At 40.6% G+C, this 576716-nt stretch overlaps 1 protein-coding gene across 3 annotated transcripts; it reads left to right on the top strand.

Moving 5' to 3' along the window:
• Positions 1–226322: 226322 nt before the first annotated feature.
• NCAM2 (neural cell adhesion molecule 2) lies at positions 226323–526146 on the top strand. Of its 3 annotated transcripts, XM_063126744.1 has the most exons (18): positions 226323–226434; positions 384306–384377; positions 388374–388580; positions 389416–389559; positions 393450–393587; positions 407849–407966; positions 410826–410986; positions 412146–412291; positions 432393–432543; positions 448145–448332; positions 450549–450645; positions 454753–454926; positions 467941–468060; positions 470233–470354; positions 477952–478132; positions 516928–517132; positions 519633–519752; positions 525125–526146. In XM_063126744.1, the coding sequence occupies exons 1-18, from the start codon at positions 226383–226385 to the stop codon at positions 525234–525236; spliced, it is 2508 nt and encodes an 835-aa protein (XP_062982814.1). In that variant the 5' UTR covers positions 226323–226382; the 3' UTR covers positions 525237–526146. The 3 variants fall into 3 exon arrangements, with proteins under 3 accessions (XP_062982814.1, XP_062982815.1, XP_062982816.1); XM_063126745.1 differs by lacking the exon at positions 525125–526146 and having other exon boundaries at positions 519638–519742; XM_063126746.1 differs by lacking the exons at positions 226323–226434; positions 384306–384377; positions 388374–388580 and having other exon boundaries at positions 389528–389571.
• The last annotated feature ends 50570 nt before the right edge of the window (positions 526147–576716 follow it).

Here is a 576716-nt window from a genome sequence, read left to right as displayed (position 1 = left end):
TCATTGTACAGTCACCTCTCTGACAGCCTGTAGACGTCATAAATCTATTCCTCCCATGGGGCCTTTTCAGATCAGGAAGTGCAGGCAGTCTGGGAGACTGCAGAGCAATGCTGAGATGTCCTCACAGGGGTTAGGTAAGGTTAAAATCACTATCATCATACATTCAAAATAAATTATAAAACACCATGAGAATGAGTTCCATTTCCACAAATGGAAACCTGTTTCATGGGGAAGAAAACTTTCAGGACATTCATTCATTCATATATATCCTCTAGAAATAAAAGGATACTTTTCATAATTTTCTCCACATTTTCTTCATTATTTTTATTAAGGCTTCATTCCCTCCCCTCAATGCCCTGGAGTGATGCTAGATAGATGGGACATTGTGGAGGATGCAAAATGGAGGCCAGGCCGCCAACACAGTTGATACTGTAGCCACTTGCAGTGGCAGTGCAAAAAAAAAACAAAAAACAACCTTAAAGGGAAAACATCATAAAGAAGCTGTTCTACAATTCTTGCCAATGGTGTTGCCTACCTGTGAGGAATTGTTGGAGAATTTCTCCTTCCCCTTGAGAAATTCAGTGAAAATGTTCCACCAATTTCTCTATCCACAAATAGGTTGGAGAATTTTGAGAGGCCCCTTGTGCACAGCACTAGCTTGAAAATTCATGTTGCAGCAATCTTGTTCAAGTTGAGAGGGTCTGGACAGGAAACACTTGAGAATCTAATATATGCTGCTTCAGGTTCCATTATGGAATAAAGCTGGGACATGCAGCTAACAATAAATAACAGTGAATGCTGTAAATGCAGGCATTTCATTTTGGTTTTTATTTAATACAATAGAAGTAAATATTTAGAAGGATAAAAATGTCAACTCCTAGAGTTATGCAGTTTGAATTAGTAACTCTAGATATCTGTCAGGCTGTGATGTAATCCAAAAGTATTCTTGATGATGCAACTTTGAGATTCTTCTTTTCTTCTAGAATTTATAGTTTGAATTTCTCTGTGCTCTTCAGTAGAAGGATGCTTTGGATGGCAATTTCTTGATTAATATATAAATTTGTGTTAGCTTCTTTATCACACTGCAGAAATTTCTTTTTATTGGATTTAAAATCACTGGAAATGAAAAGAAAGTAAGTTTTGGGTTCTGAAGGCAGATAATTAACACAGCTATAGTTTCTGGTTCTAGCTGTGAAGGAAAGGTTAATGATTACAATGCCACCGACATTGTTGGCTAAGTAAGCAGAAATAGATCTGCTGGTAAATTATTATGATTGTAATTACTTTATATGCACAAATAAATAAGCTTTAATGGTTCTTACTGTTAGATACAGAATAGTTAAGGGGTGTACTGCTGTAAATTTAATGTAATTTCAGTACATTCGTTGCATAGCGGTATGTTATTATTTTCCTGAAATATAAAATATAGTGTTTCCAATGCAATACGAAACACATTAAGATTTGAACTGCAACGTACATGGACATCGTCAAGCAATCCTAGACTCACTTACCTGGGAATAATCCTCATTGAAGTAAATGTGGATTACTTTTTGCTGTGATTAGCAATCCTGCACCCCACCACCATATCACCCCTTCTGTCCCCTTTAGGGTTTTCCCTCCGCTCTTTGTATTGTCCTGCACTAAAATAGTAAAATTTTCATGAATACAAGTTAAATCATTAAGCAAAACTGGATAAATTAATAGTTACATAGAAATAAAATAAAATGGTTTTGAAATGCGCATCATATTACTCTTCATATAATTCAAGAAAATTTCCCTATATTAATTGGAAATTATTTTGTTTTAGTAATTCAGTGTAATAAACCTTTTCATGGGTGGCTAAGGTCAATAGTTCTTGATTATGGAATGACCTCTTCGGTGAGGCCTGTCGTGTGATAGCATTGTGATCTTTTCAGCACCAGGTGTTCAACACCTTCCTCTTTAGTCGATTGTTAAAATTGTTTAGATTGTTAAAATTGTTTAGATGTGTGTGTGCTGTCTGTTTATATGGTTGCATGTAAAAAAAAAAAAATCCTATTGTGTGCAATATTCCAGCAGGGCTGGAGTTACAAAAAGACGAGGCTCTGCTGGCCTTCTTAAGTCCTCAGTCAACTGCAGTATTTTGCTGGGACAACAGCTCTGTTTATGGGAGAATACTCCAGCCAGCCCCTTCTGCAGTGTACTATCTCAGGCCCTGCAAGTTGCCTGTTGTGATCCTGACCTGTTTTGACTCTGCTCTAATTTATGTGACTTCACTTACCTGATGTGAAACTACCCCTATGTGATGTGACCTAAAACAATCAATGAGTGCCTATGCTGCAGTGTCCTTGCCCTAAGCTTTGTGCCAAAACAGGACAAGAGCTGAGGTTCGTTCCCACAAACCCCAGTAATATTTGGGTGCTGGGATCTTCCACAATGAACCTTCACAATGAACAACATTATGCTAATGGTTTCAAACTTCATATGCTTGTGCTTATGTGCTACTAAGCATGTGTTAGTATTAATTAGCTTAACAATGCCATGATGTTTGTGTAATAAATAAATGTAATAAATAAATAAATAAATAAATAAATATGTCGTGAAGACCCATGGACTCGCCAGGTGTGCTGTCTCCCTGGAGCACAGATTAGAGACGTGACTGAAGGGTTACCGAAGCTCATAAAGCCCACGGACACATACCCCTTTCTTCTCATCCATGTGGGAACAAATGATGTCGCCAAGCAGAGCTACAAAGAAATCATTTCAGACTTTGAAGCTCTGGGAAGGAAACTGAAGAACTTTGGGGCCCAGGTAGTTTTCTCATCCATCCTCCCGGTTCTTGGAAGAGGATTAGAAAGGGAAAGAAAAATACTCTGGATGAACGACTGGCTACGAGGGTGGTGTCGACATGAGAGTTTTGGATTCTGGGACCACGGGCTACGCTACTTGGAAGATGGACTCCTGGCAAGGGATGGGTTGCACCTCACAAGGGCTGGAAAGAATGTGTTCGGCCACAGCATGAAGAACTTGATCAGGAGGGCTTTAAACTGAATCTTACGGGGGTGGGGATGTAAACTTTGAGGCAACAATGGATGAAGGCCCATTCACCACAGTACAGAGAACAGCTCCAATAGTGCCCCAAAATAGTGTCTGCAACAATGTAGGAACAAAGCCAGACTATAAAACACATGGTCTTCGATGTCTATATACTAATGCCCGAAGTATGGGAACCAAACAGAATGAACGTGAACTTTTATTACATGAAGGCAAATACGACCTGATAGGTATAACTGAAACTTGGTGGGATGACTCCCATGACTGGAATATAGCAATTGAAGGATATAACTTGTTCCAAAAGAACAGAAGAAATAGAAAGGGAGGCGGAGTTGCACTATATGTTAAATATACCTATCCCTGCACAGAAATACAGGCGGATCAGACTGGGAGCCCCATTGAGAGCATCTGGATTAAAATAAATGGGGCAAGGAATAAAAAGAACATGATAATCGGACTCTACTACTGACCATCCAATCAAAGAGAAGACGAGGACAAAACTTTTGAGAAACAAATTGCCAATGTTTCAAGGAAGTGTGATGTAGTAGTAATGGGGGACTTCAATTACCCTGATATCTGTTGGGAGACCAATACTGCCAAAAGCGGCCCTTCCAAGAAATTCCTGACATGTGTGGGTGATAACTTTCTCCTACAGAAAGTGGAGGAAGGAACTAGAGGATCGGCAATCCATGACTTGATATTGACCAATAGGGATGACTTAGTGGATAAAGTGGCAGTTAAGGGAACTCTGGGGGAAAGTGACCACATCATACTTGAATTCTTGATTATAAAGGAGGCAAAAGCGGAGTGTAGCCATACACATACTCTGGATTTTAGGAAAGCTGATTTTCATAAACTCAGAACTATGATAAGCAAGGTCCCATGGCAAGTGAGCCTAATGAGAAAAGGAGTGCAGGACGGGTGGGAGTATTTAAAAAAGTAAATTTTAAGGGCACATTTACAAAACATTCCAACAAGGAGAAAAGATAGAAGACAACAGAGGAAACCAATGTGGCTCCACAAAATGCTTAGAGACGATAAGAAAACAAAAAAGGCTAAATGTAGGAAGTGGAAGGAAGGCCAGGCTAAAAAAGAAGAGTACAGACAGGTGACACAGAAGTGCCAAAATGGCGTCAGGAAGGCTAAAGCTGAGAATGAGCTGAGATTAGCGAAGAATGCTAAAAGCAATAAAAAGGCTTTCTTTAGATACGTGAGTAGTAAAAGACAGAGGAAAGAAATGGTGGTTCAACTGCTTAATGAGGATGGCAAATTGATAACAGATGACAAACAAAAGGCTGAAGTGCTCAATTCCTACTTTGCCTCAGTTTTCTCCTAAAAGCAGGTCTATGACCCTCCTGGAAAAAGTGAAGCAGAAGATGAGGGGGCAGGATTGCAGTTTGAGATTGATAAAGAAATGGTCAAAGAACACCTAATTTCCTTGAATGAGTTCAAATCTCCAGGGCCCGATGAACTGCATCCTAGAGTAATGAAGGAGCTAGCGGAAGAACTCTCAGAACCTTTGTCTATTACCTTTGCAAAATCATGGAAGACGGGTGAGGTGCCGAACGACTGGAGGAGGGCTAACGTTGTCCCTATCTTCAAAAGGGCAAAAAGGAGGAACCTGGGAACTACAGACCAGTCAGCCTGACATCCATCCCTGGGAAAATTCTGGAGCAGATTATAAAGAAGTCAATCTGTAAACGCCTAGAAATCAATGCAGTGATTACTAGAAGCCAACATGGATTTGTCATGAACAAATCCTGTCAGACTAATTTGATCTCATTTTTTGATAGGATAACCTCCCTTGTGGACTGTGGGAATGCTGTGGACGTCATAGATCTTGACTTCAGCAAAGCTTTTGACAAAGTACCACATGACGTTCTGATTAACAAACTAGCTAAAAGTGGGCTAGATGGAACAACTATTAGGTGGATTCACAGTTGGCTACAGAATCAGACTCAAAGAGTACTTATCAATGGAACCTTCTCAAACTGGGGAGAGGGAATGAGTGGGGTACCGCAGGGCTCAGTCTTGGGCCCAGTGCTCTTCAATATTTTTATTAATGATTTGGACGAGGAGGTGCAGGGAACGCTGATCAAATTTGCAGATGACACAACATTGGGTGGGATAGCTAATACCCTGGAAGACAGAAACAAACTTCAAAGTGATCTTGATAGGCTGGAGTGCTGGGCTGAAAACAACAGAATGAAATTTAATAGGGATAAATGCCAAGTTCTACATCTAGGAAATAGAAACCAAATGCTCAGTTACAAGATGAGGGATACTTGGCTCAGCAATACTACAAACGAGAAGGATCTTGGAATTGTTGTAGATCGCAAGCTGAATATTAGCCAACAGTGTGATATGGCTGCAAGAAAGGCAAACGCTATTTTGGGCTGCATTAATAGAAGTATAGCTTCCAAATCACGTGAGGTACTGGTTCCTCTCTATTCGGCCCTGGTTAGGCCTCATCTAGAGTATTGCGTCCAGTTCTGGGCTCCATAATTCAAGAAGGATGCAGACAAGCTGGAGCGTATTCAGAGGAGGGCAACCAGGATGATCAGGGGTCTGGAAACAAGGCCCTATGAAGAGAGACTGAAAGAACTGGGCATGTTTAGCCTGGAGAAGAGAAGATTGAGGGGAGACATGATAGCACTCTTCAAATACTTAAAAGGTTGTCACACAGAGGAGGGCCAGGATCTCTTCTTGATCCTCCCAGAGTGCAGGACACGGAATAACGGGCTCAAGTTAAAGCAAGCCAGATTCCAGCTGGACATCAGGAAAAACTTCCTGACTGTTAGAGCAGTACGACAATGGAATCAGTTACCTATGGAGGTTGTGAGCTCTCCCACACTAGAGGCCTTCAAGAGGCAGCTGGACAACCATCTGTCAGGGATGCTTTAGGGTGGATTCCTGCATTAAGCAGGGGGTTGGACTCGATGGCCTTGTAGGCCCCTTCCAACTCTGCTATTCTATGATTCTATGATTCTATGTAACTTGTGTGATCATGTGTCATTTTGAGTGAGGTTAGCTGATGAGTCTCTGGAGCAAAAGTTGATGTACTCAAAATGCCTTGTCCTGTGAATCCATTCTGTTTTTCTGTCAGAATTAGACAGAACTCTAAAGGAGCTATCCAAAGTTCTGAACCCATTTTGGGGCTAGGGTTCAGCACTTTGGACAGCTCCTTTAGAGTTTGGGCTGGTTCTGATTGAAATCCAGAGTGGATTCACAGCCCCACTGAAATCAGAGTCACCGGCCTCTCCTGGTTCAGAGGTAGAGCACATGTTTTGCATGCCTTAGGTTCCTGGTGATGGGAAAGACCTGAGACCTTGGAGAGCTCTTGTCTGTGAAAGTAGTCAATAGGAAGCTAGATGGACGAATAGTTTGAATGGGTCTAAGGCACCTTCCTAAATGTTTTTAGTCAAAATCTTCACAAAAGAAGCTGAGGATCAAATGAAAAAGAGTAGGCAACAGATGAGTCATAGTAGAATTGCTTGGATTCTGCCTGTACAGTGATTTGCTGTCTTTCAGAAGTTTTGCACTACTAATGAGCTCAGGCCTTTTCAACTTTATTTATCAGTTCTCTGCCATCCAGTCAGAGTAGTCTTTCAAAGCCGGTCCTTAGATGCATGAACAGACTGTAAACTAAGGAACTGTCAGCAATAAATATGTGGAAAATCCACAGTGCTCTGGCAACTCTAATACAACAGAGAGGAAATCACCAAAAGCATAAATTGCTCACCCATCACGTGTTAGAATGCCAGCGTACAGAGACTTTCTGTTCTCCTTGCCATACACTAAGGTCTATTTTCCCTTTAAAGAATGCCCATAAATTTCACTTGCATGGCATTGCAAATGTCTCAGATTGTGCCTTTTAGCAATCTTAGTCAAAACCACAATCAGTATTAATACAGCTAAATATATATATATATACTGGGTGCTTTTTGTGACTGTACTTCAACTAATACCATTTGGAAAAAGGAGAAAGTTGTAGAGGTTGCTGCTTGCCACTCTGCTCACACGTCTGCTGCCAAGACACAGCGAGGCCTGGTGTACATGGTGAGGCCCATTATTGGGCAATAGGCGAGATGATATAATAATAATAATAATAATAATAATAATAATAATAATAATAATAATAATAATAATAATAATAATAATATGTGGGGTCAATGCCAGGGGCAATTGGTGGCTCTTCCACATGTTACCCACTTTTCTTGTACTGATGATGTGACGTCTCCTTTCAATAGGTGAGAACTTGCACTATTTGATGCAAAATACTAAAAGCAAGGTCCCAATGCCCATGGCTGGGGGAGTAGGAAGTACTGGACAGCATCTGCCAAAGGATTCAACAACTGGAAACAGCCTGAACAAGTCTTCCAATTGCCCAAAGGTGGAATTCAGCTTAACTCATATTCATGAAATCCATTTTTTAAAAAAATTAGTCTGAATTAGGAAAAAAAAGTAATGGGGGTGGTGTCACTAGATTTGACATGCTCTGGCCCCTTCCCTTCATCTGCAATATATCTTACAAGAGCACATCCCATAGGACTGCACTCTAAAAGAGGTTTGGTGGAGTCTGTGTGTCCTGGGAGGGTGTAGAATTGCTTGCTTGCTTGAAAAATGTTGAATGTTCAAGTCCTTCTGCATCTGCCACCACATGCTTCAGATCCATTTTTGTTGTCATAACTGGAAACAACCTATTCCATGAGTGGAAGGAGAAACAGGTAAAATAGTCTGCCGCCGCCGCTGCTGCTTCTTCTTCTTCTTCTTCTTCTTCTTCTTCTTCTTCTTCTTCTCCTTCTCCTTCTCCTCCTCCTCCTCCTCCTCCTCCTCCTCCTCCTCCTCCTCCTCCTCCCTTCCCTTTCTGTGGCTTTTTCCACTGCCACCAAGTGGTAGACTAATTCTTTGGTTGCCTCCAACTACTCTGACCTTTGCTGAACCTTTTTAACATTCTGCTTCCTGGGCTAAAGTTCCTGACCTCTACATCCTGTATAAACCTTTGAGGGTTTAACTATTAACTTATTGGTGAAATTGACTAGCACAAAAAAGGGGATTTAACTAGGGGTGTGCTCCGCTCAGATTAGGAGCGTAGAAGCAGTAGCGGATTGGCCTGCTCCGCCTTACCCAGAGGCGGAGTAGGAGCGGACCGCGGACCCCCTAGAAGCAAGGCGAAGAGAAGCGGCCATTTTTCGGAGCTCCTAGTTCAGGCGGAGCGCTCCGGTCGCCATCTTGAAAACATTTCACCATAGGATTGCATTGCGGCAAATAATCGCGCATAACTACGTTCTTTTTGAAGCTATCGTTCTAGAAATTCTTGTGCTCAGAGAGTTGTGGATGGGGGTCATTTTGAGACCACTTTCACCTCTCTGCGTTGTCTGGGTCGCGTGCTATATTTTTGTGAAAATCGGGTCAACCGCGCGGCTCAAACGGCGTTTTCGGCTTTTCGCCCATAGGATTGCATTGAGGGAAAGACTCGGGCATAACTGGGTTGGTTTTTAAGCTATCGTTCTGAAAATTCTTGTGCACAGAGAGTCGTGGATGGGGGTCATTTTGAGACTACTCTCAACTTTCTGCGTTGTCCGGGTCGCGCGCTAGAAGTTTTTTAAAAATCGGCGGGAAAAATACCTTTTTCAAAGGGCTGAGGGGCAGAGTCAGCTCCCGGTCATGATGATCCCAAAGTTAGAGGAGGGCATAGGCAAAACAGGTAACTTGGGATTCTGGGAAACTTCTCTTTCTTCATCTGAACGGGCTTTTCCCCGTGTTTTTTAACACAGTAGCCCCACCAAATGCACAAACACAACCTGAAATCATATACTAAGCCAAGAATAAGAGATAGAAACACAGCACTGCTCCCCACCCTAACTTTGGGGAACAACTGAAAAGATGTGGTGCAAGGGGATGAGCTCCCCTAGGGCATCTCATTGTGGACGTGCCCCCACTCTCTCCTGCACTGGAAGGCCATTAGAGCCTTCCAAAGAGAGTAAAACGGTGGAGCAATGCCTATCATGAGTTGAAGTGAATGTTCACTTTTTAGTGGTGGAGCGATGCCTGTTATGAGTTGAAGTGAGCGTTTACTTCTTAATCTCAGAGCTGTTGGTGGCTGTCTTGAGTTGAACTGGCAGCTGCTTCCCCCTCCCCCGGGCACGTCCCCCTATTGCTGGTAAAAGACAGATATAGCCTTTTTTAAAAAAATCTTCTTGCTGTTTATTGAGCAACACTGCTGCTTTTAATTCCACCCCTCCTTTGTTTATTTATTGATTTATTCCATTTTATATGCATTACTGGCTTATCCTTGGCTCACTTCCTTATGCCCCCAGAAATGCCAGCTGCATGCCTGCCTGCCTTCCCTCCCTCCTCCCCTGCCCACCTCGCAGGGATGTTGTGTGTGGGGTGCCCGATTTTCAAAAATTCGCCAAAAATCAGGGGATGATGGGATTGCTTTGAAACTTGGCGTGCGTGTGTATATCCCCATGAGGTGTCATGGTGCCAAACATGAGGTTTCTAACTTGAACAGAAAAAAAGTTGTATAATTTTTTAGCTTTCAATGCAAGCCTATGGGGGGGGGGGGAAACGGAGCTCCAGATCCGGATCCGGAGCTCCGGGCGGAGCGGAGCGGAAGTGGGCGGAGCGGGGGCGGGGCGGAGCGGCCCGATCCGGAAAATGGCGGATCTGCAAGTGAAGCGGAGCGGGGGGTCCGTGCACACCCCTAGATTTAACCCATTTATTCAATATCTTAAAACCAAACTAAATGCTAAAATGGAGGACAGCTCTGTTCCTTCATATTTGCTTGAGTGCACTTTTCATGTTGGCACCAATTAAGCAGAAAACAAAAAGGCTTTAAATTGCAATTCATTTGTTGTAACCCCCTAGACCATGCACCTATCCTTCAGAAATGTTGCACATTTCCTGCCTAGAAAAAACTCTATACTGTTAGTCACTTTCATACAAACTGGGGTGGGGACATGATGGAGGAAAGGGAAACAATCCCCAAAATTTGAAGACTCCCTTTCCACAAAACTGCTACACCTATTCGTCCAAACCTTTTCAGTTTGTTTGTTTTTAAACTAGGGCTAATTCATTGCTTTATGCCATTTTTGCAAGAATTGCTCACAAGGGTTTAGCATACCCCTTTTTGCAAACTGCCAAATTGTAAAGGCTGCTCATACATCTAACCCCCGAACCTATTCACCTGAAATTTGATGGGCTTGATTCTCTCAGAAGGGGAAGCTATTACCACAATCCTCATCCAATTCTGCCAAAAAATAAAAGTTACTAGCAGTTCGCTCTCTCTCTATATATATTTATTTTAAAGGCACAAAACTCCCTACACCTATTTGTCTGACACTTAATAATTTTCATCCTCTGAGAAGGGGCTACTATACCTGCAAGTTTCTTCCAATTCTGCCAAAGAGCAAGAAAGATGGAGTTCCTTGTGAGTTTACATTGATGGTCAATGGGAAGCAAAAATGCCCTGGATTTCCAAACTGAGATTCAGTCCCAGTTGAACTGGGCAGTCTCCATATTAGTTCAAGACAGACTGAGCTATTCTCTGAATGACCATACCAGGGTCCAAACTGAGACTTGTGGTTTGTGCACACCCCTATATGAAAACAGGTGCAATGGAAGAGTTCAATAGAAATGTATTTCTTCTGTTTCTCAATTCATGGGACTGTTTACCTACCGCAATTATATTGGACCTATGGGTGCCATAGCTTAAATACCCCAAACTCTTTAGCATTTTTCATCCTCATCTGAATGAGTAGGAAAGATCTATTATTCCAATTTTTGTAGATGAAGTTTCAACCCACCAGAGTAAAATTAACAGTCAAGATTTCCTTCATGCTGAGAATTACTGATTCTGTACTAAACTACAGCTAGTGCTCTCCCGGGTCCCACTCTGGGCTGCAAAAAATTACTGCCACACGATCGTTTTTGCATAGTTTTGCCCTGTGGTAAAAGTAACATATGTAATGACAGTCTAAAACTCTTCCCAGGAGGAAAGACTCCCACACACACACACACTTTGGCTTCCAGCCTGCATTAATATCAGCCATGATCACCTTCCATTCCCCTAAGATTCTTTAATACATGAGGATTCTTTCCAGAGTACATTTCCATCCCTGTAATATAGCAGAGTTCATTGCACTATAAATTGGATTCAATGAAGGAAGCAAGGATGCATACCGCTCAAAATACATAATTTTTTCTCTTACTGCTCATCACTTGTTTGACTGTAGATGGATACAACCAAAAGAGATGACTCACTGCATGACACTTCGTCATATGACTGTAGATGAAAATGAGTATGTCTCAGATTAAGGGCCAAATCTCTTGATCACGTGTATTGTCCCATTTCTGCCAATTCTTGCTTACAAATTTCACATAGTCTGAGCATAAGACTTAATTAAGTCTTTCATCATGGAATCACATCATGGTTTCACAGACCATAAACTAGGGATGGCCATCATGGAGAAACCTGGCCCTTTGGGGGCACAGCAGATTTTCCCGAAGTCCCTGTCTTGGCTTGCATTTGCCAGCCAAGCTGCAGGCTTTTCCCCCCAAATCTGGGAACTTTCTTGGGGTTATTGTTTTTTGTTTCCTTAAATTACACACTATACACAAATTCCGGCCATAATTTGCTTAATAGTAGCCGTACTGTGCTTACTATGTAGTAGGGGTGTGCACGGACCCCCCGCTCCGCTTCACTTGCAGATCCGCCATTTTCCGGATCGGGCCGCTCCGCCCCGCCCCCGCTCCGCCCACTTCCGCTCCGCTCCGCCCGGAGCTCCGGATCCGGATCCGGAGCTCCGTTCCCCCCCCCCATAGGCTTGCATTGAAAGCTAAAAAATTATACAACTTTTTTTCTGTTCAAGTTAGAAACCTCATGTTTGGCACCATGACACCTCATGGGGATATACACACGCACGCCAAGTTTCAAAGCAATCCCATCATCCCCTGATTTTTGGCGAATTTTTGAAAATCGGGCACCCCACACACAACATCCCTGCGAGGTGGGCAGGGGAGGAGGGAGGGAAGGCAGGCAGGCATGCAGCTGGCATTTCTGGGGGCATAAGGAAGTGAGCCAAGGATAAGCCAGTAATGCATATAAAATGGAATAAATCAATAAATAAACAAAGGAGGGGTGGAATTAAAAGCAGCAGTGTTGCTCAATAAACAGCAAGAAGAATTTTTTTAAACAGGCTATATCTGTCTTTTACCAGCAATAGGGGGACGTGCCCGGGGGAGGGGGAAGTAGCTGCCAGTTCAAGACAGCCACCGACAGCTCTGAGAAGAAGTAAAACGCTCACTTCAACTCATAACAGGCATTGCTCCACCACTGAGAAGTAAACGCTCACTTCAACTCATAATAGGCATCGCTCCACCACTGAGAAGTAAACGCTCACTTCGACTCATGATAGGCATTGCTCCACCGTTTTACTCTCTTTGGAAGGCTCTAATGGCCTTCCAGTGCAGGAGAGAGTGGGGGCACGTCCACGATGAGATGCCCTAGGGGAGCTCATCCCCTTGCACCACATCTATTCAGTTGTTCACCAAGGTTAGGGTGGGGAGCAGTGCTGTGTTTCTATCTCTTATTCTTGGCTTAGTATATGATTTCAGGTTGTGTTTGTGCATTTGGTGGGGCTACTGTTTTAAAAAACACGGGGAAAAGCCCGTTCAGATGAAGAAAGAGAAGTTTCCCAGAATCCCAAGTTACCCGTTTTGCCTATCCCCTCCTCTAACTTTGGGATCATGTGATCATGACCGGGAGCTGACTCTGCCCCTCAGCCCTTTGAAAAAGGTATTTTTCCCGCCGATTTTTAAAAAACTTCTAGCGCGCGACCCGGACAACGCAGAAAGTTGAGAGTAGTCTCAAAATGACCTGCATCCACGACTCTCTGTGCACAAGAATTTTCAGAATGATAGCTTAAAAACCAACCCAGTTATGCCCGAGTCTTTCCCTCAATGCAATCCTATGGGCGAAAAGACGAAAACGCCGTTTGAGCCGCGCGGTTGACCCGATTTTCACAAAAATATAGCACGCGACCCAGACAACGCAGAGAGGTGAGAGTGGTCTCAAAATGACCCCCATCCACAACTCTCTGTGCACAAGAATTTTCAGAACGACAGCTTAAAAACCAACCCAGTTATGCCCGAGTCTTTCCCTCAATGCAATCCTATGGGCGAAAAGCCGAAAACGCCGTTTGAGCCGCGCAGTTGACCCGATTTTCACAAAAATATAGCACGCGACCCAGACAACGCAGAGAGGTGAGAGTGGTCTCAAAATGACCCCCATCCACGACTCTCTGAGCACAAGAATTTCTAGAACGATAGCTTCAAAAAGAACGTAGTTATGCACGATTATTTGCCGCAATGCAATCCTATGGTGAAATGTTTTCAAGATGGCGACCGGAGCGCTCCGCCTGAACTAGGAGCTCCGAAAAATGGCCGCTTCTCTTCGCCTTGCTTCTAGGGGGTCCGCGGTCCGCTCCTACTCCGCCTCTGCGTAAGGCGGAGCAGGCCAATCCGCTACTGCTTCTACGCTCCTAATCGGAGCGGATCACACCCCTACTATGTAGTATGGAAAATTAAGCATATTACAAACACAATGTGTACAAATTAAGCAAATTCCATCTGAAATTTGCAGAAATTGTGATTTAAGGAACCCTCTCCCCAAAAATCCACAATGTGGTCTGACTCGATACAGGTCAAGTAAGTTAGCTGGACTCAGGGGGCTGAGACGTAGATAACTTGGCAAACTTCACTGAGAAAGGCCAGCCTGGTTTGTAGAAGACAGGTGCTGCAGAACTGCATCTGTATGCAGATTTCTTAGGGCATGTAGAAGCAGGTGGAATCATCAGTTCATACCACAGACAGGCTGCTACAAGGCTTCATTGCAGATGTACTGTCTAAGCATCTCCAAGATATGAAGCCCTGTCTGCACTGGTCTCTGGTTGCATGGTATGTTTGACCACTCTTTTCCCACCAGGATGTCTTTGAGGTTTCGAAAAACCAAGACTAACAGTCATCCAGTGGACCAACTATGATTAAAACCAAGCTCTGAGCCTACCAATGAGTGTTAGCCTTGGGTTTTAGATACCTCAAAGACATCCTGGGGGTAAAGGAGTGGTCACAAAGATATCATGCAGCCAGAGACTAGTGCAGACAGGACTTCATATCTTGGAGATGCTTAGTCAGTACATCTGTAATTAGAGCTCTCGTTGGATGCTGCAGTTTTCACAAAGAATAACAATACGTATTTTAAAATATTTCAGTATGTTTGCATTTTATTATCTCAGTCCCTACAATGTGATATTGTATTTTTATGCTGTGCCGGCAAGTTAATTAGTTATATATTGTTGTTTTTATTGCATGTTGGCGTGTTAATTAGTTTTATAATTTTGATTAAATTTGTATATTTATCATTATTGTTGTTAGTGGCCTAGAGAAGTTTATTTTATAAGGCATTTAATAAATAAATGGAAATAATAAATAAGCTTCCTACCACTGAAATATGTAAATTCAACTAGAAACCACTCTACATGTTCACTGGAAGCTATTATTTTGTTATATAATATAATAGAGTTAGTGTTCAACTGAAAGGTCCAACTGAAACTATCCCAATGATATTCAGGTTGCCGGGAAGGGTGAAAGGCAGCAGGGGCAGGGGGAGAATATCAAACATTGCTAGTTGACACAGCAGCAAAAACTACTTTATGAAAAGAAAAGGGGGTGGAGGAGAGACAAGTTCTAATGACATGATGTGTGTCCCCCAGCTACCCCCACAAGCCACAGAACTTCATGTGTTGGGGGAGCTCCAGAGGTAGAGAGGCACTTTCAGCTCAGCTCTAATTATGACATTTTCACTTAATCACATTCAAATTGTTTTGGTTATAAGAAATACTTTTGTGTACTGATCCAAACTCAGAGTGTTATATAGTTTTGCTGGCACTAATTAATCATGTCTAGTAATATTGAAGTGCATCCATTGGATTTAATACTCATAAAAATGTATGAGCAAGTGAGCAGACCACACCATGTTGCAGTGTCAATGGTGTCACACAGCGGTTGTCATTAAACTGTTGACATTTTCCAAGGCAAAGTAATTAGCTCTACTGTAGTCTTAAAGACATTCCTTGCTCAGACTTCCTTTAAATGTCAGTGGAGTGTTGCTGTTAATGGGAAAGGAATAAATGCTATGCAAAACAAGTGTATTGTGCGGAAATTACAATGCTAAATAAGCCAATGCTAACAACCTTAATTTACTTTGCATTTTTAACATGTATCTTTCGAACTGATTATTATTTTTCTGAGTGATTTCAATGCAAATTGACAGTGAGTAGGTGTTTTTTTAATAATATAGACACATTGCAAAAGTTCAGACTGCAATTGCTTTGCAAAGTTATTAGAAAAGTTACATGGGAAACAATTTTGATATTTCACACATCAGTTCGATTTGCAATTTCAGAAATGTCACTTATTTGATTGCTAATGACACCTTACCATAAATTAAAGAATGAGTGCACCTGTACTTTCAGATATCTCCAGAGCTGTATGCATGTATATGTGGGTGGATGAATGCACAGATAAATACACTAAGCCCCAATGAAGACTAAGGGCTTGTCTACATGAAGCGTTTGCCCTGGGGTAGCTTCGTAGTAGTGGCACATCATCTACATGACACAGCCGCCATTGTGAAGCCATCCAGGGGCAAACCCTGGAAACTCCACTCCAAAAAAATCGGACAATTACCCTGTTGGCAGTGGAGCCCATGGCACCCCCTGATTGGTTGTCATGGGTGGCCCTGTGCTTGATGATGATGATGATAATAATAATAATAATAATAATAATAATAATAATAATAATAATAATAATGGGGGAGAGGAACGGGGCCATTCCCTCCCCCCCATTTTTTAAATTTTATTTTTTATCTTCACAGCTCAGCAGATAAACATAATAAAAATAAAAAATGGGGAAGAGGGAGAAACGGGCAGCCAGGGAGAGTAGAAGTGGTTCACCCGGCATCCCTCTCCTCACATCCTCCTCGGGCTGCCTCGTTCCTCCCCCCCCCCGTTTTTTAATTTTTTATTATCTATATCTCCACAGCTGTGGAGGTATAAATAATAAAATTTATAAAGGGAGGGAATGGCCCCGTTCCTCTCCTCCCCCCCCCCTTGTAGATGCCAGGAAGGAATGCAAGTGCAGGAGCAAGGCGCCTCATGGTGCCAAAGCGCTGCTGTAAAGACCGGGGCTAAGATGCAATGGGAGAACAACTATCTGAAAAACTTCCAGAGACTGTCCTGTGAAATCTAGAAACTAAAAGTTGTATTTCTGTCATTCAGGGGGCCATAAAATGCTTAAACTGGATTGGCTGAGAAATAAGCTAATTCCAGAAACAAAACAAAACAAAACAAAACAAAAACAATCTAATTTGATCTTGATATTTGGAGGATCAGTTTATTGCCTCCTTTCCCACCAGTCTTCTTCTGAAAACCACCCTCCCTGTTAGCACCCCAATTCCTGAAACGTCCTCCTCCCTTTCCCATAAAACTGACGAGCAGAGTGGCATAGCAGCATACTGGAAGAGGGTAAGTGGGAGATCGATTGATCCCACTCACCCCCATCCTTCTCGACTGCATAGCAGAAGCCAGGATGAAAGGTCTGAGGACCCAGGGAGATGTAGCTGTCACAATGGCTACTGCCATTGCAGTACAAGGAAGAGACAGGGCAGGGATCGCTCTTTTCCTCTACCTGCATGTGCCCTCCAGTGAGAGGAATTAGGATAGAGAGCGAGGAAGACAGAGTCTTTTTGGCAGTAGCCCAATATTTATTGAACACCTTCCCCCAATGTACCATTATCTCCCTCCTTATTTTCTTTTAGGTGAACCCTTAAGCAATCTGTATTTCTATCTGCTTTTAAGTAAGATGTACACGAATGTTTTGTTATTTGTTTTTAATGGTTGTGTGTATGGGGTGTTTAGAACTTATGATGGGGTGGTGCCTGAAATGTTTTATATATTGTTCTGTTTTTTTTTATTTTAAATGTTAAGTGTGTGTGTGTGTGTATGTATATAGTATATGTTACCTTGGAATATGTTTAGATTTTGAAAACTGCTTAGAGAGTCTTTTTAAAATAAAATAAACGTACTGCTAAGAAAATAAGAAACATGTATTCAGTTCTTATGATTCCACTTTTTAAAATCATTTTACATTAGTAGGTATTATGTTTATGACTCTGGTTTACTTCTAGGATTGTATACTGTTTTTTATAATTTCATCATGTTTCTATTCTTTTGATAAGAAATTGAATTAACTCACTGATGGAAACTACTTTGGAAGGGTATTTGCCCTAAAACGGGGCTTACAAAAATATTAAACAGATTAATGAACAATAGTAAACAATAGGATAAAACCAACAGTAACTGTAAATTAACAGAAATACTGAATACATAATAATCAAACATAATTTATATACCAAAATATAAAAATGTACATCATCATCGTCATCATCCAGGGACAAGTATCCTGAATAGGGGAATGTCCTCTGCAGATTCAAAGTGACTTCAGGAATACACAGTTTGAAACTAGTTTGAAGATGTAAATTTTAATTTCAAGGTACAATGCTTTTAGCCAGCTCACATCTCTGTTTAAGATATATCTTCATCAGAAGCATGTAAACTATTATTATTTATTGGTGCTGTATAGAGTAAAACAATAAAATTTTATGTGTTAACAAACATAAAATATAAATATTACAATGAAACAGGGAGAGGCCAAAAGTAGCCATGCTGACTTGTAAGAAAAATTCCAAAATCCATATTAGTATACAATTTCAGGCCAACCAGAAAATCGCAACAATGTGCACACTTTCTAGATCTGTTCATTGGAACAAAATAGAAGACATCCAAAAACCTGGAAAGTAATTCCTCAAGGGTATTTTAGGGTTTGCAGAAAACTGGCAGGGTAGTGGGTAAGAAGGAAGTGTGGAATTGGTCTCTAGACTGCATTTCAATCCAAGTCAAATAAGAATTCATGGGCTCATAAGGCTTGTTTCTGAACCTAGATACTGCAAGCTTCACCAGCATATTAATGCCCTACCAGCAGCAGTGTCTATAAAGATGTGTCTCAGGCAAGTAACTGGGTGCTTTCTACATTACCTTCACATGAATATTAATTCTATCCTATAAAAATCCTAGCATGTGAAATGACAATTGGGAAATAGCCCAATCAAACTTAGAACTTTACATCTGCTGAAGCAGGCTTCTGCTGTCTTATCCATAGCTGGATGGGTAGTCAAGTGCAAGAACAAGAGCTACACACATAATCATCCACTTCAGTACAACACGGAGAGGTGTATGTGCCTGTTTTTAAAAACTGGAATGCACCTTCCCCACCAAATGGCTGATCTGCAGGATTACAATTTACTTAAAAAATAAAAACCACAAAACCATGAGGAGCCTTGACTGGCTCTTTCAGATTAGAGTGCCTTGGCATTATAGATACTATTTGGTTTATTCTCTCATGAGTTTTCATTTACAAATAGGGACTTAGATCCACTTTTGTATCTGCAGAAGCAGTTAATATAGATGACAAATCTTTTTATATCACAATAACCATTTTCCTGTTATACTGGGCTCTACACTGTGCTATCACCATTTTTAAAAAGATTGATATCCTTCATATATATATATATATATATATATATATATATATATATCCACAATTGCTTCCTCTGCAACCTAGTAATTGCTGGCATAGATTTTAAATCCAAGTATTTGTTCATTCCACTTCACTTGATAAGACCAATTAAATGTGGCAATAAACAATAGCCTATAATAAACTATTATAGTCAGTATTTCCAAATTAGGTTATCTAACAATTCATCTATAAAGCAACCTCTCAAAGGCAATGTCTGGTTAGAAATTACATTTGATAAACCCAGTTTAAACATAGACCTATATTAAAATTAGATGTTGCTTAATCCTGACATGAGCTTAAGGTGCATATTTTGCCATTTGGTAGGAAATGCAGTGGGAGCAGGACAGCAACTATCAGCAACTAACACGCTTAGGAATAGTTTGAGTTAGCATATTCCAAACAAAACCCTAAAGAAAAACAATAGAATCCAGACTCTGAAGAATAAAATACTCATTGTTAATTAATGATTTGAACTTCAAACTCAAATCAGAAGCTGAGACAAGAAGTCCTACTGATATGAAGAAGGAGCATGTGCTCTTTCTGAATATTTATTGTAGCTCCAGGCTGTGCTACATTCCTGCCTTGCATTGCAATGGTCTCTGATCCAGTGACAGGCTGGTGATGCAACCTACTCCTCATTGAATATGTTATAGCAAGGATGGGAAACCTAAAAGAAGTGGGGATGGATGACCTCCCAGCCCTCTGCAGGCCAGATGACATCTGTGGGTGGGACCCATGTTCTTTGATGCCAGTGGGCAGGGCTATGCCCCCTGATGTCATCTGGTCCCTGGCTTTATCTGCCCTGCACCTTCCCCCATTGGAGATGAAGTGCAATGGGTACAGCTTACCAATTGCAGTTTTAGGTAGAAGAACACATGTCTGTCTGGTGCCTCAGCCAGGTATCCAGATTTACAGCATACATGCTTCCTGCAACCAGGGAAAGCCTGCACACAGCATAGCCACCCTAGCTTAGTCTGGATTCAACCCAGTGTCTTTAAGTGCCATATGCAGATGACAGAGACAGAGATACATTCCCAGCTCCTATTGGATCAAGTTCAACTTTAGATGTGCTTTAAAAGATTGTGTATATTTCCAGCTTGATGTAGGCTAATAAGGTGTGCTTGCCACATCAACCTTTTATGAGCACAGCAAAAAACATTCAGTACTTATGGACAGGGCATTTTGTTTACCTGAAAGCAGTTTGATAAAGCAGGTATTTTGACAGCTCACACATCTCCAGCTGTTGACTGTTTCATGGGGATTTAAATTGTGATGACACGACTAGTACCCCCATTTGACTTTCCTGTGAATCCTTATTATGACATGTACTGCATCAGAAATGATTCTAATTCAGGTTGTCATACCATGCCTTAGCTTAATTTCTAGTATTGTGTGTTGCATGCAACTAGAACGTTCTGATTCCAGCAACCATCAAGAATCAGAACAAAAGGCTATATTCAAATGATTTGTTATTTTTTCCTACCCAGGACATCATGAAAAATATAAACTCCAGGAGATGTAAAGTCTTTATTTCCATACCTGGATTGTTGCTGCTGTTGTTGTTTTCGTCATTTTCCCCTCCCCCCTTCGGGACTCACTATATAGTTTCCCCCTTCTCAAACCTCTGAATGATATATGAAAGGCCATGAAATAGAACAAAAGATACACTTAAGTGGTGTTCAAGCTTTATTTCTTAATGGGGACAGTGTCCTTCTGTAAAACTGAAAAATGACTCCTTCACAAAGCTATTTCCTCATCTAAGGCTTCTAGCATTTTGAGGAGGTTTTTAGCAATGGCCAGTAGCCGCCATAGAATGTAGTAGCCATGTGTTGCCTGAAGGAAGGGTCTGAGTGTTTTAATGACATCTGCCTGAAGGGATGTGTCAAAAGTGGAATGTACAAATAGAATTTATTGAAGTATCTGTCCCATTTCTGCAACAGAAGGGTTGATATCCCTTTACCAAACCTCCACAGAATATCCTCTTATTCACTCTTCTCCCCTTCTTCCCTCTGTGCCTGGATTTATATGTGGAAGCAAGACATGATAACTTAGACCTGATGTGGCATTTATCTTCACAAGTGAAGAGACTAATACATCACAACCGACATTGCCACAGATGAGTTCTAAGGTCTTTTCACAAGTGAAGACAAATGAAGCATCAGAACAAAGCTTGAATATCTTACATTTAAAAACCCAATAAACCTCAACTTTCCTGTAGCCTAGTCCCAGTTTACAGTGTATTTGAAATCCACTAGCCTGCCAAAAATAATTTAAAGACAGAATCAAATTTGATCCCATTCACTGCAGTCAGTACCTCAGCACACTACTAATATTATTTAAAGTCCTATTGTTATAAACAACATCCCTACATCTACACATTCTTGTTAGATTGCAGAGATTCATGTTGATCTATTCCATGTTGAGTTCTATGTTGTTGCCCCTCAATTGTTGCCCCTCAACCAGGGGTTAAAGGCTCACTACCCCAGCATGTTAGTAGCCAATCAAACACACAAGGCTGGAGAATGCTCTTAATCCATTTACTTCTGATTCTGCAGTATGGGGGTGCTCTCCGGTTCTACAAAATGGAGGCACCAAGAACAAAGGAATCTCAGTCAGTTCATAGGCCCTGACTACAAGAGGGTGTTAGTCTCTTTCTAACCCTTCTATTAGTCAGTTTTGGATTAGCAAGTTAAGTTACATTCAATTTGCAAGTTAAGGTGCAAATCTCAATGAGTCATAGGCTACATTCGAAGCTCCATTAGTTGAAAGTTTTCCTCTTTGTCTGCTAGCACATGATGTCCACCATCAAGGAATGCAAATCTGGCATGTAGCCACCTGCCAGCCCGGGATAATCCCTCATCTGCTAAGGCCATAGTCTCATGAGACATATGAGAAGCCATACTGTAGCTACCTGTAGCCACTCTTTGGCAGAGAAGCCATCTTTAACGCTTGGCACATTATATTCTTAGGCAGGATGAAATCTCTCTCTGCCTCTATTCAATTCCCCCCCCCTTCGAGGGTTAATCTGCTTACAGAGCAGGTTAAAGGTCTGCTCTGTAAGCAGATTAACCCTCAACCGGCGGGGGGGGGGGGCACAATTGAATAGTGTCAGAGAGAGATTTCATCTAGCCTAAGAATGTAATGTGCCAAGGATTAAAGACGGCTTCTTCTGCCAAAGGGTGGCTACAGGTGGCTACAGTATGGCTTCTCATATGTCTCACGAGACTATGGCCTTAGCAGACGAGGGGTTATCCTGGGCTGATACCCGGAATCACCCCTGTGCATTCAAATGATGCACAGGGGATCCTGGGCTCAGGCAGGGATGAACCCTCCCTTGCCCCTGGATAATGGGCACCACTTGTAGCCCGATATTTCCCACGGTCTCAGGCTGAGCCCGAGACCGCGAGCGTGTGGCCCATTCCACAGCTTCTCCTGGCTTCGGCGATTACTTGCAAGGAGCCAGGAGAAGCCGTGCATGGGGCGCAGCACTCCGCAGGAGCGCTGAGCCCAGCGGGGCAGGGTGGGGAGATCGGGGGCAGGGTGGGGAGATCAGTGCAGGGTGGGGGGAGCGGCCAATTTTTTTTAAAAAAAAACCAACCCTCACCCTTGCCGCTCCAGCATTCGTATGCAGTGGCACCTTTAAACCAAAAAGAAAATGTTGGGAGCGACGGGGCTTTCCTTCCCCTTGTCGCGCCTGACGTGTGGATTAGAGTGACAGCCAGCGGGCTCGCCCCTCCTCATGCCCGGATTTTGAGGTAGGTCTAGCAAAGGCCTATATGTTCATTACAAAACTAACCACAGATTTAAGTCCACTTACCTGTTATGGCTCCTCTCTTCTCACGTCACCTAGAAGACCGAGGTGGTATTCTGTGGGGTTTCCATGATCCCTATGGACTGCTTCACACATGCATGTGACTACAGCACAGCTTAGAATGTTCTCACAAGACATACATCCTCCAGGGCCAGATCTGCAACTTGTGTAAAATCATTATGAATATGGAATAAAAATCAGGAAAAAACACTATGAAAGTGGTATATACAATATGTCCTGTGCCCCAACAGTTATCAGTGCACTTCAGTACCCCTATAAAGCAGTAGTGTAGATCTGGCCCAGATTAAGGGGCAAATGCAATAATCTCAGCCACTCACCAGGCTTGATGTTCCAAGCATAACTACTTAAGTGTAAGCTGTTCTCCTCAGATACAAAAAGAAGAAGCCAAGGTAAGTGGCAGGGATGACATAGTCCATCTGCAGCTCCTCTGCTTCCATTGCTCGCTGCCAGGCACAATGAAGTGAATAGGCCTCATCTCTCAGAGGAAATACAGACTCATTTCAGTGATCACAGCAGTGATCACAGATGTGTGAAATACGCATCCGGTTTTTATTCTTCTGGCATGTATTTCATTGTAGGGAGATAAGCAAGGTCTACCCCTTTCAACCAGATGCATGAAACAAGTGGCTAGACAACTCATTCAGGCATCCACTATAACTGTTTCTGACCTCTGAAGGAACCTGACCCTGCTGCCTATCAACCCACTTCCCTACTGGCAAAAATGGGAATAATGTTGGACCACCACACTTGCTGTTTTTTTAAAAAATGGGACAAGTCTTGAGAAGCATTTTGGATGCTAAAGCACACAATATACACATACATATACATATACATGCATACTATATACTTCTTTAAGACTCACACTAATTAGTTGGTACTAATAAACTTTTTAATTGTCTCAAAAAATAATTTTTTACCACATGTCCTAAACATTTACTGAAAGAAAAGACAAGTTAGAAAATGCTTCATATGTTTCTTTTTTTTAAAGCATACTACTTTAACCAACTCCTTAAGCAATTGAAACAAGAATGTTTCTTTTCCGGGCCTTTTATTTACTCATTCATCACCTGCATAGATTCCCTTTACTATGAAAGGGTTGCTAATGAGTGCAAAGTTGTTGGCATTGAGCATTCTTATTGGAAGTAATGTTTTCTTTTTAAAAGATTGAACTGCTTGATTCATTTTGCTTTTGTTAATCAAGAATAATTTCACTTTGAAAGCAACTGCAGTGACTCATCCAAGTCAATTCTAGAACAGTACCATGATTGATTTGATGCACTTCCTGGACATGTGGGTGTCTAGCCTGGTCTTCAACAATCATAGAATTGACAATTTCAGAACCAATCTTAGCAGGTTGGTCAATCAACTAAATATATCTTACTTTGGGAGCATTGTTTAACAATCTATTTTTCCTTTCCTCCAAGTGTATTCGATGGCATTAATAACACAGACCAAACTGACACTCTTACACTTGTTTTCAAAGCAACACAAGAATTTGTTATTTAAGCTTTAGTTGTAATAAATTTTGTTCAAGCTTAAGATCCTGTGCTTCAGGAACCTGGAATGGTATAGTTGCAGTATCACAAAGTTTGCTCCCACATTGCTTATTATAACATCTGTGTCTTCTACCCATGTGGTTACAGGGTATGTGTATTTCCTCAAGGTAATGTAGTCTACAAGAAATACCATAACCACATATGCAGACTATGGCTACATGGCTTTTATCAGAACAGTGTGGGAATAGCAATTATATATGTTAACTAAACAACTTGGAAGCAGATTACCATAGGGATCATTTGTGTTGTGTAGGTCGATAAATAACGAATAGCTGGGTTTAAACATGGCCACATTTATTAACCATCTGCAAAAGGGTAGGAATCCTATCTGGCATCCAGTATGGCCTGTTTACAGGCCCCTCAAGTTGAGCGAGCCATTCATGGCCTGTGGGCATATGCTACACCATTCACCTTCCCATGGGCCTGCCCCTTGTGGGGTAGGGAGACCTTCTTTTGTCACCCCCAACTCAGGCCACAAGGCTCAGAGTGGGTGAGTAGGGTTGGCCCCAAAGGTAAACCTTATGTCCCCAGCTAGGCCATGGGGCTTAAAGCTGGGAGCCTCAGATCTTACCAGTGACCCTGAACAGTGCCTGTGAATGCTCACCAATTCCCAATCCCACTCTGGATGCCCATACCTAGCACCATGGGGGGCATCAAGTAACTTCTTTAGTCACTTCCCCACACACACCTAGCTAAGATTATCTTCATGAATCCCCTTTGTAGGTAACTTAAAAGTAGTGGATAAAGTGGCAGTTACGGGAACTCTGGGGGAAAGTGACCACATCATACTTGAATTCTTGATAACAAAGGAGACAAAAGCAAAGTGTAGCCATACATGTACTCTGGATTTTAGGAGAGCTGATTTTAATAAACTCAGAACTATGATAAGTAAGGTCCCATGGCAAGTGAGCCTAATGAGAAAAGAGTGCAAGATGGGAGGGAGTATTTTAAAAAAAGGAAATTTTAAGGGCACAGTTACAGACAATTCCAACAAGGAGAAAAGACAGAAGACAACAGAGGAAACCAATGTGGCTCCACAAAAAGCTTAGAGACGACCTGAAAACAAAAAAGGATACATATAGGAAGTGGAAGGAAGGCCAGGCTAAAAAAGAAGAGTACAGACAGGTGGCGCAGAACTCCTGAAATGGCGTCAGGAAGGCTAAAGCTGAGAATGAGCTGAGATTAGCAAAGGATGCTAAAAGCAATAAAAAGGCTTTCTTCAGATACGTGAGTAGTAAAAGACAGAGGAAAGAAATGGTCGTTCAATTGCTTAATGAGGATGGCAACTTGATAACAAATGACAAAGAAAAGGCTGAAGTGCTCAATTCCTACTTTGCCTCAGTCTTCTCCCAAAAGCGGGCCACTGACCACCCTGGAAAAAGTGAAGCAGAAGTTGAGGGGGCAGGATTGCAGTTTGAGATTGATAAAGAAATGGTCAAAGAACACCTAATTTCCTTGAATGAGTTCAAATCTCCAGGGCCCGATGAACTGCATCCTAGAGTAATGAAGGAGCTAGCGGAAGAACTCTCAGAACCTTTGTCTATTACCTTTGCAAAATCATGGAAGACGGGTGAGGTGCCGGATGACTGGAGGAGGGCTAACATTGTCCCTATCTTCAAAAAGGGCAAAAAGGAGGAACCTGGGAACTACAGACCAGTCAGTCTGACATCCATCCCTGGGAAAATTCTGGAGCAGATTATAAAGAAGTCAATCTGTGATCACATTGGAATCAATGCAGTGATTACTACAAGCCAACATGGATTTGTCACGAACAAATCCTGTCAGACTAATTTGATCTCATTTTTTGATAGGATAACCTCCCTTGTGGACTGTGGGAATGCTGTGGACGTCATAGATCTTGACTTCAGCAAAGCTTTTGACAAAGTACCACATGACATTCTGATTAACAAACTAGCTAAAAGTGGGCTAGATGGAACAACTATTAGGTGGATTCACATTTGGCTACAGAATCAGACTTAAAGAATATTTATCAATGGAACCTTCTCAAACTGGGGAGAGGCAACGAGTGGGGTACCACAGGGCTCAGTCCTGGGTCCAGTGCTCTTCAATATTTTTATTAATGATTTGGATGAGGTGCAGGGAACGCTTATCAAATTTGCAGATGACACAAAATTGGGTGGGATAGCTAATACCCTGGAAGACAGAAACAAACTTCAAAATGATCTTGATAGGCTGGAGTGCTGGGCTGAAAACAACAGAATGAAATTTAATAGGGATAAATACCAAGTTTCTAGGAAATAGAAACCAAATGAACAGTTACAAAATGTGGGATACTTGGCTCAGCAATACTACAAACGAGGATCTTGGAATTGTTGTTCAGGGCTGCTGCCCAAGTGAGAACACGCCATCTGCCATCGTAAGTTTTGGATACTGCCCAAATAGGTCTTTGCCCCTTTCCCAGCTCACTCTGGGAATCCAGCCACTTCACCCCTTATATCACAACCCAGTCCTACTAGCCCTCAGGAGGACTTTTGACAAAGCCACATGCTCCTGAGGTGCAATAAAGCATTTAGTGTTGCAACAGCTACTTTCTGGAACACAGTCCCTATTGACGTTATTTATTTATTTATTTATTTATTTATTTATTTATTACATTTATATCCCGCCTTTTTTCCTCCAAGGAACCAAGGTGGTGATGTTAGGCAGGAATCTTTGGTCTTGATCTTTGGATGTCTGCTCAAAGCCCAACTCTTCATGCAGGCTTTTCCTAAAGGGTGACCCAGTTGACTAGTGATTGTTTTACTGTGTTTCTATTGTTTTTATCATTTTTCTAAACTGCTTTGACAGTCCATTGGAAAGCAGGATTTGAATCTGTGTAATGAATAAATGAATAAAACCACACTAAGTAAACAGGGCTTACACAATACCCTGATACAACATGCCTTTACCATACTACATCACTTTCTCTTCATGGAGAGATCTACAAGCAGGACACGACACTTTGGAAACAGTTTGAAAACTGTATGTGGAGTGTGTCCTGGGCCCCAACAGTTGTCACTACTGTTATAGTGTAGATCCTGCCTAGGCTGGCATATATGTATGCTACTGTTAGTATTACTAATACTTATATCCAAAAATTCTAGCATAATTAGCTTGGGTATCATAGGCTTTGAAGAATATATTATTCCATTGCAATAGAACAATAATAAGACTACCAAGATACAAAGAAGCAGGAAGAAGAGTTGTTGCTTTTTCCATAAATAAAATAAAGCTAGTATAGTGATAGTGTTTTAATTTTTAAAACAGTATCTTAAAGTAAATTTAAAAGCCTGTATGATTTAACCTAAATCTTCATGATCATCTGTAATCATGTGTGTGTGGCAGCAGGTAGGGCGGAGGGTGAAGTTGCAGATCCTGCATAACTTCCTGTCAGGAGGGCAGGATGTGAGGAGTGTGACCTTACGTTGCCTTTTCCCTGGTGATTCCCCCCCCCCCAAAAATAACACACACGCTAAAACTAATGGGACAAAAATTAACTGCTTCAGAATTTGGAGCTCCTTGGAGCATTGGAGGGACTTTGCATCTAGCAGTATACATTAGGCTGAAAAACAAATTTCAAACTAACAGAAAGTCTGGGTGAGAAAATGTCTGGTATGGAAAATTCAACGTAGAGGAACTATGCCCGAGTTACGTCTTGATGGATATTTTTCCATAGGCTCAGAACTAGTCCAAAAAAGCTCAGTCCGAATCACACTTCGTGTATTACATTTTTAGGTGTACATCAAAGATGCTTTAATTCCTAAAAATTTAACATGTGAGTATGGCATACCCATGTTTCCAGATATAAGCCTACCTGAGTCCTTGGCTCATCTTTGTAGGATTCGTATTTCCCCACTGACTGATCTGTGATGGCAATAATAATAATAATAATAATAATAATAATAATAATAATAATAATAATAATAATAATAATTTGTTACCCACCTCTCTCTCTGGATCGAGGCGGGTACAACACAAATGCACACACCATAAAATACATATAACTAATTCAAACGTTTAAAACCAGTGCTCTAGCTTTCTATGTGGTGGTACCAAGATTATGGAATTGCTTCCAGAGAGATTCCTTTGTCTTCTTCTTGCTGACTTTCAGCTGTCGACTTAACTTAATTCTATTTCAGAGGACTTTAAGAGCCTACAAAAACTTTACATCATTGTTGTTGTTTGCTGGTGGGGTTTCCCCCCCCCCCCGGTCCCTGCTACTTTTTAATAGCAGTTTTGATCTGAACTTGTCAGCGGTGGTGGGGGATTATAATGGCTTGGATTCTAGGATAAGTTGACATTGCTCAAGTTGGTGGGATAACTGAAAATCAGGAAGAGTTCCTCTCCCATCCCAGAAGCCCCCATGCCCCCCAACTCTCCACAGAGCCTTTTTGGGGGATGCCAGTGGTTTAAGGGGGTAAGAGTCCCTTCCATGAGCTTCTTTAAGTTAACCTATTGTAGGATTCAAGCCATTGCTGTTATGTTTTGCCTCAGTGTGATTTTAATTTTTGTTGATAGCTGCTTTGTAGATCCATTAGATGGAAAGAAGTAATAGAAATATTAAAATGAAATGAAGAGATAAATAAATGCATCACCTAGATATCAGGAAGCCCTGATTAGCTATGGTTCCCTATTGAGAATACCCTTGGTAGCAAACCAACATTACAAAAGTGATCCATTTCTGCACAAACTATGTATCATGCATGTAATTCTTCTAAGCTTGTATATAATAGGTAAGTTCTGATATTACAGCAACATCTGAAAATGCAATTGGACAAAAGAGGGGTAACAATAATTACCCATATGAAGCTGTTGAAATCCAAATGTCTTTTAATAGATTGATAAACTCTCTCATGCTGCAATCCTATATCCACTTACCTGGGAGTAACTCCCTTTCTTTCTTGCATTTTTCTATGTTCACTTTGGCCTCCTTCAGATGGTGACTAATGGCTAATGATTTTTAATTAAAAACTTCAACTCTGGTTAATGCCCTATAAAGTTCAGTGAAATAGCTCCATTTAGTGGCTGTATCATAGCACAATGCTGACTTTACACACTGGGGATATCCTCCGATACCCTGCAAAAAAATAATAATAATAAGTAGTGCATTATCTCTGATCTTTTTTACCATGGGATTACTGGGGGAAGGCCCAGGAGATTTCCTGGAGGTTGAGGGCATCATGTAAAAGACCTGCAAATACCTGTGAGTGGACAATCATGAGCGTGCAATAAATTGCTCATATAGAGAAGCTCTAAGATGTGTCAACCATTACTTTTTTAAAAAATATTTTATTACAAGATAAAAATATATGTACAGTTGTTTCTACAAAAAATGATTACAGTCTTTAAAAACACTAAAAGGTTTTAACAGTAAAACATTATCTTAGCCATTTTATATATGTCTTTCCCGATCCAGTTTCAACCTCATTGGATAGTAGCAATGGTGAAGGAGAAATTAGTTATGTAGAATCTTTAATATAGTTCACAAAAGGGAATCATATGGTTTCAAAAGGATCATGTCTCAGTTGCCCTGACAAGACCCTATGGTGATATGTTAACTTTTCAGAACAGGCTATGTCCCATACTTTCCTCTTCCAGCCACTTAACGTGGGTCCCTTCGAATCTTTCCAATGATCAGCAATTTCTAGGCGCACTGCCGTTAGCAAGATAGTTACAAGTTCTTTATGGATGAGGGACAGGTTTAAAACATTTGGAAGGGACAGCAGAGCCAGACTTGGGGCCTTGCTAGACCTACCAGTTAATGCGGAGAGGAGAAGGAGCGAAGGCCGTGCTACAGCTAGCGCGGGTCGTCGCCCTTTTCTACACGTAAGATACGATGGGGAAAGGAAAGCCGCGTCGCGTCCTGCATTTTTTTAAAAAAAACCCAACCCCCCCAACCCCCGCTTGCCATGTCCACCCCCCCAATTGCCATGTCCTCCCCCCCGCTCACCTGTCCACCCCCCGCTCGCTTACCCACTCGCCATGTCTGATACCCCTCCGCCCTCCGTCCATGATCTCCCCCCTCCCCAGTGCGTGGCTTTTCCCAGCTACTCGCAAGTAAGCAAGCAGCCAGGAAAAGCCATGGAACTAACTAGACCTTCTGCAGCCCCGGGCTGAGCCCGGGGCTGCAGAAAAACCGGGCCATAAGCGAATCCGGTTATCCCGGGTCAAGTGAGAGTTTAGCCCGGCCTGACCCCGGGATCTCCTGTGCGTTGTCTGCACGCACAGCAGGGAGCCCGGGCCTCGCACCGGGCTAAACCCTCGTCTAGCAACGCCCTTGGTTCTGGCAGAATTGTCTGACTAGTGGCATCCGAAATTGTCTTGAAGACAGTTTTCCAGAAGTGTTTTAGAAGGTTGCAGTCCCACCACATGTGAAGAAAAAATCCCCTCTTCTTGCATCCTCTCCAACACAGCAGGGTGATAGAAGTTGATATGCGTGAGAGTTGGATTGGCGTTAACAATTGCTCATTCAAAAAAAAACTGTAAATGTGCAATGGGATGTGACGAATGTGAAGAGGGGGGTTGCATTAGAGTGGGAAAGACAGTAACTGAGGATAGTTTTTCAAGATATTGTCCTCACTCGTAATGGCGAGTGACTTAAAGTTTCTATTTTTATTCATTAATGGCTTTATTTTCACTGTAAAAATGATATGCAATGAAGCAGCTCCTGCATTTAACAAGTCAAAGGCACAATGCTGTTTTGAGGGTTCTTTTCTTTTCTTTTCTTTTTGGACAAACTACTATATAAGAACGGAATTCACAGTGAGAAAAACATGGATGATAATTCTGAAGGAAAGGAGAATATAGGTCAAGAAAGAGAATATTGGTCAGGTACAGGGTAGAGTGGCAAAGCCTTAGAGCAAAGGCCAGAATCTATAGTTCAGCAGTAATCAAAGCAATACAGAGAAAACAGATACAAATGGATAAAGTGGAAGAAATAAATGTGCAACGATTTTTGTTCTCTGCAAGGCAAGTGTAATTTAAAAGGAAAATATACAGAGCAATAAAAGAAGCCATAGTGGCTTGGATTCTAAGACAGAATCTTGTTTTCCCCTCTACTCATGGAACAGAGTATTGACTGCCTATGGCATTGGCTTGGATCCGAAGAAAAGTTAACTTAAGGAAGTTCATGGAAAGAAAGTTCCCTATACCCTCTTCTCTCCTGCAGCCATCTGCTTCCCCTACAAAGGCTCTCTGGAGGGTTGGAAATCTCCTGAACACTCTGGAATGGGGCATAGGGTTTTTTTTGGGGGGGGGAGGGGGAAATAAACAAATTCAGGCTTGGAGCCTAAGTTAATTTAAGAAAGGTCACCAGAAGGAACATTTCCTATTAGGGATGGATGAAGATGTGATGTTCAAGCTTGTTAAGGTCTCCAGATTCTCCCTTGAACTCAGCTCATGTTATTTGCATTCATGAACGTAAGCATTTGGGGGGTGGGGAATGGGGAAAATGCACATTTTTAGAAGTGTGCACCCAGAATATGCACTTTTTAAATAATAATAATAATAATAATAATAATAATAATAATAATAATAATATTTCTTACCCGCCTCTCCATTCTGATCAAGGTGGGGAACAACAGTAAATATAAAATACATAAAACTGAATTAAAACATAATATACATTTGTTAAAACATCCTAAAATCATTTTAAAAATATCCTAAAATTACACTGGATAGGCCTGCTGGAAGAGATAAGTCTTAATAGCTTTCTTAAATGCTGGTAGACTGTTAAGTTTGTTTGTTTGTTTATTTATTTATTTATTACATTTCTATACCACCCAATAGCCGGAGCTCTCTGGGCGGTTCACTCTGGGCGGTTGATGAGTCTCTTCTGGCAGGCCATTCCACAGTCTAGGGGCCCCTGCCAAAGGAAGTGAGGTTGCATGGATATCAGAAAGGGGGCCTTTTCTGCTGTGCCACCCCAGCTGTGGAATGAGGTCCCTAGAGAGATTTGCCTGGCAACTACATTGTACTGCTTTCAGTGCCAGGTGAAGACCTTTTCATTTCCCCAGCATTATAACTTTTTAGCTTTCTGGTTATTTAGTTCTGGTGTTTAAAATCTGTGTTTTAAATCTCTGCATTGCTACTAGATTTTATTCTGATTGAAATTTTATATTGCAGTTTTATATTGTTTTATGCTATACCTTGTGGTTTTAATTAGCTCTGTGCCAAATCCTGATCCCTATTTTGGGGAACATTTTCTATCCCTGCAACAGAAACATTGGTTTTTCTGCCTCTTTTGCAGGGAAAAGGAGAATTTTGGAGAATTTTCTCATTGGAGAGGAGGACTGGGTTAATAAATCATCATCATCATAATTATTATTATTATTATTCTATTTTAAAGAATACCCTGCCCTGCAGTTCTTCCTGAATGACTATGGGAGACCATGTCACCTTGCCCTCTCCAATAGACATTCAGGAAAAATTCCTAGGCTTTGCAAGTGCATGGGGTGTTTTTTTAAAAATAATAATATTTATTATTTATTTATTTAAAATATTTATATCCCGCCCTATATCACTAAGATCTCAGGGCAGCATACAGATAAAAACATACAGCATAAAACAATAAATATCCACAGTTAAAAACAATTAAACCATGATCCAAGTTAAAACAATATATAATTTAAAAGCAATAGATACAGTTAAAACAGTTAAAACAATGTGCCAGTGAGTTTAACCATCAAAGGCTTTGTTAAAAAGCCATGTTTTTACTTGGCGTCGAAATGAAATCAATGTTGGTGCCAATCGGGCCTCCAAGGGGAGGGCATTCCACACTCAGGGTGCCACCACAGAGAAAGCCCTCTCCCTTGTCCCATCATAGCGTATATGTTGCATTGATGGGATGCGGAAAAGGGCTCCTCCAACAGATCTAAGGTCTCAGGCAGGCATACATAAGGAGAGGCACTCTCTCAAGTATCGAGGTCCCAAGCCGTTTAGGGCTTTAAACGTCATTACCAGCACCTTGAATTCTGACCGGAAGCATATAGGCAGCCAGTGCAGTTCCTTTAAGACCGGTGTTATATAGGCTTTATAAGATGTACCCGCCAGCAATCTAGCGGCTGCATTTTGCACTAGCTGCAACTTCCGCATCATCTTCAAGGGCAGCCCCATGTAGAGTGCATTGCAGTAGTCTAATCGAGAAGTTACTAGTGCTTGCACTACTGTGGCTAGGTTGTCCCTGTCCAGGAAAGGCCGTAGCTGGCAGATCAGCCGAAGCTGACCCCAAGTACTCCGTGCCAGAGTCCAACTCCAGTGACAAGGATGGATCTAGGAGTACTCCCAAGCTACACACCTGCTCCTTCAGAGGGAGCGCCACCTCATCCAGAACAGGTTGCTTACCCAATTCCCAGACTCAGGAACCACCAATCTACAGAGCTTCCATCTTATCAGGATTCAGCTTCAGTTTATTGGCCCTCATCCAGCCCATTACAGCCTCCAGGCACTGGTCCAGCACCTTCACAGCCCCAGCTGACTCAAGGAGAAGTAGAGCTGAGTATCATCAGCATACTGATGGCACCCAACCCCAAAAGAGCCGTCAACAACTGCCTGCATTTAAAAAGTCATGGGGAAATCATAATTTCTCCCAGCTTCTTTTGACAGAGTTTTCATTTTTCTCCACCCCCCATGAAATGCCATAAACAGAAGAATCAAAGATTTTGGCACAGAACTAGTTTTAAATTTTGTGAACTGCCCAGAGAGCTTTGGCTACTGGATGGTATAGAAATGAAATAAATAAATAATGAATGAACCAATAAAAGAATGATTGAAAGTTACCAAGAGAAATGGGCTCCAATAATTGTACATGCTTAAAGATTTGAAAGCAGTTTAGTTTATCTTGTTCACAAAGAGTTCTTTTCCTCTTGCTTTGTGGAGCATCTCCTTTGGAAAAGCACTTGCTGCAGATGTAGGTCTGATTTTATTTTATTTTTAAAGCCCAAGCTAACAATAGGGTCTTTCAGAACAGCATATAGAATTGAAAGTACTTGGGAAAAGGTGCACTTGAGGTAATTGAGAAAGCACAAAGGTAAAGTCCTTTGGGTAAGGAGCTTTTGAAGATTGCCAAGGGGGAAATCTCCGCAGTGAAAAGTGAAAACTCAGCTAATCCAGAGATTGATTTATATATTTTGCTTTGCCACATTAAATTGGAAGTCTTTGCAATTATGAACTTTTTGCCTAGCAACTGAAGAGAAAGAATTCCTGATAGAAACAAGGTATTTCAGAGCCTTTTAACTACTTTGACATGGCAAAATGTCAGAGAGAACTTTGCATAACAATTATATGCTAATATTAAACCTCTGGCATAGAATTCCATTACGCAACTTGGTAATCAATGACTTATCATACAAAAAGGCAGGAAGAAATATTCAACCTCTAAATCCACTTTTGCTCTAAAAAGTAATACTTAGGTTTTTTAAAATAATAATAATGAAAAGTTCTATCTCCCCTTTGGCTCAATTAATTCTCTCTTCCTTTATAATCCCATAAATATATATTTTGAAATCCCTCAGATGCCCATTAATCTTTCCTCTCACTTCCAGATCTTTACTGTTCTCTCAACTTCAGCCTCCTCCCAGTTTCTCTCTAGAATAGGTACACAAATCATTTATGAACATTCAGTGAACATTCAGTCATGACACCTTATGCTCAACCCTGTTTGCTGTCTCTGGATTTGTAAACAACAACAGTGCTGCTGGCCCAGCCAGGAAAACCGGGGATGGGGGATTTGATCCTTCCCATGGGGAAATCACTGTCTTCTGTTACCCTTTCCCTTGAAAACATGTTTTTAAGGTTGTTGTTTTTCCCCTGTACAATTTGCTCCCACACAACCAGCCCCCTGTAGGATTGTAAGCCTATGCGGCAGGGCCTTGCTATTTACTGTTTTACTCTGTACAGCACCATGTACATTGATGGTGCTATATAAATAAATTAATAATAATAATAATAATAATAATAATAAATGATCCTACCTATAGGTTTTCTTATTTATTTTTTTGCAATGTTTACATATTTCAGAGACTATGGAATATTCACCACCATAACTCATGTCAACCCTTTTCTGCTACTACCAATGATCTTAGAGGGACTGTTTAAAACAGATTGGTATAAAATACTTAGGTATGAAATGAGCACAACATTAGAGCCAGTTCAAACTCTAAGGGATAATTTGTGAATAAGGGAATAGGGCATTATTCAAATGATAGGATGAGAATGCATAAACATACTTAAATAAATATCCTTGGTTACCATATGTAATAAGAGAATCTCCTCTGCTAATAAGCTCTCAATAGCTTTCCCTCCAATCCAATTTCCCTAAACTGCACCCCAGCCAGTCTCACACCCGAACTATTTTCTCATTTCATCCTGTCACCTCTGGCTTTTGGGATACTGCCCTGTGCTGTCTGTAGCAGTCTCAGTGATAGGGCTGACCACAATCCCAAGTAATCTAGGGACAGTTGGACAGTGTATAACTTTAACTGACTGGCATCACTAATGTTATTTGTAAAATATTGTGTCAAATTATTTCTCTAATAGCCTTACAAATTTGGTTGGAATGGATAGGGCTCTGATTTTTCAAGTCTTTTTTTTCTAAGCTTAGCCTATGATACTTTATACATAAAGATACTAATTGTGTGACTTTCTGGAGTATTTTTTTAAAGAAGTGTATATATGGGGAAATAAAGAAAAAAGGATGAAGATCTTACTGAGGTTTTCATGTTGTGTTAAAGGTATCCTTCCTCTCAAATATACTAGCTGTGAAGTGTCCAGTAGTTCTTTAAAGGCAGAGAGTGCTCCCAACAATGTCCAATGTCCTGAATCCCTAAACTCCATATCAGAATAACCACAAACTTATGAGATTTTTAAAAATGCTACTAAACAGGCTGTGTGGTTCCTAGCAGTCAAATTAGCTGAATTGGACAATCCATTAGTTCTGTATGGATTATTGCCCTGAAATATTTTGGGTCTGCCAAAACAATATTTCATTGAAAATGGTTTACAATTACAATTCCATAAAGAGATTTTTGAATGGAGTGTCATAAAAGACCTAGGTATTGCCTTTAGAAGAATTATTTAGCAATTTATGACGCACAAAAATCTCAATAATTTAGAGAACAGACAAGAGAATTGTCTCACAAATGTCTTTTTATAAGGGCAGGATGTTACTACGGTCCAGATAAGTAATCAGTCCCCTACACTGAATAATAGCTATCATTGATCCAACATCACTGAAAGAGGATATAGTGCATCAACTATGATACATCCACTCCAGAGGACCATAGCAACAGTGAAACCCCTCTTCTTGCAACCGTGACATTAAAGGCCTTTGAATTGTTCAACTTCAGAGAGCTTTCACAGCAAATGAGATCAGGCTATTCAATGTGTTTATTGAGATTTGGCTAATAACTCTGTATTTTAATCTTATATCAACTTTGCTGTGTGGTTTTATCCTGGTTGCGCTTTTTATACTGTATTTCATAATTGTGTTTGACCTGTTGGGTGTTTTATTGTGGTTTTGATTTTGTGAACCGCCCAGAGAGCTTCGGCTATTGGGCGGTATAAAAATGTAATAAATAAATAAATAAATAAATAAATAGTTGAGAACTTTCTAAGGCAGATCTTGTTTAACTACGGCCACAATCCAGCCAGTGTTATGCATTTAGGTATTACAGGGAATTTATTTAGGTTTAGGTATTATATTATAGGCGATCAGTAAAAAGAGCACTCCACCATGTTAAGGCCGAAATTGGGGATGGGTCATTCTGACGTTCATAAAATGGAAAATGTTTCACCAATCTTTCTGAAACGGAGACCTGCCAGAAAGAAATGCTGGTTTTACATACCCTGCGCATTTCAAGAAGATTTGTGAAATATTGAGGGCAGGATGAAGAGGGAGGGGGTGTGTGTTTGAAGTGCTGGTGCATGCTTCTTAATTCAAAGTAAAGAATATATGGCAAACTTTCCTTTGGGGTGGCAGTTCCTCACCCAAGCATCTTAAAGTTTAAACTTTATGGAAAGAAATAATTTGAAACTTGGAATGCGAGGAAGTTAACCCTGGCCTATCTGCCATGAGTTTAAACTTCTTCAGGTAATGTGTGTTTCTTTAAAAGGTGCTGAACTACATTTTAAGCTTTTTTAATAGATTTGTGTGTATGTGTGTGTGTATTTTGAATTTGAACACAGATATAGGTCTCTTAAAAAAAATCTCTGGTGTGAAGGAAGAAAATATTTTCCTTTCTCTGTGTACCTGCTTTTTATAAGCTAAATCTGCTGCTTTATGTTTGTATGAAAGGAAAACATTTTATAAAATGTACATCCATGAATCTTATACCCAAAACATTACTTCACAACAGAGAAATGGTTAAGGGACCTAGTTTTTGCTACAAGCTGGCACCCTCCAGTTGCTGTAGACTTAGATTCACAGAATCATAGAATTCAATGCGCCTCAGTAGTTGCAGTAGTCCAGGGCATGTAGTCCTCTTCATCCACCTCTTCATTTTATCCTCACAATGACCCTGTGAGGTAGTGTAGGCTGAGGGAAAGCCGGGAAGGGGGGGGAATAAGGAATTACATTTATATACCGCCCCATAGCCAAAGCTCTGCAATAAATACCTAAATGTGTTGTTAACAATGATCTCCAGTTATTGACATAGCAAGAAAATACGAGAAAGGAAGCAACATTTGGTGATGCCTTTCATAGGGAAGTTATGTGATATGTGGGTTATCAAGCAGTTATATGAAAAATGCTAGATACTCTGATCCTTGGTTTAAGTGGATTCTTTAATGTCAATATAGTAAAATTATAAATTTTAGTGTATTTTTAAAATAATTACACTATAGTGTCATAATTAAAAAAAATAGTGTAAATTGGGAAATTATTTTTTAAATATTTTTTTCTCCCCTGTGTGGGTTCTTTGATGTCTCCCCAAGGTCTCACTACAGCTGAAGCTTTTCCCACATCCCATACATTTATATGGCTTCTTTCCTGTGTGGTCATCCGTTACACAAAGCCATGAAATTCAATAAACAAAAAACCTACGGTTTACAAAACAATGTTAAAGGCTCTACAGTTTTCAACCAAACTCCAAAAAGCAGAGAAATTGAGAGTTAAGGCTCACAGGCCTATAACGCCACATCCTCCCTAAGGAGGCAGAAAGTGCCAGTGAAATTCTCATTCTCCCAAAGCAGATATAAACCATGAGGACAGGATGGGGAATAGGATATGCAGAGGTGACTGTGGGGTTGTGGAAAACTGATGACAAACAACTTAGGGCCACCTACTTCTTTATGTGCACTGCATCTTCTCTTAAGAGAGCTGTCCAAAGGGTGACCCGTGGACTGCTGGAGTTTACCTCCTGCACTCAAAATCATGACACTGGTTCACCTGCACTGCACCTTCTCTTAAGAGAGCTGTCCAAAGGGCGACCCGTGGACTGCTGGAGTTTATCTCCTGCACATAGCGGAAGGTTGCTTCTCAAAACCATCTTTCTGGATCACGTGCACTTCATCTACTATCAAGAGAGCACTCCAAAGGGCAACCCGTGGACTGCTACAGGTGAAGTCAATGAATTGAAGTGACAGGTTGCTTCTCAAACCCATGAAACTGCTTCACATGCACTTCAACTTCTTTCAAGGGAGGTCTCCAAAGGGCGACCGGTGCACTGCTGGAGCTTAGCTTCTTCTCACAGGGGAAGTCAATGAGTTGAAGTGACAGGTTGCTTCTCAAACCCATGAAACTGCTTCACATGCACTTCAACTTCTGTCAAGGGAGGTGAAAGGGCGACCGGTGCACTGCTGGAGCTTAGCTTCTTCTCACAGGGGAAGTCAATAAGTTGAAGTGACAGGTTGCTTCTCAAAATCATGACATTGGTTCACTTGCACTTCATCTTTTAACAAGAGAGCGCTCCAAAGGGCGACCTGTGGACTGCTGGAGTTTACCTCCTGCACATAGCGGAAGGTTGCTTCTCAGAATCATGACACTGGTTCACCTGCACTGCATCTTCTCTTAAGAGAGCGCTCCAAAGGGCAACCCGTGGACTGCTGGAGTTTACCTCCCGCTCATAGGGGAAGTAAATGAATTGAAGTGTCAGGTTGCTTCTCAAAGCCATGAACGTTACAGAGAAAGAGGGGTTGGATGAGACTGCAGAGAGAGCATTGGCCAGCTGCTGCTCCTCATCACTCACATCCTGGGGGACCACCGCCTCCAAAGTAGTGGCTGTGCTGAAGTCAATGACTTCCATGAGTTGCAGTGTGAGGTAGCTTCTCAAAGCCAACACTAACTCATTGTGGTGAGTGAGGCGAGGACTAGCCCATTTGATTTTCACAGCGAGAGAGGCAGCCTGGCTAGTGGTGGTGGTGCCAGGCATTGCCTTGCCCCCTGCTTGCACCTCACCTAAACACAGACGAGTGTGTAGTCAATCATGGAGTCTTTTGGAACTGGGTGGAAAACTATCCAGATGAGTTTACTAAGCTGTACCAGACGCCACAGAAATGAAATGAAATCGAGTGTGGTGCTTTGCCCTCACACAGTCACACATGCACACACGGTGACAAACTCTGCCTACAGCTTTTGCAGAGGCTCATGATGCCCACCAGGCATGAAGTATTCTCCTTTAGGGGAAGATTAAGCCTGGCAGTGCCTGCTACGTCGTCTACTGTGGTAGTAAGGAAGAGATAGCCTGAATTTGACTGAGTGAATTGTATAAGTACTACAGCCTGCCTGCCTGAATGTAAGACAGAAGGCATGACCTTACTGAGAGAGACGAATCGAGTTGATTTTGTGAACTGAAACGCAGCCACTCAATAATGAAATGCTAAGGATAATAATAATAGTAATAATAATAATAACAACAACAACAACTTTTAAAAAGAAAAAGCCTGCCTGCCTGTATGTTAGACGAAGAAGGCATGACCTTACTGAGAGACGAATCGAATGATTCAGTTGATTTTGTGAACTGAAACGCAGCCACTAAATAATGAAATGCTAAGGATAATAATAGTAATAACAACAACAACAACAACAACAACAACAACAACTTTTAAAAAGAAAAGCCTGCCTGCTTGTATATAAGACAAAGAAGGCATGACCTTACTGAGAGACGAATCGAATGATTCCGAGTTGATTTTGTGAACTGAAACGCAGCCACTAAATAATGAAATGCTAAGGATAATAATAATAACAACAACAACAACAACAACAACAACTTTTAAAAAGAAAAAGCCTGTCTGCCTGAACTGTAGTCTGCCTGCCAACCGAAGGAGGGGTGGAATTAAAGGGAGGGGAGCCTGCCTGTCACTTCCACGAGGGCTTGAGGGTGGGGTATCCCAGCAGGGGCAGATTGCTCTTCAGAAAGACCAGCTGCTCCACCAAGTCCGGCTCCAAGCGAGAGCGGTGAGGGGTCACTATGTCGCCCGCCATAGAGAAGACCCTCTCACTTGGAACACTAGTGGGTGGGCAGCTGAGTCGATCCATGGCCACCCGTGCCAGGTCCGGCCAAATCTGGCAGCGGGATGACCAGTAGGCCAGGGGGTCCATGGAGCAGTCCTCCATGGGCTCTGCCAGGTAACGCTGCACAGCGGTTGCAGCGTCATCCTGGCCGGTGGCTGGGGAGGGTCTCTGCCCAACCACGGCATGCAGAGCCTCTGCCCAATACCCCTGGCCTGTGGTGCTGCTGGGAGGGATGCAGGTGAGGCTGCTACTGCTGCTGCTGCTGCCGCTGCGGGGAGTGGTGGCCTGCTCCTCTGCCTCACTCTGACCCACCCTCTTGGCCCGTGCCGCCCGCACTTCGCCCACCAGCATTTCCACCCAGTGCTGCCTGGTATTTGGCCCACAAAGCCCATCCTTCACACGAGGGTCGCACATGGCTGCCAACATGTAGACCCTGTCTGTTTGGATGGGCTCCAGCCTCCGTGTCAGACCATCCCTCAGCCTAGTCACTGCTTCGCGTACCTCGGACTCCAAGCGCCTGCCGGTGACGGGATCCTTGTACTCCAGAAACTCACCCATCTGTTTCTGGAGATGCCTGCATACAGGGATCACCTGGCTGAGGAGGGCAGAGCTAGTGCTCAGGGTCTCGGTGGCCTCAAGGAACGGCTTGAGGACCACCACCAGCTGAGACATGGCGTCCCACTGCTGCTTGCCCAGTGCTGGCTGGACGCCCATGTCCCTGACCCTGAACAAGTCGTGGATGGCATGCTGTTGCTCCACCATACGCTCCAGGATGAGGTAGGTGGAGTTCCAGCGTGTCACCACGTCTTGCACTAGCCTGTGCTGCGGGAGATTCAACTCCTCCTGCTTCTCCCGCAGCAAGTGACTGCTCTTGACGCTGTGGTGGAAATGCCCTGCCACCTTTCTGCAGCTCTCCAGGAGGTTACGGATCCCGGACAGGGGACCAAGGTTGGCCTTGGTGCCCATCCCAAGGCCATCCCTCACCACCAGGTTCAAGACGTGCGCGATGCAGCGGACGCCCTCGAATCCGCCGTCGCGCACCGCCTTCACCATGTTGGCTCCCCCGTCCATGACCATGTAACCGCGGGTGAGCTTGTGCCCAGCTAGCCACCCATCCACCATGCAGTTCATGGCCTCCGTAATCTCCGCTGCTGTGTGGGACTGGTCCATCACTTGTGTATGGAGGAGGGCCCAGCAGTAGCCCTCCTTGCCAGTCCCTCTAGTGCTGGATGCTTCCTGCCCCACAGCTGCCCACCAGTGAGCCATCAGGGACAGGTAAGCGTGCACTCTGCCCTCGCTGGACCAAATGTCCGAGGTGAAGTGCACCATCCGTGCCTCTGCCTGGCACAGACGACCCAGCACTAACTCCCTGCAGGAACGGTACAGGGAAGGCACCACCCGCCTGCTAAGGGTGGTGCGACACGGCAGCTTATAGTATGGAACCACAAGCACCATCAGCCTCTTGAAGCCTGCGTTGTCGACGAGGCTGAATGGCTGGTCGTCCAACGCCACCATCTCACCGATGCAGGTGGTGATCTGGGTGGGCGTTGGAAAACGCCATCTTGTGGATCCATACTTCCCCCACCCCATGTCCTGCAGGGTTGCCTGCCTAACCCTTGTGGGGATGGGAGATGGAGAGCTTAGAGTGGCAGTGCCAGCAGCAGCAGCAGTAGCCTTCGGCTTTCCCCTGGAACCAGTCGCCTTGCCCGCCTCTTTCCCCAGCAAGATTGACTGGTGCTGCCTCTGAAGATGCATCTTCAGGCTGATGGTTCCATAATGCCCTGTAGCTGAACCCCTGCTTAGGGTGAGTTTGCAGTGGCGACAGACAACAAAGCGGGGATCCACTCCCAACTCATAGTGGTCCCACACTACGCTGGTCTTTCGCTTCCGTGGTGACACCAATTGCCCGCCTGAGCTCTCTGGTGTCGCCACAGAAACAGGGGTTACAGCGGAAGAGGGGTGGGATGAGACTGGGGAGAGAGCCTCGGCCTGCTGCTCCTCCTCCTCAGCATCCACATCCTGGAGGACCGCCTCCTCCTCCTCCTGCCCCTCCACTGTGCTGAGGACCTCATCTATCAGCTCTGGAGACAGGTCCATCAGCGGGCTCGTGGCCTCAAACAATAATGAAGGAGTTGGGGATACTCCTCCTCCTCCTCTAATGGCACTGCTGCCACCAGCCTCTTGCAAAGGGGCACTTTTCCCATTCCCACCCTCAAAAAGAGAACGCCGGGCTCAAGTTGGAGAAGAGAGTGCCTCTGCCTGCTGCTTCTCCTGCTTGAGGAGCAGCCAGCCAAGGAGTTGCCCGTTTGATTTTCACAGCAGGAGAGGTAGCCTGCTTACTGGTGCCAGCCTGAGCCTTCCCTTGACCACCACTGCTTTCAGCAGGCCCAGCCACAGACGTGCGCCTGCTCCCTCTTCTCATGATGATAATATATAATACTAATATTAATAATAATATGTATTTAGGGAAATGGGAGAAGTGTGTATGCTTTGCCCAAACTGGATTTGAAATGCTCAAACTGTATTGGCTGTTTTGCACTTCACAAGCAGTGCACACAGCACACTCACACAATAACACACAGTCACACACACAGTCCAAGTAACACACACACACACACACACACACACACACAGATGAAATAGAGAATATTTTTTTGGGTATTTTTTTTTGTATTTTCTTTTTATATAGAAGAAAGAAGGAAGATGAAACACAGTCAGGCTTTAAGAGGGGGAAGGGGGGGGGAACCAAACAAACAAACACTCCAAAATTTAAAAATAAAGTTTATATTAAATCAAAGTAAGGGAAAAACACAGAACAAACTAAGCAAAAAGTCAGAAACAAGCAAACAAACACACACATACACACAACCCAAGCTAAATCCTAATCTAATCTCCTACAACTCCAAACACAGCAGCAACACCTATAACTAACTCCTCTCTCCACGAACGCCAACCCACAAAGAGACACAAAGCAGAAAGCTCTCAGGGTGGTTCTGCCTTAGTCCCCTTCCAATGCTGGGATTGGAGGATGCTTCATGAGGTCATCAATTCTCATCAGGATTGGGAGTTGAATCTGCCTGTCATCGCTAAAAAAAAACCCGCCGCTTTTACCCTCTCCTGCTTTTTTTACATTTTTTTTTAAAAAATATAGCAAGCGAACCGCACCACGCAGAGTGCTGAGAGTAGGCTCAAAATGACCCCCAGCCACGACTCTCTAAGCACAAGAAATTTCAGAAAGATAGCTTAAAAAACAACACAGTTATCTCCTAATCTTTTCCGCAATGCAATCCTATGGACGAAATTATCCAAAATGGTGGGTGGAGCGCTCCGCGAAAAGAGAAGCGCTCTGCCTGTCGCCGCTTCTCTTCGCCATGCTTCTAAGGGTCCCCAGTCCGCTTCTACTCCGCCTCTGGGCAAGGCGGAGCAGGCCAATTCACTTCTGATTCTCCGATTCTAATCGGAGCGGAGCACATCCCTAGTAAGGAGCGACATGTTAGAGGTGTATAAAAGTATGCATGGTGTAGAGAAAGTGGACAAAACTGGTCATCCAATGAAACTGAATAGGGGAAGATTCAGAAGAGATAATATGAAGTTCTTCTTCAAACACTACATAGCTAAACTATGGAATTCACTACCACAAGATGTAGTGACGCCACCAACTTAGGTGGCTTTAAAAGGGGATTGGACAAATTCATGAAGGTTAAGGTTATCAATGGATGCTAGTATGGTGGATATATATTCCGTCCATTATCAAAGATAGTATGTATCTGAATACCAGTTGCTGGGGAACTGGTATTCCATTTCACTTCCTTCAGTAGAAGGAACTCATCCTGCCCCTTTCTTAACTTCCAGTTTTTACCATGGTGTGCGGTAGTTGAAAACAGTGTTTCATTGGGGTCATGGGTTCAAATCCCTTTCAAGTCTGAAGCTCATTGTGTATCCGTTGACCTGCACTGTCTCTTAGAATAAGCATTTTAGGGGGGCGGAGCTTGGCAGCCATGGCGGTGGCAGGTTTCTTCTGAGGCTCTGAGCGGCTTTGCCGGAAAAAGCAATTATCTATTTTTTAATGGGCATAAATCTTTGAGCAAACGACAGGAAATGATTATAAAAGCTATCGGAGCTGGAAAGTGTTGAGAAGAGCCGATGGGATGAGGTGAGCTTGACGGAATGTCTTTATAAACTGCAGAGGCAAAACCGAAAGTAACATGATTGATGTCGCAGTTTGAAAAGAAAGAACTTATGCTTGTTAGACGTTGATCTGATTTACAGCGATCCTCACTTCTCATCCTTTATCTTAAGTTGGAAAGATTGAAATACTGGCTTTGAAGTTGTTTGCTGTAATCTTTGTAAAGTGGAAAGTGGAAGCTGTTTGCGGTGTGCCGAGAAGGGGGGGGTGAAGGGGAAGAAACAGCATTCTGTGAGGGAGATGTGGGATTTTGAGAAACTGTGAATGATTGGATCTGATCCCCTCTAGTGAATGCTGTTGTGAACTGAATATATTTCCTCCCCCTCGGGAAGAAGGTGGTGTGTTTGGCACATAGAAGAGAAACCAGTAAAAGTTGCTAAGGAAGTGGGGGCTCTAAGATTTATGCCCTACTCAGAACGGTCCTATGTCCAACATTAAAAAAAAGATTAAGAAGTGGGAAAAGTTGAATATACAAAAAAAGAAACCTTCAAATCATAATTTAACCCACCTCTCCCACCTGGAAGATACAGCCCCTGGAACAGACCAGGAAGACGAAGTTATAGACCCAGTTTCTTTGGATACAGTACCAAATAAAGAAAAGAATATGGCTGAAGGGGGAAAAGCAATGGACAGCAACTTTCCCTCCCTAGCAGAAATTAAGGCAGTTATTGTAGAGAATAATATCATCATTTTTAAAAAAATGGATCAGCAAATGAATGAATTTAGACAACAAATGCGTGTTCTTTCGGATAAGACCGCAGAAAACTCGGATAAGATCAAAGAGATAGAGGCAAAAGCGGAATTGGACCAGAAGAAGCAAGAGGCTTTTGAAAAATCAACAAATATTCAATTTAAGGAATGGGAATTACGTCTGATCGCCTTGGAAGACCAATCTCGTAGATCTTCGATTCGAATAAAGCAGCTGAAGCAGATACAAGGAGAAGATCTTAGAGAAATCATTCTGAACTGGTTCAAAGAGCTGATGCCTGACATACCAATAGATGGATCGGATCTGGACCGAGTCCACCGCGTGGGGGGGCAAAACTACAAAGGGACTAGAGATATTTTGGTGAAATTTGGTAACTATTATAAAAAAGAGCAAATCATGAAAGAATTGAGATCTTTGACCCAGTTACAATATAAAGGCAAAGCAGTGCAAATTTATAATGATCTTTCTCAACATACATTAAATTGGAGACGGAGTATTAAACCAATAACTGGAATGTTAATGCAGAACAAAATTCCATATGCATGGGGTTACCCGGTTTCCTTAAGATTTACATATGGGAGGAGGGAACACAGAGTAACCTCATTGGATCAAGGTAAAGAATTGCTGAAGAGGCTGGGTCTGGATGGGGAAGCAAATGGGGCTGGAGTGGGTGGGGGAGGGAATGAGGCTGGGACATCTGGAGAGTAAGAGAATTGTTAATTATGTTTGGAGATAATTGCAAATAGAAATGCTAATATAGAAACCTGCCGGCCAGGCGCAGCACTGCCTCCCCCCCCTTTAAAGTAGATGGCTGGAGTACTAGACTCACGGGGATATGGGGGGGGGATTAGAGTGGGGGGGTGGGGAGGGGGGGAAGGTAGGAGAGGAGGGATTGGGGTAGGAGGGTGGGGGTTTTATGTATGGAGTTTGTTTTTTTATGTAAGCAAGTTTGAATTGCTGAGCACAAGGGATCGGAAGAGATTTCAAAAGGGTGATTATGGATAAAAAGATAAAGGTATCAACACTCAATGTTAAAGGTTTGGGGGCAGTCGTGAAAAGGAAGAGAATAGAACAAATGCTTAATAAAGAGGGATCAGATATTATAATGGTCCAAGAGACACACCAAGGCTCCAAGAATTCGAATATGATAAAATTAAAGTGGTTAGCCTATTATGAAAAGTCATTAGGGACATCGAAAAAAAATGGAGTGGCCACTTTGATTTCAAAAAAAAGTGGGTTTATATTAGAAGAAGTAAAAAAGGATGATAAGGGCAGATATCTTATGTTAAAAGGTAAAATTGAGGGAAAGGTCTATACTTTGATTAATGTTTATGCCCCAAATGAGAGGCATAGAGAGTTTTTTATAAAGTTGTTTAAAGAAATAGAAGAATTTAAGGAGGGGTATGCTATATTAGCTGGGGATTTTAATATGGTTATGGATAATAAACGGGACAGGTCAAATCCCACTAATGCTGAAAAGAGGAACAATATGACTATATTGAATAAATTAGTAAAAGAAAATGATTATTTAGATTCGTGGCGTTTACTTAACGGGAATAGGCCTGGATTTTCATACTTTTCCCCAGTTCATCATACATACTCCAGGATAGATTATATATTTGTTTCAAAAGATTTTGCAACGAGGATTTGTAAAATGGAAATGGGGGTAATAAAAGTAACTGATCATGCCTTGTTAAGTCTAGAATTTACAGTTAAGAAAGATTATAAAGAGGCATATAGATGGAAGCTGAATACAAAGATATTGAAATATAATAAAATAGTAGATAAAATTCGGAAGGAACTGTCGGAGTCATGGGAAATTAATGAAAAAGGAGGAACAGCTGGGTCAGTCATTTGGGACACCATGAAGGCTGTAGCAAGAGGAATCTGTATTAGAGAAACATGTAGTTTAAAAAGACAACAACGTGCAGAACAGGAAAAGTTAGAGATAGAAATTAAAAACTTGGAGGAAAGATATTGGCGAGTTAAAGATAAATATAAATTAGTGGAAATACAAGCTAAGAAGATACAATTAGAAAATTTAAATATAGAAGAGATTCAAAAGAATTTAATGTATATGAAAAGGGAATATTTTGAAAACAGTGATAAGAACTCGAGGTTGCTTGCCAAGCTCACACAAAAAGAAAAAGGGAGGAATGGGATAGAAACGTTGAAAGATAGCCGAGGGAATTATTGTCATGCAATGAAAGCTAAAATAAAAAATTTTCAGGAATTTTATCAGGAATTGTATAAGGGTAAAGAAATTCAACAAGAAAAGGTGGAGGAGTATATTGGAAGGTTTATAAAGAAGGGAATAAAATTAGAATATAAGGAGTTAATGGAGTCAGTAATAACTCAAAGAGAAGTTGAAGAGGTTATTGATAAGTTAAAAGTTGGTAAATCACCGGGAGCAGATGGTTTGGGTCCAGAATATTATAAGGTCTTCAAAGACTGTTTAGTTCCAAAATTAATGGAACTTTATAATAGGATATTATCAGGAGAGAAGATACCTGAATCATGGGAACATTCAGTGATAATTCTGATCCCAAAACCAGATAAAGATTTGACTAATCCCGATTCTTATAGACCTATTTCTTTAATAAATCAGGATGCTAAAATTTTTACATCTATTATGGCCAAACGGCTAAATAAATTTTTGGCAGAATATATAGGAGCAGATCAATGTGGGTTTGTGGTAGGAAGGCATATGCATAATTTAGTGGGTAGAGTTTTAAATGTAATAAATGTAATAAAAAAAGCAAATATTAAGGCAGGTATTATGGCATTAGATATTTTTAAAGCTTTTGATTGTGTGAGCTGGCAGGCACTAAAGAGTATTATAGATAAATTGGGATTTGGAAATAAATTTAAAAATGTAATAGAACAGCTATATTCCCAAAATACGGCGGTAGTGGTGGTAAATGACGGACTTACTGAAAAGATACGACTAGCCAGAGGAACAAGACAAGGATGTCCGCTCTCGCCGGTCCTGTTTGTAATGGTTATGGAAGTTTTGGCGAAGGCACTAAGGGAGGATGAAGAGTTAGAAGGAATTGGAGAGGTAAGGGAAATAAAGTTAAACATGTTTGCGGATGACACTTTATTGACCATTAAGAATCCATTAAGAAAATTAGAAAGAATTAAATATCAGTTGAGGGAATTTGAGGAAATTACAGGGTTAAAAATAAATTGGTCTAAATCAGAGATGATGTTGTTTAACTATACCAAGAAGGAAGAAAAGGATTGGGAATTTAAGGGAATGGAATTGAAAGTTAAGAATGAGATTAAATATTTGGGAATTAAAATTACAAAAAATTTAGAGAATCTTGAAAAGGAAAATTTAACGAGGTTAAAGAAAGAGGTATTAGAGAAATTGGAGAAATATAAAAGATTAAATTTATCTTGGTTCGGAAGAATAGCCTTAATAAAAATGAAGATATTAGCTAAAATTAATTTTGTATTTAGAATGTTACCTATAAAAATATCAGAAACCGAGATAAAAAGTTGGCAAAATATTATTAATAAATATTGTAATGGAGAAAAGAGAGCAAGAGTGAATAAAAATAATTGGTACCTAAGCCAAAAAAAGGGGGGAATGGGTCTCCCAAACATAAAATTATACTACGTAGCAAATAGATTAAGACATGTTGTAGAAGCAATTATGGGAGTAGGAGATTTATATTGGATGGAAGAAAAAACCATAAATAAGGTAGAGATGAATTTGGAGAATGTTTTTTTTAAAGACGGAGGAAGAAAGTGGGTTGGAAGTATAGATAATCCACTCCTGAGGACTCAATGGGAAATTTGGAGTAAATTTAAAGGGAAGCTGCTTCCGAGCAACTCTCCCTTAGCACCGATAATAATGTTAAAGAATTTCCCAGAGGATCTAAAGGGGAGATTATGTAAAATATTAAAAGAGAAAAATAAAATAAGATTAAAGGATTGGGTAAGAGATATTAAAACAAGAGAGGATATGGAAAATTTGTTAAAGGAGAAGAAGCTATCTTGGCTAGAATATGGTCAATTAGAGCAATGGAATAAAAAGTGGATTAAAGATAATAGAATGTGCAGAAAGATGACGAGGTTTGAAGAATTAGTAGTAAGTAAGGAGGAAGGGAAAGGAGGTAGTATAGTTTCAAAAGGATTAATGAGTGAAATATATAAAATATTGTTAGAGAAGGAGTTTAGAGAGAATACAGAGAAAATGGTTTGGGAATCAGATTTGAAGATACAAATAGGGCGACAGAGCTGGGAGGGACTATGGAAACAAAGAGTGTTGAGAAGTTTATCAGTAAGAATAAAGGAGAATTATTTTAAAATTCTATGGAGGTGGTACCTAACCCCGGTTAGATTGAATAAGATAAGTGATCAACATTCAGCAAATTGTTGGAGAGGTTGTGGGGAAAAGGGAACGTATTTACATATGTGGTGGCAATGCAAATATGTACAAAGATTATGGAAGATGGTGTTCTCAGAAATTGAAGAAATAGTGGGAATGAAAATAGAACAAACACCAAAAATAGCATTGCTGTCACTATTTGAAGATATAAAGTGTGGAAAAGGAACTATAGAGCTGATATCGAATTTGTTGGTTGCAGCACGACTGATGGTAGCTAGGAACTGGAAGATCCAAGGGGAATACTCTATTGAGGAATGGTATAAAGAAGTCTGGGACATAGCCATTAATGATAAACTGACATGTAATATTAAGTGGAGAAAAGGCGTAACTAAAATAAATGAGTTCGAAGGAATTTGGAAACAGTTCCTAGTGTTTGTGTTTACCAAGGGAAGTGGGAAACCACCAGCAGAAGAAACGATTAGATTTTGGACTCAAGAATGATCCCGAGGTGGGGGGTGCACTTTTATGTTAAGAACGAAGATGTTGTAGTATGATAAGGTATATGTAATAGTTTTTGATATTTGTACTCAACAATCATTCAATATGTATGCAGCAGATATTTGATGTTTTTTTTTCTTATTGTGTTTTGTTTCAGTTATATTTTGGTAATGTTTATCTATGTTATATAGTGTTGAAAATGAATAAAAATTTAATTAAAAAAAAAAAAGAATAAGCATTTTAGAGCACTGCTATGAGGACAAGAAGAGATATGCCTTGTACCCAGAGCCTCGTAGATGGGGAATAAATGTGCAAGATAACAACACTATCATCACCCATATCCTTCCATTTAAATTCTATGCCATATATTTATATTTAACTTCTAAGACTTAACTCCTGATTACCTTTATGCCATATTTATCATGCATTCCCTCACCTGGTTACCCCAAATGCTTCAGTTATACTATCCTCTGAAATGTCTGGTTGGATTAGCTCTTTGCTGGCTTTCTAGAACAATACTTAGGCCTTAGGTAGACCTAAGGTTTATCCCAGGATCGTCCCGGGGTCATCCCTGTTCATGTAAATGACACACAGGGTATACCGGGAGCAGGCAGGGACGACCCCGGGACAACCCCGGGATACACCTTAGGTCTAGCTAAGGCCTCAGTGACCAGGCCTTTGGAGGATAATCTCAACTATTGCCCTTTCTTTTGCTATTTTCAATTGTTTTTAAGTCTGAAATTCGTTCATCTTCTTTATTCATGTATTTATTATTGTTTTTAAATTACCAGATGATGTTTTATTATTGTATGTTTTCTTGTGGACCCATTTGGGTAGAAAATGAATGACATTCTTTTTGTTTTATGAACGCTAAGGATGCTCAGTACTTCTGCACAATTTTCTATAAAGTTGCTAATTCATATCCTTAACTTTTCTCTTCTGGATCTGATCACACATGGTATTGCAATAAGGGTTGTTATGCAGTGGAGTACTGCTTCAGCTCATTTTTTTTTATTGGTTTTGGTTTTATTAATCTGTCCGGTAACTGAAAAGAGAGAATGAGAAGAGCATTTTTGGACCTAGGATATCTCTGGATTTCACCACATTTTATCAGAAGTGAAGGTCACAGCAGCCATATTGGCTGTTAAAATACATGAGCCCTTTCCTTTTAAGAATCTGTACTCATATATTAATGTCTTCTCTTTAACCTTCTTTGTGTTTCTTCCATGATTCAGTTTGGCAGTAATTATTAACACCTTGTTTTACTGCAGCTTTACTACCCTTTGAATTACTGTGAGGTGAAGAGCAAACGGTATTTGCAATATATATAGTGCTGTATGGATCAATGAAAAACCAGAGCATTAGGAAGAATATTAAATTAATAATGGATGGTTAGGACACCTGGATGGTAGTTAAAAGTTGTAAAACATTTTAATTTACTGAATTTAAGGACTGTAGTGATCTTAGCTAGCAAACAATGCAGAATGTATTTTAATAGATCATGGAAAATGTGGTTTGGAAAAGCACAGAAGGACAGTATATTTTATCCTTACCATGGATCCATGCATCCAGGAAGGCAAAGCATACACAAGCATTCACACCTTACACAAAGGGCTTAATAGCACATCTACAGAAATATGTGCAACCAAAGCCCAAGAGTCTTTTTTCTTCTTTTTTTTTGCAAGAAAATCTGCTTTGGGAGAGAGCAATTTGGAATGACGAAGCAGGCCATGTTTAACCTATTCTTTCCTCCACTTCTTCTCCAGCCCAGTTACAATCACATGGGGTGGGACATCCTAGTTGTCCCACCATTACCTTCCAAGAATTGGAAGGAAAGTCCTGGAGAGGGTAGCCCCCTCTACATGCATGGGCTGCCCATCTGTCCAACCAGGGCTCTAAATTACATGGGAAGCCTGCAATGGTAGAGCAGGCTCCCCTCTTCAGATCTTCCCCTCTAATGCATGGATGGCAGTGTGGTTAGTGAGATCAATGAGGGAGAGGTTTGGGCCCAAGAGTGTCACCATGGTCTTGTGGTTAGGCCCAAAGAGAGTTTTAGCTATAGCGCAGTATAGAAATTTAACAAACAAACAAAACATAGTGGACCATTATTCTTAGTGGGTCCCTTCAAAATCTTCTTGTAGCCATTTCAGAAGGACAGTAGTGGCACAAGATGTCCTGCCACCTAAAGTGGGAAAATGCTGGTCCCCAGGTCCCCATCCCCCCATCCAGAATGAGAGATCAGCCAGATGGCCCCCACCAAAGCCTGCTCAGCTGATTGCTTGCTTTGAGAGATGTCTGAAAGAGGGAAATGAAGGACACAGCTGCTCCCCACATGGAGACCTGCTTGCCATCCTCCCATTGTGGCATTTGCCACAATAGGTGAGCAGTGCAGTGGCTGCAGTGCCCTCACTGTTGGCAGGCATCAGCTGCCACCCAACCCACCACATGAGCAGGGGATTCACCCTGCCTCATGAACAGGCCAGTCCTGTGGGAGGGCAAGACCTTCTCAGACTGTACTGCTTCACAGTGCAGATGAAGAATCTCATTTTTCAATACGCTTTCATTCATTAAATTTGCAATAAGTAGAAAAATACCATGCCAGGTAGATTGCTAATCTAGAACCTTTCTCAAAAATACACATGTTGACTACATATAACTAGTGCTTTTATTTTTGCTTTGATGAGAGTTCGAAAGGATGAACATGTAATTTTGGCCTTTAAAACCAATGCACTGATCAAAATATAACAACTACCACTTGCATACTGGGGTGAAAAAGGCCATGCTAATGCAGCAGAATGCAAAACAGGCCAGATTTAGCTTGTTTTGAATTATGGCCAATTTGTTTATTAAGAAAACACACACAAACACACACACAGAGCTACGCCCCTATCTGGACAGGGATGACCTAGCTTCAGTTGTCTATGCTCTGGTAACCTCCAAATTAGATTACTGCAATGCACTCCACATGGGGCAGCCTTTGAAGACGGTTCGGAAGCTGCAGCTTGTGCAAAATGCAGTGACCAGATTGATAACTGGAACCAGAAGGTTCAAGCATATAAGACAGACTCTGGCCCGCTTGCATAGGCTGCCTGTACGTTTCCGAGCCCAATTCAAGGTGCGGGTTTTAACCTATGAAGCCTTACACGGCTTGGGACCACAATACCTGACGGAATGCCTCTCCCGACATGAACCTACCTGTACACTATGCTCAACATCTAAGGTCCTCCTCCGGGTGCCTACCCCGAGGGAAGCTCGGAGAATGGCAACTAGGGAGAGGGCCTTTTCAGTGGTGGCCCCTCAATTATGGAATGATCTTCCTAACGAGGCTCACCTGGCACCGTTGTTATCTTTTCGGCACCATGTAAAGACTTTTCTCTTCTTTCAGGCATTTAACAGCATTTAACAGCATATGCTGTTTTTTTAACTGACCCCAGAATAGTTGTTTTTAAATGGATATTGTCTGTTTTTGTTTGTATTTTATGCTTTTTATGGTCTAAAATTTTGTATATTTCTTTGTAATGTTCACTGTTTTTAACTTTTGTAAACTGCCCAGAGAGCTTCGGCTATGGGGTGGTATATAAATGTAATAAATAATAATAATAATAATAATAATAATAATAATAATAATAATAATAATAATAATTTTTGCTGTGGTATGGGTGATGGAGGCTGCATGTGGCCCATGAGCTGTGGATTGCCCATACAAGGTCTAGAGCATCTGCATGTGAGAGGATTACAACTGAAGCCTTACTTTGCTGGCATATACTGTACATACAATAGCAAACACACCAAAGCTATCACAATTAAAGTAGCTTATAGGGTTAGAGAAAAGTGAAAGGTCGCCACGTCCAGCACATAGAAATTTACAGCAATGTCCAATATGACAAGTTTTGACTAGTCTTCTTCATAGGCAAAAAAATCTTACACAATATTATTCTTCTGACTGATTGCAGCAATTCAACACTTCTAGCATGTTGTATCATGTTGAAATAAGATTGTGTGAGATATTCTTTACCTTTGAGAAGTCAACTCTTCAAAACCCAGGTGTCACATTACCCACAACAATACATTTCTATTTTCTCATTATCAGTTTGATGTTTGCTTGTTTGCTTGACTGATTTCTTGTTGGTTTGCTGTCCTCCTTTCCTTCCATATAATTCAAGAATCTGGTGCAAAAGGAAGGACTCACTAACCTGCCACACTAGCATGCCACAAACCTAGAGAAAATGTGCTGCACAAAAACATGCACTCAGCCTGGAACTGGAAATCTCTCCCAGCTCTCAACTTTTACTTCCACCTTCCTGGGGTGCTGAAAGCTGTCAATCCCCATCTCCCCAGACACTAATTTGCATAAGTGTTGGAGATGCCAACACATACACCTGTCCCTACAGGTGTGTCCATGCCCACATGGTTATACCTGATCAGAGGACCCTTCCCCTCCCCTCAAAAATCTCTTCCATGATGCTGAAGGGTCAACGAAAACTGGATCTTCCCTATAAAAATGTTACCTACTGAACATCATGGGTGATCTTTGCTTCTCACAAGTTTGAAATTCCTCTTGAAAGACTTAAAATAATAATTAAATGGAGAGTAATCTGCTTCCCCCTTTTATGCCACCTGTTTTCCTCATCATCTCTTTTAGCTCCATTCTTAATCTCAATATAGCTTCTTAAATTGAAACATGTGGTTGACTATATCTTTTGGACAATGCAAAGATCTTTTCCCTGTGTGTCAGAACACATTTTCACTAGGGATGTGCTCCGCTCCGATTAGGAGCGTAGAAGCAGTAGCGGATTGGCCTGCTCCGCCTTACCCAGAGGCGGAGTAGGAGCGGACCGCGGACCCCCTAGAAGCAAGGCGAAGAGAAGCGACCATTTTTCGGAGCTCCGAGTTCAGTCGGAGCGCTCCGGTCGCCATCTTGAAAACATTTCGCCATAGGATTGCATTGCGGCAAATAATCGCGCATAACTACGTTGTTTTTGAAGCTATCGTTCTGGAAATTCTTGTGCACAGAGAGTCGTGGATGGGGGTCATTTTGAGACCACTCTCACCTCTCTGCGTGCTGTGGTTCACGTGCAATATTTTTTTAAAAATCGGGTCAACCGCGGGGCTCAAACTGCGTTTCGGCTTTTCGCCCATAGGATTGCATTGAGGGAAAGAATCGGGGATAACTGGGGGGGGGTTTAAGCTATCGTTCTGAAAATTCTTGTGCACAGAGAGTCGTGGATGGGGGTCATTTTGAGACCACTCTCAACTTTCTGCATCGTACGGGTCGCGGGCTAGAAGTTTTTTAAAAATAGGGTCAACCGCGGGGCTCCGTTTCGGCTTTTCGCCCATAGGATTGCATTGAGGGAAAGAATCGGGGATAACTGGGGGGGGGTTTAAGCTATCGTTCTGAAAATTCTTGTGCACAGAGAGTCGTGGATGGGGGTCATTTTGAGACCACTCTCAACTTTCTGCATCGTACGGGTCGCGGGCTAGAAGTTTTTTAAAAATAGGGTCAACCGCGGGGCTCCGTTTCGGCTTTTCGCCCATAGGATTGCATTGAGGGAAAGAATCGGGGATAACTGGGGGGGGGTTTAAGCTATCGTTCTGAAAATTCTTGTGCACAGAGAGTCGTGGATGGGGGTCATTTTGAGACCACTCTCAACTTTCTGCGTGCTGTGGTTCACGTGCAATATTTTTTTAAAAATCGGGGTTTGGGTTTTTTTTTTTTATTATTATTATTTTTTTGGAAGCGATGACAGGCACATTCAACTCCCAATCCTGATGAGAATTCATCTCCTCAGAAAGCATCCTCCTCCAATCCCAGCGTTGGAGGGGGGACTAAGGCAGACCCACCCTGAGAACTTTCTGTTTTGTGTCTCTTTGTGGGTTGGCGTTCGTGGAGGGAACACTTACTTAGCTAGTGCTCCTGCTTTGGAGATAGATTAATTTAATATAGGTTTAGTTTGGCGCGTGTGTGTGTTTGTTTGCTTCTTTCTGACTTGTAGCTTAGTTTGCCCTGTGTTTTCCCCTTACTTTGATTTAATATAAACTTTATTTTTGAATTTTGGAGTGTGTGGTTGGGTTGGTTGCCCCCCCCCTTCCCTGTATTAAAGCCTGACTGTTCTGCTTTTGTGAAAGCTTTCTTTTGAAAGCATACACACACTTTTTGTCCCATTTCCCTACATTTATATTCTTAAACATATTTTATTATATTCTTTCACATAGTCCATTAGTATATATTCTCATACATATTATATTAGTATTCATATTTTGTTCTTCTTATAGTAGTGGTTGGTTCTTTTTCCCCCTCCCCTCTCTTAAATCCTGATTGTGTTTCCTTCTATCTTCTATATACCAAATATACCAAAAAAATTGGATTCTCTTTTTCTTCTCTGTGTAACTTCGACGGAGTGGGCTGCTTTTGTCAAGTTCAACAGGCAGCCACAGATTGAGCATTTTGGGGAAAGCATACGCACACCATTTCCCTATTCTTAAACATATTATTATTATATTCTTTGACATAGTCTTAGTAGTCTATTAGTATACATTCTCATACATATTAGTAGTAGTATTCATATTTTGTTCTTCTTATAGTAGTGGTTGTCCCATTTCTTGTCCCATTTCCCTACATTTATTAGTAATATTCTAAAACATATTATTATATTCTTGTAGATATTCTTAGTAGTATATTCTCATACATATTAGTAGTAGTATATTTTATTGTTCTTGTCCCATTTCCCTACATTTAAACATATTATATTCTTCTTATACATATTCTTAGTAGTACCTTATACATAGTATTAGTAGTATTAATATTTTGTTAGTCATCATGAAAAGAGAAAGCAGGCGTGCTGAAAGCAGCAAGGCTCAGTCTGCCAGCAGGGCTTCCTCTCCTCCTGTGAAACTCAAACGGGCAACTCCTTGGCTGACTGCTCCAAAACAGAAGCAGGACAAGCAGCAGGCAGAGCCACTCTCTTCTGCAACTTGTGCCCGGCGTTCTCTTTTTGAGGGTGGGAATGGGAAAAGTGCCCGTTTGCAAGAGGCACGTGGCAGCAGTGCCATTAGAGGAGGAGGAGTATCCCCAACTCCTTCATTCTCCTTTCAGCCCACGAGCCCGCTGATGGACCTAGACGAGGTCCTCAGCACAGTGGAGGGGGGGGAGGAGGAGGAGGCGGTGGGCCTCCAGGATGTGGGGGCTGAGGAGGAGCAGCAGCAGGCCGAGGCTCTCTCCCCAGTCTCATCCCACACCCCTGTTTCTGTGGCAACACCAGAGAGCTCAGGCGGGCAATTGGTGGTGTCACCACAGAAACGAAAGACAAGCATCGTGTGGGACCACTTTGAGTTGGGAGCGGATCCCCGCTTTGCTGTCTGTCGCCACTGCAAACTCAGCCTAAGCAGGGGTTCATCGACAGGGCATTATGGAACCAGCAGCATGAAGATGCATCTTCATAGGCAGCACCAGGCGATCTTGCTGGGGAAAGAGGCGGGCAAGGCGACTGGTTCCAGGGGAAAGCCGAAGGCTGCTGCTGGCACTGCCACTCTAAGCTCTCCATCTCCCATCCCCACAAGGGTTAGGCAGGCAACCCTGCAGGACATGGGGTGGGGGAAGTATTGACCCACAAGATGGCGTTTTCCAATGCCCACCCAGGGTGCTACTGTGTTGGGGCATCTGCCGGGACTGACTCCTCCCCAATACTAGATCTATGACATGTCACTCTGCCTGCCCCTCTGCTAGCCTGTCCTCCTCGGTGACCGACTCGCTGGGATGGTTTGCGTTTGCAATGCGTGACTAACTGCAATGCTGGCTTAGAAACCAGCCATCACTTCCTTGTGCCCCCAGAAATGCCCGCAGCCTGCCTGCCTGCCTGCCCGCCTCCCCCGGGGTGCTGCTGTGGTGGGGCATCTGCCAGGACTGACTCCTCGCCTACTCTGCCTGCCTCTCTGCCCGCCTGGTGCCTGGTTTGCTCCCAATCGTCCTCCTCTGTGCCCCTCAAGGCGTAACTGCTGGCTTAGAAAGAAACAACCAGCCATCTTTGCCTCACTTTGCGCCCACTTATGGGTTGGTTTGCTATGCGTTAGTGCTCAAGCCATCCTTGCGGCACTACAATGCATGCTGCCTGCCTGCTTTCCATTGATGGTGCTATATAAATAAATAATAATAATAATAATAATTCTCCCCTTCCCGCCTTGCAGCGATGGTGTATGTGTCTTGCTTTGACTAAGGGGAGAAGTCCTTCCTGCGCTCACTTAGACTTTATCAAATTCAATAATCCCTTTTTCAAATGTGCCAGAAGATTTAGGGTTATCTCGTGGCATGTTGGGATTGCCTTGGAACTGGCCCCATTGAGCTGTCTGCAATTGCAACTTTAAATCCCTGACATACTGGAGTGTTCAAATTTCAAAAGTTCCCCTAACATCAGGGGATGATGGGATTGCCTTGAAACTTGGTGTCCATGGGGACACATGGGTAAGCTGTCATGGGACCAAAGGATAGGTTTCTAACGTGCAAATTGACGTAGTTGTAGAATGGGACTTGATTTGGGGTGAGTTAAAAAGTTTAAGCCGCGCCAAAAATCAGGGGATGATGGGATTTGCTTGCAACTTGGCGTGCATGTGGACACATGGATAAGCTCTCCTGGTGCCGAGTTTGAGGTTTCTAACATGCAAATTGACGGAGCTATCCCAAGGGGTGTGAATGGGGTGCCCGATTTTCATAAATTCCCCAAAAATCAGGGGATGATGGGATTGCCTTGAAACTTGGCGTGCATGTGGACACGTGGATAAGCTATCATGGTGCTGAGTTTGAGGTTTCTAACGTGCAAATTGACGTAGTTGTAGAATGGGACAATTTGGGGTGAGTTAAGCCATGCCAAAAATCAGGGGATGATGGGATTTGCTTGCAACTTGGCGTGCATGTGGACACATGGATAAGCTCTCCTGGTGCCGAGTTTGAGGTTTCTAACATGCAAATTGACGGAGCTATCCCAAGGGGTGTGAATGGGGTGCCCGATTTTCATAAATTCGCCAAAAATCAGGGGATGATGGGATTGCCTTGAAACTTGGCGTGCATGTGGACACGTGGATAAGCTATCATGGTGCTGAGTTTGAGGTTTCTAACGTGCAAATTGACGGAGCTATCTAAAGGGGTGTGAATTAGGGTTATGGGAGGTGCGTTAGAGGGTAGAGCCGCGCCAAAAATCAGGGGATGATGGGATTTGCTTGCAACTTGGCGTGCATGTGGACACATGGATAAGCTGCCCTGGTGCCGAGTTTGAGGTTTGTAACATGCAAATTGACGGAGCTATCCCAAGGGGTGTGAATGGGGTGCCCGATTTTCAAAAATTCGCCAAAAATCAGGGGATGATGGGATTGCCTTGAAACTTGGCGTGTGTGTGTATACGCCCATGAGGTGTCATGGTGCCAAACGTGAGGTTTCTAACTTCAACGGAAAAAAAGTTGTTTACTTTTTTAGCTTTCAATGCAAGCCTATGGGGGGGCAAAAACGGAGCTCCGGATCCGATCCGGAGCTCCGGGCGGAGCGGAGCGGAAGTGGGCGGAGCGGGGGCGGGGCGGAGCGACCCGCTCCGAAAAATGGCGGATCTGCAAGTGAAGCGGAGCGGGGGGTCCGTGCACACCCCTAATTTTCACACTACATGCTTTGATCAAGGGGAGATAAAGGGAATTTGCTCAGTAGTGAGTGAGAAGTCATGGTAGTTGCTCCCTTCCCAGGAGGAAAATGAACCTGCAACTCTAACTTTCCCATGGGAAAGTTAGAGTGAATCAAGAGTATGTTGGGGTGTTGCATGGTGGCCTTGCCGCTGGCATTGGACAGTGGTTCTGCAGGGCACAGGTCCAATTCCCTGTGGTTCAGAGGGAAGCAAATAACCCCCTGAGAGACAACCCAGTACTGCATGAAGGAAAGTTTTGTGACAGCTGACACACACCTGCATTTTAAATTAAAGCATTTTCTTTCCTAAGTTTCAGTAGCAGTGAGCTAATCCAAACAGACCCTGCAATGGGGGATTGGAGCCGATAAGGTACTAGAATGGGGAGAAGCACCATGTTGGAGAACCCTTTCTTTACTCCAATTCTCTTACTGGCTGCACAGACAGCATCTGGTTTGTTCATCTCACTGCTACTTAAATTTAGAAAAGAAATTATTTCATTTAAAATGGTACCCTGTAGGGCTGCAACTTCAACCAGCCACCACAGCACATTCCTTTGACAGTGGCAGGAAGAGGAGAAACCACCACTGCATGTTACTGCTAATACTACTACCGCCACTGTACCACAATGTAAAAACAAAAGACAAAAACAAAATGAGCAGGGCAGCAAGGAGAAGCTGGCCATGGGGAGTGGCAGAAAACACCTTGCCCGGAAGACCCTCAACCCTGGTGGCTCCTCTGCAGTTGGGCATTTCCACGATGTGAATAGGACCAATAGCTCCAGCAGGACTACATCCTGAGCAGACGCAGGGCAGACACATCTGTAAAGCAGGGCTTCTTTTTAACTTCAGACAAATGCTGAAAATAAAATAAAGAATCAAGAGGGGCAAGGATCCTTATGTATGCTAAGCAAGTTATCCCAGCCATAAAGCATGTCACACATCTGAATGGAACTATCCATAAAGTAGGGGTTATTATATGTTTTGGGCCTTGTGAGGCCCAGAAGCATTTGCTTTGTAGCATGCCAGCCCCCACCCCAGTTAATTTACTTTTTAATTTTAGGGAAAAAAACTTTTAAAAAATCAAGTGGGGCAAGGAGCCTCATACATGCTAAACAAGGGATCTCAGCCATAAAGTATGTCACCCATGTGAAGGGAAAAAGGAGTACAGTTGTGAGAAAGAAAATATGGAGTATTTGTTATAATGGGGCAAAGTATGGCAAAGGAAGAGTTGCAATATTTTGAAAGTGAGAACTGCTTTATGGCCAGACTCCAAAACATGAATGCCATGTTTTCAATGTCAAGATGGAGGGGTGGGAGAGAAACAGAACTTCATAGCACTTAACCTCCTGTTTCTAGTTGTATACATCCCACTTCCCTAAGATATACTTTAGAATATAATCCCATCTTGTTGTTTTTTAAAGGCATACTTTGACATTTCCAAATAACATGTCAAGCTTCACAATCCAGAGGATTCTGGTGATTTTACTTTAATTTTTCTGCCTGCTAGTTTCAATTTTGACAGCAGGCCTCCATACCATAATACAAATGGGTTTTGATGAGCTTTGTTGAGTATCAAAAGTAGGGTTTTTTTCTGAGATTAAGAGCATAAGAAGAGTCATGCTGCATCAGACCAAAGGACTATCTAGTCCATCATTCTGTTCACACAGTCCCTTCTTCCTCATGTTCCCCAGCAACTGGTGTATCCAGGCTTACTGCCTCTTGTACTGGAGGTAGCCCATAACCATCAGGACTAGCAGCCATTGATAGCCTTATCCTGCAGGAATTTGTCTAACCCCTATTAAAGCTATCCAAATTAGTGGTCATCACTATGTCTTGTGGTAGCAAATTCTATAGTTTGACTATGTGATGTGTGAAGAAGAACTTCCTTTTATCTGTCCTGAATCTCCCACCAATCAGCTTTATTGGATAACCCTGGGTTATATGTTATGAGAAAGGAAGAAAAAGTGCAGGTAGGGTAGCGAATTGCTATATAAGGAATACACCACAACCCCATGCATGAAGTTAATTGCATGAATTATGGCTAAAATATTCTCTGGATTGTGGCTAAGGGGTTCAATACCTATCATCATTGTTTACAAGTGCTCTGGTCACACATGGAAACTTCAGCCCTTAGGCTGGCAGTGATAATGAAGTTTACAGAGCCAATATGTCCTGAACCTAAAGAAAGCTTGTTTTACTAGGAGTTCTCCTGTCTTCATTCATCACTGTCAGAAATCCAATTAAGTGATCCTTGACCTTTGGGACAATAGTTGTAAAGTACTGCCTTGAATGGCAAGTTCCAGATTGAGAAACTAAAATCTAGACTAGAATACAGTCCCCTGAGATGTTGCAGTGAAGAGTCAGATGTGAGATAGAACAATCAATCAATCACCTTGAAGAAATGCTTCACAGATTTAAAGGTTTCAGGTCTGCTCCAAAGCACCAATTTATACTGTAATCCACATTCGTTAGTTTGCATATGTTCAGCTTCTCTAAAGATTATTTTTCTTTTGGTAGAAGCAAATCTGCCTCATCTGTCCACCAACAATACTTGCTCAAATGTTCTTCCTTTTCCTGCCTGTGACAGTGGCATGTCATAATAAAAAATGATGGAGTTATATCAACGCTGTATATTACAAATAGTACTTTTCAAATTTGGAAATCAATTCATATATTTCTTTCCTTGAACAAATATAACTTTAGCTTGCTCATTAAAAAAAATCAAATTATACATTTGTTTCCTTGAACAAATATAATTTTAGCTTGCTTATTAATAAAATTAAATGGCCAGGATAAATGCATATTTCATTGCTAGCTAAAAGAACAATGCTAGGGCTGCAAAATCCAGGGGATGGGCCATAGCTCAGTAGTACGATTTGTATGTAGAAGATCCAAGATTCAACCCACTGGATCTCCAGGTAGGGCTGTAAAAAACAAAAACATAAAAACAACCCTGCCTGAAGCCCTGGAGAGCCATGGCTAGGCTAGGGATGTTGCAGGCACCTGACTGGGTCCGGGAATCCAATGGACTCCCCCTGCGTCCACCCTTCTAGAACCAGCTCGCAAGGCCATGGCACACTTGTGAGCCCACTCTTTGAGCACAATGGAAGATCTGGAAATTGCTCTGTTCACGCCTTTAAATCTTGCATAATTGTGGCCTTTGTGGCTGCCATTTACTCAAGGTAGGAGATACACAATTTTCAGAGCCTCCATTGTGTGCAAAAATGGAGGCTCTAGATGGACTCACAGCCTCATCAGGCACTTGCCAAGTTGCGAAGAAGGTCGCATGGCACCACTTGGAGGGGTGGGCATCTGATGGAGCTGGATGCAGGTGAGTCCATCTATTCCTAGCTATACCCAGTCACTGTTGACAATACTGAGCTAGATTGACCAATGGTCTGACTCAGTATAAGGCAAGGCAGCGTCTTATGTTCCACCATGCCAAATATCTTCACTGAGGTAGAATGTAGTATACCCAAACAACTCAAAGAGAAAGCTCAAATTCTAATAAAGATGTCAAAGATATCACATGGTACGTTGCCTGGATAGTACCACTTCAGGTTGGGGATTGAATGTTTAAATGCTCCCTAAGATCCAAAACGTCCTGCTCATGGAAACCCTAGATGTGTGAGCATTCTCTCCCAGAATGAATTCATTTTGTGTGCAGTCTTATGCATGAGAGAGAATTCAAATATGAGACCCTCTCCCTGTAGTGTGAAGTGATGAAAAAAAGAGCGCTACCTCACTACATTCTTGAACTTGAAGTTTGGCTCCCGTCTGTTCTGAAAAAGTGCATAATTAGCCATAGTAGTTAGATATATTTTTTCCTGATAATTTCAATCAAAATGTAGGAAAGCAACAATGAAGAGCGCTGGTTTTTTATAATGAATTGAGATGCAAGGTTTGTTCTGGATGCCCAAAGGCATTTTTTAAAAATCAATCTTTTATAGTTTCATAAACATACGTGACATAAAAGCATTGCATAAAGACATTACATCTAAAGGAAAATAAACACACAAGGAAAGAAAAAGGAAAAAAAAGGACAAAAGAAAAGAAGACAATAAAAATAATAATAAAAAAGAAAATAAAAGAAAAAGGGAAATACATAAACTAAGGTTAAGGTATGTTTTAGACTCTCTATTTTATTTTATTTATTTATTTATCTATTACATTTTTATACCGCCCTATAGCCAAAGCTCTCTGGGCGGTTCACAAAAATTAAAACCATAATAAAACAACCAACAGGTTAGAAGCACAAATACAAAATACAGTATAAAAAGCACAACCAGGATAAAACAACGCAGCAAAATTGATATAAGATTAAAATACAGAGTTAGAACAGTAAAATTTAAATTTGTTAAAATTAAGTGTTAAAGTACTGAGAGAATAAAAAGGTCTTCAGCTGGAGATGAAAGGAGTACAGTGTAGGCGCCAGGCGGACCTCTCTGGGGAGCTCATTCCACAACCGGGGTGCCACAGCGGAGAAAGCCCTCCTCCTAGTAGCCACCTGCCTCAATTCCTTTGGCAGGGGCTCACAGAGAAGATGTGAATTATATTCTTTCCTTGTTTAATACATTTAACACAACAATCAAATTTATTTATTTATTTCAAGTTAACTATGGCCTTAGCTAGACCTAAGGATTATCCCAGGCAAATGGAGGGGTCGTCCCTGCCTGCTCCCAGGATCCCCTGTGTGTCATTTGGATGCACAGGGATGATACCGGGATATAGGCCTGATCTAGCCATGGCCTGTATCTCATACATTGAATCCACAGACAAATACTTCATTTTTCTCTGTTTCTTGCAAAAATTCTATCAGAGGTTTCCATTCAGATATAAATGAGAATGTTGATTTGTCACTCATTATCACTGTCAGGGCCTTCCTAGACGAGGCCCCATTCAGACAACATGCTAAACCATGCTGCTTAACCACAAAATGGTTAACGGAATGCATTAAGGTTAATGCATTTGGTTAACCATTTTGTGGTTAAGCAGCATGGTTTAGTGTGTTGCCTGAACAAGGCCATTATGACTTAGCATGTCATGTGAACCATTCCTAACCATGGTGGCTACGTACCCCCAGTTGAAACACACTCACTAACCACTTGCTGCCAAAGGGTTAGCTGCCTAACCATGGCTTGGCATGTTATTTGAACAAGTCCATAGTTTCCTGTAGAAGTTGAGGGTAATGGAAGGTTTGGTTAAGAAGGCAACTTCAGATCTACAAAGCACTACAACTTTTCTTCTGCCATGAAGCACAGATCATTATTTATTTATACATAATAATATGACAACATACCCCAACAATGAGTAAAACTTTCCACTTGAAAGGAACAACCAGTACAGATATGTGATGAGATTTTTCTAGCCTTTACTTGTTGAGCTCCTTACAGATTGACTGCAATTTAAAAAAAGCTATCTCACAAATGGGGATGTGTTGACAGTGTCACAACCTTGCTTCTCTTGGTATATATTTTATTCAAGAAGACAGAGGCAGATGAAAATGTTCTGGCAGTTCTAGTTCTACCTGCTGGTAAATCGAGCTCAGGATGTTGACTGTAAGAGCATTACTATGCAAAGCACTGCTATGCAAAGAAATTTGAAGTGAATTTAATAGATGGCATTACCAGCTTAGGTTTCAAAAGAATGAGCACATCCCCCTCCCCTATATTAGCAAAAATGCACACAAAAATAGGGAGGAAAGCATACATTTGCAAAAATGTGCGCAAACTACATTAAAAAATGCAGACTAAAAATATAATCTGATGCAGAATCTTGACAGAACGAATTTAGCAATGGAAAAATGAGAACCTGAGCAGAATAAAGCTTGATAGATTCACCCGACCCTAGTAGAAATAGTTAGGCATAAAAATAGTTAAGGAAACTGTGTTTGGTTTTATTTAGAGAGGTAAGGATGAGATAGTATTGTCAAGCAAAATTTTAGTTGAAGAATTAATTCATAAAGACAATTTTTAATCAAGCTAAGGCCACACATATTTTATTTTATACCCTATTTTGAATTTGGTATCTTGTTCTAATAGGGAATTAAAAAAATAAGCAGGCCTCTAACACAGTGATTGCTTTTGTTTATCAAGTTGTATGTATTCTTGACATATTGATTTATAGTATGTACATTTATTTAACCTTCAATTAATTCATCAATGAACAGATAAAGGAGAGAGAAATAGAGAGAATACATACACGTATATCTGAATGGGATTCAGATTTAGGCATGCTTAGAGTAGTCCCACTGAAAACTATAGGACTTAAGTTAGGCATGACTAACACATCCCATTTATTTCAATGGGACTATTCTAAATGTGACTAAATGTGGATGCTAACCATACATATTTTCTGTCAGGATTCATACTGTTAAAAGCAGGAGAACATGGATAAAATATTTCCTATGACTGTATATTGAGCAGGGGGTTGGACTCGATGGCCTTATAGGTCCCTTCCAACTCTACAATTCTATGATTCTATGGCCTTTGCTAGACCTAAGTGAATAATGAGAGATCTTGCCCTTGTTTACACATGAGTCACGCGCCTGCTATTTTTTTTAAAAAAAAATTTAAAGGGCCGGCTGCATGAGAGGACAAGCAGCAAGGTAAGTGGTTTTTTTTTTTAAAAAAAAAACTTGATTTCCCCACTCCCCCCACCCTAGCCCCGATGGGCACAGTGCTCCTGAGGAATATTGCGCCCCATGCGCAGCTCCCAGCTACGCACGAGTAATCACGCAGAGCCAGGAAAAGCCACGGAAACGGGGTACATGCTTGCGGTCTCGGGCTCAGCCCGAGACTGCGAGAAAAAGCAGGCCCAAAGTGTAGGGCTTTATCCCGGGGCCAGGGAGGGATGATCCCTCCCTGAGCCCGGGATCCCCTGTGTGTCATCTGGATGCACAGGGGTGATCCCGGGTATCAGCCCGGGATAACCCCTGGTCTAGCAAAGGCCTATGATTCTATATCCATGCTGAGAAAAGTCTTACCTCTTAAATTTTTATCTACCATGCTACTAAAGTAGGGATAGATTCGCTCCATTCAGTTTTTTGTTTTGTTTTGTTTTTTAACAGATTGATCCAATTCACACCTCCTGGATTTGACTGCAGCTCTGAATACAATTTGCTGTCGGAAATCTGTACATTTCCGAGCTTGTGATATGTTGTGTTCCACTAAACAAAACAAAATGATTTCAATAACATCTGTACATTTGATAAAAGTGCAAAGAAAAATGCATACATTTCCAAAATGCACACAGACACATTTTAGTCAGTTGCTGCATGTGTCCAAAATACTTGTGTTTAAAAATGCATACAACTATGCATACAAAAATAGTGTTTGAATTTCTGTACATTTTTAAAAAACATTTGTTTTTCATTGCAAGCTTTTGCGGAAACAGGATGGAATGAGCTTGACCTCAAAAACTCAACTATCTTGGTGAGACTGAGACTTGACAAATCCATCCATCCATTCCCAAGCTACAGTCACAGGGGAAAGAGGGCTGTTTGGGTCATTTCTTGCCCCTGGAATCAAAATGCTGATGTACTCTGTGCAAAACCAACTCTTCACCTTTAATCTTGACATGCTGTAAAACTTTCCAGTTTCTCTACTGCTACATATAATCTTTGAAGCTACTTCCTTTCAAGTTCATTTCTCCAGCCTACTCAGTGGAGTTGAGTTCATGATATGATAGACCAAAAATATACAGTAACTACACCCTTCAGTGCATGGATCTTCATCTACTAGTTTGCTAGTCTTTTAGCCTGCTGAGTTGTCATACAAACCCCTACTACGAAGATGTTGAAATGATACATTTTATTCCCATTACACAGAGACCTAACTATACACATTACTTGTACCAAGACTGTCATTTATTGATAGTGTACTGTCTGGCTGTAAAGTTAGGTACAGTAGCTTCAGGGAGTAGACAGATGTACAAGCTGCCCATGGAGCTTGCTAACACAGCTTGGTTTTCAACTACTTCTAAAGTTGTAAAGGCATATGCTAGCCTTTGGTGTATTCAGCTGCCAAGCCCTTTGTGCATTTTCCATTAACTTTCCTCCAGAAATTCTCAAACTGCTCTCATTATGGAGTTCCCATACCATGCTTATACATGTGTGTTTGTGTGTACATGTGCATTCACTTCTCTGAAATCTACATGTCAAAAAAAATATTCTTTTTTTTAAATCTCACACGATCCTGAGGCTCCGAACCAATGCTAACATATTGAAACAGACACAAAACAAAACCCAATATGAACATTAAATGTAGGGGGAATATAGATTATATTTCAGATAAAACCCCATGAAATCCAAACAGGATTAAAATTCTAACTAAAGTTTCCCAATACAATCTAAACCCTAGCCACCAAAATATAATGGTGGTTTATATATTATGTCTACCACATGGAAGCTTTTTAATTCATCTACATGGCAGCCCTGATCACATTGTAAGTGACCTGTGTGGAACAGTTCAGTATGAAGATTAAGTAATTACTCCATTGCGGGGAGTGCAGTGTGGAAATAACGAGGCGACACAAGTGTTTGGGTTTAAAACTGGGGCACAGTTTATTGAACAAAAACCGCAGAAGGGTAACCTAAGCAGGCATCTCCTCTAGAACGGCTTCAAGCCGTATTATCTTGAGCGAAACATTCCTGTCCAGAGGGTGGTGTGAAATGTTCCGCCACCCCCTGGCTCCCCCTTTAGGGGTGGGAGACCTTCCGGTGTCACCCATCCCCATGACGTCTATGGGTGAGTGAGAAAGGTCAATCTCAAGGCTAACCCTTATCCGTAGGGCTCACAGCTGTTGAGCCTCAGGCTAGGTGCCGTGGAATGCTCACCAGCCCTAACCAATACCATGTGGAGATGTCCGCTTCCCTGCCAAGCAATGTGACCAAAACAGAGAACACCAATCAGCCTATTTACTACACTCTAGACTGTCTTGCAGTGTCAACCGGTAAACCCACACTACTTACAGGGAAGGTAGAGATGGGGAGGGGTGAGTTCTTCGGTTAAATAGCCTTGGAAACCCCTCCCCTCCTTGGTGGCCAGGCCATCCAATTGATGGCCTCCACACCTCGTCCCTCCACCCCCACCCGCAACGGCCTCACCACGCCCAAACTGCGCCAGGCGTGTTTGTAAGGGTTATGCCTCTGCATGAATCTTACGATGCAATAAAAGGGATGTATTATTTATTTATTTATTTATTTATTTAAAACATTTATATCCCACCCTATATCATTAAGATCTCAGAGCGGCGTACAGATAAAAACATACAGAATAAAACAATAAATATGCACAGTTAAAAACAAACTAAACCATGATCCAAGTTAAAACAATATATAATTTAAAAGCAGTAAAAGCAGTTAAAACAGTTAAAACAATGTGCCAGTGAGTTAAACCACCAAAGGCTTTGTTAAAATGCCATGTTTTATGGCTTTTATTTGTTTTTGACTACAGTTTATACCTGCCAGAACTGAACACAGGTCTGAATGTAAACTGCAATTGAAGTCTGTATATTTCCAAGTTTGCACTGAGATTTGTGGAGCCACCACAAACAAATCAGTTGAAAAAATGTGTACATTTCAGGGGAAATGTGTATGGGGAAAAAAGTGTACTTTTGAAAACAAGCGAACATGTGTTAATCAGTAGGGAGAAATATATACATTTTAAAAAGTGCACAATTGATGCATATATTTGGGGAACTGTGCATGAAAATACACATGAATTTTCATGTGAACAGGAAAAGAAACGACAAGTTCACAATCTGTTATGGACACTTATTAGAATGAGTTTTGAGGTGGGATGTGGAGAACTTCAACAAGCTGGAGTTTTGCTGATTTGCACATTCTTCTGCAATTATGGCTGTCACATGGAACAATTTAAATTAGACTTCTTGACACACTTGTATCATAGGCACACTTCAGGAAGAGGACTGGGCTTAGGTCCTTCTGAGCCTCCAAGGGAGTATAACTGTGGAGCACTTATAATTGCACTAAACTGCTATTTTAAAGGCCATGATTTAAAATGTCAGTTGATTTTCAGAGCAAACTGAAGTGGCTTTCTCTAAAGAATGTCAATAGTTGAATCAGACTTGCTCATTGTTTCTTTAAAATCCATTAAAATGTGCACACATGTCAAGCCAGTAAATTTGAATAAGCGAACTTCAGGGTCAAATGACTAATCTTAAAGCTATTATTACTTTGATAATTATTAAATTATTAATTTTCAAATCCTTACCTTAAAAAAGGGGGAACAGTTCCCCCCCTCCCCCACATAAATCCAGCTGATGTGGATTTGACTTGAATAGTTCCGAAACCATCCAGAAGAGGGCAGGAGTACACACATACTGCATAATGCAACATGAAAAGATTTTACACACACACACACACACACACACACACACACACACAGCATTTTAATCAGGTTTGAACAAATAAAGGATCAACGCTTATTCTTGTTGACATTTTTATTTTTATTTTAATTACCCAAAGACTTCCTCCTCCAATGGGACCTAAAGCCGATACATTCAATTTTGAAGCTTGTTGACATTTTTTCTCTTAAAAATGGCAAGGAGACACACACCCCAACTCCCCGCCATAACCCCACCCTATGACTTGGTTGATTGTTTAAAATGCTTTATCTGACAGATGTTCCCAATGCCTAAATCATGAATTTAGGGCACCCAGGTGGCTTTTCTTCAATTATTAGTCCTAATCCCAGTTGAGCTTTATTTATTTATTTATTTATTGCATTTTTATAATGCCCAATAGCCAAAGCTCTCTGGGCGCTTTAGAGATGAACCAGGGAAGACTGCAGCAAACTCATATAGGGTGACCACATGAAAAGGAGGACAGGGCTCCTGTATCTTTAACAATTGCATAGAAAAGGGAATGTCAGCAGGTGTCATTTGTACGCATGCAGCACCTGGTGAAATCCCCTCTTCAACACAACAGTTAAAGCTTCAGGAGCTATACTAGAGTGACCAGATACAAAAGAAAGCAAGGCTCCTGCAGCTTTAACTGTTGTGATGAAGACAGGATTTCACCAGGTGCTGCATGCATACAAATGACACCTGCTGACTCTCCCTTTTCTATGCAATTGTTAAAGATACAGGAGCCCTGTCCTCCTTTCCATATGCTCACCCTAGAGACTCATGCAATCATAAAACCTAATAGTTATGCCAAGCAGACTGTTCATTTAGTAGTGTCTCCTGCAGTCAGTGGCATTCTCATGCAGCTGTCCATCCTCCATGCTGAGCACAGAGTTATCATTAGCTATCAACTCTGACATTTCAGCTCTAACAAGTACAAGAGAGAAGTGCACAGACTTTCGAGATTTCCACCTGGGAGCTGCCCCATGGTCTGTCACTGGCTGTAGCCTGAGGCTTTTGCTGCTTTAAGAACTATGAAAACTTGGCACTGAGAACCTTGGACTTTTACCTTCTCACTTTTTTATTTTACCATTACAGATGCACAACAATTTGCTCACTTCCTCTTCTCGCTTCCATCAAAAATCTCAGGTCAAACTATATCACAGACAATAGGAGTAGATGTAATACTACTTCAGCACAGACCACTTGTTCTGTTGAGCTAGTGCCTCATGGTATAGTTAATGTTGGCAAAATCATGACTATGAAGTTGTGTACACTCAAAAGCACTATGCAAATGATCAGGGGCAGATTAAGATATGCTGAGGCCCTAAACCATATCAAGGTTCAGAGGCCCCATACTATAAAAATAAAGACAACAATTAGGGGGTGCTTGTAGTTAAGCAGTGCTAGGTGGCCTTCTCTGAAGATGTGGGTAAAAGCACTAATAAAGTAAGTTGATTAGAACTTCTTTTAAACTGGCTTTAGTCTATGCTTATTGACCCCAAAACTAAATGCTGTGTTGCCAAGGTTTCTCTATCTAAGGCAACTCTGCTGTAAGTCAACCAGACTTTCTAGCATATTTAAGTCAAAGCAATTTCATCTTAGTTATCTTACATCCTAGTTATCCCCAAGTTATTTAGAGGACCCTCATAATAGAAGGCCCTAAACCAAGGCTTACTTGGCTTGTTCCTAAATCTGGCACGGCAGATGATGAGGATGATAATAGCCATTTCACAAATATCTCAACATGTGATCAGTGACAATCATTTCTTGTTTCTTAATAACACCTACATTGTGAGAGGCCCTGGATTAGACTGTTGCATACTCCCACTTTCTCTCTCTTAATAGTACCTGCTGGGTGGCACCTTGCATATACCTGGCACTGTGATGGTAGATATCCTAAATCCAGACACAAGGGAATCCAGATCTGCAGAGCTACTTACAGAATGAATATTTTATAGCGCAGAGCAGTCTGCTGTTGATTAAAGAATCCAAATAAGAGTTCTTTGATCCATTTGTCTCAAAATTCTAATCCCAGTTTTGTATTAAGAAATCAGAATAAAGACAAGGATATATAAGAAATTTGTTTCAGTTCCTTTTTTAACCAGAATGTATCTAGTTTGTACCTCCCAGAACCAAACATACATCTGAACACCATCTGTGGACCAATGAGTTGGAACAAGCTTCAAAGTCGAACTCAGAGAACTTTGACAAGTTTGGGTTTTGCTGATTCTCAGGCCCAATCTATACCAAGCAGGATACTGCAGTATGAAAGTGGTATATAAAAGGCAGGAGCTACACTACTGCTTTATAGTGGTATTGAAGTGCACTGACAACTGTTGGGGGCCATTGACACATATCATATACCACTGTCATACCACTTTTATAGTGTAATATCCTGCTTGGTTTAGATTAGGCCTCCGTCAGATCCCAAGAAGAAGAGAGCCTCCTCCATTCATGTGGGCTTTCCACGTGATCCAGAAAGTTGATTATCCAGTGTTCCAGATTGCATAGAGACCCCCACAGAGGAGGCTGTCCTTTTCACAAAGTCACCCTCCACATGTAGAAGGCAATGGGAGTGATGACAGAGGTGGTGGGGTGGGACTAAAGTGCTCCCCCTCTTTGTGTTTTTCATCAGTGTGCTTCAGGAATGCTTGAATAGGACTAAAGTCTGAGGAAGAAGCAGTAGCAATTAAAAATACATCAAACAAGCATTATTTTCTAAGTCGTTCCTGTACAAGCAAAGCACTGAACACCGAGAAATTTCTATGGCATTCTCAGTTCTTCCCACAATTTTTGGATGCAATTTCTTGTCACCCCTTCCCCACCCACCTCCACCCCATGAATGGTCTAAAATAAATAGACTGAAAAAATTAGCAAGGTGCTAGATAAAATCACCCCATGCAACCTTGCAGCACATCAGAACTGAAAACCACATGCGCCACAGCCAAAAATGCGGAATAATGCCTACTTGCACAGGATTTTGTGTGCGTAAGCTACCTTTGAACATCCTGGACCACACAGATGTGCAGGGATGGTAAAGGTGGGCCCTGCAACTTGGAAGGGCAAAGAGAACAATTCGTGCTCCACCTGCCCTTCACACAATAGGCTGGTTTGGAGGTTGGGATTGTCCAATCTGGTCCATTGCCATTCATTCACACACACATGCAAACTTTATAATCAACTTTAAGTCTCTTCCTCGATTTTCATTCTTTCCCCCCATACAAAAGGGTTATAACCAGAAGAGTTCTAATTAGAATGTTAGAAGGAAAAACTGTATAATAATTAAGGTTGAGCTGTCCTTTAAATTCATCTCCATAATATTTAAATGCATTCATTAACTCTAGACATAATTGGGAGGCATGTCATTAATGCAACAGTTCTGAATGTTTATCAAATTACCTCCAATCATCACTGTATCATGATGATCCCTGGCAATCCCTGGTATATGGACATCAGTAAAATACTAATTATGAATTACTAATTGTAATCACTCCACAAGGCCTAAAAAAAGCAGCACGGTTTAAATTGAATTAAGTTAACTTTATTGACTTAATTATTGAAGGATGAGCTGTTTCAAGCTGTAAAATTCTGCACTGACATATTAAATTACTTCCACACTTTATAATTAATGTCAATTCTTTTAAAGGCAGAAACTACAAACAAATATATGCTAAAGATATTAAGATAATAGTCGTACAAGTGCATTATATCAGTCGAGAAGTGGAAATACACTTTTATGAAAAGCATATTGGAAACATATAATTAAGGAGCAGCAATATCCCCACCATAATTTTGTAGGAGCCTTACCTGGATACATAACATATATGTTATTATGAGAGGGAGTGGCTACATACATGTATAAATGTTGCCCAGTCAGGTACAACCAGATCTCAAGTTGGTTAATGCACTGAGTTGACCTGTGGTTCAGGGTAGGGGAGTTTAAATGCAAGAAAAGTATAACTCCTTGAAAGGAATCATCTTCCTCCAAATCTCCCAATTCCACTCTGGTTTCTAGAACCTCACTTTATGTCCAATCACTTTATGTCCAATCTCTTCTGCTCAGTGGAGTACTTTAGATAGCACCACATCATGAGGTCTTTGTCAGTGTCTTTTCTGAAATATTAGTTTAATCAAGTTGGTTTTATATCAGTATCCTGGAAACCAGTTGACCAAACTCCTATGTAGTGGATGAAACTGACATGAAATTGACATGGGCCTAATCTACACCAAGCAGGATATTCCACTATGAAATTGGTAAGAAGGGCTTTTTCTGCTGTGGCACCCCGGTTGCGGAATGAGCTCCCCAGAGAGGTCCGCCTGGCGCCTACACTGTACTCTTTTCGTCACCAACTGAAGACCTTTTTATTCTCTCAGTATTTTAACACTTAATTTTAACTTAAATTTAAATTTTACTGTTTTAACTCTGTATTTTAACCTTATATCAATTTTGCTGCATGGTTTTATCCTGGTTGTGCTTTTTATACTGTATTTTATATTTGTGCTTTTAACCTGTTGGTTGTTTTATTATGGTTTTAATTTTTGTGAACCGCCCAGAGAGCTTCGGCTATTGGATGGTATAAAAATGTAATAAATAAATAAATAAATAAATAAATAAATGTGGTATATAAAAGGCAGGAGCCACACTACTGCTTCATAGTGGTATTGAAGTGCATGGACCACTGTTGGGGCCCATTGACACATATCATATACCACTTTCATACCACTATATCCTCCTTGCTGTGGCTTCTGCCTTTTATATACCGCTTTCATAGTGCAATATCCTGCTTGATGTAGATTACGCTATAGACTTAAGGGGGGGGGGGGGAGAAAGGAGTTCTGCAGGTATAAAAACCCAGGTTTAATCTTCAAGTTTTCAAATTAAAGGATCCCAGGTAGCAGGTCTGCTTGAGACCTAGCAAAGTGGCCAAACATTACCTTTAACTCGTAGCATGCAGCTACTTCTGTTCTCTTTTCTTAGTCAAAATAAGGACTGGTGATCCAACCCAGATCAGGATGGTAGTATGGGGGTTAGGTGGATTTAAGTCTTTGCCTCCTGCTGTGGCTCCAATCCCGATCAGCCCCCTGTGCCTGCAATTTGCATAGGGGAAAAAAGCTTCCATGCACATCAGTGGAGGTTTTCCCCATCCTATGCAAATTGCAGCATGAGCCTTCGGATCTTTATTAAGACCACATCAGGGGAGGGGGAAGCATTGAACGCCCTTCACTGAGATTGCAATCCAAATTGGGTTTTGCCATGTTTACTTTTGAGTAAGAAAGAACAGACAAAGCTGCATGGTACTTATTAACGGTAACATATTGCTTGGTCCTCAGGGTAAGCAATACAGTTCTGTGTTCTAATGCTGTTGGGTGATGGATCCTCTTCAGATATTATGTACCTGAATAGGGTAAACACACAGGACTTCTTCACATGGATGAAATATGATACACTCATAATTGGCCACTCATGGACATTTGTGGTCCTTTTGATGACATCTTCTTTTTGTCCCAAATATGTTATGAATTTTGGTAAACTCAACCAAGCTAAAGTAAAATTCTCATCCAACTCTACTTATAAAATAGGTTTTAAAAAAATTAAAAGGAATGTTTGGTGAACTCATCTGAAGCTACTAGTATCAAGCTACTAGATCCAAACCCTCTGGTGAAGACTGGGAAATTATAGGGATGGAAAACCTGTGGTATTCCAGATGTTGATGGACTCCAAATCCCATCAACCTCCTATAACATGGCCAATATGGCTCCCCACCATTAACATAATTCAATGTCTTTGATTCAACTTTTGACATCTGGGCATTGAACCAAGAAGCTATATCAAGGGGGTGGGGGAGAGAGCTGGAAAGCTGGAAACTAAAAACAGACAGCTGTATTGGTTGTACCCAATGCATTTCGACATGAATCTTTATCAAGGGAAAAACTCTTAAAGGCTTTTCAGGAGGATTCCCTCTCCCAAAGTTGGGGTGGGTTAAACTGGTGAGTGTTCCTCTGCTGCCACCCACCACCATGAACCAGGCCGCACAAACCTCTGCCTAGCACTCGTGAGGCTTGTGAGCGCTCAGCAACCTCCCACCCTAGCTCCCCTTCCCTTCCTTGCATTAATGGCGGCTACCATTAATGCAGTGGGCAGAAGTGGGCAATTTATGTAGAAGCCAGAAATTGTGCATTCCCCCCCCCCCAGTGTTAATGGTAGCCATCATTAGAGTGGAAGGGGGAAATACACAATTTCCATTCCTCCCTGCACCAATGAGGGCCTTAAAGGCCCAGTTAATGCAAGGGTGGGTCTGCGCTCATGGAGAGTGCATCTGACTGGTTCTGTGAGGGCTGGACACAGGAGCGTCCTCTGTCCTCACGGACACTCACAACAACCCTAGCAGCTTGTGACCCTCAGAAATTGGACTGCAACTCCCATCATCACTCACCATTGGGTATGCTGGCTAGGGCTGATAGAAGTTGCAGTCCAGCATCTAGGGGACTGCATCCCTGCTTTAGAAAAACTCTGATGGATAAAAGCAAACTTTGATCTCATCTAGCATCCTATTTCTCACACTGGTCAAGCAGGTACCTCCATGAAGCTCACAAGCAGAATTTCAGAACAATAGCTGTCTCCTACTGTTGTTCCCCATCAACTGGTACTCCCTTTGAAGGAGTAGGTACGTCAAATGTGGATGTTCTCAGATCCGTCTTTGTCACTGGAAGCTCAGGTGACCTCAGTGGCCTGGAGCATCCATTACCAACATCAGTTGATGTGCTAACTACGCATGTTTCCGTATAGGTACAGCCCAGTCACAGTGACCCATGCACTGGTAATCTCAGGATTATACTGCACTCTATGTAGGGTTGCCCTTGCTCCTAGTTCAGAAGTTGCAGCTAATGCAGAATGCTGCAGCTAGGATACTCAGTGGAGCACCCAGCTATACAGATATTGCTCTTGTGTTAAAAGAACTGGCTGCCCATGAGCTGCTGGACCATATTAAAGGTTTTGTTGTGCACATACAGTATTTGCTAATGCGCAGCTCCAGAGGTGTGAATCTGTGAATAACACACATATCTCACATTGCTCCAAGTGCTGGGTGAAGAAGGCTGCTCATGGCTTTTTTCCTTAGCATGGGCAGCCCCTGGAAAACAGCAGCAGCTTTGTGGAGGGGAGAAGCTGCAGCAGCCTTCAATTGCTTTCCCTCTTCCCTCACTCCCTAAGTTTTTTCTCCACCCTTTCTCTCCTTCTGCTTTGCCCAGTAAACTGAAGGGTGGATGGATTATTACGTCCCCTCCCCAGTCGATGATGATGATGATGATGATGATGATGATGTTCAGACTGTCTTTTCAAGCCTTTCCAATTCTTTCCTTTGTCCTTTCTATTTCCTTGCCTCAAGGAACAACTAGGTGAAAATGAGCCAGTATATATCTCCAGGGAAGCGCTTACACCTGGGAAAGTCATCATGGGAGAGGGGTGTGCATCAGGTTTCAGGAACTGGGAATACTTTTGCTTGGAGGACTGAGAAGACCTGTTGGAGGAGGGCAGCAAGCAGCAGCAGCACAGCCTCCCCTCATCTTTTCCCACCCAATTCTCCTCCACAATTATTATTATTTGGGTGGGGGGAGGAGAAACTGTGAATGACTTTTAAAAAAATCTCCACTGCTTTGCACCATCAAAGGTGTGCAGAAGCTTAATGGATGTGAAAAAGAAGGAAACTTTATATTGTTTTCGCAAGACTATGCCTACATATAGCCAGATTAATGTGGTTTAAGACTGCAGTTGTCTCATGAAAGCGGGATTGATACTAAGTCTATGTTGTGTGAATAGGCTATGTGTGCCACAGGAAAAGTAAATGAAAATTCAAGGAAACGTGTTTTTAAATTGCATCAGCATAGGAAAATGCCTCCATGTAGATTAGCTCAAGAAAAGATTCCACCCCATAATTTCCTAACTAAATGTAAAAAATAAAATAAAAAAATAGTTGAGGACAGTTCTGTTCCTCCAGACACAAATTAAATATCCAGCATATCAACTGCTTTCTTATTGATTCTACATGGCACTCAATGTTTTAAAAGTACTGGGATTCTTTGTATGAACTGCCTGAAGTTCTGAAAAATTCATTACCTTTCAGCCATTTATTTGACCTTGTAGAATATTGATAAATTAAGTATAGGGTAGGACATGAAATTATTTTCCATTCAACACTAATTGCATTGAATATTTAACAGCACAGGTAATTTCCTTTCTCTCCCTACTTGCTTCTCTACTCAAATTTCTCCTGCTTTTTCCACTTTGATTCTCTTTATTGCAGTTGTTTGTGTTTATTATTATCTGATACCCCCCACAGAGATAGATATCTTTAAAATTGTATTAACTTTCCTTTAGATATTTGAAATGCATGAACCTAACAATTTAATCATTCATTATGATGCACTTGCTGCTTACAGTATCTTCACTTTGACAATAGTAAAGGAGAAAATTGGGTCAATATTTGTTTTCATCTGAGGCACTCTGATCCAATTCAGGCTGCCATATTTCGGGAATACGTGGCATGCCCCTTGGGCTTCACACATGCCCCTGCTGCAAAATGCCTGCAGAATTCAGACCACAAAAACAGGAACAGAAAATAACACTTGTAGGCTGTGTGGCTAGCATGTCACATATGGAGATACAAGTCTTACAGCCTAATTCTGTGCATGTTTACTCAGAAGTAATTCTTAGTGTGTTCAGTGTAACATCTTTGAGATAAGCATAGACAGGGCTTTATCCAAAATCTAATACACAAAATAATTGTTTTTCATTCAAGATGCCATTAACAATACCCTCATTCATATGTTAAAAAGAAATCTCCTTCTACAGAGTTACAGTGTTGGGGGCAAACCAGGAAACCAACAAATGCATTTTCCCTATGTTTGCCTAAAGAGCTATTTTTTTTCCTAATGATGTCTATCCAGATCCTTTGGCAACTACTAGGGATGTATGAGAAATCCATTTGTTTTAGACAGAATTTCCCCAGTTTGCACCTGCTAGACTAGATAAGGACCTGAACACAATCTGTGGTTGAGTTCATATATTTCCAAACTTGCACTGAAATTCACAGACCAAATGCATACATTTGAAAAATACACAAGAAAAAATGCATACTTTTGAACAATGCACCTGAACATGCTTTAATCAATGGGAGAAAAATATGTGCTTTTCAGGAATGTGCACAGTTGATCCATACATTCAGGGGGAAATGTGCATTGAAATACACATGAACCTTCATGCAAATAATAACCAAAAAAACACACCTCACAATCTGATACAGTGGGAACTGTATAAGTGGGAACAAGCTTGAAGGTGGAATTTGGAGAACTTTGATGAGCTCAAAATTTTGCTGATTCATATTCCCTAGCAATAGCCATGTGTACCTTTATGCATTAACTTTGTTATAGAACAGCCATATTGCTTGCCACAGGATAACTATTAGAAGCTAACTCATTCTGTCAATGGCAAGTTACATACTGATGAACACTTCTCTTTGCTTCCTATGTGGCATGGTCAAATTACATTTTGAACTTAAAATACATCTATTGTAGACAATCAACAATAAATAATTTCCTCAGTTTGTGCATAATATAATAGAAATGAAAGTCCTTCTCAGGTGGACTCATAAATGTTGGCATTATTGCTGTGTTGATTTTTGCATCTAAGGCAAAGCTCACCATTCCTACAGATGAATTCTTTAAGAATCCAATTCATGCTATCAAGACCCTAAATAACCCCCTACCCTTTATTACAGCAGCCTAAAACCAGTAGAATTTAGAAAGATGTTTACATTTTTTAGATAAGCCCATGGTATGCAGAGCTGAGATCCATTTGAAATGTCTAGGGAAAATGTCTCCAAAACTGATTGATTGGAATTACAGTTAAATAGGTTGTTTTAGTCTGTTCACCATGTGCAAATCATTTGTGACACTCCTAGTAAGAATGTTTTGTGTAAAAGGTTGTAGGAAATTGTCCATGCTACTTTTATAATCAGCAGCTACTTCAACATTTTGCAAATAAAATGTGGGTGTAATTTTTCGCCCCTGATTGAACTTCCATTTCTATTTGCATGGTTAACTTCATACAGAGCAAAACTCTGAAGTGATATATACTATCTGAACATGTTTCTACATGTTGCTTTATTATTTTAAGTCTCATTTTACTTCCCTGTAGTGTCATTATCACAAATGATTGCTCTCAACATTTAGGACAATAGTTTCCAAAAGCTAAAAAAAAAAAAGACAAATGTAATTAAACTTTATTTTCCAATACATTTCACATTTACTTATGGCTGAAAGGTTTTTGAAGCCTACTGATTCCCAGAATAAATTTGTTCATGTTCATTGTTCTTTTAATATTATCTTTCCTTCATCAGGATATACAAGAATTTTCATGGAAATTGTGTGCATAGTTAGTTCAACTGAAGAAAAGTATTCAGTGGTAAAGAAGATTCTTTAGTCCATCTTTATCTGTATAGCACAGGTTAATTGAAAATCCATCTGTTAACACAACTGAAGCTATGACTCTGATCCTATGTAAGAGATCTCATGAACTGATCTCATGAACTAGAGTGCACGTGGGAACATAGCTAAGTATCAGATTTTGCACTTCTTTCTAGGCATGTGCTCCGCTCCGATTAGAAGCGCAGAAGCAGGAGCGAATTGGCCTGCTCCGCCTTGCCCAGAGGCGGAGTAGAAGCGGACCGCGGACCCCTAGAAGCAAGGTGAAGAGAAGCGCCCATTTTCGGAGCGCTCCGGTTTCCGCAGTCCGATCCGATCGCCATCGTGAAACATTTTGCCCATAGGATTGCATTGCGGAAAAGAAAGGGGGATAACTGTGTTGTTTTTGAAGCTATCTTTCTGAAATTTCTTGTGCTTGGAGAGTCGTGGGTGGGGGTCATTTTGAGACTACTCTCAGCTCTCTGCGTGGTGCGGTTCGTGTGCTAGAATTTTTTTAAAAACCGGCGGGAAAATACCTTTTCCGAAGTGCTGAGGGGCAGAGTCAACTCCCGGTCATGATCACATGATCCCAAAGTTGGAGGACGGGATAGGCAAAATGGGTAACTTGGGATTCTGGGAACTTCTCTTTCTTAGTCTGAACAGACTTTTCCCAGTGTTTTTCAAAACAGTAGCCCCACCAAATGCACAAACACAACCTGAAATCATATACTAAGCCAATAATAAGAGAGCACTGCTACCCACCCTAACTTTGGGGAACAACTGAAAAGATCTGCTGCCTGCCTGCCTGCCTTCCCTCTCTCCTCCCCTGCCCGCCTCGCAGGGATGTTGTGTGTGTCTGGCTTTGACTCAGGGGAGAAGTCCTTCCTGCGCTCACTTGGAGTTTTGGAAGTTTTCAAGTGTGGAAGAAGATTCATATAGGTTTATCTCTACTCCCCAATTCATGGCATCTTGGGATTTCCTTTGAAATGGCCCCATTGAGATGTCTGCAGGTTTAAGCCCCGCCAAAAAACAGGGGATGATGGGACTGCCTTGAGTCTGGGTGTGCGTGTGTATCCCTGGATAAGCTATCATGGTGGCGAGTTTGAGGTTTTTAACGTGCAAATTGACGGAGTTATCGAAAGGGGTGTGAATGGGGTGTTGGATTTTCCTAAATTCCAGAAAATCAGGGGATGATGGGACTGCCTTGAGTCTGGGTGTGCGTGTGTGTCCCTGGATAAGCTATCATGGTGGTGAGTTTGAGGTTTTTAACGTGCAAATTGACGGAGCTATCGAAAGGGGTGTGAATGGGGTGTTGGATTTTCATAAATTCTCCAAAAATCAGGGGATGATGGGACTGCCTTGAGTCTTGGCGTGCATGTGTATCCCTGGATAAGCTATCATGGTGGCGAGTTTGAGGTTTTTAACGTGCAAATTGACGGAGCTATCGAAAGGGGTGTGAATGGGGTGCCCGATTTTCATAAATTCCCCAAAATTCAGGGGATGATGGGATTGCCTTGGGTCTTGGCGTGCGTGTGTATACCTCCATGAGGTGTCATGGTGCCAAACATGAGGTTTCTAACTTTCACAGAAAAAAAGTTGTATACTTTTTTATCTTAATGCAAGCCTATGGGGGGGGAAACGGAGCGCCGATCCGGATCCGGAGCTCTGCAGCGGAGCGGAGCGGGCTTGGACGGAGCGGGGGCGGAGCAAAGCGGCCCGATCCGCAAACTGCAGATCTGGAAGTGAAGCGGAGCTGGGGGTCCGTGCACACCCCTACTTCTTTCAACATTCTGACACAGTTCTCAGCTCTAAAAATGAATCCATATGCATCTGAGAATGTGTATTTTAAGAGAAAATACAGCCAAAACATTATTTAAATGCATATTTTTGCATGGATTTCTTTAAATTGCAGATTAATGTGGAAACTGGAGAGAACAGACATGAGTGAATACATATGAAAGTAACACGTATTGGAAATGGACTGGCTCATTTTTCCCTATCCAAAGTACATTTGTTCAGAGGTCCATTGCTCATATAGAAGCTCCTATGACATCTACTTTTTCTATGAAGACATAGGCCTTAGCTAGACCAAAGGTTTATCCCGGGATTGTCCCGAGGTCATCCCTGTTCATGTAAATGGCACACAGGATATCCCGGGAGCAGGCAGAGACGATCCCAGGATAAACCTTATGTCTACCTAAGGCCCATAATAGATAAAGAGGTGATACAGGAGCACTGGGCAAGTCTAAATGAATTGAAGTCCTCTGGGCCAGCTGAATTTCATCCTAAAAGTTCTTAATGTAATCACACTGCCTCCGTCTATAATTTTTAAAAATTCTTGGTGAACATATTAAATCTCATGAGACTAGAGGCAGGCAAATGTTACAAATCTTCAAAAGGGGAAAACAGGAAGGAGGATCCAGTTCTACCTTTAGGTTGATCTGTGGCTCATTAATTAACCACACCCCAAAAGTGCACATTGATGGCTTCTCATCAGACTGGGGAGAAGTGACAAATGAGATGACAGAGGCTTCTGTCCTGGACCCAGTGATATCCCAAATCTGTATAAATGAATTGCATGAAGGAGTAAAGGGGATGCTCATCAAGTTTGCAGATAACTAAACTGGGAAGAATCAATATGATCTGGACAGAATGAATTTCAACAGAGATAAAGGCAATGTACATTTATGCAGAAAAACTCAGATGCAGAAATACAGGATGGGCACCACTTGGTTTGACAGCAGGAATTAGGGATTTTAGTAAACCACAAGCTAAGCCTCAATCAGCAGTGCAAAAAGACTAATTCTAGGCTGCACCAACAGAAATATAATATTCACTATATTCTGGTATCAGTTCTGGTCACCCTAGATATTGACAAAGTGGAGTATGTCAAAAGGAGGGTGGCAAAGATAGTGGGGGGCTTGCATATCAAGTACTAGGAGGGCTTTCCTCTGCTGTGGTAAGAGCTGCCAAGGAGGAAGTAGCAGTCATGTTGTCATAAAAAGTGTGTTTAAGTTTAAACATGGAGCCTCAGTCTTGAAAACACACCCACACACATTTTCAGTGACATACAGTTTCTTCTCCAAACATTAATCAGACTATGGCTGTAAACTGACCTTTTATTCCTAATACCTGGTATCTTGCTCTGAAGATTCCCCTATTCTGCAGTATGATGTCCAAAATGCTTTCTTGAATTGCACTTTTTCACTTTTGTGAGGTTGTACTAACATAAATGATTCAGCAAAGAAAAAGATGTACAAGAGTAAGATTAAATCCCACTTTGTTTTAGATGGATTTTGATGACTGCACGTTATCTCTGACATGAAAAGTAGTTCAATGGAAATAACATTTGCTGTGGGCAAAGTAGAGCATCCAAATACAATGGAAAACTCAAACCTCACTGAGTACAGAAGGTACAGATAATACCATATGTAGAGAAGGAATTTCTCATGAAAAAGTATTCAGTTTAATAGCTTCAGGGCAGTGATGAGCACAAGACTATTTGGAATCTATTGTCATAAATTAGATTGCAGTAATTGTAAATACAGGACTTCCAGTTTTTATAGGCTTGGATCTTGAATTTGCTCTTGCTGGCAGGAGTGTCCCCTGAGTGGAGATATGCTCACAGCATGCTCCTTCTGGCGGAGGGAGGGAAGACCACTTTTGCAAATTCCCTATTCCACCTGCAGCCTCTGCTCCCTCCAAAATATTTTTTCCAGAGGGTTGGGACAGGGGGAGAAACTTCCAGAATGATGGAGGGTGCAGGGGAAAGGGGAAAGGGTGCTGTTAGTAAGACCTTCTGTTGGATGAAAGCCCTCCATGAACGGACAAAGCCTTTGCATTCACAGAAGGCTAACTTTGGATCCTGTAAAATTGGCAAAATCAGAATCAGAATAGTGATTGTGAGAAGTGCCCTGAGAACATGGCTGAACTAAGGGGGATATATCCCCTTAGTTCATATATCCGCTCCCCGCCCAGCCAACGGTTTGGGTGGGAGAACGGCTGTTGCGTGTGGGAGAAGCAGGAATAAGGTGCCCCACATGGCTCAGAAACGTGAACCACATGAGGTAGGGTGGGGCTGCAGCTATAAAAGGCTGCCCCGCCCGAGGCTCAGCCTCTTTTGATTTTGGCTCCCACCCTCCTGCCCTGCTTCTAGTATGGGATTAGCCAGTCGCTCCCTTTGGAGGGAGGGCTAAGTAGGAATTTTTCCATTTATGGTTTTTGCCTACTTCATACTGGTGGTGTTATTGTGGAAGTGTGTATAATTAGGTTAATTTGTGGCACGAAATGTGCATTAATTGACTGTATTAGACAGGGACGGTGAGCACTCTGGTACCTTTTGGTGATTGGCATATCCGGAGGACCTGCTCCTCGGTGGCTATGTGGCTCACGTGTCAAGATGTGGTGTGGCTTTGGAGACCCTCCTGTCTTCATCTACTCGCTGTCATTATGGCAGTGGGTGGGGTTGTCGTAGGGCGGTCTCCCCACACTTACAAAGTGTCACATAAGCAAGAAGCCAGATTTACCAATTCCTTGCTTTGGAGAGTGGCTTGCCCTTAAGCCAGGCAAGTGGCCTGAGATAAGGATTTAATACCCGTACTTTCATGTGCAGATCCAGGGAGGGAGGGATTCTATTCATTATAAATAAAGAGGCCTTAGTTAACCCAAACTCTCATGTCTGTGTCTTTATTCCACGTTTCTGCTTACACTCGCAAATATATATCAGACCAGAGTTCAGGATCTCCCATGTTGGTCCAAGATCCACAAAGCCAGGAACTGGAAGCCCAGGCTGATGATCCCTTAACTGATTTGAACTGGTCAGTAATGATGTTGTGCAATGTCACAAACTGAGCTTGTGTACAACTTGCCTTCCATGCACCCAAACATTTCGTTGGTCTTTCAAACCAGATCCAGATGGGAAAGATGGAAGTGTCTGGAAATACCAAAGATGCCCCACACTGTCACAGTCCTTAGGAGAAATTACATGGGAGAAAGCTCCATTGAGCTCAGTGGGACTGGCTCCTAACGAGATATGTATAGAACTGAGCTGCTAGAATCCAAGCCAATCTATGTTTTTCATAAACATGAAATTAATTAATGGGTATGATTAATTTATTGTGAAAAAATATTTTGGATTGTTAAGAGCAGGCTTTGCTAGGGCTTGCAATGTGTCCCCCCCCCCAAAGGGCTAATAAAAGATGATAAAATCATCATCATTATCTTTTATGGAAAGGTGCCACAAGCATGCAAACCTGATGATGATGATGATGATGATGATGATGATGATGATGATGATGATCCCACCTTTTGCCCAATGCTGGGCCTAAAGGTGGCTTTACAAAATTAAAACATACATAGTTAAAAACAATATATTGAAATATACAAAAGTTTAAAATATAATTAAATACACCTCAATATTAAAACATTTAAAATATATAACAGAGGTCCAGACTATTCGCCAAAGTCCTGCTGGAACAAAAAAGTCTTTGCCTGCCTCGGAAAACACATCACGGAGGGAGCCAGTCTAGCTTCCCTGGGAAGGGAGTTCCAGAGTCCTGGAGCAGCCACTGAGAAGGCCCTCTCCTGCATTCCCACCAGGTGTGCCTGTGATGGTGGTAGGATTGAGAGAAGGGCCTCTCCAGAAGATCTTAAAACATGAGCAGGCTCATAAGGGACAATATGTTCTATTCAGATAACCTGGACCTGAGCCATATACAGTAGAGCTTTGTAGGTCATAACCAGCACTTTGAATTGTGCCCAGAAACAGACTGGAAGCCAGTGGAGCTGTTTTAACAGGGAGTTGTATGTTCCCTGCAGCCAGTCAACACTCTGGCTGCAACTCTTTGAACCAGCTGAAGTTTCCAAACACTCTTCAAAAGCAGCCCCACATCGAGCATGTTACGATAATCCAGTTGGGATGTAACAGGTACCTCCCACTTTTGGACCTCTCTGTTCTCTGACAAGAAGAAATCTCATGTTATACTTGTTTGGCTTTTCATGCTCTGATGAATTTAGGTAGTCAACTCACTGGGCACAAAATATTACCAGGCCCAGCATTTCAATATTTTACAATGCCATCTATAAGACTTTTAACAATCTGTATTTCCCCCCAGATTCTGTGCTTTTGACACTTATTTTACATATAAGCAAATGTGCATGTAGGTTGATAATCTGTGATTTGCATAAAATATTTGCTATGGAGTCAAATTCTGCATACGAAGGCCGTTGCTAGATGAGGGTTTAGCCCGGGCTGATACTCGGGCTCACCCCTGTGCGTCCAGATGACCCTCCCTCCCTTGGCCCAGGATAACTGGCACCGTTTGTGGACTGGTATTTTCGCAGCCCCGGGCAGAAGGTCTAGCCAGTTCTGCAGCTTTTCCCAGCTATGCAGCTTACTCGCGAGTAGCTGGGAGAAGCCGCGCACTGGGCACAGTGCTCCACAGGAGTGCCGTGCCCATCGGGCTGGGGGGGGGCAACCACAGGGGGGAGGAGATCAGGGCCAGGGGGGAAATTGCGGGGGGGGAGATGGGGGGCAGGGGGGAAGAGCAGACCCGGTGGGAGTGGAGCTAGGGGACATTGGGGGGAATCGTGGCCCAGGGATGATGGGGGGATCGGACATGGCGGGCGGGCAGGGGAGGGCATTGGACATGGCTGGCTGGCTGCGGGCAGGTGGGGGGCATCGGACATGGCAGGGGGAAATCGGAGGCAGGGGGGAGCGGGGAACCCATTTTTAACAAATCACCTACCTTCTTGTTGGTGCGCTCCTGCGCACATGGCCCCTTTAAGCTAAAAAAATGGCCGACATGATGGGGCTTTCCTTTACCCCGTCATGTGTCTTGTGAACAGGAGTGACAGCCCGCACTACTTCTAGCGTGGGCTGGCCCCTCCACACGCTGGGATTTAAAGGTAGGTCTAGCAAGGCCCTAAGTTATTTAGTGCACTGAATGGAAGCAATCCATAGCTTGCATAAATATTTATGGAACTTCATCTTAAAAACATAACTCGTGCCTTATTTTACCTGCATATTCTAGATCTAGGAAGCAGCCGTGAATTTAAAACAATGTAGTCCTCACCAACCACCAGTTTATTGCTTGATCCTTCTCTAAAGGTTCTGACCTACTGAACAATCTGTAGGTTGAATATTATAGAAAGATATCTTTGAAATTCTTTATCATAAACGAAACTCGAACCTTTACTTCCCAGATCACCTTTTCTTGAATGCTTCTTCTTCTTCTTCTTCTTTGGCTACTTGAACAACAGCTTGTCTCCTGAAACAAGGCTGAAATCCTAAACACATGTACTCGAGTTATGTCTTGATTTTTCAAAGCATAACTGTTTCAGAACAAGGACTTAGTTCATAATACTGGAGAAGGGAAGGGCTCCATTTCAAGAGTAAGTTAAAGGCCTTTGTGCTTGTGTAATCGTCTCTTAATTTCCCCCAGGATTTAAGCTACAGGGGCTATTATGAAAACAGATACAAAGGACTATTTGTTTGGGGCATATATTATAGGGCTAGAAAGAAAAATCCACTCCAACTTTTCTTTTGCTGCTTCTGGGGGGATTTGGGTGTGTGTGAAAGAAAGGCTCCCAGAAGTTCAGGGGGGAGTATGGACATGTGTGTGTGAGAGAGGGGGGGTTCATTGTGACTTACTCCAGTTAAGTGGATATAGGATTGCAGCCTAAATCGTTTTTAAGAAAGGGTTGTTGTATTACCTAAAACAATACCTAAACTAGGAAAATATACTTTGCTTGAGATGGTAACATGATGGTACCAGTAATCATTTGTGATGGAATATTAAGTCCTATGGACAGGAAGCAAAATCCACAAATGTGAGTTATTAAACTATTCATGAAACCCATTCAATGTATGCTTACTAGGAGAAAGTCATATTATTATAATAAAAGGACAGGGATAGCTTGGCCACTGTGGTATGGGCATTAGTAACAAGACTGGATTATTGGAATGTGCTTTATGTGGGGCTGCCCGTAAGACTGCTCTGGAAGCTGGAGGTAGTGCAGAACGCAGCAGCTCAGCTATTGTCAGGAGATGCCTCTTTTCAGCATATAACTCCTTTGCTGAGGGAATTGCACTGGCTACCTATTGGCTACCGGGCCAGGTTTAAGGTTTTGGTACTAGTGTACAAAGCCCTAAACAACTTGGGACCAGGATACCTGAGAGAGTGTCTTCTCCTTTCCCAACCTGCTCCATCACTGAAGTCGTTGGAGGGCCTGCTCCTGGTGGTTCCACGTGGAACTATGGCCCGACAGGAATCCACCAGGAGAAGAGCCTTTAGTGCAGTGGCCCCTTTTCTGTGGAACTCTCTGCCCTTCAGGCAGGCACCAACACTAGGCTTCTTCCGGTGCTTCCTGAAAACAACTCTGTTTTAAGAAGCCTTCCTCAACTGACGAGCCACTGCTTTTCTATTTCCTTTGTTTTTAAATTGAACAATTTTAATTTGCATTTTAAATCTTTTTTCTTTTACTGTTTATGCCTATGTTCACCACTCTGGAATCTGTGTTAGACAATCAAACAGTATATAAATATTGCAAATAAATAAATAAATAAATAAATACAGGTGTCTTCTAAGTGCTGTGATAATCAGTGTTCATACTGTCCTCAGCAAAAGCCACTGGGATATTCAAAAAGGAACAAAAGTACATGTGCTACTCTACTTTTATTTATTTATTTTTTAAAAAGTTGATGATCTGAAGCTCATTGTTCTACTCTAGAAGTAGTACAGTAGTGAACATTATAAACATTTTGTACTGTGCATTGTTCCCGACTTGTTGAATTTGGTGCATCTGTCAGATGGATACTATGGACATTATCCATGACTGATTTCTTGACATAAACAGGATAATGCTGCAGTAAAGTGATTGAAGATTGCAGCCTAAGGCTTGAAGATTTTATTTAACTAGCTTGCTTGTATCGTACTCTCCCTATTAGCCATGACCTATTGACAGGGACAGGGTATTAGAATTGTATTAGCTAAAACAATGCCTTTTATAGCTTTTGCAGTTTTATAGCTCAAATTTACCAAGATGAAAACAAAGAAAGATGGTAAATGATGAGCTCAGGTTGATGTTCCCATTCAGGTTCTTCTTGGAGAATGAAGAATAATATCAATAGTTATCCACTTTAAGAATCGTATTATACATCAGATTCCTACTATCAAACCTAGGTTTCATGGAAATCAAAATTCACTACATGCTCCTTAGATTGCTCTGTATAGAATGAAAATATATATTAACACCTGCAATCCTGTTATGATTTCTTCTGAAGATGGCTGTTGTATGGCTACAAAACTCCCCTGCCCCTTTTGCCACCACACACAAGGACTTCTCTGCATACACAAAATCAAACACACGTGGATGTTCTTGCGCTGTTAAAAAGAAGAGGAAGATCACGCAAACAGAAATCTCTGTGTAAACATAAAAGTTCACATCGGACCATGAAGACTAGGCCGCAGCCTAGTCTTCCTGTTTGAGTCCTCGGGCTCAGTTGAAGCAGCCGCAGGACCGCGGACAGATGTAGGTAAGATCCCCCTCCCCCTTACCTGGCTCTGCCATCTTAAGGGGAGGCCTCAAGGGGAGGCGAAGCCCCCCGATCTGCTTCTGCTTCTCCGGTCCGAGGAGAAGCGGAGTACATCCCTAGTTTTCTCTTCCTTGACAGAGTTTGGAGCTATTATGCTGCTCCTAAGAATTGTCACAGTTTTTAGTATTGTTATTTTAAATTTAAGAGCATAAGAGGAGCCATGCTGGATCAGACCAAGGCTCCATCAAGTCCAGCATTCTGTTCACACAGTGGCCAACCATCTGTTGACCAGGAACCAACAACAAGCAGGACTCAAGTGCAACAGCACCCTCCCACCCATGTTCCTTAGCAACTGGTGTACATACACATAATGCATCTGATACTGGAGGTAACATACAGAGGAGGAAAATGTTTTTAGATATTAATGTAAACACAGAATCATGGATAAAGAACTATAGATAACCTGCTTAAACAAATGACACACGAACATGATGCTTTCCCAACAACTGCAAGAGAATACAGTGACAAAATATAAAACAGGGTAGGAAAAAAAGAAAAAGAAAGAGAGCAACTTCTGTACTTTTTGCTATAAGCTAATAATTTTGCTAGGGAAAATAGTTGTGTTTACTTTCTAACTTAGATCTTCAGGGCATAGAGGTCTGTGATATGTGTGTAGATTTCTCCAAGCTCACCTCCTTTATCTTTCTGGTTAGCATTGAACATCCAGGTCAAGGGTTTAGACAGTAAGGAATCAGCTTTTTAACTATTTTGCAGCAGAGGAGTGATACTATATGTGCAGGTTTAAAACAAAATATCCAGAGCTTTATACGGATGATGGAGTGCACCTTTTGAAAAAGAGAAATGGCATTTGGCTGGCTGCATTCTGGTCTACTGGAGAAGCTGAAGCTATCATTAGTTTGGTAGTGGAACTTTTATGGGTGATAGACACTGAAGAGAAATGCTTTTGTAGATAAACATATCTTGCAAGTGTATCATGGTGTTTTTTTCTCTTTCTTCAAGCTAATGGGGGTGGAGGGGGACACATGTAAGATAGTTTATTTCTTTTTCTGCCTTTTTTAAGCTTTAATTTTGCATTCAGTGCTGCTGAGAAGTAACAAAGAAGGCTAGGGAATATTTGTCAAACTGGTAAACACAACCCTTTTGATCATATCCCCTTGTTTCCAAGTCACAGCAGAATAATAGAGCAAAATAATTGACTAATTTGTTCAGTGTTCCTTTCTTATGATGTTGTTATGTATTTGGATGTTTATCTTCCAAAGGGTTGTCAAACCAGAAAAGCATTCTCAAGTGAATCCATAACTTACCTTTATAGTGCTATTATTACTAGCTAAGGGCCTGCCAATACAATGGGCTGTATTTTATTCTCTCATAAAATGTTTTTCTTATGCTTTGACCTCTTCGTTGTTGCACTCCTCTACCCTTTCTAACTTTCCTGCCAATGCTATTGGCTGCAGGGCCACCGCTAGACCAAAATGGCATCACAAGTGAGGCACATTTTCAATGCTGCCCCTCCTTCGTTTGGCTTTTGTAGCCCATTTCACAACTCCGATACACAATGATTTATCCCTGCTGTGTAAGAAATTGTAAAAACAAACAAAGAAAACCCACCCTAGAAATTAAACACACACAGAGAGAAACAATGCAGGGCAGTGTCGCCAACTTTATAAGTGATGAACTATTTGTACTTTTTTTTCAGTGAACAGTTGAGTAAAGAGCGCGCTCCAACTGAAATACACTGAAATTCCTCCGAGTCTAGCATTCCAGTGATTACCTGGCCCTAAATCCAATACTGATTGGTTAATCTTCTCTGATGTCACAGTGGTATTTGAGGAATCCAGGATGATCTAGATACTAAAGCGCACCTGAGTGATATCAGAAATAGAATTTCAATATCTATGGACAATTGTTGTTAAATTATACCACATCATCACTGTCTAGATTCTATGTGCTCTTAGATTTTTATTTTATTTATTTATTACATTTGTATCCTACTCCAAGGAGCTCAGAATCGCATAATTCAGTTCACTGTTTTTAACTTATGAGCCCTTTTATCATTACAGATATATTTGAGGCATATTCTGTTCTCTAGGGGCCTGTCTACACAGAGTCTTCAGGGCACCTGGAGTGCACCTGCAGTGCACCCCGAAATCAATGATGTAGACAGTACCTTAAGCATTCCAAGAAGAGGAGGAGGAGGAGGAGGAGGAGGAGGAGGCCCCGCATCGCCCCTCGCAGGGACGGGGTGAAGAGTTGCCGGGCCCGGTAGCTTCGCCGGGGAATCGGCTGCGTCCTTGGTGCCGCCCACCTGCCCGCCGGCCTCCTGTTGCCAGCAAAAGAGCCACCCGGGCCCACCCGGGTCGGAGAGCTCGGCGGAAGAAGCCGCCGCCGGCTTCTTCCGCCGAGCTCTATGACCCGGGTGGCTCTTTCGCCGGCAACAGGAGGCCAGCGGACAGGTGGGCGGCACCAAGGACGCAGCTGATTCCCCAGCGAAGCCGCCGGGCCCGGCAACTCTTCACCCCATCCCCGCGAGGGGTGATGCGGGGTCACTGCCTCCTCCTCCTCCTCCGCCTCTTCTTGGAACGCTTAAGGTACTGTCTACATCATCGATTTCGGGGCGCACTGCAGGCGCACTCCAGGCGCCCCGAAGACTCTGTGTAGACAGGCCCCTCATCTCTCTATATAGATTTAAAACTTGGAGTGGGCTTTTATAATAACATAATGGCATAAGAATTACTTTATTTTGTAAGAATTAACAGTATTCTTAGAACAGTATTTTTAGACCATCCTTAAACAAAAATGTTCACATGGTGATTTACAACAAAAACAAAATATACAAGCTTAAAATAATTCCAGTTAAAATAGTATAATCTGAAAACATATAAAAGTAACAGTAAAAATCTCCAACTAGTTCTCAAACACAGAATAAAAGAGTCTTCACCCTTCTCCAAAAAGTGACTTGGGAAGAACACTTATGGGCTCCTAGGTGGAGTCCATTCCATAACTCCTGGACCACCATAGAAAAGGCCCTGCTCCTATTCGAATGTAATTTTACATCCCTAGGCTTTGGTACCTTGAGTCAGGCATTACTGACAGGTCTTAAAGCCAGTTATTACTACTGACATATCCAACGTTCTAAGCATTGGCTCTAGTCACCAATGCTAACTATGTATGTGGCTGATCTGAAAAAAAGGATTGAAATCCTGAGCAATGTTAAGCACACTGAAGACCCCCTGAGTTAAATGAGCCTAAAGTCACCTCCCAGAGCTATGATTAACCCTGGAAGACAAATGTCCACTTAACTTATAATGTAAAATTATTGCTGTTGTTGTTATTATTATTAATAAACCATCCTTCTTTTTTGTCAATACCATACATTTACCATAACAATTAATCTGCTCCTTATCCTTAAATGCAAGCTTGTCAAGAATCTAAACCTGTTGTAACAAGTTTAGCACAGCTCATTTCACAAAACAGAAAATATTAACTTTTTCAGTATGGTATACAAACTATGAGCTGTTTCCCTTTAAGATGTAGACATACTCCTTTTGAAAAGCATTGTTGAATTCCCAGGTCCAGCTGAGCTGACACACAACAAGAGTAGCCTGCTGTGAGACACACAACAGACTATTTGAATTTTAAAGAAATCAGAAATGTTTGGGTGCTTAGCCCAGAGAGAAGATGGAAAGTAAATTAGGTCATAATTTTTATTAGAAGCCCAAAGTTAATTAGGTCACCAATTATTCCAGAATCTACCAAGGTATGTATGTGTATTAACTGTAATGTCAAACATTCAAATCATATATCAGTGTGAGGAATCTTCCAAAGAGCAAGGCACCCATTGTACAGCACCATGTACATTGATGGTGCTATATAAATAAATAAATAATAATAATAATAATATTACCTCCCATCTATACAGGCATACTCACCCAGCTTGAGATCCAGGAATGGACAGAGCAACCCCATCTCTGCATACCATAATCCACAAAATTCTAGGGGTGGACTTCAACGTGGGGCTAATGGATGCCTCCACTGCTTCTCTTACGGCCCACCAAGTCTGTTGTGCAAGCAGACCCCACTGCTTCTGTAATGTTGGTTTAGTGTTTCCTGGGGCAACCCAAAATGAGAAGAAATGCCTTTTTCTAGAGGGAGGCAGGTTGGCAGAGCTCACATAAGGAAGCTCCACCAACCTGCCTCCTAACAGAAATGAGAGTTTCTGCCCATTTCGGGGCTTTCTCTAAGAAGTGCTAAAGCTCCCTTACATACGTGGTGGGTCCTGCTTGCACAACAGAATTGGCAGGACCCGACCTACCACTTGTGGAAGGGAATTGGCAGGCCAGAAGGGAGTCAGTGGGAGTAATCACCCATTGGATTAAGCCCCGGGGACTGAAGGGGACTGCTAGTCCCAGTGTACTCAGAGTAAACTGAACAGATTTGGGAAAGGGAAAGTTAGCTTGTGTTAATTCGATAGTCTAATCTGGTTTCAAATGTTTACCTTTGCAACCCAGTAGATAAGAGGCTAAAGCATGACCAGTAAAAAAAAAGACCACAGACCCAAGATTTTAATTATCGATATAGGCCTGAAAATTATATGATTGAGATAATACTACAAATTTATATTAGTCAGAACATCACATACAAAAGCAATCAATGAAATATCAAAAAAACAGAAATGGGTTAAGCATTGCATAATAATAGTTCTAGAATGTCATTAGCAAAGCAATCAATTAATGACAGAGTAATCAAAGTGACTCTTACCTAACTGAGGGTCTAGACTCTTTCTCCTTACTTTTTTCTATCCATCTAGTGGATAGCATTTCTAGCAAATTTGTATAAAGCCATATTTATCCACCCTACATAGTGAGGCAAATAATCCAGATGTCTCCAGCCCAGCTGTCCCATAACAGAGTTGAGTAGAAGCAGCAGCAGCAATGACAATATTAATGGCAACAACAGCTATGAATCCCAAAACATCTTTATGTTCTTTAATGTCAGTTTTATGTATAACTTCACAAGTAGACATGAGCATAGGGAAGGGCTGGGCAGCAAGTGCTTTAGACTTCAACTTCCAATATTCCTGACCATTGGCCATACTGACAGGGACTTCTGGGAATTGAAGTGCAAAACATCTGGACTAACCTGACACCTTCTGCCTAACCTGACATAGATCATGGACATCCATCATATGGTAGATGGGAGAATACAAACAGGATCCTGATGCCTTGCAAATTTTTGCCCAGTGGGCATCCATCTTAATCCATCATGGTAGCTTTAGAACTTGCAGAATTCATTGGTCCCTTGGCCTCACAGGACCAAACCCATAACATATGCCTGACCTTAGATACTCTAGTCCAGGCCTTTACCAAGAAGAACCTTTCAATTTCACAGAGTTGTATCCCATTGTGCTTGACAATACAAACCTCTGCTATGTCCTATTCTGAGATCCCTTGCAGGGGAAGCTGGTAGTATCTAACAGCAGTCAGACCAAGGCAAGAAGAAAACAGGATATTGACTGTGAAAAGGCCATCACCTGATTTTGTAGCCTGGAACTTCTGTGAGGCTGAAAAGATGGAGAACCCTGCAGAGGCTGATTCTCAGAGCCAAAGGATGATAACAAGTCTGTGTACATTGCCCAGGAGGGCCCTAAGGAAGTAGGCATAGGCCTGTGTCTCATCCTCATCAGAATCCTCTGCTGCACACTAGAAAGTCTGAGGGCTGAGGATCATGACATGCTAGCCTGCTTGAAGTTATGAGGAGGGGAGGATCTACACTACTGCTTTAAAACAGTTTATAAGTGTTTTGACAACGGTTGGGCCCATGACACACTCTATATACAGTTTTCAAAACAAAGTGTTTTATCATGCTTGGTGTAGATCTGGCCAAGCACTTATGCAGTTAGACAACCCCCACATCTAGTTCTCTGTATGTAGAGAATGTTATGCAGCTGCAGAACATGCCTACACCTACAGTCTAAAGTGTTACAGCAGATATAAGTTCACCAGAACTAGGTTGGGTTCTGTAATACCTTGCAGGGCAGATGGAATGAGATACTACTGTATGCTTGAAAGGTCTCTCCTGGACCTGCATCATCTAACCCCTGAATGCAGAGAGATACCATCTTATAAGTTTCTATATGGCTTAGTACTTGGTCTGTGGCCCTTCACACTGATTCTTCTAAGGCACGTGTCATGGAAAACTGGTAGGGAATTTAAAACCTTCATGGAGCAACTTTTGAAGCCCTATCTAGAATAGGACTCCATAAAAACAAAGATAACAACGTTGCACTCTTGGAGGAAAAGTATCCTTGGTGAATCAGATAGTTTAACATTGAGGACAAGTGAGGGAGCAGAAGACATAGTTGAGGCAGTTACAAAATTCACTTGGCACCTACATTATATGCTTTTAGACACCAGGTGAAGACCTTTTTATTCTCCCAGCATTTTAACAGTCTATAAATAAATTTTAACTTGGTGTTTTAAATTTGTAATTTTGCATTGCTGCTGTTTTTATCTGGTTGAGCTTTTATATTGTATTTTATATTATGGTTTTATACTATTGTTTCATACTTTGAATGTTTTTAATTTTTGTGAACCGCCCAGAGAGTTCCGACTATTGGGCGGTATAGAAATGTAATTAATTAATTAATAAATAAAATCTGGATTTCAGTCCACATAAAAGTCTGCATTTAAGAAATGCACATTTTGCAATCATTGTATGTCTCAAAGAGATATCCTAGAACAATTCTTCATGGAAAAAAACTAAACACAAATGGCTGTGAGTCCAGCTCCCTGATGAGCAAGATGATAAAGGGATAAAATTGTTTTCAGAGTTACAGATGAGAGGCTAAAAGGGAGGCTGCTGTGAACCCCTGACCTCACACTCAAGAATGTCATGAATCAGAGTCAAGAAGGGCTCTGTTTCTGGACAGAAAGGCCAAATACAATAAGTACTGAGATGAGGAATTACATGTGATTGTTCAATGCCATCCCCACAAGCGAGATAGAAGCAATCAGAGTACCCTACCACTCAGAGAAAGGCAAATTGAACTCATTGCACATTTTTGCAGGAAGTATAGGACAAGGAGCCATTTGCAAAAATTGCAAAAAGCCATTTAACTCTTGAGGCTCTTGCTTCAGATGTAACAGGAAATGGAGGTTTAATAAACTACAAAAGAAGCACCAAAGCCAGGCATGTAAGGGCAGGAGGACATGGCTGAAGCGGAGGATGGAACAGTATTTATTATAATGAGATTGTTACATCTGTTACTGACATATTTGGGTTTTTTCTAAAAAAAATTATTTTCTACAATACTTAAACATACAACATTACCATTAAAAAGAACAACATACTACATAAATGTTGAGTAAATGTTGAATACTGTTACTGACATATTTGGAGTCCCAATTCATAGTTCAGTATCATATGAAGCTCTTGGAATGCCCTCTCATGGGAGATTTGCCTTTATTTACCCTTTGGGGCACTGGGTTAAAGCCTTTTTATTTGCAGAGGGATTTTAAAACATATTTTAACATGTTATATGATACACAATTGTATATTTTCAGTTGATTTAAATAATCTTATGCCTTTTATTGTTTGACTAGCTGATATGCCTGGCGTTGTTCGGGTCCATGAATAATGTTTATAAAATTTATTTGATATATAATAAATTTCTATGCAACTTATTCATCTTTAGGTTGGTTGAGTTTTTTCAGTTTGGTTGAGTTAGTAAATTGTTCTGTTAGAATAAATGGAAAATTGTGTTAATAAGAACTGTATTGTAAATTAGAGCTTCGTGATAAATCACATGTTTTGTTTTACCTGAAAAGCCTACACCTCCCATCATGCCTTGGCCAGAGCAGCCGTCTAAACTTCAAAAACAATCAGGACACAAAACACCTTTTGGCCAGAAGTCTTTTGATGATGGATAAGTAGTAAATTCTAAGCATACTTTCTAGCCCAAATGTTGATGTTCATTAATTTCATAGGGTTGCCCAAAGCTATGCACAGATCCAAAGGGGGAAGCTTAAATATAATGTTTAGATGCAATAAGAAAAAAAAATTGGCAAGACATTTTTGTTTCGGAATTAACTTCAGGGAACAGTGTTGTATTGAGGCACCTTCTCACAATGAGGCTGAGAAGAACATGAGAGCTAGGTCTTTTTTTGTTTTTTGGGTTTGGGGGGGGGGGGAGTGAGAGTGACTTTCATCTACACCAAGCAGGATATTCCATTATGAAAGTGGCATGAACGTAATATATAAAAGGCAGGAGCCACACTACTGCTTTATAGTGGTATTGAAGTGCACTGACAAATGTTGGGGCCCATTGACACCATATACTGCTTTCCTAGTGTTATATCCTGCTTTGTGTAGATGTGTCAATGGGCCCCAACAGTTGTCAGTGCAATAACACTACCAAGCAGTAGTGTGGCTCCTGCCTTTTATATACTGCTTTCATACCACTTTCATAGTGGAGTATCCTGCTCGGTGTAGATGAGCCCTTAGGTGAATCATCAATCATGATCTATCTAGTGCAGCATTCCATTTTGTGTGTGTGTCCAGCAAGCTGCTTATGGAAGTATTGGCCAAAGTGATGGCCTCCCACTGCTGTTTGTCTCCTGCCCCTCATAATCATTTGTTCATTTATCATAGTTAAAAGTTAACAAAAGCTCTCTCCACCCATGGACCCCTCTCTCCCTCTCCCTCTCTCTCTCTCTCTATCCAATCTAATAGCTATCAGGATACCCTGTGGCTAGGGTTCCTTATGAATTTGATCTTTTTGAACTCTAATACAAACTAACCTAGTCTGTACCTGCATGTGTGGATCAGAACATAAATGTATCAAAATGGGTTCAAATGTGTATTTTGAAAGACCATACATTCAAGAATATGTATTTAAATTAGGACTAAGCCAAACATTTTCCACGTTGTTGTCATTCTTGTTGTTGATATTTTGTTTTGTCTGAGAGAGATTGAGAAAGTTTGGGGAAAGTGGTCATTAAAAGCCTCATCCCACGTACATTTTTGTTCTGGTTTACCCTCAAATTATCTCATTTCGCTTATATAGTGCTTATATAGCATATGAAAACTTGTAAACTTACACCTCTGCTGTAGTGCATTGGGGAGATCCGTTGAGGTTCACTCACACATGTTGTTATCCCCACCCCCCAGATCTTCGTTGTACCTCCTCCTACCATTTATTGGTTGTTTGAAGTGGGGACAACTCCCCCTTGGACAACAGGGATTGGGATTTGCTTCTCTTGTTACTGAACACCAAAGTAGAACATTACATAAGACTGCAGTCAACTGTTTTGCATGCTTACTCAGTAAATAAATCCCATTGAGTTCAATGGAATGTATTTCCAAATTAGAGCCCCTCGGATTGCAGTCTTAATTTTTGCAACTTTAAAAAGGAAAAAAATGGGGTGGGTGGCTGGGGTGGGGGAGCAAAGCGAGGTAGGAAGTGGCCATCTCAACTCCCAGTGTACGGAGGAGGAGACTTCAAATGCAGTGCCAGGACCTCCAATGGCAGAGAAATTGAGAGGGAAAACACAGTTAGTGAGAGGATTAAGCCATCCTTTCCCATGTGAGGGCTCCCAATAAAAACTGGACCCCCATTGTTTAAAAAAAAGAAAAGAAAAAGGTGGGGAAATGCAGGATTCCCCCACATGGAGAAAGTTTCCATCTCTGCTTCCCAGTCTCCTGCCATCCCCCACTCAGCTTCACATGCTCAAAGGAACAGAAGATCTGTATCCTTCCCCCACCAACTCCTGTTCAAATAAGAACAAGAGCAACACAAAGTAGGATGGAAAAAGACTGACATGGACACACACACACACACACACACACACACACAGAGAGAGAGAGAGAGAGAGAGAGAGAGAGAGAGAGAGAGAGAGAGAGAGAGAGAGAGAGAGAGAGATTCAGAAGCAGCCAAAGTACTTTGCTTGAAACTGACCAGACATTTGGTTGAAACTGACCAGCCTTTGAAGAGCACTCTTCCGCACCTAAGGAGGAACATGTTCCTTTTCAGTTAAAAACACACAGATCTAAAGAGTCTCTCCCCCTCACCTTCCTTTCCTCCCTTGCTGCTTTTTGCTAGTTCAACTGGGGATTTAGCTGCTCCTGTTTCCCTGCCAGGAAGGAGCGGGGGAGTTCAGAAGCAGGGGGAGGAAAGGATTTGAATTTGCACAGCCCTCTCCTTTATCAGCAATACTGTGCCTTGAAAACACGCCCACAGTACAGCGCATTGGAAATGATGAATGAAAACACATGTTGAAATTTGAGTGATGTGTTTTCACATGCCTGGAAGAAGCAGACTTTCTCCACAGCAAAATATTTCACTTTAAGGGGGGAAGAAGCACAATCACAGCAGGACATAGTTGACATCATCCGAGTCCTTCACACTTAACACAGACTATAGTGGCACTGTCATTTGAATCTTTTGCATAGATTTTGCTGCAACAGCACAATATAAGGCTGGTGGGATGAAGCTATTAGTCCCCTTCATTCACTTCTGTAGCATTTTGCTTTCTCAGCTTAGAGGTCTGTTGTCTCCACAGGAGCAGGGTCTTCTTTTAGAGGGGAGGGGAGCTTTCTTGCTTTATTTCTCTGGGTACCTAGGATACTGATGTAATCTCAGAAGTGCTTGGGTTCAAATCTTTGCAGGACTGTCTGTCTGAATGTGCTGGAAGGGCACTCTACTCATGATCAGAAGCACTCTTTTCTCCAGGCAAGTTGTTGTTGTTGTTGTTGTTGTTGTTGTTGTTGTTGTTGTTGTTGTATTATGTGCTGGTAGTGTTGTTTTACAAATCATTGCAGGTCTGACTGATATCCTCCACTTCCATCAACAGTGTGGGCCACTGCCATTCTTTGCTATGAAAGAATTCCTTTAGAGCCATCTTTACAGGGAAGCTTCTTGTCCAGCAGTGCAGTGTGCATGAGAAGCTGTTAACCCTCTTAGGAATACTTTTATCCCTAGGGGGGCTATGTTCAACAAAGATAAGTTGTACAAATGTGAAGAGTGAGCACATCACTTGATTATCCAAGAAAAGAGGAGAATGTAAATGCCGTGGAAATCCCAGTACGGTTGCCACGTGTCTCTTACACAAGTGTTCTCTTGTGTAATGGGAAAGCTTCCTTTTCTTTCTTTTTAGAATTGCATAGAACGATGAACCAATTACCCTTATTTCATAACTTTGACACCTCTTTTCAACTCCATTGAACAACCCTTCCTATAATACAGACAGTACTGTACCACTGCATCAGAGGAAACTGCTTTAATCAGAGTGAAAACATTGCTCCATCCCATCCTATATTGTCTGATTGGCAGCAGTTCTCCATGGGTTTATATAGGATTTTTTTCTGGTCCTACCTGGAGAGATCAGGGATTCAGTCTGAGACTTTCTTTCTTTCTTTTTTAATAAAAAGTGACAAACTACAAATGTACCATTTTGCGTTACAAAGAAAGAGAATATCTGTCTATCCAATTGCGAAAAATGCAGAACCATAACAAATTTCTATCACGTATCTGAAGTCAGAGTGAGACTGAATAAACGAGAGTTAAGTAATTCTGCTGTACCATTAATAAAATTGACAAAAGGAGATCATATATTTACAAAGGGGTCATTGCTGAGTTGGCCCGACAGAACTCTACGATAATAAGTTAATTTTTAGGAGCGGGCTATATCCCACACTTTCCCTTTTCATCTGGTGACTGTGGGGCCCTTTGAATCTTTCCAATGTTCAGCTATTTCTAAGCGTGCTGCCGCCAAGAGCATAACTACAAGTTATTTATGAATAAGAGAGGGGTTTAAAACATTAGACAGGGACAGCAGAGCCAGACTTGGGTCTGGCAAGATGGTCTGGGCTGAGACTTTCTGAATGCAAATTATGTGTACTACCAATGAACAATGAACATTCTTACTTCTCCCATTCCCTTTTATTTTATCGTCTTATTCTTATCCTGATATCAAAAGGGTGATGAGTGTCTTCCATGTATTGCAATCAGATTTCAAAGTAGACCTAAACATAATTTGGAAGAAAAAAGTTCTCACAAATTTTCTCACTGTTTGCATTTAAATTGTGGTAATTAAATTTTTTTGTCCTCGATCAGCTGTCAAATTTGGACATGGAAATCTGAATCTCAAAATCCACATTTCAAATTGTGAAGAAACAGAATTGCCCTCCATTTTTGTATTTAGGTGTGTGTTGGGGTGTGTGGGTGTGATGGTGAGTTTCAGCCCAAAAGTAGAGAGAGCAATATTGTGGTCCCTCAGTGAGTGTCCCAGTGACCATCAGATAGGTCAGATTTCCTCCTCTCTGGTCAGAGACAGCACTCTGACCTCTGAGGGGAGATTCAGATTACTGACCCTTCCCAGCTGGCGTGGAAAAAAACCCTGCCGAAGTTGATAAGAAACTCAACTTCAGAGGGAGGGGGGGGAAGCCTTGGGAGGAGGGGCAGAAGAAAAATGTAACCTAAAAATCAAATGAAATGGGGGATGGGGGCTTTTTTCTTTTTATTTCCAGAATGTAATAATATTTCATATTGTATTCCACTTATTATAACGCAGAAAGGTAGATTTATGTACAAATCTATATCCAGTCACTCTGTAATCGATGTATAAATGTGTATGTTAGTCAAAAAATGACAACTGGCACTGTCACATTTAGAAGTAATAATTGGCATATTTGCAAGGTAAGAACTATGGTAGCAATTTTATTTCAGTGGGACTTAAGTATGCATAACTAGCCCCAAGATCCCAGCTTATGTTTGTCTATGATTTTATTACTTTCTATTTTCAGTGCCTTATAACCTACTAAATCTCTCAGCAGTTTGAGGTTTTATGCACTTGCCTCTTGCCTAAATCTGTATTCTGCATGAAACCTCTTTTTCTTAAAATTCTGGGGAAATAATACCTGACATGAGGAAGAAACAGAAGTTGTTGCATTTACAGGTATTTTAACAGCACTCCTGTACCCATTATTTGAGACCACTCACACTAAGATCAGCTTGTAGAAGAACTGCCTGGTTTGTTCAAATCTGTATGTAAATTCAGCTTCCCCCCTTTTGGTCCTCGTTATCATCCTGCCAGGTCAGGATGATTCAGTGACAGTAGAAATTACAACAGGCAAACTTCTTCTATGCAAATCTGAATGTAAAAGCAGCTCTACAAAGGTCTAGATTCTAGACTAACAACCCTATGCTGCCTTGGTTCTATACTCCCATCAATTTCTTGGCCCAGTTCCCTGTTTCCTTTGTCCTTTCTGCAAAGCCTCCTTCTCCTTCATCTATCACTTTTTTCAGGCTCCTGTTTGTCAATCAATTGCTCCCACTTCCTTCCTTCCTTCCACCACCTTGCTTCTGAACTTCATGCTATCTGCCCCCCATCTACTTCTGGAAACCCCTTCCAAATCCATCCAAGTCATCACAAATCTTTTGTGCCTAGGGTCTGTGTGAGGATTTAATTCTATCGAAACAGACACATTTCCTTTCCCCCAGGGAAACTGGACTGCACACATTCTCCACACTTTGTACCCAATGTTCAGCTCAGGCAAACCGTGTCAGAGGCTTCACCATCACAAGAATAATGCAGTGTAGATGGCAGGATCTACACTACTGCTTTAAAATGGTTTATAACAGTATTGACAACTATTAGGGTCCATTATATAATCCACGTACAGTTTTCAAACCATTCTCAAAGTGTTGTATCCTCCTTGGTGTATGACTTGAAAGTATTTGCTATGGGTTCAAGTGGGAGTGGCACCTCAAACCCTATCACTTCCATGTGAAAGCCAATGAGTGTGGGGTTGGAGCACTGAAAGTCTGTTCGACTGACTTGGTACGCTGAAGGAGAACCACCCCCGCCCTCCTCTTTCAACAGCAAGAATGCCCTTCAAAGCACATGCCCCCAGGACGGGACTTTGTGCAACTTAGTGCAAGGACAGCAATACATGGGGACGAAAGGGCAGTTTTATCCCACATAGAGAAAAAATGCTGCACTTTCCCTGCCGTAGAAAAACATGTAAAATGGAGGGGAAGAGGAGAGATGACTGCAGGACAGGAACGATGTCATGTGAGGGTCATGGGGCAAAATGGTAAACAAGGCAGGGCAACAGTGTGATAAAACGGTGGTGTAATGGAGCTCAAAATCTTCTGTGATAATGCAGGTTTCTTTCAGTAATGACCAGTGCTAAGGTGGCAAGCCCAATGAAGATTGGGGAATTGGTTTGATGCCTGCTGTTCTCTTGTCAGAGGATTCCCAGTTGTATTTCTCTTCTAGTTGGCTGGTCTCTGAAATATGCCTCCACCCTCTTCCATGGGGTATGTTCCTGGATCCTAGGCTGACAGAGGATACCGAGGAACATTAGCTTGAATCAGGTCCAGCAGCTCTAGGAGTATTTGCACCTCTTCATTGGTGTTATCAGAATTAGGGGGGTTCTGATGTCCTGGGATCCCACCAGGACCCTGTGGTTATGTTATTTTGGGGGAGTGAAACTTTTTCTTCACCTGTACCACTGCAGGAGCTATTTTAGGCCACCCCTCCAGCTTTGCATTGGTGTATCTGGAATCTTTAAGAGGATGAGTTTAACATAAGTATAATGCCTCCTTTGGGTAGGGGAGGCTTATCTTATTTCAGACTCTGGTCATCTCCAGGCCTCCTTCTCCTTTGGCTCTGGCTACATTTCCTTCTATGCACACTTCCCCTGGTCTTTCCCCCTCCATCTTCCTTCCTGCACACTACTCTGCTTCTTTGTCTACTCTCCTCCTCCTCGCTTCCCAACTGCTGTAGATGGTTTCATTTCAACTAGGTAGTTTTATGTCATCATGTTTGATGCTCTGCCCCTCTTTTCTCCACACACAACCTCTCAGCTGATTGGCAGACCAGACAGCAAGAACACAGCACTCACACATCCCACACTGGTGCTGCAGCTTGGATCTGACCTCATTCAGCATTTTTGCCAATGGATGGGGGTGGGGATATGCTGATTGGACCCCAGGGTGGCCAACAATGTTATATTTTCAATGGGGCTCTGATGGATTTACAGTCCTCTGCATTACTACATGAAGGAATAGCTTGTACAGTCAGGCACGCCCAGTGGTGGCACAAGGATACACCTCACCTTGTTACATCTATACAGGGAACATCCCCAAACACAAGTATAGCAGTCATATCTGAGCACTCTTGTTCCATATGCAGCATGACTGTCCCCAGCAAGGGACTTTAGAGGAGCAAGCTTGAGTGGGCAAGAGAAAGGGCTAATTAGTGATAACTCTATCACGTTTAAGAAAGTAATAGAATCCCCTTAGTTGGAGGTATATGCAGAAACTGATTTGTTCAGTCTAAGAGGTCACAGAATATTAAATAACATTAATATTAAGCAGGGCACCATATAATCCATCAGTCAGTGAGTTATCATCATCTTTGTAGTATCCCTCAGGCATAGGGACCATACGGGTGAGCTTACCTGCTCAGCCTGCCACTTGCCTCTAGACTACCAGGCAATAACATCAGAGTCTTTTCATTGCTGGATTCTTTTATTACTAAAACTTCTTAGAACAGTGACACCAAACTCCCTCAGCAAGCCCACAACACCAACTGACAGAAACAGAGGCTCCGCCCAGGCCTTCGATGAGGACCTGGAGACTAGCAGCTACAGGCCTCTTAAAGGTATATACATCCACATATCACATCCCCCCTTCTCCATAAAAACAATAACTTTTGTTCAATTAAATCTTAACTTGTCAATCTCAGCTCTTCACCACTATCCCATAACATAGTCCTTAAACTTTGCTGGTAGTCTCACTTCTCGCCCACTCCGTGTCCATTTGATTCCATCTGCTGTTACATCTGACGATAGCTCCAGCTCACCTTGAGGTCCTTCTGGCAAGACCACTGCCTCAGGGGATGCCAGCTCCTCTGCAACCCCTAGATCCACATTGGTTGCACTCACAGGGGAAAAGCAATCCCTCCTGAGGTGCCCCCTGTTCCTTCTATAAGTTTGACCTTGGGGAGTCTCCACTACATATGAGCGTGGCTCTCTTCTTTTCTGAGCTACTGATGCTGGCATCCAACCTAAAGTTGTTTTCAACCTGACCCTGTCTCCTACTTGCAAAGGTGGAAGAGGTGCTGTGTGCTTGTCATAATATGCTTTCTGCTGCCTCTGTCGATCTTGTAATCTAGGGTGCGCTCCACGTGGCACCCTGGGCTTCAGGGCAGATGTAATAGCTGGCAGTGTGCTCCGTAGTAAACGTCCCATGAGCAATTGGGCAGGAGCAAAATCTAAACCTGTTACTGGAGTATTACGCAGGTTCAACAGAGCCAGATATGGATCAGCGCCATCTTGTAGAGTTTTCGATAGCATGTGCTTGATGGTTTGTATAGTACGTTCTGCTTGCCCGTTGGACTGGGGGTAAGCTGGGCTCGAATGTGTCAAGGTGATCCCCCACTCAGTTGCAAATTGTCTCATAACCTGGCTCGCAAATGGTACATGGTCACAGATTATCTCTTTAGGTATACCATGACGTGCAAATGTTGCCTTCAATCTGGCAACAACAGTCACAGCTGTTTTATCTGTCAAGTGGAGAACTTCAGGGAACTTAGAAAAGTAGTCCATGACTACCAGGTAAGAGTGACCTTGTAACTCGAAAATATCAGCTGCTACCTTTAGCCATGGCAGGTCTGGGATCTCGTGAGGGATCATTGGTTCCCTCTGATTGGCTGGCTGATGTTCCTGGCATGGCTGACAATTGTTGACCCACCGTTCTATCTCTTCATTCATACGAGGCCAATACATCAATGCCCGAACATGTGCTTTAGATCTATTGACCCCTTGGTGTGGTAAGTGCAGCAGTTTTAACATGTTGTCTCATAACCTGGCTCGCAAATGGTACATGGTCACATGTATGGAATTTGGATAGTTCTGTTTCCTTGAATTGGTCTTTAGAACAGCATTTTCCCCTTCTTTTTGTGGGGTGGGTATGGAATACAAGATACTGTCTTCTAAGGTCTTTCTAAATCTTTTATACACCAAGGTAAAACCACATCTTTCACAATCTCTACTTTTACATCTTGGTACACACTGTCAGTCAGTCAATCTCTCTCTCTCTCTCTCTCTCTCTCTCTCTCTCTCTCTCTCTCTCTCTCTCTCTCTATATATATATATATATATATATATATATATAGTATACCCCAAAGAAGAAACAAACAAAACAGCTCCCAGCAAAAGCAACCATTTCAATAAAAAACAATGAAATAATATGCAAGTAAAAATAAAATGAAACAAATTTCAGAAACAACAGCCACTAAAACAAAACAATACTTTTATCCTCTCCCTCTTATTTCAACTCTCCACTTTCTAACTATAGATGTCCTCTCTAACTATTGATCTGAAGTAACATGTGTCCTTTCCAATGTGCCCATTCCCCCTTACTTCCTTTCTCCACCACTTATGTTACTAATGACTGAGAAGGAGGAGAAAATCTAGAATGATTATGAGATCTTTTATTGTTCTGTGACATAATGGCCATAGAAATCAGTGAAGAGGGTGTGATGGTAAATGTACCTGTCAGAGCTCTAAGTAGCAACAACTCTGTACTATTAATGAGGGCTTAGGGAGCTCAGAAGTGCTCATAACCTTGACCATACCCGGAATTGTGAGTGATGCTGTAATTCAACAAAAGTGTATTTGAAATGCAGCGTAAGCTAGACTGCTATTCCTGGTTGTCATCCAAACTGCCATTATCAGGAATATCTTTAGCCTGCTTTTAACATGAGCAAGCTTAAAAGATGGATAGCGTGTATTAACAGTTTCATCCTTCCCTGGTATAAAACATCAAAGCAGCACGGCTTCGTCATGCTTTAGCATCAGTTTCAAAGCACTGTGGATCGAAGAGATGCCCAAAGCACAACCCGTCTGAGAAAATGAAAGCCTTGTTCTAGTTCACCTGTTTGGTGAAACCAATTATAACCATGTTGTCTTCTAGTTATCTTGTGGTTGGTTGGCCATACTGGGCAAATGACATTTTAGTGGTAGTAGTTATCCTAGTCCGGTTGTGTTATAATGATGTTTGTGAAACGAAACCTCTGAAATGTCTTAAGGTCTGCTTGGGAGGCTTTCCTCAACACACCTGCCATATTTGATTGATTGACTGACTGATTTGAATTATCTGCTACCCTTCGTCACAAAGAGTCCAGGGCAGCTAGCAACCTATGTAAAACACAGTACACCACTTAAGCAACATTAAAATCATGACTCCAAAATCACAAATATTTAATAAAATTCAATACAAATCAATCAGTCAATCAAAAAACAAATTCAATAAACAAAAAAACTACGGTTTACAAAATAACGTTAAGGATGTACACTTTTCAACCAAGCACCAAAAAGCGGGGAAATTGGGAGTTAAGGCTCACCAGCCTTAATGCCATGTCCTCCCTAAGGAGGCAGAAAGTACCAGTGAAATTCTTATTCTCCCAAAGCAGATAAACCATGAGGACAGGATGGAGAATAGGATATGCAGAGGTGACTGTGGGGTTGTGGAAAACTGATGAAGAACAACTTAGAGCCACCTACTTTTTTTGTTTAGAGAAGCCCTTCCCCAACCTGGTGCCCTCCAAAGGTGTTGGACTACAACTCCCATCATTGCAAATCAGTATGTCCCATGGTCAGGAATGCTGGTACAGCAGGATGGGGAATGTAGGGTGGTGGCTCCAGGCAAGCCCCCCCCACTTCACTTACCTTCTCCGGCGGTGGCTGGTCCAGGCTGGGCCCGCCACCAGCGGAGAAGGTAGGGGCCCCTGTCCCTCCTGGGACCACCGCACGAGCAGTGGCGGCGGCTCCAGGCAAGCCCCCCCCACTTACCTGATCTCTTGGGGTTGAGCACAGGCCGCGCTCTCCCTTCTTCTCCCCCCTTCCCTCTGGGGAATCTGAGGCACATGCGTTAGCTTATCAGATTCTCCATAGGGAAACATAGGAATTTTAAAATATAAATTAAAAATTGATGGAATTGTCTTTTGAAAAAAGAAAGGCCATTCCATCAATGGGGAGGATAGGGCAATGCAATCCTACAACTGGATTGCATGGGGAGGCTCCCAATTTGCAGCTATAAGTGCGCAAAAAAGTGGTCGCCAACCTGGAAGCATTTCTGTGCCCGTTTGGAACAGAGATGCTTCCCCCCTTTTGTCATTTAAAGTGACATCCTGCCCTCAATATTTCATCAATCTTCTTGAAATGCGCAGGGTATGTAAAACCAGCATTTCTTTCTGGCAGTACTCCGTTTCAGAAAGATTGGTGAAATATTTTTCATTTTAGGATGCTAGAATGACCCACCCCCCAATAACTCCTTTTAACATGGTGGAATGCTTTTTACTGAGCATCCTTAACACAGGGAACACTGCCGTGTTCCCTGTAATATGCAGAGAGCTTTCTCTGTTAATGTGTCCCAGTTGCAGAACACTGCCCACAGAATATGAAACTGGCAGCAGCTTTACTATATTTTCAATGCCAGCTGAAAATGTTTTTTCATGTTTAGACATTTGAGTTGGTTTGCCTGTCCTTTTCTATTCTTTTGCTGTTATGTTGTATTATGGTTATATTCTGGGAGATCTCACTTGTACGCTACCCTGATGTCTTTTGATGACGAGTAGTTGAAATTTAGTTTTAATAAATGAATAAATAATCAAATAAATAAAGGCACAATCCTCTGCCTGTTTAGACAGAAAAAGAAGCCCTACAATTTCCCATGCTGGCTGGGCAATGCTAGGAATTTTAGGATTTTTTTCTGGCTAAATATGCATAGGATTGCACCTTAAAACTAACAAGCATTTCAACACAACTTAGACAAAGTATGAAACAAAGAGTAAATACTTTTGAATTATTTGTTTAAAAAAATATGGTGGTATATAAAATTATTCCATAAATAACATAAGATAAATATAAGCATTAAATAGTCAAATACTCATATATAATAAGCATGCAAGATAAATAGCCATGTCTATATACTGTATTATATTCAAAGCTGCAAATTATATTCAAAGCTCCAGTTCACTTATTAACCTCACAGTAATTCCTTATTTAGTTGAAGTTTAATTTACAGCTCGGGTCTAGATATTTTGTTTTGGTTCTGACAAGATGATATTCTTTCTTTACAAATCTAAATATTAAATCAACTTACAATGTACTGTGTACTTATATTATTAGGTCAGGTGCCCCACCTGTCCAAATATTCGAGTTACAAGTTGCCTACAAGTTGTTACACGTTACACATTGTTACTGAAAAAAGTTTACAAATTTCCTACAGCATGTCTACAAGTAGTGTACTTAGTGCTGCTTCAAATTATAGACCCCCTTCCAACTTGACTGTTCTATGAAATCTACTGAGAATTGCAATGATTCAAAATCATTGGATGGAATTGTCAGACCCTGCTTTGGAATAGAGTACATCCTTTATATTTAATTTTTATTTATTTTTATTTATTGCATTTTTATACCGCCCAATAGCCAAAGCTCCCTTTTGTATACTACATTTACATTATTAGATATATAGGATTCAGAACATGGAACTGTCAAATTATGGTCCATACAAATGTGCATGTATACTTCTAAACTGCACTGCTGCAGGGGATATATGATGGGGTACGAGGTTAAAAATGCTAACATATTAAGTACATTTATATCCTGCTTTTCATCCAAAGGGCTCAAGGCAGTGCAAAAGATCCTCCCCTAGTTTTATTTATTTATTTATTTATTTATTACATTTTTATACCGCCCAATAGCCAAAGCTCTCTGGGTGGTTCACAAAAATTAAAATCATAAAGAGCATAAAAACAACCAACAATCTAAAAACACAAATACAAAATACAATATAAAAAGCTCAACCAGGATAAAACCTCAAAACATCTTTATGAGGTAAGTTGCAGTCACACACACACACACACACACACACACACACACACACACCAGAAGAAAGAAGGGTTATGAAAGTGTTGAGTAGCTAGGTACACACTTGATAAATTATTAACAAAAGATCTGCAGGAAATCAATATTGCAGGAAATGGTTGAGGTGGGAGCTGGCAGCCACCTTCCCACAGCCAGTCTAGATCTACAGGCCAGGTGGACAAAAGGACCACCTGCTCTTTTGTCCACATGGTCACACCTGGTATTGAGGGGAGGCTACACCAAGTCATAACCCTTTCCAAAGGCTGACATCCTTAGGTGGCCCATTTCCCACATAACAGGTCCCGTAGCCCAAAGGGACTAGCCTAAGCAATCCACGATCAGAAAGGTACTTCAGGACATTCCCCATTGGCTCTTGATGTTCCATTTTTTTCCTGTACTGCCACCACAAGTGGTCAAGCCTCTGCTTACACCCTTTTGCCCACAATATGTAGAAGATAATTCTTCTGGCCCTGCTAGAATTTGTCTTGGAGACAAATACATTAATTTCCCATGTTTGAAAGATGGATCCCATTGGCCCTCTATAGCTTCTGCTGCTCAAACCTAATTCCTGAGTGGGGCATGTAAGCACCCTATGCCTTGCTCACACCTACATGCAATTCCCTGTTGACTTTCTGCTACATTCCCTGAGTGTCCATTACAAGAATTTTCTGAAGTGCTTAACTCATAGGGAGGCTCCTTTCCATGTAGCAGTGTCCTTCAGCCCAAGCAAATAAAAGCCCTCAGGGAGGTCAGGGTGGAGGCAGAATGTGAACTTGATGTTGCATTTCCCCATCTGTGCTTCCTAAGTACACTGCTATACTATTTTGACAGGAACCTCAAATGAGGTGTAATGTATTGAGCACAGGTGAGACCATCAGTAACAGATCCATCCCTAAGGTAAAACAGATTAGCTTACATTTGCAGGCTGCTTTTTTGGGCATAATTACCATCACCATCCACAGCCATAGCCACAACGTTGGGATTGAGAGATTGGTAACTATCTTCCCTGGCGTTGACTTACCTGCCAGTTAAAATAAGACTATATGCGGAGCCCTCCTGCATCAGACTAAAGGCCCATCTAGTCTAGCATTCTGTTTCCATAGTGGCCAGCAAGGCAACATATGTGACTAGCACCCTCCCACACATCCCGCCACTGGTTTTCAGAGACATACTCTCAATATGAAAGTCACAATACTGTCATAAGTCGTAGCAATTAATAGTCTTATCCTGGATGGCTCTCCCTTTTTAAAGCCCTCTAGGGCCACAGCTAGACCTAAGGTTTATCCTGGGATCATCCAGGGTTCGCCCCTGCCTGAGCACTGGATCCCCTGTAGGTGAACAGGTTTGACCCCTGGACGATCCAGGGATAAACCTTAGGTCTAGCTATGGCCTAGGTTAGTAGCCATCAGTGCCAGCTCCTGTGGGCAAGATACCTTAATGATCAGAAAGTCTATCTTCTCACTCCCATTGTCACCAGCTGCTATTGCTCCTCATTGTCTTTCTTATCATTGCTATCATGTGGTTGCCTGACAGGCAGAGAGTCAGTAAGCAAGTAGGTGGTGGCATCTACTTCTCCTACTTTTCACCACCTCTATTGTGCAGAACAGAGCAAAAGGCAAGTCGATAACCAGGTTGTAATGGGGAAGAACATCACCAGGGGTCTCTTGTCAGTGGGCCCCTGCTGGCATGTGGGTCCTAGGCAGGTGCCTGACCATGCCTTGATGGTGGCCATTTCCACATCTTGTGAAGGATCTGCTTCATTCCTTTCCAGATGCCTCCATGTATTGATATGATATTGGCATGAACTGGAGAAAGGATCTCCCAATGTGTGGAACGCTAAGTGTGTGCTTTATTATGTTTTAGGCACTAAGCAAAGTTCATCCTGCTCTCTTGCACCTTTTTAATTTTCCTCCATTTTACAATTCTCCTCCATTTTCCTCCATTTTGCAATAGTCCTAGATATACCTTAAAGTGTTTGGAGCAGAAAGCAAGCCAGTAGAGTGCAGAGAAGAATTGGAAAGAGGTCTGTGCTTCCAACAGCCACTTGCAAGTGGTGTATACTAGGGGTGTGCACAGACCCCCCGCTCCGCTTCTCTTCCAGATCCGCGATTTGCAGATTGGGCCACTTCACTCCATCCCCACTCCGCCCATGTCCGCTCCGCTCCGCTGTGGAGCTCCGGATCCGGATCGGAGCTCTGTTTCCCCCCCCCCCATAGGCTTGCATTAAGATAAAAAAGTATACAACTTTTTTTCTGTGAAAGTTAGAAACCTCAAGTTTGGCACCATGACACCTCATGGAGGTATACACACGCACGCCAAGACTCAAGGCAGTCCCATCATCCCCTGATTTTTGGGGAATTTATGAAAATCCAACACCCCATTCACACCCCTTTCGATAGCTCCGTCAATTTGCACGTTAGAAACCTCAAACTCACCACCATGACAGCTTATCCAGGGATACACACGCACACCCAGACTCAAGGCAGTCCCATCATCCCCTGATCTTTGGGGAATTTATGAAAATCCAACACCCCATTTGCAGACGTGGACTGTTCTCTGACATTTGGACAGATAAAAAAAAGGAAAGTGAGCACACTCACAGATGCCATCTAGACCCACAATCATGCCAAGGTACAAGACAATCCCATCATCCCCTGATTTCTGGCAAGGCTTAAACCTGCAGACATCTCAATGGGGCCATTTCAAAGGAAATCCCAAGATGCCATGAATTGGGGAGTAGAGATCAACCTAAATGAATCTTCTTCCACACTTGAAAAATGGATTTGGAACTTCCAAAACTCCGAGTGAGCGCAGGAAGGACTTCTCCCCTGAGTCAAAGCCAGACACAAACCATCCCTGCGAGGCAGGCAGGGGAGGAGGGAGGGAAGGCAGGCAGCAGACATTTCTGGGGGCATAAGGAAGTGAGCCAAGGATAAGCCAGTAATGCATATAAAATGGAATAAATAAATAAATAAATAAATAAATAAACGAAGGAGGGGTGGAATTAAAAGCAGCAGTGTTGCTGAATAAACAACAAGAAGAACTTTTTAAAAAAGGCTATATCTGTCTTTTACCAGTAATAGGGGGACGTGCCCAGGGGAGGGGGAAGCAGCTGCCAATTTGACTGGTCCTAGTGACCAGTCTTTTAAGAAGCAACGCTGTCAGTTCAACTCATGAAAGCCATTGCTCCACCACAAGAGCTCTAAGGAGTAAAGCTCTCACTTCAACTCATGATAGGCATTGCTCCACCAGGTTACTCTCTTTGGAGGGCTCTGATGGCCCTCCAAGTACAGGAGAGAGTGAGGGCACGTCCACATGGCATGCCCTAGGGGAGCTCATCCCCTTGCACCACATCTTTTCAGTTGTTCCCCAAAGTTAGGGTGGGTAGCAGTGCTCTCTTATTATTGGCTTAGTAGTATATGATTTCAGGTTGTGTTAGTGCATTTGGTGGGGCTACTGTTTTAAAAAACACTGGGAAAAGTCTGTTCAGACTAAGAAAGAGAAGTTCCCAGAATTCAAGTTACCCGTTTTGCCTATCCCCTCCTCCAACTTTGGGATCATGTGATCATGACCGGGAGTTGACTCTGCCCCTCAGCCCTTCGGAAAAGGTATTTTTCCCGCCGGTTTTTAAAAAAATTCTAGCACATGAACCGCACCACGCAGAGAGCTGAGAGTAGGCTCAAAATGACCCCCATCCACGACTCTCTAAGCACAAGAATTTTCAGAAAGATAGCTTCAAAAACAATACAGTTATCCCCCTTTCTTTTCCGCAATGCAATCCTACGGGCAAAATGTTTCAAGATGGCGATCGGAGCGGACCGCGGAAACCAGAGCGCTCCGAAAATGGCCGCTTCTCTTCGCCTTGCTTCTAGGGGTCCACAGTCCGCTTCTACTCCGCCTCTGGGCAAGGCGGAGCAGACCAATTCGCTGCTGCTTCTACGCTTCTAATCGGAGCGGAGCACATGCCTAGAGTATACATCAGTTTATGGTGAACATGTCCTGCTTGTGTGTTCAACAGCTGGTTGGCCACTGTGTGAACAGAGTGCTGGACTAGATGGACCTTTGGCCTGGTCCAGCATGGCTCTTCTTCTTATGCATAATAACCAAAACTCTATTCAGAAAACGGCTCTCAGATACGAATGCAGTTCATGATTATTGGAGGATGACAAAATGAAATGGCAGCCAAAGAAGAACTCTGTCCTACTCACTTACCATGGGCTGGAACCTTAATTGCTATGACACCAGTCTCTCCTTCTAGCACTGCTTCTACCAGCACATAATTGGGCTGCCCATCTTCTGAGAATGAAGCCATTAGCAACAAACAAACCTGACACAAGAATCTTGTTGTACCGCCCCCCTCACTCCCACCCAAGTAGTTGTAACTTTATAGATAACCTATTCCATCCTGTACATCTTAATGAAGACTTGCCTGAAGAATTCTCATTCTATGTTCAGGCTGCAGTGATCCAAATCTGCATCCAGCAAGACGTAATGTAAGGGAAATGATGACTCATTGTCAGAACAAATGAAACAGAAACATTGTGTCAGCTTGCAATATTCCACTAATATTTTCTGAGCCTGCAAAACACATTATTAAATTTTCACTATGTTAACTGATGGGAACTTAAATTCTACTAAGTGCGTAACGATGAATATTATGTCAGCCATCGGAAAGATATCACTTCTCAGATGAAAACTAATAATACGGGTGGCAAATTCTGAAATTATTCCTAATGAATGATTCAGCCATTTCTCTGAGACTAACCACTGAAATTGCACCATAAAAGCTTAGGCTCCCTGAAATATAGCATGCAGGCAGACATAAATCTACTTTATCTATATTTTTAATGAATATTTGGTCTGATTTTTTTTCAAAGGGGCTGATGAGATTTGTATGAGAACTAAGCAGTGAAAAGTTGAAAAGGTTGATGTGGACAAATACTGTGCCATAAGTATGGACAGAAAAGCATAATTATGTCTCGCTAATCTGGATTCTCTAATATTATGGCAATGTTTTATATCTTTCACAGTTACTTACCTCTATTTTCATGGTTTCTTATTTTAAGCATCTCCTCTTCTGTTCATTGTACCCTGTGAACTAGGCTTCCACAAAGACAATCTATGTGATGATGAACAAATCCAACCTCTTCCTCCCTCTCATCTGTCTCTTCCACACAAAGACCCTTTAGCTTCACTTGGAGCTTTATCACACCAGCGTTATACTGTGCAATCACTGTGAATTACATGCAAAGGACTCAAAGGTTTTCCACCTTATAATCTGCTTTGATTGTGAAGTACTCCCATGCATCCTGCCTTAATTGTGCAATAAAGCAAAAAGATTCGCCGTATTTAGCTCCTACATTTTGAGTGTATCTTCTGAGCTGCCGCTGGGGCGCAGGAGCAGGATTTTAAAGAAATGCTTACATCTGTGTAAGCTTTAAAGATAAAGACTCCAAAATTGGCACAGTAATAGATATTAGTGAGAGCTTTAAGTATACCAAATGTGAATTGAATTCGGTGACTTTTAATGATTTTTATATTTCCTCCCTTAAACTCACTTCCCGGGCAGGATCTACACTACTGCTTATAATGGTTTATAATGGTTATGACAACTGTTCAGGCCCAGGACACATTACATATACTGTTTTCATAACATTTTTAAAGTGTTATATCCTGCTTGGTGTAGATCGGGCCCAAGTATGCAAAGGATTGCTGTCGCCCAGAAGCAAAAACAACAACTATTGCAAAAGTTTAGCACTACGGGGATAATCCGAGGGAAGCAGGTACGTGGGATGAAGCTTTTATCTAGCTGCTCCTTTGTGTGGGATGGATAGCATTTCAGAGAAAGCTACCTCAAAATCCTAGATTTCAACTTCCAACCTAGCAACCTGAATGTTTCTGCTTCCAGACCATACAACTATGTTTTCACATCATTGGTTCTGATTTGAACTTTGACTACTGTTTCCTGTCCAGAACTATCTACCAGCCAATCTAGACAGGGAGGGGAGGTATGGCAGAAGAGTGAATTATCTTCATTGAGTCTGCAATAGTTGGAATGATATTTTAGCTGAGTGCAAGCTGAGTTTGTACATACAAAGCTTCTGTGAGTTGAAACAATCAGGCTAGGGATGGAGAAATATATCAAACTCATACTCATTTATTTTTATTTTCATGTTCATTCTGTCTCATTTCAGCATCAGATATTATTTTTCATCATTCACATGAAAACTCATATGTATTTTTCTGTGCATTTTTAGGCATTTTTTAAAAATGTGCACATTTTGTGCCTCTTTCTGCAAGCATTGTTTCCAATGAATAAAGTGCTATTGTGCCTTTTGAAATACACATTTTGTATGCATTTTTGTGTGTTTTCATGGGGAGATGTGTGCCTTTATGTATGCTCTTTTTGTTGTTGTGGCAAACCTTGGAAATATAAGGGTTGTGATAGTAAACTGCTGGGTTTAGCTTTGAGACATGCAAATTGGTTAACTTTTCATCAAAATGTATATCCAATAAATGTCTCCTTTATCCCTAGATCAAGCCAGATGGTTGTGGTTTTAACCACATGAAATGGAGTTGCAGAGAAATCAGAGGATCATCAAGGAGATATCCAGCCACTGTTGACTTTCCAAACCCATTGAGTCAATTCACTATTTACAGCTGAGTGCATTGCGACAACTGTCTCACATGAGATTAATGTGCAGCATCCAGAAATGTGCTACTTAAGTGGAAAGATACAGACATCAATACAGGCTAGTTTAATTTCCAGCCTGCTCTATCATGAGAACAGGGAGCAACATTAAAGCAAACTTCAACAAAACCCATAAAGGAAGTACTAATTAAAATACTAACAGCAGAAGCCTAAGTGTCGTATACATAAGTAAATCCTTTACAGTATAAAGTTAAAGGAAGCCAGATTCCAGCTGGACATCAGGAAAAACTTCTTGCCTGTTAGAGCAGTACGACAATGGAAGCAGTGGGAGAAACCTAGGGAAGTTGTGGGCTCTCCCACACTAGAGACCTTCAAGAGGCAGCTGGACAACCATCTGTCAGGGATGCTTTAGGGTGGATTCCTGCATTGAGCAGGGGGTTGGACTAGATGGCCTTGTAGGACCCTTCCAACTCTGCTATTCTATGATTCTATAGAATCATATTCTATTCTATGATTCTATGAAACTGCATTTTTATTTCTATTTTAAATTACTTTTAAAGTCTTACAGCTCTGTTTGAGTAAATGCCTTAAGTTGATGTGTCTTTGCCTTATATCATATAATCTAGTAAATATTTGTTGTTAAAACCTGGTGTTCAGGAGTGTCATTTACACCACACCTAAGGCCGAAACCCCACGTTACTAAGAGAGGAAGGTAAAAAGATATTGGATGAGAAAAAGAGCTCTTGAAGAGGCAAGATATTTTTAAGGAGCTGATCAAGGGGTCCAGGTAAAGGAGAAACCTTGACATTGGCTTAGCATTATTTTTGTGCAACATTTCTCCATATGGGGCACTAGCATTATTTTCATGATTTACAGCATACAGCGTCATCAGACGAGCATTTCATAGCACACTTGTTAATGGGCACTCAAGGATTTTCACAGGTCTTGGTCACAACGTCATCCACCTCTTGCACATCTCCCGCCTCTCTGATCATTTTCCCATCTCAAAAAAGAAGACCCAGGAAAATCTGATCCCCCCCCTCACTGTACTGAAACATGCTGCCATTTCCTGCTGTGTGCAGGAAAAGCAGTGAGAAAAACAACAACCACTGAATGGGCCAAATGGTCTTCCTTTACTTCCTTTTTCTTTAGCGTCTGAAGAAAGAGGAAGCGCTCATCCCTATTGTGGGACAGAAGCACGATTCAAAGCCATGATAGGGAAATGCAATCCCCCCACATCTGAAGAAGCTCATAGAATAGCAGGGATCAGCATGGCTTTGTAAATGCCACATGTTTTCCAGGGACCAGCACATTTGTATAAGAATGGATGGATCACCCCATGTGTGACATTCACATGACTTTACCTATAATTCTATTCCAGCCCATTTCTGGATTAACTGCAAAATCATCCACACAAAACTTCAGATTTAAATATGCGTTTAATGGCATTTTCTCTCTAAATGCAAATTTAATAATTATTTTATACTTTTTTGAGCAGGGAACTATGTTGCAACATACAGAGAAGTGCAAAATCCAAGAGATAGCTCTGTTTCAAACTGTTCATTAATCATGGATCATGTTAGTTTGTATCAGACTTTACAAAGATCGAATTACTAAACCATCCATACACCCGAGTACCAACAAAATCGCAATGACAACAAGCCATTGTAGCCAACTATTTACTCAACAGAAATGACAGCCCCGTAAAGCTCTGGATGCTTTATACTGTGCCAAACAGAATCAATACTTAATTTGTAATTGACTGAAACATATTCAATTGTTAGGCACACCTCATTGTTTCAATTGCTATCAGAATCTGAAAGAATTACATAGAGTAATCCCTATCAGGAGCTGTCATAATACTGATTTCAAAAGAAGAGTTAAGAACATACTCAAATCTCTCCAAGGTAATCAGTGGGACCTTAACAGCGCACTCCTATGTATGTTTACTTGGAGGTAAGCCCCACTGTCTACAACAGGGCTTACTCCTAGGTAAAATAGGTATATAGGACTGTAGTCCAGCTTTTGTTGGATTTACCCTCTCATATGCCGGAGGAGGGGGGGTTGCTTAGAATAGAAATCAGACTGAAAACAACGTTTGAACCCAGATTGGGAAAACACACACACATACATGCAATCTTTTCAAAGTTAGGAGTTATTGACATTTATGCCTGCTTTATTGCTGTGACACTACAGGAAAAATAGATGAGATAAACGCATTATTTCTCTCTCTTTCTCCTCCTGTTTCTCACTCATCTGGGCCATTTCTTGCTCTTGCCATTCAAGCACAGCTTATCTCCCTTCCCACCCCCTCCTTGCATCTTGTCTCTTTCTCGTGTATTTTTAGCCCATCTCATTTCCCCAACAGTTTCTTGAGACTTTTTGAGGCAGGCTATGGCTTCACTTATATTAACATTCAGTTAGGGCTCCACTGTTGCAGTAATGAAAGACTTGACAGATCCTTAACTACTGCAATCCCACCTGTCTCTCTTACATATGTTTCTTTATTGCTCAAGCATTTCTCTTTTAATCTCACTTCTCATTCTCACCTTTCTACTTTTCATTATTGCTCCTGCACTTGCTGATTGAGGCCCCAATAAGAAAGGCTAGAAGCATTAAACAAGATATTGCAGCAAGAAATATCTTTCATGTGAAGATCTAGATGAGATGTGGCTAAAATAGATACTTTCCTTCCGGGGTTTTCCCCTGGGGCTTAGTTTTCCTTTCACTTACAAATAATAATAAAACTGAGATTTGTTCAAGTTTCTCCAACTATATGCTAGACAGTATTCAGTGGGCCTGTTTCCATGTTCATATACCCTGTTGTGTTGTGCCGGGCGTCCTCATTTTTCGCATGGCACCTGCAGGCACCCAGCTTTTTATGTCTTGCAAACTCAGGTGGCAAGTGTTATTTGAGGGTTAAATAACCCTCAAATAACCCTAAAACAAGCTATGGGTTATTTGAGGATTGTCTAAACCTCAAACCACCCCTGCTGTCCGGGTTCACATGCCATGACAAGCCACAGCAACCCAAGCACCTGCAGGCACCAGTCCCCGTAGCAACAGTTCCCGTAGCCACACTCCGCCGTCATGTCATGCAAACCAGGTCAATCTCTCTCTCACGCTCCTTTTTCTTTCTTTGTTTGAAGTTGTTTTATTAATACAAAAACCTCCACAAACACAGCTGTTTTTAAACAATTCACACATCTAGGCTCATTCTGTGTGTATGTGTGAGTGAGCACATGCACACACACAAACACACACGCATGCACACACTATCACATAATATATTTTTAAAGAATAAAAAGTGCTACAAACTTTATAACATGAGTGTTGGCTAGTTTTGTCACTGAGACTCTGAGTTAAGGAGGTACTCTTTTATTTTATTTTTAGGTTATTTGTGCTTTACTTGTAATAAAGAACAAAATCTTAAAAGTTGTCTGTCCTTATAAATGAGAGTGGTATTAAATTGTGCATTATCTCACACTTCTTTCATATTACAAATGTATGACTACATTGACTATGCAAGGTAATATGCAAGTTTATTTAAATGTAATGTTAGAATGTTCTTAGGATTTTTTAACAATGTATATTATGTTTTAATTCAGTTTTATGTATTTTATATTTACTGTTGTTCCCCACCTCGATCAAAATGGAGAGGTGGGTAAGAAATATTATTATTCAACCCCAAGGCAAAAGATGAATCAACTTCATCAACTGAAGGGTTGTAGCTAATTGGTAGAACACATATGCATGCAAGAGATTCTAGATTCAGTCCCAGGCATCTCCAGATTGGGCTCAGAAATACGTCTGCCTCAAACCCAGTCAGTGTTGACAATACTCAGCTAGATGAAGCAATGATCTGATACTGAGAAGAAAATTTATTTTTCTATGGACCTGTTCAGACATCATGCTAAGCCACCATGGATCACTAAAAAATGTGATCAGTGCTGGCTTAGCCTATCATGGGGGGATTTCCCCCACATACACTGTAGCTCAGCTACCCACCCCAGTGGGTGGGACTCTGCAGATGGGAGAGCAAGGAGCAGGCATATTTCCTGTGTCGTGTTATGGGATCCCTGTGGTTCCATTTGACTGCTCCATAAAAAAAGAAAAAGGTCAACCATAGAGTCAACTGGCAAGAGCGACCTCCACTTCCAGTGATGTTCTTGCTGGCATGGAGTTACTCCATGGTAGCTGTCTCATAGCAACAGATGGAGTGGCTACCTGTGGTGATAGCAGGAGGAAAATGTGGGACCCACACTCTGGGGAGGGGTAAGTGAACCACGGGGCAGCCTGTTGTTCCTGGTCATGTGACAGGCCCCCTTGCAGTGGTTCCCCCCAACCATGTGGGCCCTGTAGCCATTTCCACTTACATGCATATGTGAATGGGGCATTAGGGTCTTTGGTGGGGCATTAGTCACACTCTTGGGGCCTGATTATGTATATGGGAGAGAGGATATGGGGCCTGGTGTGGGCAATCAGAGTGATGATAAGTAGAGAGAGATGTGACATTGGGAGGAGGAGCTAGGTAAGGGAAATGTGTTCTGGTCACAGATAATGGCTGTGCTGTTATACAATACAGCAGCCACCATGCAGCCACCCCGGGGCTTTCTGTGCATTTAGGCTGCCCCCAAACGTGTCTTCCTTACTTCACACCATGATTTGTTACATCAACAAAAAGTGAGGAGTCCTCTTTAGACCAAGAGCACAAACAGTGTCCAACAGATCAGAATGACATTAGTATGACTATATTCCACTCAACATTCTGAATTGCAATCAACGTGCTTGCGGTTATGTCACAGTGACAGTAAATTGTCATTAGAGTTTTGGTATCCCAACTATGAAAATAATGAGCCACCCCTGGAAAAGAGGTCTGGATTCATTGTACAAAATAAACAACTGCACATTTATTGAACTGTAAAGTGTTCATCTTGGAAGGTCCTGTTGAATTGCTGTAAATCAATCAATGAGGCACAAAAGGGGAACAGCAAGGAAAGAGAGATGGTCGCTAGCTATTCTCGTACAAGTTCGGTCTATAATATTTTTGTTCTTGTTGCTGCAGGATCGACAATTATGTTGCACTCCTATGCATACTTTTTTTAGGAGTAAGCTGTCCTGAATGCAGCCAGACTTACTTCTGAGCAAACATGTAAGACAATGCTTGTTTCCACCTCTATCAGACAATAATGTTCTCATACCTGTTCAGGACACTTATTTGCACCAGCAAATAGCTGATTTTTGCTGTAGGAAAAGAAAATCAGGGATATTTTCAATATCTTTAATACAGGACTCTACATTCCCTATTTATTGTGTTAGAACAATGCTGCCATTATCCATTATTGATTGCTAACAATTAACCTGAGCCGGTGATATTTCATGGGAAATATGACAATTTGAGATCCAATGTGCCAGTCATAATTTGATGTTTATATTCCAATTAATATATTTCCTTGGTTAACTGCATGCTCTCCAATTGGTATCAATTACTGGTAATACTGGACCACAATATCTTTGCACAATAACAGCATCTCACAACATGAGAATAACCAAGCTGGGCTCCTTGGGCAAGTAAATTATTTTCTTCATTGAAGTAAATATAAGTTTGCTAAAATAAGAGACAATGTTTCGGATACCAAGTTCCCAACCGCTACATGATCAAACATAACCATTATGAGAGGCAAAGGGAAAGAAGGTTGAATAAGATGACACCAGATGAACAACAGAACATGGGTACATAGTTTCACCATCATGGTTCTCTTTTTAAAGACCTCTCTATAACTATTAAGCATGAATAATAAATGTCACTTACCCAGTTATACGGATAGCCATAGCTGTGGGCCAGTCTTTAACAGTGCTATTGGCTTCTTTCCTGTTTAGCCTGTGAAGAGAAAACTAGCTTTCATCACTTATCATACACACTGTGGCCCAGCTATCAGACAACTGCAGCAGGGTTCCAATCTTGAGTTCCCTTAAGTATAAAAATAGCAATACAAAACCACCAGAGTATTAATTGCTTGTCACCGGTGCTGCTGTGCTGCCTCTGAGTTTTCAGATAGATTTTCTGACAAAATCTCAGCCTTTTGGCTCCAAAATAATTGGGCGAATTAATATAAAAAAGCTAATGCGATGACTTTTTGAACTCTGGGAAATTTGACCCACGGGTGTTAAAAGGAACAGCTGAGCATGGAGCATTTTACAAGCTTGTGTTGAGGATCACAAAATGCAACAGTGAACTCTGCTGAACTGAATTATTTATTTTATCTCTGCAAATAAAAAACATTCTTCTGTGTGGAAGCACACATGCATTTTGAGGTGCCAGCTACAGAAAGAAGCTGCTACAAAATACTTTCCCTCCATCCTGTTAACCAGTTGTGTGAATGCTTCAGCACGTCACTGACAGATGCTCAGATCTCAGCTTACCCCTTCCTACAACAAGTTTTGCTGGAGATATCTAAACATATTTGCAACATGTTGGAGCAGTCGCACCAAATATTCATGACAGCTTTAGTACATCAAAAGGAGTGCAGGGCCAAAACCCTTCTTTTATTTTCCCAGGGAGGAAAACACTTGTATATTTATGTATGCATATTTCTTTGTCTATTTATGTATGTATATTTGTGTATGTATATTTCTGAAACTCTTTTTTTTAAAAAAATAAATCCTGGAAAGGAGGATTTTTCTGAAATATTTTGCAGCACCAGGGATGTCATGTGCTTAAACATACAAGGTGGGTTTTGTTGTTGTTGTTGTTGTTGTTTTGTGCTCTTTCTTAAACATATAAGGTGGTGTGAGACCCTCTCTATTGCCGTTGGTCCCCCACCCTTCCTAGGATGGCTTTAGAGCAACATGATGCAACGTGATATCACATCCCTCCCAAGCCACACTGAGGGCTCATCTACAACAAGCAGGATATTCCACTATGAAAGCGGTATGAAAGTGGTATGGATGTGTAGCTTCAGAGTGGGAAACACTACATGATTGTCAGTCCCCATGGCAAAAGTAATGTATAGAATACCTCTGAGAAATTCCCACCCCTGTGTATTTCCATGTGAATTTTTCAAAATGTATGCATTCTTCTCCCATTGATTAAAGCGTATTTGTGCACATTATTCAAAAGTATGATTTTTTCATGCACATTTTTCCAGCGTACACATGCTGTCGAATGGATTTTTTTTCAGTCTGCAAATCACATTGTGAGCTTAGATATACACACGTAAGGGATGCCCAAGCAGAAAGAATGAACATGAGTTCTAAACAAAGTGAACGAAGAGCTCAGAGGCTGGACCCAGGAGCAATAGTTTGGTTCTGGCAGATGAATAGAAGGTTCTGGAATACATTGTCACTTGATCAATTTTTCATCTAGCAGGCTATACACAGTAGCATAGCACCACATTCAAAACAAAAAGGTGTTAAGTCGATAAGCTTCATGTAGTGCTTGACCTGGCTATCCTGTCTAGGAAGTACAGACACTTCAGGACTGGACCATTTCCCCCATCAAGTCTTTTGATTCATTAATTCAAAGGTATCTTTGTGAGTTAGGGCTTCTCCACACCAGACTTTTCATTCCACAACTTTACAGGGCCTTCTGCTTCCATATTCTTTGCAAGATTAAGATTGCCTTTTTTCATGTACTTCTGCTCTGCCTCGACCCCCCAGAAAGTTCCTTTATCTGCAAGTTCTAAATGTTTCATTAGACAGCAGCTACATGGTGCTGTGATATAACAGCACTTCTTTTCACAATCAACTTGCGATATTTAAATAACTCATTATCCTCAGTCTTTAAAAAGTTGGGTTAAAGGTCAGAAAGCATGAGAGAGGAATTTGATGATGTCATGAAAAGGATCATGAGTAACCAACCTTGAGTGCAGGATAAAAAAAACCATGTAGAGAAGCCTTTAGTCAGCTGGGTAATCAGGCGGGAAATTGCATGTTCCCCCAGACACAGGGAACAAACGTTCTTTCATTTAATCAAGGACAAGGCAAATGCATCCTATGGCACCTGTGCCTCTGCACCAGTTCTAGAGAGCTTTAACAGTGTTCCAGGCAGCTCTCTGGCTATGCCTTCTGGAGCAAAATGAAGTTGTGAGCCAATGTCTCAGGGGAATGTCAATGAAATCCATAGCATACAATGCACATGTAAGGGAACCAGTACATCTGTAACACATTGTCATTCACCTATTGCTCATTGTTACTACAGAGTCATTTTGAACCACTAGATTAATATGGTTTCTAGATTACATGCTGTGCTGTTCACAGAATCTTAGAAAACATGTGAAGTGTATGTTTGGGAATACCATATGCTTCACATAGTTCAAAAATCTGTGGTGACAATGCTGTTGAATTCTACATTTTCAAATAAAAGATATGAGGGGAAGCAAATTACATCAGACTGATACAAAAGTCCCACTGGGACAAATTAAAACAGGAGACAAGGAATATATAATATACTTTATTGGACTCTGTTGTGCATTTTGATGATATACAAGGTAGCCTTTCACTGATATTAAGTAAGAGTACTCTCAGACTAGGTGCTATATATAGCATTTTCCTAGTGAGACACATCTCAAACACCTGAACAAATTATGTAAAGGAACAAACACATTTAAACAAACACATTTTAGTTTTTTTTCTGCACCTCTCGAAGTAACTAATAAATCCTATGTGCATTTATTATTTTGTGTCATTTTGTGAGAGTGCTACCCAGTTGATCTTCCTGGATCTCTCGGCAGCTTTTGATACCATTGATCATGGTATCTTACTGGATCAGCTCTGCAAGGCACTGTGTTACAGTATTTTCACTCCTAATTGCAGGGCTGATTCCAGAGAGTGGTATTGGGGGATTCCTGTTTCACCCCATATCTATTAAACTGTGGAGTGCCACGGGGTTCTATTCTATCCTCCATGCTGTTCTACATCTACATGAAGCCACTTGGTAAGGTCATTAGGGATTTTGGGGTTCGGTGTCATCAGTATGCTGATGATACTCAGATCCATTTCTTCTTGTCATCGGAGTCAGCTGGGGCAGTAAAGGTGCTGGACCAGTGCCTGGAGGCTGTAATAGGCTGGATGAGAGCTAATAAATTGAAGCTGAATCCTGATAAGACGGAAGCTCTGTGGATTGGTGGTTCCTGAGTCTGGGAATTGGGTAAGCGACCTGTTCCGGGTGGGGTTGCACTCCCTCTGAAGGAGCAGGTGCGTAGCTTGGGAGTACTCCTAGATCCATCCTTGTCACTGAAGGCCCAGGTGGACTCTGTGGCCTGGAGTACATGGAGCCAGCTTCAGCTGATCCACAGCTATGACCTTTCCTGGACAAGGATAACCTAGCCACAGCAGTGCATGCACTGATAACTTCCCGATTAGACACTTGCAATGCACTCTACGTGGGGCTGCCCTTGAAGATGACTCGGAAATTGCAGCTAGAGCAAAATGCTTCAGCTAGATTGGTGACTGGTACATCTCACAGAGACCATATAACATTGGTCTTAAAGGAACTGGCTGCCTATATACTTCCGGTTGGAATCCAAGGTGTTGGTAATGTTGTTTAAAGCCCTAAACAGCTTGGGACCATGATACTTGAGGGAGCGCCACTTCCTATATATGCCTGCCTGAGTCTTGGGATCTGTTGGAGAAGCCTTTCTCCGCATCCCACCAACACAAGACATACGCTATGGTGGGACATGGGAGAGGGCTTTCTCTGTTGTGGCAATGCTCTCCTCCCCTTGAAGGCCCGACAGGGGCTGGCACTGGCTTCATTTCGGAGCCAAGTTAAGACTAAGGGGGAATCCGCACGTCGTTCTCAGGGCGCTTCCATCCACCCCCAGTGCACCCCGAAAATGATCGTGTAACTCGCCTGTAAAAGAGACGAGGAAGAAGCGTCCTTGCCGGCGCCGGCGCCGCCACCCAACTCCCTCCTCGCCAGCCGGCTTGGACAGCTCGGCAGAAGAAGGCCGGGTGGAGAGCGGAAGAAGCTTTTGATAGCTAAATTCACCAAACCTGTACATAGTTTTAATTGTCTTAATTGGTTTTACTGATTTAAATTTTATAACGGTTTTACTTTGTTTTATCTGTGTATATTTATTGTTTTATATTGTTTGTATGATTTTACCTATATGCTGCCATGAGATTCTTGTGATATAGGGTGGAATACAAAAGTTTTAATAAAATAAATTTAAAAAATCACTAGTTGCTGGGGAACACAAGTGGGAGGATGCTACTGCACTCATGCCTTACTTGTGGGCTTCCTATAGGCAACAGAACCAAATTAAAATGCCTGAGCAAATAACTATGTTATTTTTTTTAAAAAATAATAATAATCCTGTTTATTATCATTTTTAGAAATCATGGCAAAAGAAAAAAGAAAAGAAAGGAAAAGAAGCTTACAGCATTACAAACATAACGTAAGGACTTGAACCATCCATTAATTTAGAGTTCAAATACATTATAAAAAGTGACAAATTCTGAATAAACCCTTTTTACAGAACCTTGCTCTTTACGTCTTATTTAATAGGTCATCTTTATCATATAATCTATGTCCCAGACCTTCTGGAAACAATCTTCATTTGTCAGAATCTTGGCCTTTTTCCAGAAAGTAGCTATCAAACTTTTACTAACTGTTAAAAGATGAACAATAAGTTCCAAATCACAGGTTAAAGTTAAGTCTTTAACATAGCCAAGTAAAACATACAATGATGGATATCATATGTCCCATCATTTCAAATTTTGCAAATATGTTTTTGTTTGTATTTATGCTTTTTATTGTTTTACATTTTGTGTATTTCTTTTTAATGTTCACTGTTTTTAACTTTTGTAAACCGCCCAGAGAGCTTCGGCTATGGGGCGGTATATAAATGTAGTCAATCATCATCATCATCATCATCCATTTCCCAGTTTTTTGTTTTTAAAAAATATCAGGACAAGACCAAAATACATGAATAATGTCAGCCTTTGTTTTGACCTGGTGCCAAAATGATTGTAATGTTGCTACCAGTCAAACTTTCTCATGCAAGATTTTCAAAGTCACTGTGCCACAACAGAAAAGCCCCTCTGTTTTGTATAAACATAATGTACTTCACAAGTTAATAGTATTCATAGAAGAGCTTCATGTGAAGATCTTAACACCGAGAAAGGATGGTAGGGAGGAAGCATCCTTCAGGTTTTTGGGTTCCAAGTTATTTAGGGCTTTAAAGGTAAACACCAGCAACTTGACAGTCAATGTATGTAATTCTTTAAGAATAGGTGTAATATGGCTCCACCTTGCTTACCAAGGCAGGGTCTACACTACTCCTTTATAATGGTTTATAATGGTATTGACAACTGTTGGGGCCCATGACACATTCCATATACCATTTCCAAACTGCTTTCAAAGTGTTTTATCCTGCTTGGTGTAGAACTGGCCTAAGTCAGAATTCTGAACTAATTGAAACTTTCAGGTCATCTTCTAGGTGTAATAACAATTACACTAATCCAACCAGGCATTTACTAAAGCACGGGTTACTCTAGTCAAGCTATCCTTGTCCACGAACAGGCACAGCTGACAAACCAGCCAAACATTGTAAAAGGTGGTCCATGCTACTGAGGTCACCCCAGCCTCCAGTGTCAATGGATCAAGGAGTACTCCAAACAGCATACTCATTTTTTCCAGGAGAGATTGGAACTTGTCTTCACTCAACAAACCTCCGTCAATGAGGAAACATTGAACAGGGCCTTTGCAAGGAAACATAGGGAAGAAGGGCATCCACATCTCTAGCTTCTTAGTGCTTTACAGGTAGGAACCGGCACCTTTTAATTACTTTACCTTGTGTCTAGATATACTGGTGTAAAGGCCGACTCTTTGGATGTGTATGTAACTAACAACTACTCAGCTGGCAGTAATGAACTGTGCATGTCAGAGTAGGGCCTCTTAATGAAAGAAGAATGTAGGAATAAATTCACTTTCCTAGAAGAATTAATCTGCTTTAACAGTATCCCTAGGAATATTTCATTATTTTTCATGAATTGCTTCTATTAATAAGAACAGAATCAATGAACTGCATGCTTCGCGTTCTACCAATTTGACTCCGTGCGTCTCCGCTAACAAGTGTATTCTTTTGTCACAAACATATTTGCTGTATATAGAAAATTACCATGAATATAATGCTTCATTTTCCACTGGCTCCTTGCTGTTTGTGTCTTTTGCAAATCAGTTTTTTTAAAATGACGGTAGCCTTCACAACATGCTCAGCACCTTCGAAAAAACATTCAACATATATTATCTCAGTTGTGCAGAACTTGCAGTGTAGTAAAATATAATTACAGACAATTCTGAAATGTACAAAGGGGAAATATTTAGTTTAAAAGTACAGGCCAATCTTTCATTATTCAGACTCACAGCTACATAAATGCACTAGGCTCCTACTACTCACATCGATAATAAACAGGCTGCTTTAGAATGCAAGGGCTTACACTGGATATGGTTATAGTACAGAACACAACAAATTTGTCTTCTGAGTATTTACCCATAGCCCTATTTTTCCAAACACATGGGGTCAGATAACAATAAAAAAAATACCTCTGACTCTGTATTGCATCAGATAATGCACATTTTCCACCATGCTATTCTCCAGGATGAATAGGTTGCAGGTCACACTGGATGAAAAACACCAGTGTGGCCTTTGCCCATCTGCGTATGTGTCCAAGTTGCTCCCTGGCCAATTTCAAAAGATTTAAATAGCATTTCTGCCACCAAGCTTTTGTAAGCCCTGGTTAGTTCAGCAAAGGATATATCGACACACACACGCACACATTTAAAGATTCCCTATTGCAACTCCTAAATTACTATTCCTAGCTGTACCTAGGAATAGGAAACAGATATTAAATTAGCTTTAATCTGTATTAAAGATACAGAGTGAGTTACAGCGTAACTTTGTGTCAATTTATACTCTGAATAATTCCTTGATTTCCCAATGCATTGAACCTAATCCCATATCCAAGACAGCATTCTGTCTGCTATACAACTCTTAATTGGCAATTTTTGTTGTTGTTTTCAACCAAGTTTAGGAGAGGCTGGTAGGCAAAGAGAATCCAATACATTCAAGAGAAGTGCACTTGAGGGACTTCAAATATTGTGGAAATAATTGAACAACAAAGCAGCAGGAAAAGTGAACTGACAAAAGTGCAGCTTTGATGAGTGGCAGATGACACATTGAGTAAGTTGCAAGATATGGCTTCTATTTTGAGCCTTTACCGTTGTTGTTGTTGTTGTTGTTGTTGTTGTGTGTGTGTGTTTTGAAGGATAATAGGATGCAAGATTTCCTAGGGCATTTCTGCCACAAGTGAAGGGTGGTTTTTTTATTGAAAACTTGTAGTGCTCCCCTACCCCTGGTTTTATTATTCATTTGGACTAATGGCATCCTTTTCTAAACAGAAAACAACAACCCACTAACCACAAGGAAAGCTGAAGAAAAGAAAACACAGATGAAATAGCTTTAAACCAGGAGTGGCCATCCTGTGGCCCTTGACTGCATGTGGCCCTCAACCTAATTTAAAAAATGATTTGCATGTAAGCAGTTCAGTGAGAAGGAAACAGTTTAACAAAGAAGAAGGGAAGGGAAAAGAATTTTCCTCTAACCAGCTGGGTTTGTACAGGCAGCAGGAGTCTGTGAATCAGCAAAACCCAAGCTCATCAAGGTTCTCCAGTTTCCACCTCAGTCCTCGTTCTGACTTGGATCCACGGTGGTTTGTGAAGATTTTTTTTCTTTTGATTTTTACATGGAAATGTGAATGCATTTCTAAATGTGCACATATCCGGTGTGTATGTTTGCATTGTGTGCATTTTTATCCCATTAACTAAAGTGTGTGTGTGCGTGCGCGCGCGCATGTGTATGCATATTTTTTCACTCTTACAGATTTTCCCATGCATATTTTTCAAATGTAGACCTTTTTGAAACGCATTTTTGGAGTGTGTGAATCAGATCACAGGCTTGTAAATATATGCATTACTGATTGCAAACTGCATTTGGTTCTGCATTTGGTTCTGAGTGAATGGGGGGAGCTCATGTAAATTAATAAAACTACTGCGTTTCTCCCCCAGCCCTAGCATTCCTCTGATGCTCTGACTTCAATGCTCTGCACACTAAATAGTAGGATTGCTTTGTTAAATCATCAGATGACAAGTAATGGATGCCCTGGGTTTCTTACCAGTTTGCTTCTAAGATAAGCAAACTGGTAAGAACTCTTCCACTCAACATGACATCGTGTCTTGCTCTTTTTAGCTTTAGATGTTTCCTATAGAGCTGAATAGAAAAGGAAGGCACAGCATGCTCTAATGATAAGAGATGGGAAAATTATAGCTGTTGCATTTTAGCTAGAAGGCTCTACTGAAAGTGATATTTAATTTATTAGGCCAATATCAGCTACATATTTCTGTTCTCTGAAAGGTCATCATGTTTTCAGACATTATCTACATGAGACACTTCTTGGCTTTCTTGTTAAACAAGTTTTTAAAACTTTCATAATTTGCTTACAATAAAGTTGCGCTGATGCAGAATAGTTTCAGAAACCCATGTGAATGAGAAGGCTAGTTTCATATGTTATAGTTAGTGCAGTTGGCCAGTCCAAAAATAACTGTTTGTTTACAAATGGCTTACTTGCATGGTTTGTTTGTTTGTTTTGCAAGACAGAATGTCCATGTTTCTGGTAAAGGAAATGTTAGGAAGGACTTCTCTTTTGGTGTTATAGCTTGCACAAGTATACTGCTGTTTCACACAAGTAGACCACTCATTTGAACAATTATTTGCAAAGTTAGCCAGCAATTATAAAGTCTTGTTCAGCTCTAATTTGATCTAAGGATTTCTTACTTTTATCTTCAATATTCAAGTTTTCCCTGAAAACATAAGAAGCATTGTTCCCAACCCACACTGAGTTCAATGTTGTCAAACCTGGCATCTTCTTCTTGATGTATCTTCACCCTCACATAATCTCTTTCTAAGCATGAGATCTCTCTGTCTCCCCAATCTTCCAATAACAGCATATCTGCTTTAATGGCATACATTGAACTTAATTGGCACAGAAGGACAGTCAACAACTGCTTGCCTTTTGTTTAGCTACTCTGATATTACAGAGAGAGCTACTTGTGACAAGTGGCTCAATGCTAAGTCAGTGTGCAGAGATCTTTATCTTATTTGATTTGTACTCCACTTTCTACCAGAAAATGGCACTCAAGGTGGCTTACAGACACAATTAAAATTGATTTTAACAAAAACAACAATACAATAAAATATAATGAAAACATTGTATGGCTATGAATTTAAAAAAATAAAAAGCAGCACCTAGCCCAACAGATCCACTTACAGGCCAAAAGCCATCTGGAATAAAGCCTGTTGTCTGGAGGCCAACCAAGAGGGGGAAAAACTGGCCTCCTTTGGGAGGGAGTTCCACAGCCTGGGAGTGGGCACTGCAAAGGCCCTCTCACAGGTTGCCGCCAAACGTTCCTCTGAAAGCAGTGGTCTCGAAAGAAAGACCTCTCCAGAAGTTCTTAAGAACTGGGCATGCACATATGGGAGGCATCATTCAGGTACCCAGGTACCAAGCTGTTTAGGGCTTTACCACTGCTTTGAATTTTGTCCAGAAATAGACAAGTAGTCAGTGAAGCTGCTCTAATAATGGAGTCACGTTCTCCCCATAACCAGTCTGAGTGAACAGTTGGACTGCAGCATTCTGGACCAGCTAAAGTTTCTGAACAGGTTTTGAAATCTCAATTTGAAATTTGAAATCCCTGGTCAGCATAATAAAATAACATCCACAAGCACTACCTGTAACATCTGGGAGAAAAAGAGGAGCCGAGAGAGACATGAGAGGAAGCTTCAAAACTGTTCATTTTCTGAAGGGTTATTGTGCTGTTCAAATTTTTGGAAAGACAACCCCGCAAAACCCTATCTTCCCTTGTGATGTCTTTTCTTGTCTATACCTGTTGTATTTTTCTGCCATTTATCCTCTCTCTTCTCATTATATTTCTACACAGGGGAGAACATTCTGTCTTTCTCTGATCCTTTTCTAGAGTTGAACAGACTCAGATTCATGGAGCATTAGTTCTAGTCTTTGAAACTGATAGGAAAGACAGTTTGGCTTTGAACAAATGATTCTGAATGCACTACTTTTATTTCATCTGTTTGGTTGCAAAAGGAATGTTAACAAATCCTGGTCAATTTACAGAGTCACTACTCTCTCTCTCTCTCTCCCTCTCCCCCCCCACCCTTGTCTTTTTAATGCTGTGTGCATTTTCCTCTTTAGGAAGAACAGTACCTCATATTAGAACAGTGGTTCTCAACCTGTGGGTCGGGACCCCTTTGGGGGTTGAACGACCCTTTCACAGGGGTCGCCTAAGAACATCGGAAAACACATATTTCCGATGGTCTTAGGAAACTGTATTGACTGAACTATGTCATGTATCATCTTTTGTATTATTAAAGGTATTGTTATGTATTATTTTCATTAGCAAACCATCCCATGACAATGGATCATGTAGAGAAGAACGAAAATAATTTTATGGTTGGGGGTCACCACAACATGAGGAACTGTATTAAAGGGTCGTGGCATTAGGAAGGTTGAGAACCACTGTATTAGAACATCATAATCTCAGTAGGGTCATGTCCATTACATTTTCAGAGGGATACATAATAGAGAAGAGGCAATGCTTATCCGTTATGTCCGCACTGCACTGATAGTTGGTAATATCCACGTTTAGCACATTACAAAGTAACAGGAGTCATTTGTTTAATTCCTTAAGTGCCTTGCTCAAAACATACCTGTGGATATGCATCTTTCTGATTGCACTGTTACCTTAGAAATAGCACTATCCACAAATGTTGCTGTCGGGGTTGTGGTGGTGGTGGTTACAGAAGAATCCCATTGCTTTTTATATTCATGAGTGGTGTGCATTTGCAATAGTACTTGAGATACTAATTATACTGAATGTGATAAAAGCACAATGACACATTGTAGTCAACAAAAGGTAAATAAATCATTAGTCCTGCAGTGATATTTAAACCTAAATTGCACTTTGCTTTTTTGCTAGCATATTTTAAAAACACAAATATAGATATCCAAGGTTCTTAGGCTTCACAATGACATTTTAATAGCATCAATCTGTGCTCCCTTTTGAGTTGTTTTCAGCTACACACTGCGATTTATTTATTTCAGCAGTCCACCAGTGCTCCTGATTTTATTTTATTTATTTTTAGTCAATCTAGAAAGATGCATAAATCTGAATTTGCCTAGGCTAGGCGCAGCTTATTTATTCACTATTAGGCAGATGTTGTCAGTGGAGCTGTTCAGTAGAGCTGTGAGTGGAAGTTGACAGTGAAATCACACTGAATTCAATCACGCATTGAATTCTTTGTATCATCTTTGTATCATGCAGAGACTAAAGGAGCAATCCAATTTCATCAGAAGCTAGATGAGGTGCCCTAGGCAGCAGCATAAGTGCCAAAGAAGTCCACCAGCAGGTGAATACTAGAGGCCTATGGCAAGGGTGGACAACTTGTGGCTCTCCAGAAGTTTAAGCCTACAATTTCCATTAGCACTTTAGCCAGAATAACCAAGAGTAAGGGATCATGGGAGTTGTAGGCCAAAACACCCAGAGTGATACAAGTTGCCTATCCCTGCCAAATGATATGCCTGTGGTGTAGATGTTCCATCAGCACAATCAGACAAAATGGAATGTTTTGAGGGAGGGGGAGGGGTCCCCATTTTGGGGGCATTTAGTTGGATTGCAAGATATTATTGGATTAAATCTTGCTAATCAGTTTCAGTCAAAAGGTTAAGGTAAAATATTTAGTTAGAATATAGAGCTCAGCATGTTTTAGCTCAGGAAGCAGTGAGATTATAAAGATCAACAGAAGGTCAACAGGGAAGAGAGAGAGAGGGGCACCTCTTCTTATATGACTTTATATACATAGCAGCATCAAACATGTACACTTAGCAGATCATAGTGATTGTAATAAAATATGGGCAGTGAGGCTCTTACTCTGATGTGTGGGAGAGAAAGACATTTGAGGGTATAAAGGTAATTAGCACCTGAAAACAAGTAGACAACTAATTTGTTTACATAGATATCAATTTTGATTTAAATATATGTGGAGCCTCGTGATGCAGGAGGTCAAGAGGAAGGAAAAAAGAAGAGTCAATTGTTACTGTGCCTGAACTTGTATGTAAATGTAGTTATTCTTGATATTTTAGCTGAGTTTAAAGCTAATTTGCTGCTAATTACTTATTGTGGTAGTGCCTACTATTATTGTCGCCTGCTAGGTGTGCTCTTTAAATTCTAGATTTAACCTGACAACATTATTATTATTATTATTATTATTATTATTATTATTATTATTAGTCTACTTCTGGCTGCATCTGATTCTTTACTAGCTGTCCTGCCTTGCACATCAGATATTGGCTCCTGTGTTTCAGCTAAACCACATGCTTGAACCAAGTTTTCCATCTCATAGGAAGAAAAGCATTTTAAAATATTTTTAAAATTAAAAAACACACAATGTACATTCCAGCTAGTGTCGTTTTTTCATCTGAATTACTGAGCTAGGAAATGCAAAAACCTGTTTAAGCACTCCTCGATAAAAATAGCCAGAGTGTTGGAAATTTATTGGGTTTTGTAAAATATGGTTAGAATATATATATATATATATATATATATATATATAATGTAAATGTTCGTTCGAAACAGACGTTATATCTCTGAAAGTTCTTCACCGATTGCTTTGAAATTTTGACACAACGTTGCATTCGAATACGCGAGCGTTGTTATGTAACTATGTTCTATATAGGGTCAAAAGTTTGTCTTAAAATCGAAGAAATAGGCCTCCTAAAAACCAGTCCTGCTGATCATTGTGACATCGCCAACCAGTAGGCCAATCCACTGCCTCTGCCTCCTCTCCTATTTGCATGTTCTCTCCTATTTGCTCTTATAGGTCATTGTGACATTGCCAACCAGTAGGCCAATCCACTGCCTCTGCCTTCTCTCCTATTTGCATGTTCTCTCCTATTTGCTCTTATAGGTCATTGTGACATCGCCAACCAGTAGGCCAATCCACTGCCTCTGCCTCCTCTCCTATTTGCATGTTCTCTCACAATTCGCTGAGTGAATATAGATGTCACACCTGTGACAGTTACACGTTCTGAAGAAAGGTAACTGCCAGGAGTTTCCACTAACCTCCTCACTGTAAAAATATCCTTTTTAAAAAACCAAACAGTAGGCCAATCCACTGCCACTGCCTCTGCCTCCTCTCCTATTTGCATGTTCTCTCCTATTTGCTCTTATAGGTCATAGAAGCAACGATCTTGACAGGACCTTTCAAAGGTGAAGATGTCCTCATTCCTCGCATTCCTATGATTCCAACAGATATGCCATTTCAATTTAAGAGATTGCAATTCCCAATTCAATTGGCGTTTGCAATCACCATCAACAAAGCTCAGGGCCAATCTTTAGAATTGTGCGGTTTAGATCTAGACACGGATTGGTTCTCACATAGACAATTATATGTTGCGTGTTCTAGAGTCGGCAAACCAGACAATCTCTATATCTACACAGACAATGGAACAACTAAAAATATTGTATATCCACAAGCATTGTGAAATTAAACATATTAGAAACATCTGCTTTGTCTTTTCTTTCTTTTCAATTTAACCGGACTGAGCCACAGCAACTCGTGGCAGAAGAGAATAGGTTGCCATGACATTCTTTAGACTCACCACTTCCCCAGATACAACAGGAATGTGATCATTGTAAACTGCTGCTGAGCGATAAAACAAATATTGTTAAAGACTAGATACAACAAAACAGGCTGGCTGTATTTTAGAGATCTTATTATGCATGCACATTAAGCAGGATTACATTCTAAATGGAGACACCCAGTCTGTCAAAGAGAGGCCATATTGCTGCTCTATAAAGTGTTCTGCTCAATAAAATAACTGATCTGTTAAATAACATGGAATGCTGTTTTGTCTTTCAGAATTCTCTGCTGTCTGGTATCGCTGAATATCATAACTTGTGAAGCATATTCCCCACCTAAAAACTTTTACAGTGAGGAATTAATAAACCTTTCATGCCAGGAATTCTGGGAGTCTAAGACATAGACTTAGGGCTCATCTACACCAAGCAGGATATTCTGCTATGAAAGCAGTATGAAAGTAGTATATAAAAGGCAGGAGCCAAACGACTGCTTTATAGCAGTATTGAAGTGCACTGACAACTGTTGGGCCCATGACACCTTCCATATACCGCTTTCATACCACTTTCATAGTGTTATATCCTGCTTGGTGTAGATGTGTCATGTGCCCCAACAGTTTCAGTTCACTTCAGTACCACTATAAAGCAGTAGTGTAAATCCTGCTGTGCACTTCAATACAGCTACAAAGCAGTAGTGTGGCTCCTGCCATTTATATACTGCTTTCATACCACTTTCATAGTGGAATGTCCTGCTTGTTGTAGATGAGCCCCTTGTCTAGAAAAGGGCCTAAATGAATGAGGGAACCCAACATTGACACATGAGAGAGGCAGGCAGTAAGAGCTTTCTGACCTGGCCATGCCTGGTATAAATGAAGGAGCCCAGCCTTCCCTTTTTGCCCGGTGAACAGGTCAGAATACGGCCCTTGCCTCAGATCTATAGACTTGCTCCAATAATCCTAGAATGCCAGCCAGTCACTAGCTCCAAACTTGGTCCCAGTGATGGCAGTTCATACTCCCAGCATGGCCCAGACATTTCATATACTTTGGGAATCAACAGGAAGTGAAGGATTTCGTCCAGTATTTCAATTCCCAGTTATTTTTGTTTGGTTAAGGAAAGTTATGGCAGAGTGGTAGTTGGACGAGGACTAGAGATCTGGGTTCAAATCCCCACTTGGCCAAAACAGCTCACTGGGTGCTTTTGGACCAATCACTGACTCTCAGCCTAACCTACCTCACAGGGTTTTTGTCAGGATAAAATGGAGAAGAGGAGCCCAGAAATTTTTGTGAACCACCCAGAGAACTCCAGCTATTGGGCGATATAGAAATGAAATAAATAAATAAATAAATAAATGTATGCTGCCTTGGGATTCTTGGGGTAAAAGGTGTAACAAACAAATAAAATTAACTAATTTGAAATTGACCAATGGCAACACGCAGAACTGCAAGTGGCTGAGTGAAGCAGACGGAGTCTTAAGGCCTGCTCAGACATCATATCAAGCCACAGTGGATCACTCAGGAACACAATGCATGGTGGCTTTAGTGTGGTAGGACCTCCCCATGATGGTCCAACTAGCCATGACCACAAACCACCTTCTTCAGTGGGGTTAGAAGGTGCCCACAGTGGTTCCTGTGTTGTCTGATGGGATCCCCATGGTTAGATTGCTCTGATCAGGAAAAAAAAGATGTTAGCTGGCAAGAATGACCACTACTCTTGCCACTGTTGACTTTCTCAATGGTTTATTTTGCTATATGATGGATGGAGCAGCTGCTAAGAGCCCATTTGCACAACCAAGGATGCTAGGTATGGGGAGAACTGCATGGAAAATCACCAGTTAACTATGGGGCAGGTGGGTATGGGAACCACACAGCACTGCATTGTTCTTGGCTGTGTGACATGGCCCCATGCAGTGACTTCCCTACCCCTACCTTCTCTGTACATCCTATAGCCACCACCCTTCCTCACCTGTGTGGATAGGGACATAAACAGATAGCTCTCTGGCTAAGCAGTTAAAAGTATAAAACAGCAGAGCAAATCAAACCGAGCTTATAACAGAATGAAACCACTACTACAATGACTTATGGTGTACATGCTAGTTTTTTATATACACAAGAAACTCAGGCTAAACAAGAAACTTACCTGGCTCAAACTGGCTGCTGGGCAACATTGCCTTCTCCAGAGCCCTGTTTGCACCCAAGACTCTCTGTTAATTAGCTCTGCACCCTAAGTGAGCCTTGGCATGGCACCCACTACCTGCTTAAAAGAAACAAAAACACCCAAGAACAAATTAACAATTGCATCTTCATTTGGTGTGATTCCGCTGCCATGGCCATTCAAAGAGCATATTCCTATCGTGACTAGTAACCATGGATAGGCTTCCTTTATACATATGTCTACTTTTAAAGCCATCTAACCTAGTGACTTTACAATTATGTGATTATAGAACACAAATGTTTCCTTCATGGAAACACAATCCAGTCATCAACCAAACAGTGGCTCACACTCAAAGTTAATTGTGTGGTAGCCACCAAGATATGTAAGTTGGGTATCAGAACATTTTACTCAGAAGTACTGCCAATGATACTGCACACCCAGCCAGATTCTAGCAAAGAATATTTCTTATGTTGGTCTTATTCATGTCAGTACCACTTTTAAAGTGATGGGGAAAATATAGATGAGGAAGCAGTTAATTTCTAACAAAACTTGTCCCTACATTATTTACATATTTGACATAGACAATGCAGAATGTTCATGGATGTTCAGGCCTCCTTTGGCATTATTGTGGGAGGGGATACAGTGTTTATTCATTTGACTGAATTGTACAATGTTTCAAAATGAAAGGTTTATGTTGAGGGAGTTGATCTACCTATAGCACAGCTGTCAGGAAAGTGTGCAGTGTGCCCACACAGGAACTTAAATAATAATAAAAACCCCTATAATAATATGTTCTTTTATTCCATGCTAAATGCTTTTTTGAAAGTAGGCATGCCACAGTGCAGCTATCGGAATACTTTTCAATACTAAACATAATACTAAACAAATAACAGGAAAATACATTGTGTAAATATAGCAAACAACAGCTTGATGTTTGTGATATTTGTGTATACTTTACATAATGGGTTAAAAATTATACAATCCCTGATACCAAATCAATTCACTAATATTCGCATGTTGCTGTACAGACTAGGGGTGTGCACGGACCCCCCGCTCCGCCCCGTGGGCCGATCCAAAAATTTCGGATCGGCCCGCTCCGCACCGCTTCGCCCATACTCCGCTCCTCTTCGCCGCGGAGCTCCGGCTCTGAATCGGAGCTCCGCAGCGGAGGGGAGTAGCGCCAGGTAAGGCCAGGAGAGGAGGGCGGGAGGTTTACTGGGCCCTGCTGCCATCACCGCCCATGCGGCGACGGCGGCAGAGCCCGGTAAGGGACCAAGGGAGAGGGGGGCCTTACCTGCCTCCGTCCGCGGTCCATCGGCATCTTCAATTGAACCTTCCTGGTTGAACCGCGGGCTCAATTGAAGACGCCGACGGACCGCGGACGGAGACAGGTAAGGGAGAGGAGGGGGGGTTTACCGGGTCCTGCCACTGTCGCCGCATGGGCGACAGCGACAGCGGCAGGGCCCGGTAAACCCCACTTACCTTTCCGGCGGAGCTCCGGATTGAGGCGAGGGATCCGCCTTCACCTCGATCCTCTTTGCCATGCTCCGCAGGCCCCCCAATCCTCTTCGCCTCCGCCTTAAGTGCAGGCGAAGCCCCCCGCTCCGCTTCTAATTCGCTGGTCCGATTAGAAGCAGAGCACATCCCTAGTACAGACTAAATTTATCTATGTTTATATTCTAAAAAGTTGGGGTTCATTTCTGTTTACATTCTTACTGTTCAATTGTTATAAAAATAATATACAATATTTTACATCCATAATAAAGGAATTATTCTGAGTAAATGGTCTGACAGCTACAACTTTAATATAACTTTGCATCACAAGCCAACTTTGATCCATGACTTCCAGCTGCTAATAATTCCAAATATTAATAGCAACTCATTTGTTGCATACAGTACAAAATTGCCTCCACGTTCCATTTAGTGCTTGTACTTCTATATCCCCTGCTGTATTTGCAATAAACAAAAACATATGTTGTGTGCATAATTCCAGGTAGCATTCAGCTTCCATGGCCATGCATGTCATTTTTACCACTCGATCAAGAATTCTGTGAGTGCAACCCTTCAGATGGTCACTGCTCTTCGTAATGTCGTCTCCAGTGTTTCAACTCAGGAACATTATCTCTCTGTTATTGCCTCAAGAAGATCAACAGTGGAATTCTATGCACCTCTATTCAGTAGTCAGTCCCATTGAGTTCAATTGGCCTTACTTTTGCTTATAGGATTGCAGCTTAAAAGAGCTTATAGCTGTTACCTAGTGTGTTGGGCTCTTTAGAGTGATTGAGATGTCCCCCCCACACACACACACACATGCAAGGGGGAACAAGGCTGATGTCCCCTCTGGAGGAATCCTCCTCAAATGACGATCCGGAGCCTTCTGAGCCAAATGTCACTGGGGAACAAGATGCTTCAGGGGATCTTGGGGCTGATCAAGAAGATTCTGGGCTCTCAGGACAGAAGATGTCAGACTATCCCCTCAAAAGTTCTGCTTCTGAGTTGGAGGAGGATGCTGAGCCACTACCCAGCCCCCAAGAAGGTACACACTCAGACTATGGCCAGGCAAAGGAGTGCCAGCTTGTGAAAAGGACTCCTTAGAAGAAAGTGACTCCTAATGAATAGTGCTCTGGCCAGAGAGCCTTAATGTAATGCAGCTGAGCCTGGGTGGGGCTCAGGAAGTTCTGGTGATCAAACCTTTATGTGTCTGCTTAGCCACTGCTAGAAACAGTGTCTTACTAGCTCTTACTGCTTTGTATAGGGTTTTTTTTCCTTATGATGATGATCTTGCCTTATGATTGAACTTTGATGTTTCTGACTTTGGACTCCTGCTTGACTCTGTTTCTGGACTGTGTAATATATCTGACTGCCTAACTGTGTTTTGATCTCTGCCTGCTGTCTTGACCCCTACTGCCTTAGCCTGCCCCAAGTATCTGACTGGTTGTCTGCCTGTTTCATTAGCTTGCTTTGTGGCTAGACCCTTCACTGAGTCTGCTGTTGCTGCTGCTGCGTATAGCAATCAACCCCCTTGCTGTCTGTGCATTTAGACTGCCAGTGAAGGGACTCCACTATGGAAGGGACACTCGGTGCCCTTTTAACTTTGCATCAATGAGGAGTTGAATACTATGGCCAACAACTCCCCTTACCCTGTAGTTCATACCTAGGTACCCAGGTCTCAGGTCATTTAAATGAACCAATTGCCTCAGAAGCTGTTCAAGTTCCTACTTACAAGGAGGAAAAGAATGTCTTTAACCTGGACATAATACCAGAAAACTTTGAAGTCAGCTGCTATAGTTCTATATTTCTGCTTTTGCCATTGCCTTGAGGCAAATCCCTGCTCTGAGGCTCAACCTAGTTCTGCTTCTACTCTTGCTCCACACTCCTGTCAACTCTTTTCCTGCCCAGGTTGCCCCTTGGTGTCAAGATGACCTCTGCCTCCTGGCTCTGCTTTGTTCTTGATGCGCCTTGGGGCAACCAGTACATGAACTAGAGCTGATGAGACTCCATTGTTGCTGCTTGCTATGATGTCACAGACCATAGTTTGCCATAAGCTGAAAGCAAAGGCACTGCAGAAGGGTGCATGCAGGGGATGATACCACTGATGTGGTGGCGAAAGGGTGGCTGCAATACCCATGACAAGCCTAAGTCATGGTTTGGCCAGTGAGCGGCAAATAACAGCATCCAAAATAGGCATTTGCAATCCTAACAGGCAACAGTGACCCATGTGTTTGGATGAATGATGGGTGAGAATTTCATTAAGTTAACATTTTAATGCAAATTTTATGTAATCCACACATTCTGGTTTTATACACAAAGTATATAACTGCAGTCCAAAAGCCACATCTTTCCAAACATTGTGATCATGTTTGACCATCAAAAATGTGTGTACTAGGAAGCAATGTGCACAAAATAGGGTGAAGTGGACTCAGAATCACTGCACACTATGAGGTGGACAATGCATACATTTTAAAGTACAACATTGTGTATATTGGGAGTAATGAATACAAATCATGTACACTTTTTTGTACATACTCTTAACAAAATTCACAAACTGAACAAAAGTGAACTTAATAGGGAACTTCCCTACTCTAGAAGGTGGAGTGTGGTGTAGTGGCTAAGGTGTTGGACTGGGAGTCAGGAGATCTGGGATCTAGTCCCCAGTCGGCCATGAAAACCCACTGGGTGACTTTTGGCCAATCACAGACTCTCAGCCCAAGCTACCTCACTGTTGTTGTTGTGAGGAGAAAATGGAGAGGAGGAGGATTATGTACACTGCCTTGTGTTCCTTGGAGGAAAAAAGGCGGGATATAAATGTAATACATATTTTTTTTCAAAAAAGGGTAGCTACTATATATACTATGTTTTCAAAAGTAACTCTTGGCTGGACATGCTTTCTCTGCTGTCTGTTGCTGCATTCAGCTGCTTAGCCCTGCAAGCTGGGGAGAGTTGGCCCTGAGCTCAATTTCTAAAACGAGATGTGCTTCTTAGGATTTTGGGGTTACTTAGCAGCATAGGAAAAGCACTCTGCATTTTCACCCTCTTTTGTGATTTTGTATAACTCTCAATAGAAGTTCTGTAGGAGAACAATAATATGCTTCCTGCTTTTTCCAAAATATCAGAACACAACTGATATTTACTTCTCTGTCTATGCTGCACTCTTTTTACCTTTGGAGCAGATGCTTTGGAGCAGATGCGACAAGGCCTGAGGCAAGAGTAAGCTAGGGAAATCATCCAGCACTCAGAAGAAGGAAGCTGAATACATAGGTAAATGTTGACAAACTGCTTCCACTGTTTGAATTAGATTTTAACACACACACACACACACACACACACACACACACACACACACACATGACAATGTATTTCACAGATGTCCTGTATACATCTGAACTCTTACAACGTTGTCAGTTCACTTACTAATTCAAAATGCATAGGGAAACGGATTTTCAGAGATATGTGGCACAATCCTGTACATGAGGGATGGGCAACAAGCAGTTCCAACTGTACCATGCCCCTCACCCAAATCAATTATTGGTGACCCCAAAAACCTTTAAAAAAACCTTTTTTTGTAAATAAAATGGCATCCAGAGCTATGAACCAGCAAAAGGATCAAATTAGCTTGCAAACAAGCTACTTTTGGTCCTTTGAGGGTCCTTAGCTGTTCCAGATGCCATTTTGTTTTTGTTTATTTGTTTTATTTCCCACCCAGCTTTGGCACCCATGCAGGGGGATGTGGCCTGCAGGTGGGGGTGGGGAGGCAAAATGGCCTCCTGCACCTGCTGGAGTTGTCCACTCCTAGTTATACATGAAAATCTTGAATTAAGTGGCACTAACTCTCAAGTAAGGGTGTATAGGATTGCAGCCTGTAAAGGTATCACATAGGAAGCCGCCTTATAGCAGGTCAGATGTTTTGCCCATCTAGCCCAGAGTTGTCCACTCTGCTTGGCAGGAGGTCCCCATGGTAGACATGTATCCTACTTTATAGAGGACAGTTCTGTTTAGAGGATTACCCAGGCCCACATCTGGTGTAATGATAAAGGATTTTAAAGAGGGAGAGCAGGGGCTAGCCTTGGAAGGGCCTTGAAGTCAGCAGACCCACCACTCCAGAACACTGTCAGTGGTAGATTTATGTCCATGGAATCTTCCACAGGCATACATGTGACCCAGGGTGAAGGTATTCCTTTGATGGTAGATGGGCATCGCTGACTCATTCTATCCAGTAGTTCTCGCTGTTAGGATTGCACTGTAATTTATGCAGTAAATTATCCCATTTGCTCATTTTCAGTGCAGCTAGCCACCAATACTCGTATGGCAGTATGCATGTTATCTGTGTGGATCTTTCTTTATCAAATTTAACTCCATTCACTAAAGATTTCTTTACATTCCTCAGTTTAACAAATTGATAGCACAATGTTCTGTAGGTTTACTCAGCTGTAAGTGCCATTTTGTTTAATGGGGCTTACTCCCTAATATGTGTATTTAGGATCACAGCCTAAATGTCTGTTAGGTTGTGAGTGGGTTGACAAAGGCCATAGCTAGACCTAAGGTTTATCCCTGGATCGTCCAGGGGTCAAACCTGTTCAACTAGGTGACACACACAGGGGATCCAGTGCTCAGACAGGGGCGAACCCTGGATGATCCCAGGATAAACCTTAGGTTTAGCTGTGGCCAATGTCTTTTCTGAAGGAAGTGAGGATTCTGTAGCTAGTTTTAAATCTGCTTTGTCAATTTACATTGTTTGGAAGAATTCAGACCATTCCCTCTGACCTTTAAAGCCCTTGGCAGAAACTCTTCCGTGGTAGTAGAGATAAGCTGGAAGATGTTTGGACTATAACTGATGTTTGAACATTCCATTGAGATAGCACTTTTAAAATTTGCTTCCCTTGGCTGCCTTAACAGAAACCAAGGCTATTGACCTTAATAGAATAATAAGAGATATTTTTATGTTTAGCACTTGATTCTCTCCCCACCCCATCTGAATGTCATACCTAATTTGTGTTTTAATCTTTGTAATTCAGGTTTTGGCTGACATAACTGATATTAATAATAAATGGATAAAGCCTTATTTATTTCATAATGTTCTCCTACATATACCTGTCAAAACTGTATATGTTCCTCTAAAACAAAAATGTGTTTGTTAGCTAATTTATTTTGTCCCTATCTATATGTCCCTCTTTATGTAGCTGAATAGAGTTCTTTGTTCCAAATATCGCCCCCCCCCCCACATGCACTCACTAGACATGCTGCTCATTTTTGACTGTCTCATATAATAAGCCCTTGATGACTAAGCTTTGAGGTTAATAGGGAAAGATCTCATGTTGGCCTCTATACTCAGGCAAAACTAAATCAGAATGAAATTGTGTGTAGTATATTATAGGGATATGAAATGCAAGGTCAATACTGAAGCTTTAATGCTGAAAGCTTTGCCTGGGCCTGTGGCACCTGAATAGGAACAACCCTCTCTTCACTAGGAAGCTAGCTGAAGGGCCATGGGAAATGGTGTAAACCCTGCTCTGGAAAGGGAGGTCCACTGGGTGAAAATGGAAAGGGAAGCCCAGTGGATGAAAATGGCATCTGAGCTGCTGGAGCCCAATACTCCTGTAGAAAGCTGTGCCAGTGCAGATGCCCCGCCAAAAATGGTAGGGTGCAAAATGAGGCATTCTGGGCATGCACTGCAGCAGCCATGGATCCCCCAACATGCCTCCCAGATTGGCCCAAACTGTGAGAGCCTTGGGTCGATGGGAGGACTGAAGAATCCTACTCTCCCACCTCCTGCCTTGTCTCCAGCACAGCGATGGCTTTGGAAGTTGTTTCACTGTGGGATTTGCCCTCCCGAGGGTAAGACTGCTCTGAAAGACTAAGATTCATTGTGGTGTCTTGCTTCAGAGGCACAAACATCTGACCAACAGAAGAGCAAATCTTTCAGTGTACCTGCCTGCCATACAGTTGTTAAAGGTGTGGAGCCAGTCAGAAAAAGAAGTGGAAACCCTAGTTAAGCAATAACATGTTTGAAAGCTCAGGGATTCAACCCCAGATTTCTAAGAGCCATGCACTCAAAGCCCTGGGATGGATGAATCTGTCTATTTTAGTTTCTCCCACATTCAATTTTCTTTAATGTCAACCTTTGTTTTTCCCAAATATGGAAAACTTTGCAAATGTGGGTAAATTCTTATCAAAACTGAACTGCAACTAAATTCTCAACTATCCTTTAGCTGAGTACTTCATGTCTCTGATAAAGTGCATCTTCCTTGCCAACAATATCTGTTGTCAGCCACAATAAATTCCATAATGTGAAGGACAGGGGTGCAAACCTCTGAGTTGTTGCTATGTGATTTTGATGTCTGCCTTCCATGTATGATCTATTGTGTTCAAAATCTGCTGTGCCAGGCTCGGGTGGGAGGAAGAGAGCTGATGGCTTTTGGCCAAGGTCGTTTCTGCCTAGAGCCTGTGCAACTAACACCACAGCACCTGGAGGTTATCAGGGTGGTTGGGAAGCTAACTCATTTCAGCTGTGGGAAAAGAAGGTGGGTCCCATCCCTGTGGGGAGGGGTCGTCAGAAGCCCGGGAAGGGCACGGGTTGGTTAACAAGTGTCATGGGGCTTGGGGGCTAAAGAAGAGATAAAAAGCCCCATGAAGAAGACCCTCCATCTTCCTTGATGGTGCGTGCGTGCGCGCGCATGTCAAGTGGGAAGATCAGGTCCGAGGCAACCAGGAGGGGGTTGCTTGGAGTTAGAGAGGTTTTTTATGTTTTAAAGTGTGTGGATATCTTGGAGAAGGCCAGCCGCCGCTGCGACTGGGTGTGGGGACGTTTGTTTATTGGGGTAATAGCTAGTTGCTAGAACTTTTCCTCACCTTTCTACCTCACTTCCTTTTCCCAATTCCCCTTTCACTTCTCCCCTTTCCATTTTAAAGGCTTGTTACCAACCAAGGCCCTACGTGTTAGTTTTTAGCGATGGCCATAAATTTGCTTTGGTCCCTATATGTGTGTCTATGTGTTATTCCTTAAACATCTGGCTTGTCCCGGTTGTGGACAGGACTAGGGAGGTGGGTTGCCTGGGAGTTCAGGATGTTAGTCCAGGAGCCTACCTTGCAGGACTGTCAGGTGGACCCTGACATCATCTACACGTAGGATTTAAGGTAACGTAAAATTCATGTTTATTTTTCTGCAATAGACTAACTTGGCTATTCTTCTAGAACTGTTGCCTAAGCTGCAGAACTGTTGTTGTTTAAAATGAATACTGTTTTATACTATTGTTTTTATATATATTTGATGGTTTTAAATTTTGTATAGTTTTTTTTTTATGTCCACTGTTTTTAACTTTTGTAAAATGTCCAGAGAGCTTTGGCTATGGGTCGGTATATAAATAAAATAAATAAATAAATAAGCAAGCCCTAAATTTGTAAAAATCAGAGCTGTAATGCTTTGGATAAAAAAGAAAAAAGGGAGGAAAAAAAGGGGGGAGACTATATTCAGTATGAATACTCTTTTGTAGTGATACTGAAAAGGATAGATCACCTTTAAAAAAATCTTGGTATTTAAAGTTTGTTAACTTACCCTTTAGAATTGTTTTTCTTAAAGGGAGTCTTGGAATATCAGTTAAACAATATAAACTTCATAGTTAAAGCACAGGATCACAATAAAGTTAAACAGAGATAGCCATTGACAACATTAAAACAGCATTTAGCCCATTAACCAGAGATCACAAAATACAACAATAGCAGCCCAAGTAAAAGTGTTAACATTATGAAAAGCCAGCTGTAATTACACAAGTTTGCAATGTCTACTATTTTGTGGATGTACAAGAATTTCAGTTCAGTTCACAAATCATCTGATCATGTGCTATATGCAACCCTGAACGTAAACATGAATGGGAACACAATTGTTCAAAAACGTTAACATATTCCTGAACTCGTGATCACATTCATAAATGCATTTTAATATAATAATAATAATAATAATAATAATAATAATAATAAGCACATCTTAAAATGTGCATTTTCCAAAAAAAATAATAATAATCACATTTCCATACTTTAGCCAATGGGACGGGGGGGGGGGGAGTGCAGACTTTGAAAAATCAAGAACACAAATGCATACCTTTCATATTCAAAATGCACACTTCTCCCATGCAAACAAATGGAAAAACAGATCACAAATGAAAATGGGAGCAAACTGAACTGAGCTTCAAAGTGATGATGGAAGCATTTCGCCAAGCTTGAGCACCCCTGGTTCTCCCATCTCATGCTTCCTTAAAGGCATGTAATGATAGAGCTTGTTGAACCCCAATTGGAAAAGAGATCCACAAATGTGGGGCCAGTGCCCCAAAAAAGGCCTCTCTGTGTGCCCACCAACCTAATTGCTTTATGAACAAGCATAGAAGCTGGGCCTCCAAAGCAGATCTCAACTTGTGGGCAGGCTGATATGCGTGAAAGGGGTCCTTCAAACAACTCAGTTCCAAATCGTTTCAGGCAGAGGTGAAGCACTGCAGCCAAGGGGGCCAAATCTGGCCCTCCAGGGTTCTCTAGATGGACATGCCCCCATCTACTAACTCCACCTCCTCTCACCCCATCCGGTATTCATTTGGTACTTTTCTGGCTTTTGCACAGTTTTCTCCCATTCTAACAGGTTGGGATGCCTCTCTTGTGGCTTACGCCTAATCTACACCAAGCAGGATATGGCACTATGAAAGCAGTATATAAAAAGCAGGAGCCACACTATTGCTTTATGGTGGTACTGAAGTGTACTGACAACTGTTGGGGCCCATTGACACATACCGCTTTCATAGTGCTATATCCTGCATGGTGTGGCTCCTGCCTTTTATATAACACTTTCATACCACTTTCATAGTGCAATATCCTGCTTGGAGTAAATTAGGCCATAGTTACTGGTAGGAAGTACTTTAACCTACAGTATCTCTGTGTTTTCTTCCTTCTAATTTTGGCCCCAACCTTATTGCCCTTTTGCCCCATTGCCTTTGGCCATACCCATCACTGGAATGCAGGCCTTGAAAGCTTCTTTGAAATTGAATTTGACCCTTGTTCTGAAAAAGATTCCTCATCTCTGGTTTAGGGCTTTAAAAAAAAACACCCACCCAATTCCAGCATCTTTAATTGGGCCTGGGAAACCACTGGCAAACAGTGTAACACAATATATGTGTCACATTTTCTGACTGCCAGGTACCAGCCAGTACTGAGACAGCCATATTTTGAACCAATTGAAGTTTCCAACCCATCTTTATAGGCAGGCTCACATTGAGCCCATTACTGTAATCAAGCATGGATGTCACTAGGGCATGTGTAACTGAGTCAAGGTCCATCCTCTCCAGATAGGGTTGCAGTAGATGTATAGAAGGATGTGATCTAGCTTTTACTTGAACCTTTTTCTTTAGCCCAATTCCTGTATTAGCCTGAATATGTTTAGGCTAAAAGTGAGAAAGAGGTAGGGGTGTAATATGCAAGTCCCACCACAAATGTCCTCATGTAGGCAGGATCCACTTCAGGAGAAAATTTGAGGTATAAATATTTTAGAATAAAATATATAATCTCCTTATATGATCACTGCAATGGCATGGGAGACAGCCATACCAGGTGACTCCCACATTGTTCATGGAAATATGAACCATGACTCTTATTTTCCACCACCACCTGTTCCAAAGCATTTCGGAATTTATGTAGAAAAGAGAACATCCCTGTGCGCCAGTGCCAATAATCTTGTTTCATTTTACCCTCCATATCTTCAGGCCTGGAATTTTTTCATATGTACAAAACTGTTACTTCACAGCCAAAACATCCATCAACTCTGCCGAATATGTACTGCAGAGCCTTAAAATATATGTGCCCTGTTTCAAACCACTGCCTTCCCAAGATACAAGATGTATCTCTTAAATGGATCCCAGATGCAATATTTGCAAGTTAAAAGCAAGTTTCATAACCGCGTTTGCCAGTAGGAAAATGCACAACATGTCTTTAGAACAGCAATCAGCCAGATGCCTGATGAATGAGTCATCCAAGCCACCTTCAGATCAAACTTATCAATGTGACTTGTTTTGTTGATCTGAAGAATTGGAGGTTCATCTCAAATTCTTTTATCAGAACATCCAGATGGATATTATATTGAACCATAATATTAACCAAAAAAGTCATGGACAGAAAACCCATTCAGGGGAAAGTATACTTATACACAGCAGATAACTATCCAACTTTCTAGTTCAGAAATTTAAACTAAATTGTTTGTTCCATAGTTGAATTCAATCAGAAAACTTGAGAAGCAGGACCAAATTCAGGCAGCATAGAAATTCATTTTCTTTTCACTGATGTGTAAAAAAGAATCTGACAAGTCTCAGACTGTATCTTGACTTAGAGAAAGTATGTTTTAAAAGTGCCAATTCATCTATTATCTTCCTAATCAATTGTTCTTCAATTATTTACACTCTGGTAACCTCCATATTGGACTCCTATATCTCTCTCTATATAAAAGGAAGTGTTTGTATGTCCTCGATGGATTCAAACCATACATCTGAATGTTAGAATTTTTTAATGATTTGTTCTGTCTCTATCTGGGATGGGTTTGGGTGTAGTGAAAATTTCGTCTGGCATCTTGAAACAAAATGGTAGCCAATCCAAAGTTTTAAAGATTTATAGCTTCAATGCCATTTCATAGATTTCAGCCAAAGTTTGCATTCTGATTCAGCACTGCAGTGAGCAAATGATAATGTACAAAAAATTGCATCTGCCAACTTGAAACAAAATGGTGGTCAATCAAAACTTTCAAAAACTTACTTCCTCTGCACCATTTCATTGAAATAATTAAACATCAAATGTTCATCTATAAAATAGATATGCAAGTCCACTATTTGATTGCAATTTGCTACACATCAAGCTTCTGGTGACAAATGGCTTCTACTTCATATTTATCTACCTTCTTATCATCTTCTTTTTTTACTTCAACTCATGGTATTTCTCCTACCAGGAAGTATTTTTATGTCCTTGATGGACTTTATGAAAATGACGGCCAGGTTATGGATGTCTTTTGCTAATTATTAAGAGCTTAGGTATCTCCTTTTAAGGAAATGAAAATTGCTAAATGACATTTATTTAAGATAAAGCATTTAATTAGCAGTTATGAATTATAGTCATATTGTCAAATTATAGTCATATTGTCAAATTATAGTCATATTGTAGTTAGGAATTTTAGTCATATTGCTATTTTGAGGTGTGGACAGCATATTATAGTGGTGTGAGCAGTTTATTTTAAATTTATTCATGCCCATCCCTGTGGGCCTCATGTATGCTCCCAAATATCTTTCACCTCTACATATATGTTTTACAATTTAAATGTGTTAATTGGCACTGCAATAAATCCTGTTTAGATTAATTTGAAATGTACTTCACAAATTCAATAATCCGAATTAAAAACATGTTGGCTGAAAATCTGTCATGTTTGGGCTTTGATGAGCCAACTATTTATGTAGAAACACTGTACAAATCTGTATCATTGCAGCTCTGTGCCTTGCTTTAACAGAATGGATATTCTTCAAGCGTAAAATAAGTTGAAGAGTCAATAAGAGTGGCACACAAACCTTCTGCATCACAATACCCCTCATGTAAACTTGCTAAGGACCTACAGCATGTCTTCACTAGAACATTTAATTTTGAGCCAAAATTGAAGTAGCACCATGCCACAGAATACCTCCTTCTTTACTGCCCATAAGCTTTTGTTTTGCTTTGTATTTTCCCCTTGTTTTGGGCACAGATATCTCTCTGACTGCCAGCCAAAATTCCGCTTATTAGATTTCCCTCCTTAAATAATATTCAGCTGTTTTGAAACACAGTCTGTTTCTAAACAGATTCTGCTGCAATCCCTAGATAGATTTTTGCCACATCTCATGCATGCTGGGTTTCATGTACAGGTAGCTCCAGCAATGAAAGAGGTGAGCTAAGTAAGAGAAGCAATAAAAAAAATCTCTGTAAGTTATGCAAGTGCATTAGGTTATATTTAATTTACCAATTTACTGTTTTTAAAGTAAGAACATAACATAAGAACATAAGAAGAGACATGCTAGATCAGACCCAGACTCTAGCTTGTTTAGCATTCTGTTCACACGGTGGCTAACCAGCTGCCCACAGGAAATGCACAAGCAGGACATGAGTGTAACAGCATCCTCCCACCCATATTCCCCAGCAAGTTGTAGTACATAGGCATACTGCCTCCATATACTCAATATAGCCATCAGAAATAGTAGCCATTGATAGATTTCGCTTCCAGAAATTTGTCTAATCACCTTTTAAAGCCATCCATTGGTGTCCATTAGGAATGTCATAGGAGTCAGAGGGGAGTGTGGAGTCTGGCAGAATCCCCCCCCCCCTCGGCTTTCCGGATTCCATTCTAAGGACTGCCACCATTAACCACCCCATTCAGTTTCCTGGACAAGCTGATGGGTAATTGGCGGGCACCTTCAAGTGGTGCACTGCCACCCGACTCCTCAGAGAATGGACCATTCACATCTGTAATCTTGTGTAAATAGCTGCCTTATGGCCACTATTTGTGTAAAACAACTATTGTGCATGTAAAACAACGTGCTGCCATTTTTGTGCAAAATGGCAGCTCACTGAGGGGTCAGTCAGCTGCATGTAGGGTGCCCACAGACCCCCTTACAGCTCACCCATTGGCAGGTAAGTGGCAGGGGTTTGGCACGCAGCATGGTTTGTCCATCACTAGTGGCCATCACTACATCTTGTGGAAGTGAATTCCATAGTTCAACTACATGCTGTGGGAAGAAATGCTTCCTTTTGTCTGTCCTGAATCTCCCACTAATCAGCTTCATGGGATGACCCCATTGGGATGTAGCATTAAGAGAGAGGGAAGAAAAAATGTCTCCTTTCCTGCTTTCTCCGCACCAGGCATAATTTTGTAAACCTCTATCATGCCTCCTCCTACTTGCCTTTTTTCAAAGTCAAACAGTCCTAGATGTTGAAACTTTTCCTCATTAGGTTGCTGCTCCAGCCCCTTGATCATTCCAGTTGCCCTTTTCTCCTACTTTCCCAACTTGCAATATTCTTTTTTAGGTGTAGTGACTAGAACTGTGCACAAAACTGTGGTTCCACCCATAGATTTGCATAAGGGGAGTATGATCTTGGCAGTTTCATTTTCAATTCCTTTCCTGATTATTTAGGCCCAAAATGGAATTTGCCCTTTTCACAGCTGCTGCATACTGGGTTGATATTTTCATTGATTTGTCCACCCCAACCTCAAGATCTCTAACTTGGTCTGTCACTAGTAGGTCAGATCCCATCAGCTTATACTTGAAGCTGGGACATTTTATCCTAATCTGCTTTAAGAAATGTTAATGCTGAGAATTTGGAACTCACATCTCTCACTGTGGATTCTGTTTTGGATGTTTTGAAAAATGTGGGAGGAAGAAACAAGTCCAAAAAATATTTACATAATAACCCGCACTAGTTTAGCCACACTAGCTTATTGTCTTTATAAGAGTAGGTCATGGTTGTGTACCTACTCTACATGGCTAGGTGGAAGGGATAATAAATGGTGCTACACATCTATAGCCAGGTGGTTTCCTCCTCCTCCATGTTCCCTGCATTTTGTTTCTCCGATTCCACTTTTTTATATCAATAGTTGCTATGATGGAAAGGACTGGCAGCCAAGGACAAGAGTACTAAACTGAGCAGACTTAGCCCTCACCCTTCATTGAAATAGAAATGGAGTCTTCTAATCATTACCCTGGGCTATGGACCTCTCAGATTTGCCAAATCAAATCTTCCCCTCATCTTTGTGTTGTCCAAAGAGAAAGAGAAATGGGTGACACTGGCAAGTGCATCTTATGTGCTGGAAGTGTGGCATGTTTGTGCTGGGACCATGAGTGTAAGAGAAAGAGAGCTTAGAGGGTGATCCTGAATATATGAGAGCACTGTGGGTAGCCAGGTGCCCTAATTTACAGAGGATAGTCCTTTATTTCTGATAGCTGGTGAAGGCCTATCTTCTGTTTGAAGGTGTCCTCTATTGGGTGGGTTGTCTAGTCAAAGTCTTATTTAAAGTCAAAGAACCAGAAGAAAGAAGAACAGGGACCTTGAAGTTGTCCATCAACAGCACCTGGAGAGTAGAATGAGCAGGCACACAGGCTACCTTGACAGTCGTCTTGCATATGGTGAGATGCTTTCTTTTTAAATAATAGTGATTTCTAAATGTGCATCTGTTAATATACATTTGCAAATTGCTATAATTAGTTTGCCCTTTTGGGGGTGGTGCAATACCTCTTTCTTGGCAATGCAGAAGTGGCCACACAGCTGAGGGTGCAAAGGAGTGAGTTTGTGTTTGGGGACTCAGACCCTGCCTCTAAAATGTATAGAGGTTAAAAAACATTAAAACATAAGAAGAGCCATGTTGGCCATACTCTCCTGACAGCCATTTTGTGAATGTCCCCCACAAGCCATTTTGAGATGGCATCCATGACATTTTCATGGAATTCCAAATCAAATTTCCTTTCATTTCAAATGAGCCCAACATGCCAGCAAGGTTGGAGACCCTTGGTCTACTCTGAGCAGTAGAATCTCTACAGGATCTGAGGCAGCTGTTTTTCCTGTCACCTTGAACCAGAACCCTTTTTTTAACTGGAGATACCAGGAACTGAACTGGTGACCTCCTGTATGGAAAGCAGGTCTTCCGCCACTGAGCCATGATTGTTTCCCATAAATGCAGTGCAATTCTAAGCATACTTATTCAGAAGTAAATCCCACTGAGTTCAATCAGACTTATTGCCTTGCACATGTGCACAGAATTTTGTTGAGGAAAAACATCTGGAAGAGACTTACAGGTTTTATCAGTTTGTTTAGCTATGTTGTAAAACCCTTATTTATTTATCTCTTAGTTTATCAGGTATTAATGTCAGGTGTACATTTAGCTCATACCAACAGAGATGTATTTTTGTAACATTGAGGATTCTTCCACAAGGTAAGGATGAACTGGAGATATAGGTGCTGGCTAGAGGGACTAGAGGCATGGGGTGGGAGGGCTTTAATCCTTTGCCCCGTTCTGTGGTCCTGATCCCTGTAACCAACATTGCCAAAACAATGTGTTTAAATGTGTCACTTTTTGTCAGTGAAAGCTACAGGTGTTGGCCTCCTGATCCACAGGTGTTGCCTCACTTGAAAATGTGTGTGTGTGTGTAGGGGAAGGGTGTGTGGAAGGTTAAGACCCATTACAGTAATGTTGGCCTGGGGTGGGGGGAGTTGGTATAAAAATCATCTCTATTAATGGAGGTGGAGGGTCTAAGAAAGCAAATTGCTACAGTGCTTGTTAGGCACATATATTTAATTGTGTTATTATTAATTATACACTTTAAGTCATAATTAAACTTTGTAGATATGAAAATGTGACTCTGTCTCCTAGTAACTCATTATTCAAGAGGTTTGTGAGCTAATTGGGGTGGCTATTTTGCAGCTGGAGATAGAATTACTGGCAAATTATATTTTTAAAAAGGTGCAAAGTTGCTTTTGGTGCAAACCAAAATAATAATGATGAAGCAAATTAAACTAGGGACTGTTTGGCCTTTATATATGACTAGCTCATATGCCCAGCATTGCTTGGGTCTGTGAATAGTGTTTATAACATACCACTGCTATGGGGTCACATAGAAGATAAAGCAATTTTCAATATCTCCTGCTGAAGAAATTTTATTTATGGAATGTCTTGAAGGAATAATAGCAATTTATACTGGAAATGACCATGAGTTGGGGAAAGTCAGTTAGAAAGAGAACAAAGACAGCGAGAGGTCAGGAAAGTGGGGGCTGAGTTAGGTCTGAGAAATAGTGACATGCCAGTACTACACCTCCCAGCATGCCTTTGGCAGACCTCAGGTGCCCATGTTTTCTGAGAGGTGCTTTCCTCCTCTCGTTCCCAATGCTGCTCCTTGATAGATCATCAAGGAGTAGCATCGTTGAGGAGGGGAGGTAAGCAGTTCTTAGTGGATGTGCACAACTCTGGCCAAATCCTGCTGGGACTGTCTCAGCCCACACTTTTCACCCACAAAGTGCTCCGTCAGGAGCTTGTACTGAAGGGCCGGGACTGGGCTGGGCTCTTGCCCCCCTTTGTCAGACTTGTTTCTGGGCATGCACAGAGTGCTTCCCTTTCCTCTTAAGGGTGAAGGCTGCAAAATAACGTGCTTCCTCAGTTTCTGAGAAAACAATATCAGGATGGTGCCTTTGAGCATGTCTAGAGTTCGGCCTCTTATGATTTTAAAACCACACACAGCAGGTGGGAGGAGGCAACAGAAATGGATGCAACCCATTGGGTTGTTTCCTTTGATGTGGAATTGGGTTGACTGACTTTAGGAATCACAATGGCTTGCAAAGGCCTGTACGTCTGGCCTCCCACCCAAGGCATGCTGTGAGTTGTAGGCATAAACCTAGGTTTTAATTGAATTCTTGAAAAATACTCAAAACCCCAAAATTCATCTTTTTAGATTTTTTTCCGATCCATGTACATAAAGACCTGACAGGGTGAACATCATTAAGGCAGTACCATATGTGGAAGTGGGTAAACATTTCAGGAGATACGTGACACACACACACTTTCACTTTATAGGTAGAGATTTAATTCAGCTGCTGTTATATAACCCATATTTGACCAAGATCTACTTTTTTGTTTTCTTACGAAGTCCATTGGAATTGATGTCAATATCAGTTAAAATCATGTTACTGTAGCAGTTCTTAGTAGGAGATAGATAGATAGATAGATGTCCAGTACCTTATCCTTTGCAAGTTCCCTCCAAAACAGTGGGGAGAAACAGCAGATGTGTTGTAATCTACAAGTCACAGTAGCTTTAGTTAACTGTATGCTGAATCAGGTTGTAATTACACACTGCTGCTTCACAACGTACTGATTATCAATACAAGGGATGAAAGATTAAAGCACCTAAGTCTCCAGACAGGTGGAAGCCATCCAACTAATTCGTAGGAGGGGACGTTTCAAGAGATAGAGATTGCATATCAGAGGCTGGAAACAAGATGTCAAGTACTAATTACTGCAGATATATCAAGATTTAATCACTAGTTCCTGGCAACTCTGATGCTAAATATTTGCACTGGCAAATCTTCTTGTGATGCAGAAGTAACGTCTTTGCAATGCCAAAATACCACCATGGATCTGAGGCATTCTGCTGACACAGCACCCTGTATAGCCTTCCTATCCCAAGTATATATTTGCTGGTAGAGCAACATTTACCCAATTGCTATAAGGGACCTCTATAATGCCAGCATGGTGTAGTGGCTAAAGTGTTGGACTGGGAGTCAGGAGATCCGGGTTCTAGCTTTCACATGGCCATGGAAACCCACTGGGTGACTTTGAGGCAGTCACAGACTCTCAGCCCAACCTACCTCACAGGGTTGTTGCAGGGTGACCAAACGTCCGGATATGGCCGGACACGCCAGGAAAATGGGGGGCAAATCTGGGTCCGGCCGGAAATGCCCAATTTCCCCCTTTTGCCCGGGAAAAAAATGCGCTTTAAAGGCCCTCCAGGCTTCCATCGGGGCCTCTCCTAGGTCGTCGTCACTACAGCGACCAAGGAGAGGCCCCAATGGAAGCCTGGAGGCCTTAAACCGCGCGTTTCCAAAACGCGGAAACACCCGGCATAAGCCACGCCCACCTCATCCATCTGGGCCTCGATTGGAGAAGGCAGCAGCACAGCAGAAGGCTGCAATCAGCTCTGGGGGGAGGAGTTGGAGGACACCATCCTGGGACTTCTGGGACGCCGTCTCCCAGCTCCTTCCTGCCCCCAGGGCCGCTCTACCCCTTCTGCTGCGCTGGTGCGATGGCGGAAGCGCAGCAGAACGCTGCAATCGGCCCTGGGGGGAGGAGTTGGAGGACACGATCCTGGGACTTCCAGGACGCTGTCTCCCAGTCCCTGCCTCCCCCCAGGGCTCCTCTACCCGTTCTGCTGCGATGGCGGCAGCGCAGCAGAAGGTTGCAATCAGCCCTGGGGGGAGGAGTTGGAGGACACGATCCTGGGACTTCTGGGGTGCCGTCTCCCAGCCCCCGCCTCCCCCCAGGGCTTCTCTACCCCTTCTGCTGCGCTGGCGCGATGGCAGCATGACCAAGGCAGCAAAGGGGGACACCAGCAGCGACGGACCAAACAAGGCGGCAAACAAACAAACAAACAAACGAGGACTGCAGAGGGACTGCTTCCAGGAATGCGTCCCTCACCCCCTCCACAGCGCAGCCTGGGTCTGGATGCAAACAGACCCGGAGGAAGACTCGGCCAGCGGCAGCCCAACCCCCTCTCAAGAGTTTCTCAATTCCTGGAGCTGGCTTAGAAATGTAGCAACAGCTCCGGCCGGTTGGCTGGGAGAGCAAGAGCAGCCTTTTCCTGCTCCCTCGTGGCTGCAGACGCGGAGCCTGGCGGAGGTATGCGACGCCCCGTGACGGAGGATGCTCTCCCTCTCTCTTTATTTCTCCCCCTCCCCTTTTCCTCCGAGTATTTTGCCTTTGTGCCTTTGACGCTGCAAAAGTCAGTTGGGGCGATTGCTGCCGCTGCTGCCTCTCTCTCTCTCGCCCACACACACACCTTCCTTTTCACTCCAAGGCAGGAACAGATCTCTCTTTCCCTTTTCTCCCTTCTCTCTTTCTCTCCATCCATCCAGCCCCCACCCAACCTGATGCTGCCCAGATGAGTTGGACTTTTCTTTCTTTTTTTTAAAGCTATTTTCTGATTTTATAATATATATATATTAGGGGACACACAGACACAGAATTTAGGAGGGGGAGAGAAAATTAGGGGAAGAGACAGAGAGAGAGATGAGTGTGTAGGGGAGAAAAATGTGTTTACTGCCTTCCTAAAAGGTTAAATAATCTGGGCAGGGGGTCCAGTTACCCCAACTGTGTATTACGTGTTCCCAAACCCAGTGCCTTCAACATGTGTTGGACTACAACTCCCATCATTGCCAGCCAAGATGGGCTGGGGAAGACTGGTGCAGTAAGTCATATGGTATGTGTGTGTTTGTGTTACAAGTCAAACACAGTTCCTCATTTCTCTCATGGAGACTTAATGCTAAGTGTCCAACTTCCTAGCCTGCTCTGATTGTGTGTTCTTCTCTGTATCTCTGTGTTGGGGTGGGAGCAGTCAGCGGGCAGTTTACCTCTTATTCCCCTTCAAGAAATTCAAGGTCCACCAGAAAGACTCTAAGTATTTTTGAATGTATAAGTCTTGTTAGAATCCACAGGGGTTTTTTTTTTTTTTTTTTTTTTTTGCATAGGGTTTAAATATTCAAGAAAAACGTGGTAGATTTGTTTACAACTAATTTTAAAAGCATTAGAAAAAAGCATTTCTGAAGCCTTAAACTAAATGAAACTAGAAATGGATGCAAGCTTTGAAATTGAAGATTTGTGTTTAAGAGCCTTAAATCTCAATGAATTATGTGGGACTTAATTCTGAGTAAATATGTATGGCCTCGGCTTTACAACTACCTTGCCACAGTATCTCACTGGAAAGTCTCCCATTAAGGTATTTCCATTGGAGTTCTACTGAGGAAAATTCTGACCAGCAAAATATCACAATCTATGCCAATATGAGCAAGATTTCCTAAAACCTTTGCTGGGTCATCAAACTTGGTATCAGAAATTTTGAATCATGAAGGAAATTATTTCTCAACAGCGATAGTAGTTTTTAGCCATCCTCTGTGGCATGTGGTTTGGCTCACTTGCTTGAGTTAGTTGTGCCTACTTGCTCTGTAGTACAAAGGAAAAAGTGGGTCTCTAGTGCTAAAGATAGTAATTTGTTTTTTAATAATCTATTTGACCCATAGATCTTCCTTTCCAATTTGTTTGAAATACTTGGCATGACGTAGATTTTGTAACAATTGCTGATAATTGTTCATCCTTCTTAAAAATAAAAATCTTTAAAAAAATTAACAGGGTTGCCATAATTATTATCTCTCTTTTCTTGCTCATGTTGTTGTTGTTTTTCTAGATGAACATGATGGGCTTTGCCAAGTCATGCTGTCTTTTACTGATTCAGAAATTCCCTGATTATTGAACATATTTTAAGTATGACTGCTTTCTGGATGTTGGTGTGGATGTATTTTGGTAGGCCCAGTTTCTGCAGGTGTTCTGTAAGATTGTTTTTTTAAAAAAATGATGTGATGCTGGCTACTGATGTGACTAACAAAATAATTGTAACTTTTTCTTTACTGCCACAGTTCTTTAATTTCCATACGTAGTGGTGTATACCTCTCTCTCTCTCTTTTCCTCTTCCTTTTCTGCAACATTTTTGCCATTAGTTATTGCTATGTCAATGAGGTAGGTGTGTTTTTCTTTTTTTTTTATGACGTTAGGTCTGGTAATTTTCAAAGTATTGTCTTGTCCCAGAATTGTTCTGTCCCAGCATAGTGTAGCTTGGCTTGACTTGTCTGAGTGTGTCAGGATCTCCTAGGCTCTGAAACCATCTTTCTTCAGAGCACCTGCTGGATGCATGATCCAGGAGGCCAGGTTCTGTGAGTGCATAGCTGTCCTTGACAGGAGGGGCTTGCACTTGCTAGAGTAAGGTGAACAGATGTGAAGAGGCTACAATCCTATATTCATTTATCTGGGAGTAAGCTTTATTGAAATCAATGGGTTTTCTTTGGGTCCCTCATTAGGATTTCTGTTCTCTGCACACTGAGACAGTGAAAATTCAGGATATATTTGGATAAAGGGAGGGAAAGATCTTTGTCTAGCATTGTGATAATGGGCATCCATTGTGATAAAGGGCACCCAGGGGACCTTTTCTTCTGCTGCCCCCAGACTGTGGAATAGCCTGCTGGAGGAGATTCATCAGCTTAATACTCTATCTGAGTTTAAGACAGCCATAAAGACTAATATCTTCTGGCAGCCTTATTCAGATGAATTTTAAACCTAAGAGATTTAAGATGTTGTGATTGTTAAATGTTAAGAAAGGTGAGACTATGGTCTTTGCAGTCAGAAAAGATATTTGAGGGAAGGGGAGACCATATCACACAGAGTATAGCAAAAGCATCAAAGTACATACAAAAGTAGGACTGAGTGAAGTTAATTTTGGATACTTTGAATGTCTCACTTGTGCTTTATTTCAGTGTTTTTAACATTAAGATGTTATGTGGAACAGATTTGTCTTAATTGTGTACTGTAAAATCAGACATGTGACCAAGGCCATGTTTCGGTGGGCACGCCCCTTTGGGGGCTGGACATGTTGGTGGGCATGCCCCTTTGGGGGCTGGACATGTTGGTGGGCACACCCCTTTGGGGGCAGCCATTTTGTCCTCCTTTTTGGTTTCCAAAATATGGTCACCCTAGTTGTTGTTGTTGTGAGGATAAAATGGAGAGGAGGAGGATTATGTATGCCACTTTGGGTTCCTTAAGAGGAAAAAGGTGGGATATAAATCCAATAATAATAATAAAAGATGTTCTTAGTCATGTTAAGTCAAAGCAAAGAATGTCCCTCATCAGAGGCTCCTGTGCAAATTTAGCAGTCATATAATAAAAGGAGAGGTCATCTTATGGAACAGTAACTTGTGAAAGACCAGCAAGCAGAGAGTAGGGCCAGATCTACACCAAGCAGGATATGACACTTTGAAAATGGTTTGAAAACTGTATATGGGCCCCAACAGTTGGCACTACTATTATAGACCATTTTAAAGCAGTAGTGTAAATCCTGCCTAGGAGTAAATGATAACATCTCCCAATCTACCATTTATTCCTACCTCTTATGGAGAGGTGTAAACAATGGGGTCCCACAGGAATATAGGGGCAATGTTTTTCAATTCATTCATAAATGATCTGGAATGAAGAACAAGCAGTAAAGTGGTTTGAGTTTGCTGATGACACAAAATTATTTAGAGTGGTTAAAGGAAAAAGGGATTGTGAGGAGCTCCAAAAGTATCTCTCCAAACTGGGAGAATGGGCATCAAACTGGAAAACGTGGTTCAATGTAAGTAAGTCTGAAGTGATGCACATTTGGGGGGAAATCCCAACTTCAAGTATTAGCTGATGGGAACTGAGCTAGCAGTGACCGACCAAGAAAGAGATCTTGGGGTTGTCACAGATAGCTCGATGATCATTTCAACCCGATGTGTGGCTGCTGTGAAAAAGGCAAACTTCATCTTAGGCATAATTAGGAAAGGAATTGAAAATAAAATTGCCAATATCATACTGCCCTTATACAAATCTATGGTTCAACTACACTTAGAATACTGTGTAGTAGTTAGTGCAGTAGTTAGTGCAGAGTGTGTAAGGTGGTCTTCAAGCCCAAAAGGATCAGTAAGATCACATCTTGCCTTATATAACTACTGTATTTCTTTGATTGTAAGACACCATTGATTGTAAGATGCACACTAATTTCAGTACCACCAACAGAAAAAAAATTCCCTAAGACACACCTGCGATTCTAAGACGCAACCCGTTTTTAGAGATGTTTAAATGGGGGGAAAAGTGTGTCTTAGAATTGAAGAAATATGGTACTATCTTTGGCCTGCATCTTACCAGTTTTTTTGCTCAGTGCAGATAAAAGCTGGAGATCCTGCTTGATAAACCCCTCCACTGCTTTCCACATCCTAGCAAATTTCTGTTGGGCTTTGGAGCCCAAATGCAAATTAAAACCTATATACACCAGATTAACTGTAAATAAGTGCTTTTCCAAACTAACCTGATGTTTAGTTGCATTTTGAACCACAAAAGTGAATTTATAACCAGTTGTTTTTTTCTTCATCTGAATCTGGCCTACCACATGAGATCCTTCTGCTTTCCACAACAAAACTGAATGTGTGTTCTATTGTTTGTATTAATTTTAAAGAAAATTCTCCCTTCAGAAGCTACTAATATGCACTTTGGTACGAAATATTCCTTGATTTCTGTCTATAACCCTGCCAAGTTGTCTGTCCCAAGTCCTGCTCTGTGTCTTTGAGCAAATAGAATTCTGTTTGGTATCGATCCTATGCGAACATGTTTCATATAGGTTGTCACTCACACAGTTCTGCATTTATTAATATAATTTCACTTAACTTCCAAATCCTGGATTTTTTTAAGGCTAACTTTAAAATAAATGCAGCATTAAATGCTTACAATTCTGAATGTAATCTAACTTAACTTTGTTCTTTTTCTATTGATTGTGCAATATGTTCCAACAGAGGGCTACTTATGTAAATGTAAACTTAACTGATGGACTGGTTGTTACAAAAAAATCCATAACTAGCTATTTACATAAGTAGAGGATATTGTGTCAGTGTGCTAGCATTTTATTTCTGCACGGCAGCGCTCTTTGTCAGAATTTTAATGTTGTATAAGTAACTTTTTGTGCTCTTTCATTTGCCAAGATTCAGAGTCTCTTAATTTATTGTAAAATTAGACACAAAGCACACGTTACTTTAAAGATGTAGCAAGCAGATGTGTCTTTTCCTCCTTCAGGGAGCTTGATCCTGATTGAGAAACTAGTCTGATGGGCAGGGGGCATTAACCCTTCCTCCACTAGTGTGGTTCCAATCAAGATTGATCAGACCACAACTGTAATTTATATTGCCAAATAGAGATCCATTTGCTTTATTAGATTACTATTCAGCAATATAAATTGCAGGCACAGGGGAACCAATCCAGATTGGGACCACAGTGGGGAGAAAGGGTTGAACCCTCCCTACCAACCAAGTTATGGTAACAATCCAGATCAAATTAATTACATTACAGTAGAAGAGAAAAATATTTGTGTAAGCAGCTTCAAAGTAACGTACGGTTTGAGGCTTAGAAAATCTAAGGCTGCCTTTGGATGATGCACAGAGATGATGCATGTTCTGGGCCAGAGTGAGATGCAGGTGAACAAGCAGGTTGCAGTGGTGAAGAAGAACTTCAGAGGGTTCTTGGCAGTGGGCACCTGCTGAGGTGTGGGCCCTTGACAAGTGCCTAACTAAGCCTACCTTTGATACTGGCCCTGCTTTGAGTATTCACAATGTGGGTAGCAGTCTTGTTAGCCCAGTATTTTCTACTCTTATGATGGCAGGAAATATCCAGGATCTTAGACCCTGGTTTCTTTTCACTGGAGATGTCAGAGGTTGAACCTGAGATACATGCACTCTCCCAATGTGATAATGGCCCTCCCAAAATTTCTACTGCAGGGTTGGGGGACTTCTAGTATGTGGCCTAAATACAGGCTGCCAGGCCTTTAAATCCAGACCTCTAGGCTTTCTCTAGGCCATTCACCCAATCCCCAGGCCACACCTTCTCCCTAGCTACACTCCAGTTATTGGCATGATTTACTCCACCCCATTATGTACTCTGATTGCAAAGACCTAGATCAGAGAAGTCTAAGCTCCAATCCTTTCAGCTATAAGGATAGTCAGTGTCCCTTAACCTAACAAATCTCATGGGGTGCTTGTGAGGATAGTATGCAGAAGGTGGAAACTCAACTCCTTGGTTAAAGGGTGGATTACAAATCTAATAAAAACTCAGCAGGCATGATTGTTTCAATAGTTCTTTGTCACAGGCTCAGAGCCTTGTGTGTGTAATTTACAGGCTTCAGAGTGCAACTGAATTTCCACCTCTCCTTTGTTTCCATGGGAATAATGTTCATAACATATGGAGCATGTAGGTAATAACTCCTTCCTTGTTGTTCATGCCCATCTGATTGGCCAGATGAGGCAGAAGTCAGTTCTTTCCCTATTAGCTAAATAGTTCATTATGGCAGTGTGAAGTTCAGAGTCAGCAGTCAATACAGAACTGGGCTTTCTTAGTCCAGTACAGGACTGACTTTTCTAGACTTTGGATACCAACAACAACAACAACATATTTGTCTGTACCTCTATTAAGCTTTCTACATCAGTGAGAAACCATCCTGTTTTGAACTTCTTACAGAATTTTTCTAATGAATATACCATTTCAATCTGCATGCCCTTGATATGCTGTAGGTATGACATTCAGCATCAACCACATCTCTCAATACTGGGAGATTTTTGTTTGATGATACTGCTGTCAACACTCTTCCTCTTCTGTTTCCCTCCCAGAAGGACCCTATAAATAAAGCTCTGACCTGTGGCATCAAGATGTTCGAAGACCTGTGTGCTCTATGCATACAATAGTTATGCTAACTCATTGGCCTTTTCCTTTGCTTGTGCTAGTGAAGGGGCTTTCTTTACTAATATCATTTCTGAATGCAGCAAACATTTTAACAGATGGCAAAATAGAGGATTACTCTCTGATATCACCCTGTATGGTGGGGTGGTTGGCTCTAGCCTTGCAACACATAACAGATGTTCTGTAAACTGCCAGGAAATAAGCAAGTAGCATAACAAAGAGACATGTTGCAATTTTGCATACCATATTTTTGATTAATAAAGACCTTAGGCGTTTAATAGCCAGATGATAATTTTATTTAAGCACAACATTTCAAAACATGCATCTCACAGTCTTGAAGAAAGACAGCAGAAAGCAAAAGAGTGTGACCAGAGTCCAATTACATCACTACGAATAAAATCTATTATGTGAAGGAAAGCTAAATCAAATGAAGATATCTCTTTCTCAAGCAGGGAAGGGGACTGCTTTTGTCATTCATAGTCCCTCCATGTAAGGAGGAGTCCTGCCTTGGCTTTGAGGAGAGAGCATAATGCACTAATTTGTACTTGCACTCTAAAAACAAAAACAAAATACTACAAGTAGCACATCCAGTTTATACCTTTTTATATATAGATTTTAAACACATAAACAGATTTTAAAATATGAAAGGTTTTGGTTTAAAACACCAGTTTCAGTCCCAAATAAGAGCATGCTACAATACCACTTATGAGCCAGAACCAATCAGTAAAAGCCTTACATACACGCCCAGCATAGCTTGGGCGTGGTGAGGTCGTTGCGGGTGGGGGTGGCGAGACGAGGCGTGGAGGTCATCCATTGGATGACTCCTCATCAGGCCACCAAGGAGGGGAAGGGTCTGCAGGCTTATTTAAGGGGAATGAGCTTACCCTCCCCTCCTTCTTTCTTGCAAAGCGGCTCATCGGACTTCACCCAAGGAAGGATCGTCGCGTCAGCTCTCTTCCCGGTGGCGTCGAGGGAGCCGCGGTTTCTGGCCTTTGGGCCCAGGTTTCAGGGACAGGCGCGTCGTCCCGTGCTGTCCCCCACGTGCCGCCTTGCCTTCTGCGCCAGCGGCGCCTCTTTTCAGGGCCGCTTGTGGCGGCGCGGGGTTTTCCCGCCTGGCTTGTGCTGCGGCGGCGGCACTTCCAAGCTCTTCTGGGAGCTCCTCTGGGCCGCGTGGGTGCAGCGTGTAGCGGGCGGAGTCAGCCCGTCCTCTCGGGCCTGCGCCGCCCGAGCGCATTCTTAACGCCGCAAAGCGGCAGTTGCGGCCCTCACGGTTTGCCTCCTTCTCTCCCTGCGCAGTCCGGGCGCGTTCTCGCCTGGCCGCGTCCGTCAGGCTTTCCAGCTTGCGCCGCCCGGGCGCATTCCTCAAGGCCGCACAGCGGCTGTATCGGGACGGGGGGGGTTCTCGGCCTTTCTCCCTCTCTGCCTGCGCTGACCGGGCGCGTTCTCGCCCGTTCGCTTTTCCTGGTCGCAATAGCGGCTGGTTTGGGGGTTGGGGGTTTCTCCCAGCCCGCTTCCCTCAGCTTGCGCCGCCCGGGCGCTTTATTACAACCGCGAAAGCGGCGGAATTGGGGGGAGGGGGTTTCAGGCTTCCTTTTACAGCCTACGCTGCCCGGGTACGTCCTTCAGGGCCGCGGGGACAACAGGCTTGGGAGGGTTGGGGGTTTTTCTGCCCCCACCTTTTTTCACCCTATTCACAGTGGAGCCCATTCTAGGCTGAGCCCCTGGCTGCAGCCTCGCGGTGCCTCTTTACAGGCCGTGACTGCATAGGGGAATTGTTAAAGAAACCTGCAGCTATAGCTGCGGTTTCAGTTGCTGTTATTCTTGTTGTTGTTGTTTTTTCTTCATAAAGTTGGACTGCAGTTTTTCCCAGGAGATCTGGGGACATTGCCTAATCTCATCCTTCAATTCAACTTTTTAGGCAGGCTGTCTCTTGTGGGGGGAGGTTTACATTTGCAATACCTAATCCCAGCTCAACTGCTTCACCTAAGCTAATCCCTGCTCTGCTGGTTTATCCACACCAGACGGTGGGAAGGGGAGGGCACTATCCACTCCCAATTTCTGGTCAACAAACCATCATTATGCCATCCAAAAAAGGCATTGGGGGGAAAAAGGGAAAGGGGAAGGCCCCTCGCCCCCCAACAAAACGTACAAGGTCCAGGTCTGGATCTTCATCGGATGACGGTGATAGGCCTGACATTTCAGCCTTTCTAGCACGCTTACAGGCTGCAGAATTAGAAAGGGGGATAGTAACGCCCCAGGTCGTACCATCCCCCGTGACTGAAACTGGAGGGGTCGGCCGCTCGCTCACAAGAAAACAGTCACAGGAGAGGTTATGGTCTTCTATTTCAGCACGCTTGGACGCTATAGAGGCTTCTTCCAGTTCCAATGCACAGAGGCAACCTTCTTCAAATGTGGAGGATACCAACAATACGCCTCAAACACCAATTAGTGATTCTTCTGTTGCCATGCCAGCTAATTCAAATCAACTCAGCCCTGGAATTCTACAACCTCCTCTTTCAGGTGAGAGCATTTACACACAGGCCGGGGCCCAACCTTGGAACCATTTACCACCTTGGGCATGGTTTCCTTGGTTATCTGGGACAGGGTGGCCTGGGCCCCCTACCAGGGCTCCCCAGGACATGCTGTCAGCTTTGACAACATCTGTCGGTCAGGGGACACTACCCAGCGGAAGCATAATAACACAGATTCCCTCTCCTACTGCTGCCCAATCTCACAGCTCCGCTCCAACCGCGCAGTCTGAGTTCAGGGCGGAAGAGGCAACTCAAACCCCAGTTGGGGGCCTACCTCAACAAACAAATCCTGTGCCTGATACTATATCAGGTGAAACACCCACGGTTACTGATCCAGGTACATCAAAGGAAATCAATTCTGTTTCCTTGGCTACCTCGGCTTCTGCCACAGCTTGCGCCTCAGTGTGGCAGGGACCGGCAGGGGCTGGTTCGTTAACCACGGGTTCAGTTTCTACTGAGGTAAAGGATCCTTTGGAGGGAGTTGAAAGTGATGCAATCCCAACAGGAAGCACGGCTTCTGCTTTGGGTTTTCACCTATCGCCTGCTACAAGGGAAAAAATTCTTAAAGGGGAATTTGTGGACATTTTTTCCCTTCTCTTCAGAGAATTAGAAAACAGGGACAGGGATAAAGCAGCTGACAAAGAAGAATGCAACAGGCGTAAAAAAGTGGCCAGGATTTGGTCAAACTGGTTGCCAGGTTTTTTAATTTACATGGGGGTAGTGCAGCAAAAATTCCCGGATCGGGGCTGCATACTGACCAAATACCTGGACATGATCTTTAGGGCATATTCAGATTACGAGGGAGGGGCTTGGCTCGCGTACGATGAGTCTTTTCGTAGGCGAGCAGCCATCGACCACTCCCTTAGATGGGATAGGAAAGACCATGACCTGTGGCTTCAGTTTATGACGCCAGCCAGGCCAGGTTTCATTGATAGGGCCGATAGTGGTCATATTCTTGCTAAACAATCACCCGCTTCTTCATCTATGGGGAATGCGGGTCAGGGTGTTCAAAACCGCATGTTATGTTGGGACTACACGGCAAGGGGCAGTTGTTCACGCCCGCAATGTAGATATAAGCATGAATGCCCCAAGTGTGGGGGGCATCACCCGGTCTCTAGTTGTACAAGATCCAGGGGTGGAAGAGGAACACATCGTGACCCTCAAAGTGGCAGGAAACCTGGTGGGCAGCAGCCCCCTCCCAAAGGGCCCCAGCCCAGTCAGAATTGAACCTCTCATCCGGCTTTTAGCTAAATATCCCAAACGTGATGATGCAATCTATTTAGAGGCCGGTTTCCGTGAGGGTTTTAGGATACCCTTCACTGGGGATAGGAAAGCATCCTTCGCAAGGAATCAAAAATCAATTGCTCTCATGGAGCCATTGGTTAGAAAGAAAATTGACAAGGAAGTAGAATCTGGCCGAGTACTGGGCCCTTTTGTTGCCCCCCCCATTCCTAATTTACGAGTCTCCCCTCTGGGCATTGTGCCTAAGAAATCACCTGGGGAGTACAGGTTAATTCATAACCTGTCTTTCCCAAAAGGTAATTCTGTCAATGATGCCATTCCAGAACACCTTTGTTCTGTCCGCTATGCCTCTTTTGATACAGCCGTGCAAATAGTTCGCAGAAATGGCTCGGGGGCTTTGATGGGAAAATGCGACATCAAATCTGCATTTCGCATATTGCCCATCAACCCGTTGGACTTTGATCTATTAGGATTCCAATTCCAGGGTCATTTTTACGTGGACAGAGCACTCGTAATGGGATGTTCTGTATCGTGCGCCATGTTTGAGAAATTCAGCTCATTCTTAGAATGGGCTGTACAAGCCCGTTCTGGTCTAAGCGACATTACTCATTACCTCGACGATTTTTTCTTTGTGGGGCCAGGGGAATCCGAGCAATGTAATTATCTCATGGAGGAATTTCGACGGCTCACAGATGAGCTCGGAGTTCCGCTGGCGCACGAAAAAACAGAAGGACCAGTGACGTCTATTCGATACTTAGGTATCGAGCTGGACTCCATAAAACAGTGCTCTAGATTGCCTGAGGACAAGTTAGTCGCCTTACGTGACAGACTCTGGGCCATGCATGAGTCCAAAAAGGTCACCCTGCTACAGCTGCAAGAGCTGGTTGGCCACCTGAATTTTGCTTGTAAGGTTGTGGCCCCAGGGAGGGCATTTGTGCGGCGGCTTTGCACTGCCATGCAGGGTTTGACCCGCCCACATCATCATGTGCGGGTTACTCAGGCCATCCGAGAGGATTTGAGCATGTGGTTGTCCTTCCTGCAAGAATTCAACGGCGTGTCATTTTGGAGAAAGGAACTTCTACTAGAAGCCGAGCTTCAGATCCACTCGGATGCCGCCGGTGGGATTGGCTTTGGCGTGATCTGGAGAGATCGTTGGTGCGCTGAATCGTGGCCAAAAGATTGGATAGGTTCAAGTATTTGTAAGGACCTGACCTTTTTGGAGTTTTTTCCAATTTATGTTGCCACCCACTTATGGACGAAGGAATTGGCCAATTCCGTTGTCCATTTTTGGTGCGACAACCAAGCCACGGTTCACGTCATCAACTCTTTATCCTGCCAAAACCCTAAAGTTATGGACTTAGTGCGGGCTTTTACTCTGCACTGCCTGCAGCATAACATCTTGTTTCGGGCTCGCCATGTGCCAGGTCTCGATAACCCGATAGCTGACGCTTTGTCGCGTCAGCAGGTCGAAAAATTTCGGGAGCTGGCCCCCTGGGCAAGGTCACAGCCCGAAGTTATGCCTCCGGAGTTATGGGAGATTGGCAGGAAGAGGTAGACGCAGCTTTGTGGCAGTCTTTGGCTCCCAGAACCAGGGCGGCGTACAGAAAGGCAAATAGAGAGTTTCAGGTATTTCGTACGACTCTGCAACTCCCTCTCACATGGCCCATTCCAGTCGACCACATCCTCCAGTTCTGTGTAGCGGAAAAGAGAAGGGGCTTGGCCCCCAGGTCAATCGGAGGTAAGCTGGCAGCACTTGCCTTTACGGCTAAGTGCCAAGGTGTGCCTGATAACACCATTGATTTTCGGATCCGTAGGGTTTTAAGAGGTTGGACACGGACTAATCCCCCAGCTTCTGACCCCAGAACCCCCTTTTCACCCGAGATCCTAGTGGGGCTTAGGGCACAATGGCAGACCCTTTGTTCTTCTCCTTATGAGGCAGCGCTCTTTCATGCCGCTGCCTTGACCGCCTTTTTTGGGGCCTTCCGCATCTCAGAATTAGTGGCCTCATCCAAAAAAGATTTATCACAAAGGGCATTGCTATTAGAGGATTTACAATACTCAAAAACAGAGGTTCACATCCGTATTAGACGTTCCAAAACCGATCAGTTGGGCAAAGGACAAATAGTTTCTCTTTTCCTTTCCACCTCTGAACAATTATGCCCTGTTCAGGCCCTCGGGTCATTTATTGCCCTACGAGGCAATTCCCCTGGGTTTTTGTTTTGCCACCAAGACCTTTCTCCATTGACAAAATACCAATTCTGGATGGTTACAAAGAAAGCCTTGCAGTCACTAGGTTTGGATCATTATAAGTTCGGGACACATTCATTTAGGATAGGGGCGGCTTCCACTGCGGCGGCAATAGGGTTATCACCTACCAGCATTAAGGCAGTGGGTAGGTGGAGATCGAAGGCATACCACGCCTATGTGCGTCAATTGCCCAAGTAATCTTGCCAAGTTCCGCGCATCTGACTCAGCTATGCTTACCTTTTTAGATCTTCGGTTGGGCCTGCCTCCCGTGAGAGTGCTTGTATGCGGTCACAGTTTTATCTTCTGGGCCGGAAGGAGGGCTGCTCGTACAAGTATGGGCTCACAGCTGGGTCTGAGCCGGATCGCCAGTGTCCAATGGTTGGGCAAACGTGGCATGAAGTGGGAGCACCTCCTGAACACGCTGTTTCAACAGCGAATAAGATCCCCTCCCCCACAGGTGTTGTTGGTGCACCTGGGAGGAAACGACTTGGGTCTGTTAAAAAGCAAGGCCCTGATTCTTCAAGTGATTGCTGACTTCAATGCGATCAGGCAGCGTTGGCCAGAGACCATGATCATTTGGTCTTGCATCTTACCTAGGTTGAACTGGCGGGCTGCAAATGACCAGAGTGCAATTGAGAAAGCGAGGAGGGAAGTTAATAGGCAAGTTTATAAGGATTTGTTAAAATTTAGGGATGTTAGCATTCAGCATCCACTAATTGTTAAATCACGGAGGGAGCTGTATAGGGAAGACGGGGTCCACTTGTCGGACCATGGCAACGACTTATTCCTGTGGCAGCTGCAGAAGGGTTTGCAGGATGCTATCCTGTGTAGGTGGGGGGAGCCAACTAAGCCCTAAGCTTGTTGCCCCCTGTGGCTGGGAAGCGGACATCTCCACGTGTTTAGGGCTGGTGAGCATTCCACGGCACCAAGCGGTGATGGGTAAACACCTGAGGCTCAACAGCTGCGAACCTTACGGTCCAGCTGGGGAGATAAGGGTTACCCTTGAGACCGACCCTTCTCACTCACCCGCACACTTACGTCACGGGGAGGAGTGACACCGGAAGGTCTCCCACCTCGAAAGGGGGAACCAAAGGGTGGCGGAATGTTTTGCGCCACACCTTTGGTCAGGAATGTTTCGCCCAAAAGAATACGGATTCATGCCGTCGTAGAGGAGATGCCCGCTTAGGTTACCCTTCTGCAGTTGTGTTTAATAAATGTGGCCCAGTTTTTTCAACCCAAGCTACTGTGTCGCCTCGTTATTTCCACACTCCACGCACCGCAACAGGCTGCAGTACAGTAGGTGAAATGGTCATATCCTCACTTGAGCTGAAAGCTCAAGTCTGCAGGATCAGGATCATTCTGCAGAATCAGTGCAGAATGCCAGGTTGAAGGAACGTGGATGGGTTACTGATCCTAATTGTCACAGGATCATACCAAAAAGGGATAGACACTTGAATAGAAGTGGGTGTGGTCATTCAGAACATTAACACAGGATGCATCACCCCACACACTCATCTTGGACCACTTACCGTTCATACCAGTGTGGTGTAGTAGCTAAGGTGTTGGACTGGGAGTCTGGAGATCTGGGTTCTAGTCCTCAGTCAGCTATGGAAACCTACTGAGTGACTTTGGGCCAGTCACATACTTTCAGCCCAACCTACCTCCCAGGGTTGTTGTGAGGATAACATGAAGAGGAGGAGGATTATGTATGCCGCCTTGGGTTCCTTGGAGGAAAAAAGGAGGGATATAAATGTAATAAATAAATACCTTCTTCAGAACCTTATGGGCCAATTTTGTTCCTTCTAATTCCAAACTCCAAAAACCATTTAGGATGGTGTGTGTTTGTATCTTGCAAATTCCATTACTTTGAACACTAGTATCCTTTCCAACTAAAAACATATAGATTTAAAATAGCAGGCTTATTAGCAAGTAGAGTGTGCAATATCTTAAAACAGCAAAACTGTTTGAACATGACTAGATTTGTAACACATGCCTTGTATCTGAACCACAGTTCTGAAATACAGGATGGACAGATACATTTTATTGTAATTTTGCTCCCTATTTATGGTTATTAACATTTAGTAACACTTTATGTTTTTCCAAGTACAAGATGAGAAAAATCTTTTTATTTCTAGAGCAGGAAACAGAGCAGAGTGGGGGAAACAGATGAGGCAAAAATAATGATGTGGATCTAAAATAAAATAAAAAGTATTTAATATTACCAATAGTTTTTACTATTATGTTTGTGAGCCTTCAAATGTAGTTACTGGTCCATTAGCAATCATTACTTTCAGCTTGGAATTGCTAAACCCCAAATGAGAAGCCAAAGCTCAGTGGTAAAGCACATGCTTTGCATATAGAAAATCCCACATTCAATTCCTATGATCTCCAATGAAAAGGATCATGTAGAGGGAATGTGAAAGTCCTCTCACTGACTGCTAGTCAGGGCAGACAATACTGAGCCAGATGAACAAGTCTGACCTGCTATAAGGCAGCTCTCTATATTCCAAAGTCTTTCAATCTGTCTATATTCTATTACTGTGCCAAAGATTTCTCCCACAAAAATTTCGACCATTCTCATTCAATTTGATAGAAAAGAAATTGCTTTCAAAAAGAAATTCAAAGGATAAGAAGATTTGGAGAAATTCTCAGGAGTTCAGTTCAGGGTTGTTGTGCTTACTTTACTTAAGGGATGACTGAGGAATGTGTATGCGTATCCTGTCTTTCATTATACAATCATTTCTCTGACAGCCAGTAGACTCTTGACTTCCCGCACTTCCCACCCAAGGGAAAACATCATACATTTATTCTCCCCATGGGGCCTTTTCAGATCAGGAAGCACAGGCAGCCTGGGAGACTGCAGAGCAATGGTGAGTGGTATAATAGAAAGAAAAATGTAGACGGTACCCTCAGCTACCTCACAGTGATTAGGTAAAGTAAAAAACACCACCAACACACATTCAAAATAAATTATAAAATGCCCTGAGAATAAGGCAGAAAAATGGAGGCCCATTTCATGGGGAAAGAAAACTTTCAGGAAATTCCTGAGATTATTCTTTTCTTACACTTAGAAATAAAAGGGCACTTTTCAGAATTTTCTCCATATTTCCTTCACCATTATTTTTGTGGTGGCTGCATTCCCTCCCCAAATGCCCTGGGCTGATCTTCAGTATATGGAGGATGAAAAATGGGGGCCATGCAGCCAACACAGTTGATGCGGTTGCTACTTACAGTGGTGGTACTAAAAGCCCAAAAACTGTTAAGGGGAAAAAGAAAGAAGCTGTTCTACAACCCTTGTCAATGGTGATGCCTCCCTGTGATAAATTGTTGGAGAATTTCTCCTCCCCCTGGAATAATGCAGTGAACTTGTCCCCCTAATTTCTCTATCCACAAACAGGCTGGAGAATTTTGAGAGGCTGCTTGTGCACAGCTCTCCTATATGCCAAATGCTTTCAATATGAGAAACACCGACATTAGGTACATTCACACAATATATTACTAGGAGAATTGTAAATGTCCTCCCATGGATATGGGGGTTTGACAAGTCCTTCAATGCAGTAACACCTCACCATTATGAACAACTTGGCAGTGTAGTTGTTCGTAAACTCCAAATCCAGCATGTAATTAGTCACTCATCTGAATCAAAACACACACCAAGCAATCAGGTAGAGAAGTGTTTGCAAACTGGAAGGTGCTTTAATTTAATTTTAAAAAGGACACCATGTGTCACAAATGGCTAAGGCTGTAATTCCAAAGATACTTACTTGACAATAAGTCCTACTGACTTCATAGAACTTGCTTCTGAATAAACATGCATAAGACTGTGCTGTAAAATATATTGTGACCATAAGAAAAGGGGGACAGGGCTCCTGTATCTTTCACAGTTGCATAGAAAATGGAATTTCAGCAGGTGCCCTTTGTATGCATGCAGCACCTGGTGAAATCCCCTCTTCATCACAACAGCTCAAGCTGCAGAAGCCCTGCCTAGCGTGACCAGATACAAAAGGGGGCAGGGCTCCTGCAGCTTGAATTGTTGTGCTGAAGAGGGAATTTCACCAGGTGCTGCATGCATACTAAGGACACCTGCTGAAATTCCCTTTTCTATGCAACCATTAAAGATACAGGAGTTCTGGCCTCCTTTCCATATGGACGCCCTAGTAAAATAAAGCCTTCTTCTGGTGTTTAGCTTGAACAGAATATGCTAGATGCACAAGCAGGGTGTGGGAATGGGCATGCAGTCCTGTCCTTCTATGACCCACTGCACACTTGCCCCTCTCCCTCACTTCAGACCTTGGTGTGTTGGGTTTCAAAGTCTGCAATCACACTGGGGAGGTCTCCTCATGTTCACGTAAACAAGAATAGAACTCCTATTCACATCTTGCCACTCAACCCAACACAATGAAGTCAGAACTGAATGGGGTGGGATGCCACACAGGGAGATGTAAAAATTGGAGTCTGCAAGCATGTGTCTAGTCAGGGCTCTGGGACACCCTAAGTGGCTTTAACATGGAAAATCTTATTACTGCATTCTTCCCAGCAGCAGCATGCTGAGTAACAGCACAATCTTACAAATGGCTTCTCAGAATCAGGTCCCATTTATTTCAACAGGACTTACTGAAAGGTAAGCAGATATATGATTACAGCCTAAATACGATGATGAATGGGGAGGCACACATTCAGTTATGGGTCATTTTGTTTGTTTTTATATCACAAAGGAATTTCTATTTGCTATGTACTTGGCCCAAATAAAATTTTACAAAGAGAAAGAGAGAGAGAGAGATGATTAAGAAGGGGCAATAACCAATGGGGTGTGGCGCCCCTACCCATTATGTTTTGCCCCCACTGATTTGGTTTTGCAATTCTCCCCCCTCCCCAGATTCTGTTGTAGGGACCTCTCTGAGAGCTAGACTCCCGCACTTGCTGAGCTCTGCCCACTTAGACCTCTTTGGCCCAACAGGCCTGGTGTGGACTTGGCATTGTGTGCCTCCGAAGCTTCCAGAAAGTGCAGAATTCCCCCGGCACATCATTAGCCTGGCCAGGGGAATCTGAGCAATTTCCAGAGGTTTCAGACATGCACTTTCCCTCCCCCCCACACACCTGTCCAGGGCTGAAAGGGCCTCTTAATGCAAATGGTAAGAAGCCCTTTCTGCCCCAGTGGGTGAGGGAGGGGGGAGAGGCATGGGAAAGTGCACTTTTCAGGCCTCTGGAGATTGTGCAGATTCCCCTGGCCATGCCATTAGCATGACTGGGGGAATCTGCACAATTTCCAGAGGCCCGGAAACTGCACTTAACCACGCTTCTCCCCTTCTCTCGCCCTTTCAAGCCCCAATGAGTGGGGGGAGAAGCACACTAGGGCCTAAGAACCCCATCGGCAGGGAAGGGAGGGCATCAGCATGCATTTTCCCAGTGCTGGACCAGAGAAGTGGCCCCATTGTCCCCTAAGGATCCGTGGGTCAAAAATATGCCAGACACACTCACCGGGGCTCGAGAGGGCCGAGCCTTGGGAATCTGCCGATTTTTGACCCACCCCTACTGTTGTGCAAGTGGGACCTACCGCTTGTGCAATGGAGATTTAACACTTCGCAGAGGACACCTTGAAGTCAGTGGAAATGCTTGCTTATGGATCGGGACAGGTTGGCGAGCTCCACTGACCTTCTCCATTCCAGAAAGAAGCACTTGTGCTCATTGCTGGTTGCTCTGGGACACACTAGATCTCCATGGTGCACCAACTGTGGAATGGAATTGGTGCGGCACAATAGAATCAGGAGGCGCACAGCATCATGTTGTTTATTGCCCAAGAAACTGGAAATATGGATATTATTATATAGGGCAGAAATAATGGGATTCTGAAGGAGAGAGGGACTTTGTCAGGTGATCCACAGCAGCCGAAGACATGAGCCCCCCCCCTTATCATTTACATGCACAGCATTCCAACGTAAAATCAGGCAAATGCACAGGCTGATTTAGCCCAGATGGCATGTGAACTCCTTCTGGAAAATATCATCATCCTTCAGACACCAGAGTATAACATCAGCCCCAGGGATAGTGCAGCTGCAAAGGCTACAGGTTAAGGTGAGTGATTTTGCATGAACAAAACCAAACTCCTAGCCAGTTTGTTTGACAAAAGCCCAGCTGCATGAAATACAGCTGCAGAGAAGTACTTAAGAGGCAGTGTGTCTCCCTTCTAGGCACAGTCCCAACTTTCACAGTAGTGTACAGCTCTGCTAGCCACTGGGGATATAAACTGCATGATCAAGATAACTATGATTAGAGTGGATAAGTGTGCTGAAATCCTCTGTTTCAACCTTCAAGCCTGATCTACAGCATTTCTCTCCCTGCAGAGTCTGTTGTTAAAAGCCTTCCAAATACCCTAGGCTCCGGTAGAAGTTGATTTAATTCAGCAGGGGGAACAGACTTGAGGGGAAGAAGAAGAAGGGGGGAAAAGTAGTGCAAAGGACTCTCATGAGAAATGGCAGATTGACAGCGCTAGAAAGACCCCTTCCATTTAAAAATATTGGAAGTGCAAAAGACTATTCCAGCTTCATCTGTGAATATGTTTCTTATCTCGAAAGAAATGGACACTTTGAAAGAGAATAGAGTTTTGTGAGGTTCGGTGCTGTTAGAGTTCTCATCTCCTCTCTTGGGGAAAAAAAACCATAATGGAATCCTGTTGGTGCTGAAGTAAAATGCCATAAAAATAGCTCCCTAAACTCCTGACATTTGGGAAGGTGCTTGTCTTTTGATTCTTTGTTCCATCTGATTGGGAGTGACCATTTCATTCCAGAGTCCACCCAGCAACTCTCAGCTCATAATGACTTCGGCTCTATTCCAATTCATGTTGAAAACTGAACCACCATACAACACCCCATTATCAACCACCAGTTCAACTCCCTTAAATAAAAGCCTATTATACAGAGAGCTGAGACTTGACTTAAAACTTCGTTATCGGTAGAATGGGAAAAATTCTTTTCTTTAAAGCTGTTTGATTGTCTGTTAAGAGCTTCGTTTCAATCTATTTAGGTTCTTGGTGATGGCGGGGGTGCTTTCAAAACCAAGCAAAAAAGAGTTAACCTGGAGCAATATATAACTGAACCAAGGACTGGAGAGTTTGATAAAATGTAGGATCTCAGGATGCTTTTATTCATTCTTAGGCAGGATCTACACTACTGCTTCCCCCCCCCCAAACTGCTTTCCTGGTGTTATATCCTGCTTGGTGTAGATCTGGCCTTAGATGAATAGAAAAAATGAAGTCACTGCAAGGATCACAGGATCCATTGAAATTATTGTATATTTACAATAATTTAGGCAAAATTGTCAAGCTTGATCCCACTGAGGTTCTTGTTCTTCTACTGTCAAACTCATTCCGACCCAGTTCCATGTAGGTTCTTTTTCCCACAGAGAAAAGTTTATATGTATTCCATATTTCGTTCTGGGGGTACAGCTCAGGTAAATCCAGTTAAACCTAGAAGAAGTGAATATCTTAACCATGGTTAATGTCAGTTTCATAGTAAAATGACTAAGGGTGCAATGCTTATACATGTTTAGCCAGAAAAAAAGTCCTACAACTCAGCATTCCCCTGCAAGGCATGCTGGGATTTGTAGGATTCCCCCCCCCCGGTCTAAACATACATAGTATTGCACCTTAAGATAATTAATTCACATCAGATAAACTTTAAGACCCACAGAATTGCACACTTTCAATGGTCCTCAGCAGGTGGATATTCTTGTTAGAAACCTCTCCTTATGTTTACTATTGTCTTTGTGGTGGGCCCGGGGTTATTGAGGAATAGTTTTTATCAGTAATGTCCAATCTTTAATAGCCCAAAAGCAAAATTCAGTTTTATAAAAGCTCCTTGGGGCTGCATTCCAGTGGTAGGCTAGGGAAACAGGGTGGGTCCAAATACCAAAAAATACCCGGGCTAGAGCTACACTAATGCTTTTTACATTTTTTCCTACCACTGGAAACGTTTTAATTTGTTTCATTTTTAAACGTAATGGGGCACACTCCAGTAATGCTGCTTTTCTATCCTTTTGCTTTCCCGGTATTAAATGATTAGAGCAGGACACACTGTTTGTTTTAATGTTGTAGATTGTACTTCCTCTTCATGGCTGGTCTCTTTGCTCCGCCCACGTCCTGATCTCCTGGTTTTGCCTTCCACCCCCGTTGATTTTTTATGATTTATTAAATGGAAATTTAACAAAGGCTTACATCTGCACCAGTTTTAAAGATGAAGAGTCCAAAATTGGCACAGTGGCAGGTCTTAATGAGGGCTTTCAGCATACCAAATTTTAATCAGATTGGGTCATCTGTTGATTTGTTATGATTTCTTAAATTTCCTCCCTCAAGCCTTTTGGAGCTTATAGTGCACTAGTTTTTGGCACCAAAAGGAAGTATCCATGCCCCCAAGAAAGTGATTGACTGGCCATCAAGGCTTGAAAATTTACTAAGACAAAACAATAACAATGTAAGGGGGCACATAAGAAGACTTGCAATGCTATTTAAACGTAACAATAGAAAAATACAATGAAAGAAGGAAGGTAAATACATCGATGATAAAATGTTATAAACGTAGCGTCATGTGACCCAATAAGTTACTACAACCCTCCCTTAACATTTTGAACCATTAGTGTAGATCCCACCCAGCATATTTTAGCTTCAAGCTCTTACTGCCGGTAAGTACATTTTAGGAGAAGTATTTCAGCCTTTTAAAATGGGAAACACACACACACACAAAAGCTGGGAATCTCCCAAACAATTCACTGTCAGGGTAAAGGGGGTGAGGGTGGGGTAGGTGAAGGGTAATTGGCTATGTAGGGCCAGATTTCTTTTTGGGGGGGAGTAAGTGGACTAATGTTTTCCCACAGGCCTAACGTTCAACACCCTGAGTTTTAGATTGTAAGGATCTGTGAATTCTATGCTTTTCTGACACACTTTGCCTTACAGGATTCCTCTCAGTGTGTATGAAGTGGCATACCCAATTGAAAGATTCGGGACATCGTTTTCCCCATTTCATTAGTATCCCCATGTGCCGTGCTTTATTTTTCTCCAATAGTAGTGAATGCCAAACATAGACTTATAAATCAAACGGTGCAGTTCTTGTCCAGGGGTGGGGGGCGGTTACTGGAATAATACACAGTCCTAACCCCATTTCAGGCATGCATTTCTTGTAATTCCTGAGTGTGAAGGAATCTTTGAACCTGATTTTCATACAGAGATGTTTGCAAAATGCTTAACACTTATTAAAATCTATTGGCCCAGGTCACTTTTCCTGTTTCACGCACAGGGCAGTGGAAGGAATAGAAGTTGAGAGTTTTGCTTTGGCTACATAATTACTCTAAGGTAGGTGTAGAACCAGAACCTGGCTCCCTTCAAGTCTCTATTTATTTTGTTTAGTTATTAAAATATGCATATCTCACCTTTTCCAGGCAATAACGATCACCATTAAAAAAGGACCCATCATAAACACCAATAAAAAATAATAGAAACAATAAATCAACAGAACAAATACCAATAGTAGTAAGAATCTTAAATTAGCACAAGCAGGTACAAGGCTCACCCTGCAAACTGGTTCACACATTGGCTCTTTCAACCTTTTGGTGTGACAAGCTTTAGGGTAGATTGCTAATGATGTGGTGATTGTTTAAATTATATTGCATTGCCACTCTTAGCATGCAGAGAGGCAGTGGTCTGGAGCTTCCTAGCCATGCAATAAGACCAGCATTCCTGCCACAACAACCACATTTTTTCTAGATTTCCAATTGGCTGCCAGGAACACAGGCTTATTACTGCATGATCAGATTGGGAGTGGAGAATGTGTGGCCTTCCAGATGTTGTTGGACTTTAATTCCCATCACTCTCGCCTTCAGGGTCAATGGCGAGGAATGGTAGGAATCCCAGTACCTGGGGTCCATATGTTCCTCATCTGTGCAATAGTTAATCACTTCTGTACAGAGTAAGAGATATTACATGTAGTAATATTACATATGGTGAGTTTTTAATGTATTTATATAAACACCATCTGCATAGTTAATTCTTTCTTTGGAAATCTCTCAAAGTATCAGGGGCACTGGAGGTGTGCATGCCTGTCTAAGACAATCTCTGAGATGAGCCCTGAAAGACCATGCAACAGAGATGCATAACCTTTTTGGCCCAAAGGGCTGCATTGGTTGTCTGCTGGGATAGCGGGGCCCATGCATGTGCATGTACGTGTACTAGGGATGTTTGAGAAATCTGCAATGGATTCAGAGGAGTTTGGATTTCTTTGAATCTGATTGCAGCTTCCACAGCAGATTTATGTATTTATTTATTTATTGCGCTTATATACCGCTCCCATAGCCAGGGTTCTCTGGGCGGTTTACAGAAATTCCAAAATTAAGATAAAAACGAGTATACAAAATTTAAAATTCTAAAACACACAACATACATACATACATACATAAAGCATTAAAAACCATTAAAAAACTAAACATGTGGGTGATTAAGATGTTTCAAAGTCTGTCAGCTGTTTCAAAGTCACATGGATACTGCAAACTTGCCAACCAGTTTTTCACTTTGAGGAGGGGTTCACACTAATCTGCGTTGTGCATGGGTGTATTACTGTATTACTGCAACTGTGCATTAGAGTTATATGCACTTTCCCATTTCTCATTAGCATTAACATTCCTACAATTGCACAAGTGCACATCAGCCTTAATATGCGTTAGCGCTAATATGAATGACAGCAAGTAAAATGAAATCCTGATTTTTTTAAAAAAAATGAAATTTTGATTTTTTTAAAAATGTGATTGTGTCAATCAGCAGATGACAGAACAAAAAACGCCTGACATGTTACAAAACAAAACCCATACATACCTAACACACACACACCACTTACATTGTGCTAGTCTTGTATACATTCTAATATTTAAAAAATCTTCAGTTTAAGAGAGGAGTAGGCAACGTGTTCTGCATTTCCTTGGGGGTAATCTTTCAGGGGCCTACCTCCACTCACAGGCACATCCCCTCACTTCCCCCACCCATTTACTTAGACATACACACCCCTATTCACTCAGAACATTAACTGTTCCTTTCCCTCAACCATCACTCAGGGGGGAAAAATCACTCTAGTTCTTGCCAGAGAAGACTCATTGCATGAGCATCCTAGAAGGCAAAAAAACCTTCAAGCATTGCTGTCTAGATGCTCTAGGAATGAGGCTTCTAAGATAGGATCCATAGAGTTTTCTGGAAAGTTTTCTTTTTCTCTTTTGGCAGTGGCGTATACTGAGATCTTATGAACTGTGTGGAGGAACCCGAAAGGGCGAGTTCCCTAGGTTTGCTGAGTGGCGGTCAAAGACTCTCAAGACACCATTTCTCTCACCTTGGAAAAGTTTTATTACCAGCAGCCTGCAGTGCTGCAAGGTGGCAAACCCTAGAGGATCTGAAGGACTGCCCACTAGTTGTAGGCAAAGCTAAGATAGGGTATCATCCTCAGAAGCAACAACAGTACTTCCTCATATAATAAACCAATCATAATACAGTTTTGCAATACAGTAACTAATGGTAGACAAGGCATTTATGCATGTGCAGAGTGCAAATAATTCTAAGACTAGAAAAACAATACATAGATGGGTATGGCAATCCTGGAACATCTGTTCCTTTGTGGTTACTACTCTTCCTGTCCTCGCTGGGAGGCTCACACTCTGACTAATGTGTCAACACTTCTTGTTGGTTGAGCAAGTGTTGCTCAATATATTTTCCGCTACAGTTTGGATCAAATTGCTATAGAACAATTTCTAATAGAAAGGGCTTACATCAAAACAGGGTGGGCACACACAAAACAGCCCATTCACACATTTCCTCAAGAATGCGAGACTGGTCTTGTGTGGGCCACACATTGTGTACCCATTCCCTACAGGATCAGGCCTATTGCCTACGAAGACATTCTGGAGAGGAAGAAAATGCAACAAGAAAAAAGAAGTATTCACAGTGTTTAAAATGCTTCAAGCAGTGCAACGTTGCTGCATTAATTCAAATTTATCTAGGCACAATTCTTCACTTATGCATACATATCCACTCAGCAACATCTACAATAAATCCACCTATGTTTCCCCCCGCCCCAATAGATTGCTACTTAATGTTACCCTTAACATCTATGGTTCCCTTTCATCTTTAACATTTTTGAGTCATACCACTCACTATCATTCCCACCCCCATCTTCTCAAGAATATATTACAAGAAGAGCACTGCCTTTAAAAAGCGGCAGTTGTATAGCAGCCTAGAAAACAAATCAGCTTGGTTTGTAAGACTGACAAAGTGACCCAACAGGCTTTTTCCATTTCTATTTTCTGCAATTCAAATAACTGTGATAATGTGGCTAATTATCCCATTTTAAACTGATTATACCTGTAAACATTCTTTGATCATTGACCTTATGTGCTCATGTATTTTACTGACAAATTTAATGGACCAGAAGCAATAGAAAGAGAGCCAATTACTTAAGTGAAATATATCTTCATAGCTTTTGTTCAATCTTTGCATAAGTCACAACTATATAATTTTTATATACAAATCTCAGGGTTTGATCAGTGGGGCGTTTTTTGTCATCCTTTAAATCCTGATAAGGTCAATAAGGGTCAATTATCCTTGTAACCAACGTGATATTGAGAGAATGAAGAAATCTGGATTAGGGTGATGGCATTCAAAATGATACTAAAACTCTCTCTCTCTCTCTCTCTCTCTCTCTCTCTCTCTCTCTCTCACACACACACACACACACACACACACACACACACACACACATAGTACACAGTAATATGAATAGTCAAGTGATGTCAGTTCATGGAACAGCAGAGAATGTGTCTATATGGTGGATTCTTTTAAAGTAAGATTGGTAGTGGTTTTTTTAAGTATATGGGTTGTATCTAATTGGTGTCTGCCAATGATAGAAGTATCTTTGATCCAGTAGGGGTTCCATGAATGGATTGGGAAGGAATGTGACTTCTGGCAATTTTTCCTTCTTTCTCTCCTCCCCCCAACCCTAAATCTTCTCTCAAAACTTGGGGGGACCCTTCTAAACAGCATAGGAAGAGACTTTGGGAATCACCAAAAATCTACTCCCTCACTGTTCCTCTGATGGAAGCCCCTTCTGGATCAAAGAGCCTTCTGTCTGTGGAGGGACACAAATTGGAGATAACCCTATATGATTTCAAAGAAAGACTAAAAGCTGTCTGAAACAATTCCGCCCATTACTTTGTTTCTTATACCTGGAACTGCCTAGACATCAGAGAAAGGAGAGGAAAATTGAAGTAGTGTTAACCAGGAAAAGAATGCAATTGCTTTCATTGTGTCTATGTTTAAATTGTAAGCTCTTCTGAGGTAGTAAACTTTCAAACCTGTTTTGGTGGTGGTGGTGGTGGTGGTGGTGGTGGAAGAGGAGGACCTGAAACAAAATGTTGCTGTGCTCCTGTCCAGGATTCCTCAGACAGCCTTAGCCTCCTCCAGGGTACTGCATTCACACCCTGTTTCCTTTTCTTCTTTTAAACGGACACTCCGCATTCTATGACTACTGAGCATGCTTAGTCCTCACTAAAGGGGTGGATTATCTTCTTCGGTTTCATATTAAAAATATATCTTTAGTACTCATACAAATCTTGGAGCCCCCCTCCCCACCCCCAAGCATGCTGATATTTCCTTCTTGTGATTTAAGTTGCCAATTTCCGCCTACATAGTTGTTGGCTTTTATTGGCCCAGTTCACATGATCATGATTTGGGAAATAAGCCATGGATTCTGGGTGGCTTGTTAACTCATGACATGACAAGCAGAGCTGCAAAGGGTTATGCTAATCCTTCCCCCCCCCCCCCCGGCATGTAACTGGCATGTGCAGGTGATTTATTAACCATGGCTTATTAACCACCCTGTGATTGTGTGAACTAGGTCACTGTCTGAGTTCATCATTAAAGGGAGCAATACCGCATTTCTTCGATTGTAAGACGCACACTAATTTCAGTACCACCAACAGAAAAAAAACACCCTAAGACACACCCGTGATTCTAAGACGCACCCCATTTTTAGAGATGTTTATATTGGGGAAAAATGTGTCTTAGAATCAAAGAAATAGGGTAATAGGAAAATCATAGGTAGTGTTGAGCATAAACAGTTATGATGAAGAGGGCAAAGCTGGCTGGGGAATTTTGGGAGTTTTTCTATCTAACCATGCATAGGATTACACCCTTAGAGACATTTTTGCATGAACAGAAGCATCTGAAGAAGGCAAAATTGGAAGGAATACTGGAGGTCATCTACTCTACACACCCCTGGTCAATGCAGGATCTGCAATGCAGAATGCAAGCCAGCTACAGCATCCCTGACAGATGGCCACCCATCCGCCTCTTAAAAACTTCCAATGAAAGAGAGCCCACCACTTCCTGAGTCAGTTTGCCCGCTGTCAAACAGCTCTCACCATTTGGAAGTTTCTGTTTTGTGGTGCAGATGCAATTGGGAGGGGTGATTCCCCCCAATTCAGGCAGACACATCTTCCATGAATGGAGGTCTCCTGGCCATGGAAGGCAATTCAACCCAGTAGTCCTGCGCTCTAGATCAGCAGAGGACAAACCTGCTCCATCTTTTGCATGATCCTCCAGTCCCCCAGCCTTCTTGGATTTCAAATATGGTCCATGGGAGGGGAGGGTTCAGTGAGGATGGCATGGTCTGAACAACTTTACATGTGGCCAACATGTCTCCTCCCTACCTGAGATCAGCGGGGGAGAGATGCAGCAGCCCCCTGGAGGGGCTTTTGAATGACAGGTGCCCTGTCCTACATCCAGGACTAGATGGGCAGGATTCTCCCCAAACATGTTGCATTTGGCTCAAGATGGAAGAGGGCAAGAGGGTATTTCAGCTTTGTCCTTGCCCAATCTGGGAAGTCAACAGCATATGCCTGGTATTACCTAATGCTGAGCTAAATCCTGCCCCCTATTCTTGGGAATTTAATCTCTCCCTGTGAAACAGTTATTGTTTTTTCTGCCTCTTTCACAGGGAGGTCGGGAGACTCAGATAATTTTCTCCTTGGGGAGGGGGACAGGGTTTCCTAGCATTTTTTTTAAGTGTAGCTGGTTGCTGAGGGGCCTTCTTCCAATTTTTTTAATTTTTCAACCCCGCTGGGCCACAATTTTTCAATACCGGGCCACAACTGGTGCCGGTTATCCCAGGCCAAGGGAGGGTTACCCCTGCCTGAGCCCGGGATCCCCTGTGCGTCATCTGGACGCACAGGGGCCGGCCTGGGGCTCACACCAGGCCACTCTGTTGTCTAGCAAGGCCCCCAATTTCCCATTTTTGGTATTCTTTGTGGCTATGGGTGGAAGTTAGATGTCAATTGATGTGGCTGGGCAGGAATTTTAGCCACCTGCATGATGGAGCTATACATTGTGAGTGGCTTACATTCCGGATAGCAACACTGTCATTTAGTTGTGTATACATGTTGTATTATATTTCTCACAACTTTTGTTGCCATAGGTGCTGGAGGTATTGGGCCAGATCCATTTCAAGGGTTAGAAGTTGCTTTCTATTACCCACCCTCCCAAAAGGGGTAGGTCTTCAAGACTCTAGCCCAGCTTGGAACTTGGCATGACAGTCATATAACCAGGTAAAAGGAGGAGGCTACACAATTATTCCACACCATGGTGGACCTGATATTCTTGCTACTCCTTACATTGCTCCAGTAGGGGTGGGCTGGGGCAGAAAGTAGGTCAGTAGTGAGGCTGCCTAAAGACTGGATCTTGCCCTCTGCCTTGCCAGAAACTATATAAGGTGTGACAAATAAAAGGCTGTGGCAATTTTTAAACCAGTACTGGCTAAGAGTGGTTACTGCCCTCCATCCATCTCACTCCACAATTTCCATTCACTCAAATTTTTATTGTTTATAGCCAATGGTCATCACAATACAAACACAAAGCACACATGTATAAAACAGGGGGGGGGAACATTTGATACAATAAAACAAGAATACAATAAAATGATCAGGATTTAAAACATCCCTTCTGTTTAACCCCCTTAAGATTTTACAATGGTATGGTTTAAAACACCCCACAATAGGTGCTGCAGGTAAAAGAGGTTCTTACAGAATCCCACATTCTTGCATTTTAGGAAATTTCTTGTGGTTCTGGTTTACCAATAAAGCAGAAGGGCTGATGTTTCTTTGCAGATATGTCCTGATATCTTAGGCATTGTGAAATTAGGAGTATTTGTATCAAGTGTTTACAATAATGTGAGGAGACAAATAAAATCTAACACACAATGAAAAAATGCCAACCTCCACCCGTTTCTAATCTGACACCGGGACGGAAGCCTCAAGATCTGACAGATTGCCAATATATTGTGTTGTATCCATTATGTCTTTGCAGCAATACTTCTGACATGTAGAAACTGATGTATTTGTTTATCTTCTGATATTGGCGGCTGTGATTGGGACAAAGTACTGCTTCCTTTGGTTTGTGCAGTATTCCTCAGTCTGCAATAATATACACTTTTGGAAAATGAAGTTGCCATACTACCATGCACATTGATTACCTCATACAAATAATAAATGACACGATATTCTAAAATGACTTAAGAGTTTGGCAGTATTTTTTTTCTTTTGTGATATTTGTCCAGCATATCATCAATCATTAATGCGATTGCCTGTTATGTTTAAATGGTAATAATTCAAGCAATTCATTTTCTTGTCTCTTTTGGGAGCCTCTCTTACGTCAACTGTAACCTTTGTACTATTTCGAATGGGTATTTCAAATGTTTTCATGACCTGTCCAAAGGGAGAAGATGCTAAAATTAACGATCAATTATACTTAGTTTCTTGAACTCACTAGAAGAAAATGAATGATGTTGTTAATAAAATATGTGAACAATTTAGATCAGAATAAGCTACTGACCAGAATTCGACCACTTCCTGGTTTTTGGTGATGTGTGCCTTCATTTATACCTGAATTAGCCAGCAGAGGGCCTTGCTCCAGTCTTTGTGGCATTAAGAACATTGCAGAAATGTAAAAGTGCAGCTATTGGTGACAATTAATGTTTTGAGCCAATTGCCTATCGGACTCTTATTTAGTGGATTGTACAATAAAAGAGGCAGGCATATCTTCGCATATCCAATATTCCTCTTTCTAGGATGGAAAGAGTATTTCTAAATAGCACTCCTCTGTCTAGGAGGAAAGAGCATCCTTAAGTTTTTATGAACTTATTTCTGAGCACCAGACTTCATTTGGGTGCCTGTTTCAATCATTCTAGCAGGAGAGAATTGTCTCATGATAAACTGACTCTGAGCAATGGATCTCACACAAATACATACACACACTAGTGCAAATATTTTTACTTCTGAGATGGAGAAGATCAAACTATTGCATACGAGTACTTTAGTATGTGATAATAGCTGTCAATGGAAACGATTCCACCCCAGGTATTGGGGTTCTGTTTTACTGAAAGACTTTACCAGAAAAGAATTTCTCTGGGTCCTTGAGATATATTTTAAAGAGGTAAATTTCCAGAACGCCACAAGAAAATAGTAGAACTATTAAATAAGAAACTATCTGATATTGGCTAGCAAAGACAACCCCTGTTTTTCAACATTTAGGTTGTAATCCTACACCCACATACCTGGGAGCAAGCCCCCCTAAACTCTATGGGAATTGCTTCTGAGTAGACAAGCACAGAATCATACTGTTAGGGTGCAACCCTATGCATACTTAGACAGAAAATAGACCTGCAACTCCCAGCATCCCTCTAACCAGCTGTGGTGTCGGGTATGCTGGGAATTATAGGACTTTTTCCTGTTTAGCATGCAGAGGATTGTGCGCTTAATATTTTGAAATAATTCCATAACTTCACAGGAGCTCAACTGTTGAATTGCAGGATTGTGGGATAATAATAATAACAACAACATCATCATCAACAACAACAACAATATAGTAAATAGAATATTGACTAGTTTATTCTTCCTGTTCCATTTTTTTCTTCCTATTGTACTCCAGGAGAATGAATATTTTAAAAGAACATGGTGGAGAGGATGACTATTTTAAACCAGAATAAAGGCACAATTAAGTCATCCTCCTCAACATGCCCTGTTCCATTTTTAAAATGCCAATACCTGGGATTTTTTTTATTACAACTGTGTTTCTGCAGCAAGACCTTATTTTGTTTTTTTCTTCAGAGAAATGATTCAGGATTTCTTTCTCTCTCTCAGAGCAGAACTTAAAATCCATTCATCTCATGTATGTGTGAATATAGATTTCTTTATTTTCCCTCATTTAAAATATTTCTTGAACTGAACTTCCATCTCACCCAAATTTCTTCTCCTTGTAGTGCAAACCTCCCAACGAAGACTGGGGAAGTCTTTAGCAGGAGCGTTAGTGACACTATTTCCAAAGCGTATACCAACCCAGCCTGCTGCCTAATGCTGCTACACTGTGGCTGGGTTTTTAAACAATGAAAGAAGTCTTTGTCATCTCCTTTAAACTGCAAACCACACAAACATAAAAGTCTTTCTCCAATTTTTGTGGGGAGGTGTACCCCACGAGTTGGAGAAATTTGGGTGAGATGGACATTCAGATCAGCCATGATTATACCTCTTCTGGGATTTTGGTGAGTTCAGTGATGCAAGAGACGAGAAGACCATGTATCAACACAAATCTTCCCACTCCTGCCTTTAGCCACGTTCTCTTACACAGGTATCTTTTATATCGTGCTAGCCTAGGTGTTCTTTCTTTCCAGTTGCTGATATATAGAGTTAACACAAAGTGGACTAATACGAAGGCTTGCAGCATTGCACTTGTCATTCTATCCATCTTGGAGTGTTTTGTCTCACAGATACCATTTGTCTTCATTCTTCAAGACAGTTCTTTATCCCTATAAGCACCTCACAGCCCTTACAATGCTTGCTGACCTTGTAGAATGTCACTTGCTGTGTGGTCAAGGGATTTTTCTGCGATACGTAAATCCTGTCTACAGCTTCTTCTTGTCAGTTCTTTGTTTATTCTAAAGGAAAAAAGCATTCTGGTGTGTCCATTGCATCTACTCTAAGTCTCATTGTTTGTGGGATCAATATATTTATTTCATTTTAAAAAAAATGTCTTAAGAACTCTGCATTACACTTCCCACATTCTTTCACTCAATGTAAGGGATTAAGTAAACATTTATGGTGGTTTTTTCTCTCTCTCTCATCTATCTATCTATCCTCCAGATACAAATAATTAATGTTATAAACTTATAAGCAGGTCTATACCAATAAAGGGCCGGGAAAGTAATGTCATCTTCCTGAGCTCCTCAAAGGAATAGTGGGCTATAAGTGTAAAATTTATTTGGGAGAATTCAGTCAGTCTTCTGTGTGAGCCATTAGCTCTGCACTGCTTTTCCACAAGGGAGGGGACCTGAAGTCCAAATGTAGACATTCCCAACTCTTTGGGGCCTGTAGACACATTTGAAAAAAGATTGTGGGCAAAAACACAAAATGGCTGTCAATGCCATAGGGCATGACCAGTCAGATCTAGTAAAACCATGCATTTGCATGATTTTTAAATAGGACACAAACACACCATCACCATCAAATTAAAGTGCACATTGACATCTATATACTGGACAGTATACATCATAGGCACAGCACTTCCAGTGCTGCCAAGATGCAAAACTTTGACTGAAGGCATGAATCCATGTGGACCATCATGATTTTTACATGGGATGCCAATGAAAACACCATCAAATCACATTATCTTGAGGATCTGTGCCTCAGATCCTCTCTCTCTTTTTTTGCCTCATGGCAATGCTGAATATTCATGATATTTAGAGTTTAGTCCATGGAAACACATGTTATCTATGATTTGAAGTTTGATTTGGAGGGGGGTGCCATGCAAAAATCATGAGAATTCAAGAGGATCCCTTTTACTGGATCCAACTTTTACCTGTGTGCATGCTTGCACACTTTGCCCCTCCCCATTCTTTCTTTGTGCCTCTCTCCCTCTCCATTTCCCTGTTGACCATCATGCCAACCCATCTTCTCCCCTTTGGTCTCCCACATTGCTGCCTGGTCTTCAGCCTATGTCAGCTTTCCCCATGCTCATTCCATTCTTTTCCTTGCTCCACATCCCTCCCTCCAGTCTTACCAGATGTGGCTTTCTTTCTTTCTAGCATTGGGTCACACTTCAGAGTGAAAAGCCAGTAAGCTACCCATCATCTTCATTTCTGAAAGATTGTCTCTGGACCCCATGTAAGTTCAGAAATATTCTGAGGAAATGAAGAGGGCAGGAGCCTCGAACCTCAGTGGAACCTTTGCTTTGAAGTGTGCCTGTCCCAATGAGTGTGGTGACACACTGGGGAAGACAGTTTTAGTGCTCTTTTCAAAAGTGAGAAAGATGGAAGTAGCTAGAAGGGGGTGGGTAAATCATAGCTTTGAAAATAGTGCTAATAACTCTAGCAACATGAAGGGGCATCCAATTTTCAATTCCAAAAACCCATTGTGAATCCTTATATAGCAGGGGTGCAGAATCGCAGGCTTAGGTGCCCAATCTAGCTCACCCAGGGTCCCAATCTGGCCCTGCAGCGATCCCTAGATCCCTAGATCCCCTGCCCCCCATCCCCTTTCTCCCAACCATCAACTGTTCAGCGGTTTTCCAGCTTTTGTACACCCCCAACCCCAACCCAATCTAAAAAGTTGAAATGCCTCTCCTAAAGCTTACTTACAGGCAGTAAGAATTTTCAGCTAAAATATGCTGGTAGTTTTGATATTTTGGGCATGTCTTTTGTGCCTTCACCATGCCTACCACTGGAATGCGGTCCTGAAGATTTAAATCTAAAATTAGATCTGCACCTTTGCTATATGACAGTGCACTTTTCTACATGAGGCATTTATTGGCACTTGCCATTCCATACTCATGGTTGTTTACAGGTTCATTAGACAAGATTTCAAGAACACTTTCAGTGAGTTTTTTATAGCAGGAAAAATGCAGTATTATTTGTGGAAGCACTTTCCCACTAGTATATTTGTGCTGTTCCACTATACCACAATGCCACCTAGACATTATTTAGCAGAAAAGCAGGAAAGGAAACATCCTTCATGTAGTGCTCGGATCTCAATTCTGCAGCAAAACCAAAACTAGAGACAGAGGATTAACAGCCTTGTGTAAAAAAAAGCCTACAATGTCATACTTTCCTAAGATATTTGTTTGTATTGTTGCATGGAAGGGCATGTTATCAACCCTCTTCATTGCCTATTTTGGTGAAGAATAATACAATGTCTGTTGCTCCCAACAATAAATTACCATGCTATTACTTAGCCACTTCTTGGTGGTCTTTTCCCTCTATGCATGTATCTGGCTTTAATATACATCCCATTCTCTGCTTCAGCTTCCCTTGAAATTGCCTTTGCATTACTTTTGCTTCATTCCATGCTTCTAGATTCTTTTCCATGCTTGAAATGTTTTATATTATAATATAATGGCATTCTGCATTTCATTGAGATTTTCTACCGAGAACTTAAGCTCTTTTCATATATATATATATATATATATATATATATATATATATATATATATCCAAATGACGTTGGTTCTTCTTGTAGACTTTGCTGGGGAAAAGCTTAATTAAGGGGACACAAAACTACCAATAATTTTATTTATATCTAAATTAAAAATAATTAAAACACATGGCATTTTAAAAATCGTCATCACCACCATAAGCCAGTCAAAGCAGGGAACAAGCAGCGAGAGTCATGAATTCATGCATAAACCTATGAACTGGCTGAGATAGCAGCATGCCATTTTTAGCCATGAGGCATGTGCCACCATGCTTGCTTACTTGTAACAAATGTTAGTCTCAAGGAGCCATGGCAATTCCCCAATTTCAGAATTGATTTGTTTTATTGCTATTCTTTTAGCATTTTACCTGCCCCCCTCCCCCACCAAAATCTTCTTCAATGTATTATTAGAGATATAAAAGCCTTATGCTCCTTTCCCTCTGGTCAGCCAACATATTAAACTGCTGCGAGTTTGAAGCCTGAATTCAGATCAGAATTCACTCAAGCAATATGATCTATACCTTAAGGATTGTGACTTAAAACAGTCTATCACCCTTTCTACACCTACAGCCCCTTTTTGCAATGGAGGAGGAGTAATTGTGGCTTTTCCCGCTTCCGCGACTGCCACGCACCCTGCACACTCGAGTGAAGTTTCCCACAATGACAGGAGTGCCAATGCAGGAGCACTATCAGTAGAAGTGGGCGGTGGTAGGCAGATGGCTACGGGGCACAGGATTTTTTTAATGACTCCTGAGGGATGCGCACCAGTGCAGATACACAGCAACACATGGGGGAAATGGGAACTGTGTCAAATATGCGCTCTTGCGCATATATATGTGGTGTGTGTGTTTTTTTTAAAAAAAAAAACCTCAATGGTGAAACACACTGATATCCATGCACATACCCCTCACAGCTGATTAGCTGTTCACTGAACCCAGAACTCACAGCGAACAGCAATGACCTCGCAAAGGGGGGGCACACCACTAACATTCTTCACAGTGGAAGCGAGAGAACCGGAGAAACCACGACAAAAGCATTCAGGGATATTCTGGGAAAACAGAGAAGTGGAGCCGAGATCACCACAGGAGCAGGTGAACGTCATGTGGCCTGTTAGTGATGACTATGGTACAATCCTGCAATAAACGGCAGGTGTAGACTCCTCCTATGAAGGGCCATTGCCCCCATGGGACAATTAGTCTGGGGCTGGAGCCAACAGTAGGTGGAGCCACCTCATTTTCTTCCCCCCCTTTCCTTTATCGTCTCCTTTTTCAGTCTATGAGAAAACATGGAGCGCAAAAAGCTGAATCCTCAGCCAATGTCACAAGTGGATTGCTGCTCGCTCCTTCCAGTTTCTCCATTATCAGGCTGTGCAAGGAACCCAAAATACTGCACTTTCCCATTTGAACAACAATAACAACATGGCTTGGGACCACAATACCTGATGGAACGCCTCTCCCGACATGAACCTACCTGTACACTGCGCTCAACATCTAAGGTCCTCCTCCGAGTGCCTACTCCAAGGGAAGCTCAGAGGATGGCAACAAGGGAGAGGGCCTTTTCAGTGGTGGCCCCCCGACTGTGGAATGATCTCCCCGATGAGGCTCGCCTGGCGCCAACATTGTTATCTTTTCGGCACCAGGTCAAGACTTTTCTCTTCTCCCAGGCATTTTTAACAGCATTTTAACAGCATTTAACAACGTTAAGTTTGTTTTTAATGGACCCCACAAATGTTGTTTTTAAATGGATACTGTTGTTTTTATACTGTTTTTATGTGTGTGTGTGTTTTTTAAATTGTATACTTTTAATGTTTACTATTTTTAAATGTTGTAAACCGCCCAGAGAGCTTCGGCTGTGGGGCGGTATATAAATGTAATTAAATAAATAAAATAAATAAATAAACAACAAGCAGCAGGCAGCAGCTCACAATAAGGGGAAAATTAGGTGACCTGAGTTTTAGATAGAATTTGGAGAATCTCAAAGAGCTCAAGCTGGTTCACCCATCCCTACTCCTGATGCTATTAGTTGGATGAGATTAGGCCACATACTAGACTCAATTAAAAAAAAAAACACCCTACAAAATGTGGAAAATTAAACCAGATTAAAACACTTTTGAAAATGTCAACACTTCTACTGTGAGATTCATCTTCACGGATTCCAAAATTGAACTTCAGACTTTGAACTTGAGTTTGCAAAAATGAAGCATTCAGCAGTAAAAAGCTCCGAATTAGGGCTCCACTAAACGAGTGATTTATTGCACTCCCATAACTGGCCTCTCATGGAGATTTTCAGGCCCATTACATGACATCATCAATGATCAGGTCATCTCCCGCAGTATCCCCTGGAAACCCCACTATGAAAACCCCCACTTTTAATGTGGCAATATCCAGGAAAATAGGGATCTTCCACCACTAGATGGTGCTGTCTCAATATAAGTGAAGGGAGAGGAAGTACATGGTTCAAAGCACATGGTTGCCCCTCTCCATGCATGTAATACCCATAACAATTGGGCAAAAGAACCAGGAAGCACAAAGTCATGACTAAGCAACATGGTTTCCCCTTATGTAGAGACATCTTAGAAGGGGTGACATTATAGAACATTATTTTGGAGCAGTGACAATAGTAAGGAACAGCAAATATCCCTCCCCCCACCCCACAATTCTTCTTTAACTGTTAACTATAGTAATAATAAGCCTTCTTTGGGCTTGTTACAACAAAGGAAGGTTAAAACTGGAAATCAACATATCCTCTTAGGGCATGTCTAGACCAGCCCTATATCCCGGGATTGACCCGGGATCCTTCCTGTGCATCCAAATACCACACAGGGGATCCCGGGAGCAGGCAGGAATGATCCCTCCATTTTCCTGGGATAACCCTTAGGTGTAGAAAGGGCCTTAGTTGCTTAGAACAAAAGTGGCCTCCTAGGCCAGGAGATATTTCACAGAGGATTACCATCTGTCTGCCTTTCTGTATGTACATAGACTGCTGCTAAATTTTAATGTCTGGCTGACATATCTTTATATTTGTTGAAAAGGAGGCTGAATGTGTTAATGCTAATGTCCGTCGAAAATGACCTGACCAAGAGCAACAAACAGTCTTGTGGTAGCACCTTAAAGTCTAACACATTAATTACAGCATAAGCTTTCATGAGCTACAGCCCACTCCATCAGATGGAAGCAGACAGCATCTGCTGAAATGACCTCTAGTCCCCAAAAGCTTACGCAATAAATAAATGTGCCACATGACTTATTGTTATATCACCTGACTGAAACTGAATCCCCACTAGAATAAGTGTGGCGCTAAGAAGAGAAATGTGTGTAGGTGTTTAAAAAATTATCTGGAAAGGGCCTTGTTAGCATCAACGTTCACAACACTTGCCAGACCTACAGTGCAATTTCTTCAGTAGCACAAAGAAGGAAATAAAAAGACTCAAGTAACAGTAAATCTAAAATCAATACCACTGACAAAGAAACAACAGCTGCCTTGGTTGCCAGAACTTTTTCTTATAAAAGGGGGAAGCACATTTTTTTTAAAAAAATGTTTGCTATTATGTTACTACTAAGCAGCAATTATCATTAAAATATGGTATATTTCTAGATCTGCAGCTATTCAGATGGTTCTTTTTGATTCATGAAAATGAATTTTTCCACTTAGCATGAGAAAGCATATACACAAATGCAAGAAGTAAGTGGAAGATTGTCTCAATGGAGTTTTCTGGACTTAACAGAATCTTACATCAATGCAATCTATCAAACATTTCCACTTACAACTGGTAAAGGCCACACACATCACTGAAAGTTGCCTACAGACAATTGGACATTACCCAGTTGGACATCATTACCCATTGGGACATGATTATAGGACTAATTAAAGGATTAAGTTTCACACATCTTATAAAATAACATATCTACATATACATAACCTAGATGGTCCTGGGCTTATCTATTTGGGAGCAAATTGGGGCCACCCTTTGAGCTCCATCTGACGAACGTTTTATTACACCCTTATTACTGGGCACTCACAGAGTTTTTGCAGGTCCCTCATATGATGTCATCTGCCTCTCTCGTGCCTTCTGAACCTTCTGGCCTTCCTTGCTCCGCAAGAAAAACCAGAAAAAGTCCAATTGCTACTCTCTCCTGCTGTGTGTGGGAGAAGCAGTGTGATTACAATGCCCGAATGAATCGGCCTCGTGCTCATTGTTTACTTCCTGTTTCCAAACAGGAAGTAACTGAGCAATGAAACCAGGAGTGGAGAAGCCACGGTAGCCAGCGTTTTTTCCCAGGTATGATGGAGTTTTTAGACAATATAATGGTTTCTGCATACTTTGGGGACTCCACTGGTATGCAGAAATATATTAGATTGTAAATTAGATGGGGAAGTGGGGAAATGACTGAGCAGGCTCAGTGGTCTCTACGATCTACAGCATGTTGAGAGTGTCTCTTGAAAAAAGTGGGAAAGGGGAAGAAATTGGCCTGGTTAAGCTCCTAGCAGCTTGTAGTATCCTGGATTTGGGGATTAGGCTCATGACATGCAATCCATGAGGTAAAGAAAACAAAAAACCCTCCCCTCCTTATACAAGATGGGCAGGTTTCAGGAGGGAGGATATGAAAAGAGACACCTTTCTCCTTTCTCACCTTCCAGTAACATTTCTCTTTCAATGTACAGGGGGGGGGGGGAAGGCTATATCAGACAAGAACTCAAGTTCTTTAGTGCTATAGAACACAGCAGGGAAAGTTTTCAGTAGGGTAGAGGGAAAACAGAATCCTTTTTCCTTGCTCCCCCTTCTGCCAGCCAAGAGCAAAAATTCTGCTCTAGGCTGGCTGAAGAGTTGAACAGACACAGTCCTGCTAGAACCTGGAGATAACACTGCAATATTTTGTGGCAGTCTCTGTCTGCCTATCCATCCATCATCTAGATTAATCTCAAGCTTAATTCAATAAATAGAACACACAGGAACATAAGAAGTACCATGCTGCATCAGACCAACGGTCCAACTTCTCCGGCATTCTGCTCACATAGTGGCCAGCAAGCTGTTGACCAGGAACCCGCAAACAGGACACAAATGCAACAGCACCCTCCTATCCATGTTCTCCAATTGGTGTACTGCCTCTTATACTGAAGGTAGCACATAGTAATCAAGACTACTAGCCATTAATAACCTTCCCCTCCTGGAATCTGTCTAACGCCCTTTTAAAGCCTATCACTACATCTTGTGGGAGTGAATTCCATAGTTTAACTGTGTGATGAAGTACTTCCTTTTCATAGAATCATAGAATAGCAGAGTTGGAAGGGGCCTACAAGGCCATCTAGTCCAACCCCCTGCTCAATGCAGGAATCCACCCTTTATCCGTTCTGAAACTGCCACTGATCAGGTTCTAGGATTTTGAGAGAGGGAGAAAAATGCCTCCCTATCCATATTCTCTACACCATGCATAATTTTGTACATTTCTATCACGTTTTCCCTTACCTTCCTTTTCCTCCTGAGCTTGATCTGTTGTAATTTTCCCTCATAGGAGGGTGCACCAGGCCCTTGATCATTTTAATTGCCCTTTTCTCCTCTTTTTGCAGCCCTGCAATATATATATATATATATATATATATATATATATATATATATATGAGATATGGTGACCAGAACTGTACACAGCAGCATAGATTTGTATTGTAATAGCCTTTGTGCCATAGACAAATGAAATGTATTCAACTATAGATTTGTATAAAGGCAGTGTGATATTGGCAGTTTTATTCTCAATTCCTTTTCTAATTTTGCCTAACATGGAGTTTGCCCCCCTTTTTTTTTTTTTTTTTTTACAGCAGCTGCACACTGGATTGACATTTTCATCAAACTTTCTAGCACCACTTCAAGATCTCTTTCTTGGTTGGTCACCACTAACTCAGATCCCATCTGATTATACTTGAGGTTGGGATTTCAATTATACATTCAACATATTTCACTGAAGCTTCTACTACTCTTGTGAGTTCTCCATAACTAACCACAAGACAAGAAAGAAATGATGCTACCTTAAATAATAAATATTTCTGGCCAAATTTTTGGCCAAATGTAGAAAGAAGTTTATTTCACAACTTACTCAAGAAATAATGTTACTTTACCAGACATCATTTTGATGGACAGCATTATATCACTAGCTGTACTTCAAGCTTCAGAGGAAATATGTTTTGTAAATTAAAATCTATACAAGAATAAGTGGCACATAGCTTTTGTACCCAATCAGACAACCTTTTAACATCTTATCATCACATGTAGTACTGCATATGCTAACAAGTTGTTGGAGTTATATGAATTTCAAACAGACTTATGCTAATCAAGGTTCATTGAATAATTCTGAAAGTGCCAAATACTGTTGCTATAGCCTTTGCTAACATTTCTACAGATTTCAGTGGCAATACAGATGGATTTAATGTTATTATTCATCTCTTGCTGTTCTTGCAGACTTGTCAATCAAACAGTAGTAAAATCAGAAGCTTGGGATTTCAGACATTCTCTACATGAACGATTAATTACGTGCTCGTGATTAGCCACTTATAGAAGTTTGCAGGTCCTTTACCCAAGGCTGTCAACTTCCAGGACATCTACTGTTTCCCCCAGTATTTTAATTATCACGGGATGTCTCCAGCATGTAAAGGTGGTGTAGCACTATAATTCTGCAACTAGATGGGCACTGTTTCTTTGTATTCAATAGCATTGCCAACAGGGAAAGTTTACAACTAAAAATCACGTGGTCACGCTGGAAGAGTGATGGGAGGTGTGGCCTGCTGCTTCAGCTGACTGTGTTTGTTTGCCCCACCCATCTGTGCAGGTATTTTAGCCTGGAGAGCTCTGGAGGTGCGAGCCGAAGGGCGAGAGCAAAAGGGCTCTCGGCCTGAGGTTCTCTGCCGTGGGCGGGAAGCTAGTCATCTTGCTTTCGGAGAAGAATTGGAGAGTGTTATGCCCACCCTCTCCACTGAAAGACCCAAGACAGCCTGCAGCCCAGCTGGGCACAATGTGAAGAAGGGAACATCTGCACCTTCCGGGGAGAGGAGAGCTGCCTGCCTGCCTGCCTGTCTGTTGTTGTTGTTGCTCTTTTCTGGGGTTTCTGAAAATATGTGCCTGGGAGGGAGGATACAGAACTGGGAGGGGGGATCTGAGGGGGCCCCAATTAGTGTAGTGACAGGTAGGGGGAGATATGGTGTTGTGAGGAGGATGTGCCAGGTAAGGGGAACGCGGCCCAGATAATTAATGGCTGTGCCACGTTCCGGTCCTCCTTGCACCCGCAGGTTTGTTGGTTGCTCTATCAGCCAGCCCTCGGGCCTCCAGATGCTGCTTTTAAATGCCAGATCGGTGCATAATAAGATCTCCCTCATCCACGACTTAATTGTGGATGAGGCAGCCGATCTGGCATGTATAACCGAGACCTGGGTGGGTGAGCAGGGAGGAGTCAGTCTCTCCCAGCTATGCCCACCGGGGTACTTGGTTCAGCATCAGGGTAGACCTGAGGGCCGGGGAGGGGGGGTTGCTGTGGTCTATAGGAATTCTATCTCCCTCTGCAGGCTCCCTGTCCATGTGACTACTGGTCTGGAGTGTTTGCACCTTGTGTTGGGTCAGCGGGACAGATTAGGGATTCTGTTGGTGTACCGCCCACCCTGCTGCTCAACAGACTCCCTAGGTGAGCTGACGGAGGTGGTCTCGGCTGCAATGCTGAGATCCCCCAGACCGTTGGTTCTGGGGGATGTCAACATTCATGCCGAGGGTGCCTTATCCGGGGCGGCTCAGGATTTCATGGTCTCCATGACAACCATGGGACTGTCCCAACATGTCATCGGCCCAACACATGTAGCGGGGCACACTCTTGACCTGGTTTTCACAACTGGACACGGAGATGGTGATCTGGAAGTGGGGGACCTTACATCAGTCCCTTTGTCATGGTCGGATCACTGCTTGCTGAGGTTTAGACTTACAGCAGCTTTTCCCCTCTGCAAGGGTGGGGGACCTATTAAGATGGTCCGCCCCCGGAGACTAATGGATCCGGATGGTTTCCAAAGGGCTCTGGGGAGTTTTCCGGCTGATAGGGCTGGCTCTCCTGTCGAAACCCTGGTTGATCTGTGGAATGCAGAAATGACCCGGGCAGTTGACAGGATTGCTCCCGAGCGCCCTCTCCTGAGTAGAGCTTGTACGGCTCCGTGGTATACCCCAGAGCTGAGAGCGATGAAACAAAATAGGAGAAGGCTTGAGGGCAGGTGGAGACGAACTCCTAGTGGATGCAATCAAATATTGGTAAGTGCCTATAGTAAGGCATATTCAGGGGCACTGAGGGCAGCAAAAAAACAATACTTTGCTGCCACTATTAAATCTTCAATTTGCCGCCCAGCGGAGCTTTTTAGAGTTGTCCGGGGGCTATTACATGCTGGCCCCAAGGACATGGTAGAATCATCTGAGGCCCGCTGTAATGAATTTGCCAGGCACTTCCAGAATAAAATCTTTTGCATCCGCCAGGACTTAGACTCCAGTGTTATAGCAGGTGAATCTAGTGAGGTGTCCAGAGTACAGTCTTGTCCTGTAATCTTGGATGAGTTTCAGTTGGTACAGCTCGAGGATGTTGACAAGGTGCTTGGACAGGTCCGCGCGACCACCTCTGCTCTGGATCCTTGCCCCTCTTGGCTAATAAAAGCTAGTAGGGATGGAACAGCCGGCTGGGCCAAGGAGGTGATTAATGCCTCTCTACGAGAGGGAGTGGCCCCAGACCGTCTGAAAGAGGCGGTAGTGAGACCACTCCTGAAGAAAACTTCCTTGGACCCGGAAAATCTTAGTAATTACAGGCCGGTAGCAAATGTTCCATTCCTGGGCAAGGTCCTTGACCGGGTGGTGGCGGGACAGCTCCAGACACTTTTGGATGAGACTGATTATCTGGATCCATTTCAGTCGGGTTTCAGGCCTGGTTTTGGCACGGAAACAGCCTTGGTCGCCCTGTATGATGACCTATGTCGGGAGAAAGGCAGGGGGAGTGTGACTCTGTTGATTCTCCTTGATCTCTCAGCGGCTTTCGATACCATCGACCATGGTATCCTTTTGGAACGTCTAGCTGAGCTGGGAGTGGGGGGCACTGCATTGCAGTGGTTCCGCTCCTACTTAGCAGGACGGCTCCAGAAGGTGGTGCTTGGGGGACATTGTTCGGCCCCGTGGACTCTTCTGTATGGGGTTCCACAGGGGTCGGTCTTGTCCCCCATGCTGTTTAACATGTACATGAAACAGTTGGGTGCGGTCATCCGGAGTTTTGGAGTGCGCTGTCATCAGTACGCTGACGACACGCAGCTCTACTGCTCCTTTTCATCCTTATCAGGTGTGGCTGTGGATGTGCTGAACCAGTGCTTGGCTGCGACAATGGACTGGATGAGGGCTAATAAACTGAAACTCAATCCAGACAAGACTGAGATGCTGCTGGTGGGTGGTTCCTCTGATCGGATGGGGGGTGTTCAACCGGTTCTGGATGGGGTTGCACTCCCCCTGAAGGAGCAGGTTCGTAGCTTGGGGGTTCTCCTAGAACCATCTTTGTCACTTGAGGCTCAGGTGGCCTCGGTGGCACGGAGTGCTTTCTACCAACTTCGGTTGGTGGCCCAGTTACGCCCCTATCTGGACAGGGATAACCTAGCTTCAGTTGTCCATACTTTGGTAACTTCCAAATTAGATTACTGCAACGCCCTCTACATGGGGCAGCCTTTGAAGACGGTCCGGAAACTGCAGCTTGTGCAAGATGCGGCGGCCAGATTGATAGCTGGAACAGGGAGATTTGAGCATATAACACCGATTCTGGCCCGCTTGCATTGGCTGCCTATATGTTTCCGAGCCCAATTCAAGGTGCTGGTTTTAACCTATAAATCCCTACATGGCTTGGGACCACAATACCTGATGGAACGCCTCTCCCGACATGAACCTACCCATACACTGCGCTCAACATCTAAGGTTGTTAGGATTGCACCTGAGGAAGCCTCCTCAGATGAAGAGGAGGCAAACTTACAAGTAGTAGAGGGTGTCTCCTCCCCCACAGCCAGACCAGAGACCGGTGCACAGTTGGAAGGGAGTCGTGCAATGGAGGAGGATGCAGGCCCCGTGGAGGAGCCACGGGTCAGTCAGTCACTCCCTCTGCCTGCCTCTCCTGAGGATGAGTCAGAGACGGAGGTGGTTCGACCACCCAGCCCCCGCGAAAGGAGACGTAGGAAAAGGGCAGAACAAAGGCAGGGGATCAGGCGAAGTACGCGCCTGCAGAACAGGCACGGAGAAAACGCTGAGCTGTAGTAAGGGGAATGAGGCACAGCTGGGAGCTGGGTGGGGTCATGCTGGCAGGGCTTGAAAAGGGGAAATCTGACCGCTGGTCCACTGTAGCAAACACCTTTCGTTCCTCCGGTTGCTACTGTGCCCCACGCCTTACCGTTTGTCTGTGACTTTGGTTTCCTGACCTGGACTGGCTTGATTGACTCTGCTTGAACGTTTATCCCTGGCATTTTGGACGACTGACTTGGCTCTTGATATCGGACTGGACTTGACCTTCGCTTGCTCTTGGCTCCTTGACCCCAGCACCCTCTGTTTGGTTCTTCGACCCGGATCGGTAGGCTTGCACTTCAGAACTTGTCTCTGGCTAGAACTATTGGACTTTACTTAAAGGACTGTGTTTTTCTTAAACTGCAGCAGTTCCCTCCTGCATTCTTGGCCAGAGATTTATGGCTGGGTAATTGGCAATAAAACACTAAAGCAATAAAGCATTCAGCAGAACGCCTTGACTCGTGGCTGGTCACTGAAAAAGGTCCTCCTCCGAGTGCCTACTCCGAGGGAAGCTTGGAGGATGGCAACAAGGGAGAGGGCCTTCTCAGTGGTTGCCCCCCGACTGTGGAATGATCTTCCCGATGAGGCTCACCTGGCGCCAACGTTGTTATCTTTTCGGTGCCAGGTCAAGACCTTTCTCTTCTCCCAGGCATTTTAACAGCATTTAACAACGTTAAGTTTGTTTTTAATGGACCCCAGAATTGTTGTTTTAAATGGATACTGTTGTTGTTTTTATACTGTTTTTATGTTTTTTTAATTTTTGCATACTTTTAATGTTTACTATTTTTAATTGTTGTAAACCGCCCAGAGAGCTTCGGCTGGGGGGCGGTATATAAATGTAATAAATAAATAAATAAATAATGGAGCTAGTCATAAATGTGGAGTGTGTAGCTTGTGTTCCTATGTTTCTCTTTCCACCCCATAATTTTGAATAACCTTATTCCAGTTCAATTTTAGCATGTTAAATGATTTTGAAGTCATGCAATACATTATTCACAGACATAACAGACACATTACTATTTTATAACAGTTTATAACAGTATTGACAACTGTTCGGGCCCATAGACCACTTTCAAAGTGTTATATCTTGCTTGGTGTAGATCTGGCCTGGGAGTTTATTTTATTTATTTATTTGTTACATTTCTATACCATCTCTATAGCTAAAAGCTCTCTGGACACTTCACAAAAATTATAAACTCAAGGTACAATGTAAAACAATATAGCAACTTTAAAAACTACAATATAAAAGTGCAACCAGAATATAACCTAACAGCAAAGCTAGAAGACTAGAACACTAAAATGCTGGGAAAATAAAAAGGGCCCTTTTTTCTGCCTAATTATGCACAGGGTTGCACTCTGAATGTTTTGGTACTTATGATAACCACTTTGTCTGATTGTCTGTCAGTAAATGTCATAACACTAAGAGATAAGCACCAGTATATGGTTTGGGGAACCAAATATGCCCCTCTTGTTGCTAATAATATCACTAAATTGAGTGAACAAACTGAAACCTAAAGACATCAATGAAAAGGAAACTAGTGAACTAGTGATGTATTTTCATAATGATTAATGGATGATTTAGGTGTGATAAACATTATCTGGAGGCTGTCAACATATCCTTAGCCAGGTTCCCAGTCCAGACTGGTTCCCAATCCCCTCATCTGCAGTTTCAATCTCAGCGTTGCTGGGTTTTATTTTAGTTTGTACTTTTATATTGTAGTTTTAAGTCTTTACATTTTACATTGTATTTTATGATGCATTTTGTGGTTTTAATTGTTGTGAACCGCCCAGAAAGCTTCAGCCATTGGGCAGTATAGAAATGTAATAAATAAAATTACTTTTTAAAAAGCCATTCACCAATTGCAAACTACATGAACAGTGTGATGTCTGGTTTGGCCCACAGTATGTGAATTATATGACACTTGCTTTGTAAATACCGGAGGGTATGACTTTCCACTGACGAGATACCTGAATGCTATCATTGACTAGATGCATCAGAGTTAACTTGTACTCACCCTGGGGAGGTATGAGGTGACGTTGTTGCAGACTGATGAAGGAAAGACAAAAAGAAACAAAGGTCTGTCTTCAGGATGAAAAGCAAATTATTAAAGAGTTCTTTTCCTCTATATATGTCATTAAATTGGGTGGGTTTGTATAGGACAAAAGATTTGTACTGCTGCCATAATTGCTTAAATGTTTTCAGGAATAAGGGTATACTCAAGGATATGATAAAGTATTTCTCTAAATCTTGACTGAAAGCCTTGACTGAATACCCAATAAAACCAATCGTTTCTTCCTTTGATTTCAGAAGGAGACATGCTATGTTGTGACTTGCTTGCATTAGTACTGTCTGTTGTGTGAACTCCCAATGAGTATTTCTTTAATGTGTCATTTGTAGAGTAAAAAATAAACTGGCCTTCAAAAACCAACATAAAAAAGTAGAAACTATGTAGGCTGACCCACAAGCAATAAGGGTGCAATTCTATGCACTTTTAGACAGAATAAAGTTCTACAATTCCCAGCATGCCATAGACAGTATCGGTCCCCCCTCTAAACATGCATAAGAAGGCACCCTAAACACATTACAAAAACCTTAAAGGTCTTTCAAAGCAAGACGGCATCAAGGGAACTGTGAAAAGGAAGGTATTGGGAGTGTTTAAACCATGCTGTTTACAACTAACGTGTGCACACACATACACGCACACTGGATGGAAACTATGGATCCAAGGTTAATTTGTGTCAAGGTTTTTAATTGCAGTGAGAAAAGCTTTTGTTTTATTGAAAACCCCATTAGAAAGGGGGAAAATGGGGGTGGGGGTGGGAGAGATAGGTGTAGAATAATTTTGAGTTTCATTTTATTTGCTAAGGGACTGTGAAGGATAACTTATATTATGCAGCAACAGGCAGCTAAAACTAAATGCATAGTAATCTTCCATTAATAAGAAGAGTTGGAACTTTAATGTATGTGGATATAGAAGTGAGATACAGGAGCTAATTGGCAATGTGAGGGAAAGGAGATTCCATTGGGTTTGGCTACAGGATACATACGCAGAATGGCTGAGAACAAGATTACAGAACATTGATTGGGCCAGTAGCCAAGGAACCCAGTACAACAGTAACCTGGAGGTAGGAACTGGAAAAGTACTAGAGCATGGGTGGGAAACAGATGTTGTTGTAAACCAACACCACCATTCTTGACCATTGGCCATGCTGTCTGGGATTAATGGGAGTTGGAGGGTTGCAGGTTCCCAAGCCCTGCCCTAGGAAGTCAAAATGCCAAGCATGGACCATTCATGTGCAAAATCCTGGTAACAGAGGTTCATGCTTATCACAATCAGTGGAGTCATATGAGAAAGTGGGGTGTGAGATGTGTGGACACAACCATGCCTGGGCACCCCAAGTGTCTATATGACCAATGTACCTAGGTATAAGAGATAGCTGGGAGTTGTATAATCAGTTTGGTCAAGGGATCAGTTCTAACCACAACTTCAAAAACAAGCCAAGCATGGGGATAGAGAGAATAATCAGAGGATCATTGGTATTCCCAACTCAGAGGCCCTTATTCTTTGTGGGGATCATACCACTGGAGAAGAACATCCAGATCCTCTTCTTGCCGTGAGATGTTGTGAAATGTATAGTGAAGTCAATTAGGAACATAGAATAATACAGCTTGGAAGGACCTGGTTGATTACCTTTATCAGGAGAGGAGCAGGAGGACTTCTACCCACGTTGGCATTACATGTCATACCATCACATCAGTTTTTTATTTTATTTTTGGCCACAGGCAGAGAACAAATAAGTAGACCTGTGCTGGAGTGAATGCATGATTCAAGAAATAATTTAGCACAATATTCCAGATGGCTTGTCTAAGTGGCCATGCCAACATGCTGCAAGAGAAGGCAAACATAAAACAAAACTAATCCAAAGTAAAGCATAGAGGCTAGCTTAAATGTGGTTTAAAACTCACATTTCAGACCAGTTTTTAATGAAGGTATAATAAATAATGTACGAATGTTAATATTGCTGTAGGCATATGGATCTAGTTGGACATGGCTACAACCAGATTATGCTCTGTCACTGAACTGCCATGAGCTAATATATTTTAGCTCTTCAGGGATTCAAATTACTCATGGGTTCTGAACTGTGCAGGGAGCCTGCACAAGTACAGAAGGCTCATGCAGAAGTGTGTGTCCAACTGAAGGTTGCTGAGAAGAACAGCCACAAAGGGGACCTAGTGTGCTCATTCCTGTTCTCCCTAATTGCATGACTAATTTGAACGTTCAATATGTATGACCTTAGGAAGATCCCGCTCAGGATATCAGCGCTCCCTCTTATGCCAAAGGACAGGGCTTGGAACCACTCCAGGTCTCAGTTGTTGGACCTAGGAGCCTCAGCTCATCACAAGGAGGGTTGACGACTGACAATTCTTCCCATCTACAGAACAGTTAATTATTACACTGAGTCCAGAAGTTCATTGGATACTTCCTTGCTATCTTCTTTCATTCTGTCAGTTGTTCTCCTTTCCTTTCTTTTAGGTTCTTCAGGGTTTAATGTATCTGACACTGCCTTTTCTGCTGTTTGGACTCTTCTTTTTCCCCAGCCTTACCATTGTCTGCCTCAGCTGTGCTTGATTTCAGCCAGCTAGTGTTAACCACAAGCCAAGTCAAATCCCTTTCTCGATTTCATCAAAGACCACTTTACAGCCTAGACAATATGGGGCAGGGACAGACTAATAACACATATACCAGTCTAGTTTTGCAATTTGACTTTGATACACCCACGTGAGACACAAAGATGGTTGACCCAAACCAGATTATCTCCACATATCAGTAAGTATGTGGAGGACCCAAAGTTGTAGAGGCCCCAAGGACTCCTCCTCATGTACATGATTGCTACTGACAAACTGCAAACAAGCCCAAAGTTTAAAAAATACTTTACTTGTTGCAGCACTGATAATTATACAAGCTCCAGGCTGAAAAGCTGGCATTTTCAGATAAGAGTATAGCCAAAATCAGTGACACTAGCAGAAGCTCAGAGCAAAAGCTGAACTCTAGCCTCCCAGCTGCATTTAAGCTTCAACTTACTGCCTCTTGTGCTATCATCAAGTGGGGAGGGAATCTTTAAAATTTGGTCACAATCACATTGGTGGATCATAAGGATCACCATCAAAATTAGAAGATTACTTAGAAGTGTTTGCTATTCCTTTCAAATTGTAACTTTTTTTAAAAAAATTCAATACTGAACTTTCTAATCACGCATACGACATTCCCTGAGGAAGTTTTGACTTGGCAAGCAAACAAGGCTGTGGGACAACCCCATCTATATTATTATTTTATTAATTATAAATTTATGAGTCACCTTTTGACCTAAAAGGGCTCCCACAGTGACTTCCAAATAAAATTAAAGGCATGTTTGCCCCAATCAAACGTATAAAATGGGGCTGGGAGTTTACTGTTATAGAAAATGGAGCCTGTAGGGCAGGGGAGCAAACCTTCACCTTCCCTACCTTATATTTCTAAGCTCTGTAGCTTTATGTATTTCTTCCCTTGCCTTGAAAAATTCTGGTACCAGAGATGGGTACGAAAAAAATGGCTTAAAAGAAGCAAAGGGCAGTAATATGAGGAAAGGGAAGCATATGGTATTAAATGCCTGGGAGAAGAGAAAAGTCTTGACCTGGTGCCTAAAAGATAACAGTGTTGGCACCAGGCGAGCCTCATTGGGGAGATCATTCCACAGTCGGGGGGCCACCACCAAAAAGGCCCTGTCCCTTGTTGCCACACTCCGAGCCTCTCTCGGAGTAGGCACCAGAGGACGACCTTAGATGTTGAACATAGTGACCGGGTATATTTACGTCAGGAGAGGCATTCCGTCAGGTATTGTGGTCCCAAGCCGTGTAAAGCTTTATAGGTCAAAACCAGCACCTTGAATTGGGCTCGGAAACATACAGGCAGCCAGTACAAGCGGACCAGAGCAGGTGTTGTATGGTCGAGCCTTCTGGTTCCCGAAATCAATCTGGCCGCTGCATTTTGCACAAGCTGCAGCTTCCGAACCATCTTCAAAGGCAGCCCTACGTAGAGCACATTGCTGTAATCTAACTTGGAGGTTACCAGAGCATGGACAACTGAAGCCAGGTTATCCCTGTCCAGATAGGGGAGTAGCTGGGCCACCAACCAGAGTTTGTAAAAGGCACTCTGTGCCACTGAGGTCAATTGATCAAACTTCCTTGATATCTTGGTGGGTGCTTGTTGTGGCATCAAAATACATTAGCGAAAGACCTATGCTATAAATTACCTGTCAAGAATAAAGCTGTGCTTTTCGTTTTAGATATCATTAATGAAAGCAAAGATAAAAAGAATTCTATTCATTTTTATCCATTTCTGAACTTTTCAGAACTTCCCTATAGTTGGTCAATTTGCATTCCTAAATTAAAGCAAGAACCAAATTCAAATATACAGAAAACTATGGGCTAGATCCAGATTTAGTCATACTTAGGAGCAGATACACTGAAATCAATAGTACTAATTTATTGCTAGCAACATGCTATCATCCCCCAGATCAAAATGCTCAGGGTGACCTTGAGATGGAAAAAGAAATCAGGTAGGCCTCCAAATGAGGAAGTGTTGTAATAATGGGTGACTTCAATTATCCTCACATTGACTTGAAAAATGCATTTTCCAGGTTAAGAGGTTAAATTTCTTGATGTCCTAAATGACTGTGCCCTAGAACTGTTGGTCATGGAACCAACTAGAGAGGAGGCAACCCTGCACTTAATCCTAAGTGGTGTTGCTCAGGACCTAATACAAGATGTAAAAATTGTTTACAAAATTGGTAGCAGAGAACAAAGTACTATCAGATTCAATATATACTTAAGTGGGAAACTGCCCAGGAAATCCAACACAGTCACATTTGACTTCAAAAGAGGAAACTTCTCTAAAATGAGGGAACTGGTGAAAAGAGAATCAAAAGAGGAAATTGAGAGGGTTAAATCCTTGCAAAATGCATGGAGCTTACTCAAAAGCACAATAACAGAAGCTCAACTAAAAATGTATTCCACAAGTTAGGAAAGGTAGCACCAAGTCCAAGAGGTTACCAGCATGGTTAACAAGCAGTGTCAAGGAAGCTATTACAGAAAACTCTGCATCCTAGAGTTCTCAAAGAACTCAAATATGAAATTGCGGACCTTCTCACAAAAATATGCAACATGTCCCTAATCTCAGCCTCTGTACCAGAGGACTGGAAGATGGCCAATGTAACATCATTTTTTTTAAAAAAAAAGGGATCCAGGGGGGGATCTGGGAAATTACAGGCTGGTTAGCTTGACATCCATTACAGGTAAAAGAAACTTAGTAAACATATAGAAGGGCATGTCCTACTGAAGGAGTATCAACACAGCTTCTGCAAAGGCAAGTCCTGTCTCACTAATCTTCTAGAATTCTTTGAGAGTGTCAACAAACATGTAGACAGGGGTGATCCAATGGACATTGTTTACTTGAACTTCCAAAACGCTTTTGATGAAGTCCCTCACCAAAGACTCCTGAACAAACTTAGCAGTCATGGAATAAGAGGAGAGGTCCTCTTATGGTTTAGTAACTGATTAAAGAAGAGAAAGCAAAGAGTAGGAATAAATGGTAAATTTTCCCAATGGAAGGAAGTAAATAATGGGGTCCCACAGGGATCAGTATTGGGACCAATTCTTTTCAACTTGTTCATAAATGATCTGGAATTAGAAGTGAGCACTGAAATGGCTAAATTTGCTGATGATACCAAATTATTTAAGATAGTTAAACACAAAGGGATTGTGAAGAGCATCAAAGGGATTTCCAAGCTGGGAGAGTGGGCATCCAAATGGCAGATGCGGTTCAATGTAAGCAAGTGTAAGGCGATGCATGTTGGGGGGGAAACCTCCACTTCACGTACAGTATAACCTGATGGGAACTGAGCTGGCAGTGACCGAACAAGAAAGAGATCTTGGGGTTGTGGTGGACAGCTCAATGAAATGGCAACCCAATGTGCAGCCGGTGTAAAGAAGGCGAACTCCATGTTAGGCATCATAAAAAAGGGAATTGAGAATAAAACTGCCAGTATCATACTCCCTTTATATAAATCTATGGTGTAGCCACACAGAATACTGTGTACTGTTCTGGTCACCACACCTAAAAAAAAGTGCAGAAAAGGGCAACTAAAATAATTACATGGCTGGAGCATCTCCCCTATGAGGGAAGGTTACAATAGCTGGGATAGTTTAGCTTGGGAAAAAGGAGGCTAAGGGGAGACGTGATAGAGGTGTACAAAATTATGCATGGTATGGAGAATGTGGATAGGGAGACATTTTTCTCCCTCTCTCAAAATACTAGAACCCAGGTTCATCCCATGAAGCTGATTGGTGGGAGATTCAGGACAAATAAAAGGAAGTATTTCTTCACACAGCACGTAGCTAAATTATGGAACTCACTACCACAAGATGTAGTGATGGCCAGCAATTTGGATGGCTTTAAAAGCAGGTTGGATAAATTCCTGGAGAAGGCTATCAATGGCTACTAGCCCTGATGGTTATGTGCTATCTCCAGTATATGAGACAGTAAACCTGTGTGCACCAGTTGCTGGGGAACATGGGAAGGAGGGTGCTGTTCCACCATGTCCTGCTTTGTTGGTCCCTGGTCGACAGGTTGTTGGCCACTGTGTGAACAGAGTGCTGGACTAGATCCTTGGTCTGATCCAGCACGTCACTTATGTTCTTATGTACTTAATTTAGTTATGATGGGTGGGACGGGACATAGCTCAGTGGAAGAGCACGTGGAAGTTCCCAGGTTCAATCCCCAATTTCTCCAGGTAGGGCTAGGAAGGAATCCTGCCTAAAACCTTGGACAGCTGCTGCCAGTCAAGTGTCCCATCATCCTATGACTAACAATCATGATTTCAGAATCATGACTAATTGTGGATTCAGCCCTATATCTGGTTATAGCACTATTGGGTGGGGGAATAAGACATAGGACCAGAACTGTACTAACAAGTGAAGGCAAAACAGCCACAACCTCCACCAGATTTCACAGAGGTATGATTTCATGGTTTAATACTGCCTTATCTCTCCCAAGGTTCCTTTTTTCTCCACCGCTGATACTTCTTAAGTTATTGTGGGGTTGTTGTTGTTGTTTTAAATACATCAGTTGATTCTTTTTTAAATTAGACACTAAGTTCTTCTGATTAGATATTGCTGTTTTCTAAAAGCAGTTTTGCAATGCATATTCTAGTGAGAACAAGGCCTTGGGGCTTTGCAGTACAGATTATGATTATATTCTGATTACTATTTATATTGTAATCATCATCATTTCTATCCCAGTAAATCCAGGAAGTTAGAACACAGTATTTATGAAGATAGAATATAAAATCAATATCAACATATATACGAACCACTAAAAGAGACCGTCCAGTTTTGGGGTTTGGTACCACCAATACACTGCCTATCTCTCCTCTCTCATCTCACACTATTGCCCCGCTCGTGCTCTCCGCTCCTCTGATGCCATGCTTCTCGCCTGCCCAAGGGCCTCTACTTCCCTTGCTCGGCTCCGTCCATTTTCTTCTGCTGCCCCTTACGCCTGGAAAGCTCTTCCAGAATACTTGAGAACTACAAACTCAATCACAGCTTTTAAAACTCAGCTCAAAACTTTTCTTTTCCCTATAGCTTTTAAATATTGAGTTTGTTCTGACCCTATACTGTCACCTTCACCCTACCCGGTGCCTGTTTACACTTCCTTGTGCCTGTTTGCACTCTCTTTCCCTCCTTATTGTTTACTACAACTTTATTAGATTGTAAGCCTATGCGGCAGGGTCTTGCTATTTACTGTGTAATCTGTACAGCACCATGTACATTGATGGTGCTATATAAATAAATAAATAAATAAATAATAATAATAACTGACAACACCCCTCTCTATCTCTCCTTTCCATCTAAATCCAAGGAAGCTGCACTGGTTCTAAATCTGTGCCTGATGTTGGGAAAGGACTGGATGAGGCAGACAAATTGAAGCTTAATCCAGACAAGGCAGACGTGCTTTTGGTCAGTCAAAAGGCAGGTCAGGGAATACCTGTTCAACCTGTGCTGGATGGAGTTACACTTCCCCTGAAAACTCTGGGTCATAGTTTGGGAGTAATCTTACGCTAGATATACACTACTGCTTTATAGTGGTATTTAAGTGGACTGATAACTGCTGGGGCACTACACATTCCATATACTGCTTTCATAGTATTATTTCCTGCTTTCTATTCCACATTATCCAAATACCACAACAAATGTCATTGTGTGCCCTAGGAGGTATAAATGTGAAAAAGGGATATAGCCTTACCATCATGGGATCATAATGATTTGATTCAAGGTATAGATCTGGCCTTGGACTTGGCCCTGAACCTGGATGCCCGGATCTTCTTGGTGGCCAGGAGTGTATTTGCACAGCTGAGGCTAGCGCATATGCTTTAGTTGCATCCTGTTTGGACTACTGCAATGTGCTCTGCGCTGGGAAGGGATAAACTGTTCAGAAGCTTCAGTTGATCTAGAATGTTGCAGCCAGAATGTTGTCCGGGGCTGGTTACAGGGAGCATGTGATTCCCTTGTTACAACAACTTTACTGACTACCAGTCGGTTTCCAGGCAGAATTCAAAGTGCTGGTTATCACCTATACATCTTGGGACCAGGCTATCTGAAATAAACAACTAGGCCTCAGTTATAATGAATAATACAATTTGAATGTTGTTTGAGCTGTTGGACAAAATGCAAGATCTGGAAGAGTTTTGCCATTGTTGTTGTTGTTTATTCGTTCAGTCGTTTCCGACTCTTCGTGACTTCATGGACCAGCCCACGCCAGAGCTTTCTGTCGGCTGTCGCCACCCCTAGCTTCCCCAAGGTCAAGTCTGTCACCTCCAGAATATCATCCATCCATCATGCCCTTGGTCGGCCCCTCTTCCTTTTGCCTTCCACTTTCCCTAGCATCAGCCTCTTCTCCAGGGTATCCTGTCTTCTCATTATGTGGCCATTGTACTCTACCAATAAAAGAATTTTGCTCTTACTGAAGTATCAGTTTCTACATTTGATACAATTAATTTAAAACAGTCAAGGATAATTACATATATTTGGAATAAATGCAAGTCTTTTGAAAATGAATTCATTTTCTCTTTAGTAGTTCAACAATGAAAACAAATAATCTCAATAATGTCCCTTTTAAGAGAAAATCTCTCACAGATAACTCCCTACTAATTTAATTTATACTGAACTAAAAGATATTTAACGGTGCAATTCAGTTCATGTCTACTCAAAAGTAAATCCTATTGGGTTCTGTTGGATTTATTTAAAGTAGGAATAGGATTGCATCTTAGATATATGAACATTTTCTTCAAAGTTTAAAGTAAGTAGGAATAATTTAAGTCTTTTAAGAGATCCACTATGAGATACTGTTAAAACAGGAGTAGTGCCAACATTAGTCTTTTGTTCATACTGTGCATCTTTGCTACACCATTGTAAAGCTGTTGCTCACTGTTGACTAATCCTTGTTAGTGCTTACTCAATTGTATGTTTAATTGTTTGTGAGAAAGCATCCCATTTGGAATGATTACTCACTTTGGCTCATCAACATTCATTCAAAATGTTTGAAGATGACAGCTTATTTGTTTTTGCTTATTGTACGAAAATAAGTCCCCGTTTGTTCCTAATTTTCTGTGATATCACAAGTTTTTCTCTTTTCATCCAGGATTTCTAAGGACACAGGACTGGCCCTGCAAGAGATTTCACATTTTTTCAAAATCATCGTTACAAAAATATAAGTACTTATTCTTAAAAGGCTCCGGTTGATAACAAACAATTTCATGGATGTTTACTTTAAGCTATACAGTCAACCATTAACCTGATTTTTTTTTTTTAATGCAGAATGATGCCTCCCTCCATTTTGGTTCAGATGTAATGCCAAACCATGGCTTGGCATTACAAGAGTAAGCTATGATTCTGTTTCTGACTGCTGACCGTATGGAAAATTAAAGTTGGATTTTACATCTGAACTGGGCAAACTATGTTTTGATTTTGTTTTTTGGCAAACTACTATTTGCCTTTAAACTACAATTAGAAACCACCATTTGATCATGGTTTCTAACTGTAGTTTGCAGAAATCGTAGCCAGTTTGCCAAAATATGGTTTGCCACAAAAGCAGACATCAGAGAGGGTGCAAGGGGAGGAAGGAGCTGCAGTGAACCTTCGGGTCACTCACATAATGCTACACTGTGGTTTAATATTACATCCAGACACCTGCTCATTAAACAGTGACTACATTAAAATCACAGTGATTATATAACACTATTTCCCTTGTGTGTTTTGTTCATTCTAAGTTTCTAAATAGTGCTGTTTCAAAATATAGCTATTTTAGGCACATATTCCTGGCACTGAGAATAAAAGTATATTTCTCCATGTGTTAAATTTATGCTAGAGAAGGTTGACAAGTATATTTAAGGGGTTTGTCAATAGTCATCATTGTATTTCAAAGCTGTTGGATCTTCACAAAATTCATCTGAGATTCCCAACCTTTTCATGATGCAATATTATCATTTTGAGCATTAATTATTACATATACAAAGCAAAGCAAAAATAAAATAAAAATAAAATCAGCTCTGCCAGAACTTCCATCAGATTTTTGTATCTGAAAAGGAGACATTTATGCCATCACAAAATACAGATAGATTCTATAAAAACCCTGACAATTCCTTACTTTCTACATTTTCTAGCCCACATCACTGTTCTGAGTGAATACAGAAAGAATGATACTAATGCAAGCCAGTCACACACATAGCATGTCTCCTTCTGAAATCAAAGGAAAGTAGACTATTGACTTTATCGGGCTTTTAGTTAAGGCCTTCAGTCATGATTTAGAGAAACACTTTATCATATCCTTGAGTTTACCCTTATTCCTGAAAACATTTAAGCAATTAGGCAGCAGTACAAATCATTTCTCCTACACAAACCCACCCAATTTAATGGCACATAGAGAGGAAAAGAACTCCATAACATTTTGCCTCTTATCCTGAAGAGAGACTTCTGCCTCCTTTTTTATTTCATGAAGATCTCAGGTTATATACACATCAGCAGCTCATCCTTAGTATCAACTTAGTCTTCCCCAGAGTGCATACAAGTTAGCTGTGAGGCATCCAGCCAGCGATACCATTCAGGTATCTCTTTGGAGGAAAGTCGTGACTTCACAAGCTTACAAAGCAAGGGACATCTAGTCCTATATAATTAGCATACTGAGGGCTAAACCAGACACACTGCCAGTCACATAGTCAGGAAAATGTATGAATGATTTTTTTTAAAAAAAATGCAGGCAGAGGGACCTTGATTTGGATTGGGGCCCTGGCATGGGCTTAGGTGGGCTTTAATCCTTTGCCCCATGCTGAGGTCCAAATCCATATTGGGGGCAGGCCAGCTCTTTGCATTATGGAAAAAAGCTTCCACTGGAATGAATGGGCTGGAGCACTGGGCTGAAAACAACAGAATGAAATTTAATAGGGATAAATGTCAAGTTCTGCACTGAGGAAAAAGAAACTAAATGCACAGTTACAAGATGGGGGATACTTGGCTCAGCAATACTACGAAAAAGAAGGATCTTGGAATTGTTATAGATCACTACTACATAGATCACTGAATATGAGCCAACAGTGTGATGTAGCTGCAAAAAACCCAAATGCTATTCTGGGCTGCATTAATATAAGTATAACTTCCAAATCATGTGAGGTACTGGTTCCCCTGTATTTGGCCCTGGTTAGGCCTCATCTTGAGTATTGCATCCAGTTCTGGACACCACACTTCAAGAAGAATGCAGACAAGCTAGAGCGTGTTCAGAGGAGGGCAACCAGGATGATCAGGGGTCTGGAAACAAAGCCCTATGGGAAGAGACTGAAAGAACTGGGCATGTTCAGTCTGGAGAAAAGAAGATTGAGGAGAGACATGACAGCGCTCTTCAAATACTTGAAAGGTTGTCACACAGAGGTGGGCCAGGATCTCTTCTCGATCCTCCAATTGCAGGACATGGAATAATGGGCTCAAATTGCAGGAAGCTGGATTCCTGCTTGACATCAGGAAAAACTTCCTGACTGTTAGAGCAGTATGACAATGGAACCAATTGCCTAGGGAGGTCGAGGGCTTTCCCACCCTAGAGGCATTCAAGAGGCAGCTGGACAACCATCTGTCAGGTATGCATTAGGGTGGATTCCTGTAATGAACAGGGGGTTGGACTCGATGATCTTATAAGCCCCTTCCAACTCTACTATTCTCTGAATGGTCACTCCTTGTGTCTTTAAATTAGTTTTTAAAAAGTCATTAATGCCATTGTTAAGTTCATGAACACCATGCATACTCACAAAGTCCCCAAGGATTTGGATCTGGCACATGCATAATGGACAACATAGACAATATAATTGAATTTTGAGGGTTGCTACATTTTCCTCAGTGATGATAAATAGACATCCATTACAGTTACTGATTCTGATCTTGTAGGCGTGACTGGTAATACCACTGATGGAAAGCTCTAGTCACCTCAGAAAGATCAGCTACTGCCACACCTTGTTACAGTCCATTATATCAAATGTGCCTGTAAGATCAGTATGATGGCAGCCCCACTACAGGGACAGCTGCAGATGTGTACAAAGGAAAGCAGGGGATGAAGTGATAGTGCACTAGAGTCCAGTAAGCATTGATCCGAGCCTAGCTTGCACACTGTTGCAGTGTTGAAAAGCTACCTAGAAACCTTGGGGAATGTATATAAAGAGGGAGTAGAAGAACAGGATAAATATTTGAAGAGACCAGTGATGAGTAGACATTCCTCAATGGTTTCCATGGAGAGGTGAAATTAACTGGGTACAGAGAATGCAGTGAACCTAGGAGCTTTAGCCAAGCAACCTCCTCCTGAATAGGAGTCAGAGTTAAAAAGGTGGTAGGTGACAGAGCATAACACATTCACTGTGTAGAGATGCTGATCCCACTTTTTCTGCAATCATATCAATTGAAGGTGAAGATTTGCATGCACATTCCTTTTCAGGAGCTCCATTTGTGCATTGGACTAAACATGGGGCTCTCCAGTCTAGGAGATCTGGCCTCATTACCAGCTAGTGAAAATGGGAAGTATCCATCGACTCACATTTTCTGACCACTTTTTAATGGGGAAAGAGGGAATGCAAACTTTCTTCACTACACCTGTTACAAAAACAACATCTTGTATTTTAAGGTGCTATTTTTTTTTCTGAAGAAAGGTCCTTTGCAAAATTGCATTGATTACATCTCAGAAAATGTATATTCATAGAAAAGGAAGGGATTTTTTTTCTTTCTCTCTCTCTCTCTCTCTTTGTGCTAATAAAGAAGCCAGAACCAGCAATTTCCAAGACAAGTAAATGAATAGGTGTGAGGATTTGTGACACTTCCAAACATAAGGAAGGCTCCCAAATGTCCTCTTTCCTAATATTATTGAAAGATTTCTTCACATGAAATGACTGGCAAGAGAAGAGAATAAACACACTCTTGGGGGGGGGAGGTGACAGAGGGGGGATGTAAAGTCGTGCAAACAAATCCAAATAATGCATCATCACTTCTTCACAAAATTCTTTATTGTCCAGTTCAGACTGAACCTGGCTAGAACCCACCAGCTTAAAAATATGAGCTCATTGGTGAATGTTAGCTCTTCTGAGCACTAGTAGCAGCCAACAAATTGAATACCAATCACCAGTTGAAGGGAGCAGGGAGCACAGGCTTTCCAAACATATTTCCAAGTCATAAAAACACTCACTGGAAACCATGGCATCTAATGCAAACACAACTGAAAACAATGGGGAGAAAACCAAATAATAATAGGTGTGAGTGGAGCTGCACAAGAAGCAGAGAGCCTTACCTCAATAAATATGAAATGCTGGTCACTTCTGTTGGGATCACCGAGATGTCCACCTCTCTCAACAGATCAGTGAAGCATTCCAAAAGGGAGCTGTTATAGAGCTCATTAAAAGGATAGGCAGAAGACCATGGGAAATATGCCAAATAATAAAGAGAAGGAGCTCTGTTATACCAGGTCAAACTGTTTGTCCATGTAGCCTAGTATGGTAATTTTTATTTATTTTATTTATTACATTTATATACCGCCCCATAGCCGAAGCTCTCTGGGCGGTTTACAAAAGTTAAAAACATAAAAACAACAGTATAAAATCAACAGTATCCAATGAAAAACAACAGTTCTGGGGGTCCGTTAAAAAACAAACTTAGCATGGTTAAATGGTATTAAATGCCTGGGAGAAGAGAAAAGTCTTGACCTGGTGCCTAAAAGATAACATTGTTGGCACCAGGCGAGCCTCATTGGGGAGATCATTCCACAGTCGGGGGGCCACCACCGAAAAGGCCCTCTCCCTTGTTGCCATCCTCCGAGCTTCCCTCGGAGTAGGCACTCGGAGGAGGACCTTAGGTGTTAAGCGCAGTGTGCGGGTACGTTCATGTTGGGAGAGGCGTTCCATCAGGTATTGTGGTCCCAAGCCATGTAGGACTTTATAGATTAAAACCAGTACCTTGAATTGGGCTCAGAAACGTATAGGCAGCCAATGCAAGCGGGCCAGAATTGGTGATGAGCAACAGCTCTCCAGGGTCTCTGGGATAATTCTTCCACGCCCTCCCATATTTGATCCCTTTAACTGGAGACACCAGAGATTGAGCCAAAGACATTCTGCATGCAAACCATGCACTTTGCCACTGAGCTCTGGTCCATCCGCCAGTATCAAATACAATAATTTGTGGACACTTCTGTGTATACAATCCCAGGCAAGAGTCATGTGTCAAACACAGAATTATGCCAGGAAAGATAACAACACTGTAAGAGCACTTGGGGTTGTATAGGGTTGCCCCAAATGTTCAACCAGCAGTGAAACAGTGAAAAACAAAGATTAGGTCACTTCTCCCAATGGAGTGATGTAAAAGGTGAGGTCATCCGAGGATCTGTATTGGGACCAGTCCTTTTAAATTTATTTATAAATGATCTGAAATCAGGAGTTAGGAAAGAGCAGAGGGTGGCCAAGTTTGCTGACAACACAGAATTATTATTTAGGGTTCCTATGTTTTATTATAAAACATAGGAACAGAGAAAGCTGCCTTCTACTGAGTCAGACCCTCGGTCTATCTGGCCTAGAATTGCTAACACTGACAGGCAGCGACTCTCTGGAGTTTCAGGCAGGAGTGATTCCAGCCCTACCTGAAGATGTTGGGGGTTGAACCTGGGATCTTCTCCATGCCTCTCTCATAGTACTCAAATCCAGGGTCTTCTAATGAAGCTTCATATTGGGAGCTTCAGGATAAGCAAAAAGATGTACTTTTTCACACAGTGCATAGTTAAACTATGGAATTAACTACTACAAGATGTAGTGGTAGCTCCAAATTGGATGGCTTGAAAAGGGGATTAGACAAATTGATGGAGGATAAGGCTTTAATGGCTAGTTGTCCTGATGGCTATATGTTGCCTCCATAACTGAAGCAGCATGTCTCTATATTCCAGTTGCTCGGAAATATGGCAGGAGGGATGCACTCATGTGCTGCTTGTGGGCTTCCTATGGACAACTGCCTGGCTTCTGTGGTAACATAATACTTGATTCAATAGGTCCTTGGTATGATCCAGCAGGACTCGAGTGCACATAAGAAGAGGTTTGCTGGATCACACCCATGGACGGGGTTATGTAATTCAGCAACCTGATTCCCACTAAGGCCAATCAAATACTGCTGGGAATTCTGCACACAGCTGTCCTTCCTCCCCTCCCCTCTGTTGCTCCTCTAGTGACTGGCATTCAGTTGAATGGGCATTCTGCTACATATCATGGTTTACAGCCATTTCTGAAGCTTTCTTCTAGGAATTGGTTTAATTCCGCCTTAAAGTTATCTACGCAAGTGGCATCACTATATCTTCTGGCAGTGAATTCCATATACTGATATATACCTACGCTTCTCTGTTTTGAATCTATTGTCCATCAGTGTAGTTGACTAGTGTTAGCAGCACCTATTCCAGCAAGCAAAAGCTGGAGGAAGGAAGCAAAAAGGGGGAAAATGTGTTCTTTTCACATGGTAACACACATTTTATGAGGCAGCTGGATTTAATTTGAAACAAAGGAATTTCACATCAACATGGGATGTGAGAATTTATGGGAAGAAAAGGTACTATTAGCAGATCTGGATGGCATATAAACAAAATGGAGGTGATGATGAGGCTGAATAGCAAAACAAAACAAAACTAAAAGGGGTATTTTGCATAATAAAGATGATCAGCCATCGTGGTTCTTTCCTTCTTATGTCATCTTGACTATTATAATTATACACAGTCTCAAAGACCTTCTTCTACTAACATTCCAGATGGATGAAAAATCTTTAAAAATAAGAAATAAAAATCAGTTTTAAAACATATAAATCAGATATTAAAAAAAGAAATTGAAATAAAACACGATGTTTATCATAAATAATTTGGTTTATAATGATATAAATGTTAGCCCTAAAGTTAATCTCTAAACCGAATAAGTGCTTCTGCCAGATATAAAGAATTAAAGGAGGCTTTTCTATGTAAATGAAGAACCGATTTGATAATTTCTCAAATATGAATATTTACTTTGTGTTTGCGAGGATGGGGCTAGGCCAAAGCAGAGCGAAGTGGAAGGAGAGGAGCAATGCTAGAAAGGAAAGGAAATGGAATTGATCAGTGTGCAGGTTCCTTTTTTTCCTCATAACCTCACAATTTGAGAGATCATATGAAAGATCCTTCCCTGTAGGTAAAAGGAAAAAAAGAAAAGCATCTAAAATATATACAGTGTGACCAAAAGATTCAAAGTCTGGTTGTAATAATGAAATTGTGTACTTTTAATAATAAAGTAATAATCAAAATTTAGTAGCAAATTTTCAGGGTTTATTGATTGGGCCATAGTTCAGAAAATATATGAAATACCTACAGGGAAACTCAATTTAAATCAATTATTTATATCCTGCCTCCCCTTAAATCAACCTTCATTTTATTCTTCTGCCTGTTCTGGATAACCATTAGTTCCGTCCTATCTCAAGGAGTATATTCGTCCCTTCCTTTATTACAGACTCTCTTTTAGTAAGTACTTCCTTCTCTCATGTTAGTATAATTCTCCCCTTTCTCCTTATTGTCACCCTTGCCATTCCCTTGTTCCCATAGGCTCCCTTTGTAGTTAAATCCCCATGTTAGTTCTCTTGCTGTTCCAGGAGATCATCATTTTGTATTACTCTTCATATGACATAATTGTAAATCCACATGTTTATCTTGCCATTCTGCCTAGTACCTATGAATAACAGGCCCATATTGGATTATATTATTATTATTATTCCCTTGAAGTCTCAACCATCACTCCATTAACATTCCATTATTCTTAGAGCATACAGCTGGCATGATTGGACATGGATGCATGATCTATCTGCCCTCCTCCCTATATACTAGTATCATTCATTTTGAAAACATAGATGTATGTTTTGAGCTGCTATTAAAAATTGTCCCAAACTTAATTCAAGTATGTGAAGAGGCACTGGAACAACTACAGACCACCATTCTTGTCCTGTTTCACTTAGTTTGTTCCACATGGGAATGTTGCTCTTTATTATAAGGTAAATATCAAGTCCCAATATGTGACTATTAGATGTAACATTTTCTGACTGTTCTAGTAACCAGTATCATGCACATTCCAAATGTCAGCATTATAACCAAAGTGGAGATATATAAACTATTATGGGGTACACTTAAGCCCCCCCATTTATTTTTTCAGGATGAATCTTAAAAAAAAAGAAAAAGAAAAGTCACCAGATATTTCCAGTAATTGGCATTTGTGTATAATGTGTATACCAAGTGACAGCTTTCAAGCTAGTGTTAATGAGAAGTAACTCTTTGGGGGGTATACTTCCTGCCCCCAAGTTTTTAACACTGTCAGATGGTTTTTAATGAGTTCCGTACTGAACATCAGGTTTCTAATTTATTTTCTTCTAGATTTGAACAAAGAGCTCTGTGAGGTTCCTAGAGCTGACCTAAAGATATGGACCCAATCCAGCCCTAATTGTACACAACTATGAGGAAAGATTGAAGGAACTGGATATGTTTAGCTTGGAGAAAGGAAGAGTGGAAGGCAGTGGCAGGGTGGGGGAAAATATAGCACTTTCTAAGTATCTGAAGAGCTGTTAAATAGAGGATTGCAAAAACTTCCACAGGGCAGGGCTAGATAATTGAACATTACTGGGGGTAGATTTTGGTTAAACATTAGGAGAAACGTCTTGATCATGAACACTTTGACAATGGAACCAATTACCCAGGGGTGGACTCTCCTTCACTAGACATCTTCAAACAGAGGTTAAACAGCCATTTGCTGGGGATGCTTTAGTTCTGGATTTCCTGAGCGGAGCAGGGACAGTGGAGTAGACGGACTACAGACTCCCTCCAACTATTATTCTAAACAGTTGCCTTTTACAGGGATACACATTCTCACCTATACCAAACAGGGCAGCTGCCACTTCAGCGGTGCATGGACTGTGATGCAGGTGAACATGAAAGACTGAGTATGCTGTAGTAGTTCGAGTGCTGGACTAGAATTGGGACAACCCAGGTTCAATCCCCATTCAGCCATGAAGCTTAATGGATGCCTGTGGCCCATTCATGATCTTTCATCCCAACATAACTCACAAGCCTTGTTGTGATGATAAAGGGAGGCGGTGACAGAGAACATATGCTGCCTTCAATTCCTTGGAGGAAAGGTAGGGTATACATGAAGTAATAAATATGGAGATACTAATCAGCATCCACACTGGTTACCTTGCCCTCACAGGTGCCTGACTCCTCATGAAGACCTCCCTTGCAGACTTGGAAGAAGAACCTTTATTTGTGATGTGTCTCCCCACTTTTGGCCATTTTTTTCTAGGCCATTCCTTTCAACCATGTCTGATGATGATGACAAATAGACGATTGTGGAGTTATCTTTTCTGCTGCTCTCCCTTTCAACCCTATGCACAATATCCCCGATTAGACTGTAACTTGAACTCTTGCATTTTCTTTGGACCTATTATCACCACATCAGTCATGTTCCACCCACGTTGGTCTCAGGTGGCATTCCAGATGCCTCGGGTCTCGCCTTCCCCACTCCGGCCCCAGCCTTTTTGTTTCCTCCACCCCGACCGAGAATCTATCCATGCAGCCACTCCCAGCCTTGGCATGCAACACTTCGCGTCTGTAAAGAACCAGCACCCTGGTACGCGCTCAGCCCCCCGCCCACTCGTCTGCAGCATCCCCCTGTTGCAGCGTCTACAGGCAGACTTTCATCCTGCTCGGGCCCTCTGCTGCTACCCCAGACGCCAGCATATGCATGCAGCCCCTTCCAAAGCCGCCTGCCTCCTTTTCCAGCCTCCCTCGCTACGACCTGTCGCACTGCATATGCATGCCCGTCCCCACCTGCTTCCCCTCCCCATCTGCATATGCGTCCATGCCTGGGCATCCAGCCGCTTTCAGCTCCTGCAAACTTCCTCCTCTCTCTCTCTCTCTCTCTCTCCTCGCCTCAGCCCCTTGCGTTTTGCTCCCTTCCCAAGAGCGCGGGCTTCTCCCCCACCCCCACGCGCAGCCCCCTCTCCTTTCCCACGCCAGAGCCTCCCAAACCCATTCCAGCCCCGAGGAGCCGCTTTGTGGCATCCAAGTCAGGGGAAAGGCACAGAACGTCCTCGGCGCCCAGCCGCCAGCATCGGAGTGAGCAGAGCGGCGGAAGAATCTCTCCACTCCGCCCACCCCCCTTCCCTCTCCTTCGCTCTGGACCGGCTCCTGTAAGAACGTGCATGTGTGCTGGCGGAGGGATACTTGCCATCCCTTCATGTGTGTAGCGGCTCCTCCTCTGCCGCTGCCTCCTTGATATAGGCAAGCGCGACGAGGCGCTTGCAGTCACTTGGTGAGCGGCGCTGCTCGGGCGTTGGGGCTGGAGTTTTCTCTCGCGCTGTGAGTGTTTGCGTGTGTGTTTGGCTGACTGAGGGGGGAGACTTCAGAGCGAGGAGGAGACGCAGCCGCGGCAAAGTACGGCGCCAGAGCGGGCTTTTCCGGTGCTCGGCGGCGGCACCTCGAACTTGGGAACTGTCCACCCGCGCCAGCTCCTGAAAATGAACCTCCAGACACTCTACCTGCTCGGATTGTTCCTCGGTAGCGGGCAAGGTAGGAGGGTTTCTCTTTCTTTCTTCTTTCCTTCTTTTCTTGTTTCATTCACCCTCCAGATCTTAATCCAGATCTTCTTCGTCGACATTTTAATGCAATTCCAAGACCACCAGCACATTAACACCTGAAATATCAGTTTATTACTTTTGCGTTGGTCTCCGTCTTAAATCTATTTCTCAGGAGGGAAGCTGGCAATTTTGATGATGATGATGATGATGATGATGATTGATTAGATTATTGTTAAAATGGGGGAAGGACAGAGAAAGAAATAGAGATGTTAACTGCAGTTTCCTTGGGAGCGAATCTTTTTCCTACCCTCTTTTGCAGAGCAAGGATTGTTCTTGTTTCGTTACAACAGATTTTTTTTTTATGCAGTAAAAAGCCTTTCTGAATGTACTAATGAATTAAACTTGATTTAACGTAAATAAATAAAAAGGGCAAGAACGGCCCCTGTCAGTGAGAAATTTTAGAGCCCTCCTTCAGGTGGGTATGTTTTTTCTCGCTTTCTGTGATTCTGTAAGGAGAGCATCCTTCGATTGGATTCTGAATTTGCTGTCAGCAGATATCGAGTGCTGTGTTGGGTATGACACATCTGTGTATCTCTAGGTATGCACACAGCAGTTTTTGATGCAAAGCAGTGCATAGCATCTATAGACCCGTAAAATGAATGACAGTCGTATGGTGAAAAGTAGTTGAAGGCACGGGCTATACCTGTATGCCCCTGGTCTTTCTCTCACTGTGTGTATGTCTCATATGTGTTTGAGATGGTATTTCAGTGTATGTTCTAGCAGTGCTTCCCGTAAAACAGAGACAGGACTGAGCCTGTTATGTGCTACTTACTCCTAGGTTACTTCAGGATTCCACTACTTTTGGTCAGGGAAAGGGAGCGCTGAACTGTGTGAATGTGACACACTGACAGAACCTCTTTGTGCAAATTAATTGCAGCGTTTCAGACTGTTCAGACAAGTTTTTGGCAAGACTTAAAGGCTGAGCTAAATTGCTGGAGGAGCTGGCTTTGCCCTCCTTATGGAAGGATTGACAGATTTCATTGCAACTCACTATGTTGAAGTTTAGTTTTTTTCCTTTATAAATAGGGGGGAATAAAAGGAAGTTCAGAGGAGAGGAACATGGCATCTATTATATGTATAAAATATATTCTTAAAGGGTGGGGTGGGATCCAATTAACTCGGGTTGGTTCTTGGCTTGAATGCATTTTCTAGGTTGCTCTTTTTACTGACTGGTTTTGTCCAGCAGGGGGTGATAGAGATCCACTGAAATGGCTAAGTTTGTTAATTTTGTTCTGAGTTGAGAACAGGCTTTTACACAGACAGAAAAAGAGTGAGTCTGTCTTCTATCATTCTTCAAGCACAGCTTGACATTTTGGATGTGACTTCTTCAATTTTCTCTTTTCATCTCCATCCGTACCATCCCCCCTACCCCCGCAACCTAAGGAGCTGAGCCCATGCAATATTATGCAAATAAGATCACACAGGCCATTCTCCTGCCTCTCTTCTGTTCCATCAAACGTGTTAGGAATTAAGAGCTGCAGTAATTAATATAACAAGCTCATAAAATGCCTGTGTGCAAACTGTTGCACATTTTAAAGCCAACAATATAAAGGGCGTTCAGGAGTATATCCCACAGAATTCTTCTATATCTCAAGTCCTTGGAATGTAAGTCACTGGATGCTATTGCCTTATGCTGAAATACAGTGGTGTGTTCTTGCTATCTCTGGGTGGGCACTGGAGGAACTGTAATTAGTAATTCAGTACAGCCCTCAGGATTTTCAACAGAGCAACAGCTAGAGCTAAGAGAAGGAGCATTTGAAGAGAGTGGCCTTTAGCCTTCATGTCCGCTTTGTAAGATAGTTTTTGGTGGTGGAGTGTTGCTAAAGATTAAGAAATAAAAGCATGCAAGTTTGCAAATTGTTATTGTTCAGTGGCTGATCAAGGAAGGTTACGTATCCTAAAAATGGCATCATTGTGAACACCATATTATTTATTTATTATCTCACACATTGCTTGCTATTCTTCTGGAGAGCCGAGAGTGGTTGCCAGGTGGTCTCACAGCCAGGGCAAGACCAATTCCTTGGGTCAGATTGCATTCCCTGATGGTGACATTTGCAATGAAGAACTGTCAAAATAAGTTGTATTTTTGTTCATCTCTGAAGGTCTTTTCAGCAAGCAGTGTACTGTTCTTGCATCCCTTATCCACACAGCAATCATGCAAAATAGCAACTTACTTAAGATAACCGGGTTTCTTCACCAATTAGGAATTTGAATCTTGATTTTCTAGGTCTAAATGTACACGTTATTATTATCTGCCACACTGTGCAGACCTCATAAATCTGTATGAATATACATCTCTGTTGAGAGTAATGCATCTCACCCATACCTATATACACAAATTGCTTTTCTATTGTGCAGTGTTCAAGTGGCTTAGTGGCAGTGACAAGTTACCTACAGCTAGATAAGTTCCTGAACAACTGGGCCATTAAAAAGGTGGTGGGCAGCAAGAACTGTTGTGGATTTAACATCCTTCCTTAGATAAATAAAGTGCAAGAAGTAAGGAGAGAAACATTGTTCATTAATATGAAACATACAAATCTTGGGCAAAAGGAAATCCCAAGACTTGGAGCAATTTTCTTGAGAAAAAGATTAGGATTATTTGGGAGTGTTATTAGCTTCGGGAGAAAGACTCCTCATAGAATCTCCTCATAGAATCTTAGGATCCTTTTCTCTCTCCACCCCCCTCTCAATATCTGAAAGAAGTGGGAGCATGTGGGAGGCACAAATAAAATAGGCAGTAATGACTGGGGTCATTCGCTTTCAATATACAAACCCCCAAGGTTCAGGTTTTATGTTGGCAATATAGTTGCTGTGGATTTTATGAAGCATGATTGAAGCTTATTTCTTTGGGAAGTGCTGCATTGTTAAGACTGGTGAAAGGATACTGCATTTCTTTTTAAGCCATCAGAATGTTTGGGCTTCAACAACTGGGTGCTCAAAACAATGGAAGAGAAAAATGGACAAACCTTAAGTGCTTGTCAATTAGATAAGAAGGCCCAGCACTCCACCCTTTATTTTCATTGGAGATGAACACATTTCATTCTACAAGCAATGTTCTCATGAAATATACCCAAAATATGTTCTATAGGCTTTGGAGTTGTTGTTGTTGTTGTTTCTGGTAATGCCTAAAAGCTGTCTACATAATTAAAGCCCTTGTAAAAATGGTAACATTTATCCAGAAGGTCTGAAAAAGCTGATTTGTAGCACTTAAGTTGCTCTTATACCATATGTGCAAAACTTCCATTCAGAGTAAAAGTGGTTTAACATATTTTTTCAATAGAAACAGGACTACTGATTTATAAAGGAACTGGGAATGCACCTCAGGATCTCATGGTGTTTAATATAAATTATTCCTTGGAATTCTACACTATGCATAGTTTTATGACGCAATAAGGACATAGTTTCTGTACAGTGGATAAAGTATAAATGCCACACATTTTGAACTTCCTGCTACATTCACAATGATATGAGATAGAGAAGTTATTTTGTAAAATGTACTTAATAGCATAGCTCTTCTCTGACACTTCTGTCACCAGCATCTCCTGAAAAAATAGCCCTTGTCTGCAGGCGGTTCACAACCAATCAGGAACATACTTAAAAAGAGGCTGGGCAAGTGTCAGCCTGTAATGGTGGAATAAGATTAAGAAATTTTAGGGAAGCCACTTTGAAAACTGAATTCTCTCTTTCTGATTGAACAAAAGAATAACAGTGTTGATAACATCACCAGCAGTTACTTAAATTTCACACAGATTACCTTCCCACATCTCCTGCTGCTCAAAAAATGGTAGCTGCTCCAGCTACTTTTGCTTTGATGAACAGCTGATTGGCAAAACATAGAGATACATTCTGATAACTTGTCAGGTCTTTTATTCCTGCTCATTACATTTCTCTAAAACAAGAGCACAGCATTGGCGAGTCACCTCCTACACTCCTTCGTGAAAAGAGAATTGGGTTGATGCTGAAAGGTAATTATGGAGGATGTTAATGTGCCACGTCAAGAGTGCTCTGTTGTCTGAAAATAAGAGCATTCTGCCCCTATATAATATACAGAGGTGCTTACTGTGTGCTTGAAGGATGGCAAAGAATAATTACGAGCAGGAAGACAAAGCTGTATTTGAAAAAAGATGGTTTCTTTAGTAACTTAAAAACAAACCTATTAGTGTAGAGTTTTACAATTTAGTCAATGGGATTAAATCCTAAAGAGCTTTGACTACTGGCCAATATAGAAATACACATCAGCTTAAAATGCATGCTAATATGGCTGAGGGAGATGTTGGAATGCTTATTCGGTTTTGGTTTCTTCTGACAGGAACCTGCATGGAGTTTTTAGGACTCTTAGTGAATGCGTAAACATGCTTGAGATGAGAATAACTCTTTTGCTTAATTAATGTGAAGTTCCAGTTTGTCATTTTTAATGCACAGTTTTATTTATTTTATTTATTAATTATCTAGTTTTTATCCATTCCATACCAAGCTTTCTGAATGGTTTAAAACACAATAAAACCAAAGCCAACATGAACAATAAAAACTAAAACTAATCAACACCACACCATGGGCAATATACTCAGCTTTATGTAAAAATCAGAGCCATTTTATAGACAGTAGGTTTTCTGTAGTGGCAAGCAGTCCTAAACCCATTTGCAAATGCACTTGCATGTACAAAGAAGTATTTGGCAGCAGTTCCTGTGAGAGTTGGTGCTGCCTATATTAAAACTGTTTAGTTTACACATTACATTTGTCCATATGAAGTGGTATCTGGGCATGTGCAAAAATGTTGAAGTAGGCCCAAATAGGATCAATTTAGCTGCCACATCAGAATGTCTATCTATACTTGCAGAGAAAATTTGAATTTTCACCTCCGTTTTGCAAAGTCACCTAATTTTCTGGACAACCAACCCCTCTTCGCTGATTGATGAACTGCTCCTACTATGCCCAGTTACAGTGATTTACATGCTGCAATCAAATAGAGAGATTTGGGAGATCTAAATTTAGGCTTCTTTGCCTTTGATATTAACTTGTCAGTATTGGCAGTTTCAGTAGGATGTCAACCAGTTGAAACATTCTCCTCGAAATGAGCATTGGTTTTTGTGTGCCCTAATTTTCAATCACAGAACAGAAACCAGCATTAGCATCTTTCTACAGATTTACAAAAAAAAGTTTTAAAAAAAGTTTGGGAACTGGATTCAACAATACAAATTAATTCTTTTCAAGGTTCTAAAATTAGTGGCTTTTATTCAACAACTTTCAATAGCTTCCTTTCTTAACTTACCTATTTCTCTGTTCCTCTACTCCCTTGCTCTCTCTCTCGTTCTCTCTCTACACACGCACACTGAATAGGATAAATTCAGCAAAAGTGTTCTTTCTGGAAGTTTCTTAATTGCTTTCTAATATCTTACTCTGTTCTGAATTTAGAAGTTCGTGGTGAAGCCTCTGTGCTGAACATTAGGGCTGGAAATTTCAAAGTATAGGTAAACTGCATTCTATGCTCTAGTTACTAGGGTCTTTGACTATAATGTTGGGGGACACCCACACCCACACTCACACCATGTTTTTTTTTTCTTACATCACTTTTTATATAACCCAATTTATTTCTTCCTTTCTGTAAATGATGGAAAAGAAATGCACTTCATTACATCCTCAGCTATGCAATATTTGAGATACGGTTCTTTGATACGGACAACTGTGAATATTCTTTGATACTGACAGCTGTGCATCACTTTTGTGCATGTGCTTGTTACAAAAGATGGGTTTCATTGCAGTGGTGTTGCATTCCAGATACCCCAATTATCCCAGAAACTGGAGGATGAAGAGGGAGAGCAGCAGTGGGAGGACTTGGGAAGGAACTCTACTCCTTATCCCCTGACTGGCCAATACACAGTTCTTTATATTAGCCACTGTGTAACTTACTTATTGTAGATCGTACTTCATATACACTCAGATTTCATAAAATAATTGTATGAAAAGTGATATCTCTATAGTAATACTTTCCCCAATTAGTCTCTTGCAAGACACTACTAGAAATGCAGTTAATTAGTTTGCAATCCTTCATTCATTGTCTGTTTTTAGTTGTACAGAGAGTCATTTGTCACAATCCTAATTACATCTTTCCCACTATTAATAATGCAAGGGTTTTCAAAAACCTGTGCGACATCTTTATTTGAGATCATGGAATGATCTTCTGTGGAATGTTACTGTACATTGAGCCATAATTCATTTAGACTATACCATAGAAAAAGAAGCATTCATGCCTCCAATTGCTTTTCCATCTCTAACTCTGCATATAGTGCAAATGTTTGAAAATAAAGGGTAAAATCCAATATAAGTTCTACTAGAGTAGATCCATTGAAATGAATGGGACTTAAGTTATGACTAACTTAAGTCCCACTCATTTCAGTGGGTCTATTCTAAGTAGAATTTATGTTGGAAATAAAAATTATAAAGTCTTTATAATTATAATCACTCACAACAATCTTTTTCAGTGTATTTCACCATTCAAATAATTATTCTTTAACACACACAAAAATCATAATAGAAAATTGTTTTTCTTCTGAAAGCTGCACTTCTAGTTATTTTCATATACATCAGTGAGAAATAAAAATACACATGTCTTTAATCTCTTGTTTTAAACACAAGACACACCTAAAATCCCTTCCCGACATCACATGGAGTATGCACCAATGTAAATCTAAACTTTGTTATAACCTACACGTTTCAATGCACTGATTGATCATTATCCATAAAGCCAAATATGGATTGGACCATCCACAACGTAGAGGTCACCTTGAGCTTCTTCAGACAGGGAAATCGTGTTTCCCTCCCATCGCTTTGAATTGTGCTGAAGAAAGAGGAAGTAAACAAAGACCACGTGGTCCATTCAGTGGGCATTCCCCCCCCCACACACACTGCTTATCCTGCACACAGCAGGAAATCACTGCACATTTCGCTTCTCCCCAAAAAGTTGGATTTACCGGTGTCTATTTTGTGATGGAAAGAAGACCAGAAGGAGATGCATAGGAGGCAGACAGTGACATCAAAAGGCAGACAGCGACATCAAAAGTGAGTGACCAGTAATGGGCATGCAATAAAACACTTGTGCGACAGTGCTCCTTTTCTCAGTCCCCCCTTTCACTATATGAAGAGCATGGTTCTGTGGATTTTCTTAAATTGCAAGTAATGGCATGCAAGTAAGATGCAAGTAATGGCATGCAAGTAATGCATGTAATGGCATGCAAGTAATGGCATGCAAGTAATGGCATGGCATTCTATAACATAATCACGAACCAAGTACCAGGGAAATGGGAGCGAACCAGCTGGGTCTTTTCACCTTTCCAAGAAATTACTGGTGATAATGTATTTTACTGTTTACTGTTGTTCCCCGCCTCGATCAAAACGGAGAGGTGGGTAAGAAATAAATTTATTATTATTATTATTATTATTATTATTGGCAGATATGGCTTTCAAAGTTTGATGCTATGCTTCATTCCTTTTATGGGAGAAAATGGCAAAACAGCTGTAACTCAGGAGCCTGGGAGGAGTTCTAGAAAGCTCATACTTGGGTGTGCTGTGCTGGCCCTGGTATTGAAATATGAGGTTCAAGTCCTAGCTTGAAGATTTGACAGCTACACCAGTCTCAATGTCTGTTACTGACTTACTTGGGCTTTAAGATCAAACAAATCATTCTTTTTACATTATTTTTTGTACCAAATTTTAAATCAAGGGCAAGCAGCAGCCATTGTTTTAAAATTTGACACAAAAATATGTTCAAATTTATGGGACTCTTTTTCTCTGAAGTTTCACTAGAATTGCAGCATAACTACGTACATTGTATTTAATTGCTGAATGAGTTCTGTAGCCATCATGTGCCTGGTAATTAGGTACATCTGGAAACTGTAGTGTGTGTGTTTGTGTGTGCTTGTGGATGGGGAGGGTGTATTATTTATATTTATTTATTTATTACATTTATATACCACCCCATAGCCGAAGCTCTCTGGGCGGTTTACAAAAGTTAAAAACATAAAAACAACAGTATAAAAACAACAGTATCCATTGAAAAACAACAGTTCTGGGGGTCCGTTAAAAAACAAACTTAGCATTGTTAAATGGTGTTAAATGCCTGGGAGAAGAGAAAAGTCTTGACCTGGTGCCTAAAAGATAACAGTGTTGGCGGCAGGCAAGCCTCATTGGGGAGATCATTCCACAGTCGGGGGGCCACCACCGAAAAGGCCCTCTCCCTTGTTGCCATCCTCCGAGCTTCTCTCAGAGTAGGCACTCGGAGGAGGACCTTAGGTGTTGAGCGCAGTGTACAGTCTTCTATATGGACCTCTATCATAATTCTTTGCACTTCACCAAATTACAATTGCTTGTATTCTTTCAAGGAAGCCATGCTAATTAAAGTGGTATAAACCAGCTAAAGTTTGCAAATTCAATAGACCATCTTTCTCATTCATCAGAATATAATACTACATACTTCTCAAAAATATGTCCAGTAAATACAGACTCATGAACTTAATAGTTGTTGGGCATTTGAAGTTCTAATTTCGCTAGGTCGCCTTTAACAGCATTGCAATACACTGCATTAATAATAGCAGTATTAATAGTAGCAGTAGTAGAGGTAGTGGTGGTAGTAGTTTGGTGATGGTGGCGGTGGCTTATGTGGTGATGTACCAGCTATACTATTAATATGCATCTCTGCACTTTCCATGAATGTCTTCCCATAAAGTCTGAACTCGAAGGGAGTTTTATTTGCACTTTGATTGTTGTGTACCATACTGATCACAGTTATATAGCTAAGATATAATGGAATAATAAATGCTTAAGAGCCTTAAGGGAATCAAGATGCAGGTATACTCAAATAAAACTCATGAAAGAATATATGGGATTGGCCTCTGGTGGTATAGGATTGAACTGTGCCTTTCCCCCCACCCCAGGTCAGGAAATAGCTGAGTTTATTTTTCAAGCTAATATGAATGAATTTCTGAACCCACTATCCACAATCTTTGTTCTCTCACCCTATTTATCTGGCTGTTGCTGGAGGAAAAGTGGAAGAGAGAAAGGTTCCTCTGGGAAATGTAGTTGTCCCACTGACTATTCTGATATCATATATCATCTCAATGAACTTTCCACCAACCCTGTTAAGTCAGGGCACTTTTAGTATGATCACCATATCATCCCTTTTTTAAAAAATGATGATGATGATGATGATGATGATGATGATGATGTAAAGATGGCAGAGTGGCTTAGGACAGCCTTGGAATATAGTCCACTGTTGCTACACACACTGTAAATCAAGTGAAGCCATAGCAAAGATCTGAAAACTCATACAGAACAGCTCACATGGAGACACAAATACACAGAGAAAGAAAGGGACTCAAAGAGAAAACTTGGAGATGAAGAGAGCCAGTGGCTACAAATACAGAGAGCAACTCACAGGGAGACACTGGTGCAGAGAGAGACTCACAGTTAAGGAATGACCTACAAATATAAAAATAGAGAGAGACCAAGAAAGAGATACCAACAGACTAAAAGTCTGACACAGAGAGACTCCCGCAGTCTGACAAAAAGGTAGGCTGATAGATACAAATCACAGGGAGAGACCCACAAATTAAAAGAAAGACAGAGATCCATGCAGAGACCCACAGAAAGAATGACGTCAATAAATATAGAGAACTTCCTCCCACGTATTTTCTTCTGTTGGTTAAGCCTACCCAGTATGGAAACAGCCATTTTCCTTTTGGGAAGCAGGCTCTCAGAATAAATCTGCCAGTCAAATTAGCTTCATTGGCAGCACTTCCCTTTTTCCCCTGAAAAGCCCTATTTGACAGGCATTGAAATACTTCCCAGTAGATCATTTCCTGCTTAAAAACAACATGAAGATTTGGAAACCATATAATTTTTGGAATACACACCTCTCTCTCTCTCTCTCTCTCTCTCTCTCTCTCTCTCTCTCACACACACACACACACACACACACACCCCACCCGCAGAAAGGAAGACAGCATGAAATATTGATGATTTTTTCTAGATATAATATCAACCAGCCCTTGTCCTTCAGTGCAAAATCTTTAAACTGCTATATAACTGCATTTTTATTTACTTCTTTATAGTATTTATATATACATATAATAAAATCTCTAAGCAGTTTACAAGTCTTCATCAGACTTGTTTTTTGTTTATTTGTTTGTTTGTATACGGCAGATTACACACACACCAAGTACATGATCCATGCTTATTTTCAGACTGATAGGATGAATAATCTTCCCCCCTTTTATTTCTTTATATGCATACATTTTAAGTATTATAAAGCTAGAGACCTTGACTATACAACAAAGAGTCTTGTGGTGCCACAAATTTATCATGGCATTTCCATACAAACACTTTTGAATGTCTATATTTGATTTAATTGCACTGTGCTTGTGAAGCCTCTGACATTGATTGGCGAAGCTGATGGCCTGGGAACTGACCAGTTTAAAGCCCATCTTGAGTGAAGGAAGGGGGAATTCTCAGCTTGGCTAGAATTAAAGCTCAGAGGTGGCTGAGTACTGGGAAGAACATGCAGAGAGGCTAGAGAACAGGGAACCTAGAGGCTGAAGGAAGATGCAGAATAGGCTACACACAAAAAAGAATTTGAAGGAGGTATAGATGGAGAATTGGTCTGGAGGAAAAGAGCAGACTGAATAAGGAGCTGAGGCAAAAAAGGATTCATAAGGCAGATTTGGAAGAAATTCCTCAGAGCAGATGTTAAGGGAAGACAGAGAGAGAAGTGCTCAGGAGGCTGGTCAAAACATAGACATAAACATTTAATTGAAAAAAAAGATACTAATGAAGAGGAACCTCATGGAGGCTTCTCTCCCCTGCAGCTCCTTCCCCCTGTAGTTTCCCTATAGCCACCCTTTAGCTCCTGTGTAGGCATCTCCAGAGAGTTGGTGGGGGAAAGTCCTGAAGAATATGAGAGAGGCACAGGGTTGGACTTGGATTCTAAGATTAGTTAACTTTGGGAAGTTCACAGAAGAACCTCCCCATAGCAGATCCCCATGCTCCATCCCACATTATTCCGAAGGTCACCTGACCCTCCAGGGAATCTTTTTGGGAGATTGCAGATGGCTCATTCTGTGAACTTCCTTAAATTATCTTAGGACCCAAGCCATGGTGGTGAAGGGAAATGGGACAAAATAGGCAGTTGCTTAAAAGCAGTACCCAAGGAAACAACAGGTGGTGGAGAGATGCTGTTGAAGAAAGCCAGAATCAACAACCACAAAATGGATGAGGACCAAACTATAGACAGCATGGAGAGACAGAAGGGGCTGTGTTCAGTATCACAGCCAAAGGGGCATAACATTTTACAGGCCAAGGGGATAGATTTAGCACTAGAATCTGCATCAGCCTTTCCCAACCTGTTGCCTTCGAGATGTGATCGACTGGAACTCCCATCTCTCCAACCAGCATGGCTACTGCTGAGGGCCACTGGTCATACTGGCTGATATGATAGGCCTTGTAGTTCAACACTCCTGGGGGGAACAAGGTTATAAATACTGGATTCAAGGAATTCACAGGCAGCTTCTACTGTCACTGCAGGATTGTGTCTTAGGGGACAACATGGGTCAAGAAGCAGTCGGTGCTGGTGCTGGAGCTGAATGCCACATTTTGATTAGAAAGAACCAGACATTTCTTTGGTCGCAGTCTTTTCATCATTATTGACTGTATTACATGCATTTTTCCTCTGTGCATGTAGAACCAAAACAAAACAAAAGACTGATATGCTGCACTTGTTTCTGGGAACAACTGAACTTAGCTTTTCACATCCAATAATTAGTAATCTGGATTTGCTGATGCCAAGGACTGTAGGAAAAGGGAATTTGGATGTATCATGTGAGTTTTGTGTCTTAGTTTATGGCTTCATATTACAAATTGAAACTGTTTCAGGATGTTCAATATTCAAATCATGTTGCTAGCCATTGAAGCATTTGGGCTAGGTGATTGCATGTTAAATGGCTTTGTGCCATTTATGGCAGTTCCAGGCTCTGATTCCCGCAACTGCTAACCGCTTGGATGGATCTTCCCATAGATTTGCATTTGATTTCTGTAGCTATTTTTGCTCACATATTCTGTGTGCCTCTGGGGTTATGATGCAAAATTGGTGTTGTTTTTTTAAACTGTGATATTTTTACAGGAATGTTAATAAAACACCATTGGTATAACCCAATTTCAACTTTTCTAACTCAGTTTGAATGTCTACTGCTGCTAGAAAAACTGAAGCTTTTGAAATAAATGAGCTTTGATATAGTTTTCTCCATGTTCTATTTACTGTTTTACTCTGTACAGCACCATGTACATTGATGGTGCTATATAAATAATAATAATAATAATAATAATAATAATAATAATAATAATAATAATAATACAAGCAAACACCTCTCAACCTTTTTTTCTCCTGAATATGAAGAACTTCATTAGTTCTTTATTAGTTTGGGTGAACTCTTATCAAAAATAAACTGAATCGAAATTGCCACCCATCTGCACCAGCCAAAATTCAGTTGGTACAACTATTCCCAACATCGAGAGGCTTGTGCTGTATGTGCCTGCCATAAGGATAAGGAAGCTGTCAGGGAAAAAAAGAGGTAGCAGCCCTAATTCACCACTTTACATGAAAGAATACACAGGGATCCAACTTTTTAAGAGCCAAACACTAAACGTCCTGGGCCTGAACAAGCGAACATATCAGTTTTGGTTTCTCCCACATTCTTTTTTTTAAAAAATAAATAAATCCTGAAGTTATTTTTGTACTGTAAGTGAAGAACTTAACAGATTTTGGTAAATTCTTACCCAAAATTAACTGAAATGAAATTCTTATCCACCCCTATTGCATGCCCCCCTGTACCTGCTGCCTGAGGCAGCTGTCTCACTCTGCCTAACAGTAGGACTGGGCCTGGCTGGATGTGGCCCACAGGGTGCACCCATCTGGCCTACAACATTCCCTTCACTCCTGCTCATTTCCATAGCTATTAGTCAGCTATTAGTGCCAGCAGAAGCTTTTAAAAGAGGACGTATTGCAAAGAGGGGTATTTTAGGGAGGGTTGCAGCTGGGAAGGGGTCAAATGTCAATAATGGCTCTAAGAGTTAATTAACTTTTAGGCACACTACAGGTCAGAGCATTGGAACATCTTCTGCCAGCATGGTGATCCACACTGTGATGTCTGCTCCTAATAAAATTAAATGCTAGAAAAGCTGATGGTGCATAATAAATTTGGTAACTTCACCCATGACTCTTTGATATGAAAATCAGTGACATGTGAAAAAAAATAAATGTGAAGAGAGTTCAAGGCAATACAATTGACCCCAAGCTTCATAGAAAATGAGAATTGCATTGTACATGTCTTGTTCTGAAAGCATTTTTTTTTCAACAGTAGACTCTCAAGTTGGATGTTTTCTATACCGGTTCTTAAGTTCTAACAGTAGAAAACTTATCTTCTGCACAGTGTTTTCTATCCAAGATCAGACTTTTGTGATTAAAAATGACAATGTTAAAAATAGTTTCCTTGGAAATGGCTTCTAAATTATTATTTTTATGACATTAATCTTACTTGTATATGTCTAGTGTGGATTCCTTTTTAAATATCTTACGATTTCCAAGAGCACTTACATATGTTACTTAGACCGTGTTCAGATGACACACTAAGTCATGGTGGTTAAGCATTTTGTGCTAAACATTATGGCTTAGTGTGTCATATGAACCATTCCTAACCAGGGTGGCTACATAACCACAGTTTAAACATGCTTATGAACCATTTGCTGCAAAAGGTGTTAGCAGCCTAAACAAGGCTTAGTTTGTTGTCTGAACAGGCCCTTAGAGTATGCTGGATCTAGTAGAAAAAGAAACAAAAAACAAACAGTAACAGTAACATAATAGCTTTATTGTGATGACCTAAAATTTACAAAGCGATGAGCACAATCTGAAGAGAACTAGGATGGTTTTCCAAAAATATTATAAAAGTAGCCCTTCTGCAGTTTGGACTTAGACCCACTGAAATCAATGACTAATTGAAGACCCATTGATTTCAGTGGTCTACTTTGAGTAACTAAATCTGGATCCAATTCTGTGCCCATAGCCATACACTACTTGGCACGAATGGAAGTCCTCCCTGACTTTTTAGCACCACATGAGGGGAGTCAGTAAACAAGCAGTTGGGAGGAGATTTAAACCTTCCCTACATGCACGCAATGTTCCCGAACGGTATCAGGGCCCCACATGGTTGCACATGAATAAAAAAGTGAGGGCCAGGTTTACATAATGCATTTAATGTATCATGTGGTTGTATCCAGAGGAAGGGAGGGGATTGCTTATTTGTTTGTGTTTGGTGCTTCTATCTTCCTGATTTTTTTTATCCCAAACCTTCCTCATTTTTAAACAAATCCTTATTCCATCTTCCCTATCCTAACTGTTCGCTTTCCATTCCATTATTTGTATTAGTTTCATTGAGACCCCTGGCCTGATCCTTAAGTTTCAGTTATGCTTACTATTGTTTGTTTGTTCGCCTGGTCTGCCTTTTGTCTTTGGGCAGTCCTCCCAACCCCTACACCCTACCCATTTTAGCCTTAGTTTTCTAGGTTAGCCTTTATTTTGAATTGAGATCTGTGTTCTCTTGCATTAGTTGTGTGAGGGCTAAACTAGATGCCACTTTCAATATGATGTAGATGGTCCTCTCATACTTCCTTATTTCCAAGTAAGGCATGGTGGCCCCAATCTGGTTTGGGACCACCATCTGCAAATAGGAGCGGTTTAAACCTTTATACCCAAATCCAGGATAAAAGGAGGGGAAGCAAAGCAAAAGAACCAATAGAGACTTTCAAGCCATCTAACCTAGTAGCCATCACCACATCTTATGATAGAGGATTTCATAGTTTAGCTATGTACTTCCTTTTATCTGTCCTGAATCTCCCACAGTTCAGCATCAGGGGATGACTCCTGAAGGTTCTACTATTATGGGAGAGAAAGAAAATACTTCTCCCTATCCACTTTTTCCACCCCACAAATACTTTTGGACAACTCTATAATGTCTTGCTGTGTTTGCCTTTTTTCTAAGCTAAACAGTTCCAGACGTAACACACCAATCCAGCAACAGAGGATAAGGGAACGTTGGGAGCTTTTGTGCCAGGTGTACGTGTTGGCCACCATGTGTAAACCTAGAGTTGCTGGGAGGCAAAGCTGTTTTTATTCAGGCATGTAAACTGGTTTGTTGCTGAAGGAAGTTTGAATTGGTTGATCACTTTGCATTTCTTTTGTGTTTTTAATTAATTTCTTTTTATGTTATGTTTTATCAAGCTTTTGTTTTAATCTGTATTTTATTATTGGGTGCTGTTGTGCTCATGTCTACTTGGGGATTTCCCACAGCTGGTTGGCCACTGTCTGAACAGAATGCTGGACTAAATGGACCTTTGATCTGATCAAGCATAACTCTTCTTATGTTCTTATAATCTATTGTTAGCTACCTTGAGCACCATTTTGAGCAGAGAAAGGTGTGATATACATTTAATAAATAAATAAATAAAACAATTGAAAGATGATTGGGCAGATATTTATACATTTTAAAGGGTGCAATTCATCGGGTGCCCACCCAAGCACATGTTGGGCTAATGAAATCTCCCTTACCTGCAAAAAGGAAATTTTATTGTACAGTCTTTTAGTTGTATTTACCTATGTGCCAAAGTTCCTTGGACATCTGGGAGTCTGCATTCTTCTTCATTGCTCCCTCCCTACCACCATTGTGTATCTATTTCTCTAGGTTAGGGTTTACTTTAATCAAGCTAGTCATATGTAGATTGCACCCAACTCCCCCCTCCCCCAAAGAAAAAAAATCCACATTATTAGGTTTGCCTTTGTGTCTACCCTGTCTTGACCAGCCTTAGTTTGACACAGTTTCTATCTTTCAGGGTACAGGGTGAATTTCTCTCCTCCCCCCATGCTTCATTATTTCCTGCTTCGGTACTTCACTTGGTTGTTATTTCTGGCATGTAGTGACCTATGAAACTTCAGTGGAATCAAAGATATAATGGAACAGGGAAATAAAATGAACTCTAGTCTCTGCTGCCTGTTGGGCTCACCTAATGCCTTACTGGCTCTATCTAATGTCTAATGATCTAGGGTCTTAGTAAGGAACTTGATACCACAACCCCACTGCCTGAAGAAGGCGCAGCTGTTAGCCTTTGAGTGTATGTGTTGGAGGTGGGGTTGGCCGAGGGAATCTTATCAAGGACCATGTATCAGGCTGATAACTTCCACAGATACGTAAGCATTTCAGGGAGCTTGCACTCAAGGAATACATTTTTTTTTAATCTCATATACTCCTCTCTCTTCTTTATTCTGACCAGCTTACATATGATTTCTGGGCAATTTCTCATTGAAGCAACTTAGAGGGCTAGATGTGCTTGGCTTCAGTAGTAGAGCTACAGCATTTGTCTTCATCATTCTCTGCTCTATGTAGTCTTGGCACCTAAAATGTTGATAAAAGATCCTGACAAAGTGATGCTGATGTCTAGCTACATGAAACAGTTTTCCATTCATGCACAGAAAAGTGAATCTTGGCTCCTTTTTAATCAGGGGTTTTTAACCAGTAGGAGATAATCTGGCAGATGGGGTGAGAAGTGTAATAAATATTGCTTACAAAGAAAGGTATTTAACATTCTTAAAGATAGTTTTAAGTATTAGTTTCAATGTTCTTTACCTTCCTCTTGTATGGCTATATTTAGGTAACTGTGGAAGTAAAATTATTATATCTCAAAAGCATAGACTGAAACTCCATTTAGCCTTCCATGATCTCAACATATGTAGCATCCCACAAGTGCACTAATTTTTCCATAATGGCTCTGCTGGACTTATGTCTCTCTAGCCCACTACAAGTTGTGACCCGCATAGCCTTCTCGGCCTTTTGGCTAAGATCAAGTGTAGTGTGTGTGTGTAGACCCGCATAGCCAAATGCAGTTTACGCAGCTTGTGTAATGGTCCAATGTGAGCTCAATGACTCTCCAGGTTTTGGTGCCTGGCTGTGATCTGGGGGCTCTCAAATATCAGGCATGCTTGACTTGGTTAGTGGGTTGTAAGTTGAGCAGACAATAGGGGTGTCTGCTTTCTCAAAACTGTTGGATCTTCTTCACATACATATCTATCAGAGTTGGGACCGCTGTAGCAAGTGCTACTTCACACTGTATAGGAATAATGTGACCATGTGGATGGGGTGATCACGGTAAGACTTTCTCAAATAATCAGTGTCCCCGATCACTGCTGTTTTTATAGGAAGATTCCACACAATTGGCCCCAACACATGTTCATTTTGTCCACATGCATAGTTCAGCAATATAGGATTGTACCATGCTGAGCAACACCCAGCTTGTGGAAGAAATATTAGTTATGGTGAGTGGAATTCCACCCACTGTATGTGCTGTAGTATGCTTTGCTTTATAACTGTTAGGTAAGAAGACTTGCCTATGACATTTCTCAGGCATAGAGGATCCACACATACTTGCAATTCTTTAACTTAAACCAAGGCTGGTCCTACCATTAGGTAGAAATGCAGCTATTTCTCCTGGGTTGGCCCCCAGCTGTGACATTTGTTTGATGCTGGCCGAGCTGCCTGTCTCACCTGGTTTCCTTCTTCCAATTCATCATAGATAACACTGTAGGGAAAACAGGGAAAGCCCCTGGCATTGAGCATCATCACACAGGGGAAAATTGTGTTTCCTTACCATCACTTCTCGGTCCCTGCTTTTGTCCCTCATTACTTCCTCTTTCTGCCTGGAGGTGAAAGAGAAAGTAACAAAAAACATGTGGGCCATTTTTATCATGCAGCTTTTCCTTCACACAGAAGGAAATTGTGGGACATTCTATTTTTTAAAAAAAACAACAGTCAGATTAAAAGGGGTCTATTTTGCAATGGAAAAACAAGCAGAAGGAGCAGGAGGTGAGCAGGAGGCAGACAATGTTGTCTAAAGGACACACACACATTCGTAAGTGGGCAGTAGCAAGCATGTGATAAAATGCTCGTCTGATGAACCTCTGAGTGAGTAGGCAGTAGCTCTGCCTGCCTATGCTACGCAACCCAGGAGGTATCATGTATGCAGATGTGTTGCCCTGTTCATGCAACACATGCTGGCGCCACCACTGGTGCTGTTTGTTTAAGTGGGTGGTAAGCAGAAGCTAAGCAGAGTGGTGAGCAAACAACAGTGAAGTGTTGCAGGAGCTGGTTCCTGCAAGTCCTGGCTGAGTTGAACACCTCCTTTCCACACCTCGCTAGTCCGAATCAGTGGTAGCTAGTGTGATGGCTATGAGCTTTATTTTAGCATAAGTGAAGCCATGTTTGATCAATCTGATTAATCTAAATGACAAGGTCAGATGTTGGCCATTGCTAAATAGCTGAGCGGCAGCTTTTAAAAATCATCTGTGTCTCAGAAGATTCCCCCCCCCCCCCAATCCACCTGTATCTCACTTATGCAAACCGAGAGTCTGTGGTGAGGCAGGCTTCCCCTAGTTGCCTTAGTAATAGGTCTGCTGCAAGAAAGCTAGAATTTCCATTGTGGTAAACAAGCTTTATTTATTTATTTATTTATTACATTTTTATACCGCCCAATAGCCGAAGCTCTCTGGGCGGTTCACAAAAATTAAAATCATAGTTAAACAATCAACAGGTTAAAAGCACAAATACACAATACAATATAAAAAGCACAACCAGAATAAAAACCACGCAGCAAAATTGATATAAAATTAAAATACAGAGTTAAAACAGTAAAATTTAAATTTAAGTTAAAATTAAGTGTTAAAATACTGGGAGAATAAAAAGGTCTTCAGCTGGCGACGAAAGGAGTACAGTGTAGGCGCCAGGCGGACCTCTCTGGGGAGCTCATTCCACAACCGGGGTGCCACAGCGGAGAAATTTCTGCTCATGCTGTAGTTGCTTCTGCCAAACTGGCTAATAACCAGCTGACAAACCCAGCAAATCTCACAGAAGGGTGTTCCTTGGCAAAGGTACATCTTCTCTCCATTTCAATGTGAATTCCTTTCTATCAATAAATGTATGCTGGACCATAAGAAGCGTCTTCATAATGTTTGGGCCACAACACTAGAAATTGTTCATATGCTGACTATTAGTTGGTGTTGTAAAAAAGACAAAAAGGGGGACCCAACCTCTCCTAACTAGAAGGACCCTTTCAAGAAGCACATCCATTGTGCAGTGCTTCATACTTACATGGAACTTACTGCTAGTTGATGCGGACTTTAATACGGAGCCTGACCATCCATGAGTGGTTTACTCTCCAACTTCTGGTCTAGAAACTGGAGCATACTTTGCCCAATGATAATTAGGGATGCCTGAGGAATAGGGATGTATGTGCAAGCAAAACTCAAGTTCATCAAAGTCCTCCAGGTTCCATCTTGAAGCTCATTCTGTCTCGTGCTCATATCAAGTTGCAATCAGCTTTCCCCCCACATGAAGTTGCATGTGTATTTTTGTGTGTATCTTACCAAAGATATGCATCAATTGTATGTGCCTTTGGAATGTATACTTTCTTCTCCCATTGATTAAAGCACATTTTTCAAAAATAAACATTTTGCATGTGCACTTTTCATATCGTACGCTGTCAAACTTTTTTTCTTTTTTTGTCCATGAATCACATTGCAAGCTCAGAAATGTACAGACTTGTAGCACAGTTTCATTCAAATCCGTGTTCTGGCCAGATAAAAAAATAACAGAAACAAATTTCTGACACATCCCGATTGAGGAATTCAGTCTTACAGAATTCCAGTAAGAACTAATACCCACAAATCAGAACTTAACCACCCACTGGTTTCCACACTTCCCGAATGTTCTGATGCAGTTCTCATCGTAAAAAAACCCTTCTCAAAACATGTTAGAAATCCATATTTTGAGAGAGAACTTTTTTTTAAAAAAATACACACGTCTTTAAATGCAAATCTTTGTCCAGATTTTTTAATAATAATAATAATCCCAAATTACTGCAGAAAATAAACAGAACAGACTGATAGGTAAACACATGGGAAAGCAAAACAGACCAGCAATAGACTCATTTACTCATCTCTGTTAATAATACAGAATTTGTCTGTCATTTGTCCCATATGGTCACATTATTTGAGCTTAAGTCCTTGCATCCTTCGAAGTATACCTCTTATGTATAAAATAGTTTGCTGGAAAAAATGCAGGAGGACCTGAACATTAAAAGGGTTTTTGTTGCTGCTGCTGCTGCTGCTGTTGGTAATTTGCTACTTATAGTATATATCTTATATCTTCTGATTTCATTGCTGGTTTTTCTGAAATTTTTTGTTTTTGGAAAGGTGGGCTTTTTCCAGGACTCCATAGAATCCACTGAAAAAGGGCCTTTCTAATTAGAGAAATCTTTGTTGTCATGTTGCTGCTGTGTACTGCTGACCAGAATGCTAAGTAGTTTTAATCCATATATCCTTTTTATCTGTATGGGAAAGCTGCCAAATGCATGTCAGCAATTAACTTTGGAGGATTTTTATCTGTAAAAATGCAACCCGTAGAAAGCTACCTAAGAATAGGAAGGATTTCTTTAAAACAATACTCCGGTATATTTTTTAATTTTCCAAGAATATTCAACAAAATGTGCAAGAAATGACCACCTAGTTTCAGGTCTAACTAGAGTAATTCTTAAGGAGTTTTTTTTTTTTTAGTCGTTCTTGAAATTACAGTGGTTGGATCATTGACTGCTAAAGATCATTGACTATAAAATTGTGGTAATTTCCAGGTGCTCTTTACAGAAAGTGCAGTGCATTATTATTCCAAGCTTTTTGATTTAAACCTTTCCCTTTCACTCGTGTAAGAAGGCTAAAACCCTTAGCTAGAGTGATTACAATAGTGTTATCTGAGAGCACAAGTAGAAGGAAAGTACTTTGTAATGGACATATTAAAATTATAATGGGTCTGGTAAAGTATCATCTCATATTCAGAAGCACATGACGAGACTAACAATCAACTGTTGAGCAAAATGTATGCATCTCAGCTGTTGCCCCACTGAACATCTTTATGTAACTTTCCACAAACAAAACATAACATTAAAAAAGTATAAATACCTTGACACTGTATCCACTCACTTTACTAATCAATCTCTGAATACGAGATATACTTTACCATTTACATTTTAAACTCACATGAATCACATAAAACATTATGACTACAGGAATGAAATGGACCTTGCTTCTGTCGCCCTGATGCTAAACACATTTACTAGGAATCAGCACCATTTTGTTGAATAAAAGGATATTAAAATTTAAGTGAAACTAATAAAAGGAGTATCTGTGAACATGTACATACCTGGCCTGCAATCCCCTGATTCTAAAATGTCTTTAAAAAGGCAAAAAATGTGGCATCCTTCAAATATCTTGTGAAAATGCCCTTGTTCAAGTAAAGTTTAAATTATTCCTGCTCCTCCATCTTACTGCTCCTTGTATTGCTTTTATTGTAATTGGAATTGTTTTGAATGTTATGTTTTTAATATTCTATTTTAAATGTGATTTTAATATTAATATGTGAACTGCTTAGGTATATATATATATATGTATGTATGTATGTATGTATATATATATTTAGCACTATAAAAATATCATATATGCACCTGGTGAAATCCCCTCTTCATCAAGGCAGTTAAAGCAGCATGAACCCTGCCCTCTTTTGTATTTGGTCACTCTAGTATAGCTCCTGCTGCTTTAACTGTTGTGATGAAGAGGGAATTTCACCAGGTGCTGCATGCATACAAAGGACACCTGCTGAAATTCCCTTTTCAATGCAAGTGTTAAAGATACAGGAACCCTGTCCTCGTTTCCATCTGGTCACCCTATTTAAGCCATGGTTAGATCATTCCCCAGGCAGCTAGCTACAAGCTGGTTGTGGAATGCTGGGAGTTGTAAGACATTTTTCTGACTAAACATGCATAGAACTGTGCCCTAAATAAAAGGTGGCCCTATTCATCCCATATATTGTTTCACATGTTTTTTCTTTTTCTTTTTGCATGTGAGGACAACTGTTTTTGCAAACATTATGAGCTTTATCACCCTCATTCTTCAGGCTTCCTTAAGAGTATAACTTCAAGCTTCCTTAAGAGTACATGACATTTGGAAGAGAAGCTTTGGAGTTCTCTGAAATTATCATATCTAATACTTTATTTCATTTCTCACTTCCCCCAAGAGTGTCATCTAATTTTTATTTTATATCTCCATCAGGGTTTTCACAAAAGGACAAAAGGATTTTCCTAGTCAGCTGTTTTAACACATTATCATTTTTTCAAATATTGGACCTTCCAAACCCCCATATTTAATACTTGGCGTCTAATAATAATATCCATCTGTTTGGTTGATGAAGCTTTTGAAAACAGGATTAGCTAAAATTGAAAATTGTTCCATAGAATTAATCTGTTATATATTAATATGCCTGGGCTGTTATTTCTTAATCATAAATCCCATTCTTTTTTAAGATGGTATCATTTTTCTGTATCATTACATTTAAAGATTTTCTATTTTAGAAATTATTCAGAAGAGCATTCAGGTAGTAACAATACATTCAGTCCTTGGGAATGATTTTATAAATACTGTATTTAACTTGGGATGGTGATAGCAGCCTAAAGAAAAAGAAGAGGTGGTGTTAAATGAATTTCGGCACAGATTTATGTTGTTATCAAAAAGGGGTCCAGCTTATGAGCAGCAGGTACCTCATCTTTACTGAGTCTGTTTCTTTTAAATGACAGCAAGAGCTCTGGACACTTGTGGTGTCTTTGAAATATTGGTTTATTTACGAAGTCACAAGCAGAGCAGAATGCAACCAAGCACATTGTTAAGCAGGCAGTACAATTGCTAATCCTATATCAGATGCAAAAACAGAAACTGCACCACAATAATGTTTCTGCTTTAACTATTTCTCACCCTCCCCCAATCACAAATGTGTAGGCAAGATTAATAACGGAAAGTGTGGAATATTTCTCTCATATTGTTCATCTCTACAAACAGAATGAATAAGATATGAAACAAACATCTCTATTTCTTTCCTGGTCCTACTCACATTTACTTGGGGGGAGGGGAAGGGGAACCCATTGATTTCAATTTCAGGTAAAATACAATTAGAATTCTGGACTTAGTTATTTCTTATACTTATTTAAATTAGGTGTTCTGGGTCTGGATACAGCTTAATATACGTTCAGGGCAATTAATGTACATCACTTGTGCTGCATAAATAATACTCCAAATCTTACGTTATTATTTTTTATCCCTATAACTCATTGGCTTCAAAACCAGGCATTTGATTGGTACTCACAAAATATTAATATAAAGGTCCACCTTTAGTGCTGCATTGATAATACAGATATTATTTTAGGTCAGTCTGAACGTGGTAACTTGCAGAATTCATGTTCCTTAAACAGCTGCATGGTGGTTTAAATTTATTTATATATATTTTAAAGTGTCTCCGGATGCAGTCCTATACCCACATACCTGGAAGCAAGCCACACTAAACTCAATATGGCTTACTTTGGAGTAGATGTGCATAGGATTGTGTTCTCAGTTATCTTTCCAGCCATCCAGCACTCAAGGAAATGTATAAACCTCATCAGATATCACTGAATATCTCTACACTTCGAAAAACTAACCCTTTACCTAAAAAACAAGCAACAAAACTAAACTAAAATAAAAATCAAAGAAAGAGAAATACTGAACCTATCTCAACTTCTGAAGAGTGTGAAATTCCAAAATCCAGAGAAAATTTCCTGACCTTTAATTTGTAAAGCCCTGCTCACCCATCATGCAAAACTTGAGGAATGTTAGCTCATGATAATCAAGACAACGAAACTCATAACAAATGGTGAAGGATAATTCAGGAGCCTTAAATATTTTGTATCACTTTCAAGCTAGTCCTAATGCCCTAGAGTCTACTTCATTGGATGCTTGAACGCATGTACGCATACACACATAGAATCATAGAATAGCAGAGTTGGAAGGGGCCTACAAGGCCATCGAGTCCAACCCCCTGCTCAATGCAGGAATCCACCCTAAAGCATCCCTGACAGATGGTTGTCCAGCTGCCTCTTGAATGCCTCTAGTGTGGGAGAGCCCACAACCTCCCTAGGTAACTGATTCCACCATCGCACTGCTCTAACAGTCAGGAAGTTTTTCCTGATGTCCAGCTGGAATCTGGCTTCCTTTAACTTGAGCCCATTATTCTGTGTCCTGCACTCTGGGAGGATCGAGAAGAGATCCTGGCCCTCCTCTGTGTGACAACCTTTTAAGTATTTGAAGAGTGCTGTCCTGTCTCCCCTCAATCTTCTCTTCTCCAGGCTAAACATGCCCAGTTCTTTCAGTCTCTCTTCATAGGGCTTTGTTTCTAGACCTCTGATCATCCTGGTTGCCCTCTTCTGAACACGCTCCAGCTTGTCTGCATCCTTCTTGAATTGTGGAGCCCAGAACTGGACACAATACTCTAGATGAGGCCTAACCAGGGCCGAATAGAGAGGAACCAGTACCTCACGTGATTTGGAAGCTATACTTCTATTAATGCAGCCCAAAATAGCATTTGCCTTTCTTGCAGCCATATCACACTGTTGGCTCATATTCAGCTTGCAGTCTACAACAATTCCAAGATCCTTCTCGTATGTAGTACTGCTGAGCCAAGTATCCCCCATCTTGTAACTGTGCCTTTGGTTTCTATTCCCTAAATGTAGAACTTGGCATTTATCCCTATTAAATTTCATTCTGTTGTTTTCAGCCCAGCACTCCAGCCTATCAAGATCACTTTGAAGTTTGTTTCTGTCTTCCAGGGTATTAGCTATCCCACCCAGTTTTGTGTCATTTGCAAATTTGATCAGCGTTCCCTGTACCTCCTCGTCCAAATCATTAATAAAAATGTTGAAGAGCACTGGGCCCAGGACTGAGCCCTGCGGCACCCCACTCGTTGCCTCTCCCCAGTTTGAGAAGGTTCCATTGATAAGTACTCTTTGAGTCCGATTCTGTAGCCAACTGTGAATCCACCTAATAGTTGTTCCATCTAGCCCACTTTTAGCTAGTTTGTAAATCAGAATGTCATGTGGTACTTTGTCAAAAGCTTTGCTGAAGTCAAGATATATGACGTCCACAGAATTCCCACAGTCCACAAGGGAGGTTATCCTATCAAAAAATGAGATCAAATTAGTCTGACAGGATTTGTTCTTGACAAATCCATGTTGGCTTCTAGTAATCACTGCATTGATTTCAAGGTGTTTACAGATTGACTTCTTTATAATCTGCTCCAGAATTTTCCCAGGGATGGATGTCAGACTGACTGGTCTGTAGTTCCCAGGTTCCTCCTTTTTGCCCTTTTTGAAGATAGGGACAACATTAGCCCTCCTCCAGTCGTCCGGCACCTCACCCGTCTTCCATGATTTTGCAAAGATAATAGACAAAGGTTCTGAGAGTTCTTCTGCTAGCTCCTTCATTACTCTAGGATGCAGTTCATCCGGCCCTGGAGATTTAAACTCATTCAAGGAAATTAGGTGTTCTTTGACCATTTGTTTATCAATCTCAAACTGCAATCCTGCCCCCTCAACTTCTGCTTCACTTCCCACCAACTTCTGCTTCACTTCCCATGGTTGGTGGGAAGAATTATAAGCAATGAGGTCTGGGGGAAATGAAATGCGAAGTGTACATACAATTTGGTTAAAGCTTAATAGTGACAATTCACAATGCAGCGTAGATGATAATACAAACATCCTGACATATTAACCCATGGAGTGTTATTAAAAACCATTATCTCTATTTTCAAGCCCGAAGTGATAGGAGTGTGCACTCTGCCCCAGAATTATCAGGTAACTGCGAACATCTGTGGAGCATTCAATCTTTCAGAGTGGAGATTGGCCATTTCCAAACCCATCGATTAATATCAGAGCAAAGATGTGCCCAATCGGAGCTTCTAAAGTCTCCAAAATTATCCTGCTGTGTGTGTGTGCTGGATATCTCCATATTTGGAAGACACTGAGTGGGGTGAGGGGTAGACTTGATATTGACTTCTGTGGCTAACCAATTAGGAATTGCCACGGCACTGTTTGTGTTCTCATCCAATCACAGTGTTCAGGGGAGTGGGAAACACTAACTGGCGGATGCTGATGGGGGGGGGAGAGGGAGTGTGCATCTGCTCAAACTCATAGAAGTCAATAATCCTCATTTCCACAGTCTGGAAGTGCTGCTGGCCTGGCTGGCATCGTGAATGAGAAAGCTTCCACACCTGAGTCAGGCACAGGCAGCCTCTTTATTTCAGTGGCTGGGCTTCCAGTGCAGCGTTCGGTGGGGTGGGGTGGGGTGGGAGCTCTGTCCAAGAGTTCTGGACGGCACCAGGTTGGAGAAGGCAGGAGTGGGGAAATTTTAAAAATAAATCCTAAGAAGTCAAGGCATGAATGGGTCTGATTCAAACTTGGTTTGGTTAAAGTGCTCATTAAGATAAGGTGACCATATGAAAAGGAGGAAAGGGCTCCTGTATCTTTAACAGTTGCATTGAAAAGGGAATTTCAGCAGGTGTCATTTGCATATATGGAAAACCTGGTAAAATTTCCTCTTCATCACAACAGTTAAAGCTGCAGGTGCCCTGCCCTCTTTTAAATCTGGTCACAGTATAGCTGCAGTATAGCTCCTGCAGCTTTAACTGCTGTGATGAAGAGGAAATTTCACCAGGTCGACATGCATACAAATGACACCTGCTGAAATTCCCTTTTCTATGCAATTGTTAAAGATACAGGAGCCCTGTCCTCCTTTTCATATGGTCACCCTAATTAAGAGCTATCACCCTCCTCTTCCCACCCCCAGGAATAACTCCTTGTCCCGATCTCCAATCTCCATTTTGCAAGCCCAAAGAGGTAGCAGGCACAGTTCTCTCCATGCCAGCCATGAGGGGGAGGGGGCAGAGAGCATGTTTTCCTGGCTGCCACCTATCTGTGAGCTAGGAGCCAAGAAACAGAACAATCTAGGACCTAGGATTGCTCCCTCCAGTGTTAACTTAAGTTAACTTGTTTTAAGTGTTAACTTAAAACAAAAGAATTATTCCTTGGTGCGAACAGAAGTGGCATGCTTCCCCTCACACTTAGAAATAAGACCTAATAAATTCAGACAGGCTTCCTTCCGAGTAAATGCAGTCTTAGCACTGCATCCCTTTGCACGGTTATTCAACGGGGTTTACTCTTAAGTAAGTAGGGAAAGGATTACAGTATTTATTTATTTAGTTAGTTAGTTATTACATTTATATACCGCCCCATAGCTGAAGCTCTCTGGGCGGTTTACAAAAGTTAAAAACAGTGAACATTAAAAAGTATACAAAATACAAAGTATACAAATACAAGTCTTAATTGTGTAGCATTCCACATAAAAGAAGAATCCATTATTCAATAGGCTTAAATGTGAAATATCTTCTGCAACAAGTCACCTTTTCAGGAGGGGTATTATTTCCAGGGTTTAGCAATAACTGCTCAGAAATATGTCGCTTTAATTGTTTCACAATAGTTTCAAAATTCACTTATTGGCAGATGAGCAGACTTTGTTTAGAGCCAAGTGCTTAATGTTTTATAATGAATCATTTGATCCATAAATACCATTAAAAAATTGAGGCTTTTTGCTGTTTTTATTGATCCTTTTTGGGTTTGATTCCACAATAAGAATAATTAATGAGCCACATTAGATTAGCTGTATTAGCTATGCACCCACTGCATTGAGATTCCTTTACAGAGGTCCACACTCAATGTGCATATGTCAGAAGGCAGGACTAGACCAGGGCCTATTCTACACCAAGCAGGATATTGCACTATGAAAGCGGTATGAAAGTGGTATATAAAAAGCAGGAACCACACTACTGCTTTATAGTGGTATTGAAGTGCAAGGACAATTGTTGAGGCCCATTGACACATATACCGCTTTCATACCACTATATCCTGTTTGGTGTGGCTCCTGCCTTTTATATACCACTTTCATAGTGCTATATCCTGCTTAGTGTAGATTAGGCCCAGACAGTTCAGGAGTGGGGCCAGCAGCATAGTAACACATGAGCAGTGATACAATGATAAATTGTCCAGTACAGGAGCTGTTTGTACAGTCCTCATAGTCATGCCCCTATGGAGTGTCTGAAAATGCAGGCAGCTGTGTTGATCCAAATCAACCAACAGGTTCTCACAATTTTCATCTCCACCAGGAAGGGGTTCTTTGTAAAGCTAATGGGTCTTAATTGGCTATTTGAGACTAAATCATGATACCCCAAATTACTTTGCATTGCAACAGGGAACAATATAAGGTTGCTGGAAAATTCAACCCCTCCCCTCCCCAGCTACTGTGAGGATTGTAGGTAAACACAGTAGGGACCTGGGAATTCTGAGGGGTGTGTGGCAAATGACATCAGCTAATCCAGAAGTGTTGGTGCTACAACCCTGTGAGTCATGGTACCATTGCACCACTGCACATGAGTATCCTACATGCACATAACATGCATATTATCACACAGATGAAGGTGACGATGAAGGGGCGAGTTAAAAGCCTCGGCAAATGCCTTAATCCTGGGATTTCAGTAGTTACAGAGGCAGCTGAATTCATAACTAGTTAATCTGTAACTAGTGAAATCCAATAACAAGGAGTTTCCCAAGGCTGTTTGTGGATTAGGGTGACCATATTTTGGAAACCTAAAAGGAGGACAACATGGTCTGCCCCCAAGGGGGCGTGTCCAGCACCATGGGGGCGTGCCCACCCGAACATAGCCTTGGTCACATGTCTGATTTTACAGCACACATTTAAGACAAATCTGTTCTACATAGCATCTTAATGTTAAAATCACTGAAATAAAGAACAAGTGAGAGATTCAATATATCTGAAATTAACTTCACTCACTCCTACTTTTGTAGGTTTTGCTGTACTTTGAAGCTTTTGCTATGCTTTGTGTGTTACAGTCTCCCCTTCCCTCAAATACCTTTTCTGACTGTGTCTTCACTCATTGCAAGCTGCTGTTGTTGTTAACAGGGTTTGCTAATGGCCGGTCGGATGGCTGGCTTTTTTTAATTTCAATTTTTTAAATAAGCTTGTGTATAATCGTCACAAGTTTCTCTACTCTAACATTAGGGTGGGTGTTGTGGCAGTTTACCAAAAGACTGGAGATCCCCTTAATGCCAAGGGCTTTAACTGCTCAATATGCAAAACCCCAAAGAGGAGGTTTGACAACCTGAGTTCGAAGGATATGGCTCCAGCAGTTTTAAAACACAATAATTTTAAAACTTTGAACTTTTAAAAAAATCGTAAAAAAAAATGGACGAATAGATCTGATTCAAACCTGGCATGGCTAAATCTCTCCTTAAGAGCTATCATGGTGCCAACTTTCAGCCCTTTACCTTTTAAAAATGTCATTTAAAAAAAATAATTTTAAAACCTCAAACTTTTTTTAAAAATCCTTAAACTCAATGGATGGACAGATCTGTTTCAAACTTGGCATAGCTAAAGTCCTTGTGAAGAGCAATCATGGTGCCAAGTTTCATCTCTTTATCTTTAAAAATAATATATATTTTTTTTAAAAATTAAATCCTCAAATTTTAAAAAAATTCCTAAAAATCAATGGATGAACAGATCTGTTTCAAATTTGGTGTGGCTAATGCTCTACCTAAATCCTATCATGGTACAAAGTTTCATCTCTTTATCTTTAAAAATGACGATTTTAAAAATAATTTTAAAACCTCAATTTTTTAAAAAATCCTAAAAAATCAATGGATGAACAGATCTGTTTCAAATTTGGTATGACTAAATCCCTTCCTAAGAGCTACCATTGTGCCATGTTTCATGTCTTTATCTTAAAAAATGATGGAGCTATAAGCATTTTAGTTAATTCCCATTAGAGCTGCTCTTTGGAAAAATCCAGATTTCCCCTCCCGGATTTGTCATCAAAAACCTGGACAAATCCGGGCAAATGGTCACCCTATTGTGGGTGCCCTGGCTATTCAGCCTCTATATCAGTGAACCTTATCTGTAACAGCAAATGCGCAATTTTGTCTTGGGAATCATGAAGAATGGCTAGAACCAGGCTGAATCTCTGTTGCTGGGGGGAAAAATGACTGTATCATCTGGTGGTTACTAGCCCTGACCTGATATGTTGGTCACTGCTTAATCTGATTTTTTCTCCTGCTGATATTATCAGCACTACCATTAGCAGTGTGAGTGTTTGTCACAGGAACCCTACACTATGGCCACATGCAGACATCACAATAGCCCATGATGGGTTAATAAGCTACATACAGCAGTTTATTTTTTAAAAAAGTCTGCGATCCCACATGAATGGACTAATGAGCTACTGTAAGTAGTTTATTATGCTATTGTGTAGTTTGACTCACTCCCTGCCCCCCCCCCCCCACGGTCGTGCTGCAGTCCTCCTACCTGAGAACAGGCACTGTTTCACCTCTAAAGTGCTGGAAGTTTGCAGTCAGAAGCCAGCTGATCCAACATCAAAACCTCATGTGACTACTCACCAAGAAGCAAAAAAATCTGAAGTGCATCAAAAAGGGAGGGGGTGTTGTGATTCCAAGCCCTCCCACCGAGATGTGTGTCAATAAAGAGGACTGCTGTGCAATCCATAAAACCTTTATTCAGTAAATAGACATTGCTTTACACCTGAAAGGAATATGAATGCTAGGAGCTATCTTCTAAGTGTAATTAGCCTTACAAAGCAAGGCAGTTGCCAATCAACTAAATGGACAGTTTTGTGCCACACTCAACAGGCTCTTACTGGACCCCTCCTCCAGGGAGGGTCTTTAAACTGTGACCTCTGTTGTGTGCAGAACATCTCCCACCTCACCTCCTCTCAATACTTCCTGCTTCGCCCTGCTGCAAACTCTGGGATCTGTCAGTTGCCATGCTCCCTTCCCCTCTGACATAGACTGAGTTCCCAGAGGGGAGGAAGGGGGAAGACAATCTCTGATCCTGGGCCTCCTGTTTGATAAGCTCCTGGGAAGATTCCTCCTTGACTCCTGGAGAGTCTTGGAGAATTTCCTCTCATGCTTCCTGTCTCGGCTGGTCTTCTCCTTCTTCAGTTTCCAAGTCCAATTCAGAATCCACACCACACAGACTGGGCCTCATCCTGACAGGATGATGGCTATAAAATCATGCAGCTTTGCAGGATCAGGACAAAACTTCACACATAGCATCTCCTAATTGGGAGTACCAGATCCAACATCAAAACTCAGTGCACATTTCCTCATAGCTGAAAGTGCATAATTGGGCAGGTACAAATTTGTGCAAACTCGTACCTGTGCAGTGGGGGAAATTTACATTTTTTGCCGTTTCCCTTTACTTTTGCTTATTTTCCAAAGGTTTATTTGTGCTACTCCCTATGTGGTGCACCCAGGATTTTCCTTTCGCTGGGTGAAATTGTGTAGATTTTGAAGGTGTATTGGGTACCTTCTGACTGGGGGAGGCTGCCTATGGTGTGTGGTGTAGATACTGCAAACCTTCAAGGGTTTATTGAACAGGAGCTCTATATGAACCCGCCTCGCCACAGGACTCTGTAGGTGAGCAAATTAACCCACAGTGCCCAACAGATGACACAATAACCCACAATGGTGGGTTAAATGAACCCTATTGCAGACCATGGGTTATCAGAGCAGATTATTCCAGGCAAATAACCCATAAGGGTTAAAAACAATTCCTGCAGATGACAGAATAACCTACAATGGGTTAAATAATCCACAATGGGACTATCGAACCCAGTGTATGAGAAAGAACATGAATTCGTAGTAGGATTTCTTCTCAACTGTAATAGAAAACTAAGCCTGTAATCTTATGCCTACTTCCCCGTGAGTAAGCTCCATTGAACTCAGTGGGACCTAATTCTGATTGGACATGTATAGGATTACACTTCTAATGTATTACCTGGTTATTTTTGTAATGATTAAAAGCTTCCCACAGTAGCACATAGAGTGGATGTAGGTGGCATGTTTTTATTATAGCACATTTTCTCTTAAAGAAACATCTTGCAATTTTTGGTCCTTTTTGGCAACTATGTAAGTAATGTATACCTATTAGATTGCTGAATATCTTTATTTTTTAGGTTAATGAAACAAGAAACAGTAACAGCATTAAGGTAAAAAATGTCAACATTATTTTATAAACCTTAGATGAGCACTCACATGAAAATGATGCCACTAATCTCCACTTTTGTGTTATACAGTACAGCATTCCTGCAATAAACCACCTTACGTACTTTCCTACTGTGACCATTATAGCACGTAAAGCTTTTTCTCATCTCAGTGCCTTACCTAATTAATTTCTGCCCAACAGGCAGCTGTTAAAAACATAGCAGACCTGCTAAAAAAATGCATTGTTCGCCTATTGAAGTGACGCAGTAAAAAATACTTCTTTGTAAAAATCAACAGTGAAATAAGAGCTACAGTGTAGTAATAAAACCTTTGCATGCTAATTCTTAAGAGGAGGAATGGGAAGATAAAAGTCTTGGGCATCTAACAAGCAACAATAAATAGGTTTGTTGTCCCATAATACAGTAGAAGAGGAATCATATTCCCTTTTATACAGCTTCCTAGGAAATTTTAATTTTCTTAAAATTATGTTTCAAAAACACAGGATTTTATATATATTACCCACCCACTCACCCCCACCCACAATTTGATTCTTTGCTGTAAAGAACTGACTTACATTTTAGGAACCTGTGGCAACTGAGTACAGTCTTGAATGAATTGAGATCTAGTATGTGAAAACCCAAACTGACATCTCAGTTTATGAATACTGCTTGATATTTAGCAGCTCATACTTCCAGGCAGAATAGTTATGTAGATACGAGGAAGTTGGAAACTGGTATTCCACGCTTTTCAGATGTATCGTGGCAACTATGTTAATTCTAGTATAGATGTGTTTTGTCATGTACTGTTACTTAACTGCTACTATGCCATCTCAAAGCTGTTAATCTTATTTTTTACAAATCATTGCAGATAGTATATTCTCATATTCAAAAAATATTTTTTTAGAATTTCCCTTTCCCCTGTCCCCGTTTCCCCCCCCCCCCCCGCCGATTTTAACTTCCTACTGTGTGGTTATCCGCCCTGAACCCGCAGGATGAAACATTTGAAATAAATAAATAAATAAAGCTGTAATCCTATAGCCAGTTAGCTGAGTGGAAACCTCATTGGGCCCAGCAGGACTTCTAAGTAGACATTGCACTGTAAGAATGTTAAGTACACAAAAAGTTTCAGTGTTGAATCAGTCCAATGGTACATAGCCAATACTATTTATGCAAATATAAATAACATGCATTTTCTAAACCAGTCTGCCTAACCAAATTATACTTAAAGGTCATGTTTTAGCATGCAGAAGTTTCTTTTACATTAAACTTAAAATTGCATTACATCTGTAGGAAACAAATTGTGATTTATTTAAGTTATAGTCTCAGTTCAGTAATATAGGCCTTTATTTTCGCCAAGAGATATATTATTATTATTATTATTTATTTATATAGCACTTTGTTCTCAGCTTTGAACATTTTATTCCAGAAATAATTGACATAAAATATACATGTGGGAGGATATACATGCAATTCAACTACAAACTTTATTTGGTTGAGTAACTTATAATAATAAAAAAAATTGATGTATACATGCACACCATATATCATTGAAAGTGCCTCAAAATGTACACTAAATTACAATGGAACAGTAGTTTTCATGAGCAAGAGTGACTTTGCTGAATTCCTATTATTTTCTGGACACTGTGGGTCTGAACCACTAAACCACTCTACTTTTAGTATGCCACTTTTATCAGCCTTCCTGTAACCTTTTTTTATTATTATTTCAGTGGGCCTGCGTACAATTGCAGTAAAGTGCTTAGGATTGGTTTCTACATTAGCATACACCAATTTGTGACTTTCATTTCTGTCTCATTTTTGAAAACTGGGGAAGTAACAAAACATGGAATTTCTTGCACATATTTATTTCTGTCTTATGTTTAGCATAACAGCAGAAAAGTGAAGTAAATGGGTTTATTCGTGTAGATAATGCATGACTAGTGATGGGTGGACAAGCAGTGTTTGAGCTCACCAAGATTCTCTGAACTTCGGCATGTCACTTGTCTCTCTTCGATCTGTGCTTGCATTTGCAATCGCTCTTGGTTTTTGTACATAAAAATTATAGTTTTGGGAACTTATGAACATTTTTGGAGAAAATGCACTCCCATTTGTGTCCACGTTCGGGATTGTGAAGGGGGTATTTTCAAATGATTTGCAAACTGAAACAACATTCTCATACTCCCTCTGCATGTTTATGAAGATGCATGCCTTCATTGCATCACCTTTATCAAAGTCACATGGAAAAAGTAATGTTTGAGCATAAACCTCCAAGCCTGTGCATATGCTGGCTGCAATTCTTTCATAATGTCTACATCCATTCTTTGTAATCATTTTGGAAGTATTTATTGGGTTGGATCCAGACTCAGGCTTTAGCTAGACCTAAGGTTTATCCCGGGATCGTCCCGGAGTTGTCCCTGCTTGCTCCCGGGATCCCCTGTGTATCATTTACATGAACAGGGATGACCCGGGGCGGTCCCAGGATAAACCTTAGGTCTAGCTAAGGCCTCAGTCATGATTAAAATAAACCTACTTAAATTAATAGGATTTGCAAGCAAACTTTTAAAGATTATCAAAAATTGGGACAAACCAAACTGAGGATTGGGACAAAAACAGAGACACTGAAATTGACAGATTCATGTATCCCTACTTTGGCTCCACCCACCGTTGGCTCTGGCTCCACCTAACTTCAGTTATGGTTGTTCTCAGTTGACACTTCCTATGGGTCCATGGTCTTCATAACAAAAAAGGCTCCTCGTCCATGGTCTATAGTGATTGAGAGCAGCTGTCCAGGATTTCAGATAGCAGTAATTCCCAGTCCCACTTAGCAATGCTGAGGATGCGTGCATTTGTTCATTTCACCACAGAACTAGGGTCTTTCCCCTAGTGGTACTGACCAGGAATGGTGGGATTTGCAGTCCAACACATTTGGAGGACGCCTGCTGTAAAATATCAGTGTTATTATTCTGCCCACACTGAACATGGAGGATTGTATCTTGGAGACAACCTTGATGACTTTCCTAAGGATGTTCATGATGGAGACAAGATTTCAGCTGGAAAGTTCTCCCTCATACTTTTAAGTATTTTTTTTTCTATGTGAAGTCTTCATATCCTATTAACTTAAAAAAGGATTATTTATTTATTTTTTAGCTTCAAGGAAGAAGCATAAATTGCATACACAACTCCCTTCTATTTGCAAGCTTGCAAACCTGGAATATTATAATTTCTTTTCTCATTTCCAAACACTGAAGGATGAGCAAAATGAGACTTAGGTATACTCATCTCTACTTAATATTCTAAAGTAATAATACATTTAGATGTATTTCTTATTTCCCAAAGCAGCAAAATGCTAAAAATCAAATAGAATCTAGTAATTAAGCCTTTAACTTAAGTGCTTTTCACAGCATGTGCAACAGTGTTTTTTTATAAAAAGCATATCTTTTTTTTTAGTTTAAAAGAGATTATTAAATGGTAAGGCATTTTGAAGAGGTCTTTCTGGCACATCTGATAGCTACAACTCCTTTCCCCAAATTAGAGACAGAAAGATTTGAGAGGCAAGCTTCTATGCTGACTTGTAATGGCCACTAGCAATGTAGAATTAGCATTCTGGAAGCCCCAAAGTTATGGCAGATGGTGAGCAGGGCCCAAGCATCATTTGTGTGTGTGTGTGTGGGGGGGCAGTAGAATCTTTTAAGACGCCCTCTCCCATACCCATCCCATGTTTCCATCCCATACACACCATCTCATGAGTCATGAAAGGAATATTTCTTTTTCATTATGAAATTATAATTCTGAAATTATTTTCTACATTTTGGAAGTTACACATGATCCACACTGGGGCCTTTCTGCCAGGCCGAAAATGTGGAAATTTGGTGTGATTTTGTGTATTGGTATGTATGTGTGGATTCTAGTCCATGAAAGCTTATGCTGTGGTAATTTTGTTAGCCTTCAAGGTGCTACAAGACTTGTTTTCATTGCAAAAGTTCAACAACTTTATTATTATGGCGCTTTGTCCCACCCTCCAGCTGTCTACCTCCTGCCTGTGCACAAACAACTCTGAAATTATTAGTTCTTCAGAGAACATGTCGTATAGAGGAGCACACTTCGGATATGTTTCTCAATCTACATATCCTAATTTAATTGCACAAGCACACATACTCTGAGCCAAAACAAATCACTTGGCATAAGCAAACATGCAATGTTTGAACTCATTGAGGTTCTCCAAATTCTTCCTCAAAACTTGTTTCACAGTGTTTGCACTCCCAGACACAAACATCTTCTTTTTCTGATGATCAAAAATGCATATCCCACCCCCACCCCCCCAGGAAAAATTGTGCATTTTTTTAAAAAAAAATCCCCACACCTACATCCTTTTTTTTTTTTTTTTTTGGAAGTACATTTTTCCCTGATTGTAAATGCACATTTCCTTCCATAGGCTAAAGTGTGACATTGTGGAGAGGTGGTGGTTCCATGTGTGCATGTATGAAAATGCACATTTTTGAAATGGACCATTTGTGCAAGTATGTAATTTGGAACACAAATCCTAGTCAGGAATTTCCCAGGAATTGTGTTCCTGCTTGTGTAATCAGGGTCGTGAATGGGAGTTGTTTGCATGATATGCAATCAGGAATGAAATTTTCATATCCCTACAAATCACTGTTGTTTGTTCTGTTCTAACATTGGTTCTGATTGGCTCCATCAAATCTTACAAGATTTGGTAATGGGGTTGCAGTTTGGGCCTTCCCCCAGCCAAAGATCTCCAATTTCCTCCCTCTGTCCATGCTTGGGCCCTGATGGTAAGAGAACTGACTCACTTGACTACCTTGACATATATTGTGAATATACTCCTGTGTTTCATATATGTGAGCCAACCTTTGGCTACCATGTCATGCTCAGAACCACTGGAACAAGTGGCTGTGGATGTCTGTCCTAGGGAACTGTTTTGGACATGATGCCAAATCCCTTGAGTCCCAATTCCCATCCATTCCAAATAGGATAAAAAAACTGGCCTCTAGAATGACAACTTCTTGCCATTTCCCGCTTCTGCTTTGTCTTACCTCCCAGAGCTCTGCAAACCTGTTTTACTCTGTAGTCTTCTCTGTTGCCTCCCCTTCCCCCAGATTACTTAAGCTCATCCATTTTAATTGGTTTTCCTGTGGTGTTTCACTGGTGTTCTTATTGATTGATTGATGGCATGATGGTATTCCCTGGTGATGGGCAGAATACTACAATATGTAAAATACAATTAAAATAAAAACAAAGGATTGGATTCCTCTTACGCAATGTCCTACATAATTATTATTTTTTGTCCTATACACTAGTGTGCTGCAGTTATAAAGTAAAGTACACTGTATGGGTTAAATGCTAGAGAGCCTCTTCCTGTTATCTTAATTTGGCATTTTTCCAGTGATCTTTAGTAGAGGTTTTACTCCAATCACTCTGATATGGACAAAAGTGAGGACATCTCTTGTCTTCCAAAATCTTTAATCATGTATTTATTTTTCACTGCAGAGTTGTTAGTGATTCATGGCCCCATGGAAAATGAATTCACCTTCAGTTAGGCTAGCCTCAAAAAGGCCATAAATTGCTTTTATTGCATCAATCAAATCAGATTTTGGGAACTGTTGTCTTTATACAGCTATGTCACAAAACTTTGCCATTTAACGATACTGTTGCCACCTTGAAGCATGTTTTGAAGATTCCCCCTGTTAAATATTGTGTTACCTGACTTGTACATTTCTGTAAAGACTGATCCTTCCCAACAAAGGAGTTTGTCTTCTTTAGGAATCCTCCCCAGTCCTTCAAATGTTACTTTGCATTAGCATCATTTTCTTCATATTGACATTTATGCACAGGTCTCAGGATTGAAGAGGGTAATAGTTACCATTTGATTCAACATTTATAAAGGGGGGGAGTTATTATTTCCTCTCTTCCCAATGTTCAAGCTCTGAGTTCCATTGCTTCCATAACCAAAATGGTGGCATCATGCACAAGAAGGAGGTATGAGCGGGGGCATCCACATATGAGCAGCAGTCTCGTTCCCCGTTGCATCTCTCTCTCTCTCTCGCTTTTTTGTCCAGTGCACAAGTAACACTATGGCTGAGCACACATAAACAGTCTGGCCACAGTTTTTCCTGCTGGTGCAGGTTGTTGTCAATGGAAAGCTTATAAGCAAAACAATTAAGGAAGCCTTTATGTAGCAGTCTCTGCAGGGTCTCTCCATTTGAGAACCATGGATCAATGAAATGGACATTATTGCCAGACTCTAGTCCAAATCTTAACTTCATTGTGCAAGGTAACATTCAAACACATATGGGGTAATGTATTTATCTCTTCTGCACTCTAAGTAGTGTTGCCAGATTTGCCTTTGGAGACCCTCCTGCCTTACCCACCCTGAGCTGTGAGGCACAGGGAGGGGGTGATGTGGGGCAGTTTCCCCATACTTGTAGAGTGACACATAAGTAAGGAGCCACGTGTTTTACCTGACTCCAGGCTTTGGAGAGTGCTCACTCATAAAGCCAGGCAAATGGCCTGAGATAGGACCCATTGATTCCCGCACTTGCACATACAGATCCAGGGAGGGGTGAATTATCCATATTATTCAAATAAAGAGGCCCTAGTTTAATCCGCATTCTGGTGTCTGTGTCTTCATTCTATGCTTCCTTCTCCACTTGCAATCACAACCTAGGAGGACCTCTGCACTTTTCAGAGCAAGAAGAGAGAATGTCATCAGATATGGTTTTTTACACCACAGATCCACAAAGATTTGATGGAGCCAATCAGAAGCCAATAACAAAGTCACATTTGTTATTGGCTTCTTCAGATGTATAATTGTAACTGCCTCCCAGTTTCAAAACTTGAAAGTGTTTCTTTTTCTCTGCTGTTCTATAAAAATGGCTTTATATTCAGAACCTTATTTTACTATCTGTGCTGTGGTTTTTTAATTTGGCCATTAATCTCTGATGTCAAATATTCTTTCAAAACCTAAATATACTATAGATACTGAATTTTCCTTATTTATCATGGGAGATTTTGTTTTTAAGGTTGGTTAAGCATAACCCCTTTTGCCGGAATCTATGAGATCTGTTATCAATCAAACTGCACTTTATATATAATCTTAGCATCACATTACTAAACCTAATTTCAAAAATGATTCTCCATACAGATGTTTAGGATTACTCATTTGAGGAATAGATAGTTTTCCTTAAAGGGGAAAATCAATATGCACTAGCAGCCACATAGTCGTGTTAAGGGTGCAATCCATGGCTGGCTAGAATGATGCTGGGAGTTGTGGGACTTTTGTTCTGCCTAAACATGTGTAGGATTGCATCTCAATTGCTTCTGAAGCTATTATGTATGGTAACAAGTTGTCCCTGTACAATAATTTGTCACCCAGGTTCAGTAATCTGCAAATTCTTTTTAATTTCGTGGTTTGTGGTGGCATGGAGAAGCCTCTGGTGACTGCAGCATATACACAGCTTTGCATGTGCAACAACCTCCATGGACAGCCACAGGACTAACCTCTGATCACTGATCCATGTGCATGGGTCCTAGGTTTTCTCCCAATGTAATCTGGATTACTTTGAGGTGCATGACGATATGCTAAAGGGATTAAACTCTGGATGGGGTTGAGGTGGAGATAAATGTATATAAAATCTGCGATGTGACTAGATGATTATTGGAACTTATTAGGTTTTGGGGCACCAATACCATGACACATGGTAAACAATTTTTATCTAGACTGAAATCTTCCTGAAGGGTCCACACCTAAATTGCACGTAGAACAAGTGGAACCCATGGCTGGCTAGGGAATGCTAGGGAGCTGTAGACTTTTTTTCTGTCTAAACATGCATAGGATTGCACCTTTAGAGATATTTGCAAAGTCTTGGGTGTGTTTTTTTACCATCCTTGCGTTTGCAACATCCAGGAAGCTTCTAGATGTCATAGGAATCTTTACAAGTAGCTTTTTAATTCTCAAAATCTCTGATACATTGACATTAATAGCGTTAGCATATGGAAAGGGAAGTTCATTATCACACACCTGGCTCATAGAGTTTGACCTTTCATATACTGTCCCACACTTTGAGGTAAGAAATGTGGAGAAATGTAACCTTCTGCTATTTCTGTACCTGTGTGTGAGCATAGATATGATTAACTAACTGAAAAGAGCAGATATTTTTAAAATGACCTAATCACCAAAAGGTTATGCAAATTATATTTTATTATTTAATTTTTGCATGCCATTTCCACTTCTGTGAACATAGTCTTGAAGGTGTTTGTCAAATGTGTTATGAAATTTCAAAATCTACTCAGGATCTAAGCAGTTAATTGATGGGGCTTTAGTCCTAAGTATAGTTTCATCACAGTGGCTGTAGAAGCAGAATAAATGGTGGGAAATGACTAGGCATATGCAAATTCATAGTATGTGTAGTACAGTCAAAATCCAGCTGTTCTTGACATAGAGTTTCAGCTACATTATATATTATATTATATTATATTATATTATATTATATTATATTAGAGTTATAGATATTATAGAGCTTGGGACCTTCTGTGCTGAGTATACACAGCATATTATAGAATTTGGACAACAGAAAGCAAGTTTGTACTTGGAAATCATAATTTATCTTCAAAATATTCTAGGATTTCAATTTATATCCTTGGAAAACTTCCTTCTCTCTATTGGGATTTAAATGCATAACTTCTGTTGGCATTAATGCATAAATCGTTGAGGGGCTTATCGTTTTAACAATCACTGGCAGAGGTTACAAAAGAAATACTGTATGGGGGAAGGAGAGACTGAGCATAAATGCTCAGAACTTCATATTAGACAAAAGGCCTATATAATCTAGCATTTTATTGCCTATAGTATCCAACCAGATGCTCACAGGAAGCCCAACAGAAGGACATGGTGGCAATATGTTTCTCCCGCTGTTACTGTTCCCCAGTAACTGGTATTGAAAAAGGCATGCTGCCTATGTTCCTGGAGATAATATGCAGGGCCTGTTCAGACAACACACTAAGCTATGGTTAGGCTGCTAACCTTTTTGCAGCAAATGGTTTGTGAATACATTTTAATCATGGTTATGTAGCTACTGTGGTCACATGACACGTTAAGTCATAAAGTTTAGCTCAAAATGCTTAACCACCGTTGCTTAGCATGCCATCTGAACAGAGTCATAGACACATGACTAGTAGCCACTGATAGCCTTATCTTCCCAGGAACTTGTCTAATGCCCCCCTTTTTAAAAAGCTAGCACATCTTATAGCAGTGAATTCTTTAGTTTAACTCTGTCTTCACTCTTACTATGTTGTGCCTTGTTGGAAGATTTTGGAGCCTTGTGTTATATGAAGTGATAATCAAGAAAAAAGTATCTACTCAGATTTCACATTCTCAAGAACCACCACCAAGAAGAGGGACACACTGTTTTATTTATTCATTTGGACAGAATGTTTATCCATTCCAATTTATACAATAAATTGGACATCCATTCATTTAAAAGTGGGTTGGAACATGTCCCATGGCAGGGTATTCACAAGCTAATAGATCAAAGATGCATATCCAGTGGGAGGAGAAGCAAGCACTTTAAATTGTCCACCAATATTTTCCATCACTACCTGTAGTGTTTCTCCATAGCTCGATAGCACTCAAATGATAGTTTACATGCTGGACACTCTCAACCAATTAGGCAAAGTAATGACCTCATAACTTGTTGTTGTTGTTGTTATTGTGCCATCAATGCACATGACACTGTACATGGTACTGTACAGAATAAAACAGTGAGGATTTCTCTCTCACAGATAGAGAGCCTAGCACATTCCAGAGTTTAGCACATACTCAAGGTGACTTGATATCACCTGTTCCCAGAAGAGGTTTACCACAAATCTGTTTGGTAAATTACCTGTTAACTTCATGGTTAAGATATGCTTTTGAGTATGCCTCCACATCATTGAATACAGACACATGCATGGGAGACACACTGTTAATTTTAAATGAAAGGTTTTCATATGACTGCATCGCTATTACAAGGCATGGTAGTATATTTATAACTATGAGCAGGTCTTGCCAGTGGACATATTTTTCCTATTAAAAACTGATTATGCAAACTCCCAGTTGGGTTGGTTAATACGTGAGCTGTTAGTTGTACTCTCCTTAGAAATCATCTATGTCAGGCATGCTTGGTATTAAGGAGTAAGTTTTTCCCAGCCCAAGTGTAGCTTTGCACATGGCAAAATTTTGTGTGGGTGGGAAAAACATGGTCCTATGATTCTTGTGATGGTGTAAAATATATGAAGCAGGAGCTAGCATAGTTAGTTCCCCTTTGGTGTGATGCACATTCCACCTGGAAGCTCACTCAGTCATGTCTGTATCCGATTCTGAGCTTTACAGTTTTTGTTTTTGGTTTTTTTCACATGAAAATTCATGCATATTGTTGTTCACATTTTCCAAATGTAGCATCAGTTGAGCACATTGCTGAAATGTGTGCATTTTTATCCCCTTGATTAAAAAGTGTTTGTGTGCATTTTTCAGATGTACAATCTTTGCATGCACATGTTGTTGTTTTGTTGTTGTTGTTCAGCTAATAGCATTGCAAGCTTGCTATTAGCTATTAGCATTGTACAGACTTTGATTGCAGATTGTGTTTGGGTCCACATTTGGATCTAGAAAGTGTGAACTGAGTAAATTCTGGTCAAAGACAAACTGCAACAATTTCTTCATTATATTCTAAGTCTCCTAGATATTAGACAGGAACTATCTGACACGTTTGATTCCTCTTCCCCCTGGATTTTGTAACACTCAAATATATCCTTATGGATGAATTTGGTAGACTAGTGGTCAGCTCAGGGGGATCCATTAATCTTGAATTTTCTGGATTTCAGAAGAAATTACTGATTTATTTTTTAAAACTTGGTTTTCTTCCCGTTGTTTCCTGTTACATTATGGTATTGTAATGTATGCATTTCCTGTTTTGAAGCATTGTAGCTGTGAATTATGAATTAAAATCAGCATGCCTGACATTCTGTCAATTATTTGTCAGTTAAAGAGAGAGTCGCTCATGTGATTCACAGGTTGACTTTGCAGGAATAACAGCTAGAAAAACAACTCTTTGAGGTGTTCCTAAAATGTGTTTTGGGCTTCACACTTAGTCAGATAGAATTCTGGAATCATCTTTTTTTTAAAGTACCCTTAAAGTAAATGTTTCCATTAGTTGATTTCTAGCACAGGTTCATTATAAAGTGCTGAAGCAAATGATCAGACTATTATAGACTTGTCAGACTTTTTAATTGCAAGGCCAAACTGCAGATAAACTGGCTCCATTCTGAATTTGCAAGCTTCCAAAATTGTAAGTGTGGAGGAGCTGTGTGCAATCATCTTGCCCCGGACCTCTCTGTGTTGACCAGGAAAGTCTAAAGGGAAGTAGGGATGCCGTAGGTGCCTAATTGGGTCCGGGAGACTGACAGATTTCCTCATGCAAGCCTCTCTGGACTCGTGTTCGCCTGACCGCTCTTTGAGCACCTAATGGCTCAGCTGCTGCCCAGCAACTGCCCACCCTTGTCTGGAGCTGCCATTGTGTGCAAAAATGGCAGCTCCAGACATGGCATATTTCCAAAGCTGCCTTTCCAAAGTTTACCCAACTTTGGAAATGCACAGATATGGGTGGCCCCCCCTGCAGTTTCATTGGGTGCTCTCTGGGTTATGAAGAAGCTCATGTGCTGCGAGCGGCAACGGTAAGTGGGTGCAGCTTGGTGGGTGCCCCACAGAGCCAGACATGTGAGAGTTCATCCTTCCCTATATGTGACTGTTTAGCTGGACACAATTACAGTCTTCTAATGGCACAAAAAACTGTAACCATGTGCAGCAAATACATTCACAATCTCCCCTCAGAACTTCCCAGTCAATGCTGGGGGATTGAGAGGGTGGAGCTGGCCTCACATCTCCTTCATTATAGGCAACAACGTTGTAGGCCTATAATCAATGTCTTATATATGTTATCAGGCATTTGTATTAGTGCTGCCAAACTGAAATCTTTATTTACGGTTTCTACCTTGAGAGAAATAATTTGAAACCTCTGTTTTGATAAAGCTGGTTAAATTTGAAGATTAAACTTATATGAGACAGTTATCGTTAAAGTTAATGCGACCATCAGTGAATGTCCATAAAAAAGCTCTGTTCTGCAGTGTACTTAGAATTATTTGTCTATTAGACTAAAATGCCATGGGTTGGATCCAGGTTTAGGCGTGTGCAATTGGATTGGCAGAAGTAGACCTCCCTGCCCCCTTCTCTCCATGGCAGCCTGTCCAGTGTCCTGAAAAGGGCGAGGGGATACCTGTGGTGTGTGGGAGAAGGAGGGATCCCTGAAAATTAGGTGGAGGCACCTTCAGTGAGGAGATCCCCTCTATCCAAGGAAGACAAATCCTGAATCCAACCCCATATATCTTGCTGTAAACGTAGCAAAAGGCTATCCATAAGCCCTGAGCCTGAGACTCTCAACTCAAAAGATTGGGGTAGAAGGGAAAAGGCACCTCTAGCACTGTCTGATAAGGCACCTGCACTGAAGGAGGGAGATATTTATGTTAGGCTATTCTCCCTGTGCAGGTCCCTTAAATTTAAATAAAGTCATTGACCTTTAAAATCTCAAGCAGCTTGTGTTGTATCTCTTTACTTGGGAATTATAAGTGCAATTATGGGGATTATGGTGCAATTCAGAGTTCATACAGTAGAAGACCTTCTAACAAACTTGTGGTCAGCTTGAATTTGCTGCAGGGAATAAGATTATTGGAGGCAAACGTGTTGCAAATGGCAGCCATTTCTCCACCTTTGTCTAACATCCAAACTCCATTTTTGTATATTACCCCACAGTTATGCTGCTGTTGTACTAATGGTTGTTTGTCAGACTCACTTTCCATTATTCAGTCCCTAGTCTACTTCTGTCTTCTCGGAACTTTTTCCTCCTCAATTTCTCCACAGCTACTGTATAAATACAGATCCCTAATGGGAGGGCAAACAGACCATATGAAGAAAAATCCTTACAGTGCAATCTTATACATATCTATTCAGAGCTGAGTAACATTGGGTTCAGTAGAGGTTATTCCCAGATTAGTGAGTATAGGATTGTAGCCTTTCTGTAGAGGCCAGGAGGGGATCTACACTAGTATATGAAACGTTGTTTTTACAGTCGTTGAACATTTTGTTTTTGAATAATTTAAAACGTAGCAGTTTTTAAAACATTTACTTACTTTTCTCTTTCCATGGTAATGCATTCCTTTTGGCCACACTAAGAAAAGAAATCCATTTGTTCTTTTTCCCCCCGTCTGCCAATTTCCCCTCCCACTTCCTCTTATCTCCGAGAATCCTCCACGTATAAACGATTTCCCCTCCCAAAAGTGAAACGAAAAGTGGCTGCAAAAAAGAGGCTTGAAAGAAAAAAAAATGGCTCCAACTTTGGGCAAAGAAATTACATAAACATGCCCCCCAGGAATGCGATTGGCTAATTAAGAACTACAGGAAACCCATTTAATACAATGAAATCGGCCACATTATAACAAATAGAATGACTTATTTCAGAGAAGTTCAAATTAAAAGCCGGAGAACAGACAACAATAAAACGTCACAAACTGAACATCATGTGGCAAAATACTACCAAAAGCACACTTAAAAACGGTAAGACACGTTCTAACTTGACTAGTGTAGATCCCCTCCAGATCTACACCAAGCAGGATATAACACTTTGAAAACTGTATCTGGAGTGTGCCCTGGGCCCCAACAGTGGTCTGCACTGATATAAATAGTTTTAAAGCAGTAGTGTAGATCCTGCCTGTGTCTGTCTGTCTGTCTGTCTCTCTCTCTTCCCTCTTTCTCAACTATTAGCAATGTGAGATGGTTTAAAGCATAGGTATTTCTTTTGTTTCATCTAAAGCTTACCATGTCATCTACCTGAATGATGACATGGTCATCTACCTGAAATCAGGGTCATCTACCTGAAATCAACAAAGATATTTACAGGAGTAAGTAATTATGATTGCTAAACCACTGAAAAATGTCTACCTTCTCATTTTGCTTCTCAAAGAAGGTTTCTGTGCAACTGAAATTGCATATTTTACTGACAATGGGTCAAACAAAAAGCATTCCCATACCTATTTTGTATGGAGGTTGTTATTTATCTCTGTAGACGTAGAGTCATAATATTGTAGTGCTTTCCCCAGTAATGACTTCAAAAGAAAAGTTTGCAAAGGCAATCTCGTACTCTGTTTATTCATGTAAAAGGTATTACATTGCAGACATGGGAAGATTACATTTCTGTAGCTTCAGTCCCCATGGGATTTGGTGGTACGTTAGCTGCTCTCCGTCATCAAATACTTCAGCAAGCAGAATGAAATCAAGTGTCATTCTGATGTGATTTGGCATTTTCATAAAGGATTTGTTTGCTTTTCTTTCTAAATTGGATTGTGTTGCTTTATAGGTTAAACCAGAGTGGTAATAATAACCTCTTATACCATACTAGAAAGAAGAACATTGTTGGAGTTTTTGTTTGTTTTGAATTTAATTGAAAGCCAAATTGCTTATTTGTTTCCAGGACCTATTGGATTACACATTATTGTGTGATGCCTACATATAACCTTCAGCTGACAGATGATAGGTTTACTGTGATTTTTGGGAGGTGGGGATAGTGGTTGTGGAGACAGACTATTCAGGAGTTTTCTCCAAGGAAGAAATGTTCTTTGCTAGATTAACTCATTTTAATTGATGTACCCCCTCCATTTTTCTTATGTCTAGGGATGTTGGAAAATCTGCAACTGATTCAAATGAGTTAAGTTCTGTGAATCTGACCTGCAGACTCCACAGCAGCAGGGCTTTTTCCAAGTCTTGCAGATTCCACTGACTTGTAGATCCTTTTTATTTATGTTTTACTTTTTGAATTGTGTGAATATTTGGCTGTACAAAAATATCAAGATACAGAAAACAGTAAATGACACTGACCAAAAATGTGCATTTCCGTGGTAGGCTAAATAATGAAGATGTTGGGGGGCGGGGTTTGTGCGTTTGGTCATACATTTTGGCTCATTTGATGACTTGATTGAAGTCTTCACACACATTTGTTCTCTCCAATCTCATGGCTTTCACTGTAAATAAAAACCAGTTGCACAAATGTTCTCATTTCCCTATGGATTTCAATTTTTAAAACAAAACAAAGCAGGCCATTGTGTTTACAGAGGAATGTTACACCAAGTGATCAAAACAAGTCATGGTATTTACAGCATAATGTTACACCAAATAATTAAGACAGGATCTTCTTTAACATTACAAATTTCCCTAGATAACAATTCCAAGATCATGGCAAGTATTTATCATCATCATCATCATCACTTTATTACAATCCATAGATCCATCAAGGACAAAACTCAGACATAAAACATAAGATAAATTAAGACTATTATCAGCTTTTATCTAACACACACAGAGCTCTAATCCTGGCCACCTCTATAAGAAATTTAGCAACAGCCAAAGTCACTTTTGGGGACTTGTCTTCTAGCAGGAACTTAGTATAGAATTTATCTGAACTTCTGGGTAGTTTACACAGCAATGGGGTGATTATAGAACAACGAGCCTGATTATAAAAGCTACAAGACAGAAAAATATGCTCCATCGCCTCCACTTCCATATTCCTACAGGGGCACCATCTTTCCTGAAACGGGACACGAGCAAATCTGCCCCGAAGTAATTCAGTAGAGTAAACATTACATCTGGCCTTAGAGAAAACACTGTGGTATTTAGCCATCGACAGGTTCTTTGGGTAATCAGCCAGATTAAAAGGCCCGACATAATGGACATACATTGCACTGGGAGAACAGGAAGCGTATGAGCGGGTGCGCAAATCGCAAAAAGCTATCTCCCACAGTCTTTGTTTGACAGATTTGAGAGCAATATTCAAACCCAGATTGAGGAGGAAAGAGGAAGAGAGACCGATTGAAGCTGCCTTCCTGGCAAGAAGCTTGGACCAGCTGCTCACAGTTATCCTGGGACAAATATGGAAGCAAACCTGAGCCCCTCCCAAAGAGACTAACTTCCATCCAAAATTTTAAAGCATACCACCAGGCCCTAAGTGAAAGAGAGTTTTCCCCAGTTTCCAACAGAAGTACAGAATTGGAAGTACAATTTGGGAGTTGAAGAAGGGTCCTTAGGAACTTTGTGTGTTGCCTATCTATCTCAGATGTTAATCCCCCTATCCAGATATTAGAGGCACGTAAGAGCTGGGCAGCAGGCTTGGCACTGAACACTTCGATGGTAGATGGTATGTACATGCCCCCTTTGGTAAAAAAAAGAAATCTGTTATTGCAAATGAGTTAACTAATGCTTTGTGAAGGGTGGCCGATCTGTGGGCATTCCAAGACAGGGTATGATGGAATGACAGCCCCAGGTATGAGAACTTTTTAACCTGTTACAAGTATTTATTATCTCTGCCTCCATAAGATCCCGGGAAACTCAGCCCGATAAACTGAGATTTCTGCTTTAGTAAAAAGTGAGCATCACACAAAGACATAGCTATTCATTTGTACACATCTACTCAGTTACTAACATGTTTGTGTTTTATTTTTTAGGTTTTTTTGTTTGATTGATTTTTGACAACATTCTAATAATAAATTTCCTTTTTTAAAAAACAAGAGAAATCCACAGGGAGGAGGGGGAAACCCTGCCAATTTAAGACCAGATATTTTACAACATCATTACTGATCACAGGGTAGGGCTGTTAAAGTATCAGATTAAGCTTCAAATTCCCTGGCTTTGTTGAGCTTGAGCCAACATGAAATGCACCAAAATCTTGGTCTTGAACTAGGAGGTTTTTGATCATTGAATAGTATGAGCATCTCTACATTAAAGGGGGGGGGGGAAACTCCTCTATGAGCCTTTTTCCCCCCTTGAGCCTTTCCACATTTACCGTGACCACATGATTTGTAATTGAAACCTTCCTCTTTGGCAGAATGTTTCATAAAGCTCAATGAAACAGTGCCATCTAGTGGTAGAATTAATCCTGTGATTATTTTAGATATGGGATTATTTTAAGGGAGGCATGAAAGACACCTTGGAGGTTGACAGCATCATGTAAACTTCGGTGAGTGGCCAATCATGATGGTGCAATAAATTGATCATTTAAAGAACCTCTATATATTGATTTAAGAGAAAATAATAACAATATCAGATGGCTTTTTAAAAAATTAAAGTCTTAGCTGCAAGGAGGAAGTATTTTATTGATCAAGAATACATGACACATATATGTCATAGGCACCAGGTCAAGACTTTTCTCCCAAGCATTTAACAGCATATGATGAGTTTTAACTGACCCAGAATAGTTGTTTTAAATGGATATTATCTAATCTATTTTTATGCTTTTCATGATTTTAAATTTTGTATATCGGTTTTAATGTTCAGTGTTTTAATCTTTGTAAACTGCCCAGAGAGCTTTGGCTATGTAGCGGTATATAATAATAATAATAATAATAATAATAATAATAGCATTCCTTGAATCAGACCTATGACATGTATATACCATCTACTCTAGTCCAGTGAAAGCAAAAGCAGTTTGACAGTCTTTCAAACAGTCACTCCAAAACCTGTTTGTAAACTAAATGATTTTACAGCTGAATTTGCGAAAGTAAAATGTTTCCTTTAACACTGATGTCAAAGGGCTGTTTCTATAGATATGTATGCAACTGTTTTGGGAGGACTTATCTGGTGAGTGTCAATGACACTGGAATCAAGTCCTTTAAAGACATCACAAATCCCTGTAGAAAACTTTTGAAATACATTTAAAAGAAAGAAGGAGAAGAAGAACACAAAGCTGCCTGTTTTTTCTTCTTCATTGAACACAGTGACTCAGATTGCACATAATGGCTAACTATGGATTGTTTAACTTGCAGTTCATTGTAGCCGCATGGCAGGAAGCAAGCACTTTTCTAAACAGCCCAGGAACACTTCCACACGTTATATTTGTTTGTTTGTTTATATTCTATGCATTCGTAGCATGCCTAGACATCAATAATAATAATAATAATAATATTTATTTATTACCCGTCTCTCCCTCTGGATCGAGGCGGGGAACAACATAAAATACAAAAATGTTATAAAATACATAAAACTGATTAAAACATATAAAACAAATACATTGTTAAAATAACAGCCAGACTTCTTAAAATCTCAGGGTAAGCTTGCCGGAAGAGATCAGTCTTTATAGCTTTTTTTATATTCAGAAGGACTGTTGAGTTGGTGAATCTCTCTCGGCAAGCCATTCCACAGTCTGGGAGAGGCAGAAGAAAAGGTCCTCTGGGTAACATTTGACAATCTAGTTGTGGCTGACTGGAGTAAACCCTTCCCAGAGGACCTGAGTGTGCGGGGCAGATTGTATGGGAGAAGGAAATCCTGCAGGCAACCTGGACCCAAACCATGTAGGGCTTTAAAGGTAATAGCCAACACGTTATACATTGCTGGGAAACTAATTGGCAGCCAGTGAAGTGATTTTAAAATTGGTGTAATATGTTCACCCCTAGGTGTACTGGTGACCAATCTGTCTGCCATATTTTGAACTATCAAATTCTTACCAGTAATGGTAATTGGCATGCGAAATGCTGCATTAATTCTATCTCTCCAGCCCCTGGACAAAAAACTTTCCATCCCTGTCTGGATGCTGCTGTGCCTGCCTTGGCAAGCCTGCACAGGCAGGTGACCCGTCAGCCTACACTGTACTCTTTTCGTTGCCAGCTCAAGACCTTTTTATTCTCTCAGTACTTTAACACTTAATTTTAACTTAAATTTAAATTTTATCGTTGTAACTCTGTATTTTAATCTTATATCAATTGTGCTGCATGATTTTATCCTGGTTGTGCTTTTGATACTGTATTTTGTATATGTGTTTTTAACCTGTTGGTAGTTTTATTATGGTTTTAATTTTTGTGAACTGCCCAGAGAGCTTCGGCTATTGGGTGCTATAAAAATGTAATAAATATAAATAAATAAATAAATAAATAAGCAAGCTCTGGCTGACCTTGCATCAGTCAGCATCTCAAACCAGGCCAGGCATAGGAGGCAGACTGTGCCTGTTGGCTTGTGTCCTGTGGCCAATACTGACAGGTTTGATATCAGCCAGCTTGTCAAGGTTTGTCAACACCTTGCTTTTCAGTGGTGAATCATCAACTCTTTGCTGCAATGGTGGAAAGGTTTCAGTACCACCACTCACGGTTCTGGACTTCATCGAAAACATTGTCACTGATGACTCCACTCTTGGCAAGCAATTCCTGAAGAACATTCGCAAGTACAGCAGTGCCTTAGACTTTGCTTCCTTCTACACTCCATTGAAGACAGCACAGCCACAGTGTCCCAGTCCATTCATGTTCAAGGGGCAAAGACATCTGATGGGCACTTTTCAGTTAGATGAGACTCCAAGCTATGGTCAGTTGCACATTCTTGACACCAACGAGGCCACTGTAGCTCGCCTTAAGCAAGCAGAGAACAGCACAGCGGATCATACCTTGCTGGAATCACTGACCTGCTACTTAATGTTAAGGATACATTAAGGAGTACCAGCATGTCAGTGAAATCCTTTTTTTGTTGCTGAACATGCACTAATGGACATATCATTGACTGCACAATGATGAACACAATGGCTCACTCTGGAGGCTATAACATTCCCTGTGTGTCTGAAATTGCTGCTGCGTTTATTGCTTTGGATGGCTTTCCTCCAACTGATCGTTGTCTCATAGTATACCCTAAAGGTGGACAGTGCCACAAGATCTCGTGCATGGAGAGTCATAATGACCCTTTGTTTTAGCCATTGCTGAACCTTCACTGTGAGGTTGGATGGGGTCATGGCATGGCTCATGTTACAGCCAGGCAAACCAAATTGGCGTCTATCTGTCTACACCTATCTTCTGCCATGGACAAATCTATGTTGCCATGAGTCATGTGCACACTTTAGCAAACTTCAAGATTCAAGCTGCTGATGGACCAGAACAAAGATATTACAGTGACTGCCCTGGAGTTTACCCCAAGAACATTGTATTTAAGTAAGTTTTGTAAAGATAAAAGATATAACACTTCGAATGTTTCAGTAAACACAGTTAGTTTGATTTTTCTGTGCGAACTGTGTTTGTTGATAACTGTGAAGGAAATCTGAGTTAATCAGTCTTTCCTAAGGGTTCGCTCAGGGGTTCTCCAGTCCTGGGCTACCCCCCCCCCCCTTAATACTTCTCGTCGTGGAACCGGTAGTTTCTGGAATAAAACACTCAGACACACTCGGCTAACCAAAGCAAGGTTTAATACGTAGACACAACAATTAACAAGTAGGGCTTTGGTCTAAAATAGTTTCAAAAGAATAGAAGGAAGGGGGAATAAAGGGAGAGGGAAGGAAAGAGATGAGGACAATTGGTAACGGATATCACTCACCACAATTCCAGCTAAAATAAACATGCAACCACGCCACTAGGCCCCCCCCCTACCTTTGGCCAAACCGTGGCGAGCTTTGTCTTAGAAAACCAGAGACTAAAACATAACAAAAACTAACTACTCGTAAGCACCCTGGCTGGGTTGCTCCTGACGTCCTTCGCCCTCAGGCCGAAGACCTTTTGGAGCCTAATCCAATTAGCTCTTTTAACCCTCTATTCCTCTGCTGAACCACCCCTCCTCCCTAATGAGGGTGCTTAAACTTCTTCACACACTAGGTCCAATTAGCTCAACTAAGAGATAGCATACAGGTGCGAGGCCCCTAACTGACCTCGGGACTTCGGAGCAACTCCGGCCCCCAGAAAGGCCTCACTCCCACTTTCCCACCACATACCAAGCTGGGTCCTGACGCCAGCCGAGTCATAAACACACCCACCAGATGCCAGCTGTAAGCTACATCAACTAACTTTTATCTACCCATCCCCACTACGATTTACTACCTAACAAGAAAACTGGTATAATTCAAAGCTCACAGCACTCCACACTCCTTAGTCCTTCACAATAACCACCTTCTAAGAAAATTAAACAACAATTGAAACGGCAAAAACTCACCATTTTTTGAAGCCACAGTGAATATAGATGGTCTTATTTGCAAATAAACATGCATAAGATTATGATGTTAAGCAGTATGCCTACACTGAGGATTAAAAAGCCAGGGGAATTAAAAAGTTTTTACCTGCCAATAAAAAAACACCAGAGTAAGTTAGACACGAGATAAAAATCATAGCAAAAAACATTACAAAGATCATGTGCCACAACTGAGATGACTCTTAGCCATCTCCTGTCTCATTCAGATGGCAGAGGCACATGGAAAAGGGCCTCAATACATTAAGTTTATGCGCAGGTTAGAACATAATAACATAAAACAACCATGCTGGATCAGACCAAGGGTCTGTCTAGTCCAGCATTTTATTGACATAGTGGCCAACCACCTGCCCATGGGGAACTCACAAGCAGAACATGTGTGCAACAGCACCCTCCCACCCATTTGGAAATAGGGAGGTTGATTTGGGAAAGCATTTGCTCAAGTACTTTGATCCCAAGGCTAGAAAATGTTCTATTTTTACAAATGTTCTATTACATAAAATTAATTAGTAACATAATTAATGAATATAATACAACTCAAATTGGGAACTGGAATGGATTCCTTACCAGTCAAATAATAAACTTCTTTTTAAAGGTTAGTAGTCCTAGGAAGAGTTGTGCTTACACACAACTCTCCACACATGCTAAAATTAGTAGGTTAACCGTTTTCAGTGCCTTAAAAAACTTTTTTAAAATATAAACACTGTAATGGAAGTATATGTTGTTATATCTTCTAATGCTTCCAATAATATTGCACTTATTAACATGTTATGTTAGGAAATGTTTTCTATTTAACATTTTATGGTATTTTCATATTTAACATGTAGCAATTTTAGACAAATTGTTCTAGAACTGAAGTATGAGCAACCACCACCCCCCCTCAATTTTTCCTTTTAAAAATTGAATGGACATTTTTACCAATTTACATGTGGTTCTAAATTTCATGTTGATAAAACCCAGTTCAGAGTAAGTTTTATTTTTGTGATTATCTGCTATCATTTATAAAGCAGCATAATTATTACAAATAAAGTATCAGTGCATACCAAATAATGAGATGATCAATATGACAATACCACATTTGCTGTGAGTGTAATTTAAATATGCCTGGGCTGTAACAAGGATTGAGTCCAGTTTACACCAAAGGATTGAGTCCAGTCTACACCATTCCAAGGAAGCTCAGGTATTGTTTTGGAATGCATTATGCAGATCAAGTGCATTTACAGAGTGTTAATTTGCAAACATATTCCTTCTCCATGATCAGATATTTACAGGAGTTGGGCTTTGATGATACATGTTCAAGGACTAAGGTGACAAAAGATTAAAAAAGGAGGGCAGGGGAAATGGATAACAGTGCAAATGGAGATAAGGTGAGGGATGTAGAAACATGGCTGCAAGGAATAATAGTCATTTAGGAGACAGGGCAGACAGTCTGCAACTTGTAATTAATGGCTCTGAGCATTCAACAGGCACATTTTCACAACATTCTTTGTGACTTTGAGGGCTGCAAAAAATGAAATTCAAATGCTCTAGGATTTAATGAATAAAAATGTTAGCAGAAATCCTAGTAGCATCTACTAATGTGGTCCTTTTCAGCTAAAAATTTCTATAACTTAAGACAAAATAACCTCAAAATCAGGCTTCTGTTTTCCTGTTCAGTCATTAAAGCTCATCCATGCTGAACAGCCATGCAGATGCAGCTCTGTTCAGGAAGAAACATTTGACCTGGTGCCTTGATGAATACTGGTGCTATTTCTCAGCACCAATTTTCACAAAGGAGGTGGGTGAAATAGGCAGTATTGTTTCTGGTTTTGGGAAATGGTGCTGGTATTCAGGAACTCCCCAGGTGAAAGATTATTTCCTCCATATTGTGTGGAGGAGTTCAGAATGGCCAATCCAGCTATATCTGTCTGTTGCCCCACGTCATCTCTGAAAACACATTGACAGTGAAAATTATGAATTGCTTTTTCAGTTATTGTCTTAGCGCTATCTTATAACCAGTCAGGCATCAGGGATCGGTATAGCCAGGCAGGGGTCTCAAAAGGGTCCATTCCTGCTCATCCTTGACCCTGTTGGAGGTACTGCCACAACTTAACTCATGTGGCTGTAGCAGCTTCTCTCAAAAAGCTTCATCACACCTAGTCAAATGCCCGGCTCCTGTCGCTTTGCTTCCTGAAAACAGGAAATAATTAGCCCCATTCAGTCCATTACGAGAGAGCTTCAACTGGACTTAATGAGGTGTTTTTTGCATTGCAATAATGTCCAGAAGGGGCAGAAGATGGGCGAGAGGCAGATCACGTCATGTGAGAAATTTGCGAGTGCCCAGTAATGAGCATGCAGTAAAATGCTCGTTGGATGAAGCTTTCAGTCTCCTTAATGAGCTAGCAAAAGGAAGCACTACAGCAACCAGCAGTGTGAGCCTGCAGGGCGTATGCCGCACCATTTCAAAACAAAACTTCTTTTCCTTACATTCTGAGTAGCAGCAACATTAACCAGACACTGCCTGGTTAGCTAATGAGGGCAGAGGAGTAAAAAAGACCACCCCCTTTGGATGGGGCCAGTTGAGTGAGGAGGAGGAGAGGGAGGGGAAGGAGGAGCCACCAGTACCAGGTTAAAAAAAAAGGGCTGGAGGGCTGGCTGGTGGCAGGTGGTGTTGGTGCTGTGTAAGCAAAGGGCCCATCAACAATACTATGCCAAAGGCCCATTGGAGGCTGGCACCATTATAATACATATTCTGCTTGATATGAAATACATTTGGCATTCCTTATGATAAAATAGTTGAGCAGTGCAGACCTTTAGCAAAAAAGTATTCGTGGAGAGCCTAGGCAGAGAGATGGCACCTGAAGATGGCACCTGTTATCCAGAGTTTCCTTTTGATGAAGAAGTCAGTACAAGTTCTTGGAGCAACAGGCTATTACTTAGTCTGCACAAATCTTATCAAATTTGGTTTGGCATTATATGTTGCCACTGCCAAAGGAACACAGGTGTTGGTTACAGTAAGATGGCTTTCCTGGCCAGATATAGAAACTCACAAGCTGGGTGAAGAGGATTAGACTATTTGATTACAAAATGGCATAGCAGCAATATCATTTTATCAGACAAGCAATGCAAAAATCTTCTAGATTGAGTGGATGACCACTACAATGACTGAGATTTGACCAAGCCATAAATTGCCAGAAACGTCTAGTTGGCTGGATTTGTCATAGTTCACCTTAGACAAATTGTTTATACTTTCCTTTAAATTAAATGTCTTAAACAAAGTATATTGAAATTTGCACACGTGCACACACACACAAACCAGATTGAATGCACAATGAAAAGTTTCATTCAGGGCTCATCTACACCAAGCAGGATATTCCACTATGAAAGTGGTATGTAAAAGGCAGGAGCCATACTACTACTTTACAGTGATATTGAAGTGCACTGACAACTGTTGGGGCCCATTGACACATACAATATATTGTTTTCATACCACTTTCATAGTATTATATCCTGCTTGATGTAGATGTGTCATGGGCCCCAACAGTTGTCACTGCACTTCAATACCGCTATAAAGCAGTAGTGTGGCTTCTGCCTTTTATATACCGCTTTCATAGTGGAATATCCTGCATGGTGTAGATGAGGCCTCAATTCCAAATTCGAAGGTCAAGCTCCACCACAGAAGCAATTAACCAACATCTCTGGCATAAAATGAAGTTAGCATACTCTGAAGACACCAAGGAACATTTTAGGAATAGGCTTGAGTCCATCAACTTTATGTCAAATGTAGTAAAAAAAAAGAAAAAAGGCAGGGCAGGGCAGTGTCTAGATCGATAGATTGAGGAACTTGTGAATCAGCAAATGCTTCCTACTCCTGCTCATATCAGATTGGAAGCTCTCTCTCTCTCTCTCTCTCTCTCTCTCTCTCTCTCTCTCTCTCTCTCTCTCTCATGACTTATGTGTATTTTCATGCACATTTTTCAAATGTTCAACTAGCACTGTACACATTTTGCACACATTTTTCAAATGTATGTATTTTTCTTGCACCTTTTTGAACACACGTTTTGTTCTTATGTGACTTGCATAGCAAGCTTGGATATATATGGGTCAGACTGCAGATTGGGTTGATGTCCACATTTGGTTCCAGGAGGTGCAAACTCAGTAAATTTCTGGTAAAAAGAAAAATAAACAAGAGGGGGGAATCTTACCCGTTGCTGGGATGGATGGATAAATAAATGTATCCAAGTTGTTTAATCTAAGTTTAACTACCTTAGAATATTCCCTGTCAGCTGCCAAAGCTGTCATTATTTTTAAGATCAAAAATTGCACATGCAAGAGAGGACTTGGCCTTTCAGCGGGGAAAACAAGATGTTATAGACTGCATCTAAATTATGCTGCTTGCAATTGCTTTTATCACAAGGACACTGAAAGGATGCATCGGTGAAATATTTATGCCCTGTAACTTCATTATGCTTTTAAAACATTTTACATGGTGAAGATAAGGTCAGCAATACATCCATAAGGTTAGCTTCTTATTTCAGTAGTGTTCAATCCACTCTAATAATAAAATGGACATAATATTAAGTTATAAATGTGTAGACGTATGAAAAATCACAGAATGAGATTACTTGTGAAGGTGGCTTTAGCATTCAGAGAACTGCTTGGAACTGGCTTTGCTAGCAGGTGCATAGGGGGAACTCTAAGGCTACACCTACCGGAGAGTAAATTCCATTCAACTGAACCCAGTAGGACTTACTACTGAGTAAACATGCTGCTGAATAGCACCCAAAGGCAAAGCTCATTGACTAGGGAAGAAGGCACTAGCAATTCTTACTTTCTTCTACTTTAATTCTAACCAACAGTAGTACTGCTGTTTGGTATCTCTAAGTTAATCATTTTATATTGTAACAAAACTTCCAGTGGGATATCTGCTACATGAACTTCGGGCCTTGCTAGACTAGCTGGATAAGCTGGCAGGGAGGTGGGGCGACAGCGCGCTAACTTTAGCGCGCGTCGCCCTGCCTCCTACACGCACAACGCGCAGGGACTCTGGAATACCTGCAGCGTCGGCCATTTTTTTTAGTGTTAAAGGGACCACGTGCGCCCCGAAGACTCCGGACAAGGTAAGGTTTTTTTTAATTAAGCCCCCCACCCGCTCCTGATCCCCCCTGCCCCCTGCCCACTCTTTCCCCGCCCTTCCTCCCCGTCCCCGATGTCTGCGCTGCCCTCCGCCATCCCCCCGTCCCCGATGTCTGCGCCACCCTTCACCATCCCCCCGTCCCCAATGTCTGTGCCACCCTCCACCATCCCCCCTCCTGCCAGTCTGGCCTTCACCCCTATCTCCCCCCCGGATCCCTTCCCTGGCCTGATGGGCACAGCGCTCGTATGAGCGCTGTGCCCAGTCCGTGGCTTTTCCCGGCTACTCGCGAGTAAGCGAGTAGCTGCAAAAAGCCACAGACCCTGCTAGACCTTCCGCAGGGCGGAAAAAACGCCCTATAAGCGATTTCGCTTATGGCGGTTCAAATGAGGTCTCAGCACGGCCTGACCCCGGATTCCCCTGTGTGTCATCTGGACGCACAGCAGGGAAACCGGGCCTCACTGCGCGCGAAGACCTCGTCTAGCAAGGCCCTACCTGAATTATTGGAAGCTTTTCAGGAGGCCAGTTGATTGTTAAACACTGTAACCAAGGAACTGTTACATTGTTGTTTTGGGAGGTACCTTGAGTCTAGAATCTATATTTTATTCTGGAAGGCTGGTTAATGAAGGTAGGTTCAACCAGGGAAAGAAAGATGTTATTTACACTTGCTGATCTCCATCTAACCTAATTGATTATCTAAGAGTAATCCTCACTGGCATACAAAGCACTGGAACTTTAAACAATGCAAATGTTTCAGATTGCTGTGTCATGACTTTACCAAGCTAACCAAAGTAAATTATGAATTAGCCAATCCAGAATCTTGGTGGGGAAAATACAGCTTTCATCAAGCACCATCACTACTGGTAAATATATTATCATAGAATCGTAGAGTTGGAAGGGGCCTATAAGGGCATCGAGTCCAACCCTCTGCTCAATGCAGGAATCTATCTTAAAGCAACCCTGACAGATGGCTGTCCAGCTGCCTGTTGAATGCCTCTAGTGTGGGAGAGCCCATGACCTCACTAGGTAATTGGTTCCATTGTACTGATCTAACAGTCAGGAAGTTGTCCATTGACAGTTAGCACTTGGTCTCAGCCTTCCACATTTTTGTGAGATGTGCTATTTAAATTGTACTTAAGTGGGATATAAATTAGCATATGCAAATTTTATGCAGATTTTCTCTCAACTGATCTATTTCCCCTTTTTTGGCAATTCAGCAACTGTAGCAGTACTTGAAACAAAATATTTTCCTCCATTAAGAGAGCTCTTAATAAACTTCAGAGCCTGAAAACAGGATGGCAAATTTGGCAGAGAGGGGCATTTTGGCTCAGCTCTCACCATGTTGGAAACAGACTGATAAAACAGCTCTATTTACATATAAAATTAATCTTAATTCAATGTCTTTTTCCCTTCTGTTCTCCCTCTATTTCTTAAGGCTGATTATTACAGAAACAAATTTATATATTTTTATACTGTGGTTGATATTGCAAAATGTGAGTCCTCTAACTTGGATACCTGAAAATAACATTAGCACTTGCAATAGAAAAATTGTATGCTGAATGTAGAACATTAATATTTAACTGAGAAAATTATGGCAGAACCAAATTGGTTATTTTGAGGTTGTACATTTTAAATGTCCACTTTCTCCAAAATGTTGTCATTAAGTGAGGGCATAATTGTCAGCCATCTCAGAGAGTATGTGAAGCTATAAATAATACCTTGGCATCAATTTTCAGTTTCCTTCTCAGGAGTGCAATGGGAGTAATTTATTTGTGGAGATCCTAACAGTGGTATTTTCACAGCAAAACAAAAAACCATGCTTCATGCTGAAAATGACCTTTCTTACTGGTTTGCTGTTGACTGATTATTAATTCTGTATGCTACGTGAAAAAAATGTTCCTTATCTGATTTTTTTCTGCAGAGTTTGATCCAAATTACCTAATCTTGTTGCTGCTTTAAGAATTGCCCATTGTTTCATCCAACCCACAATAAATAACCAGCAAACACACACACACACACACACCAAATAACCAGCAATCACACATACACGAACAAATAGAATTTAAAATGTGAAACATTTTGGCATAAAACACCAGCTTTAGCAACAAATAAGAGTATTCTGAAATACCACTTACAAATGGAACTAAACCGAATCAGAAGCATACCAAACGTTAAAGGGTTAGCAGTCAACAACTGTGTTGAACAACAGGTTGAGGTACATTATGGCTTGCTTCATCTTATCCTTCACATTAATATCAGGTTTCACCTGATCAATAAACCTCATCTCCTTAATCTTTCTCCTTTGGATTGCACCACCACACTGCAGCACTCTCAACCCCCTCCCAAATCTGCTTCAGAACAGTGTGGAAGGTGGTGTGGGAGCCTGGCAGGACTGCCAAGGAGGGCTTTTCTACTTGAGGCATGTGCTTGCCGTTCCCTACTCACAGTTGTTTACAGGTTCTTTAGATGTCGTCATGCCTCTCCAGTTGCACTTCTCTGTCTAACTAGCACTTTTGGCAATTTTTTTTTTAATAAAAGGAGGGAAAATGTGACATTTCATTGTGAAAATAAAAGAAATACCATTTCCTCAAGTGTGTTTGTGATATTCTGCTATACTGCAATCCCACCGATAGGTTATGTAATGGAAAAGCCGAAGTGGAAATGCTCCTCATCTAGTGCTTGGATCTCAGTTCTGTGATGAAACTGAAACTAGATACAGCAGATTAACTGCCAATTAACAGCCTCATGTCACAATCTCTTTTATTTCTCTTCCCCTTCCCCTGCAATTACCTGATACAAACATACACCTCACCTTGTAATGGGAGTGGCTTTTGTGGATGTGGAAATCACCATGTATATATGAATGCATGTTGTAACTTATAAACATTGTACCAAGTTTTGATCTTAGTTTGGATGTAAGAATTGTTTTTGATCATTATGATTATAGTGGCATCAAAAGTGATGTGGGCCTGTTGCAGGATATGGAAGGTCTATATCCAGTATAGAACAGCTATTTTACACTGATTTTATGAGAGGGAACCCATGGAGGAACACATATTTTATTGTTATTTTTTTAAAAAAATTTTTTTTACTGAAAATTCAACTTGTTGCTGAACTGATAGAAAGAATTATTGGCAGATGAAACAAACCTGAGATGCTTAGTGGTCATAACAAAAGGTTTTTAACAGTATGATGTTCTTCCTTTATTTAACCTTTTCATTAGAATGTGGATTAAAAATATAAGTGCTGTTGAAATTATCCTTTTCATGCATTTGAAAATATGAATTGTGACCTTAAATGTATTTTATTAAGAGTCATCACTTGATACTACTAGGTACATGAACTAGAAAAGCTTTACAGCACCTCTTCTTTGTATTGTTATTAACAATATTCCTACTAGTATTGTTATGAGTGATACTTTGTTTCTGGTCTGGCAGAAATGAATGAATTATCATAAAGACAAAGGTAATATTTTGTAGTATGAGTATTTTATGCAATTTCATATCCTTGTTGTACTTAATCCTTGTTCTATCATAAATTCCAATATAAGGGAACATCACTAAAATCCAGCCCTTTAGGGTACAATCCTATGCTTGTTTAGACAGAAAAACATCCTACAAATCCCAACAATCCCTGAATGATGGGTGTTCTAGGACATTTTCTTGTCTAAACTGGCATAGGATTATGCCCTTACATTATTATTTTTTTACTCAATAATAACTACTACAGCCTGCCATGAATAATATTAAATTCATGAAAGCTGGATGGCTCCAAGGAAATCTCCAGGTTTGTATTGTAGCAAATGTTCAGAATTTAATTGAAAGCTCTAGTTCTGTGTGATAACCTAAAAGACATTTCAACCCACTAGTGGTATTTTATGTGGCCCTTATATGTAAGCATTTGAGCTTTACCCTTGCACTTGGTTTCAAGACTTCAGCCCTTCTTTTCTAGCCTAAAAAGTGAGGCTGTGTAAGATCTGTGCCTTGATGACTTTTGCATTTAACCATTTTTATTGTTTTTATAGAAGTCCTGAATTCCAGGGACATTTTTGTCTTTCTGTCCCTAAATGCAGCTGATGTGTAGTTTTCACAGTGTATTGGAAAGGGAGTGAATCATTACTGCTCATCACATGCATATTTATTACCCACAATTCATTCCATTGTATATCATGCAATATCATTCATTTCATTATGTATTCATTGCATTGCATTTCTGTAGCACAGAAATGATTTAATCCTCAATCAAGTCATAATATTCCATAAGCTACTGACTGTTCAAAAAACTCATCCACAACAGTGAATGTGTGGTTCAGGAAAATAAATCATAGATATTCATGTAGTTTTTCATAAAACTGGGTTACCGCTGTTGACCCCCTGCAATACAAATCACTTTACAGGTGATTCAATTCCTATCCAATGCTATTATCTACTTCTGATAAACCCTCCCAATATGTAGCATAGACATCTAAGATACAGCTTGTGGGAGGGGGAGGATTGCAGACTTACCTGCTTCCATGATCCTCCCCCAGCGTCTTGACAGTGACATCCCGGAAGGGAAGAGGGACATCACATCTGCCATTCTCTCCCCCTGGAATGGAGATGGATCACAATTGCACTCCAGCACATGTAAGTTTTTTTTAAAAAAACAACAACTTTGAAATGTTCCCCCCACCCACCCGCAATGGTCACGGACTGCCCCCCCCCCACATTTTAAGAGCCCCTGCAAGTAGCGGGGCTCTTAAAATGGGCTCTGTGCCCATTTTAAGAGCCCTGCTACTTGCAGGGAGGAAGGGAGAAGCTGGGAGCAGGCACCACACCTCCCACATTCCTCGGGATTGTCCTGGGACTGCAGGGAAAATCGGAATAACTGGGCAACCATTTATCCCACAGAAATGGAGGGGTCATTCCTGGTTGCCCCCAGGATCCCCTGTGCGTCATTTGGACACACAGGGATGATCTAGGGATGACCCCAGAAAAAAAGGCTGGTGTAGACATGACCATTGTCTCCCTTCAGCCATAGTTGGTGTCATTGATTGTCCTCATGTAGCATTATTTTCATATCTACTTGTTAATGGATGTGAAAGTATGAACAATTAATACTAACCTGTGCAAAGTGGACATCTACAACTCTTCCATTTGTGTGTGTTGGTCATGGCAGTCGAGGGAATATTATTAGAGATCCCAGCAGCTGATATCTGAAGTCAATTCTCTTGGATATCTTTAAAAAGATAACTACTAGCTGAGTTACAGGATAAGAGTGGAACTAACCATGAAAAGAAATGTGAGTCTGTTGCCAAAAATGTCAGGTACATTTTGAGCCACTCCCCTTTCTATCTGCTGCAGATCTTAAAACTTGTCTATCACAGTCTGTTACCCTTTGAAACAAAAGGGCCTTGGCCTGTTTTGCTTCCATCTTTAATAGAGACTCTGGACAGAAGCCCAGAGAGTTGATCTTATTCCAGAGTAGTTTCATCCACTCTGTGATGAATGAGTCATTTTGTATCTTGTGGAGGTAGCCTGAAGAACCAGAGCTGTACAAACGAATCCAGCTCTCGAGGAGATAGACTGTAAACCAATCTCCAGCAGGAGAGCTGGTATTGCTACACACTTTGGGAGACCAAGGATAGAACGTTGTACAGATTCAGTTGAAGGGTTAACCGCTTTGATCCAGATTGAAATTCCATGAGTCAATTGCATAAGGGGTTTGGCCTTAAAATCTTTAAGTATAGCTGGTACAAATTGTACAGCTGGTACAAATCTGGTGTAATAGAACCTTGTGATTGCAGCAGCTGTATTGCTGGATATTGCTTTAGCCTTATCTCTCTGCAAGGACCAACTAAGTGATTTGTGAAAGAAATTAAAGAAACCTATGAAATTTGACAAACAAACAAAACAGTTTTCAAAAATTGTTAAGGCTATACAGTTTTCAGCTAAACACTAACAAACATGGAAATTGTGAGCTATGTCTCACAAGCCTTAACACCACATCCTCCCTAGGGAGGCAGAAAGTGCCAGTGAAATGCTCATTCTCCCAAAGCAGATAAACCATGAGGACAGGATGGACAATATGAGATGCAGAGGTGGCTGTGGGGTTGTGGAAAACTGATGAACAACTTAGGGCCACCTAGTTTTTAGAGGAACCGTCTCTTCTCCTGCATGGCCGTAGGCATCCTCTTTTCCAGAATTTGGATATGATAGAACATATGAGAATTAAGTCAATATTCAGAGCTGCTGGATAAATTTAGTATTTATAGTAGCCAGGAAATTACTAAGAATTATGAGCCCAGGTTATTGTCTCACCTTTAAGAAGGAAAAGAAAAGAATACAGCTTGTGGAAGAATTATTATTGAGTATTCCATGGAAGTCCAGATATCCAAAGAAGTTTGAATGGATGCTTACTCATGGCAGACTTTGTGACTGTAAAGCTAATATATTTAGGAATGGCTATATCTTTCTATTTTGATCCATGTCACTCCCACATTTTTATGTTATGTGCTTTCTCCATAATTTTTTCCTTAATTCCTCTCAAAATATGTATTTTAATTCCTATTCCAATGTATATTTTTGTAAAGGAGTTGGGCATCAGAGAGAGACTGCACGTATACTAGTAACATAGAAGGGGTTAAACGGTTTTGGGTAGTTTTAGCATGACAGTTTTAAATGGTAGATTTTCGCATGACACTTTTAAAATACAGAAGAAGAAGGGCGCCAGCAAGAGAATTCAACATCAGGACACCTGGGGAGGGAAGTGAAAGATAGGAGAGACCTTGGCATCAGAGGAGAACTATCTTATCAGGCCTCAAGGCCATAAAGCAGCAGGGGCGACAGGAAGGAGGCATCACAGCTGGAGACGTGTGAAACGAGGCCTACAGAGTTGTGCCGAAGGGGGAGGGAGAGGTGAGCTTTTGAACTCTCCACCCTGGTTTGGTCTTGGAGATTGGAGGGCTCCACCCCAGTTTGGTCTTGTCTTTTCATTTGGTTTAGATGGAAGTGTCTGGGGCTGGCTTAGGCTACAAGGACCTACTTCGGCGTAAGTAGTTCACGTAGCTAGGTTTTATTGTTTTAAGGCTACTGGGTTTCCTTTGTTATACATGCTTGCATGTGTGTATTATTTTTTTATTCTTCCCATACTTGTAAACAATCTCCTTCTACCTCAACTGATTGTGCTGTTACCTTCTTGCTACTTGGGTCAGTGCTAAATCCAGAGCTACAGTGCTAGGGTTCTGGTGTCCCTCCCACAGGGTACTGGTGCCAGGAGGCCTCAGGAGGTTGGTGGCAGCGGAGATGAGGGGGATAAGCCAGCTACCCTTACAATTTTCTCCCAAAACTGCATTGCACCATTTAGAGAAGTAAAAAATCCAGTGGATAGCTAAGATCCAATTCACATCTAGTCTTGGGGCCTTGCTGGACCTACCTTAAAATCCCGGCGTGGGGAGGGGCCAGCCCACGCTAGAAGTAGCGTGGGTTGTCGCTCCTATCCACACGTCGACGCGACGGGGTAAAGGAAAGCCCCGTCACGTCGGCCATTTTGTTTGGGAACTTAAAGGGGCCATGGTTTTTTTTAGGTGTTCCCCGCTCCCCCCTGCCCCTGATTCCCCCCCCCGGCTACGATACCCCGCCCACCCACCATCTCTGATCCCCCCTGCCCGCCCGCGATCTCCAATTCCCCCCATCCCCCCACCTGCCCATGATCTTCGATTCCCCCCATCCCCTACCAGCCCCATTTCCCCCCATCTCCCCACCCTGCCCTGAGTAAATTGCAATAGTAAATGTGGTAGCTGTGGAACGTGGTGGAATGGGCTACATAAGTGCCGGTTATCCCAGGCCAAGGGAGGGTTACCCCTGCCTAAGCCTGGGATCCCCTGTGTGTCATCTGCATGGACAGGAGCCGGGCCGGGGCTTGCACCAAGCTACCCCGTCGTCTAGCAAGGCTCTGAGAGGTGCAAATCAGGTAATGTGTTACAGGAATTTGCAAAGATTGAACTCCTCAAGCATCCCTAAATATACTAGTTCTTGAACAACATAATGAGCAAGAGAGACGAAGGCAAAAAGCATGCTGTTGAGCTCCTTTTTTGAGCAGCCTCCATTTTTAGGATTACTTGTCATCCTGAGCAGAGTTCATGTTCAATTATTATTATATACATGGTGAAGCCAGAATTGGGAATACTATAATAGAGTGTATCAATGCAAACTGAACAACCTTGTGTAACCTTCATCCAGATATTAAAATAAGGAACCAAATTAGAACATGCATTTGCAAAACTAAGCCTTGTAATGAAGAGTACCAATGGCTATTACTTCATGACTGAATTATTCAGTTCATGTATCCTACTTGCCATAAGTGATAGCTCTGAATCAGTATTTGACAAGAAACATTGATACAGGGGCTGAGAACAGGCTTGTGTACAAAGGAAAAATGCACAGCCGGCACCATAATAAAGGCAATAGAAGGATAAAGGCAGAAGCAAAAGGAGCATTATGTGGTGAAGCTAACAATAGTAGGTGTCTGTAGGAAGGACATCTGAGTATTGGGCAAAGTAGACCTCAATAAATGAAATGATGGGGACTGATGAAAGAAAAGAGTTCTACATGCACAGTTAGTGGCTTGAACAAGGTTGCAACGTTTACATCATTTTACTCGTGTAGGATCTGGCCATATCAAATTCAAGCCATGACGAGGAAATTTTGAATGCTTCTCAAACATTTTCTGACAGATGTGTGAGGAAAATGCTGTTTGGGGCTAAAAGTGAGAAACCCCAGGGTGTACATGTAAGAGATTCTTTGAATCCAATTGTGTGGCAATGCATTAAGTAGTAGCAATGCTTATTCATTCTCAGTTTTTGCAGGTGAAAGCCATTCCCCTTGAGGCCTAAGTCTTCAAAGTGCATAAATAAAGCAAATAAGCTCAGCTTTTTCTTAATTTTTGCATATTGTATTCTTTATTTTGTGTTGCATTGTCAGCTTTTGCTGGTCAATAAAATGGGCAAAGAGCTATACAGGGCAAAATGTTTTATAGGACATGTGAGGTCCCCTCATATGCCCTATATAAACTGCAACTGGAAATCTTATTTAGCTACTATTCTAAATAATTTCACCAGGAATTACCACATCCTTTGAAGAGTATCTTTGCTAAAATAAGGACAACAAAAATGTGGGATATTTCTTTTAATGGAAGTTGAGTTTCTCAGCATGTCAGTTTTACAGTTTATACAGTCTAACACTTTTCTGAGCAAATTAGGGGGGGGGGAGGACTAGGAGGAAGAAATGCAGAGAGGACCATCCAGAGATTAGGCTAGTAGCACAATTATGAGCATGTTGACTCGGAGGCTTCTCATTCTGTTCAATCGTTCTTCCTTCCCAAGCATGTTTTACTTAAGGGAGGGCTGTAGGCACCTCCTTGCTGTCCCCTGATTTAGTTATTTCTGTTACTCCAAATACACTTAAAAATAAATCTTCTGTGTTGTAGTGTCTCTTTTCTTATCTACAGAAAGTGGAAGAAATATGATTTAACAATAATAATTTTAAAACTGGATGTTTTCTCCTGTTTCAGTATAGCTGTGTCTCTAATTTTCCAACAACAACATTTATATTACAAGAACAGAGTTGAATTTAGATGTTTTGGCCTATACAAAAGGAGCTTAAGGGAATTATGACTTGGATAAATCACTCCATTTTACCCTAATTCATATTGCAATTTGAAGCATTCAGTCTGGTGAGCAAAATGAAATAAGCTGGGGCCCCGTAGGCAAAGTTCTGTGTAACAAAACTGAGAAAGCAATTATACATCATTATGTATGCTTGATGTTGCTGAGAATTCCCAGGACCAAGCCAGCATAGAAACGGAATTTCCTTGTAGATTTTTATGGGAAATTTCAGATTCAAAGTGCTTTGAAGAGCATCAGTGGAAGATAATAGTCCACCAGTCACAACATTTTTAAAAGCAACAATAACTCATACCTGAATTGTAAGAGATATTCTTTGTCTGTATATGAAGTCTCTGTAGGTTTGTTTTGTGATGTGTGAAATTGACTCGCTCTTTCTGAATGCATCACACAACTATCTTTTGGCAGGTGTGGAAAACTTCAATATCCAACTATCTAGTAGCTCTGTAACATTCGAAGCAATGGATTTCATATGATGACTTTAGCCCATAAGTTTCCGCAGTCCCACCCTCCCCAGGTTAGGATGAATTAATGGACACAGGGGAGGCAGATGAGTTTTAGATAGACCTGATATCACACTTGCACTATTTGTGGCCCATGACGCTAAATGCAACTGCAGGGATGTTTCACATTATCTTCTTTGTTATAAAGTAGGATAACCCTGATTTTGCACAGCATTTGAAGGTGACTTTAGTTTGGGTGGCGACTCTTTCAAAAAGACAATATTGAGCAAAATGGATTTAACGCCACAGAAATACATAGGCTTAGCTCCTAAGTCCTGTAAGGAGAGTTCCATTCATGTCAACTATATTTGTTGGTTGCTCTTGCTGCTAGAAAGAGGTGGACTTGCTTTTTGCCTATACCCTTCACCCCCATCCAGCTCACTCTATCCTCTGAAAATCTGCCTTTGAGAGTTGTAGGACCATCTGGAAGAGCACAGCAGCTGACTCTTTGTCAGCTGCAGACAGAAGGGGGATATTGGTGAACATAATTTCCCTTACCATGGCTTCAGCAGGGACCCCCATTGGATTGGAGATTATATATGGAGAAACCTTGAATGTGAGAGGTAGAAGAAGGCATAGTTAAAACTAAAGTGGGTGGGGCCATCCAACACTTTTTCATAATCTCTCTCTATCCCCCCCTCTCTCTCTCACACACACCCCATTTCCATATACATCACACACTCTTGTGGAGGCTTTTTATAGAATCATAGAATAACAAAGTTGGAAGGAGCCTACAAGGCCATCGAGTCCAACCCCCTGCTCAATGCAGGAATCCACCCTAAAGCATCCCTGACAGATGCTTGTCCAGCTGCCTCTTGAATGCCTCTAGTGTGGGAGAGCCCACAACCTCCCTAGGAAACTGATTCCATTGTCGTACTGCTCTAACAGTCATGAAGTTTTTTCTGATGTCCACCTGGAATCTGGCTAACTTGAGCCTTTTATTCTGTGTCCTGCACTCTGGGAGGATCGAGAAGAGATCCTGGCTCTCCTCTGTGTGACAACCTTTTAAGTATTTGAGGAGTGCTATCATGTCTCCCCTCAATCTTCTCCTCTCCAGGCTAAACATGCCCACTTCTTTCAGTCTCTCTTCATAGGGCTTTGTTTCCAGACCCATAATCATGCTCGTTGCCCTCCTCTGAACACGCTCCAGCTTGTCTGCGTCCATCTTGAATTGTGGAGCCCAGAACTGGACGCAGTACTCTAGATGAGGCCTAACCAGGGCCGAATAGAGAGGAACCAGTACCTCACGTGATTTGGAAGCTATACTTCTATTAATACAGCCCAAAATAGCATTGGCCTTTCTTGCAGCCATATCGCACTGTTGGCTCATATTCAGCTTGTGATCTACAACAATTCCAAGATCCTTCTCATTTGTAGTATTGCTGAGCCAAGTATCCTCCATCTTGTAACTGTGCATTTGGTTTCTATTTCCTAAATGTAGAACTTGGCATTTATCCCTATTAAATTTCATTCTGTTGTTTTATTAAATTTCATTCTGTTGTTTTAATAGCTACAGGACAACCAGCAGTAGAGGGGAGGCTGGACTGGGAGGTCATGCAAGCTGGAGGTTTCCTATATCCGCCATAAGAGTTTTAGAAAAGCCCCATTTATGCTTGCAGCAGCATGAAGTTCCTCACACAGATTAAAAGCCTGCTCCAGGTTAAAATACTCTCTGAGAAGAGCTCCACAATTGTGCAAGCGAATGATGTTTCAATATTAAAAAAATAGATATAAGACCACTTCTGTCACTTAATAAGGTAAATGGAAACTGATCCTATTTAGAAATTTCTTTGGAAAGAAACACTTTCCCAACTTCTTCATGGCTACTGGGTGTATAGAAATGTAATAAACAAACAAATAAGTAAATTCATTTTGCTTCCACGTATTGCCAAAAATAAATAAAAAGAAAGAAATATTTGGCACAGCACTAGTATGCGTATGTAGCTTGCATAGATCCTTAAGTACATGAACTAGAATTAGGACAATGTGTGTTTCTGCCATGATGAGAGTTCATGTAATCTCAAATAGTGGTTTTATGTTAATACAACGTTCAGTGAGTTCATTTCTAAACCTTGCATCTTTCTTACCATCAGTAATAACAATACAGCATAACATTGAGTGATGTTTCACATACATAGTAAATGGGTCCAAGGCACATGATACAGCCGCCTGGGCAGTGTCTGGATGGGAGACCTTCTTGCCTTGAGTTCAATGATAGAAGAATAGCTTGATATAAATGAACCTGAAACATAAATAAACTGTGTTGCAGAAAATAGCACAATAACACTGGAATTGTCTGTAGTGATACATATATGTCTGTAGCTCAAAACAGCAGCTGTGTGTCTAGTCTAACCCCACCCACCTCTGCACTTTATAAATCTTGTATGACTTGGTTATTTCCAGAACTCATGCATTGCCATATCCCTGTTCTATATAATTGATTATACATGGACCTATGGCCTGATTGGAATCCACCAGGAGAAGAGCTTTCAGTGTACTGGCCCCTTCTCTGTGGAACTCCCTGCCCCTGGAGGCCAGGCAGGGGCCAACACTAGGCTGCTTCCAGCACCTCCTGAAAACAACTCTGTTTTGAGAAGCCTTCCTCAACTGACTAGCTACTGTTTTTCTGGTTTCTTTGTTTTAAATTGAACAATTTTAATTTGCTTTTTTAATCTTCTTTCTTTTACTGTTTATACCTATGTTTAGTGCTCTGGAATCTGCTTTAGGTATTGAGTGGTATATAAATATTGTAAATAAATAAATAAATAAATAAATAAATATCAGTATACAAGGAAGTTGTACTAGATGTTATGGAGACAGTAGGGGGAAATGAGATGCATTTTATTTTAGTGGCAAGCAATCTAGTTCCAGGCTGTCAAAGGCAAATACAAAGGAATGAGTGTTTAGTGTGTTAATTTAACAAGATTAATTTAATAAGTTTTAAACATCTGGGAGGAAAATAGGTTCAGGATAGAATCCTGGTTCAGAACATTCTGGAGTATGGATGGATTGAATTTGGGACCGAGCACACTACAGAATACTTAAGCTAAATCTTGTGAGAAGCAATGTGAAACACCCAGCATGATAAAGATGCACAGTCTTAGGGTGACCATATGAAAAGGAGGACAGGGCTTCTGTGTCTTTAACAGTTGTATTGAAAAGGGAATTTCAGCAGGTGTCATTTGTATATATGGGGAACCTGGGGAAATTCCCTCTTCATCTCAACAGTTAAAGCTGCAGGTGCTCTGCCCTCTATTAAATCTGGTCATTCTAGTATAGCTCCTGCAGCTTCAACTGTTGCGATGAAGAGGGAATTTCACCAGGTTCTCCATATATGCAAATGACACCTGCTGAAATTCCCTTTTCTATACAACCGTTAAAGATACAGGAGCCCTGTCCTCCTTTTCATACGGTCACCCAAACAATCTACCTGAAGTTTTGTGAAAACTACATTTTTGTGTGAGCTGCATAGAGAGTGGAATGCAAATTTAATAAATAATGTGAGAAGCAGCACAATCAAGAGAACTTCACACACTTCCGGTTACATAATTCTAGGGCATTTTTCTATGTTATGTTCGCTTGATTACTTAGCACAGAAAAGAAATGTTAAGCTCAGAGCAGGTGTGGTTGTAGTTATGTATAGTAAACAGAACGTATAAAAATAGGCACTCAGCTGTCCTATTTTCTTAAACACTCCTCTGTTTTATGGCTTCCCAAATGTACAATATTTTGAATGATGTAAGATTCAACTGCACCTTGAACTCTAATTTTGGGGTCTCAGAGTTCAAGAACATAGGTTATGCTTTGCAAAATACTTAGGATACTATACTTATTTATCTATTATCATCTGTCACTAATTGAGTGCTAAGTAGCTGTCATCTCAGGTTCCAGCTGATCCTGTAATCCCATTGAAGGCCTGGGCATAATAAAATTTGGATGCTATTAAACACACTTCAGGTAATCAGCTCATGGACACTAATCCCAGTTAAATTGACACCCATGAAGTCTGTATTTTTTCTAATTCTCTTAATTTGCAGAAATTATTGCTCTTAGAAAAGTGGATGTGGGATGTTGGCATCCTGTTTGTTCCAACACACCTCTCAAAAGCTTTGATCCTATCAATCATGTTTCTGAGCAACCTCAAGGGACTGGGTATTGGATGCATCGTTTTCGAGTTGTTCTGATCATGCCTGAAGGGCAAGTCTCAATAGGTGGCATTGGACGACTGATGTACACTGATGGTGCTATATAAATAAATAATAATAATAAACTGTTCCTCTGGCCTTTGAATTGTGTGAGGATGCATCTTGTCCCTATGTTATTTAGCTGCTTCTTGAAACTGCTGGGAGAGTTAATAATGAGTACTGGGTGCTGTGTCATCTCTTTCCCCACTGTTTCTGGGGACATTCTAGAAGCCCTGAATGGGGCTATTCACATAACGTAACAGCCCACCAGGTGTTATTTAACTCACAGTTAGGTTGTAGTGCATGCAGGGTGTGTGCGGCCACCATTTTGAATATGCAGCCCCTATTTGGGGCTTGCAGTGTCCTGTAAACCCAGTAAGTGTGGGTTATGTGAGGGTTAAACAATTCAATTTATTGTTGGCTTTTCTTTCTATCTATCCTGTTGGGATTTTCAGTTCAAAAGTTAGAGCTAAAGAAAGGGGGAGTGAGAACTCCACTCTCAGCATGCAGTTCAAACCAAAATGGCTTCCTTTGATTCTTAATCCATAGAGTAATAGACTAGGTGGGAGCAGAAACAACAATTACTCCTCAGCAGTGCTTGGATTGGAGCTGCCAACCACTGCCTTGCCTATTGTCCTATATGTCAAATAGTGGACATATGGGAACTTGATATTTTCCCATTCCATCTAGGGATGGGCAAAATGGGTGAGTGCTCACCCTGCCACTGCTTTCACCTGCCCCCCTGTGAGCCAAACCACATGAGGCTCCACCGAACACTTGTGAGGCTTGCGAGTGCTCAACAAACGCCCACCCTGGCTTTCCTTTCTCCTGCCACATTGAGAGCAGCCAAAGGCTCTGAAAAGTGCACATTACCCCTTTCATATTAATGGTGGCTTTTTCCGTGACTTTTCCTGGCTACGCGGCTTACTCGCTGGGAGAAGCCGTGCACTGGGCACAGCACTCCTCAGGGGGAGAGATGGGGGCCGGGGGGGGGGAAGCGGACCTAGTAGGAGAGATGGGGGGAAGAGTGGAGCCAGGGGACATCATGGGGGGGGAATCGTGGCTCAGGGGCAATGGGGGGGATCGGACATGGCTGGCTGGCAGGCGATGGGGGTCATTGGAAAGGGTGGGTGGCGGGTGGGGGGCATTGGACATGGTGAGTGGGCGAGCGGGCGGGCAGGTGGGGGCATCAGACATGGTGAGTGGGTGGGCGATAGAGCATCGGACATGGCGAACGGATGGGCGGGTGGGGGGCATCGGGCATTGTGGGGGGCAAATCAGGGGCAGGGGGAGTGTGGAACCCTTTTTTTAAAAAATAAAAATTTCTACCTTGTGGTTGGTACACTCCTGCTCACATGGCCCCTTTAAGATTAAAAAAATGGCCGACGCGTCGGGGCTTTCCTTTACCCCGTTGCATGTCATGTGTGGACAGGAGCGACAGCCCACGCTACTTCTAGCGCAGGCTGGCCCCTCCACATGAGGGATTTAAAGGTAGGTCTAGCAAGGCCCCCAGTTTGTTGTTCTAGCCACTGTGTTGACTTCTTTCATGGTTTTTAATGTGTAAAATAATGTGTTATCATTTTACACATTAATAGTAAACTGCCCTGCGATAGGTTCCATAGATATGGGGGTTATATATTGTTTAAATAAACAGCCACAATTGTCACTTACCTTTTCCATCCATATCCAGAAGGCACAGCAATATAAGATGGGATGTTTCCATTTTATAGGATTAGAGATGACTCCACTAATAGCCATGGAAGGGACAGTGAGGAAGTCTGGACCAAGGGATAATGGCCAGACTGCACTGTGTCCTGTGATTTACAATGCACGTACAAAGGAATAAATGGCAGGTGGAGAGGTAGTGGCTGGAAGGAAAATAGGCTTCGCATAGGATTTCTTGGTCATCATGAGTAGTACATTTCTCATTGACTCTCAGAGAAATTCTAGGCCAATTGTTTTCTCAGGCAGGTGGTTGTGTTGTTATTTCAATTTATGAGTCACCCTGTATCCAAAGCTTTCAGGGAAACACACAGAATAGGGATGTGCAGAGCATGTCTGCTCCTCCCCGAAATTCAGGGCAGACCTCCAATGAGGCAATTCCCTGCCCCAATTTTCAGGACAGTTCTGTCTCCCTGCTCCGCCAGATTACTCATTGGAAAACTCCATTTTTGGAGGATCACACTATTATCGTCAATGGGAATTAACAAAAATGATGATGATGATGATGATGATGATGATGATGATGATGATGCCTGGCTGAGTTGCATCCATACTTGCAGTACACAGAGCAGCTTTTGACACAAGACTCTTTTACATATCCTGTATGGATCTAAACTGCCTGCCAGTCATCATCACTTCCTTGGTCATCTCATATACATGGAATGGTTTTCATGATTTTCATAATGTGAGACAGTTTTCCGAAATCCTTCCTTTCAGCCAAAATAATTTTTTCAAGAAGTGAAGAAAATTGGTTGTAGCTTCCTTTTAGTTCAGACACAGCTCCCATAATTTAAACATATAGTACCAAGTTGACACATGGGGGACTTCGATTCTTGTAGGAGGTTCATTTCTGAAAGTTGTGCAAGCTCTCTTGAGAGAAGTTGAAGTGGATATGTGGATTGGAACATGGACTCTTTCTTGCTCCATGACCTAACAAAATGAATGAGTTCCAGGGTGGGGGAAAATGCAATCCCTCCCCCTAAGCACCGTGATTGGAGAAGGGGCAGGGAAGAGAATGTGGCTATTGGTTAGCCACAGATGTCAATCTCAAAACTACCCCTCCCTCACCCATCAGTGACAAGCCTCCCTAATATGGAAGTGTTCAGTTACTTGTCCATCAACATGAAACATGCCCTCACATTGCCTAAAAAACCCTTCAGATACCTACAGATTTATTTGGGGCTCCGAATGATCTTCTAACTGCCCCCTAACCGCACTGCAATTTCGGAAGTCTGTCAGAGGTCTGTCAGACCCCCAGATTTTCAGTGTGGAGTGCATGCCCCCAATACATAATAAAAACAAATACGATAAAAACAATGATAAATCACATTCCAAACATTTAAAAGCAGAAACAATAACTTAAAATAGTTTTAAAATAAGAGATACATATCAAAGTAGTTAAAACATATGTAAGGAGTGTTTTTAAATGCAGGTTTAAACATATTACAAATAAAAAGCAACTGTTTTTTTAAAAAAATAAGGGATGATAAAAGAGAGAGAGAGAGAGAGAGGGAGTTGTTTGCCTGGTGTGGAAAAGTCAACAAAGTAGGTTCCAAATAAACTTCGCTAGGGAGGGTATTCCATAATTTGGGGGGCAACCAAATTTCAGTATGTGCGGACATTTGAAGCAAGGCCTCAGGGCAAAGGAAGGAACATGTGAGAAAAGCTGGTCAGTTCTTTAGATACTGTGGACACAAGACATTATGGACTTTATATGTTAATACCTTGTATTGGGGGCCAAAATGAGCTTAGCTTCATATACTCTCACTGTTGGCAATAAAACTAGTGCAGATAATAACAATGAGAGATAAAGGGTGGGTTTTTTTAATATTTCTAACATTAACCTTGTACGTGTTTTGAAGTGTGTATTGTTGGGAGCATGGGCACACTATTGATGATGTGATAGGTAATAAGTACAAGAATAAGGACCAAAGTGGATGTATGTGTGCCATTAAACCCAGCAATTACGTGGCTAATTCCCTTTGCCCTCTTCATCTTAGCAGAACTTGTCTTATATTGCAGAGCCGGATAGATCAATGAATCCATTAAACAATGATGAGAGTGGGGAAACAGAACATCATGAGGTCTCAACATGGGTAAAACTAGTTATTACAAAAGGAGAGATAGACTAGATATGGTTGCTGTTTTGGATGGCAGCCACATTTTTTTCTATAGCATCATGTTTGGCTATAAGGAGGGTGGTGGTAAAGCAGCAGCAGAAGAAGCAGAACAACAACAAAAACAACAAAATTTCCAAATTTACCACTATATACATTAAAACTTTTAAAACTATTTGAGCATGATGCATATTTCAGCCATTTAAAATGACTTGGAAAATTGATAGCTGATTTGTGTTCATGACAGACCTTGACAGCTGCCCATTAAGAAGAAGCTTCTTCAAAAGAAATCTTTATCTTTTGTATTTGCCATATCAGCAGTCAGCTGAGATGATGAGAGACTGGCGGGGGGCGGGGGGAAAGAGGCTATATAGGATCAATTTGTCTACATTGTTTCCATCTCGGGAATGTTAAGAGTTTTCAGATAGGGTTTTCCCTACAGAATGAATAGTAATAGGACAAATTGTACTTAGCATAATCAGTGATAGCTGTGTCAACATTAACATTAAATTAGATATTTTTTTATGTCATACATGTAAGATAATTAGCTGTTGAATATTGATTACGCCGTGTGGTATTAAGTTACAAAGATTTACAAATATTACTGTGTAATCTGACAACTCGGATGCAGATTATTTGCCCCCAGCAGGATATGACAAAAATCAAAGGAAAAGCATCGTTTGTATGGAGTATGTTATCTAAAAGAAGGCTGGGATTTATTCATGTGTTGGATAGGAGGGACTGGCTCCACCTTCCTCATCTAACTATACAGTTCAAAGCATACAGTAACTATCATGACATGGGTAGCTTATTTCTTCATTAAGAACATTTATATCCTTCCTTTCTTTTTAAAAAAAGACTAAAAATCCCACAGCCAGATATATATCCAACAGAAGAATTAAAAGAGTCAGCAAAACACACACACCATTCTAGTAGTAGCTTCTCCCAACTCCTAGGCCAAAACGGACAATATCTTAAATCTTTGGCCAGCAGCTGCTTCTTTTTTCCTTTCTTTTTTTTTAACTCCATAATAGGTGCAGGGCATCTGATCTGGATCCAAATAGGTGCAGGGCATCTGATCTGGATCCAAATTGGGTCCCCCACATCTGCTGTAGATAAAAATGGGGGTGGGGTAGGGGAAGAGATGTAGCTACTAGACACAGATTTAAAGTGATATCTGTTTTGTCCCCTAGTCAAATGCAGTTCAGATGTTGAACAGATGCAGAGAAACACCTCTCTAGAAGAACTAGAGAGAACTTTTCCCTGAAAAGGGAAAATGGGCTAGAAATATTTTCAATAAATAATAAATAAAATTAGATGAGATATTAAGAGTGCAATCCTATGCATGTTTAGACAGGAAAAAAGCTATGTATAAATATAGTTATATATTGGTGCTATATAAATAATAATAATAAAAGTCCTACAATATCCAGCATAGCTGGGGAATGCTGAGAATTGTAGGATATTTTTTCTCTATCTAAACATGCATAGGATTTCACCCTAAACCTGACTTTGCATTAACATGTAGGTTTGTTCAAAGTCAAATACCACCATCTGGAATGGCTAGTAAATATATCAGTAATGTAGCAGGAGTGTTCGGAATGTTTAACCCTTTTCTACTCTGCTATGTTTCTAAGAAAAGTCCCTTCTCTGCAGTTTCAGAGGAGGGATTTCCCTCAGGACCACAACAGGCTTTGGAGAACTCACAAGGGCTCAATGACCCCTTTGTGTCCACTGAGCCCTGCTCGTATGGCCCCACTTCAAGGAGCTGGGCCATGCAAGCCTTTGCTCACTGCTCAGGAGGTTCTGCAAACCTCCTGGGCCCTCGGCATAGCACACTTCCCAAGGCCTCTGGAAAGCATGCAATTCTCCTGGCCATGCCATTAGCATAGCCAGGGGAATTGCACACTTTCTGGAGGCCCCCAAAAGCATGCTTTGCTGCCCCCTCTCGCCAATCAGGTCCTTAGGCCCTCTTATGCAAGGCTACCTTGCTTTAATAGGATAATTAAGGCTCCCTTTAGCAGAGGGGAGGGGGAGGGGGAGGGAAACACGCACATTTCCCAAGGCTGGGGAAATTATGTATGTTCTCCCTCCACTCTAATGTCATTAGAGTGGAGGGAGAAAATACACAAATTCCCCAGCCTTAGGGAAATTGCATATTTCCCCCTGCTGTGTTGGTAGCAGATGCCATTAATGCAGCAGGGGAAAAGGGAGGAAACAGTGCCTAACCACTCTCAAAGGCTTGAGAGCAGTAGGTTGCGGGCCCATCTTAGCACTGGGTGGGTGCATCTGGGCCAGAGAGGGCTGGATGCAGCATCGTCCACTGCCCTTATGGGCCTAGGCAGATTTTCGGTACAATTCTACCTATACCTAGAGTACTGGCAATTAGCAGCCCAGCTGATGTAGTTTATCTTTGAAAAAAACTGTACATGAAATATAAAGATGTGTCTTACCTCACATTCAGCTTGACCCTTAGTAGTCCAAGCGGAAAGGCTCATATGGGAAGAGGCAGTCCTGTAGACATTCTAGTCCTGAACCACTAAGATTTTAAAGGTACTGACCAGTACTTTGAATTGGTAGATATAAGGTTGGGTTGTGTATCTCAAGGTACCAATTTGTATGTAGTACATTTTGTCATCCTTCCATCTCTTTATGAAAATAAGAATCTTCAGAGTTCTGATTAGTGGTTTTGAATTTTAATGCATTTCAATCCAAAGGGGTAAGTTTAATTCATTGGAAAGTGTCATGCTTATACATGGTGCTTTAGACTGCTTGAGACACAAAATGAGTGAAGAGATGCATGTGTTCCTTTTGGCACCGACTAGGTCTTACTTAAAGTTCTTGTTAGTTAGACAAGAGAATAAAAAACAAACATCCAAATTCAAGTAGAGAGTGACTCGTATGATATTCATTCTGAAAGAAAGAAGACTTCGGAGAATAGAGAACAGAATGGTGCATGATTATCCTACAAAAGACAGGACAGAGATAATGGTCTAGACATGCTAGTGGAATTGTTTTTAAATGTATGGGGACTATATGTTTTTAAATTAGCAAATAAGTAAGGAAAAAGTAATAGGATTAACAGGTTTTGAAAAACTGGATTAATTTCTAGAGGAAAATATCTTGCTCAGAAAAAATAAATAAATGTTAAAAGGTCTTCTGAGACACTCAGAGAAACAAAGGAGAGACAGAAAGAGAGATCCTAGCTAGGATACATTCCCTGGACTGGGAAAAAAAAGAACAAGCTAAATTACAAGGTTTGAAGCTTTATAAGCTCTTATTTTTACACCTACTGTCAAATACTTTAAGGCCTGTTGTGAAAAGCATAGCTGGGTTTGCAGTAAAATCAGCCTAGATCAGAAGAGACTTAGAGGCCAACTGCTCTGCTTAATAATCTTATGCCTCCAAACATCTTGCTCCCCCTTTTGAATGTTTATTTTAATTACAATTTTAAACGTATGTATTATACCTTGTGTGGCAAGCGGGCTTCACCTTTTATTGGAAATATGATATTGTTTGTATAATTTGATGGTTTCCTCTCCTTTTATTGTAATTATGGCTAAAACCTACACAGGTTGATATAAGTCGTGTGGAAATGAAAGTACACCCTCTTGGAACTGTATGATTTTACATATCAGGACATAATAACAATCATCTGTTCCTTAGCAGGTCTAAAAATTAGGTAAATACAACCTCAGATGAACAACAACACGTAACATATTACACCGTGTCATGATTTATTTAACAGAAATAAAGCCAAAATGGAGAAGCCATGTGTGAAAAAGTAAGTACACCCTTACTGCTTCCATAGGAATTAAGATGCTAAATAGCAGACAGGTGCTGCTAATCTAATGCCCGTGATTAATTGATCATCAGCAAGTATGACCACCTCTGTAAAAGCCAAAGTTTTTTCAGTTTGCTGGTCTGGAGCATTCTGGTGTGTGTTAACACAATGCCAAGGAGGAAAGACATCAGCAATGATCTTAGAGAAGCAATTGCTGCTGCCCATCAATCTGGGAAGGGTTGTAAGGCCATTTCCAAACAATTTAAAGTCCATCATTCTACAGTGAGAAAGATGATTCAAAAGTGGAAAACATTCAAGACAGCTGCCAATCTTCCCAGGAGAGGACATCCCAGCAAAATCACCCCAAGGTGCTCAGAGAAATTGCAATGCTCAGAGAAATTGCAAAAAATCCAAGAGTTACATCTCAGACTCTGCAGGCTTCAGTGAGCATGTTAAGTGTTAAAGTTCATGACAGTACAATTAGAAAAAGACTGAACAAGTATGGTTTGTTTGGAAGGGTTGCCAGGAGAAAGCCTCTTCTCTCTAAAAAGAACGTGGCAGCACGGCTTAGGTTTGCAAAGTTGCATCTGAACAAACCACAAGACTTCTGGAACGATGTCCTTTGGACAGATAAGGCCAAAGTGGAGATGTTTGGCCATAATGCACAGTGCCATGTTTGGCGAAAACCAAACACAGCATATCAGCACAAACACCTCATACCAACTGTCAAGCACGGTGGTGGAGGGATGATGATTTGGGCTTATTTTGCAGCCACAGGACCTGGGAACTTTGTAGTCATTGAGTCGACCATGAACTGTTCTGTATACCAAAGTATTCTAGAGTAAAATGTGAGGCCATCTGTCTGACAGCTAAAGCTTGGCCGAAATTGGGTCATGCATCAGGACAGTGATCCCAAGCACACCAGCAAATCTACAACAGAATGGCTGAAAAAGAAAAGAATCAAGGTGTTGCAATGGCCCAGTCAAAGTCCAGACCTCAACCCGATAGAAATGCTGTGGTGGGACCTTAAGAGAGCTGTGCATAAACAAATGCCCTCAAACCTCAATGAACTGAAGCAACGTTGTAAAGAAGAGTGGGCCAAAATTCCTCCACGACGATGTGAAAGACTGATAAAGTCATACAGAAAATGATTACTTCAAGTTTTTGCTGCTAAAGGTGGTTCTACAAGCTATTGAATCAGAAGGTGTACTTACTTTTTCACACATGGCTTCTCCATTTTGGCTTTATTTCTGTTAAATAAATCATGATACAGTGTAATATGTCATGTGTTGTTGTTCATCTGAGGTTGTTGTATTTACCTAATTTTTAGACCTGCTAAGGAACAGATGATTGTTATTATATCCTGATATGTAAAGTCATACAATTCCAAGAGGGTGTACTTTCTTTTTCACACGACTGTATATTGTTTGTTTATTTATTTTACTGGCTCCTTTATTCCACTTTCTCTTTTGGAAATAATTAAAGTGAATAACAAATCTCAATCTCTCTCAATCTCTCTCTCTCTCTCTCACACACACACACCCCACACCCCGCCCAGCATATAATAAAGATCACACTCATGAAATAGCCACAAATAGACCAGAAGGTATTCTGTAACCTTGACAGACAAATGTAAGCTGGGGTAATGGCTTTGAGTATATGGGGGAAGGAAGCAACTACTTGTGGCATGATGGGTAGTAGAATTACAGCTGGAGACATGAACAAGGAGTACTGAGCACAATAAGCAGTATCCAATGAACCCACCAGCAGCCAGGCCTGCTAATTCCATTACACAAATGATGCCCATTGCTTGTGCAATGGAGATTTAGTGCTTCCGGTGTCAATTCAAAACAAGGAAGCTTGCTCCCCGAAACAGTAAATCTACACTGTGGAAGTCGTGGGCACTGCTTATGCAACAGAATTGGTGCGTAAGGTCTCACTCGTGGATGGGCAGCATTGGATACTGCCCAATTTATGATAGTTCGGACAGTAATCACCATTATTAAGAGTAAGTCTCAAGTGAATTACTTTACATTTTTACATTCATCCCACTTTGTATCCTTGTGTATTCAATACTCTAGTTTAATCCCTAGGCTACTATGCCCCATTTCCATCCTTCCCTGCAATTTAATTTCCAGACAAACTGATTTCCATAGTTTGAGAACATTTCAGTGAAAGGGTACTAAAATATGTATACTATTTTATTACGTTGTTTGGTGTTTTACTACCACTAAATGATCATTTACAAACAAGGAGAAAAACTTGATTACCAACAGAACAATGCACCTTTGCACATTCATGAAGATCAAGCATTTGCTGTCAGCAAATTAGAGATTTGGATCAAACCCAACCACATACTGCAGTTTCATTGTACTGCCTGTGTTGTATTTGATTTTGCTGTATAACACTTTTTAGACACACACACACACACACACCCAAAAAAGGAAATGAGGAATCTACGGACAAATCCTTGTTTATGTGCCTGGCCTCATTTCAATTGAGGAAACTATTTATATAAGAGACAGTTGGTTCCCAAATAAAAGAAAGGAAAGGAATGAGAGGGAAAGAGCTCATATTTATTCCAAAGGTGGTTGTGAGCAGAATTTCAAACACTTTGCAGATGTTCTCATTATATCTGGGGAGCAGGGAAGAATCATGATCATGTTTAACAGCCTCATGCCCGATGAAAAGTATGCATAGTACAGGGGCGAGCCCATATTGTGCAGAGCACCACCCAATCCAAGTAAATGTGTGTTGGGTCTTCATGTGTGAGCCTCTATCCCTGTCATGCCTTACCTTGAGGAAGATTCCTCTGACGAGGAAGAGGAGGGGGAGAGTCATCCCAGTGTGCTGCAGCCGGAGCGGGGCAGGAGGTGGAAGCTTCAGCTGACAGCATCCCCCTAGGACCACTGGAGGAGCAGCCTGGCACCTCTGGCAACATTCCTGAAATTCCCCAGCTGCAGGAGGCAGAGCTGGAGATCATTCAGCCAGTAGAATGCCAGAGAAGCAAGCAGCAGCAGCAGCAGCAGCCCTGGAGAGAGAAAAACAGAACACAGCATGTGGGCTCAGCCAGAAGAAACCGCTGCTGCAGACAAACAGTCATTAATCACAGCTTCCTGGTATCGCTTTGTGAAGATCTACAGATTCTTGGACCCCCGGCAATGCACTTAGACCACCCTTCTGGACAACCCCTGATTGGCTCCAGCATTTGGCTCTACAACCTTCTGGAAACCAACCACTGGACTGTTCTGACTCTTCCCCTGGCTTATCCTGACCTTGGATTGGACGGACTGCTTGCTTTTTTGCCTCAGAACTATCAGAACCTTAACTAGGACACCGTATAGTCTTAAAACAAGACAATCCCAATGTGTGTGACTACTCTCTGCTTATATTTGGATCTGGCACAAAAAGAAAACAAACAAAAACAAAAACATTTCTGCTGTGTTGAAATCTGTCTTCCCAATTTCCCCAAAATTTCCTTCCCCCCTGAAGGATGCTTTCATTTTTCTGCCTTATTCACAAGGCACTCAAGCATATCTTTCAGTTCAGAAGTTGCTGAGGATGCTGTGTGTACTTTTCTTTCTATTTTACATCTCTCCATCACTATGCAATTTCCCCAGCTATCTGCACCTCCTGATCTGAAAAAGACCCATATGAGGAGTTATGTCATGATTATTGATGGGCCGAATCCTGTCCCCTATTTTCAGGAACTTTCTCCCCGTGAAAGAGGCATTTTTCCTGCCTCTTTTGCCAGGATAGGGGGAATTTGAAGAATGTTCTCCTTGGGGAGAGGGCCATGGTTTCCACATAACTTTTTTAAGTGTAGCTAGTTGCTGAGGGGGCTTCTTCTTATTTATTTTTTACTTAATTTTTTAGTTTTTCACACAAAAACCAGCCACTTCCCTCAGCATTTGGAGGAAACCAGCAGTTCTAAGTGAATGCTATTGGAGACCATGCGGCCTCTCTCTGTCCAATAAGCCTTCAGGAAGAACTCCTGGGCTCCTGTAAATGTTGGGGGTGTTTTGAAAAAAATAAAAAGAAGACCTCTCAACAACTGGCTACATTTTAAAAAGATATGTGGAAACCTAGTCCAAGGAGAAAATTCTCCAAAATTCTGATCTCTCCCAGCCTCTTTCACCTGAGTCTTCATTTTTCCCCAACCCCCACAAAATGATGAAAATGGTTGAAATTTTCAGCCCAGCACTAGTCATGACATCTTTCCCCAGACTTTAATTGAGGCATGGACACCTGGGGAGGCTGCAGGCCATTGACATTATTGTACAATGAAAGAAAGGGCACTCACACACCCCTTCGCTGCCGTATAACTAGGAATTCACAGAACTATCAACCTCAGTCTTGCTGTAATCGTCAGTTTTTAGAGGTCAAGCTCATTCCATTCTGTTTCTGCATGAGCTTGCAATTTTTATTTTTATTTTTTAAAAAAGAATTTTGTACAGAAATTCATATTTGTTTTGTGTGTTCTTTTCAGAATGTGCAAATTTTGTATGCATTTTTTAAAAATGTACACATTTTCCCCCAAGTAGTTTACACTGGTGAAATGCAGTTTTTGTGCACCTCTCTCCATATATAGTGCATACTTTTCCCTAATATGCAAAGTTTGTGTACAGTTTTTCCAAGAGAAGCTGTATCGGAAAGCTACAAAAATTCAGATTTTGATATGTAACCTTGCCTCAGTTCACTGGAAGGCTCAAGAGGTGCAAATTATGTAAATCCATAAAAAATAACCATGATGGAGTGAATTTCTCACCTATCTCTACTAATAACTAAGGAAAGTATAAGAAATACCTTCCTCTGCACCTGGCTTGCCTCAGCGTGGGGAGGACATTGTGGGTATGAGGGGGGGAGGAGGCAAAGGCCTGGATGAGGCCTGCATATCCTTCCAGGTGGTGTTGCTTGGGGATGGGCTTATGGGGTGATATTAGACTGTGAGGCTCCTCCCCCTGGCCTCTTCGAATCACACCGCCTGCCCTCCTTCCCTGTATGCAATGTGGGCTTTGCTGGTCATCTTTCTGGGGGCTGAGTAGGATTTTTTTGGATTATTGTCTGATTGGCCTGGGCCTACTCAACACTATTATTTTTATGTGCATGTTTTGATTTATTAAGTTACAACCTGTAATTACAACATTAAACTAAACTTCTATGTTGTAAGCAGGGATGGGATAGTTTGGTTCATAGTTGATGTGACTTAATTAGATTGTTAGGTTGATTTGGTCATGTTCATGGCAGGTATGTGTGGGCACCTTTAGTAGGGGCAAGGTTGATGAGCATTCTGTGACACCTTTACAGGTAATGCCTGAGGCTTCCCATTCAGGGCTATCAGACCCAGTGGGGAGATTAAGATTGCCTCTGGCTAACTCACCTCACCCACTCAGAGTTTTGCGATTGACATGGGGTTGATATGGGAAGGCGTCCCAAACCCAATTGTGGAGACCTGGGGTTGGGGGGGAGGGGTAGCAATCTGCCAGACACTACTCAATAGAGATAGGATGGCTTCCCGATACACTGCATGGCTAGTTGCCAGCATAGGTTAGAAACTCACGCAGGTCATCACCTTTGCAGATCCTTGAATAAATGTGACCCACATTTCACACTATATATCTGTGTCTCTCCTCTATATTCCCTCTCTCTTTTCATTTCACAAGTCTACACTCCACCCATGAGAATTTTCTAAATGCTAATTTTTTCTTCTTTGATTCCCCCCCTGAAAGCATTTTATTCTCTGTTGAATAAAATGAGAGTGGTAAAAATAAATAAATGCAGGAGATATTTTTGGCTCAGCAAAAACAAAAAAGGCTTGTTTTTCAGCACAGACTTGAGTGATGCTTCTCTAGAATACTGAAGTATACTCTTAAGTAATTAGATTTAATACTATCATTGATAATTTGGTTTCATGATTTTCCATGGTAGAACAAAACAAAGCAAAAGTACATAATTGGACTTCAATATATGTTGTGTGTTTATTAAATCCAAACTATGAAAATCTAAACTAAACGGCTTTCTTTCTCTCTCTCTCTTTTCTGTTTGCTTTTGAATGCACATGGCCTGGATTTCCTTTCCCTAATGGACTAAAATACATCTTTGCACTTTTTGAAATGGAACATATTCTGATATACTGAAAATAGGTAAGTCCACATGACTTTTTAATATATATTGTGAAGGTATTTAAAAACACACACACACACACACACCATCTAGTTCATATTAAACAATCATAGGAAATGTTTTTCTCCCCTGAATCCAGACTAATTCTATAAATGTCTACTCAGATGTTTCCAGAATTTTCTTTTTTATATAAATAAATAGGCCAAGAGTCATACACCTGATTGGAATCCTTTTGTATTGATTGACAATAGTTGGCTGTAACACAACTAGACTTTAACAGAGTATTTAGTAGGGATGTGCTCCGCTCCGATTAGGAGCGTAGAAGCAGTAGCGGATTGGCCTGCTCCGCCTTACCCAGAGGCGGAGTAGGAGCGGACCGCGGACCCCCTAGAAGCAAGGCGAAGAGAAGCGACCATTTTTCGGAGCTCCGAGTTCAGGCGGAGCGCTCCGGTCGCCATCTTGAAAACATTTCGCCATAGGATTGCATTGCGGCAAATAATCGTGCATAACTACGTTGTTTTTGAAGCTATCGTTCTGGAAATTCTTGTGCACAGAGAGTCGTGGATGGGGGTCATTTTGAGACCACTCTCAACTTTCTGCGTTGTCTGGGTCGCGGGCTATATTTTTGTGAAAATCGGGTCAACCGCGCGGCTCAAACTGCGTTTTCGGCTTTTCGCCCATAGGATTGCATTGAGGGAAAGAATCGGGGATAACTGGGGGGGGGTTTAAGCTATCGTTCTGGAAATTCTTGTGCACAGAGAGTCGTGGATGGGGGTTATTTTGAGACCACTCTCAACTTTCTGCATCGTACGGGTCGCGGGCTATATTTTTGTGAAAATCGGGTCAACCGCGCGGCTCAAACTGCGTTTTCGGCTTTTCGCCCATAGGATTGCATTGAGGGAAAGAATCGGGGATAACTGGGGGGGGTTTAAGCTATCGTTCTGAAAATTCTTGTGCACAGAGAGTCGTGGATGGGGGTCATTTTGAGACCACTCTCAACTTTCTGCATCGTACGGGTCGCGGGCTAGATGTTTTTAAAAAATCGGCGGGAAAAATACCTTTTTCAAAGGGCTGAGGGGCAGAGTCAGCTCCCGGTCATGATGATCCCAAAGTTGGAGGAGGGCATAGGCAAAACAGGTAACTTGGGATTCTGGGAAACTTCTCTTTCTTCATCTGAATGGGCTTTTCCCCGTGTTTTTTAACACAGTAGCCCCACCAAATGCACAAACACAACCTGAAATCATATACTAAGCCAAGAATAAGAGATAGAAACACAGCACTGCTCCCCACCCTAACCTTGGGGAACAACTGAATCGATGTGGTGCAAGGGGATGAGCTCCCCTAGGGCATCTCATCGTGGACGTGCCCCCACTCTCTCCTGCACTGGAAGGCCATTAGAGCCTTCCAAAGAGAGTAAAACGGTGGAGCAATGCCTATCATGAGTTGAAGTGAATGGTCACTTTTCAGTGGTGGAGCAATGCCTGTTCTGAGTCGAAGTGAGCATTTTACTTCTTCTCAGAGCTGTGGCTGTCAGTGTCTTGAACTGGCAGCTACTTCCCCCTCCCCCGGGCACGTCCCCCTAAAAGACAGGCTATATCTAAAAGACAGATATAGCCTTTTAAAAAAAGTTCTTCTTGTTGTTTATTGAGCAACACTGCTGCTTTTAATTCCACCCCTCCTTTGTTTATTGATTGATTTATTCCATTTTATATGCATTACTGGCTTATCCTTGGCTCACTTCCTTATGCCCCCAGAAATGCCAGCTGCATGCCTGCCTGCCTTCCCTCCCTCCTCCCCTGCCCACCTCGCAGGGATGTTGTGTGTGGGGTGCCCGATTTTCAAAAATTCGCCAAAAATCAGGGGATGATGGGATTGCTTTGAAACTTGGCATGCGTGTGTATATCCCCATGAGGTGTCATGGTGCCAAACATGAGGTTTCTAACTTGAACAGAAAAAAAGTTGTATAATTTTTTAGCTTTCAATGCAAGCCTATGGGGGGGGGGGGGAAACGGAGCTCCGGATCCGGATCCGGAGCTCCGGGCGGAGCGGAGCGGAAGTGGGCGGAGCGGGGGCGGGGCGGAGCGGCCCGATCCGGAAAATGGCGGATCTGCAAGTGAAGCGGAGCGGGGGGTCTGTGCACACCCCTAGTATTTAGTGTGTGTGGTATACACAAAAGTTCAGCTTAGCTTCTGTAGCCAACAACAATAATTAAATGAATCTGCCATAAAAATAGTTTTCTATTGCTAAATTTGAAAAGGAAGGCATTTCCCCCCCAAAATCCTTGTTCAGGATTTCAACCTGTAACTCCAGATCATTTGGCAACAAGGATAACAAACAAATATATTCCCAGGATTAAGCCAGTATGCCTACAGTATTTTGTTTTCCCTGGAAAAGCTACATCTAAAGAGCTTAGTATTCTTACACTGACTCTGAGCCAAGTTCATGAGGCCTAATTGGGACTTGTTTACATGGTTCTGTTATTTTATTATTAAATTATTTACCTTCAGTATGACTGGTTATTTAGCAATTAAATAAGTATACACATTCCAGTCATATGAGGGGGCAAGAGTGGGCCCAGGTTTGCTGGGCCCTGCCCCTCCGTCACGTCCTTATCACCTGTCCCTGCCACTCTGCATTCATTGGAGGATGAAGGTCTGTGCAATTTATAACTCTGTGTGATTTAGAACCTGTGGAGAGCAGGCTTGTATTGTTTCTCCAACATGTGGAAGGTGGCAGTGCCATGCCATTAGGATGTGACGGAGGGGGAATGGCCAACAAGCGTGATTCTGCTCTCCCTGTTCTTGCCAACTGTAATCACATGAGGTGAAATGCCTGGAGAAGGCTTTTGTCTTCAGCTTGTCAGAAGTTATATTTGGATAAGTTAATAAATTCTACAGAAAGTTCTGAAAGTAGTAGAATTAAATTTGTGTAGAGGAAAAAAGTTGCTATGTAAATCCCACCCTTCTGAAGCTTGTCATAGATAAATAAGATCTATGAGTCTGTCACACACTTTCCCATAAAATCCTGGAATAGATTTTCTTTTCCTTTTTTTTTAAAAAAAGATAATTTGTCTTTGCAATAACTTCCCATCTCTGATTGTCTGTCTCATTTAATGGCATAAGAATCTATATTGCACTTAAAATGAGAAACACAATTTTAGAACTGTCCTACTGTGGAACTAATCCACTAGAAGAGCTTCTGATTAAAAGAAGTGGGGGAAGTAAGGCTTGAAACATCGACTCAGTGTACTATTGTTGGTGCTGTTGTGTTCCTCTAAAACACTGTTAGATTCCTTTGGGTAAGCAGTGGTCTAGTAGATTGGACTGTTGGACTTGGATTGGAAAAACCAAGAAGCCTGAATCCAAATACCTACTCAGGCTGGAAGTGCTTTCTGGGGCTTTGAGTAAATTAGTATATCCCAGCCTAACTTATCTCACAGAGTTGTTTTGAAGTTAAAAGGTAAGCCATGTGCATTACCCTGAACATCGCAGATACAAGTGTGATAAAGAAAAGAAAGAGCACACATTTATATCCCACCTTTCTTCCAGCATGGAACTCAGGGTAGCTACATGTGAATCCCAGGTGGTCTTCCCTTCAAGCATTGACCAAACTCATACCTGCTTAGTTTCAGCAAGGTGGCTGCTAAATGTGCCTTCAGACCATGGCCAGATCTACACCTTGCGTCAAATCATTACAAATGTGGAATAAAAAGCAGGATATAGCACTATGAAAGTGGTATATGGAATGTGGATTGGGCCCCAACATTTATCAGTGCACTTCCCATGGCTTAGGACATTGAAATTTTATTTATTTATTGCACTTATATACCGTTCCCATAGCCAGGGCTGTCTGGGCGGTTTACAGCAATTCTAAAATTAAGATTAAAAAGAGTATACAAAATTTAAAATTCTAAAACACAGAACATGCACGCATAAAGCATTAAAAACTGTTAAACAAACTTAACATGTGGGTGATTAAGATGTGATTAAGAAAACTTGGGAACATTTTTTTTTCTATTGTAGAAACAAACATTATTTTAATCCCCTGTGACGAAGAAAAATCTCCATACAATTTGCAGTAGGGTGTTATGTGTCCAATATTACAGAGGACAGTCCTCTATTTGAAAAGCTGTCTAGTAAAAGATTAATTTAAAGATAAAGAACCATAAGCAGGGAGAGTTACTCACTAGCAGTTAGCACCAGCATAGCAGACAGAGCTGGCAAACAGGTGACCTAGTCACAATCCTCCCAGCTATGATAAGATTTCTCTTGAAATTACAGTAATTATTTCTAAAATGTGTATCTATGCATAAATCAACATATTCAGGTTTTATGCCAATCTGCATCTCCTTTTGACGTCTTTTTGGGTGATGCATTAACTTGCTTCTTTTTTTTTTTTACTAATGCATAAGCCATTTTTAATTTGTTGTTTTTCCTGGAAAAAAGTGTGTGATCAAGGAGATAAACAAAACTGGTTTAGAATTTTGACTAGTGGGAAAGGAAATATGGATCTAATGGTTTGTAACTGGTTGGCAGAACAGTTTTGCTGCTTCAGATTTACTTCAGTTGGTTTGGGACTAATTCTGTTCTTCATCTGGTACTGTCTCTGTGTTTACCTGTTTGATTATGCCTCAACCTATATATTAGTTTAGGGTGACCATATGAAAACAAGGGCAGGGCTCCTGTATTTTTAACAGTTGTATTGAAAAGGGAATTTCAGCAGGTGTCATTTGTATATATGGAGAACCTGGTGAAATTTCCTCTTCATCACAACAGTTAAAGCTGCAGGTCCCCTGCCCTCTTTTAAATCTGGTCACTCTAGTATAGCTCCTGCAGCTTTAACTGATGTAATGAAGAAGGAATTTCACCAGGTTCTCCATATATACAAATGACACCTGCTGAAATTCCCTTTTCTATGCAACTGTTAAAGATACAGGAGCCCTGTCCTCCTTTTCATATGATCACCCTATATTAGTTAGAAACAGTATAATTTCTGGTGTTCTATCTCTTGCTCAAAGCCAACTGCCCAGAGAAAACTGCCCTTTTACTTATATGTTCTTAGTGTCTCATTGTGTGTCTGTCTCTTTTTCTCACTCTATCAAATTTTAGCAATATTTCCATCAGAATTATCCTTCCATGTCAGGCAGCATCTCCTAATTAGCAGGTGGTTTGGTACAGCTGAGCTTAAATACTCTTATTTTCCTTATTTTGTAGAAAAGCACCTGTGCTTTTTTGCAGGATTTTAAACCCTCACTCTGCCTTTGATATTTTGTCTTAATTTTTTGTTGTTGCTGTCAAAATTCTCCTAGAGGGAAGAACACAAAAGCTTTTGAATTACCCCACAAGACACAGCTCAGGGAAGTTTGCAATCCTTGGGGTCAAGGATGTTGTGTAATCCTTGGGTCCTCAAGAAGCTCTGAGACCCAACTAAGTTAAAAGTCAATCATAGAATTATGGTGGAGACTTGTAGGCTCTCTAGTCCAACCCATTTGACACAAGAAATTCTGATCTAGAGCATCTCCAAAGGAAGGCTGTCTAAACTCTGCTCAAAGACCTTCAATTAAGAAAAGCCATGGATATGTAAAGGGACTCTGGGCCAAACTAAATATTCTTCTAAATGTTTCAGATTCCAATGGGGATGATTTTTTCTTTTTTTATATAACCCCCATGTGGTGGGAGTAGAGATTTCAGGTCAAAAGTTATCCCCCCCTCCCAAATCACCATGGTCCTGATCCAAATTGGGCCCCATATACTGTACTTACATGAAGCAATTAAGCCAAATATGCATAGCTTTGCTATGGGAGACAAGCAGAACATTTAATTTGCACCCCTCTTGAAAGTTCAGCTCAGTTGGGTGAGAGCTTCCCCGCATTTGGTCAGACAAGCTAAATATTTCACAATTCTTTTGATCTCAAGGTGTGTGTGTGTGTACATATATGCATGGAACAATGGACTAAATGAACCACTGAGTATTTCTCAAACTTATGGCCCTATGTTTGTCAGATCATCTCACACTTTTATACCAAATCTGCATCTTTTCCATTTTTCACTTTTAAGATAATAGAAATAAGTTGGAATTCAACCCAGTCCTAATAAAGACATTTTCCTCCTCCTCTCCAGCCTTAATGGGACATAGACATAACTTTTCTTCCAGCTTATTACAAGGGAGACAGGAGTTAGATATATGATCAGAGAGGATGCCAGCAGTACTTGATGATTTCATTATCCCTAATTGTGCTTAAAGTTAGAGACTTGCAGCCAAAGATTAGTTAGTTAGCTTAAATTGACATGTGAAATTCAGTCTACCACAAAATCCTTTCTCTTTAAACTCTCTGAATCAGAGTTCCCCAACTTTCAAATACCTTTGCATGTTCATTCCTATATGACAGTAGCACAAAGCCTCTATGGCTGTTTGTACACCTGCCTTTCTCCCCAGGATTTCCCTGGATCGTTCCTGTGCATCCAAATGCCACACATTTTTGTGAACCACCCAGAGAACTTTGGCTATTGGGCAGTATAAAAATGTAATAAATAAATAAAATAAATAAATAATAAATAGGGAATCCTAGGCACAGGCAGGGACCATCCCTCCGTTTCTCCGGGATAACCTTTAGGTGTAGAAAAGGCCTATGTGAGATTTTTCCCAACTTCATTCTTCATTGCCCGTACCTTCTTCAGCTTTGTGCCTCAACAACACATCCTGCTGCTTCTCTTCCTCCTGGCTTCACTTCCTCTTTCTTAAGACACTTCCAAAATGAGGCACTATCCCACATCCCTGTCAATGCCATGTAATCTGCCCTGTCTATGGGTTCTGTGTGAAATTTTCCTCTGAAACATTTTTTCTTGGCTCAGAATAAACAACTAAGGGCGTTGCTAGACCTACCGGGTGTTCCGTCGTTGAGGAGCGGTGAAAGCGGCTTTTCCCGTTCAGCCGTGACGCCTCATGCTCCACACCTGCCTTCGATTTGTGGCGGAAGTTTGCGCCGGTTGTGCTGCTGCCGCCGCGAGCACGGTTGCGCAGCCACACCGGCCTGATTGCCGCGGCTTTTTTTTTCGCTCGCTGCACGGTTTGCGCACGTCCGAAAGACCGCAAACTTGCGCAGCCGTCAGCGATGCCGCCGCCGGCCCTGGCGGCGGCAGCGGCGGCAGTGCCAGTGCCAGCTGAAGTGCTGCTGGTGCTGTTGAGGGTCAACATTGATGCGCTCACTTCCTGATGGGGGTCGTGGCGGGTGTCATATGACCCGAGGTCAATCGTCTGCATGGCCACTCTGTGCCTACATCTCCCATCATGCCTCTGAGGTGTCGGCGGCGATGATCGCCTCTGTGCCCTGTGCCCCATCCCAAGGAGCCAACCCACATCTGGCCGTAGCCATGGCAGCAGCCCACAAACAGCTCTGCCCTCTGCCAGCCTGGTACCCACACTAACAGGCAGCGTACAGCACCGCCATTATGCGGCCACGGTAGCTGCCCACCGCAAGGAGTCACCAGCCACTTTTCCGGTCCTCCGGTCCTGCGCAAACTGTCACTGGGGAAATAATAAAAAAAAGCCGCTCCGCCGCGCTGCCCCAGCTGGCGGACTGCGCGCAAATGGCGGAGGCGGCTTGACCGAAGCCGCTGACCACTCCCCCTTAGCACGCCTTTTCCTGACCAGTGCCGACCGCAGTGACCTCACATCCTCCCACACGTACTCCGAATTACCGCGGGACAGCAGGAAAAGGCGCCCTAAAACTCACTTTTTTAAAGTCGGGAGAAAGAGGCTTCACCGCGGGATAACGGCGGATCCTCGTGAACGTCATCTGGAAGCCTCGACGTGACTGCGGAAGGTAACGCGCGCTACAGCCTCGTCTAGTAACGCCCTAAGTCATCTAACATTGTCTTCAGAGGGCTCAAGACCTTTATCCTCTAACTAATGGGCCCAAAACAGGTGTGATAAAAGAATCCTGTATTGGATCCCTCTTTCTTTCTTTCTTTCTTTCTTTCTTTCTTTCTTTACCATCGTTTGGCCCAAAAAAGGACACCCAAAGCAGTTTACAATAAATTCAAAATGGTAACATCACTAAAACTGTTTTTAAACTTTTTAAACAGAAGTAGAACAGAGTAATAACCTAGGAGGGCACGAAAACAGATGTGCCAACTGATCCAAAAGAGCTGAAGAGCCCTGTTTCACATGATCATGGTGGGAGAGAGTGGGGCTGTACTGTCTAGCTCTGCTTCTACTGCTAGTGCCGCATTGGCTCCACCACCTGCCACTCATACATGTAATTATGATTACGATTACATGGAAGATAACACTCTAGTAGGGCTAGTTTCTGTAGTATTTCTGTGTTTCACTTTCAAGCTGTCTTCTTTGAAATTTCTTCATAACAAAGAACACACCACCTACCTAATGCTAAATGTTTGGAATACAGAGTTGAATTTATGAGGTAAATGTATTCTTAAAAAACCCTAACTTGCTCTGTTTTTAAATAATGACATGAAAAACTATAGGGAAATCAGTTAAATCCAGCCATGCAGTAAGCGCTCCACAGCACAGAAATAATTATGTGTTAGTTAAAGATAGATATATATTCCATGTAAAATACATTTAGAATTCAAGTGAAGCAAATCTATATCCCACTGTGCTTCATGTTTTACCCTTTCTGGGAAATCAAATGTCATAGATTTCTAGTATGGAATAATATATCCTTAAGTCACTTTTATTTTGTATTCTGCTTAAGTGATGCATCACATTTTGAAAGAGCATCATTATCAAACTACAAATGCAGTTGTGCAAGAATGGCTTTCTGGTGCTTGTGTATTTTGCAAAGGAAATATGTGAAGAAATAGCATTAAATAAACATCTCTCTTTTGGGCTGGGACTGGGTAGAGGGAAACATAATTTGGAAAGAAGAAATTTGCAGAATTCCCCTCACCATTAACAATTTTTCACATAGTGAGGACTATAGCTTGGATAGGTAGGCCTCTCAAAATTCCATCACATGTTTCTTCTGCCTATCACAACTATTTCATATGTGCAAGCAATCTGTTTAACAAGGCCATCCTGCCCTTGAGATGGCAGAGTGGGAGGAGCAGTGGATTGTGCCACTTCCCCACCACCACCAAACCTCTGCCCCTGCCAGGGTGGGCTATCTTCTCCTCCAGTGGGTGCTCTGTAGAGCCTCACCAGCCAGTCTGCCAGCCTGGCATTTGTTGTGGTGGGAGAATGAAGTGGATGGGGTTCTACAAAACAGTATCCTGCTCAGCAATAGTAGTGAGTGCTCCGGAGAGCCCTGCCAGTTGTGGCAAATGCTGCGGTAAGAGCACTCAGCGGGTCTCTCTGGAGCAGCCACCTGCCCTCTGTTTTGCTCTGAGGGACTGTCAGCCAGCCACTTTCCTCTCAGCAAGAGCTGGACAGTGAGTGAACAGGCTCTCCAGACAGCAGATGAGGTAGGGGGTGGGGAAGGGGTGAGATGCGGGGAGGGCAACTGGTGCGGGGAGGGCATGCGATGACGCAAAGGGAAGGGGGCATGCACCGCGGTAAAGGGGAAGGGAGCAGGATGCAGTAAAAGGAAGAGGGGCCAAGGCTGCGATGGCAGCACAGGTTGTCTCTAGTCTGAGGTGGTGAGAGAGCTTGAACCAGAGCTGCTTTTTAAATAGGATGGAATGAACTTGGCATGCATTGTCTGAATTGTAAGTGTGAGTGTTTGGTATTGGGGAGAATTTCCTTTAGTTCATGTTTTGATTTGAACTTACCAAATTTGGAGTTCCTGAATCAATACATGACCTGGAACACAGCTGTCCTTTATTGGAACACTAAAGTGTTTGATGTATCAGTAAATCCCCATGTGCAAATCTCATTAATGGGACCCACAATTATATGTTATGTGTGCCTCTAGTCCACCTCTTCCTACTGTGACCATAACATTCTCCATATCCACTAGTATAATTCACACTGCCACCGTCTACTCTCAGCCACAGTACCATATACACTTTCTCCACATACATAATTTTATATACGTCTATCATGTCCCCATCCACTATTCATTCGTTTTCCAATTAAAAAGCCCCAGATTTCATAGCATTTCCTCATAGGGGAGTTGCTTCACCCCCTTGATCATTTTGGTTGGCCCTTTTTTGTACCTTTCCTAACTGTACAATATTATTTTTGAAATGTAGTGACTAGAACTGTACACAGTATTCTAAGTGTGGTCACACCATAGATGTGTATGAAAGGCATTCTTATACTGGTAGTTTTATTTTCAGTTCCTTTTTCACAGCAGCTGCACACCAGGTTGACATTTTCATTGAGCTATCCACCACAATCCTAAAATCTGCAAGCTCAGACCTATCAATTTATATGTGGAGTTACAGTTGTTGTTGTTTTGCTCCAGTGTGCACTTGTATCCTTGAACAGGAGTTGTCATTTTAATGACCACTTTCCCAATTTGAAGAGATCATTTTTGGAGCTCTTTACTATCCCTTTTAGTTTTAATCACCCTAAATCAGTGGTTCCCAATTAGCTAAGTACTGCGGACCCCTTGTTTTTCAAATGCCAAGCCTTGGACCCCCTACCTTTGAAAATTGTGTTATCTTTATGATAGTTACCTGTGTGAAGCATTTTTTTGGAGAAAATAAGGGGTAGCCCCTAATAAGCAAAGGATTTTAGGTATACTAAAAAACAGACCATATAATTTGTGATATTTGTGAGATTAACACACAAAAATGACAATGATTTAGTTAGGAATATAAAGCTGAATTTAATTTTACTAACGTCTAGTTTACAATTGAACAAATTGTGACCTGTTGAGCAGCTACTAAACCTAAATGTGATGGGAGAAATCATGCCTCTTTTTGTCCCGAACAATCCCTTCCACATCCAGGTCAATGTTTCCTACTTTTAATCTCAAATCTGGATGAACATCAAGCCGATTTCTATGCTTGTTCTTCATATAACAAAATGACAAAAATGTTTGTTCACAAAGATATGTGGAACCAAAGAGAATTAGATGTTTCAAAGCTTTTTCACCTAACTTCTTATAATCAGGAAAAACCTTCACCCAGAATTGGTCCAGTCTATATTCTTTGAAAAATGATTTCAATGAACTTTCACAAGTCACATCAGCAAGTGCATCTTGTTCTTCTGCAAATAGAATTGTTAGTTGTACATCACCACATTCAAAAGGATTCCTTCTCCATGAGTTTTCAGAATTAAGTGCAGAGAAATAATCTCTGAAGCTAGCCGCTAAATCACACAGGTGCTTTCGCACATGACGTCACTGTCGAAGCAAATGGAGTGCGGGAGATGGCGTATTTTCTTTTATTAAAATGCGGACCTTGCAGTGCTAATATGTGAATGGTGTCAAGGACCCCCTAGGTGGGTTACGTGGACCTCCTGGGGTCCATGGACCCCCAATTGGGAACCACTGCCCTAAATAATTTCATGTCAGCAAACCTGGTGACCTCATTCCTGATGCTCACATCACTTATGAACAACTTAGAATTTACTAGTCCCTGTACAGATCTTTGGGGGAAGGAGGGCACTGCTTACATCGAATTATAGAGATGTATGGTTTTAAGAAAATGTTTTCTGTCTGCATTTCACAGGTTGTCAGGTGCTTTTTGTTCCATCATTCTCGAATTGCATTTTGTTCCATGATTTTCTAAGAATAAAAGCAATAAATAAATAAATAAATAATTGGCAGAATTGCATTTCCCCCCAGTTTCCTGATTTCTGCAAATTCACATTGCCACAAATTCACACTTGTGCAATTTCACAGTCCTCCCCCCCCCCAAATGTGCAAATACCCCCAAATGCATAGTTTTATGCTTTACCTTAAGGGGAAAATGCACATTTTCAGTTCGTGTTTTTTATTATTAGGTATATTTCTTTGACTAAACTTGTGTAACATTCTGGAAAGTAAAGAAACAATTCTGGAAGTCCATAGGATCTGTATGACTTGGGAAAAGCCCATTGCAGAAACTATGGGTCAGGTTCATAGAAATGATTTGATTCATTCCTACACTTTGCTTTCTGTTCTTTAACCAGTGATTGACCCATAACAGAATTTCTCCTTTTATCATGGGACTGCTAAGTTTCCTCATAAATCTTTAGGCCAAACTACACATTCTTTAAATCATACATAGCAGAACTATGTGTGATTGGCTTATTAACCTCAATGTAAGTGTTTGCAGCCTTAATTTGGATTGGGACTACAGGACTCTGGGAGAGAGGACTTAAGCTTTTCTCCTCCCACTTTTGTTCCAAAATTCCATGCACACACCCCATAGGGGGGTTAAAAAAGAAAAAAAAATGTCCATTGAATTCATTGGGTGTATGTGGGATTTCAAGATGAAAACAGGAGAGGTAATGGTCAAATTCCCCCTGGAGCAACATAGTTTAAATCCACATTGGGGCTGCACATGCTTATATTGAAGTAAATAAGCCAATCAGGCATAGCTTTTCTTTGTGGGATTTGAAGAACATGTAATTTGGCCCTAGATAGGATGACTTGGCAGCACCATCTAAACATTAAAATAAATCCATTAGGTGACAAATCAGAGTCACAATTAAAGTTTAGCTATTGAAAAAGAATGTTTAAAAACATAGAAATAGAAAATACTAAGACCTGAACCTTTCCTGGTTTTGAAGTCTCTCTCCCTCGCTCCCACCTCTTTCTCTCTCTTTCTCTTTCTGTGTGTGTGAATGTGTGTGCATGCATGCATGCATGTTAGCGTAACAGGAAGAAATATACAGAGAGTTGGATCCAGATTTAGTTATGCTTAGAACAAACCCATTGTGGTCACTGGGATTTCAGTTACTCTTACCTTAGCTAGACCTAAGGTTTATCCTGGGATCATCCCGGGGTCGTCCCTGTCTGGTCCCAGGATCCCTTATGTGTCATTTGCATGAACAGGGATGACCCCGGGACGATCTTGGGATAAACCTTTGGTCTAGCTAAGGCCTTTGTTTCCAATGAGTCAACTCTAAGTACAATTAAATCTTGATCCTGCCCACTTTATTTACTCTAATGTTCTATGTCCAAATAATTTAGTCACATGTATTTAATATAAACAAATTATTAGCCACATTTCAAATGCAATATTTCCCTAAGATAGCATATAATGTATTGTAAAATCAACTTAAAACATATAAAAACACAACAATTATGATTGGAAAATCAATTAGAAGCAGTTGTTGCTGGCAAAATTGGCTCTTTTTCAGCTCACTAGACTTCTGTGGTGCATTTGACTCAGCATGCTTTTGCCAGCTGAGCCGCAGTTTTCCACAAGTCCTGGGAATTTTTATGCTTTTTTGTGGGGGAGGTCTTGGGTGAAATTTGTGCAAATAGAGCTTTTCACAAATTATTGTTGCAAATAGCATGACTTTGCATAATTTGTGCAAATTGTGCTATAAATTGCATAATTTGCATTAATCAGCTGAAATTTGCAGAAATTATATGATTTATGGTCGTTATTTGTGCAAATGTCTTTTTAGGGAAAAATAATAAATTAGGGAAATTTGGAGTCAGGACAGCTGGCGGAAGATGGAATGGATTCCGGGGAGGTCAAGGCAACGAAAGCTCATCAAGCTCCATCTCCCAAACTGGATTCCTCCGACATCCATAATAACAATACAATCAGTGCATGGCTTTATTGCCTTCTCTGTTAGTATATACAATTCGGCATCTTTTATATTTGTTTCTCTTTGTTCTTTATATAAATAGATATCATTTTTCTTCCATATATCCTAAAAATGAGGCTACACTGCAAATACATCAATACATTTAAGGTATTTCATTGACATCTTACTGTGGAGCATCTTTCTTGCGAGCTGTTCCTCTTCTCATTCTTGCTGTTTGTCTCATTAGAAATGTAGCCTGCTTTTTCATGGCAGGTACCTACATGTTTTAAAAATAATTAAAAGCATAATAGAAATAGAATTACTGAGCAGGTTTAAAATGATGTTTTTATTTATTTCACTAGTAGACAAATTGCTCCGTTTTTAATTTCACTCCAGATGATTATGCCATATGTATCTTTATATTTGGCTGTTTTCTGAAGAGTCTTTTACTGCTGATATTTCACTCTCTGAAATAATTAGCTCAGGGAAATGCCATGAAATATGAAGGATCTGCTGTATCAGTAAAGGTCAGTCTGATAACTGTGGGCACAATTGATGTCTTTCATTGTATTGCATGTTAAGCTTTTATCAGTCTGCTACCAGACTTTTTTTTTAATGCTCTATTCATTAATAGACTCCTTTGCATGAAATAATGATGCAGGTCAAGCCTTCCAACAAAAGTGAAATGATTTGAAAATGTATTTGTGAATCCTCACTTTGTTTTGCTAGTAGCAGTTGTTGAGCTTTTTATCACCTATTCAATAAAGAGACCTTTATTGAAGAGGTTAGGAAATAATTTCACTTGGCTAAGGAGGTGAGAAACATCCAAATGTGAAGTAGTCAACTAAATTATGTCTATCTTCTGGTTTCCGTCTTTATTAATAATATTTTAAATAATTACACAGATTATTTGTTTTTGGTTTTTTTTATAATTTTTTTTTTATTTTCTACAATACATAAACATACACATTACATCACATAAAAAACACACAACATACTACATAATTCAGTTGAATACAATATCTTATCTTAATAACATAATCAATACACCTACAGTGCACCCCCCACCACGGGATCTCATTCCTGATTCCAGAATCTCATACTTTCTTCTGCTGGTGGATTCCCACTCCCTTTAGAAAATACAAATATTAGGAACTGTTTCCAAATTCCTTCAAAATCATTTGATTTAGCTATACCTCTTCTCCATTTAATATTACTTGTTAATTTATCATTAATAGCTATATCCCATACTTCTTTATACCATTCTTCAATAGAATATTCCCCTTGTATCTTCCAGTTCCTAGCTATAATTAATCTTGCTGCAGTCAACAAATTCGTTATCAGTTCCTTAATTTCCTTTTTACATTTAAAATCTTCTTCAAATAGCGACAGCAATGCAACTTTTGGTGTTCTTTCTATCTTCATTTCAACAATTTCTTCAATTTCCAAAAACACCATCTTCCACAATTTCTGAAAATAGTTACATTCCCACCACATATGCAAATACGTTCCTTTAACCCCACAACCTCTCCAACAATTTTCTGTTTGCTGATTGTTTATCTTGTTCAATCTAACCGGAGTTAGGTACCACCTCCATACAATTTTATAATAATTCTCTTTTATTCTTACTGACATATTTCTCAACGCTCTTTGTTTCCATATTCCCTCCCAACCCTGTTGTCCTATTTGTACCTTCAAATCTGTCTCCCAAACCGTTTTACCCGAATTATCCATTGTCCCTTTCTCCACCAATATTCTATATATTTCGCTCATCAACCCTTTTAACACTGTTCTTTTCCCCCTTTCCTTATCTTTCTTATCTATTAATTCTTCAAACTTTGTTAATTCTCTACACTCTCCATTATCTCTTACCCACTTTTTAGTCCATTGTTCTAATTGCCTATAATTTAACCAAGTTAACTTTTTATCCTTCAAGACCTCTTCTATATCCTCTCTTGTACCCATTCCTCTTAACCAATCTCTTAATTTCATTTTATTTTTTTCTATTAAAACTTTGCTTAATCTACTCTTTAATTCCTCCGGGAAATTCTTCAACAATATTACCGGTGACAAGGGAGAGCTGCTCGGAAGCAGCGCCCCTTTATATTTACTCCAAATTTCCCAGTGAAACCTCAAAAGCGGATTATTTATACCTTCCACCCATTTTTTTTTCCTTCCATAAAAAAAACATTTTCTAATTTAGTCTCTATGTTACTCATGTTTTTTTCTTCCATCCAATCTAAGTTCCCTAATCCTAAAATTGCCTCCACTATATATCTTAATCTATTGGCTACATAATATAATGTAATATTCGGGAGACCCAATCCTCCCTTTTTTTGACTCAAATACCATTTACTTTTATTTACCCTCGCTTTCTTATCACCATTACAAAAGTTATTTATAATCCTTTGCCAACTTTTTAACTCTAGTTCTGAAATTTTTATTGGTAGCATCCTGAACACAAAATTTATCTTTGCTAAAATCTTCATTTTTATTAATGCTATTCTTCCAAACCAGGATAAATTTAACCTTTTATATTTTTCCAATTTTACTAAAATCTCTTTTTTTAAAACATTTAAATTTTCTTTCTCTAAACTCTCTAACTTCTGCGTAATTTTTATTCCCAAATATCTAATCTGAGTCTTAACTCTCATTTCTCTTCCCCTTTCTTCCCAATCTTTCTCTTCTTTTTTAGTATAATTAAACAACATCAATTCTGATTTAGACCAATTTATTTTTAACCCCGTAATATCCTCAAATTCTCTCAGTTGCTGTTTAATTCTCCCCATCTTCTCTATTGGATTCTTTATCGTCAACAAGGTATCGTCTGCAAACATGTTCACTTTAATTTCTTTCATACTACCTATTCCTTCAATCTCCTCATCTTCTCGTATTGCATTCGCCAATAATTCCATTACCATTACAAATAGGACTGGTGAGAGCGGACAACCTTGCCTTGTCCCTCTGGCTAGTCGTATCTTATCTGTCACACCATCATTCACTATACACAGATTATTTGTATGCTATCTGAAAATATGCCCATGCTGAAGCATGTATTTATGTGTATTCCTCAGAGTTGATAAAGGGTTAATGAAAAGTTAATTATCCAAGTTGCATCAAATACAAAGATGGAAACCAAAAAGGCATGATGTATATGTTTACAGCTCATGAAAACTAAGGCCGTAGCTAGACCTAAGGTTTATCCCAGGATCATCCCAGGTTCGTCCCTGCCTGAGCGCTGGATGCCCTGTGTGGCTCTTAGATGAACTGCTTTGACCCCAGGACAATCCTGTGATAAACCTTAGGTCTAGCTATGGCCTAAGTCATATTTTGAAGATGAATCCACATTATAGCCACCCCAAAATTGTCCATTGCAACCCAATGCAGAAGCACATATGGCAGTGTATGCCATAGCAAGCATGCAAAGGATGAATATACATGTTTTGACACACACCGAGCCCTTGGTGCACCACCTTCAGGTTACTGGATCACATTCACAAATTACTAACACAAATAATTTTTCTCTAAGAGCTACATTCTAATAGCACTACAATGGTTGTTGTGATTCTTCCAATGGGTATATCCATGATCTCATTTCACAGGAGTAATGACTTGGCACTCTGAACATGTGTGGCACCATTCTGTTATTTCAGTAAATGATGAACCAATAGAAACAGTTCAGAATTTCAGTAGGGTTTTGTGAATATGGTTTGGGCATGGGACTTCATGAGATATCTTTAATATAAGCAGTGAAATACCTCTCTATACATAGTCAATGAGGAGTCATGAACCCTGCTTTATATCCCTTTTTTTTTTAAAAAAAATATATACTAGTGGTTTGTGTTCCTGAGCTATTTCCTTAAGCAGTGAACTGCAGCTACTCACCTAAGAGGAAGCCTAATTGAAATTAGGACTGCATTCTCATCTTGCCTCTCGAATTTAGCAACTTTCTCTGCTCTTTGATTTGTCACTATCCATTTCCTTTTTCCCATCAGTAATGCATTTCCACCTGCTTTTCAAATATATAAGAGAGAAAAGAGACAGAGAGCTTCTAACACTTTTTCTTCCTACTCCTCTCCTATTTGTAAGACATCATTTAAATGGGCATAATAGGCTTGCTGGCTATTGTTGCAAGATGACAAGATTTCATTTGACCCCCTCAAAGCAGTTCTCTCAGCATGCTGTATAACAACAGATTAAGCAGTCACACTTCTCAGCTACACACTGTAGATCCAACTCCTGACACAAAAATGTCATAGCACTGCCCAAGCAAGTAGCCCAACCCCTTTAAAGACTATAGTGCACCTTTTTTCCAGGTTTCAAAAGTTCATATGCTTTATCAAGAACTTTCTGTATGTTCTTTAATGCAGTAAGCAAAGAACAGAACAAAAACGATACTTCCCATTACCGAGGAAATCCAGTCCTGATAAAACAAACATTTTTTATCACCTCAGTTTTGATTTCCCCCTTTTCAGAAAGGCAAACTGTTCACCAGCAGGGAAATCCTTCAGTTTGGCTTCTTTCTTTGTTTCAGCTATAACTTGATACACAGGAGATGATGCTACCTGCTTCTTCTTTTTTTCTAATTTTGCCCACTCCAGGTGAATCTCCCAAACAGTGAACTAGGTATGTACAAGTATTTAATTTTAGTTTGCGAATCATCCTTCAAGTAAAATTACACAGCTGTCTAAACTGGGCCACATCTACACCTTGTCTCAAATAATTACAATCCCGTCATGGTAATCCATCTTGCACATTTATACCCCATAGACAAACAATGACATTTGTTGTGGTATTTTGAAAATGTGAAATAAAAAGCAGGAAATAACACTATGAAAGTGGCATTTGGAATGTGTAATGAGGCCCAAGAGTTATCCGTGCACTTCATTACTACTATAAAGCAGTAGTGTAGATCTAACCCTGGGCACATTGTGCCTGCCCTGTGTGAGAAAACCACAGCTGCTGGGACCCCTCGAGATGACTCCTCTGCCATCGTGCATCCTATAGACCCCTGAGAGAAGGGGCTACCAATTTTCCTGAGGAATCTGACCCACCGCAGGGGGTAAGGCATCTGTATAACTCTCTGTCTCTTGTATTACATCTCCCTGGCTTCAAACAGTATTGACTACAGTTATATGCTATTTAGGGAACTCTGCCACCTAGTGCCAGAAGATGGCTTCAAACACAAATACACATTTAAGTTAGTTAAACACAGATACACATTTAAGTTAGTTAACATTAATTAGTGCATTCTAACAACAAAATAACTCCAAGGTGAACACCCCTATGGTCCTCTTAGTATGTATGACATGTTCTAGGTATCTGGGTTTAACAGGCTTGGAGCTATGGTGCTGACAGACAGACAGACAGACAGACAGACACACATCCTCTTCTATTGTTATAAATAAATGGTAGTCAACAGTTTTCAAAAATGTGGATTGAAGGTTGTCAAATATGAAGTATTAATTGCTCATCTAGGATCAAAATGGCTTAATTTGTCCAATAAAGCAAGCTAATGCAACCCTCCAATACTGAAACAAAATACAAAAATAACATTTTCTTTTACAAAGTCACAGTGAAAATGAAAAATGGGCATTTAGAATCTATATATCTAAAAGAGAAAAAAGGGGGTCATCTTTGAAGTGTATTTATTGTAAGAACAAAGCTTGATATTGCTGCAGTCTTTCATCAATATCCACTTTTTTATTGCTACACCAGGGCTAGCAAAGTTAAAGGAGCAGCTCCTTATGTTAGCTATAAATCAAGTGTTCCATAAATCAATGCTTTGAAACTGCATGAGATTCTTGTAAAAAAAATAGATCTTGCTTTGGAATTCTGCTGTTGAACACATATCTGTCTCTTGATCTTAATGTGTGTACATTGAGGGCAGATCTCCACATAGCAAGTATGGTTGCTGGATCTATATCAGAGTGCTAAAGGCCGTTGCTAGACCTACCTGGTGATCCATATGGGAGGAGGGGCGAGCCTGCTCAACAAGTAGTGCGGGCCGTCATCCCAGTCTACACATCAGACGTGACAGGCTACAGGAAAGCCCTGTCACGTCAGCCATTTTTTTTGTCATAAAGTGCCAGGTGCGCAGGAGCGCACCAGCGACAAAGGGAAGTGGGGCTTTTTTTAAAAAAAGAAAGGGTTCCCCCCTGCCCCTGATTTCCCCACCCTGGTTGTGATTCCTCCCAATCTCCGCTTTCCCCCCCTGTGATCTCCGATTTCCCCCACAATCTCCCCACCCCCGATCTCTCCCCTTGCCCCAATGTGCCTGGCACTTCTACGGAGCGCTGCACCCCATCCGCCACTTTTCCTGGCTACTCATGAGTAATTGTGGTAGCCAGGAAAAGCGGTGGACTGGTCTACATGCCCGTGGTCTCGGGCTCAGCCCAAGACCGCAGGAAATACCAGGCCACAAGTGGTTCCGGTTACCCCGAGCCAAGGGAGGGTTGACCCCTGCCTGAGCCCGGGATCCCCTGTGCGTCATCTGGATGTACAGGGGCTCACACCGGGCTAAACCCTGGCCTAGCAACAGCCATAGTATAGTGAGGAAGCACAACTGGGACTCAGGCCTTAGCTAGACCTAAGGTTTATCATGGGATCGTCCCAGGGTCATCCGTGTTCATGTAAATCACACACAGGGGATCCCGGGAGCGGGCAGGGATGACCCCCGGATGATCCTGTGGTAAACCTTAGGTCTAGTTAAGGCCTTAGTTTGGATGTAAGAAACCAGCAACTCCTTTTTGTTTAAACTACCTTTTTGAAACAAGACAAAATCACAAGCCAATGTTTGAATCTTGCCTTGTTTCACTAAACCATAGTTTAAACTCACCAGTTTTTGGTCTGGTTTGGACCTAATGAGAAAGTGGTTGGTTTAAAATAGGAATATGTGAATCTGCAAAAATCCAAGCTTGTTGAAGCTTGTTCTGACTCATGTCTATATCAGATTGTGAGCCTTGGTGGTAGATTTTTCTCAATCTACACATCATTTGTGCACATTTTTGAAATGAATGCAGTTTCCCCACATTGATTCAAACATGTTTGAGTGCATTTTCAAAAGCACACACTTTCCATGCACATTTTCCAATGCATTTCAAATGTAATTATTTTCAACACTTTTTTTTTCATTTGCGACTTGCATCACAAGCTCAGAAACATATAGACATTGACTACAGATTGTGTTCGTGTCTGTGTTCAGTTCTGGAAAGTGCAAAGTGGGTCAACTGTGGTCAAATCCCACAATAAAACAAATTGGAAGCACAAGTCACCAGGTCCAGGGCCTAGGGAATCTAAGAGCCAGGGAAGGGAACAAGTATCAACATGAACAAGATCCAAGTAGAGCAGCCTGAAGCAGCGTGTCAAGGTTGATTGTCAATGCTTGATCTGAAAGCTTTTATAGCCCTACCAATTCATGGGGAACTAGCAGGCTGTCTGTGCAGGCAGTCCCTTGGATTCTAGTAGGATGTCATAGCTCTGGAAATGTTCGTTCTGTGTCTTTGGGGCAGCTTATAACAAGGAGCAGCGCTGCAGAAATCTTCAGGATTGTGGTTTGAACCCTGACAGCTCCTGACACCAGCTGATCTTTCACGTGCTAAACTTTGCCATGAAAGAGGATCTCCCGAGACAGGCCAGAGATCAAACACAGATGTTTCCTCTTTAACAACCTTCCCAAGGAGATAATGGATATCAGCAAAGGATTTCAGCATGCCAGGGCTCCTGCTCAAGAAAAAGCAGTTGAAGCCTTTGTCAAGCATCCATTGGCCTTCTGTGTGAAAAAGGGCAACAGGATCACCAGATTCTAATCTCTAGCTGAAACTCAAGCTTTTCTAACTGCTCTGTGACTGCTGTTCACTGAATTTCTACTATTTCTCTGAGCTGCATAGCAGAGAAAAAATGGATGTTTTTTGTCGGACAAGCATTGCGAGCCTACCTGTCCTGCATTCTGGTGGACTTGACTGATTGCAGTTGTAACTGTTTATGAGAGACTGCAGATATGGAATACCTGGATCTGAACTGGCTACAAGAATTTTCCACTCCATTGGTTGACATTTTCTTCCTTCCTTTCATCATCCTTCTGCTTTGAGAATCTATATAGACTCATCTGCTATGCCCTTTAAAGTTAATTTCATGTTTCATGATTCATTCTTGTATGCTGTTGTCCTCTTACTCCTTTTGGTGCCTTTTCAATAAACTCTCCCTGAGCTCATCTACACCAAGCAGGATGTCCCGCTATGAAAGTGGTATGAAACCGGTATATTAAAGGCAGGAGCCACACTACTTCTTTATAGTGGTATTGAAGTGCATTGCAGGATCTTCACTACTGCTTTATAGTGGTATTGAAGTGCACTGACAACTGTTGGGGCCCATGACACATCTACACCAAGCAAGATATAACACTGTGAAAGTGGTATGAAAGCAGTATATAATATGTGTCCGGGCCCCCAACAGTTGTCAGTACACTTCATTCCACTATAAAGCAGTAGTGAAGATCCTGCAGTGCACTTCAATACCACTATAAAGCAGTAGTGTGGCTCCTGCCTTTTATATACCACTTTCATAGTGGAATATCCTGCTTGGTGTAGATGAGCCTCCTATTTTCTTCCTCCACATTCAACTTTATTGGCAAAAAGTGGAAGAAAATTGCAAGGCCCTTCCAGAAACTGTGAAGCCCACCTTTTATGGAATGGTCTCGATAATTACCAAGAGAGAGGAACATTACTTCAGAATTAATTGACCTCCCCTGTTGCTCTAATATCATTGTATATCAAGTAATATTTGGGGTGGAAAGGGAAGAAGTGATTAAACTTGCAGTTTTCTAGGGACTTAAAAATGGACACTGATAAATATTCAAAGCTTAATGGATTGTTATTGCATTATAAAAGGTTCAACTTTATGGTCCTCTGATCAACAATCCTATAGGCTACAGAACCAATGAAAAAATGTTATACAGAAGCTCATTCAAGTGTTTAGATTTTTAAGTATGACCAGTATTAAAAAAACCCAACTGTTTCCTTAGTCTCACAATTCTTTAAATTATTTTTCCTGCTTTAAGAAATGACATGTCAAAGTAAAGCTAATATAAGCTTTATTTTATACGAGTTAACAGTTGATTCTCATAAACAGATTTCTTTTTTCAGCAGTTGGAGACGCTAATATGATGTTTAGCTGTGGTGGAGCAAATGGGCAAATAACCAAGTTATTTAAGAATAAAGGGCAATTTGGGGGTCATACTGTAGTGCTGTTGAAGTGGTGCTGTACTGATATAATAAAAGTCTAACTTGTGCAGTAAACAATATTGTCATAGTCATAAAGAATTTTGGGCAGAAATTAAATTTATTGTCCATTATGTTTACAGATAAAAATAAGTGGTCAGAATCCATAATCTATCTTCACAATAGCATATTAAATTTCATATTTCTGAAGAGCAACTTGCCAGGCACATGCAAAAGCTAACAAGGTATAAGATTTCAAAACCCCATAGAGACCTGGTGGAAAGATGGCAATATTGAAGCACTTTCCAGATTACTATTCTGGAAAGAGGCATTTAAAAGCTTACCTTGTAATAACAAGGAGCTGAATATATGTATGAAAGCTTATGTCATTTTTGACACTTATTAGTTTCTAATATGACATAATTTGAAAACACAGTTGTAGCAGGCAGCATATGTTTCCTGGTGGCCTGCTGTAACCCCTTTTAAAATGGTTTAAGGGGAAGTATTTGCACTACGTGGCTCATATAGTATCTTCAATATTGTTAGTTTGGTTTTGGAAAGATATGTTGTCTCTCTACCTAGACAGCCTTGTCCCCATCATAAACATATCTGGAATAAAGTTCTGATGTTAGCAATACATTTATGCCTTATGAAAAAAGTAGACATGACTCTTCTCTCCATCACTTGTGGAACATAATTCCAAAACTGTTTGTCTACCAAAAAGCAAACCATAGAAGGAAGTTTCAAAAGCACATTACAAAACAATATTAAAGAAGGCATATTGGGGGGCTAAATACTGAAATAATTGGGCTATTTAGCACAGAGCAGAGACTAATATTGAATTATTCCTCCTTCCCAAACTTCTACCAACCCAGAGAAGTTTGTCTTTATTTGCAGTGAGTTAATCCCATCCCTCTTTTGGGAGTCTCCATCTGTCAAATTCATATGCTGTAGTGTCCTGAAAAAGCACTGCTGGCAATCACGCTGCTGTGATCCACTGGCAGATTCTGTCCTACCATTACTTAGAGTAAAAGAGATCACAACTATGGGATGATGATGATGATGATGATGATGATGATGATGATGATGATGCAGTTGCAGTCAGTATATTTTTATTCATTTTGCTGAAAATTAAAAACAGTCTGTAAAATCATGTGATAGCAAAAGGGTGGGAGACTTAAAGCAATGGAGAGAGATCATTGCCAATTGATTCATGACAGAGTTTTAATATTTCTTATTTTATTACAAATATTTATAAACTGCTTTGCATTCTGGAGACTTTTATAGCAGTGCACAAATTAAAAAAGCATATTTAATATTGATAATTTACAAAAAGCATGACAGGTGTGACCTTATTAAAAAGTGCAGCATAAATGCATTCCAGTAGTACAAGCAACATGTTACCAGGACATTGGTAACCTTAGCCAACACATGTCTGTCTTCTAGTAGGAGTCACAGCTAGCATATGAGCTTTAGCTGGTGGAAGTGCTTCAAATCATTAGGGCCTGTTCAGACAATACTCTAAGTCATGGTTAGGGCCTGTAACCCTTTTGCAGCTATTGGTTAGTGAGCATGGTTAAACCATGGTTATGTAGCCACCGTGGTTAGGAAAAATATCATTCACATGACATGCTAAGCCATCATGGTTAGCTCAAAATGCTTAACCACATGGTTTAGCATGTTGTGAGCCAATGGAAACAACGGGAACAGGAAACAAGTTGGCTATTCAAATCTAAGGCTGGATAGGCATACTGCCACTCCTAGGCTGTGAACCTGATCCTTAAGGGGATGGTCAACCTGTCCAGAAAAAGCTTAACACAATCTCTCTAATATGAAGCACCCACAATCTTGTCTGGAAAGAGTTTCAATTTATTTGACCTCATCCAGTCAAGACATCAATTTTGCACCTTGATCAAAAGGAGAAATAGAGTTAAGTGTTCCCTCAGTACTGATTACTTCTCAGCCCAGTACTTAAGATCAGTAATTCAGTGGTTTCAGATAGATGTAAAATAGCAAGGGGAAGGACAGACAGGCGAACTGTAGCATAATAACACACCATGGCATAATTCACAAGAAAGCAATGCTTCCTCAGCACTATGTACTGGAAACAGCCACTGAGATACAAACATAATTCTGAGAGCACTGTATCCCCTCTTCTTGTCCCATAAAAGGATATTATGCTCAGTGGTCTTAGAAACCAGGAGAACTAGCAAGGTTTCACTCACCCTGCCCAACTACTGTGATCTGATGTATTATGGTTGGTAGACTAATGAACTCTGATTGGTTGAATGGATTATGATCTGAGCCAGAGAAGAGCACTGGGGAAGGCAGATATACATGACTCTCAGTTTAGGATAAAACTGAGTGTTATGAGATGGGCAAATACATATTTCCCCTCCCTTAATAATTGCTGGCATCACTAATCTTTGTCCTGCTCAAATTATGGATCCACTTCATAGCGTAAACTTCTGTGGAGCTTATATTGGCAAGCAGCCATGTATCTTCTTTCTGTCTTGAAAAAGCTCTAGGCAGAAATGAATGAAATGCATCCTATTAATGCAACATTCAGCAATTGCTTTGTGCTGACTCCTGCTGTGATGTAATTTGCATATTTAAGTACAAGTTTCTGATATGGAAAACGTTCCTTCTTGATCCCCCCCAATGTATTTAAAGGGTTTATGAAAGAAACAGCGATAAACCATATTTACTACATTACTCATCAAACCGTTCAGAAATGCGTGTTTTTCACTCTTTTTACTTTTTTTTTTTTTGAACTGCTTAGGAATTTTGAAATAATTCTACCTTAAATATTTATTAGACATTTCCACTATTCATTTACTCATCCAAATTAATCACAATAGTGTAGTAGATCATAACAAATCCCTTTGAAGTTATTTAAATGTACTTTCAGTGCAGTATTTTCTAAGGTGTGCTTCAAATACTTAAAAGGCAAGCCAATGAAAGCTTTGTAAATAGTAATGGACAAGCATTAAAAACTTGAATCAGTTTAATGATAGGTAAAATAGAGGGGGTAGCACATGACATTATAATTTGCACTTCAAACAAATTTCAGTTGTTTCCGATTAATAAATTTAAATTCAGCCAAGGGAACATACTGGCTTCATCTAATTTTGAATAGCTTCTGTTTGGCATTGGAATCTATGAGCAAATCCTAGAGTTGTAGCTTTTACTGAAAGACACTTTGTAAAAATAAGCCATTCTTAACTCCCATAGAAATGTAAAAAAAATAAACTTTTGAGTTAGTCCATATTATTGCTTCCATTGTTAAATTAAACCACATTCTACCATCCTTAACTGTAAAGCCTTTATGTATTTATTAATGTTGCATTCTTTGCAGTTCACCTGATTTTATAACAAAAAAACCCAACACCAACAATTTTAAAGTATATGTCAGCACCAACAATTTCATTACAAAATCCACCAACTGTTAAAAGCTCTACTTTTATCTTGTGACACTATGGCTACTTTTCCTTCCACATCTCTTATTTTCATCTACAACTCTTAAGATATAAAAGGTTTGAGAAAGAGACCTTGAAAATAGGGATGGGTGAGAATTTTGCTCAATTGAGGCTTTTTTTATGGGCTGATTTACCTGATCTATACCTCCTAGATATGAGGTTGGAAATCTGTATATTTCTGTGCTTGCTATGCATCCCACAAAACAAAAGCGATTTTTAAAAATAATATGCACACATTTGAAAAATGTGCAAAACCCATTGTGTACATTTCTAAAATGCACATAGACATGATTTAGTCTAGTGATCTTCACCATTTTTCAAGTCGGAGACACTTTGGCTCTAGGTGCCAATACCAAGGGTAGGTAAGAGAACAGCCCAGCTTATTTCTGACATGAGCTGGGTGTGTGTGTTCTTGGCTGTCTCTATTTTCAATAACATCCGCGACTATTTTAAAACACTGGGCCTGTTCAGACAATATGCTAAGCCATAATGGCTAAGTGTTTCGAGCTAACCATGATGGCTTAGCATGTCATGTATAGGGTGCTTTCACTAACCATTGTAGATGCATAACCATGGTTTAACCAGTCTCACTAACCACATGCAGGAAAAGGGTTAGCATGGTTTAACATATTGTGCATCAGGCCCCCATAGTTAACCAAGTGCTGCTATACAGCTGAAAACATTCCCACCTGACTGGCCAGTGGCCAAGAGGTACGGAAACCTCTTCCCATGATTCTCCAAGCATTTAGAGCAGAGCAGCTAATCCTGCACCATCCAGTAGTGCAAGGAGAAGCTACCTGTGTTCAAGAAGGATGGTTAGAGTGGAGGATAGTTAGGCAGGGTGGTTATTGTATATGTGCAGGAGCACTCAGTGGCCCTGTTCAAAAGACACCTTAAACCACAGTGGCTAAGGCTCTTTTGTTAACAAAAAAACCCTTAACAACCATGTTAAGTGCTATCTTGTGCTATCCACCATGTGCTATCCACCATTTAGTGCTATCCACCATGCACCATGGTTAGCTTAACCACCTTCCCCAAGTTATGTTTGAACAGGGCCATTGGCTTCTGTTGTGTGCACCTGCTAGGGAGTAGTACTCAAGTTACAAACCCCATGATTTTCAGGAGAAATGGATGTTCCTCATGTCTAAATTTAAGGAGACACCTTGTGAGAATTCTCCTATGTCACAGAGAGCTCCTCTTCCACTTTCCATATGGTCAAGTGTTTTTGGCTTGGAAGGTTGGAAAGAAATAAGGAAGCAGCAATGCAAAATTAATTAATAAAGTTTTTAAAGCAGATAATACACAGGTTTTGAGCATGATTCAGCAGAAACACACAAGAGGGTTTGTACTTGTTGATAATGCACCACCGGGTAAAAGAAAACAGGACATTTAAATCAGGTGGACTTGATTACTACTATATTTCACTACACACAAGCCCAATAAGAAAGAAAAAATATTCACTTAAATATTATCTGTACCATTTCTCCAAATCTGTATAGATGTTTTTCTGACTCAATATAATAAATTTAAAAAATCATTTTAACTGCATAAAATTCATTAGAAAAGGCCTGATCAATGTCCCTTTGCTTCAAGCTATATCTTCCTTCCAGTATATTTTGGTGGTTCTGAACTGAAAGTGTTAAGAAAAGCAGGTGAATGTTTTGTTTGTTTCTTCTCTCTATTTGACAATTGTGGATTGCTGGTATAGGCAAAACTGTTCAACTAAATCTTTGATTTCTCGCCTGGTTTTAAAGGCAATGTGTTAAATTCCTATAAATGTAAGCTCCGGGGAACGCTGACAGTGGTGCTTCTAAAAGTCTGATATGTTTGAACCCATGGTGAAAAAAAGTCTTAGTAAGTGAAGTGTTGCTTATTTGATCATCCTTTTAAAAAACAGAACAGAAAACAAAAACAAAGCAAGTGAATGTTCTATAATTAAATTGTAGTGCTGCTTGGATATATGATTAACATCAAAGTTCAAGGTAAAATGGAAAATGCCCAGCTTCCAAGATCATACAACATTGATGAGTTGTCAGTACTGAACTGGACAACAGCATAGATTAAAGAGGAGAAAATGTTTCTTTCTGTAAAGAGCTTGTTTGTAACCTTATCCCTCCATACTACCACCAGAAATTAACTTTGGCCATTTCCCAGATGTGTCACCATGAGCATGCATGAATTAATTGACCATCATCTCTTGAAATTTCTGGATAAAAGCTGGAGTGCTAACCTACAGTATGATTCCCTGAGAAAAATATGTCAGCTAAACGTGCACATAGATATGTGCATCTCCCTTATGTGGAGATCTCCACAATCCTAATTAAAATCTGAAGTGGAAAGACATGCATAACCTGAGGAAAGACATGCATATTCTAGAAAATGCCTATGCAATTCCTGCACATCTCTACAGGGCAGATGCACAAGTTTCAATTGCAAACATTACCTGGAATCACGAAAATAGGGTCCACACTACATTTTTAGTGCATCCATGCACTGGCCTTGCCCCTCTCCACACCATTGCTTTTGCAGCAGAAGTTACACTTCTATTGTTTATTAATCACAGTTTAGTATTATGGTTTGATTCTATGGCTAATTTTAATTAAGGATATGTGAATCAGCAAAACTTGAGGTCCTCGAGGCTCTGGATGAGGACAGGCAGCAGCTGGGCGGTCACAGAGCTGTGGGGCACTCAAAGAGCGGGCCAACAAATGCAGCATTCCTAATATTTCCATAGACATTTCCCCAAGCATATTCATCAGTTGTGCATATTTTGAAATGTACCCATTTTTCCTCCCATTGACTAAAGAGTAGTTGTGCACATTTTACAAATGTACTCATTATTTCATGCACATTTTTCAAACTCATTTTTGTTGTTGCACAAATCATATTGCAAGCTTGGAAGTGTGTGGACCTCAGACTATGGATTGTATTTGGGTCCACATTCAGGGCTGGGAAGTACAAATTGGATAAATTATGGTCAAAAATAAACTGAAATGAATTTCCTATCTATCAATAATCTTAACTATAGTTTACTGAAACAGCTTCATAACCCATGGATGAAATCTGGCTTGTTTTAAACAAACCATAGTTAATCATAGTCTATTGGGTTCAGTCATCATAGCAACCAACAGTTGATCAAAATGGAAGTGAGAGCTTCCAAACTTCTTCTAGCTACACCAGAGGAGAAGAGAAGGGAGAGTTTCCCCCTTCCCCCAAAAAATGTTTAAAGCCATTCTGAAACTGCACAATTATATGCTAATATTTAAGTCTCATATTGTAAGACATACTACCTGACTTTCCAGATTAACAAACTTGTTCTTCACACTTTCCTGTAAAAGAATCATAGAATCATAGAATCATAGAATAGCAGAGTTGGAAGGGGCCTACAAGGCCATCGAGTCCAACCCCCTGCTCAGTGCAGGAATCCACTGTAGATAACTGACAAGTAATGTTTTAGAAGTAGCAACATAGCTTCAAATCAATGCTGGGTATGCTTTCATAGTACAATAATAAATAGCATTGTGGCCTCTGGATGCCTGTTACAAGAATACTACATTTGTGTGAACACTTTCCTAAAGAATTTGATTTCCCTATCAAGAAATCCTCTGCTTAAGGGATCACTCTTTATACAGAAAAGAGAACTTAGGGGTGTCTCTTATTAGGGCTGTGTACCGGATCAGGCCCAAACCAGTTTGGGTCGATCTGGACCTCCCCCGATCCACTCCAGAACCGGATCCAGAGCAAGATCTGGAGGTCCGGATCGATATTTGTGCACCATTTTGTCCCCCTTCCCCACTTACTTGCCTCCACGGCAGAAGCGGGTAAGTGGGGAAGGGGGGACAAAATGGGGCCAGAATAAGCCCTCCTCCCCCTTACCTGGCTTCGCCATCCGCCACCACATGGACTGCCACGGCAGCCGGTGTAGCCAGGTAAGCCTCCCTTCCCGCCCCTCCACTTACCTGGCTCTGTCATCCATTATGGTCTGGACGGCAGCTTCAACTGCGGCCCAGGCCGGAAACAGGCCATGGCCTGCTTCCAGCCTGAGGCCTGGGCCTCAGTTGAAGCTGCTGCCTGGACCGCGACGGAGCCAGGTAAGCCCCTCTGCCCCCTTACCTGGCTCCACTGCCATCGCCGTATGGACTGCGGTGGTAGCAGTGCCAGGTAAGCCTCCCCCCTCACTTATGTGGGTCCGGAGCTTTGGAACAGTCCAAAACACTTCAGACTGTTCCGATCCACTCCGTGCCGATCTGGACCTCCCTCGATCCACTCTGGAACCGGGCTTTGGAGGTCTGGATCAGTCTGCTCCGCTTCTGATCCAGGGATCTTTAACAGAGTGGAGCACAGCCCTACCTCTTATATCCTGTTTGCTGTATTTGTGTGCTCTTCTGACCCCAAATTATTTTCTTCTTGGGGAAAGAAAAGTAGCATTGATGGTGCAAAGCTAAGTAGGGGAGAAGAAAACGAGGATGAGAATACTGCTCTTTGACCAGAATCAATAATCAAAACTGATCCAAACCAGGGCTATTTGGTGCAATAGAATAATCCGGAGGGTAGAGGATGAAATCTTCAAACCATAGCACTCTAACTAGTTAAGGACATTTGAAAAGTGTGTCCCTGTAAATTAAGAAGAGTGAGGTAGCATGCAACTAATCATTTCATATTTCTAAAAAGGGTGAATGAACCATTCCATTCCATTTTTCTATAGTTCATATTCTTATGCTGATATCCTCTGTGTGCTTATTTTGGAGTAAACTCTACTAATTTCAATAAGACTTATTCCAATTGCATAGCCATGCATAGGACAGGGCTATTCCTTACTTATATGTTTTCTTGCATCCTATACCTAGTCCTATACCTATATATGCGTAGACTACAATGAGAATATGGGACATAACTCACTAGGCTTCCCAAAAATATTTTAATTTATCAGGGAAACTTTATACTTTGAAAATAATATGATTCTCATTCCTGCAAAATCCTGCATCCAACCTCCTTTTCAAGTGTTTGTGATATGAACAACAGTAACAGCCATCTTATGAATTCAGCTACTATCAAAAGACTTCCCACATTCCCTTCTATACCAGAGAAAACACTGTCAAGGAGCTATAAAAGAACTGAAATGTGACTAGATAGTTCAGGTTTATGCAACCTTTATGCTGAGCATGAGTTCACGAATACAGACATAATAACTTTTGGCCTTGCTATAAAGATTGCTGGAAACAAAACCCAAAGGGGAAGCAGAGAAGTGCTAGCCATTCTGTTTTCGCTGTCTTACAAAAGACTTCCCAAAACTATGTATATATTTTTATGAGCTCTCTCTTGTTCTCAGTGGACACTCTCCATATCAAAGTGATTCACGTATACAGCTGTGTCTACAAGATAGTATCTTTATAAAATGAAATATACAAAAGCATTATATGAAAGCTTCTTAAGAGAAACAACAAAAACAGCATAAGTGTTAAGCTACAAATAACGTAACATGCAAAACAATGAATACATTTTGGAAAAAGTAAAATGAAATAAAAACACAGAAACACTTTTTTTTTTGCCATTTGAATATGTACTAGACAGAAAATTGTAGAAGGGGGATACTTCCACTAGCACAACATTGTTTGTGCTAATGACAGCTAAAAGACTTATACTATCACATAGGAAGGATAAATGTTCACCTCCCATAATGTAACGGACTGAGGATTTAGCAACATTATTAACATTTAAATGGGTGTTACATGGATATTTGGTCTGCTTTTCTTGAAACCTAAGTATAACACTCCCCCTTTTTTAATGAATACTTTATCTGATTTTAAAAAAATGATGATTTTCCTATGTATATAATGTTTCTTAGTTTTGCTTTTTCATGATTTATTTTTTGTTCTGTTTTGTTAACATTCGCAATTAAAAATGGTGGGGGGGCATCATTTGCACTAGCAGAATGCCACAGTTGGATAATGCACTAGATGTAAACTGTTACAATTTAAATCCAATAAAGAATATAATGGCTAGGAGCACATAGACCTTTCTTCTTTGTAATGGAATAAAAATGAGTTAATTCATGTTACATAATTTATTTTCAGTGGCTACATGTAATCCCTCTTTCTGTAAATCAACTAAATACCTGCTGAAGCAGCTAAGAGTCAGTGAGAAACAACCCCTCCTGTTAGGGTTGTTTCTTGGCTCATACAGTCGCTGCTTGTCACTGACTCTGAAAAAGCTCCTGATGATTCCTTTCACAATGGTATATATTTGAAGCATGCAAATGAGAGGAAAAGAGAGGGAGAACAAAAGAAGAGTGAAAACAAGGCTTACTTGAGTTTTAAAACACAGAACGGAAGAGCAAGAGAAAGAAGTACAATTAAAAGAACTTGTAAAATAACTCTAGCAAAACTATAGACCCCAGCTGTCCCCGAAGTCTGAGTTCAAAACTCTAACCACTATGCTACGCTGGCCATCACTATGCCACAACTTCCAAGCCAATAGTTGAAATTCTTATATGCAAGCCTAAACATTGCATAAGGTTGCTGTGGATGAATGCAGCACCTGGCAATTGCTGGTGTGGCCCAAGTGAGGATGGGAAGGGGCCCTTTCCCATATTGGAGGATATCATTTGGCAGGGCTAGCCTGGGGCTTTACAGTGTTGACTTTGTGTTCTGAGAGTGACTAGCAGTATGCAGTACAGGGCAACTATTTTTATTCTTGGAGCATCATTAGACAAGCATTTTATAGCATGCTTGTTACTGGGCACTCATGGATTTTTGTGGGTCCCTCACATGACGCCATCCTCCTCCTGCATGCCTCCCGCTGGTTTCACGCTCCTTCTGCCATTTCTTTCGTTGTAAAATGGTTCAAACAAAATGCAACTCTTCTGAGTTATAACAAAATTGGTTGCCATTTCCAGATACGTTTTGCTTTAAAACACCCACTAGAGGGCTCTGTCCCACTACACTGAATGAACACATGGTTGCAGCTTCTTTCCCCTTTCTCTCCTGTGTGATTCTTCTTGTCCCTATAGCGGAAGAGCAGCAGGAAGCAAGAGCGACCATAAGAAAATGCTATTTCCTCCATCTGATGATACCCTCAGCTGCTAGAGCACAGCTTTCTAGCTTATGCAGTTCATTGGCTATTTAGAATAATACAGGAACAATGTGTCTAAGTTTGATCTTTACAAATTCCTATACAAAGTAGCTTCATCTGCTCCTCTAGGATTAACGAGTGAGTGTATGTATTTGTTAGGCTTATACTCTACCTTTCCATAGTTTTTTCTTTGTGGGGGGGATATTATTATTATTATTATTATTATTATTATTATTATTATTATTATTATTATTATTATTATTATTTCACTACTTTTCTATACCACCCAATGACCAAAACTCCCTGGGTGGTTAACAAAACTTAAAATCATAAAATACAAAACAACACAGTAAAACATAATACAACAACCTTAAGTTTAAAACAGAAAACAAAAACAAAATAAAAACCATGGTAAAAGCCAGCAGCAGTGCAAAGCTCTAAAAACACACAACTGTATCATTGCCAAATTTTATACTTCTCTGACTGTTGCAGTCCAGCTCTTTGTAGTTTATATGCGCTAAAAATGCACGTGTATTTTGAGAAAACACACATTTAAATATGCATTAAAACTTGCATTTAAATATGTATTTTGAGAGGATTATCTTTAAAAAAAACAATATGGATAAAATATGCGTAAGTGGAACAAACTGGAAGAAGACAGATTTGTCATTCTCTAGTTCTATGTTTTCTTTTTGTTTTGTTTTTTTAATGTTTTTTCACTACTTTTTTTTCTTTAAAAAGCAGAACCTTTGAATGTTTGGTGAAGTACCGTATTCTCATCTAACCTTGCCAGTTTTATTATTTGCCATCCCTCCTAATGACTAAATGATTCTGAGCAAATACATGGAGTGCATGAACGCATTCAGTGGTTCTTTCATTTCTGTATATCTGTGTTTGTTTGTGTTTTGATTCTACAGTATTCTTATTCCAAAAGAATACTGATATTATGTTTTTGGTCCCCAATGTAATGCATCCCCCCCTTACACATATATTTAAATATAACCTTCACTCAAATCCATAGCTTTCAGTTCAGTGTTAGGTTGAGACCTTTTGTCCTCCCAAATGCTTCCTTGAATTATGTGAGTAGGGAGAAAGAATCTTCTCTCTCTCTGTGTGTGTGTGTGTGTGTGTGCGTGTGTGTGTGCTTGTGCTTTTTTTTAAGTTTGAAAATATGATTTATTAGAAATCAGAGTTCTAGATAATTCATTCTTTGTATCCTGCATTGAGAATGCTCTTGATCATATTCTCTTTGAAAAGATACGGGAAATCATGGCAAGTAAGGTACCTTTCTCAAGGCAGTCCTTCTGTTGTAGAAATATCATGGCTTCAATATTTTGAAGGCATGAAAATGTACTCCCAAGGTCTCCAGTATGGTATACTTCCCTCCGCTTTCTGCCTGAGGGACACTTCCACCAGGCTCCCTGCCCATCCCATTTTTTAAAATAAAACATTTTTATTTTTAATTTTTTTTTTTGGGAGGTGGTGGATACTGGGAGACCAGAATGCTGCAGAGTGACATGCCAGCTTCCAGTGTCACGCCATATTTATTTTCAAGAATGGCTCTGGGCCCAGTACATGGCTTCAGCCCAGTGTTTTGTACTGAAGTGTGTCCAGCTGCTTAGAAAAATAAAATAAAAATATATGGTGAGGATGGTGGGGCTTGTCTTGGGGGCCAGGGAGGACTGTGGGGAGCATCCTGGGGGCTAAAAGGAAGATGAGGAGTGAGGGAGTGTTTTGGCTGTGCTGTCTGTTAGCTTGTTTTGCTTGTTTGTTTTGGTGTGATATGTGCTTCCTCTGAATTGTGTGTGCCTGCTGATTGACTTGCCTTGAGGTTGCACTTTAATTTAATATTAGCCTGATAAAAGCCATAATAGGACAATATCCAGGCTCTGCACTGGGGAGCCGCAGGTGGGTGGCTGCTCCAGCGGCTGATGGTCTTCTTCTGAGCTGCCATGGCAGCTGGCCAGGCATTATTCTTATTGGAGCGCACACGTGCTTCACGCTTCTCCCAATAAACAAGCATGGCCCTTTCAATTTGTGTGAGGTGCGGAGGGCGCTCGCGCCTTCTATATTTCCAGGAAGTGCTCAGATCAGTTATGCCATTAGTGTAGCACCTACACAATTTGCGTAGCAGCCACGCAAATGGCGTAAATGATCTGAGCTCCTCTGGAAGACACAGAAGATGTGTGTGCCCTCCCCCCACCCCCAGTAAATTGGGGGCTAGCCCTGGTTGCCCCGGAGATCCCCAATTTTCCATATGTCTCTGGGTTTTCCTGGTCCTCTGGTCACCCTACCTATGATGCCTAAACTTGGCAGTTCTCCAAACTATGCTCTGGCACCAGCAGCCACAGCCAGCTAGAACACCCTCAGAAGAATTAATCTGTTTATTCCATGGATCTCTTCCTTTTTTCCCCTCAGGACAGTAGGTCAGGAAAAATAAGAGGAGGAGGAAAGAATTAATATGTACCTTCTCCACGTTTTCCTTCTTTTCTCCTCAGAGAATTAGGACAGGAGTGGAGGGTGGGGAGAATTTATTCGCAGAGTCTACCTTCCTGCTTATGCCTGCACTGGTTCAACAGTAACTGCTTTCTAAAGAAAGTGTTCTGTCTGTTTATTCTGTACATTAAGGAAATGCTTGTGTAGTGACTCTACCCTGTTTGAAAGCATTTTTCCTTACACTAATTTGAATTTAGCTAATACATGCTATATTAAAAACACACATTAAACTAATCAATATATGATTTATTTCGGAATATATGGTTAGGATGGCAGTTTTAGTGTGAGATATACCGTTATTTTTCTTTCAGAGATCTGAACATGTGGGATATAGCACACTCACCTAGAAATATGCTTTGCCCCTTCTGTGCCCCCAGCCTGGATATTTCTGGTGCTGCCACTGTATGAATGTGTTATTAGGAATGTGGATTGTGGCCCAACTGTTATCAGTGTACTTCAATACTGCTATAAAACACTAGAGTGAACCTAGCCTGAGGCCTTAGCTAGACCTAAGTTTTATCCAGGGACCGTCCCGGAGTCTTCCTTGCCTGCTCCCAGGATATCCTGTGTGTCATTTAGATGAACAGGGATGACCCCGGGACAATCCCGGGATAAACCTTAGGTCTAGCTAAGGCCTCAGAGACATGTAATCACTTGGATATTCCCAACATCTAATCTCTGGTAAGAAGGTTGATGTTAGTTGTACTGTCCATAGTTATTTCCACTTCTTATCTTCCATGTGGCAGGTTCTCTACATTCCTTTAAATTCCAAAATTTTAATTTCGGTCTTGACTGCAGAAAAGAGAATTTGGTCAGGGTAGGTTAAGACATTCTAAACCCTGAGAAGACAGGACTGGCAAGCAGTAAATCAGTAAAATTGCTGTTAGTACAATGTTTAAGAAACGTTATATATCTTGTTATGAAAAATACATAAATTGTTTAAAGAAATATGCTAGTTTATGAATTATGCAAACTTTCTCTTATCCATGCTAAGCTTGAGCTCTCAAAACATTTCATTTTCATAAATTAGTACTTGAAGTTACATTGAGAGATTAAATCCTCTACAGAATTCTTGGAGAAATGAACACATTATTTTTGAGGAACATCATATTCCTTTCAAGAAGGGAAGTGCTTAGTGCAACAGTAAATTTCCCAAAGCTCCCACCCCCAGAACTAGACAAAAATTTTGCTGCTGCTGTTTTTCAACTTATTTGCCTGATCTTAATGACCAGTGCAATGGAATTATATTCAGTTGCTCTGCCTTATAATTTATCTTCAGTATATGTGCCCAAATCTCACTGGTAGTCCTATGTTGTTAAAAGAATAAATAAGGTCTGAAGTGTTAAAACTGAAGTGTTGGTCTATACGTATTATAAGAGACAATCATTTTTTAAAATTGTTTTTAGCTATATGAAATGACAACTTAATTGGAACATAAGCAGTGAAGCATCCACCTCTGCCATAAACTGCAAAAGGCTAATATGACCATATTTATCACATAGCATAATGAGAAGAATAGTAACACAGAAGCTGGTTAGTAGCAACAGTTGATGAAAGGGATTAGGGATACTGTGAGCATCTGACTGGGTCTGCAAGGGCAGCGGATCCTTGCATCAGCTCCTAGTGCTGAGATGCAAGTGCAGGCCCACACCTGAGTGCTCATGAGGCCCCCTTGCGTTAATGGGGTCTTTAAGACCCCCATTGGCACAGGGAAGAGAATGTGTGCTTTATGCAAGCTCCAGAATGGGTGCATCCCACCCCCCTGTGATAATGGAATTGGCCATTAACAAACATGGGTGATTGTTGAGCGATCGTGAGCTTTGTGAGCACTCGGTGGGGGCTTACACGACCTGGTTTGTGAGGCGGCAGGGCGAGTGCTTGCTGATTTCAACCACCCCTAAAAGGGATAGTTCTAGAAATTTTACTGGCTGAGCCCTATGCTGCTGAAAGAGGAGTTTTTAGAAGAGTTGTGAACTTCACCCTTTTTCTCCATTGGCACATGCCACACTTTTATTTATTTATTTATTTATTTATTAAATTTTTATACCGCCCAATAGCCGAAGCTCTCTGGGCGGTTCACAAAAATTAAATCCACAATAAAACACCCAACAGGTTAAAACACAATTACGAAATACAGTATAAAAAGTGCAACCAGGATAAAACCACACAGCAAAGTTGATATAAGATTAAAATACAGAGTTAAAACAGTAAAATTTAAATTTAAGTTAAGTGTTAAAATACTGAGTGAATAAAAAGGTCTTCAGCTGGCGACGAAAGCAGTACAGTGTAGGCGCCAGGCGGACCTCTCTGGGGAGCTCGTTCCACAACCGGGGTGCCACAGCGGAGAAAGCCCTCCTCCTAGTAGCCACCTGCCTCACTTCCTTTGGCAGGGGCTCACGGAGAAGGGCCCCTGTAGATGATCTTAAGGTCCGGGTAGGTACATATGGGAGGAGGCGTTCCTTCAGATAACCTGGCCCCAAACCGTTTAGGGCTTTAAATGTCAATACCAGCACTTTGAATCGGGCCCGGACCTGGACTGGCAGCCAATGAAGCTGGAAAAGGACTGGCGTAATGTGATCTAGCCGGCCAGTCCCTGTTAATAACCTTGCTGCCCTATTTCGTACCAGCTGAAGCTTCCGGACTGTTTTCAAAGGCAGCCCCACGTATAACGCATTGCAGTAATCCAAGCGAGAGGTTATCAGAGCATGGATAACTGTAGCTAGGCTATCTCTGTCCAGATAAGGGCGTAGTTGGTATATCAACCTAAGCTGATAAAAGGTGCTCTTTGCCACTGAGTTCACCTGTGCCTCAAGTGACAGTTCTGGATCCAAGAGCACCCCCAAACTACGGACCCGATCCTTTAGGGAGAGTGCAACCCCGTCCAGGATAGGGCAAACATCACCTCGCCGGACAGATGAACCACCCGCTAACAGTACCTCCGTCTTGTCTGGATTGAGTCTCTGTTTGTTAGCCCTCATCCAGTCCATTACTGTGCCCAGGCACTGGTTCAGAACAGTCACTGCCTCACCTGGGTTTGATGAAAAGGAAAGGTAGAGCTGGGTATCATCCGCATATTGATGACACCTCAGTCCACATCTCCGGATAACCTCCCCCAGCGGCTTCATGTATATGTTAAACAGCATAGGGGATAAGATAGAGCCCTGTGGAACCCCATGGCTTAGGAGCCATGGCACAGAGCAATAATCCTCCAGCACCACCTTCTGGAATCGGCCATCCAAGTAGGAGCGGAACCACTGCAACGCAGTACCTCCAACTCCCAGCTCAGACAACCTATCCAGAAGGATACCATGGTCGATGGTATCGAAGGCCGCTGAGAGGTCCAGGAGAACCTCTCAATTGTTTATTGCATTTTTATACAGCCAAATAGCCAAAGCTCTCTGGGCAGTTTACAAAAATTACATACCTCCTCATTGCTTTTCTTCCTTTGCCTTTACCCCCAGCTAAGATACCTGTTTGTAGCAAATTAGAAAGGACATCTCATATGTCAGACTTTATCCCTCCTGATAAACATTTTACTTCAACATAATGTGTTAGCACCTGTCCCCTCATATGTTTCTTTCCTCTTTTCCACATGATCTCATTTATCAAGACAAAACTTTATTGTTATGCAGCCATTGGCCCCTTACCAATTGTTTTTTTAAATTAAGAAAACAAACTCCAGAATCAATGTTTTCCCACTCAACCCACAGTTTTTCTAGCAGCAAGAGCAAAATTTACCCTTTACAAAGACAGTGAGAGATTAGGTTATTTCATTCCTCCATGTTAGTTTTTAAGCAAAGGTTTGTATTTGAGTGATTTGAAACCAGCTCCTTCCGTATCTTGGAATTTCTCTTGTAATTTTTCTTTTGAAATAGGTTTTCCTTCCTGTATGATGTCTCTAACTGTGTATTTTGTTTGCATTGGTTTGCATTGATCCAGATCATTGAACTGGATAAAGATAAGTGAGGATACATGAGGAGCAAGAATTTTGCTCCAGGACACCAATACTCTCAATGTGTTTCTTTTTAGAAGGAATTTTAAAAAATAATTTCCAATGATGGAAGAAGGCACTGGAAACGACAAAAAAACCCACCTCTCTCTGTGTGTAAGGGAACTATGGAGAGGGGCAGGTAATAAAATCCCGACAAGTGGACCAGTGACAAGGTTGCAGAACTATGTTGCATTCCATGCTTTCTGCTACCCACCCCCTTGATAGTTATATCACATACCTCCCTGAGGTTTAACCACATGTCCCACAATCGTCCATACCTTGAATGGCCACCTGGCAGCAGCTCTGGTAAAAACAAATGTCCACTAGATACTATTGTTCATCCCCATGGCAATTATGATATGTGGTCTCAAAAGAGTCCATTCTACCTCCAATGCTGTTTAATATCTATATGAAACTGCTGGGACCTATCATCCAGAGATTTGGGGGTGATCAATATGATGATGACTCCTAGCTCTAGCTCTGTATTCCATCTGAAGTAGGAGAGGCTATGCAGTTGATGGACTGGATGAGGGCCAGTAAACTTAATCTCAACAAGAAGGAGGTGCTATGAGTTAGTAATTCTTAGCTCTGAGATCATCAGAGCTTTTGAAAAATATGTATGTTTAAAACACCTTTTGTAAAACCTTTACTGTAAATGTTCAGTTTGCTTTGTTTCTGTCTTCCAGTCTTGAAAACCATTTATTTATTTATTTATTTATTTATTATATTTTATACCGCCCAATACAATGTATAATATTGGAGATCAGTTAAATAGTGCACTGGTGCAGCTAATCTATGAGCATGTCTGCATCAGCCATTTATCCCGGGATCATCCCAGGATCATCCCTGTGCATCCAAATGATCCCGGGAGCAGGCAGGGATGATCCCTCTTTTTTCCTGGGATAATCCTTAGGTATAGAAAGGGCTGCCTTTCCTTTTACTAAATCATCTGGAACATTGCCTGGTCAAGATTATGACGGAGGTTCTACAGATTGTAGCTGTAGATTCTATTTTTTCCCCTCACTGCAAAAATGAGCAAAGTAATAAAATAAAAGCCTTTATTTCTGCAAATCAACATTTGCTTACTGGATAACACAGTTTGCAAAGAGGAAGAAAAAGGGATTGTTCAAATATTCATCAGTATTATTATAACAGGATTTTTTACTCAAGCCTTCTCCACGCATGTATGTTCTAATTGAACATTGGTGTAATAGCTAAAGTGTTGCAATGGGAGTTGGGAGTTCCAGGTTCTAGTCCACACTCAGCCATCACAGGGTTGTTGTGAGGATAAAATGGAGAAGAGGATTATGTACCACCTTGGGTTCCTTGGAGGAAAAAAAGGCGGGATATAAATGAAATAAATTAACACTTTGTGCCTTGTTTCCCCTACCACTGATACCAAGAGCTCCGGCTATTGGGTAGTATAGAAATGTAATAAATAAATAAATAAACAGGTGTGTCAGTCACACCTGTCCAGAAGCTACTCAGTTGAAAGGCATTGAACACATTTACAAAGACTCATGCCAGCAGGAACCATGATTAGTCAAAATTCCCAAAAATGTGGAGGAGCCCTTCATACCTATAGTTTTATGCACATAGGGCTCCTTTCTTACTAACGGTGAATATTCAGTTGTTGTTGTCCCCACCATCACACACACATGCACTCAATGATTACATGAGCATTTGAACTCATGTACTCTGCCTTTAGAATAGGGGGGAAGTAGTTTGTGCAAGGTATGCCCAGAAGTTGACTAAGGTTCCAGACCTTTTTCTCATATATGAACTGAATATATGGATGTGTGAGCAGGTGTTAATGCCCCTGCCTCCATGCATTCAGCCAAAGGTATGAAAAGTGCATGGCATGGGATATGTTGTTTAAGCTTCAATTGATGAAGCAGAGTTTCAGCATTTAATCATGTGGGCAAGCTTTGCTGATATTTTCCTTGCATACTTTAATTCTGCCCATTTTTTGAAGCAATGTGCCATGTAAAAGCTCATGTCTTCATTCATATGAAAGGCATTTAGTGGATGGGGAGACGTCGGCATACCAATTAGTTGTGCCTACACTAATGAAGGTTCCCTGAGGATTTTACCTAGGGCATACTTTTAGGACATTAGAGTTGCACAACTGAAAATAATACTGCCCTTCAGGGTGTTTATTGATTCTCACTATTACCTTGTGTCTGCAAGAATTTCAGTCTCAAAATCACTGTTCTACTGGGGGTTGCGGGGGGAGGCTAATCCTTTTATATAGAAATGGTGACCAGAACCAAGGAACACCATAAAGAGGTATGAAAGCCTAAAACAGGTCAAAGAATAAATTTTGAGATTTGTAGTGCAGAGTGAATCACTTCAGGTTTTAAAACCTGAACCTGGAATGGGGTGCTGGATGGAATTTTAAAATGGACTTTTAATGGCCTTTCTGGGGGAGAATTACTGAAGGGTACTGCAAGTAGCACCACCAGCATGACAGGTGGTGACAAAAAGAAAAAGAAAATATAAGGAAAACAGAAGCTGCTGAAACTGCTCCTTTTTTTTCCTCTAACCCTGAGTAGGGGGACCCCAGAGCTTGTGATCTGTCTGAGATGAAGTAGCCCACAGCTGAGACCTGGCTGTGAGCAGGCGGTCTGCTTTCTTCTTAATATCCAGGTTTTCTAGAAAACGCATAAGCCTTTTCTTCATTGTAGCCTGAAAATGTGGACATGAAGTCCATTGGCTTGCAGCTGGCCATCTATTTGTTCAACCCTTGCCTTTCATGGTTTGTTACTTGTACTGTAGAAGGGAGGATTGTTCAGCTAGGTCTTAAGAGGAAAATGTTCCCAGACATGTTAGTGAAGGTAGTTGTGAGATTGCTCCTAAATAAACCACGTTGGAACAAATATTGCCGCCTTCAGCAAGTTGTTGGAGCAAGATGTTTCAGAGGAGTTCATGCCACTCTTGGATGGAGCTGATTATTTATCTGGATTACTGTTTTTCAGGTTTTGGCATGTAAATGACCTTGAATCACCCTATATGACCCTGCTAATTCTCCTGGATGTCTCAGCAGCATTCATTACCATTCACCATGGTATCCTTCTGGATATGCGGTCTGAGTGGGGATCAGGGTCATGCATGGGAATCAGGGTCATGCTGTACTTCAGTGGGTCTAGTCCTATGTGGATGAATGATTCCAGAAGCTAGTGCTGAGAGATTATTTTTATTTATTTTTATTTATTTATTTATTTATTGCATTTATATACCACCCCATAGCCGAAACTCCCTGGGCAGTTCACATGAGACAAAAACATTTAAAAACAATATACAAAAATTAAAAACCACAAAAACATGCAATATACCCATACATTTAAAACCACTATAACAACTTTAAAAACGAAGAGCCAAAAACCAGACCCAGGCTTATTACATATTGCTAAATGCCTGGGAGATTACTCAGCCCCCTAGCATTTATTCTACAATCCCACATAATTTCACCATGTTTTCCCACACTATTTGATATCTACATGGAACCACTGCATGAGGACATCTAGAGTTCTGGTGTGAGGTGCCATCAGTAGACAACGTATTCCTGCTTTTCATCAGGTTTAGTTGTTGTATTGGAGGTGCTGAATTGATGTCTAGAAGCAGATAAGGGGCAGTAAATTGAAGCAGAATCTGAATAAGATGGAGCTCCTAATGTTTGGTAGTTCATATGACCATGGACGTGTTTTGGTTAAGGTTGCATTCATGTAAATCAGGGGTTGGCAGGATGGTGCCCATAGGCACCAATGCACTCTGGACACCTTTCTTAGTGCCCACCAAGATGTCCTACCACAACCATTTTATTTATTGTTTTACTATGATTTTATTAGATTGTAAGCCTATGCGGCAGGGTCTTGCTATTTACTGTTTTACTCTGTACAGCACCATGTACATTGATGGTGCTGTATAAATAAATAATAATAAATAATAATAAATAAATATTTTTTATTAACACTTTTTTTAAAGGATAAAGAGAGTATCAGATCTTGGAGTACGCCTCCTGAAGTGATAGCAATGTTTATGGCTTCTGGAGGGAGAAGTCAAAGAATCCTATGATTCCTGGGATGCTCTGCAGGGACTGTAGGATTATGCCCTAAATAAATAAACACCAATAAAATAACCAAGTGTCTTGCAATGAAGAGGACAATTACGCATGCTCAGTTATCTTCGTCTAAACTGGAAGGAGACGTGCAGGTTCTAATATAATTAAGTATTTATTTTAATTGTATAAGGTAGCACTGGGAAGGTTGGCAAATATGTCAGAATTCACAATGTTTTTGGTAAATGCTGATCTGAAAGCAAGAGGATATAATGTCATATAAATACAGCAAAGAAAGGGTAGATAATTTATAAAATTGGAAAGGGTGCAGTTTTCATGTGTTGTTGTAGTTGGAAAGGGTTTGGAGATGCAACCTAGAAATTAAATATTGCCTCTGTGTGTGGGTGTGGGTCTAAGTGCTGTATGGGGGAAGGACCTTTAAATTGGCTAGAATCCAAAAGTCTCAATTTGATTATACAATACAAATATTTAAATACATAAAATACAGTGTAATGCAAAATTAGAGAATTGGAGATCATGGATGTGCAGAGGAACACATTTTTGCTCATAGATATATAGTTGAATAGAGCTACTTGTATAATATATATACGCTAATAATTGGATCTCTGTTATTGTTATTATTATTATAATTAATAATAATAATATTATATTGGACATAATTTCATTAAAAAATGTTTGCCTTCCTTGAGATTTCCCTGAGGATCTGTATGTATGGATGTGTGACACCTTAATACTTAAAGTGCCAGGAAGGTGTCATTTCCTTGAGCAATATTACCTTGGAAATATAATTAAGGGTGAGCAAATGTTTGGCTTAATGTTGCAGTTCATCTGTGGGAAAATCAGCCCAGGAGGAGAGTGTCTGTTTGGCAGCTAGAAATTGGTTTTGATCAAGGCTATCTAGTAATTCATAAGTTCAGGGAAGTTTCATAGCAGGCAGCCTAAAAGTCCCTACATGACTGTATTTTAAAGGAGAATGATCATCAGTGTGTCCACTAAAAATGGATGCAAGGCCAGATCTGACTCTTCAAGAAATCTAAGCTTTGAGACAGAGTTCTAATTGCTTCCCAGGAAGGCTCAATAACAGAACCAACAAAGCAGTGGAATTAGGGCAAAGGAGACAAAACCCACGGCATCTCCAGAATGCCTCTGTGACGAAATTGTATTTTATATTGTTGTTTATGCGTATAATTTGGATGTTTTGGTTCAGGACTTGATTTGCGTTGACCAATTCTTTTTATTACATGCATTGGTAAGTAGAGGGGAGGAGGAGTTAGAATGTTGAGCTGTTTGAATGTTGTCGTCTGATTGGTTGATTCATTTGGATTGGAGCATGAGAGAGAAGATAAAGGAGAAGGAGAAAGGAAGGGAAGGATGGGTTTTGTCGGGGTAGGATTAAGAAATTGGGGCTATGGTTTTGGAGGGAGGTTAGTTTTCCCTGGGAGGTGGAGACAAGTATATTTACTTTAATCACATTGAACATAAGGTGTATTTAAATATATTTTTTCTTTATAAATAAGTTTTCAATATTATTTTGTTATTTTAACCACACTTTCTTGGTCTTATTTGTTACCGTAGATTGGTGATACACACTCACACATAAAAATAAATACAAAGAAAGTTTAAATTTCTCTCATTCATTTTAAAAATAAAGAAGAGGGTGGTGGCAGCGAAAGAGAACTTGTGGATAGCATCACTGAGGGTAGTGACATCACAGCCTCCCTTTATGGGATTCTCCCAATGTGGATTTCAAGTTTGCTTGAGAAAGCACTACTATTCCCCAGTTGGGATCGCTTGGATTTGGGAGATTTCCCTGCCTGGCCTGAGTTGCAGGCAACCACACCTGTGGAAGCCTGCATAAACCAACGGACAGAGCAACTGGTGGTTGTTGATGCACACAACATGACACAATGAGGGAGTCAACCCTCTGGTGAGAACAACAGGAGATGGCAGAGTCTGATTGTTTGGATTGCTGACTGTAGCGTCACCACCCTCTGTGACACTATCAACAACCTCTATTTCACTGCCAGCACTCTCTTCCTTTTAAGAGGGAACTTTAAACCTTTTTGAGTGTGAATGTATGTGTGTATCACAAATCTTCAGCAACAAATAAGACTGAGAAAGAAGTAGTTTTCAAATAACAAAACAATATTAAAAACTATACTTATAAGGGAAAGGGACGATCCAGGGACTACCCCAGGATATAGGGCTGGTGTAGACATGCCCATAGTGATGGCTACCAATTTGGATGGGTTTAAAAGAATTTCTGGGGGAGAATGCTATCAATGACTACTAGTCCTGATGGCTATATGCTACTTCCAGTATCAGAGGCAGTAAGCCTACATATACCAGTTGCTGGGGAACATGGGCAGTCAGGTGCTGTTGCACTCGTGTCCTGCTTGTGGGCTTCCTGTTGATAGCTGGTTGGCCACTGTGTGAACAAAATGCTGGATTAGATAGACCCTTGGTGCTGGTCATAAGCTCTGAAATCCTAAGCTGCTTAATGCCATGATTCTTAACTAATCAAATCTTCCTGTATACATCTGCCTCAACACATAAGATCTGTATTAGAAGCCTCCCTAAGGGAGCCCCTGCAAGCTAAGGCCATTTCTACACCTGCCTTTCCCCCCGGGATCACCCCTGTGCATCCAAATGACACACAGGAGATCCCGGGAGCAGGCAGGGATGATCCCTCCATTTTCCTTGGATACTCCTTAGGTGTAGAAAATGTCTAAGATTATGATGGGAAAGGCCTTTTCAGTGGTGGCACCCATCTGTACAATAGAATGACCTTCTTAAAGAGATAAGAAAAGCACCAGTGTTACCTTTTGAAAGACAAGTTAAGACCATTCTATTCACCAAGGCTTTAAATGGTTTTTAATGGCTTTTATAGTTTTAACAGCTGTTTTGTTTTTGAGTTTTACTAGTCTCCTTTACTTATGTGGATTTAAACAAAAATCAAATGTTGTTTTGCTGCTGTTCTATAAACATTCTATAAATGTTTTATAGATGCTGTTTTATTATTTTTAAACAACTATTTATATTGTTTTAAAAGAAAAGTAGTTTAGGAATCTTTCAGATGAATAAATAACCCACCCGCCCCTGAAGGTACTATTGTATTCTCATATTGCAGATGGGCACTCTGGTGGCTTACCTAAGACTCCAGAGTGAATTCATTGTAGGAAAGTGAGGTATGCTATCTTACTGAATTTCACACTTTTGAACCAATATACAAACTGAAATTCAGTTATCCTTTGAAATGAGCACCAAATGATCTCCACATTTTTCAGTGAAGTTTCTCCAATCAAAAACTCCATACAAAAATGTATACATTAGGGAAAAATAAACACAACAATGTGTATATTAGCGAAAGTAATGTTCAAAATTCATCGTATAAAGAAAAGAACATACAAAAAAAGTGTATTCAGAGAAAGGCACACAAAAATGTTATGAATAGTCTCTTGGGTGTGATTCTATACCTCATTCTGCAATAGGTGATTGTTTCTTTTGCTTATTTCTTTTTAACAAAACGCTGACATATAATTTATTTTTGTAGCTTACTCTGTTCCTCCTTACACCTTCCTTTTTATTTCTTGAACTTGTTTTAAGTATGACTTCTTTCTGGATGTTGGTATGTATGCATTTTGGGAAGCAACAAAAGCCAAAAATATTCTGTCAAAGGTAGAATACTTCACTCTATCATACTTTTTTTTTTATTAGTTCATGCTTTATATGTAATCCAATTTTTCTTTAGGCATGTGTGCTTTATTCTGCAGAGAAATGTACTAAAATAATACAACTCCTAATAAGCATGACTACCTAATTCTTTAATCCTCTTCATTAGTCAAACTTCTTAGAGAATATAATTTTAAATCATAGTGAGTCCCCATGGGCCTTTATACTTCCTTCTGTGGAAATTATCAGTTGAGTGGCTGTGAAAATGATTCCTAAACCTGTAAAAAAAAATGCAATGAAATTATGTGAGGGTATCCTTTTTCTTGTTTGCATGTAGGATATGCAAACATCTTACGTGTGGAGAAATGTTAGATGAAACAGATATTTATTTCACATTTGATATATAATACATTTCTCCCTAATATTCATGAATGTTATCAGGAATAAACATGGTACGTGTTAAGGTGACACATTAAGGTCCACAACCTGAAGCTTTAATGCTATGTGAGGAAAGCTAGTTTATACAAGCAGCCCCATGTGTGTGTGATCCCTGGAAACTCAGGCAGGGAGGTTATGCCGTTATCCGAGAACATTAGTTACTGGGCGGATTAGAAATGTACTAAATAAATGTTATCAGACCATGTACTCTTCTCCAACCTCAATGTTGCCCTGTATGAAGATAAGACCATTGAATTTTGACCCCTGCTTGATTAGAAAAATACGTTTTGTTTTGTTTTGATTTTCTTACAGATTTTTTTACCTATGCATTTTATGGTGGCTTTTCTGTGTACTTCTCACTCACACCATAGCCCTATTCAGGAGTTCTGAAAGTGGTTAAAGGAAAGAGAGTACACTAGTCCCACCTTCTTTTTGCATGGTTTCTACCACTCTGTGGAGGATGACTTTCCTGCCCCCATTTGTATCCTAGAAGACTCTCTGAAAGATTTAGAACATTGAAAATCACACACTTCCTCTCCTCAAGCATTTACTTTCACTACTTTCAGAATGCCTGAATAGGGCCCTTGTTTTATAGGACTTGTAGTGGTAGTAGTACAGAAGTAACTGTGTTTGTAGCATCCATCATACATTCTATACATGTAGAAGGGATATGAGCCATATACCTGATGTCGTGTGCCTCCATATGCCCAGTCCCTAACTTACAGATGTTGCACATGGAAGTCTGAATAGGGGAAGCCTACTTGTATAGAGCTCTAGATTTATAGGTTTCCACATGAACCCTGCATGATTGGCATTCCAGATCACATGGAAGACAATGCACATAGAACTTCTCGCATGCAGGCTTCCCTGCTCTATATTTCAGAGCAGACAGGCCCACAGAGCTGAGCGACATCAGGGTCAGTGCTAATCCACTTAACCTTCTATGCATGAATCCCTTTATATGCAAATAATGTGGGGAAAGGGCTTTTATGTACTAGTAATGGGTGCAGTAGGATTTAAGCAGCCCATGTGAAAGATCCAAAGATTGCAACTATTTCCGCCACAAAAAAGTCAATGTAGGTATGTCCAAATATTAATTTAACAGAAACTTTCAGAATAAAAAATGGTGTGATTTAATAATGAAAGGGATGCCAAACTAATAGAAATATGTGAAATTCCCCTGTGAAATATCACACCTCTTATTGGACGTCAGTTAACTTCTACTGAAGTCCCTATTCAACCTGCTAATCTAACCTGAAATAGAATTGCTTCCTAACACCAAACACACAGACATTTTTTAGAACCTCACAAATAAACCAAAGAAATTTGTTGAACATTTGTAAGATAAAGAATTGTTACCCCTTAACAAAATTTGCTATTTCAGAGGAATTAAAAAAGTGAAAATTAACCAGGGTTTATAGATTTGATTATATCGGTTCAGTGCTTAAATCTGAATTGGACATCAGTTTGTTTCTAAGCACAATTCAAAGTGCTTGCTTCTACTTTAAAAAACCCTAAAGGTTCAGTGTGCTCAAATGGTTATATTGTTGAAATAGGGCTCAGGTGACCCAAGTTCAATCTTACCAATGAAGCTCAGGGTATGACCTTGGACTTATCACTGTATGGGGGATTTCCTTTCCCACTACTGCCACCATCAATAAGGAAACTGCTACTTTGATGAACAGTCCCACCTGGGGTTCTTATTTATAACAAATGCTTCTGTTTATGGGCCTATGGAACTGTCTGCCATTATAACCCAGAGTTTTACAAGCTGACCCTTTGCCGCTGTCACCAATTCTGTTAGAAAATAACAACAACACTTCCTGGAAGCTGGGTATAAGAGTCTTAGGTGTGAGATGAGCACCAACACTAGAGACAAATTGAACTATTTAACAAGTAATTTATTACAGGAACATTTTGTACATAAGTCATTAGTAATTTTTATTTTGGGGCTTTCACAAATAAATGCTGCATTTTCCCTGCTCTAAAAAAAATTCACCCAAAGTACTGGTTAGACACAGAAGTAAAGGGTCATGATATCATCTAATGAACAATCATGAATAGGGAATGATGAGTGCATGATAAATAAACTGAGACTGAATCCTGGGTGAGTGGTTCCCGAGTCCGGGAGACAGGCTCATTGCCTGTTCTGGATGGGGTTGTACTGCCTTTGAAAGATCAGGTTTGTAGTTTGGGGCTACTCCTAGAACCATTTCTGTCATTGGAGGCTCAAGTAGCCGCCATGGCTCAGAGTGCCTTTTACCAGCTTCGGTTGGTTCGCTAACTATAATAATAATAACTACGGCCTCTTCTGGACAGGGATAGCTTGGCCACAGTGGTACAGGCATTGGTAACCTCAAGACTGTAACCTCAAGATGTGGGGCTGCCCTTGAAGCTGCTCCGGAACCTGGAGCTAGTGCAGAATACTGCAGCTCGGCTGTCGTCTGGAGTTGCCCCTTTCCAGCATGTAACTCCTCTGCTGAGGGAACTGCACTGGCTGCTTATTCGCTACTGGGCCAGGTTTAAGGTTCTTGTACTTGTGTACAAAGCCCTAAACAACTTGGGACCAGGATATCTGAAAGAACGCCTTCTCCCCTACCAACCTGCCCAGACACTGAGGTCATCCAAGGGTCTGCTCTTGGTGGTTCCACATAGATCCATCCATCCTCCGATTGGAGTCCACCAGGGGAAGAGCCTTCAGTGTGGTGGCTCCCCTCCTATGGAATTCCCTGCTTCTGGAGGTCAGGAAGGCTCCAACCTTGTACTCCTTTCGGCGCCTACTGAAAACATATTTATTCCAGGAAGCCTTTCTTTAACGTGCAGCCTTGGATTACTGTTATTGCTTCTTTTAAATTTTGTTTTAAGTGTTTTATTCTGTTTTTATTTTTCATTTTATCTTGTACACTGCTCTGAAATTTTTCAATGGGGAGCAGTATATAAATATTCTAAATAAATAAATAATGCTTTGCATAGAAAAGCCCAATATGTATGTTGATCTAGGAGGGTCCTTGCATCTTTTCACATATAACACACCATCACCACTAAATCTCTAGGGATCTGATCTTTAATGTCATCCAGGAATATAGTTGTCTGAGTTAATTGCAACTCATAGCCTGTTATTTCTCTGATGCTGTTTATTATCTTCTTCCAATATTTGTTCCTCATCTTTCTAAACATTTGCTGAATCTCCTCTTCTCTAGCATGATTTGTAGAACTGGTGATATCCAGACATAGTAAAGTGTTAACTGAGCTTTTAACCTTTCAACAAACAGAAAAGAAAAATTAACCTCATAATATCCAAACTTTATGTTAAATTATAAGACAGTTGTGTTCCTTCACAGCTAATATATAATTGATTTAAATGTTTTTAATGTATAGAACACTTTTGATAAAATAAATTAAAATTCTGTGCTTGTCAGTCATCTCAAGCTTTCTGCTCATTGGCTATAATGCTTCAAGTTGGAGTACTGACACAGAAAAGCCCGTATCTTGCATTCCATCAACCTAGCTTTTTAAAGTATTGGGACATACTGCAGGGCCTTAAAATACGGTGATGAAATACAAACAAAACTTGCCTGTAAAGCAGCCCATTGGGAGGAAATGTTTAATCGCATTTTCATAATGGTATGTGCTGGAATTTTTATTAAGGGAAGTATTAAAAATACTTCTCTCAACTGCCACCTAAAGTAGTGCATGTCATTCTATCACCTCACTTTCATATTCTACCTCTGCCTTCTGCTCTACTTGTAAATTAGCTTCAAAATTCAGTAGTAATAGGAGGTGTTCTTGATTTTATTTTATGCATTCAAAACTCATTAAACAATTTTCTTAGCTATTTGTTTTTGGGTCTTGAGTTGAGAGCAGCTTTTGAAGCAATTTTAATTTCTGTTCCACTTTAAAGATGTTTATAACATCTGGGCACTGACTTTGTGTGCTTCTCGACTCTAATTTATGGTGGTGTTCATTGATTTTTTGGGGGTGTACAAAACAAGTTGCTTCTAGAAATGTATCGATGTAAAAAATGGATCTTGTTGAGCTTTGTGGTTTGGCATGTGAAATCCTACCTTTTTAAAAGCATCTTTGCTTAGCTCCTTGTTAAGTTTTATTTATTTATTTATTCATTCGTTTTATTCTATTTATCCCCCGTATTTGTGTCTTCTGTGTATTTTGCACTATACTTCTATGCAATCCAGTAACTCATTAGCTCATTTAAAAACTGAATCATGGATCTTATACATTGGATATCAGTCTATAATAAAATTGTATCTCGTGAAAGGGAAAACAATAATCCCCTCTATTTTTCAACTTCACAGATGAGTATTGATACTTATTAAGCTAAAATGTCACTACCCCCTCACAAGATGGAAGTATCAATTTGCTCATCAGAAATAAAATAGTAACAACAACTTTAGGGGAGACCCCACCTAATTAAAACAAAAACAAATCAAAAAAGCAGAAAAAAAATGACTGTGAAATTGGCAGAACCTAGGGTGGAAAACAAAAATTGACTGCACATGGAGGGGCAAGGAACAAGGAGAGAACACAACTGTAACTATCCTTCACACAAGGATAGCTTTGAAAGCATGATTGGGCCAGCTGACAGCTGAACTGATCTGTGACTTCATAGGTGAACCGACTCCTAGACAGAAGCAAAAGTTTGTTGCAGGACCTCACTCATATCATTCATTGTTTCTTTGCTACACATTCATTGAGGATCAAACAGCTACTTTGTTTTTAGCTATTCCTAGGAGTCATGGTGAAAGTGTAGTGGATTTTCAGGTCACATTTTAAGCAGAAGGGTAACACTGCTTTCCTTGCACAGACACTTATAGCTGTGCTATACAGGACACTGTTTAAATTGGAGTATTGGGGTCAAGGATGAGGAGGGCTGAGAAGCATTCACTCTTTTCACTACAGTAGCTATGGACTGATGCTGAGTGGCCAATCTGCCTTTTCTTCTTCAAAGCTTTACTAATGAAGGGATCCATACACCATCTTCACTGCAAATAATTTAATATAAAGAATACATGTCAGACCATGAACATTTCTTTTTTGAATGTTCATATTTTTACAAAGACATGCTTTCTTTAAAGTGGTTTCAACAAAAATGATATTCCATTCCAATATTGTGTCTTGAAACAAATTGTTCAGTGCTAATTAGAAAAATAAATAGGAGTTCAAGTGGAAACTTTGGAGCATAAAAACATCATTCAGTTTCTGCATAGTAGCTAAGTAATTTCAACCTTTCCAGCCCAAATTGGAATCCTAACAATTGCCTACTGTTCCAGTGCTGCTGGTGCTTAATGGCTGGAAAGTTATCTTACATTATTGTTCAAGAACAATTCTTATAATGTGTTGCTTACACAGAACTGTGTAAGTTCCTTTGATCTTTTGAAAATAATTCACATTTAATTCTTCTAGTGTCCCTCATAACCCACACTTTAATATGTGCAGGAGTGTATGGGCTTCTCTGCACCAGGTCTTTATCTTGTGATCAAGGTTGATTACTCACAGAAGATTGCAGGTCTTTTACAGGATGTTGTCCAGGGCTGCTCCCATGCTTTGTGAGCATTTCCACTGCTTTATGTGTAATGGGGGAAATGCACTATTTTCAAATGGCGGTTGGAATCGCTTCGTGTAATTATGGAGTTGTGCTATTACCACAGCTATACCACAGTGCATTCTAGTTGCAGAAAAAGAAATCCCTGTGTGGGGGGAGTGGGGAAGGGTATGTAAATAGCCAAGTTTAATCCTGAAAAGAATATGGAAGCAGGAGCCCTGGTAAAATTGCAGGATAAAAAGGCCTGGTGTAGAGAAGCCCTATATAAAGAAGAACCTGAAATTGGGTAGCAGTTCCAAATGTAGTCTGCAGGAGGCAGCATCACCAGAATATTCCACCAAAGCCTCATTTGATATGTAATTAGGATGCTACTATGTTGGCAGTGGCTTTGGACTACTTTGCTAAGCATTTTCACATTGCTTGGAAAACGGGACTGAGTGGGAGTAGGGTAGAGAAAGAGATAGGCTTACCTGGCTCTCTTGGCAAGAGAAAGGAAGGCAGTTTCAGGGTACAAAAGGGGCTGTTCCCCATCACGCATGTATCAGAAAGGCTCCAAGTTGCAGTTGTGAGGAAGTAGTCAACTTTTCTTTATATGGTTGACAAGGACTACAAAACAAAACATGGGTCTTTTTCTCTCCAAATGCAAGTCAATTCCTCTGCCAGCTGGTAGGGGTGCTGTAAATAAACAATCATAATTGCTCCACACTTCTGGTTTCCCACTGGTCTTGGCATGGCACATTTATACTATGCAAGGTTACCATTAAGAAGTGCAGCTTCTCTCAATCCTTATGCAGAATTTCAAGCTTTCTAACTCATAACACTTCATGGAAATGTGCTGGCCAATACTAAAGGCAACAACAGGGAAGCACATTTTCTGGCAACCAGGAAAGAATCAGGAAGCTCTACCCAATTTTAAACATAACTGCATGTTAGCTTTTTCCTGTATAGCTAAAGCATACAAATGGGTCCAAGAAATCGCACTAAGATCTTTATGTAAAACCATCCTTCTTAAATAGGTATTTGTATTTCTTTTTCTTCCCTTCCTTTATTACATTCTTTCCCCTTTCATAAGTTGCTTTAGGGAGTTCTCACTACAGTGGATATAAAGTTAAATAGAATTCTTCTATTGAGAGTCCCCCCCTAACCTCTCTTATCCAAGAGCTTTTCAGTCCTCTGGATCCAATCAATTACATATAATGTTCCTTCTCCTGATAAAATGGATCTGTTTCTGTTAACCTTTTCTTTCCAGGAAATACCACTTCATTTTTCTTTATAGGCTTTTAACCTCAAAATTAATTGTGAGTAAAGGAGGTGAGACAATAAAGAGACGACACAATTGCATGAATTGAAAATCAGGCCACATTTATTAAATTTGATCCACAAAGGGGGATCCCTGGACAGCTACTCCACTAGGCTGGCATTAGCTGGTCAATATACTCAGGCAAAACGTTATTTGCCTGCTGGATGTCGATTATAGAATCAATAGCCCCCAGGATTTCCCCATTTGAGGAAAGGAGGGACATTCCCCATCACATCCCCCCAGGCCGTGAAACACTGGGTGTGTGAGGGGAGACGGTCCCACAAGCAATCCTTATCCACCCCACCCCCACCCACCCCGGAGCCACAGGAATTACCTGTCACCAACAACAATGCCTAGAATGATCACCATCCCGATCCAGAAAAGCATAGCTACCCAAACCAGCCTACATCAGAAATGTGACCAATTGAACAAAAAGAAAACCCAATAAATCAACTTAAGGCGTTCCCATCCCATTTCGAGTGTGAAGCAGGCAAAAAGACACACCGCAAGCCAATTTGACTGTGCACCTAAAAATTCCTGCTTGGACCTCAAAAGAGTGACCAGTAAGCCCCCCCACTGCAAACGGGAGAGAGGGAGCTATGTTTTGAAGAGGCCGGGAGGAGGGCTCCACATGCTAATATCTCCTGGTATGTTCCTCCTCCAGCCGGTGGCACCACCAAGCCCTGCCAATGCTGGAGCTTGGAACTGTGTCCCATTATTCTCCATCCACACCCACCCCTCCCACGGTCAGGCAAGCTGAAAGCAAGACAGGGCAATTCTGATCCCAGTTACATGGAAATAAGCCCAATGAACCAATGCATTCTGAGAAGACAAATATATAATTTGTGTTGTACTCCGCCTCGATCTAGAGGGAGAGGCAGGTAACAAATAAATAAATTATTATTATTATTATTATTATTATTATTATTATTATTCTGTTAGTGTAATTGAATTGATTCTACAGTAGGAACTCTGCAGTATGATTTTAGATAATAATTTGCTACTTATCTAATAAGAGGTGCCTTTTTTAAGGGAGCTTATTAATTGCTTCCAAATTAAAATGAATTGGCAAAAATGAGCATGTTGTACCTGTGAAAGTTAGGAAATAATATATGTGAAACTCAACTCATATTAGCATAAAATTACAAATGACAAATGATATAAAGGGCATACTTTGAGATAGGGCATGCCCCAGATGCTTCTGAATATGGGCCTAGGGACCACTTCTAATCACTGACTAACCACAACATATACCTAGGGGTTTTTCCTTAGTGGTTTTGGTTCAACAAACACAGTATCCAGGCAGAATCCCAGCATCTCTTAGTTTAGAAGTTAACCACTGAATACATAGTTTTTCAAGGTCTATATAGGCTCATATCGTAATTGTACAGCAAATGATGCTTAAAAGAAAAGCAATATTACTACTGAAAGAACAGCAATGACTTAATAAAGAATAGAGAATAATTTATTTCAGCTTGCTGAAGCTTGCATATAGTAATGTTCAGCACAGTATTACCATAGCAACCGTTCAGCCCATATCTTTGAGTAGCAACTGTTCAGGTTGTGTCTTTGAAAATGGAAGATGCTTAACTTTAATGCGTAGCTAAGGCAGTATCCAGCCAAAATTAAGCATATTTAAATGTCATTTATTTAAATAGTGGCAAGTTAAGCATATGTTTAACTTCCTTATAGAGGTAAATTGGACTTTAAAGTTCTTAACTTTGACTGGATAGTTCCAAAATTGTTTAAAGCCTATTGATTACAATAGAATTGCAGTGTCCCTCAATTTGTCTGGATTGTTGCATCCATATCTTAATACTTTCCAAAGTATTAAATAACCATGATATACTTTCCAAGGTATTAAATAACCATAACTATGATAGTCTGTTGCAGCATAAATAACAAAGAGCCTTATGGCACCATTAAGACTAACAAATCATAGAATCGTAGAGTTGGAAGGGGCCTATAAGGCCATCGAGTCCAACCCCCTGCTCAATGCAGGAATCCACCTTAAAGCATACCTGACAGATGTTGTCCAGCTATTATTATTATTATTATTATTATTATTATTATTAATTATTTATATAGCACCATCAATGTACATGGTGCTGTACAGATAACGCAGTAAATAGCAAGACCCTGCCGCATAGGCTTACAATGAATGCCTCTAGTGTGGGAGAGCCTACAACCCCCCTAGGTAACATAGAGATATGTTATATGCATACATTTTCATGTCCACTTCATCAGAATTGAAATGCAAAAAGTACAGACAGTTTACAAAACTGTTGTTTGGTGATAACTAGGGATATGGAAATCAGCAAAACTTGTCTAAGTTCTCTGAATTCCACCTCAAATCTTGGTCTGAATTGTGTTCATATCAGATTGTGAGCTTTGACACAGATGCCAACTCTGTCCCATATCTACTCTGCCAATACTGCTATAGGACCTGATAATGCCGTTCACAACTGCAGGGATTTATTCAAGTGCTCATCTTCCAATGTGATATTTGCCAGCACTGCTTCTACCTAGTACAAACAGGTCAGTCTCTACACAAATGAATAAATGGAGACAAATTTGTCATCAGCAATGGCAATGTTAAGAAACCAGGGAAGGGACATTTCTACTTCGCAGTATACTCTCTCAGTGACCTTTAGGTGGCCATTTTTGAACAAAGAGATTTCAAAAACAGTTATCAGTGTGAAATTGCTGAAATACAATTAAGAGGTTCAGTGTTATTTCCTGTGGTTTGAAGGTGGACAAAAGCTTTTCTTAAGTATTTATTTATTTATTACATTTTTATACCGCCCAATAGCCGAAGCTCTCTGGGCGGTTCACAAAAATTAAAACTACAATAAAACAACCAACAGGTTAAAATATTGTAATTGCAATAGGTCTGTATTATCACCCAAGAACATTTTGTGAATGGCAACTGTTAAGGTAATTATCACCATATGTGCATTTCAATTCCTTTTGACAATACAGTTTACATTTCTCTCTACTCCTGCCCCCAGTATGTTTTTATAAATCTGTCAATTTAGGTTAATACTTCATCTGTTGAAGATGACAGGGTCCATGAAAGCTTATGCCAGAATTAATGTGTCTTTTATGTACTACAAGACTCTGACCTGGTTTGCACATCATGCTAAATCACTGTGGATTATCACCAGGGTGGTTTAGCTTGATGTGACTTTATTGTTGTGGGTTGTTTGTCGCAAACAAGCCACGTTGAGAACCTATGGCATGTAGTAAGGTTGTTTAGAGTGGCTTGTCATGATGTATGAATCCAGTAGATCTGCTTAAGTGTGGGCTGTTTAAAATGGTGAGAAAGCCACCTGACAAGAGCAGAGAAAAAACCTGCGGGCTGCTCCTAGCAATCTAGTGAATAATATCACCTTGCTATTACAGCAAATTTTACTGTTCTAACTCTGTATTTTAATCTTATATCAATTTTGTTGCGTGGTTTTATCCTGGTTGTGCTTTTTATACTGTATTTTGTATTTGTGCTTTTAACATGTTGGTTGTTTTATTATGGTTTTAATTTTTGTGACCCGCCCAGAGAGCTTCGGCTATTGGGCGGCATAAAAATGTAATAAATAAATAAATAAATAAATACAGCTTGAAATGACACTAATCAATTTACTCCTTCACTTCAGCACCTCCCCACCCCCCATCTTCAGGAAGATTTGCACAAATTTATTATTTTTTCACCTTTGGGGAGATTTGCAGAAATTGAACTTTATTTATATTAAATGCTCAGAAAAAATTGCACAATCCAGTAAAGCACAGTAACTACTTTAGTGCCTGATTGTCTGTCGGGAGTAGCATTGGCTTATCATGACATTCGAACCAGTCCTCTTTGTTATCTTTAATTTAGATACTGAAGGATGAAAGTTTTACATCATTCTTCTCACATTAGAAACATCTTTAATATCCCAAGGGCTGAATGAACTTTGTATGACTTCTAGTTCAATCCCGTAAGGGGAGAACTAAGCTTACTTTGCCTGATGTAAAGAATGAAACAAAGGTGAATATAACACAGAGACACACTAGAGCATAAATATCATTATAGAGAGGAAGGGGAGGAGAAAAAGGAGAGGTAAACAGGTTAGAATCACTGTTAAGAATAAGTCATCTTAAGTTTATGCTGATAAATCTACACACAATTAACAGAGAGGCCAATAAATCCCAAATACTAAATGCATACAATTGATTGTAAGAAATAGTTGAAAAGTTTTCTTATTCTTAATTACTCATGAAACTTAATGTCAAGCAATTAAAATGCAACAACCATGCCTTATTAACTTAGGACTCAGGAGAATGCTGTTTGGCAAATATGTGAGGTGGAAAAACTGAACAGCCTCAATAGAGTTTAAAGTTTTGTTTATACAAACTAGTAGGTGTAATTTTACAGGACCTGTGGACATTTACACAATCTAAACTGTCAGAAACTGATTCCATATAGGTACTTGGAAGGACAGCAGAGGCTACCATTAACTCATCTGGGAAATTTATATTATTGCATAAGCTACCGGGGGGAGCCATTAACTACACCACAGTCTCTCCATGCCTGCCAAAGTTTGAATGATGAAGAATATTTTGATATAATGCTGTCTATATTTTCTCCTTACCTATGTAAATATATTTGTAGGTTCTGAGAAAATGTAAATGATTGATTCACCACACAATTGCATTTTCTGAACAAACTCGTTTCACTCATTTGAACATACCCAAAGAAGCAAAGCTGAATATCCAGAGTGCCACATTCTGTGTTTGATGAAGGATAAAGCATACCCAAATACGTGAGTTCATCTTCAAGGATAACACATTTATTTCAGCAGGCCAGGAAGACATCTGGGCTCTTAAGTGTATTCTTCATTGGAATGCCTCTGCTAGATATAATGTTTCCATGTTTTAAGAGGAAGATTTATTCACTGTATCCTGCTCCATCACGTATCTGTCTGAGAGTCAGTTCTCACATTATTGTAACCATAGGGACTAAGAAATTCTTCTATCTAGTAGCAGGTTGATAAGGTATCGAAAATATTTTAGAGGTCACTTAAACCAATTGACCTGAACATGGGAGAAGATCTATATCAGCACAGTATATTTTGGGCAGCTGCTAGACCAGATCTGGCAACCCTTAATGTGATTGAGCCTGTTTGTGTATTAAGTGCATGTTATGGCACTTACGTAGAGTTATTGCCATGCAAAAACATTTCCAGTGGGAATGCAAATGTAGAATGGGTAGCTGGAGTAGGAATGACTCATGTTTCTCAGTCTCAAAAAGCAAAGGAATATGTGTTTCTTATATTTCTTCAGATTTATAAACTGAGAAACATGAGTCATTCATATCTGCACACTAATATCTGAATTGATTCTCTGATGTTGCATACCACTTAGCAATCATCCGTATCATATTTCAGTAATGGTATATACTATCTTACATTTTGTTTTAATGGATATATATATGCTCTTTACAAGGCACCCACACCTACAGATGGGGTGGAATTGGGGGGGGAGGGCATAAGGGGTGTATGGAGGGGGGAGGCGGGACTGGAAGATATGGCTGAGAATTAGAGGAGGAGGGGGAACACTTTGACCCTCATACCTCTCCTGGCCACTGCTCCTGGATGGTAAATGGCTCCATGAATTCTGAAGTAAACAATGATGACGATCAAGACAACGGCATATATCACCCCCAGAATTATGGTCTGCAGGGCGTCAGCATTTTAGACCAGCTCAGAGAGTTTTTGGTCTTTCTCCAGCACTTTGTCCACGTTCTCAGCGACTTGGACCTCTGTTTGCTGGAGCCCTCTGTTACAGGTGAGGTTGGGGGATGGGGGAGGAGATCCACCCCCCTTTCCTCCAGTGGGGGGAGGGGCAGTGGTAGGAGCCAACGTCTTGGGGTAGGGGTGGGGATGTTTGAGGCGGAAAGAGGGGCTGGTGGTCAGTGCTGCTGCAGCTGCTGTTGGGCTCGCATTCACCGAATGGTTGGTTAATATTGTTCCCTGAATAATAGGAAAACAACTATTATAGAATATTTCAGTATCATCCTAAACAAAGAGAATGTTCAACAACAGACTCAGGAAACTGATTTTAAAAAGTCAACTGTTATCAATCTGTATTGGATTTCTTTAATAAATATCTATTCTGACTGTTAGAGCAGTACGACAATGGAATCAGTTACCTAGGGAGGTTGTGGGCTCTCCCACACTAGAGGCATTCAAGAGTCAGCTGGACAACCATCTGTAAGGGATGCTTTAGGGTGGATTCCTGCATTGAGCAGGGGGTTGGACTCGATGGCCTTGTAGGTCCCTTCCAACTCTGCTTTTCTATGATTCTATGACTATATTCAAGAGTACATAAACATCTTGGGACCAGGATACCTGAGATAGCGCCTTCTCCCTTACCAACCTGTCCGGTCACTGAGGTCATCCGAGGGCCTGCTCCTGGTGGTTCCACATAGATCCATCCTCTGATTGGAATCCACCAGGGGAAGAGCCTTCAGCATGGTGGCGCCCCTCCTGTGGAATTCCCTGCCTCTGGAGGTCAGGCAGGCGCCAACCTTGTACTCCTTTCGGCGCCTACTGAAAACATCTTTATTCCAAGAAGCCTTTCTTTAACGTGCAGCCTTGGATTACTGTTATTGCTTCTTTTAAATTTTGTTTTAAGTGTTTTATTCTGTTTTTATTTTTCATTTTATTTTGTACACTGCTCTGAAATTTTTCAATGGGGAGCGGTATATAAATATTCTAAATAAATAAATAAATACATCATAGAAAATTGCATTGCTAATGGCAATTATCCCCAAATCACGATATGTACAATAGTTAATATGCTGTAACATTTAGCAGGAAGTGACTGCCAGATAACAAAGTTTGGGCAGTATCAACCAGGGAAGACTACAGCTATCTTAGGCAGTTATAATCTGAAACACATTTGGACAAAAGTGGGTAGGAAGCAAGTTTGTAGAAAATATGATGGACACTTTTCCAGCTTAATTAAAAAGTTACGTTTCAAATGGCTCCAACGCTGATTTTATTCCGGTGCCAAGTGAAAACATGGCTTTTTAACAAAGCTTTTAATGGTTGAATTCACTAAGTTGGCACATTGTTTTAACTGTTTTAATAGTTTTCAGACATCCGAATGAGTAAAATAGGCCTTACAGCCAGGAAAGTCGGCATAGGACTGCAGCCTAAATATTCATTTTTCTTGAGTTATTTCTCATGTAAATGTCCTCTTGCTATATACAGTGGTTTGCAAAATTATTAAAATGTTGACCTTTTTTTTTGTCTAAGAGCTCCATTACACCAGCATTTTATCACACGGTCATCCTGTCTTGTTTTACCATTTTGCCCCATGACCCTCACACGACGTCCCTGTCCTGTAGTCCTCTTGCCTCTTCCCCTCCATTTTCCATGTTTTTCTAGAGTGGGGAAAGTGCTGTATTTTTTCTACATGTGGGATAAAACCACCCTTCTGTCCCCATGGATTGCCATCCTCGTGCTATGTCCCTTCTTGGGGATGTGCGCATTGAGGGGCAGTCTTGATGACGAATGAGGAGGGCGGGGCACTTCTCCAGTGTGCTGAGTCACTCAAATGGACTTTCACTGCTCCAACCCCACTCTCATTGCTCTATCATCCACCCATCTCAACTTCCCTCTTCCTTTCTTTTTTGCCCGCTGTACGAGGTGCTCAGCTGATGAAACCCTAATTTCTAAACTTTAGACAAGAACCTGTGAACTGGAGGGGGAAGGAGAACGGGCAGGGTGGGGCAGCAATACCAGGAAGCAAAGGTGAAAAGGTAAACAAGGCAAAATAACGCAACACCACACACTCATGAAAGTGACCTGCACTTGACGCGCTAATGAAATGCAGAAATTACAGATGAATACCAGGAAAAAAGGGTCAGTGTGATGGAGCTCTAAATCTGTATGTTTAGCAAGATTGAAACCTTGACTAGAATGCTATTTCAAATTGGAAATGCATATCTTCCACTTTCTATTCTGCATTAATAACACAGCCTATTCACATAGTGCGTAAGAGCCTATGCATGAAAAAAAAAAAACTGTGTAGGTGTCATTGGGGAAAAACAACAACCCTGCACACTTGTGATCTGTGCATGCTTACTCAGAACCACAGGCCAGTGAACGGGATTTAATGCTAAGTAAGTATGGAAAGGCTTTCCGTTTCATATTTCCTCTCTGTACAAGAACAAGGAGATGGCAAAGCCATTCTTTGTTGACAAATATCAGTTTTGGGTTTGATGCTCTTCATGCTTCTGCATAGTTTTTCCTTTTTTAGTTTTAATTATCTGATAACAATAGAAATAAAATGCATACAAAATGTTCAATGTATTTGTAGTTTTGATGTTCTTTTTGGTATTTTCTTTCCCTTTCAATTCTGTTTAGTGAAAACTGAAAACCATAATTAAAAGTGACTAAGAGGGCAGCCCTTTGGCCCCTTGACAGTGTCTGAGGCACCCTAGGATGCCGTAGATCTTCTTCTCCACATCCATAGACAGTGCAACGAGCATGGAGGAGGGGCTCCGATTGTCCTCCCAGCCACCATGGAAAGGTTCTCCTATGAGGTCCCAATTGCAAATTTGTTAGATTTGTGCTGATGGGAGGCCCGTCTAGCTGCTTTTTGCATTTTAAATGGAGGGATGGAGGCGAAATCGACTCTGTCCTCCTCTCGCCCTGCCTGGCTCTTGCTGGCAGGCCGTAGTTTAGGTGGATGGATCTGACTTTGGAGCCTTTTGTCTCTTGCTTAATTGACTGACATATAATGTGTACAGCACCTGCTCCTGATGTACAACACAGAGATATTTTTTTAAAAAAAATGTGAATAAATAGGAATCAGCAAAAAACCAAATTAACACCTCCCAAACACTATTCGAATGATATGATAAATAGATAATTAATCTGTAAATTGAGATACTAACTATCTTTCATGCACTAGCTTTATCAGGTCATCTAATAACTTCCATTCAGGTCTTGGTAGGTTCTGCAGAAATAATCTTCACATGATATAAAACTTTTTTGAACGGTGCTATCTCTTCAGAATATTTTCATTTTAATTAAATGTCGTACTTCAAGTAACTGATGAGAGAACATGTCATAAGCCGGTAATGGAGTTTGCCTGACTACCTTATAAGCACAGATTGCTAAACTAGTCACTAAGGAAATACCTTCTGATTCTCATTTGCATCAGGGAATGTGTTTTTCCCCTCTATCCCTATTTACATAACGGCTTGCTGGAAAAGTTGAGTCTTATTCTGGCTGGGTTGGGCAAAGAGGGCATATGGTCTGATTTTTTCCTTATTTTGTAAATATTAAAGAAACATGTCAATGTTATTTGCCTCCGTATAGATTCATTACTAGAGCTGTGCTTGGAATTATAAATGGGGTTCAGGACTTTTGCTACCACTAACCTGCATTCTCAGAATTCTTTTTCCTGTCCTACAGATCAGACTGAGATACCATCTATGCTAACAGAAGTATTTTTCCCCACGTTTTTGCCTCTTTTCTTTAGATATAATTTTATGGTTTTTGTTTATATAGGCTTGTATCCAACTGTGAGTTTGTACTAGTGAAAAGACTTCCTCTCACACAAGGCAGGGACCCAATATTTGCATTATTATTATTATTATTATTATTATTATTATTATTATTATTTATTGCATTTTTATACCACCCAATAGTCGAAGCTCCCTACACTGCTACCCAGTGCAGCTTTCCTCTTTCTCCTAGGCTTTTGAGTATTGGGGAACCCTCCAGAACAATATAGGATATGGCACAGAGTGCTGTAGTATGTAGAGGCTTAGTAAAAGTCTGGTCTTCTGCCTTCCATCTACTAATAAACAAAAGAGTGCAAATAAAGCAATAATGGTCCATGGTTCACTAAAAATAAATAAATAGTCCTGAAAATAGCCTGGAGGGAACTATTGCCTGGTCCTTGCCAGGTAATATTGACAATTAGTTTCTGGGGTACATAGACCTACTGGATTTAGTGCAGTGGGAGCAGTGGATGGGAGAACATAGTCATTCCCTGTGTTGTCATTGTTGTAATCTGATCTTTGGGCCTGAGCGTGGTTTGATGTGAAACACATGGGTTTTAAATTAATGAGCCCCACTCTATGCAGTGATCGTTGTGCCATTTTTCATTGTGATTTGAATTGGGGCAGCAAAGAAGGGTACTTTGTTTTAAGGCTGGAGATTCTTAAGGCACATGTCCATAACTTTGAATGGTAATGAAAATGCCACACCTTGATAATGGAGTCCCATAGATGTGTATCTTTACTGCTGTGTTCTGCAGTGATGACTTCTGAGGGAGTAAAACAAACATGAACAGTCATCATATTCCCAGATGTACCGACATCAGTTAATACTTGAGTTTTTATATCCGTGTATGAAAAGGTGGCAAAGTGAGACAATTGAGTTGGGAAGCATTTGTTTCTATGGAAAACAATGTAAACACAGGAACTTTCTTCCTCTGATGGGTCAGGCTTTGGCCTTTGATATGAATATTGCATAGTGCTTCCACTATAGTGGCAAATTGTGCCACTGACAGGGCAATTGCTCCTGTAGGGATAGGATTATCCTCCAGGGAGGTGGCAAGTTACTTGTGCTGTGCTTCAGGAGTTGGCTTGTCACCTTGAAGATGTGTCAGATGCTTCCTCCTGAAACACTCTGAAATACATCTGCTGTGTCTATTTGTGTATGGAGGTTAGGAATGGCCATCACAGGGAAATCCATCCCTTCTTAAACCCAATGGATTTCCCTGGAGCCCCTGGCTCAGCTTGCATTTGCGAGCCAAGCCAGTGACTTTTCCCCAGAATCCAGTTTTTTTCTTTTTCAAGCAACGTTTATGCAAAAATGCAGCTGCAATTTAGGTAACTTCCATAAATCTCAGAAATTTGCATATTTTTTGCAAATTGAACCTGCAAGTTACACAAAATAGCAGGTGCAATTTGTGAAAATGAAGCATATTGCAGCCACATTTTGAGCAAATTATGCAAATTACACCCCAGAATTGTGCAACTCACAGCTGCAATGTTGCTTTAAGAAAAAAATTGAAAATCTGCAAGCTGGCCTGACTCAATCTGTATCAAGTGAAGTAGTTTGATTTTTGTTAGTAGTTTATCTAATGCATATTTATTGATTTTATTTATATTTCTGTGTTTTGTATGTTTTGGTTAATTGGAATCCACTCTGGTGTAAAGTGCAATATAAATATTTTTTATTATTATTTTTATTTATTTATTTATTACATTTATATACCTCCCCATACCCAAAGCTCTCTGGGCGGTTTACAAAGATTAAAACATTGAACATAAAAAATCAATATACAAAATTTTAAACCATAAAACTACAAAATTTTAAAAAAACACATTAAAGCATTTTTTTTAAAAAAGACACTATACATTAAAAACAACTATGCCCTCTCAACAGATATGGGGGTCAATTAAAAACTCAGCATATGCTGTTAATTGCCTGGGACAAGAGAAAAGTCTTGACCTGGCACCAAAAAGATAACAATTGGTGCCAGGCAGGCCTCATCGGGGAGAGAATTCCATAATGGGGGGGGGGACACTGAGAAGTCCCTCTCACACTGCCATCTTCTGAGCTTCCCTTGGAGTAGGCACCCAGAGGAGGACCATAGATATTGAGCATAGTATACAGGTAGGTTCATGTCGGGAGAGGCATTCTGTCAGTATTGTGGTCCCGAGCCATGTTGTTGTTGTTGTTGTTGTTGTTGTTGTTGTTGTTGTTGTTGTTATTATTATTATTATTATTATTATTATTATTATTATTATATTCTAACTGTATTGTGAGCAAAATCTCCAATAGCTGAGAGAGTGGGAGAACAGTACAGTTCGCTGTATGCTCCAGTACTTTTCCTCTTGAGCATTTGTGAACTGTGACTAGGCCTCGACTGACTGGTAGAAATTCTGTCAACGTTTCAGACACAGACAAGCACTGTTTTCTGCTAACAACCTGGGCTTGGCAGTTGTGGATGGAAACTCTGAATGGTGTGTTTCCTATATCCAGAAGAATGAGGTCTGCTGGGATTTGGAGTTACTATTTGATAATTGTCAGCTGTCCGCCAAGATTTTATCTTTGAAAGGGCAGAGAAACTCAAAGACAGACTTCAGCTTCTGCACTCCATGCACTTTCTAGCACTGGAGAAGAAATGGATTATTTTAGCCCTCCTGTATTCAAATCTGATTCACTGACTATACATTTGATTTGATCAGTTTCTCTGTCACTGAAATTTTACTAAACAATGTTGTACCATTTAAACTGAACTTTTTGTGTCAAAGGCCATAGCCCAGCTTTTTTGTATGTTAATTTGTTTGCACTTTTAAAAGAATGAACAGCAAAAATTCATACATTTCTGAAAAATATGCACAAATGCCAACAAACACAACTGAATTGTTAGGTTTTTTAAAAATATACTGTATATAGTTTTGAAGAAATGCGAGTCTGAGAGGGACCTGTGATATTCTCACCCCCTGAACGTTGACAATATGCAGTGATTTGATTGTGCTGTGTAAAAAGAGATGATGAGTTTATATATGTAGTGAAGTATAGGGAAAGTATGATAAAATTAATTTTGCAGTAAGCTATGTAACTAATACACGACAATCCTATGTGTGTTTATTCATAAGTAAGTCCCACTTTATTCAATGAGCATGAGCTTCTTGTAGTCAAGTAAACATTTTGAAGTAAATCCCACTAAACTCAGTGGGACTTAACTTCTGAGTAAACATGACAGACTTATCCTAAACATATCTGTTTGGATATGAACAGGGACATAGGATGTGATAACCTATGTGGAAGTACTACCTGGTCATCTCTCTTTGAAACTTGTGTTTTCTAAGATAATGGGGAACTCCATGTTACCTCAGCAAATACTAAAGTCGTTTTTGAGATAGTACAGATGTGGAAACAGTGTGCTTATGGTATGAAGGTCAACCCGTTTTCATGCATCTTATTTTGCCCATGCAAACCCTTTCCTATTCCATTTTTCCTACAGTTAAACTTATTTCCAGATTAAGCTTATTTCTAGATTAAAGGTAGTCAAAGTGGGGGTGGGAAGGGTTGTAGGAGAGATCTGCAGGCAATGAGTTGATTAAGCAATCCTTCACACTCATTAATTTTCCCTGGCTCCCTGCTCCCACTTTAGCATTACAAAGCAAACATATAGAAACACTGCATTGGCTGGCCCTAACCATAGCAATACACAAGCAGTCTCATATCTTAATCAGTAATAATGTACAATTTTCTTTAAGATATGGATTATTTTGATTTTAAAAGGGATATCAATATATGATTAATATATGAACTTTGAATTCTGAAATACTGAGCTTGAAAAAGTCAAAATGTTTGAATAACTGTACATGAAATACATCAAAATTCAATATTTCTATCTAATGGAATGGATCGAGGCGAAGAGCACAGTTTTAGACATGTCTACTCACAGGTAAGTCAGAGTTAAATGGGGCTTACTCCTAGGAAAGTTGGTGTAGAATTGCAAACTTAGTCATGGAGTCCCATTGATATGGGACATGTTACTTATGACTTAATTCACATTGAGTCCAGTGGGAAGTTCAACTAACTAAGACTGGATCTAACTTGAAGTATTCAAAGTATCTCAATAGACACTATGATGTACTTAAAATGTCATCCAATTTTCTGTTGAAAAAGATCTTATTGAATTCCATTATAAAGGAATGTTTATCCTTTTTATGTCTAAGAAACAGTGTAGCACAGCGGATAGAATGCTGGATTTGGTTGACAAGGCATGCGTCTGTGTGTCTGTTTTGTGCCAAGCCCTTTGAATGTTATTATAAAACGGCTTATGTTGAGAGTAATTGATGTTTTGCTTCATGTCTTCTTTGTTTCTGCTAGAAGACTTTGTTGAGTGCAACTTATAAAAATACTGTTTTTAGTGGAGTCATTTGTTTTGGAGGTTGGGTAGAGGGATAACAGAATAAAGACAATGACAACAGCTGCAGTGGGTGATATGTGTCCCAACGTGTTTCGAGAAAAGTGCCATGGGAAAATTCTATGAAGAATACATCCCCTTTAATCGGTTATATTAAACAAACACTACTGTATCTAACCATAATAGACATAGTGCATTCTGCTTAAACATTCCATTATTTAACACTTGTTAAAATAAATTAGCAATAAAAATATAAAAACATAACAGCCTCAGTACTCAACAGCTTAGAATCTTATATATATATTGCCATGTTCCAATTCTGTAAATTTTTGAGTTGTAGCTCTAATAGATAAGGTGATCAGTACAAAAAGGGTTCCATAAGGTTAAATACAAATAAGGGGACATGGGTAGTTTTAACTTTAATAAAATTGAAGAAATACCTATTTTACATAACCGAAAAATTTCAAGATTGGTTAAAGATTGAGGGTAGTTAAGAGGAAAAAGGCGGGCGAGGAGAACTCATGAAAACATGTGTTGGCAACTTTTTGTGCCATCATTGTAAAAAGAACTGTCGGCTTCATATTTTAAAGATTTATATTTTCTTATTCCCCTTTTATTGTAGTTGACAGAATGGATTTTTTTTAATTCGAAAAGAAATGGACTCTCCGGAAATTCCATATTTTCCATGCTGTGTAAATGGTGGCTGTAAGGCCCCATTTATGCAAGGTAGGAAATATGTAATTTCCAGAGCCTCCATTGTGAGCAATAATTGATGCGCCGGCCGAGGGAGGTCAGCCTAGGAGCTTCATCAAGCACTCGCCGACCTGCAAAGAAGCTCACACAGCACCACAAATGGGGGTGGGCAGCTAAGGCGGCTTGGAGAGTGTCTGGCAAAACTGGATGTGGATGAGTCCATTCAACCCTAGTCTCGATCCAGGCCACCTGGTTGTCAAGGCCTTGGGGAAATTCTGCTCTAAATCCTGGGGACTCTGGAGGAGTTTCCTCCCCCACTCTCTGGTTATAGCTCTGAATCAGAAGTGCCGTCGTCAGAACCCTGCTCTCAATCCTGTCACTTAGATCAGTTATTCAGCTATAATAGCACATTTTGCATTTAAGAATGCTAGCACTTTGGGTGCAATATTCAAGTGAGTGTCCATATCTTCCTACAATAGGGAGGTGTAATGGGGAGGGAAATGTAATCACATGCTTCTACCAGAATAAAATCAGCAGCAACATGCCACATAGGAATTGGAAGTTGGGGAAGGCAAAGAGGTATGAGGATTTTAAGCAACATCTTGTGTTCTACATGATGCTGAGAGTACCTGATACCTCATTTCCACAAATGATGGGCATAGCAATGCTAAACTCAGCGTATTACAGAGAAGTCCGTTCACCGCCCAGCAGGCACAGCTTGGGTGGGGGCCGGTTGTTGCGAGCAGGGAGGAGGCAGAAAGGAAACAAATGCAGCAGGAGCTGCACATGTGCTGCCTCATGAGGTGGGGGTGGAGCCAAGGCTATAAAGGCTCACCCCCATGGGGCACTTGGCCTCTTTCAATTTCAGCCCCACCCTCCGTCCCTATAAACCAGTATAGGAATAACCAGTCGTCCTCTTTGGAGAAGGGGCTGAGTAGGAATTTTCCCTGCCTATTAGCAATGGGCAGGTTTTTGCCTACTCTATACTGGACCCAATCTTTTAGAGCTGGAGGATAAATAGGTTGGTTATAAATGGCAGGTTTGTGCAGGAATTTTGGGAAGTCAGGATAGGGACGGTGAGCACTCCGGCACCTTTATGGTGATTGGCAATCCAGAGCTTCTGCTCCTCGGGGCTTTGAAGCCCTCATGCCAGGATATGGTTTGTCTTTGGGGACCTTCTTGGCTCATCTACTCGGCTGTGCAGCCTGAGTGGAGATGACGTGGGTCGGTCTCTCCAAACACACAAGTGTGGTTGGAAAGGGGGCTGGCTTACCCAACCCCCTATTTCAGCTGAGTGGCTCACCCTGGGGATAGGCTAGTCACCTGAAGAGAAGCTTGATTCCCGCACGTTCACGCACAGATCCATGGAGGGGAGAATCTCCATGTGTAAATAAAGAGGCCCTATTTAATCCCAAGCTCTGGTGTTCGTGTGTTTATTTCTGAAACTTCCTTCTCTGCTTGCAATTGTCTCTCAATACAGCTCTTCATACGACAGTCATGGTTTATGAGTAGCATACATATAGAAGTGACTTTATATGAGCTTTTTGGACAGGCAGCTTGTTCATTCTGTGAGAATATACATAGCTGGTTAGGCTAACATGGGTTGGGTTTAAAACAAGAGAACAAAGTGCTTAGTTCTCTTGTTTATATGAGTGAGTGGATCCCTAATCTCTATCTTCAGTTCTGAGTTATACTTCGAACAATGGAACTGTTACTTCAGGCTATTCCAGGAGTAGGATTAACCTGTTCTCTTTCAAATAGGAATCGTATTTGTGGAATTTAATGAATTTAAGGGTATGATGTAATGTTTATTTAAGTAGGTATGTGCGAAACTCTACTTTTTATCTATTTCTTTTGTGTTTTACAGCACTTCAAGTGTCAATTTCCCTCAGCAAGGTAGAAGTCAGTGTTGGTGTATCCAAATTCTTCACATGCACAGGTATGTATATCTGCATAATTTCAACATATACCTGTATTGGATGAAAATGTGTTGCTTTATTGTCACCAAGCCCAGTTTTACCTGGGAAAAAAATCTGCATCATGCTGGCCTGCCAGAAGCCTTACTAAAATAACTGCAGATTGTGCCAGGGTGAAATCTAAAAGACTATTGTAGGGTCTCATACTTTTAAATCAAAAGATTCCTTGTAGAGATCAATGGACTAATGGTGTGATCTACCATGAAATTTTATGACAGAAGACAATTTGAAATGAGTTGAACCTATGTAGTGAGAATGTCCTGGTGATAATGCTTATCCTGACTGTTATATCTAATAATATAAATTATATTGCTTAAGGATTTTTCCTTAAATAAATTATGTGTGCTGGGCAGTATAGAATACATACACAATCTATGTAACATGCTAGGTGATTTTGTTGCAGTTAGGTGATGAACTCTCTGGCTTTTATTGGCAGACCTATTGTGATGTCTTGAAAGGATTGTGGCCATCTCGTCTGTTGAGGAAAATTGTTGGCTATGGGATTTTTGTGTGCCAGCTGTGTGTGTGTGTGTGTGTGTGTGTGTGTGTGTGTGATTTCAGTGGCAGCTTTCTTTGTGGAAACTTCCATTTTTTAGTACAGTGTGATGTTAGGTTCTGAACTATACACAAGAGGAGAATCCAACTATAGTTACAGTTGTGCAAGTATGGCTGTTGTGCAAGCATTTGTGCATTACACTTTTACAGCCTATTGTTTAAGCAGTTGTGCTTCTACAAGCCATTACACATTACACTTGTGTGACTGGTTGTGCATTACACTTGCACAACCTTTTGTGTAACCTGCTGTGCAAACATTTGCACAATTGGTTGCACAAGTGTAATGCGCATCCGCTTGCACAATGGAAATATTTGGGAGAGCTCCACTAACACTATTTGAGTTTGCTGAATGATACCATTAGATACGGCCCTGTTTCTCACTCAAGTGATAAACATTACAAACTTTAGACATCTGTTCAGGGTTTCTTGCTTTTCCAGTGATGTGTCATTGAATCAAGTGCAATCTGCAAGTATATGAAAAAGAGCACAACTTTAACATACATTCCCTGCAGATGCTATATACGTATTTACAGCATATGGTGGACTAGTTTCCAGCATGCCAATCTGGATTCTTATTACTGCATACATAATACTTTGGATTTTATATTGATTTATAAACAACCTGACTCCACAGAGCTTCCATTGCAGTGAAGTAAATTATTTTTAGGCATTGGAAAACAACTACTCTACTTGAAATTCATTGTTCGAGAGCTTCGGCTATTGGGCGGTATAAAAATGTAATAAATAAATAAATAAATAAATAAAATTCATATCTGGCATGGCTTTAAATATATATATATCTATATATCTATATATATATCATAGGACAATTCACATTTTTTAGTAGCATATGCTCCCCATTTTTTGAATGGTTTGCGGACTAATCGTTTGCAGAGTCAATTTACATTCCCCAGCCCAAATTTTGGTTTTACATTTATATCATTGTATAATGTGGCATGTGTTTTACTTGCAATATGGACTTTCCTGTCATTCAGCATCATGAGGTGAAAAAAGACACCTGATGTAATTCTCCTGTCTTTGGAACTGTTAGAAGTACAGCTGTAGCCATGTTAGTCTTGAATTAGAGTTGGTACCTCTTTTTTAACAGCTACACGGCAGGCATGTAAAATGTTGTCTTTCCCATGCTGGGAATAGTTTATGTATTCAATTTGGCTGATGCAAATGGGTGAAAAAATAGTTCATTTTTTAATGAGAATTTATCAAAATTCATGAATTTCTTCATATCCAGCATAAAAAGTCATCTGAGATTATTATTATTTTTTTAAAAAAATGAATGCAAGAGAAAGTGAGACTGACAGATTCATACACCATTGGTTTTACAAAGCATTAAATATATAGTTTACAGAAATGTTGATGACTATTATGGCACAACGTATTTAATAACCACTGAAAAACATTAAACAATTTGGACCATGTGGGGTAATGTTAAGGAGCATTGGTTGGATTTGCTGTCTTCTACCCCTGTAGCTATGTTTCATATTTCCTAGCAATGTGCTTCCAAGTGAGAATTGAAAGTGGTTGATTGAAAGGGGTATCATACATTACTCAGAAGACTATGGCTAATGGGAGATGCCCTATTAGAATTTAAGTATACAATATGAAGTCTATAAACCAAGGATTCACTAGTTACTATTACATAATTCCATGTAATCATTTTATGAACACATTCTAAAGAATTGAATTCTGAGTTAATAACAGATAATTAAAGGGGCATAATTTGGTCGTGAAGTGCTATATAGTTCATTTATTGTTATTTTCAAATAGAAGCTAGAGAGTTTGTTATCTTCAGTTTTGATTTTAGAGCTTGTTTCCTAAAAGCTGCTGCTTCTTTCTTTTGAAGACATTTGAGTAATGAGTGTCATGCGTGTGAGTCACTGTTGTCAGTAATCACATGATGGCAAAATATACATGTGGGGTGTGTGTGTGCTAATTTCGAGCAACTGTTCCTCCATGTGAACTATAACTGATACTCTCTGTGTACTATAAGATACTAAGACCACAATCCTATACTCACTAAATCCCATTAAACTCAACACATATAGGAGTCTCATGATAAATGCTTTCAGGAAAAGAAGGTGCGACAGGGAATTGATTTTTCACACTCTTCGTGGTTGCTATGGTGTTTGGAAAGAGAGTTGAGTGGAATTGGTATGCCATTCTGTTTCTGCATCCAGAGCAACCCCACTTTTGAATGATATGAAAACAGCGTAAGTAGAGAAAGGAATCACTTATGGCTCTTTCTACATCTAAGGATTATCCCAGGAAAATGGAGGGATCACCCCTGCTTGCTCCCAGGATCCCCTGTGTGTCATTTGGACATACAGGGATGATCCCGGGATGATCCCAGGAAAAAAGGCAGGTGTAGAAACGGCCTTTGTGTTTTCATGGTCATGCATCTAAAGCCCCGCATAATTGAGTATGGGAAAGACAGAGGAATTCATAGATATGTGTCAAAAGAGTGAGATTTTGTATGGTTCTTTTTTCACTAATTAGAATGTTCTGTAGAATTATACAAATATTTTGGTATACTTCTCTTTTGCATGTTCATGGGCAGAAAATCATCAGGGAGATAGCTTATGTAGTACACGTCTCCCCCAATGTCTTCATTTTCATTTCTGTTCATTGAAGAATGCTAAAAGAAATGTGATCCTGTTTTTCCTGTTGGCTACCATTTTGCTCTTTCCATTTTCCCTCTCCCTGCTTGCCTCATGATTTGGCAAGCACACAGATATTCTTTATAACCAAGGCTCTTTAAGGATGCATGATCTTTGTCTCCACTGAAACAACATTTTTCAAGGGACTGCAGAATGACAATTTAAAAAATAAAAGAAAAAGATGTGGACATGTCGTGGAGTAGAGAAGGAAAAATAAGCCTATTTAATTCAAACATACACTTGACAGTGTATCTTCGCAGTCAGTATTGGGGCAAATAAATTACTCCATGAGACTACAAAAGAGAGCAAGGCATGATTAAGTTGCATTGCAATCAAAGATAAATATTCTTAGACCAGTAACACTGATATGCATGCATGACTTCCATAACACTGCTTTTTTGCACACTGATCTGTTGCACACTGATCTGGATAGTTAATTTGAATGTGTAGTAATCCACATGGACATTGGCACTGTCATGGAGTGAATTTCCAATATCACTCACAGAAGCCAACTTCTGGAAGTGCCATACTAGACATAATCTTGGTTCTTATTATTGTACCAAATATTGAATCAAAGTGGTGCACTTGAACATATTTTTTAATTGTGTAATTTCCTCCAAAATATACTTACCATGTAGGAATGTTTGATTATAGAAAAAAAAATTAGATAGATAGATATAGTCAAACCTTTGTTATGTACTTTGTTGTCCATTATTATTATTTTTTTAGTTATTGGTGAACCTGAGAGTATAGATTGGTACAACCCACAAGGAGAGAAGATTGTTTCTAATCAAAGAGTGGTGGTACAGAAAGAAGGTGTCAGATCACGGCTAACCATCTACAATGCCAATGTAGAAGATGCTGGAATATACAGGTGTCAAGCAACAGATTCTGGAGGACTAACTCAAGAAGCTACTGTTGTTTTGGAAATTTACCGTAAGTTCAATGCAAAGAGGAAAAAAATAAAACAGTGAGACCTTCTCTTTCTATATGTCGTCCAGAAAACAATGAATATAAGTGCTCAGAAAACATAAGCTTAGAAGTAATGGGTTTTCCATGTTGTTATTTGTTAGAAAGTATATACATAGAAGGAGACTTTAATAGAACTTGACATACTGATTTCCCCAGATCCATTGCTTAAAATATGATTCTTGCCTTAAGGATACACAGTGCTTTCTTGAAAAGAGACAGTATAAGAAAACAAAATTTACTCCAAATCTCTTTTGCAATAAAACTGGTTGACCAGGTTTCCTATTCCCATGGGGAGTGTTCCACACCTGTGCTCATCCATATATGTGTAGGCCTTCAGGCTGATGCTGATCACACAGTGGCTGAGTGGTGTGGCTGAAGCACAGGTCTTAATAGTCTGGAACCTAAAACTCTAATACATTTATTGTGGCATGGTCTTTTGTAGACTAGCATTGCACCAGATGAATTTCATAGTATTGCACCAGATGATTTTTATAAAGGGTGCTTGTTCCTGTGAAAGCTGATACCAGAATAAAATAAAATAAAGCTGTTAATCTTTTTAAGTTTCAAAATACTTTAGTTCTTTTTGTTGCAACATATTAATATGATAATAATACTTGCCTATCTAACAGAATTGTATGCAGTGCTGGCTGGGGAATGCTGGAAGTTGTAGGACTTTTTTTGTTTGTTTGTTTGAACATGCATAGGATTGTGCCCTTAAAGTGCTAAATAAATTTTGATGACTATAAATTCTAAGCAAAAGACAGGAGAAGCTGTTAAAACGTGTTTTCTTCTTTCTCAGAGAAGCTCACATTCCAAGATATTTCATCTCCACAAGAATTTGTACAGGGAGAAGATGTACAAGTCATTTGTCGTGTTACTAGTTCACCTGCACCTATTGTCAGCTGGTTGTATCAAAATGAGGAAGTCTCAAATATTGCTGACAGTTAGTATTTTGGTAACTCTTTAAATTATATGTTTTTATTCTACATTCAGCCAGTTTAAAGACACATACATTAATGCTCTTAAACATCTGTTGTGTAGGATGAACAAACAAATGAATAATGTTATTGTCATCATACTAGTTAAATTGACAGTGACAGTGACAATTATTAATTTTAGTATTAAACTTTCCTAAATCATCCTCTTCCAGATTATTCTGTCCCTGTGAAAATTTATTTTCCGTTACATATATAGGGAAACAGTAGTTTAGGGATCAGTAGCTGTCAGCCACTGAGTGACAACTGGCCAAAGAAGTGGTTCCTCTTGGCCCCCTACTAGACTACTTAGCCCCCTATTAGACTACTTAGAGGTGAAAAAGGGTTCTCATATGGAGGTGGGGTTGGTTGTGATCACAGGACTCTCTGTCTGATCACATTAGGCACTCTGTACTCCTTGGCCCTTCATAGTGGAGGTGGGTTTGGTTGGTCGTGATTAAAGAACTCTCTGTCTGACCACTTTAAGCCCTCTGTACTGCTCTGCCCTTGCTCTGCTCATGATCTCTATTGAAAGCTGAATCACCAAATTCACACACATAGACACCAGTGTCAAGCAAAGCAAAGACAAAGGCCTCGAGGATATGGAATGCATGCTTGACCATAAGAAAAGTCATAAAGAGAAAGGCTTATTTGTAGAAGGGATCCTGCTGTGTGCCAACAAAGGAAGAAGTGGGAGCATGAAGGTCTCTATCAGGCCAACAAAGAAAGACTCAGCCTGGAACTGATGGTTGCCTCCTTACTATTCAACTCTACAGACTCCGTCTACAGCTCGATGGGTCTCATTGCATTTTGTTTAATAGCCATAGGTTATGCCTTCACCCATATCAGTCTGTCCACACTTTAAGATCAGAAAGAGGGGCCCTTCTTATTTGCCCACCTGTGAGAGCAATTAGGTGGGTGTCCACAACTGGTTGGATTGGTACAGCCAAGAGGTAGAGAGGGCTGAATATTAAATGGAACTTAGTAGCCACATCTATGGATGCTGACTGTTTGTGCTGAATTGTGGCTTAACTCATAATCTAAATTTGTATTTGAATTGTTGCTCTGATTACCAGGTAGAATAAGAGCCTGGGTAATAGGCAGAATAATAAAAAACCCAGTTCATATTTCATACCATTTTAAAAGGGTTTATTCATAACCCTTATATCTTATTACAGCCACTATATAAGGTTTAGTTTTTCATGGTTTTAACTGTTATCCATAGCCTGGGTTTAATCCTATTGACTGTTACAAAATAATACAACAACTTTGAATTCTTAGTTTTCAGTGGAACAAGAAAATGTTTTTGTTCCATTATATTGGCCATGATTGGCACATTCTTTTTAAGTAATTCAGAAGATATAATTTCTACCCTTCCCAAATACAAAAATAAATTGTTCTATTCAACCACTATGAATTCTTTTTTTCTTTTCAATCTTATTATCAATTAGGTTAAACATGGAGGGCCTTGATGACAGGAACGTTTGTATCAGTCCTCATTTGTTTGGACTTTGGATTATTTATTTGTTTAAAACATTTATATACCGCCCTATATCATTAAGATCTCAGAGTGGCGTACAGATAAAAACATACAGTATAAACCGATAAATATGCACAGTTAAAAACAAATTAAACCATGATCCAAGTTAAAACAATATATAATTTAAAAGCAGTAAAAGCAGTTAAAACAATTAAAACAATGTGCCAGTGAGTTTAACCATCAAAGGCTTTGTTAAAAAGCCATGTTTTTACTTGGCGTCGAAATGAAATCAATGTTGGCACCAATTGGGCCTCCAAGGGGAGGGCATTCCACAGTCGGGGTGCCACAACAGAGAAAGCCCTCTCCCTTGTCCCATCATAGCGTATATGTTGCATTGGTAGTATGCAAAGAAGGGCTTCTCCAACAGATCTAAGGTCTCAAGCAGGCATATATAAGGAGAGGTACTCTCTCAAGTATTGAGGTCCCAAGCCGTTTAGGGCTTTAAACGTCATTACCAACACCTTGAATTCTGACCAGAAGCGTATAGGCAGCCAGTGCAGTTCCTTTAAGACTGGTGTTATGTGGTCTCTGTAAGATGTACCCGCCAGCAGTCTAGCTGCTGCATTTTGCACTAGCTGCAACTTCTGCATCGTCTTCAAGGGCAGCCCCATGTAGAGGGCATTGCAGTAGTCTAATCGGGAAGTTACCAGTGCATGTACTACTGTGGCTAGGTTGTCCCTGTCCAGGAAAGGCCGTAGCTGGCAGATCAGCCGAAGCTGACCCCAAGTACTCCGTGCCACAGAGTCCACTTGGGCATCCAGTGACAATGATAGATCGAGGAGTACTCCCAAGCTATGTACCTGCTCCTTCAGAGGGAGCACCACCTCATCCAGAACAGATCGCTTACCCAATTCCCGGACTCGGGAACCACCAATCCACAGAGCTTCCATCTTATCAGGATTCAGCTTCAGTTTATTGGCCCTCATCCAGCCCATTACAGCCTCCAGGCACTGGTCCAGCACCTTCACAGCCCCAGCTGACTCCGACGACAAGGAGAAGTAGAGCTGAATATCATCAGCATACTGATGGCACCCAACCCCAAAACCCCTAATGACCTCACCCAACAGCTTCATATAGATGTTGAACAGCATGGGGCACCCCACAGCTTAATTGCCATGGGGTGGAACAGGAATTCCCCCAATACCACTCTCTGGGATTGGTCCCTCAAGTAGGAGCAGAACCACTGTAACACAGTGCCTCCTACTCCCATCTCATGGAGCTGATCCAGTAAGATACCATGATCAATGGTATTAAAAGCCGCCGAGAGATCCAGGAAGATCAATAGGGTAGCACTCCCCCTGTCTTTCACCCGGAGTAGGTCATCAGTCAGAGCCACCAAGACTGTTTCAGTGCTGTGCCCTGGCCTGAAACCAGACTGAAATGGGTCCAGATAATCTGTTTCTTCCAAGAATGTCTGAAGTTGCCCGTCCACCACAGGCTCAAGCACCTTGCCCCAAAAGGGGATATTAGCAATAGGGCAGTAGTTCCCACATACCTCTGGGTCCAGGGAGGGCCTCTTCAGGAGAGGGCGCACTACAGCCTCTTTCAAGGCAGCAGGCACCACTCCCTGACAGAACATCATGACCATATTTTCCTACACATGTCTTTAGATTCTATTTTAATTCCATATTGTCCTAGTTATTCTGAAGCAAGACTGTAATGAGCATCAACCAAATTAAACTTAAAGATAACCTGACTGAAATGTAACAAAATAATAATAATAATAATAATAATAATAATAATAATAATAATGTATTGGGACTGCTTGAAGGTTATTGATAAGTGGGGCATTTGCTATATAGTTTCTGTTTCATCATTTAGTTATATAATTAATTCCTTATGGGTGCTTCCAAAACAGGATACATTGTGGGTTTTACAAGCTTTATTGGTAGGAAAGGTGTTGATAACTTCAAGCTAAACAGTCTGAGCTGCTGTAACCTTCCCTCATAAGGGAGATGCTTCAGCCCATTTTAGTTGCCCTTTTCTACAGTACAGAAGCTCATGTATTGTCATTAGTTCAGGGTTAACCAAGCTCTTTCTCCTTTCTAAGTTGTGGGTTAGGCTAAGTGAGATGGGCTGCTGCTTATATTGTGCACATTAGTAAAAACACAAAGCAGTAAAATGTTAGAAAAGCAAGATGTAAAGCATCTGAGATAGTGGAAATGAAATAAGATTACATCATATCTGTAAATTGAAATGTGTTTGTGGACACACACGTCGATACAGCAATAGAAGCGTTTAAGTGTTTAAATTCAAAACCATGTTCACTGTAGTGCCTTCACTTACTGATACTATTTTATCTCTTACATGCATTTCCAGATAGATTTGCCATGTTGCCTAACAATAATCTTCAAATTCTTAAAATCAATAAAAGTGATGAAGGAGTTTACAGATGTGAAGGAAGAGTAGAAGCCAGAGGGGAAATCGACTTTCGGGATATCATTGTAATTGTAAATGGTAAGGAGCAAAACTATACTCTATGACTTGTGTCATGCTTTGGTGTCTAAGAATGTAAATCAATACTGAGGAATTAATTGTAGTAATCAAGCATTCCATTATTACTACAGACTTCTTTAAACACAGAGGAAAATAAACAAGAATATCTACTTAGTACCAGACAAAATGAAGTGTACGTCCACTGGGCACTAACACATAATCACTGAAAATAATGTGTATGGTCAGTCAATCACCACAAGGTTTCCTCTAAACGTGGTAACTGCACAAAATGCACTGTAGCTCATTCTAAGTTTGTGTGTAAATGTTTAAGCTGCTATAATAGTCATGTATAATATAAATCTTTATAAGCATATAATATCAGTGTTAATATTGAAAGAGTGGCCTGATGGCAGTGCAAAATTGAATAGATACTGCAGGAATGATTATGGCCTTTTGGATTTCGGAAAATCTCCACTTATAGAACCTAGAACAATCAGTGAGTGATGCCATATATTTATGTTTGCATAAATTTCTATTCTCTCTCATGAGCTATAAATATTCAGTCATACAACATTTTATTTCCTGAATTGTCTTCCATGTTTTCTTTTAAAAGCCATCAATATTTTTAAACAATAGGTAACAGTTGTATTAATATTAATATCATCAGCATTTTTTATGGAGTGGTTTAAAATATTAGTTTAAAATGTTGTTCACAGATTGGCTTTGCATTTTAAAGTCAATGCTAGTTAAATAAAGCAGAATATAGAAAACAAAGATAAGTCCAGGACAAGGATGGTTTTTTGGAAGTTTCTTATTATTTCTATAGCTTATCTTCTTCAGCTGATTGTGCCAGAGGTCACAAGAAAGGAAAAGGTGAATGCTGCAAAACTCCTTTGCTTCTTTTGGCAGAAAAAACTAGGGTTTTTTTCCGTGGAAAATGAGTTTTCCTGGATAAATAATTTGCTTAGAGAAAATGGGTTAGATCCCAATATGCTCCTCTGAAAATAGCAGTGTTCCTTCTGTTGAAAAGGGGAACAGGGATTCAGTAGAAGCTTTCCACTGCCAGAAGGGGCCAGGACAGTGATTTGTGCTTATTCTATCTTCCTCTTGCAGTTCTCAGTGCTACCTCTTATGCAATTCTAGAGGCCCCCTTCCCCCATGGCACAGTACTGCAGGGGAAGGAGGAATCGGTGAGAATCACTGCCTAATCCCATTGTGGTGCGAAGGTCGATAAATAAGGAGACGAGACAACAACAGCTGGATTTAAACAGGGCCACATGTTATTAAATGATCTGCAAGAGGGGGGTGAATCCTACCAGGCATCCAGCATGGCCTGTTGCCAGGCCCCTAAAGCTGGGTGAGCCATTCGTGGCCCAAGGGTAGGCGCTGTGTCTTTCGCCTTCCCCCGGGCCTGTCCCTTGTGGGGTCGGGGGACCTTCTTTTGTCACGCCCTATCTCAGGCCGTCCAGCTCCAAGTGGGTGAGTAGGGTCAGCCCCAAAGGTAAGTCTTATCTCCCAGGCAGGCCTTGGGGCTCAAAGCTGGGAGCTTCAGACACCAGTCACTGTGAACAGTGCCATGTGAATGCTCACCATTCCCACTCCTACTCTGGATGCCCGTACCTAGCGCCAAATAGCAAAATGTGACCAAATTAGCAACAGATTAACCTAATTAATACACCCAAACTGTCTCACAGTGTGGAGTAGGCGAAAAAACTCCTGCACAATTCAGTACAGGAGTGAAAAAATCCTACTTGGCTCCAAACGGCAACCAGCAAGCCCACACTGCCTACAGGGAAGGAGGGAGGGAGCCAAACAGCAAAGAGGGTGAAGGGAGGGAGAGCCCTTTACTTCAAGGCTCTAACCCCTCCTCCCATGTTGCACCATACCAGCCCCAGCCAATGCTGGCTAGGCACATCTTCTCTCTCCCCCGCCCACAAAAGCCTCCCCATGCCCAGGCTATGCCGGGCGTGGCAGAATGGCCATTCTTCCAGCATCCACAGAACTATGCTGACAGCAACTGTGGATCCAACCCAGTGTGTTAATACTACTAGACATTGGTTCAATTATTTACTTTTTTAAAAAAAAACGTACATGGAATGCCATTTCACAGTTCAGTGTACAAGTTGGTGAATAGAAAGCAAACTAGAAAAAATACAGTATTTATCAATTTATAAATGTAAACATTGTTATACCTGTACTATCATATAGACATGCACGGTGAGCATGTTGCCACAATGCTCTGGGATTTTAAACATCCAAAGGGAGATCTTTGTTGGTAACACTTACTTCGTTGTCCCTCAACTGAATAAGTGATTTCTTTATCCAATGCAAAATGAACAGGGTATTTATTTCCTGAAATCATAGGAATAACAACAGATAAATCTTGCAGTACTATTGATTAGCATACCCACCTCTACGGCCAAGTTCCATAAATATATAATTGCTGCTGCTGCTGCTGCTTCATTCATTACATTTCTATATAGTCATCAGTTTTCCATAACCCCACAGTCGCTTCTGCATATCATATTCTCCATCCTGTCTTCATGGTTTATCAACTTTGGGAGAATGAGAATTTCACTTGCACTTTCTGCCTCCTTAGGGAGGATGTGGCATTAAGGCTTGTGAGCCTTAACTCCCAATTTCCCTGCTTTTTGGCGATTGGTTGAAAACTGTAGAGCCTTTTGTATACCGCAGGTTTTTTGTTTAATGAACCTATACCTATAAAGCGGAAAGTATGTGTGTGTGTGTGTGATGTATCTTCAGAAATATTTACCCACTTCCAGATGAGTTAGAATCTTGAAATTTGGCATGCAGATAGGTCTGGTTGTACAATGTACCAGAAAAATCTAAAAACACAAAATTTGGGGGTTTAAGTATTTTTAAAGAATTAAATAAAAACCAAGGCTTATGCCTACAACTCCCAGCATGTCTTGGGCAGAACTCCCAGCATGCTTTGGGCAGGAGGCCAGACTTACTGGACTCTGGTGGCCATTGTGAGAGCATGGGCAGATTGCCGCTGTGTGTCTTTCACAACCCCAACTCCTAAGGTTGGTCTTGAGTAGTCAACCCAATTCCACATAAAAGGAAATAACCCACATAAATTGGCTGTGCCCATTTGCAGTGCGTCTTCCGACCCTCTGCAAAGTTTTAAAATTGTAACTAGATGCAACAGCATAACTTTGAGGAGCCACATGCTCAAAGGCATGCCATCCTGATATCCGCATTTTCTCAGAATCTGGTGGAAGCAAGCACACAGCCTTCACCCTTAAGAGGGAGGGAGGGAGGGGAGGCATTTTGTGCTTGCCTAGAAACAGACCCAACAAAGTGGGGGAGGAGTGCCCGGCCTTGCCCCAGCTGTTCAGAATAGTCCCCTGATAGTGCACTTGGTGGATGAGAAGCGTAGGCTGAGTCAGTCCCAACAGGATTGGTTGGAACTGGGTGCGTCCACTGACAGCTGCTTACCTCCCCTCCTTGGTAATGCTACTCCTTGCCGCTCTATCAAGGGGCAGCATCGGCAACAAGAGAATGTCTCAGAGGACACGGGCACCTGCATGCTGGGAGGTGTAGTACTGGCATGTAGAACAGCTGGTTTTAAATAAAGCATGGGTTAGTGAACCATGTCACTATCTCTCAATCCTAACTCAACTCCCACTTCCCTGTAACTGTCTTTGACTTTCTCCAACTGCCCCTAACCATTGCATTCTAGCCTCAGCTCTCAGTTGTTCTTCCATTCACTCTTCTGTTTCAATGGTAGTCAGGCTTTTACATAAAAATCATAAACTTTATCCATTAATTCCTGCATCTGTGTTGCAATGTTATGTTATGCAATGCACCATAAAAAAATTCATCAAGTTAAAAGGCCTTTTGGGGGGGGGGATCACTTGGCACTGGAAAGCCGTTAATGTAGTCACTAGGCAAGCCTGCCTGGGAAAAAGAAATCTATAAGCAGGGTGCCACAACTAAGAACGCTCATTCTCCCGTTGTCTCCCACCACACCTCACATGATGTCCAAAGATTAACATGTTATTCAGGGAGCAAGTTAATTCACAGGATTAACACTGGCCTACTACTTTAAGATGATTACCTCACAGACATATATCTTATGGGGCCCGAGCAACGCCAGGTATATAAGCTAGTAATTAACATAGGGACTCACTTTGGTGTTCCGACTATTGCAATATTACTATGTCCAGTACTTTGTTCATGTAAATGTTGTATAGATAGTTTCTGGGAAGCAAGGTTGTAATCCTTGTTCTTATTATCCTTGTCTCAGGAAATGTCAGGTAGGTAGATAGATAAACCTGGAAATTTAGGAACCGGGGAAGTTGGCATCAGATTGCAATAATACTTTATTTATTTATTTATTTATTTATTTATTACATTTCTATACCGCCCAATAGCCGAAGCTCTCTGGGCGGTTCACAAAAATTAAAACCATAGTAAGACAACCAACAGGTTAAAAGCACAAATACACAATACAATATAAAAAGCACAACCAGAATAAAAAGCACGCAGCAAAATTGATATAAAATTAAAATACAGAGTTAAAACAGTAAAATTTAAATTTAAGTTAAAATTAAGTGTTAAAATACTGGGAGAATAAAAAGGTCCATTATTGCACATCCATTATTTATTAAAATGAATTATTAAACTTGAAAAATTAAGAGTAACACATTTCTGTAGTCATTAGAAAATATAATCTCTTAATCATGAAGTAAACCATAAGACTCTAGTGTAAATTGGAGAAAGAGTCCATAAGATAAGGAGATATGGATGGGCTTCTGGAAAGTGTCCAAAATGTTCTTTAAATTGACCAAGTGGAGATGTATAACTTATCCTCTTTAAGAAATTTTGTGATTTATTATGATTTGTTAAAGATGAAATTGTTAGATATATTTTGCTTCAGGAAGACCCCCAAATTAGCTTCAAATTTCATTATGTGTGAAATTGAATGCCAATTCTAGCTGCTGACTCTTGGAGTCAACAAATGTTGGAGAATGCACACCATTTAACTGCCACTAAGATCAGGTTAGATGCTTTCTCTAAGAAATTGTCATCAGGACTGGTGCTCTCAAAACAGCCACCAGATGGAAGCCAATTTAAACTGCATCATAGGATTGCTGCCTCCACATGGCAAAGCCATTCATATTCCATTCCCTGCCTGATGTATAGGGCATTTTCACTACACCTCTCAAAGTTTTAAGGAGGAGGAAAGGTTACATTTCTGAAAACTCTGAGCTTATACATGGAACACTAGGAACTATTAAGTAATTTTAGATTCAGAACTTAATGGGCCTACAGAGGATCTCCAGACTTCAGATGTGCATTATCTTACTTACTTCACCTTATGGAATGTGGGGAGGGGTGGGAATCCTGCTCATTCTGTTTAGTGCAGCTCTGGACTTCTGCCCCAAAGTCCGGTCCTTAAATCACGGCTCACTTAGAATGGTAGAGCACAGCATTTTTTTGTCTTTTTTGTTTTGTTTCAAAACATGATCCTTTAGAGTAACTAATGCTGGATTTTGCCATCACCAGGCCCCTTTCTAACAGCTTTGATCTCAAACTTCGTATAGGCAATAAGGTATTTCCATCTAATTTGTGCAAACAAATGTAGTACTTTCTCCAGACTATTACTATGAAACTGTAGCTTCGTTGCTATGGTAATTCTTTCCTATGCCAAGTCATAAAAGTGCTACAATAATTAGCATAAGTCATTGGCATGTTGTTACTGCACCTTGAGATTATCTCATTCCATGAAGCTGCAACCAGGAAAAACAAATCAGAACTAGGATACATTTAGGAAGTGGAACTTCACTTTAGGAGAGAAGGTAAGCTCACCCGTATGGTCCCTATGCCTGAGGGATACTACATGGTGTCAGAAGTGGACTATCCCCTTCAGAAAACCACTTGAAGAGGGGTTTTAGTACCCGTCGCCATATTGGAAGAAAATATGGAGCATTTTAAACCTCCTTCTGAGCTAAGCTTTATTGGGAATAGCCTGGTATAGCACAGTAGTTGTGGCAGGACTTCCAGTTGTTTTCAAGTTAGATTCTGGAGCTGATGCTAACACAATTCCAAAAGACATTGCAGAGTGCTTGCAGGATAAAATGCATACAGCAATGACAAATGTGACACTAGTTGCCTTTGGTGGAGCAAAGGTCAAACCAAGAGGTACCATTGTAGCTCCTTGCAAAAATGGTCTTAAGAATCGAAATCTAACCTTCTATGTCACAGAAACTGGAGATCCACCACTTCTGGGTCAGTCAGCCTGTGTAGCCCTGTGCACGTATTAGCAGTACATTCTCCAACCAAGATGGAGGATCTCCTCAAACACTATTCTGATGTTTTTGAAGGCCTGGGTCGTTTCCCAGGTGTGCATCATATTCATGTGGATCCCACAGTATCGCCTGTGGTGCACGGATGCAGAAAGATTCCATATGCAGTCATTGCCCCCTTTGAAAACAACATTGGAAGACCTAGAGTCAAAGGGAGTCATTACAAAGGTGACTAATCCAACAGCATGGTGATAACACAAAAAATAGAATGGTTCACTCAGGCTGTGCCTTGATCCCAGGCATCTCAACAAGGCAGTGAAGCGACAACATTTTTCAATCCCCGCAGTTGAGGATGTGCAGAGAAAACTTGCTGGCAAAAAGTTTTTTACCATCTTAGATGAGAAGGATGGCTACTGGCAAGTGGCCCTATACAAGGAATGAGCGGAACTATGTATGTTTAACACTCCGTGGGGGAGGTATCATTTTAATAGACTGCCCTTCGGCATTAAGTCAGCAAGTGAAGTCTTCCAACAGAAAAATTATGAGTGCTTTGGGGACATTCCTGGCATCCACATCATTGCCAATGACATGATTATTGCAGCATCCAGCAAGGAGGAGCATGATAAGATACTTAAACAGATACTTGCGTGGGAAAAGGGTGTCAAGTTTCATAAGGACAAAATTCAATTATTGGTGGATACTGTCAAGTATATGGACCACATCTTCTCTAAGGATGGTGTACAGCCAGATGACAGCAAGGTGGAAGCAATCATCCGATTACCTCCCCCTGAAGATAAGAAAGGTCTCCAAAGAATTCTGGGCACCATTCAATACTTGGCTCAATGCATACCTAATGAGTCCAGCCTAACAGCTCCCCTCAGGACTCTTCTGTGAAACGATATTAAGTGGCAATGGGGGCCTGAACAGCAGGCAGCTCTTGATGGACTAAAACAAGCCATTACAACTGCACCAGTCTTGCAGTATTTTGACCCTAAGGAGCAACTATGGGTCCAAGCTGATGCATCCAAGGATGGTTTGGGGGCATGCCTATTCCAGAAAAAGAGACCAATTGCATATGCTTCTCGTGCCTTATCCAAGGCGGAGCAAAATTACGCACAAATAGAAAAGGAACTCTTGGCAATTGTCTTTGCAATGTCAAAATTCCATCAGTATGTTTTTGGTGTCCAAGTAAAAGTCCAATCAGATCATAAGCCACTGGAGGCAATTTTTGCCAAGCCACTGGGGAAGGCCCCAGCAAGATTAAAAAGAATGTTATTACAACTGCAGAAATATGATATTCAGATCCACTATACGAAGGGCAAGGACATGTTTATAGCGGACACACTTTCTAGGGCGACTACAAGTACTCTCCCCACAGAGATACAGAACCCCTGATGGAGTGATCTACAGTTTGTCCAGTACAGACGCGCTTAGTGATCATATGCTCAAATCATTGCAAGAACACATGTCAGCAGATACATGCCTACAGGGCTTGAAGACTCTACATATTAATGGCTGGCCCAGGAGGCGCAAGCAGATTAGGCCTGAACTTTATCCCTTTTGGCCTCTCAGAGACAGTATTCGAATTGAAAATGACTTGTTGCTGGTAGGACATAAAATCATCTTCCCACAGGGCTCCAGAGACAACATGTTAAAGCTGCTGCACTTACCACATCAAGGGGTCAATAGATCTAAAGCACATGCTCAGGCATTGATGTATTGGCCTCGTATGAATGAAGAGATAGAATGGTGGGTGAACAATTGTCAGCCATGCCAGGAACATCAGCCAGCCAATCAGAAAGAACCAATGATCCCTCACGAGATCCCAGACCTGCCATGGCTAAAGGTAGCAGCTGATATTTTTTAGTTACAAGGTCACTTTTACCTGGTAGTCATGGACTACTTTTCTTAGTTCCCTGAAGTTCTCCACTTGACAGATAAAACATCCGTGACTGTTGTTGCCAGATTGAAGGCAACATTTGCACGTCATGGTATACCTAAAGAGATAATCTGTGACCATGTACCATTTGCGAGCCAGGTTATGAGACAATTTGCAACTGAGTGGGGGATCACCTTGACACATTCGAGCCCAGCTTACCCCCAGTCCAATGGGCAAGCAGAACGTACTATACAAACCATCAAGCACATGCTATCAAAAGCTCTACAAGATGGCGCTGATCCATATCTGGCTCTGTTGAACCTGCGTAATACTCCAGTAACCGGTTTAGATTTTGCTCCTGCCCAATTGCTCATGGGACGTTTACTAAGGAGCACACTGCCAGCTATTACATCTGCCCTGAAGCCCAGGGTGCCACATGGAGTTCACCCTAGATTACAAGATCGACAGAGGCAGCAGAAAGCATATTCTGACAAGCACACAGCACCTCTTCCACCTTTGCAAGTAGGAGATAGGGTCAGGTTGAAAACAGCTTTAGGTTGGATGCCAGCATCAGTAGCTCAGAAAAGAAGAGAGCCATGCTCATATGTAGTTGAGACTCCCCAAGGTCAAACTTATAGAAGGAACAGGGGGCACCTCAGGCGGGATTGTCACTGTTCCAGGAGGTTTCAGTAATAAAGGAATCCAGCAAGGAAAAGGCTCTGAAGTTATTGCCTGGTAGTCTAGGGGCAAGCGGCAGGCTGAGCAGGTAAGCTCACCTGTATGGTCCCTATGCCTGAGGGATACTACAGCCCCCATGTGGAACATCCTATGCTATTCAGAGGGCTCTCATAACTCTCAGGACTGATTGTATTGGAGGATGCATGGGGATACAGTGAGGATGAGGAGTGTTAAAGTCGAGGTATGCAAGTGGAGCTCCACTTTATGCTTATTGTTCTCTTGTTTTAAAAGATTCTTTTTGAACACTCTCATACACTGTGCGTAACTCTGTGTGTTTCTGCATATAAGAAGACTGGGTTCATTTTCTTTTTCTTTTGGATCTTTCAGGATCTGAAACGTTGATGTGTCGTATCTGTAGAAAATGTATTGCAATTCACAGAAGAAACAGCTATACAAAAATGCAGCTGGGAGGAATGGTGGAAAAATCAATTCATTTCTATTCTCCTCTTGTATTTCTATTTCTATTTTATTCCTCTTCTCTAACCAGTTACTGATCCTTAAGGGACCTGTCCCCATCTCTTGTGACAGACTGCTAGGATTTCTCAGGAGCTTTTGGTGATGAACTTTGTCAAATGCTTTTTCGAATTCCAAGTATACAGTGACTAGCAGATTATCCTAGCAGATATGTTTGTTGCTGCTCTAAGTAATTCTAAAAGGCTGGTAAGGCAGGCTTCCCTTGTTTGGCCCTCAGCAAGTCTGTTCTCTTATGTATTTAACAGTTCTAGGTTTAAGAACACTGAACCAATTTACTTGGAATAGAAGTTAGGCTGGTCATAAGTAACTATAGTTTCTTGGATCCTCTAAATGGATGTTACCTCTAGTCCTGGTAAGGAAGCTGATTTTAATGCTAAATTGCATTTTTATTATGGATAAGCAGTTGTAAACATAGTGCATGAAACAAATAATTAAAAGGCAATATGTTTCATTTTGAATTTTAATCTATACAAATGTGTGTTGTGTGTGATATGTAGTTAGCAATTAATTGCAGTTCATTTAAACTGATTATGCATTTAAACCTCCCATGCTCTAGTGAAGACATTTTCCTATTCCCAATAACAATCTACTTAAGGCATTTATATTGTAGCTACAGGAACTTTTAAAGGCCATGTTTGAAATGCATAATGCCGTCATGTCAAAAAATAAATAAATCACAGTATGTTATAAAGTTTAAATTGCCATTACCAATGCTAAAAGTGAACAGTTTAGAGCCTAACATTTAAAGGTTTAATGTACACTAGTTCTTAATATAGTTTCGTTCATTTCACTTTAAATAATTGTAATTTGAAGGCTGCTTACAATTGCTTCTGTGTGTGGGTTGTTTCGTGCGGTGAGCCATTTATGTGCTGCAAGTTATTAGGTAGATTGGCTATGGTTTCCTCCACACTGTCTCTACTATTTATACTTCAGAGTGCATGTCCCTGTCTTAGAGACTGAGAAGATTCTGTTATATGACTCTTTACAAAATAAAAATAAAAATGCATAGTGGGCTCTAGGGAAGGATAAAAAGGAGGAGACAAGTCTCATAATTGTAAAGTGTTTTTTAAAATTATTTTCCATTTATGCAAGAACTTGCAGAAGAATTTGTGCAAGGTTCTGTACAAGCAAAAGTTTGATAAGTACTCTATAACCTACCTAATATAGCACTTTGGAAAGTTCCCTGTGACACTGTGCTTGTGGCCATTTTCCTTCCATTCATGATTAAACCCCTTGACTATTTTGCACAGTCATTTGTACCATATTAGAGACAGGTTCCAGAAGAGTAGTTTTAGGCAAGAACTGCAGAAGCCAAACTTTCCGGGTGAAGTTTAAGCTGATAGAATTCAAGCACTGAAAATGAACTGTAGTTTGTTTAGAAGAATTAAGTACATTTATCGAAAAAGAACATTACTACTTGACAGCTAATTTGAAACTGCTGTCTCACATCAGTGCACAGTTGCAGTTCATCTGTATAACTATGTCAGGGATTTGTGTTAGGATACATTTTCATTTAAAGTAAGTGAATTGACATTAATCAGAATCTTTACACTGATGTGCACTAGAATGCTCCATTTTTATTTGCTTTAAAATTATGTTAATTTAAACATGCTGGTGCATGTGAGTTGCATCAACCAGGCCATTATAAGATGATTTGCATTTTAAGAAGCTTCTTTGCCCGGGGTGGGGGGGGCGGTATATGTTGACAGTGATGTGGGTTTTCAGGGGGAGAAATTAAATTGAAAGATTTTCTGGAAATTTGTCTAAATGGTATCAGAAAAGTTTCAGATGCCCTAGGCTTGATTTAATTTATCAGGTTTATTTCACTTGTATTTAGTAAACAAGAAAGTACCCCATGTTAATTTTTTTGTCCCAATACACTACTAGATTTGAACTCAGTTATTTGAAGAGGGAATTAAAGAACACTTGGAGAGCAATCTTATGCTCCCTAGACAGAGTCTGATGTGGGGTACATAATAGTTTCGATTCCTGGATCCCGAGTTGGGGACAGTGCTCTGAATTCAGACCCCGGAGTTCAAGCTCCCCACCTCCTCTCCTCCCCCCTCAAAGGGAAAGGGCATTCCAGTGGGCACGGAGAGGAGGGGGCGGCTTACAAAATATCCACAGGTCTCTCCAACCTAGGGCTGTCGAGGCTCTGGTTGGGGCTCAAGGTTAAGAGATTTCTAGGGATGGTGCAGGTGCCCGACTGGGTCTAGGAGTCCAGCAGACTCTCCCATGCCTAGACCCCACTATACCTCTAATATTGTGGAAATTGCCCTTTTATGGCCACCATTTTGCACAACATAAATATACAAAGAAGTCAGAGCCCTGATTTTCCGTAAAAATGCTGGCATGCAAGGAGGAGCAGGTGGTGGTGGTGGGGCACTCTTGGTTCACTTGCTGAACCCTTTAGGAGCTCGCATGGGCCGACAGGCAGGGATGAGTGGCAGTGATGGCTCATTTGCATGAAATGGCCATAAATACCCTCATTTATGCAAAATTACACAAAGCATGGTAGCTCGTGGGATGAGGGACGCCGCTTGCCCACGGAATGGTTGATGGCTTGCACAATGTGCCAAACAGGATTGAGCAGTCGGCAGGGCTCCAGCAAGCATTTATGATGAGGTGGGATCTGGTGAGTTCACCCATTCCCACACATCCTCCTTCCCTCCACCACCCTGATGCCTGTGCATTTAGGGTTTTGTTCTTAGGAAGACCTGAGTGATATATTTGCTTTTGTGCCCTTTTTATGAGTAATTTGCATTTAATACCCAAAGCATCGGGGAGAAGGATTGTTTCAAAAGTTACCATAAGGGATGTTTGCTTTGCACTATGTGAGTAGCAATTTTTGTCCAGGACATGAAGTAAAATAATCTGCAGATAAAAACTTCTCTGTGTGTACTAGTGCAAATTCTGCATCGCCACGGGGACTAGTGGTATGAGAATGACTGGATAAAAATACAACTTTACACTTTTAAAATAAATGCACTACAAATAAACTGCCAAAAGTGAAAACAGAAAAGATGTACTTTTTAAAAAGATCATTTACCATTTCTTGAAATTTGAGGCAAAAAACATGGGATGTAAGATTTTTCTCTCCTCTTCCTTTGTTGTCCTTCATCTCTTTCTAGTCAGCCTCTCTTCTCTACCTACCCTACCATCTACTGGCTTTCCTTCTGCTAATTTTGCAGCATTCTGTGCTGCCCTTTCATCGTCCCACCACTCTAAGAGCTCATGGGAGTAAGCAGTACTACACGTGCCTACACACTCTGTGTCACATGTCACATTGTATGCATTAACTTTCCCTTTGCTTCATTCCTCTCCCTTCCCAAGCTGTCCAAAGTTCAAAATTGAACTTTTTCAAACTTTCATTTTTTTTCTGCATTGCTCAAGCTTCGGTTTAAAACAAAGATGAACAATATTGATCTGGTAGATCTCAAGTAATAAGCCTAACACTACGGTACTTTTATATAAGATGTGGATAATTGTGCCTGTAAAAGAACTTGGAGGGTAATGTTTTTCATATTTTGGGTGGGAGAGCATTACAAACAGGTAGGGATGGCAGGAGCATCCAACTGGGTCTTCGAGGGCAGCAGAACCCCCCCCCCATCTCCGGCCCTCACAGACCAAGTCAGATGCACTCAGCCTGAGAGAGTGCCCACACCCAAATGCTCATAAGCTCCCTGTGAGCACATGGACACAGCTCTGCCAGAGCTTCCAGCATCATAAGCTTTCCCCTCACAGCGTTAATGGCAGCTTTCTGTAAGAACATTTTCTGTCAGCTCCAGAAATCGCATATTCCCCCTCCTGCCTTGCAAGGTTCACCCTTGCATTAATAGGGCCTTTAAGGCCTCCATTGGAGGAGGGGGAGGAAGTGCGATTTTTTGAGGGTCCAGAAAATGTGCATTTCCCATTTTCATGCTAATGGTGGCTGTTATTAACAGAGTGGGGGGGGGAAATGTGCCCTATCTGGATGATCGGGAAATTGTGTACTACCACCCGCTGCGTTAATGGCGGCTGTAATTAATGCAGCAAGGAAATGCAGGTGGCCACTGAGTACTCATGAGTTCACCACAGGGGCTCAAGCAGGTGGGCTGCATGAGCAGTGGGGCGAGCACGCTGCGATTTCGCCCACTTTTACGAACAGGTTCTTAAATTCAGATGGCATCCAGGCTTAGCCAAGTGAATAGATTTGAAAAGTCCTGTTTTGGTGGACTGCCTTTACTCTGGTGTTTGGTGTTGGGAGGGGCATCTAGTTTTGGGAGTCAAGATGTGTGGATGAGCTTTCCAAAAGAAGCAGGGCTACTTTGCTTAGATGGGCTTCCATAGTAACTAAAGCACTGTGCATTTTAGAAGTGTTTAAAAATTGAAATTATGCAAGTGTGACTCATTTCTCCCCATTACCTCTGTTACTAACCTAAAAATGCAGCAAATACATTAAGCTAATAATGAATAAGTTCATTGTGTTTCATCAAACATTTAAAACCTCACACACACACCCCAAATAATGTAAAATAACAAAACTGTGAATTGCAACTTCTCTCCACAGAAGTGAAATTGTTTTGAAAATAACTTTAAAACATGCAATAAAAGAAACAAATAGAAGTCTGAAACCAGAACTATAAGCTGTTAATTGGGTTCATTCTTGATGTCAGTAAAATAAAATATTACCATTAAATGTTTTCAGGAAGGTAAAGAATTTTTGCTTTAACACTTCAACTGCATCATTATTATTTTTTCAGGATGGTAAAGAAATTTGTTCTAACACTTCAGTTCTATCCACCCTCCCCACCATCTTTGGCTTTATGTTGTATTTTCAAATGAAATTGTTGTAGAGGGATTGTTTTATATAGCAAGAGAAACCAGTGAGTATTCTGTTACCTAACCTCACATGTATTTTTTCACATTTTGTCCAGTTCCTCCAGCTATTACATTGCTCCAGAAGTCCTTTAATGCTACAGCAGATCGGGGAGAGGCAATTACTTTATTCTGTAGAGCCACTGGTTCTCCTGAACCTGAAATCAACTGGTATAGGTAAGTTCAAATATGTTCATCAGAGTATTTAATTGCAATGAGCATGAGTATTATTAAATCGTGAGATAAAAATTAATTTTTGAGTTTAAATGGAATATAAAATAAAATGGAAGGAACATGAATTTTTCTTTCTGGCCTGTCTGATTTTATTCTGGATGGACATGTTTCTAAATATCTTACAGAATCAGGCTCTCTGCTATCTGAAACCATCTAAATTAACACATGAGAGTGACTGAATGCTATAAATAAAAGAAAGGTACCAAACATAAAATGTTAGTCATTTTGTTTATATCTGAGCTCCACTGACATAGTGGCTAGTATGTCAGGTTTAGGCTGGGAATAGATGTGAGTTCAGATTTTCCCATGAAGTGCAGAACAAAGTGGGTCCCCCTCAGAGGTTATTCCAAATGCATTCCTAGAGACTCTCAATTTTCTCAAGAGACATGAGATGATAACAAGTTATATGGTATTTTTTATATTTATTATATTTATATCCTGCCTTTTTCCCTCCAAGTTACCCAGAGCGGTGTTACATAATCCTCCTCCTCTCTGTTTTATCCTCACGACAAAAACCCTGTGAGGTAGGTTAGGCTGAGAGCCTGTGGCTGGCCCAAAGTCAGTGAGCTTCCATGCCCGAGGAGGGACTAAAGTCCAGATCTCCTGACTCCCAGTCCAACATGCTTATCACTATATCACATTAGCTCTCAATTTAAAGTTAAAGATTATCAAAATTTGAATTCTTCTATCAGTACATTTTGTTCAGATTGCATTACACAAAAGGAAACTTGAAATTATCCAAAATTGTCTTCTACAATTTTGAACATTAGAAGTTGGACCCAGATGGTAGTTATGTTGCATTAAAAAGTAGTTATTGAAAATGAAAACACCTTACTCCCGCACCTGGTAAAGGCTGGGGGTGGGGAGGCTGTTGCGGGTGGGGGTGGCGAGACGAGGCATGAAGGCACGCCATTGGTGGCCTCCTCGTGGTGCCATCAAGGAGGGGAGGGGAATTGGAACCTACTTATGAGATTGCACCCCTCCACTTCTCTTCTTCGAAGCACGACTCCCTCCCCGTAGGCAGTGTGGGCTTGCTGGTTGTCACCCCTTTTGCAGATCTATCAATAAATGTGGCCCTGTTTAAATCCCAATTTTGTGTTTTTCCTCATTAGTTCCCACACTCCACATTCCCGCAACCAGGGTTGCTGTTCTCACAAGGAAAACTATTTTACCAAACATTATAGTTATATATTAAAAGTACATATTATAAAATCTATAATCGGTTCGTATACCAGTACATACATTTTAAAGAAGAAATAAGTAATTCCAGTTTTAACTCTTGCCCGAAGCATTCACAGCAACAGTTTCAGTGCTGAAAATTATTGAAGAGTTGTGCACACCATTCCTATATTATAGGCCTCAGCAGAAGCTCCCATATTGAGAGTTAGTGGGTTACTGGATGAAATGTTTTTCTTCGTATCGCAGCATTTGACATCTGACCCTATAAATCCAACCATTTCTGCATACAGATTCCATTTCTGAATAAAAGCAAATGGTTTAGCAAATTTAATGAAGCTGCTATCTTTAGGGGAAATTACCGTTGATAAAAGAAGTCTTCCTGATGCCTTTTAAAAAATAATTTCTGAAGTTTATTTTTCAAAAAATGTACATTATTGCCTTCTTTTATTATGTTTCTTTTCCTTGAATTACTTATATCTCACAGAATGCTCTGCAACTTTTGCTATCAGTGTTCAAATTCTTGCATCCTGATACAAGCAGAATTTCCTATTTCCTCGGGGATTTTTTCCTTGTGTGAGGAGTATGCTTTTTTTCTTGTTTTGCGCTATGCTTCTTGTGTTTGTTTATGAGATAGTATGCAGAATTCAGTTTGTGGGGTATTTTTTCCCCTTCCCATAACTTGGAAAACACAAATTTTGTATTGTATTAACAGGTGATAATTTTCAATAATGAAATAGAAAAGTCACTAATATTGCAGGTTTCTCTTTGTCCTACATCAGGCCAAAAAAAGTTCAGTTTTATTGAAATTGTAATCCTTTTGTTAGTATGCATGTTGAGGCAAATAGGAGAGAAGCTGCTATCCCAGACCCTCAAAATGCTTCCTTTGTTGGGAACAGAATACCTTTGTCATCAGTTTCTGGACCTTGTAGTTAAATTGTCCACAGTCGGGCCGGTGTCAGAATATTTGGCACCCTATGGAAGATGAGCTACTTACAACCCCCCCCCCAAATTGTCAACTTCGATTCAGCTGTTCAAGAAGAGTTTCTGAACTATTATATTTTGCTTTTATTATGTTTTCTTAAAACAGCTAATTTGTTTAAAACTGACCCTTAAAGGTCAGTATTGTGCCCCTCTGAGGTCTGCGTCCTAGGTGGCTGCCTAGTTGGCCTAATAGTAGTGCCGGCCCTGTACCAGTTGAGGCAATCTTGGGTTACAGAATGATTATAAGTAGTAGGTTCAGTAGCCCTGGAGCATATATTCAAACCTTCCTGCCTCACCCTGGCATTCAATAAGTATATTGGAATGCCTGATAAGTTAAATTTGATTTGTTTGAAACTAATCATACATTGATGTCATCATATTCCATATTAATATGTGTAGTCTATTCTGATCAGGTATGCAAGTATGCAAATTACAGACTATAATTTTTTTTTAAAAAAATAGCATAGTTATAATTGATCATTTGCTAGTGAGCTATGATTTTGTATACTTGTTTTGTCAGTAGTCTATTCTGTGGTAGTAATAATATTTAAGTGCTTGGCACTTCCAGATCAGAGGGTGGAGGATGACCTTTCAGATGAGAAAAAATATGCGTTGTGATTATAAATCCTATTTATCCTTTAGGAAAGGAAAACGTATTGAAGAAAATGAAAAATATGCATTAAGAGGAAGCAATACAGAATTGACCATTAGAGACATAAAAAATATTGATGCTGGTCCTTATATTTGTGAAGCAAGAAATAAAGCAGGAAAAGTGACAAATCAGACATTCCTGCAAGTTTTTGGTAAGGGTGGTTTTATATCTCTCTCTCTTTCTTCCTATTTATATACCACTCCATATCTAAAATAGATTCTGGAGCTGTGAACATAGGAATAAAACATTAACAAAAAATAAAAAGAGTAAAACAGCATTTCCCCCCAATTTAAAACTATATACCAATGAAAACAGTGGCTGGTCAGTTGAGGAATGCTTCCTGGAAAAGAGTTGTTTTCAAGAGGTGCAGGAGGCAGTACAGTGTTGGTGCCTGCCTGACCTCCAGGAGCAGGGAGTTCCAAAGAAACGGGGCTACCATACGAAAGTAGGGTGACCATATGAAAAGGAAATTAGGGCTCCTGTAACAGTTGCATAGAAAAGGGAATTTCAGCAGGTGTCGTTTGTATGCATGCAGCGCCTGGTGAAATTCCCTCTTCATCACAACAGTTAAAGCTGCAGGAGCCCTGCCGTCTTTTGTATCTGGTCAAGAGAGCTGAAATTCCCTTTTCTATGCAACTATTAAAGATACAGGAACTCTGTCCTCCTTTTCATATAATCACCCTAAGTAAAGGCTCTTCTCCTAGTGGACTCCAATCTGGCCATAGGTCCATGTGGAACCACCAGGAGTATGCCTTCTAATGACCTCAGTGACCTGGCAAGTTGGTAAGGGAGAAGGCACACTCTCAGTGTACATATAAGAACATAAGAAGTGCCATGTTGGATCAGACCGAGGGTCCATCTAGTCCAGCACTCTGTTCACACAGTGGCCAACCAGCTGTTGACCAGAGAACAACCAAGCAGGACATGGTGCAACAGCATGTTTCAAGTTGGAGAAAGTCAGTTTTGCTGTTTGTTCTGTAACTGAAGCGCAATTGGAGATTGTGTGGATATTTGAGGTATTTCTCAAATTAAAAGTGTACGTACGTACATGACACCAAAGAAAAGAGTTGATTGGACACCCAGGAAAAGAAGCAGCATTGTTGTATTACGTGAATCAGGTCTTTCAACTGATATATAAACATTTGAATTTCGTGAAACAGAACATTTTCTATAAGCATGCAAAGTTGCAAAACATGAACATTTCAAAAAGTGTCTACAATTTTGACCACCACTGTATTGTTTGTGTTGTCATTGTGTTGTTTATACTTGCTCAAATCAAGAATGAATAATATAATTTATATTTCTAACAGTACAGCCTCAAATAATACAGCTTAAAAATGAAACCACCTTTGAAAATGGCCAAGCTACCCTCATATGTGAGGCAGAAGGAGAACCTGTCCCTGAAATTACTTGGAAAAGAGCCATTGATGGAATAACATTCTCTGAAGGTGACAAGGTAAAATAATATATCTTGAATTTCTGCAAGGATCACGATTATACTGAAGAAAGCCTAAATAAGTCTAATTAGTAAAAAAAAAAACCTGGAGGAGAGGCTTAAATATAAATATGAGTTTATGTTGAAAGGTATATTTTGTTTACAAGATACTTATACACAATAGCATGAAAACTTTGGCATTATAGATAAGAAGTAAAATAAAGAGAAATGTAACCATGAAAGTTCCAAAATGAGGGAGTACGTTTGAAGAATGTAACTTTAGACTGCGAATGTATACACACTTACCTGTGGGTAAGTCTCACTGAATTTAATGGTATTTGCTCCTGAATAGATGTGCAGAGGATTGTGCTGTTAACCTCTAGAAATTTTCCTGCTGTAATTTGAGAGCACATTTCTCACCAGCTTTCCTCTTATCTGGAACATCAGAATTTTTTCCCAACGTTCTCTCTTATTTTGGTTCCTGAAGGTGCAATCCAGGAAACCAACTGCAAAGATAAGTACTGCTCTTAAAGTCAGTGGAAGTTATCCATATTAAGTTTGTTTGTGGATGCTAGAGCAGAATTTAATGCAAAAAAACCCTAGTTTTGTAACTATAGTGAATTACCGTTGTCTTTGAGAATATTTGGCATATTGTTTTGGCACATCAGATCCTTGATCCTGGAGCCTTCTGTTATTGGAAGACCAGGGTGATAACATTTCTAAATATAAAGATAATATTACAAGTTCTGATACCACAGAAAGTGGAAAGGAGGTAGTCTGGGGAAAGTCTTTCTGTGTCCATTGTAGAACTCAACCTTCACAACTTCATTAGCATTTCTGTGAAATCCAATCCCAGCTTTTCCTCACCTAGTACTATCCCAACAGCATTATTTTTTCTCCTGCTTGTTCAGCTGCTGTTAACTATTTTTGTACATGTTTTGTTGAAGTTTTTACTTCATTTTATGTGTTTATTGTATTTTATGACTTGTCCTTCATTATGTATGGTCAGTTGACTAATAAATTCTGATTTTTAAAATACTGTAACCTACTTTGAAACCCTACTGGTAAGCTAATCAGGATGGATATAAACACTATCATTCTCTACCCCCTCAATTACACTTTTTTTCAATTGTCTTAACCTTGTGCTACGTTTCAAATATCCCATTATCATTTTTGCTTGTTATGAGCTCTTTGACTCTAAAATACCAAACTCTTAATGCACTACCCTGCCTTGTGCAGATAAGTATTTTTCAAAAAGGGTATGTATAAGATAAAGGTTCTTTGGGGAAGTAACACACACTCATGACATGGCTTTTATATTTTATATCTCTTATTCAGTCATGAGGCCTAGGGCCCTGTAAGGAGGATAACCATAAATGCAATAGTTCATTACATTTTGTACACCATTAAGAACCATTAAGGCTGCATTTATTTACCTGTAAATAAATCCCATTGAACTCAATGTTCTTGTATAGGATTACACTTAATTGTTCTGCATAGGAAAAGAGTAGGAATATTGACCTTCCTGTTAATGGAAAAATCTGTCAGTTTCAGGTTCTTCTATCTTCAATTTTTAAAAATGTCAAGTTCTTTCCATGCATTTTTTTGGTGAATTCTTATTAAAATTGAACTGAAACTAAAATTTCCCCCATCTGCACCAACCAAATTCAATAGTTATAGCACTGAAGAGGACAACGAGGTTCCTCATGGTCATATAGCTATTAAAGATGAGGAACCTGTCAGAAAAGAGGAGGCAACCTAATTAAGCACTAACATAGCTGAACACACAGTGATTCAAACCAATGTGTAACTCTTAAAATTCAGACTTTTAAGAGTTCCACACTCAGAGCCTTGGGCTGAGGGGGCAAATCTGTCAGTTTTGGTTTCTCCCACATTTGATCTTTTTAAAATATCTAGTTCTTTTTGTCCTGGGCTACGTTTCAAATTCGGATCAATTCCTATCAAAACTGAATTAAAAAGAACTTCTCATGCATCCCTAGATCTTTCATATCCAATCTTGCCTCTGGATGGAAACTATCACCACACATGGTACTGAATGACAGCAAATAAGGCTTGCCATACACAATGCAGCTTGGTGTGCAGTCTCACTGCTAGTGCCGCTCCTGGTGCCTTCAAAGTCAGGTGCTCCAGCCACCACTGTGGATCTACCTTCTCATATAATTTATTCTTTTTAGCAACTGACCACATTTACCTTATATGTGCTGGTGTAATTGGAGAAGATGTTTGAACTTCTGCTCTCCCAAGAAGAATGGTTTGCAGCAAGTGGTGATTATTTAGAACTGGTGTTTGTAGCTGTTCTGCATCAGAATTGGAACATGGAAGTAGCTGCACTCCTGATTGTTCGGACTATTCAGTCTTATGGATGATTAAAACTAAGGTCACTCATGGGCACTCCACTTGCATGAATTCCTGTTTATGCGAGTACTCTACTTGTATGACAAATGTGAAGTCAGAACCACAAATGCAAACTCATGTTCCATGAACTCAAAAGAGTGCAATGTATGGTTTTCCCCTCCCCTTCTGTAAAATATAATCTCAAATGGGTTTCTTAACCCACCCCATGTTATGCCACTCCCATGGCTATAACTGCATAAGACAGGATGACCTTTAGTATTGAGTATTCTTTACTTCCATCACTGCTTATGTTGACCCTTGCACTACAAGAGATATTGTATAGAAATGTACAGTAAAGTTTTTCATAACATGTTGCCCTCCTATTTCTTGTAGGTGGCTCATTCCATCCAGGTGCTTTATTTACTACATCTCTTTTTATTTGCTGTTCTTGGGATTTATCTTCCTTTCTCCCAGCTTTCCTGTTTCTGAGTAAAGATTTTAGTTTACTTCCACTGATAGCAAATACAGTATTCTGGAAGGCATATATGTAATTTAGATGAAGTTTGAGGAGGCAGATGTTGACATCCTTAAAAGATGTCATAGTAATGAGTGGACCAGAGTAACAGAGCGACCAGATTTGAGGAATCTCTATTTGTGTTTCCTTCTCCTATTTTTTAAAGTAACTTTCTGAATAAGATTGAAGTAGCTAATATATCTTTATTCTGAGAGAATTAAGAATTACTTTAAAATGTAATTTTAGTAGTAGAGAGTGTCCTAAGAGACATTGATAAAATGTTATCAGTATGCTCAAATAAATGACCTGGCAAGATTGTTCATCTCAGTTTCAATAGGTTTCTGGGTCTGTACACTATGTAAATAATAGTAAGGTTATGGCTAATATGTCAGATGTGGGGAAATTAATAGCATACAGTGTACCTTAATATATACCACTTGACTCTAATGTACCACTATGTGTTATTCAGGCAATCTATATTCCTCCTTCTCCGCCCCATTAAACTCCATCAGAGATAGATTGTGAAATAAATGATGATACTATAGTGTGTTAAGAAAGAAAGTGTGAGTCCTGCCCTTCTATGTTCCGTGGATTTTCTTTTGTTCATTTCAAGGTGAAATTAATGCAGTTGTTATACAAGAACATCAGTCAAAAGGGGGAAGGGTCTCAACCTAGTAGAATGGAAGATACATGAAGGTGGGAAATGCAATACAATCAATATTGCATGTTTGGCTCGAAAAAGGTCTATGTCCATTTTGATGTCTTGAGTATGAGATATGATTCCAATGGGAAGTGTGCTGGTACAAGTTCCTGACTGCTGTTATTCTCTTAAATTCAGTTCTATTCATAATACATATAATTTATGTTTTGAATTAGACTCTTTTAAATTATTGGCAATGGTAATTTCTGTCATGTTTCTCAGAAAACTCCTGCTTTTGATGGGAGGCAAATGATGAGGCTTGCTAAGTAATCCACAAAGCTTTTATTAAGCAACAAATGTCTCTTCTACCAAGCGAGTCTACCTTCTTGGAAACATTCCCCTAGGCAAAACTATGCAAACTAAACAAGACAATTGTCATCTCAAGAAGAATAGGAAACCACTTCCCAAACGCCCATAAATTCAGGGAGCCTGGTGCAGAGGCAAGTTCTGGCATAATCGAACCAACTTTCTCACGCTTTCCTTCTGCGCCATGCGTTTGAGCTTCTGGCGGACCGTAGCATCAGGTAGCTTGTCGGGATGCTCACCTCCGGAAGAAACTTCACTTCTCACTGAGTGTGTAGGATTTGGCCTTGAGGAAATAAGCTCTGGAGAGGGCTGACTCCCAGCTGGGGAATCACCCATGAGAGCTTCCTCCCCCACTGAAACAGGCTGGCTGGTGTCTGGCGCTGTATCTTCTAGTTCTGAATCTGATTCTGATTGATTACCTGAAACATCTTCTCCCAAGACAGGGGCAGTAGTGTTAGACATGACCATTTCTAAGTGCTTTCACAAAGCTATCACAATGAGTGTCATCACAATGAGAAGACATTAATTAGTAACCAAAATATATTAGCATACCAGTAATTGAGAAAGTTTAGTTCTTGCATGAAAATAATCACATATACTGTATAGTTGGTGTGGTTGGTAATACCAACGTACACATGATTTTCATCTAGGTTTTCACCTAGATGAGGCATGAAATGAATTTAAATATGAGGAATATACTTAGTACATTAAGAGTGCAATTCAGGAGTATTGCCGGTTTTTAAAAGGAGGGCTTCAAGATTGGAGCCCTCCACCTATGCCCTACTGGCAAGAGCTAGGCAGTGCAGGAGAACAGCAGAAGCTTTTGCAACTTCACTACCTTCCTTTAAAAGCATTTTAGCTAGATGAGCCTCTAAGCCCATTTAGCTTGCTTACCTCCTTGGTGTTGTGGAGGAAGAGACCTGTAGCATTCTATGGTGCCCCAGGGCCATAGAATTACTCTGTAAAGAGCATTATCTCTTCAACTGAAATTTGGTTTTGCCTTGTTTGTATTTTGAATAAGCATATACTATTTTATGGTTCTTGCAACTGTGGTCCTTTCTACACCTAAGGGTTATCCCAGGAAAATGGAGGGATCCTCCCTGCCTGCTCCCAGGATCCCCTGCGTGGCATTTGGATGCAAAGGAACGATCCCGGGATGATCCTGGGATATAGGGCTGGTGTAGACATGCCCTATAACAAGGTGATCAGTGGAACTGACCTTTTAAAAATGTTGGCTATTATACGCACAATGTCTGGGTGTAATTGTATCACAAATGTAGTTTCTCATCATCCGGAGGATCTTATGGCTTCCCATCATCTGGTGGTTCTTAGAGTTGTTCTTATGGATATGTTTTCATTTTTCCCAGCTCTGTGAATAATATGTGTTGTGTTAATAGTTCTGCTGATAATTACTTTATGCTTCTTGATTGGATTGCAAATATGTGTATTTCGTAAAAGTTGTGAAGTACTTTGGGGACTCCAGTCAAGTGAAGATACACCTCTGATCTTTAAAACAACACAACACAATGCCAAATTCTGAGACTGGAATGTTATGTAATCTATTTTCAGATACTTCTGGACTGGAGTCTCCAACATTTAGAACATACATATACAGACATTTATTTACAAACCGGACAAATATAAAATTAAAGCCATAACCAAAATAGACTGATGAGAAGTAGCAAAGGGCTTGAAAAACAGAAGTTTAAAGTGAAACTGTTTCTGTGAACAAGGGGAGAAGAGGAGCAAAAGGGGGTGATTCTGAGTTGATCCACCAAGCATTCAAGAATGTCTTTTTCCTGGGTCCTCCTTCTACAGGCTCTTTTTTACATGAGGTTACATGATCACCGTGGTGGAATACAGTGGTTGCTCCTGCTCATTCAGAAGAAGACTTGTGATGGTCTCACTGTATTTTGGTTTTACAGTGAATTGTTTACCATCTTTAGCTGGAATATCCAATGGGAAATGTAAATTAAGAGCAACTATTCAGTTTTCTTTTACCACCAAAGCTGAGCGTATTTTTCCATTCTAGATAATTATTGGTTCTATTTTTTAAAAAATTAGAAGTTGCTTTCCCCCCTCTGATTTTTAGTCTATTTTGAGCTGATTGATGACAAAAATTTAAAGCATCTTTTATCTTCATTATTTTCCTTTTTTTTTTTTTTTTTTACCTTCCTGCAATTACAGGCACACCAATGCCGGCTCTTTCAAGAACAGAAGAAGTAGTATTGGTTTTGGTATGTACAATGCCCTGTGTCACCTCTTTATATAACCAACAAAAATGTTGCATGAAAACACCAGCATAAAGCAGTGATTAATCATGTCTCATATTGCTACCATTTCTTAAATTATGTCTGATGTTCTCAATAATTTATTTATTGTACCTGTATGTAATGATAATTATCAGGTAATTTTCAGTACATACAAAGTGACATTTCCACTTTGAAATCTTTAAAATTAGCTGCTATGTCTACAGATGGACAGAAAGCCAAAGCAACAAAATATCTTTACTTCAGGATTAGTTTTTGTGTACTAAATATTGAACAACTCTTAAATGGGTTACAACAAATAATTTCTTCCCCTGAGGGGTGGAAAACTTATCAACCCATTAAGGAAATTGTAGCATGTTGCAATGATTAGTACCTGTGTGAAACTGAAAATGAACTGCACTTGTAGAGTCCATTCAAGGTCTTCCATTAAAAAAAAAAAACCCACACACACATCAAGTGCAAGACTCGGGTGTAACATGACTGAATCAGTGGACAATAAGGAATATACACATGGCAATACTCTGGAATTTTCTGCTGTTTCCAACAGGTGCATGGATAGAGTACATTTACCTGAAGAATGTGGGGAATGTTTTGAATGTTGCATCCATAACCCAGAAGGGAGCTTCCATCAGCTTCTCCACATTGGTGGCTGTTGTGAATAACAGCCCTTGCTCATCAAAGGTAGCTTTTCAGCCTAGGAAATCTTGGCCATCTGTTTCACCTCCTGGAATTTTCATAATACCTTTGATACAGATAGCACTTTTTGTCTACACTGCTTTTCTGCTGCTTGAAGAACTAGCTTACTGCTAGAGTTGATCTGCTTTATGTCTGACATTGAAGCCTGACTGACTTGCAAGTGTCTGTACTGATTTATTTATCTCTCCTGTGGATGCTAGTTCGTCAGCACTACATCATGCAATACATTTCTTGACAAATGGATATATTTCATGGACTTCAAAGACAATGGTGTTTAATCAGGAGTCTGGATCCTTTTGAAATTCACTGAGACATGGTCCTGAAAGCACGAGTAGACCATGAACTTGACTTCCACAGCTAGCTACCTTTTGCTGCTGAAATAAACAGCAACTGAAATAAATAGTAGCAGTGAAGAACTAAGTATACAGTTGAGGCACCATCTTGCTTTGGCTCTCCTACCATCTATGCTTATGGCAATTGTTTAGCTGTCAGTTCTTTGATTACTGTTAATAAAAAATTGCCTTTTTGTGCGGGACATGTTGTCAAGAAAACAATACTGTAGTATATATCATACATTTGAGAAATGGCAGTATTATACATCCTGGAGCTTTGTTTCCTGTCATTATAGCTGGTGACACATGGCATTCTTTAGATCTAAACCAAGTGAACATATTAAGAACAGTGCAATGCATTTGAAACTGCATCATGGCTATGAACAGTTATCCCAGTGTAGGACCTCATTACATGCAGGCGACCGACGAAAACAAGAAGCCATACTCCTATACCGAAATGGGGCCACTTTTTCTCACATCAGTGTCAGAGAGTTCTGATTAACAAACTCCAAGCTGATTTCTGACTATCCCACAGTATCTTTCTTCTCATGGAAGTATTTGTGTTATTCATCAACACCACTGTGCTCTTCAGAATCAATGAAATGTATTGTGGAAACACTAACAAATTGCAACAGGCAGGCATTTTTTAATGCACAAACCTGTAAGGGAAGTAGGAGCTGAGAACAACAGGGGGAAATCAGGTAATTAAATTTAAAGTTCCTTAAACAGTATTATTGCAACCACAAAGATTTCATCAGGAGTACTTGGTTCTGCAGTCATAAAGACTAAATTACCAAGGACTGGACCAAGAATCTGCATTGCATGAATGGAAAAGTTCCATTCATGGAAGGTGTCTGCCTGATTTTTGGAGATCTCTCATACCATAGATCAGTCCTTGCAGCAGGGTCCTTCATGCTGTGCATAGCATTTTCAGGGAAGTAGAGCTGGTACTGTCGGGGAGGACAGGGTGGAGAAGTCTGCTTCTGCTTGCTCAGGTGTGCACGCCTAAATCTGAATCCAACTCAGTTGTTGGATGTAAGAATGGAATCTGACTTTGCTTGGTATTGAATATCATTTTTTACTTTAAATCCTATAGGCCATTAATTCTGGTCTTAACTATATAATGAATAACACTTTTTTATTACAACCCATTTTTATCAGCTGCAGTGGCAACACCAAGCTCTTGGGATTGGTTAAAAGGAACCCAGTAAAAACCTAACACTGATACGCTCACTTAGGTGCTGGGATCTGATCAGAAGCTGCTCCACAGTTTCTGATTTCGCCCTGTGTAAAGGAGGGGTGGGCAGAAAGCAGATCTCCGGATCTCACTTTGCAGCATTCCTGACCATTGGCCATACTGGGAGGGGATTATGCGAGTTGAAGTCCAAAACATCTGGAGATCTTCTTCCTGTCCACCCTTAGTGTAAAGGATGTGTGCATTTTTAACAAGGAAACGTGTAGAGGGCAGAGCAATAATGAGCTTAGAGCTTTTCAAAGCTGCCACAGATTTTAATGCCCCAGATTTGGTTGGACATTTGGCAGTAAATGTGTGAGGTGGTTTTATGGCAAGTGATGCAGAGCTGCCTGACTGTGCTGCAGTTACTATGCATATAATGTTGTTTTAGTGCCTCTTCTACGCACCATCTGGGTTCGTTTTCTTTAACTCATTAAAAAAGCAATTTCATGTGTGTCTACTCAGATGTAAGCCTCACTGGAGAAGTGGCTAGGCAGAGATTTTTCTCTCTTTCTCATAATACTACAACCTGGAGTCATCCCATGAAGCTGATTTGTGGTAGATTTGGGGCATAGAAAAGGAAGTACTTCTTCACACAGTGCATATCTAAACTATGGAATTCCCTTCAACAAAATGGCTTTAAAAGAGGATTAGACAGATTCCTAGAGGATAATGGCTATTAATCCTGGTGGCTGTATACTACTTCCAGTATAAGAGGCAGTATGACTATGTACACCAGTTGCTGGAGAACACACATGTTTCTTGCTTGTGGGTTTCCCACATGTAGAGACATCCATCGCTGTGAAATCTGGCTCTTTGGGGGTGAGATGGACTCCTGCTGAGCACCCGATTCAGCTCGCATTTCCAGGCCAAGCATTTCCTGAAATCCAGGAACTTTTCTGTTTTAAAAAACTTGTGTAAAAAGAAATTGCTTATGCAATTTGCTGCCCCAATTTGTGCAAATTGAGCAAATTATGATCAATAATTGTTTAGGTAATGCAAATTGCAACTGCAGTTTGTGAGAATTTCTTTTTATGCAAATAAACACACACACACACACACGGAAAATCCATGAGCTGACCTGAGTCAATGCAGATTGAGATGGGGGAGGTCATGGGGAAATGAGCTGAAGTCCAGGGGGCCGAGCTGAGGAAAGCCTGGCAAGTTCCACCCCCTGGACAGATTCCTCTGACATCCCTACGCACAGGCAACTGGTTGGTTACTGTGTGAATAGAATGCTGGACTAAACAGGCCTTTGGTCTGATCCAGCATAGTTCTTATCTTCATATGTTCTTACTGGGTTTAATGGGGAATGTGTGGCCATCCAAATGTTGGATTGCAAATTCCATCATGCCCCACTATTAGCTATGCTGGCTAATTGGAGTTAGTGCAACAATATCTTAAGGGCCACACATTCCTCATACTTGCTGTGTAGGATTGGACGCTCATTAAAATAAGACTAACAGTTTAAATGTTAGCATGTTTTAAAAGATCAGACTTTACTTTTCGTTTTTCCCCATTTTAATTTATTACATTTTTATACCGCTCCATAGCCAAAGCTTTCTAGGCAGTTTAAAACAACTGAAAGGCATTAAAAACACAGTATACAAAATGTGAAAAGAAAAGCATTTTCATAAAACCATATGTGTGTGTGTGTGTGTGTGTGTGTGTGTGTGTGTGTGTGTGTGTGTGTGAAACCATCAGCCAAGATGATCCAAAAATTAATTTAAGGTCATTGTATGCTGCCAATGAAGGCAATTTTAACTAGCTAGCAATGTTGGCGCAAGGTGCACCTTGTCAAAGAGATCATCCGGTAACTCATGGCATTCAGATGTATTTATTTATTTGATTTGTGCCCTGCCTTTCTACCCCAAAATGACACTTGAGGTGGTTTATTAAATATATTTTCTGTTTCTGACTAAGATTTATTCAAGTGGATTGAATCTCCTTAAATAGTTGAACTTTCAGATTCTCAGCAAATAGGGTCCTGATCCTACTGTAATTGGTTCTAAAACAATTATAGAACAGGACTTTAGAAAAATGTTTGTTGGGAATATATCACAGGTACATTCCATATAACGAATATATGAAATTGTACTTTGGATTGTAAAATAATTGACTTAAATACAAAACACAGGTGTGTGGGTTGTTGTTTTTTTAAAAAACTTGGCTTTCTTGAAAGACTTGTTTCTTATTGAGTGAAAAAATATAAGAAGTATTTTATCTTACTCATATTTAAGATTTATTTCTAGCTGAAAGTTACCTTTGAATTTAAAAGCAATGGGTTGCATCCATCCAACACTTGTCGTTCTGCTGATTGAAGCAATTCCATTAGTGGAACCTGGATTGGGAAATGCCCTCACCCAGGCTTTTGTGTCCCCCTCCCCTTAGAAAACAGCTCCAGATGGGAAGCCCTCTGAAAGAGATTTCTGAGTGGCACCAAGGGCTGGAGGGGAAGAAGAGAGAGGGATTGCCCCATTGCACCAGTGGACTCCTGCTAGCACGGCATTGGATTTAATCGCCAGCTCTTTCAATCTACAAGCCCTGAAAAGGGACTAAACCTACTATTAATAATGAATATTGGCAGGTTTTTGAATGTAACTCACACCCTTTGTTGAAATGAAATGAAATTGTCAACTGCATTAGAGGTGCTTCGGGGTGGGGGTGGGGGAGCTTTAGGATTGTGGAGTCAGATGTGGTTAAGTGACTTTGAACCAGAAAATATATATATCAGATTATTAAGAATAGGATTTGAAATTCCTTTGCAGTTTTAGATAGAAGAGAAATTTTCAGAACTTCCCCATCCTTTATCTATTCACAATATAAAAATCTATGTAATTAAATTGGACAGCTTTCACTAAGATTTTAGTCTGATCTCATCAGGAATGAATGAGTGACAGCTAACACAATTAATACTGTACTGTAAAGATGTATTTCTCTCTCTCTCCTGTCTACCTATATCTAGCTAGCTAGCTTAATTTAGCACTTTCGATGGGAAAGAATGGTTTGTTTCTACTAGCAGTGGCTGCAAACTACGCTCATGTGCTATTTTCTGTTAGATTTTCAGTGTAAAACTATACATGGCTACTCCAAAGTAATTTCCCTTCAGTTCAACTAGTTCAATTACTCCTGGGTAGGTGACTATAGCATTGCAGCCTTTGTGAAAGGCACTAGAAGCTATAGCTGCCAGTTGTGTATCCATCAGCAGTGAATCCTAAAGCACTCCAAACTGCAAAACTAATATTGAATTGGCAGGGAAACCCTATTCAGAACTGGTTGAATATCACTACTGTAGTTCAGTAAACATGGTCCTATAAAATAGATCTGCTAGTCATACATACTAGTTTATTTCAGTTAATAGGTGGTTGTTTTCTTGTCTGAACGTCAAATTACCAGTATGAGTTTTGACACTTTCATCCTTGGATGTCAAGGATTTTTATTGTTTTTCCTTTCTTTTACTTTCTGACCTTTGGTAGTATACTAAGCCCTATTTAGATGCTTAATATCACATATTTAGCATCACATGAAGCAGGCCCAAAAGGGAAGTGCAGCCCCACTCTCCCATTCCATGCAGGGTCAATCAAATAAAACAGAATGCCCAAACAGGGTCTAATGTTTCAGTAAAACATGGCTTCCATGTAGGGCTTTCTCCATTCCATAATAATGAACCTTTTTCCTGCTTTTATTCTGCCACCAAAGCCAGAAATATACTAGCTACCCAGAGATACTGCCGTTGTAGGATGATCTATAAATATATGTTATCACTTCTAGCTTGCTAATTTCATTCTCTCCTTCTGTGACATTTTATTTTCACTTTTTTTTTTTACCATGAAGGCATTATTAATGTGGAAAATACCATTTCAGTTATAGTAAAGTGTCTTCTGATTATCCTAATACATTTTTTAAAATAAATACCGTTTTTTGTTTTTGTTTTCATTACTTTTTACCGACGTGCTCATTTCTATTAGCAGAATTTAGGAAAGCAAATACTGTGAAACATTTAAATGCAATGCAAGAACAAAGTGTAAGGTGTCCCAAAAATGATTTCATGACTCTTAATTTTATATTTTGCTAATCTGTTGGAACAAAATATCATCTGCTACAATGAAATTTCAAAAAATGAGTGACATGTTTAGAAACTGTACATATCTAATTCTGTGTGTTCATATATTATATCAAATCTATGATGTAATTATGTTTGTAATTGATTTATTAAACATATATATCCTGCCCTTTTGCTGCAAAAGCAAAACATTACAACATTTAAGTAGTACAATTTGATTAAAAAGCCCAATATAAAACAACCAAGACAGGATAAGCAGTTTAAACCAAAACACAAATGTTATCTGTCATGTTCAACAAAAACCAGATAAAGTAATTCAGTCATCAACATCCGCAAGAAGAAGAAAAAACAGGGAAAGAGGGGACTAACCATATTTCATGGACAAAGAGTGCAGCTACTCAGAAGAACCTCTTTCTCATTGCACTCAACTATGCTTCCATCCTAGATGTGACACAGAAGATGGTATTCTCCTTCTCATTTTAGGGAATAGAAAGATATGATATGGAAGGAAGTGGTCCCTAACATATTCTAGACCTAAGCCATTTAGGGCTTTAAAGATAATTACATTTAAGCTGTGCCTGGGAGCTAATTGTCAACTGGTGCAGCTATTGCAGGATTGGTACAACATCTTTAATGGGGAAGCACTCACAAACATCCTTGCGGCTGCATTGCGGATCAACTGAAGTTTCAGAAAACTTCCATTGTAGTCCCATGAAGAATATAATAATCCAACCTGTATTATTACCATGGCTAGGTCTGATTTTTTGGGGTATGGACACAGCTGCCACACCAGTCTCAGCTGGCTAAATGCACTCCTTGACAACCTGAGTTGAGGAGCACCCCCAGACTGCGAAGCTGCTTCTTCAAGGTGAATACGACCCTATCTAAAAGAGACCGAATCGTGTTAGAGGCCATCTCCTTCCTTATCAGGAGCACTTTTGCCTCATCTGGATTAAGCCTCAATTTCTTAACCCTTATCCAGTCCATTACCACCTCCAGGTACTGATTCAAAAAGTCAACATCTTCCTGTTGTGTGTCATCTGCATATTGGTTGCAAATTCAAAGATTATCTCCCGTGTTTAAATAACACGGGTGGCTAACCATAACCCCTGGTTGCCAAATAGCAGTATCTCAACACCACCTTCTGGTACCTCCCAAGCCCAGCCCTGTCAGGTGGTGTAGAAGGATACCATAGTTATTAGCATTGGACACTGCTAAGGACAGAAGTGGTCCTTCTGTCCACTTCTAATTGAAGATCATTTACAAATGTGACCGAAGCTGCTTCTTTCTTAACATCAGTCCTGGAGCTACATTGATATGGTTCTATATAGTCTGTTTCATGCCAGACAGCTGAGATCCTACTACACCTTGCCTAACAAACCTGGCCCAAGTATAGCAAATTTGAGATCAGTTAGTAGTTTTCTACCATGTTGGGGTCCACAGACGTCTTTTTCAACAGACGTCTTACAACAGCTGTCTTGAGGCTAGAGGTAGAGATGCACTAATAAGCAAAGTTTGAACTCATTCCACCTTGATGTTTGTTTCATCTGCTTGTATCAGACTGCAAACTTAGTTTCTTTTTTTCCTTTTCTCATAAAAAATGTGCACATTTTCATGCACATTTTTTGGAAATGTACACATCAATTGTGCACGTTTTTAAATGTATGCATTTTTCTCCCATGGATTAAAACATGTTTGTGTACATTTTTCAAAAGTATGTATTATTTCATGTGCATTTTCCAGATGTATGCATTTTTCGAGCATTTTATTTTGTTCTGCACATTGCATTGCAAGCTCGAAAAAGTACAGACTGCAGCCACAAATTGTGTTCATGTTCCAGGCTGTGTGAGCTGGATACATTTGGTCAAAATCAAACTGATACAAAGTTCTCATACATCCCTAGCTAGATGCAACTACACAGTCTTCTAAATCACATTTTCCACTTTACCAGAATGGGCAAGGATCAAGCATGTGCATCGTTTGTCTCACACTCCCAAGGAACTTGTCCACATCATGCTGTACAAACTGAACAGTTTCCATCACAAGCAGACAAGCAGGTGCCCTAGGATCTGTATGCAAGCATTTTTATCCACAAAGTATCTAGTAAAATGGTCACATTGGGATGCCAAAACCTCATCATTCATTCTCTCCAATCCTGAATTCCCCCCCCCCTCCATCCAAAACAGATGAATTCATCTGGAGTCCCAAGGCTGAGTGCTTAGCTCTTAGAAGTCTGGGGTTGAATTCCTGTGTATTCAAACCCTGTAGTGCTGAACTACGTTGTCACCTCTTTTTTTCTGACAGGCTCCTGGCCTTTAACAGCTATATGGCACTGGCAGACAGATACAACATGCCCCTTGCTGGGAATAGTTATAACTGTTGAATTTAAATGGCACAGTTCATTTTTTAAAATAAGAATTTACCAAAATTAGCACAAGTGGAAATGACAAAATAATCCATCCCTAGTAGTGATCTTTCCATAACACAGGGATGACGTATGCTCCCCCATATCCAGATCAACATCATTCTGTCCAGTGCAACAACCACAGCAATCACCACCACCACAACAAACAGGTTGAAAGTATGTCCTAATATATGAGTAAGGCCAACTGTGTTTGGACAGCCCCACAGTTGCCATGGATACCATGATGTCCTGAGCCTATCTGACAAAGTAGTGTTATGAACGTTGAAGTCCCAAAGCATCACTAGTCTGGGAGACATCAACACAACATCTGAGACCATACCAGTTAGCTTAGGTACATAGAACTGTGAGGTAGTGGAGTACGTGGTAGAGCAGCAGAATCCCTATTGTGTTGTAGCCACTTCAAACCCTAGCCACATCAAGAACAAACACATGAACCTGGAAGATCACAGAATGGTGCACCAGAATGATGGACAAATTCACCCTTTTAAGTCACTTCTTAAAAGTCTGGGCTTGGAACTTGCATATTAGGGATGGGCAAACTTACTGCAGCCTGGGTTGCACATCACTCGCCAGACCCCACCAGCTGCCTGGCCCTGCTCACTATGTGCAGCAAGCCAAACATGGTCTGCGGCCTCCTGCTCTCTTGCTGAGCCACCATTTTGCCTAAAATGATGGGTCTGCCCTTTTCCTAAAGGGCCATTTCTACAAATAGCAGCCATGAAGGGGCCACTTGTGCAAAATTACAGGCAAACCTGAGTCAGGCAAGCACAGGGAACTGCAGACTGGTTTCTGGGGGGCCAAGCCAGTGACATCCCCAATGGGTATTAAACTATGTATTTAGGGTTGTCACCCCTTTTTCAGGCAAGCTCTTTGTCTTAACAGCAATAGGGTGGGGCAGGTACATCATGGTCCTCCTGTGCTGGGAATAGCTGCTGAATCTGGCTTGTGAAGATGGGTGAGAATTTTGTTTCAGTTCACTTTTGATAAGAATTTACTAAACTTCACAATGTTCTTCATATTCAGGAGAGAAAGTGCAGGAGAAAGTGAAACTGACAGATTCACCCATCCCTACTTTCAGCCAGGTTTCTATAATGCATGCTAAGGCAGACAAACTAGAAGGAAGGGAAAGCAGCAATCCGTCATCTTTCCTTCTCCTGTAAGAACTAGTTTGCTTGCCTCCACCATTCTTCCATCTTCTCTCTACCTTTACAGAGGCTGAGGCTGCCCCTGCCCCCCTGCCCCAAATAAATATGTGACATCAACAGAAAATTTGTTCCAACAATTCATACTACAAATGGGTGAATGTGTAACCCCTGAGATTGCTACCCAGTCAAAAAATTAAAACTGATTTCTGTTCTATTCTGGCTGTTTCTGTGAGAAGGGTAGTGGTCTTCTTGCCTCCATCTGGCTCTTGTTCCCCATTTATTTTCCCATTTATTTATTTGACTGTTTCATTTTGTGTATGCATGCTAAATGTGTGATGTATACTTCAGTAAAATGTTTGCCTGCAGCAGAAGAAAGGTTGTTGGTGTGTCAGTGTGCATGCAGAACCATTATAAGCAGTGACAAGGATCCTGGCTTGGGCTGGTGGTGGTGTTGTATTCAAGCCACGGGGACCTGTCACATCCAGCCACAGTACTGGTGAACACTGACAGTAATGACAGCATCACAACAGCGTAAAGGCAAGATAACTGGCAAATATTGAGCTGAGAGCCAGGAGGGAGATCAGGATCTCTTCTAGCTGGCTGGTTCAAGCTGAAACAGAAGAGGAAGAATTGAAATGAAATGAGAAAGTTAGCGTGAGGTGGGCAGAGTATACAGTCCAGATTAATAATATGCCATTCAAGGGGTGTGGTTGGAGGGGGTGGGAAGAGAGAGAAGACTATTCCTCAAGAGTCCTGTGAGTGATTTTGTTTGAAAGAGAGCTGCGTGAGTGTGGCAGGCTAAATGTGCAATTGGTTATTTCTTCTTTTAGTTATTCTCTATAGTCTTGCTCCTGCCCTTGAGTGATTTGTAGATCATTGCCATAGATTCACTTTGTCCTTGGAGTCAGAGACTTTCAGTTTCAGTGCTACCCATCTGTAAAATGTGTATATGTGTGTGAGCAGATGTAGAATGTAGTCTGCAGATGGGGTTATTTGCTCTTCATGCTCACTTAAATATTGCTTTGTGCTTGTGACATAGTTCTGATTTGTCATTTTATTGTAATACTTTGGACAGCAGTAGAAAAAGATGCAGACATCTCCATGATATTGTCTTAACACCTAATCTTATAAGTTCATTTGGAGGTAACTCTCATTTGTAACCTTTAAAACGTAACTATAAAATAAAATATTTGGAGCGGAATGTAGATCTCCCAAATCTTCAGCAGTGGGAAACTGCTGAAGAGTAGGAAAGTCCAGTTTTATTTCTGAATGAGAAGAAACTGGAGCTAGGGATGTAGGGAAAGTTCACCTGGGTCAGGCTCAAGAAAGAAACTGAGGCTAGTGGTTAGGCCTGGAATTAGGTTGCTATGGTTGGGCAGCTGCTGAGTGCCCAGAGGCTATGAAAGGCCCATCTCTAACCCTGGTGCCCTGCTGATCAGTCCTCGTTTTTTCTTTTTCACCTGGTCGTGGCTGAGCAATAGTGGCAGGAAATCCTTGTCCTCTTAGTCTTCTACACTCCACTTTTTCTTCCTCCTCCAAGCCTGGCCAGCCAACACGGGCAAAGGAGTGATGTAAAGACAACACCATTGTCACTCCTGTGCACTCATTGGTCTTGTCCCCCCCCTCTCCAAATGCAATGTCTGATTGGTTCAGGTCACTGTTACTCAAAATGTAAGGAGTGGGAGGTTGTTTTAAAATGGTATGCCATGGGGCCTGCAGACTCATACAGCCAGCTGCAGGGGTGCCTCTTTTTGTTAGCGGTGCAGGTTGAGCTAGAAGAAGGAGGAGGACTGAAGGAGCTGTTGTCACACAGCTGCTGGCAGGTTTAGAAAGGATGGGCAGGGGAGGCTTCACTGGCAATGCAATGCTGGGCCCTATCTAGTGTGCAAGCAGGGAGTCCTTTGTTAAGCAGTTTGTTTAGAGCCTGTTGGAATGTGGCACTGGTCCTTCTGGCTATACTATAACAAGCCCCCAAGTTCTCTTCTGGATTGGATCTTAATAATTTGAACTTAAGCCCTATGGGAGAACCAGAAAGGTCTGAAGGGACAAATTCCCAGAGAAGGGGTTCAGATCCCAGTTCTATGTGTACAGTTTACAAGGGAAGTATATTAAAACTCACCCATCTCTAACTTGAACCAAACATATCATCCCTTTTTTTCCTGTAAGATATCCCTTCAATCAAATTTGACATTACATTCTGTTCCAATCTTTTTACTCTAATTGTACATTTCTGAGAAATAGGAACAGCACGTTTTGTTTTAAACTCATATTAAGATAACATCTGAGGTTTCATTTTATTCTACAGTTTCACTCTAAACCAGGAAGGTTGAACTTCAAGCCTGTAAGCCAAATGTGGCCCACTCTAGTCCTCTGGGGTTTTCCAGATGACCACACACATGTCCCCTAGCCACACCCCTTTCCCCCAATTGGTGACTGTATGGTGGTTTCCTGGCTTTTTCTCAGTTTTTCCCATTCTAAAAGGTTTAGTTACTGGCAGTAAGAGCTTAACTGTGCTGCTGTCCCCCGTCCCCCCCCCCCAAAAAGGCACCCCTGACAGATCACCAAAACATAATTTGGCTCTGAGGCTGAAAGATGTTCAAACTTCTGCCCTGAGCTTTTAGCCAACTCATTACAAATAATAATAATAAAAATCTTCTGTGAAGATTATTATTTACTATTTCATAAAACTTTAAGTTACATACTCGCATAGATAGACTCGTTTAAGTGAAAATAGTATGATCTTTTTTATATATTTAACATTTTGGCTGGCTCCCTGTTTTTTAATTTCAGCTGTCCTAGCTAGGGATTGACATATACTCTTTATACATGTTTTCTTCTGCTATGTTAATACAACCATTTAAAGATTTTTGACATAATGTGATATAGTTTATTTGTGCATTATGTATCAGTTTCCAGCATTTGAGGGCTGTGTTAGATTTTTAGACACAATTCTTCAAACACTTAACAAAAGTAGTAGCTAGTAGTAATTGCTCAGAATCATTGATTTTTTAAAATTGCAATTTAAAGAATTGCAAGTAATACTCCAGACTCTTCTGTTTTTATTTTGCATGGTGTACATTTAATAAATTAAGAAGTAAGGCTTGGAGGGGAATTGACTCTTGAAACATAAGGTCATGTGAATAACCTGCTGAGATAGGGTTGTCAACTGAAGATCTTATATTTCCAAAGCTTGTATGGATGCCAATATACCACATTTCTCTGCAAGTATAAAATTGTGGTTGGGTACAAATTGGGGGGGGGGGGAATATATGGCATGTTTAAATACAGTTGAAATCAGCCTGACTTAAGTGCTTAATTGTACCATTAGTTTCAGTGGGACCTTAGTGTGCCTTTCTTTAGATTTTATTCATTGCCAGTTACTTAATTAAAATACCCATTTTCAATTATCCTGCATTTACAAGATAAAATGAAATGTGTATGTTCCCTTTTCTTTATTCCAGAAAATGCAATTCCAATAACTCTACAAAATCTAGAGCAGGGGTGGACAAGTTGTTGCCCTCCAAATGTTTTGGCCTATAATTTCCATGATTCCTCCCTATTGATTTTGCTGTCTAGGGTTGATAGGAGTCGTAGATCCAAAACAACCGGAGGGCCACAAGTTGCCCATCCCTGCTCTAGATTTTGTAGCGTTAATGGACTTACCACTAACTTCTGTAGTTTGCACTGGCTTTTGGTATATACAGGTTGGCATGTTTCTTATATCTGTTTTACATCAGCTTCTTCATTGACATCTTCTGGTGACCTTATCGGAATGCAAAGGAGCTAGAATTTTTTATTTCCTAGTGTATTTGTGTTAAGTTACTTTATGCCAGAGGAACAATCTGTTTTATTCAATTTTTACATATCCTGGTTTTAAATTCCTGTAATATCATTATATTAATAATTATTGGGTTTTATATATATATATATGCTTTATCAATATGTCCAATATGTTTGAAAATTAAACAACGTTTTCAGAACAGGTACCATGCATTCAGATGCAATTAGCACTTACTACAAAAGAAATTAAAAGAAAATAAATTAACATGTATTCCCACCCCCACCCCAATGTCTACAAACAGAGTCCGGATGGCCGTATAGAAGTCAAAGGGAAGCATGGAAGGTCAACACTGCACATTAAGGATGTGAAATTGACAGATTCAGGAAGATATGACTGTGAAGCTGCGAGTAGAATTGGTGGGCACCAAAAGAGCATGTTTCTTGATATTGAATGTGAGTTCTACTTAGTTCTCTTTTCTTTAAACGCATTGTGAAAAAGTACATTTTATTTATTATTATAATTTCAATTCCTATATATAACCATCCAATGTACTAAGTACAAAATAATTGTTCCAGAAAGTGATGGTTTGCTATTTTAGCTCCTCACTCGAGAACAATTAGAGTGCAATTACAATCATTTATGTTGTACAACCTATCTGTTAATTTATTCATCCTTGCAATTTCCACAGCCTTAAATAACTATTCTCTAGGGCCTTAGCTAGACCTAAGGTTTATCCCGGGATCGTCCTGGGGTCATACCTGCCTGCTCCCGGGATCCCCTGTGTATCATTTACATGAACAGGGATGACCCCAGGACAATACCAGGATAAACCTTGGGTCTAGCTAAGGCCTAGGTGTAGGGATTCTAACAGTTTTTCAGGATTCAGCCAGTAGTATTCTGGGAGATATTAGTAAATTTATAATCAAACCCTTAATAGGCTTTTCTGTAATTTTCAACAAATAATTTAGCAATATATACAATACATTTTTTTATTTGCTTCATTATATACATACATACACACACACACACACACACACACACACTTTTAGATGTGGGATAAGAAAACTAAGGCTGCAATCCTATATACCTGGGAGTTAATGTCATTGAACTCAGTGAAACATGTCTAAGTAGATATGAACAGGATTGTGCTGTAAATATTCATCCCAAAGATTAAGATTCGATAAGAAAAGATACAGTGCACAATTATCTTACATTTTTCAAATAACAGGAATGATGTAATAGTTTTAGCACCTGTATAGAGATAATATAAGATTCAAATGCAAGTAACATTTAATGCCTAATTTCCCTGAGCTAATCTACCAGAGTAGGTGAATGAAGGTAACCAAATTACAAAAGGAAAATAAAAGTATATTTTGTAATTTCTCTCCAACTGAACAGTTGGGAATGCGAAAAGAAAAGAAAGACAGGAGTACTTGGATTCTGGGCATCTTCGCACATGAAGTGAAGAATACCATTTAATCCAGAATGATTCAGTTCAGATGGGTATTATGCTGAAGAGAGTCATTTTAAAATCAAGTGTGTTTTGCCTAGACAGCCAAAAGACCGACATTGAAAAACTGCTTATGATTAGATAAAGCCAAAATCTTACTATTGCTTTCAGCAGACAAAAACTCACAGAACTGGGTGCCACAAAATGTAATATATGCAGAGGAATGGATGCATATTGTTGTTCTGTCTGAACTAGAACAAGCTGTGGCAGAACTATAGACACACACAACTGGAATTTCACACAGGAAAGCTACAGTTCAGAGATATGTATGGTAACCAATCATGGATGAGGATTTAGGAACCACCAACTGACAGTACTGGAAGTTATTCTACTTGACTGAATAAGGCAACCAGGAGCTTATAACTAGTTTTTCCGGAACTTCCATGGGATGGTTTTTGGATGTTTATATATTATTACCTGATCATTTAAAGTGATATATACAATAAGTAAACAAAGCAATGTGAAATTTCAAAGTGATGGCATAGATGAACAATGAGAGATTGGGAACAAAGATGGCTCAATATTTTTTAAAGCACAGTACCACATCTCAAACTACAATGGGACAGGGGTGAACCAAACTCGTTACTTTTGGAACAAAATTAAAATTTCAGTTTAATGCATCCCACAATGGAAGTAGGAACAATAAATAAATAGTCATAACTGGAAACCAGTGTGTGATTGCAGACTCCAAGAGGCCCATATGCCGTTAATTCCTTCCCCCTCCCTCTTCTACCAGTCAAGAGCCTCACTTGGGACAGGAGGTCATTCAATAGTCAGCTGGACAACCATCTGTCAGGTATGCTTTAAGATGGATTCCTGCATTGAAGCAGGGGGTTGGACTCGATGGCCTTATAGGCCCCATCCAACTCTACTATTCTATGATTCTATGAGGATGGATTCCCCACTGAGACAATACAGAGAGCACCCATGGTACTTTGAACCAGACCTCCCTTAGGCTTGAGGGTTTTCACCATACTCAGAAAGGTCTCCATGGCATAGGCCAACAGCTGCACATGACCCCCACTTCATCAGACAACCATATCCTATGTCCGATGTCAGAACCGATATCAGTGTCTTGAACTCATCTACTGCACTCCCAACTAGACTGCTAGTACATGCAATTCTTAAGGAATCACAAACTTCAGTTCCTGCCACTCGGACCATGACTATTTCTGGCTCAGTACCTGTTCCTCCAACAGCTCCTGCCCCTCCAGCCATGACACCTCCACTAGTTTCACCAGTGCAGCTAGAATTAGATCCTGACAACTATCAATTGAATTTATCCAAATCAGAGTAAGCTCCTCCCTTGGAATCATCTCTGAACAAAGTAGTTATAGAACATGCACTACCATCATCCTATAATTACCCCTATATTGAACAGCTAATCTGTATGGCCAGATCTTTAGGACTGGACATCCAACGAGTGGATACCCCAGGCAACAACCCATTGATGGATTTTGCCCAGACCAAAAGTACTACCCATCCTTTCCTTCTCAGAGCTGCAAGGGAGTCCTGGAAGAACCCCCACCAATCTCCAAACACATAGAGGATGTCTGCTGAATTTATCATGACAATTGTATCTTCCTTTTTCAACACTCATCACCCAATATCTATTATCGGTGAATCCATGCATAATTACACCTCCTTGATAACTGGCAAATAGAGGGAGAAAACGTGGAGGCAGTGACAGACTTTGTATTTCTGGGCGCAAAGATTACTGCAGACGCTGACTGCAGCCAGGAAATCAGAAGATGATTACTTCTTGGGAGGAGAGCAATGACAAATCTTGATAAAATAGTTAAGAGCAGAGACACCACACTGACAACAAAGGTCCGCATAGTTAAAGCAATGGTATTCCCTGTAATAACCTATGGCTGTGAGAGCTGGACCATAAGGAAAGCTGAGCAAAGGAAGATAGATGCTTTTGGACTGTGGTGTTGGAGGAAAATTCTGAGAGTGCCTTGGACTACAAGAAGATCAAACCAGTCCATACTCCAGGAAATAAAGCCAGACTGCTCACTTGAGGGAATGGTATTAAAGGCAAAACTGAAGTACTTTGGCCACATAATGAGAAGACAGGATACCCTGGAGAAGAGGCTGATGCTAGGGAATGTGGAAGGCAAAAGGAAGAGGGGCCGACAAAGGGCAAGATGGATGGATGATATTCTGGAAGTGACAGACTTGACCTTGGGGGAGCTAGGGGTGGTGACAGCCGACAGAAAGCTCTGGCGTGGGCTGGTCCATGAAGTCACAAAGAGTCGGAAACAACTGAACAAATAAACAACAAAAAAGTCCCAGTGCTGATGGTGGGAGGTGACCAGGGAAAGAGAGGAGGGCAAGGAAGGAGAGGTAGTGTGAGTCCATTGGACTCACAGCCGGGCTTGCATTGGCTTACTGTCATGGGTGAGCAGGTGGGGGAAGCAGCCCACTACTGCCCCGAATCAGCCCGGGGCACCTCGAAAGCTTTGATACTGATTCACTTCTGCCTCAGGTGACTCAGCCGACCCAGTACTGCCTCAAATTGAAGCTGAGGCATGATGAATCATCCTGCCTCAACTCAGATTTGGCCTGAGGCGGTGCACAGCCTTAGTTCAAACACATGGAAAATCTCTACTGCATTCTTCATGATGATTGCACCTTCTTGAGTGAAGTCAGGAAAATACCTGTTACTGGTCTCTATGTAATTTAGTATAATACATACATTTACTAGTAGCAACCACATTAACCATGCCAATTTCACATGGTACAAAACATTGTGGCATAATCTAATCAAAATGTGAACAATATTTTGTAGATTTCAGTGGGGTTTAAAACTTCTCAAAACTGGCTGGATTGTGTTCGCAGAGTTGCTTTCCTTGGTTTTATTGTAATATTGAGTGGATTTTTTTCTGCTCAAGAATAAAATCATTTTTGGAGAAAAGTAGGAGCCATTCATCTGTTATAAGAGTGCTTTGAATATTATTTCCACTAATATGAGTGTGTCCTGGTTGTCAGTGATTTAGCTTTTACTTTAGTCTGCTTTAACTTTTTTAGTTTGTCTTAAAACTGTTTCAGCACAAGCTATAAACAATTTCCAAATAGAAGTACTTAAAGCTGACTTAAACTGGTTTAAACTGAAAATGATTTTAGCATTTACTCATTTGAAACTAGTTTTGCTGTCCACATATAAGCTACTGGTGCCAGTATACAAGTTATCTACCTTAGTATGAGTAGCAAAAAAGTATATAAATGCAAGTGTGACATACATGAGCCTTTGGAACAGGATTCAAGAATCTGAAATCGATTTGATGAACAGGTACCTATGAAGAACAAGGCTCTATTCTTCCTAGTCTCCCTATAGGGTTGTATAGGAAATAGGGACTTGTGTTCATGTCCTCCCTTGCAGGGCGGCTGATAGTTCAGAGGCAGACCCATATAATTGCAACCACATGGGACTTGTTAGGAATCCCTGATGAGACCGTCCTTGGCTGAAAACTGCCCAGCTTGTTGGTAATTACCACCTGGCCTCATTATCAGAAGACTGTTAAAGCAGGCAGGAGTCTTAAGGCCTCCCAAGGCTGTATCTAATTGGGAAAGGAATGATGTCAGCTGTTCTGGTGGGAACTGCTTGCTAGCCTGGAGGAGCAGCTTGGGCCAGGGTTGGTGGAGCACAGTTATCCCATCTGGTAGGATTGGGGCATAAGATGAGTTAGCATCTGGGGCCATTTGATTTCCTTGACCCCTAGATACTAGGGGTGATGGTGTTTCATCTAGTTAGGAGTAGGAGGTCCCTGCTGTAAATATAGGGCAGGTTAGCTGAGGGTTGTTATTTTTCTGTCTGTGTTCTGAGGAATGGTTCTCTCTTTCTCAGGTATTGTTTTATGAATGATTTTATTGTTTTGTGTTAGTGTTGCTTTTACTGAACCACTGTTTCCTTTTAAACTGATAGTTTAACCCTTCTTCCTCTTCACCCCTTTTATTATTTTTATATTCTGCTTTAAAGCCTTACTCCTCTTAATAAACTGCTTTAAAGGTCTCAACTGGTGTGGTTTGTGTCAGGAGACTCTGGTGCCAAGTCCAGTGTTTACTGGTGGAAGTACAGCAGGTGGCTGGGTGATTAGGTTTTGACCACTGGCCTACCTGGTGAGAAGGGTGTACAAGTACACTCCTCTTCACAGTATCAGCATGGTAAAATTGGTGATCGGATTGCCAAGTTAGTGAGAAATCATATGGAGGAAGTTTAGAAAACCACAAGTGAAAATGATGATGGTGAGTACTTGTACATCTGAGGAAGACTGAAATCTCAGATGTGTGAAATTAAATACATTAATATTTGTAGAAATAAAGTCATGTCATTGTGATGTGTTCATATCCAAATGTGAGAAATAGGAAACTGATCTGATTGTTTTAGAAACAAAAACTATAAAATAGAAAAATACCATGCATGCAAACTAATGATAGCAGTCCTCAAATATTATGGATTTCTGAGTCTAATCAAGAAAGGAACAATTATATCAAGTGGTGGTAATGAATTAGGCAGGATCTGTTAAAATGGTTTATAACAGTAGTATCAACTGTTGGGGCCCAGGACACACTCCCTATACAGTTTTCAAAATGTTTTGAAAGTGTAGATCTTGCTTGGTGTAGATCTGCTGCTAGAGAACAAAAATGAAGAGCTATGTATATAGAGTTTGTGGAAAGTTTTGAAAAATGAACCACCCAGGGCACTTCAGCTATTGGCAGGTATAAAAATGCAATAAATATTTAAATAATAAATAAATAGAAACTTTTATGGAAATTTCAGTGCCACATAGTTTTTCATTTCCTGATGTAGGTTTCTAGATTAGTTTCCCAATATCCCCCCCAAAAAGGGGGTCTTTGAAAATTTGTATTTGTACACTTTTTGCAAAAAAAGTTCCCTTGGGTAATACGGTTTTGTGCATACTTTCCCTAATATACACATCTTGTTCACACTTTTACTTACTATATGCGTTCTTGTGTCCATTTTGTTGAGTTGTGAATTGCATCACAAAATTCTGATACCCTATTTCTTCAATTCTAAGACGCACTTTTTCCCCCATATAAACATCTCTAAAAATGGGGTGCGTCTTAGAATCGCAGGTGTGTCTTAGGGGTTTTTTTCTGTTGGTGGTACTGAAATTAGTGTGCGTCTTACAATCGAAGAAATACGGTAGTTATTTTGGTGTATAAATGCATTCTGATTCACATATAGGTTTATGAATTGGGTACATTCGTATAAAAATTCCAATGAAATTAATTTCACCTCTATCCCTACTTCCAGGCTGGACTACTGTAAAATGTTGCATGTGGGGCTGCCTTTTAAGATGCCTTATTAAGTGTAGTTTGTCTAAAATGCAACTACTGAGATGCTAACTTAGGCAAGGTGTTGAGATTCCATATCAGCTGTATTTAAAGTTTTCTTCTCCTGAGCCAAATCCAAAGTTCTATTGCTCTCCTTTAAAGCCCCTGCATCACTTAGGACTGAGGTGCTTGCTGGAATGTCTCCCTGACAAGAGTCTGCCTGAACACTGAGGTCATTGTATTAAGACCAAACTAGATGAGATACCACTCACACAATTGCTAGTTGTGTGAATTGTGTCTCCTCTATTTTAGCCCTGTGGCTTCCATCCAGGTAACCCCATCTTCTGAGATTTATGGTAGCCCACTTGTGGAATGCACTTTCTAGGAAGATGTTTCTGGCATCTATTCTGATGCTGTTTAAGTCCAAAGACATTTTATTATCCCAGACATTTTAAGCTCTTCTCTTATTTATTTACTTATTTGTGTGTGTATGTGTGCTGGGTTTTAACCTGTTTTTATCTAATTTGTTTTTATTTTATGATGCTGTATACTATTGTATTGTATGTCAGCAAATATGAGCTATGTTTAGAACACTTACATACTGCATGGTAGTATATAAATAAAATAAATTAAAGGAGCTGGGTGTTATTAGCGTATTGATTACTTTTGGATTTTATTATTATTATTATTATTATTATTATTATTATTTATTTATATAGCACCATCAATGTACAACACGAGAAATAGAATTGGTTTCATGGAATCCCAAAAGATAGCTCCCAAGGAGCTAAGCAAAGTTTACCTTAGAAGGAAATAAGCATACCCAGGCTAAACCAGGACTTTTCACTCGAACAAGATGCTTTAGACACTGTAACAATATTTATTGGTAGACAGTGTCAACAAACCAACATATTCTACATACAAGCAACCTACTAGGGCAACCAACATTCTTGGCCTCATATCCAGTTTGGAAGCTAGATAGAAAGGTCTTGATAGATGTCCCATGTAGGAGTGACTGAAGTGATTATCCCTCCATACATACTCAGTAAGCTAATGCAAACAAACACATTACTCTCCAGATTAAATTTACAAATGTCTTGTTGAAAACTATACATTTTGCTCCCTAGTTATTCTGAAATTTGCATTTTTTATTACATTTTTATACCGCCCCATAGCCGAAGCTCTCTGGGTGGTTTACATAAGGTTAAAACAATATACAAAATTCAAAATCACAAAAACATACAACATACACAGAAACATATACAGAAACATATATCTAAAAACAATTATAAAGAACTAAAAAAAAACCAGATCCAGGATCAATGAAGCTTGTCACATATTGCTAAATGCCTGGGAAAAGAGAAAAGTTTTTACCTGGCGCTAAAAAGATAGCAATGTTGGTGCAAGAGAGGCCTTGCTGGGGAGATCATTCCATAATTGGGGGGGGGGGGGCAGAACCGCTAAGAAGACCCTCTCCCATGCTGCCATCCTCCGAACTTCCCTCAGAGTAGGCAGCTGGAGAAGGGCCTAAGATGTTGAATGTAGTCTACGGATAGGTTCATGTTGGGAAAGGTGTTCCTGAGCTGTGCAAGGCTTTAGAGGTTACAAACAGCAACTTGAATCGGGCTTGGAAACGTTCAGGCAGCTAACGCAAGCAGGCCAGAGTGGGTCTTATATGTTCAAAGCTTCTAGTCCCTGTTATCAATCTGGCCACTGCATTTTGCACAAGCTGAAGCTTCTGACCCATTTTCAAAGGCAGCCCCATGTAGAGTGAATTGTGGTAATCTGACCTGGAGGTTACGTGAGCATAGAGAACTGAAGCCAGATTATCCCTGTCCAGATAGGTTGTAGCTGGGCCACTAACTGAAGTTGGTAGAAGGTACTCGGTGCCACCGAGGACACCTGAGCTTCAAGTGACAAATGGTTCTAGGAGAACCCCCAAGCTATGAACTTGCTTCTTCAGGGGAAGTGTAACCCCATCCAGAACAGGTTGGAAGTCCTCTCATAAACCATATTTCTCGCATTAATATTCATTTTTAAGAACAGAATAAGTTTAGAAAATGAGAAAGCATCTCATTCTACATTATATTGAAAATAGTGGTCAGCGTGCATTTGGCATCTTGAACATTGAAGCTAGAAGTAATTCTGTTGCATTGATTAGGAGAGTTAAGATCTGTGAGGTATGTTTATTTTCTTAGAAATCTCACTATACAAACAGCAGAGAGTCTTGTGACACCTTAACAACAAACAGATTTATTGTAGTTTACACTTATGCCACAATAAATCTGTTAGCCTTTAAGGTGCCACAAGACTATCTGTTGTTTCTGCTACAAAAAATCAATCCAGCTACCCCTTTAGAATTTTTCTTTGTAACGTATTTAATTATTATCCATATTCTCCCAGACTTTCCAAATATGCATTCCACAAATTCCTACGGTTGTGGTCTAATAATACAGAACACTTATTGAAAACACACAAGCTTTTCTCAATATTTTAAAATATATTCAGGTTCTTTGAACACGGCTTCTATCTCATAAAAGTTTAACAGCATGCAAAGGCTTAAAATGACTGTTTTCAGATCAAAGTGATGCTTAAAGAGGTTTTGCAATGGCTTCCCTTCAAGAGTTCCACTGCAGTTTTTCAAAATAAGATGAGAGCAATATCTTATTGGCTATTCTATCAAGGGCTCTTGGAGTTCCCAGGAGTCTGTAGGGCCCTTATCCCTTGTCTAAATCAAAAGTGAATTTTAAAAAATCTGGACGTACATACCTTGTTTAGGATAGCTTTTAATAGCATAATAAGCAGGTATGCAATCTTTCTTGTTCAATACCAAAATGTCCATCGTTATAGCCAATACCAATCAATCTGACCAGTGTAGGTAAAGAGACATGCACTACATCCCTCATGGGTGGGGTATTATTATTATTATTATTATTATTATTATTATTATTATTATTATTATTATTATTATTTATATAGCACCATCAATGTACATGATGGTAGAGGCTGACCATCCAATATCAGGGGCAAAGTTAGGGTTGCTTTCAGTGCTGTAATGTTCCCATGCACTGTTGTGTTTCCTGTTCCCTCTGGCATTTACAAATGCTGGCAAATCTACATAGGACACTCACATCAATGAGACTTCTTTTATTGAGGGAAATCTCATGGTGAAAAGCTTAATGGTTACACGCTTCAGAAATACTTAAAGCTGATTGGTGGTCAGAAAGCTTTAGGCTCCAAGATGTATAATCAAAATGTTACTCTGCAATAACAACCTGGTTTCCCAGTTGCCATCTCAACAGTTCCAAAACAGGTTCCAAACCTGACCAAGGGAGGGGAATTATTCCTGATATGATCCTCCAGGCAATCACAATTGGAAATTCTTGAAAGGCTTAATCAACCATGCCTAGGGAGGTAGTCCAAATATTTTCCTTAGGAAAAAACAGTATTTTAATGGTGCAATTCTATATCTACTCAGAAGTAAATCCCATTGAGTTCCATTGGGCATGCTCCCAAGTAATTGTGCTTAGGATTGCAGGCTAAAACTGCAATGCTATGTGCACCTACAGTATCTTGGAGGAAGTCCCATTCAACTCAGTGGGGCTTAAATCTGAGTAGATGTGCATAAGATTGCACTTTAAAGTTTGAAAAGTTTTGACTACTGGGATAGCAAACAAAACAAAATTCTTCAGTTTATTATTCTGTCATTCTAGCTCTGTAGGCACATATGCTGAATCAGGTAAATTACCATATCTTATTTTGCATACAACTATGAATATACACTAGGGTTGAATCTCGAAAATCGTTAATTGAATTACCTGCTGGATGTGACAAGTGATTTATTATCCGGTATGCTCCTAACAGTTTCAGAGGCATTAAACATAATGGAAATATTCAAATGTATGGAGACAGTTCCAAGCAGGGGGTTGTTACTTTGCATAATTTCTTTATTGATTTTATGCACAGCCACTTCTTATAGCTGTAATGATGACCTAAGAGGGGGTTTTCACTGAAAGGAGCAAGAAGAATGAGTTACTTATTATTCAGTTCTGAACACTTCCCTAACATCCGGGTAGCTTTATTCAAAGACCCAAGTATAATATATGCCTTCTGTTTAATTACATTCTTAGCAATTGCCATAAGTTTCTTCTAAGTATTCTTCCTTCTGCATGCCAAATTACCTACAAAAGACACTCCTCGGTGCACCCTTTCAGTCTGATAGATCTTTGCCTATGTTTGGCTTGAAGTTACTCTTAACAGCTTTGAAGCATTTTTTATTCTTCCTGAAGAGAAACGTAACTCTGATTAACATCCAATGTTCAGGATTGAGAGCAGCTGGACAGTGAATTTATCAGAATAATTTAAACCTGTTTTTTTCTTCATAAAACAGTTTACTATATGTAATGTATACCATTCCCATTTATTGAGAACACTGTTGATTCAGTCTAGTGGGGTTGTGTGTAAGAGTTATAACTAACCTTGCTTTGAATTCTCTCTCTTTACGAAAAGGGAGGAGGGGAGGAGAGCAGGATATATATACTTTTTAAACTAACTCCAAGAATGTTAGAACTCAAAATTATTATTACAAACTGACAATGAGGAAGCTGCAAAGAAGATAAATTCTGTTCTTGAATACTTTTAAGGTGAGGTCTGTAGATATGAGAAAAGATTGAAAGCCTTGTGCACGAAAGGTTGCATCTGAAACCTCAGCCACCTTTTTGCAACTATAAATGCAATAAGTAAAAAGCATTTTTTTTTTTAAAAAAAAGTGGAGATTAAAAGCTTGCCAAGTAAGTCTAATTTAGAAGAGAGAAAGAAGGAAGCTGAGCAAGAATATAATTAGCTCCACTGCCAAAAATGGGAAATAGAAAATTCTGATTGAATAGAGAGGTTGCAAATCACTGAGTATCATCCAAATACATTGCAGTATAACTGAAGTTCTCAGTGTTTTGATTGTACACATTCCTTCTTTCTCTTTCTGGTGTTTCGTTTTTATCTTCACATGATCATACACCTCATTTTGGATTTTCACAATATTTTCTCTAACAACCTTGTAACCACAGCAAATATCATTTTGAAGTTCCACCTTGAACAACTGTTTATCCAATATACCAATTTGGATGGCTTTAAAAGGGGGTTGGATAAATTCCTGGAGGAGAAGGCTATCAATGGCCAGATCTACACGAAGCAGGATATGACACTTTGAAAACAGTTTGAAAACTGTATATGCAGTGTGTCCTGGGTCCCAAGAATTGTCACTGCTGTTATAAACCATTTTAAAGGAATAGTGTAGATCCTGCTTTGACTACTAGCCCCGATGGTTGTGTGCTATCTCCAGTATTCAAGGCAGAAGCCTGTGTGCACCAGTTGCTGAGGAACATGGGTGGGAGGGTGCTGTTGCACCATATCCTGCTTGGTTGTTCTCTGGTCAACAGCTAGCTGGTTGGCCACTGTGTGAACAGAGTTCTGGACTAGATGGACCCTTGGTCTGATCCAGCATGGCACTTCTTATGTTCTTACATTCTTACACATGCAACAGTTCTGTGCTTCCACATTGATTTATATCAGAACCATTTCAGACATGGGTTTTGCTTGGAAAATACCCCCAAATAGATCCCTCGGGTCTCCTGGTATGGATGGTTCCATGGAATAATTTGTCCCTGGGAACTCTAGCTCCTTGGTTGATAAGGAGTCCTCCACAGAGGCATGGCAAGGAGGAGGACTCTATAGGTCCATCTTCTTCTGTCGTACATGTATAGGTAACTGGTAAGAAAACATTATATCATGGAGGCAAGCTCTGTGAAAACAACTAATCAAAAAGTGATGCATGTCATGATGCAGTACATGTCTCCAAACTGCATTTCTTAAGCTGCACTTTCATATTGCACATACAGAAAAAGTCATCAACATGGAATGAGATTTTTGTATTAAAAGAAAAATCTCATCCAAGTGAACATGGGTAAATTTGTAAAGAAATAATGGGTAAAGAAATAATAATTGCACCTACAGTAAGTTTGCCCATCATTAGTCCTATATGCTTTTCAACAACAGTACGAATCTGCTGAATGAGGTAATCCACAGATTTTGAGTTTGGTCTCATCAATATGCTGATGACACCCACCTCTAATTCTCCTTTACATCTGATTTGGGTAAAGTAGTGGATATGCTAGATTGGTGGTTGACATCAGTAATGAACTGGATGAGGTACTGTTCATGGGTAGCTTGTCTGTCCTGAAAGTAGGTGTTCAACATATTCTCAGTGGGGTAGTACTCACCCTAAAGGAGCAAGTTCACAATGCATCAGCTATGAACCTACCTGGTCAGAGATAACCTAGCCTAGCCTCAGTAATTCATGCACTAACAAACACCACTGCCTTTGAAGACTGGAAATTGCAGTTAGTTACAAATATGGCGAATTGTCTATTATTTATTTAAATACATTTATATACCGCCCCATAGCCAAAGCTCTCTGGGCGGTTATTTATTTTATTTTATTTTTATTTATTACATTTTTATACCGCCCAATAGCCGAATAGGGACTGAGTGATATCTCACTAGTGCTGAAACAATTGATGCAATACAAACTAGTGGCATTTACCTTTAAATCTCTACATGGCTTGGACCTGAATATCTGATGGCTTGCCTATTACAACATGAGCTTGTTCAGATCATCTTCTAAGATCCTCACATGAGTGAGGCTGCTGTCTGAGATGGCAACTAGAGATAGTGTCTTCTCTGCTGTGCAGCCCTATTTATAAAATTCTCTTCCCAAGAGTTCTGTTGTCTTCTGTCACAAAGATCTTCTTGTTTTCCAAGCTTTTATTTTATTAACTTGTGGAATTGTTTTAATTGCTGTTTTTATCCTGCTCTTTTTTCATTGTTTTATTTAAAAAAAAAAATCAATTTGTTCTTTTCTATAGCATTTATGTAAGGCAATTGGCAGGAGAGGAGAATCCATTAAAAGGTGGATATACATAATTTTAATGAACGAACAAAATACATGCATCTTAACACCTTAAAAAATCATGTTGCAATGTAGCCTTCATCAAATTTGTACAGACAACTTATGAGAAAGTATTATGTATTGTTGAACTTGTGTTAATACCTAAAACATGCCATAACTTTATTTAAACTTAATATACACCAAAACACCCGGCAAAACATGGGACAAAAGCAAAGTGTTATCCACACATTTTGTTGTTGGATGAGCTAAAAAATATATAATAAATAAATAAACATCTGCTAGAAGCTCAAAAAGGGAAGCAATTCCCCCTTTCCTGTGCAGCCCCCAAAGACTGCACCAGAGCATTGCAAATATAAATGGATGAATTATATTGTTCCCTGTGCCCTTTCTAATGCACTACCTAAGCATTAAATATTATTGAAAGAGTAGAAATTTATGCAGAAAGACCATGGCTACCTTCAACTACCTTTCTTCTGAAGCTCTACAACAACAAATGCCTTAGAAGCTACAGGGCAGTATCCAATAGAGCCATTGCACAAGCATCTCCTCTGGCTAATTCTATTGCACAAGCAAGACTCACGACTTGTGCAATGCATATTTAGGAAGTCCCAAAGTGAGCAGAAACACTTGTTTCTGCATCTAGAAAGGTTGGTAGAGCTCCTTGTGCAAGGGCCATTAACCTGCCCTGTTCAAGAAACTAGCATTTCTGCTTATTTCCTGTTGCTCATGGAAGGGCTAAATCTTTGTTGCACAGTGGTGGGTCTCATTTGGGGAATGGGCACTGTGCAAAGGTTCTTGGTGGTGCTATGCCTAGAAAATTATAGTTGAAGCAAATCTTACTAAGATTTTATCAAATACCATTAATATTGATGATTCTTCTTGCAAGCCACTTTGAACATAATTTGAAAATGTGGAATTGAAATAAAAATCATGATCATGTAGTACTGATGTGGCTATAATTCTGCAGAAGTATAAAGCATTGAACTTGCTTATTGGCTACAATTTGAACTAGCTGTCAGATAAGATGTTATTCAGAACATTGCAATTTAACTGTCATAATAATGTTTTACATGCCAAAATCATAGTAATTCAATTTGTTGCTTGGCTTGGTGCTTCCAGTGAATTGCACACTGTCACTTTAGCTGTTGGTTCAATGATTTCAGCAATTTTTGAAATCAACCAGATTCAGTATTTATCTCATATTACACTCAGTTTGCAAATCCATTACATTTAGGCTTTAGATAAATAATTTTGAGCCTTCTCTTCAACTTTCAATGGATTTGATGCAGAGGAAAAGCTACAGAAGGAAGCTGGTAGAAGCTGACTTGTACGCTGTTTTGGCAATAGACAATGGTTCTTATTGGGATATTCAGAAGCAATAAGCACACTGATGAGTGAAGGAAATAAATTTATTAGCAAGCTAATTAAGAAATAAAACAAAACAATACAAAGAGGCAACAAGAAGAAATTCTAAAACTGCTTCGTTAAGCATACGTCTCTTCTACTACTGGGAACCCAAACTGCATGCTGCACATGGGCAGGGAAATTCTGTGCACCACTGGCTTCATGATATATAATGGTCTTCAGCATTTCCACTGAGTCCTCAATATACAATGGGACTTCCATGTCTCCACTGCCTCCCCCCCCACTTCCTTGAGTCCCCTGAAAAGCCTCTCCTGAGGTATGGAGGACCTGCTGAATGGGGTGGTGTGTGGAACTGAAAGGGAAGTGGTGCACCTTGGGTAAAGTTTCTATTCCTAGCTAAACTCTCCAAATATAAAATGGCTCATCCCTGAACTAGAATTGTCTGAACAAGAATTGTCTTTGAAAAACTCAAATTTCAAGGTGTAGCTAGGCAGCTTGTGTGGGACTGGGATGGGGATCGACATTTTTGTTCATTTGTTTGTGTTTAAGTCAGAGTACCTGCGATACACATGGGATTAGTCACATGGTTCTCTGAATCACTGGAATTGGCCTCAATCCAGTGCATAGTTAAGTGCTCTAATTAGCATTGATTTTAATAAGTATCCTTAATTATGAAGATTTTGGCCAGCAAGTGAAGTAAATTTCTGTTGTAACCAGGGTCACATTTTCACAGTAGCAGAATGTATTTAGTTGCAAAGTAAGGCAAGAACTGTTTTAATGGAATACATAATATAATATAAATGTTATGCTCTGATGGGCCTATACATTGAAATTTCTATAATAACTTGTGTAGCATAGAGTTTAATGAAGACAAAGCAGTAACATGTTTTTATAATATGTCCTTGTTTCGCAGATGCCCCAATCTTTGTGTCAAATCAAACAATATATTATTCTTGGGAAGGAAATCCCATCAATATAAGTTGTGATGTTCTGTCTAATCCATCAGCATCTATTCAGTGGAGACGAGGAAAATTGGTTGTACCTGTAAAAAATACCACACATTTAAAGGCCCACAGTGCTGGAAGCAAACTTATATTGGAGGTAAGATTTTGAAGGCAGGTCAACAATTTATATATTTCTTTATTGGAGAGTCATAATTTCTTCACCAATACAATGCATATCCAATCTGACTAAGATTATGTATGTCATGAGCTGGGCCCATGGTCCCTTTAATAAAACATCTTTGCTTTATCCTGGGGAGAAGGAGATGGGTTTCTTTGTGTCCAGAAGGGAGTAGCAAGTTAAAATGCCAAGGCCATGTTTTCGCGAGAAGCACCTGGCATCTGATAACACCTCCCCGGGCTGGTACCGGGAGAGGGTAACAAGTTGTAGCTGTGCAATGTCTGGGAGTATTCCCCCCTCCCGTCGGGTCAGGTGTGGGTTGCTAAGGGTTTCAATTGGTCAGGGTGGGTCTGTTGACCAAGGGGGTCCCAGAAAGAGATAAAAGCTTGGGCAACCAAGGGTCTGGCCTCTTTTCTGTGGGTGCTGGAGTCCAGTGTGTGCGTGTGTGACCAAGGAGCATCCAGGCTGGGCCGGCTGGATGGCGGAGCTCCGCGTGGCACCGAGGGAAGGAGTTTAGTTCGAGTGGCTATTGAGCTGAGTCGAAGTGAGCAACAGAGGTTGAGTCGCAGTGTTAAGTGTTTGTTATGTTTTAGAACAGGTTTGGGTACAAGGGACCTTGCCAGATTTATGGCTGGTGGGTGGTTAGTGGGGAGTGAGTGCGAATCCAATTGGTTTGAGTGTGTGAAGGGGGAAGGGGAGGTATTAGTCCCTGCTGTCCGGAGTGTGTCATTCCTTTGTCCGTGTTTTTCCCCCAAACCTCTTACGTGTCACCTTAATGTGTGGACCCTTATGGAAGTGTGTTTGTGTGAAGAATCAAAGTGTTTGGTCCCTATCTCCTATGTGGTGTCATTCCTTGAGAACCTAGACTCCCAAAGGGTTAAAAGCAGCAGTGAAAGGGGCGTGTGTCTGGGCTGGCTGAGCCAGACCCCCCTTCTCCGGCCGGGGAATCGCTGAGTTAAGCCTGGCGGTTCCATCACAATGTACTAACAATTTCTGGGATTATTTTTCTGAATTGTCATTACAGATGGTTTATAATTAACCTTTTCTTGTCTTTGTGAAATCTTTCACAGTATGAATAATTCTCTCTGAATGCAGTCTGAGTGGGTGGTGGAGGATTCCTATAGGACTTTGTACTAGGGATGGGGAAGAAATTAGTTTGATTTGCACTTAAATATGAACTGGCTTAATTTGCACTTCCTGAACTAATACGCAAATTATAATGCAATTACCTTTTCATTTTCACACCTCTCCAAACATTGTAGTGGCATTTTCTGATCAAAACATGCATACATATATAAATGTATGCATTTATGTGTGCATTTTTGTACACAGTTTAGCTCATACCTCTAATATAGCTTTCCCCAAACTGCTGCCTTCCAGACATTTTGCACTTCAATTCCCAACACCCCTAGCCAGCATGGCTAATAGCCAAGAATGCTGAGAGTTGTAAACATCTGAGGGAGGCTGTCTTAATGCATACAGTAGGACAAATGTGTGCTGAAATGAATAGATTAGCAAAAATACGTATTTTAGCAGGAATACATACAAAAATGTGTAAAAAAAGTGTATATATTACAAAAATGCATAAAGTGATAAATGAGTACAAAATTGCATTCATGAGCAGGAGTGGATTACAAACATGGATTAATTTTCAAGTAGATATTTTGCTCCCCCCAAAATCACAAACTGATGGATAATGGGGCAGAAAAAACTTGTGCTTCAGAAAAGTTAAAAGTTGAATAAATCAGAACAGATGGATCCATCCATTCCTTCTCCCTACGGCCCAGTTTCCTTTGCTCCCACTATTTATTTATTCATTGAATTTTTATACTGCCCAATAGCCAAAGCTCTAATAGATACATGCACACAGTACAAAGGAACATTGCAGGTAAGGTTTGTGTGCCCATCTTATATTCCAATGAAGCCCTTCGCTTCTGATGTATGCAGATCACTAATGCTCTAGAGCACAACTTAGTATTCTGGGAGATAAGAGTGAGGGTTGGCTGGGTCTGGAAAGCTAGGGCTTTCAGGGGCCCTATGCATGCACATAAATAGGTGAGAGATGATAGGGGAAATAAGGTTCAATTTAACTTTATGGGAATCCTTTACATCTAGGCATTGTTCCTGCTGTTGGCTGTACAGACTGATACAAATTTGTATGTATCTCTCCTCCTACCCCACCCTTCCACCCCAAGATTGCTCCAACATCTGACAATGATTTTGGACGGTACAATTGCACTGCCACAAACAGAATAGGAACACGATATCAAGAATATATTCTTGCCTTGGCTGGTAAGTAAATATGTTTTCTTTTCTTCAGATTGTATATCCTAAATTAATGTACAAAAATAACACTAACAGATATTAACTATCTGTTAGTGTCAGACATTAACTAACAGATGATATATTTAAAATACAGTTTTCTATTCCCAGTGAAAAACAACAATATGCAAACTATACCAATAGCTACTACTTGTGTAATGGCTTATTTTAGCCTTGCATTCTAAAACAGGATATAAATCCAGTTACCAACTGGTGTAAACTGGGGACTAGTGTAACTGTATTAATTTGCCCAGGTAAGGATGTGAATCAAAGGCACAAGTCTCGTTAGAAAGCCAAGCTGTTGCAAAGTAATGGTTATGTAGCCTGCTCTCTGACTTCATTTACTCTAATTATGCTGCAATTCTTAAAGGTTGATTATGCTGGCTAAATGTCACTGTGCCTCCTTTATAAGCAATTAACATTTTCTTTATCAGTTTTATGAGAATGACCCTTAATACATTCTTTAAAATAGGAGTTTAAAAAGAGAAGAACTGAAGTGTTTTTGTTGCAGAGCATTTCACTGTGAAGAAATAATGGGATATGCAGCTCAATAAATTTCCTCAAAGCGAAGAAAAAAAATGTTTGTCAACCAAATAGTTTACAGTTGTTGCTACCCACACTGTTGATAATTTATTTTAAATTTCTTGGCAGAATTAGATGAAAATTGCAGAGATAGGTTCCCCTTCTGAGGGTATCAAGCCTGCTGAATATCAGAATGATAGCCATAGGAGGGTTTGTGCAAGCAGAGCCTTGACATTTTGAGGGTCTAAAAGAAGACACATTATTCCCCTCTGATCCTTGTGGACCACTTTTTCTGAAATTACAGGCAGCCGAGAGGGTCCGTAAGTAAGTAAGAAACTTCCAAAGTTTCAGAAGGATAGATGCAATAGTTCATGTGGAAGTAGAGTTCTTCAATTTGGGGTGTGGTAGAGTGATTGGCTCACATCCTAGAGGTGTCCCCAGGCAAGAAACCTGCAAAGCTTCAGAAGGATAGATGCAGGGGCTAGGAAGCTATGATACTTCAAAACCAGTTTAAGGCTTTTTCGTTGTAAAGCGTGGTGGCATTGGAAGAAAGTCCAATCTCACAGTCCCATCCTTACTCTCCCGCAAAGCACCGTGATTGGAACCCAAGATAAAATATGACCTCAGATTAGAAGGTAAACCTTCCTATCTCCCCCTCCCACTATAGAATTTACAGTGGCTACAGAGTGCTAAAATAGTCAAATTTAGCTTGCAAACACACAAACATAGAAAAAATAGCACCTGGAGTGGTACAGGCATCATTTTTTCTTTCCTCTTTATTGTTGCTATCACCAAATTCAGTAGCACAAGGGTGGGGGGAGTGACACTACAGGTCTTCAAGGACCACATATGCAGCAACGGGCTATGTGTTCCCTAACCCCAATTTAGAGAAACAAAATGAAAAGACACTATTTGGAGACACAGGCCTAATCTACACCAAGTAGGATATTGCCCTATGAAAGCAGTATATAAAAGGCAGGAGCCACACTACTGTTTATAGCAGTATTGAAGTGCACTGACAACTGTTGGGGCTCATTGACACATAACGTATACTGCTTTCATACCACTTTCATAATGCTATATCCTGCTTGGTGTGGCTCCTTCCTTTTATATACCGCTTTCATGCCGCTTTCATAGTGCAATATCCTGCTTGGTGTAGATTAGGCCACAATGTCTAAAGGCACATATCACATCTGAAACATGACAAAGCTTCATTCTGCAGCACCTTTAGAAAAAAGCCCACTTTGCCTTGGGACCCAAAGATACCAATGAAAGCAGTCCAATTCTGTTCAGACTTTGTTTAAATGAAATGCATATCCGTATTTCCTGATTTCATTTTCTCTCTATGATTGTAATTTTTTTCCATGTGCTATTCAACACAAATCACACATTTATAAGTTGGAAATAATTAAATACTGGATGAGTAATCATCCTCTTGTTAAAAAATAACTATTAGCAAGGATGTGCACACACAAAAAATCAGTTAAGAACTCACTTCAGCATTTAAGAGAGAGGGTTGCTTCAGCAATTCACTTAGAGGGTTGCTTCACTGACATTTTATTTATTTATTTATTTAAAATATTTATGTCCCGCCCTATATCACTAAGATCTCAGGGCAGCGTACAGATAAAAACATACAGTATAAAACAAATATACACAGTTAAAAACAAATTAAACCATAATCCAAGTTAAAACAATATATAATTTAAAAGCAATAGATGCAGTTAAAACAGTTAAAACAACGTGCCAGTGACCATCAAAGACTTTGTTTAAAAGCCACGTTTTTACTTGGCGTCGAAATGCAGTCAATGTTGGTGCCAATCGGGCCTCCAAGGGGAGGGCATTCCACAGTCGGAGTGCCACCACAGAGAAAGCCCTCTCCCTTGTCCCATCATAACGTATATGTTGCATTGGTGGGATGCGGAGAGTGACATCTCACTTCCGTCCCTTTTCCAAAGCTTTCGATGTCTTCCCCATTGTTTCTAATGGGGAATTCAACAAATGGCTGTAAGTTATTTTTTTTTGCAGACATGGAAATTTGACAAAGTTCAGTCAAATATGTGCAGGATATTTTCTTCAAAGAGCCTTTAATGTTTGTTTGGGGTTTTATGTTAAAAATGGAGCGGGAGAGGGGACATGCCCTATTTTGTAAACATGTTGCTTGTACTGTATGTGAGAAACAATGTAGAGGTGCTCCCTGTAAAATTTCAGAAGAATAGGTACAAGGATTCAACTTGCAGAGAACACTGCAAATGCTGGAAGAACTTTTGATACAGCACTTCAATATTCCTCCCAAAAGCACTGTGCTTGGAGAGTTCTGGTAAACTGGAACATAGAGCTTTCAGCCAAAAACTACATATACTCTTCTCCCTTTGCTTTTTGGCTTTTTGGCTTTCTTTTTTTTGCCTGTGGGAGGTTCAAAATTCTATCAATATATTGGGCTTACACACAACTGAAACTAACCATCTTCTGAATTAGGTCAAACACTTCAGGAACAGCATTCTACATTTTGGAATGCTTTGGACATGAGCCACTTTGCTTTGGAATCAGTTCAGCTACCTCTGAAGCAGGCTGCTTCGGTTTAATATTCAGGCTTTATGTAATACCCTCACCCCTACCCCACAAGAACTATTGTTACTGAATAGTGAGATGGCAATTTGGAGGGGTTAGGATCAAGGGGTCAAGTGAGCAATGAACCAAATGAATAAATTAAGACAAGGTCTTGATCATTTTACCAAAAGATATTATGACAAGATGAAAAGATTGGAAGAGGAAGTTTAGGAAGAGGAAAGACAGGTTTGTGAGACAGCTCTAATTTTACTGTTGAAGAAGGAGGCAATATCCTGAGTGGATTATGGATAAGAAGATGGAGATGCAAGCCGTAGTATAACCTCAGCCACATACAGTCCTGAGATTGTTAGAGTTTGTGTGGTGCTAGATCAGTGGTTCTCAACCTTCCTAATGCCGCGACCCTTTAATACAGTTCCTCATGTTGTGGTGACCCCCAACCATAAAATTATTTTCATTGCTACTTCATAACTGTAATTTTGCTACTGTTATGAATCATAATGTAAATATCTGATATGCAGGATGTATTTTCATTGTTACAAATTGAACATAATTAAAGCATAGTGATTAATCACAAAAACAATATGTAATTATATATTGTGAAATATTTATTTCTAATTACAAATAAATGAAATATGTGTTTTCCGATGGTCTTAGGCGACCCCTGTGAAAGGGTCATTCGACCCCCAAAGGGGTCGCGACCCACAGGTTGAGAACCGCTGTGCTAGATGGTTGGTAATGTTTCATGGCCAGATAGATGACAGACGAAAAGGAGCTGGGCAGAAATTTAAACTTACTAACATTCATTTGTGGTGACATTGAGTTACTGCACTGCACTTTTAACTGTTTAACTCACATAAATTAAGCAGCATTAACATATCTTATAGTGGTTTTCCTCCCAAGATGCTAGCGAAATATGAGTTTATCCTTAAGCATTATAGTGTCTAACTACTGTTCTCTAATTAAGTTCTTCATTACTTTCTATAGATGTGCCATCCAGTCCACATGGAGTGAAAGTTATAGAGATATCACAGACTATTGCAACGGTATCTTTTAATAAACCAGATTCACATGGAGGTGTCCCAATTCACCATTACCAAGTGGATGTGAAAGAAGTCACTTCAGAAACATGGAAAGTTGTTCTTTCCCATGGAGTTCAGAGTGAGTCTGCAAAACAAAAAAATAAAGATAATTCACAGAAAGAATGTAAAAGGACAAATATTTTTTATTTTTTATTATTATTATTGCATTTATATCCCACCTTTTTTCGTCCAAGGAACCCAAGGCAGCAGACATAATCCTCCTCCTCTCCATTTTATCCTCACAACAACAACCCTGTGAGGTAGGTTGGGCTGAGAGTCTGTGACTGGCCCGAAGTCACCCAGTGGGATTCCATGGCTGAGTGGGGACTAGTACTCGGATCTCCCAACTCCCAGTACAACACTTTAACCACTACACCACACTGACTAAATTTACATTTACTCATTTATGTCAGTAAGAGCACATTCTCTAATGGTGAATTAAGATATTTCAGCCAATGTACAAATATAAAATACCAAATTGTCAAATACCAAATTACAAAGGTCAGCAATCAGTTCTAAAAGTCTTTATCTCTTAGACAAAATATTGTCAAATTCTCAACAAAATCATAATTAATCAAAAGTATTCTTACTAAAATCATAGCCATTATTACTAATACAGTGCCATTAATTTACATGGCAGATACAAGACAAGGCCATCTCAGAAACAGATATTCTCCTTAAAGTTATATGTGAGCACTGTACACCCTTTTATCTATTTATGGACAAATAAACGTAGAGTTTGAAATTACTTTAAAAAGCCATCCAGACTAACTAAAAACCAAGCTGATGGTATTGTGATTTTTTTTTTATCTCCAATTCTGTCCTCAGTTATACCAATGCATTATCTATTTTAGATATGGAACTGTATATAAATATTGAATAACAACAACAACAACAATGTGCCAGATTCTAATTCAAGAATGTCAGTAGTCTCAAGAAACGTCATTGCATATATACAAATACCTTTGCAAAATGAATAGCTGAAAATGACAGTTGTCTGGCTCATTTAGTGTGAAACTGAGAAATGTCCATTAGGATATTGATTCTTTGGGGCTTTCAATTTTTCATATTTATCTGCACTGAATAAATTTAAAAATAACCAAGTCTATTGAAATCACAGTTAGTAATCCACGGGTATAATAGTTTACAAGAAAACTGGTGAAGTATTTTAGGATTGTGCAGTGTTGTTTGTTCCTATGTGTGTTCACAAACGGATTCATTTTTTTCTCCATTATGCAGAAATTCTGTAAGGAAGTTCACAATAATTTACATACGATATGTTAGTACATAACATTTAGCATATTGTTCCCCATTCCATTCGACTTTTCCCCGTGTATATTTTCCACCATGTCTCAGCAGAAACTTGCATATTTTCCTGTGAATACATTTGCATAAACTTCTGAAAAGTTAAAAAAATAATAGTCTGGAAGTTGACACAGCCTGGAGAGACTGGTCCGCAGTGGATTCCACAGGTCAGATTATTAGAAATCCAAACTCATTTTAGTCTGTCTCGAATTTCTCCAGCTTTCCTATTTGGGATAGAAAACCATATTAAACACAATGTGATGTTAGTTTGGAAACAAAGGCAGCTCCCAGGACTGAAGTATATATTATTCGTGAGTGTTTTTAGGGTAATGTTTAATAATAGTCATAAATGTTGTGTAGATTTAACATATCACTACTTCTCTGAAAATTACACCAAGAAGGAATACTGGAGAGAAACTGTATAAGCATATTTCTCATTTGCTTGAAGTGTTTTAGATATTGGGAAATGAAGGAAGGTACTATAATTTATATTTAATTGATCAAATTCATGCCTTATTTTTTAAAAATGATGGGAGCTAGCTTCTTTGGCTTGACTTGTAATGGCTATGAGATTTCCCACTTGGAGGAGCTGATATTCTGAACATCCCATTTCTGTAATCATTTATTTCACTACACTAATCCAAACCATGTTTACCTGGTGGTAAATCCATTTAAATTGATTTAATTCTGGATAAGGGCCTGGCTTTTGTAATGGTTTCTGTTGCATTTATAATACATTGCAAAAAACAAAAAATCAATCCTGGTAATTTTAGCGCATAGTAAAAGCTTAAGTGAAGTCACTGAGTTTTACTGTGCTGTCCTTAAGCAAGATGTTCCTGCTGTCTGACACACACATTGCAATTTGAACAGAGAAACCCTCAATACACGTCATACATTTATAGTATATGATTTTATGTTTATGTTTCAAACTAATTTTAGGAATGCTCTAAATTTTATTTTCTACTTTGATATCTGATCATTGTATTTTAGGGGGGGAAAGAGGCAAAGGGGAGACATGATAGAGGTGTACAAAATTATGCATGGTATGGAGAATGTGGATACAGCAACATTTTTCTCCCTTTCTCAAAATACTAGAACCCGGGGTCATCCCATGAAGCTGATTGGTGGGAGATCAAGGACAAATAAAAGGAAGTACTTCTTCACACAGCACATACTTAAATTATGGAATTCACAACCACAGGATGTAGTGATGGCCACCAATTTTGAATAGGTTTAAAAGGGGGTTGGGTAAATTCCTGGAGGCGAAGGCTATAAATGGCTACTAGCCCTGATGGTTGTGTGCTATCTCCAGTATTCGAGGCAATAAGCCTGTGTGCACCAGTTGCTGGGGAACATGGGTGAGAGGGTGCTGTTGTACCATGTCCTGCTTGTTCATCCCTGGCTGATGGCTGGTTGGCCACTGTGTGAGCAGAGTGCTGGACTAGATGGAACTTTGGTCTGATCGAATTTTTCTTCATTATTAGTCTATATTAATTTTGGCCTGTATAAAAAGCAGCATAGTCACTAGATTTAACTGCCCCATGTGATTCCTTTTCACAGAAATGTTTTCCTTTTCAAAGCATCCAGAAATTATCAGACACTATTCCTATTCAATTTCCAGAATATAGCCATGCTAGTCTATCTCAGCAGAAATGACAGAGTATTGTGGCACCTTGAAGACTAAAAAATGTATTACGGCATAAGCTTTTGTGGACTATAGCCCACTTCATCAGATGCATGGCGTTTCAGGTTTATATACAGTACATGTGGCAGTGAGAGAAATGATAGCAGTGTGGTCAGAAGCAAATTAAATGCAGAAGGTGAAAGTCATATTATTAACAGTGGTCACTCACAGTGTAGTTGTTGCTGGTAAGACAGAGACTGTGGCACTAAATAAACCAATTAACATATATAGTGTTGTTGTTGTTTCAAATATATATATATTATCCTTTTTTAGCATTGGATTTCCTTCTAATATCCCTATTATTATTATGTAAACCAGAAGCTCTCTGTAATACACCATGCATATCCGGTACCCGACCAGCCGGGATGTCTTGGGTTGGAAAACGGCCATTGTGGGTGGGGAGGAGGAGAAACAATGATATTTTCCTGTAGGATCTGCATGTGGGATTTCCCCTAGGCTGGTGGGGGTAGGGTGCCGAAGCCGAGGCTTGGTACTCTCCTGTGGTGTGGTAGGATGTGTGGGAATCTACTATATTAGAATAAGGGTGGTGAGCACTCTGGCACCTATTGGTGATTGGCATATCCAGAGGACCTGCTTCTAGGGGGCTATGCAGCTCCCATGTCATCGTATGGTATGCCTTTGGAGACCCTCCTGCCTCATCTACTCGGAGCCTTTGTGCCACCAGGCAGGCTGATACAAGGATTTCATAGGACCAAAAAGCTGACTTCAAAGTATACTTTGAAGTCAGTGCCGTTTACAAGCCTGCATGAACTAGTGATATTATTTACGCCTCAGAGACAACTTGGGAGTCAAATTTCTTGGAGACAGGAGGGAACGCCTAGTCCCCCGTCTTTTTTGCTATGTTTTGTTGTTTATTCGTTCAGTCGTTTCCGACTCTTCGTGACTTCATGGACCAGCCCACGCCAGAGCTTTCTGTCGGCTGTCGCCACCCCCAGCTTCCCCAAGGTCAAGTCTGTCACCTCCAGAATATCATCCATCCATCTTGCCCTTGGTCAGCCCCTCTTCCTTTTGCCTTCCACTTTCCCTAGCATCAGCCTCTTCTCCAGGGTATCCTGTCTTCTCATTATGTGGCCAAAGTACTTCAGTTTTGCCTTTAATACCATTCCCTCAAGTGAGCAGTCTGGCTTTATTTCCTGGAGTATTTATTATTTATTTATTTATTTATTTATTTATTACATTTTTATACCGCCCAATAGCCGAAGCTCTTGAAGCCGAGTATGGACTGGTTTGATCTTCTTGCAGTCCAAGGCACTCTCAGAATTTTCCTCCAACACCACAGTTCAAAAGCATCTATCTTCCTTCGCTCAGCTTTCCTTATGGTCCAGCTCTCACAGCCATAGGTTACTACGGGGAATACCGTTGCTTTAACTATGCGGACCTTTGTTGTCAGTGTGGTGTCTCTGCTCTTAACTATTTTATCAAGATTTGTCATTGCTCTCCTCCCAAGAAGTAAACGTCTTCTGATTTCCTAGCTACAGTCAGCGTCTGCAGTAATCTTTGCGCCCAGAAATACAAAGTCTGTCACTGCCTCCACGTTTTCTTCCTCTATTTGCCAGTTATCAATCAAGCTGGTTGCCATAATCTTGGTTTTTTTGAGGTTTAACTGCAACCCAGCTTTTGCACTTTCTTCTTTCACCTTTGTCATAAGGCTCCTCAGCTCCTCCTCGCTTTCAGCCATCAAAGTGGTGTCATCTGCATATCTGAGATTGTTAATGTTTCTTCCTGCGATTTTAACTCCAGCCTTGGATTCGTCAAGCCCAGCACGTCGCATGATGTGTTCTGCATACAAGTTGAATAGATAAGGTGAGAGTATACAACCCTGCCGTACTCCTTTCCCAATCTTAAACCAGTCCGTTGTTCCGTGGTCTGTTCTTACCGTTGCTACTTGTTCGTTATACAGATTCCTCAGGAGGCGTACAAGATGACTTTGTATCCCCATACCACCAAGAACTTGCCACAGTTTGTTATGATCCACATAGTCAAAGGCTTTAGAATAGTCAATAAAACAGAAATAGATGTTTTTCTGGAACTCCCTGGCTTTCTCCATTATCCAGAGGATATTGGCAATTTGGTCTCTAGTTCCTCTGCCTTTTCTAAACCCAGCTTGTACATCTGGCAATTCTCGCTCCATGAATTGCTGGAGTCTACCTTGCAGGATCTTGAGCATTACCTTGCTGGCATGTGAAATAAGTGCCACTGTCTGATAGTTGGAACATTCTTTAGTGTTTCCATTTTTGGTATGGGGATATAAGTTGATTTTTTCCAGTCTGATGGCCATTCTTGTGTTTTCCAAATTTGCTGGCATATGGCATGCATCACCTTGACAGCATCATCTTGCAATATTTTAAACAGTTCAGCTGGGATACTGTCGTCTCCTGCTGCCTTGTTATTAGCAATGCTTCTTAAGGCCCATTCAACCTGGATGTCTGGCTCTAACTCACTGACCACACCGTCTGAGCTATCCCCGATATTATTATCCTTCCTATACAGATCTTCCATATATTCTTGCCACCTTTTCTTGATCTCTTCTGTTTCTGTTAGGTCCTTGCCAATTTTGGTCCTATTGGAAATCCTTATATCTGGGGCATAAAAAAATTTTTTTTAAAAAAAATGTATAAAGTTTTTTAAAAATCTGTATAAAATTCTTTTCCCACTTATGAAGACCTTGTGGGTTGAAACGCTTTTGGGATGTATATTTGTTTGTGGACCATTCTGTTCAAATTTTAAGTGTATATATTTGTTTTATTATTAAATATATTTTCTATGGACACATGTTTTTTATTTTAACAGGCATAGTTACACCAGAATTTAACATACTGTTTCTAATCAGTTTCCTTAAACCTATTTTGCTTTCAGGTTTTGTTTTGGTTTAAGATAACACCTTTTTTATCAGAGTTTTAATGATTTGGAGTCAAGTAACCAAATTAAATCAGACAGCGAAACAACTAATGAACAACAGCCATCTAGGAAACACCCTAGAAAATGGCAGTATTTTAATATTTCTCCCCCAACGCACGCTTCACAAGTTTTCAACTGCAAACAGATATTTTTTGTGACATTCTGGGGCACCCCCAGGTACCTCAGGATGGTGATTTAGTTTCAGGGGCCCGACCTGATTGTTAAGGCTTTTAAAGGATTTTCATACAGTACTTGTTCTTTAACCTGTAAGATGTGTCACATTATACCTTTGAACTTAAATAATTAACTCCAGTTTAAAATATACACCTCATTAGTCAAATCCATCCATGATAGCATTCCTGCTTTTTCAAATACACTGCCTACCTATATGCAACAAATTCCTAATTTTGTTATCAATGTCAGTTTATAGTTATGAAATCATCACTTTTAAATTCAATAGTATTCATAAAAATTAAAATATTATCTAACAAAAGGTAAGCAATGATTCAGTGCCTCAGAGCAATTGAATAATAATACAGATTGAAACCTGCAGCTGTTTGTGGTTTGCAGCAAAAGCAGCCACCTTGAGAACAGCTGTAAGTCAAGTAAACAATGAACTGCTTAATTATTGAAGACAACAGATTGATGAGGTATGAGAAGACACAGTAGTACCTCCTTCCTCATTTTTCCTTCTAGTGGGAGCATGAAGTAAGCTTAGTTACATTAAACTTAGTGTGACTTCTGTGTAAATACACACAGGATCAGTCGTATTGGGAAAATGAAAATGTGAAAGGGACATGGGCCACCACCACGTTGATGAGGAAGATATGAAGAGAGCCTGTAACCATGTGCAGCTGAATACAGTTGCAGTGCTTTGTTCAATCAGGATCTAATCGCACAGGGCTTCCGATCACATGGAGTATTGTAAGCATGCTTACAGCCTCTCTTCAGTTCTTTCTCATGTACATGGGAAGGCTGGGGCCAGTATATGTGTCCCCATATGCCCTTCACAGTTTCAATGTACTAATGCCTGAATAGGGATTAAGTCCTTCTCATAGACATACCCACATTTTTGGTCTTGATAAGGCAAGGTTCTTTATTAAAAAAATAAATGTCTGAACGTTATCAGGTCTTTTATATTAGAACCATGAACTGATGTATACTATACTTTATATGACAAGGACAGAACACTTCAAGAGACTCTTTTGACACATCTACACCAAGCAGGATATAACACTGTGGAAGTAGCCTGAGAGCAGTATATGGCAAGTGTCATGGGCCCCAGGCGTTGTCAGTACACTTCAATGTTGCTATAAAGCAGTAGTGTGGCTCCTGCCTTAGAGAGCAAATGTGGGTCTTAAGTGAGGAATAGTATCTTCTCTGCTACTGTGCATCATATAACACTGGCAATTCTATTTAACACACCTAAAAAAGTAAAGGTAAACAATAAACAATTTAAGCAGTTTTAGAAACTGAAAAAATAAGCTAAATAATTTTATATTATTTGTAACTGTGTTCCAGCAAGTGACATTAATACAGAGTTAAAGTGTCTTTCAAAAGGTATAATGGTTATTTTGAATGTTATTCCCCATACAGGTGAGAGACAACTTTTCTTTTCTTTATTTTTTTTTGTGAAGGGCTAGGTTCCTTCATGAATAATCTCACAGGGCTGCATGTCAGGAGTGAGCAAGGCTCAAGCCGGGGCCACTCATACAATGCATTGGATCTCCTCCAATAGCAGGGAAGATACTCCTTCACACTATTTCAACAAAGAGATCCACTTCTGGAGATCCACACTCAGGCCTTAGCTAGACCTAAGGTTTATCCTGGGATCATCCCAGGGTCATCCCTGTTCATGTAAATGACGATCCCAGGCAGGGACGATCCCAGGATAAACCTTAGGTCTAGCTAAGGTCTCAGTCCTCTCCTCAGGAATATTTCACCTCCCACTGAGGGGTTATAACAGTCCTTTGTACTATACCTTTCTAACCTCCATTTTGGTACATTCAATAAACAAACAAAAAACTGTTGGTTTAACATGTTGTGTTAAGGTCATGCCATGTTTACTGAAGCACCAAAATGCCAGGAAATGATGGATGTTAAAAAGGCCACACGCTTAACAGAAGCAGTATGTAGGCAATATGGTATCCTATGCTGTGGTTACTTCTAGCTTCCCCATTTCCTTGGAGCTGGATGGCTGTCAGTGGTGGACCTTAGTCCCAGGCTCACCCTTTAAATCTCAGTTTAGCCTTTCCCTAAGATTTAGGGGATTTTTTAAACATATTTTTATATTATATTGTAACTGTGTGGTTCTAGGGTTTGACTTGATTTATTACAATATGGGAGCATTAAATGGAATCTGTGACATTGAAGTGCTTTAAAGAATGAGTAGTATCAGAAATAAAATGCATATCCCTAAAAGAACTAGAAAAATGACGAAATTAATAATGTGATTTCTAATGGTTATCTGGCAGCAACATTCACTGATTCATTGTAATGAATAATCTCATTTTCTACACCCAGAGGCAAAATTTCCGAGAACAGATGTAAAATTTTAAACTTTATGCTGGTTGCATATCTATTTATATAACATGCATTTAATTATAACTGCAATGTCTAGTACTTTTTTGGAGCTGGTCCTTCACATGATAATTATAAGGTTTTCTTTTTTACTGGAAGGATGAAAGCTACAGAAGAAAATAAAAGAAGAAGCAGAATGCATTTTTAAAATCTCATTAATAAAAATCCTACATAGTGTTTAGTTTCAGAATGAAAAATGTGGTTTTGTATACTATATTTCTTGTAAAATTAAATGTGTAGAAATTAAGTCAGTATATTTAACTGGCTTGAAATACTTCCATTGAACGATGGGAAGAAGACACAAAATGTGCATTGAAATACAATTGCTATAAAGAACATTAAGTCAATATCTGTTGCCATTACATGACTACAGTGAGCTCCATCAGATGGAGGGAAATCACGCTTCCCTACCATCACTTATCTGCCCATGCATTTGTCCCTCATTACTTCCTCTTTTGGAAGAGGAAATAAACTATGTGCACGTGGCCCATTCAATTGGCCGTTCTGATCGCGCTGCTTTTCCTGCACACAGCAGGAGATAGCACCAACTTCTGTCTTAATCTTAAATTGGATTTACTGGGGTGTTTTTTTGTAATGCAAAGAAGGCAAGACGGGGCAGGAGGCGCCCTGGAGGTAGACAACGACATGAGAGGGACCCGTGAAAATCTGTGAGTGCCCAGTAATGAGTGTGAAATAAACACTTGTCTGATGGAGCTCAACATTTTTAACAATAATGTGAATCCAGGAACTATGAATAGTAACATTTCAGAGAGGCTCCTGATCCCTCATCCCATAGCATGGGATGGACAACAGTTTGGGGTGTTTTTTTAATCACTTCTTATTGGCTTATTTTGGCTTTCATATCTCTCTGGCAAAATAGTTACATTTCTGCCTCAGTTCTTTGAACATTCTTATGTTGAGAACTGCCTTTTAGTGAGGGGAGGAAATGTCTTGTATGTTTAAAACAGATATTGTCTGTTTTTGTTTATATTTTATGCTTTTTATGGTTTTAAATTTTGTATATTTGTTTTTAATGTTCACTGTTTTAAACTTTTGTAAACCGCCCAGAGAGCTTCGGCTATGGGGCGGTATATAAATGATGATGATGATGATGATGATGATGATAATAATAATAATAATAATGGTTTTAATAATAATTTATGGTTTTACTCTCGGATGTGCATTCATTACAGCCACCATTTTGCAGCTTGACTAGAGGATGGGTCTGGTAAGGCAGAGTTAAAAATGGGTTTACTGCAGCAGAGACTCTAACACAGCGGTTCTCAACCTGTGGGTTGGGACCCCTTTGGGGGTCGAATGACCCTTTCACAGGGGTCGCCTAAGACCATCGGAAAACACATATTTCCGATGGTCTTAGGAAACTGTATTGACTGAACTATGTCATGTATCATCTTTTGTATTATTAAAGCTATTGATATGTATTATTTTCATTAGCAAACCATCCCATGACAATGGATCATGTAAAGAAGAACGAAAATAATTTTATGGTTGGGGGTCACCACAACATGAGGAACTGTATTAAAGGGTCGTGGCATTAGGAAGGTTGAGAACCACTGCTCTAACAGGACCATGCGAAATCTACACTTGATTTCCGTCCATTTGATGTTTCCTATGGAGGTGGCTGTTTCTATTGCTTAAGTGGAGCTGGAAAGGTTTTCTTCTTCTCTGAATGGTAGCATACGAGTCATGTTTTCTCTTACTTTTCTGAGCTCAAGGAAATGGTATAAGTGTTGGCTTTATTATTAGAAAGCTGTTATTCCAAAGAAACTTATTTATTTACAACATCTGTTTACAACTCCATATCTAGACAGATTTCAGAGCAGTGAACAGTAAAAGATACATGGAGTTTCAGAAATGGTTTTTCAGTGCAGGATCATGTGGATGTAACACTAAATTTAATAACTGGTGGTTACTATGCATATTGGCATTAAGACTAAAGTTTATCCTCTTCATACCCTCCTTTCCTACATCATCTCCCCCTCCCTAGCTTATTTTTCTCCCATTTCCCCAATGCTTTTCTAGGAGTAAATGTGTTATTGTTGTTTTGCACTTTGTCTTTTAAAATGGTAGCAGTTGAGGATTGGAAGTGAACAGTAAGAGTAGCATAAAAAAGATGCCTAATTCAAAGAGGAACTGGTTGGACATTCATTTGAGTAGCTACTGAAGTTTTTTGTTGGTGTTGCCTTCTCTTCCCACCTTTGTGGTTCTCCCTAAAACAGAGGTGGGCAATTATGGCTAGGGCTGATGGGAGTTTGAGTCCAACATCAGGAGGGCCACAGATTCTCCACCCTTTCTTTAAAAGAAGCTTGCCTGTACTATTCTGAAAGGATCAGAATTGTGCATTCTTACAAAATTGAATTTTTAGATTGCATCATCCCAAGTTTTAAATGCCATTGCTTAGTTTCAGGATGTCTTAGTAGTTTTAGGGAAAAGAAGGGATGGCAGGCTAATAAAGCTCCCAATCCCACCCACCCCCACCCCCGGTATCTTCCTGAATTTTAAAGTTGATTTAAAAGAAAGCAAAATATAATGCTTCCTTTATGTTAGCACTTATGTATTACCTTTTAGCAGCATTCAAACTGAAATATATTTTATTGTGAAAGGCAAATTGGCATTTAGCTGTTTGTGACATTTATAACCAGATGTTTAATTCACCCTTTATGAATTGAGTTGCTATTTGGCTATTGCACAGATGTAATTGGGTCAGTGAGACAGTTCCTGCATAAAAATCAATTCAATGTAGTATCTTTAAAGAAAAATGGTGTGGGAGAGAGTGTTTTAGAACCAACAATAGAGAAAATTAATATTTGCATTTCATTTTTTTAATACTTAAGTAATTCCATTTTTGCTTATGGCACTAAGCAAATAATATTTTTGCATGTTCTCAAGTTCCTTAAGCGCTGAGAAATTCCAGGGGTAGTGCTATTGGAGAATGTGAGAGCACTGGACGCCTGTGGTGTTTTTGTAATATTTAATATATATTTTTAAAGTATATAAGTAAGTAAATCAGAAGTGGAGAGAATAAAAATTTTCTGGTTCTTCCAGGCAGCACTATTGTACATGAGATCTCCAGGGAAAGGCACCTTGAGTCCCAATGTTCTTCTAGCCTTCAACTCACAGCTCTTGATTTTAGCTTCCCCTTCTCTCTCCCCCATCTTTGTGTAACACAGTGGTTAAAGGGTTGGATTGGGACTGGAGAGACCAGGGGTCTCCTCCTCACTCAACCATGAGACTCAATGGATGACTTCGGACCAGTCACTGACTCTCAACCTAACCTATCTTGTAGACTTTGAGAGCAGCCTATGTCCCCTAGACAGCATTTGGGGGCATAGGATTATTCAGTTTCAGGGATTTGGGGTTGGAACCAAGTCTCCAACCTTGGGACCCAGAAATCGCTCCCCCAATCCCTCCCTCTCTCCACCGGCTACAACTCCATGCTCAGAAACGGAGTGTGGAAATGGGGAAAAGGGTGTGGTCCTGGGGCAGGGAGGGGAGAAAGTTCCTTCCCCATTTTTCAGCATCTATGTGTATACAAATCTAAAAGCACACAGCGCTTTTACGTATTGCTATTTTTTTATTACTAAACTACAGAGAACATTGGTTTTACTATTCTAGCAACATTCTTGCACAAACAAAATACAATGCATTATATCCAATAACTCCATCCACTGATGGGACCATTTCCATCAGTAGAAGGAGTAGAATTTCCCTCCCTCCTGCAGCCCCTATGTACCCTTAAAATCTACTCTTGGTGGTAAAGGAACCCTCTAGACTAGATGTCTGGAGGATTGCAGGGAACCACAGGGAGGAGAAGAGGGAAAGTTTCCATTGTGAGTGCTAGTCCATTCAACTGACATTGAATTTCACCGAAATTCACTTGTTGTTGAAGGCCTCAATTCTATAGCTACTTACTTAAGGATAATTTGTGGCACCCCAGCTGTTGAACGAGCTCCCCAGAGAGGTCCGCCTGGCACCTACACTGTATTCTTTTCATCGCCAGCTGAAGACCTTTTTATTTTCTCAGTATTTTAACACCTAATTTAACTTAAATTTAAAATTTTGCTGTTTTAATTCTGTATTTTAATCCTATATCAATTTCCGCTGTGTGGTTTTATCCTGGTTGTGCTTTTTATATTGTATTTTGTATTTGGGTTTTTAGATTGTTGGTTGTTTTATCATGTTCCTCATGGTTTTAATTTTTGTGAACCGCCCAGAGAGCTTCGGCTATTGGGTGGTATAAAAATGTAATAAATAAATAAATATATCCCCAAGCAGGCCACAAAATAAAATTATGATAAAATATAATAAAACAAATCAATAAAGCAAATATCTGTCAAGGCAAGCAGATGTGTTTTAAGTTGTTGGTGGAAACACGCCACAGTAGGACCCCTCCTGATCTCAATAGAGAGATCATTCCACAGAGGGGGTGCCACAGTGGAAAAGGCTCTCAGCTCAATGTCCAAGTGAATCTCAGTAGGCCATGATATGGTAAGCATGGCCTCGTCCTCAGAATGTAAGGTCTGGGGCAACCTATACTATATTGTCAGTTATTGTTTTTAAACAAGGTTTTCTGTTTCTTTTTAGCAATGGTTGTTCTCAGCAATCTGGAACCAAACACGACATATGAAATTAAGGTTGCTGCTGTAAATGGAAAAGGGCAAGGAGAATACAGCAAAATAGAGATATTTCAGACTTTACCAGTTCGTAAGTAATCATGGCTTTTTAAATATGTTTTAAATTATTCGTACTTGTTGAAAAATCAATTCAGTTTGGTTTTTGTTTCCTCCTATTCTTTGTCATGCCAGTAGCCTTCAAATATAAGAAACAAGGCCTAGCATAGCTCAGGGACACCTCTGAGTCTCCTTGCATTATTGGTCATAGTCCTCCAGCACAAAGAAGGTCCTTGATGACATTGACACCGGGGGGGGGGGGGAAGGGGGCTGCACTGCTCTGAAGGGCTTTATTCTAGATTCTGTAATCTAAGCAGAGTTTTGAAAGCCAAAACATTTTGAGAATAGATTCTTAGACTTATGTGCTTCAAATATTAAACCTTAAAAGTTTAAGAAAAGGTTCCCAGTCTTGAGATACAAATATCTTACCTTGACAGTTAGTTTGACAGGAGTAAGTCATGTCAACTACACATATTGGAATTTCCCAATAACTCCAAAGGATGCTCATTTTAGTGCATTTTACCTCACCCTGGAGTTATAAAGAGTAAAATTATAGGACAATAGATTTTAGAAAGAAGTGGCTATGTTTTGTCAATGAACATTTTCCTCCCACAAACCATGTACACTTCTTATACACCCTATGTAGAGCTACAACTGTAATCAGCTCCGAATAGCCTATTTGTGTTGTCAAGAGGCACATGTGCTGATGGACTGCACACATTACAGATGTTGCACTGCGAGCCCATCATCCCTGTAAACATATGATCTATTTTCCCCAAGCCAGGACCAATTGTGAAGACAGGATTCCTGGTTCCTTCAGAAGGCATCCCCACTTTATCTCCTATAACATTTGTTGAGAATCCCAGGTTATTTATTGTGTTCTAGGTCTTACTTCACACCCCTTATTAATGTAGTTTCTCAATATTAACATGAAATATAACTTTAAGATCCTGAATTAGGAAAAATAAACTGGTTAATTTCTTCTAGCATAGAACAACTTGAGAAATGTTATGGGTGTTTTCTTAAAAAAAAGCTATCATAATGATATTACCGTATTTCTTCAATTCTAAGACACACCTTTTCCCCCATATAAACATCTTTAAAAACGGGGTGCATCTTAGAATCGCAGGTGCGTTTATTATTTCTTAGAATCAAAACTTTTTTTCTGTTGTTGGTACTGAAATTAGTGTGCGTCTTACAATCGATGGCGTCTCAGAATCGAAGAAATACGGTATTAGAGATGGAAGTTAAACTTGAAAATAGGTGGCTTGTAAGTCAAATCTGCTGTTTATTAAGTGTAGGTGTACTGAGCTTGGATGGCTATGCAACAAACTTCATTATTCAGAGTTTGTTGGATAGCCATTACAGTTCTCAGCAAGGTGTATTTTAAAATTTAGTATTACTATTTGTTAACATTTGTTACTGTTCCTTTAAATAAATAATTCATAAATATAAACAACAACAATGTTACTGTCACTTTAAGAAGCTGGCTACCCAAAATGTTTCCCTATCAAATTTGCTTATTATTTATTTATTTAAAACATTTATATCCCGCCCTATATCATTAACATCTCAGAACGGCGTACAGATAAAAGCATAAAGTATAAAACAATAAATATGCACAGTTAAAAACAAATTAAACCAAGAACCAAGTTAAAACAATATATAATTTAAAAGCAATAAAAGCAGTTAAAACAATTAAAACAATGTGCCATCTTAGTGGATTTAACCATCAAAGGCTTTGTTAAAAAGCCATGTTTTTACTTGGCGTTAAAATAAAATCAGTGATGGCGCCAGTCGGGCCTCCAAGGGGAGGGTATTCCACAGTCTCACCCTTGTTAACTCACAGACTGCTTCAGAGGGCTTTGCTTGCAGTTTTCTCTCTGCTTAGACTTCACTGCATTCAGGTACTTCTCCAGCTTTTCCTAGGACTCCATCTTCAGTCTTCAACCTGGTCCAGTAACTGTTATTGCCCCCCACTGTTACTCCAGCCCCAGCTTTTTCCTGAAAGCTCTCTTTGGAGTCTAGCACTCCAAAATCCATAATTGGATTTCAATTATATCTATTTCAAAGTAAATTGTATTAAGACCAGCATCCAGAAAGTAGTGCATAATTTTGCTATTTTGATTGAAATCAGCTCCCATTTGTAGAACTGCTGTACATAAATCATAGAATTGTTGCACATCTCTTCTCATCTTGCATTTAGGTGAACCAAGTCCCCCATCTATTCATGGACAGCCAGGGAGCGGGAAAAGCTTTAAACTTAGCATAACGAAACAAGATGATGGAGGAGCACCTATTTTGGAATATATCGTAAAATACAGAAGTGTAAGTATTTTATTGATTACATTGATGCCTTTGTTATGTATTTTCCCCCCAGTTTGAACTTATAGAAAGGATTGTGGAAAATCACATGAAAACTTGTTCAACAATAATTTGTTGGTGTTTAAGGTGTCAGGAGGTTGTTTGTTATATTTTCTGCAACAAACTAAGGCCTTAGCTAGACCTAAGGTTTATCCCGAGATCATCCCGGGGTCATCTCTGCCTGCTCCCAGGATCCCCTGTGTGTCATTTACATGAACAGGGATGACCCCGGGATGATCCCGGGATAAACCTTAGGTCTAGCTAAGGCCTAAGACACACACCCCTAGAATAAGTATCTACAAATGCAGAATTCAGACTTCCTGTTCGGGTGTGATATTACAGCAGTTACTGGTGTGGTAAAGGGATGCTTAACATTTCTGTGCTAGCCTTCCCCATATCTCCTCCAGATATGCTGGACTGCAACTCCCATAATTCCATGACTAAATATTGACAACTCATATATTTGGAGGGGGCCTTGTAGGCCATCTGGTTCAGTTACCTGCTTCATGCAGTTATGTTACTGTATTCATATTTAAGAGGTAATGATTTCATTTTACAGCTTACCTGAATTGCTGTTGGAAGTTTGCTTGGTGTTCTACATCTCTTACTTCCAATTCTATATTTGAAAATGTAATACTCAATAAATTACGAGATCTGTTTTCTCGTTAAAAGTCATTTCTATATTGAAATATTTATTTTCATTGTGAACAACAATAACTGACAACACTGACATTCCTACCTTCACTCTAATCTATTTATTCCTTAGCCTAAAGAGATAATTTGTCATAGTCAGATTTTTATTATATATTCTACATCTATAATTTCTATATAACAGCAACAGGAATGGGGAGCAAAGAAGAAAGCAGCATTGGAGTAGCTGCTCCTTCACTGGTTGATGCATAGTTCTCCCCTTATTAATTTTATTTATTTATTTTGCCATGATGTTTTTCCTAGGAGGCAGAGGATGAAATCTCCCATGTGCCTCCTGGGTGGTGAGAGAGGCCAGAGTTAGGGATGTCCATTGCTGGGAAATCCAACCCTTTTGGAACTATCAAAAGCAAGCTGAGCTGCATGGTTTCCTGGGTTCTGGGATGTTTTTGGTCTCATCTGTAATTTGCACAAGTAGAGATTTGTGCAAGTTTAGGCTGTAAATAGTATAAAGTTGCATAATTCGCAGCAATTATGGCTGTGTGATTTAAGCCACTTATGCAAATTTGCACAATTTATAGCCAAAATGTGTACAAATATTCTTTCATGCAAACCCCACCCCCCGAAAACCCCAAACCCAGCTGCCCTGACACATTGTGCGCTGAGCTGGGTCAGCAGGTAGAAGACAGAACACAGTCTAGGGGACCAAGTCAACAAAAGCTCATCAAACTCTGCTCTCCAGCTGGATTCCTCCAATTTCCCTTTGCCCGAATATGCCTACTTTAAACTCTGCAGACTCAGGGCAACTGACAGTTGGAGCCAAGTGTACTTTCTGGCAGGGAAGGGGGAAATAAACTCCCTGCAGCTGCTCTTCTACTGGCTGATAAACTTGTCTACCCCTTGTCCTGATGTTCTTCCTGCGAGCCAGAGGATACAGGCTCCCAGTGGCCTTAGGTCTCTGGCCAGTACCAGAGGACAGAAGTGCTAGAGTAATTGGAGCAATTCTCAGCTAATTACAAATGAATACTGCTGTAGAGTTCTGGCACAAATTTTGCAAGACTTTTTTTAAAGTATTAATTGGTGCTTTTAAATACTTTGCAACCTTGGAAAAAAATGAATGAGAACTTGTCCTCTTTCCTGCCCATTCACTCCCCCCTCCCACTGGTTTCCCCCCTCTACTGCCCATTCATTCAGTCCCATTCTCCTCTTTTTGTACTCATATAGTATTTTATTTTATTTATATATGTATTAAATTTACATTCCACCCTAGCTACCTCCTCTGTCCATGTAAAGCTGTGAAAACTGAGATAGTTTCATGGTGTAGGTGAGATTGAAGAATACTGCAGTTCTAGCGGGGCTGCATCTCTCAAGAGATCAGAAGGTGCAGCTTTGCTAGTTACATATTGGGGTTTTTTTCTGATTCTGATAAAGATTGTTGCAGTGGTATCACAGAGGGCTTGATAGGGCAGAAACAGGAGTTGCTACATACTTGGCTTCCTGAGGATTCTTGAATCCCATTTCAAACAAACAGGTGGGTGATAAATTATTCCACCACATTATAAACCATTTCAATGGAGATGGAAGAAGCAAGCGATAGTCAAGGACTGAAGAACTAAAAATAAGCAGATGGCATTTCAGAACAAAATTTCCATCTGTTATAGCAGCTTTGGCAGCCAGGTGAGTTAAAAATGGACTTTGCGAATTTATGCCCATAAAAAGTAAAAAAAAAAAATCACAGTGTGTTCCATTATATAGTATTATTTTTGTGTAATGTGACTGGAGCATAAAAAGAACGCACAGCATCTTTAATCATGCTTCGTTTAAGAATAATGTAGTGACATTGAGTAAGAACTTCCTTACATTTTAGTCTGTTCCAGAAATTAATATGTGACATGTTTAATTCTATCATGGATTAAACTAACCTTTCTATGTTCTACTTATTTTTATCACTATGCACAGGTGGCATGCACAGGTCTGCTTTATTTATTTATTTATTTGACACATTTTTATACTGTCCTTCATTATTGATTTCGCTGTGCTTTATGTCTCAAATCTCCTCGGGAAATTTTATGGGGAAAATGTGACAAAGAATAGAATAATGGAGACAAAGTGGTCTTGAGAGATATATTTCATCAAGCTGTCTTGCACCAATTTAGCTACATTCATTTTTATACTACCATAAAAAAACTTATAAAAAGAACGGGACATTGTCATGTTCCATCTATTTCTAGTTAAATAAAGTTTTCACTTCCTCAGGATTCTGCAATTATATACCTTTTATTCTGCAATTTTGGCAAAGTCCAGTCCTTTTTAGCCCAGTGCTACTCTTCATCTGTATTATAAGGAAGTCTTGCTAGCATCCAGATTTTGACAATTATGTTTTCTTAAAGAGGCAATGCTCCCTACATAAAAAACAAACAATTCATCACCACAAATTCCATATGAGAAAATATATACGAACATAAGTGCCATCCTGGATCAGACCAAGGGTCCATCTAGTCCAGCACTCTGTTCACACAGTGGCCAACCAGCCACTGGCCAGGGATGAACAAGCAGGACATGGTGCAACAGCACCCTCCTACCCATGTTCCCCAGCAACTGGTGCACACAGGCTTATTGACTTGAATACTGGAGATAGCACACAACCATCAGGACTAGTAGCCAGGAATTTACCCAACCCCCTTTTAAAGCCATCCAAATTGGTGGCCATCACTACTTCTTGTGGTAGTGAGTTCCATAATTTAACTTTGTGCTGTGTGAAGAAGTACTTCCTTTTATCTCCCACCAATCAGCTTCATGGGATGACCCCGGGTTCTAGTATTTTGAGAAAGGGAGAAAAATGTTGCTGTATCCACATTCTCCATACCATGCATAATTTTGTACACCTCTATGATGTCTCCCCTTAGCCTACTTTTTACTGAGCTAAACAATCCCAGTTGATGTAACCTTCCTTCATAGGGGTTATGCTCCAGCCCCTTAATAATTTTTGTTGCCCTTTCCTGCACTTTTTCCAGCTCTATAATATCCTTTTTTAGGTGTGGTGACCAGAAATGTACACAGTCTTCTAAGTGTGGTCACACCTTAGGTTTGTATAAAGGCAGTATGATACTGGCCGTTTTATTCTCAATTCCTTTTCTTACAATACCTAACATGGATTTTGCCTTCTTTACAGCGGCCGCACACTAGGAGGACATTTTCATCAAGCTGTCCACCACAATCCCAAGATCTCTATCTTGTTCAGTCACTGAATTGTTTGCAACACATTTTGCAGCTACCCAAGTTTGAGCTTTACCTATGAATTTTCCTCATTTTCCTTTCTTTCACACTTTTTATATATAGAAAATGAGGAAACAGGGTGCATAGATCTAGATATACCATTATAACATTGCAATTCTAATGGGAATAAATGTTTTGGAACTTTGGTGATTGAGATCCAGGAACTTGGGTTTATTTATTTATTTATTTATTACATTTTTATACTGCCCAATAGCCGAAGCTCTCTCGGTGGTTCACAAATGGTTACTAAATGGCTGCCTTCACGGCACCGGATTGGCACCACTTCCCTCTTAAACCCTGTGCCCTCTCCCAGGTTGGTGTCTGATTCAGCATGGGTCTTCTTATGTTCTCTTTACAGAAAAGGTTACTCACTAAATTTCAAGATCCCTATTCTGTAGTATTAGCATTAGTATTAAATTAGTATTAAATTCCTTAGTATTTTTTTTAAAGTATCACACATCTTTTTTGTTTCATACCATCTTTCTAGATCTTGGAACACATGAGAAAATTTCAAAAAGATGGATTTTTAAAGGAACAACATTCAGTTTTAAATGAGTATTGGCAACTTGTCGATGTATAATGCAATCTCCATCTGTCATTATGAATCTAGAGAGTTTTGTGTTCTCCTCTCAAAAAATGCTATTTTATCTTACTCTCAAAAAATGCTTATTTTATCATACAGCCCACTACAGCAATCAACAATCTTTGGAATGGGAATATTGAGAACAGTGTGTGTTCTCAAAGAGATCTCTTTACCATGTATAGTTTTTCCCTGACCATAACTATCAACAAAAACCCTGTTTTGTCTACACTTATCATCCTTTGGATCATGGTCCTTGTATTATTTTTTAAAAACACTCAAAGGATCTTCTACATATAATTATCCATGACGGCTTCACCATTTGATACTGTCTCTTCTTGATATTGTCTCTTCTTGATATTGTCAATTGAAATGAATTTCTCTGTTAATGTGTGCCATTTTAATAACTACTTCAGTGTTTCAAATTCATAAATACCCCACAAACACATGCTGTTCTTGCATGGTATGCTTTCATAATTCTCAACCTCTTTCATTTTATAAATGAGATCCAGAGAATCACTTTTCTGACTCCTCTTTTCCGCCCATATCCATTTATTCCTGCACCTCATCCACTGCAGGGTAGTCATCAGGATTGGGGGATCCACCAGAATAGCATGGGATGTTGCATGGGGTGATTGGCTACAGCTACATGGAAGAATTTGTATAAGGGCTTCTCCACACCAGGGTTTTTATCCTGCAACTGGTGCTTCTGCTTCTGTATACTTTCTGGGATTAAGATTGCCCCTTATTACGCACTTTCACGTTTTCCCAATGAGAAGTTCCTTTATTTGCAAGCTCTATATGTTTCATTATACATTATACTGTGTTATAGCGTGACTTCCTCTTTCCATGGACAAAATCAATGTGGTATATTTAGATAGCTCATTATCCGTGATCTTACAAAGGTTGGGATAAAGGTCAGAAAGGTCCCTGAAGTTTTACCACATCATTTAAAGGTCTCACAAACTTCTGTGAGTAATGAATTTAGATTGCAGGAGAAAAGTCGCATATGGAGAAACTCTGGATCATAGAACCCCCTCCTTGGTGCAAGCAGAACTGCCTTCTACATGCATAAGAGGCTGTCTAGATCCCACCTGCAATCCCACTGCAATAACAGTAGTTTGTGCAATGTTCCTGTTCCTGAATATAATTTGGATGTTTGTGTTTTTTCTTTTATGATATGCTGGTGTTCCTCAAATTTTAAATACCTATTTATATGAAACAGAGTATGTAGAAATAAGGGATTAGACTGGACTCTAGTAGCTCATTTTGATTATAGTAATGAAGACAGCTCATGTCATCCTTGAGTTTAAAGTGTTACCTGCAGGGAGCTAGTAGATTCTCACATTAGAAACTGAATCCTAGCAACAAAAAAAAAGTACTGTGAGTGAGTGGTTCCCAAGTTTGGGAGATAGGCTCATTGCCTGTTCTGGATGGGGTTGCACTCCCTCTGAAAGATCAGGTTCGTAGTTTGGGAGAACTCTTAGATCCATCTCTGTCACTGGAGGCTCAAGTGGCTACAGCAGTTTGGAGTGTCTTTTACCAGGTTTGCCAGCTATGGCGTCTCTTGGACAGGGTAACCTCAACACTGGATTACTGCAATCTATGTGGGTCTGCCCTTAAAGCTACTCCAAAAGCTGGAGCTAGTGTATAATTCTGCAGCTCAGCTGTTGTCCAGAGATGCCCATTTCCAGCTTGTAACTCCTTTGCTTAGGGAACTACACTGGCTGCCTATTTGCTACCAGGCCAGGTTTAAGGTTTTGGTACTATTGTACAAAACCCTAAACAACATGGGACCAGGATACCTGAGAGAGTACCTTCTCCCCTATCAACCTGCTCAATCACTGAGTCTTTTGAGGGCATTTCCTGGTGGTTCCACATAGACCTGTTGTCCGATTGGAATCCACCAGGGGAAGAGCTTTCATTGTGGTCGCCCACATCCTGTGGAATTCCTGCTTCTGGAGATCAGGCAAGCACCAACTTTGTATTCCTTCCGGCACCTCCTGAAAACATTGTTGTTCCAGGAAGCCTTCCCTTAATGACCAGCTGCGGTTTTATTGCACTTTGTTTCTTTTAAAAACATACTTCTAATGTGTTTTTATTCTGTTTTATTCTTTAATTCGACTTGTCCACTACTCCAAAATCATTGAATTGGGAGTGGTATAGAAATATTGCAAATGAATAAAAATTATTTATTTATTTATTTATTACATTTCTATACCGCCCAATAGCCGGAGCTCTCTGGGCGGTTCACAGAAATTAAAATAAATAAGAATCTTCTGTAAGATTATAGGATAGCATTCATATGGTCCATAAACACTTCACATACATTATCTTTATAATTAGCCCTGTGAGATAAACCAGTATCATCCCCACATTCCATAGGGAGGGCTAAAGCTGAAAAAATAGTGGCCTACAAAGGCCACCTACTGAGTTCATAGCTGAGATGATATTTGAATTAGGAACTTCCTGGGTCACAGCATACATGTTTAACTACTCCAGCAACATTATGCTCCTAAATTAAATAGTTAAATAAAAGAGTTTTGTATGTTTTCCCCCCAATTATAACTGAAGTTCATGAGGATTTCAGATCAAAGACATTTTGTATGCTCAATACAAAACTACAGTCATATATTAGATGCCTAACGTTGAGCTTTTCTACATGGGGCTGTTAATTGTGATATCTACTTTAGATTTCATTGCAGAATTGAGATCTGAACTCTACACAAAGAGATTTTATTTTCCTGTTTTTCTGCTACATAACCTATAGGTGGAGCTGTACTATAGCAGAATAACTCAACTCCACAAGGAGAAACATCATGGTCAGAAATAATGCCCATTTTTCCAGTTCTAAAAACAAAAAAACTGGCAAAGTGCTCTGAAAGCAGAAATAAAACATCTAAAGAGCCCATAAACAACCATGAGTAAGGAACCACAAATGCACAATAAATGCATCATGTAGAAAATCTCTTTGGATCAGTTGGGACTAATTTCTGACAATACTCAGTTTAAGGACTCAATTCATCATAATTTAAACTATTATTTACATTTTTACAGAAAGATAAGGAAGAACAGTGGCAGGAAAAAAAGGTTCAAGGTAATAAAGACCACATCATTCTAGAACATTTACAGTGGACAATGGGCTATGAAGTGCAAATTACTGCTACCAACAGGCTGGGATATTCTGAACCAACTTCATATGAGTTCATTATGCCACCAAAGCCCAATATTATTACAGGTAAGTTAATTCTACTATACTATCTAGCAATGACCTCTGTTCTTATTTTGATATTAGTAGGGCTCATAGACTTGCTAAATTGTCTCAATATTGTAAAAACAACCACCACAAAACACACACATAATCACTATCCTCATTATAAACATAGTTCCGTAGGATTGGTAGGATTACTTCCTTATGATTGGTAAAATTACTTGACATAAAACTTACAATTCCTTATTGCATTTTATGTGCTGGCATGTACTGAGAGATAAATATTGTAAAAGAAAGCATTTGCCATACTTCTGCAGTGTCAACACGTACAGAGTCTACAGTTAGATATAGTTACATCCAATCAACAGCAATCAGTTGTCTTGCACCCACACTTAGAACAGGATTCTTCTGCATGATACTAATGTAAGGGTTCCTGAAGGATGAGACTGAAGGAGATGGAAATGTATTTGCCAACAACTCATCACAAAGAATATTACAGCTTTATGGAGAACCCATGTCTCCCTTGGATCACCGATACTGTAGAAAAGAGTGCTCTAGGTATTTCTGAATACAAGTGAGTCAGACAGGCTGTGCCTTTCTTGCTTTGCATAGGATACTGGTCTAGTTGCAGCTGCTTTGGCACCAGCTTCCTTATCGTGATTGCACAGTACAGTAGTATAGGATGAGACTGTTCAATAGTTACTAATATGAGGTTTCATTAGAAATTTACCAATTATTACTTATGTATTCTTTGCTTAGTTGCCAGCTTGTTTTTTTAAAAAAAAGCTTGGGCATGTTACATTCACTGTGAAGTTTAGTCAAAACTTACTTTCAGCTATAGTGGCCTAGATGTTTAGGTCCCCTTTTTTTACATTCAGTCACATGCGTTACAACTTTACTTCAACATTCGCTGACCCCTGCTTTGAAAGAATTTAAATTCTTAGTTTTCAGTATTGTGTATTGTGTCAGGAATTTCCATCGACAGCCAGCACCATAAGCATTAGGCAACATTCACAAGAGCTCCAAATGGCACTGGCAATGCATAGTGAATGCCATCAGTCTAGACCAGGCAACCATATGGGGCCATAGGCATATTTGGTAATTTGAGAAACTCTCCTGGACACAACTATTAAATGGCTGCCATGGGTGGGCATGGCTAATCACAAAGGACAATCACAAAGTAACCTGCTCAGAGGCATTCATGGGAAATTAAGATGGCACCAGATAGAGGCTCCCATTTTGCTTTCTGAAGCAATCTTAGCTGCCGGTAGGTAACGTTTTTTTTGGGGGGGGGAAGTTAGGAGGAGTAGGGTGTCTTGGTTTCTGGGCGTACATTGGGTCCCACGGGCTCCACGTTGCCTACCCTCGGTCTAGACATTGAAAGAAAATGTTCATGTATTCCTTTCATCTTTTATCCCAGTGCAAGCCAAGAGCTCAAGGAACATACCATATTAAAATATCAATTTAATTAAAAGAACAGCATGAATTATTCTTTATGAACTGTTTCTCTATCTGCTTAACACTGTCCATTAAAAACCAAACATGTAAGAACATGGCTATTATAATACTATTGGAAAATGCTCAATGGGCTCTGGGCACTTAAGGCAGGGGAATTCCACATCATTTGTGTAAGGCAGACTGTGTGTGTGTGTGTGTGTGTGTGTGTGTGTGTAGGGCTTACCTTCAGATGAGCTTAAAAGGTCTTAACTGAACATATGGAAGGAGGCTTGTGCAATGATATTGGAACATGGAACCAGTGCATCGAACACCGTTCACATGAATATGGTGCTGCTGATGTTTATGGTAATCAGTGCTACAGAACCGATCGTACAAAGGAAAAGGAAATGAGGGCTGCCCAGAAACCTTCTCAGACCCATTCCATGTTCTCCACAACTATTTTCTGCATATTCCAGGGTGGTCTAAAGAAATTCATTCTCAGTGGTGGGACTTACATTTGTAGCCCCCAAACAGTAGCAGAGTCAGAGGATTTTTCTGTTTTAAACTTTCCTCCCTTTCTTGCTTGTTAAAAGGCACAATCCTGAAAAAAGGCCCAGAATTCACAGCATTCCCCAGCCAATATGCATAGGATTTACACAGCTTTGTGGCACCACTTTCCCACGTAGTGCCATTTCCCAGATGTATTTTGGGATAAGATGGCCCCTGACAGACGAGGGAAGAAGTGCCAAAAGCTATCTGTCTCCCATTATTAATGTATTAAACTTTGTATGTTTGCTGTACATAAGGAATTCTTCCCGTTGGGATTTGGCCTTAGGTTTGACATTTTTTTCTCACTAAAATAATACTCAGTTTCCAAACAGAAATTGGAGAGGTGTCTGTGACATGACATCATTTTAAAAATATCTTTTTAAAAGACACACAAAAAAGGTAAAAGGAAAGGAGAAGGGAATGGGACAATAGTTGGTAAGATTGATATTTGCAGTGTCCAGATGATCACTCAAGGCTTCATAACCCATGGTATTTGAAGCCATAGACAAGTACAATGGCTCCACACCACTCCCTCACCCCAACCCTCCTCCTGTCATGCGCCATCTTTGGTATTAAGATCATGCTGAATGTTAAGCCAATGTTACATTCAAACTAAGCAAATGTGGCTTAATATCAGTTAAAAACCAGAAAATAAGCCACAACATGTTAATTGGTTATAAAGCCCTGGACACAGACATTATGAGATGTAACTACATAGGGAAGGATTTTCATTATCCTTCCCTAGCAGGAAGGGGATGGCTGCTAGGTCTTACAATTGGGTTATCAAAACCTCATGATCAGTTTGGTATCCAGAGCACACTGGCAGGAATCTTGAACTCTCTTAGTATCCAGGTGACCTAAAGCTAGAGGATGACCATTTGCTTCAGCCATCTCCATCAGAATGGCTGCTAGCTTTTGGAACCCATGGATGAGATTTGAGGCTGCCAGGAACCTTCCTGCCCTGCCCTTTGCTGACTTTGATACAGTAATTCAAAACTTAAGTCTTTTTACAATTTCTTTAAAATGTTTTAAATGGCAGTGTTTATCTGCAAGGCAGTATTTATTTGTTGATGTTTTGGATGGATGCCACTGTTTCCAGACTCAGTCCTTCAGCTTTAAACAGCAGTATTTCTTTGCGGTCTTAAGCCAATGATATCAAGAGAGCACACAACCGTCATTGCTCTTGGGACTCTTCAGATTCCACAAACATCATGACCTTTGCTATCCCTGAATGGTATGGCTTGCATACCCTTATGAATAAAGTGCTGTCACTTGTACTAAAGCATCTTCACTCTTCCTGACCAAACTTATTTAGTCATAGGCCCAGATGATGAATAATCTATTTAATGTGATATTTTCTCTGATCATGTTGTGCCATATAGTTGTAAAAATGTCAGTGTTCATCAGGCTAAACAGTTCATTTATATTTTCAGTATTGATTCAAAATGACAGCATTGTGAAGTTTAAAGGTTCATCTGGAGAAGGTTTACTGCAAAATAAACTAGAAACCTTTATTTTCATTTAAGTATAATAATACTATCATGTTAGAAGCTTTTAATGATGAATGCAACGGTGCTATGTTCAAACCCACACATGGAAATATGCATGCATTGGATGTACAAACCCATAGAGTTTTTCAAATACAGTTTCTTTCTTATTTCATTGTTTTTCTGTAATGATGAGGTACAGAATCTATTGCAAGATGAAAATATTCTGGGGTTCAAGCCTCTCTAGAGTCACGTTCTCTCATTTCCAAGCACTCTACTACCTGATCCCATCACTATAGCAAAGCACATTGAACACACCATTATAAGTTTTCCTGAATTACATTTAAAAGAGAAACAGAAAGTTCGATCTGAAGCACTCCTGAAAGTCATACCAAGGGCCCTGAAAGCCCATCTCTTTAATACCTGGTGTGTGTGGATGGTTGTTCTCACTCGAGCAGGAAATTTATTTCGTTTATGTTCAGAGAAGCACTCTGTTAGCCATATGTCTCAGGGCTAAGGACTGAAAATGAAAACAGGTTGTTGCAGGTCCCACTTGTAGAAATGATTCCTGTTACCTGAGAGGTGAACTGGAAGCTACGGAAGCAAGCCTATAAGGACTGATCTTCTCTGAGACTGGTCCCCCTGTGAGCTAAGAGCACTATTTTTGGCCTGTGACAATAACTAGAATTTAGAAAGACTACATTTATAGGAAGATTGTAAATTGTAAGTAGTAATTAAAAGATGAGCCCTCACTGGGAGCACAGCTGAGACATGTTAGAACCTCCTCTTTTTATTAAAAGTGATTGTTTTCTTATATTATTCATGTGTTTGTTCTTACTAGACACAGCACATTTTCATAGTGACGTGAGTATAAAATAAGTGAAATGAGTAAACTAATCTGACCTGAGTCTGTAATCTACTTTTGAACAAGAATTTGAAAATTAGGAGTTCCTGTTGACAACACAAAGGACAACAGCCTCAGTAAGGGGCTAATTATAAGTTATGTGGGAAATCCATAACTGGGACTCCCAACATAATTTTCCTCTTCTAAAATCAGCTCTGGACCCCCTCCATTTTTGGTTCAGGGTGAAAGGGGTCTAATTCTCCCCACCTCACACCACACACACACACACACTGTAGATCCAGTACAATCCCCCACCCACCTAAGCAACTATTAGCCCTAGAGGGAGAAACACTCAGGCACAATTCTGGGGAGCAACAATTTTGACCAGGGCTATGGATCCTGAGGTAAAGATTTTACCCCCTCTCTCCAAATTGGGTTAGTCATGGCTCCTTTCAAAAGATTAAAATGGTATTGGGAGTTCCTTTCAGCAATCTCTCCCAAGTCCCATTATCTCTAATCAGGTCAACAGTGCTCCAGATTTACAACCATTGTTCGAGTAGTTTTGAGTCCTGGAGAGTTAAATACAGATGTGTCATGGCTTTCATTTAGCTTTCTCTTGTCAGGAAACATTGCAGAGAACTGGTAAACACTCGCAGAAGTGTTTGAATTGTATCTAGCAGCAACAGGGACAGAGGAGAAAAGTAAAGACTCATCAATTTTCTTGCATGTTGTGGGGGAAGAGGTGTTGAATGTTTATAGCAATTTCAAGTTGGCTGAAGATCGAAGTTTGCTGCTTGGTTGCTGTGGTAACTAGCTGTAGTGATGCTCATCTTTTCAGCTGGGAGGACCTGTTTGTCTGGTTGCCAGGGTGACCAGGTTGTGTGTGTGTGTGCATGTGCGTGTGTAGCCTTTATACAAGTCCACAAATTGCAAAAGGAGCTTGGGTGATACATAACCCCTTCCCTTTGAACTGAAAGAACAAATGTACTTATCAATGGATGTACCCTGACATTGAAGGGGATGACAACAGATTTTTACAAGCATCCAAAAAGGTACTGAATCCATTTACAGCATTCCTACTTAGTGACAGGGTCATTTATGGTATTATGGACATTGGCCTCATTCATGGAGGAGCCACAGGAAGCATCTCCTCTCTCCATCTGGCATGACTGCAAGGAGGACTTTGGAAGCTTGTATGTCTGTTTTAGATTAATCACAGTTTTCCATTATGTCCGGATCTAGATGTGTTTAATCTTATCAATGGTTGAATCAAGCCAACTTCAAAACATGGTTTATAAAGCTAGCTTGTTTTTACAAACCACACTTAGGATTAACCACAGTTTAGGGTTCAAATGCAACTCTAAACTGGTTAATCTAAAATGGAAGCAAAAGCTTCTGAGCTCCTCCTCGAGGCTCTATTGTTGTCAGAAACAGCTTGAGGTCTGCTGCGGCTCATCCTTATCATGCTAAACCATATTTTAGTGTTATGTGCAAATGCAGCCAATATGTTACAGGAGAAACTGCCTCATTGTTAGATCAATGTTCTTTTCACCCAAGGACGAGATCCAAACAGCCCTTAAGCACGACTCCACCATTCCAGCGACAGAGGGTTCAAAAGCGCTTTATTGATTAGTAATCAAGGCCTGGTCTCTTCAAAGGGAGCAATCAGACAAAAGACATAGGGAATATGGTACAGTATTAAAACTTTCAAGGGGCAGGGCCCAGTAGCAGCATTAACCAATCAGAACATAACACTGAGGCATAGCTAATTATGCTAAACAGTCCTGTAAACAATACCTTTGGCCTGACAGTAAGTTACAGAGAGTTAACTTCGACACAGACAGCTGGAGCCAGGACTCTTGTTTATATTAGTAATCAAGGATGCAAGGACGCACACAAGGAGACATTCTCATACAGGGCATTATGACATTTTGCTTGGTGTGCAATGGAGATTTTACAGTTTCCTGTTAAAAATGGAAGTGAAAAGAACATTGATCTAACATCATGAAGAAGACGACATTGGAAAAAGCACTCCAGATCTGCAGGTTGACAAAATCAGTAAAGGAGTTGAATTCACTGGCAAATGTGATTACACGAAGGGCTTGATAAGGTTGATGCAAACCATGAATTTCCCTATCATTTTAACTGTAAAGAGCTCTTACTTCTGGGATTCTCACAGGCAGCTGGTTGGCCACTGTGTAAACAGAATGTTAGACTAGATGGACCCTTGGCCTGACCCAGCATGGTTCTTCTTATGACTTATGTAAAGAGAGAGACTGAAAATATGAAACTTAATGAACAAAAGTGTGCTGAGCATTACTGAGTTGCCTTTTATGGAAGTTATCATCTCTGTTGAAGAAAGCTCAGGCTTCTGAAATGATGCCATGGCCCAAGTCAAACAAAGAAGTTCAGCGTTTTCTGGGAATGTTAACAGTACTTGGGGAAATGTACACACAACTTATCCACAAAAGCAGCACTTTTTTTAGAATTAATGGTTGTGGGATATGCAGCAGGTGGCACTCAGTTACTGTCAAACACCTGCTCCTTCAAGAGAGAGTAATGGCACAAAGTAGGTCCATCAAAATATTTAATGGGATACAGCATAGTCTGGATTAGAAGCACAGTCGGCAAAAATGTGCTTTCTGCTCACAACATGTGACATATGAATCTAGAACTGGGACTGCAGAAGCAAGAGAAAAGACTTCTAGCTTCTGCCACCAACTAGAGGAACAAGGGCCACTGGGAGATTGCCTTCCAGGAGGAACAGCACAACAAAGAAAATTACATCCACCTGAGAAGAAAGAACTCTGCTTCAACTGTCAAATGGGTACTGCAGAAGTTAGTGGAAGCATTTTATTTTTACTGTATTGTAATCAGTTATAACCTGCCCTGGAAATCATTTGATCAAAAGATGGTGTATAAATCTTCTTTAAAATTAATAATAAATCAGTGACTACTATATTAAAAAGTTATGCACAAACCAATAAATAATTGTTGGGAATGTTAGTTTATTTTATTATTATATATTTGGACAGTAATTCAGGAGGAAATAGACAACAAGCTCCATATACTGTGTATAGGATTAAGCAAATGAGAAAGCTGTCAAGGTATGATTGTTGCCTATTCTCCATACAAATGTATGTTTACTGTTTATGCTGATTCCAGAATTATAAATTTTACTTTGAAAACAGAAATGACCTCTGAGCTTGAGGTGCAGGCCCATGTAGACTTGTCAATTCATTGTGTGTTAACATACAAAACAATAGAAGACATCAAAGGAAAGAAACAAACAGAAATATTATTTATGGGGAATTCTAACAAAAGAATTGCCAAAAAGAAAAATATCAGGAAATCAGTGATCTTTGTGTAATGGACTACTGGAATTTCAGACAAGAGCATTTATTAATTGATGGGATAATTTGTAAGCCAGTGGAATTTTAATATAAGGATCTGCTAAAAGATGTGCAACAAAAAATTCACAAGTACTACAGAAATTCAGAGGCAAAAGATGATTAAAAGAAGTTATGTATGTGGCTGCAGATAAATCAAGACATTGCTGATACAGTAGGGAACTATTTATACCTGCTTGAAATTACAGGCATGACCATAAGAAGAGGTACTAAATTCTCACTCAGTGATATTCAAAGGAACACGTGGATTTATTTACTTGGAATTATAAGTTATACTTAAAATTACTGGGATTTCTTCCCTCTACACCAGCCTTTCTCAACCTGGGGCACTCCAGATGTGTTGGACTACAACTCCCAGAATGCCCCAGCCAGCTCTGCTGGCGGGCATTCTGGGAGATGCAGTCCAACACATCTGGAGTGCCCCAGGTTGAGAACCACTGCTCTACACTGTGTAGTATATGCAGCATATCAATGATAGCTGTACTGAAGTCAGCCTTCTCAAAGCATGGCATTCCAAATGAGGTTGGTAATGGACAGCTTCAGTTTTCCAGTGCTGAGTTTAATAACATTTTGTAGACTTGATGCATCAGTGACAGCACAAGTAGCCTACATTACCCACAATTGTGTGTAATTGAAAAATTCAAGTAAATGGGAAATCTGATGAAAAAAGTTTGTGATGGTGGGGGAGATATATATATAAACATTACTGACATCCCCAGCACTGTTCCTAATGGAATGAAGCATGGTACTATACCAAGTAATGGCATCCTACTGAAAATCCATAGCAATGTGTCCATAAGGAATATAAATGAAATAAAGGAGTAGGGAAAATATCCCTTTGACAAATGGGTCTAGGACCATCCTTTGCTGAGATTGTATGGCCCATTCTGCCAGAGAAATTTCACTTCAAATACATGAGGTCAAAGAGGTACAATCAAGCCTGTACAGTCTTAGGTTGTATATGCAGATCAACAAGATCTACACTCATGCCTAGAACAGATGCTGAATTTCCTGAGCCAACTGGTCTTCCCACTTCATCAACCAGTGAAATGTACAGATTCCACTGAGGGGATGGCCCCCTAAACCCATGCAGAGAAAATGAAAGCTTTAAATGCCTCAAAAGCCTATTAATCAGCAGAGAGTAAATGGAAATTAGGGAAGTGAATGGTAAATACTCACTCCAGAGTGATGTACTAGTGACTTCTCCTCTGTAGTTAATTCATTGTTAAGAGGGAAGATGATGTAATAGTTTACACAGAGCTTGTGACAAGTAAACTGAAATTACAAGATGAGCCTCCCCTAGAAGCTGAAAGCCAAGCCAATTGCAATGACACAAACTTTGCCTTTTTATTATTAAAAGTTATTCATTTCTCTTTGATGTGTTTTTGTACTTACTGACTGAAATGATTATGACAGAAGGAGGTAACAGGGCAAATTGTAGTTCTTGCAAGACTTCTGAATGGCTTCCAGAATCTGAAGTCACTTTAGCTAAAGGCAAATGGCAAATTAGTTCAGAAATGGCTTCAGGATTAACAGGTGCTCCAAGAACAACTTGGCTTAGTGCTCAACAGCTACACATCCAAAGAAAAGAATGCCATCTTAGGATGGAAGAAGGGGGGAAGAATCAAACTCTGGTGAACATTTGAACGCTAAACTTTTAAATTAATGACCCTGGTTCCTCTGCTCCATTCTGTCTGGTCTTGACATGATAAGAGAGAACTCCTCCTCTTAGACCTAGCAGATCACAAATAATCAAATACTGATGATGAAGTTCATTATAGGAGCACTACACCAGTTCTGCTAGTCCCTTGCATTCTATTCCCTAAGTTTAGTGAAGCATCTGATGCTCAGTTAATTTGAAAAGCAATGTCTAGAAGATACTTTCAGAAAGGGTAAATTCAACAGATATAAGTCACAATCCCAAGGTTTAGTGGAGCATTATGCCATGATCCTCCCTTTTTTGGGTGCTTCAGCAAGATAGAGACCTTTACCTGAAGATAATATTCAACTTCTATTTATTCTATAATCACATCCTCCCAAATTTCTTCACAAAGTTTCATCATCAGATAGAGGGAGCATGGATGCTGTAGACATGTGTGAGGCCTAGCCTTCTACAGAATGCAATAATTCAGGAGAGAAGTAGCTCTTACTTGGTGAGGGGCAGGTGGCTGGTTGACACCATCTCACTATGCACTGAACTTGCATATTAGTCCACTCTATTGGAGGTGAAAACTTGGTCTCTTTCCATATCTGCAGCAACTTCCAGAGCCTCAGGATTCCTATCTATGCAAAACTTCCACATAATCCATACCTTTCAGATTTATCAAGCATTATTCCCAAGATCTATGGGCAAAGATAGATGTAGCTTTGGACATTTTCAGGGTTTTTACACCTGAGTACAACTAGATAAAACTATTCACCAGACTTTCATATGTGGAAATGAATAGTAAGAGAAAAGTAGAAAACAGACTTTGGCTAAATCTACACCAAGCAGGATATTGCACTATGAAAGCAGCATATAAAAGGCATGAGCCACACTACTGCTTTATAGTGGTATTGAAGTGCACTGACAACTGTTGGGGCCCATAGACACATACCATATACTGCTTTCATAGTGCTATATCCTGCTTGGTGTGGCTCCTGCCTTTTATATACTGCTTTTATAGTGAAACATCCTGCTTGGTGTAGATTAGGCCTTTTATGTAACTTTTATTTTTTGAGTAGTCAGCTCAAATGGAACACATGTTTTTTCCCTGCCTGCCTCAGCATACAGGATAAGTATATTCTTTCTTCATTGGTTTCATGATGGTTAGGAAGAAATTGAGAGTGTGCATAAAGGTACACATCTTGCCTTTCAGCACATGTTCACTAGGCAGAAACTACTCAAGGAAACACCACTGGTTCTGCTTAGAGCTCTAGAAGCTGTGACATGCATATGTTCAGTCTTATGCATGTGACTGCCTCGAGAACCCAGTCAAAGAATAAGTTTAGGGTAAGTGAAATCTTATTTTTTTATTTCATGATTGTGTGAAGGCTGGCTGATTGAAAGTTGGGAACCTTATACACAAGGCCAGATAGCATTCTGTACCAATTGTTTGTACCCCCTCTCCCAGGCCTGTTGCCCCTCCCTCCAAGAAAAGTGGATAATGAGCCTTTAACCCTATGCGCATTTCCCTAGAAATAGGGCTCATTATAGGTTAACACCAACACTTTAAATCAAGCCTGGAAACAAACAGGAAGCTTGTAACGATGGTACAATACTTGATAAACCAAAGCAGAAGGTTCCCAAAACACAGTTGGTACAAAAGGGAAAGGAAGGAACCATTTAGTTATAAAGTATGGTGATAGTACAATATAAATATAGTGTGTTTGTTACAAGACAACAATTACAATAGTTGTAATCGGTGGAATAATTGTTATTGTTTGTTCACAAAGGGCAACTGAATTCTTTCTTGAGCCTACAATATACCTCTTACAAATCACCTGTGAAACTTCCAAAAATCTCTAACCACAGAAATTGCGAGGGCTTTGTTTTTCTTATTGCCCCAAGCAATAAGTGTGGAAGACAAAATACATCTCTAACTACAGAATTTATTGGAGTACTGTTTTATTTTCTTACTACCCTGAGAAGAACTTCAATGAGGATGACAAGATAAACTTTTACAGATGAGTGGAGCAAACAATAACAACTGAACAAACAACAGCAACAGTTCCACTGACTACCGGACTGTCTTGATGGTGCCACATTGGCACTGCCCCCCAAAAAGCTCTGTGCTTTCACTCCTCCAGGGTTGTGCCAGGTAATCCCCACACCCAGGAGAAAGTGCAGGGTTTACAGCAGCCACACTATAGCACCCCACACCATCCTTCCTGGCTTCCCCCTCCCTTACATCGTAAAATCTGGTCCCTGTATTGTAAGCCTGCAGGTGGAGCAGTATCAATTTTCATTTACAAACGTTTACAGGCTCCTCTGCAAAACTGGAAAAGAGACTCTCCTCCCCCCCCCCCCACACCTAAGGCACCACAGGGGCGTTCTGGCGGCTATTTGGCTTGCCAGACCCTCTTCCCAAACAGATGGTGACCAATCGGGTCACCATCCGCTTGGCCATGCCCCTGTGTCAAGGATGGAGCGAGGTCAGATGGCCAGAGAGCCATGTTCGCTTCACTCCACCCAGAAAAGTTAGGGTAAGTCCCCGACTTTTAAAAAGCAAAGCTTCTCTGGAAAGCACTGTGACGCTTTCAAGGTGGCTGCTGCGTCGTATAATCAACACAGCACTACTGCAGAGTCACCTTGTGGCTTCTAGAATGTGCAGACAGCCCCTACAACAATTGTAATCATTGTCTTATAGCAAGCACTATATATTCTATACTATCACAATTATATCCACTTCATAACTCTATGGCCCCTTTCTTTATGGTACAATTCTGACATAATATGGTCATAATGGCCAGTTTCAGTAAGTTCCCTCGCTTCTATATTTTGTACTAACAAGTTTCTGGATCAAATGAGCACTATTTTTTAACGACTGAATACTTTTTGAACATTAATCAAATGTTCCTTAGGAACAAAGTAAGAGAAGTGATGTTTTAACCAATAACTTAAGTGAAACATTACCTTAAATAATTGACCTTTGTGGAATTAAAATCATGCTGGCATTTTCTTCAAATGTTGACTGAAATAAACAGAGAGAAAAAGATCCAATCCTGAAACAGATATTTAACCAATAACAAAAGGAACTGCATTTGCAACATTTATTTTCAACGCTGTAGAATAACAAAATATTTATTACTGTGAAATTTTTGAATATTTTAATTTTTGAATTTAAATATTGGAACAGTTGTTTATAGTGTTGTGTGATTACTCGGATCTGATCTACACATATTGTAGTTTTATGCAAATACTGAGACTACAAGTATCATCAGACAGGGAAAATAACATTTTATTACCATTACTCCCCCCCCTTTCTCTCCTACAACACTTCCTCTTTCTTTACATGGAGAAGAAAGAGGAATTAAACAATGACCACATGGCCCATTCATTGGGCATTTTTATCCCACTGCTGCTACTGCACACAGCAGGAAATGGCATGTTTTGCTACAGCTGAACAAAGCCGGATTTCTGTGGGTGGGGGGTGTCTGATGGGAAGACAAAGAGAAGGGACGGGAGACATGAGGGAGGTGGACATTGTCATCAAAATGAGCCATGAAAAACCATGAGTGGGCAGTAATGAACGTGCAGTAAAACGCTTGTCTGATGATACTCAATAACAAAACCATGTCAAGAATGTTCCTTTGCTTTGTTCATTGAATATATATACACATTCCTACACTGCCCAATAGCCAAATCTCTCTGAGTAGTTCACAAAATAAAACTTACTGTATACATTGATGGTTTAGTTGCATTTTTAATTTTTATTTATTTATTATATTTATATCCCACCTTTTTTCTTCCAAGGAACCCAAGGCGGTGTACATAATCCTCTTCCCCTCTGTGTTATCCTCACAACAACAACCATGTGAGATAGGTTGGGCTAAGAGTCTGTGACTGGCCCAAAGTCACCCAGTAGGTTTCCATGGCTGAGTGGGGACTACATTTCTTAAGGTAGTTAAAAATATTCCATTGAAAAGTACCACTCAAATACACAAAACAATGCCACCATCCCCTGCAAAAAGTGGTAGTATTGTTACGAGTATTTGAGTGGTGTAACTACAAGGGTCACATTCCAACCAAATGCGTGCAAAACAGTCCTAACTTGTGGCTTAAAATGAGACTTTTAAATTACTTTGTATATGTCAATTTATCTATTCCGAGAAGACTATTGTGGAATCAATTGATAATATTTTCTTACTCTTAAAGCTTTTCATATTGAAATGATAAAATGGGAAATATAGATGGAACTGTAAAAATAATGATTTCATTTCATTAAGAGTTTTACTGGAAATTGGTATTAAAGTAAACCATTTACAAACATTTGTTCAATATGGATATCAAAATATAATTATTTACGTACATTAATGGTTAGTTGATTTACATACTTCAATAGTTAATTAATTTTGTATGTTTAATTTGTTTTTATTTTGTTATAAGTTGCCTTGAGTCTCCACTATACTAATATCTAAAATATTTTATTATTTGTTGCCACGTTTGTCCTGATCCCAAATAATGCAGTAATCCAGCCCAGTACATAATCTTGAGCATGTGCTTCTGACTTTGTTTTATCTGCTACTTGTGCTATCCTACAGTCACCTGTGAGGCTCCTTCACTCTCCCTTTGTGTGTATGTGTCCACCAAGTATATAGTAAGGGTGATGGTTGCCTGTGAGATAAATGAATCTGAACTGTATGTATGTGTGCATTTAATTAATTTGTTTTTAGAACATTTTTACCCCTGCTCTTCAGGCAAAAAGGAGTAGCTTGCAAATATCAGAAATAGATATAAATCAAAAGAGAAAAAGGATTGGGAGGGGAAAAGAAACTCCAGGAACTAGATCCTTAGTTATAAAGCTCAGCAGGTCTTGGAGCTGAAACTAGTTACGCTAGAAGGAAGCCGAGAGGAGACATGATAGAGGTGTACAAAATCATGCAAGGTCTGGAGAATGTGGATAGGGAGACATTTTTCTACCTCTCCCATAATACTAGAACCTGGGGTCATCCCATGAAGCTGATTGGTGGGAGATTCAGGAGAGATAAAAGGAAGTACTTCTTCACACAGTTCGTAATTAAACTGTGAAATTCATTACCACAAGACGTAGTGATGGCCGCCAATTTGGATGGCTTTAAAAGGGGGTTGGATAAATTACTGGAGAAGAAGGCTATCAATGGCTACTAGTCCTGATGGATATGTGCTACGCCAGTATCAGAGTAGTTGCTGGGAAACATGGGTGAGAGGGTGCTGTTCCACCATGTCCTATTTGTGATTCCCTGGCCAACAGCTGGTTGGCCACTGTGTGAACAGAGTGATGGACTAGATGGACCCTCGGGGCGATCCAGTATGGCTCTTCTTATGTTCTTAAGGCCTGTTGCTTACTCCCCTCTGATGGCCTCAGAAGTGGCAGTTTGTTGCAGGAGGCAAAATGGTCTCTCAGCTAGAGTTATATCCAGACATGATGAATGGTGCCTAGCTTCTGCTTCCTCTCCATCTAATAATCTCAGCAGACTACAGACCTGGGATGAGAAGCTCATATCACATGTCAACAAATCACACATAGGTAGCTTTGAAATAACAAAAAACTTGCTTGGTAAAGCTGTAGCCTGTTTTCACTCACCTCAGTGTCAGCTCTTTTTTCTACACTCTAACACATGGACTGGGTTCCCACGATCACTGCAGTCCAACATGGCTTATTTAAAGCAAATTACATGGTTTTTAGCTTCCTTTCCATGCAAATGGTGGCAAACGGTGCTGATGCCAGAAAGATCAGAACCTCCCTAGTAAGGTGCTCATGTGCTGGGGACAAGTCCCACCCACCCCATCCTTGTCTGGAGCAGCTTGTTCAGGGAGGATACACCCCAGTGATTAAGAAGTGGAAAGCACCTTTCTCAGTACACAAGTAGGGAATGTCCCAAATGAAGCATGTTCTTGGGAATCCTCCCTCTTCCTCAGAAAGGGATATCTGCCACCTCAGAAGCAGAGGCTTGAGCAGTGTTGTTAGCCTACGCTAGCACTGTTTCAAACTGACTCGTGCCAACAGATGTCCATGAACTGTCATTGCAAAAATGAGCTGTCAGTATCTCACCCCTCCCAGTCCTTCTTGGTGAGATGCCCTAGAAGCTTCTGTATCAGCATAGCAGCCTCTGGGACTTATTTCCATTCTGGTGCTGGAAAAAACTATTCTTGAGAACCAGCATAGCCAAGCTAAATGGAGCGTACCTGCTGGGAATTACCACTTCTGAACTGCAGGCAGCATGTCATTCTTGCTGACATGGAGGCATCTGGGGTGTCTCTCGAAGGAGCTGTGGGAAGGCTGAAGTGATGATCACATACAGCTGTTGGCCCATGAAAGGCTGTTTCCCAAATGGATCACTCTTGCAACAGCAAAACAAACTCTGAAGTCCAACATAAATTACTTAGTAATCTTAACATTTCTTGTGATAGTAGTTTATACATTTCTGTTATTTGTATTTTCTATGTATTAATATATTTTAAAATAGAGACAATATTTAAAATGGAGATTATATGGTTTATTAGCTGCAAGCTTTATTCTTCTATATGATGGAGAGCCCAGTCTTCCTCTGCCATTGTTATATCCCAGCCTTCCTCACCTGATGCTCTCCAGATGTTTTGAACTTTAACTCTCATAAGCCCCAGCCAGTATAGTAAATGGTAAGGAATGTTGGACTTGTTGTCCAAAACACCTGGACACCAGGTTGGGGGAGCCTGCTAGATACAGTAGCTTATGTCATATAAGTTATTTAATATCAATCAGACACTTGTCGGTTCACACACTTAGTTCTAATCTGTACCAAGCAGGATATTGCGCTATGAAAACGGTATATAAAAGGCAGGAGCCACACTACTGCTTTATAGCGGTATTGAAGTGCACTGACAACTTTGGGGCCTATGGAAACATACCATATACTGCTTTCATACTGCTATATCCTGCTTGGTGTGACTCTTGCCTTTTATATTTATTTATTTATTTAAAACATTTATATCCCGCCCTATATCAATAAGATCCCGGGGCAGCGTACAGATAAAAGCATACAGTATAAAAACTAAATATACACGGCTAAAAACAAATTAAACCATAAACAAGTTAAAACAATATATAATTTAAAAGCAGTTTCATACCACTTTCATAGTGCAATATCCTGCTTGGTGTAGATTAGGCCTGAGTCTACGGTCCTTCAAATATGGCTTATTTAGAAAGCTCCTCTAAATTCAGTGCAATTTGTTTCAGAGTCAATATGCAGGGGGTTGGGCTGTTACTGTTCAGTAATTTCATTCATGTGGTGGAGTGTTGGATTGCATGCCACCATCCATACATATGGTATTGGGACCATACATATATAGCCAGATGTGCCAAACTGATTTATAGATCATGTACTTCTTCAGTAGTTTGTACCAGCAGAATGTATTCTGAAATGGGCTTTTTAAAAGTGAGTAATACTGTATATATCCCCACAGTAATTCCAAATAAATGAACAGAAAGGACTCATATTAACTAGTTTGTATAAGAAATTAACTGAAGGAAACATGGTAAAGCACAATATTTTCCCCTCCGGTCGGCAGGGTATTCAATGGAAGTGACTTAGAGACCATTTTGCAGTTTTACCATTATGTTCTGTGCCAAGCATGTGAAGTTGTGACCAGGTTCAGTTACATTTGTGTTGCAAGATTGAGCAACATTAATCAACATTGCTGTGCTAACGTGATGATCTGATTAGTTTGACTACAAGGTACCAGACACTGATCCGTTACTTGTCTGGTCTCACCTTACATGCATATTTACTGACCATGTGGCTCATGGAGTGAAGTTAGGTTACTTTTGGCATGTCTGGAAGCATCTTAATTTGGTAATTCTTGCTACTTCAAATTATATTTGTTTCACTTTTGAAAAAAGCCCTTCATTTATCTACATTTTCAGCATTTTATATTAAAGTGATTGGTTTAAGTAATTGACTTTGGCATTGTGTAAATATTGCATTAATTATTTTTTCTCTTTTTTTCTTTCTCACTCTCACTGTTTCTTTTTAATTTTTTTCCACATACTTTAAAATATTTTTTTTTCATTTTTGTCAATTTTTTCTTACACCTAATTTTATATCAATCTTCATCAAAGCAGATACCTGCTGCGAAGCCCGTAAAGGTGGAAATGGAAGCCAGTCACAGCAGCTGAATGCTGCTGGTTTTGTTTTCCTTATAGTCATAAGTCTATTGTGTGCGTTTTGATATTGGTGGTGAACCAAACAGGATGTGGTGCGTTGTTTTTTTCTGTAAAGTTTTTATTAAAAGGGAAATAACAGACTTGGATAATATTGGACTTCCTGGAGCTCCTTTAAAAGCATTTGTTATATTACACCAACATGAAAGCAACTGAAGAAACTATGCATGAATATTCCTTACAAGTGATATTTCATTGAAGAAATCCTAAGACCGTTTTCACAAGTGAGGCTTAAATCATGTTTTGCATTCCCTGCATCCGTAATTTGAATGTTTTGTGAAACCTTCAACTGATTCCATAAAAGTGGATTCAGTTTACAACTTAGAAGTCATACCTTCCAAACTAAAAAGCATTCTTAGTGTCACTTGTGGAAACACTGTCAATCTTATGGCAAAGGTACAACTTATGATTAGCTGCTTGTAGCATGGTTTGGAGTAAAATGTTGCAATCCTGTCTAAACTATGTTCTATGCAGATAATTTCATAGTTATTCATGAGGTTCGGGTTTCACCTGTAAATCATTTTTAGCATCTGACTTGAGCCACCTTATTAGAACAGTTTGGTTTCATATATGCCACTATGCATATTGCTGTGCCTTTATTATGATGTGTATTTATACGCTCTTTGTTCTTATGCTGTCAATTTTATTTATTTTTACAAACTATGAAAGTTCAGCCCTTAAATATAATGGGAATTCTAATACCTGTAAAAATTGCTTTTGTGGTCCCACAAGGGTTTCTCTATTCATTGTGGTGTTAGGGAGAACTATGTGCACCCCTTTAACATGTATAAAGTTTTCTCTGATATTAAAGCCAGTGGGGGAGCCTGCATAAAGAGCCTTGGACTGGACTATTTTAGCATAATATATATTTAAAGTAGTTTAGATTTATGTATTTTTTTAAACAAGCAACCATTTCAGACCTCTGCAGGCTTTGTAAAATCCTCTAGTGATTCCTCTTTTGCTTTTCCTTCTGACCACAGTTCTTCAGCTAACTAAAACCCCTTCTGAATATTGTCCCAAGACTAATATCAAAGTGTAATGTTTCTTGTAAGTAAAATTTAGCCATTTCTGCCTTAATCGTCTTCACAAAACACACATATATACCCCATTATGGGATAAACTCTCTCTTTTACAATTTTACCCCAGATGTTATTTTTCAGGGCATCCCCCAAATTAGTTATTTGTGAAATGTTTTACAACCTATTAGTAGAATCAAAAGGCAATAGTTCATCTCATTGACCTTATTCATGCTTCATACAGCTACTACTGTACTTTTTATGAGTTAAATATGTTCTTTCATATGAATAAATAGGAATTTTAATAGGTTCTACGCCAGGTAATTTACAGGAATTTCATATCAAGTCATGGTAAGAGAAGTACACATATTGAAATAAAGATCACAAATTAAAAATAATTACAACACAGGGTCTAGTGGCACCTTAAAGATTAACAAATTTATTATGGCATAAGCTTTCATCGACTACAGTGTACTTCAGCTACCCCTCTGGAAACAGAAATAATTAGAAAAACTCCATGCTTTTAAATTCTAACTCTATTTCAAATTAATAATCTACTTCTAAAAGTATACCTAAAGGCAACAAAGATCTAGTACAGTTGATGCAGTTGTGTCACTATTCTTGATGCTTCACAGAGGATCAGAATTGAACTGAATTATCTTCAGTTTACTTGCATTATATCCCTTCTGAAATATTGGATTAAGAAGGAGAGTTTTTATTGCCTTCACAAAAGCATAATTTAAAGGTTACTTTCCAACCTTGTTGTCTATTAAAGCTCCCATGAGGATACCAGTGCTCTGGAAATTATTTAGTTTTATTATGTGGTGGTAATTATGGTGTGCTATGTTGTCCTTTGCCAGAAACTGATTAGATTCGAGACAATTTTTGACTTCTTCAGCAAAGCAGAGGTTCTTTAGAAAGCATATTTTCAGGCTCACTATACCTTGACAGAGACATTATTCTAATCATTGCAATAGTTTTCAAATATGGAAATCAATATGGTGGAGAACTGAATTAGCCAGCTGACATGTCCTACCTTCTTAACACTATTAATAAAATGGTTCATGCCTAGAATATCCCACCTCAGGAAATAATATTTGATGAAATAATTTATGAAACCTGAATGCACTTAGTAGACAAATTGGAGAAATTTTCCTCCTCCCTCAGTGAGTATAATTATTGCATATGGGTTATAATTTCTTAAAGCTGTAATAAATTATAGCCTCACATTGTTCCACTTCTTGTTATGGTGGTTTCTAACAAATTATTAAGATGGCAACTATAAAACTAAAAAGCAAGATGTGATTCCAATCCATTCTTCTTAAAGTTGCAGTGTAAGTTACCATAACTCTTTTTTTTAAGCCTTATAAATGGCATTTATTTTAGTCAGTTAATTTTTGTGGAACAGTTAAATATTGGCAATTATTGAAAGAAAGATTTTTGGGGGGACTGCCACTTTCAGCTATCTTCCAAGATAATCCACATCCCGTCGATTCTTTTAAATTTTTCACGTTTTGTTGGGGACTGATTTATTGGATGTACAATTACTTTCAGATATCTCCAGCATTTTCTTTGATCTAATCTCCTCTTGGCTCTCAGTTGCTAAATTGGTATCATATTGTTCTGAATTATTGTGAATAGTAAAACTAGAGGTTTCTACTAACATTTTCCATCTCCCAAATGGCTACTGGGATTGTTGTTTCCCATTCTGAAAGGAAAAAACAACAACCCACATTATCATATGAGAAGACTGATATTTTATGGGTCTGGTCATTTACCATCATTCCTTTTACTTAATGGAGGATGCTAGTGCAACTGATAAAGGACATCTCTGATTAATTCCCATATGGAACTTTTCAAGTATATTTAGCCAGCTCAGAAATTTTACCAGTTATACAGTCTTTCTTGCATCAGTCATATCCCCTATCTTGAAAAGAAGTGAACTCTCCAAATCAGTCACTTGAAATATTGAACTATTCAGGTAGTCAGTTTTGCATTCTCACTATGTTGCAAGATTATTTTCACTAGTCATCTTTGGACTGAAATTTGTCAGTGATATCTTTTTTTTTTTTTTTTGTATTTAGCAAAGTAACTATTTCATATTATAATATAACTTCTGCTTACAAAAGCAATAGCACACATATAGGCTAACTGTTTTAGTTGTTCAGATATTTTAATAAATTAGCATGAACTTTCATGCGTTATAACCCACTTCATCAAATGCTACAAGTGGATGGAACTGTAGGCTATGAGTCTGACAAGACAGTTAAACAGGTAGATCTGCAGCAAGCATTACATTCTCTTAAAGCAGCAATTACAAACCACAAAGTTCACTGAGTCTTTATAATGTGCATAGAAACCATAGTCCCTTTTGAGTCCTTGAGTAATGCAATCAAATTTCCTTATCTCTTGTTCCATGGAAGCCCTTTATTTCAATTTCTTTAGAACTGTCACCCTGAGGTCCTTGATGGTATATAAAGAGAAGTTAAAGTGTTCACTGATGTGCTTATTGATGTTCTTCTGCCTGATGTCTTATTTGTGCACATTTAATCTTTGTATTAAAGCTAGTTCTGTTTGGTCAATGTAAGTGGCTTTGGGGCACTTGATGCAGGACATCAAATATACAACATTTGATAACGTGCAGAAATATTTGCTCTGGATGGGGTGGATAGCTCCATTGAGTGTACTTACATCAGCACTGGTGTTTATTAATGAGCTCAATTGGCGTTTAGGTTTATTGCAATGTCTGGTACTTTGCTCTGAGTCAAGTGAAGTGATTTTGTCCCTGGTCACTGTCATGGTCAACAATTCCTTCAGGTTAGGTGGCTGCCTATAAACTAGCATAGGGTTCCCCTCCCGAGTTCCAAAGAAATTGAAATCAGGGGTTTGCTCAGAATGTGAGATTGCAAAACAGGAGATGATGAACAAATCTGATCGTGTTAATTAGGGACTCAGTCGTGATTATGTTTTCTATGCAAATTACAAAGACTTTCAGGGCACTTTGTGGTTTGTAACTGTCTCTCTAAAAGAATGGAATGCTTGCTGCAGATCTACCTGTTAACTAACTTTTCAGATTCAAAGCCTCCAGTTCGACCTACTTATAGCATCTGATGAAGTGGGTTGTAACCCATGATAGCTAATGTTAATTCATTAAAATATCTTGATATTTCAGATTCTTTTTGATGGGTATTGATGTATCATTCATACGTGGAATTTCACTAGACAATTTAGAGTTAAAAGAACCTAATTTATAATAGCAATTATTTTGCAATCTTGAAACATATTAGTCTATGCTGACTATAGCAGAACAGCTGATCTCCTATCATAAATAAGTTTTCTTCTTCTCTAAAACCTTTAGTGATGTATGGTAGGAACAGTAGGATCAAGCAGATAACCTGAAAATGCTTAACTATGTACATTACCTTTCTGCTAATGCTCATGTTTCAATTATGCATTTACCTAAATATGATGGATTTAAATCTTTCAGGTTGATTGGCCTATCATATTTTTTCAGTAATAATCCTTTAGATTTGAGCTTGAAAGGCTACTTAATTAATACTCCTTTACTTTACATTTCCATTACCTCTTTCCATATACGATCTATCCACCATTTAGATGCATACTTACTATGGATCCTAAAGAAATATAGAATTAATAGCTTAAATGACAAATGCAATATACAATTTTTCAGAAACTTATCAGTTGTCTACATTTCCTCCAAATAAGGTGGCACCTACAGCATTGTTGAATCTAGGAGCCACATGTCTTCATTCAAGCAACAGAGAGCTATGCCCAATGAAGTAGTGAACTACCATCATGTTACTAATCTAGAAAAAAACAAGATGGTCTGCTACCAAGTGTGCCTTAACTTATTGTCCTTTCCTTGCTAAGCTAATGATCTGTCTATGAATACTAATGAGTGGTAACAACTGCTTTTGCTGGATTGCGTAACATGGGATTTGAGGCAGGACTTGCTTCTTTCTTCCTTTCTTCCTTTAAGGTTCCACTCAGTTTAGCCCCACATAATGTTGATGCAAGTGGTCACTAGCTACACATCAGATATAAGTGCACCTTGTGAAAATGCTTCCTGCCTTTCTGCTTCCATTTCTGAGGGCTCTACTGGATTTGACTCTTAGCTGGGCTTCCAGAAGTGAGGGCACACTATCTTCTAACAACAATTTAGTGATCTATATGATCTATCATCTTCCCAAGTCTTTCCCAGGCCATCTTCTAGAAGCACCACAACAATTTTAAGTATTTTCTTGCCACTGAAACTATAAAGAAGTGGCTTTCCAACCATGCCTTCATCACAGCTCATTTGTTTTGCCATAGGGCTCAAGTCTGCACCAGTTGCTAGGGAACATGAGTGGGAGGGTGCTGTTGCACCATGTCCTGCTTGGTTGTTCTCTGGTCAACAGCCAGTTGGCCACTGTGTGAACAGAGTGCTGGACTAGATGGACCCTTGGTCTGATCCAGCATGGCACTTCTTATGTTCTTATGTTATCCGCTGTCAAAATATGAGGAAATGGCTTCCCCCTTGGGAAATGTAGCTGATAGGAAGACAGCATCTGTTTGACTTCTTCCTATCAAAGATATAACACTGGGAACCAGTGTTCATGAGTGTGTGTGTGTGTGTGTGTGCTAGTTTGGAAAGGATGGTTTAGTGTAGTATTGGGTGCACTGGCCTTTATGTTGTCCATGGGCAAAATATGGTGAAGTGTCATTAGGACATGAGGGTGCTGAATGAGAGAGAGAGAGAGAGAGATGTGGAGTGGAGTGGAGTGGAGTGGGGAGGCTGAGAGGAGAGATGATGAAGTACAAGCAGTGGAAGAGGACTGGAGAAGAGAGATGAAATGTCTCAATGTAGGAGTTCTCGTCCTGTACCTCCCACAGCCCCTCCACTAATGAAATTTCATGGGCTTTTAACTAGTAAGTGCTGCACTATATTTTTAGAATATCAATTCATGGCATGAGAGCAAAATATTGAAATGTAGTGTAGGCTACATTGCTATGCCTAGTTTGTGTAACTGTTGCAATGTGCATTAACTTCAGCTATGGCAATTCTTGGAGGATTGAAAAAAAAGTATCATATCAGGCACATCTGAATCATCTAGAAAGTAATACCACTATTCTTATACCACTAATTCACATAATTCAAAACGAATTACCACTCAAACTAATGATGTTTCAAGATCCTTAAGACTCCTTCAAACACATTCACTTAGCATCTTTCCATTTTATAAAATCAAAAATTCTGTATACAAAAATGTGTTGCTGTCCCTTGATATCAAATATTTATTTTACTAATCTAATAATAGGAAGATATTTTTGGATGATGAAAAATAATTGCTTTAGCATAAAGTTGGTATTATTATTATCATCATCATCATCATCATCATCATCTTGTTTGAATTGGAACACAAGCAAAGAAAAACTGATCAAGTGTAAGTCTGGTTTACTTAAAGACATATACTGGCCTGGTTCAGATGACCACTTAAATCAGAGTTTTGACCCTGGCTGTTATTTTTTGCAAAATTCCCTATGGTCAGATGTAATTTGGAACCATTGTTTGTTTTACATAACACTCACACACAAAGAGGAGGGGAGAGGAGTTGTGGAAGCCTAAGGCTTGCTGCAGCTTGTTCCCAATAAACTATGGCTTAGGTGAAGTTTGAACCAGTGTGTGTGTGTGAGAGAGAGAGAGAGAGACAGACAGACTGACTGACTGACTGTACACATTAAATACCTTCTCTGAAATGCTATTTAAGACAGGGGGGGAACCCTCTCCAAACATAGAAATATATAGTTTTAAAGTAGTTTATGAAGCATTGTGTAACTCTTTATTTATTCCATCCTTGTCCCATTGACATCTATCTCAATGGCTTTTAGCACACACTGATGCTTACTGTCATGTGTCATATATTTTCCACAAAACAACTGTGCACATTGTAAATGTAATGTTCCACAAAATCTTCCCAAGTGTAATGTCAAAAGCATATGTAACCTTTTGCACGTCTTTCATTACTTGTTTAGTGTCTATTTTATTTTATGTAAACTTTGCTCCATTTTTGTAATAAATAAAAGTGATGTAACATTCCTTTAGCAGTATTTTTTTTCTCCACACTTTTCACATCACAGCTTAATTGTATAGAATTCATCACAGCATAAAAATGCCAAAGACCATCACTTGTCTTATCAGAAAACTAATATTAAGAATCTAATAATTATCCCATTGTGGTTGTGGCTTCACTCCCTACCAAATTTAATGTAGTCTTTATCAGTAACAAATTAATGGTGTTCAAATCAGCTCATAACTACACTGCTTCTGTTTACCCTATTTTAAAGACCCTAAGAAAAATCCATTGACTTGAACAGATTGATCACATCATACTATAGTTCCTAGAACTAGGCAGTAAGGGCTTGTCAGCCTCTGTTCCTGCACAGCTTGACATATTTTGTCTTTGGTAGTTATTATTAGAAATGCTTTTGGTACATTCTGTCAGAGAATCTCTTAATACATGTTAAGACTGAAATCTCTGTTAAAGCTGAAATCCTATACATATTTACCTAGACTTTACCATCAAATTCAGTGGGATTTACTTCTGAGTAAACATGCATAGGGTTGTGCTGTAAGCCACTTTCAGTAAGGGCAGTCTGCAGTTCACAATGACAGAGCAGGACTTTGCACTCTCATTCTGAACTGCCATGTTCATTCTGAACTGCCAACCACAGGGATGGACGGATCCTTTTTGCTTTCTATAGCATTCACATATTTTCAAGCACAATGTTTGATTGGGGTATGAAAACTGAAGGATGTGTCCATTCCAGTTCATGCCTTACTGAATATCAAATTAGTTCAGTCTTATTAAAATGTGCACCACACAAATTTAACCCCATCTTTAGCTAACTTCCAGAATGTTACACAACCCATTCTTGTATTTTATTATGAACTGTAGACTGCATTCCTCTTGTGACATGTTGAACGTGGTTTTGTTTTGTTTTCTTTTAACACATAGGTGATGCTACTTGTGATATAGCTCAAGGAGTACTACTATTTGAGAATGTCAGAAAAATACTCCCAATGCATGTGCACCTCTCCGTTGCTATGAGGAGAGACACTCCATTGTTAAGTGTCTGTCTTCATCAGGGCCAGGGGCAGTTATATCAGTCAGCATAAATAGGCCTGAAGTCCCCTACATAATAGGCATAAATAGGCCAAAATGTTACATTAATTAAACAACTGAATTCTTAATCATCTTGTAAGAATTCCCAGTAGATACTACATTGAATCTAAAAAAATAACTTTTGGTTTTAGGAGACATGTAGTGAAACCAAGGAGTCATATCGAATTTGTGTAGACAACCACTTTAAAATAAAAATAATAATAGCCTGAGGCACTATGCTATCATAATAGAGTAAACAGTGCCACTTAGCATTGAAATGAAGTGTGTCTCAGGGCCTGTTTGCACAATTGTCAGTCAAATATTTTGTAAATAAGTGCATTGTGTTTATGTCCCACCCATTCAATGGATGTGACCTGACGTGTCCCAGGCCAGCTGTGGATACATCAGTAGTGTTTTGTGAGAATCTGACATGCATTCGCTATTTCAAACTAAGTTGTGCACATAGTGACAGCTGGGAGGGAGGGCAGTATGCCCCACAATCATTTTCTAGTTTTCAGGTAAATATTATGATGTGTTGTAATGAGGGTATTCTTTTCAAAGTAAAAAAACAAAAAGCACAAACAAGGTTTTGGGCTTCCTGACTAAAAGCCACCCTAGGCTGCCCAATACCAACTTACTCAATGGGTTATGCTGATATTATACCCTCTCTTTTCTTCTCATACTTTCCACATAAAAGAATCATATCAAATAGATCAGAGAAGGCACTAGCCAGGCATTGTCATACCACTCTCCTCTATAACTGGCAGTTCCTGTCCTGCTATTCTCTTCCCTGCGTGTTTCTGTCAGGATATAAATATGCCTCCATTACAGTAATATTAAAGTTTGGCTGACAGAGGATGACTGATCTAAAGCCACTCAGTGAGTTTCAAGGATATGATAATTTTAACCCAGGTCTAAATTGCTATGGCAATTGATACTTGGAAATCTATTGTATGCATATACCTGTATACCATGATGCCTATTCAGAAACAATTGAACTGGTTGGATGCAGATTTCCATTTGAACTCAAAGTAGTCACATGCAACTAGCCTATGCGGCAGGGTCTTGCTATTTACTGTTTTACTCTGTACAGCACCATGTACACTGTTGGTGCTATATAAATAAATAAATAATAATAATAATAATAATAATAATAATAATAATAATAATAATAGTTTCCTGCACCAAGGTCAGAACCATAGGCCGTTGCTAGACGAGGCGTTAGCGCGGTGTGAGGCCCGGTTTCCCTCCTGTGCATCCAGATGACGCCCAGGGGAATCTGGGGTCAGGCCACGCTAAAACCTCCCTTAGACTGGCATAAGCGAATTCGCTTATGGCCCGGTTTTTCCTGAGGCCGGGGCTGTGGAAGGTCTAGCAGGGTCCGTGGCTTTTTGCGGCTGCTCGCTTACTCGCGAGTAGCCGGGAGAAGCCACGGACTGGGCACAGTGCTCATAGGAGTGCTGTGCCCATCGGGCTGGCGGGGAGATAGGGGCCGCGGGGGAAGGCCGGACCCAGCAGGAGAGAGAGGGGAGAAGGCATGGGGCATGGGGCAAAGGACAGGGGACAAGGCATCGGCCATCGGGCATGGGGCAAGGGAAGAAGGTCGGGCATCGGCCATCGGGCATGGGGGGAGGACGGGCGAGCGAGGGGGAGGGGGTCATCGGGCATTGGGGGGAATCAGGGGCAGGGGAAGCGGGGGGGTTATTTTTTTAAAAAAAAGCACTTACCTTCTCCAGCAGCTCTCCGGCGCACATGGTCCCTTTAACTGAAAAAAAAAATGTCGGACGCGATGGGGCTCCCCCTTGCCCCTTCGTGTCTTACATCTAGAAGCCGGCAACGGTGCACGCTAGCTCTAGCGCACCGTCGCCCCTCCTCCCTGCCGGCTTATCCAGCAGGTCTAGCAAGGCCCATAGTTTTTCTAAAATTCTATTTACTGCTGGGTACTACTAATACTAATGATCTAATATCTCTTTTGACTGAACTTGCATTGGTGGAATACTCTCTGAACTCTCATACAGTTAGGTCCTGTATGAGAGGACCTAACATAAATGCTTTTTCCATTAGTGGAAAGCAGCAAGATCCCATGGGGGCTCTGTGCTGGAGTAAGAGTGTAGGATGTGATCTTCACTGATTATCCCTTCCCTGCGACCCTTCTGTGTTGCCTCTCATCCTGCTCCAGAAGGTTCCCCAGCCCTCTAGAGAAGATTTTCAGGAGGCAGAGGACTATGAAGGAGAAAGGAAGGATCACAAAGACTGCTTTCCCACTCCCTTCCTCCAGTGCAAGCAGAATGCCACTAAGTGTTATCTTGAATCCAACCCAACATCTACATATATGTACTTCAAAGGCTAGGATTTAGTATGCCATTCAGTGTTTATTGAACTCATTTGTGTGAACAGGTATAGAGAGGACGGTTGTTTGCTCCATTAATAGGACAGTAATGTAGATAAGGCATTTGAAAGCATATAATAGTACAACTAGTATGGGTTTGACAAATGTCAATCAAAATCCACAAAAGAGCCAAAGTTAGCACATTTGTACACAGCCCACTATTTTAGAAGCTGTTGTTAGCTTGTAAAACATGACATTAAATGAGCTTTCCAAAAATGCTCAAGCTCAATACACTCAAATTAAATATGAATTAATATGTGATATATTGAAATGTTAATTAAGTATGCAGAGAGTTGCCAATCAAATGCAGTATTTCATTTTTCCACCTTAGGATTTGAGGTCTATTTTAATCAAATTGGCAGTCTTTGCATAACCATCCATCTGTATTCAACTTTCCTTATATGCATATTTCTGTATAGAAACATTTACAGCAATAAGTCAAGTTCCATGATCCTCTTGTGTAGCAGCACACAATACTTCTCATGAGAATCTTCCCCATCAAACAGATTGGCCCGGTTCAGACAACACGCTAAACCATGCTGCCTAACCACAAAATGGTTAACGGAATGCATTAACCTTAATGCGTCCATTAACCATTTTGTGGTTAAGCAGCATGGTTTAGCGTGTTGTCTGAATGGAGCCATTGTTAATGCTGTTAGCTCTAAGAGCATTGATCACCTCTGATGGTTGGAAGGGGTGCCTGGAATTAGTTTGCTTGTTGCCCAAACATTTTATACTCTCAGAACTGATAGCATCATTCTTCTATTCAATTGTGTATATATGGTGCATAGTGTGGAGGGCTGATTGTGCTCCCCTTTTGCATGCTGGTTACCTGTAGAGGAGAACTGGGTGTTTAGAAATTGTCTTCAAATCAGGTGATTAGAATGTTCTGAATGTATTCCCTCACAGATTAATTGTTCTGTGAGGGAATCCAGATGGACCATCCGCATGTTTTTGTATGCAAGTTTTCCTTGATGGATTGTGGAAGAAACAAAAGATGAAACTGAGAGCAACACCAGAGCAGCAAAAACAACAGAGAAAAGAGCTTCAACAAATGCTTTGAAGCAATTTATGATAAACAAATGTAGCCCAATGTATTTTGGCTATAAGCTGCTCTTCAGGAGCAATTCAATTTATTAAAATTGGCAGCAATATAATGTTAGTTATGCTGTTTCTTAGGCCATGGCTAGACCAGGCCTATATCTTGGGATTGTCCTGGGATCTTCCCTGTGCATCCAAATGACCCACAGGGGATCCTGGGAGCAGGCAGGGACGACCCCTCCATTTGCCTGTGATAATCCTTAGGTCTAGCTAAGGCCTTAGACTAACTCAGTTTAGCACCTGCTGAAGTTGCCTCCTCTCTTGTTTCTTTCTTTTAATTTATCAGCTCATTCTTATTTGCCTTGACCATGAAATTCAATAAATTATCACTTAAAAACAACAACAATGAAACCATGAATGAACGTGTTATTCTCAGTAGACATTAAAAAATTAAATCAGGCTTTATGGTTTTAGTAGCTTACCAAATAGTAAGTTCAAAGCTGCACCATCAAATATTTGTAATGCATAACCGTCATTGGTCACTTACATATTGTGTGACCCATTGTATAGTGGAAGGATTACATGAATCATAGTTAAGCATGTAAGAATGTACACACATACCATCCCACCTCTACATTCCACTACTTATACTGGATTGCTACTAGGTCACTCTTTTGAAACAATTAGTATTGCACTTTCAACATAATTCACTCTAATTTTAAACACTGTGGCCTTTTGCCTGAAAGGTTGCCAAGAAATATTTTAAATAAAATAAATAAATAAAATATTTATTTCTTACCTGTCTCTCCCTCTGGATCAAGGGGGAGAACAACATTAAATACAACAATACATTATAAATCAAATACATAAAATTGATTAAAAGAGCATATAAAACTGTTATATTAAAATAACGATCACTGCATCTTAAAATTCTTAGATTTAAAATTAATCTGGGTAGGCCTGCTGGAAGAGATTAGTGTTTATGGCTGTCTTAAACTCAGAGAGAACATTAAGCCGATGATTCCCCTTTGGCAGGCCATTCCACAGTCTGGGGGCAGCAGAAGAAAAGGTCCTCTGGATAACTGTGGTCAGCCTAATTTTAGCTGAGTTGAGTAAATTCTCCCCAGAAGACCTGAGTGTGTTGGGTGGATTGTATGGTGGAAGATGATCCTGCAGGTAACCTGGACCCAAACCATGTAGGCTTTAGCTCATTGTTCCTCCTTGTGGTTTGCCATGACTCCCTTTTTATCCTCAAGGCAATTCTGTGAGATACGTTAGACTCAAAGAGAGTGAAACAATAGAGGTGAATTCACATGAACTGAAATGAAAAACCATCTTGGTGAAACCCATATGAAACTGGTTCATATGAATGGGAAGAAATGCATTTGGCTTTTAGCTCCCACATATTCAGTCATAGCAAGATAAGCCATGATGATGATGATGATGATGATGATGATGTATTCCTTATCCCCCTCTCCCTCTGGATCGAGGCAGGGAACAACATTAAATACAACAATACAATACATAAAACTGGTTAAAAGCGCATACAATACCGATACAATGTTAAAATAACAATCACAACATCTTAAAATTCTTAGGTTTAAAATTCAGCTGGATAGGCCTGACGGAAAACTTCAGCCTTTATGGCTGTCTTAAGTTGAGAAATCTCCTCCGGCAAGCCATTCCACATTCTGGGGGTGGCAGAAGAAAGGGGTAACAGTTTTCGGCCTAGTTTTGGCTGACTGCAGTAAATTCTCCCAAGAGGACCTGCATGTGTGTGGCGGATTGTATGAGGGAAGGTGATCCCAAACTGTGTAGGGCTTTAAAGGTAGTAACCAAAACTTTGTACTTTACCCATAAACTAATTGGCAGCCAGTGGAGTGATTTTAATGTTATCTTTTATAGATCATAACTTAAGATCAAACTACACATTGCATAGGAACACGAATCTCTGACATTACAGATAGAAAATTAGTCTGGGGATGAAACTGTTTGGAACAGGAAAATGATGATGTGACTGGAGGGATTGTTGCCTCCAATTCACAATTCCATTTTCCCCTTCAAAAGAGTTTAAAAACAAAACAAAACAATAAAAGCCTCACCAGTATTAATAAGGACTGGTCATTTTGTTACATGCAAGGACACTAGTGTCCTGTGGAAGGGATGAGCAAGTTGACTAAAAATGAACCCTTGGTCTCAGTTTGACAGTACCACCTCACTACAAACTTTTTAATATATTTTTAAATGTCAATACACCATTCTATCAAGATTTATTAGTCAATCAACCATAATACATAGCAAACAAAGGACAAGACAAAGGGAAATTTATCATGCTCTTTATCAAGAACAATTTTAATTATTATGTCTAATTATCAAGCATTTAAGGCCTTGCATGAATACAAATGGTAGCTGTGAAGCAATAAATGACACGTACAAGCAATTTATAACTTGCACACAGGGCAGTGCACACATTCATCTTTACTGCTGAATGATTTCACCATAAAGTGAAGACTTGGATGTGTAAATCTACCATCACAAATTAATCATTGCAATCCGAACTTTCATGTAACTATATCACTTCAGTTACGTTCTGTTGGGAAATTCTCATTTAAACCCAGTTATTTAAACGCTTATTTAAACACAACTATGTTGTGTTAACTTAATTTTTGGTATCACATTTGTTAAGTAGCAAAATGAGCACCATCCATAAGAAAGGACTGGATTTCACTAAATAAAGATAATGTCAGCTTTAATATTTCCTTGTGGAATAGGGAGAATTACAGGGAGCAATTCAATCCTGGGTAAGGTTACTCAATTATCTCAAATAAAACCCAAATGTTTCACAGGTAGCCATCCCAATTATTTAGTCATTAATCAAAATGTTTGAGTGTTACATTTAGGTGTTTAGATCTCCTAAATTGCCATATCAGCTAGTGAACAGTGCCCTAGCATTGTAAATTTCTATAAAATTACAATATTTCCCAGTTGCTCACCTTACAGCCTTACTGTTCTGAGTCTCTGTGTTGGGAAAGCAATTTCATTCTTCTGATTTCATTAAAGTCCTCTGTTCTGTCTTGTGATTCATATAATTATTGACTAGAAAAGAAATAAGTTAACTGCACCTTTCCTAACCCTGAGAAATTTATTTTAGAAATTCTTTTCTATCCCCAAGATTTCTACAGATGTGCTGCCTAATTCGGATATATCATGTTCAGCTTAACTTTGAATAGTTTTAATTTTTGTGAACCGCCCAGAGAGCTTCGGCTATTGGGCGGTATAAAAATGTAATAAATAAATAAATAAATAAATAAATAACTTTTGCTTTATGCAAAATTGTGTGGAAACTCCACCATCTAACAACCAATAGTTGTAATCAAAATTATGGTGTACAGTTCCAGACTCTCTCTTTAAATGGGGAGGTGAAACACTGAATTAAGCAGACTCTGCATGTTTCCTTAAACATTTCTGTCTGTCAACCCACCTCCCTTTTTCAAGTATAGCAAAGCAAGCAAAACACATCAGATTTGCACATCTCAAAGCTATTTCCATAGGCTAAGCAAAGTGCTAAGTATTGCTGTCTGTGCATGCACATTGGATCTGGCAAGCTCCAGGATCCTATCTGATTGGATGCTTTTTTCCATCTGTCAATCAAGACCCAACTGTCCCTACAGCATAAAAGTGAGGCCATGTGTTCGTCAATGTAAACGTGGGGAGATCCTCATTACAGGCCAAGGATGAATGTTAGTATGTCTGTTTAAGCTAAAGACAGTATTATTTTGAAATTTTTTATTTTATTTTGCTAATCTTACTTATATCACCCTCTTATATTATATTCAACTTAAATAAAGCTATTATTTTAATTTGGATTCGGGAATTGAGTAAATATTTTATTTGGCCCACAGATTGGTCCTACTCTTGTGCTTAACGCCTTTTAGGCAATGAAGAACCCACGGCCACCATTAGAGGGGGAGGGAGAAAATACTTAATTTCCCCAGCCTTGGGGAAATTGTATTCCCCCACTGCCAATCAGGGTCTTTAACACACACACACACACACACACACACACACACACACACACACACACATAAGGCAGGGGGTGGAGAGAAATGAAATTAAATATTCCCCTCCCTTGTGTAATTGGCATCTGCCTGCCATTAATGCAGCAGGGGAAAGGACAAAGGGTGCACAAAGTACAGGGTAGAAGTGAGTTCCACCCGGACCTGAGCCCCCTTTGTCCTCAAAGCAGCAATGGGGTAAAAGTCCACCCGGCACGTCCGTCAGGGCCCGGAAGGGCTGGATGCGGGAGCATCCACTGCCCTCGTAGACCCTGGTGGATTTTTGCCCCATCACTACCCCTTTTGGACCCACACTGCTTACTTTGTAGGTAATGGGAATAACAAGATGGTGTCCAGGTTGTCAGTGCTCAGGATACATTATAAGTGTTAATTCCCTACCCTCAATAATTACTATTTGAGAATCAGAGAGGATGAGGTGGTAGTGGAATGAGTTGAATAAACCACCAAATTAATTTTAAAGAGGAAGGGGGAAAGGACTTACTATATAATCTGAGAACTGTGATTACTTAACTGCAAGGAATTGCCAAACAGATGGATCACATTGAAACTACGGATGTCCATTGCTTGGAAATCCGGTCCTTTTAGGGCTCGACAGAGCTCCACAGCATGCCCGACTCAGCTTGCATTTGCGAACCGAGCTGTGGATTTTTTTTGCACTCTGGAGAATTTGTGCATATATGTCAAAAAGAGATTTGTGGGAATTGTGGCCATACTTTGCAGGAATTGTGGCCATATGTAGTATAGTTTGCTTAAATTATGCAAATTTGCATAAAATTCAGCTGTAACTTGTGCAAAAACACAGAAAATTTATTAATTGTCCTGGTTTGCTACAGACCAGAAACAGACTCCAGTCGAGGGGGAGGACCCAATGAAAGCTCACTGAGGTCCACCACCACCCCAAACAGATTTCTCCAACATCCCTAATTGAAACTTAAGAACAACATAAGAAGTGCCCTGCTGGATCAGACCAAGGATCCATCTAGTCCAGCACTCTGTTCACACAGTGGCCAACCAACAAAGCAGGACACAGTGCAACAGCACCCTCCCACCCATGTTCCCCAGCACCTGGTGTAAATAGGCTTACTGCTTCTGATACTGGAGGCTGCACATAGCTATCAGGACTAGTAGCCATTGATAGCCTTCTCTTCCAGGAATTTATCCACACACACCCTTTTAAAGCCATCCAAATTGGTGGCTGGCACTACATCTTGTGGTAGCGAGTGAAGACATACTTCCTTGTATATCAACCAAACTTCCATCACAAAGATGAAGTGGTCCAATTCCTGCCTAATGCTTTTAAGCCCAGCCCTTGAAGAGGACAGAGTATAGAAACCATCTTTTTACACATATATATGCTTCAGACATGCAACCTTGATAGTTGGAAGGATTGTTTAACATCGAACACTGAGTGTCCCAAAGCTTGGCACCTTAAGGGTTAAGGGCGGTTAGAGATTAAATGCTTAACCAAGGAGTAATTTATTGAAAAGAATAAAAATGTAGTTTTAAAATATCAGACGAAGGCCAGATCTACAACTTGTGTCACAACATTATGAATGTGGAATAAAAAGCGGGAAATAACACCAACAGTTATCGGTGCACTTCAGTACCGCTATAAATCTGTAGTGTAGATGTGGCCTAAGGCAACAGTGTAACTGACCAAAAGGCTTGGCAAGGTGAAGGGATGGGGAGACATCCTAGTAGTGGGAAGGAGGGAAATGGAAGTGTAGAATGGCAGGGAAGAAGAATGATTCTGGTAAGGGCGCCAGCTGGGCCTATGAGCAAAACAGAGAGGCAGCTGCTTACTTCCCTGTAGACATACAAGTCTGGGGAAGAGATATAAAAAGAAGCAGGGAAAATCTGGTGGGGTTCCCCAGAAAAGTGGTCATATTTATTATTGCATTTATATCTCAGCTTTTTTCCTCCAAGGAACCCAAGGCGGCGTACATAATCCTCCTCCTCTCCATGTTATCCTCACAACAACAACAACCCTGTGAGGTAGGCTGGGCTGAGAGTCTGTGACTGGCCCAGTGGGTTTCCATGGCTGAGTAGGGACTAGAACCCAGATCTCCCGACTCCCAGTCTGACACTCTAGCCACCACACCACACTGGCTCTGATGCCATTTACATCTAGATTTTAAAAACAACAAGGGATGCTCTCAGTGTGGTGCAGGGGTCTGAGGAGCTAATGGGCTTCCTGGGGATATGTTAGTAAAGGAGAGTATAGGAGATTTTCTCTCCTGCATTGCCACCACCTATGAGGAAACTAACTGTTCCTTCACTGGGCAATCCAACTCATGGGATTTCTTAATTTTAGCAAATGGGCCTAAGGAACTCTCTGTTACTATAACTCAAGAGTTCCACAAGCTGACCCATTCCACTGACATCAGTTCTTTATGAATACTTTACACCTGCTAGTAGCCTGGTATAAGAAGCTTAGGCATGAAGTGAGCACCAACACTACAGACAATATGAACTATTAAACAAGGCTAGATCTACACCAAGCAGAATTTAACACTTTGAAAGTAGTTTGAAAATGGTATATCAAATGTTTCATGGGCCCCAACTGTTGTCAATACCATTATAAACCATTATAAAGCAGTAGTGCAAGTGTATTTATTAAAGGGATTTTTACATAACGTAATAGTAAAAATTATTTTCAAAATGCTTCCTGTCACATCTTAAAGACTCAAGAGACACTGTTGCTGTTACAAGACTCTTAATGACTTCTGTTACCTCAGGCCAAATTTCCTAAACCTCCACTCCAGCCAAATGCAGTCAGAACCAGACTCCGCTCTCAAGTACAGTCTTCCTCTGACTCCCTAAGCCCCTCCTATTATCCTACTGGCTGCTTGGACCATTTATCTTTGTTTTAATGCTTGTTTACATAACCTTCTTCTAGCAGGATTTTAGGGCAGCCTCCTGGCATAACATAGCCACCAGCTTCCTACTCCTGATCCTATCTAGCCACATATGGTTATTCCAAAGAGAAGTAATAGCTTCATCTTTGGGCCTTAGCTATTCACTTTCTCCTCAGCTATTTCCTAATCCTTCTATAACCCACACACACCAACGAGCAGTGCCACACCCCGTGTCCTGCTTGCCTAGCCCTGGGGGGGGGGTCATTGCAACGAGGGAATAGCAGGACACATGGCTCGCCCCAATTAGTGGAGGCAAGGTGGCGCCACAGGTTGAGGGAGGAGTCTTCGAGGGCTTATTGATCCATTGACCTCCACACTCTGCCTCTTCAGATCGTGGCTCCCTCCCTAGATGCAATGTGGGCTTCTGCTGATTATCCTTTTGGGGGCTGAGTAGAAATTTTTGTCTCCTAGTTGAATTGCCCTGACTAGGAGTATTTTTGCCTACTTCACACTGTTAGTGGGTCGGTGGTGTCTTAAGCTAACTGGGAGATTGATTTGGATTGTTAGGTCAATTGGTCACAATTTTCAGTTAGGCTGGGGGGCAGGCACAATCAGGGAATTCAGGGATGGTGTGCATTCTGTGGTACAGTGACGGTGACAGGTGAGCGCTGAAGGCCCCCTGCTGAGGATTTTACCACCCCAGTGGGAGGATAAGAGTTACCTGTGAGGCCAACTCACCTCATCCATCCAGTGTTTTACAACATGGGAGGGGGTGACACAGGAAGGCCTCCCCTCCCCAAAAGTGGCAGTCCTATTGGTGGCGATCTGATGATGCCACTTGATAGGAATGGAATGTTTTCACCCAATAACAGCCTTGCTAGTTGTTGGCTGAGTTAGCAGCCCGCCCAGTTAGTCCTTTGCAGATTTAATTTGAATAAATGTGGACCAATTTTACACCATACTTAGGTGTTTTGGCTCTTTATTTCGCCTCATCCATTCGCAAAACCTTCTCCCTGACTCTAACAACAGACTGACTGAATCTCCAACAGTCAACACTCTTTTCCACCTAGCTGGAATTTTAGCTGATCAGAATTGAATTAACCTGATCTCTCTCTTTCTCTCTCGCTCTCTCTGCCCCTCCAGAATGTCGCCAAGTAGCTAATACCAAAAGAGGCCTTCAACACAGTAACAACTCTGTTTCTTAGGCCTACACAGATGCATTATAGCCTCTCAGAGGCCCCCCAAAGTATTTATAGAAGAATAACAGTTATATAAATGGCACGTCTTCACTGAGGGGCTGTGTTACCTATCTGTATCTGTACTGGTTTATGGGGTGTGAAGAAGTTAGAGGCAATGGAATGTCAGTTCCACAACAGAGAGAAAGGGGAAGATAGTGGAAAGGTGTAGTTTTACACTGTTCTTCTTCTAGGAGAGAGTGATATTGGTGTTCATTCTAACGTTGGTTTTGGTGAAGTCAGTTAGTATACAACACTAGGTATTTTGTTGTTTGGTTGGGCCCTTTTTTGAATGGGGATTGAAATAATTGAATTTGGAAAGAAATTTATTTTTAAAGGAATTTTTAATATACGCCTTCAAACAGCCCCCCTATGCATCACTTGTGATTTTGTCTGCTGAAGGCCAACTGTATGGTTGAGCAGCCTGAAGAAAAGTTTTGAACCAATTTGTATTCTACTTTAACTCAAAATAAACTTAATGCACTGTGCACTTGTTCTGAAGTAAGTATAAAAATATATTTGGCGTTCATAAAGTATGAACTATTAGCTTCACAATAAACTTTGAAATGTGTCTATTTGTACTGCTAACTGTAGCATTTTCACACACTATATGCATATAACTTTTCCATTTCATTCAACTGTGGTATGATGGGATTTGACAAACGATCTATCAAATAGTACATTTTTTTAAAAAAAACTTTGAGCTATAATGTTTTTCCATCTCTAAAGTACATCATCAGCATTTAAATTTTATAGCTAACTTTTTTTTATCAGTTCTGTACAAATAATCACTCTTTCAAATTTTCATGTAACCACCACTTCTTAAAGTTAAGAGTACTAATACATACAGTGGAAAACAATTCCTTCACTAGATAAAAATCATAAGTGCCTTAATTGCACTCCCGATAGACTGAAGGCTTTGAGTTCAGAGCCTGCCACCAATCGTATGCCCTCTTGATAAGAGCCAGGCAGGGCAAGAACAGGACAGAGGTAATTTTGCTTCCATTCCTTCATTTAAAATGCAAAAAGAAGCTAGACAGGACTCCAAGCCCTCCTAGCTGACTTGACTTTTGGTGGAGGAGACTAGAGAGCCTATAGGATCTCCCCTCCCCTCCCCACCCGCCAGCACACACCCTTTTCTCTCTCTCTGACTTCTTTTATGAGGTTCTAGTTGTGACCTTCTACAAGAAACTTTCTTCAGCAGCTTGGAGGGGGAAGGGGTGGGGAACAGAACCACAATGGCATCTTCTCTTCCATCCTCATAACTCTGTCCATGGGTGTGGAGGAAGTGATTTGCAGCTTTCTATGGGAGTGCTCTCCCCAACATTTGTGGTATAACATTATACCTGCCATCAATACAAATAAAAATCTTGCACTTGTGAATTCTTCACAACAGATTAACTGAATCACCTCTGTCTATTTTGTTTGTTTTCTAGACACGCTCTTCAATGGCCTTGGACTCGGAGCAGTCATTGGTCTAGGTGTTGCTGCCCTTTTATTAATCCTTGTTGTGACTGATGTCAGCTGTTTCTTTGTACGGCAATGTGGATTGCTAATGTGCATCACCAGACGAATCTGTGGAAAGAAGAGTGGCTCAAGTGGGAAGAGTAAAGAGCTAGAAGAGGGAAAGGCTGCCTATCTGTGAGTATCAGTTGCAGACATTTATTTATTTATTGCATTTCTATACCGCCCAATAGCCAAAGCTCTCTAGGCGGTTCACAAAAATTAAAACTATTCAAAGTATAAAACAACAGTATAAAACCATGATATAAAATGCAACATAAAAGCACAATTTCTTCACTAGAAAAAATCATAAGTGCTTTAAGGGTTCAATCCTATGGATTGTGCTCCCAATAGACTGAAGGCTTTGAGTTCAGAGCCCTCCACCTATCGTATTACATAGGGTTGACATTTAGCGAAAAATTGATCATTTAGCTTAACACTGATCATCCACAGGGGTCCTTCTCCGTGAGCCCCTGCCGAAGGAAGTGAGGCAGGTGGCTACCAGGAGGAGGGCTTTCTCTGCTGTGGCACCCTGGCTGTGGAACAAGCTCCCCAGAGAGGTTTGCTTGGCGCCTACATTGTTTTCCTTTTGTCGCCAGCTGAAGACCTTTTTATTTTCTCAGTATTTTAACACCTAATTTAACTTAAATTTTAACTCTGCTGTTTTAATTTCATATTTTAACCTATATCAATTTTTGCTGTGTGGTTTTATCCTGGTCGTGCTTTTTATATCGTATTTTGTATTTGTGTTTTTAAAGTGTTGGTTGTTTTATTATGCTCTTCATGGTTTTAATTTTTGCGAACCGCCCAGAGAGCTTTGGCTATTGGAAGGTATAGAAATGAAATGAAATAAATAAATAAATATAAATAAATTGCAAATCCTTAGCAAACTGCCATTAAATAGTATGAAGTGGAGTTTTCAATACCATGCAAAGACTGTTGTTGAAAGAAAAACGATCTATGGATCATTTAGCTATGACATTGTTACAATTCAAAGTTGCAATTGAGGCTTTTTTGAATAGGTCGCACTGGCACAAATTGTCTCCAGAGAGGTCACTAATGTCTATGTAACCGTTACAGTTAAATTCTGTACAGGTTTACTTGGAAGTAAATCCATTAAATCCAATTAGATGTATTCCCAAGTATAAATGAAGTGCAGCTGTAGAGCCTGTTCCTAAACTCTCACTCTCTTTTAAATAATAATAAACCAATGGTGCAATTCTATACATATCTACTCAGAAGTGAGTTAACTGGGGCTTTCTCCCACGTAAGTGGGTATGGATTGCAACCTAAGAGTCAATAAAATACATAGGGCCTACTCTATGCATTGCATATAGTTCTATGCTTTTTTTATAGACTTTTGTTGTTGCATTCAGTCTTCAACATGAGGAGAGGCCATACTTCAGAAGGAGAGCACACACTTTGCCTGCAAAAGGTACCAGCTACAATCTCCTGACATCTCCAGAAAGGAATGGGAAAGACTTCTTTCTGAAACTATGGAGAGCTGCTACCATTGAATATAGACAATACTAAATTAGGTGGGCCTAATATAAGGCAGCTTCCTAAGGCAGACACCAGTGAGTGGAGGTGGAATGGGGAGGAGCAAAGGATAGAAGAGGGGTTATTAACCTTGTGCCTCAGCCCAAATTTGATGCTGCTGCAATGGAAAGCAGGAGGGCCTTCCAACACATTACTGAAATGGGGTGTCAAGTCTGTCCAAACATTTAGTTAGAACTCTGGACATCTTGCCATCACTTTATAAAAACATGTATTAGGTATTAAGGAACAGCATTTTAATGTATCCATATAAGTTGAAACAATAATATGGGTCCCATATGTTATGCTGAACATATCTGTCCCATATGTTATGCTGAACATATCAAGTATAAAGTCTGCATTTGTTAACCTCAGTGACAGCTTGGATATTGTTGTTTTTTGTTCATTTTGTTGTAGAATAATACATGAGCATCTTCAGCCATGTACAATCCTGTCCAGCTGTCCCCTGACTATAAAATGTTTTTCAACAATTAGAAGAGAGGAAGGATGTTGTGGTGAGGAGTGTCAGCTCCAGTGGACCACAGCAGGCCCATGTCAGCCCACATATGGGGCCTGTTTGCTGCTGTCCCCATCACTTGGACCCCCTGGCATGTGGGGCTCTTGGATTTCTGCCCCAAGTTCCAGACCTAGCTGCAGTACTTATCTATTCATAAGTAAGCCCCACTGAAATCAAGGTGACTTATTCCCAGGAAAGTGAGGCAGCTTAAATTTATTACTTACCTTAAATATTTGTTTTTAAATATTACTTTTGTTTAAAATGTATGTTAATGGAACAAATAACTTCAATGTGAGTACTTCCAACATGTTTTGAACAAGGTAAAAATGAAGATGGTAAAAATGGTGAAATATTTTATCACTTTATATTGTTTTTTATTTCTTTGCAATGATTTGATAGCAAAATTTTGACATTTATAAAGTTTAATGTATTTTGACCAAAACACAACAAATATTTTTGTGGCACCTTAAGAATAACAAATTTATTCTGCCATAAGCTTCCATGGACTGGATCCAGTAACTCAACTACCCCTCTGTATTTTGATCTCTCCCTAAATGAGTCTAAGTATCTTTTAATATTTTTTAGGAAAGATGGATCAAAAGAACCAATAGTTGAAATGAGAACAGAGGATGAAAGAATTACCAATCATGAAGATGGAAGCCCAGTAAATGAACCCAATGAAACAACACCATTAACAGAACCAGAGTATGTAACCTGACATTTTAGTAACTTGGTCACAGCTATTATTTACAATAAGTATATTTCATTTGCAGTTGGAAAAGTACAACAGTGACAATGTGGTATGTATTAGTCAATATGATAGATTGTTAAAAGCAACAGCAGTAATTTCTTAACTCTTAGAACACTGTAATATTCAAAGGTGGGTGCTGGCTTACCATTTCTGCTGTGTGTACGATATGGGTTGTGTGAACTGAAAAATATGGTAAAAAATTGAATAAATATAATATTACATAAATAATTATTATGACATATCTCCAGAATATAACATCTCCCAACGTAATCATAACTTATTTGTTCCTTTCAACAACATATGAAACATCTTTTCTAGCTCTTGCATGCTCTTAAAGATATTTGTTGCAATCCAGGTGAAGGTAGTTAAACTTATATTTCTTTATTTCTTTATTTCTTTATTTATTTATTTATTTATTACATTTTTATACCGCCCAATAGCAGAAGCTCTCTGGGCGGTTCACAAAAATTAAAACCACAGTAAAACACCCAACAGTTTAAAACACAATTACGAAATACAGTATAAAAAGCGCAACCAGGATAAAACCACACAGCAAAGTTGATATAGGATTAAAATACAGAGTTAAAACAGTAAAATTTAAATTTAAGTTAAAATTAAGTGTTAAAATACTGAGTGAATAAAAAGGTCTTCAGCTGGCGACGAAAGCAGTACAGTGTAGGCGCCAAGCGGACCTCTCTGGGGAGCTCGTTCCACAACCGGGGTGCCACAGCGGAGAAAGCCCTCCTCCTAGTAGCCACCTGCCTCACTTCCTTTGGCAGGGGCTCACGGAGAAGGCCCCCTGTAGATGATCTTAAGGTCCGGGTAGGTACATATGGGAGGAGGCGTTCCTTCAGATAACCTGGCCCCAAACCGTTTAGGGCTTTAAATGTTAATACCAGCACTTTGAATTGGGCCCGGACCTGGACTGGCAGCCAATGAAGTTGTAAAAGGACTGGCGTAATGTGATCTCGCCGGCCAGTCCCTGTTAATAACCTTGCTGCCCTGTTTTGCACCAGTTGAAGTTTCCGGACCGTTTTCAAAGGCAGCCCCACGTATAACGCATTGCAGTAATCCAAACGAGAGGTTATCAGAGCATGGATAACTGTAGCTAAGCTATCTCTGTCCAGATAAGGGCGCAGCTGGTATATCAGCCTGAGCTGATAAAAGGTGCTCTTTGCCACTGAGTTCACCTGTGCCTCAAGTGACAGTTCTGGATCGAAGAGCACCCCCAAACTACGGACCCGATCCTTTAGGGGGAGTGCAACCCCGTCCAGGACAGGGCAAACATCACCTCGCCGGACAGAAGAACCACCCGCTAACAGTACCTCCGTCTTGTCTGGATTGAGTTTCAGTTTATTAGCCCTCATCCAGTCCATTACCGTGCCCAGGCACTGGTTCAGAACAGCCACTGCCTCACCTGGGTTTGATGAAAAGGAAAGGTAGAGCTGGGTATCATCCGCATATTGATGACACCTCAGTCCACATCTCCGGATAACCTCCCCCAGCGACTTCATGTATATGTTAAACAGCATAGGGGATAAGATAGAGCCCTGTGGAACCCCATGGCTTAGGTGCCACGGCACAGAGCAATAATCCCCCAGCACCACCTTCTGGAATCGGCCATCCAAGTAGGAGCGGAACCACTGCAACGCAGTACCTCCAACTCCCAGCTCAGACAACCTATCCAGAAGGATACCATGGTCGATGGTATCGAAGGCCGCTGAGAGGTCCAGGAGAACCAACAGGGTCGCACTCCCCCTGTCTCTCTCCCGACAGAGGTCATCCCACAGGGCGACCAAGGCAGTTTCCGTTCCAAAACCAGGCCTGAAGCCCGATTGAAATGGATCTAGATAATCCGTTTCATTCAAGAGTGCCTGGAGTTGTCCTGCAACCACCCGCTCAAGCACCTTGCCTAGGAAAGGGATATTAGCCACCGGCCTGTAGTTGTTAACATCTTCCGGGTCCAGATTAGGCTTCTTCAGGAGTGGTCTAATTACCGCCTCTTTTAAAGAGGCCGGCACCACTCCCTCTCTCAAGGAGGCATTTACAACCTCCTGGACCCAGCCGGCGATCCCCTCCTTATTTGATGTAATGAGCCATGAGGGGCAAGGGTCAAGCACACAGGTGGTCGACCGGACTTGGCCAAGCACCTTGTCCACATCCTCGGGCCTCACTAACTGAAACTCATCCAATAAAACTGAACCGGACGGCGCTCTGAACACCTCTACTAGTGGAGCTGCATTAAGTGTGGTGTCCAATTCATGACGAATCTGAGCGACTTTATCTTCAAAGTGCCGTGCAAATTTGTCACAGCGTGCTACCGAGGGTTCCACATCTCTCGCCCTGGCCCAGAGTGTAACAGGCCGCGAACCACCCGGAAAAGCTCCGCCGGACGACACTGAGAAGACGCAATGCTGGTGGAAAAGAACTGCCTCTTTGCCACCCTCACCGCCACAGAGTAGGCTCGATAGTGAGCTCTAACCCGTGTTCGATCAGACCCAGCACGAGTCTTCCTCCACCTGCGTTCTAGCCGTCTCCCCTCTTGCTTCATTGCCCTCAGCTCAGGTGTATACCAAGGAGCTGACCGGGCTCTGCTCAGAGGGAGAGGACGCTTGGGCGCGATCGTGTCAACCGCCCGAGTCATCTCTGCATTCCACAGAGCGACCTGGGCTTCGACAGGAGCACTGGCCATATCAGCAGGAAAATCCCCCAGAGCCCTCTGGAATCCATCGGAGTCCATTAGCCTCCGGGGGCGGACCATTTTAATAGGCCCCCCACCCTTGCAGAGGGGAAAGGCCGCCGAGAGTCTAAACCTCAGTAGGAAGTTTGAAATCAATGAAGCTTAGTCAACACTATCTTGTTCCGTTTAATTCAGTGTGGCAAAAGCACAATGAATTTAGCTGAATTAGTCAATCAAAGATGATGAAATGTGTAGCAATTATGCTGCTCTTCTATTATTTCCTATCTCCATACTTACACTGGGAATTACATTAACAATACCTTTTCAGATATCCAGTCATATCTGATGGACATCCATCAATCATGTAGTGGGTATGTGAGGGGGCATCTGAGTCTGAAATTGGTAATAGGGACAACCATATGAAGTTTTGGGTGGGTTCACACATCAACCTAAGCCACCCTGCAAATAAGCCACCATGGGTTGGCTCTTTGTGGAACAACCCACAGTACTACTCCCAACCATTGTGCTTGCCATGCCTTCTCTCCCCCACCCCCCACATTCCTCCTTGATCCTCTCACCGGCTCCAGCACGTATCCCAGGCACATTTGCAGCAGAACTCCTCACTGCCTCAGTCCCTACGTCAGCACCCTTTGTGCAATTGTTCTTCTGGGGTTGTTGGCTAACAAGGGACACTGCCTGCTCCCCCTGCACATCAGCTTGCCAAATGGAATTTATTTTCTAAGCTGCATTTGCTAACTTTGTTTTTCATTTCTTTTTCGGGACCTTTGGTGTTGTGGGAGAGTGCAACTCCAACTCTTTGATATTTAGCCAAGCATCTCAGTATTCCTCTCTTTCAGTTCTGTACTTCCATTGCTAGCTAGGGAAAGCCTTTTTTAAAAAAGCCTGCTTCATGTTATACTAAAGTAGGCACCCCAACTCCCAAAGCATCTTCTCCGGCAGCTGTCAGCCAGTTTCAGCAATCTCCCGCCCCCTCGCCCCTCCTGCTTGTCACTTGTCTCCATTGCTAGCTATCACCTCTTGATACAGAGTAGTGATTGGGACTGGTAAACACACACAAATGTCATAACAAAGCAGAAAAAGAAGGAGAAAATTGACCTTCATGATTTTTAAGGACATGGGACAAAGGGCGCTGAGAAGCGATGAGGGAGCAAGATCATGAGGAGTGGCAGGGGTTTTGCTGCTCTGGCCAGGTGGCCCACAATAACATCCGCCTGCTGGGTTCAGAAAACATGACAAGCCAACATCAACAACCCTAAAACAACCCATGGGTTCTCAGGGTGGCTAGTTTGTGAAAAATGCAGTAACCACATCAGGTTCACATGACACGACAATCCACCCTGGCTGACATACCCATGGTGGGTTGTCCTGCCATGCAAACCAGGTCCTTAACCCTTGGTTCCACAGAACTCAAATTATGAGTCATTATCTCTCCTGGGAGTCTGCAGTAGCAGCCAACAAAATGATTTGAAACTGAGAAATGTATTGAATTTCAAAATATAACAATAAATGATTTTAATTTCTAATTCAGTCTTGGAGCTTTAAAAGTTAAGAATGGGTCAACTCAACGTGCAGTAAAATTATTGTTGTCAAACATTTATGAGGATATCTGTTTTGCAAGCTGCATTGATGCTACAAAGTTTATTAAATTAAATAGAAACTCGATAACTGTGGCCCCAAATGACACAGAACAATAGAAATGAATTCACTGTTTTTCAGACATGAGACAAACAGTTTTTTATTGTGAGCACTTCTTATCTCACTGTGGAGAAAATCTTCTTTGTATAGACTTTAAACTACAATAGGGTTCATAAGAAATGTCCTACATAATCAAGGATGGTTTATTTTGGCAAAGTAACTGCCCCGTTCTTATGCCCTCATTGTGCTAAGAAGATTGATGCATGCAAACATGCTTTTGTGTGAAAAGAACCACTGCCATCAATTTGAACTACATCTAAATGAGTATGGGGATGTACATCTGAATGTGAAACTAAATGTAACACCATTTGATTGTGTAAATGATTTTTAAGTGTGAATAGCAGAAGTGGCAGAGGCTGATCCCCCAGAGATTGAGTGAGTAGGACTTTAACCCTTTGCACCCTGCCAGGTGCAGTTCCATTCTGAATCAGGAGACCACTGAAGGAATCATTCCATGGGCATGAAGGACAACAACAGAATCCATCAGTAAAACACAAGACAAAATTAAAATTGGTGCAATCTTATGTACAATCATGCCAAAATTACTTTTTGCAACCTGCACAGAAAGAAACAGATGCAAAAGAAAGCTTTACAAGCTAAACTTACACAGTGCTCTCTACAAAATTTGGAAATCTAACATTGAAGAATAGATGATTCCAATTCATTAATTCAACTTTAGAAACATGACCAAATAATTTGGAACTCCAAAATTCAGAGGGAAAAAACTTGGATAGGGAGCATTTGGAGGGAAGGGAAATGTAAATGTAACAAATAAATAAAAACTAAATTTATATTGCAAGAAAGAATGATCATCTCAAAGAACCAAGATTTATATTATTATTATTATTATTATTATTATTATTATTATTATTATTATTTTGAAGCATAGTTTGCAATTGTAATATTTTGGTTCTTCTCATTTTTTCATAGGAAACTGCCATTAAAGGAAGAAAATGGAAAAGACGTTTTAAATTCAGATACTATAGAAATCAAAGTTTCTAATGACATCATCCAGTCAAAAGAAGATGATAGCAAAGCATAATACCACACTACAGCTGTCTAAAGGGGAAAAAGGCATTTGGATTCAAATAAATCTGTGACCAAAACTTTACATCTGACCTTTGTGGGCAATTTAAGATGGAATAATTCGTAGAAGTAGAACAAACTACTTCTGTCAATTGTCCGTTTTCATTTTATTTCAATTGTTTTAGTCTGTAGTCCTGGCTGACATCAGTCCCGTGGTCTCAGTTTGGCAAATCAGCCGATATAAATACTGTAATTTATTTTATTGCTGAAGAAATCTATTTATAAAACATCAAGATACCCCCTTAGCCACAGACTGTACATGAGGCAGCTGTACCAATTTTAATGGAAATTAAACCCATGAGAAAAAGTGCCATATACATTTATATTTGTTTGTATTTGCAATTTTAAAAGATTTTTGTTGCCTTTAAAAGAAAAAATATATATAAATATATATAAATATAAATATATATATATAATATATCAGTCTCAGTTAGAAATTAGATATATGTGGCTCGAAAAGGCTAAATAGTGACCTCGGCTGCAGCTGACCTTTGACACAACAATAGACTGAACTTTCTCATGATGATAGCCCTGCACTTCACACCAATTCTTAATTACAATGAAGGGTTCATAGGTTTGATGTACAGATTTTAACAAAGTTGTGAACTATTTTGATGAAGATATTGATCACATCCTAACTATCAAAGTCCACAGAAATTTCAGTGCTTCAGATATTTCGTATTTATGTTTGGAAGATTGTGTGTAAGCTAAACATGTCAAAAACTTATTTGTGTAAAAATAAGACTCCTGACCTATGACCATAGCACTCAGCTTCAAAGGAAATCTTACAACAATAAATACAAGCTCAACTGAGTTGCCTCAATGTATTTATAAAACATAATATTGTGAATTCTTTGTTTTCAGTCATTTAGTACAAAATAAAGCACTTTGTTTTAATATAATATAAAGGTATTGCTCTAAACCCAAACACCAAGATCCAAACAGCTACTTTGGGCTGGATCATTCCCAGTGTGTATTTAAAAAGAAAAAAAAAGGGGGGGAGGAGTTCTCCTTGTGGACGGTAGGCTCTCTCTTCTCCATATCACAAAGCATTAAAAAAAAAAACAGTTTTAGAAGATTTTTGCCATACAGTGCAGGGAGTTAGTAAACTGTGAAGTATTTTTCCTAATCTCCACACTTTTCTCTGTTTTTAGTCGAGGAACAACAGCAGCTGCAGCAACAACACATAATTGATAGTGGAAACAGTTATCAGGAAAAGATAGACTTCAATAATTATGTACCCAACTTACTTAAGATATTCCAAACAGCAACAGTTAGCTTGACATGAAGTTAGGGCAAGTTAAGAGCATTTAGGCTATAGAAATCTGAATCAAGGAGCAGGTGTGACTATGTACTTTAGGAAATCAGAAGATGTTGGTTTTCTTAAGGTCTGTTACTTAAAATACTTAAGATGCAGTCCTATGCAACACAGCTGGCTGGAGAATCTTGGGAAGTTGTAGGACATTTTTCTGTCTAAACATGCATAAGATTGCACCCTCAACCTTGGAGATTCTTGATCAGGCCAAAATGGTTCTTCCAATGAGCCAAACAGAATAATTAGGGGGAAATCACAATGTTTATCCACTTCCTTACTCATTTGTTTCTGGTATTGAATATTTATTGGAAAAACCCTTAAGGTTATAAGGGGCCATATTCATATAAAAACCTACTCATACCTAGTTTGTTAGCTTTTCTACATGAGGCATTTAGTGTACACTGATCATTCTTCACTCACAGTTGTTTACGGGTTCTTTAGATGAAGTTGTGACCCTCCAGTTTCAGTTTTGTTTTTAAGAGCACCTTTGTGGGTTTATAGTGAGAAAATGCAGTATTAATTATGAAAGTGAAGCAAAACATTTCCCTAATTTTGTAATTGCATTCTTCTTCATTGCCACCTGGAGTTTATGTAGTAGAAAAGCAGGAAAGGAAAAGCTCTTCGTGTAGAGCTCAGATCTCAATTTTGCAGCAAAACTGGAAATGCATACAGCAAATTAACAGCCTCATGTAGAAAGGTTCCATATATCTGTGGCTTTCCTGATAACATGTTTCACTATGAAGAAATTTGAAATATTGCTAATGGGTGGGATGGAAATGTTCAGTCACTTATATTTAAATTATAGAAGGTAGAAAGAGCCAAGATATCAGTTAATTACTTCATTGCTGTTTCTGTTCATATACAATTCTACATTTTCCCCACCAATATATTTTCTAGTCTCTAAATGAATGACCACATGCATATAATTCCAATTAAACATATAAGTATGAATTTAAGCCCAAAACCCTAGACATGTCAAGGGTTTGCTAGATTGTAGATGCCTATAATGGCACAGGCAACAGAAAGCACTAGTAGTCTTGCTCTTACAGTGCAATCCTATGCATGTTTACTCAAAAGCAAGACCCATTGAAATTTTACTCCCTGGTAAGTGTGCAGGATTGCACCCTTAGAGAGAGTTGCATTACAGTTAGTATGTAGAGGAGTAATAACTTGGAATCGGGCTGAGCAACAGAAAAGCAAATGTAAAACAGAATTTCCCAGAACCCATCTACATAGTAAAATAATGTTTGCAAAGGAAGAAGGACATGAAGTAATGTATAAGAAAAATGTGGGGTCTTGACTAACATACCTGCATTATTTGTTTTAATTTTTAGACAGAAATCAGAATACTCCATGTCTCCTCAATATACGTGTCAGATTTTGCTTTCCATGTCCACAGGAAATTTCAGAAAAATCAGTCAAAGTAGATTAATTTGAGGCCCCTGGATCTCTTCAATATTCTTTTACAAAATATATGGAAGAGTAGGATTGTATGGGGGGGGCGGGGGAATTGAATTCAATACCAGCTGCTGCTGCTGAGTAGAGATCAAGGGGGAAGAGGCCATTTGCAAAATAGAACAGAGGCATGTGGGCTGGGATTGTATAGGACTACATCAACTCTGTGCCTTGACAGATTCTTGTAGCATCCAGCAAGGACTGATGGGTTTCTTGGCCTGCATCCCTGCTCCTCCCTGAGGTCTCCATTCACCAGGGCCCAGATGAAGCATTCAATTCCTCTGGCATGCACTATAGCTGATATGGAAACTGCTGATATGGAGGGAACAGAGAAACGACAATATATTCTACATGTTTAATTGGTAATTTCCATAACAGCTTTCACAGCTTCCTGTTATCATATCACTGTACAATCTACAATATAATATAAGTTGGAAGGTAATTTAAATAATTAGGGGATAAATGTGGATTGATCTTTGGACACACATGTAAGATGTGACAAAAAGTAATTTTACCTATAATGGGCTGTGGAGTGTGATGGACAGATGTTCCTTACTTGAAGATAATTTCCCTTTTTCTAAATGCATTTTAGAGGATAGTGCATAATTCTTTTTATAGATCATTCCAGTACTTTAGCTTTCAATAGGCTAGGAACTGCAGGACCCCAACAAAATACTGTGGTGTGGAGTATTCTTGTTCATAGTTCCATCTATGCCCTTTTACAGAATATTCAATTCCATTTCCATTGCTGATTTTCTGGTTGTTTTTCTCCTGACTGTCAAGGTCCCATGCCCACTCAGCTCAGTCGTCATTGTGCTGTTTTGCCCCCAGTTAGAGTTCTTGTTCTCCTTCTGAAAAATTGGGGTTCTGTGCATGCAGGTATCTCTCTCTTGTGCATGCATAGTGCCATTTTGCTGCATACAGAGTCATATGCAGAGATTGAGTTTTCTACTAGTATATGTGCAGAAATATCTGTAAGAAATATGTATAGCACTAAATAAGCTTAGTGCTAAACCAACAAAAAATCTCATCATGCAAGGGTATGTCATAACCATCATAAAACGGTTCATAGGAGTAGGGTCTAGTTTATATCATTCCATAGGTATATACTGCTTTAGTTCTGAATAAAATAAAATACTTAGATAGACTTTTTCAATGACATCTAATCATACAATAAATTCCACTGAATATTTCCAGGTTTTGGATTGATTGTGTATCAGACAACTGATGTTTTTTCTTATGATTGTGAAATAAATCATTTAAGTGCCAAACAGTGAGTCATTTTCTCCTTAGATAATTAAAATGTATTTGTGCCTTTGGGTAGCATGCCACTCTGCTTTGGTAAAGTAAAACAAAAACCTATCCTATGCTACCATTGCACCTCTGCACTAATGGAATGGGTTGTTAGTGCAACAATAAGTAACAGTGGAACAGCTCATTTCTAGAACAGGGCAGATCAGGGAAGCTTTTCCCCCCCGTTGTGACTTCTACTAACCTGTGTTGCTCAGAAACAAGTGTTGCTGCCCATTTCTGGCTTTTTCGAGAACCGCTAGTTCCTGTTGTGCTAGGGATCCATTCCACTAGCATGGGGGAAAGTATAGGATACTGCCGTCAATTTCAATGAATATAAAGCCTCAGATTTACTTCTCAGAAAGACAAACAGCGTGTCATTCAGTCACATTAACCATTAAAACCAGGACCTACCTAAGATGTGGTACAGCGGCCATTTTGTTTGCATTTGTTGTTAAATGTGCTTATATGTGTATAGAATTCTGTGTTCACATTTCAGCCAGGAGAATTCATTTTAGTGAATGATAACTCTTTTGAAGTTAGTGAGAGAAACAGAAGTCCCATAATCATAGGCTTTTAAAGGATTTCCTTATTTGGCTAAATCCTCATTTTATGAGTAAACAGCAGTCAAATTTATTAATTCCCCTAACTCTTAACATTTAATTCTGGGTGTTTAGCTGTTTTTAAATGAGTGATCAGCAGTGCATTTCCCCTCATTTTTCAATGCAAAATAAAACCATTAAGATTGTTGCTAGTATTGAATTCACTACCTCTGCTTTAGTTGTCACAAGAATTTACCCGGAGCTCTTAGTACAGCATGCAGTTCAATTGTGTCTGTGCATGGAGTAGTCACAAATCTGATCTATGCATCAGTTAAAATCACTGGCTACCACAGTCACATAGTCTCTTTATGAGAGAAATGTAGCATCTTTCACAAAACAATTTTACTTCAATAAGTCCCTGCAGATCTTTAACAGTTTGTTGGGAATTGCTGTCTTTCAGAATTAGACTTTTTAGCCACCAAACTTTTGCATATTAGAAAATGTCTTAACTGTTATCATGCTTATCAGATTGAATCTAAATCTTGATATATTTTGGAAGTTAAAATAGAAATGAAGTGTGGTTTTTCTTTGAACAACCCATGGTAATTGTATGGCCTTTATTTAAAGATGCAAGACATATATATTTTTGTCTGAATATTAACTTGCTTTAAGTTAATTTTTGTGCAGGTGAGTGACTACAGTGGAAAAAGTAATGGCTGAGAGCGACATTTATGTACTTTAAAAATTTAAATTCTGTTATTTATCATAAACTGCTTTCAAGTATTTTAAATTGTAAAAAAGCCACATTATGAAATTAACTGCAAAAGTAAAACAACCATTGGGCTATAGAATTGCAATATTTCCAACATCCAGGTATAAATGAGTAACTATAGGTTATGAGAATCTGATCAAATATTTACTGATGCAACAGGGCATTTTCACAGCTCTCTTTTGATCAATTGTTCTCCTTTCAAAAGTAATTGTGAGTCCCATTCTATTTAAATTTCAAAGTTGGATATAGGCTTTTCCTTGTCTCTGGAAATGAAATAAAATGGGCACCATCCAGCCAAAACTCAGTAATCTGAAATTCCATTATTCTAATAAAATTAAAGTACTGTAGTCTCTGAAAAGAGAATTGACAAAATTAAAGTTAAGACACCATGTGCAAAGAAGCACAGCAGGTGACACGGAGGCAAAAGATGAAGAGAATAAGCTGAAGAGCCATGGCTAGACAATAAAAATAATAATAAAGCCCTGTGTGTGTTGCAAAGAGAAAGTTTAAAGAGGCTTATTAGCTGAAGCAAAACTTTAAATCATGTGGTTGAATTAGGTTACAATCACAAGACCCTTTGAATGTATAGAAATTGATAATAAAAGAGAGAAAGCATTTTTAACCCTCCAGACATATAGCCTACTTAGACAAGGATAGCTTTCCTGCTACAATGACCATTTGGTATGTATTTTGGGTTCTATGTACAGTATGATTAAAACATGCCGATTTGTTTTTCGTCAACACGTTGTTTCAACAGTCCATATATGGTATCTGCCACCTGAATTAGCTACTGCTGAGCTAGGGTGCATTTGTTTATTGTTTCGAAATTTTGTCCCTATGAAATGCTGTATATATATATATCTGAATTGTAAAAAAGAAAAAAAAGAATACTGCAAATGCTGAAGTTTTGTATTTATGGAAGACATTGAAAGTATGGATTACAGTTATATCAATTATTTGTCACTCTCCACCATTTGTATATTAATAGTAAAGAGACTTTTACTTTAACCAAATGTTGCATTTCACATTTATGTTTTATATACTGTCTGGCTGCTAGGAATAAGCTGATTTGGAAAGGGTATTAAACTAATGACATTCACTGTTCCAATTGTTGTTTCCTTAGAAGATTTTTCAGAATACTCTCAAAGAAATTGTATGCTTTCAAAACTGAGACAAATGGTGTACTCCTGCTACAGTCCAATCTGTTGTGATTCATACATATAGCACTTTCTGGCAAGTCTTCAGATTCACTACTTTTGTAAATAAAATGTATAGGATCATATAATCAAAGCCTTCAATTTTACAAATGCATTGCTGCTAACATTATCATTCACTGAGATTAGTTGCACAAGAACTTGCAAGCTTAGATCTCCATTGGCAGATATAGAACAAGAACCTATATTAATTTATATAGTTTAATTATTCTGAACCAAGATGTTAAATTGAAAGAAGTGAGGTTTAGAATACTACTTCAGAACCTGCTGGATCAGATCTAAGGCCTATCTAATATAGCATCTTGTTTCCTTCAGGGGTCGACCAGATGCTTAAAGAAAGCCCACAAGTAGGACTTGAGAGGAATACCCCTGTCCTGGCATTGGTTTTCAGGGATTGAGGTCTTATATAGTGATCATGAACAGTAGCCTTTTCCTCCATGAATTTGTCTAATCCCCTTTTAAAGCTGTCTAAGTTTGCTCCCATCACCACATCTTGCAAAAGCAAATTTCATAGCTTACCTATATGTTGTGTGAAGAAGTATTTTCATTCATCTTTCCTGAATCTCCCTTCATTCAACTCATGGAAGGATCTTGGATTCTTGTATTATGAGAGAAGGAGAAAAACTCTCCATCCATTTTCTCCACACCACGCATAATTTTATACACCTTGATCATAATCTTTTACATGGCCTTACTCGACTTTTATCTAAACTAAATAACCCCAAATGCTATCAGCTTTCTTTGTACGAGAGTTTCTCCCCTTTTCCAGCTCAACAATATCCTTGTTGAGTTGTGGCAATCAGATACATACAACTTATTCCAAGTGTGGTAACATAGTTTGGAATATAGGTGTTATGATATTAACAGGGGTTTTTCTTCAATCATTTTCTAACAATCCCTAACATGGAATTTGCCTTTTTCACAGCTGCTGCACGCTGGGTTGCTAGATTCTCCAAGACAATAAAATATTTCTTACATATATTGAGAGAACTGTATACAAATTTGTGAAAGAACTGTGGAACCACATCCAAAACCAAAGGTAAATAAGTCTAGTCTAATATGTTATTAAAAAGTGCCCATAATTACATGTAAATGATGAGCAATGCTAAAGTAAACTGGGATGGATTGCACCCTTTACTCTGCTACTATGAGCATTACTTTCTTAACAGGAAGCTTAAATTAACTGTAAAATGGGCAGTCCCAATCCTATACATGGTTAGTCAGAAATTAGTGCCACTCTGTTCAATGTGATTTGCTTCTTTATAGCTCGTTGGTAGAGCACATACTTTGTATGCAAAAGGTTCCAGGTTCAATCCCCAGGATCTCCAGGTAGGTCTGGAAAAATTCCAAATTGAAGAGTCACTGCCAGTCACTGTCAACAATACTGGGCTATACGGACTAATGGTCTGATGTAGGCAGCTTCCTAAGTTCCTAAAATTCTTCTCTAGCCACTGAACACAATAAGGAGATACTCTATTTTTTTCTGTTATTCTCCATCCCACTACAGTACACCACACACCACCAGAATCTGCTCCAAAGTTTGAAGGACCATCTGGAGCTGATGTTTGGATGGTGGTGGCATTAGGCTACTGGGGGGTAAAGAGATTAAGTCCTCTCACATGAGCAGATGTCTACTCATGTGAAACTGGATTCTGCCCATTCTCTTTATTTTTTTAAATCATAAACCAATCTTCCCCAACCAGATGCCCTTCAAATGTTTTGGACTTCAACTCCCATCAGCCTCAGCCAGTATGACCAATGGTCAGGATTATTGAGAATAGGAGACAAAAATATCTGGAGGGTACCAGGGTGGGGATGGCTGTTATAAACCAAAGTATTGACTTCCTTTTCATTTTCCTCGTTATCTCCTTTTAGCCCCTAAATAAAAAATTCAAAATGAGCTCAAATACAATTCTAATCTGGGTGTTGCTGCTTTATTTAAAAATCAAGTAAATAAAATTGGGCTGATACTTTACTTTATTGTAATTGGCTGACTGTGATTACAAATATATTCTCTTAATTACACTAGTGGCTAGATTGTATCAGGCCCTTTCCCAAAAACATTAATAGAAGATGAAAAAAGAGAGATTAAAAATACATTTTTACAAGCAAAAAAGAGGGGGGGACAGTAAAGAGTGGTGAAGCCAATAAAGAGAAACCAAAGATTCAAGGTAAGCCTGTGGCCAGAAGGCTTGTTCACACATTCATCTATGTAGAATGAACAGGTGGAGTTGGGAAGAATGGGATCACACTTTCTCGGCCTAACCCTGAGAAAGTGTGATCACACAACCCTGATAGATAAGAGTTAAAAAGAGAGAGAAAAACGGAAGTACAATAAATATTAGGAAAATGAAAAATGAAGACATTAATACGTCTTTATTTGTTCAGTCTACTAAGACAGAACAAAAGCATGTATACCAACATGAGGAGGAGAACCAGGAGGAGATCAACAGAATCAAAACATCACCAAAATGCTTTTAAAAAGAAGAGAAATAGAATATTGACAGTGCTGTTTCAGCTCTCAACAAAAAAATAATTGTTCAGAGCTGAAACAGCACCAACAAAAAAAGTTAAGTAAAGAAAAGTGATATTTGTAGTTTATATAAAAATATAGACTTTGCAAGACAAAACTGGAACCTTTATTTAATATCCCCAAATTTGACTCTTTTTAAAAAGTATTCATTACATTTATAGCCCACCTTTTTTCCACGATATACTGTATTTTCTGGCGTATAAGACTACTTTTTAACCCAGGAAAATCTTCTCAAAAGTTGGGGGTCGTCTTATACACCCAGTTTAAGATGACTTTTTAACCCAGGAAAATCTTCTCAAAAGTTGGGGGTCGTCTTATACGCCCAGTCGTCTTATACGCCGGAAAATACGGTAACTCGAGGCATCGATGGGGTTCTCAAGGTGGTCTCCCATCCAGGCACTGCGCATTCCAGATTTACCTAGTTACAGGAGGTTGGCCCATGATAGACTTCATTTATTGCTCCCTTGAAGCTAAGGGTGCAACAATGCTATGCATGTTTAGACAGAAAAACACCCTACAACTCCCAATGCTGCTCCATTCTCTGTTTTCCATTTCATCCTGGGCTCTCCTGCAGGATTCCAGGATTTTATGAGCCCTATTGAGAAATGATGTCCCCACATACACATAGAACCAATGCATGGAGTGTGAACAAAGTTTGAGAGGGGGCAGAACTGAGGGGTGGAGTGGAGTTGGTGAGGTTGGGTGTAGGCCTATGCACACTGCCCTGATCAGCCTGTTCATGTGTTAGCCTTACATATGTGTGTGGGGGGGAGGGGGATAAGTCCTGAACAGGGCTATCTATTATCTGTTGTCATTTTGTAGCAGCTGTTTAGCTTCGACTTCCTTAGACATTGGTCCATCATGCCTGGAGATCGTGTTTCACAATGGCAACTTAGCATTTGGTTTAATAGCAGAAATGCCACTGAAATTGTGAAGATTCCTCTTCAGGTAAAACTTTTAAGTAATTGGGCGGGGGGAATTGAAATCATTTTTAGAAGTCTGGTGAAATTTCTTGGGATGATACAGTTCACCAGATTTTATTTAAAGCAACATGTAAGGCAATTCAGAAGTTCATCCTCATTGAAATGTCTCAAGAATTTCTAGGGAAGCTCTATATAAGACCAACACCAAGGGCTTTGCTAGACCAGGGTTTAGCCCGGGCTGACACCCGGGCTCACCCCTGTGCATCCAGATGATGCACAGGGGATCCTGGGCTCAGGCAGGGGTCAACCCTGCCTGGCCCCAGGGTAACAGACACCACTTTTGGCCCAGTATTTCCACAGTCCCGGGCTAAGCCCAGGACTGCGGAAGGTCTAGCCCGTTCTGTGGCTTTTCCCAGCTATGCCACTTACTCGCGCGTAGCCAGGAAAAGCCGTGCACGAGTCACAGCACTCCGCAGTGCTGTGCCCATCGGGGCAAGGGGAGAGATCGGAGCAGGGGGGAGATCGGAGCCGGGGGAGAGATTGGAGCTCGGGAGATGGGGGGGGGAGATCGGGGGCAAGGGGGAATGGGGATAATGATTTTTTTAAAAAAAAAAATTGCCTAAGCACTACGGGGCTTTCCTTTAGCCTGTTGCATATGATGTCTAGATTGGAGCGACAGCCTGCTGTAGCTGCACCGTGGGCTCGCCCCTCCTGCTGCATGGATTAAGAGGTAGGTCTAGCAAAGGCCCAAGTCTTTTTAGCTGGGGGTTTCACAAACTCCTAGTATAACATTTTTCAAATGGCAAAATATTGCCATATTATTATTATTTTTAAAAAGTTGGAGCAAAAATAATTGAAAACAAATTGCAAAATTTGAAAAAGAATGAAATTAATTTTGAATAGTAAAATTAGCTTTGATAAAGCCTTCCTTTTACTTATTGCTTTTCTTTGTACGTGAATGAATGTCAGACTGTATGAGTTGTAATTATTCATCCTGGTTGGTTTGAAATGAAAGTGACACAATAATTAAAGCACTGGTTTTGGTCTCAATGACATGGCAATTATTATTATTATTATTTTGTATTTATGTGTATTAGTTCAGTGTTAATATGTACTTAGGCAGCCTAGTGGTGTGTTATTAGGAGACTTAGAATTTAATAATGAGTATGCCACTGAAAGGCACAAAATGTATTCTTCTGAATATTGTATTGAAAGACATAATGCATCTTCTGTTTCATTTCTCCATCCAGAAAATCCAGTTGCATACAAATAAGCACAGATATGCCATAATTAGAAAATAATAATATCCTAGGAGCAAGTGTTGTTCATCAGAATAATATGCCCCCTTGAAGACCTTTTGCCAAACAAACTTAAAACATAGCTCTGTGGTTTCAAGGAGAACTGAGCCAAATTAGAACCATGTGCAATGTCATTCAGCTTATTTCCATTTATTGACAGAACTGTATTAGAGGTCTGACTCTGTAGCAATGTGAAACAGCTCGATTATTCTAAACTTTACAAAGTGAATTAAGTTGCTTGAATCTCTTCAATAAACTGGGAATAATCTTTAACTGCCTGTCTACTCAGAAGTTAGGCCTGTTGAGTTTAATGGGAGTTATTTCCAAGTAAGTGTGGATCCAACTGCAACCTCAGTTAGTACTGCCCTGGTTACTGAGCTGAGTGACAACTCATAGAATTAATGTGTTTGGTGTGGGGTTTGAGGGAGGTATTTATTTCTTCATTGAGAATTATTTATCAGTTTTGGTATTCCAGGCAGTTAACAATAAATATGAGACCACTCACATAAAATCAAGTACAAAAATCAAAGACAACGAGGAACCAAGTCCAAAATAAATTTCAGAAGGTGAAATGTTTTCAACACCTAGAAACATAGAGTCATAGAATAGTAGAGTTGGAAGGAGCCTATAAGGCCATCAAGTCCAATCCCCTGCTCAGTGCAGGAATCTACCTTAAAGCATACCTGACAGATGACTGACAAGCTGCCTCCTGAATGCCTCTAGTGTGAGAAAGACCATGACCTCCCTAGGTAATTGGTTCCATTGTCATACTGCTCTAACAGTCAGGAAGATATTCCTCTACCAAGCCACCAGAAAGCAGCATCTGCAAAAGACAAAGTTTGTGCTGGAAAAGAGGTTCTATGGCAGGTGGGCTTCCTGGTGGAAAGTGTTCTATATCAAAGTGATTGAGATAACGATAAAGCCCCTATCTTGCATGTCCATCCACTAGAGCTCTGATATTTAATGGAGAACCCAAATAATAATAATAATAATAATAATAATAATAATAATAATAATAATAATAATAATAATAATAATTTTATTTCTTACCCGCCTCTCCCTTTGGATCAAGGCGGGAAACAACATTAGTGCAGGAATCAACACATTTTTATACAATTCTTGATTTTACATTAATTTGGGTAGGCCTGCCGGAAAAGGCTAGTCTTCAAAGCTGCCTTAAAATCACAGAGGGAGTTAATATTACGAACCTCCTCTGGCAGGCTGTTCCATAATCCAGGGGCAACGGAAGAAAAGGTCCTCTGGAAAACTGATGTCAGCCTAGTCTTGGCTGACTGAAGTTACATATGGGAGGAGTATGAATGTGCCAAGGTTTTGTTCAATCCACAGTTCAAAGTGAACCAATCAGAGCCATACTTTCTTAATGAATGTGTGGATCAGAATGCATTTTTCCATCAATTTTGACTTCTCTGCATTGTGCAGTGAAATTCATATAAAATTAGTATTTCAGGATGGATTATATTTATAACTTTGTACTTTGAGGTACAATCATAATATAAATGTTGAAAAATGCATGTATTAGAAACATGAGAAGAACATGTTTATATAATACTTACGGATAATTTTTCATAAAAACAAACAAACATTTAGTGCAAAAATAGGGAAGAATAGACCTAAAAATCCTAGTAGCTGCAGTTTGGACCAATTGAAGTTTTAGAACCCTCTTCAAAGGCCCATATGAACAGATCACATCACAGTAGTCCAAGCTGTATGTTACTAAGGCATGAATGACAGATTTCTAATTTTGTCTCATGCAAGTGCTAAGTATAGCTCATACATAATTGTTTCAAGTGTAGTATACAGGTGTCAGTGATGCATTGTTTAAGTTAAAAACATTGGTGTCACTTAACACTACACTACTAGACTGCTGATATACACAGCCACCTCACTCATCTCCAAGGCAAATAAATGAACTGTAGACTACAACTGGATAAAAGTCATTCCCTGTAAAATGATGGGGAGTCCTAATGATACAGCATTCCTATGAAGATATAATTCCCAACATGTTTGGGGTAAGCAAGGACAGTTAAATCAGTAGAAAGCTAACTATCTTACAAATAGACCCTTTTAGACAATCACCTAAGGCATGTCTACACCAGGGGAGGGAAGGGGGAGGATCTCGCGATATGCTGATCACGAGATCCTCCCCCTGGGTTCACATGCGGTGAATGACATCCAGGGAGGAAGCAGGATGTCACAACCACAATTTTTTAGGAAACAACAACCAGGAGCTAGAGCGCACTTGCGCTCCGGCGAAAAAGTACATTAAAAAGAGAAAAAGAAGAAAGCCCCGACCCCACCGATGGCCCTGGATTTTCCCCAGCCTGGCTCCTTCCCTTCGATGACCCCTGCTTCTTGTGGGGAAGAGGGAAGAAGCCCAGATGGCTGCCCACACCACCCGCAGTCCTCAGGATCGTCCCGGGACCATGGGAAAATTGGGCTAAAAGGGCCTGCCAATATCCCGGGGAAATGGAGGGATCATCCCTCCCTGCTCCCGGGATCCCCTGTGCATCATGTGGATTGCACAGGGATGATCCCAGGATGATCCCCGGGACATCGACTGGTGTAGACATGCCTCTAGTCTAGTAAGGAAGATCCCTCCAGGGCAATGTGGATGAAAGTGCACATCTGAATGAGCATCCACGTTACAATACTTATCTAGACCCCATTGAACTGGCTTGGGAAAGGATGCAAATTCCCATCCAGTTCTACTAGTAATGTGAGATCTGGGTGAAGATCTGCATATCATCCATTCTGCCGTTCTTATCCTTTTCTTTTGAAAGGGGGTGGGTGGAATATGTGTGCCCATTTTAATTATGTGGAAAATAATAAACTACCCTTTCTACCTCTGGGTTGGCTTTGCCTAAAAAAAAGATAAAAATCCAAAGATGGAAGAGCATAGGATCTTGCACTTTTGCATAAAAGTAAAAAAGGCCTTCAGAGATGCTGAAAATGTTGCATGGACACATCAAAGCAGAAACATGAAAAAGGAGTGAAATGCCATCTGTTCTTAGAGTAAGTTTGGGTGACTAAACAGCAATGAATAATTCATTTGGTGAATGTTCTCTTCCTGTTTTATGATTGAGTGTTTAGAATTCAAAAACCTATAGCAAATTGCTTCTGAAAATAATTCTGGGTTTGTAACTTGCTTACAAATAATGTGACAAATATTGCAAGGTTAGGGATTTTAGTTTGCACTGGGCATTTACTATTATTGCTTAACTATTTAATAAGGTTACCTTCTCACATCACTACACACACACACACACACACACACACACCTGTGCTGCTGAACACTTTGAATTTCAAGTCTCTTCAAATGTTATATATGTGTCAAACTGTCAAAATACTTTTCAGTTTTCAGCCATTTGCTTACTTGTCATTCAGGCCACGTTGTAATAACTACATGGACACTGCAGTGTCCATGTAAATATAGATTTAAGCATGCATAGTAGCAAAAACCTATGCATACTGACTTGGAAGTAAAACCCACTGAGTGTTGCAGTCTTAAAACCTATTTATTGCAATTGGCTAAAATGAGAGCTGTTACAGAGGAGCTTCAGAAATACTGGCTCTCTCACATGCGTATTATGTGTTATGTATTCAGTTTACATTATCCTGACATATTGGTTCAAGAATTCATTTTGTTTCTGGAAAGCCCAGCCTAAAAAGTTGCCAGGAATGTCATTATGGTTCTGAACCACTGAAGAGACACAGAAGTCCTAGGGCATGGGTAAGCAACCATTTTGGACTGTGGGCACATTTAGCAATTTGAAGAAACTGTCTTGGGCACAACCACAGAATGGATGCCTTGGAGGTGTGGCAAAGGTCAAGTAAACTACCCAAAAGACTGAGTCCAAGGCAGAGGTGGGGTCTGAACTCCAACACATTAAACATCTCTTTTGAATTCACAGTTTTCAGCATTAACCAAAGCCTTTTTCACAGCAATCCCGGCTGGCAATAAAAACATGTGTTAATTACAAAAAAAAAGTAGGAGGGGTACGGCAGGTTTGGGAGAACCAAGAAAGGTGTCTGGGGGTGCATTGCTGCCCACGGGCACCACTTTAGCCATCCCTGCCAAAGAGTATACATGCTTTTCTTCTTGATTAGATTAAAGGCCGTTGTTCCCTGTAACTGTGGAAACATACAAATTCCTGTCAGATTGCCATGCCACAGCCCAGCTGACTAGCTCTTGATACTTTGAAAGCGACTGATCCTGGTCCTTGACAGGAAAGTCAGCCAGACCCTGAAGCATCCCCAGATGCATCAATCCGGTCAAATGCCCTTGATGAGAGCAAGACCTTTTTTCTTCGTCTCCACAGTACTGGACTACTATGGCTCTGCATTAGTGCTGGGTGAATGAACAATATTCAAGATCGCTACGATTCACCTGACATCGGCTTGTTGCTCGGCTTGTTCTTGATTCCTGTTTGCATTTGCAAACACTGTTTGGTCTGCACAAACAGGACATTTGCAGAAATCGAGTAGTGACCAAATGTGAAATTTGCATAAATTTCCCCAAATTTGCACTTTCCTAACTTGAACAACTTTCCTCCATAGACTAAAGCAGGGCTGATTCAGCTGACAGCGAAATTTCCACAAATTAGGAAAGTGCGCAATTTTTTGAAAATTTGTGCAAATTTCATGTTTGGTTGCTACTTGATTTGTGCAATTTTCCTGTTTGCACATAGTAAGCAGCACTCGCAAATGTGAGGAGGAATCAGGAATGAGACAAGCAGTGAGCCAATATCCAGAGAATCCTAACGATCTCGAATATTCCTCATTTGCCCATCCTTACCTGCTTTCACCATCTCCAACAAGAGAGGCCAAGGGATAAGTGCTCAGCACGACAGTCTTTCTCCTGTGGTCTCAGACATTTTATGTGGCCTATATAAAAGGACTGATTCTAAGGGGTTTCAACTTATCTCAAGTGCTCGTTGGAGAGCAACTTTTCATGGGAACTGCCTTGTATACTTTAATACAGTGATTTATATATTTTCGTTTTCTGCCACTTGCATCTCACACTTCTGACACAAAAGTAATCTCAAGTTGTCTTACATTAAAAACACTGTCAACAGCAATAATTTAGGAATAGCATTAAAATCTAGCTGTCAAATGCTTGGAAAGCACAGCAAAATAAAACATACTAATTTCATCTGCTCAAAATGTTTAAAAGTCTGGGAAATATTTAAAAATCTGGATTTTCCTGACATAGAAACAACAACAATATAGGCCCTAAAGATAAATGTAACAGCAAAAAAATCTGCGAAGCCAGGTATTAATACCAGCAAATGTCTGGATATACATTTATTTATTTATTGCCTTTCCCTGCTGCCCAATGGCCAAGCTCTCTGGCTGGTTCACCAAAATCAAAACCCTAAAGTAGAACATTTTAGGTTTCAAACAGGTGTCTTAACATCATTAAATATGGTGTCTGTTGCACTGCAGAGACAAGTAAATTCCAAAGGCAGGGTGATCACACAGAAAAGCCCTTCCCCTGGTTGCTTTCAGATGCACCTGTGGATGGGGTGGGACAACCATAAGGCCCTGATCTGTAGATCTCTGTGAATGGGTAGGTTGAAATGGGGAAACCCATGTTTTAGACTAGACGATAAGATGTTATCAACTAGCTGCTGTCTGTATACATAAGTTCAAATAAAACAATAAGTTTAAGAATCATTCAAAAGAAAATTCCCACAACTGTGGGGGTAGGCAATTTACAGGCATAATAAAAGAAAATGTTACACCTTATAGGTACAAGCATGCCATTTTAATACAAGGGTTCAGATAAGCCTTTGCATTGCTTTTTATCTTTCCAAAGCTAAGCAGCTCAGACACTGGCTTTTATTAAGGTGGCTCTGTTTTTATATTTCATGCTGTTCTTGTTTTCTTTGTGTCCCGTGAAATCAAATATTGTTTCCCAATTATGACAGCACAAGAACAGATGAACTACCGAAGGCTTTGCCCCTTGAAGCCTTTAGTAAACAAGGTACTCAATGATCCTAGCAGATGTCTCTGATTTGAGCCCTTTTATTGTTTTTCACAGGAGGAAATGCTGGGGAATGATCAAGATCTGGCCCTGAGCCCATCCACACCAGGAACAATGTGTCGACATGGCTAGAAGCACTCGGAATCCAGCCATCATTCCCAACAGCTTAATTTTCTGATCAGCCAACCTGATCATATGCTCCTTCTAAATAGAATATTCTGTCATTTCCTCTCTCCTGGATCACTGCACTCCACTCTGCATATTATTTATTTATATTTTAATCCACATTTCCCTCAGTTTATCCTTGTGTTATTAATTGTCCCCGAGACAGCTCTGCATCCCATGCACATCTGTTAGTTGAGTTTTGCCAAATTCTAGAGACGTTCTTCTTTTGCTCTTCTCTTCCTCGCCACAATCAACAATGTGTCTGCCTTATTTCAGAACAACAAATTCATATGGTAGCAGTGTGGAATTTAATCCTTGGAATTACTTGATTTGTCTTTCTAACCTTTAGAATATTGAGGCTGGAATCCTGCAGACATTTAAGATGTTTAAATCCTATTACAGCTAGACTTGATGTTTTCAGAAGTGGGGAGTCAGTCATTTTTTGTCCCAGGATGCTAGGGGTATAATCTGATGCTTGAAGCACCTACCAGCAACTGAGGCCTTAGCTTGACCTAAGGATTATCCCAGGCAAATGGAGGGGTCATCCCTACCTGCTCTTGGTATTCCCTGTGTGTCATTTGGATGTACAGGGATGATCCCGAGACGATCCTGGAATATAGACCTGGTCTAGCCATGGCCTAATTCATTCGTTCTGCAATCATCTTGAGACTTCATCCTAATCTACACCAAGCAGGTAATGCACTATGAAAGCAGCATGAAAGTGGTATATAAAAGGCAGGAGCCACACCAAGTAACATATAGCACTATGAAAGCGGTATATGGTATGTGTCAATGGGTCCCAACAGTTGTCTGTGCACTTCAATACTGCTATAAAGCAGTAGTGTGGCTCCTGCCTTTTATATACCACTGAATATGAGCCAACAGTGCAATATGGCTGCAAGAAAGGCAAATGCTATTTTGGGCTGCATTACTAGAAGTATAGCTTCCAAATCATGTGAGGTACTGGTTCCTCTCTATTCAGCCCTAGATAGGCCTCATCTAGAGTATTGCGTCCAGTTCTGGTCTCCACAATTCAAGAAGGATGCAGACAAGCTGGAGCGTGTTCAGAGGAGGGCAACCAGGATGATCAGGGATCTGGAAACAAAGCCCTATGAAGAGAGACTGAAAGAACTGGGCATGTTTAGCCTGGAGAAGAGAAGACTGAGGGGAGACATGATAGCACTCTTCAAATACTTAAAAGGTTGTCACACAGAGGAGGGCCAGGATCTCTTCTCGATCCTCCTAGAGTGCAGGACACGGAATAATGGGCTCAAGTTTAAGGAAGCCAGATTCCAGCTGGACATCAGGAAAAACTTCCTGACTGTTAGAGAGGTACGACAATGGAACCAATTGCCTAGGGAGGTCAAGGGCTTTCACACCCTAGAGGCATTCAAGAGGCAGCTGGACAAGCATCTGTCAGGGATGCTTTAGGGTGGATTCCTGCATTGAGCAGGGGGTTGGACTCGATGACCTTGTAGGCCCCTTCCAACTCTGCTATTCTATGATTCTATGATTCATAGTGCAATAACCTGCTTGGTGTAGATTAGGCCTCCAACTGCAGAACTCCTGGCTAAAGCATAAACTTTCTGCATTTAAAACACATTATATATCATGGAACTATGGCTTTTCCCTGCATCTTGTACATTTATCCTGATAAACAGTTCTGGAGAACTTGAAACCATGCACACCATTTTGTGGCATTTTGGTTGGCCCTAAAATGGTATTGCTTAACTGTGGATTTTGGAATTTTCTGACATGGACCAATGTGAACATTGTTGTTCTGTTTATTTTAAATTCCATTGACTACACAAGACTATGTTCCAGATTGCAGCCTTAGATTGCAATCCGAAGCATACTTACCTGAAAGAAATCCCTATTTAAATATATGTTTCTTTCAATTAAATAGGCTTAGAAATGAGGCATTATGGTGTTCATTCTCTATCAAAGAGGGAAGGGAGGTGGAGTGTCAAAACACTGAATGCAAATAGCTGTGGGAAAGTATCCCATAGCTAATTCTTTTCAGATAGAATAGATTAGTCTAAACTGATATATTCTTTGCCTTGAGCTTTCAGTGTCAAAACTTCCCAGGGGATTGTAGCTACCTTTCATAAGTCATCACTCCCCCCCTTTATTTAAATGTGTAACCTTCTTTATCCCAAAACCTTAGGGTATGTAGCAATAATTTTAACACACATGCACAGAATTGCTTTAAAAACAGCTAGAAACATACCAAGTTTAATCCTGAGCCACCCAAAAAGCAGCCCAACATTTTTATTTATTTAACAATGCTTCAATATTCTGTCTAGGGATTTGGCAGCTCTGAAAGGAAAGGGATTTTTTTATATAGTTCTGGTAAAGTGGTGAAAATGCTTGTGCCTGTAGGCATGATGTTTAAGTTGCAACCCAATTTAGTCTTTAGGAAATCCTAGGAGTGATCTCTTAGTTATATTGTCCAAAAACCACCACTGTGTGGAACATATGGTTTTATAGGCTTCTGGTGATTTACAGCTAGTAAAAATCAGACTTTGTACTAGTTAAAGTTTCTTAATATTCATCAAGAGAAGTCTTATAAATAGTTCATTTCAGTAATCTGATTGTGCAAACTCACCACATGCCTGAGGCCAGAAGGATGATGATGATGATGTCGACGATGATGATGATTACATTTTGGTCTTGTTTCTTTTAGGGGTCATATGGATGTCCCCACAGTGCAATGTTTGGCAGTTTCAGAAAGAAGTTGGTGTTGGGTGTTGGGTATGTTGACACTGGGGTGTGGGAATACTCATACATTTATATAAATATGAGGTGTTCTGAAGTCTCTTCCTCAATATTTTCTTTAAAATACATATATTTTAAGGTAATAGCCACATAAAAAGATTAGAAAATATGGCTCCTGCCCTGCATTTTCTAAATGTGGTCAGAACTTAGGTCCCTAGAAATAATTCCCTGGAAAGAAGCACTTCGTTTCCAAGGAGATTATGTGGGGGAGTAGGGGAGGGGAGACAGTTGTCTTTTTTCTTTCTTTCTATACAATGATCCCAGAAACAATGCTATGTGATTACACCTAGGTTCAGTTTGCATGAAAAAACGACCCATGGTAAACAAACTATGGGTTGTTTGTGAGCTGAAGTGAGCATACTGGCTTCCACCAGTTTTTGCATTCTATCCACAGTTTTAACCCATAGTTGGTTGTTAGGTTAAAACTCTTTGTTGTTAAACCTTCAACAACCCCACTATTAGATCTCCTTTCCTCTTGATGAAGGGCTTTGCCCTTGAAAAGTCCCTTCCACCCAAATTTTGAGGATCCTGCCTTCCCACATACAAGCCATAGATTACCCCATTCAGTAGGGTCTCCTGACGGTCTGTGTAGCATTTTCAGGGGGACTGAGAGCCTGCAATAAGAAGGAGGGGGTGAAGGATTCTGCAGTTGATCCAGCTTAAATCTGGATCCCTGTAGGCTCTTCAGTTTCAAATCTATAAACTTATGCAGTATATTCTCAGCACTTAACCATGTGCAAAATGCACTGTGACGTTTTGTTAATTCAGAAAGATGAATAAATTTTAAGGATCTTAAATTGGAAGCACAGGTTGTATTACAAAAGGAGCTCCTTCTATTGAATCATAGAAATTTCACTAAAGACATGAATGTGTTTAAAATCTAATTATATGAAATTAAATCTTTCAAGATAATGCAGAAAGTATGAAGAAGACATTTCTAATTTCCAAAATGATATACCCCCAGAGAAGATAGTAAAAATAGAGCAATTATAAAAGCCTGAGAAAATTAATTAGACCTTATCTAAGATGGGCATGTTTGAAAAGGGCAAAAGAGAAGCTAAAATGTATTATTAGCTCGTATAAAATGGTCCGATCTCTAAAATTATACTAAATGTTTTCAATGACACAATAATTATATTTTTAAAACAATACATATTGATTTTAAGTAAGAGCTCAAGCATATGCTTAAATTGCTCACCTTGAAACAAAAAGGTTTGGTCCAAAATAGACAAGATAGGCAAAATTTATGTTTGGATCTGCCAGTTTTTCCCCTTAAAAATAATAATAGAAAGTTGTGCAGCTGAAACTGAATCAGAACAGTGAAACTGGGAGAGGGGAGTGTTAACTCTTTCTTCTCAGACCGTTTTTCCAGTGAAAATTGTCATTCCCATGCTGCTATTTGCTTCACTGGGGAAAATACGTATTTTCCTTAGTAAGAAAATAGCTGCATGGGGGCAGGGAGGTTAGAACAGGAAAATGGTGCATGACCAAACCCCCTTTCCACAAACACCATAGTCCTGATTCAATCTGGAACAATAAGAAAAACCCAACAATTTCACTGTACTTAATATTACTAATGAATGAATGAATGATTCAGAACAAGAGGTCATTAAAAAAGATACAACAAAAAATGGCTGATGCCAAATTCTAGGATATAAGCAACTCTAGACATACAAGTTTAACACTAGTATGGAAGAATTGTGGCAGAGTTAACATTCCAAGGTATAATTGGAACCCCTGCTTAGACAAAGCATCCAAGGAATTTTGAAAGAAGTTAATAGATAGCAAATATTTCAATACCAAATATTTCAGTAAGAATGACTGCATATCTGCACACCGCTCACTTTAGATTGTGAACACTTGAGTTAACAGTTAATAGTATTCAAGTCCCCCCCCTGCCCACCCAAAGATTTTTCTAATAAACATTAATTAGAAGCATGCCATATTTTCTTTTCTTTCTTTCTTTCTTTTTTTCTTGTTCTGCTGGTACTTCCTCTCAGCCTTGGTACAAAACCAAGCAACTAGCAAGTTCCTGCCCTGGCAAAGACACACACACACACACAGAGAGAGAGAGAGAGAGAGAGAGAGAGAGTCTTCTATTAATTGTTGTAATAAAATAATCTGACTTTGGGGTCCATCACCTCCACAATTTCCACCTCCATTTTATTAGCGCATCAAATGCTGGTCCCTTTCACGTGCCTTCCTGGTATCACCGTTGTATTGGTGAAATCTCTTTTCACTTGTTCACTCATTTTCACTTGTTCACTCTTCCGCTATTGTTCCTGCCCCACCTCATCACCTTCTACTTCTCCCTCCAGTTCATTGGTTCTTGTGGTTGATGGACATTGTGATGGGCGTGGGCACCTTCCCCCCTCTGGTTTTGTTATCTAGCATTTTAGCAATTTAGTGTTTCATCGGCTGGGCGCTGTTTCTGCCTTTAGAGGTGAGATGATGCTCCCTTCTGCACAGAGCTTTCATGCACCCTCTATCCCTCTCTACCCCTTCCCAGATCAGTGTTTGAGTGTTTGAGCGGTTCTATGGACTGGAGGAGAACTACTCCTGCCCTCCTCTTTCATCAGCAAGACTGCCCTTCAATGCACATGCTCCCAAAAAGGGATGTTCTGCAATATAGCATGAGGATGGTAATACACAGGGATGGAAGGTTTTTTTATCTCATGTGGAGAAAAAATACCACACTTCCCCTGCCCCAGAAAAACATGGGAAATGGAAGGGAAGAGGTGAGAAGACTGCAGGACAGGGAAGACGTTGTGTGAGGGTCGCAGGCCAAAACGGTAAACAAGGCAGGACGAAAGTGCGATAAAACACTGGTGTGATGGAGCTCTTTGTCTCAAACTATGTTCAAACTATGTACAGAGGATTGTGTATCATAGCAAAGGACTCTGACCTATGTACATTCAGCTCAAGATGTATTAAACATGTAAGCTGCATGTCTAGGCATGTAGCTTACATCCATGCAGCTTTATGCACCTAGGGCTCCTTTCACACAATTGGGACAATGCAGGTCTTGTCTAATTCCTGACTGGTGTGACCTCTAAGCCTTCCATGAAAGCAACCATTCATGCTGATACCTGTGTGCTACAGACAATTTTTCTAAAGCAGGGATGGGAAACAAGGGGCTCTCAGATCTTGGTCATACAACTCCCATTATTTCTCAACATTAGCTAGGCTGGCCAGGGCTGATGCACACTGTAGCAAAAACACATGTAGGGCCCCAAGCTGGCTCCCATTTTAAAATATATTACCAAATGTATAGTGCAGAGCATAAGGGCAACACAAGAATGCAAAACTTTTTGCCTGAGGGCTGCATCTATGATCGGACGTAGGGTGTGTGTGGGGGCATACAGTAACATACATGCCCTCACTTGCATACAGTGCATCTCTACATTTAGGGAAATCTCATTGTTTACCTGGGACTGTTGTGCTTTCTGGTTCTTTGGCATGATTGATATGAGTTAAATTACATGGGAGGAGAGCGGTGACAAGGCAGAAGATCCTGCTGCTTCCTGGGGCTCCTTCAAATGATGGACATGGTTGGTTGAATCGAGGGAGCACCTCCCTCCTTCCCTGGCATGTGTCCAAAGGAGTAAGGTGTGTGTCTTGTTTTGGTCTGTTTCCTCGCAGCCCCCAGGAAAGCCAGGACTTACTTCTGGATAAGATTCCAGCAGGCCTATCCAGGGGAATTTTAGAATGTTTTTAGAATGTATTTTAGGATGTTTTAACAATGTATATTATCTTCTTAATTCAGTTTTATGTATTTTATATTTGCTGTTGTTCCCTGCCTCGATCAAAATGGAGAGGCGGGTAAGAAATAACAACAACAACAACAACAACAACAACAATTGTGCTGTAAATTTACAACTCGACACACTTACTTGGGAGTAAGCCCTATTGAACACAATGGGACTTAATTCTGAGTAGACACATGGGGATCAGATCTGCCTCCCTTTGTTGCAGGGAGGCATTTTACCCTCTTCACCGTCCATTTAAGTCCTTCCTCAGCAATGTCATAGCACAATGCCAGCTTTACACATTGCCAATTTCACACCATTAAGGGTTTATTCCAGCATTTCTCTGATCTATTTTATAATGGAATAAGGGGGGAAGCCACAGGAGACGTCCTGTTGGTTTACAGCATCGTTTAATTGACCTGGAAATTTTGGTGAATGGCCAGAAATAAGCCATTCGTTTTTGCCCCCCCCCACACACACTTTGCTTCCACACACAGATACTTTTTAGCCCCACATACACACTCTCAATTGCATCCCATCCCACCTAAATTTCTCACATATTTTTGTTATTCTTATTTATTTTTCCTATCCCATCTTTTTGTTTACATAAACAAAATTGCATTATTTTGTGACATTTCCTCTCCCACTCCACTTCCTTACTTTTTCAGGGGGGGGGGGGAAGACTGTGCTTTGCCTAGCCTCATGGCAGCAGTAAGCAACAAGTCCACATGCATCCAATTGTCTTCGCATAGCTGCTCTGTAAGATGCTCTTCGTGGGCTCTAGGGTTCCTGTCATAGTTGTCTGGCTCTTAGAGCATGCCTGGAAGTAGGAAGACACTGGGAAATGAAAGTTTGCAATGGGCCTTACTCCTTTTTACTTCTTTTGGGGGTTGCAGATACTGGAGGTCTTGGGAGGGGGGTGCCCAAAAGGCTTGGAAGGACACCTGTGGGTAGTGCATTTTGTGCCCCTTGGATTACAGGTAATGACTGGATACATAACACAGATGGTTCCCTTGATCTCATAAGTAACAAATATAATTTATCTTCTTGCTGATAAACTTGCAAACATTTATTCTTATATCTTGGCTTTTTAACATTTGGAAATGGCACATCTCCCTCACCTCCACCTTTTTTGCCCTGTAATAATGAAACTCTACATGATAATTAAGATTTTACATCCAAGTGAAACATTGAGCGGATTAATTTTTAAGCCTATTATTGCCAGCAAGTGTGTTCCTTTAAAAAAATAGTTCTGTGTGCTAGAACTAATAGTGGCAAGCCAGTTAATACCTTTGGGCGAAGAAAGATGTAACAGTATATATAAAGGCAACCTGTGCTCAATCCAAGTGTACCTTTCACTCGCCGACCCGAGCTCTGGAAATAAATGAACCTGCAAGTTCAGAATGCAATTTCTCATTGGTTATAACTTTACTTGTATTTCAGCCCCATGATCCCTGAGAGGAAAAGGTACTATGTGCAGATGTCTTTTCTGACCTGGCCTGTCCCTTTCTGCAGTGAAGTGCAAATACTGCTGGCTACTGCCTTTTCCTTGGTTGAGCGAGATTTCTCTCCCCCCCCCTCCCAGTTCATTGTTCCATTTCTTTTTTGTTATTGAAAATTTCATTAATTTCTGCTATTCATTCATAGAAGTGACATTCATTTGGTTAGTCAGCATTTAATTTTGATTTTGTTCCTTGTGGCCATTTCCTTTTCTTTTTTTAAAACTATTTGTTGTCCACCAGTAGTGCAGTGGTAAATTTTGAAGTGCAAGCTCTCACCGTGACAGTCCATAGCCATGCTTCCCAGGACTGTCTGTGGGGGTTTATTGATATGGCTTTCTTCAGCCATATCAATAAACCAGCTCTGGCAGTTTTATCTCCACCGGGAGCTGGTCTCTTGTAAAGCTAATAGGTCTTAACTGCCCACTTAAGACCAAGCCACCACAAAATACTTTGCATTACAGCATGGGACAACATATTGCTGTTGGGAAAATCCATTTCCCCCCACCCCGCTACTCTGCAAATTGCAGCTAAGCTCAGAGGGAACAGGGAGTTCTGGCAGAGCGGGGGGGGGGGGGGAGGAAAGGAGATGATGTCAGCAACTCTGTCAGCTATCCCTGGATCCACCATCCCTTTGTTGCCCACCATTCATTGTGCTGGGAGCAGCAGAAGTACTTTCAGAAACAGCTCTTAGGAGCTGCCATTTTATTCTCCCCAGTTACTCCAGTTGCTACATCATTCTAGTGCCTTCTGGAGAAATGAAATGGCAGCTGCCAGGAGTGGCTTTCAAAATGAGCCCTACTACCACTGCCACTCTACCAAACAATGGTGAATCGACATCCCACACCCAGCATATGAATGTGGGTAATGAAAAATGCAACAGTTTGTAGTGATTGCTCATTGCATCTGATTACAATTGCAGCCCATTCGTTTCCATTTTTCATTCTGTTCCAAAATGAATGCACATCCTTGTTTTTTCCAGAGCAGTGGGTGGTATATCCTTGGGGACCCAGTAAGCACTTGAAACAAATATGAGCACTCACTAGTAACATTTGTGGGGCTCAGTTGGTTTTCAGGACAAGCTGTAGTACTTGCCCACCTACAGTACTATGTTTATTAGCAATCACATGGTAAATAAATGGCCAGGTATAGCCGCTATCGTGACTGTCTCATACCATCTGGTGAATTCATGGCTGAGCAAGAATTTGAATCTGGGCCTTTTATAGCCAAGTGAAACACTTTATCCACTGGCTGTCATGCCCTTGCGCACATGTGTCCAGACTGAGCTGTCCAAATGAACACATGGAGCTCTCAGAAATGCAAGATGTGTCTTGCACAAAAACGCACACTACAGCACCCATAGAACTGAACTGGAAAATACAATTCAGAAGCAGATACCACTGAAAATGTTTGTATAATTAAATATGCATATTGATGCTGAGAGCCTTACTGTGAAATCCTATATATGTTACTTACGTTAATTCAGTTCAGTTAAATGTGTGCAAACTTGGTTTGCAGCCTTAGACAGAGAAAAAGAGAAGAAAGACAGTGGTTGATTTCATCTCTGTACCGAAGTCTGAAATTTATATTATAAGTTCATGCATGTCAATATTTAGAAATATTATTTTCCATAAAAATGAAAAGCTCTTTCCATCTGCCATCCATCAGTCCTGTCATGTTTCCCTGCCTGAATCCTCATTATACTCAGTCACATTCCCCTTCTGCTAACTGTTTGCAGGGTTGCCTTCTAAACACTGAACAGATCTGTTGGTAAACTTCCCTTTTTGACATGCTCACTCTGTCATCTGGCAAAAGCAAGCAATACCAGAAGAAAAAGATTCAGGAGAAGAAAGGGCTGAAAAACTTGTTTGGATCAATGAGGTTAGTATTCCAAAGGGTTGGGCTATATCAAAGACAGCAAAAGTCTGAATCCACTACATTCCTGGTACTGTGTTACTGTGGGTAGGTAGAAAGCAATATCAGAGTCCTGTTATGCCAAGGACCTAGCAGAGCATATACATCTATCTGCATGTATTTTAAAGTTTTCAAGGACTTTAAAATGTCTAAAAAAATGTGCATTCTTTTTTCAACATAAGATCCATGTACAACTTTCATGGTCTCTATGCTGAATTATTTCTAATTAGTGGCTCAACAACATTTCGTCATTTCTGCACACATATTCCATATCCTATTGATTTTGAACAGTAGCATTTTTAACAACTGACAAAATTGAGGAAAGACTAAGCAAAAAGTAATGTTGATAGGATTGTAGCCTAAACAAGTTTGCTTTGCTTACTTGTAGGTTTATACTATATGGTCAAGTATGGGAACAGAAATTCCCCTCATTGAGAAACCTTTGATAAGCTTCCAAGAATACACCAGAGCATAGCTTTAAAAGAACTCCCTGAACACACATGCTCCTGAAGCATGGCACTGCACCATACTGAAATGGCTCCCACCGTTGTTTTCATACAGCCCTGAGCCTAGTGCAGCAGGCAACATTTTTGCCCCTGGGCATGTCTACACCATGCATATATCCTGGTGTCATTTCTAGGTCATCCCTGTGTGCCCAAATGATGTACAGGGGATCCTGGGGTCAATGGGGGATGACCAGAGACTTTCCTCGGGATAACTGGGACTGCAGATTTCCTGGTTTTTCCGCTGTCCCGGGACAACCTCGAGGACCACGGCTGGTGTGGTGTGGCCTCCTGGGTCCTCAAACGGGCACAGAGCTGCACGGGATGGCTCTGTGCCCATTGGGATGGGGGGAACAATTTTACCATTCCTGGGATGTCAGGGGGGTTTCCTTACTTTTTCACTGTGTGGCTGGCTCCTCTTCTTTTTAAAAAATGGCACCTGCAATGTCCCTCTTCCCTTCCGGGATGTCACATGGCTGTATAGACGCTGGGGGAGGATCGCAGAAGCAGGTAAGTCCATGATCCTCCCCCTCCCTCCTGCTATATCCTTAGCTGCAGTTGAACTACATGCAGCAATGGGTGGTAGATTGGTGGCTTCATGCCAGTGGTGAATAAGGTTGAAGACAGTGGTAGGTCCTGGGTTGGCCATATGTGTGGACATGTCTATGGGTGAGGGCAAGTCCAGGACCAGCATTCCCCTCAAGCCCCTACTTCTCTCCCCTCACAAATATACACAGAGAACCTTCCCTCAGTCACTCATTCACTCTCATACACAAACATGTATACAGCCTCTCCCCCACTCTCTCTCTCTCACATGCACTTGTTTTCCAGTGTATGGGGCTGCGGAAGGTTTAAACCTCCCCGCCCTGCATGCTGAGATCTCATTGCATCTACTCCCTACCTGCTCCTCAGCTAATTGGTGCAGGGAATTAGCTGTTTTCGCTCACTTGCCCCTAGGCCTGGAATTCTCTTCCAGTGCATCTGCGAACCGCGATGTCGATCTCAGGTTTTAAATCTTATTTGAAAACATTTCTTTTCTCGAAAGCTTATAATCTACAGTGTGACGATACTAGTTTTTATTATTTGTTTTATTGCCCCCCATGCTGGTTGGCCTTTCCCCTCCCTGTTTGTTTGTTATTGTGATTTTAGAATGTAAGCCATATGGCAGGGTGTTTTGTGTTCTGTTTTATTTTGTTCTGTACAGCACCATGAACGTTGATGGCGCTATATAAATAAATAAATAATCACAATAATGGAACAGCTGTAGTCCTCAACTTTTCTCACCCCCCCCCCGTTAATTGGGGGTGGGCTGGGAGGCAAATGATGTGAATAGGGAGGACAGTGTATGGAGATGGCTCTCCCCAAAAGCTATCCTCCTCATTTAAATTAGTGCTGTGCTGAAAATTTCTCCCATGAAAATTTCTACTATCCTCATTCAATTTGATAAAAAAAGAAATTGCTTTCAAAAAGAAATTCAAACCAAAAGAAATTTTGGAGAAATTCTCATGAGTTCAGTTCAGGGTTCTTGTGCTTATTTTACTTATGGGATGACTGAGGAGTGTGTATGAGTATTGTGTCCTTCATCGTAAAATCATTTCTCTGACAGCTGGTAGACTCTTGGCTTCCCACACTTCCCACCCAAGGGAAAACATCATACATTTAGAGCTTTATCACACCAGCGTTATACTGTGCAATCACTGCGAATTGTGTGCAAAGGACTCCGAAGTTTTCCATCTTATAATCTGCTTTTATTGTGAAGTACTCTGAAGTTTTCCAGTTTATAATCTGCTTTGACTGTGAAGTACTCCCATGCATCCTGCTTTAATTGTGCTTCAAAGGCAAAAGACCCAACCTATTTTGCTACTAGTTTTGGAGCTAATCATTTGTTGTTTTCTGAGCGGCCACTGGGGGTGCAGGAGCAGGATTTGATACTTATTAAGCTTCAAATTAAACAAATGCTTACATCTGTATAAGTTTTAAATATAAATACATCAAAATTGGCACAGTAATAGATATTAAGGAGAGCTTTAAGCATACCAAATTTGAATCAGATTGGGTCATCCATTGATTTTTTAATGATTTTTTTACATTTCCCCCTTAAACCCTTTTCCTGGTATGCAAAGGATCTTAGGAGCGCTGCTGCCCGGGGTGTGATTTAGCTAGCAACAACAACAACAGCTTAGCACTGTAGGGGAACATTCAAGGGAAACAGGTACATTGTGGGATGACGCTATTATTCTCCCCATAGGGCCTTTTCAGATCAGGAAATGCAGGTAGCCTGGGAGACTGCAGCGCAATAGTGAGTTGTGTAATAGAAAGAAAAATGTAGACGGTACACTCAACTACCTCACAGTGATTAGGTAAGGTCAAAAACACCACCAACGCACATTCAAAATGAATTATAAAATGCCCTGAGAATGAGACAAAAAAATGGAGGCCTATTTCATGGGGAAAGAAAACTTTCAGGAAATTCCTGAGATTTTTCTTTTCTTACCCCTAAAAATAAAAGGACACTTTTCGGAATTTTCTCCACATTTTGTACACCATTATTTTTTTTGTGGTGGGTGCATTCCCTCCCCAAATGCCCTGGGCTGCAGGGCCGGTGCTACCATAGAGGCCACTCAGGCGGCTGCCTAGAGCACCAAGCTAAGAGGGGCGCTGGGCACAGCACAGCACTCCTGCACGTTGGCTGTGAGCCAGCCCGGCCCGAGGATTCAGCTGGGCCTGGGCAGGCGAGCGAGATGGCGCTCCATGCCCACCCAGCCGAAGTGAAGCCAGGGACGCTGGGTGGGGGTGGGGCGGCTCCACGTTCAGACTTCCAGAATGCGCCTGGAAGAGAGAGAGAGAGAGAATGTATGGGTGAATGGGGTGCATGGGCTCTTTGAGTGAGTGCATGTGTTCATGGTGTATTTTTTTTGGAGTGAGTGATGCTGAGTGTGTGTGTGTGTGCGCATATGTGAGTTGGGAGGGATGATTTGGAGGTGATATTCTTATTAAATAATGCATTTTAGACCCATAGACGTTCCTTTCCAATTTGTTTGCTATAATTGGCATGACGTATTTCTTGTACTTTAAAATAAATTTCACAGTTTCAAGTTTTGTGCTTCTTATTTTTTCCAGGAAACATATATTCTTAAAAATCAAAGTTGGCAATATTTTTGTGGGGGTGGGTGAGTGAAAGTAGCTCATCTTGCCTAGGGCGCAAAATAGTCTGGCACCAGCCCTGCTGGGCTGACCTTTGGTATATGGAGGATGAAAAATGGGGGCCATGCAATCAACACAGCTGATGCTGTTGCTACTTGCAGTAACAGTGCAAAAAGCTCAAAAAGCTTTGGGGGGGGGGAGAAAGAAAGAAGGTGTTCTACAACCCTTGCCAATGGCGATGCCTCCCTGTGAGAAATTGTTGGAGGATTTCTCCTCCCCCTGGAGAAATTTGGTGAAATTCCCCCCCCCCAATTTCTCTACCCACAAAAAGAGTGGAGAATTTTGAGTGGCCACTTGTGCACAGCTCTAATTTAAATCACATTCCCCCAACCTGGGAAAGTATCGGGAGGGGAAGCATAGCTCAGTGGTAGGGCATCTGCTTTGAATGTGGAAAGTCCCAGATTTGACCCCCAGTGTTTCCAGACAAGGCTGCTGAAGACACTCCTTCCTGAAACACTGGAGACCTTTTGCCAGTCAGTATTGACAATATTGGGCTAGAAGGGCCAATGGTCTGATCCAGTATGTGGCTGCTTCCTATGATTTAAATGAGGAAAGCAACTGTGGAAAGTCATCCCTGCATGCCATGCTCCCCATCACAATCACACTCTCCCTGGCATGCCAAACAAGTGTTTGGCAGAGTGGGGAAAATACAATTTTCATGGGGAGGTTGGTGCACAGTGAGAGCCATACCTGTGTGCCATTCTTACCTTTAAGTTGTGTACCTTGGCTCCCTGCCCAGCTTATTGGGAAACCATTCCAAATGGTCTCTCATTCAAGTGCTTTAGAGGGTCAGGCCTGCATAATTTGAGGTTTAGAAGTTCATCAGGTTTCTTCAGGTCATTCTCTAGTCCACACCTTTAGCCATTCAATAGGAAACATTTATCAGGACAGTGAGAATCCCAATCAATTAAGGAAATATAGATTCTACTATGAATACATCATATACATTGATGTTTGTGTTAAAGTAGGCTTAAGCCTGATTCTCATGCTATGGCTGCCACATGGGAGGCTGCTGGAATATTCTGTTGTGGTGGTTCCATGCAGCTGTTGATCTGAGAAATTAGGGTGATCATATGAAAAGGAGGACGGGGCTCCTGTATTTTTAACAGTTGCATAGAAAAGGGAATTTCAGCAGGTGTCATTTGTATATATGGAAAACCTGGTGAATTTCCCTTTTCATCACCACAGTTAAAGCTGCAGGAGCTATACTAGAGTGACCAGATTTAAAAGAGGGCAGGGCACCTGTAGCATTAACTGTTGTGATGAAGAGTACATTTCACCAGGTTCCCCATATATACAAATGACATCTGCTGAAATTTCCTTCTCTATGCAACTGTTAAAGATACAGGAGCCCCGTCCTCCTTTTCATATGGTCACCCTAGAGAAATGCTTTTAATTCTGATGACACTAGAGGATCAGCAATCCTTGACTTGATATTGACCAATAGGGATGACTTAGTGGATAAAGTGGCAGTTACGGGAACTCTGGGGGAAAGTGACCACATCATACTTGAATTCTTGATTATGAAGGAGACAAAAGTTGAGTGTAGCCATACACATACTCTGGATTTTAGGAAAGTTGATTTTAATAAACTCAGAACTATAATAAGTAAGGTCCCATGGCAAGTGAGCCTAATGAGAAAAAGAGTGCAGGATGAGTGGGAGTATTTTAAAAATGAAATTTTAAAGGCACAGTTACAAACAATTCCAGCAAGGAGAAAAGATAGAAGACAACAGAGGAAACCAATGTGGCTCCACAAAAAGCTTAGAGATGACCTGAAAACAAAAAAGGATACATATAGGAAGTGGAAGGAAGGCCAGGCTACAAAAGAAGAGTACAGACCGGTGGCGCAGAAGTGCCGAAACGGCGTCAGAAAGGCTAAAGCTGAGAATGAGCTGAGGTTAGTGAGGGATGCTAAAAGAAATAAAAAGGCTTTCTTTAGATACGTGAGTAGTAAAAGACAGAGGAAAGAAATGGTGGTTCAACTGCTTAATGAGGAGGACAAATTGATAACAGATGACAAAGAAAAGGCTGAAGTGCTCAATTCCTACTTTGCCTCAGTCTTCTCCCAAAAGCAGGTCTATGACCACCCTGGAGAAAGTGAAGCAGAAGTTGAGGGGGCAGGATTGCAATTTGAGATTGATAAACAAATGGTCAAAGAACACCTAATTTCGTTGAATGAGTTCAAATCTCCAGGGCCCGATGAACTCCATCATAGAGTAATGAAGGAGCTAGCAGAAGAACTCTCAGAACCTTTCTCCGCTGTGGCACCCTGGTTGTGGAATGAGCTCCCCAGAGAGGTCCGCCTGGCGCCTACACTGTACTCCTTTCGTCGCCAGCTGAAGACCTTTTTATTCACTCAGTATTTTAACACTTAATTTTAACTTAAATTTAAATTATACTGTTTTAACTCTGTATTTTAACCTTATATCAATTTTGCTGCGTGGTTTTATCATGGTTGTGCTTTTTATATTGTATTTTGTATTTGTGTTTTTAACTTGTTGGTTGTTTTTATGATGGTTTTAATTTTTGTGAACCGCCCAGAGAGCTTCGGCTATTAGGCGGTATAAAAATGTAATAAATAAATGAATAAATAAATAAACCTTTGTGTATTATCTTTGCAAAATCATGGAAGACGGGTGAGGTGCCAGACGACTGGAGGAGGGCTAACATTGTCCCTATCTTCAAAAAGGGCAAAAAGGAGGAACCTGGGAACTACAGACCAGTCAGTCTGACATCCATCCCTGGGAAAATTCTGGAGCAGATTATAAAGAAGTCAATCTGTAAACACCTTGAAATCAATGCGGTGACCACTAGAAGCCAACATAGATTTGTAAGGAACAAGTCCAGTCAGACTAATTTGATCTCATTTTTTGATCAGGTAACCGCTTTTGTGGACTGTGGGAATGCTGTGGATGTCATATATCTCGACTTCAGCAAAGCTTTTGACAAAGTGCCCCATGATATTCTGATTAACAAACTAGCTAAAAGTGGGCTAGATGGAACAACTATTAGGTGCATTCACAGTTGGCTACAGAATCGGACTCAAAGAGTACTTATCAATGGAAACTTCTCAAACTGGGGAGAGGCAACGAGTGGGGTACCTCAGGGATCAGTCCTGGGCCCAGTGCTCTTCAACATTTTTATTAATGATTTGGATGAGGAGGTGCAGGGAACGCTGATCAAATTTGCAGATGACACAACATTGGTTGGGATAGCTAATACCATGGAAGACAGAAACAAACTTCAAAGTTATCTTGATAGGCTGGAGTGCTGGGCTGAAAACAACAGAATGAAATTTAATAGGGATAAATGCCAAGTTCTACATCTAGGAAATAGAAACCAAATGCACAGTTACAAGATGGGGGATACTTGGCTCAGCAATACTACAAACGACAAGGATCTTGGGATTGTTGTAGATCGCAAGCTGAATATGAGCCAACAGTGCGATATGGCTGCAAGAAAGGCAAATGCTATTTTGGGTTGCATTAATAGAAGTATAGCTTCCAAATCATGTGAGGTACTGGTTCCTCTGTATTCGGCCCTGGTTAGGCCTCATTTAGAGTATTGCGTCCAGTTCTGAGCTCCACAATTCAAGAAGGACGCAGACAAGCTGGAGCGTGTTCAGAGGAGGGCAACCAGGATGATCAGGGGTCTGGAAACAAAGCCCTATGAAGAGAGACTGAAAGAACTGGGCATGTTTAGCCTGGAGAAGAGAAGATTGAGGGGAGACATGATAGCACTCTTCAAATACTTAAAAGGTTGTCACACAGAGGAGGGCCAGGATCTCTTCTCGATCCTCCCAGAGTGCAGGACACAGAATAATGGGCTCAAGTTAAAGGAAGCCAGATTCCTGGTGGACATCAGGAAAAACTTCCTGACTGTTATAGCAGTACGACAATGGAATCAGTTGTCTGGTGAGGTTGTGGCCTCTCCTACACTAGAGGCCTTCAAGAGGCAGCTGACAAGCATCTGTCAGGGATGCTTTAGGGTGGATTCCTGCATTGAGCAAGGGGTTGGACTCGATGGCCTTGTAGGCCCCTTCCAACTCTGCTATTCTATGATTCTATGATTCTATGACACATTAGCTGTGCAGCAATGAAAATCATCCACCATGTGGATGGCCTTGATCATGTAAATATGGAAGCCATCTGGGAGACTGAGTGATTATGCATGCTTTTGGCCACTGCAATGGAGGTTCTCTAGAAAATGGGCAAACCAAAATGGGTAACCCAGCTCTGGCATATTATGGCCACTGTATGAAGCTTCTGCCCTGTAGAATTGCTTCCACTGGGTGTAGAGATATAGTCAGTGTGTATTCATGGTAATGGAAGTGGGACTAATACTCAGGAGTACTCTGATTCTGTATCTGGTTTGGCAAGAGTTTTCAAGGCTTTATAAAAGCCCAGAATAGAAGAGGAAAAGAATTGCTCTGGAAATGCAACGAGCTTTTAAAACTAATGTAGCAAGTTTCAGATTACTTTAAGAGAGCCAAGGTTATCATTTCCATTTTATCTCACTGAATGCACAATGCAGGGCACATCATCATTTTCCTTTAAGTGCCACTGGCACCTCTATCATGCAGATGATGAAGTGCCTGCATAAAGTAAAATAAGTAAGCACCAATCAACACACTTGTTTTTTTTTTCTTGTAAAAGCTGCTTAGCTTACTTTCTAATCTTCATAAAGCAGATTTTGTATGATGGCATCTTGCCATAAGCTATGGAAGTTCTCAAAACTCTCTTAAATATCCTCTAAATAAATAAATAAATAAATGAAGGCATAGATGCAAGAGCACTCTGGGAAAGGTGAATTTTATGGAGATTGAAAATAAAGTTGATGGTCTGACACTGTTCACATTTGAAAGTGCAATCAGTCTGCGGGAACAGGCTTTTTGTAAAGAAACCTCTTATAAATCTGGGGTGGATTTTCAGATTCTTAAGTAGAATTCTGCATTTTGTAGCAAGGTTAACAACAGTATCTTAAAACTCTGAAATCAGCACTGGCATTAGCTTGGCAGATGCCAGAAACACTTTTACTCCAATTTTTTTTTTTTTTTTTTGATTTGATGAAGTTAAATATGAATTATTATTTTTTACCCCTAAAATACAATTGCCCAGATCCAGAGAAATAAATGTCTGTGTAGGATTAGGCTTCTGCGTATGGATCCTCTTGCTAGATCAGGAACTGCACACATTGGTCAAATATGGGTGAACCATTGATTGAGAGAACACTGGACCATGGTTGTCTATCGTCATCTGCTGATTCGGCCGACTAGTTATTCAAACCTTTCTGTTGCCCACAACTGTCTCTTGAACTGGGCTTGTATGCGTGATTAGGAATGTCAGAAGCCTCAGTCAAGGGCCTACAGCTAGCCTCATCAACTTTCTTCCTTCTCTACCTGTATAAGGGGCCAAACTAGACCAAATGGAAATCTGTGACTGGAATGTAAACTTGCAGGTCAGCAGCAGAGTGTCATGGAAGACTGAAATGGTCTGCTACTGGGTTTTGAATGTTGTAATTACTTATGTCAGAGGAATTTCAAGATGAAATTCTATTGTGAAATAACTGAATTAGAATCAATAATGAAGATTGATTCTATTCATTCTGGTCTGAATAGAAACTAGGGCTGTGCTCTGCTTCTCTTTCGATCGGAGAAGCAGAAGCGGATCAGGGTGCTTTGCCTCCCTTAAGGCAGAGGCGAAGAGGATTGGGGGGCAGCGGAGCATCGCGGAGTGGATCGAGATGAAGGCAGATCCTTCGCCTCAATCTGGAGCTCCAAAAAAAGGTAAGGGGGCCTTACCTGGTGCTGCTTCCGCCTGTGCGGCGACGGCGGCAGAGCCAGGTAAGGGGGCAGGGGGAGGGGGGGTCTTACCTGGTCTGTTGCAGCCCATCGCCAGTTTCACTAGAGCCTGCGGCTCAACCCTGAAGTGTAGGCCCCAAGCGGGGCCTACAGTTCCGGGTTTAGCTGTGAGCTCTAGAGAAGCTGGCAACGGGCCGCAACAGACCAAGTAAGTGGTGTGCACGAGGTTTTTTTTACCTGGCCCTGTCACTGCCACCCATGCAGCAACGGCGGCAGAGCCAGGTAAGGGGGCAGGGGGGCAGGGTCTTACCTGTATCCATCCGTGGTCCAGTGCAGCTGCGGCCTGGTCTTCCTGTTTGAGTCCACGGGCTCAGTTGAAGCCGCCACCGGACCGCGGATGTATGCAGGTAAGGGGGAGGAGGGAGAGTGGCCTTACCTGGTGCCGGCGCCACTGCTGCGGAGCTCCAATTCAGATCCAGAGCTCCGCAGCAAAGTGAAGCAGACCACTGGCAGATCAGCGTGGAGCGGACCTGATCCAGAAGTTACAGATCAGGATCCGAAGCAGATCAGGGGGTCCGTGCACAGCCCTAATAGAAACAATAGTTTCCTGCTACAGATGTTGATTTACTTAACTATGCTGATAACTTATCACTTATTGTGCATATATTTACAGTGCAATCCTATCGATGTCTACTTGGAAAGTTCAATGGGGCTTCCTGCTAGATAAGTGAGTATTGGATTACTGCCTCAAGCTATAATATAATTGTTAGCAGCTGTAGTTTTTGTGTTTTCTTGCCATTTAACTCTGTCTTTTTACATTTACTTCACATATTTTTATACCTGTCAACTGAGGGTAACAGTTTATACATCTGATGAAGCAGACTCTGGTCCACAAATACCATAATAAATTTGTTAGTCTTTAAGGTGCTACTAGGCTTTTTGTTGTTTTTACTGCTAATTAGACTTACATGGCTACCTCTCTGAAAGTTGTTATCTTAACAAACTCTTATGGCATATTTTACAATTGTTTTCTTTTTTATTAATTGTATAAGGCATTTTATAAATGCTGTATTACAAAGTTGTTATAACTTACTATTCAAAGTAATTTATCCATTCCACTAGGCTGTGATTGATAGGACTACCAACAGAAATATCGTATGCAAGTGTTTCAGGGGGAAAACACCAAAACAATTTCCTCCCTCATTTTCAATCATTCCACCTTGGGTCACTTATTTTATACCTGCCACACTCAATAAGATCAAGACTTGGGCAAATGAAATTTGTGAGTAGTCTAGTATTGCTCGAGGGGACTGAATGCACATGATATGAAATAGCACCAAATGCTTACCTACTGAGAGCAGAGGTGTCAAGTCATTTCACATGGGAATCAATAGCAAAATAAATGCTTTGATCAGGACATGCTCTTTAAGAGCTCTGGGGGCTGCACTTTATATGTAAATTTTGACGTCTACTACAGACAGTGGTTAAAGCCAAGAATCAAAATTATGAGAAAACATCTCAGGGAGAGAATGTAGGGAAAGGGGGGTCAAGTAAACACATTTTGCAAGTTGGCCAATTAGCAAGGAAATATTTGTAGCAATGTGTGACCCATAAGATGTTGACCCAGTATTTACTGTTTAATCTGAAAAAAGGGGGGGCGATACTATACGGTGAAATAGGTTCTGAGGCTAATCCACCCCCCACCCCCCATGGTATGTGGTTGCTGTTTTCATTCTTTCAGTTCCTGTGCAGCACTGGCAGTATTTTTGAACAGGAAAATATGGAATGGATAAATGATGTGGTTCCTCAACTCATCAGGCCCACACCTCATGGCATACGGAGTAACTACGCTGTCCGCGCATGGGATCCATGGAAATAGACCCTGTCTGGGGCTACCTGTGTGAGCACTGCACATGTGAATCAGGAGCTTTCAGGTTTAAGCCATTGAAATGCTTGCAATCTCAAAATACCCGCTTCTCTTGCAAGTTAACCATTTCCATGAATGAAGAAAGTTGCAGAAAGTAATGTGTGAGCCAGTCCAAGAAGTGGGAAGACAACTTTGACCACTTTGTATTTCTTTCTAGTCCAGTTTTTCCCTTCTACATTGGATTGGATCCAGGATCTGCATCCCACAAGAGGGAGGGCTCTGCTTGTGGGAGGTCCCTCTTCCTTTTTTGGGGGGGGAGAACCCCCCACAAATCACAGTTCACCTGATTCAGCAGGATTTCCAGACTCTCTGGATAGCATTTTCAGGAGCCTGGAGGGGCTACCATGGGAAGGAACAGCATTGGCAGGCACAAGTGGAGGTGCAGGGGAGGGAAGGTCATGCAGTGGTATCTATTCTGCTTGTGGATAGACACAGCTGGGTACAACCCTACAGTTTTAAACCCATAAATGAGCCCCACTGAGTACTGGGGAACGAGTACTACCTTCGAACGAGGTATGCTCAGAATTTGCATACATCCCTAAGTCTGAGTAAATGTGCTTAAGATTGCTCTGTACATTACCATGGTCCTGATACTGAACCTACAAAAATCTGTTGCCTGGATTAAAGAAAAGTTAGAAAGAGGAGATAGCTGGTTTCTTTACAATGTTACCTAGTGCTAAGCTTCAGTTCTTTCTGTTTTGTATTTCAATCCTCAGAGCTGTGAGATGAAGATACTCATAGGACAAACAGCAGCTAAAGCCACTTACATATATACCAAGAGCCTTCCAGCACACCAGGAACTTGAAGTATCCAGCAGTAATTTGTTATTGCATTATTATTGCTGGATTCAGCAAGCCTGGATGCTGTTTACTTCCCTGCCTTTGACTGGAGTAATATCAGTTCCACTATTTTGAGAACCTATTTTATTTTCCAGTGGAAAGAGGTTGAATTTAAGTTTAATAACTTTGCTAGAATTGAATCAAAATGGAGCGGGCAATTTTCATGAACAAGGTGAGGTTCAAAACGGCTTGAAAAGAAATCTGGAATAAGAAAACATTTCAACCTATTGCTAGGCCAACTGGACTGATGCTCCCTCTTTTGCATCAGTGTTTACTTTTATTTATTTATTTATTTATTTATTTATTTATTTATTTATTCACAAAAATTATATATTGCTCCCCAATGAAAATTTCAGAGCAGTGTACAAGATAAAATAAAAACAGAATAAAACACTTTAAAATAGATTTTAAAAGAAGCAGTAGCATTGCTGGAGTAAGGCTGGAGATTGGAGGAAATGATGGAAGACACTATTGCAGGAATGAGACCGTGCTGCTCAGCTTCTCCCATTGGGTGAGGACGCACGACAGGAGAGGCCAAGCTGGCTGGGCACCTCCTTCGTGGACCGCTTGCTGTCTCAGTTGGAGAGACAAATGGCACACAATGGGAAAGGACTTGGCTGGCACATATCACTTGAAGGATTTCCTGCATTTGTTGCCCAAGTACCTTTCCGTCATGCTGTTTCCCACTGCAGTCGGAATGACAGGCAGCATGCAAAGTTGCTCAGCTGGTATTTACAGGAGCTCCTACAAGCACCGACCTAATCTGCCGCCCCCTCTCAACAGAAAACAGCTTGTTAACTTTGATCACAGAAGGGGATTCCACTCCCCACCTTATCCCCAATCTTCAGGTAGGATCCAGACCAGAGGGCAAGGCCCACACTCATGCCTCTATGGGCCAGACGAGGGAGCTTCAGTGGGCTGGATTAGGCCCATGAGCGAGACATTCCTCACCTCTGGTGTATGACAGCTGAAATAATTTCAATAATAAAGTACTTATTTTTTTATTGTTTTTAAAAAACACCAATATGCAGCATATATAAAATTAATGTTAACAATAGAAACTATGGAAAAGAACATATGAACATTCCATGCATAAAATGTAATTTTGTAATTCAAGATGCCAACACTAACATAAAAATCTGATCATGATCTTTAATTTAATGAGACAAAAATGCTTGTCCAGTTGCCTCAGTAATGGGGCTGCATTCCTTATACCCACCACCATTCAGAGTTAGAGCAGTGCTTGGGATTTATTTGCTACCAAAACTTACAGGCCTTGTTAGGTCATATTTCAAACCTCCTTTTAATCTTTGCAACATTTTTTGTGCTAATAAAAAAAGAACCCTTGGAGAAAATTCTCAGTACATTTAAAAAAAAATATTAGGGAAAGTAAGTTGGGAAAGTATTTTGTTTGTTTCTTTACAGCATACTTGGAATATGGATTTTATTTCTCAGCGTTGATCCCTAATGTATTTACTGAGAGGAGGTTTGACAACTGGAAAGGCTATATTGTGGAGAAGGGCACTTAGTTAAGACCCTCAGTTACTAAAAGCAGGGTGTTGTATGGCCTATTGAGTCCAGCTAATAATAGTTGGTAACCTGATTTGGAGCTTTTCAAGACAAGTTTTTAAAAAATCTGCTTTCAGATTCTTTGCAAGATTAAGATCAGATCTCTACACAGAGGGTTTATTTTTATTTATTTTTCCTTTCCTCCTTTTCTGTATCTTCTGCTACATAACTGCTATGCTGGTGGAGAATTGCTCTTTGTTTTGCAATTGTACTTTGTTTTGCATTTCCCCCCATACTTTCCCAAAACAGGAAAGTAGTGGGAAAGCAGGGGAGAATTGCTGGAGGTTGATAATGTCATCTAAAGCACCAGTAAATATCTGTGGCAGGATCTACACTACTGCTTATAATGGTTTATAATGGTTATGACAACTGTTCAGGCCCAGGACACATTACATATACCGTTTTCATAACGTTTTTAAAGTGTTATATCCTGCTTGGTGTAGATCAGGCCTGTGTTTGGGGAATGGGGAATGCATAATAAAATAGCCTTGGCTCCAGATGACAGGAAAAAGATCAGAGAGTGCACTTACAGTTTTACTTCCTTTTTGAAAAGCGAGAGACAACTAGGGCCACAATAATAAAATATTAACAAATACATAAAATATTGGGTTAATTGCCTCCAAAATTCTGGTAGTCTCTGAGAACAAAGGCAGTAGTTTAACCATAACATGTATATGCATTCTAGGATGAAGATCAGGCTGGCTGCCAGGAGGCTTGAGGTTAGGGATGTTATAGGCATCCAACTGGGTCCAGGAGTCTGGTGGACTCCCCCATATCCACACCCACCCAGACCCAGCTTGCTGGGCCACAATGCATTCAAAGGTCCACTTTTTGAGCACCCCGTGGCTTGGCAACTGCCCAACAGCTACAGAGGCTCCAGAAATTGCATATTTCCTACTTTACATAAATAGCATCTGTAAGGGCCCCATTTACGCAAGATTAAAGGTTGCATGGTGCTGTGAGCTGGGGCAGCTTGGCAGGCATCTGACAGAGCTGGACACAGGTAATGTCTCCCTCCCTACTTCGGGCAGGTCAACATTTTGATGGGGAAAAAGAAAACCTTAAAAAAGGATGGGAAAAGAGAAAGGATTGCATGGCTGCCTGCTTTTTGAGACAGAGTTGTCCCTACCTCCTCTACATTCTATACCAGTGGGATTTACAGAGAATTAATATATTTTATTACGGCCATTGACCAATACCATTGACCAAGAGGGTGAAGGACATTAGGAATCTACTCTTTCATTCCTATTTTTTTCTGTTTTATTATTTTGCTTTTATTAATATATTTGATATACCATTTTTGCATGCAATAAAGAGCTTTAAAAAAGAGAAATGATTTGCATATCATATAAATGAGGTCTGGAAGATTGCCTTTTGCAAAAGTTGGTCCATTTTGACAGGGGATGTAACCATCTCAAATATAGTAGTGCAATTTCCTTCCATGTTTTGGGAGACAGGTTATTCAGGTTGCAGAACTATCCCGAAGTTATCTGTATCCATGACTGTTATATGTTCCCTGATTGGCTGGGATTAGGGTTGTATGAGAATTTCATTCCTGCTTGCAAATCACATGAACATGTCCCATTTGTAACCCTTAATGCAAACAGGAACACAATTCTCTGGAAATGTTTGAAATTCCCGAAATATGTGTTCGTGTTCAAAAGTGTACATTCGCACAAGTGCACATTTCCAAAAATGTGTACTTTTGCAAGGGAATGCTTGTGCAAATGCACATTTCCCCCCAAACCCCCATTTTTACGCTTTAGCATAGGGTGGAAATGCACATTTTTTAACTGGGAAAAATGATGTCATTTGGGTGAACCAAACTTCGAGGAGGAATTTGGAGAACCTCAACAAATTTGAACGTAACGTGTTCTACTATCCCTAGCAGGCATTTTGCTGCAAATGAGGAAGAACCTCACACAAAAGGAAAATGGTGCTGCTGAAGTGGCAGATAGTCTGCAAACAGGACAACCCTTCTTCAAATGAGGATTTGGAGAAAAGAAGATTTGGGGGAAATATTTCAGCCCCATTAAAAGTAAACAATTTGGGTCCCCCTCCCCCGCCCCCAGAAAAGTTCAGGGCAAATATTTAGCCCAGTAGTCATTTTTGCCTTATATGTAAGGATGGTGAATGTTTACTATTTTAAAGCTTCCATAATGCTGTGTGTTGTTTTTTATGCACACCATAAAATTTGAAAAGAAAAATGTGACATAAAGGCACATTCAGAGAAAGTAAGATGATACAGAACATCTTACAATATTGCGTTCAATAAAGAAATTCAATTAAAACTCCTACAGACTTATACCTGAGATTTATTTTCTGTCTAATAGAAATATGGCAGGTACAAGTGCTAAGTTCATCTATTGCCTAAAGGAGGGATAAAAAGACATTGTGATTTTAGCATGTCATGCAGAGTTTAATATGATTGTTTATGGAAATTGTAAGACATTAATTGGAACTTTCTATAATAAGGGCTGGAGACAAGATATAGTTTCATGTGCCCAGATCACTTACAAGGGCATGCCATAGCAGAGATAATATGTTTCTTTTATAAAATTAGTTTCCTGTAGGCTCAGGCAACTGAATCATCTAATTAAAATTTAACATGAAAGTTCTTGGCTTGCATATGAATTTGGCAAGTGATATGGTTACACATTTTCTTTTCTTTCTTTTCTTTAAAAAAAACTTTTATGGTGATCAAACAAATCCTGTACAGTAGAATTCTTTACTAAAATGGTATTGCCACAATTCAACAAAGGTGGTTCCTGAACTGAAATGTATTTCTAGCTCATGACTTTTAAATTATCATCATTGTTATTTTAGATAGAGGATTACTATTTCTGTCTTCATTGCCTTCATAAACTGGATGATTTATGTAGAATCTTTCCATCTAGGTAGGACAACTTATTCAGAACAATCTGTGGGACATAGATTTCAATGTGACAATTAAAGCATAATCCTATGCATGTTGACTAAGAAATAAGTCTCACTGTAGCCCTGTTAATTCTTTTTAAAGAATGTAGGCTCTGCACATGAGGAAGAGGGGTGGGGATGAACATGTTGTCCCTACTCCTTCAATTGTTATTCTTGTCACCCTCCATGTGTAGAGGGTGATTGTCTGTAGTGGGGAGCTTCTTCTATCTGTGGAGAAACTCCATAGGTCTAAATTGATTGTAGAGCCTACACTGGTAGGGGAAGACAGTGATGAGGTTTGCATGATCAAAACTGTGGTGGAATCGCTCGGTTTGACTCAGCTATTCCCCGGCCAGAGAAGGGGGGTCTGACTCAGCCAGCTCAGACACACGCCCCTTCACTGCCGCTTGTTAACCCTTTAGAGTCTAGGTTCTCAAGGAAACAACACCACACTCCAGAGATAGGGACCAAACACTTTTATTCTTCACACTACACACTTCCGTAAGGGTCCACACATTAACGTAAACACGTAAGAGGTTTAGGGGGAAAACACGGACAAAGGAATGACACACTTAGGACAGCAGGGACTAATACCTCCCCCTCCCCCTTTACACGCTCATGCCAATTAAATTCACACTCTTTCCCCACTTTACCACCCACCAGCCGTAACTCCGGCAAGGTCCCTTGCCCACTTGTACCCAAACCTAGACTAAAACATAACAAACATTAACTCTGCAACTCAACCCCTTTGTTGATCACCCTGACTCGGCTTTACGCCACTTGAATTAAGACTCCTTCCCTCAGTAGCTGCGTGGAGCCTCCGCCATCCAGCTGGCCTGGCCTGGATGCTCTGACTCACCATGCACACACTGAACTCCTGACACCCACAGGAAAGAGACTGGACCCTTGGGTGCCTAGACTTTTTATCCCTTTTTGGGACCCCCTTGTCACCAGACCCACCCTGACCAAAAAGCTTATTGATGAACTGAAAACAAAAAGGGATACATATAGGAAGTGGAAGGAAGGCCAGGCTACAAAAGAAGAGTACAGACAAGTGGCGCAGAAGTGCCGAAACGGCGTCAGGAAGGCTAAAGCTGTGAATGAGCTGAGATTAGCGAGGGATGCTAAAAGCAATAAAAAGGCTTTCTTCAGATACGTGAGTAGTAAAAGACAGAGGAAAGAAATGGTGGTTCAACTGCTTAATGAGGATGGCAAATTGATAACAGATGACAAAGAAAAGGCTGAAGTGCTCAATTCCTACTTTGCCTCGGTCTTCTCCCAAAAGCGGATCTATGACCCCCCTGGAAAAAGTGAAGCAGAAGTTGAGGGGGCAGGATTGCATTTTGAGATTGATAAAGAAATGGTCAAAGAACACCTAATTTCCTTGAATGAGTTCAAATCTCCAGGGCCCGATGAACTGCATCCAAGAGTAATGAAGGAGCTAGCGGAAGAACTCTCAGAACCTTTGTCTATTATCTTTGCAAAATCATGGAAGACGGGCGAGGTGCCGGATGACTGGAGGAGGGCTAACGTTGTCCCTATCTTCAAAAAGGGCAAAAAGGAGGAACCTGGGAACTACAGACCAGTCAGTCTGACATCCATCCCTGGGAAAATTCTGGAGCAGATTATAAAGAAGTCAATCTGTAAACACCTTGAAATCAATGCAGTGATTACTAGAAGCCAACATGGATTTGTCAGGAACAAATCCTGTCAGACTAATTTGATCTCATTTTTTGATAGGATAACCTCCCTTGTGGACTGTGGGAATGCTGTGGACGTCATATATCTTGACTTCAGCAAAGCTTTTGACAAAGTACCACATGACATTCTGATTAACAAACTAGCTAAAAGTGGGCTAGATGGAACAACTATTAGGTGGATCCACAGTTGGCTACAGAATCGGACTCAAAGAGTACTTATCAATGGAACCTTCTCAAACTGGGGAGAGGCAACGAGTGGGGTGCCGCAGGGCTCAGTCCTGGGCCCAGTGCTCTTCAACATTTTTATTAAGGATTTGGACGAGGAGGTGCAGGGAACGCTGATCAAATTTGCAGATGACACCAAATTGGGTGGGATAGCTAATACCCTGGAAGACAGAAACAAACTTCAAAGTGATCTTGATAGGCTGGAGTGCTGGGCTGAAAACAACAGAATGAAATTTAATAGGGATAAATGCCAAGTTCTACATTTAGGAAATAGAAACCAAATGCACAGTTACAAGATGGGGGACACTTGGCTCAGCAATACTATAAACGAGAAAGATCTTGGAATTGTTGTAGATCGCAAGCTGAATATGAGCCAACAGTGCAATATGGCTGCAAGAAAGGCAAATGCTATTTTGGGCTGCATTAATAGAAGTATAGCTTCCAAATCACGTGAGGTACTGGTTCCTCTCTATTCGGCCCTGGTTAGGCCTCATCTAGAGTATTGCGTCCAGTTCTGGGCTCCACAATTCAAGAAGGACGCAGACAAGCTGGAGCGTGTTCAGAAGAGGGCAACCAGGATGATCAGAGGTCTAGAAACAAAGCCCTATGAAGAGAGACTGAAAGAACTGGGCATGTTTAGCCTGGAGAAGAGAAGATTGAGGGGAGACATGATAGCAGTCTTCAAATACTTAAAAGGTTGTCACACAGAGGAGGGCCAGGATCTCTTCTCGATCCTCCCAGAGTGCAGGACACGGAATAACGGGCTCAAGTTAAAGGAAGCCAGATTCCGTCTGGACATCAGGAAAAACTTCCTGACTGTTAGAGCAGTGCGACAATGGAATCAGCTACCTAGGGAGGTTGTGGGCTCTCCCACACTAGAGGCATTCAAGAGGCAGCTGGACAACCATCTGTCAGGGATGCTTTAGGGTGGATTCCTGCATTGAGCAGGGGGTTGGACTCGATGGCCTTGTAGGCCCCTTCCAACTCTGCTATTCTATGATTCTATGAATAGAAACCCCATAGCAACCCACACCTCTCCCCAAGGGAGGGGGGGTGCTCCCAGACATTGAACATCTGCAACTTGTTACTTTCCCCCAGGTACCAGCCCGGGGAGGCATTATCAGATGCCGGGCACTTCTCGCCCAGCGCAGCCTTGGCATTTCACTTGCTACTCCCTTTTCAGACACAAAGAAACCCCTCTCCCTCTCCCTTGGATGAAGCAAAAGATGTTCTCTTAAAGGAACCATGGGCTCAGCCCATGACAAAAACAAGCCAAGTTGGCTTATTTAAACCAAGATTGCTTGTTTCAGTTAGCTGCTTGTTTAACTTAGCTTGTTTAAGTTAGCCTGGGTATGGCTTATCATGTTGTTCAAATTCAGGCATCATGACTTGCTTTAAGGCTGAGGCCTGTTGCTGGGTTTATTTGAGGGTTGTTTTCCCTCTCAAACAAGCAATGCTGCCCAGATTCAAATGATGTGTCAAACCAAGCCTGAGTGAGTAATGGCAACTGGTACACACTGCATATTGAAATAAGCCACTGTGGCCATTTAAATTGGCAGTGTGTGCTGGCTAGTTCACATGCTCAAACAAGCCACCATGACTTATTTAAGCTGTGGTGGCTTGTTCCATTGTGCAACCTGGCCAGGCCCTCTCTCTATGCAGAGGGCAACAAATATGGCAATAGAGGGGGCAGGACTAGTGTGCTCATCCCTGCTCTCTCTCCTCACATGTCACACATGTCAAACCTACATGTTTAACATGACTGAACAGGACTTGCATTCTCTTCCCCTCCTTATTGTTTTACTATGATTTTATTAGATTGTAAGCCTATGCGGCAGGGTCTTGCTATTTACTGTTTTACTCTGTACAGCACCATGTACATTGATGGTGCTATATAAATAAATAATAATAATAATAATAATAATAATAATAATAATAATAATAATGTGGGGTTTACTCCTGACTATGAAAAGGACTGCAGCCTTAGACTTCTTAAGTATCTCCCATTAAAGCAATGGGGCTTAAAAATGCTAGGTCATGTTTTATGTCAAGAATGCTAAGGAAGAGGGGAGGAGCAAAAGCCAATTTATGGGCTGGGATTCCCCCTCCCCTCTTCATTGGTGCTACAGGCAGGCCACGAATGGTGTGCCTCCACACCTCGTCTCCCACCTCCACCCACAATAGCCTCCCCACGCCCAGGCTGTGCCGGGCATGGAAGTGAGGTACTTGCTTCATCCTTTGCTAGGTTCTTTCAGCCCTCCTGTCATTATCAGTAAGAGGCATTTGATATGTGAATTCATTTAGTAGAATTTCAGGTTCGCCATCCAACTGTGCTACTTTTTGTCTATAATTGTGCCAAAGTATACCAGACACTCATAAGTTATTGGAACAAGCGTAGCCCTGATGAAGCCCATAATTTTGTGCCTTCAGTCTGAATTTTCAGATTTATGATTTACTTGTCAAAATAAAAGGTTAAGGGACACATTGGAGATACAGAGTATGTCTGTCAAATTACAGACATGAGTCGTATTTTATAGGACTGTGACGATCTGCAATAAGGAGAAAGAGTTTTAAAAGAATGGTGTCTCTTAATGTAAAGGGAATCCTGTAACCCACTTTCTAAAAGACCATCTATCAAGAAATCAATTTTCTTTCTGTGCTTTGACTGTGTGACCACTCCATTTGGCCAGGTTGAAATAGCATGTAGTAGTAGTGATGCAACCACCTGTGGCTCTGTGATCAAGACAAAAGTGAAACTCATTTAATTGGGCTGAATGATCCCAGCTATGTTTCTGTGGTGGAATTCTCCCCTTCCTCACAGGGTTTGGGAACACTGCTGGAGTCAGCCTGTGATTGATTAAAGAAGATCTTTCTAGAGTTGCCAAGGGTTTGAGCATAAGAGGAGGAGGCTGGGAGCTACTCATTTGTCATCACCTACTTGTACCAACTTGCTTTTGGGCTTGTGAGTTCTTGGATCCTGTATTGGGTGCTGTCTTATTGGGAGGTTTGTGCTTTGGTAATGAACGTATGGACCAGGCTTAGGTACTGCTTTGTTAAGTTGCCTGGAGTATTGTTCCAAAGGTTCTCTATGACCCTTGTATACTTTTTTTAAGAAAACCTTTCCACTGTATAAATAAACTTCATCTCTACCTCTAGAGCTGTGTGTTTGCTTTTTTCCAGGTAAACCTCAGTACAAAGTTCAGAGCCTTCTGCTTGGGCTAATTGCTACTGTGCAACATTTCATGCTTGGGAGCTTGAAATAGGGAACACTGGCTTGGACTTTTATTTTAGGGGTGTGATCCGCTTCGCTTAGAATCGGAGAAGCAACAGCGAACCGGGGTGATCCGCCTCCCCTACAGGCGGAGGAGAAGCAGATCGGGGGGCTGGAGAAGCATGGCAAAGAGAAGCGACCATAAGCAGAGCACTCCTCTTTTCGCGGAGTGCTCCACCCGCCATTTTGGTTTTTTTCGCCCATAGGATTGCATTGAGGAAAAGATTAGTGGATAACTTTTTTTGTTTTTCAAGCTAACTATTTGAAACTCGCTGTGCTTAGAGAGTCATAGGTGGGGGTCATTTTGAGCCTATTTTCTGCACTTCGTGTGCTGCGGTTTGCTTGCTATAATTTTTTTAAAAATAGGGTAAAAAAAGCGTGAGAGGTACCTTTTTGAAGTGCTGAGAGGCAGATTCAACTCCCAGTCATGATCACCTGATGAAGTATCCTCCAGTCCCAAAGTTGGAGGGGGGATAAGCAAAACGGGATACTTAGTAACTTGGGATACTGGGAAACTTTTCTTTCTTAGTCTCTGAACGGACTTTTCCCAGTGTTTTTTTAAACAGTATTATTATTATTATTATTATTATTATTATTATTATTATTATTTATTTATTTATTTATTTATTTATTTATTTATATATCACCATTAATGTACATGGTGCAAATGCACAAACACAACCTGAAATCATATACTAAGCAAATAAATAACAGATAGGAAACACAGCACTGCTACCCACCCTAACCTTGGTGAACAACTGAATAGATGTGGTGCAAGGGGATGAGGTACCCTAGGGCATGTGGACGTGCCCAGTGCACACACACTGTCCTGTCCTTGGAAGGTCATCCAAACGCTCCAAAGATTAAACAGTGTAGAAGCTATGCCTGTCATGAGTTGAAGTGTCAGGTAGTTCTTAAAGACTGGTACTTACTTAGGGCCAGTCAAATTGGCATAATTCCCCCTCCTCCTGGGCACGTCCACTTTCCTCTTACTGGTAAAAGACAGACATAGCTTTTTTTTAAAAAAAAAAAAAATCTTCTTGTTGTTTATTCAGCAACACTGCTGCTTTTAATTCCACCCTCCTTTATTTATTTATTTATTACATTTTATATTTATACACCCCATAGCCCAAGCTCTCCTAGCTTTTCCTCTTCAGTGAAGTCAGGCAGGCTTTCATTGTGGTTCAACTCCTTGTTGTTGTTGTTGTTGTTGTTGTTGTTGTTGTTGCTATTAATATTAATTAGTACTGCTTTTATTAACGTTATTATTTTGTTGTTGTTTAATAATGGCTGTGATCACAATGCAGTCAATCAACTCTGAAGCAAGGATCACAAAGCTTTACTCTTATCCTCCTAGCCTCCTAGTTATGGGATGCAAAAGAAAAGGCATCTCTCTGTGCTGCTCCCGCCTCACAGGGATGGCTTGCATTACTGGCTTTGAAACAATCCTTTGCTCATTTCCTTGTGCCCCCAGAAATGTCTGCTCCATGCCTGCCTTCCCGCCTCCGCCTGGGTGCTGTTGTGGTGGAGCATCTGCTGGGACTGACTTCCCCATAGATCTATGGCATATCTCTGCCTGCCTCTCTGCCCGTCTGGTGCCTGGGAGCTGTACTACATGATGGGCTTTGTGGTTCAACCCCACAAGCCTCTGGCATGCTTGCTCCCAGTGCTGCCTGTCCTCTGTTCCTGCCTCACAGGGATGGTTTGTGTGTGTCTTGCTTTGACTCAGGGGATAAGTCCTTCCTGCACTCACTTAGACTTTTTGAAGTTCCAAATAAATTTTTCAAGTGTGGAAGAAGATTCATATTTAGGTTTATCTACTCCCCAATTCATGGCATGTTGGGATTTCCTTTGAAATGGCCATGAATAAAGCCCATTGAGCTGTCTGCAGCTTTAAAAATCCCTGAGATACTGGGGTGTCCAATTTTCAAAAATTCCCCAAAATCAGGGGAGGCTTGGATTTGCTTGAGGCTTGGCATGCATGTGTATACATACATCAGGTGTCATGGTGCCTAATTTGACATT

This window comes from Elgaria multicarinata, chromosome 5 (assembly GCF_023053635.1).
Source record: "Elgaria multicarinata webbii isolate HBS135686 ecotype San Diego chromosome 5, rElgMul1.1.pri, whole genome shotgun sequence".
NCBI lineage: Eukaryota > Metazoa > Chordata > Lepidosauria > Squamata > Anguidae > Elgaria > Elgaria multicarinata.
Note: the sequence above shows the minus strand (reverse complement) of the source record. Positions and strands in the feature narration are given on the sequence as shown.

Coding starts and splice junctions, on each gene's coding strand:
- NCAM2 (XM_063126744.1), top strand. CDS start 226,383: ATGAACCTCCAGACACTCTACCTGCTCGGATTGTTCCTCGGTAGCGGG. Junction 412,292..432,392: donor CATTCTCTGAAGGTGACAAG/GTAAAATAATAT, acceptor GTCTACAAACAG/AGTCCGGATGGCCGTATAGA. Junction 450,646..454,752: donor ATATATTCTTGCCTTGGCTG/GTAAGTAAATAT, acceptor TACTTTCTATAG/ATGTGCCATCCAGTCCACAT.